This window comes from Pezoporus wallicus, unplaced genomic scaffold (assembly GCF_028554395.1).
Source record: "Pezoporus wallicus isolate ANWC-B61680 ecotype Strahan unplaced genomic scaffold, APGP_CSIRO_Pwel_v1 contig_6732, whole genome shotgun sequence".
In the NCBI taxonomy this organism is placed as follows: Eukaryota; Metazoa; Chordata; class Aves; order Psittaciformes; family Psittacidae; genus Pezoporus; species Pezoporus wallicus.
Genome location: NW_026638638.1, coordinates 2,582,979 through 3,068,085, shown reverse-complemented (window position 1 = coordinate 3,068,085; position 485,107 = coordinate 2,582,979). Strand labels below are relative to the sequence as shown.

Here is a 485,107-nt window from a genome sequence, read left to right as displayed (position 1 = left end):
CAATGCAAATAAATATGAATAGGAAAACCAAATAGAAACATTTCTAAATCAGTTTCTTTAATCCAAACCCACTATAACATATAAGAATTCTAGATGCTCAAAACCACATAGTTTTACCTGAAGTACTGGTCATTCCAATAAATACTGGAGGATGCTTAGGTTGTCACTTGAAACAAGAATGTTAAGAATAAAAAGGCTAAATAAAATATACTAGTCATAGTAGGAAAATCATCATGACCACTGAGACCAGAAGGTGACAGCTGTGGAGATTTACTGTCCAAGCAAGCATGAATAAATAGTACAGTACCTCACTTATTCAAGGTGACACATTCAAAAGATATACAGTGAGGTTCACTGGGTTATTGCCAGATGCATAAAGACAGTGAAATACTTCCTGCAAAGTTTAAAACAACCATGATCCTTATTTTTTAATTTTTTTTTTTTTTTTTTTAGTTTTGAGACAAACATGACAAATTCTTTTGCAAAATTTTTCTGAGCATAAAGTTCTTAGTCCAAGATTACATGGTAAGCTAGTAAAATAAGGTCATTGATTTTTAATGAAATCATCTCTTCCTTACAGGAAATGTTTATTAGTTTATCAGCAGAGGGACCCAGTGTAACATTATCATAGGAATTCAGGTGCTGATAGGGACAGGGCAATGTGCATGCTAGCTTGTGTCTTCTTCCTTATGCTATCTGACCACAATCAGAGGGAAAGATTTATTATTGTTTTGACCTGCAGAAATGAGAAGCACAAACACCAGTATCTGGCAGTGGTCACAAAAGATCTTATTTCTACTAGTTTCCTTAAAAGTATGTATCTGTGCAGACTACAGGACCACATCTTCTGTTTGATATCCTTTCTGAAAGGCTTCTGCAGCACAGGGACCATGATCTAGCCACAAGCACCTGTGAAAAGTTCCTGCTGATACATCTGTGTCCAGTCTGGATCCTTTTAACTCTGCTACAGAAAGATGACAGTGTCAAGTGATAATCCCTGACCAACACAAGTACCCCTTATGACTTTTGACTTCTTGCATAGGAGCAACTTGCAGCTCAGAGTGCAGCAAACAGACCTAGAATAACAGACATACAGGAGGATGTGATCCTGTTAACCTTATTACCTTAATGGTTTGCACATTCAATACATTTATTCAAAGTGGTAACTGCACTGCAAATATTGTATTTCGGTACTTGTTCTTTGCTATAACAAATTCATGAATTTCATAGCCAGCTGTCTGTAATGATATTACACCTCAGGAGCAAACATCCTAATGTATCAAAAAGTAGCAGATAGCCTTTGTGCAAGTATGATACAAATTTTCTGCCTTATATAGAGCTTGTTTCTAAAATGCAAGGTCCCAGCAGGCACGATGAAAGGGTTTGCCATTTATAATGTAATTGTCACTCCCGATGTTCAGTCGTGCATGTCATGGACCTAAGTTTGGTGGCAAGCAGAGTTACAGTACACAAAATCTAAAATAACACAGTAAAGAGTACAAAAGGTGTTGAATATGAAACTGAACACGAGTCTTCCCTGGCTTGCAATCATAGCCCTTTAGCTCCTTGTGCTTCACAGTTCCTCTCATTGCTGAATGACATGACACATTCTTTCACTCTTAGTGACCTACATACTTCTCCAGTGTAAGATGCTCTTTAAAATAATCAGGTGTCTGAGAAATCCACACACCCCTGGCTGGTCCCCTCCTTAGTACAGGTTTTCTGTATTCTTATATAGGAAAATTTTCTATTGCAGAAACTTGTAATTGCTTCCAATTTCTCATCACCGACAGTAAGCTATAAAAGCAGGTAAAATAGTGTTTTACAACACAGACAACTCTCATTTCCTGAAGAACCAATTAAAAGACACAGTTCTGTAAACCCATCTCATTTTGGACGAAAAACATGACTTACAAAATCAGACACAAATAGATGCACATGGAATAGTGTCTATTCATACCACCTTGTACTCTTCACAGTCTGCAGAATTAATACAACTGTACCTACTTCCCCAGAGAATGCTAAAAGGCTGACTCCATTACCTCCCCCTTGGCAGGTGACTTTCCAGAGAATTACCCTCTCACAGCACACTTGACTGCTCCACTGAATAGTGGGACTTGGGCAGAATTGCACTTGCATAAAATGGGCTCTAATATGTTGCAACTAGGAGGTATATGTTGGTCTGTAAATTCTCTACTATAAAATCCCTGGGATTTTTATTCCTCAGTCTTTGTGGATATGTAATGGCCCTGTTGGCTTTGTGTTAACCCTAACAGCCTTACAGATGTCTTTTTACTCTTGTACTCTTCACTTCTCACTTTGTATTAATGAAAAAAAAGAATTTTACAGAACAGATTAAACTTTTCAGCAGCAAGAACAGACAATTTCAAAGCTTCCCTGAACACCTGCCTTCATAGCCTGTTACATCAAGCAGCTGCCTATTTTGCCCACACTTCAGAGCAAGTCTTGGCACCGTTTTCAGTCTCAGGTATGCCCAGGCTGGTTTTAAAGTTAATCCTCAATCTCCATCAGAGATGGCATAACCATGTTGGAGCATTTGGGTGGTGCAAAAATAAAACCATAATCACCCACCTGGCTCTACTGCTCCTTCTTCTGAATCTCCAACGTAGTGAATGTTCACAGTCTTACTGCAAAAAGCACCAATAAAGGCTGTAACAGGATGTAGCAAGAAAAAGATGTTAAAACACAAGGGAAGTAAACACAAGTTCTGTAATTATGCTTTATTGCAACTCTAATGCTTTGTCTGCTCCTGAAGACTCCTGTAGCTAAATTTGTTTGTTCCAGCCTTCTCTTTTTTGTACTGGTTAATAAACACATGAAACATATATTTTTCTTATCATTTTATTGAAAAGGTACATTTAAAAAAATACACAGACATTTTACTATTATGGATTGCAGATAAAGATGCTGTAAAAGTTAATTCTATTTTTTTTTTCCTTTCTTCCACCTGTTGTCCCCAATATCACATAATGACTTCAGTATGAGTACTGCATATTGATATCACCTTTATAAAAGGGTTGGGAAAGTAAGAAGATAGGTGGGACATTACTGCAATATATTCAGTAAACAGAGAATACAGTCAATTATAAATATTTTATGTTCTGTACATTATTGCATTAGGGAGCCACAACATTATGCAGCATTGTTACAAAGAAAACTAGTTATAAATGAAGAAAAAGATATTTACGTAGAAATACATGGATCCATTCTCTTCTTGAACAATGCATGTGAGCTGTGGTAATGTGCAATTGAAAAGCTTTTTTTATCTTTAAACATTGCTTAGCAACACCAGTGAGGCAACAACAAAAATAAGTTAAATCAAAGTAGCAAACAAGTAGTAACCTTAACTATATGGTATATGGCTTTCTATTTTAATTTCTCTAAATAAAGTGTGACACAAAAGAAATAATCAAAAGCTTCAGCACTGCATTGCTTTCAAACATTTGCACAGAAACTAAAAATATTAAAATCAGACATGTGATACATCTTTAGTACTACACAAGATACACCAGTACTGGGACCTAGGACAGTACACAATCCCTGTCAACAAGAGCACACTGGGGAAAACAAAAACCCAAAACAAACAAAGGATGCAATGCATTTTTGAGATGTTATCCACAATCAGGCATTTGGTTCATCTACCTTTCTTTCCACATTAGGTTATACTCCATTGGTTTTCAGAGAAGTATTTACATAAGTGGGAGTTAGGAAGACCCTAGTTTTCAAGTCTGTCAGGAAAATATTTTATGTTCCTTGATTCCAAGGTGCATCATACACATTGAAAAAAATATTAATAAATGCATGAATCTTTAATGGTATAAATGTTATGAGCAATGAAGCTTTTAGCAAATCACTCTATCATGATTAAAACAAGAGAGAGAGAGACTGAGAGAGTTGTCAAGACTCCAAAACGCAGTACCGCCAGTGATGAGTTTTATGGTGTGGTTGGTTGAGGTGTCATGCAGGATGGCATTTCAAAAGAGAAAGACATTTTAAAATCTCAACCCCTTTCCTGTCTGTCTTTTACTCTTCTTACTGGCCATGTTATCTCTTCTTCACATCAATAAATTAGTATGGTGCAAAAAGTATGGAGGCAGGTGTTGCCCGGATGGGACCATGGCCTGGCCTGAGAAGAGCTGGTGGTATTGCAGGTGCCTGGAACAAGGAGGCAGAGGGACGCGGAGGAAGGGACAGAGCTGATGATACAGCTGCAGCCGCAGCAAGAGGAGATGAAAGGAAAGCGGGAGCCAGCGGCTTAATCATGTCCTTCTGGAATGCAAGTTTTGCCTGCAATAAAACACACAAAAACCCCAATGTAAATACAGCTCTCCTGCGCTGATTTTTACATGAAGGAAAAAATAAACACTGACAAAAGGCACACTGTGGTTTCTCACAGAAGCCTCATCTCAGCTGTTTAGAAATTTTACCCACATTGTCTTCTTACTCTCAGGGCAATTAAAGCAACTAAATCATGTATTTAAAGAAACACAAGTGTAGGGGCAGTCACACTGACATTTAGAAGGAAGCATCATTTGCAAGTGAACAATATTAAATTATGCAAATCATAACTGTGCAAGAAATTAAAAAAAAACATGATTAAAACTTCAGTGTCAAAAGTCAAAATTTCCACTTGCAAAAATGAACTGTAGTAAAGGAGGGTGGTTAAGATGGGAAACTAGTACCGGTCCAGTGAGCTTTTTACCTGCCAATGAAGAGCTGCACTTTGCAAAATAGAAGTATTTTTTAAGATGAATACCATAAAGAATTCTTTCTGAAAGAATTATTGCTGTTTATGATCTTGCTGGTGCTTGTGGTGAAAAAAAGCTAACCAGAAATATATATACTACAGTCTCACTGAAGATGATTTGCACCACAATCCCACATTTATGGGGGCAAAGATACTCGTGCCTTTCTTTTATTAATGGAGGTCTCTCCTTATGCAATACATTATAAAATGATGTACTACACAAGTGAAGAAGATTAGTGTGTGCAGAACCTATCAAATGGGGAGACTCAGAGAAAGCCTGCAGCATTTTCATTTGCCTCTGCACAATTACAAAGACATATTAATATTTCAGTGTTTAAAGGCTTTTCACATGCTTCCTCTTGCGCATACACATTTGCATCTTTCTCTTCCCAACCTGTAAATTGTTTTTGTGCCATACGTGGCATGCACTTTTCCCTAATGAATAAAATACAGGCTGAGTCATGAGCAAATAAACATACAATCTGTGCTGTGCTAGAGCCAGCCTGAACTCCAGCTATAGCTGACTGGCAGAACCAGCTTGGGGAATTCCTGGAAATGTAGGTGGGTGCAAAAGGGGAAGGTCTAGGGGTACAAAGGCAGAAGAGGTGTTTTGATAGACAGTGACAGACACAGCTTGGGCAGGCAGATAGGCAATCAATTCCCCTAAACACTTGATAAGTCTTTTGCAGCAATGTAATACATCTATACAGCACTGTTTTGCTGTATGCAAAGAATGAGAATTAGTATTTGTGTATCTTAGCATCTTATGTCCTTTTTCTTGACTGCATCCATCATAACTGAGAGTTATCTCAGGTGCCCAGAAAGACAGAATATATACATTGCAGCCTTCAAGAAGCAGTGCAGTAGCCCAGCAGAGCCAGTACATTTCCACAGGACCACAATGGTTCATTCCCCGTCCCACTGATTATTCTCGTCTTCCTAGCAGTAAATAACACTTGCAGTGCTGTCTGTGTGCCTTTGACTGGGCAGACAGAATGCATAACTATCTTCAAATCTGACCCCTGAGCAGACTCAGCCTGCAGGGGGAGAAATGCTGTGGAAGGGTCAGGTCAGTCACGTTCCTTTCTCTGTGTGGTGGGAGTCCCCAGGGTCACAAATTCACATAGACAGTGATAAGAAATAGAAATACTTACTGCTAAAATACTTGGGCTGCGCTGCAGTTTGTTGTAGGGACTATATTTAGGTTTCATAGGCTTTCCTGCAACTCTGTCCTTATGCCTTCGGCTGGAAATATGCTGAAATAAATATCCTCACATTTAATTACCTGTTTAAACATATCTCAGTTTTGAGTTTGAAATTGATTTATCAGCAGGATATGCCTAAGCCGCCTGTTTGTAAGACTAAGTAGGTTCTTTAGAGAGAGCAATGATGAGTTTTGCTAAATTAAACATAACAATTTGGAGCACATCAAATAGAGAATCAGAAGCTAATCAAATACAGTGAGTTCTGTGATACGAGACAGTCTCTGCAAATTATTGATATTTTGGTTGGTATTTCATTTTTCCACATGAGGAGCTTTGAACCAGGCAGAGCTGCAATCACTAGGTCATAGGAATATTTGGAAGTAGGAGTTACATTTCAGTCTCACTGATGAAGTTCAGTTGTATAAATAATTCAGTATTAGCTGAAGGAAGAACCAGGATCCAGGGATATGTCTACACCATGCAATTTAATACTGTCTTAGAGATAACTGAAATAAAAGGGAATGAGAGAATACATCCACAGAGCACAGTACCATCCTGTTAAGAGCTTCCTGTTTAGGTATCTGTATTGGCACAGCTCTAAACCCAGGACTAATTGGCTTGGACAAAGCAGAGCTGCATGTTCATACAGCTACACTGTTAATGATTAACATTGCTCTACACAGTTCAAACGCATCTGTAGCATTACCCTCCTGCTGATTGTCCTAAACCAATAGATTCAAGTCACATTCTCCTTCTCACATAGTATTAAAAAGTATCCCAGCAGATGGAAATAGCACCAAAATGGAATTCAGGGAACCTCAAACTAGAATTTCTTCCATTTAGGAGACCAGAGTTCAAATCTCTCTCTTGAGGAAGCTTTTAAAACTAGATTTGCTGTTATTCATTGATACTGACACTTTGTCCACCTCTGCTTTTTGACTATTGAGACCACATTTTACCAGCTGAAACAATTAGCTGAAGCAGACCTATAGCGAACTACTCAGAAATAGTTGTGGGGTGACAGAAAAGAAATACTAAGTTCACTTTTCGCCAAAATATCTTCACACAGACCTACACCACAGCTACAATACTGCAATGCAATTAAAACCAGCAAAGGATCCCCAGATACATGCAAGTTACCTGTTTAAGCTGAATTTCTGAATTGACATGGACATCACAGATTTCACAATGAAATGTCTTGTTCTGCAGTCCTGAGCCTTTACTGCCATTCTGCACCTTCAGACGGGATCCAGGTCGAGGGTAAGACTTGATGGGACCAGCACCATTCCGAGCCTCAACCATAGTCTTGTGCTTGGACCCTAATGGGCAAGGAGGTGCTCGTGAGTTAATGATCAGCAAGATACGGTTATGTCCATTAGCCTTGGGACTTTATGCAACACATTTATCTTCAAGACAGAATAATTCAAATCACCACAGAATGGGGCTAATGATGAATCTGGTTTAGGTCAGTGTAGTTTTCACTTCCTTGATCTAAAGGTAAGCCAGACAATAAAAGAAGGGTTAGTACAAAAAGGGAACAAGAGGATGCTGGGCCACCACTGCCTTTTTGTTTGGGGGCAGTGTGTGCCTCTATGGGCAAGATGTTTGTTCTTCTGTCAAAATCCATATAGCTGGTGAATCACAAAAAAAGGCATAAGCCAAGAGTGAGAGAGGAACCACAGCAATCAGTCAAAACCTGCCTAGGAACACTAATATTTCAGTAAGTATCCTCTGATTTGGAAAAAATGGCTGCTTTGGCTATTTCAATGGCTCACAGCTGTAAAACCAGTTTCACTGATTTGATAACAAGCTTTACACCTGCAGCACACCACAGAACAGCCACAGCACACTGGGAATGCTGCTTGTGGCCTTTTAAAGGGAGCATATCTAATCTCCAATATTCAAAAGCTTCTAGGATACCTAGTAAATCTAAAGAGCCCACCCTAAAATCATAACCAAAATGTCTATAAATTGTGCCAGAAAAAAATCCAGAGATAGGTGAAATATGAGAGAGAACTCATATTAGAAACCTTAGTGTTATGGAAACCTCTAGGATCATACCATGATCTTCACTATGGAGGCATGAAGATAGGCTGAGAAAGTGGGGCTGTTCAGCCTGGAGAAGAGAAAGCTGTGTGGAGACTTCATAGCAGCCTTCCAGTATCTGAAGGGGGCCTTTAAGGATGCTGGGGAGGGACTGTTCATTAGGGACTGTAGTGATAGGACAAGGGGTAATGGGTTAAAACTTAAAAAGGGGAAGTTTAGACTGGGTATAAGGAAGAAGTTCTTTCCTGTAAGGGTGGTGAGGCACTGGAATGGGTTGCCCAGGGAAGTTGTGAATGCTCCATCCCTGGTGCTGTTCAAGGCCAGGTTGGACAGAGCCTTGGGTGAGATGGTTTAGTGGGAGGTGTCCCTGCCCATGGCAGGGGGTTGGAACTAGATGATCTTAAGGTCCTTTCCAACCCTAACTATTCTATGATTCTGTGATTCTATGATGCTGACGAGGTAACATGACCTTGATGTTGCCTTAATAGGATTTTGTCAAGCTTATAGAGTACCTGAAGGATGGTTAAAAAAAATTTGAAGAGCTTTAATACAATATCAAACACCATACATGAAATTGTCATTAACAGAAATGTTTTTTTTTGTAACTTGCCATTAAAAGTTTCAACTGAAAGATTTTTCAGCTAAAAGATTCTTTAGTGAAATGTGGCTACTTCAGTGCCAGAAAAACAGCTTGTTGCACTCTATTTTAAAGACGATAAGACACCACTGACTTGCACTGTTTGCATACCCACCTGTATTGTGGGCTTCTAGTTGTGACAGGGAATTCACAGCCACTTTGCATAATGAACAGTAAAGTAGTTTTTTGGCTTTTTCCTCTTCAGACTCAGAAACTGTGTTAGCAGCTCCATTCGTGCTCTTGGAAGATGATGCAGGTGTTACAGGTGCTACTGCTGCCGCTCCAGGTTTGGGAAGAAAGGGACCCGTTTCTGTACCAGACTGCTGAATTGCGCTGTTGGGTTTTGCTTTCCCTGTATCTTCTAAAAGAATCAAAATATGTATGTCATAATATGTTGCACACAAAGTTCACACAGTAATAGTCCTGTGGTTTTAGCGACCCTAACACAACAGGGGACTAATTTCATCTCATTTTATACAGGACAGCAGCGTCTCTGAAATCTTGTTAAAATCCTACCATGAAAACGTGTAATTTGACAAAAGGGGTGATTTTCTTGTTTTAAAGGTTATCAGTGAATACCAATGACTTCAACAAATTCACGCCAGCTGTTGTTGCTGTCATGCTGCAGGTTTGACCTGTTGAAAAGAGCCCAAGAAAGCCGAAAAGACAGCCAGAGTTAAGGAATGGAGAGCACAAATGTGAGGCTTTCAACGGGGATTACAAAAATATTTCTGAAAAGCAATATAGTTGCTTTTGGAATGGCTCCAGTTTCTCAGAGTCACTGGAAGGACACTGAAAGGCTCAAGCACCACCTTGACACAGATATCCCTCATTTCAGTTACAGGAGTTAACTATGTTACTACACTACACACATGAACACAGCTGCTAAAATTTTGTGTTTCTTTCCACAAACAATTCCCCATGTATCTGGAGATCAGATGGCTCCGATGTGCATTCAGTGCATTCCTCTATCACTTCACAAGCATGAGTCAATCATCTGCGCTCCTATGAGACAGGTAGGCAGGTATCACTTCATTTCACAGATGGTGATTGCAAGGCGAGAGATTAAATGTCCCAACTGTGCCTAAACTGGAAGTCTGTGCCAGAGCCAGTATTCAAATGTTTCTTGCCTACATGTTGTCAGGTACATGAGCTCCTTGCATTTTAAGTTATTCAACTGCAGGCCTTGTGATCACAAGCCGTACTAGTTGCCAACAGTAAAACAAGCTCAGCTATTATGAACTCAGGATGGGAGGGGGACAGTACAGCAGCGCTGGCATGAACGACCCTGACAAAATGGACGTAAGAAATGACTGAGTAAGTGACCCATTTCCACCCTAAACGATAGGAATCAAATCTTATTACTAAAGCAAGTACTGCCAAACAGCAACTTCTTAAAAACTCCTTATATCCCATTTTAAACCTGTGGCAGTTTTAAGCAGCGTTGAACATATTTGAAAAAGCTAGGTCCTATTTTGAGCTTTTGGTTGTTTTTAAATCCAGGCCCTTGCACTTTATGTTTACAACAACCAAACTTTGTCTCAACACAACTTTGTATCAATCAGGCCAATGTGGTGCTACCAAAAGTCCTGTAAACAGGACTTTACCCCCTCCAACAAACACATGAAAGCACGTATGAGCGTATGAACCGTGAAGAGGCATCCTGAAACGAAACCCCACAGTTGTTGGCTTATTTTCCAGAAGTGCATTGCAGTACATCAATTTTAGATTGTTAAAAAACATGAGAAAGAAAATTCTAATAAAAGATATTTTTTTTTTAAAAAGCAACAAAAATACTTTGAAATTACATGATATGAACTATACTTAACACTGTAAATACCTGGAGTACTGTGTGCAGTTCTGGTGTGTCCTCAACATAAAAAGGACATGGAACTGTTGGAACAAGTCCAGAGGAGGGCCACGAGGATGAACAGGGGACTGGAGCACCTCCTGTATGAAGATAGGCTGAGAAAGTTGGGGCTGTTCAGCCTGGAGAAGAGAAGGCTGCGCGGAGACCTCATAGCAGCCTTCCAGTATCTGAAGGGGGCCTATAGGGATGCTGGGGAGGGACTCTTCATTAGGGACTGTAGTGATAGGACAAGGGGTAATGGGTTAAAACTTAAACAGGGGAAGTTTAGATTGGATATAAGGAGGAAATTCTTTCCTGTTAGGGTGGTGTGGCACTGGAATGGGTTGCCCAGGGAGGTTGTGAATGCTCCATCCCTGGCAGTGTTCAAGGCCAGGTTGGACAGAGCCTTGGGTGACATGGTTTAGTGTGAGGTGTCCCTGCCCACGGCAGGGGTGTTGGAACTGATGATCTTAAGTTCCTTTCCAACCCTAACTATTCTATGATTCTGTGATTGTATGATTCTAAATGATCAAGTACTAAGACTACTATTAGGACCAAATTAAATATAAAACCTGATTCTGAATGTATTCTGGTTGATAAAGTATAACGAAAGAAAGTGATATTAAATCATTGTTCATAGAATATTCCATTTTAATGTCTCTGTATAATGTAATAAGTTATATCTGCAAAATATAGAACATAATATTTGACTTGTGAGCCTTCATAAAATACATGATTTTAGTAAACAGCACATGCTAGCATTCTAAATTAAAGAGTTTTCAATACAGAAAGTTCTCAGAGGTGCTAAAAAAAGGAAAAATGCTAAATTGCTGAATTCATATTACAGGAAAATACACTTCTTGTTGTTCTATGCAGTATTATGCGAGACAGCAAAAGGCATAGTACCAGGATATGTGTGAACCTGAGTGCAATAAAAGAATGTTCCTCAGTGCTTTGCATTGCAGGCCTTAAAAGAGTAATATACCTGCAGAACTGCAAGATGTATGTTAATATATAGAGACTACACTTTTAATTTTATTTTTTTTTTTAATGCTTCCCACATTTGTGGGTTGTTTTGGTGTTTTCTTGGGGTTTTGTTGTTTGTTTGTTTTTTAATGTAAGCATAAAAATTTGGTGGTTTTGAAACACTTTCTGGAGATAGAAATAATTCCTTCCTGTGAGAGAGAACAGGAGGGGGGCAGCAAGAATACCAGAGGATGCGCACCAGGGTGGACCCCTGGCCTGAGAGACTACCTCATGCAGCAAGAGCACCATTTACAGTCTGGCCTGTGGCCCCTGACCTTGTGGTTCAAACCGTCCACAAAAAGAGGGAGCAGATTTGTCTTTCTTTGTTTTGCCATCAAGCGTCTGTGCAGTGAGATCCTGAGCAATGGACTAAGAATCATTTTACACAGGCCCCCAATTACTACCTCAGAGTAATGATTTTCCATTGCTGAATTTAAGAGATGATTGAAAAATGACAGATTTCATTCCCCACTTCTCCTCACTTAACCAGCCAGCAGCTGATGTAGTATGTCAATTTTAAAAATATTCCCTAGGTTTACTGTGTTTTCATAATACAAAGCAATTCTAGAGCACATAATGCGCAACAAGCTAACAAGAAAACGTCTAGAAAAATAGAAGTTATCAGCACTCAGCTGGGCTCAATTCTGCCAGTATCGCAGCTTTTGGAAAGAACCTCAGTTCATATAATAATTCCATCATTTAGAAAGCTTCCTGACACAAATAAGCCCTTCATTGATGAGGATGCATAAGGAGAGATGTATACTCCTCTATGAATTAATGTTTCCTTCCACCATTCTAAATATTTAATGCAGAACATCTTCAAAGATCATAATCGTAAGGTTATTATACAGTTTAACTCCCACAGAAAGTACACGGAGCTAAGTGCATATTTGTCACTGCAGTGGGGCCAGAATTGGGTTTTCCTAGCTTCTAAAATCAGAAGATTGCACTTCTCCAAATGCGTTTTTGATAACAGCTTATGTGTTTTCAACTCACGGAATTCAAAACACCGTTACTTACAGTTTTATGTTTGAAACAGAAATGCCAAGTATTCAACTGTGCAAAGCATAGGAAATGCAAATCACATGTATATACAAAGCCCAAAGAAGATTACTCTTCTATTTGTACTTACAGCACAGAGCTAACAAATAATATCTCCACGTAGAAACCAGAAATGTAGCTGTTAATGCCTGTACACATGTACATATATATATATACTTCCAAACTGTAATCACCATCTGAAATACATGTGGATGGCTAGATGCAGCTGTAGGATTACAGTCCTCTTGCTATTTCTGAAGGCAAGTGTTATACAGAAAAGGCTCAAATTTGCTCCAATTTCCACCTGGGCAGAGTCCACAAAGCCCAACAGAGCCAAGCAGAGGTCAAACAAGTGCCTGAGCAAATTCATCCTGCCCAGGATCAGGGATGCACCAGCCTCTGCAGCACAGCTGATCAGAGCACAGCTGGAAGCATGAGACCACAGTGGTATCAACCCCCTCCCAGACAACTGTAACGGTAATTCAACCTGAGTCAGGGTCAGGCTGAAATGCTTGTATTGTAACTCACGTGCAAGAGGTCCATTGAAAATCTAGCCTTTAGTGTTGCACTGTATCCACCTATGTTATTTTCCAACAGAGAAAGGCCATACTTCATCTCTGCTAAATTCCTGTCTTTAAATTAAGTCTCCCTTTTCCTCAAGACTCTGGAGAAGTAAATCAATGGTTCTCACTGAAGCCTGAATTTATTTTGAAATAGAGCCGAAGGAAAAAAATAAAGCAAGATAATTAAGTATTGCTTTGGGCTCAGTAATATCAATGTTCTTGTCGCCTACTTACATTGTTTCAATTCTGCTTGGAAGCTGTTTTCACATATTTCTGGTTGTTTGACTTATCTTTGTGTCAGCACCATGTTAAAATTCAAGACTTATTTATCTAATTAGCACTGCTTCATTTCAGCTGTACATAACAAAGCCAGAACACAGTACATGATAACATCTGACAGGCCCAAATGCATCAGGTTCTAGCTTCCAATGTAAGACCAGCTGAGGTGATTTAATGACCTTTGCGGGTCATGCGACTCTCACTACAGTTGCTCTCTACAGACTCTCACTACAGCATAAAATATAGAACCTACCTTTTAATACTGAAATCCTACTTCAGCAGGATTCAGTTTGCCCTAGCTCAAAAAGAGGCAAAAATATTACCATAAAACTTATTCCCGTTGACCTCAACCTGCATCTCATCTTTCCAGTTTTTTTCCTGGTGAAAAACCTAATGTGAATGTTCTGCCCCAGTTCATAGTCTGGCAATGAATTCAGTCCATTCAGAAAGCAAAAAGAATACTTTTTTTTATCCCCCTAATCATTCCATAAGGCAGTTCAGCTTATAAGGTACCTTTAAGAGAGTTCGCTTTGTTTATTTTATTATTTGTATGGAGTATTTACAATTTTATAACATATACATATTTGCACATTATGAAGTTATACTGCAAAATGATCTCCTACCATACCAAAACATGCCTATAGGTACTGCTTTCTAGAACTAGGAAAAAATTTCTTTTATTTCTGAGTGAGAGTAATGATTTTGGTTCATGTTAGGCAGAAGTTCTAATTTGGACTTCATAATGAAAATATACATGGTATTTTCAATAGAAAAGTAACTTACAGTTCAGATCTTTACTTCAAAATTGAGATTCTAACAAAAATAAAAACAAGAATTCTGAAACTACTGTAGAAATCCAGAAATTCAAATGATAAATGTTTTCTGTATCAATAATACTCATTGATACTTACATCCCGCAACAGGCCCATCTGCACAGTTTTATCAGTGAAGATACACAAGACATAACTTTGCAATAAACTGTTTCACAACAGCTTGTTCAAATAGCAATTGAAATTAAAAGATTATCCAAGGTAAAGATACATTTGCAGGAGCCCTTTCCAACACATATGATAAAAACTTTTAGATACAAAGTTCTATGATCCTAACAACCCTTAAAAACTGCAAGGTAAATTGTCTGCCTGTATGTAAAACAAATAAACCTGCTCTTGCTGTGATGGTAGCTGAAGAAATAATATTTCACTTAAAATATATGTTTTGAGTGTGTGAGAATGTGATAAAAAGTATAGCTTTATACCTGCCTGTGTCTCTTCTCCAGCAGAAGCTGGGACTACTAGCTACAACTTGTGCTGAAGCACACAGATAGACTAAGAACCTGGGACAGCCTTTCAGAGTGGCACTGGCTGCAATGACAGCAGCTTCCCACCAGCAAGAGACCATGTTTATAACCATGCACTGCCAGGCTTCAGCTTCACAACTTGCCTTGTGCCAGGTCCTTCACTGCATCCCCCAGCTGCAGGCACTGAACAGCAGCCGTACACAAAGTACTCACCACGTAAGAGCAGCACAGACACTGCAGAGTGTCCACTGCTGCTCTAGACAACCCTACACTGAAGCTCTTTTTGAGAGATTTGCTCATTTCCTGTCCTAGAAACAGAGATTTGTTTTTATAAATCTTCAACCTGCTTGCACAACAGAACACACTGCCAGGTTAAAAAAAGAGTGTAACAGAAAAACTATTTTCAGCAGTCTAGATTATTCTCCTTCATAGAGGTAAGAATATAGTAAATACTTGTGTTCTTTTTCATCTTTAAAGACTTGAAGCAAAGACCCATGCAATTTCCAGCATAAACCATCTGCATTAGGAGAAACACAGCAACAAAATAATTTACTGTATAACTCAATCACTTTATGGTTATCAAGGATATACAACCAGTGAGCAGACCTGATGCATGGTTAGATTCAAAACCTTTGGTCCAACAGCCTTATTTACAGTAGTATGCTACAATACCACATCATTACTAAAAGAATGACACTTTAAAACACAAACAGCCTGATGACCCTGAACACTTTCAGTTAATTTCTGACTATGCCACTCATACAGTAGCTAAAACCAAAAGTGATTTCTGAAAGGAAGGGTTTATGTTTTATTTATAGGTTACTAGAAATGTGATGCAAAGATTGTCATATGGTAGCCTTGAATTCACATAGGTTGTGTTACAGGAAACTGGTATTAGTTTGAAGTGTTGATTTGGGAGAGTAACTGAGACTTAGAGGTAAAGCAAGCATATCTCCCAAACCAGCAGAGCTGTACAGAGTGAAACAATTTTCAGGCTCTCCCTATAATTTCAACAGCTCTAAATACGCCTGTGCATACTGGGCTGCACTAAACAACCTCTGAAGCATGCAGTGATTACAGAATGGGAAGAGGAAATCAATTAGATTTTCAGACTATCATATAAACTGTGTAGCAAAGGTAAAATCAGTTGCATTAATTATAGTTAAATCTATTTCAAGAGATTTTGCTGAAAAGCTTATCATTGTTGCTAAATTGGCATCAATAAGCACAAAAGAAAAATGTGCTTGTTAAAAAACAAAATTCTCAGTTAAAATCTGACATGTTAAATGCTTCGCACATATGACATTAAACTAAAAAGTGACACCTATTTCCCAGTATGTTTTTTCTTCCTACACTTCTTTATAAAATATGCTCATTGACAATCCTGAAGAGAGGTGAGCTACTTGATATGACTAAAACCTATCATTTGACCTAGCTGTTCTAAGCTTTTTGCACACAGAACAATAAGGTGGTCCCCTGACCAAGTGATTTCCAGTTTAAGAGCAGAGATCAAAGCTGCAGACAGATAGGAAATCATCAGAGAGACAGAACAACCAGTTGCCAACACAGGCACTGGTGTGACAGCCAAACTTCTCGTAAGCCTTTTTCTGTTTTTCAGTCCATTATAGACAAAAATATTTTCAGAAATAATAATAACAGAAGTAAGTTTGGCAGATGTTTGCAGGGAGCTCTTTACAAATAGGACCAGGAAAAGTAAGAAGCTGTTTGGGAAGCTGATTTCAATGGCTGATGGGTGGTAGATACAAGTCAGCATCTTCAAAGTACATTACAAAAGACACACAAAGTTATGGAGAGCTCTGAAAGTGAAGGATATGAAGAATTTGTAGAGAGAAAAATCAGCAGCTGTTCTACAAAATTTTATAACAAAATTTGCAGCATTTAAAACAAAAACATGAAAGTAGAGAGATCACAAAGAGGTTACAAGCCTGATGGAAAGTCATTAAGGAGATGTTAAGAAACCATGTCAAAATAAAAATCAAGGTCGGAAAAACATATTAGCCACACTGTACTTGAAGGGCTGTCTAAACAAACCCTAGGACCTACACTGGGACACAAGTCTGGGGCAGAGGGGACCCACAAGTCATCATATTGGAAACAACAGTTACTGTACAACCCTTTGCCCTGAAATAAGATATGGAAGGAGAAGTTCATCTATGACCAAATTAATAAAAGGACAAGATGGGCCTCCTTCAGTATATTAGCAGAAAAGCTACTGAATAAAAAGGCAGACAACAGCTATGGTAAGAAAAGCAAGTTTCAAAACATTGTTCTTCACAAAAAGTCTTATCTTCTGCTGGGTCACACCGCTATAAAAGAATAAAGCAAGCACTTAATTAATTAGCCATTTTATAAAGAAAAATATGAACATGAAGAGTAATATATGCCATAAAGGCAATAGCAGGCAAGCAATTAAGTCACTAACGGTCACAGCCTTTACAGCATTTGTAAGCACTCTGTCCTGCATCTCAGAATCACTCAAAAAACCCCAACAAAGAGCATTACATTATTTGTTGACACTCATTAAGCCAGAGTTAGCTAACTTTGATAAGGGAATTCAAAATCTTTTTTGTTTTATCTCCACATTTGCTGAATAATGAGACTCTAATGGCTATCAGACAAAATACCTACTTTCTCACCAGTTGTGCAGTCTACAGAGAAATGAGGCTGAAAAACCCGTAGGGCTCTGTTCTAGAAAAATTCCACTGCAAATTTACACACAAATCAGACAGCACAGCATATCTATTAACCATTTGATTACCTTGAGTTTTTGTAAAATGCCTTTATTGTACTTCAGGCCTGTCTGAAAAACAGGTAGGTATTATATAATGAAAGGTTGTAACATGAAATAAATCTGCTTGACACATTCTAAAGACAACCAATTTGTTTTTCTATACAAAGATGAGAAACAAATGGAAGCTATAAATATAAAGCTTTTCATCTGAAACAAAAATGGGCACTGAAATAAGCTACAACATATTTTCTCAAGATACTGAAGCTACATCAGAAAATGTCTGGATGGCTCTGCAATATTGAACGAACGCTGTAGCAAGACTGATTATTTGATTAACTGCATCACTACCCTCCAGCAGGCTGAGCTGAAGTGTATTTTCATTTCAGAAGTATTGCTTGCTTGGCTATGGTACAACTGTGATGCTGATACTTAATTTCTTAGATATTTCATTTCTGATTTGGTATACTAAAGACTCCAGGGAATTTTCTCATGAAGGAACTTGTTGTTTTTTTTTAGAGTACAGAAGTATTTGCAACTGATCAGATTTAAGGTGTAATGTTACAAAGGTTTGGTTTTGAAATTTTGGATGGGTTTAATTTTTATGAAAGCAGACTGATGAGAATCAGGAAATATTAGAGGCACACACAGTTTTTCAACTGTAAAATCTTGGCCTGCAGATCTATTTCTGCACCTATTTGTGCACCTTCCTGAACAGAGAGTGCCTGCTGCTTCAATTACTGAGGTGTCTGGGATGATCCCACTATATAACCTACAATTTTTAGTCAATTCTTTGTACAGCTGGGGATTCTTGGAGAATTATTTTTGGTTGGCTAGCTCCTGTTTTAGATCTGGTTTAGTGACCAAGATCAAGAAAATACTGGGCGCACTCACTGGAGGTATGTGTGTGGTGTGGTTTGAAAAATGATGGTGCATACATAAAAAGCATATATCAGAGTAACTGTGAAAAAGTCGTTGCATATTGACAAAGCACATTTCCATTTCAAAAATCTCTTATTACTATTTCAACACAATGCAATTTCTCTGTGCAAAACCAAGAGGAGAACAGAAGGTTCTCCACTGTTAACCAAAATGCAGGAGTGTATGTACTTTGTCTGGAGTAAACAAACTAACTTGAAGCAACTTGAGTTACATCTTCATTTCACCTCCTTGTCTTCAATTCTGCTTTTTTAGAGAATGCAGGTTGTATCTTTTCCTCATTTTAAAAGAGATTAATACGATTTCTTCCCCCATGCGTGGCAGGGGGTTGAAACTAGATGATCTTTAAGGTCCCTTCCAACCCAAACCATACTACAATTCTGTGATCTGGGTAAAAGTATGTTTTTTTCTAGATAAACTTTATCTTTTTTGACACCAGAGACCTATTATTTTGCAAATGTTTTATACTCCCATTACAGACTCTACCACGTTTATTTTAGAGGTCCTGGAATGCAAACTTTCTGTAGTACTGCACTGTCTTTTTAACATTTTAATAATATAGGAATGATTAGAAAAATAACATTCAAAGATTACAACAAACATACTGTATTCTTCCCAGACATCCTTCACTTCCACTTAAAAATGTCTTGGTTTGTCTCCTCAACTATAAAAATAACATTACTCCTTCATCTGTGAACCTGAAATATATTACTAGAAACACATTGCACTTGCCATTCGTGGAAAAAAAAAAAAAAAATCTTAAAATCCTACCCACAGCTGCTAAAGTGCTTTGGAACCCAATACAAAATTTATGGGTGTCTCAATAAACGAGTCAAGAAGAATTGACAATCTGTATGCAAGTATGTTCTCTCAGGCCCACGTTTGAACTACTTTCTTGGTACTTGCCCAGACAGAACTGCCATTGAAATTAACTATGAAACATTAATCTTCATTTAAGTTAAATGACATACGTAATTGTGCATTCTCACTGACTTTTGTGCAGGTTTGCCTGAGAACTGAGAGTTTTAAGTCATGCCTTCAAGATCTGATAAATAAATCGGGTTTCAAATAGAACTATCTAACAGACAACAAAATATTTTCACTCTCCTTGAAAACATGTAACAAGGAAATAATATGTAACTTATTGTTTGTATGTAAAATATTTATCCTATAGGAAATGTAGTATAATTCTCATACCAAGTCAATAATGCAGCTGTAGAACTAAGGCTGGAAAGATGATAAAGGAAGATTTTTTCAAAAGGCCTATTTAAATGTCTGATGTGCCAGCCGTGGATATTTTCATTTTTGTTTTTGATTCAAGATCTCTGAACATTCTGTATCAAAATCAACTCATCAACTTCTTGGTCTCACAACTGCCTGCCATTCCCCTAGCAACATGTGTTTTTCTTTGTGTTCTAAATGCTGCTTTCATTTATGTTATAAAAGTGAAGATAATTATGAGTAAAAGTAATATCTACAAAAACAAAAAAATCAAAACCAATCAAGCCACATTACTGGTTGTGTGGAAGGTGCCACTAGACCAGCTTGTACTCTGAGAGGTCTTCTACTTAATTAGAATACAGAAAAAAAAAACAGCAGCCATCCAGTTTTCTCCAATTTTAAGTACATGTTTCCAGAAAAAAAGATTAAACAATAGAACAGTTATCTTGTTTAGGTGCAAAACCAAAGCATACTGAAGACACAGCGTGGGGCCTGACTCATTCTTTTACATTTGAAGACTAAATTCACTTAAAGGCTGACAGAAAAGCAGGATATTTAACTAAAAATTTACAGACTCAACACAACCTTTAACTTTGGCACAACTGGACACAGACTAAACTCCATTCAGCTACCGCATGTATGAGTAATGGCCAACATTCTGTGATTATGTGAGAAAACTAAATGTGTAGCATCAAAAGAATAGCCTTACTTCTTGAGCAATATATTTCTTTAATACACTGAAAGTATTAGGTACAGATAAAGCTATTCCTCCCAGACTTGTTAAAAAAACAACAAAACCAGCAGCTGTCTTATTTTGGGAGTTTTCTATTCTAATGGATTTAAGGGGCTAATTTCAGTCCTGTGTCATCTAAAAACAAACAAAAACCAACATGGGGCTTGGTTCACGAATTAGTTTTTTCTTAGTCAAATAATACTGTCATTCATCGTCAAAAATAATAACCATCTTCAGGTGACAGAAGGCGATATTTTATTTCTCCCATTTGCAATCTTTACAAAATCTCATCACATAACCCTCACTTCTTAGGATACTTCTGGGTTCCTTTTCTTCCTAACAGAAAATTGGAAAACAGATTAGTGACATTGGTATCTCAGTCTTAACACTTTTTGTCGGCCACTTCTCTTTTGTCACACTTTCTTGCCTTCTCCATTTCCTTCCTCCAGACTCAAGAACCCTTGTAATAGTATGCTGTAAAGACAATGATGAGTAAAGAATGATGTGATACATAATAGTTCTGGTAGTGACACCTCTCTGATATTATGTCCTCTATGGAAATATACACACATATGCTAGTATTACTAGTTATTTCATATTCATCTTACTCTGTTAGCATCATCATCATCCCATCCAAAAAAAATATTTGGATAATCTGTAGGCACATCATTAGCAGAACAAACAAGAAAAATAGATGCCTAATCTCACAATATAAAAGATGCATTTAAAGATTCAATCTATATAAGTGTATTCTTCAAATGACCGCAACATGTACCTAAAAAAAAACCAACAAACCCGAACCAAAAATGAAAGCTGAGAGTATTCGCTCTGCTCCCACTATCCAGCAATATTAATAGAGTCACTCATGCTTGGCCTAATGCCTGTCTCTACATCTTTGCAAATTAAGAAAAACTTTGTATAATTTTAAGGATGCTAATGAAAAAATATGCAATGAAATTCTAGTTTTTAAAACTGGAATAAGTAAAATTAATAGCGGTATAAAGTTTTAGTGATAGAGGACTGAGGGATGAATGCTCTTATTTCATCTTACAATATATTTTTGATGAAGAGCTTCTGCTTAAGTTACTGCAGCAGAAAAAGCTTACCATTTCTTCAAAACAAAATCCTGCTTGCATATTTTTCTGATTGATATAATAAGTGGGGAAAGAACAGATTGACCTTTTTCAATTTGAACAAGAACTGCAACAGCTCATCAATGTAATTGTGTCAGCCTAAGAGATTATTTTTCCGTTATAATCAGTTTTCAGTAGAGGTGCAGAATTTGATATGTGGTAGTTCATGTTATTATGAAGAGGGTGAAGAAACAACTTAAGACTTCCAAGAGCTCCCAGGAGTTTATCAACACCAAAATGTGGAGAATGACTGCTCTTCTCTCAGGTTGTAAGAAACACACATGGCAAAGATGAGGCTTGAATAACCACTTTTGAAAAGTATAAATAGTAAGAGTGACAGGGAAGGAAGCGTTTAAAGAGCTAACTTATTATAATGATTTCCTGTTAACAGACTTTGATTTGCTAATTATCCTTTTGGCTAACCTTTCATCCTAAGAGCATAAACCAAACAGCAACTTCCTGAAACAGCTGCTGAAATAACCCACAAAGAAATGCCTGGAAGGTATTTACTACTAAATCCGATATAGGCATTACGTGTGTCACTGACAGCATATTTTACATACCAATACTGATAATATAATGTTCATAGAAATATATGCATGGTACTTTCATTGGTGTGTCCGTGATGAATTTATTAGTATTAATTTTATTTTATATTATCAGCTCTAAAAACTCTGTGGTCAAGCAGTAAATTCTGTACCACGCCTTTGCCTCTGTTTTGGGGACAGCTTCAATGGGCAGCAATATACCGTGATCTTCAGATGGCTGTGCAACATTGCAAAGAAAACCAAACGCACCATCCTCAGAGGGTTTAACGAAAAAATGCCCTTGAAATGATTCTCCTTGGTGGCTAAATCTGATTGAATTTACTACTTAGCTGACCATAAACTAAAGCCTTTATCTAACAGATAATGCCTGTGCTTAGCAGGCACTATATGAATGCACATAAACACAGATGTATGATTATTTTATAGAGCATAACTTCAGCAGAATTCTTTAAGTAAGCATAAACGTGAAGAACTGATGAGGCTCATCAGTAGCTTTTGATGGAGACTACACATAATAACAAGCATCTTTGAGGGGCGTAAGACAGAAATTCTAAATATGGCTCATTGACATTGAGGGACAGAGAGCATACACATCCTTATCGCATTCCTGTCCTAGAGCCTCTCTCTCTCACGCACACTGCCCCATCCACAAAATTCAACTTTCTCACAACATATTTTGAGGTCTAGAGCACTTGGGTACATTAGAAAGAATTAAAAGATTGAAGAATAACTGCCCTAAAAACACCCTAACCTTCGAGGTTCTTATAATGATAACTGTATGACAAATAACCTAGAATTCCCCCAAACAAATATAATCATAGTTCAGCAGTGGAGGCTGTATGTTTCTATCTCCAAGCTACTGCTGAAGTATTATCTAAAAAAAGCTTTGTTGGAGATAAGTAAACAAGACATTCCTTTAAAATTGGTGGAAAATAAGGTGAAATATGAAAAGAAATGTTAAGGTGAAAAAGGATTTTGTGAGAGAACTGGTATATTTTTTTTAGGATTTCTTTAAGTACAGAGATGCATATGGAAAAGTTTAGAATTTAAGCATTGGCAAAAAGATTTTTAAATAAGCAATGAAAGCAACATGACTAAGGGAGTGTCCTGATGGCAGACTTGCAAAATACGAACCAAGCCCTCCTTTGGGACATGACACTTCATCACTAGTTGATGAATAAACAGCACTGGTAATTGGGACACTGGAGAAATCCAACCCATCGAAATCTTCCTGAGTAAATGTGATTCAGTGCTCTGCACTCTACTTCAGGCGCAAAAGGAAAAACTAGTTTTTTTTGTCAAAGCACCACAGAAAGCCCTTAATGAACTAAAACCCACAGATAAGACCTCCAGGTCAACTTTTCTAAGTCTGATAAAACTTGGAGTTGCCAGTCCTGTCTAATGGCCCAACTAATCACCACATGTCTACATGACATCAAGTGGCATTTATTAGGTCCATCAACATGTCTGAGCTGTTTTCAAAATGTAAGCTAGCCCATTTAGTGTCAGACACTGTACGGCACTCCAGCATGACAACATTTCTCAGAACAACCTCCATCTGGTTTTAGTTATACAGCTGTAATGACTGGAATAATTCTTACAGGGCTCGCTTAGGATTGAGAAGCTGGCAAATAACTTTGCAGTCACATCCCTTTTCTGCTGTTCTTGCCATACACAGCAGATCAGCATATGACTGACTGCTCATGTGCTGGAATGTCATCACCACAACCCTGTGAACTGCCCTGAGACACAGCTACAAAATAAAGCACTAGCAAAAGTGGTCAAGATTTGAAACAGGATCTAGCAATTGGCCTAATTAGGTGCATAATTTTGTCTATTCCTGTACCAGCTGAACAAAAAGGAGTTTTCATAGTGCATCCAAAGGGTTTATTTGTACCTACCAAGTACAGGCTAGCAGAGACTGCTGCTCTTATCTTAATGAGGACGGAGTTTGAAATGTTTGTACCTATCGTTTCACAAAAAGACCTCCCTGGCACAGAAGAAATAGAGTATATTCTGAACGGATCAAAGACAGAGGAAAACAAGCAGACAAACAAACAAAAAAACCCAAAACCAAACAAAAAGCCCCCCCCCTTACTTTTATCATCTGAAACCTGGTTTTGACTCTTTTGAGTAGTTCAAAACACTTGCATCTACTTCCTGATTTTTATGTCAAAGCAAAATGCAAAGAAGGTGATACCACATCATCTGCTTGCTTCATTTTGAACCATTTATTTTCATTTGGAAGTATGATCAAAGTATTCCTCTTTGCTTGATAAGTAAACAGTGACATTTCAATCCGGTTATTAACATTTGCATTCCTGAAGGACTCATCACTGTAAGCATCTAGGCTATGCTAACCTGGGATCACAAACACCATCTTCTATTGCATTCTCAGAGCTATATTTAAAATGCACTCTAAATATTCTAAAGCGTGTTATGTACTGGTTACTACCCGTGCCCTTTTCTAAAGCAATGCCATACATATATGTCATAAATACATGTATACTTCTGTGTGAAGCCATCTTAAAAATCCTGGGCTTCCACAGGGAGGGAAAGGAATCTGTGTCACATGAGAGAGCAGCTTCCTGCCCTGTTAACACTGCTGTTCTGTAACCACGTCTCAAAGTAGCTACAAAAAAACGTACAGTATAACAGCAGGGTTTTTTGATGGTATGAAACTGTTCTATAACTATTACTAGACTTTTCCAGGGTGGTTAGAGAAACTGTGTGGGAGACAGGTTATGAAAGGGTCCCCTATGGACATTTCCAATCTACAAATACACATTAGGACAAGCAGACATGATCCAACAAGAGGCAGGGGAACAATCACCTTGTCACACATCATCTGTAGCATTTTCTTCTTGTCTGCAGAAATAGTGACCAGGATAGGATGGGGATACTTACAAGTACCAATAAGCAAGTATTTTTTAAATGGTGAAGAGTGGTGTGCTTAGCAAATGAGATCACACAGTAGTCCAATCATGTTAGGGTGCACAACTTGCGCAATCCAACCCATCAATATCCACTTACCTGAGGTTGCAGCCAACTCAGCAGTACAGTGTGGGAACTGCAAGCCCACCTGTTCCCGCTCTGTGGATAATTGAAGAAGAAGAACTGCTAATAGTGCACCTGGGTATTGAGTAAGCCAGGGAGTGTTTGGGTGCAAGCTCAGACTGGGAAGCAGCCTGGGGAGTGATTGTTTATAGAATGGAATTTATAGTGGCTGAAAGCAGTCACTGGGAATGATGTAGCTGCTGTTTGGCTTCATGGCTCGGACCTGTATCTGTATGCTATATATTACCATGCTTGAGTGAATAAAGTAGAACTAGTTGTGAAAGCAGTGTGTGTGAATATGTGTGTGTGTGTCCTTAGCCTCTTTCTTTACATACGCCGCAGTACAGTACCATGGCTTTATCATTACATGTTTGCTGATGATCAATTTACAGAAGCAATTTCTGAGTCATAATATATTATTAACATCAACAGGGAAGACCATTCTCTCACAATTTGGGCCTCTTCATGCTAAGACCGAGTCCCAGAGTCACCCCTTTCCATTCGGCTGTGGCCAATTCTATCTGCAGGAGCCCACATTCTTCAGGAAAATTCCCAAAAGACCTTAAAGATTAATTTAGCATTTGTAGCTCTACCAGCAGCCAACTTCTCCAGTTGAAAGGAACAGCTGCAGAGAGATCACTGCATCATAAGTTTTGAAAAATAAGGACTGGATGAATTTGGGTTTTGCGTTTGATAGATTCATCACACGAGGTGAGCTAACAGTGAAATTATTTTTCCTGTTACTACTACAATAGTGACTTCTGAGAAACAGGTGTTTTGGGAGCTGTGTGTGACCTACAGAAGACATGGCTCTGTAGCAAACTTAACTTGGCATTTTAGTTTAAGATACAGAAACTGTTCAGTCTGGAGAGCTCCAGATCATTTATCATTATGTCACTCAAACGACAGCACATCAAAAAGGCTGCTATTCATGCCTGTTGTCTCCTTTTAATAGCAGACTTTCGTATGAGAATAGTAAATTCATTTTATGAGTTCACTATAATACTCCCTTCCCGTTCTTCACTAATACCAGTGAAAATATAGTAAATAAAGGAACACAGGAACTGAAAACTGTCTTCTCTGTTTAGCTTCTCATTCTCCTCTTCCACACCCAAGACATCAGGAATGACTTATTTCTCGATGAACGTTTCTCAAGAGCTTAGCAATTTACCAAAGTACAATGGCTAAACAACAGCTCTGCAAGTACTGAAATTTAATTCCCTTCCTTGATTCCATTTAGCCCTTACCTTATGTTCTTCTTATAGAAAGTTTTCAGACCTACACTACACATAAACACTCTCAAATCCCCATCCTGAAATGAAACATAGTGCCTGGCTAGTCAGCTAGCTAAGCAAAACAGAGCTCACACCACAAGATCTTTCAGGATGGACCATAACTTAAGGCATCTCTTCTACCCAGGTGCCAACTTTCATCAAACTTACAGAAACTTCATTAAAACCTCTGCATTTCGATTTTTTTTTTTTTTTTTTTTTTTTTTCTCTAGGCAATATAGTCAAAGTTCTGAAGAAAGGCCCAGGGAGTAACAGAGATAAGGACAGATTATAAGACATAAGTCTCATTTCCTCTGGAAATCAGGATTAAAAAAAATGGCCAAGAGTACACACATGAACTGAAACTCTTAGTATTAGAAATCTTTTAAGAAAAAATAAAATATACCTATACAGTCACCATACAGTAATAACCTATTTCACAGAGAATGGAAGCTGTGTTAAAATATTCAGGAAAAAATAGTATCAGTTAATTTGCTCCAAGGCAAAAAAAAAAACAAACAAATCCCAAACCCTCCACTGATTCCCAGAAGCAACATAGTGATTGCTGCAGCTGCAGTAAGCATTGTGTTAAAGAACTAAACATATGTTAAAGAATAGATGAACAATAGCCTCTGGAAGGGGCTGAACAAAATGATAGTTTTGTTTCAAGTCCACACCCTGGTAAAAACCCCAATCTCTAAGCCCCTCCCACCTCTGTGACCAGCATTCCCCTACATTTATGGATAATTTTCCACTCCGGGTCCTCCCAGACATCCCATCTGCAATCTCCTCTAGAATTGTAACAAGTTCCAAGAAGCCTCGCCTCCACAGAGTAACATATAACATGGCTTGTTTACCTGAACGCTCTACTTGGGTTCAAGTTACCTGTCTCAAACCTAAAATGTGATTTGCTAGGTGAATCGACCCAAAATTTGGGACCTATTGTCACTGCTAAGGTTCCAGACAGTTTTAGTGCTGCTGTGAAGTGAGCAGGGTGACAAATAGTCATTCTTTGTGGTGTGTCAGAAACTGTGTCATTCACTTTATGGCATCTGAGTCAAGCTCAGCTCTGGTGAAGAGGAAAATAAATGGCTACCAAGGCAGAAATGAATTTATCAGAAGCAGTCCATTAGACCTATAGTTGGTTAACCCACTGTCAGTAGTATGCATTCTCCTAGATAACATGAGCAGGATTTCACAGTGTCAGCAAGTTCAGGCAATTCTCCCGTTTCATTCAGTAATACAACACTAACGGAGCAGGAAGAGACTCAAGCCCTTCCACTGCAATTAGTGTTACTGATATTCCTCAGATTACTAACATGGAGGAAGAATAAGGAAAAAGAAGTGATGTTGAAGCACTAATGAGCTGTGGAAGTCAGGAAATATCCATGCCATGAGGCTTCACTACATTTCTGTAGGTGTATTTTCCAGTTTGAGCAATATTATCCTACTCAGAAAGGAACAATTTCTTACAAAAGTTTCTTGTACTTCAGCTAAACACATACACCTCAGACTTGCCCCTCCACCCACATCCATCCATTAATATTGTCATAGAAACAACATCCATACTTTATAAGAGTAAATTTTACAAGTTAAAAAAAAAATAAATAACGGCTTTAGCATTCAGGGACACCAGGTGCTTCACAGATGTGAAAGAGCACTTTGATAATATCAAACCCAATCAATTCTGTACAAGAAAGCACAATAAACAGTTTAGAAAGCACAAGTCATGGATCACTAGCATGCAACCAGATTCTCTTGTGTAAACACCAGAAAAGGAGAAAATAAAGAATGTATAGAATAAAAAGTTTCCATTGACCTGATTTGTCAGAGATGTTGGCTGTGACTTGCGTGGTGGAGCAGCTTGTGTTAGCCTTTGCGCTGTCCTTGGGAGAACCAACTTTGGGTTTATTTTTCGTTGCCTCTAGTGCTTTGACCTTCTTGGCATGTTTACTTCCTTTGTAGTGGGCCTCGGCCTGGCTCTACAAAGGAGAACAAATCAGGCTCACTTTTTCCTGAACTTCGGTATAACACAACGGATGACAAGGCAGAAATGTGACACTTTCAATAGCAGGCACCATCATAATCCACCTCGAATATTTTAGTAGCTTTATACTGTTTGCCTAGATGTAAGTTCTTACAAATTCGAATGACAGGATTTTAATGAATAGTACATATTTTCAGTAACTCGGAAAAAGAGGCTTTGAGATTAGGTAAAGCTCTGTCACTCGTAAGGTAATTCTTTGCTTCCATCATGCTTAAAGATTTAAAGCACTATATAAATGCAAACGTCCAATTGAGAAAGATGCTACTCAGTTTTCATGTACCTTTCCCTAGTCTTTATTGCTTTTAGTTAGAAAGATGTACCATGCTGTAACATGATTAAATAATCCATTTTTCCTTCTGTTTGATCTAGTACAAAAGTACAAAGTATTTTCATTGTTACAGTAACAGCAATTGAAACAGGCACTAATGACATTATGACTTCACTATTAAGAAGGTCAGTGAAGTCATAATGTGGTTAGGTATAAAAATAAGGAACTACATGCTTAACACAAATACATGCTTGGAAATTTCAGCTAACGAATTTGAATGTTTCCTGGCTTACTAAGAAATTAATTTAACAAAAATGGTTAAGAAACATAGCTTTATACAAAATAGTCTATTTTCATAGCATTATATTACTCAGTAATAGCTTTGTGTTATTAGTATTTCCAAATATAATTTGAGAAAATTATTTGAGACATACTATTAGGTGCCTCTATTGAAGGTTATATATTAACTAAAAAAGTTAATATTGTAGCTTATTTCAAAGTAAAACACTCAGAGAAAGCATGCTTCATGTAACCAGATGACCACACCTCGGCACCTGGCACATAAAACCATCAGTGCAGGTAAACTTTTCTATGTTCATGCAAAACTACATTCTCTCTCTTCAACTGATTAGGACTACTTTATTTAGTTCACTGTGTTAAATGAAGCGAGCCATGAAAGAAGTCCACATGCTTTTGATAAAAAGCAACTATAACATCAAAGATGTTTGAATTCTGTGAAGAGTGCTGCCATAATGAGGATAATTATTTTAAGATCAGCAGAAATAGGCATTACAATACAGTCACCTTGGACAGCATGTAATAAGAGCTTTATCAAATGGTAGGGTGTAAAGTGAAGAATAGAAACAGCTGGACCAGAAAAAAAGAACAGACAGTGCGTTGGAGTCCTTACAAAAATTATATTAACTATTAAAACTGATGGAGAGCTGCTGCTAAAACAGAGGGCTGAAGTTCTTATACACTAAAGCTTATTAAGTGGTTGTACATCCTGAGAACCAGTACTTTCCACCTTGCAAGGACAGTGTATTTGATATATTGTGACTGTATCCTTTTACAGGAGATTTCAGTAAGCAAGCCTTCAGTAAGAAAGGCTGCTAGGTAAGTTTGACCTTGAATTCTTTTTAAACTGAATTTAAAAAAAAACAAAACACCATTATTATAAAACCAGCAAAAAGTCAACTCATCAACTGCTATTGAACTATTTCTTGATTTTAAAACCATTGAAATACTAACGTGTATAAACACAATTTAAGGATTATAAAGAAACAACTAAACATCTATACCACTAGTACTATGTGCACTACTTTAAAGGGACACTTGTCAACTTCTGGGCTGGACCTCTTCAGTTCTGAATGTGGGTAGAGGAGCACAGATCTGTTTGCACCCTGTTATGTCGATGGGCCTTATGCAGACACAAGAGTCTCCCTGTATCTCTCCACCCTTGCTGGGCTTTGCCTGTTTCTTTTAAGCTTTACTGTTGCTACATGCTGCACCGAAGTTTTTGCATTAACAAAATTAAACAAACTATTCACATGGTACAGTGTACAAAAAGTGGAGCTAAAATTTGAGGTATGTATACACACTTTCCATTCCAATATTTTTAATTCTAAATAATAGCAGGTATAGGATTTTCCACTCAAGCATTCTTAAGTTGATGAGGTCCCTTTAAATATTTGAACGCTATGCTCTGCGCATATGTGTGCTGTTGATAGGATCATATGCTGCCTGAGGCCAAAGCTATGACGGTAGAGACATAAGTGCACTCAAGAGAAAGACTTAGTAAGTCAATTCCTTGATAATAAGCCTTTCTGCTGATATTTGCAATAATAATGCCTGCAATATCAGTAATAACCTACTACAGTCTTTGATTCCCTTCATTCAATCCTCTCATATAGTGTACATGAGACCTGTTGAGAACAAACAAGCCCAGGCAGAATTAAAATTAAGATTTCCACAAATGCAAGCAAATCCTCATGGAAACACAGTGAACGGACTCACTTTTGATTTAAGTTTTGTAATTATTATAATCTTTTTATTATCAAATTAATAGTTGTACATTGTAAGACCAAAGGTATTGCTATCATCATCGAAGTAGGGCTTCTGAAAACATCAGCCTTTTCCAAGACTATTTGAACTTCCATATTCCTTTGGGGGAAACAAAAATCTCCAGCTTTGATTTTAAAGTAGACAGGGATAGAAAATCTACCTTCAGTAAATTGTTGAAGTGTTTCACTTTGTCAGTTAACTACATACCATTCATTTCTACACTGAATTTGTTTAATTTCAACACGCAGTGACAAGATTTTGTTAAACCTTTGGTTTTTAGGCTCTTTCAACTCATACTTGTTGTCCAAGTAGAAACAGTCTTTTCAAACGTGAAGGAACATTCCTTGAGGTACTGAAACAATGTTTCTTAGTCATAGAAACACTATTTTCTAACCCCTTCAGATACACCAGAAGTTCAGAGTTTGCTTATTACCCACTGTGGGGTAAAAGTTGCCTTTCAGTAACTGAAATGCAATATCAACACAGACCCGTGTTCTGTGTAATTGTGTTGCAAAAGCCATTAAGAATTTTCTGGAGTCATACTAAGCAAAAGAAAAAAAGCACTCCTGTGTGAATCTGAAATCGGAATGCAAGTTCTGATTATTATGGTATCAGTTATTCTGATTATTAAAATCCTGATCATTACTAACCCCAGTTTTACAAAAAATATTTGCACAAGTACCACATTAAAGACTCCAAGTCCCATTTAAAATTTGTTTCCAACACAAACATAGTAATACAGGACAGGTTACAAGCCTTGAAACATACATCATTGGAATAATAGACACATCTTTGAAATAAGCTATGACAAAAAGTTTTCCTTTTTAGTTAAGGGAGGAAGCTTAAAATTTTCATTTCATTTGCTTAGATAATGCAAAAGAAGTTCTGTACATACAAGGTTTAAAAGCCACATGTACAAAAGAAAGTTAATTTACCAGTTATGACAAAAACCTCAACAAAATGTAAAATTAAATTAAGAGTAAATATCTTAGGGATGCAATATTTTAAATGGGTACTGAATGTAATTTTGGTCATCATTAAAATTAACTAAATTATGTAAAACTAATTCATGCAAATTCTGTACCATCAAAACAATATCTGAGAAAATAAAAATGTTAGGAGAAGCCAAAGTAAAGACAAGTAAACTTAATGAATCTCACTATATTCATGTACCGTGATGCTTTTAAATTGCATAATAATTTATTCCATTGTATAGGGCTGCAGTTACTGTATGGATGAATCAATTCTACAATAAAGTTATTTACCTGTGCCAAAATTCAATATTATTGCAATATTTAACTTTTTATTTCAAAACACTGAGTTAAATTTATTCCTTATATAACCAAAATTAAATTAACTTTTATTATTATAATTTTAAAATGAAATGCCTACTAAGTTAAGGAGGACACTTTTTGAAAAAGTGGAGTAAGAAAATATTTCAAAGAAAGAACTTCCTACCTAAAAAAAAATATACATATAATTTCCACTTGGTTCTAAGTGACTGTGGTGTACTAGCTTTATCTATACACATTGCAACATTTTAAAAAGGAATGCCCCTACTTATTAGAAAGTATAAAAAGTCATAAAGTACTGGCTAGGAAGATTTAAGGAAGAGGAAAAGCTTTAAGCTGAAATAAATGTGACATTACATACCAGAATGCAAAAAGAATATTATGCTTAAATCTGAGCATCAGGATGTTAAACTGTGAGACTACATAGAATACATTAACCTTATATGCTAGATTGCATTGAATAAAACATGAACAATGCAAATCATCACCTACATGTAAACATGTTTTCTAAAATAAATGTACCATTAGCATATTACAGTGCTTAAAATAACCTTAAGTAGTTTTACATTGCCTAAACTTAAACATGTGTATATGTATAGATATGTATATCTATAAAAAACTAGGTAACCAGGAAACATACAGATCACACAGATTGATTGACAATAGTGTTACCTTTAAGAAAACTTTGTAATTCAGGGAAGACTGCAGTACAAAAGATTACAGAAAATTATCCCTGTCAGAAGCAATGACTGACAGTATATTTGAAATCATCACTGTTCATTTTGACAGTTCATAAGTGACTGAGTTTTAGAATCTATTTAGTGTGTGAATGACTAATTAACCGAATTCATTACTACATAAAGAGGTGAAATATTAACCTACCAGATCCCTTCAATGACAACCTTATGCAGTGTTTGACTGAGTCTAGTGGTTCAGTGTGTATATGTCTGACGTCAAGATTTTTTTCAGGTTTCTTCAGGACTAGCTGATGTAGCCCTTCATGAAAATAAGACAATTGGACTGCCAACACTTAAGCTTAATGTTTGAATCTGCTACCATAATATGCAGTCTGACAATTAACATATAAAATTAAATATATGTAGAGCAGCATGACATTAGGAAGGTGAAATTGAAAAATAAAGTGAGCTGCTGAAGTATCCACATGGAAAGTCTGAGTTCATGCCTTAAGCTCTGCAATACTGGGTGAGTGCCGTAACTAAATGGAACTGAACATGGTGGCTTGTAGTTCCTATTTCTTCTTGCTTGCTACTTCCTCTTTTTAAAGCAGGAATTCCACCCTAGATGGGAAGTCTTCTCAGGAGCAATTTTATCTCAAACACTGTATTCACTTGGTGTCAATACAATCATTATCTCCAATGAAAGAGATTCTGGCAAAAATACCACAAAAGCTTCTGCCATGGCTACAACATCAGATTTCCTGATAGAAAAGGCATCTAACCATGCAAGACTGCAGGAGCACAAAGGTATTTATACCCATAATGTATTGTCATTTAAATTCACAGTGGGTCCTAAACTATAAACTCCCTTTCTTAAAATAGTAGGAGGTCTACCAAAGGTTTGATCACATAGTCTACCTGTTAGAACCATATTGTAAGACCATGCATACTTGAGTAGTATATAAATTAAGAATTTAGAATCATAACTTTAATAAAAGTTACACGAGATGATATATTTGGAAGCGGTGTTGAAAACTCTAGTTTTATCTCATATGATATTATAGATGTAATAGAAGAAATCTGCATGATTGTTCATACATATGTTATACCAATGCTATGCTTTATTTTTTCAATTCTGTTCTCAATGGATTTCTAAAACCTAATTGCTCCAATTAGTAAGGTAGATTACTACTGAAAGGGACTATAAAAAATCAAAACACTATGAAGATCAGCCACGTCATAAGAAGTCAACTCATATTTTAAATATCTAACCAAATTTAGTTAAAAGCTCTGTTAAATCGCTGTTATTTGAACAGAGCTTTCAGCACGTTATAACCCTGTACCCTATAATCGTGCAATATTTCTGTCATGTTCGAGCTAACAACTTTCATCATTTTGTCAGTTCTGTCTACAAAACAGAATATTACCTTCACAAGTTCCTGAGATTTATGCTTTTAATTACCTCCTATCTGCTCCGCTAACCTCAATACCCAAAGAATCCATATAAATAGTCTTATTTATAGGGAAAATGTAAAACATTTTACAAAAGACAATGACAGTTCTGTAGATTTTTATTTGATCCTATATATTATTTTGTGTTATCTTTTTGACAGCATGAATGATTCATTCAAATTTGCAAAGTTAATGTTTGGTAATACTTGCCTAAACTTCAAAAATTTGCCTTCTAGCTTTTTAAAAAGATGATCACTATCATCACATCATTTTTATTAGCTATAAATGCATTCAACAATAAGATGACCTTCAGCATCTCTTCATGCCCAACTGTTACATCTGCTTTATTTGATTTGTGTTTTTTCTTGATTTCTAAGTCTTTGCTGGTGACACCGAAAAGCACTAACGACTTAGAGTAGTTACTTACAGGGCACTGAGAAAACACAAATTTATTTCAGCCAGATGATATCCTATCAACAGGATGGTACGTACCAGGTTATATCATAGCCAAAGACCTTTCTACAAGAAACAAAGTGTGCAGACGGAGACAGACATATATTCTGTATGTATTCAACAGATGATGATCTCTGTTTTCAAAATAAAACCAAGATGCCACCAAACAAACAGGCAAAAAGAAAAAGGAATGAAAACTCATGTGGACTGCTGGATGGACTGCTAGCATAATGTATTGGTGAGTTTGGATTACAGAAGTGTGACTGCTGAGGAAAGGGACTCGATTAGTACTGATGTTGTACAGTGCCCCAGCTCCCCAAAAAAACTGTGGACTACCAATACAAATATGAAGGGAGAGGAGCAGAGAGAAGCTACTTGAACATAAGGTGGTGATTCATAAATATGGAGAAAGAAATAATTCTCCAGAAGCTCAGTAGGTATCCTTACAATTGCAACTTGCTTTTCTCTAATGGCTGTGAGCTTCAGTGTCAGATGCCATAACAGAATATGACAGACATCTCAGGGACAGTGTGGCCAAAGCTGCACAGCTGCTGAAGGGACTTGTTGCCACAAAGCAGCTGCAGGAGATGCTGCAGTTTCAGCTGGTGGCCAGACGAAATAAGAAAGAATGAGCCAGAAGCAGGCAGAGAAGCAATCTATGTGGGATAGAAAACAGACATTTTCCCCTTGCCTTGTTGCTGCTGGACCCTCCTATGGGTATCATAAGGACTCAAGGAAATTCACTCAACCTGCTTTTTGTTTCTGGTAGAATGTAATATATCTAATTAGTATCAACAAGCCAGACCTATGTTATTAATACAAAAACTTATTTAGCAAAGCTTATCTATAGTCCACACAGATATAGTTCGAGTTTGGAAGGAATCCCGGAATTTTTGAAAGGAAAAAAAAAATATTTTTTTCAAAGGCTAAGGTACATCTTTCTCAGCGTGTCTTGTTTCCTCTTGGTGGAATACAGTTATGTCCCTTGTTCTGGTGGCCTTTAAGCAATCATAAAATGTGACTCATTATCACAATCTGTTCCATGAAGAGGATTTTTCCTCTTCTGCTACCCGGTCTTTGGTGGTAGTATATATAACTGAGATAGTTCTTATTTTTTCCTGAGCTGGATTGTAACACAAGAACATAGTTTGACCTTCACTGGCATGCTGCCTCAAAAGGAGCGTGACCAGCAGGTCGAAGGAGGTGATCCTGCCGCTCTACTCTGCTTTCGTGAGACCTCACTTGGAGTATTGTGTGCAGTTCTGGTGTCCTCAACATAAAAAGGACATGGAACTGTTGGAACAAGTCCAGAGAAGGGCCACGAGGATGATCAGGGGACTGGAGCACCTCCTGTATGAAGACGATCTGAGAAAGTTGGGGCTGTTCAGCCTGGAGAAGAGAAGGCTGTGTGGAGACCTCATAGCAGCCTTCCAGTATCTGAAGGGGGCCTCTAAGGATGCTGGGGAGAGACACTTCATTAGGGACTGTAGTGATAGGACAAGGGGTAATGGGTTGAAACTTAAACAGGGGAAGTTTAGATTGGATATAAGGAGGAATTTTTTCCTGTTAGGGTGGTGAGGCACTGGAATGGGTTGCCCAGGGAGGTTGTGAATGCTCCATCCCTGGCAGTGTTCAAGGCCAGGTTGGACAGAGCCCTGGGTGACATGGTTTAGTGTGAGGTGTCCCTGCCCACGGCAGGGGACTTGGAACTAGATGATCTTAAGGTCCTTTCCAACCCTAACTATTCCATGATTCTATGCTAGTGATTGCTACACTGGAACACATACTGTTTCATCATTACGTAAATAAGATGGCATTAATAGATACCTTGATGCAAAGGTGGAAACAACTGTAACTGTTAATGTATAGTGTTGCCTTTTTTTTTTTTTTTTTTTAGTCTTGAATTCTATTCCTCTGCAAAATAGAATAAAGTTTACGCAGTCTGGAATAAGTATCTCATTGACTATTCTGACTAAGCAATCTCATCAACTACCAATCCACATAAGTTTTCCTTTCTAAATTGAGATTTCTAACTTAATTCAACAGCAGTTGACTCTGGTATCTATCATCCTTAAAAATTAGCTCAGGAAAAAGCCCTTTTCTTTATTTCCTCCTCATTTCCTTTGAATTGTTAAGAGCTCTACTGATTTTCCAGTTTTCTGGTATCATAACCTTGAAGTCAATTAATTATTTTCTATTTCTTTTAATGTTTCTTCTCTTCACTAAATCCTGCTTCTCCCAAGCCCATGCTAAAGACAACAAAAACGAGCAAAGAGGAGAGGAGAGGAGAGACTAGAAGGAAAACTGAATGAGCGAGGATTCAGTTCTAGAAACAGGAATGCAGCATAATTTGGGATACCCTCAGGTGTCCTGTCTGATCTGCAGGTCCTCTGTCCATTGTCAAAGCGATCTCAGTTATCACTGTTGTCAGGTCAATACTACTGTTACAAATAAAATTCCAATTCAATGACCTCAAAGTTCAGGCTATTGAAACAACTTTAGTTTGGTTTTACTCCACAGAGATGGCATTGAATTTTTCTGTTTCTTGGGACTTTGGATCTTCTCTTCTGCACTACAGTTTCTCCTGAAGTTGAAAGATCTTGGAGGGGGTGCTCAAACTGGTTGTGACAGAATTTGTTATCAGAAAAACCACTTCCAAATTGACCAAACTGCAGCTAATGAATTCTAGAAAAGGACAGATAAAGTATGATGGTGAATGTCTACTAATATGAGTCAAAACACATAATTTCTTTTTTGGAAGAAGGTAAACATCTCAGGCTATAACTAGATCAAATTTAGAGTCTGTACACAGATGTTTTCTTCATGTTGTACTTTAAAGTGTTTTCAAAGTTCAGGAAACTGGAAGATCCTGAGGAATTCAGTTAGGAAACACTGCTCAAATTATAATATGGTAAGGAAAAGATAAAAAAAGTATAATCCTAGAAAGTTTTTCAAAATATAGAAGGCATCGCTTCAACATTAGATACATTTACTCCCACATAGAAAACAACCTATTTTAAAATTTCCTTACATCCCTGATATCAGATTTTCTTTTCCTGCAGATAGATGCAGACGCCTGCCTCTAAATCTGATGCCAGAACACACTCACCAAAGCTAAACCTGCAGGCACACTAGCAGAAGAAAACTGAAACCTTTGCAATTTACTGTAATTTAGTGGGAGGTTTGACAACTGTAAATTGACTAATCTGAATTGTTTTGGTCTATTGATCCAGACCAGTGAGTGTCCAAGGAGTGACGAAAAGATTGAAGGCAAGCAAACCAATTTTCTTCTCACAGATGAGTATCCACTGGCCCGTATGTTACTCATGCAAGAGATAAAGCACTACTAGAATCAGGAAAGAATCTTCAAACACCATGCAACTGAATTCATATAGGAGAACAAAAGTAAGAAAACTATTAAATAGATTACCTCTGTATTTTTCTTTCCTAATTTAGGTCAAAGGAAGTTCAAAGGAATGAAATGCCCATCAACAACAAAGAGCATGTCAGCCCTGTACAGACAGGAGAAACTGCAAATGTGAAGCGGGTGTACTACAAATCTCATTCTGTCACATACTCAGCTCAAGGTTTTAATGCAGGTTATCACAGTTTGATGCCACTTGAAAGGCTCTCCATACGTTCATAGGATATTACATGGTGGAACTGAGTCACTGGAAGATTCAGCAGTTACGAGGCTCACAAATACCTGATTCCCTTTTTCCCAATCAGCAAACTCAGGATGGATTGTAAAGACCATTCCATGCCCTAAACATAATTTTGCATTATAAAGGGACAAAAATGAAAAATAAAAGCAAAGAGTCCAGATTTTTATTTCTGTGAATGATCTTTTAACAAGCTCAGAAAGAACTATAAGAGTCTGCAGAGATCAGCTGAAAGGCCATTAGCAGTACCTCAGTGAAACTGTAACACAGGTTAAGGAGAGGTGGGGATAGTGGGAGTAATACCTCAATAAAATAAGACCACAGGGCAAAAAATGAAAGGCAACACACACTCAGGTAAATGACTCTTAGGTCAAAAGACTGAACTTTGGAGGGAAGATTTGAAATTTTATGTAAAGATTCCCAGAGGAAGCTGAATAATCTGAGGAAAGGCTAGACAGCTTTTAAAACAGAAGTCCTATACTATGCAAACTCACTTTCCAAATATTCCTGTATGTTGTGGTTATATTTGTGAAACTTAAATTTATATTTAAGTATCCTATGATTTTTTGCTATTAATAATACTACTCAGTACATTCTGAAATTAAATGTCTGGATTGTTTGTGAATGTCCTTGTAAAGCAAACTGCTGTAGAAAGTAAGAAACTGTATTTTCTCACTAGCAGGGGAACAATCATGATGCTTCATTCTTTCTTACAATCCCCCATTACAAAAGGATGATGATATTTCTAGTAACTATAACTGATTGTATTGATCACACTTATAAAGAGCACAATGCCATATGAATACACCCATTCCAGAAGAGAAAACAAGGCTGTGATCTCCCGTGATTTGTGGTGCCCCTATTGAAAGCAGAATACACTATACACTTTTTATTCTACTTTGTAAGTCTACATAAGAAAAATTGCTTGTTTGGCAGATGTAGAAAACCACATAATATTTCAGCTCTTTTTCTTTTTTTATGTCGCTAAGTTGTGATTCAATCCATCTGCTTGAAGTGCTGTTTATCTACCTGAATGTCAGTGAAGACAAAGTGAGTAACTCCTCTATGGGCAGGAACTATCATCAGAGGGACTCTGGCCTCAGGAAGGAGAGGGAAGAGCAGGAACAGGCTGAGCTGCCTCCCTGGTGACAAAGTCCAGCTCAGAAGCAAGATTCAGATCCAGGGAGCCAAGGGAAATTTTAAAAAAATTCATTGGTTCCTTGTTTTAATCAGTAAAAGCAGGTATCTGGGCTAAGTATCTAAACAGAAAGATACATATATATATTTTTTACCCTAAATCTTAACCTTAAAGAGGAAAGCCAAGTTAACTAAATTTTAAATAATGACTTTTGAAATGGTTAACGAAGTAGATAATGTCACTTCAAAGAAGGTTTAATAAGATTGTCAAAAGATGACAGATTTGGAAATCAATTTGAAGGTAAGATAGCACCACTTCAAGATCCTTACCAGCCTTGACAGGAAAGCCAAACTCCAAAAACCACTTTACAAGATACTTCAAAGTGGAATGGTAGAGGCAGAGAAAATCAGAATAATAGGTATGGATGCTTTACTGTGAATCTTTAGGAGCACCAAATACTCAAAGGCTTTGAAGAGGTGTCTGCAAACTAGTTCTTAGACTGAAATTATAACAGCAGAATATATGATATTAACATATAACTTGTCAGATGTGTTCTGACAAATAACAAAAAATATGAGATTTTTTTTTGGGGGGTGGGGTATTATCCTAATGACATTAGTAAGTAGTCTCCAAGAACAAACAACAAATATATAAAGTATTGAAGGTCATAATTTTCTTAGACATAGTTTTCTTGAATTTTTTAATTTTCAAGCTACTCAGAAAAAACAGTAATTTGATACATATTGTAAATATCAGTCAGTGCACTCTTTTGAAAAGCATTTTTTTAATTACACCAAAGAAAACAATTTCCTTGAACTTTGTAATACTCAGAAGGACAGCTATAAGTCAGTGTTTGTATTTATTACAAATGAAAGTTACTAGAAGAATGACTTTGTTAAGAAATTGGAAGACACCATCAGCAAGGACATAAGAGCAACAGGAAAAAGATATTTCTTCTGAAAGAACAGTGGGTATGACACGGAGAATTTACAGGGAAGCTTTTCTGCCCGCTGTCCCTTCTTTAAGAAGAAAACAAACAAAACTACAATAAAAACCAACAACAACAACAAAAAAAAATAGCCCAAACAAAAAAATCAACAAAAAACATAAAACACCCCAAAAACCCAAACAGCAAACAAAACCTACAAATAAAAAATCCCACCACAATCAAAACCCACATTTCTACATTTCTGTTTCCAGTAGCTTTTGAAGGCTACTGGACTGTCTAAAAGGATATCGTCAATGGACATGGCATTAGATATTGTGCCAGACCCATTCAAGAAAATTACATCTATGAACTTCCACCTCTGAGTGGACAAAATATCAGCCAGCAGGCTAAGTGGAATGTAGGCAGAACTGGAACGATTTGTTTGGGAAAAAGGTTTAGATTAATTATACCTAATGCACCAAAAAAAAAAAATAAAATAAGGGAATGAAAATAGCCAATACTCACATCCGAGTTAAAGCGAAGCTGGCAAACATTACAGGAAATTACTTGTTTCTTCTTGGGGGGAATGGACACACCAAATGTATGGTTTATGACTGCTTTTTGCACAGGATCCATCTGGAGAACAAACAATAATCAGTTTACAATTCTTCAGGACAATACACAGTACAGAAGAAAAATAAAAAAAATAACACTTTCTGCTGGAAGCTTTTTCTCTTGCTTTGTTTTTGTTTTTGAGATAAACAGGAGGAAATAAAATTTCAGATTTCAGCCCTCATAATAATTAGATTTAACACAGGTTAAGGAATTAGTAGCATGCCAGAGCTTATGAAGAAAAGGCAACTCCATTTTTACTGCCATCCCCAGGCTACTTAACAGTTCATCCCCCAACCCTGCACATCCTCTGTGCTGCAGGGCCCCACTATTGCATCTGAATTGCAAAGAGCCCCCTGGAAGGAAAATATTCTCTCCTTTGTGAGAAGAGGTCCTCTGCAGGCTTCATTAGAAACACCATTTGCTGGGAAAAAAGGTTGCAATCCCCAAACATTTCCTTGTGGAAATGAGTGACATAGCCCATAAGAAGGCTGAAGTTTGAAGGACCATGCATGGAGTGTTTACAGCAGGAAAGGATACTGAAGTTACCACGCTTCAGAAAACATTTCAACACTGTGAAAAATGTGAGATAAGTGAAGCACTGAACAGGTGAATCCTAAATTTGATGGAACATTTTCAGGAACTGGGAACTGATTACATATTTGCTAAATGCCAGGACTCTTGTCGGTCACCAGTTTAGAATATCCTCAAGATCACAGAGAGCTCTGCTGTTAACATTGAAGGGCTGGAGAATGGCACTGGATGTTATAGAAACAGAGGTCATAACTGCTACTGTGTCGAGGCCTCAATTAGAGCATAATATGTTGATTTTCCTGATGTGGCATGGGTACTGATTAAAATTAATTTCCTGACTCAAAAAGATTCAAACATATTTTTCTAATTAAAATAAAATAGAATATCTGGCCTAATCTCACAATGGATCCTGCTCTGAGGAGGAGGTTAGACGAGATGACCTCAGAGAAACCTTTTAACCCAAATTATCCTATAAGTATCTGTGCACATGTGCTCCGCCATCCTTATTTGGATTCTGACGGGGACAGGGCAAAAAATGGCAGTCTACGAAGAAAGATAAGTGCTCATTTCCCAACATTGTTCTTTAACCAACTCAGGAGAAAATAGTTCAATCTGTTATATTTTTCTGAAGCTTGGTTTGGTGATGGGGTTTTTTTATTCTTTACAGTACTGTCTGTAGAAACCAAAACTCGCTGTTTAATCTTGGTGGTACACATCACATACTTGATATTAAGCCGATTTACTAATGAAAGAGAGAAAAGCTGGAGTTATTGATTCTTTAGTTAAAGAATTGTAACAGTAATTTAGTTTAGCTGCAACCAGACTTTCTAAACCTGAGGATAAAGACTGTCATTTTCCCTTGGTACACATTCAAGCTTTCAGAAAATCAAAGAGGATTTTCTTTGCATATGTGCACATGCACAAATGCACAAATTCAAGAAAACACATACCACTTCATATTTGCCTAAGAACACATTCTCCAATAATCTACTATCTAACATTAAACACCTACTTAACAATTTTATTGTACTACAGCTACATAGATTTCTTGCTACATTCTTTTTAAACCAAATACATGGTTTTGTAAATGTCATTGCTAATAAATTTTCCAGACAGATGACATTATTTTTACCAGCTTTTGCCATAAAATATTGTATTTCATTGCCATAGGGGTACCATATTAAAACAATTACAAAAGTAAAACCACCTTGTCTAGAATGAACTACTGAATTATTAAATGATACAGTGCTGTTACAATGAATGTGATAAAAGCCTAAAAAACCAAATATCCTTATTTCCAGTTTTCTCTATTTCTAGAAGATATAGTCCGAAGTTTAAAAGCTTGAAACACAACAAAAAAAAAAATCCATTTCTTACCTGTACCATTTATTGCATCACCCTGAATAATATACTGCAATTACACACGCAGATTAAAGTTTCTTAAGCATCCTTTTTATAATAGATATGCCAGTCAATATATATTATTAAATTTATAATCTATATGAAAATATTGCTGTATCTTTAGAGAATAGTTTAGCTTTGCTCGGTTTCTTTTTTTTCTTAAATGGAAGGTATGTTTCATTTTACAATTTAATTGCTAATTGTTAAATCAGATAATCTAGAACAAAAGAGTAATGTTGAAAAGTACCTCAACCATTTGAAGTATCTGAAATTGGTGAAAAGAAATAGCAAAAATACCCACTAGAGTCTGCAGTCCAGTTTAAAAAAAGGGGGAAAAAGAAGCAGTGATCAATGATTCCTCTGTGCATTCCAGATAACAATCCACAGCTCTTGTGTTAGGCAATGCAGTTCAAAACCATACAATGCAGACTATATATAAAGTCCCAGTTTCAAACAGATAGGAACAGAAGGGCAAAATCTACACAAATAATACAGCTCATGCTGCCCCCAGAAAGTACTACTCAGGATCCCCAGGGGAACGGTTAATGATCCTTCCCAAACTGGAGCCCCACATGTAGTCTGGCCATGATTAGAATTCAAGAAGTGCAGCATTAACAATTTATAGGTTTTAAATATATCAGAGACTGGGGTGGATTACAGCATGATGGAAAAATAAAACAGTATCTCTCTGTTAGAAGGTTAATGCTGCAGGGTAAACTGATCTCGGATCACTACACAAAATTATCCTCTTCATTGCAGAGAGGGAGGGAAGGAGTAGGAAACAGGGAGAGCAATTTTTTGAGGTACACATTAGGAAATGATGCAGTATAGTTTGCCCAGTGGGGAGCACCAGTATTTAAAAACCAGTTCTATCTAAGAAAATAATAACAGAACCTAACAGCTATCACAAATGCAAATAAAAATCTGCACGACACTGTTTACGCTACAGGAGAAATTAATAAAGCAATTCACAGTGCTCTGGTAGCCATAACTAAGTTTAACAACCTCTAGTCTTGTTCTTCTATTTAGATTTCTTCAATAAAAAGTTAAATTTAAAAATGCCTTTCCAACAAAGTTGAAGATACTATCTTTTTGCAACAAGTCTCCTTAAAACTACCCAAACTACTGAAGTGAGCAAGGATTAACAGAATCCGGACAGGTTTCAGCAGTAATCTACCACTACTTGTAAACATGAGAAATACTTTACGACCACTGAGACTGGCGACAATTAGTTTCAAAGCACCTTAACACACATGTTGCAACAGACAACCCAAAAGGGTAGAACTGCTAAACATTAATGAAGCTGATCATTTTATCCCCTAAAACAATTGTACGTAGCTCTTGAGAACAGAAGCAGCACAAACATACACCGCATTGCCCCCAGTTATTTTCATAAGGTTCACATATTTTTTCCCCAACAATTTTCCAAAGCTACAAGTTTTCTGTGTATGTGGAAAATCCCTGTAACTTTCTCTTGCATAGTCACCCCTTGAACAGATGTAAATCACTTTCACTCTGCATTAGAACTCAATGCCTGCAGTCTGCTGCATCAAGAAACAATTATTTCAGCTTAAAAGTAGTCCTACACAACTCAATTTTACAAGGCATGTACCACATCCCAAGTTATCTCTGCGTTGTTCAGTCATTCTGTGCACAGAAACCGTTCCATTCCTTTGGGCATTCTTGTTGCCCTTCCTAATTCTTCCTTCCACAATTTAACAAATTCAATCAAATATTTTGAAGACATATACAGGAACCATATACAACACTCAAGGCGGAGCAGTACTGAACTCTGAGCTGATATTTTCATGGAATCACTACTATAAACTCCTAAGCGTTAATGGCCAATTCAAAGCATGTTACTTTCTACGTGAAGTTTTATGAAATTTTCCTTGTGTGTGCATGACTTTACATTTATTTAGATGGAATTTCACCAACCAAGCTTCTGTCTTTTTAAGAACTTTCACAATGTTTTGTCTTTCTCTGTCCTCACTACCTTGGAAAGCTTCACCATTAGAAACCCTCCTCAACTCACTTACCTCACAAGTATCTTTTTGGCAAGGGTTTTCTGAAAAGCCTTTTGGTAAATATTTCAATTAAAACATCCTTATTCACATGTTTAGTGACCCCTACAAATAGGTTTGTAAAAAAGGATTTATCTTTAGAAAGGAATTATGATGACACTTTACACTTTACAGTATGAGGTGTCCACTTATACTATTCTTATTGAGGTTTCTATTACTTTGCCTGGCAAAAATATGCCACCCAAAAGCTTACATTTTCCATAATGTAATAAGAGACATCAAAGTAGGCATACGAAGAAGAAGAAAAAACCACAACAATCCTCTTTCAGTGTAACTGGAGTTCTGGTTATTTTAAAAGATCTTTTTACCCACAGCAGACAGCACAAACACCAATTTGTAAGCCTTGGACATAAATTGCACTAATCCTGTCAAGAGGTAAGCTGCTGCAAACAGAAAGGTATGTATCATTTCTAAACTTTTTGTTTAAATGAGGTGACACTACATCACAAGAAAAGCTGCTTTTTTGTGATGTTGGGAATCCAGAATATTTTTATTAGTTTTTGCTCAGTTGCAAACTCCGATTTAAAAGTTGAGATAAACCCAGATGCTTATCTGAGATGAAGCTTTATGTGCTTGCCTAGCATTCAGGACTAAATTGCTAGTTACGCATTTTAGGTAGTGATAGTGCACTCATTTACATTTGCCATTTTTAACTAATGAACTGATTTCTAAGGTTTCATTCTCTTACTGATATGCTTAGCTACTGAAGCATGCTAAGCAAGTATCATACATGCTATTCCTACTGCTCCAACAAAAATCTACACCCAAAAGCTCTGTCTTCTTATAACAACAGAATTACCTTAAATCTGAGTGAGGTTTAATATTGTGACTGGGAATTTATACCCTCAGTTCAGTTACCTCTCATCATGATGTAACTTTTAGGTTAAATGCAGAGTTGTCTGTTAGACAAGTATTTATAAATAGAACACTGGTAAGTGGGTATAAGAGATTTAATGGAGTATCACTTAACCACTGGGCATTAAGGATTTTATGAAAAAAAACACCAAACCAACAACCAAAACCAAAAAAACCCCAAGAGTAGCCCTACAGCATACTGTGTTGTTTTACTCTGATAAAATTTTAAACTATATGTGGAACAAACTGATACTATAATCCAGTATTTCCCTCTAGCAATCAAAGGAAGAAAACAGTGGAACATATAAATTACCAGTGCAGGAGCAGCATCTAAATTAAGTTTTGTGTTTTTTTTAAACCATTGGATCCCGCTTTTTTGTGTGCCGTTATTGTTATTACAGAATCATAGAATAGTTAGGATTGGAAAGGACCTTAAGATCAACTATTTCCAACCCCCCTGCCATGGGCAGGGACACCTCACTCTAGACCATGTTGCCCAAGGCTCTGTGCAACCTGGCCTTGAACACTGCCAGGGATGGAGCATTTAACACTTCTTTGGGCAACCTGTTCCAGTGTCTCACCACCACCACATTAAAGAATTCTTCCTTATAGCTAACCTGATCTTCTTCTTATTATTATTTAAGTAGGCAAACAGCACAAATATCCTGTAGATCAGACCTTTTCTACATCCTAATAGATCACAAGGTCTCCATGAACTCCCCTGTGCTGGAGCTCTGGTTGTCAGGAAAGCCAAGCTCACTGCCACTGTGGAGAATGACTATATGATGAAACTTACTGTAAATTCTGCCATACATACACAGCCTCCTACCATAAATGTACGTATCATTATGACTAAAAGAGTGACAAAACTGAATACACATACTCAGCAGAGCACATATTTAAAACGCCTAGCACAAAATCAGAAACATTAACAGTGTGATGCGGCACTTGGTACACTTGGCCAATGCAAACTAACAAGACCTGTTCTCTCCACTTCTGCACTGCTTTTGCCTCAACAGGGAACATATTTCTCAATTGGCTAATGCTAAGGGTAATTTACTGTTCTAATCAATGCTATACTGTTACACATTTCCTTGCTTATTTTGCATCACCAGGAACATTTGGGTCAGCTCTACCAATGGAGCTCTACCTGAAAGGAGGTCATAGCAAGATACATGGTTGGTCTCTTTTCACAGGTAACAAATGACAGGACAAGAGGAAATAGCCTCAAGTTGTGCAAGAGGAGGTTTAGATTGGGTATCAGGAAGAATTTAGTCACTGAAAGGGTTGTAAAACATTGGAACAGGCTGCCCTGGAGGTATTTAAAAGATGTGTAGATGCAAAACTAAGGAACGTGCTTTAGTGGTGGGCTTGGTTGACTTAATTATCTTAAGGGTCTTTTCCACCTAAATGATCCTATGTTGTGCAACTTCCTTTCCTTGTAGGAATGCCTCCAGTTCTGCCTGTATATCGGCCCTCCTTGACTCACACAGAGCATGTTCCCACAGGGATGTATTTATCTACAGTGAGCCTGCAGTTATCCAGCCACCACTTCCCCATACCTCTATCTATGATATTTACAACATTTCTGAGTTTGAAATAAACAGGAAGATATAAATGGCCTGGAGCTCAACCAAGCCTGGAGAGGGCTTCTACCAAATGCCCAGCAGCTGATTCAGAGAACTGTTGAGAATGTTTAATTAGAAGAGAAAGAATAATTGATTTACAACATTATAGGGTTTTTTAATATAATCCTGTGGTCTATCCAAGGGTTGCTTCAACTACATTTTGTTGTTTAACAGGCTCCCTTAATGTATTTACACATAGAACATTTGCATAGAGCATAAAATCCGGTTCTCATTGAAATCAAACCCAACCACACTTGGAGTCCATGATTTTGTTGTTTTTTTTTCAATTCTGAATAGATGTCTTTCCCCAGGTGCAAAAAGACAAGTCATCAACTAAGAAAGCATTCACACCACAGGGACTAATATCTCCCTTCCCTTTCACGTGCCTCCCAAAATATAATAACAACATTGTACTCTGAAGGCAAATCTCTCTGAATGCAACTTCTCACTGCCTTTGTCTCTCCCCCTCTTGACCAATTTGGCAGCAAGTTCTAGCTGTGGTACCTGTGACCTTCACACACTACTACTAGTCAGTGAAATCAGCCTGGAGGCATTTTAAAACAAAACAAAAATCTTGCTGCAATTCACTTGCTAACACGTCAGATGCTACAGCTACCCATGAAGAGCTGTTGAAAGAGAGTACTTGAAAAATAAAAAACAAAAAAGGAAAGACAGTTTTGGAGTTCATAATTCATTTTTAGTACAAGACAACTAAAAGGGCACTCAGATATCTTTAATACTTTTATACTTTTATATATTTTAAACAGTTTTATATCTTTATAGAGATGAAACATTAATAAATACAGCTTTCAAATTTTCCTTTTAGAAATTTAGGCTCAGCTAATCTTATTTTTGTGAATTCCATATTATTTTTGTTAACAGCTGCAGGGCTGGAGTGCTGGACTTGGGAGACTGATTTTACGTCTCTGGCCACTAGCAGTTAGACTTCTCTCCCTGCTTTTTTATGTCCAGTCCCATGGCATAATGCAGAGCCATTTGGTGTGCTACCCCCTTGGATGTTCCCCTTTTAAAGTAGAACTTTACAGCTTGCATGGTAAAATGAAAAAGGGGATGATTTCTCTCTGCATGCCTGTATTCACAATCACACAGAATACAAGTGATGCCTGCAGCAATTTACAGATTTGTTTTCGGCCAGGAGGAACCATTATACCTGATTTCCCCAAAAATTCATGAAACAATTTTGTTCACTGGAGAATTTTGCCCCCTCCTATTATGAAATTCAATAGTTTTGTGGTCAACCAGAACCTACTTTTTTTTGGGAAAAAAAAAAAAACCTCAACAGCTTGATTGAAATGTTCCAACTAAGTTAATTTACATCACTGGAGAAGCAATACTTACTGTGTCTATTACAAACCACTCAATGTAGTTGTGCTTCTCTATTAGAGGTCACCCTAACCACAACTATCCGAGTGTGTATCCACTTGTACAACTGCAATCAGATTAGCTCATAACCCCAGCCAGCAACTAAGCCCCACATAGCCACTTGCTCGATTTCCCCACCACTCCCAGTGACACAGGGGAGAGAATCAAAAGAGTAACAGGAGAAAATTGATAGGTTGAGATAAAGACAGGTTCATAGGTAAATACAAGTAAAGCAGGAGGAATTCATTCACTACTTCCCCATCTCCAGGGCAGCCATTTCCAGCCATCTCCAGGAAAGCAGGGCTCCATCATGCCTAAGCATTACTTGGGAAGACAAACACCATTGCTCCGAACACCTTCCCTTTGTTCTTCTTCCTCCAGCTTTATATGCTAAGAACAATACCATATGATATGGAACATCCCTTTGGTCAGCTGTCCCAGCTGTGTCCCCTCCCGGCTTCTTGTGCACCCCCAGCCTACTAGCTGTGGGGTGGTGTGAGAAGCAAAAAAGGCCTTGACTCTGTGTAAGCACTGCTTAGCAGTAATGAAAACAGTCCTGTGTTATCAACACTGCTTCCAGTGCAAACCCAAAACACAGTCCCATACTAGCTGTTATGAAGAAAATTAACTCTATCCCATCCAAAACCAGCACACCTTCTCTTCAACAAACCAAGTAACTTCCTTTGGCTTTTCACTATAAAAGTCTTGATTCATTTGGTAGATTTTCTCTGACTCTTTTTCAGATTGTAAATATGCCATCGATTTTTAATACGCCATTGAAGCGTAGGTACTAAAAGGTAGAACAATATGCTCAAATATATTTTCTCTTTACCTACTTAAGTACATCTTTTTTTTTTTTTAACAAGAAATGCATTACCCTTCCTGCCTCAGCATCGACTTGGGAAGTGCAGCCCTAAATCTTTACTGAAATGCCCATTTATCCATCTTTTGTGCTAGCACAAATAATTTCACCATCACATGTCTTTCTCTATCTTAGGATGTGTTCTGACCCAGCCTGGGAGAGGGAGCTGAGAGGTGGCTGAAACAGCACCAAACTGAGAATTGCATGTTGAAGCAAAGACCATTGTCATTAGGGATTTCACTTCGAAAGTCTAATTTACAAGACTTTGCTCAGGAGGACAAGGATGAATCCAGTCTTCTCAGTAGAATTTTTGTTTCTTTCAAAATCAGTCCAAAATCACGGTTTAGACCAAGGTAAACAAAAGGAAAAACAAGATACACTGTTCAACTGAAATAAAACCAGGGGTTTTCTAATCTTTTACTCTTCCCTGGTTTAAATCAAGAAACTTTGATATTAATATAAATAAATAAGGTAAATGACTGTGATCTGTCCCCACCACTTTCCTCTCCTGCGTTATGTGCTATGATTAAGCACACAGATCAAAAGAGAATTGAGAAAACAGCTTTTAATTCTTTTTTACTATTTTTTTTTTGGTACCGGGAATAGTCCTGCCCCTCCCTTCACTTCATCCATGGATACATATATTGCATGCTAAAAATAATTTGTGGTTTAGAAAATTGAGATTTTTGAAAGTGAAATAATTAGAAAGCTGCTGAAAATGTTTTGGGGTAAAAGAGAATTCCCCCCCAAAGCAAATGGAGAATGAAGAAAAAAGCAAGTAACTGAAGTTTAATGCTATTTTTATACCAAGGTGAATCTGTCTTAAATAATCATCAGCTTCTTTTTTAATCCATCCAGTTTACTCCCCTACCATAGTGCAAGACTTTGTATCTGTAAGACAAACTTTCAGGATCATGACAGACCAAAACTGAGAAAAAGAACAAAGTGCAACCCCAATGGTTAAACAAGAACTAAGGAATATGACAGCTTCCCTTCCCTTTGTGGCTACGCTGGCTCACAAGTTTAACTGCACATGAATCAATTCACCTGAGTCTTACATTATTCATCTAGAAAATAATAAAAATATAAAAAATATATTTTATATTAAAATATTTTCAACTTCAAGAAAGGCTGAACACGTTCTAAATAACATGTTTACAATTCTTAAAAATCATGTGATGGAAGACGCTGTATAACTGCTATTTGTTATTAAGGCTGCTATTCAGAACAAGGGGCTGTGCTCAGCTAAATGAAAAAAACTAGCAAAAATATCTTGCTCCAGAGCAAGCAAAAAATAAAACATACCACAGTTTGAGACCTGCTGAAAATCAAATCAACAGCACACTGTGAAAGCAAAAATATTCTCATTACACTACCTGTTACCATCTGACAGTAAAATAACACGAACAGGTAAAATAATTTGAAAAATTACCTTTCAGTAGAATCCTGCCAAAAGACTCAAGCCTAGGAGTTTGTAGTCAGAAAAACAACTTAAGTAACACGTGAGATAAACAAGATCACTGATTTTTGTTTTCATCTTTGAGATGATCCTTAGATATGACTCTTCTTCAGGATCTGCTCTAAGTTTTGCTGAGTTTCCTTGCTCCCAACCTACTCCAGAACACCAACAACACAAAGATGAATGATGTCCCATTAAGTAGGTTTGACTTTCCTTTACAGTTTTGAACTGTGCAAAGGAGAGGTCAGGGACAAATTAACAGCCTTGGTTAATTCTGTGAACAGGAAAGAAAAAAAGACACAAGCAGCCTGGTCTACTGAAATGAATTTATATCATTTTTTTTCACATAATGGAAAACAATCGAGATATATTTACATTTGAATATAAACATAGTAAATGTCTGAAAATAAATGAAAAGCAAATCAGAACTGAGAATTGCATAAGTATGCTAGTGGACAGCTATCATCTACTCTTCATAGTAAGGAATAATAGATTTTCTGCATCTAAAAATCAATATTGATGTTTCTGGTTAATTTTTTTTTTTTTAATCAGTATCACACGCTACACAGCCTTTGATTATAAAGCACTGCATTTAGATATGAATCTTTAAATACTTTTTGTAATTAAATGTGTACTGAAACTTAATGCAGCATCAAAGTCTGTTGTGGGGTTTCTTTGTTGTTGTTGAGTTTTAGTGTGATGGGTTTTTTGTGGTTGTTTTTTGGTTTGTTTTTGGGTTTGCTGTTTTTTCTTTTCCTTTAAATATAAGTAGATGAGACACAAAGCAACACAGAAACCTGTCTCTTCTAATAGATACAGAAGCAGGAAATGTGATCCTTTTTCCCTAGTGTTAATTTAGGGAATCAGCTGAAGTTTGTGGTATCTCATTGTGAAAACTGGCAGATTAAATACAGAGACCAGTTTGAAAAGCACAGATCTTCAAATCAGCCTTGCTCTGGTAGTTGAAATGAGCTGTTCATTGCTTCTACCTGTCTATCATTGTTTTTCCGGTATGCTAACCAAAGATACATTTCACACTACAACTTTAAGTTGTTATACAGTACTTTTAAATTTTCATAAAATTGCCTGTATCTAGATTAGATCTGTATCAGCAGGTCGAGGGAGGTGATTCACCCCATCTGCTCTTGTGAGACTCTCCCCCAGAGTACTGTGTTTTGCTCTGGGACCCACAACACAAGAGGGGTGGGAACCTGTTTGAGACAGAAGGTAGATTAAACTAGGTATTAGTAAAAAATTCTTCACTAAGAGGGTGGTGAGACATTGGAACAGGTTGCCCAGAGAAGCTGTGGCTGCCCCATTCCTGCAGCGTTCAAGGTCAGGCTGGATGCGGCTTTGAGCAACCTGGTCTAGTGGAAGGTGTCCCTGTGCATGGCAGGAGGGGTTGGAACCACATGATCTTCAAGGTCCCTTCCAACTCTAACCATTCTATGATTCTATTATTCTATGATTAAAAGACCACTAGCTATAGCCACGTTCAGAAAGAAATTCACAAACAAGAAATCTTCACAAACAAGAATTAATTCATAACTTGGTCTTATAATTTATTAATTAATAACATTTCAGTAATTCTTATTTTTTGATGAAACAGTTGGATGATGTTCTAAGGAAGGGCAGGGAAGTCCGCCATATACAGCCAAGATATTGCAAAAGCAACCACTTCTGTATTCAACAGAATTAGATTTCTCTACACATGTTCTGGAACTTTGCTTAGGAGAAAACATACACTTAGAAACTAGCAAAACCTTTATAAGCACAGTGATGCAAAACATGTGCCTTGTTTGTCTTAAACTACAAGCGGTTGCTTGCTTTGAGGGGAGATGCTTTCCTCCCAGGCTGTTTGCAAAACATCTGTCAGCAGTCTAACGCCTAAAATATTTATGGCTCCCTTTAACCAGCTTCCTTGTGTCATAAGCTACTACTAACTTGACAAGAAAGGAATTCAATGAAGATAAACAATTCTTAGTTTTTCCTATGCTGACCAGTAAAAGACGTAAAGACTGATGAAGTGTTGAAGAGACTAACTCCAAGCTTTCTGTAAAGAAAGATAAAAAAAAAACACATAGCAAAGGAACAAATTTTCTAGAAGACTCAGAAAATGGGAAAATCTGTATGCAGAAACTGTATTTCTTTAAAGAATTAGGCTGATGATGTAATGACCTGTATGGACAATATTGGACATATTGCAGCAATTTAGGAACTATTTTTCAAAACCCAAGTTGTAGCTCATCCATTCAATTCCTGTTAGAGAAAAATACAGAGCAAGAGGAAACTTTAAATTATAATTCATGTTTGAAGATATTCTCCCAAAGTCAGTCTGTATTACTTTAAGCATGATTTTGTTTCCTGAGAATAATATGCATGAAGGACTAGAAACAAGGCAGAAAAGTACTGCCTTATACTCTCCAATTTAAAAAAAAAATAGTTGCCCTTTTAAGAGATTCCTGACAGAAACTGGGGAACCTGCATCTTTGTTAAAATACCACAAACTATAAAAGCTGTCAAAGACTGATTGATATCTCCCGCTTTGGCAGTAATTCCACCCACTCCCCAGCCCCACATCTAACTCAGTGTATCTTATCAGGTGCTTGCTTCAAACTCAATCTCTTTTGAAAGTTTCAGTTGAAATGGCTCAAGTATTTTATGGGAAAAATACACCACCTTAAATAAGCATTTTTTTTCAGGGCTGAGAAGACTTCTTCAAAACCTTCTGCTACAGTTGAAAGAAGTCTCTGCTGGTTTGCATCAAAGCCATGAAAGACATGGAGGAATTCCTGGCTTGGTACAAAAAGTCTAAGGTCACAAAGAAAAGGGACTACAGAAAACTGAAAAGAAGAAGACACGGAGGGCAATGGGGCTTTGCAGCCAAGTACGAGAGAGAAGAGAGTCAAAGAAGAAAGCAAAGATTAGACACCAAGCAGAGGTCTGCACTGCCAGAATTTGGGCTTTATTATGTTGTTCCTGAACCTCTGCTTTCCTCACCTCTGGGAAAACAACTATTATTCTCTTTTATTCCCTTTAATAAAGGTAAGAGGCTGATTCCTCATGTTGTCAATTGGATTAGTCTGGCTGTGACTTGGAAAATACAAATTATTATATTTACAATAACTAAAAGTGAAATACAAATGTTTTCAAGTTCTTGAAACAACTTAAGTGCCTTTTATGCCTGTACGACTATAAAAAAAAGGGTACAAAATGTCTGTTAAAAATATTGCTATTTCTTGATTATAAAAAAGAAAAACAAACCAGAAAACCAAAACAAATACCCAACAAATACCCCAAAACACCTTTCCTAATTTAACTGCTTAATTTTCTTTTCTGTGCTGTTAATAAATGTAAAGTGTAGCTCATACAAAACTTGACCTGCAGAGTGTTTCAGAGGGAGAGGAGCAGAGTACGTCAATTCCCTCCAGCATTTCACAAAAAGGAAAAAAGGAAATCACAGTACATGGACAGGCTACTTGGATAAAGAGCACAGTAGATAATGGGTTCACAACATCCAGTTGGCTGCATCTGTAATCTGCTCCTGCTGTAAACAATCCTGAGCTCCAGAGCATACTCTGGCACTGCAGCAGGGTGTTAAGTGGCTGAATTCAGACCCTGCTAAGGAAAGAGAAAGCTCCCGAGTGGTGGTGCTTTGCCAAACACGGAAGAGGCACTTGGCACACAGGGGCTAGTAAAGCCGGTGGTACGAGTGCCTTGCGCTCTTATCTGCAGACCTCCGGTTCTGCCTTGGCTGATTACTGGGCACTTCAAATGAGATCTAGATAGGTAGCAAACAAAAATGAAGGACGTAATTGAAAACGCAGAATAGGAAAGAGCAAATTAGTCCCTCCCTGTAGTTGTCTTGGGGGTAGGCCAGGGATATTTATTCCAGGCAGGGCTAAAGCTGGAGAAGAGGCAGAGATTTCTGACTAAGTTAGTAGTCAGCTCCTCTTTCCCTTCCTGTAGCCCATTCCAGCTGGCTCACCTTCAATGACAGATGTAAAATTTTTCTGGTCCACTTCGCAAGGAGATGGAGGGAACTCTAATATAAAGAATCAGCATAAACCTACTTGAAGAGAAATAGACACTGAAGCAGTAAGTAGGCCACATTAACCCATGTGTCCTCTAAAATATGAAGGCAAGAGCTAGCATTTAGAAACCAATCATGGGCTAGTTAAATGCAAAATATTTCACTAATGTGAAAGCTACAAGAGATGCTATAATCTTTGATTACCCCTGAGGCCATAACAAACTCAGAAGGTAGCATATGAATTGCTGATTATTTTCTATGATGATAGAATCTGAGAAGCTGCTGATTCTGCTTTTGTGCAGACTGACAGGTCCCTGGCTGTACCACTCTGACTGAATTTGGATCATGTAGTGCTGCTCTCATTTCACGACAAGGTAGAAGACTTTGGAGTTTTTAGTTGTTTTTTTTTTTTTTCTGAGGAGTATATATACTTTAAAGGGAGATGCAGACAACAATTGCTAAGTTTGCCTTGCAAGATAAATCCTAGCTTTCGGCCTTCCATGATGTGATCACAAGGCATCCTCCCTTAATTCAGTACGCAAAATGGATGACATGAAATGATGAATCAGGGAAGTGTAGAGAAAGAACTGATAGAGAAGGTGAAGTTCTGTGGCAGAAGCCAAAGAATGTAAAATTTAAGATTACATTACAATAAACACACAATGGGGACCACACTAAGGTTAACTTTCATTTTCACTGACTTTATGAACTTGATTTTGAAGTCTTACAGACCTTGAAATGCAATTATTATGCAAGATTTTACATGCTAAGGAGTTAATTAAAGACATTTTAGAGCGCTAAAAAAGAGCTCTACTTAAACAATATCTTTTTGTATACATCCATTTCAAATTGGAGGTACCAATTTGGGAAGTTCCTATAATGCTGTCTCCCCATCTGCTATAAACAAGAACATTTTAAGTAATACCAGCCAAAAACTTGATTCAAACTGTGCTTTTCAGACAGAGGAGTATGAGTAACTGAGCAAAAGCTTTTAGAACTTGATGCCTGGACAAACATGATGTCATCTTTGGATCCAGCAACTCAGGTTCAGACTGTGACGGTCTGATCATGCCTGTCCTGTTCTGACAAAACTATTTGTTGGTGCTGTGAAAAGACCAGGAAAGAAGAAAGCACCTATTCTGCAATACCGTTCTGCTTGGAACCCTTCATTCTGCCCTTAGAATGTCCCTTTCTGGCAAACTGCTGAAACAAAAAGGCACTCTAACTGAGAAATAAAGGCATGTATCCAAGGAGTTAGTGCAATCATTTCCCAATTAATTTTTCTCATATAATAAGCAAGTCCTAAGGAACAAAGAAATTTAATTAGGGCGTGAACTGATAAGTACTAGACATACATCCACAGCATTTTTAGAACTATTAATGTTTCTAGGAGAAACAGAAGGGAAGCATTTTAAACTAAATTATGCAATTCTGTCAAGAAAGTAAGATATACCTGAAGTAGGCATTTCCTTACAAAAAAAAAAAAAACAATAAAAATCAGGGTCTGATCTGTGCTTCATTTGAAAGTACCACATGTGGAGAGAAATAAGTCATTAGAACACTTTCACAAACAAAATGGGAACACCGATGTTTCATCTGGAGCATCACAGATGTTTTCAGAATTGAAAACTGTCAAAGTTAACTATATAAGAAAGGGTTTAGCTGAGATTTTAAATTTATTTCCATACATAAGAGAAGCTCTTTTGGGAAAAACTGAAAAACTGTAGGGGGTGTTCCTTCAAACATGTTTGTAGTTAACGTATTTTACCTCGTTTTTCCTGTTCTGATAGTTACTGTATTAAGCTCCTAAGCAGAAACTTCCCCTTTTTCAGGCAACTGAAATTAAGTCAGCAACCACCTCCTGGCAATATTCAGGAAAATGTTTCTGTATCTGACTGCCATTGCAGATGAACAGATGGATCCAAAGGAGTTTTCTCTTGAGACTACAACTCTTTTTGCCCACCTTCCATGAACACATGCAAGCATGAACAGTGGTCCCTGGCATGTGCTGCAGGGTCCCCTCGGTAATACTGAAGGCAATGAGATTAAGTGCAGCACTTCAGAGATTTTACTGTCTACCATCCTTGACAAGTCCTCTAGTGAGTGAAGTGCATAGATTTCCTGATTGATTAAGGCAGATGATAGCTTCTTTAGTAGGAAGGGACAAAAAGCTCTTCTAATATTCTGTTCCTGCACAAGATGATAAATTATGGCACTTTGGATGGCACACGCATTATGGGTCAACTGGATTTAGCTTCTACTCACACAAAATTATCTTCTGGAAAAAAGACTTTTCACTAACTTCTACAAAGTGCCCTTACCACCTTACAGTGAAAAAGTGAAAAAAACAATATGTATACAAACACAGAAATCTACATTCGCAAAGGTTGTGCTAAGTTAAAAAATTAAGAAAGAAAGAAAGAAAGAGAAAGAAAGTGCATGACAGCTGGCGCTCACTGTGCCTGTCAGTAGATAACCATGAATGATTTAGTTTTCCAATGAGCTTTAAAGTCCATTGTAAAAGACTGCTACTGAAAATCAATACCTGCAAGATAAATGGCAAAGTCTGTGAAATAGAAATAGGGTAGTACTGAACTGCTGTTCTTCAAAATAGACAGTTTAAACAGGCGGCATCTATGGTGCATAGCAGCATATTTTATAATTATCAAGAATTCCAAGGGAGGAAACAGACACCGAGTTGACAGTATTTGCTGATTACCCCAGGCCTCTTTTTTTTTAATAAAACCTACAGAAGTTTGGAGAGGAATGACAGCTATGAAGGATAAACACACCCTGGGAATTAGGCAAATTGCAGTGCAACTCTGATAAATGTAAGCTAGTGTATATAGGCAAAACCAGTCTACATATCCAAATCTAACTGTCTCTAGAGGCTACTGCAACTCAGAAACTCAATAACACCACCAGTAAGAAAATAAAATTGGTTGACTCTACAACTACAACATCCCTAAAGAAAAGGTTCTCTGAGTCTTTATATATGTGAAAAAGCTCATCTATAAAACCAGTGCAACTACAAGCAGAAATACTGGTAACAAAATTCTCAAGCGCATTAGAAAAGGGATGAAAATTAGTATGAATTGCATTATGCCTAGAAAATGAGAATGACACACTGCTTTCTTAAAACTGTACTGAGTTTTGGTTCTGCAATTTAAACATAACTGACTCTTTTTTCTTCTTTGTACACATGCACATACCCTCCAAATCAACATAGGTGCACATCTCCCTCACAAATGCACAATTTTCACATATATGTTCTCCAATGAATTAGTAATATATGCTACTTTTGTGACGTGTTGGGCTGCTGCCATTTGAAAGAAGCTGGCTGACATGTTACCTCAGAACCATCCCACAGCACCACGTGCTGTACTACAAGGCCTGTCAGCAAGATCTATTTGCAAGTCATGAAGACAAAAATTCTGTTGCTGTTTTAACTTCAGACAGAAGGTGAGTTTGCCAAAGGAAACACTTGGCAGTGGTTCAGCCGATCACTGTCTGGCAGTGATGACACTGCTTCCCTCTCCCTCCCCCTGCAATGACAGTGATATGCGCGATGCTATACAGTTCAGGCAGTCACGTACAGATTATACTTGCTGACTTGGCAGAAATGACCCAGAGCAGTTTCCTTCCTGTTGCTATTAGCTTAATATTTGCTGGCTTGTTCCATGCTGAATTACCTCCACACATGAAAGTTGAGTGGCAACATGAATAGTGTTTGTTTTGGTGTACTCAATGTATTTAGGACAATAATTAATTAAACAAATGATAAAGCGTGATAGCAAAAAAGCATTTTGATAACATTCAGAAGCGTTTTATGAGCTGTTAAACCAAGAACTATAGAAGAGAACATTTTTGTTATTGCTACTGTGATAACCACAGAGAACTACAGAAGCATTAAGCATAATTTTTGCAATAATTTTTTTTTTTCCAAAAACCCAAGATGCTTTACCATAAAATAGAAGCAGCAGGCTCACATTTTCACATTGGCTGACTGTGCCATTTTTTACTTTATTATTATAACACTGAATTAACAAGATCCTCCAGGTGCTTTACTGGCTGTAATAGACAACTTTATTCATGTCAGTGGAGGATCTAGGTCTTATCTGCCACACTTTTTCTTTGTGGAGACAGTGTTCTCATGGGAGAATGCATAATTGGTACATAAACTCTGAATAATCCTGAAAGATACAGCAAGGCCATGAGAGGCCTGAGGAAGCTTAAGCAAGCAAGATAAGAAGAAGCTGGAATTCACTGAGTTAATGAGAACTGTGGAGTGTTGGCAAGCTTTCGAGGTCAAGTTCTCACACCTGTGCTTAACCAATGATATGTTAGTCACTAAGGGTCTTCAAGACATGTATCCAATCATAATATGCCAAATCACTGTAAGTGCATGTAAGAAATAGTATATAAGGAGTTAAGGCTTTGTAATAAATTTGGCAATCGCTTGATCACATCGATCGTCTCTGCGTTGTCCATGACTCCCGCGTCAACAGTTCTTCCATTTCCTTTTTTTACAGCATAGAAAATGCACACGCCCAGGCAAATGCTCAAAATTATTCTATCACTTATCAAATTTCTGCCATAGTTCATTTTTTCAGTATGCAAACAGCACTTCAACAGACCAAGTTAAAAATGGATTGGCCCCCTCTGAGCCTTTCACACGAGGGAACAGCAACCACAACAGCACAGCTTAAAAAGGTTCTCTAGAATTGTGTCAGCAATGTACCATCCTAAGGCAGCTCCAATACTGGATATTAAAATCAGCTTGGAAAGCATAAACTGAAACTAAATGTGGAAACACCTTTACTTACTGTGTTAAAATTTGGGAAGAATCCAACAGCAGAGCTGCTGTCCACAGGGAAGGACATAAAGGGTTTGATATCCAGGGAAGGCTGCATCATCAAGGTAGGTGTACGCACAAGGGTAGGAATTGTAGTAGTGCCTGCCAAGAGCAAACAAAACCAGGAATTCATAGTATTCTTCTTTCTACATCACACACAGAATAGCTGACACAACCACCAAGAAAAAAAACACAGGGATGTAATAAAGCGGGTCTGTAGGAGACACTGTTGTTAAAAGAAACCTATTTCCACACACTACAGATGAGGCTGAGCACTTCCCTATGGCCATGGATACTCAGATGCTGAAGAAGCGACATATGGTATATAAATCACACTGGCAGGTAGAATAAATCCTCTCTAAAGCTGAAAAAATCTGCAGTGCCAAAAGGCCAGGCTGGGCTCCCATGAAAGTCAGATGCTTTTGCAATTCATGGTTGCCTATTAGATCAGCTAGCAGAGACAATACATGCAAGCTGAAATCCAGAGGTTTGTTTCCAAGTGGTGATCTGTTATTTTTTCCTCTTCTGACAGTAACTATCAGGTGCTGCAAAAACACCATTTTACCTAACATTTTAAAAAATGCCTTCTATTTTAAAGTGCTAGGCAAATATTAGAAAACAGCCAACATCAGGTAGCACAAATGAACATAACTCTTTACATACAATGCAAACTAGTATTTACTTAATTGGAGTCCAGATCTTTCTCTCCAAATAAGAGAGCATCCCAGAAATCTACGTGCTGAAATTCTTTCTCTATACACTTGAGAATCATTCCCCAGCAAGACCCCAAAGAAACAGGAAGGCACAGATGTCCAAATATTCATTTTTAACTAGTTATCTGCCCTTAGTTTCTCCTTCCTGGGTTGAATAATTAATTCAGCACTGATTGGAGAGGGCACTGGAACACAAGTGTCCCACACCTCTGAGGGTGAGTCACTCTCTGCCTCTCCTACCTGTGCCAGAATTTCTCCATAATTACCTCCTCCTCCCACTCACTGGTGGCCAACACATCAGCTAGGAGCATAACAGTCCTCTTAAGAGTTTCTCTGGTCTTAAGCAGAACTGACACAATACCTCAGCTTTTTCTCATAAAAGTCATCTGAGTCAGGAAAGTAAAACAAAAAAGTGGGGGGGGGGGGGGGGAGTAGGAAGGAGGCTGTGGGAAAAAGAGTAAACAAGCAATTTTCCTCTCTTCTCCCATAAAATCAAAGCATTTGCATCTACTTGCAAGATGCCAGGGAATCCATATGGGCTGCCTGAGTACCAGTCTTCCACTAAGGGATCTATCTCCCTTTCTCCCTGTTAAGGACATGTAAACCTGAAGGCAGAGTAGATATTTTCCTCCTTTCTGTCTCATCATCCTGCTTCCATAGACACAATAAACCTCATGTTACAGTATCCAAGAGGAAAGCTGAGTTCAGAAGCCAGATGGGGCTGCATGGATTTTTTGGATGACCAAACACTTACAACTAGCCCTGAGCTCAAATTTTGTAGATGCTGGAGACACAGTCATTTTGATCACAGCTGTAGCACAGTAAACACTGTATTATGGTCTAGCAGATGAACAAGCAGGCTATAATCAATTCCTGTTTTTTCTATAGGAAAAGTGTGATGATTGCAGAAAAATGGGTCATTGACAACTATGGGAAGGGAACTATAATACCACCTGAACTGAGCTGCACAACTTGAAAGGAAAAATACGCTTGAGACACTTTCCCAGCATATTTTCTACCTTCTCCTAGCCTAGTAATTTCATAAAGTTTGTTTCTGCATAAGCCCAAGAAAGTCATTGACAGTTACGCTTAATTAACTGTAAGTCAAAGCTTATTCAAGTGAAGTCACAAACATCAAAAAGCTAAAAGCTAACATTCCTATAGTTTCTTCTTCATAATGAAAAAAAACGCATCAATTGGAAAGCAGTGTGTCAGAGGATTCTGAAGGAAATATCTTCAGCTGCAAAAGTGATGATTATTTCTACTAGCTGGTTTTGAAACAATAGATTTACATAATTTGGATTTCAGAGTTGCATTCAAACAGCAGCTCTGTTGCATTCAATTAACTAAACCCTATAAAGTGCCATCAATCTAACTTCTACAAGTTTCTCTTTGAAGTTCATAAGCAATTAAAGATCCATGAAGTTAAAAAAGACCTGTCCTCTCTTTATATATACATAGCTCAGTGAAACTGTGTTACATATTTTAACTAAATATTACAGAAAAAATATAGAAGAATAGAGTTGAAGTGCGACTGACATTTAAAATCAGAGTTAAGCTAGGGTTCTGATGCTGTCTTTAACCAAGGTATAGAGAGCATTTGGCATAAAAGTTTTAAAAATTACAAAACAATTAGCATTCTCCTGCAAACAATGCAATCTTCTTTGTACTCCTAGGCTGAGTACAGATCATTTCACATGACAAAGTATTTGAAATCTGCCTGCAGTTTTGCAGCGTATGGTGTTTCTGCTGCCAGAGTAATATACGACCAATAGCCTAGGATAGATTCAGAATCTGCGTAAAATAGAAAGCATACACACCTACCTCCTGATGATTAATGGAGGCATTAATAACAGAAATTTATTCACTTCTGTTCGCCAGTTTACTACTTCAGCTATTGCAGATTGAATACCAGTGACTCTGTTTGACTGAAGTCTGATTTGCAGACCCACCTTTCAAAGCTTTTGGAAGAATGATCAGATAAAGATGACCTAAACTACATTTCAAAACAGTTCAGGACAAATTATCAAATTAAACAGAACAGGGCACAGTTTTACACTGGCATTGCTCCCAAATGTCAAATAGATTCTTACCACCACTCCACCAAATCTGTATGCAGACCTGAGCTAAGCAGGAATGCTGGCACAAGAAAGATGTAGCTGACAAACTTCATTATCTTCATAAATTTAACATATGTTTACCATTTCATTAGCATTTAAATTATAAAGACAACTTACCATGTCAAACACAGTGTTTAAAACTACTTGTAAATCTTTGGCATAAATATAACTGATCTTTCTTGTAAATTCATTTGTTCAGCTTTATAATTTTCAAACAGTGTTTTACCTTTGAAATTTCAATTTTGACTCCCACAGCAGAAGTTACCTATGTACTGAAGATGCCAGCAGCAGACGAACTTTGCCAAAGGGCAGTGATCCTCACTGGTCCCTTTTATGCTTGTCTAAGGGGAGGAAAATAGGTTTTATTCTGAACAGATGATCCAAAATGTCTCATTTTATTAAAAGGTTTTTTTCCTTCTATATGTATTTATATGAAAAACAAGACTCCATGTAACAGGTGCTGCTCCTCTTTAGCCACATAAATGTTGCTTCATGCACACCGCAATGCAGTGGGACACTGATGTCCTTGCAAAAGTTATAGAAGGTGGTCATCTTTACCCAAATTTTAGCTGTCTCTAGCAAAAAAGGCACATAACTAATAGATTAAGCAGCGAAAGTGGCATTTTGGGAGCAAATGAAAAGTCTTGTATTGGTCACTCCCACAGTAAGACAAATCCCAGGGGCCAGTGAGGCATGCTTTACCCAGGCCCAAGAAAGGGGCTGGATGACATGGAGGCTCAAGAAGCATCAACCAACAACCCCTTATAGCTCCATTGCAGCTTCAAGAAAAACTGTGGAAGCCAAGACTAGCAAGACTGCAGTTTAGGGAGAGTCAATCACAGTTAGCTTTGGCCGCAGTTAACAGTCACTACTCATCTTTTTCAGGTAAGAGAGATGTCAAGTTCATTCAAATCTAAACATACAATTTCTCCCTTTTTACCTCCTAAAAACTATTTGTGAAGGTATTACCTCTATGATTTTCTCCCTAACTGCTTTTCTTTATCACTGACAAATAAAAAAGGATGCAATGTCTGCACATTAATACCTCTGATTTGAGTCAGTATTAGATTGCATGAAAAGCCCAACTCTATTACAAAGCTTACTCATCTAAAATACACTTTGTAAACAATTTCAGCATACTTAAAGAAATTAATTACCTTCCAGACTTGAAAGCATACTCTTTCAAAGTCTTCATTAAAGGCATCTATAGAGAAATCTAATGCTATACTCAACACTTTCCCCTCTTCCTATTACCTAAAGATATTACTACAATGTTTCCATCCACCAATCCAAGGAAGCAGTCCACACTCAGACCAAGAGCAGTGGAAGAGTAACTGAAGTGCTAACAAATCTGAATAAAAGTACCTGGTTAACAAATTTCTGTGAATCGCACAATCTACATCCACCTCAGACTGCACATGGTTGCCTTTGTTTTAACTTCTGTCATGGACAGTATTTGGGAAAACTTCAAAGGGAAGTTCAAGTTGTTCACACCTACCACTATTTAAGTGCATTACACTGAGAGTTTCCAGTTCACGGACAGGCTGTGCTGGCTTCTTCATCCCTGAATTGTCCGCTATCTATAAGGAACTTTTCTTTCTACACCAATGTTAACTAGTCCCATCTGGCCAGGGAACCATAGCAATGTAACTGATGGGATGGGTCAGTTCTGGGCTTTTTCCTTCCTTGACGTTCTTCCTTCCTTGATGTTTTTCCTTCCTTGACTTTTTTGATACAGCATTTTTCAGACACTATGTGAGCCAACAGTATCCCTTCAAGGGTGGATGACAAGTTGTTTCTTTCCTTTTGCCCATGTTCGCTGAATTATGGACTGCAAGTACAATATGCATAGCCACCCTGCCTTCAAACCTCACATCCTATTTCCATTTACAGCATTTTCCTTCAGAGCTCCAGAAGAGGGAAGCCAGGCAGGACAACCCAATAGTTTCAGTACAGTATATTAATTTGTCAGTGGAAGTCCTGAACACTGTCAGAAATGTTTATTTCAGCATGCGACTCAAAAAACAGCTTTATAAACAAGTTAGAGCCAAAGGTAGTACCTAGGCTTTCATACTGAATAAAAAAAAATATATCTTTTCAGCATTATTGACTATGCTTGTAAAAAATAAAAAAAAACCCAAAACACAAAACAAAAACCCACCACAAAAAAAAACTTGTGTAAGACTCCTAAACTTGCTTATATGCAGGTTTATGGGAAGGTGAGCGCAATGAAATTAGATTTTTATAAACACCCCCATCTAACTACAAAAATGCATGGCATAAAAATATTAATAGATTTCTTCCCTTACATCTGATGTCTCCATTGCATCATGCCCCAGATCTATTGGCTTTCACTACAATTCTTTTTCTAACCATAAATGACAGGTAAAAATCAATCACTTCCAGGTCACTGCATTTTGTAGTTTAGGTATTTATATGACATTACTCCTAAGATCTTTCCCAATACTTAATATAAATACCAGTCTTTTTTCCTTCTCCATATGATCAATTTAGAGTATTTAGAAATTTTCTAATTTTGTTTTCCAGGTACAGATATACATGGGTATTACAGAATGTCATGCATTTCTGTTTATGCCTAGGATAAACTGCTAAAAACAAGCTCAGTGTAAGTAAAATAATTTTCTGAACAGCAGGTGTTGATATCAAAATTGTTAAGGAAAAAGTTATTCTAGAAGTATTCCATTAATAGTCACGGAAGTGAATGCGAAGACATTCTTCACTCTTAAATGAAAGGCAAGTGAAGAAATACAGCATTTTAATAGGGTTTCTTTAATTTTTTTTTTTCCAGGATTCACTAAGCAGAACAAACATTACTTGCTTATAATATGGTATTATGATAAATGAGATTTATGACACCCATAGGGATTCCAGTCTGTCAAAAGTAAAGCAGTCAAGGAGAGATAAGACCATTACTCCAAAAGATTTTCCCAAACAGCAAATTAACATGATCCTAGGAGATAACTCATTATCCAGGCAATTCATTTTTTAAAATAACTTGAAGCAGAAGCCCAGTATATATGAGACATGGCACAGTCCCCAGCTGACAATGGGAAAAATGCTAACAACTTCTCTGCCCCCAGGGCACCACACTGACTCATTAATGAATGAGGATGCAGCTCCATTGGGAGTTGATGTGATTACCATCAGAGCTATTGATACATGTGCATCTTTTAAAACTTGGGAGAGTGCACTGAATTCATACCTCTTAAACATTATTCAGATAGCAATGGGGCAGTCAGACCTTCCATTGACTAACATTTAAAATGCACAAATCACACATGCCCATCATCGTTTGGCAAATAAAAATGGGTAAATCCTCAAAAGATGTCTCTTTCTTCAGAAGCCACAAGGAAAGGCAGCAAGAACTGATGTAGAGCTTATGGCTACTCAACAGCACTAAACAAGAACCACTCTGCGTAACACATATGACAAGGGCTAAGAAAGCACTGGTCCAAGTCTACCCTTCCATAGCAATATATAGATACAAAATAACAAGCCAAATATTCTGGACTCCATTCTGAGTTTATTTTTGCAGTAGATGTTTCAGCAAACCCAGAGGCATTTGATGCAAGTTCACTGCAATGTACAAATTATCTCTACATTGTACAGTTTAAGCTCTTCATGCTCAAGAATGACTTATCTAAAAAAAGTTAGATTATGAAAATAATTCTCCCCCTATAAACTAAAAAATGATTCCCAGTATGCCTGATCATGAAGTTAGTATTTCCATTATTATCCATCTAGAAATAAATGCTCTATGAGGGTGTGCTGACAGAATTCCATATTCTTCTTTTGTATAAAATCAGATACCGTGAAATGAGGTATTTCTACATTTCAAATACATGTAGGATTCCACCAACTAGGTCAACACAAAAAGTTAATTGAAATGTGGTGCTGCTGAAATGAATGGAAGCTTTGATATTTAATCAATCCATAAAGTCAACCACCACTTACTTACCTAATGTTAATAATTATATATAGCTAATTTACAATCAGAAGTATAGCTATATATTGCATGTATTTCACATAAGAATTCTAAAAATAAAAACATAAACCCACTTGTACTTACAAGTAATGAAATCTTTGCTGTGTCAGATCCTTCCTCATTGAAATATTAGGGGCTGACTTGGAATTACTTAACTTCCATGATTTGTTAATATTCCTCTGCCTGTCTAATTCTTTTCCATCTCCAAAATCCTACGCTTGAAGATGTTCGTTTGAAAAAAATGTAGACTGCAGATCATAAATACTAGACATATACTTGATATGAAGACACTAATGGAAAAACTGATATTGAAAACCTCTATTATAATAATATTAATATTCAAAAGAACTTTGTCAATATTTATTTCCTTATCTCTACATTTAGTACATCAAAATCATGGAAAACAAATAATGATGTCTACCTTGCAGAGGGGGAGGAAGGGGGAGGGTAGAGACACAGCAATAGGAAACTGGAATTTCAGTATTTTAGAGATGAATATTTCAAAACATCAATCAAAAAAAATCTTTTTCTCCTTGCAGCTGTACTGCATTTCTAATAGCTTGCAATAACAACAGGAATCCCCATAGGTTTTGTATACAAGATACCAGAACAGATGGAGAGGAAAAAGAAGTCCAACAATTAGAAGTGGAACAGATTATCTTGCACTTTCCTTATATAACTGCGTTACAATTGTCTGACCATAACATGTGGAAGAGCACTGTCCTCCCCTGGATTTGCAGAACTTGCAACTCACACTCATGTCCTCTTTCTCCTTAGTTGTGTTCTTGCAGCTGAGAAAGGTCTTGCACACCTGCACAACGTACAGCTCAAATGTTACAGCGATTGTGCTACGCTGTTCCACATATTTTTTTTCAGTATTTATATTCCCAAGTCAAGTGTACTCCAGAAGTACTCTACTAGTATGGAACTGCATTTGTTAGCACTGGCTCCTTGTCAAGACTAAGCAATTAAATGAATTATGGAACATCCTTCACTATATTTAGAAGAAACACGCTGGCTGCAGTACAACTGCAATTTGCTATTATCTATAGGTAGTATGGAAATATTTGTCATTAGCTTCTTAAAAGAGCTAATTCTCTAGACTTCTAAAGCAACCATGACAATTTGATTGGAAAGCAGAGTGGCATGTTATAGCTCAACACCATTAAGCACAGTAAGTTGGATTTTATTCTAATCAAATAGTGACAACATTAATAAATGCAACAGTCCTGCCTGCATTAAAGTCAGGTGGAGCTCTGCAGTCTATCCCAGTTTCTTTTTATCAGAAACTCTTGGCTTGCTCAAGCCTCTCCCTCTGGTATCCACAGCCTGAGCGAGCAGCTCTGCCGTCTCTGTTCTTATCTGCTGCTTTGGAGTTGGTTTCACTGTGAAGTTTTACAATTATGACATAAAAAACAGCTGTCTCTTTCACTCTCTGTTCTCTTGCCACCTGCACTAAAATGGAGGTCTTTCTGAAATCCTTAGGATCTTTATTCTTGATGTATTTAAACCAGGCTCCCCTTGCTTTTTCCACTCTCCCAACACAAATGTGCAGTGAGAGTGTTTGTTTGCTCTTCTGCTGTCACTTTTAACTAAAAACACACCACCAACACATGCCTAACGAATTCATAATCTTGTCCAGAGCATGGTTTAACTTCAGTGCCAGTCCCCGTGTCTTCCTCAGGGCACATTCTTAGGTGCTGGGCACCAAGCCGATGAGCGTTCCACGACGAAGCACTGTACTCCCTTCTCTCTCAGTTCAGGATCCTGATTTAACATGTTTCATTACAAATGGAAGTTTCTCTAGTACGTAACAATCAAAAAAAGGGACTAATTTACATTATCTTAAAAGTTCAGAATGTGGGGGATAGGAGGATGCGACTTGGTCGCTATTAGCTTTTAGAGAGCCTGTTATCACTTCACTTCTCATGTAACTTGATGTTTCTCAAAACCCAACTCTTCTGGATTCTGTCACCACTGAGCTCATCATCTAACCCACAATGAGCTTCAGCATGGACTTTCTTTCAGGATGTACTGAGTTGCCATCCAGTAAAACAAACAAGTTTATCACTGGCAGTGCTGCTGGATGACCGTTTTGTTATTAGTTGGACAAAACCACTATGCCTTAACATTTAAGGTGATTTACACCTGAAGTTAGCTTCTTGGTCCTTATTCCACTTCAGTACTCCAACATACCAGCTCAGCAATGCTGTGCACAAAAGTTAATAATGGGTCTAGGCCTATGTGCATCCTCACATACACATCTAACCACTTAAACACATTAGACAATTTCCGACTGTCTTAAAAGTCATCATAGCTTAGACAATTTCATGCCTCATTTGCTTTTCTTACACAATCATGTCTACAAAATACAGTTACCCAAACTGCTTCTTTATTCTTGCAAGTTCTTCTATTGGTATTGCTCTCTAAATATCCTTCAGATAAAAGCCACAACAGCTAATTTAGGTTGTTGAAAATGATCTGTAGAAACTATCTACAATGGAAACCATGTTCTCTACTGAATGAAATCTAGTTTTCCTTCCAATGAATTTTTTTTTTTTAGAAATTTCAAAAAAAGTTTGAACATCCAGTCCACCCTCTTTCTATTCAAAGGTCACAATTTCAGTCACAACCTTTCCCTTAGTTGCTATCATTTCCACATACAGGTATGTGCTTTTAGAAGCACTATCTTTTTGTTTAAGAAACAATGAGACAGGGAAGAAAGGCAGATTTAAAAACCTTCATAACATTCTCCAGGTAGCCTACATTCCACACTGAATTCAGCTGTTCTGCCACGGCATAGGGCACACAGCATACAAGCACCTGTCCAAAAGAGGTCAAATGTGTAAAGGTAGTGGGTTGATTTCCTACACATGCAGTTTAAGTCCAAGTGATATAATCCTTTTTCTAAGACTAGTTTACTGAAAAAATTCCTAGATGGGTTAGCAGTTTAAGGATAAAAAAAGCACTATTTTGTAATTCCCTACTTAATAGTACAGACGAAAAAAGCTCCTCCTTCCCAAATGTCTCTTAATTCTTCCTCGTGCTCTATCTGCTGACCCTAACTGAAGCAGTAATAATGTCTTCATAGGATTTCCTGGAGGATTTCAACTTTCTCCTAATCATACTACATCTCCTCCTTTTCAGAGCCCACACTCATAGAAGTCACAGCAAGGGATAAGTCAGAGCTCCACTTCTCAAACTTTACCACTTCCCAGTGCACCCTGTGGTACTGTACCTGAAAACACAAAAATCCCAGAGACCTTGCCCCACTTAAAGTAGGAGCCAGACTCAGCACTTCTCTCACCTGCAAACACAGCTAAAGGTACCTCAACCTGGCTATGAAAAGAGCACAAAAGCTGCATTTCCAACCAAAGATCTTTAGGCCATTTACAAAAGGAAGACAGATACTACAAGTTCACCAATGCCTTACAATACTCAGGAGCTGCACTCTACTATAAACCATTTTAGCAAAGCAAAAACATAATTAAACATGGAGTATGTAGTCCCATAAAGGCTTCCCACTATTAATCAGTGCCACGATGCTTACCTTAGTGCCTAAGGTTACAATTCACCTCCTCTGTATTATTTAAACATACATACAGCATACTACTCACAGATAAATAATCCCTTGATTTTGACATTGTATTTTTGTCATGTTGGGTGCCATGAGACAGTGGGCAACCAGCAAGCAACAAATCCAGGCTGTTGTAAGGTGTGCTTAACTTTAATTACCCTTGAGGACAGTGTTTGCAACTTGATTCCAGAGGGAAGGCAACCTACTATTGACATCACCAGATCAAATATAACCTAAAACATTGATAAACTGTGCTTCAGTGGCATTTTCCCTGCTATTAGAGTGGTTACTAGCTAGCTGGCTGCTACAGACCTGCACTTCAAATAACTCCTGAAAAATAAAAGAGGGCAAGAGGGGGGAAACAAACTAATGGTGCCTGCTTGAATTTTTTAAAAAGTTCATAAAAGGGCACCTCAGAGCACAGGGCTAAAACCAGTGTGGAGTCATGATATTCATAAGATCAAAGTCCACAAATCCTGGCTCTCCTGAATTGAGGTGCACTTTTCTTATTCTCAAGGTGAGGACTGAAGAATAAATACAAAATTGAGAATTTATAAAACTAGAACACATACTATCTACCTTCCCTCTATTATACAGGGAGGAATGAAGGCAACAGATTTCAAATTAACAGATCTGTTAGCACAGATCACCGCACTTGTGACATTAATTAAACACTGGTATCTGATTAGAAACCCTGTTCTGGTTTTGGGTGCAGCAGTGCACCAGCCCTGCAAAGGCTGGACCATAAAGAGTTTTGATGCTGTTATATTTTAAGAGACTGAACAACATGAACTTGGGTAACCCTACCCTCAGCAACATTCAGAAAGAGAGACCCCCCAAAAAGCTGTCTATAACAGAATGTTTCTGTTAAATTAAACTGAGACTGGACCAAAGAAGAAATTTTTTTAACAAAACATTCAAAATATTTTTTAACAGGATTTCAGCTAGTACAAGCCTTTCAAAAGAAGTCACATCTAATTCCCTAAAGACTAATTAATATCACTTCATTCTGATTTATTTAATTAATTAAATCCAATTCATCAGTGTACTGAAAACTGACTTATGGGTCAATATAAAAGAAAGCACAAAAGCATTTTTATGAAACATGTCATGCAGTCTGCATCTACTTTACATGACTGCACAGGAAGCAGGCTGGGCTACCCTACCACCCCTCCGCTTCCAACATGCCCCTTGTGCCAGTGCAGGGAGTCAGACCAGTTGGAAACAAACTGGCATCAAACCAACAAAAGACAAGTTCGCTTTCAACCATTCCAGTGAGTGGGTTGAGCAGAACTCACAGTCATGAAATGGAGACTACTGAGATGGGGGTGGCTGAAAACAAAAAGTGTGAGCACCAATGCTTCTTATTCTCATCCAGACTCCCCTGAACTAGTCATCTTTCTTGCAGTGTAGCAGACAAATTTCATGCCTGCTACAGTATGCTTCTGGTTACATTTCTCAGGATGGTTTCTGTCTTGGTTAGTAACATGGCAGTATTAACTTGCATTCAGCTTGTGATATACAGCAATTCTTTCCCGTGTTCATGAAATACTGATTCCTCCTTATGTGCTGCACTGGTTATTACTCAGCTCCTGTTTTCCTTTGTATATTTTGGCATAATTCATTTGTCCCTTTCTTCAAAGGGATGATAATCTAATAGCTCTTAAACTCAGTTTGCTAATTCTTCTCTTTTAAAAATACTGTGACCCCATCACCTCTCCTATTGCTCTGGGACTTCATCTTCTCCTCAGAAGTGGTAACAGCTCTGATATTTCCACCTATGCAGGTATCAGATTTGTCAGGACAACGTTTGGAAGATTCTAGTTCACTGAGACACTCTGACCTGTCCTTACAGAGTTTTGTTATTTATACTGATGACTGTCATGTTAACACAACTGATCTTTCAAACAAAAAATAATGCACTATGCAACCCAAAAATCTTGGCTTCCTCTACCATTGGCAAAATAACAATCCACCTTTTTCTTTGGTATTCTGCAAGTATTCTAAGTGCACTTGAAGAATGATTACTTACTTAGATGCTTATTTCAGTCTCATTTTATTTACTAATTTTGTACTATACAGTCATGTTACTCTTTCTGCATCATCCTCAGTAATTTAAACTACTTTCAATTTCCTACCTACATACACAATGTGCTTGAGTCCATAAAGAGTTTATAGTTTAGTTAAATTATCCCTGCCGTACTTCCTGTCTTTCCTCTGCCATGGAATAGTTTACAGTTATGCTTTTATTAAGGTCTTTGTAAAAGAACTTCAAAACCCCTACAGTATGCTTGATAAAAGAAATACGCGGATAAGAAAAAAATCCAGCCAATCCTCTTTTCAAAATTACTTTCACTACTGGTTGTTTGGCGTACTACAATGTAGTAGCATTTTGCTGCATAACTTTAAAATCATGCAAGATTCTCTCATTATTTCTCACTTCTAATAAATATCCTTTGCATTAGCTTAAAAATAAGTGTAATATTTCACCCTGATTTTAAAGACAATAACCAATACTTAATACTTAGTATCCCAAATACTAATTTAAAGACATATCTAAACATCATACAGGCTCCAGCCTGCCTCCTGGAACAGGCAGATATATATCCCTCACCCCTTCAGTTTCTAAATCCGTGGTTAAATACTATGGTAAATAATTGAACCTATCATTCTGAGAGGTAAGAATGAACAACAAACACTTCACAATTATTTTTCCTCTGTCCTGATTCCTGTTTTAAGGATAACCTTAAGTTCCCAATCACTGGGCTTTAAATTCATGTTTAAACATTTTTCTTAAGTCTCTCAAGAGTACCACACACATTTAACATCACTTCATACTTAGGGATTGGCAAGACAGAAATAAGAAAGGCTTTTCTGAAAGGCAATACATATTTTACAGAAAATGTATGTTTTAAAATGTGGCTTTATATCCCTAAACTTTTCAAAACTTAACAATAAGAGATGAAACTATGTAATTCGAATAAAGGGTATTTTGTTTTTTTTAGATAGGAAGAATTGGCAAAAGGCACCAAAGAAGGAAAACACTGCTATTACAAAGGCATTTGTGATGTTTCTAGTAGCTATAATGCCACCCTGCAACAGGGAAAGCAAAAACCCTGAAATCCAACCCAGATTATCAGGGAGAAAATTATTCATGTAGGATTTTGAAGTCACAGTTGAAGGCTTTTTAGAAGTGTATACTTTTAGTCACAAAATCTTATAAAGTCTATCCATAATATACTGCTTTTCCCTGTGCATATATTTGCAAAACTGAGGGAAGCAAGACTGCTTCCTTCTACTCTGCTCTCGTGAGACCTTACTTGCCGAGTATTGTGTGCAGTTCTGCTGTCCTCAACGTAGAAAGGACACGGAACTGTTGGAACAAGTCCAGAGGAGGGCCAAGAGGATGATCAGGGGACTGGAGCACCTCCCGTATGAAGACAGGCTGAGGAAGTTGGGGCTGTTAGCCTGGAGAAGAGAAGGCTGCGTGGAGACATCATAGCAGCCTTCCAGTATCTTAAGGGGGGCTATAGGGATGCTGGGGAGGGACTCTTCATTAGGGAATGTAGTGACAGGACAAGGGGTAACGGGTTAAAACTTAAACAGGGGAAGTTTAGATTGGATATAAGGAGGAAGTTCTTTATTGTAAGGGTCATAAGACACTGGAACGAGTTGCCCAGGAAGCTGTGAAGGCTCCATCCTTGGCAGTGTTCAAGACCAGGTTGGACAGAGCCTTGGGTGATATGGTTTAGTGTGGGGTGTCCCTGCCCATGGTAAGGGGGTTGGAACTAGATGATTTTAGGGTCCTTTCCAACCCTAACTATTCTATGATCTGTGATTCTATAAACTTAAGGCCTGGAGGTACAATATGTGATGTACAAAGCTCCAGCAAATGGTCCAAACTTGGATCTGTTACCCTCGTGCAAATCTATCATCATTACTTTTAAGTTTGCAGAGTCACTAGGATTAGCAGCAGTACAAGTGTGAAATCTGGTCGATTAACTTCCACTGGAGGAGCTCTGTGTAGAAACAACAGCTGCCAGGTCATATGCTATAGCTAGCATTTCTCAATGCAAAGCAATAGCAAGAGGGGGTACCATGGTATTCGTTAACATAGTTTTGTGCCTTCACTTCCACACTGCATGAACAGAAACTGCTACATGTTCTTTGTTGACTAATAGCTCTTTAACTGCTGCACAGGGAAACACAGTGGAGACATGAAATATATGACACAGAATGGAAAGAGGCAAACAGCTGCAACACTACACAGAAAGCAGCATTTGTAGTACGACTGCAGCAAGTCATGTAGAATGACTTGCAGTACAGAGAGAGGATCACAGCTTACCCACTCTTCTATCTATTACCACACATACTGCACTACACATTGTAGCTCTCCATTCATTTGTGTGCAAATGTCCTAAATCATAACATCTCCTTGCATAAATAGCTCCTTCTATGGCAGCATGCTAAATTTGGCAAGAGAAACTTGCAAAGAAAAAGACGAAAGACTGGTTCCTTAGTTAAAGTCATGGCTTATGAATTCCTGCACATACACCAGTCATGGTTTCACAGTTAAGCATGCATTCCAGAATAAGTGTAAAATATGCCATTTTTCTGCAATACATACAGCCTTTCAAAGTGAGACCATACTCCAGAATACACTCACTGCTGTATAATCTAAGGACTCTAACCAAAGTCCCTAATTCAGGAGCTGAAATTCCTTAAGCAGGTAGCTCTGAATTTGCATTTTTCAGTTGAAGGTCAAATCACCTACAGAAGGAACCCACGTTTTTAACACAGTCACCTACAACAGATAGCCAAAGTGTTCTCCTTCCATCTCCACGGGCAGAACTTATACTCTTGGAATTTGTGTTGTTTTTCCCTGGAAGTATGTGATGTTAGAGTCTGGATGAAACTTTTTTGCAGCTATAACATATGTTTACCAGCACAAGAAAAAAATCAAGTAACTGAACTGAACATTAACGTGCTTTTATGCACTTTCATCAGGAAGATGCATGATGGCATTAATTGCTTCTAAAGGAAAAAAATCCTTAGGTATTTTTAAAAGTGTAGTCAGACTGGAGGATAGACCAGGAAAGAGAAGAATAAGTTCAACTGCCAGCACCAGAATGTTTACACTAGAGAGAAAAATATATGTAAAGCATTCTAAATCTACCCCTTAAAGATGTGACATGTATTAAGTTTTGCTGGATTTGCTTTTTGTCAGTTTCGTGACTCATCATTTCTGACAGATACACAAAAATAATGGGTCATGCAAAGCACACTTTAATCCTCAATGTCTTTTCTAGAAAAACAGAAATGTATGTCACATATTTTAAATGCTTTATGGAATGCATATTTGGATAGAGGCCGATGTCTGATACCTCAAATAAAAAAAAGATAGGTATATCTTTAGACAACACTGGAGCCAGAATAGAAGATACTCATAAACATTTTATTTTTCCCAGATATAACAACACTGCAACAATTATCTGCAGAAGAGTCAGCATTTGACATGGAAAAAAAGAAAAGTAGAGATAAGTCACCAACACAAATTGAGAGGTAGTATAGCACGACACTTCACCTGCAGCACAGCATTTAAATCTTGGTAACCATCATGAACGATAGGAAAAATTAACTTAAAATAGGAATAAGAAGAAACCATAAGAGCAGCTGGATTCCAGTGGGATATGAACTAGAAAACTTCAACTAGTAAACATATACGCCTACAAGTACAGAGGTCTAGACAAGTACTTGTATTTCTGCATGTGGATATTCAAACAAAGCAGTTGAGAAAATATTTAATTGCTCTAGGACCACCGGATCTTCATATGTTGGGTTAGGTATAGATTGATAAATCAAACCATCAGGCAGCAGTGCAGAGTTAAAATAAGACACAGAGAAAAATCAAAGAAAATAAAAGTATCTGAACATTCTGCCTGATAAGGTTTTTAAAGATGACCTTGGTCATGCTGTGGCAAATACAAAAAAAAAAAGGTGTAAATAGTAAAAACATTTTATGTGTTTCCAAGTAACATTTCAGTTGAAAGAGCAAGGGATTGACCTGCCAGAGTAGGAGGAAAAACCCTAGCTCCCTCTTCTGTGTAAGACCATCACATATGAAGCACAATAACCTGGCCATAGCATAAGCGGACAAAGCTCAAAGGACCAATGTATCCCTTACAAAAAGCGAGAAGTTATCAGTCCCTGCCTGATTAAAGCTTATTATGTTAAAGAAGCAGGTACCTTTTAACTTGGAAAGGATTTACAAATTGAAAAGAGGCTGAGGCAAAGTAATATAAGAAGAAAGCTCTGGGAAGTCTAGAAAATACAAAAAGTTAAATAGGGACACCCTAGAAGCAATACACAACAGACACAGAGGCAAGAGGAAGGACTGGGCATTATGAAAGACTTCTGAAAGGTTTGTAGAATAGAGAGAAGTAGAAAAAAAAAGAGATATAACTGAGAAAAAAAGGTCTGATCATCAGGAACAGTTTCTTGACACCAAGATTATTCTGAGTGATATTTAATGTTCACAGCAGCAGCCATTGTGAGCTGAACCAGACTGTGGATATAATCTCCCAAGAGAATCTGGGCATCTCAATTGCACATGCATTTGTATCAAGACTAAATAAAAGTGCTATATGTTCAAGAGAAGCAATTCCACATTGACAAGGAGAAGATTAGATGATCAGCAATGGGTGATATGATTGCAGTTATTAAAGACAAATTACAACAAGATATTCATAGCCAGTGTCAAGCTTTTATGAAATACAAATATGGCCTTGCTTGATTTCAAGGAAGCTATGTTTTTCAGAAATAGTTTTATCACAAGTTTTGGTCAAGTGATCAGTAACTTAAAATTTAACAGAAGCAAACAAAAGCAGAAACATATGCTATAAGCTAACATCAATGATGTCCTCAGTGCCATTTATTTTATTACATTCACTGTACAGCACTAAAATAGGGTCCTCCATCCATAAGCAGGATTGTCAAAAGCTTAACGTAAGATAGAAATACATAGAAATATCTCTATACTTCTTTGTGTAGAGAAATAAAAAGCTTTAGCTTAGTAAGAGACAAGAGCACTTATTTCTCTTTGAAATTCACATTTTTGTTTTCCCATGGTACTTGCATTTTTTTTTGCATTTGAAATGCAGAGAACAATATAAACATTAACAGAATCACTCTGATAGGAATTATGTACCTATTCCTGCAGACAAGTACAGTGGAAAAACTTCACATTTACGCTTCTGTCAATTCTAGTTGTTGACAATTGAACATTTTAGTAGTTTTCAATACAGTAGCAATTGCAAATTCTGAGAAAAGAAGGTTGTCAAGATTCCCTCTCACTCTGCAAGTGGAATTTTCCACTTTATATAAATACTATTTTTGTCAAAGTAAATTGTACAGAGACACACTACCACTGCACATGAAATGGAAAGTTCCACAGCTGCAGTAAAACTGGGACTTTTTTGTTTATGGAACACTTTTATTTTCATATTAAGGACAAATATGCATCACAGTCAAGAGTAGTTGTTTATCTTTGCAGATTTACAATTTTATCTTCTTAAATATAATTTGTATCTGATTTTAAATGTCAGTTTTACATAATGCATTTCTAGCAAAGTTCAAGATAAAATACCCTGAGTAGGCTAATAATTGCCAAATTCCTTACACCTACCTACCTTGCTTGCATGCAAAGCACCATGAGCTGAATCAATAAAAAGTAAAACCAGCTTTAATTTAGAATATTAGGATTTGTGCAAGTTGCAGCAAAGGAAGTTCTCTATCAAAGAACTTATACTTACTTTTTCTAGTGACGGCAACTTTCAGCCATTGTTACTACAGACATCAAAGCATCTTGATTAAAAGCTGATCACTGAACCATGAAAATTAGTGCTAGACAATCTCAAGCCATTCAATCCACATTCATAAAATAAAACTGACTGGTGTCAGTCAAACTCCATATGATTTGAAAATCGCTTTACTATGAATAGAACCTAAAACAGAGGGGAAAGTAGTAAAGGTAAGTAAAGAGCTGGCAGGAGGAGGAGAAGACAAAAAAAAGATGGCTCCTCCTGGCTTCATGGAATTTGGTGCATTTTCTGCATGTGTAGCTTCAAAAATTCACATCTTTGAAACAGATCTTGGTGACCTGTAAAGAGGTATTCACTAGAAATTACAAAAATTCCTAATGCGTCTCACATTTAATGGAAGGGTCAGCAAGATTTTGTGGTATTTGCAGAGTAAATAGCAAGCATCAAGATTCTGTTCATAGCCTGGAATTTTAATTGCTTGAGAGAAAATACAGAGGAAAAGAATTACAGTATAGTTGTTAATTATGCAGAATAGTTGATGGAGTTATAACAACTACTTAGGGGTTTCAGAGTTCATCCTTCAATAGAAATTAGATATTGACAGATCTGTTCTGTCTAACACCAGTGAGAACAATGTAGACATATGGTCCATATTTCCTTGAAGGTCTGGAATTCCATTGATCAAAGTTTTGCTTATACTGGAGAAGTTACAGTTACAAAAGTATAAATACAGATTTGGCTTGCAAAATAAATAGTAATTGGTGATAAATCTCAGCAAAGTAGAATTGTATGCAACTGCCAGTTTTCAGAAAAGCTTACAGGGCTGGACTTAGGGGCAATAATAGCTTTGCTTCTAGGCTGAGAAACTTAGGGAATCGGTGAGTCTTAACACACACAACAGTTCAAAAAGGAAATGTTCCCTAAAAGATTCAAGCAAAAGAAAGAGGACTGAAATGGGATAACAATTTCACTTTAAGACAAGGTACAGAATTGAGCCTGAAGGGAAATTGACTTAAGCAGGCACTATTCAGCTTGAGTCCAGCCTCCAGGCTGTTACCTGGTGCTCTTCAGTTCCTTCTATGACAGACATACAGTCACATTTGGCATTGTTACATACCTAACTGTCTCAGGAAAGCAAAGAGGTACAGCAAAGTTTTTGCTACTTGTCTTATAACCACTCTCACAGCAAACAGAAACCCCTGCCTCAAGCACGCTATCTCCATCCCATCCAGTTTGGCTTGGTATCCCAAAAGCCTACTCCTGTAGACCACTCCACTTTTGATAATTGCAGCTTCACACAAAATAAGTTCAAACACTGATCTGGAATACACCCTTGTAGAGAGACCTTCATTCAAACAAATCCTGACTTTTTCAAGAGAAAGTTATGGAACTATTAACGCCAAGCAAAAAATAGCTTTAACAGTGCCCTCCTTTGAAACCTGCAGTTCCAGTGTTAATCAGAGTAGTGGCAGCATCACTTCTTTGAGCAGATCTGGTCTCAAACCGTACAGCAGAAATTTATTAAGTTTTCAGAAAGCATAATATAACCGGGATCTTCAAAAATTGTTATTTTATTTGAATTATATGTCTGCTTCAGGTTTACCTATGGACTCTCGGAAACAAGACTTCTCAGAAAGCTTTTCAATCCAAGACAAATGAAAACAAGTATGTAAATCAAGCTTTCAGTGAGAACTGGATGTGGTTTCATAGCGAAAGCAGGCTAAACTATTTGAACAAAACAAAGAAACTATACTAGTGTTGTCTTCATCTATAAGGACACAAACAGGTGTAACTGGATGAGTAACAAGGACCACATGAGTGTATGTCCAATCTTCTGAAATTTAAAACAGACATCAGATGGTATCTCATGCTCTTGTCAGGGAATGAAGCAGTTCTATCTGTTTGCATTAAAAAAGGGTCTGTGGGATGCTGTAAAGTCAGACTCTGAATGACTGGTTGCAATCTCCATCCTCCATCTTTCTTAGAGGTGAAAAACCTTCTTTGATAACAGACAGTTCAAATATTCAGAAATCCTGAATTCAAGAAACCTTTACAAAATACAGAGCACTAATGTGATAAATTAACTGGTGAAAGTAGCACTCAAATTCAGCTAATTTTAAGATTCCAAAAGGTGTTTTGGTACATGCTGCATTAACAGCATGCATGCCTACACTCATATTAAGAGGCAGAATTGCCAAGGTACATGCAGAACCAACAGTTCATATTTGACAGAGATTTGTCTAATATGGCACACAAATTACTTAAAATAATTTTATTTTCATTAACTTATCTTCATTACTTTTTTTTCCTTTGAGTAGATTTTCTTATTTAGTTTCTCTCAACCACATAAAAACTCTTTCAATTCCTATTCTTCCCACTTTAATATCAAGCATGCTTATATGAAATTGATTTCCTCATAGCTGGTTTCTAGCACTAGTCTTAGCAGTGTTCCATCTGATTTTCTCAAGGCTTTTTCTCCATGATCGATTTTCAATTTTACATGTCAGTAAAATACCCAAGGCCCTGGCACCATGTGGTTAAGATAAAAAACTGATGGTAATTTCTCCCAACCCCCTTTTATTATTTGTAAGAAAAGCATTACCTTTTATTTTTCAATGTGTTTCCTTTTCCAGATCAAAACTGAAGCTAGATGAGAACCTTGACCTTTAACTTTTAGTCCCCTTCAGGAACTGACCCCAGTTTTCCAAAGTGGCATTTGTTCTCTGTTCCATCAACAAACTGAAGAGAAAGCTTGAGCCCCTCTCCAGGTGGCACATATTCTATATACAAGGAGCTTTTTGCTTTTCATGCAACTCATTCCATTAGAGAAGGTAAACCACGGTTGTCTGTTAAATTTTAAATCAGTACCTAATGTATCCTTTATAGAAACTAGCAATTGCTCCAACCTTACTTTTTCTGCTATGTTTTCTGCTTTGAAATGTCACATGCAATACTTCAGCCATAGGTGCAGTATCTATTACTGGCTGTAAGTGACCCTGCATTGGCATCCATTTTGTTGCTATCAACAATCCATTCAGCATTACATATTTTTTGGCTGACAACATCACCTACTGCTTTGTTGTTACGCTTAAAGTTGCCATGGAGAGAAAAGAACAGCTGAATAGCAATTTTAATGCTTGAGAAAAGCTTATTCTTTAGTAACAGGATGCTACTTGCTGCTATGGTGTCTCAGGGTTTAATAGAAGTTATTATAAATAGTAACTTCTGAATGAAAGCCTTGCTCAAGAAAAAGACAGAAGAAAAAGACTTACGTTTCCTTTTGCCCACCCTAGTTCTACTGGTAGTGAACAGTGGCAGAGAAGACTGTCTCCCTGCTGTGGTACCAGAGATCAGTACAACAGAAGTCACCTCCAGCCCCAATATCCTGAAGGATACAACAGTCACTACATCAAGTTGCTTACCTTATTTTCTCTCCATGTGCCTCTAGGTTATAAATAACCTTAAATGGGAAGGAATAAGCAAGTTCCATGCTTCATCTTCTCACAAACTCAGGTAAAGTGCTCCTCAGAAACAAAGTAGGAAAAAAAATCAAGGAACCTCTCCTTGAATTTTTCCCTCTAGCCATACAGATGTGCCTTTTCTGCAACTCCAACCTTCCTACCCAGAGTATATGTAGAAGCTCAGACTAACAGCTGAATCTCACTGCTCTCTGTTCATAATCCATTAACTCACATTACAGTATAACTTGCAACTGATGGGAATTGAGGGCATTCAGCCCTGGGATACTTGGCAGCTTTCAGATTCCAGTCCTAGATGTTTCATTGCTTCTATCTTACCACAGCTCCTGAGTGGACAGAACACATAGGATCAAAATGAGTATCACCTACAGACTTTTGTATCTTAAATCCTGTCGGTGAGTCAGAGAATTTCTAAAGATCATTATAAATATCAGATTATCCCTGCTTTAATACAGTGAATCAGAGACAAAATGCAATAAAGCAGAGTCTTGTCCCACAAAGCAAACCAGTAGACAAAGCAAACAGCTGTTACAGACAGCTGAAGGAATAGTTTCCTTATACAACAGCCTTCTCTTCACCCTCCATTTGACACTGCTGCCCTTCTCTCAACATCTCAGTGGCAGCAAGAACAGAAAACCTGTTCCCAGGGAGTGTGGCCTGATCCTTCCCCAGCAGTAGGTGCAGCTTTAGCCTCACAATCTCCTGACCCATGATGCTGACTAGCCTGCTCCCATGAGGTGCGGGATAAGAAAGTACGGAGGAAATATTCTAGCAAAACAGGAAGTGGTAAGGGATAACGCACAAGAGGAGGAGGAAGACTGAGATAAGTATGATGCCTCCACTTCCTCATCAGACCTCCCTGCTGAAATACTCCTGGACACCCTTTCCCAGTCACCAAATTGTTTCTGCCCTCATTGCCTTTGCTGCCCACAGCCTTGAAACCCCACTTGCAGCTCCTTCTACCTCCACAGAAGCCTCTTGTGAACTCACAGCTTTCAGCAACCTGGCCCCTGTGCCAAAATACATTTTATTGATACTTCAGAAAGAACACTTCACACTGAAGATTATGATCTTTTACTCACATTGGACAAAACCTCTTTTTGCTAAGAAGCCTTGATGTTGGAGCTCACAGAAGCAAAAATATTAAAAGTTAATATATGAAAGAACAGGCAAGCTGTGACAGCTGAGGTCTGTTTCTCTAGCTTGGAAGTTTCCAGCCGAGTGAAAACAGCCTATCAATAAACTGAAATTAAACAAATGGATTGATTCTAATTTTACAAATTCTCACATCTATAGTGAAGTTGCTTAAAGTGGATATAAAATTCCAAAAGTGCACTACTTTTGAGCAAATACTTTTGTACTACTTGAGGCAGAAGAGGAGAAACGATGATGAAAGAAACTTTTATAATAGTTATTTAATTCAGCATCTCAGCACTCACCTGCAATCCTAAGGTACAAGGGATGTGATGAAAATGACCACAAAAACAAAGAGGAGTGAAAACATAAGAGCAACTTCATTGAAAAAGGGCAAGCCAAAGTAAGGTTCTTGCCCACTCTCAGGAGTTTCATTATTCCAACCTCAGTTTTGCCGCAGCAGGTCTTGCTCTAGTCATGTCCAGCCACAGGGATATTGCTCAGCAAAGACAGCAACTCATTCCAAAAGACAGAGTGCTCCCCTCTTACAGTATCTTATTCAGAGGCATCAACAGCCCATGACAGGGATGCCCGACAAGAGCACACAACCCCTCCTTTGGAAGGCCAGCAGAGGGCTGGGACTTGGGCATCTCCCCGCCAATACTACAGCAGCTGCTAGTTTCTGATGGGTCTGAGCCAGCACACTGGTCTCCAGCTACAGACAGAAAAATGCAGTCTGGCACATCACTTATGAGAGGTTGCCAAGCCCCATTCCACATCTCTGTAAAAGCGAGGGGTGCAGGGAGAAGATAAATCTGCTAATAAAATGATGAAGCTTCTGATTTGTGTGGCTCCACAGTCAAGCCTGAATGTAAGGGAAAGAAGTCCACACGAGGTGAAACTCAATGGGAAAAGGACAACAGCTGAGTGGCAGCCTCAGCTTAGTCCCAGTGGTATTGTTATCAAATGTTTGGTGAAATTGCTCCCACCTTGCGACAGAAAAATCTTGTCTGAAACACAATTTCAAGAAATGCATGATGGGGCAGGAAATAAAAGGCTTCAATTTTAAAGGTTACACAGAAAGACCATTTTATAGGGGGAAGACTATTGAAAAAGATTGTTCAATGAAAAAATTCCAGATGGAAATCAAAGAAATTAAGCAAGAAACAGGTAACTTAAGGTCAAGTTGTATTCGAAGATTAACATATATCCAGAAATTACAAGGAATATGAAAGGTCATGCATTTAAAGCTTAACAGCTGTTCACATAAATTCCTTGTGAGAGACACTCCACTAGCATCTATGCAAAGTTTAGCTTAATTCATTTAAGAATACCTTAGACACCATCCTCCTGGCACCCACCTTTGAGATGTTTATACACATTAATGAGATCCCCTCTCAGCCTCCTTTTCTCTAGACTAAACAGGCCCAGCTCCCACAATCTCTCCTCATGAGAGATGCTCCAGACCCCTGATCATCCTTTAAGTTGCTACTGGAAAAGGTCAATCAAAGTTTTAGAAGGGATCCAATCAAATTACAAAAATGAAGAATGATGCAGAAACTGGCAAATACACCCACAGATCATCTAGGAACTTCCAGCAATAAACACAAAAAGCCCAGACTTATCTTCTTACATTAGCTTAGTACTTCCTTGATGCACCTTAGTCAGGGAGATGAGGGATTCCTAGGTGTGAAGGTACAGATGCAGAAAGACTTTCACTCAAATAGTTTGGAAGAAAAGCTGCACTGCTGCTCAGGGCAACGGTTTCTGGGCAGAGCATGGCAAAGCTGTTACGAACACCATGCAACGTCCTTGCAACAGCTCAAATTAAGAAGCCCTTCTGCCCTTCCAGTAAGTTCATCTTTCATCCTTTTGTCTCTTGTGAACAATCATTCCAGATGCAATTTAACAGGAGTTTGTGTATTTTCTTGGAGGTCAGCATGAGTTATTTCATTATTTATGTTCATGTTTCCTTAGGGAATTAATTCTCAGGGTATCAGGGGATTAAGATTCTGATAAAAGGTCTAATAAAATTCCCCCTGGATTTATATTTGTAATTGACAGTATTATATAATTTTTAACTACTGAATGACTCACAAGTGGATATAAAACAAAATACTGACTTTGAGGAAAATTCCTTATGTGTCTTAATATTTCTTACACATTCCTTGCTCTAAGGGTTAGGATTTCAATCACTGATGTTTAGATTTGCAAGAAACAATTCCCCTCAAGTAGAATTATTTCCTTTGTTTAATTTTGAAAAGCAAAGATGGTGCACACCCCCTCATTTTTCTTAGACTTGCGTAAGTATATCTCAAAGTACTTCTCACAGGAGGATTTCCCAAATCTTGTAATTAGCCCTCCAACCATGAGCAAAATAAATCCCTAGGTTTAAGAAGTCAGCATGTTAAATGTATCTGGATGAATCTTCCCTATATAGACCAAATATTGGAAAGTTTTATTGTTTGGTCTGTGGTTAGCTTTTATGTAAACAGCTCACCTGCCCAGGCCACAAAAGCTGCTCATTTCTTTTAACTCAAAAAGCTACTAAGATCCCAATAATGTATCTTTGAAACATTAAGATCATTACTAGCTTCCTAAGTACAGGTACAGTATAGTTGGTCTTTACTTCCAATTTAATTGGATTCTTGAAGAGGACGAAAATGGGTTATTTAGCTGTTTTTGATTGTTTTACTATTCCTAAACTGTAATAGGATCCTATCCCTTTCATTATCTGATACTACTTCCCAATGGCCAAACTTGAACAGGGACTCAAAAAGTAAAATGATACTGTTCTTAATGTCCCAAGAGCAGTACATTGATGCCATTTACAGCTGCTAGAAGTAAGCATTTGGCTTAAAGATCTTTAGTGTAATCTAACAAATGTTTCAAACCACCACATATGTGTACAGCATGCCTCTAAAATTAACTCCAAGGTTACTGCACAAAAGGAACTGCAAAAACAAACAGCAGAATACTGAATGTCACCTCTGTGAACTCAGTGACCAGAACAGAAAATACAAACTCCACTGCAGGGAAAGTTCAAAAGATAGCTATGAGTTGACTAGATATAGACAGTTTTGAAAGAAATATTTTAATGAGGTTATTAAGACCTTTAAATGCAACCACAGAACACTCTTGCTACTGCTATTACAAGGACTAATTTAAAAGGAAATCAGTCTTTGTCTCCTCACTGCACCACAAATGTTTGAGGCATAAATACTGTGAGCGAAGAATGTCCCGTAGTTAATACGTTGGGACATAATTAGGAATGACAGGATAGAAGAAACTAATGGTATTCCTAAGAGTTAATACTGGGAAAACCAATATCCAAACCAACCTATCCAATAAAGCAAAAAGAGTATCCCATGGGAAAGGCAGAAAAGCTAATAGCTTAGGACTTCTAAAGAGAGATCAGAAAATAATGAAATAATAAAACAGTGAGTGTGTCTTATTTTCACGTTTCAGTATCAGTTTCAGTCATGTTTCAGTTGTATTTTTAATATGAAAACTTACTAAATGTCTATTAAATGCGATAATTACTATAATTTTAACATTTAAAGAGCACAGATTAATCATGTAGTCTCTAACATTGCTGATCTCAAAGTATATCCTTTATGTTGAGTACGCTCAATGAAAAGCTGATTGATTCTCGAGTTCTACTCAATCAGAAACCACACATCATTCCACATAGACTCCTTTGCACTCAAGATGCACAACCAAACTGAAAACAACCCCTGCCTTCTAGGATTTACTTTAATTTAAATAGGACAAAGACCAGATTTTGAGGATTGATGAGACTATTTCTATTCTTGCACATGCTTTTGTCCATTAGATAATTTCATTAACCTCAGAGGATTCACACAGGTAAAAAATACTGAACAAGCTAGCCACAAGACACTTTGAGCTGTGGCAGACTGACCAGCAGTACATTAGGCAACTGGTAGGTGGTGGAGATGCTGATCAGCCTTTTGTGTTAAAGCAGTTCAGAAACACAATACAACACTTTAGAGGCCAATTCTTAATTCCACTGCAAAACTTCCAGCAAAACCAGAATTACAAGGTAACAATTTAAGGGTAAAGAACAACATTCACAGGTAATCTTGTAAAACCTGGTCACTCTATAAGCTATAAAAACACTGGGAAAGATTGATGGACACCCTACGCCCTTACCTCCAAGTATTCCCTGCATCTTTCACTGGCTGAAGAGCTACCCTTTCAGTACCATTAAAATCACACAAGCAGAGAAGAAATTACTTTTTCAGTTAAACTGTAAGATTGAATCTATCTGTACTCCTCAATCTTTTCAAAAGCTTTAAACCCTTTGAATTACTTTTTTTCCATGTCTATAGTGCCATTTGCTTCCTATAGTTCTAAGTAAACCTGGAGTGAAATCTCTCTTGCCATCATGAGTGATATCCCAACTCTGATCTTGACTCTTAACATCTGTGTTTTGTTTTGTTTAAGTTGGGGGCTTTTGATAGTTTGGTTGGTTGGTTTTTTGTTTGGTTGGTTGGTTTTTTGTTGCTGGTGGTTGTATGGATTCATTTGTTTTTCCCCCCAGAAACCTCACTATTTCCCTTCTCCATCACAATGCTCTCCCTACCTATTCAGTTGGTTCCTCCTCCCTTCAGTTTCAGACTGTACATCAAAAATAAAAAAGTTGCAAATACTTCACCCATACAATTTTCCTTCTACACCTCAGCCATTGGTTCACACATCCATAACTTGAAGTTTTAAAATGTACATATCTAAAGTGGCCTCTCTTCCAGGCACCATAACTAACAAATCCTCTGTTTACAAAGAAGCACTTTACGAAGTTATCTGTCATTTAGAGATTTGGGACTAGCCAAGATAAAATAGACAGGCTTTTGGATTAAATGAAATGAAGCTTCTTGCATTTTCAAGAACATGGGAAAAGAAGAGAGCAGGGATTTAGGAAGAGCTTTTAGCTATAGACGTTCAGGACAGAATTCATTAATTCCTATGAGGTTTTCTATACTTGGCAAAAATCTGAATAGCTATGCAATACATGTAGTGATGTCCAAATTAACATCTTTGAACTACACTATTTCTTCAGGACTTGCAGCTGCCTTTTTATAAGTGAATAACTTTTAAAAGTTTGTAAGTGAATATCCTATAGATAGCTTAATATTCAGCCCTCAAAAGGGACAAAAAAACCCCCTGCTTTCTAGTCGGCCATGTCTTTTCTGTGATTTACTCATACATGCAGTACTTCAGTTCTCTGTCAGAGATAACCTCTCCCACCCACAAGGAAGACCTTCCTTTCTTGCTCTGCTGTGCTACTACCTGTCATACCAGGAAGTTGGCAGTAGCTTTTCAAAGACTTTTTCAGAACTATTTTAGACCTAGTATTAACATTTCCACCTAAGTTTCAGCTGTGCCATCACTACGTGGTGACAGACATTAGTATATCAAGTCACTAAACAGCAGCGGTTAATATCACTGATTAATTTCTACACAGAAGACAAAGCACATGAATCAACCTAAGAATAGCACTGGAAGTTATTGCAAAACACAAACCAACATAATCCTCTTAAATTCAATCTTAAAAAAAAAAAAGAAAAGAGAGAGAGAGAAAGAGAATAAAATCCGGGTCTCGTAGCATGGAGCCTACAAAATATTTCAAATTCTTTAAAGGTGAAATTTTGTCAAAAATGCTTTAGATGCTTTAGCTACTTTTCTGAGATTAAGAACTAGCTGTCTTTTCAGAATTCTTCTGATTTGGTATCTACCGTTAAGAAATGGGCTACCAAAATAAATAAATATTAATAATAAAGAATTAAGGAATGTAGAACAACACTTTAATTTTCACATCTTCATTTTAAATGAATCATTGGATATTGTTTTTTTTTTAAATATACCACACCTTCTAAAGGAAAAGCTGGGCTGACTCATTAGCCTCTTGCTGTTACTACTTTGTTCTGTCCTTTAAATCTAATTCCTTGAAGGCCTCCAGATATATATGTCAGCAAGAACTACATTCCTCAGCATGCTGTAGAACTGTATCCATATGTAATCCTAAGTAACATAACCATAATTTAAGTCTTAAGTGTCTGCAATAGTTATAATTCTATTTTAATAATCATGCACTACATACAAGGAAACATTTTGGGTTTTTTACAACAATACGCAAAGTATTCTAAATTTAACAACTATAGAAGCGTATGACAACTTTAGGGTTTTTTTGAGGGGTAGTGTTTGGTTCTGGGGTTTTACTTTTATTCTTAGCCTTTTCTCAATCAATCAAAACAGGCTATTCTATGGGCTTAGGACAGACACCTGTTAAGCGATACTATGTTTTTTTGAGTAATATGGTAAAGGGCATGATTGTGTCCTTTCCTGAGCAAGGACAATAAATACAGGAGCAAGACATGGTGATATGGACTTAAGCATTCTTCTGCATCGAGCAAAAGTCTTCACATTTAAGAATGTATGTATGTTGCAGAATGACAAAAAGGAACAGTTCAAAAAGAAACTGACAGTCTTCTATTCTGAAGGCTCCCTCTCCCTTCAGATTCCCCATAAAATCCAGAGAGAATCTGATTCTCCAGTCTACTTCAGTCTAGTAAAAAGAGCAGCATCAGCAAGGACATACCTGGTTTCTGTCTAAAAATATGTTAAAAAGAGAGAAAATTTAAAAAATTACCTCAGAATATAATTTAGCTAGATATAAAAGTCCTCTTTTTTATTCTAATACCACAAAAGCACACCCATAAAAGCAGGATGATAAATAAGAAAGCAGCGCCAAATGCAGCTCTGCATAGATATGAATACCCAATTCAGTTAACAAGTAGGTTTTGAAAACAGCACACAGGAAGTGCCTTATGCATACAGGAAATGCTGGTGAGATGCCTCATCCCTTGTGGCTAACAGCACTTACCACCATTATATCAATTATTACCTCTTCAAACAAAGGAATCTGCTTTATCAGGCAACACTGGTCATTGGCTTGGATCTACGCCCAAAAGGTCTATACAGAAGTTCTTTGTGGAGCACTTCCCTTTGAAACGTGCAAGTCTGATATAATTTCTCTTTGGTAATAACTGTTAATGAGATTACCTAATAAAAGTGACTTCAGTTACAAAGACTACAAAATTAAATTTAGCTTCATAGTTTAAGCTGAATTTCACTGCCTGGCTGTATTACTACAATAGGCAACACATTTAGAATAACGAGGAGGATTGCAGACTAGTTTTTATTGTAAGACCATGTTTTCCAGTAGCTTACAAATTGTCAGCTATTATTATTATCAAATGAAGTTTCCTTACCCAGTTTAAATTTGTACTATTGTTTTAAATTTCAAGTCACTTCTGAGTACAGCTGTTATAAATAACTGGAAAGCTTACACACTTGAACAAAGAAAAATGAACAAGACATCATCCAATTAGGATCACTTGATGCTATACTTTGCAAAGGATTCTTAAAATTTTCAGGGAGCTCCTCACATTTCTGTTGATCATTGATATTTGGAAGAATCTCCTAAGACTGTCCACATAAACTTTGATTTATTGATGTACTTTCTGAAGTGTTAAAATCACCAGTTCCTATGCTCACCTCTGCCCCAGAGAGATTTCAACAACCTACCAAAACCTGACAAATCTCAGAAAAGACCATGCTACTTTTAAAGGTCATGCCATACCCACAACCTTCACACGCTTGGTCCCCTACAACCACAGGAGCAGCAAAAAAGACCACCAGTGTAATAGAGCAAAACATCTAAAAACTGAAATTTAGCACAGTGTCTCAGCACCCCACCTACCACCTCTCCTTCCAATGGACAGGTCTCCACCAGAGGCATAAGGACAGGCAGGTCTTTCTCTCAACCATTCTTTCCCTGCAGCGCACACGATTAGCAGTCATTCCTACCCACAGAACATGTGGAATAAGGAAGGATGTCAGAAACATCAGGAACCATGACAGGTTTAGCTTCCTCTTACAAGTTCCCAGATTCAGAAACTTTCTTCCTGAATTGAAAATTGCCAACTTTTATTGTCAGATAATATCATTAGGCCTGCAGATCAGACAATAACAGGAAATAATAAATATACTGTCTTCTGTCTCTTCTTTTCACACTAAGGTCAATTGTGTTCTTGCTTCCCTCTGCCTACCTGCCCACAGTGAAGCAGAACTTCTCTCTAAAGGCACACAGGACAAACAGAAATACAGGAAGTTAAGAGTTACAGGAAGATACAAGAAAAACATACATACATCATACATCTATGCCAAAACAAGATGTATCAGGATCGCTTTTTTCTTCAACTAAACTTTTTTTAGACAATGTTAATGAAAGACCTGAACAAAATCTCAGAAATTAAAGCAGGAGAAAACTGTTCCAAATAAAGACACTTCTTAAACAATCCTGTGTTTTAATTGCACAACTCAATATCAGCCAACAAAGTTCCACAGAATTCAAGCCAAACCCATCCCCAACAGTGCACACGTAACTAAAAAGAAAGTTGTTGTCCAGATAGATCTGACCTTCTTTTATCAGTTAAAGTTTTGTAGGAGAGAGTACTGCTTGTCTCTGTGCCCATTACCCTATTGATTGTTGTGTAAATATTAGGCTTCCTGCTTGTGGAGAAACTACTGCAAAGTTTCTTTCAGTTCTGTTTGCACATCTCAAACTTGTGCGTGGTTTAGAACAAGGAAGTTTATGTAACATTCCCAAGAAAGTGCAGTACATCATGGCTCATTTTGATTCAGGTATGAATACATGACACAGATGAATTCACAAAACACTCCTTTCATCTGAAATTTAAGTAGTAACCCTTTTTCCCCTGAAGGTTTAAGCAGCTTTAAGTGATGAAATTATTATGTTTTCCTCTTTTTTTATAGCACTACTGGCTAGGAACAGCTTAGGATGAATCTTTCCTGAATTTATTCACATACAAATACACCATCAACTATAAGGACATTTGAAAAAGTCATTCCAAAAGATCTCAATGTTCTCTACAGCTATAGAATATAATGATTCTAAAGTTTGCTCAAAGCATTTCAGCATTAAAGCACACTAAAGTATCTTTTCCCCAAAAGCCAAATTTTCAGGTACCAAGCAATCCCAAATACCTGTTTGCAAAACCAGGAAATTCTTTACCCAGACAAACCCCACAAGTTCAAACACCCCATTTCCAGGACCCTTTCTGATCCCCATGCTGCCTCTTGCTCCCTGCTTCCCTGAAAGCTGGGTCAGTGCTAGTCACTGACATCAGCAAGCATTAGTTAGACATTTTTCCTCATCTGGCAGCATTTGTATTGCTCAGCTTTTGTCAAAATTCACATTGTTTTTTTGTGCACAAGCTTCTCCTCTCAACAGAATATCACTCTCAGCTTTACAGAGCTACATGTTCTGCACAAAGCAGAATGCAAAAAATGGGGTTTCTTGGTTGGTTTGATTTTGTTTCAGGTTTGTTTGTTTTGTTTGGGTTGGTTGTTTTTTTTTTTTACACTTTCTGGATAGACAGAATTTTCTCTACCATATTCATCACATTGCAACTGTCCCTAAGGGCTTGACACCAGCTTTTTGACTCTTAACTTCTCTCTCTCATCTTGCAAGCCATTTTGCCAGGACAGTGTCAGCCTAAGCTTGCCAAGCTCATACTTGCCAAGAGCAGCCAACAGATGAGGCCTGCACAGACTGCCCGTTGCCTGTCTTGTCTCCCAGGAGTCAGGAAGAGCCCAAGATGTTTGCGCTGTCTGCATTGCCCAATCTCCATTTGCAGCCTGGCCCATTCTGTGAGCTCTCAGATAAGCCACACTGGAAAACCAAAGGTAAATTTGAATCTAGACATTACCATGACAATGGCAGCACTGGGAAATTATGACTAGTGATGTTTAACTAGCTATCCTGAAAACAGCATGGAAGGTGTGGACTGCTCCAAGTTCAGAGAGGATTAATACATTTCTGAATACAGATGACTGAAATCATGTAAGTGAGCAACAGGAACAACCAAATCGCCAGAGATTTGACATCTCTGCTTAAATCTTTCACAACATGAATTTCTTTGCAACACAGCAAATTATTATGATTACTACATTTGAATATACAAAATGACACAGGTTTGAAAAATCAGAGAGCATCTCCTTATCACAAAGAGTACAGCATCAAAGCTGTAAAACAATACTCATCAAACAAAACATAGCATCACAGACACATATATGGAGAGAAGAAAAAACAAGGGATAAATGCTTACGAAATAGCTGTATATGCAGTCCTGAAGCACCTACAAACAGGCAACCTAATTTGCTGAAATCTGAGCAACTTCACTAGGCTAAACTAAATCCTAAATACTGTCTCACAAAAACATCTCCTCTGGCCATTTTCATGCCCTCAGAAAGTTAAAAAAAGGTGACAAAATGTATAATCAACTGATACACATCATTTGTAGTGAAATAAGAGAAAGATAAAAGAATCCTATGAAGCAGAATTTGCCGTAGCCTAAAGATGATCATACTTACAAGGAGCAGAAGGTATTTTATAACATTCAGTTCACAGCATACGCATATTCTATTAGTATTTATTTCAACATCTGAAAAAGCTACCAATGACATTCCTCCAGACAAGGCTGCCTTGTATGAAAAAAAAAAACCAAAACCAAACCCCCCCAAAAATGGAGGAATGTTTCCTACAAGCTAATCATGTAACTATAAACAGGACTTGGAGGATAGAAGGAGAGCATTTATGTTTTCCACCTAACAAGGCATCCTAAGAGGAACTTTATGAATGCATCATGCACATTTTTAACATTGCAGCTAAGCAGTACAGTGTAATCTGCAACATAGTAACATTTCATGAGCTCAATAATTTGAAGTTGTTCTTTAAAATACACATAAAGACACTCCCTATTTCAAATGCTATTTCTATTTATGGTTATTGAAACTATTATATAATATAATATCAGTCAACAGGATTTAGCATAATGCTAAAAGGAAATTAAAGACATAGAAAAATCAAGCATTACATTTATAGTGAACTGTCAGTATGCTCACAAATAAGAAACAAATTTAATATTCAAGACATAAATATTCCAGTGGCCTTACTAGCAAGAATTTTCATTTATAGCCTTCCTTCAGAAAATGTCATGATTACCATCTGAACAGGGAAGAATAAAAAAAGAAGATAAAGTTCAAATGCTGATTTTGGCATTTGTATTTCTCTGATGTAGTTTATCCAAAGATAAAAAGTATCTAAAAAACAGATCACAGGCACCCACAGTGCTAATACTTCCCAATTTGACTACTCAGTTCCTAAACTACAGCAAATGAGTACAGCTTTCACTAACGGATTGCTATTAAAAATAAATCGCAAAACAGTGCATGTATTTCTCCTTCCACACAGCTGAAGCTAGCATAGAGTGTTCTATTATGCAGCTAGCTGAAAGACAGTTTTCAACCTCCACATGGAATTACTTACCCAGAAGCATGTTTCTCTTCTACAGTTAGTTCAGCAGAATAGAAAGTTCTGCACAATAGATCTAGCAAAGGAAATGTTCTCACGAGCTCCTTTTTGACTTGGTGCAAAATCTGACTAGAGCTTGAACTCAAGCTGCTGAGAAATATGCCTTGCTCCATAAAGCTTCTGGGACTCATTTACTTGACTCTCATTGGTGAATGATACCTCTTCAGACTATGCAGAAGCGATGCAATGACAGGCAGTAGCTGGTGCCACCTTAATTTGAGGTAACAGAAAGTCATCACTTCACTGAAGTTTCAAAGTTATATATTTTAACATATCGGTCCTGCAATTGTTTCTAAACTAGTTGCTATCTTTGCTAGGGAAAATCTCCTTACAGAACTACTGTATTAGAGTAACACAATAATACAGTATATCGTGGAAAATCTTAATGGTAGGCTAAATTTAAGTTTTCCAGAGCAAGTGCTCCATCTTTCCATAATACTTAATTAAAATTATTTAATACTTAAAAAAAAAAAATACAGCTGAATTTGTCCCCTCCAATACAAAAAGACTTCTAAAGAAATACCAGCAGGGAGCTGGTTTGGTATTTTTTGTTTAGCTCAGAAGTTACCTATACAACTCATTTAGACATGGAATAAAAACATTTGGAATGCTGCTGCTGCCATGGCAAGTACCTACCGTCTACTGAAATCCACCACAGAATGGTTTTGCACAACTGAAATTACCCTCTGCTATGAAGAAAAAAACCTCCATCTCTTCCTATTATAAAAGCAAAAGGCACGTCATCCAAAAGATGGGACTCGAATTGTAAATTTCTAACCAAAAGTGATGCCCATGCCCTGCATCCCCTTACTTTGGGATGGGCAGTCAGCACACCACAACTGAGGCCTGTACAGAACTTCTGACTCTCCAAAACAATTTTTCCCTGAGCATCCTAGTAAGGATATCTGATATGAAGAGTTTTATTAAAAAAAAAAACAAAAAACAAACCAAAACAAAAAAATTCAACCAAACAAAAAAATGAAAATCCAAGGCATTAGCGGCAGATTTTTACCTAACTCACTTTGTAATTGCAGTAATGTCAGATGATTCCTCACGGAGAAGCTGAACATTATGGAAGAACCGCTGTATGTGACCCTCCCACTTCAGTGCTTTGCCTTAAATGCACAGAATTAAGATTTATTGATTTCCTCTGCTTTTTCTTTACAAAAGGAGGGGTAGAAGAGCACTTCGAAAAGCAAACTACATGGAACAAACTTCCACATACCTAGAAATATTAGACAAAACTTTGGACTAGATTAAGTTTTTGTACTCAGTGCTTAATAAAACACATTGTTCCAGTGATGACACTCCTCTACGGTGTGACTATTGGTTACTCAAAAGCAGCACATATGAAACTTTAAACTCTTCCTTCTTTTTCCTAAAAGGGGGATGGATTACTCTGATACTTACCTGCCAACATGACTTGGCAGCAATTACATGATTTTGATATGTCCTGAAATATTTGGTATTCTTGTTAAAAGTCCCTTAATTTTTCTTATTAAAAAGCAGGAGGAGAAAAAAAAACAACACCCCCCCCCCCCCAAAAAAAAAGGAGGGTGGGAACTGCTAGCAGTAACAATGACAGAAATACAGTGGAAAAAATGAATCAGCTCTGACATAAAAAGGCAAATAAAAATGAAACCCAATTAAAAATAAACCTTTCTGATTTTTAAGCAAATCTTGTGATCTCGGAAGATGTGACTCATTCTCATCGCACACTTGGGACTGGCAACACCAAACCTCTTTGAAACTGTTTGTGGGTTTTATATAGACTCTGATGTCTTAGCAAGATGACCAGTACTCCCAAGTAAATACTATGTTCTCTCCCACTGACAATAATACTAATACCTGTATGTTGAGCTGTTTGAGGGATTTTATTCATTTAATTTTTTAAAAAGCCTGCTGTTAACTGCAGAAGTGTCTCACACATTCCGTAACTACATAGTATGCTTATGCATTACAACAAGACAAAAGCAGCAAGGCCTATGTCCCCATGAAGTAACAGGCATGCTTCTCCCACTCCGTCCCTTGCTCAGTGACTGTTTCTTTTTTGGCAATGTTTGATAGTTCCTTGCTAAAGCCATTACAATGCACTAGCACGCTCATGTTTAACTGTGTAGCTGGTTCGATGCACTGCAGCTCCCTTCTGTTCCTCTCTCCCTCTCAACAGCATGTAATGCCTCATCTCACAGGAAACCAGTCTTTGGTTGCAAAGGAAGGCCTTCAGACTCACTACTCACAGTTCTAACGTTTTAGCCTGCCCTCTAGCTCACACCTAAAATGTGATCTCCAGGACGCAAACACTCATAATTTTAACAACGTATCTCACCCTCCCTTTAGAACAGCTATTGACTCCCATCTACTCTACTAATGCCCACTGTCCCAAAATTTTGGAGATCCTTTGATTTTTCTTTTGTCTGAGAAGGCCTCTTCAGGGATCCATAATCTTACAGCATGGTGTGTCAGGTACAATAGATAATGGTCTGTGGTGAAACACACAAAGATAGAAAAGTACTGTTTGTCTGCTTTGGCCACTGCTTTGGCTTCCAAAGTCCACAGCTTTGGTTCCTACCTGGAAAATTCCACTTTAGAACTCCCCAGAAAAGTCTCAACCCTCAGAGACCATTCTAGATATTGCTGGCCACTTCTTCCAATGTAGGCTGGCCTCCTGCATCAGAATGAGTGCGCATTTTTTCCAGTACAACAGCCCGAGCCTCATGCAATGCAGGGGAGGCAGAACCTCATACCACTTGGGTCAACGTTGCCTCTGCAGAGACACCTGCTAAGGTTGAGCCTGCCAGTTTGCACTGCGGTGATTATTCTCAGAGCTGATTTCCTGATCATCTTCACAGGGTCCTTGGGGGTGGCAAGATAACCAAACATCAGAAGTATCCTTTACCGTATCTGTTAATATCTCTATATTTTCCTATGTTAATAAACTAGGGGGGAGCTCTCTATTTGTCTCTCATTTTCCCTCACCTGGAATGCTCGAACTCTGGAACACATGGATAGCCCCTCTACAATGACAGCATGGTGGCCTCTTTGGCTATGAGGGCATGCCAAAGCACAAGCACATGCAAGCATAACAGAGACGATGTGGATGAGAAGGAAAGTAGGAGGATAGCGGTATCTTTGGAGCACCAGTCTGAGGTGATCATGCAGCTACTGCATTATACATGGTGCTAAAGAAGCAACAAGGGAAAGGATAGGTGCTGAAAGAGAAAGAAAAGAAACAATGGAATACAGAGGAAAAATTTTTACAAGTGCTTAAAAACAGTATGTGGAAGAAGAACAGAATGAAAGGGCAAAACGTTATTAGAAGATAGCAGAAGGCAGAGGAGAGATTAAGAGAAAGCAAAAACATTAAGGAGAAATGAAAACAAAACAATAATGATAAATAAGTATGACGAAAGCAAATGCTTTTTTCCCAGTTACCTATCAGGTGCTTAACTTCCAGAAGACAAGGTGGTACAATACTCACTGTAACTGTACTACTACCACAGATCTAGGGTAAGAGAGAGAGCACGCGCACTAGGACTGTAGAGCAACAAGAAAATAAATGCCTTTTGAGGAGGTTATCTGAGGGCAAGTGAACTCAGGTCTCATTCACAAGCAGCTCCTGTAGTCAACAAATGAAGAGCTGACATACAGCTCAACAGCTATGCTGCTGTACTAGCCATCACGACTCTTAATTCTTAACTTAGTTCACCAAATATTTTCACATATATATTTTGAGCATAAGAACATTACTGTTAATTTCTCAGCTAAAACCAGTGCCATTAATATCTCTATAAATTTAATGATACAGGGAATATCACACTGATAAACCATAAGAACTCTTCAGAGACAGTGACTTAAACCCATGATCAGTATGTGAAAGAAAGGATTTTTGTTCAATAAAAAAACATAACTATCCTATCTCTTCACATAAAGAATTTGACCAGTTATTCAAATTCTGCTAAGCACAGGCAACACCAAGTCACCCATACTTTGCTTCAAAAATTCATGGCAGGAATCAAAACAAAGCCAAGGTAACTTTGTCAGGAGAATACTGAAGCCCTACCAAACGTGCTGGGGAATCTACTGGCTACACTTGAGGAATATTTTAATCCAATGCATTTAATACAATCCCTAAGAATCGTCTCAGTTTGAAGGCAGAAAACATAAGTTAAAAGTGAGGTATAATAACCTGACCCTACTGTACAGACTGTACAAACACACTGGAACAGGATAGTTCACTAGATCTCACTAGATAAATTTCTCAGGACGTGACAAACTCCCAAAGCCTCTCACAAATTTCTTACAACAGAAAAGTACTGAATCAAAGGAGTTCAATTATTCTCTCAGTCTTTCCCCCACATCAGATTAATTACAGTGAGTTGCAGTAGATGCAAATGCAGATTCAAAGCAGAGGCAAGCAACTGTATTCTCATAAACCCTCAAATCATAGCCCTCCTCCTCCAAGACATATGCACATCCAGTCGTATATTAATTACAGCTCCTCCTTTTCTGTTATACAGATCACTGGATCCAGCCCTCACTAGAAGTTTTGCTCTAGGTGTATTAAGGAGCATTTAAGTTTGCCCAAGTATATGGATATAATATCTCTCAAAGTAAACACATACTTGCTATGCGTATTAAAGGACTATTAAAAACTACCAGCTCATGCTGTGTATCTTGCTACTTGTGCATACATGAAATAAATTCTGTTTATTGCTACCTGTCTGTATATGTACTTCACACAGATGCATCAAACTTATGCATGTATATTCGCATGTGCCTATACATCCTATTAAGACACAGCACTCTATTCTGTTGCATGCTAAATGAAATAATAAAACAGTATTCCTGTTCCAGTTTACAGTATTCAGAAAAAAAGAAAATATAGAATCATAGAATCATAGAATCGTTAGGGTTGGAAAGGACCTTAAGATCATCTAGTTCCATCCCCCCTGCCATAGGCAGGGACACCTTACGCTAAATCATATCACCCAAGGCCTCGTCCAAGCTGGTCTTGAACACTGCCAGGGATGGAGCATTCACAACCTCCCTGCACAACCCATTCCAGTGCCTCACCACCCTAACAGGAAAGAATTTCCTCCTTATATCCAATCTAAGCTTCCCCTATTTAGGTTTTAACCCATTACCCCTTGTCCTATCACTACAGTCTCTAATGAACAGTCCCTCCCCAGCATCCCTATAGGCCCCCTTCAGATACTGGAAGGCTGCTATGAGGTCTCCACATAGCCTTCTCTTCTCCAGACTGAACAGCCCCAACTTTCTCAGCCTGTTTTCATACGGGAGGTGCTCCAGTCCTCTGATCATCCTCATGGCCCTTCTCTGGATTTGTTCCAACAGTTCCATGTCCTTCTTATGCTGAGGACACCAGAACTGCACACAATACTCCAGATGAGGTCTCACAAAAGCAGAATAGAGGGGCAGGATCACCTCCTTCAACCTGCTGGTCACGCTCCTTTTGATGCAGCCCAGGATATGGTTGGCTTTCTGGGCTGCAAGCGCACACTGCCTGCTCATGTTCATTTTCTCATCAACCAACACCCCCAAGTCCTTCTCCACAGGGCTGCTTTGAATCTCTTCTCTGCCCAACCTGTAGCTGTGCCTGGGATTGCTCCGACCCAGGTGTAGGACCTTGCACTTGGCATGGTTAAACTTCATGAGGTTGGCATCAGCCCACCTCACAAACGTGTCGAGGTCCCTCTGGATGGCATTCCTTCCCTCCAGGGTATCAACTGAACCACACAGCTTGGTATTATCAGCAAACTTGCTGAGGGCGCACTCAATCCCACTGTCCATGTCAGCAACGAAGATGTTAAACAATACCGGTCCAAACACCGATCCCTGAGGGACGCCACTCATTACTGGTCTCCAGCCAGACATTGAGCCATTGACCACAACTCTTTGTGTGCGGCCATCCAGCCAGTTCTTTATCCACCGAGTGGTCCATCCATCAAATTGATGTCGCTCCAATTTAGAGACAAGGATGTCGTGTGGGACAGTGTTGAACGCTTTCTGAAGTCCAGGTAGATGACATCAACTGCTCTACCGCTGTCCATCAGTTCTGTAGCCCCATCATAGAAGGCCACCAAATTGGTCAGGCAGGATTTCCCCTTAGTGAAGCCATGCTGGCTGTCACCAAGCACCTTGTTGTTTTTCATGTACCTTAGCATGCCTTCCAGGAGAATCTGCTCCAAGATTTTGCCAGGCACAGAGGTGAGACTGACTGGTCTATAATTCCCTGGGTCATCCATTTTCCCCTTCTTGAAAATGGGGGTTGTATTTCCCTTTTTCCAGTTATCGGGAACTTCACCTGACTGCCATGATTTCTCAAATATGATGGCCAGTGGCTTCGCAACTTCATTTGCCAGCTCCTTCAGGACCACGGATGGATCTCATCAGGACCCATGGACTTGTGCACGTTCAGATTTTTAAGATGGTCTCGAACCAGTTCCTCTCCTACAGTGGGCCCAAGGTCTTCATTCTCACAGTCCCCGCATCTGCCTTCCAAGACTTGGGTGGTTTGGTCAGAGCCTGTGGCAGTGAAGACTGAGGCAAAGAAGTCATTCAGAACCTCAGCTTTCTCCAAATCCTGTGTAGCCAGTTTTCCTGAGAGCTTCCTGAGGGGGCCTACATTCTCCCTAGTCTGTTTTTTATTTGCTATGTACCTGTAGAATCCCTTCCTGTTATCTTTAATACCTCTAGCTAAGTTTAATTCTAACTGAGCCTTAGCTTTCCTAACCTGGTCCCTAGCTTCTCAGACAACATCCCTGTACTCTTCCCATGCCACCTGTCCTTGCTTCCGCTTATTATAAGCCTTTTTTTTTCAATTGAATTTTCCTCAGGAGCTCCTTATCCATCCAAGGAGGTCTCCTGGCCCTCCTGCTGCACTTCCTTCTGGTTAGGATGCAGTAATTACCTCATTACATTTCAGATCCTAGGATCTTAATTTTTCCTTTTGGTATGACATGATCATGAGGTGACCTGCAGTGCACCCTCAAAGATGACATTTTATCTCCCAGGCGAGACGACAAATATATTCCTCCCTCTATATTACCCTTTTCGGGAGCACAGAAGTCTTACCATACTTAGTAAGAAGGTGTCACACTGTTGAAGATATGCACCTTTGTCAAGACAAGGGATGAGGCAGCCATGAACACTTAGTGTCAATCTAACTCTTGCTTCTGAAATGGGATCTTCATAGCCAAATTCTTAAATATTTCTCCAGCCTTAAGGACTGAAACAGCTCCAACAGGTACGCAGCCCTCAAGGCTTTAACAAATACAGATGAGAATATCAAAGGCATACCACTCCACTATAAATGCCCAGTAAAACCTATTTTGGTTTAAGTCATTAATCACCATTGCCCCAATTCACTTGGTACTTTGACCCAAGAATTTTTCATTATAAAGGTCTAGATGACAGTAAATGTTTTAGGAGCCATCCCAGTAAGTAATTACTTCACTGCAGTTCGGAAAAAAAAAAAAAAGAAAAGAATGACAAACTTATTTCTGCTTTGGATCTCATGTCCCATAGCACTGGAGAAGAGGATGTTTCCCATGCAGTATATCAGACCCCCATGCCCCTTCATCATGAGCACACAGATTCTGAAAGATTCATCACCTTTCAGTTCTCAAACTCTGTTTGCATCACATGTCTATATAGCCTTCAGAAAAATACAGAATTCAGAAAATGGTATATTTGGAAATTGCAGGCTGAGAGAGTTGGGGTTATTCAGCCTGTAGGAGAGAAGGCTCAGGGGAGACCTTATAACAGTCTTCCAATACCTAAAGGGGGCCTACAAGAAATCGGGAGAGGGACTTTTTACAAGGGCATGTAGTGATAGGACAAGGGGCAGTGGCTTTAAGCTGGCAAGGGGTAGGCTTAGGTTAGATAATAGACAAAAATTCACTATGAAGGTGGTGAGACACTGGAACAGGTTGCCCAGAGAAGCTGCGGCTGCCCCAATCCTGGCAGTGTTCAGGCCCAGGCTGGACAGAGCTTGGATCAGCCTGGTCTAGTGGAAGGTGTTCCTGCCCATTGCAGGGGGGTTGGAACTGGATGATCTGTAAGGTCCTTTCCAACCCAAACCATTCTATGATTCTATGATAAGTATCTCTTCCCCAGCTTTTGTATCCAAAATTTAACTGTGGTGCAAAGAATTGCATGGTCAGACTGGGGAAGTCTTTGTGCTTGAACAAAAGCATAAGCACTTTCAGGGAGAAAGGAAAGAGGAAAAGGGAGAAGGGGACAGGGATTTAGGTTGCTGAAATAACTCTCTACAGCTTGGGCAGATATATGTTGATACCAGTAAAAGCTACTGTCTGATTTCTAAGTAAAGTATTTGATTTCACTATCATGAATACCTTGAAAAAACCTCTTTATCTTGAATGCCACCCCTGTGACACCAGAAGTATGAAAATACCAGAAGGGCTGTGGGAGAGAAGAAATAAAAAGTTCCATACAGTTTTTTGTTTTTTTTTTTTAAATCAGCATGCTTCTCTCTGTTGTTAAGGAATAATAGAAGTTAGCAAACCAATCATCAATTCATATGACATAAATGGAAGTAGAGTAGGTCACAGTCACAGAAATGTTAGATTCATGATAAAAAATGAGAAAGACATTTGCGCTGACATGAAAAAGTAATTTTAATACAGCTTTCTGAACCACTTGGTCTGAAAACACATTCAAATCCTTCCAATGACTCTAAGAGCCTTAGGAATTATTAAGGAAAAAAAAAAAAAGGAACAAGAAGAAGAAAGCATGCATACTGTTTGCAAGGACTACGATGCCAAAAAGTTTGAACATAGGCAGGAAGAATCAAGACAGTTTTACTGAGAGAATGAAGACATAAGAAACGAATGACATATCCAGATATATTATAATATGGCTTTTCCCTCTCCCTGGAGTGTTTCAAAACAAAACCAACATTTTAAATTAGAAGCAGCAGCATAGCAAAGACAAAAACTATCTGATGAACTGATTTGTTTAATTTACATTTTTAAGGAGATAATGACACATTGATCAATTTAAAGTTCATATTTTTGGCAGGACAGGCCTTTTTTGTAAATAATACTCAGAGCTGATGACAGCACTGAGTCACTGACTTGTTCAAATTTGTGCTAGTCATGGCCCCAGATTACCTTGTGATGTTCAAGTACTGGGAATGAAAAGGGTAACATCCTGACGCAAGAAGAAACAGAAAAAGAAATTAAACCATGTCAAGAAACACCATCCCTGACTCACAGGCTCACTCATTAAGGGATCTTACTGGCAGACTTACTCAAGACATCAATATCTCTTTCTGTTCAGATTTTAGCTTCTGTTACTTCTGCTTTGGCATTTTGTTTGGTTGGTTTCGGAGGGGGAGTTGTTTGGTTGTTTGCTTTCGGAGCGGGAGTTGCTTTTTTGGTATGATTTTTTCTCCCTTGAATGGACATTCTCATTTAATGGCAGTGTGCAACTACAAGTTTCTACAGATGAAAACACTTCTGATAAAATGCAGTCCTGGAAGGCTAGTCCTAACCCAGGTGCTTCAACAGAACTTGAGTATGACACAGTACAACTCTCTTAGCATTTGTGTTAATCCAGAGTTGTAAAACAGATGCTGAAGAATGTCTCCTGCCTTCAGGGGCTGAGTTGCTTAACTGGCACCATATGAGAAACACAATTTCTACCCACACTCTGTAAAAGTGAAGTGAGATGTCTGTTCTTTGGACTGTGTACTGGCTCCATTCTTCTCCCACACAGCCTCTTCAAGCTGTAGGGGAACTGCACATTCCCCAGACTCCCTTCAGTCTTCCTGCTTTGTTTTTTACTTTCTGTTTTCCTTTTCTTGGTCTTCCATCTATCCTTTCTCTACTTATTTCACACTCCACTGTGCATAGCTTTGATGTGATGATACTGGCCTCTCTGCCTTTGTTTTTTCTTGTTGCACACCAAGTCCCTTTCCTTTTTGGTGCTGCTTGAGTTAGCAGCTGTTTTTTTTACTGGTTTTGGACAATATTTAATTCTGGAGCCTCTGTTCCAGTATTTCTGTAATACATCAGATCAATGGCCACTTCAAAGCCAGTTGGAAAGAAAGCACACTTTTCCATCAGCATAGCTACACTGCAGATCATGGGAAGGAAGAAAGCACATGAGAACCTACCTCAGGTTTATTTTGGACATAGAAGATGAGTGTGAGAAGATGACCAAGGGCTCTACACTGCATGGAGGGATCATTTCTGGGGTCAGGCAGCTGAATTCCAGTGTAATAGGACACAGTCTGTTGTAATAAATTCCCTCTGAAGCAGATGGATGTGTGTTACTCTACAAAGAGACCAGTCTCTCAAAGCATGGTGACAAGTAGTAGCTTGTTTTTATTTCAGCCTTAGGTGTGAAAGCCAATTAAACTTCTTAACTGACACAAGACACGGAGTTAATTTTTCTTGGCAGCCAGCCTTCTCTTTCTACGAAGTCATCAAATTGCATGATGGGTTTTACAGAGATAGCATCTGTACAGACACACCAGAACTAGAGGCAGATTTACACCTGTTAAAATCCATCCCAAAAGGTTTGCAGGTTCACAGATGCACACAGTTGTTTGAATGTTTCTGAGACTCCATAAGTATTTATATCTACTATGAATACAAGCATATGCTCCCAAAGCTGTGTATGAACAAGTGCAAGGTTGGCTGAAAATTTCCAGGCATTGGATGGAAGAAAAACAACCCTCCCCCCCCAACTCCAGGAACAGCACTGCAGCAGTGGCTTCACTGTCAAACCTCCACCTATACCATTTTGATGGAAAATTCTATTCATTTGCTCTACAGCTTCCAAAGCTAACACTTCTAAAAATGTCACACGAAATGTGTAGGGTACGTTGATACAGCTCAAAAATCAAAGCGACATTTCAGAGCGATTACTTCATCTTGAAATATTATCTTTGAAAAATGCTATACTCTATAAACTTCCCTCATACAAGGTTATTTGTAATGTATACATGACTTCCTCTCTTTCCAAACTGGATAAAATACTAATCTTGCAATTTTAACATCTAAGCTTCTTATTTGATACCTTAGCTGCTTTTAACACACGCAGTTAGGCTCTAGGGCATCTGAGATGTACTAGATTTATCCCTTTGGGAAAAATTGCTCACATAGCACATGCTTTTTTTAACAGGATACTCAGTAAACTAATCCAAGTCCTCCAGAGACATTTAAAGCACTGACAGAATTAAGTAAGGTCACTCCAGACACCTGTTTGTTAGGATTTTGAAGTAACTCAATTTAATTAATCACAGATTGGAATAATTTGGATTTCCTCAATCACAATGGGATATATATTCATCAATTTTCTTGAAACAAATTTGTATGTTCAACAGATTCAGAGCACTGCAGTCTGCCACCTATTCGGCAAAGTACCAACATACTGCACTGCATGACAAGATGCAGATCTATACCCATAAAACCATAAATGAGTTTTTAATTGTCATACAGAAAACAAATACACATCCAACATTTTCTTCATACAACAAACATGCATATGCATATTTTCCAGTTAAATTCTCATTCAAATTAGGTTATTTCGATAGCATTATTATCTAAATAAAAATATCAGAAGCAGAAAGCAATTTGACTAATCTTTCCCTAATCTGGTGATCATTCCTGAGGGCTACTTAATTCACTGTTATCTGCCACTCAACCCAGTTTCCAAAAGCACTGAGCCCCTGAAACTACACAGAAGCTGCAGATGGTACTTGACAGTCCTTGGAAAACTGGGCCAGCTCTCTCTCTGGGAGTTGAAATCCTTCAGCTTCACCTCAGTTTAAGTTTGAGGTACCCTTAAAAAAAAAATAAAATCACAAACCAAGCAATTACACCTGCTTATACAGTGCTAATTCAAGCTACCATGATAGGTCAGTTATCTAATAAAAATATGGACGAGACCTACTTGATGTGGATGAGGTTTACATCTGACCTACTTGTAAATGATGCTACAAGATGGATTTTGGTGAGCAAGCCAGTTTGGTAAGGAAGCTTTATGTGTTGTCACACAACGAAACACAAATAACAAACATTCAGGGACAGAAAACTAAAACCAGCTGAACGAGATGGGCTCTTCAGTATAGCCAGTATTGCCTTTAGCCAGAGAGCACTGAGGCACCTAACAGCACTTAATGAAAATTAAAACCAATTTACATGGTCTTTTAAACATATACAGGGTTTTTTGACTCTTCCCTTGAAAAAGTACTCTGGCTAAACCAAAGGTTCAGATAAAATCTTGGCATCAGCTCACTCTCCTAATGTACTAGGTTATTCCTAAATCCCTCACTCTCAGTTATGTCTGGCCTCTTGGGTTCAGTAAAAATAAGTGATGGAGATCACTGAGTATTTTCCAGTTTAATAAAATCATAATAGTTGTGTTTCTAAATAGGAAGCTTAGAGAAGTATTAATTGACTTGAGCAGAGGACCACCTTCTGTAAATGAGTCAGTTTTTGAAGTCTGCTCCTTTTGACAGATGAGGAACTATACCAAACTCCTGGAAAAGATAAGTTACATCATAATGATTATCAATATAATTAAAATAGCAATAACCTAACTACTGTCTCCCCTAGCAACAAATGTTACCATAAATTGACCATATAAATTAAAAATTATATAGATTATATAATTCCTTTCCCTATTTTTTTGTTTGTTTGTTTAATATGGACAAATTCCCATACTGTCTTTATTAACCACTCCAAAAATCCTCAGGCCAGCACCAAGCATTTGATAAGATCACAGAGGAGACAAACACTTTTACACCCATTGCCAGTCCTCCAAATACAAATCAATTACTGCACCAAGATCAAGATGATAGTGAAAAAGAGACTATAGACCTATTAAAAGCCCTATCACGCAACACCAGGAGGAGCTGTTGGAGCCAGATGGGCAAGACCTACCTACAGATGGAGCCAGCAGCTACCTACAAAACCAAGACAGTAGCATCGAAGTCCTTTGTTCACTTGTCTTCTAATTTTTCTTCAAGTCAGGCTAGTCAAGGAGTTAACATGCTTTAGTGGATGAATTTGGGATAAAAGTGTCACCTGCTTCTTGTTTCCCCAAACATTCTACCTGTAACTCAGCCTTGTTTACCGCTTTGGTGGGTTTCTACTTAACTGGGACGTTCCCCTCAGGCACTAGGCATACACGGTAAGCATCTATAACTATGGCTGCACAAAGCAGCTTGCAATGCTAGGTTACATTATCTCATTTTAAAGGCTGAGGAATAATGGTGGACTGTATTCAAAGCAGCTTGCAATGCTAGGTTACATTATCTCATTTTAAAGGCTGAGGAATAATGGTGGACTGTATTTTTAATCTTATTTTCACTTCCTCCTATAATATACAGAAATATCTGTATTGTCTGGGAATGGATTAACTGGGTAGTTTGGGCTTGCCACCTGCACTGAAAAATTGCCAATTAAAATAAGAACCTTAGCAAGTACCTTCACTTAATGAAGGGGCAGTGTAAGGAAGAAGCTTGCCTCCTCCTAACCTATGTGCAATTATTTAAGAAGAAGGTGATTACTTTACTATTTCTGTATTTTGCACATATTTCTAGGTCTCCATGTCCATTCTACTTAGCATGTCGTGTGCCTTCTTTCACTTATTTCAAAGGAAAATTTAATGGGTACACAATATTTAAGCAGATTTAGAAGATGAGCAGAAATGACTGATCTTAGGATAACTTAGCCTTAGGTTTCCTTTCCTCAGTTTTATATTCTTTAGATAAAAATAACATCTTGAAGAATTTTCTTCAAAAATTTACTCCTTAGAGACTTGAGAAATAGTAAAACAGACTTTGGTTTCCTATTTTAAAAACTGTACTGGTACTGAAAACAAAGAACACCACACATACAGGTAACCGAGTGTTTAATTTGGCATCTCAAACCATTAAAAATATTTGTATACGAGAAAAGAAGTATAGGTTTCAAGATGTTTCAATACAAAGGGAAAAGAAATGTATAAAAGGTAACTCAGAAAAAGGAAAGGCTTGTGCAATTAACTCTATGTCCTCAGATGCTACAAGCCAAGAACTTTAAGTCCTTCAAAACCAGTGGGAAGGATACAGACCAGTATCATACTTGTCCCAGAGTATGTTCTGTCTTCAGTAAGCCAACCTGCACAAATCAGCTATTTTCTAATACATCATGAGAAAGATGCTGGTACCTCCTTAACATCGAAAAGGATCCTTACAGAAAATTTTGTCCCCTTGGAAATAAACTGGACCTGTGGCCAAGCAATTGTGTCGCATCAGCGTAAATAAACATGAAAGATTAGCAGCAACAGAACTGTGAAATATGAATATTTTCACATTAAGAAATCAGCAAAACAACAATTTAGTATTTAATTCTTGGACATCTCTAAACAGTCACACAAGCAGTCTTCTGCCTATCCCTCACAAACAGGTCATGTTCATTTGTACCAGTCAGCATTGCTGACCTCTGAGAAGAGAAAAACTGACTAATGAGACACATGTTGCTTCATACCAGAGCCAGATTTGGATCTAGACTGAAACTTGAGATGCAAAGAAAAGCCAGAGCAGCTTTGTCTCAATCCCTCATATAACCTTTTATTTTAATATGGGAAGGCTGACCAGGAACACAGTTACATAAAGATTAGCACCAAAATACACGTTCTTGCAACCTCACATCTACTTTTTTGGGAAGACCAATAACCTGGTTTTTCCTAACACAGAAATGGACATCATCTATTAATAAGAACCCACAGATGAAGAACAGAATAAGACAGAAACCGTGTCTGATATTAGTGGCTGTGAATCCAAACACAGAGACATTGCAGGACAGCATAACAAGCACTGCTTACTTCAAAGACTTTTGAAATCTCAGAATAAAACAAAAACACGTTTATTCTTAGTTAAGATTAATCTTTAATCCTGGATCCACAGGGGCTTTATAAGCAGAGAGTGATCATCCATTCAGTGCTTCTCAGGCTGCACCTGCAGTATTGTACACAGTTCTGGTCTACACAAATCAAGAAAGATGTGGACAGACTGGAGAGGTCCAAAGAAGGGCCTTGAAGATGATCAAAAAGCCTGAAGAACCTGCCCTATAAGGAAAGACTGAAGGACGTGGGTCTTTCTTCTCTGGAAGACAAAGCTTAGAGGGGACCTCATCACAGTATTTCAGTACTTAAATGGCAGATATGGATAGGATGGAGGCTCTCACAAGGAACTACATGGAAAAGACAAGGGGCAATGAATGCAAATTATACTGGGAGAGGTTTCATCTAAAGATGAGAAAAAATATATTTAGTGAGATCAACCATTCACTGGAACAACCTCCCTAGGGACATGGTGGAGTCTACATTGGTGGAGGTTTTCAAGATGCGATTGGACAGGGAGCTAGATAATCACAGTTAGACTCCCCTTTCCCATGAAAGGTTTGACCAGATGGTCTTTCAAGGTCCCTTGCAAACTGGGCTGTACTCCAATACAATGATTAACCAGTTTTGCAAGAATATGTTGTGGTAAAGGTTGTAAGCATACACATATATGATGATGATGCCAAGACTTATTAAAAAAATAAATAGATGCAGTGAAAAAATGTCATAAAAATGTTAGATTAAAATAACAATGTTAACAAAGAGCTTCTATGTTCAGCCTTTTCAAAATAGCCATTGAAACCTTGTGATTTCCACGATTCTGCTTGTGCAGTGTTTCTTGCCTAAGCAACTTCCAAGGCACAGCTACTATATATACCACAGTCCATCAAAGATTAACGGTTTTATCTAGTAATGAAAAGAAGATCTAAACATACCATTCTAGAGCATAAAAATAACATCCAGAAATCTCATTATATCTATACTCATGAAACCAACCTGAAAGAAAAAGTAGCCATCTATATTGCTAACAGCCACCTGTCAAAATCTCTGTAGACATGTGAAATGATTAAGAGTCCATTCTTTGTACAGAACCCCTAGAGATGGAAAAACTATTGTTCCTATGACAAAATGATCATGACTCAAAATTTTCAAGATATAAAAATTCCAAGAATGATCTGGTTAAGAGGATTTTTAAAGACCTCTATTGCTCTGTGTAGTCTCAGAAGGTCCAGTGTGAAAGTGACATAGGAAATCCACTTTTACATTCAAATAAAAAAAAATATTACACATAATATTAGGTTGGGAAAGTTGAATATGAAACAGCAATTTCATGTCTTCAGCTGCTGAAACACGAGGGGAAAAAAACCTCTTACAGCTTGCCAGGTTTTATTTTCTCTCTTGCGATTATATTGACAAGAAAAGTGCTTGTGCATTATTACTAGCTGCAATAACACCTAACTGCATTCCTCAGCCTTAGAGAAAGCATTTTTTTGCAGCAGATAAGAACAGCCAGTCAATAACCAATGTAGAAATGGGCTCATTACTATTTCACATAAGAATAGTGTCTTATGAAATGTACTTCTTAGTTTACAATCAGAAGGGTCAAATTGCAAATCCTTTACTCATCTGGTACCTCCCATTTTAATGCTGTCTATCCAGAAAAAAAAGTAATTCTCCAAAATAAAGCTATTGTCAGTTTTCAACACAATACATTACCCTGCCACAAGTTCTTCCCTCTTCCCTATCTTACCCGTGTGAAATTTATTATTGCAATACCGGTTATTGGTTTTACTTAAATCATTTCCTTTCTGTTACACTGTTAAGATAAAGCAACATCATAACAAGACAGACCATAACAAAATGGCAGCTGATTCTCCAAGACCTCTATAACTCGTTTTAACTCTTTACTATGCATATGAGAGCTAGCACTAGCACTTAAATAAAATAAAATAAAATAAAATAAAATAAAAGAAGTATAAAATGAGTTGTGCTAAATTATACTAGGTTCAGAGAATGAGAAACTAGCCCATTATCCTGGTTTTGGCTGTGAGAATTTTCTTCCTAGTGCCTGGTGCAGTGCTGTGTTTCAGTCTGAGGCACAAGAAGCTGGGAGGAAGCAGAAACAAGAGACCTGACCCAAACTAGCCAAAGGGGTATTCCATACCACAGCACGTCATGCCCAGTATATAAACTGGGGGAGTTAACTGGAAGGGCAGATCGCTGCTTGCGTTGGGCTAGGCATCAGTTGGTGGGTGGTGAGCAATCGCTTTGTGCATCATTTGGGCTTATTGTTGGGTTTGGTTGGGGCTTTTTTCCCCCTTTTGGTTTTATATTCTCTCCCCCTTATTATTACTATCATTAGTAGCAGTTGTAGTATATTATACTCTAGTTATTAAACTGTTCTTATCTCAACCTACGGGTTTTACATTCTTTTGATTCTCCTCCCCATCCCTCCTGGGGATTGGGGAAAAGGCAGTGGTGAGCAAGCAGCTGTGTGGTACTTAGCTACCAGCTGGGTTTAAACCATAACATCCATTAATACAAGAATCTATCCTAAAATCTAGACAGAGTGCTGTTTATCTTCAAGAAATGAACCAAATGCAGGTTTGATAAGACTGTCTTTCAAATACCTCTACTGTAACAAAATGCAAGAGGTCAGGTGTTTATTTGTCAACATTGTTAAAGGAGCTTTAATACTGCTAGCTTGAGCTAAACCAAAAATAACTGCAAAAATACAAGGTTGTTTTTTTTTTAACCCTTTATACCTTCTGCAAGTGTGTTGGGTTTTTAGAATTTTTGTTTTTTACCTGTACAAAATAGAGGACATGCTTAAGCATGCTTAACCACACTGCTGAAGAGGATACTAATGTCTCAAGTTCCCAAGAGCAGACATATCTGCACAGTTCAAATCCATAAACAATAAAGCACAATGCTCAAACCTAATTTTAATTATTTTAATATTTCTTACATTATGTAGTTTTTGGTTTTTTTCCTCAACTTTTCAGCAAGAACAAAACACTTTGTGCTTTAACATAATTTCCTCTCATCTCTATTGACTTGAGAAGCTTTCCATCAGGAAAGCCAAAAAATGTAATTAAATATGGTAATTACAGCTCTGGTCTATTTTGTCAGCTACAGGTTCAGGAATCTGAGCTGGTTTTGCTTAATAATGTAGTTGCTGAATTAAAATCCTGCTCATCTAACATCAAATCTTTTGAAAGGGTAAGGGCAAAGCATTTAAGAAAGTTTTCCCATAACAACCACTGGCAAAAATCTTAATTGTGCTGAAACTATGAGATCTGTTTCATATTATCTTTTCTTATCATGAATTGTCCTTCTGAACTAGATACAGTTGTTAATAAAATTGCACATTATTCCTTGGTGCCTCTTGATCATATGCAGACTGCTCTGATGGTTAACATTAATGAGAGAGCAACAACCTCTTAATCTATAAACCACCCAGCATCCAAATTTTAACAACAACATTCTGTATGAAGGTGAAGCTCAGTATGCCATTTAGGAAACAAAAATTGGGATGTATCTTAACATTTAGCTACATGAAATGATTCATGCTCACTTTTATGACTGGATTTAATGAAACTGACAATTGAAGATCGAGTACTGATCTGTCAGAAAAAAAATAATTCCCTCAGATGATTCTGCAGCCTACTTTCACAAAAGTAGAGCTGCAAAACAGCCTGGCTTTTAGATCAATGAGATCCCACTCCTTTTTCCCCCTCCTCCACAAAATGCAGCTTCAAGAATTTCTTTTAGGTAAGAGCACATACGTCTACTGTAGTTCCGGATGTCTTCCAGATCATTAAGAGAAATACATAATTTAACACAGATGAAGTACATTTCAGTCTTGTCTAGACTGTATAAATACTATTTTTGCATTTGTATACCCATACAAATTAAAATACATATTAAAGATTTAGAGAATGAACAAAATCTTAAGGCTGTTTTTTAGCTCCACATTACTTTCCTTTCTCTATGACTGGAGACAAATGGGACTGTGCTGCAAACTCTTCAGTTGAATTTAGAAACCATTAACTCAAACTACAAGGTCATCAAGGTAAGAATAAAATAAACAGGAGTGTCCTTCTGAGCTCTTTTGAGATATGGCTAATAAGTCTCTACAGCATATTCTTCTCCACACTGGTTTCTTTTTATTCAAATATTTACCTTGGTTGCAATTTAACTTACAGTTTGCTTTGTAAAGTGTCAGTGTTCTGGTTTTGACTATAGCACCATTTCTTGCATCTGGTGGGAATGCACTGCTGAAAGGCCTTGCTTAATATATATAAAATCCCAATGAAGCCTGGGTAATGCACAGCTTGCTGAAAAGAATGGGAGAATAATGCTCAAATAACGGAAGATAGCATCTGGATGTTATAGTTATGACCACCATTATTAGCCAGAATGAAAGCCTACATTAGGTGTGATGTTAATTCATTAAACACAAGTACAGAAACTGCACTCTCAGAATGCAGCCAATGATGACCTCTCCTGAACAAAACTTAATGCACAGCCTGAAGGAGGGGATGGACTCCATATACCACCATCACTTGTGTGCATGAGCTAGTGCTGGGAGAGCTCTCATCAAAAGATGACTAGCACTAGCATAGCTTATGTTTAGATGTCGACTTATGTTTAGATGGCCCCTTACAAAGCAGTCTTTCTACCCCCTTCTCAAATCCTTCCACTCACTAATGTGAGCATCAGCTGATTCATTTCTCACAAGCACTGTGAGAAATGAATGTCATTGCTTTACACCACACCTGACACTGGAAATTCCTAATAGTCATGCTGTTTGCCATCATAAACCTTTTAATGGATTATTTTAAGGAAACTGTCACTTCCTAATAGCTAAGAGATTTGTGAGGATATTAACATTTAACCTATTTAAACTGTATAGTTTGTGAAAAACCAACATATACAAGAAAGCTACATATACAAGCTATATAACGAGCATCAGGTATTTTCTACATAATCTTTATTTTGGCCTATGTTTCTTTGTATCTGTAATCCCATACTTTCTAAGCCTGGTTTTCAAACACCCTGTAAATTGGGAAATCAGTACTGTCTTGTGCTTTCTGCCTCTGGGGAGCCTGCCTGCCAACAACCCTGACTGCCAAAATGCAGTAAGAACATACAACATTTTTGCCAGGATACTGAAGTTATTGCCATAAACCTAAGATACCAAAAGTAAGAATTTGGGAGGAAAATAAGTAAACTTTAATAAATACAATCAAAGGTAGAAACTTTGCATTATTTAATTCAAAGTTGTTTTGTTTACTTTGAGGATTTCTCCCATCTTTTCAATAGCACATAACCTGTAATAATAAAGTGCCTGCTTAAATTATTCACCTTTCCATTATTTACCTAAGTGCTTGCAAAAGAATTCAGAAAATGTGCAAAGTGTACTGATAATCTTTGTAAATTCAAGTGAAAACATAGCATAATTCACATGAATAAATTTACTTTTTTTTTATATAGGAATGTATATCGTGATAAAAGCAACAATTGTGTGATCACATAAATTTTATGGAAATAATGAGTTAATTTTCACCACCATAATCAAAAAGCCTGAAAACGTTCATCAACCAAATGAAATTCTGCCCTCCTTCCCTTCTCAAAAAAGCGCACCTAGTATTTTAAGGATTCAAAGCTTTATGAATGTTCTGGGTTCAAATGAAGAGGGAAAAAAGCTGTAACTGTAAAAAATGTATACTTCAATATATGTGATGCTATTTATTAAGAAAAGAGGATGATCATGAAATATTTAGAAAAGTATACAAATACAGTTTCTCATGCCGTATGTAGATTTTGGTGTATCTTGCACAGGTACAATCACTTAGCAATGCTACATACTTCATTCACATCAATATACAACAAACGTAACAACTGTTATCTCAATATATAATGTAAACTTCAGCAATGAAGTCCTCTTCTTTCTTTTGAAATAAATTACCTTGAGTTTTTCTGGCCTTGATAATTCAAATATCCATATTATTGAAATGAATCTTCAGAAGGTTTTCAGTAAATTCTTCTTTTACCCCAACAGTAACTTGAAGTATGGCTTTTAGGAAAAAAAACAAAAAAAAAGTGCACTGCATGCTCACAGATGAATAGAGGCTTGCATTATTACACAAAAACCACAGGGTATTTTAAAATACAGATTGTAAACCAACATGTCCTGTGATATCACATTTATCTGATAAGATTATCATATTAGTAATTACTGTACTCTATCACAAATTAATATAGCTATTGACTCAAAACTCAGGACCTAATTCAATCTGTATAATTCCACATTATACAGGTTTCTGCCAATTTAATATTCATACATTAGGATAGTTTAATGTTTTCCACGTGTTTGAAAACAGTCCAATCTGGCTAAAAGCAGAAGTAGCAAGCTCTTCAACTCTATTCTTTGTACACTACCATCTTGAACAGTGAAATCAGGAACACATTTCTGGAGTAGAAACTGTTTCAAAACTCCTACTGGACAAAACAAGTGAGCCACAGAAACCTTTGAGATGTACTCAGCAGAAAGCAGCTTGGCAACAGACAATTTTACAAACCTCTCAGAAATCTCAGAGGCTGAAATGCAGAAATGTAAATATGGGACAGGTGGATTTGTATATCCAACTTAGACAGAATTTACAAACTAATTCATGATGGCAGCCCACATAATCTAGCATTTGTTCTTGTGTAAAAGCTTAGCAGTACATAACACTTCTGTATAATAAACGTGGAGTGATTCAGCTTGAGTTTCATGGAGTGGCAACTTGATCGCTGCTACACTGGAACATTTTATCACAGATCTAATTTTGCAAGCGGTAATTCTCCTTTGATCAGTTGCTGAGTTGAGAAGATAATTGAGGGACAGTGGATATCTGGAGGCAACTGTATGGGACACATTCAAAATCCAAATAAGCTATGTAAACAAGAGCAGCTCATCTTTCCTAAACTCAGAATGGTGGCACTCCCTATAAATGGATCAACTACCAGCGTGCCATCACAGCGTGCTAATCATGTGCACACTCTTAAACAGTCACTGGTCGGCTAAGCTTACTGACACAGCAGAAAAAGGGTTTGAGGAATAGACAGCAACACCTGCCATGTATGCAAGTCAGCCTAACTAGCTTCTATTTTAGTGATATGATGCTTAACTACTACATTTGGGAAAGACGAAAGCAAAAAAAAAAATCAGTTTATTTTTATGAACTATGCATAATGTTAAAATACCCATTCAAAACAATCTACACAATGTTCCAACTCACAGCAGCAGGTAGAGATAAAGGTTTTATTTGGGAGCATAGGAAAAAGAGTTACCATGTAGACAGTCATTTTACATAATGAGAGAAGCTCTGCAATCTCTTGCACTTTATGAGATGCAGGAAAGCCTTGATCTTACATATGGAAGAAGGAAGTCAGCCACTGCCTTTACATATGCACCTAAGGATCATCTTAGTCCTTTAGGCACCTTAAAGGCATCACAAAAATGCCCAGCAATATTCAGTCCCTCAACTGAAGCCATCTTCACTCACAAGGACTACTATCTAGAGAGTTTTCCTAATGGAATATGAGTTTGAACTTCATACAAGATGCTGACAACTACAGCCAAGTCATCATTCTCAACTGACAAAAATGAAAGTGACTTTGATGGTTAATAGGGGCCATAAAGTTTACTAGTCTGAAAGAAAAAAACCCAACTCAGTCACAATACCACAAACACAAGATACAGACACACACAGATTTGTTATATCTAAAGCCCTGATGCACATCACACACACAAATATATCATGTACCATTATGCATTCACTTCATAAAACCTTCCATGAAGTTTCCTCCTGTACACAGGAAGAAATGCACACATAAAAGTGTTCAAAACATCTCAACGCAATTGAAAGGGCATTCACTATAACAGTGACATTTTATGAAACACATCCAGGTGTCCCATATCGCTCAATGACTTCAACCAGCATGTTTTTTCCACTAATGCTAGATTCTGTAGTCTTGAATGCCGCATATTCCCAAGCATATTTCTTCTGCTTGGGCATAACAGGAAATAAACTGAAATGAGAACCAAATAATTTATGCTCTCATTATGAATACACACAACTAAATTAATTGCAATTCACTGAAATCATTTATCCCTGCTTTGACGATGGTAGCACTTCTCTGCTCACATCAGTTTGTACTCTGGAATTCTCTTTAGTTATTTTTTAAATCTACATGCACATATACTACATAGAAGTACATATATCCCTATAAAATGTCATAAATTTAAATTCCACTGATTTAACCCATTAGACAAAAGACTAATAACCAAATAATTCTGAAAAATCAAATCATGCCTCAACCAATGCTTTTAATAACAGATTAAGTTATTTCTCTACCTTGGAAGCCTAATCATGAAGAAATAGGCCTTGAATCAGTTCCATATGCCCATAAACTGCAAGCAGAACTTGATATTTTCTTTTTCAGTTCCGTATTAGTGTATTGTGCTTATTTTGAGTATCCCCTTGGGATATGTTGCCTGGCAAAATCTTGGAGGAGATTCTCCTGGAAGACACGTTAAGGCACATGAAAATCAACAAGGTGCTTGGTGACAGCCAGCATGGTTTCACTAAGGGGAAATCCTGCCTGAACAATTTGGTGGCCTTCTGTGATGGGGCTACAGAACTGATGGACAGCGGTAGAGCAGCTGATGTCATCTACCTGGACTTCAGCAAAGCGTTCAACACTGTCCCACACGACATCCTTGTCTCTAAATTGGAGAGACATCAATTTGATAGGTGGACCACTCGGTGGATAAAGAACTGGCTGGATGGCCGCACACAAAGAGTTGTGGTCAATGGCTCAATGTCTGGCTGGAGACCAGTAATGAGTGGCATCCCTCAGGGATCGGTGTTTGGAGCGGTCTTGTTCAACAACTTTGTCGCTGACATGGACAGTGGGATTGAGTGTGCCCTCAGCAAGTTTGCTGATGACACCAAGCTGTGTGGTTCAGTTGATACCCTGGAGGGAAGGAATGCCATCCAGAGGGACCTCAACATGCTTGTGAGGTGGGCTGATGCCAACCTTATGAAGTTTAACCATGGCAAGTGCAAGGTCCTACACCTGGGTGGGAGCAATCCCAGGCACAGCTACAGGTTGGGCAGAGAAGAGATTCAGAGCAGCCCTGCGGAGAAGGACTTGGGGGTGTTGGTTGATGAGAAAATGAACATGGGCCGGCTTCAGTGTGCACTTGCAGCCCAGAAAGCCAACTGTATCCTGGGCTGCATCAAAAGGAGCGTGACCAGCAGGTTGAAGGAGGTGATCCTGCCCCTCTATTCTGCTCTTGTGAGACCTCACCTGGAGTATTGTGTGCAGTTCTGGTGTCCTCAACATAAAAAGGACACAGAACTGTTGGAACAAATCCAGAGAAGGGCCACGAGGATGATCAGGGGACTGGAGCACCTCCCGTATGAAGACAGGCTGAGAAAGTTGGGGCTGTTAAGCCTGGAGAAGAGAAGGCTGCGTGGAGACCTCATAGCAGCCTTCCAGTATCTGAAGGGGGCCTATAGGGATGCTGGAGAGGGACTCTTCATTAGAGACTGCAGTGATAGGACAAGGGGTAACGGGTTAAAACTTAAACAGGGGAAGTTTAGATTGGATATAAGGAGGAAATTCTTTCCTGTTAGGGTAGTGAGGCACTGGAACGGGTTGTCCAGGGAGGTTGTGAATGCTCCATCCCTGGCAGTGTTCAAGACCAGCTTGGACGAGGCCTTGGGTGATATGATTTAGCATAAGGTGTCCCTGCCCACGGCAGGGGGGATGGAACTAGATGATCTTAAGGTCCTTTCCAACCCTAACTATTTTATGATTCTGTGCTCTTGCACTAAGGTAATTCCTGGAGTTACATTCTCATACTTCAAGTGTTTTCACTTTCAGACATTGCTTAGAAATTACTTCCTTTTTCTGTTTCTTTCATTATTGTAATATTTAAAAGCATTTCAGAAGTTTCCTGTGATACAATCTTCACCACCTCCTATAAAAATAGCAGTTTTTCTTTATCCATGCCCTTTCTATATGACCTCAGTCTCCTAACATTTAAAAGAACTGTGTTCTTAGAACTCCTTAGATCTTATTTTCTTTTGGTATATGAGATTTATTACCTGTGAAATACTTTATTGCCTTATTTACTGGCTTCAGTGTCCCATTCTGGGAAAGTAGGCAGACCAGCTACAGGCACCCCTAAAGACAATGATATTAATGACTCCAGCTGATATTGCTACTTTTCCACCCAATGGAAAAGTGAGTCCTGTTCCTGCAAGAAGCGTGTTTCCTGAAACACTTTCCCAGCTTACCCCAAGTGCTCACTACCTTGAGCAAAGCCAGACATATACCTTGGCTTGTTTCACAAAAATTGAGAAGACTACATTCAAGTTGCCTACCAAAGAAAAAGAAGTCACTTATATTTTCCATAAGCAGGACCACTCAGCATAAAACCAGGCAAGTCATGAGAAGGAGAAAAAAAACACCAACCCTAAAGCTTATTCTCTCCAAGGAAGTGGCTTAAGACAAAGACAGTTCCATAATGGGAAAACAAAAATCAGAATTAGTGTATTTCTGTAAACCCTTCCATTTAAGGATCGCCAAGTCATTTAAAGTCACTAATTCACTGAGCCTTTCAACACATCTTTGTTCATGTAGCACTGAAAAATGAACATGTGAGCTCTTGCTCTTAAATTTGATATACATAAAATGAAGAAAAAATACTTTTTTAAAATGAATGTTTAGGAAATGGTTCAGTTGCACACATCAGAAAACACCTTAACAAAGCTAAATTTCCTTCACCCAGCAATATAAAATTAGCCATTCAATTATCAAATAAACAACTGAAAAGAGAATTTATACAGCAAAAACCTATGACTAAGAAATTCAATTTCCCCTCTAAGCACGGAGAAATAGGTGCCAAACTTGGAGGAAAACATCCTGCTACTAGCTCCTTCCAATTACTGTGCCATCCCAGATGTACCACTTAGCCCTATCAGCGGTCACTCTAACTTCCTTGATAGTCTCTTGTAGATACTTACATGCCATTTATCTATGATATAGGAACCAAATGTTTTACACCACTCCAACATCTCCAAATCAAAAACTGGTTTAACAGCATTTGACAGATCAAAAGAATGAACAGGCAGTGTACAAGGACACTGATTATGGTGAACAGCTTACAAATCCTTGTTAAAAAGCTCCAAGTTTACATAACTGCATTATTTATATTTCAGTTGAAGTATAACAGAAGTTTCAGATTCAGCAATCATAACATTTGGACTCTCCTTGTTTAACATTAAGGATGTGGTACTGGGTTGCTGAAAACCTGGGCATATGTGACAAGCATCACAACACCAGATACGGAGCTAGGTCTCTGACATCTTCTATCTCACTCTTTGTAGCTTGTTAGATAACTCGTTTTCTGAGAAGGGTTCATTAAATCATTCTTCCTTTTCAAAATCAAATGCCCTCATGGCTGAGTTTTCCTTGCAAGGCATGGAAAGAAAATGGCAACTGGTATAAGGAAAGATACCAATTTTTTTATAGCTGCCTCCTTAACATATCAGCTGCAGTCTGTGTAGCCCATTATGAAACAAAACCCAACCAAACAAAAAATCCCAACCTTGCCCAAGCCAAAGACTGTCCTACAGGAACCCACAAATTTAATATGCAGCAAAAGAGATTAATATTCAGGAGGATGTTCTGCCTGTTCTTGTTCATACGTTAGCCATTCTTCTAGTATGATATAATGAAGCATTGCCAAAACATTCATTTTCATGAGGAACATCAAGAAAACCATCTGACTTTAGCATAATTCTTGTTTCTATACCATGCTCTTCTTCCAATTTACTCTGTCTGCACGCATTTATGTTTCAGATTTTTAAATTTTGGGGATAAGTTGTAAGACATGCCTGCAATTTAAATAATCATTCCATTAATTACTATAACGTAAAATACAACAAGCTCTGAACAAAACTCCTTTCATGAACATCTTTACAAATGAGCAGTCCTATGCCAAGACAAGGCTGAAGATGTCATTGAACAACAACAGTGTAACCTAAAATCTTGTTTAAAGTTTCTTTTTGCTACAAGGCTAAATTGAACAGTTACATTATTTTTTTCATCTTCAAATCAAGACATACAGTACCCATGTATTACAGTACCCATGTAGGTAAGATTCCCTTACTGGACATTCATTGGATGGCAGGAATTCTTCATTATATCAATTTTTCATTAAGGCATTTTATTAAGACTCCATTCTCTACATCCTCTCCAAGCCTTATTATCATTTTCATAGCCTATGGTGAGACTGAAAAGAAGCACTGTAGATTTGACAACAAGAAGCACAGGAATAAAGCAAGAAATTACTATGCAAATGGTTCTGGGAGAAGATAACATTAATAAATATTTGCTGATAGGCCTTCTGCTCCAATGGGTGTCACATTTATAATGAAAACTTAACAGTAGTTTAAGCCAAAGATCAGAAGCCTCAGATTACATGTTGCTGATGGATGACAAAAGAGGAAAAATACTTCTCTGTGTTGTCAATTTAGAGTAATGAAGCCAAGCTCAATACCTCAGACAACAATATTTTCTTTACGTCTCACATTCTATAAACCTTTTATTTACCAAAAAAAAAAAAGAAGTCTTTTTGTTCAAGCAGTTACTAGCAACTTCCACAACTGTATTTCAAAATACTCAGATACTCTCAGAGCTCAAACATGACACAGAATAAGCAACATTAGGTTTGTCTTTGGAGGAAAAAGAAAGCTAAGGAAACATAAATTGCAGGAAAGCACACCACATTTTTACTCTGCTGTTTTTTTACTTTGCTGTAGAGATAAATCATTTATAAACTCTGACATTAAAAGAAAAATGAGAAGGGGAGAAAGTGCTACCATGTGATTACATAAAATTTCAATTTAGTCTAAAGTGCCAGATGATGTTTCAGAAAAAATTAACCAACCTGGGGTAACTAAACTTCAGTAGGGGTAAGTAGAGGGAGGACTTACACAGCAGGAAAGAAGCATACAATTCAGGAGTGACCAACCTTCCCAGATATTCAGTGACACGCAGAGAACTCTACTTCCATTTGAGTGTTGCCACTTTACGTACTGCTACAAAATAATTTCCTTTTTAATTCAAACCATGCTGTGATTTTCAGTTCTTACAATACAGAGCTCCCATGTATTTTTGTGTTTATTCACGGAAGACAGCACTCTCAAAATCCTAAATCCAGGTACATGTACGGATCAGGGGTCATCCTGATGAAGGAGTGAGAAGAACTTAGATAAAGGTCAAGTTTGCAAGCAATACTTAAATTCACAGAGCTTTTTCATTCCTAAGTCTGTGGGGGAACGTTTCAGGGAGAAAAAAATTAAAAAAAAAAAAAACAAACAAAAAAAACCAAACAAAAAACCCCACATATTCTGGCAGCACAGTTAGAGACAGAAATCCTGAAAAACAGCCTGCAAGGTATTATAAATATTAATATTAGGTATTAGAGACACAGGGTTAAGAGCAAGCCTGTTAACAGCAACATCTTGTCAAAATAGTTTTGTGCAACAGAACTGTAAGAAACTGTATGCATTTTACCTTAAGTAAAACAGGCAGGAATTAGTATGCTTACACTGTGCTTCCACTCTTACCACAAACTACAGAAAGAAGTCATTGTGGATAGATGTATGTGAGTGCTGGGGACATGCCTCCATAGGAATTGAAGACATCCCAAGAACAGTAGTCTGAATATACCACTGCATAATATTGTCTCCAAAGACTCCCAGTGGAGGAAAGACAACGGCTAATGGGCATGCTTTCCTGGTACTAGTACTAGTGTACCAAAAATGATTCAATAAATTATTTACATGGTTAGATTACAGATACTCTTAGTTTCAAAAACTTGAGGTCAAACTCAGTAAACATCTGACAGGTAAATCACATAGGCAATGTCTTTACAAGCTGATTAGGAAAACGGGCAGAAGACTGTATGTCTTCACTGGGGGTAGTGTTTTAGATAAAAGTCCTTAGATAAAAGTCAATACAAAGAAAATTAGGTGAAATGATAAGCACACACATAAAAAAAAATAAATCAGACTAAAGCTATGGCACCCCAATCACCTCATTGATATCAAGCTCCATGCATTTGCAAAAGCAATGAAACAATTGTTACAGTGGCAAAGGTATTTTGACCTGGAAAATGACTGTCTTTTCACAAATGCTCACTTAGATTTGTTTGACCCTGCCAGCTGAAAATTAACTGGAAGAAAACACAGCAAAAGTCCAGAAAAATCCTGAGGAGTATTGGCATTATGCTCCTAACTTGATCCTAAGAAAGAGCTTTAGGAACTCAGTTCTGGCTGAAAGTGTATTTGTTACTGTTAAGAATATGTTTTGCAGACTTCAAAAAACAGGACCCAACAGTCCACTACTGTAGATGCAAAATTGTCATTCTGACTCATCAGGGATTCACCGAGACCACTGATGTGAACTATGTCATTAAAAGAAAAAAGAATTTCAGATCACATTCAGGTGTAACATTATTTCAGATATTACGTGATCTGTGTTTGTAATTGCCTGCTTAATAAAAACAGTGCTGGAATTTAAATCAAACTTCCTTGCCACTTTAAAAGGAGAATCTATCTAGTAGGAGAGGTTCTTTAATAGTATGGAAGAAAACGTACCTCCCAGTTCGTAATTAGTAAATTAAAACGGGCAGCAAGATGCAGTTCTTAACTGCAAAGGTAAGGGGTTATTTAAGCAATTCAACAGTGGAACAAATAAATTCATCACATCCTGAAATCCTTAAATTGAACTTGGATGTGTCTCTAAATGTTGTATTCTAGTTCAATTGCAGATTTATTGGATTTAACAGCAAGCACTGGCATGTTAGGGAAACTACTATCTTCTACTGAAGAAATTAGTGTTTGAGATTATTTTGTCTGGTATTGTAGATAAGGTAAGACTCAGTGATTTCTTTGGTTCCCAGAGTCTACGAGCCCCAGTGGTTGCACTGATTCTGATTCTGTTTATACCAAAAGAGTCAAGTTAAACCATACATGCCTTAGAAATTTATCTTCGAGATTACTCGAAACAAGTTTGCTTTGATTAGTGTAACAAGATTTATTTTCAGTTAATTGGTAGATGTCCCTTCAGACTCGACTTCACTCTGGAAGCTGCTTGCTCTACACCAGAGCAGTCCGGTCACATTCCACTCATGTTCAGCAACAGGATCAAGGAACAAAGAACGAAAAAGTAGAAAAAAAATAAATAAATAAAGAGACCATTTCTACAATATTGTGGTTCCGCAGAAAGTGCCCCACTGTGTGTCTGTGCTGTTACGGGTTGTTGCTCTAACAACTACATAACACCAGAAAGTTGAAGTCTGCAATACAGTTGCTGCTGTAGGCAATAAACTACATGTTCATGAAATAGATAGCCCAGAAAATAACATCGTGAGTAAAGGGATTTCAGCTTCGGGATAGGTAGCACATTTACAGCAGCACAGTTTCTTGCAGCTTACGCACACTCAACTACCTACTAAAAGCTTCTATTTTGACACATTTTAGAATTTATCATTTGAGCTACATGCTTTTGACCACTCAAGACAGATTAAAAATTGCTATTTTTTCACCCAGACTCCATGCATGCTCCCTGTCTTTCACATAGGCACCTCATTTAGTCTTTCTAAACCCTTATTTTTCCAGCAGCATGTTTTTGCCACAGAGGGACCATGTTGAACAAACAAGGAACATCCAGAGGGGCTGGGTCAGCTTCCTTCTGCGTAGTCGGCAGCTGTCAGTTCTGAGAACCCCCATACTGGATGGACGAGACCCTGAGCAGTCAGCTGAACAGCCTGCTAATCAGCAGCCAGCAGAAAGAACACAAACTCCAGCTCTCCACTCATAGTTATTGAATTAATGCATAACAATTTATGTGATTAAGATTCTTATCTTGGTTATTTAAAGCAGTTGAAGTAACTTTGATGCACTGCATGAACCTAGCAAAGGGAAGACTTGAAGCAGCCAGGGCAGCGTGCTCACTATCTGTCAAACCAACCTCAGGTTTTCAAATGAGGAAAGCAGTACAAAGTAGAAATTTAAAATTATAGATGGCTTTATTTGCCCAATTGATCCACCGATTTCAAGTCTGGATTATAGTAACAAATATTTCTGACGCAAAACTGTGAAAAGATAGAAAAATAACTGCATTTAGTCTAAGACGGGAAGTATATGCCTATCATTCCATCACCTCCCAAGAATTTAAGCAGAAAATAAGCATATTATGATCGAAAACATGGCCCGTCTTTGCCAGAGTAGATGTTCAGTGCAATAAAGTGCAACAGATAGGTTCACTGTCTACTAAAACCTGCTCTTTCCTTCTGCCACTGGAGTCTTGACATAAAATGCTACTGAAATATGTAACTTCAATTTCAAACAGGTCTTCAAATTTCAGTGATGCTTGGTATTAAATACATTAACAGCCCTTCAAATGTATTTCTTGCATGTAAAAGACCATAATCTAAAGAAACCTGTATCAGCAATTAAAGAGTTCTAAGTATCTCTTCAAAAAAGTCTGGAAAGGTGGCTGGAAGTTCTACTTGAAACAGTCATAATAAAAACTAAATAATCTGACAAAAAATATTATTTATAAAGATATTTTAAACCTTTTGAATTTTGTTTTATTAATATCATGCCTATTATGCATAAAAACAGTTTGCAATATTAATTTGGGTTTCTAAAAACAGACAAAGGCGAGGTATGCCATATTTATTCAAGTACTAGCATCTTGCTATAAAAATACAAAGCAACACAAAATACTTCAGAAATTAAAATGTGTGTACATTTCTTCAGAGTTAGTTTTCTGATTAATTGTGCACTTCCTCTAAACAAATTTTGTCCACAAGGTTTCCTAGATTTAAAAAAAAGTCTTAAATTAAACAACAAACTCAAACTCCCAAAGTACAGCACAGAATTAATGTCCAGTCATTTGTCTCTTCAGCTGTGACCAATTTCACTTCCAGTTTACAAGCACAGTTAAATAGGTGCAAAACCCTGGGATGCTTTAGCATCCCCCACCTTCTGGGGCAGAGTACTGCACTACTGCACACTTTGCATTAGCTTCACTTTCTGCAGGCAGGAAAATAAGGGACTCGATCAACCTAGCAGAAAGTAAAAAACAGAATGAATAAATAAATAAACAAACCCAAACAAAACAACAACAAAAAAAATTTAACTCCTCAAGTATTATTTCTTTAGGCATATCTCCAGACCCATAACAAGTTACTTTTCATCTTCATTTAATGAAACCTTTTTAAGACAGAATTTTCAAGATCCAGAAGTTGTATTTTCTTTCTGCTCTAATTCAGACTCCTAATCATGAACCGTACCAAACAATCTGTGAACACTTAAATGAATATTTAACCTTAGATGCACCCCTAAAGTCTCAGATAAAATGCATATGCAAAGGTAGCTGGCTCTTGGAAAGTCTAGAACACCCTTCAGCCACGTTGCTGATTCATTTCATGTATCAGGATCCTGCAACACCTTCTGCATTCATAAATTCCTTCCTTTTATTTTCATCTGCCTCTTGACTTAATCTGTACAGCATACTTCAGCTCTAAACCCAAATCTCTTCCTTGTCACCACCCATTTAAGCCCACTACCATCCTTCCAACTAGTGTGCATGTTCATGAAAAAAAGCATGAGGAGAAGCTACACATTTAGGTTGCAGAACATGGAAATCCCCAGCTTTTATCCATTCTTGCAATAGCTCATTCTGCTCTGTCCCATTTCTCATAAGCCTCCAGTAAACTTGGGCTTGATCAATGAATAAATATCACATTGTGAACAGCATGATAATTTTGGGTAAAAGCTTATCAAGCTATTTGAAAAATGTTTACAAATCCAGTATCTTTTTATAAATTAAATATTACAATTCTATACTGTAATTAGCAAATCACACATGAAATCATGTCAATTAAAATTTCTTTTGTAATAACTTAATACTTTGGATACATGTTTCAAAACTAATCTTTCCATAAGTTATACTTTTCTAATTTTTACCACTTTTTTGCTAGTGCATATCCTGACATACTTAATGAGCAACAGGCTGTTTCTGCCTCTTAACTGAATTAATTGTCAATGAACAGTATGAAACACTAGGTACCAAACACTGCCTCTTTTCAACAAAAAAAAAACCTAAAATTGGGGGAATTTATGAAGTATTTAAGTAAACAACTAGACTACAGACAATCCATTAGTTGCTGGTAGATTACTTTATTGATTTGGATTTTAAGCTTCCTTGTCCAGTTGAGAAACATTACCTACAGGAAGATACCAACAATTAGAGACCATGCAATAACAATACAAGTCTACTATAAAATGAAGAGAACAACATCAACTCAGATATATTTTTTCCTAGCAATGGTAATCTGAGGTAATCTCTAAAACAAAGTCATTTGATTTGTTAGTTTTGATGAGGAGGAAAGAGGCAAAAAAAAAAATCCCTTGAGGGAGAAATACTTGCTAGAGATGATAAATTACTAAAATGAGCAAGCGCTGGCAAACGACAAACAAAATGAAGAAGGGACAGCAATATTTTTACTTGTTTCTGCCAGATTTTCACTTGTTTCTATCAATAGTTACTAAGAGAAAGTCTGGTACTACACTACTTTCATATAAGCTTTCCTTGTAATTATATCTAGAAAAAAACAAAACAAACAACAAAAACTGAGGATGTTTTCATTATGATTTAATCCCTAGTAAATAAACTTCTGGTATTCCAGTTTTGGCTTTTCTCAAAGTCTGTGCCCTGCTCACCAGCCAAAGCGACAGAAAAGCTTAATTCTTATTTTCAGACATAACCTGAGTACACAGGTGCCAAGTGCTATTCATGTTCCCTTAAAAAGGTTGCTACAAATGATTACTTTTAGAGGATGGACTTACTATTCAGAACCTTACTAGAGACATATCACGCTTCAGTGGCAACATTAACAAATCTGGACAGAGTACACTAATTGCAATTCCTAACAATAATCTTCAGTTCTTTCCAACTAGTCTGCTTTTTCTTGATGAAGTGATTTGTGACTCTTTATCCAGACATGCCACTATAAACCCTAGAAATCTTCCTTACCTCTTTATTTTCTCCATGTTCCACTTAAGCATGTTCTGCTGATTAAAAAAAAAAAAAAAGCCTCCTTTTCTGTTTGCATTTACATGTTGAGTTCCAGAACTATGCTTTCATTCTACTTATTAAGAAATAAAACATTTCAGGATGTCATCATTGCAAACACTCTAGGCTGAATGAGAGGAGATCACACATAGGTGAAAACTTCTAATCCAGTTTGAGCAGAAAGGCAGCTTTCTTCCCTCTTTATCCTCTCTCTGCTTCCTCTACTTTAAACTATCCTAAAGAAAGAAAATGGAAACTGCTGGGTGGAAGTCACAAACTTCCAGGTGATATGTTCTGACTTCAAATTATGTTATTACAGAATGTCTGAAGAAAGCAGAAGGGAAACCAGCACCCTAGAGACCTGCTCTCTCGGTCTTCTAGCTCTGTAAAAGTCTAAACTTTACCCAAGTAAACAGCTAACAAAACAAACAATCAAAGAAGAACATAACCACAACCACCTCAGAAGTCTCTAGACCTGGAAGCATCCTTTAACTACCTGAACACAGATATCATAGAATTATAGAATCCTAGAATAGTTAGGGCTGGAAAGGACCTTAAGATCATCTAGTTCCAACCCCCTTACCATAGGCAGGGACATCCCACACTAAGCCATGTCACCCAAGGCTCTGTCTACCCTGGCCTTGAACACTGCCAGGGATGGAGCATTCACAGCTTCCCTGGGCAACCCATACCAGTGCCTCACCACCCTTACAATAAAAAATTTCCTCCTTAGATCCAATCTAAACGTTCCCTGTTTAGATTTTAACCCGTTACCCCTTGTCCCATCACTAAAGTCCCTAATGAAGAGTCCCTCCCCAGCAACCCTACAGCACCCTTCAGGCACTGGAAGGCTGCTATGAGGTCTCCATGCAGCCTTCTCTTCTTCAGGCTTAACAGCCCCAACTTCCTCAGCCTGTCTTCATACGGGAGGTGCTCCAGTCCCCTGATCATCCTCGTGGCCCTTCTCTGGACTTGTTCCAACAGTTCCATGTCCTTTTTATGTTGAGGACACCAGAACTGCACACAGTACTCCAGGTGAGGTCTCACAAGAGCAGAGTAGAGGGGCAGGATCACCTCCTTCGCCCTGCTGGTCACGCTCCTTTTGATGCAGCCCAGGATATGGTTGGCTTTCTGGGCTGCAAGCGCACACTGCCTGCTCATGTTCATTTTCTCATCAACCAACAGCCCCAAGTCCTTCCCTGCAGGGCTGCTCTGAATCTCTTCTCTGCCCAACCTCTAGCTTGGCATCAGCCCACCTCACAAGCATGTTGAGGTCCCTCTGGATGGCATTCCTTCCCTCCAGGGTATCAACCGAACCACACAGCTTGGTGTCATCGGCAAACTTGCTGAGGGCGCACTCAATCCCACTGTCCAGGTCAGCGACAAAGTTGTTGAACAAGACCGCTCCAAACACCGATCCCTGAGGGACGCCACTCGTTACTGGTCTCCACCCAGACATTGAGCCATTGACCACAACTCTTTGTGTGCGGCCATCCAGCCAGTTCTTTATCCACCGAGTGGTCCATCCATCAAATTGATGTCTCTCCAATTTAGAGACAAGGATGTTATGTGGGACAGTGTTGAACGCTTTGCACAAGTCCAGGTAGATGACATCAACTGCTCCACCCCTGTCCATCAGCTCTGCAGCCCCATCGTAGAAGGCTATCAAACTGGTCAGGCAGGATTTCCCCTTAGTGATGGCTGTCACCAAACACCTTGTTGATTTTTCATATGCCTTAGCATGCCTTCCAGGAGAATCTGTTACAAGATTTTGCCAGGCACAGAGGTGAGACTGACTGGCCTTTAGTCCCCTGGGTCATCCATTTTCCCCTTCTTGAAAATGGGGGTTATTTCATATAATTATGGGGGTTGCATCAGACAAGATCCAGAACCACCACATATGCACCAAATGCATCATACCACAAATTCTTGTCCAGTCAAAAATCTGGCACTTTCACAAGTTGCCTACCAGAAAGTTTTGTCCGTTGAGCTTTCGCCTTTCCCTCAGGTAGCTCCTATACGACACACTATGCGACTTAGAAAATCTTGGTGCTTTGTAGAAGCTGTATTTCTCTGTTCACAGAGCATTAAGAAGACTTCCTTATCCCCTCCTGAGACCTTCAGTGCTCAGTCACAGACAAAAAGCTTTTCCAGGATAGGCCCAAGTCTAAGGAATTTAGCCTTTCTTTTGCCCTAACTGCTGTTGTCAATATAAAAGTACTCTCCTTGCACCCATGCAGATCAAAAAGCACCCTGCTTTCCTCACTTCCAAAAAAGAAAAAATTAAAATATTAAGAAAAATATCCTCTTAAAGGAACAAAAAGCACACATGAAAGAGGAAGTTACTCGGTTCATTTGCCCTTCCTTCGTTTGGTCATGTTATGAGCACTGCTGAGAATCCAACAGAAAACACATGAAAAGAAAGACACAATTTCTTGGCTGAGCATTCTGGATGAGACCTCCAGAACATCTCTGCTTGCTCTTTGGCCTATAGACAGGGAAAAACATACATGAACGCCAGCTTCAGCAGTAGGGCTTCAACAGGGCTGTCACAGTAAGCTACAGTTCCCAGTTTACTCACCTCCTCTGGCAGGAATCATCAGTGACCTTCACTAAATAAGGCAAATTCAAGATTTCCACAAAGAGCTTGGCTAGACTTGGGTCCCAAAGTCAAGTGATCAACATGGAATTGCTCACAGCCCCATACCACTTCCTCAATCATTTTTTCCTCTTAGCTTACAGTATCATTCAAAATGACCTTGTAAGTAACCTTGCAGTAGTGAAGCTGCTAATCCCCAAATGCTCTCACACTGCAGAAGATCACCATACATGAACACTGATGTTTTCTAAAGGACAAGAAATTAAAATTGCAGTGCTGGGTGATAATTGGCAATCTGATTCAGAAATAGCTCTTGAAACAGTAGAGCTCCCTACCAGGAAGTGGTTTTGTCCAGTGTAACAAGCACACGAGAACTTGCTTCTCACTTTACCTACCAATATGAAACAGCAGGAGGGGAAATATGCAGCAGTAAGGACACTGGGAAGAGGATGCAAGATCTTCGAAGCTTGAAAGCACCTTACAAACAACATCATCTTTGAACAAAGGACTAGCCTGCTTGAAATGTGACAAGCTTGTATTCATAGCAGTAAAAAGCATGGATAAAAAGAGTCCCAGAAAGAATTAAAGGACAAGGAAATGTATTCTAGCTCAAGCACTTGAAGGAATAAAACAAGTTTTATGTGTCATGGTAGTGACATGTCACGCATTGTTTTCCAAATGTTTGTAACAATATTTTCTGCCTGGTAGCCTTTAAACACACACTGAAGAATAGCAAGAAAAGAATTATTCAAAGGTCCTAAAATAACAGCACTTTTTTTTTAAAAAAAAACAACAAAACAACTGTATAAAAAACCATCTCGGTGTACATCTATTTCATGACTACAGGATGATCCAGAACAACATGGCTTTGAGAATGGAGCTTTGTTGAAGTGATACTCTGCTGCACCTAGGTGTCTTTGACGAAGGGCAGTAATCACCATAGCTTCTACTTCTCTTCCTCCTGCATGATGATGGAATAGTAAGAAATTGGTACACTGTCTTAAGTAAGCTTCTAGAAGCTATGGCCTGCAGCTTCTTCTTTCCCAGGAAAGCGCTATCAGTAGCTTCTCAGAACCTCTTCTCAGCACTTGAGAGAAACATTCCCAGTTCTAGAGCTCACAATATCTTCCACACAAAACGCAAAGTCAAATTTTACCCCTTGCAGACAGAACTGAGCAAAGAGGCAAACTTTGTACCATAAAATAAAATCCTTATTGTAGGACCAAGACAGAATTATAGGGGCCTATATTAAAAACAACACAATTTAAAATTACCTAATGTACAAGAGGGAGTGATGCATGCTGGACAAAGTAACCCAAGCAAAGCCTGATGATGCACAATGTTAGTCTTTCACTAAGGACAGCTGCTGGTGAGGGAACAGTTCTGACTGAGTCAGAACCACAGAATCATTGGGTTGAAAGGGACTTCTGGAGATTGTCTAGTCCAACCCCCGCCTACCAAGCCAGGGCCACCTAAAGCAGGTTACACAGGAATGTGTCCAGGCAGGTTTTGACCACCACCAGAGACTCCACAAGCTCCCTGGACAGCCTGTTCCAGTGCTCTGTCACCCTGTACGTAAAGTTCTTCCCCATGCTGAGGTGAAACTTTGCATATTTTAGAATGCCCTCTTCCAAGAATGAATCAAGTGTAAAAAGTGATGGCTCATCAATTTATGAATTATATGTATTAAAGGTTTTAGAAAAGTAGTTGCCAACAACTGATTTTGACTTCTACAGATTTCCAAAGAAAGAGCAAAGTTTGTAACATGGTCTAAAATTGCTCTCTAAAAAGCATCTCTCCTGAACGTTTGGGGTGCTTCATGTACATGTTTTGAGTGTATTTTGTCCTTGGTCATTAAGTACACACACAAAGCAAATTAGCATTGACGGACAGTAATTTTCCATGTCATCGAAAAAAGCTTATTGCAAAGTGGTTGTAAAACCCTATGAAGTGTAAGAAGGTGACAATGAATTTAAAATATTTACGGCATGAATGACAAACATGCTTGCAAATGTTATCTGAAAAACTGCAACAAAGTAACTCCAAAATGCTATCAGAAATACAAGTAGTTTAAGAGTTTAAGTCACTGGGGAGAATTTTCCTTTATTAGGGTCTCCCTAGGATCCCCACCACAAACTGCATTTTTGCTGGGTTATGTTTTTTGGGTTGGGGGGGGGGGGGGGATGTGAATGTGGGGGAGATGTTGTTTTGGGGTTTGTCTGGTTGGTTTTTATCTCCAAAGAACACCTTAGCAGAAGCTATCAGCTTTGACAGAACACCAAAATTCTGGCACTGAACCATAAATTGACCATTACCATAAAAAGAACTGCTAAATGAGAAACCATGTGCTCAGTATAAAACTAATTTCATGCTTTCAAAAGCACACAGTGGCTTCTAGCTAGATAGTGGCCCTGGGACTTGCAAAGACAGATTGGCTAATACAAATGGTGTGTGCTCCTGATGCAGTCTGCTTAGCCAAGCTTTACATGTACTGGCAGTAAATGGAAATTCTCGAATCTTCTGTCAAACAAATACACACTTATCTATAACTTTAGAGCTGAAAGCTATAAAACAGCTGCCTCATAAATATATTTAGCAGGAAAATGCATGAGCTGTCCTAGTTCCTCATAAAAAAAAACCACAGCAGTCTTTACATAGTAAGCAAAGACATTTCTATAGCAAGCAAGCAAAACAGTTTAATAAATATTTTTAGCATCTTTCCTCCTTTTATAAAGGAAATTACTATCAGAAAATGCAAATATAATCATAGCAGGTCTCACCACAATCTAAGCATTCCTGTTCTGCCAATGTGTTTAATAAGTAACTCAGCTGAACTATTTTTTGTGTGTGTGTGTTCTGCTATAGGTGAAATTCTCAATAAAAGACTTTTTTAAAAATACATCAGTACAAAGTCTATTTAGTTCATGATAATGCTTCTTTCGAGCTTAAAGATTTACTACTAGAACTTTGTGGCTACCTTTAGCACACTATCTGTTCCCTTAAATAAAACTTACTGCACTAAATCTCAAATTTAACTGATTAGGGAGAAGCGTCAGTAATTTTATACCCTTCTCAAAGCAAGTTGTCAGTGCAAATGAATTACTGGAAGCTGTCCTGGCATGACAGGTCATAACTTTTAATATTAACAATGACAGACATATGCAAGATATATGCAGTTTATTGCATTCTGTACTTTCTTAGTTTATCTGGAGAATCCAACAGCTCTTGCATTTTACGTATCATTATAACTATAATTTGAGATTTAACACGGCAGAAAGCAAGCTCTGGTAAGAGGTATTTAGTCACACTGTCAATTAGCTTCTTTCCATAACAATAATACAGCTTCACTGACACATTCCAAAACCATTTAAAATGCATAGAAAGTCACCTACTGGAAAGATATCCTCTGCAAACAGCAAGCAATGAAAGGGAGCTTACCACATATTTAGAGTTACTTTAAATACTGAAATAAGACAAGAAGAAAAACATGCATTATATGCCTTGCCATTTTTCTTAACCTTCCCACTGGAATAACTGAAACACAAACAACATGCACACAGAAATAATGCCAAAGATATAAACATCCACTCTTAATATCATATCAGAGAGAAATTCAGTGAAGTTTAGTAATAAAAATCATGCTCACCTCTACTGGGAAGTCCACTCCACATTATGGCAATACTATTTAAGCAGCTTAAACAGCAACCAAGTTACATAAACAAAACTTCCAGTATGTGACCAATATGATCTACGCTGCTACAGAGACTTGGCTCCAGCCCTGATCAACTGTGTGACAGTACACTGTTATACCAGTGCAGCCTCAAACCTTCCCAGATGCCGGCTTATTGCATTGCTCATTGAAAATCCTTCACACGCTGGCAACATTTTAAGGAAGGACAAGCACACTCTGAGTCATTTGTAAAGAAAGCAAAGCAATTTCAGTTCTGTATCTTCATGCGTACCGAAACACAGAGCACTGTCAAAGTAGAAGTCTGAGGTGAATTTATGCTGAGAAACAGGCAACCCAAGCTTTCATTATCAATGCATGGAATCAGCTACAGTGATCAAATTCAAACAAACCATCAGGAAAAAAAAAGAAAGATACAATTATGAAAGGCTCTACAGATTCAGCTCCAAACCACACAGAACGAAGAATCATCCATCTAGACTGTGTAAATGTTAAAAATAGCTCTGTCTTTTCTACAATGAACACGAGACAGGGGAAAAATCAGTAGCCTGTATTGTGATGAGGTTCGTTACTGGAAGAAAATCCTCCAATAAAAATTAATGATTCCTCACAGCTTTTCTAAGTAAGATTAATTTGCAATTATGCAAATGAAGAAATAAGTACTTTTTAACCACATAATAGACAAAGTCTGTGATACATAAACAAATAGGTATTAAAGAGAAGCATAAATATTTGGATTAAAAATTTCAGAATACTGACCCAGTAGAGATCTGTACAGTCCAGCAGATTAAGCATTTGTACAAAAAAAAACAATAACTAAAACCATGACATTACAGGACCAGTACATTTGTCCTTTAAAACAACAATAATTTTTAATTACTATGAAAAATCTCCGTGGCTTATTAAGTTCATGCTTGTAGTACTCCCACACAGGCTTCCCACTATGTAAATCTTTTTTCGGGTACTCCATACGTTTTCTTGCCCAAAAAAGGTAAGAGGGCATGCGTCTCTGTGCATACTCACACCCACAGAGATACACAGTACAATAAGAACCAGATGTAATCACGACTAGGTTAAGTTTGCAAAGGAATAGAAAGGCGCAGGAGTTTTTATTATAATACCTGCACAATTATGCAAATATACTACTGTGTCATGAGACAACTAACAACTATGAGAGACATTTTGGCAGGATCTGATCACAGATAGGACACTTAATGTTTCACTTTTGCAAGAGAAAAATAATAAACAAATTTGACTTGATATTTTTTCAGTCATTTTAAAACCAGAAATCACTTTTATTCAGTTTGAATTTCCAACAGCGATGGCTCTGCATTGACAGATACCTTTTCATCTCAGCTGTCTATACCTGTAAACCACGGATCACAACCTTCAAAGAGATAGTGAAGAAGAAATCCTTAGAGCAACATGAACTCAACTGATTTCAGCAGCTCTCCAGGCTGTTTAAATTATAAGGGAGACGCCCCAGCCTGAGCAGAAGTTGCTACCTCACCACTCCTGAAGATGTTCTCAGCTGGAAGTCATGGCTGTTGAGCAGCTGTATTTTTGTCCTAGACTCTAGAACATCTGTTTATCTGATGTCTTAAATGCTAGTTCTTTACAACAGCATAGCTGCCCCTGAAAGAGGTAAAACTCTCAGAGAAGGAATTTTGCAGAGAATTTTGATACAAGAAAATATTTGTGCAAGCTGAGAGCAAAGCTTGCCTACTGGGGTAGCCAATTTTATTTTGAAACCCTTCCCCACTTCATGCAAACCACCACCCCTCCATAAACCGCTTTTTTCCATACTAGTCACATACTTCATCTGTTTGCTTACAAATCTCATTCATGTGCTCCCTACCTCCTAGAGAATGAAGTGGAGGCTACAGACAAATAACTGGTCTGATAATCTCTACCAATTTAAAAAAAAGTTGGGTTTTCATTTTGCCATAAGGGAGTTTTTTAATGTTTTGCTCCAATTACTTGAAAACAACCAACCTCAATGAAACAATAATTTTCCTTTTTTATTTTTTTTCCTTAAGGCTTCCACTGAAGGCACGTATCAACTCCTTACTTTTTTTATTGATTTTACCAATACTTTCATGCTGCAGCTACTCAAATGCAGAATATAATGGATATAGTTTGTAGTTATTAATAAACAAGAAACCATCTTTAATGTCAGCTCTGTCCCTTTGTATTAGCTTTCATCATCAACATTTTGTAAGGAGTATCAAATGTACCAAAACAATAAAACACAGCCCCTTAATTTCAGAGCAGCTAATCACAACTGCTGTGAAGACAAACAGCAATCATTTATCATAAATACATTTCATATTGAAAGAAAAACATTAAGTTACATAATATTACATACTTCTTGAGTAAGTTGTGGAAGATATTCAAGCAGTGGAAAGAATGTGGAACCATTTACCAAATGCAGTCTTGTTCAAAAGACCACTGAGTAAAAAAAGCAGTCAACGTACCCTGCAGCAAAAAGTGAAATACTAAGTTTCTAATCAGCTCCCCGATTTAAGTTGTATTACGGGAACATAATTCTTTTTTTATTATTACACTGGAGAAAGGCTTTTTAGCAATAGTCTAATCTTTTCCAAATAGAAAAGCAGATTTTACACAGAGTAGGATAGCAAAGGAGGGAGCAACCCCCTTCCACACAGGGCAAGAAGGATGAAGGCCCGAGGGACCAGTCCACCTCATGCCCCCACAGCAGCAGCCTTTTTCCAACTGCTTTCCAAAAGGTTCGGCTGTAGACAGCACACACGGAGGAAAGAACAAAAAAAGGTTTTGGCGCAACACAAGAAGTGTAAACTCACAAGGATTTATACTGCCCTCATCCTCTCTGTAGACTTACACACTATTTCTATAGCTATGCATGCATGCATTTAGTAGGACCCAGCTCACAAAACTGTTTCAAGATACTTCTGATTGCTGCTTAGCATCCCTCTGAGTGCTTGGTAGAATAATTCATAAAGATCTCCTGTAATAAAAATCAGATTATCTTTGTTCTTTTTTTAGAAAAAGGAAAGACGAACATTGATGAGGAATTTGAGGACCTAGATCAAGAGGCTTAAGGTAAGCAAAAATTCTGTTCTCCATTAAACTGGCACAAGGCAGACCTAGATGGCAACTATTCTACCTGCCAGAAAGCTAGTCTTGGCTCAGCTGAGGATTCAAACCTACATAACAAAGACCTCCACTTATGAACAGATTCTTCTGACAATTAAAAACCAAGGGAGAACTCCACTGAAATCAGAGTAATGCAGTGTAGTTTCTTTCTGTTGTAACTGACTGTAGTTTAATCCTGCACTGACCTAGTCACCTGGTAATTTAAGTTTAATTAATGAAAAAAAAATTTCCTCAGTTGCACCAGACCAAAGGGGAACACGAGACACTATTCACACTTCCCAACTCTAGACACTTAATTTGGAAAACTAATACACAAGTTAGCTATATGGTCTATGGATTCTTTGAAGGATAATTCTGAGCACTTTAATTGTAAGCCTCCCTGCCTCCATTAACTTAAAAGGATTCTCAGACTTACAACTTAACATGGCATCACACAAGGAAGCAGAGCAATTCCAATCTCTATTCCCAAAAGCGAGAAAAGTCTGCCTTTTCTATACTCCCTCTTTTCTCCTCCCATGTCTAATATCGCTGCTTTACCTTCTCCATCACACAAACATTACTTTTTGTGACCTGATTTATGTCATGAACACAACATAAGTCTAGTAATTTATGTGTTTATTTTGTTAGTTTAATAGATCCCTGGCTGTGAACCAGATCACACAACTGCATGTACGTAATCTCTCAGGAAATCATACTGTGATTACTTCCTCAGTATCCCAGGGGAACAGGTTAACTTATAGGACTGTTCCCTACAGAGTCACAGCACAGATCCCACAGCATTTGAAAACTGTCCTGCGAGGTCAGAGATTTCAAGAGCAAAAAGGCACAGCTGTTATCAAGAACACACTGTGAGAGGACTGACATCCCAATCTCATTTCCAGTCAGACCTATAGAAAAGTCTTCAAACAGGCGTTAATGAGTGCCAGCCAGACACTAAAGCACATACGCTCTTTAAACAGCCCAGAACCCAGGAAAAAGTGATTCTGCTTTGCCCGCTTCTAGAATTTGAGCATTTTCTATAACTAAAGTGAAATTAACCTACCCATTTCCAGGGATCTGTAAAATTTGGACTTCCATGGGTAATTATAGTACATTTACTCTTAAAACTACACCAACTGTTCCTGTATTAGCATGAGGGCAAAGGAGAGTCAATTCACCACAAGATACCACCCCAGGGAACATGTAATGAGAATTTCTGGAGCAAAAATCGGTGTCACCTCCAGAGGAGAACCAGGAGGAACATAGCGAAGCCACCCACAAGACTGGCCACAGCATATATTTATGAACCAGTCGCTGTTACCCCTACAGATAGCTCACTTAATACAAAAGGCCTAAGAGAACAGAGAGGCAGCAGGCGCCTACCCCTTCCGCGGCCGACCGCTCCATTGCCCGGGCTGCAGCACCACCTGGTGTCACCGTGCGGCACCGCAGCCGCACCGCTCGCGCATCTCCAGCCTGAACCGCTAACACGTTAGCTGTGTGCTAGCAGGCAAGGAGGCAGGCGGTCTTCAGTTACCATTCTCTTCAAACTGGTTCCTCCCTTTGAGGAGCAAGCACTTTAGCCCTTGTTTTCGAGGTGACAAGTGGGATTTAGGGTGCTCCAAGCAGCTGTGACCTGCCCCACGGCTGTCACCGCTGCAGGCTCCAGCAAGTCATGCTGCTGAAATGCATTTAGCAGGCCCACTCCAAAATACATCTCCTAAGGCTGCAAGGAACTACCCCATTCTTTTCCTGCTTATAGGAAATAACTTGAATAATCTCCAGTTCAAGCTGTGGAAGCAAATATACACTTTCTTATTTTCCTGAGACTTCATTTATTTTCTTCTGACAGAAGCCTGGCCATACATTAGATACGCCTGTGACACACATAGGGATGGGCCCCTGGGAACGGCATCACTGACAAACTTCAGCCTGAGATGCAGTATGAGAGAATGTGCATGACTGATAACACTAACATAAGCAATAGCGAAGGCTCTAACATCACATGCAATATACTTTTCCCATAGAATACTGCTTTTTTCACATGTAATTTTTAACACTAAAGAAAATTAGTTCAATGAGTGGATCACCAAAGCCTTCTAATTTCATCTCTTTCTTTATTTGCTCAATATGAAGTAGCTGTTAAACTTTATTTGTGATTTTACTTGCTATAAATTAACTAAAATTGCAGGTAGAGCTACAAGAGCAAAACAGCTTCTAGATTTCAGTAATGGGGCGGGGGAGGCAAAATAAGTTATAAAAACAGAGTATGCTTTTTAGAAAACATTTTGCTAAATGCCTTTTGAAATTCTATGACAATTGTACCCTTATTCTAAAACACAGAGAGATAACTTTAAAGTTACCTCTAAAATGATTTCTAGACTTTAAATATATAAAACCTCATCTATAGATTGCGGAGCATTATTGCCGAGACACGGAATTTCAGTTACCAGATCTTGGTAAACTCTTCAATAGTGGTACAATAAGAACCTATTACTGAAAGTTACAAGCAACAAACTGAGGTTATAGTTGTAATACGCAGTGAAAGCCAACAATTACAAAGAACGCTTTATAACTACCTGAAGCCACCTGTCACAGAGAAGACCTCAGAAGAGGATTAATATGAAAATATGTCTCGTAACTCCTTTGTCATGTTCATCCCCATTTAGAAGAACATCCACCAAGAGCCAAGGAGGCTGGAGGCAGTGGTGGTGCACATCAGTTCTGTCACACAGGATCAAGAATGTTCTGGCAGGTCTGTAAACCTGGGTTTTGTACTTTCAACGAATATCCACAATCATGTGTATTTTCCATGACTTTTTTTTTTCCAATCAGAATATTACTGATTTCACATTCATCTTATGAAGACAGAGGAAAACTCCAAACAGAGATCTCAGGAAGCTTTCTGCAAAGGTTTCTGTTGTGTGCTGAACTGTTCACCACTGGGCTCGATAGCAGGATATGCAATTATAACAATGAAGTATGAGAGGGGCTATTTGCTTCCTTCGCACGTGGAATAAAGTCTGTTCACTGTGGATGTTCTCATACCATCTGCACAATTAATTCTGTTTACAACATTAGCCAAAGAAATGGGAAAGTCAGACTCCCATTATGAGAGGTAATGACACTCCAGAGGACATGGATTAAAACTGAACCTGGATGATGTCAATTTATAGGAAAATTAATTTCTACTTATTTTTGGAAAGCGTTCTTTGAGAATTACATTTCAGTAAGTCCTATTCTCATAGGGGCTCCTAAGCAGTATATTAAATGGTCTATAAATTAGGATTTCTCATAGATATTAAGGAATTTTAAGAATGCACACAAATAATTTTAGGTGTTATTCAACGGGAATTTAATCTTTTGGACCACAGGCCTTACCCAAGTGATAATCTTATGTTACTTGGTTCTAAACAAAACAAAACAATACCACAGACTTCAAAAACAGCCAAATCCATTAAGAATCAGAATCAGAAAAAGCTAAACCCTTTAATGCAGTTTGACTGTTTCTATACAAAACCAAAAACAACCCCAAAGCAAGTCCCCTCATGTAGCTAATTAAAAAAAAATAAAACCTTTTTCATGAAGATTTGAGATTTGTTACTTCATCAATACCAAGTGTTAATAAACAGCAACTTTTGCTTCTGCTAGGCAATAAGTCCTTAAACCTGCAGCATTTTATGTATCTCAGAACTAGAAAGAATAACTTGTTATACATGCTTGTGACGTAAAGAATACTTCCCAAGATCAACTTTGGCCCTTTTTGATTCTATGGAATGTCAAAACCCCCTGAATTTTCTTTAACAAAAAGAACAAAAAAAAAAAAGGTAAGTATATCAACTATCAGTAAGAAAAGCAGCTTTATTGTGCTGTATCAGTTGGGACATTACAGAAAAAGGATAATCCTTCAGCAAAATCCTTAAACTATGAACAACAAAGCAAGAGACCTTATGGCATACTGGTACCCCTTAAAATAAGGGAAGGAGAGCTGCAACATCCTTACCCTTACCAACCATAGAAGACTGAATCATTTATATGTTGTGCTTACTTTCTTATATGCATAGAGAAGTAAGGGAAGACTACATCTTTTTCAGAATAGCTATGAGCCGAGTCTAATACTGAAATTAAAAGGCACATTTTGTGCTTTGCACCTTTACATGTTGAATGCGTTTTACCCAAGCATTTGGGACCTTTGTTCTGCCCAGTAAGTAAAAACTATTATTTCAAATTACTTCTTACTTGAATAAGAGTAATTAAAATCCAGATCGCTGAAAGCAGAAACAAGGAAAGGGCCAGGCCTGTGAATTCCAGCTCTACTCCTTCTCTTCCCACTACCACATTTCTTTTAAGATGTTTCTCCTGTGCGCACAGCATCCTTCTAGAATTTTGTTTTGGGAACAAAAGCAGATGACAAAATGCATGACTCTCTAGAGCCACAACAGCTACTTTGAAATAGACCATATCTCAACTACACAAGGCTCAATACAGCCATTAATCATGCATTAACACAATATTGCCTCCATACAAGTTGACTTCACAGAAAGAGAAATCACCAGTAATTCCAAACATGGCAAAGTATTATAACTACTAGTATTATTACTCTATATTAAGTTTACTGGTTAAGTTAGATGGGGAAGGTAGAGTTTAAAAGCTTCCTCAGATTTCTTGACCAAAATCCAGCATCTCATACTAATAATGTACCTGTGCTTGTACTTGCAAACAAAGTGCCAGGAGCTGTACTTGTAGGGAGTTTTCCATTATTTAGCTGCTTCACTCTTTTCAGGTGAGACTTCCCATTGTAATGAACTTGAGCTTGTGCTGCAGAGTTCAGCTGTATGTTGCACACTTCACAAAAGGAAAACAGTATCTTCTTTTTTTCTTTGCTTAATTGATAGTCCTGCCTGTCATTCCTCAGTCCTTTTTCTTCAAAACTCTGTAGAATAGCTGGTTGATTCATAATCCCATCTTCAAAGACGTGGTCAGGACTTAATGGACGCTTCATACCTACAAAGCAAACAGCCAGAATTGTTACCAGAAGCCGACTAATAATGCTTACTGTTAAATCAGCATTTTCTTTTTTAAAATGTTACACAACACGAACCAAAGACCAGTTCCAACAAATAAGGTTCCAAATTGTGGAGGCGTCACTTAGTAGAGAAATACATGAATTTGTGACACACCACAGAGCTCAGAAGTAATAAGTTGGCAATATATTATGGTCTGCGCACAACAGCTCTCAACAAGTAATTTTTTTCTGTAGGCTATTTTAAAGCAGATTTATTATTGCATCTCTAGCAGATTTTAAGATTATTTTCAGAAACATTTCCTTTGCATTGCTGAACACTAGTTCCAGAGCTTTTTACTTTCCAATGCCCATAGTTGTACCCACTGCCCCAAATTACTCAACAAAAAGGATGCCAACAAAAGATGTTACTGAAACACTGGAAGACTGCACTGTTCAAGTGATACTAATGAATACTTTCCACTTTTACATACACCCAAACCTTCAGCCTCCCTCCATACAAACATTAAGACTATGCTTTTGTAAACTGTCAACACCTTCACAATTAAACTACTATAGAGAGAAAATGCCAGCTAGATGTTAGTCTTATGGGAGCTACACAAATCACAGTAAGTGACAGTTCCTGGAAAACAATCCAAGAACCTGAAGTACACATTTGTGCCTACAGAATCAAAACCTCATCATGATAAACGAACCAAGCTCCACAAAGAACTGTCTATATATATGGGCAGAGGTGTGGAGGCATGTATTTCATTTAAGGTATGCTTCTAAATCAGTAGAAGAAGAAAGGTGGGGGAAGGGGTCTCTTTGTAATGGGGAAAAGGTTTTTGGAAATTAACATAGAAAAGACTTCAGATTTCTTGGCTAAACAACTTCCTGTTTACACTTTATTCCTTTCTCCCACCACTCAAATACTCTTAATCTACCAAAGGGTGGCTCAGGGAGCTGTGCAGAGGAGCAGCTCTTTCCAGGCAAGAGTGTACCTATATATATATTTATAGGTATATATGAAATTACATATATATATATATATATACATTCAGTTTTCAGAAGCATAGAATCATAGAATAGTTAGGGTTGGAAAAGACCTTAAGATCATGTAGTTTCAAGCCCCCCACCATGGGCAGGGACACCCAACACTAAACCATGCCACCCAGAGTGGGGCTGTGTAGAGTAAAGGGTGGTGAGGCACTTCCTCCTTAGATCCAATCTAAACTTTTCCTGTTTAAGTTTTAACCCATTACCCCTTGTCCTGTCACTACAGTCCCTAATGAACAGTCCCTCTCCAGCAACCCTATAGCTCCCCTTCAGATACTGGAAGGCTGCTATGAGGTCCCCACACAGCCTTCTCTTCTCCAGGATGAACAGCCCCAACTTTCTCAGCCTGTCTTCATACGGGAGGTGCTCCACACCCCTGATCATCCTCATGGCCCTCCTCTGGACTTGTTCCAACAGTTCTGTGTCCTTTTTATGTTGAGGACACCAGAACTGCACACAATACTCCAAGTGAGGTCTCACGAGAGCAGAGTAGAGGGGCAGGATCACATCCTTCAACCTGCTGGTCACACTCCTTTTGATGCAGTCCAGGATATGGTTGGCTTTCTGGGCTGCGAGCACACACTGAAGCCGGCTCATGTTCATTTTCTCATCAACCAACAGCCCCAAGTCCTTCTCCGCAGGGCTGCTCTGAATCTCTTCTCTGCCCAACCTGTAGCTGTGCCTGGGATTGCTCCGACCCAGGTGTAGGACCTTGCACTTGGCATGGTTAAATTTCTAAAGCGTGTCGAGGTCCCTCTGGATGCCATTCCTTCCCTCCAGAGTATCAACCGAACCACACAGCTTGGTGTCATCGGCAAACTTGCTGAGGGCGCACTCAATCCCACTTTCCATGTCACTGACAAAGTTGTTAAACAAGACCGGTCCCAACACCGATCCCTGAGGGACGCCACTCGTTACTGGTCTCCAGCCAGACATTGAGCCATTGACCACAACTCTTTATGTGCAGCCATCCCCCGAGCGGTCCATCCATCAAACTGATGTCTCTCCAATTTAGAGACAAGGATGTCGTGTGGGACAGTGTCGAACGCTTTACACAAGTCCAGGTAGATGACATCAACTGCTCTACCCCTGTCCATCAGTTCTGTAGCCCCATCACAGAAGGTCACCAAATTGTTCAGGCAGGGTTTCCCCTTTGTGAAGCCATGCTGGCTGTCACCAAGCACCTTGTTGATTTTCATGTGCTTTAGCATGCCTTCCAGGAGAATCTGCTCCAAGATTTTGCCAGATACGGAGGTGAGACTGACTGCCCTGTAATTCCCTGGGTCTGTTTGCTGACCCAGCAAAGAGGTTTTAAATGCAAGGTCCTGCTTTCAGCCCAGGAACCAGACCAGCGTGGATCTTTCTGCACACCTACCACTCTGTTAAGCAGGAGGAATGAGGCACCAAACCTCCGCACACCCAGAAAATGAAACACTAAAGCAGTCATAGCAATCCTTCCCAAAACTGTGTAGCATTCACAAACAATACTAGAATACTCCTCTTGCTATTGAGACAAGTATATTACCAGAAAAGTCTGTTTGGTTCTTTGGCGCAAGTATGTGAATGATATTTATATGATGAGATAGTGAATTTCATCACATTCCTAACTCTAGCCCATGCTTAAAATCTTAGTTTTATACAGATTCCTCCTCCAGCATGATTCACCAATCAAGTATGATAAACAGTACAAAGACTTATTCATCTGTGTTTCATATAACAAAGTCCTGTCATCAAGTAAAAGCTATAAACAATACATTCATTAATATATACATCACATGAAATATTAAAACCAAAAATCATTATTAAAAGTAATTGTAGGCTACAGGAACCTATTTGCTTTTAAAAACAAAATACTAGTGGATCCTGAAAACCTAGGCTAGACATTGTCACACTAAATCATTTAAGCCTAAGTATCATATTTCAAGGCAAGCAACCAATATCCTTGACTCAGCTGAGCTTAGATGGCATTTTCATCTGAAAATTTAATCTGCTTAGAGCTTCGGTATTTGTTACTTTTCAGTGTATTTTTTAAACCATAAATAATGTCCCCGACCCCTTTGTTTTCTTTGTATTTGTATTGTAACAGCACTGTTGTAGCTTTTCCTCCCTAAAGTAAATGTTTTGAAACAAAAGTATTTATTTTTATATTACATTGGTTTAGATGCTATACTTATTTAATAATAGGTAACAGCTTAAAAATCCTGGCTCACCAGAAATCTCATAAATTTGACTGCAGAAAGCAAATAATTCTTAATATATTTCAGTATTTCAATAATCTATAAGAACTTAGTCAAACTCAGTTGGTTTGGGTAATTTAAATATGGCAAACAGCTGCATTAGAAAGCTGCATGGACCAGAAGACATACTGATGGAGCCAACAGCTCCTGCTGAGTACCTGTAACAGCACCAGAACCTTTCAAATGAGGGTCGTTTTGGAAACCACCAGCCTGATACTGCATTAGCCTGTTATCACTGCACCACAAGATACATACTCTCCTGAACTGCACACTTTGGTTTGCTTTCATGCAAGGGAACGAAACCTTTCAGCTGGTAAAGTCTGAGACTACTGAAACATGAATCAAGTGGGGAAAATCAGAACACTTGCCTCAAAAGTATACTCCTGACACAGCCAAAAATGTTTTCAGTATGGACACACCTTGAAAGAACAACCAATCACAGCAAGGACTCAAATTCTGCACCTACACCCTAAGGCATCCCAGCTGCCAGTCTAGAATTAACAACCTTCAGACAAACAAAAAGAAACCTCCGTCCAAGTTTCACTTTTGTTTTTAAAAACAAAATAGTTCTAAACCCACTCTGACTACAAAGTACCTTCTTCCTTTGCATAACACAGGACAAAGGAGTCTTCAAATCAATCTCTTGCTACTAATTTACAAGCGAAAAAACCCACAAGCTGCAATTTCAAAATAACCCTTATTGCCTAAAGCTCCACATCTAAATTAAAAGGTGACCTGATTATAAGCAGCAGTGACCTCCCAACAACTGATGGGAGCAGCAGATGCAAAGCACACCTGAAAAAAATACCTACATTGAGCACACTAAACTTCAGCTTTAGGAGGGTTTCCAGCAGCATGTTCTAACCCGTCCATCCTGGAGGGGACATGTACATGCAGCCAGAGATCAAACCCCACTATTCCTCAGAAGTCTGCCTGTGCCTACACAGAAATTCCAGCCCTCAACTTCCCAGGATCTGAGACACCTGAACATTTGGTGTAGAAAATCATTTGTTCCAACAGTCTTGTCCAGTCCCTTCTGAAGTGTTTAAGAAGAAAATGGTGGTGGCAAACACCCACTGAGATTTTACAGTATGCACATCTTTCACACAGCAATACAGCTTTCATCATCAGTTCTTGTGGTGTATGTATCTGTTCAAAAAATAGATTAGTACATCAAAGGTCCTATTTGTCTTTAAAGAAGACAAGAAGGAGACACAGTTTTAATGTTAGGGTTGGAAAAACACACTTTTAAAAGTCTATGCTGAAATATCTTGGCTCTAGGATATACAGAACGAGTACAGTTCTTCACTGAGGCAGTGTTAAGAATCTCACCACGAATGCAATTTATTTTGTAAGAGGTAACCTTTCTTTGTAAAGCCTTCTACTTTTATGAAAGACACTTGTACATACACATTAAATTCTAATTAAAAAAGTAAAACAAAAACAAAACCAAGAAAGCTCACTGACCAAAAAACTTAATCTTCCTATTCTATACATTTCCTAGTCACTCAAATTTACACAAGCAAGAATCTGGCAAGTGTCTTTCTTTATCCTTTAAAAAGAGCTTTTCACTGCAGACAGATTTTGAAGAGTTCTGGATGGTACTTATTCTCACTCACCAGGAGTCAGATATGAAATGGGGCCATTTCATTCCTCAGGTTTACACATAGCTCAATAGCATTATCATGTAACAGAAGCAGCTACTTGAGCCTGCAGTCAGTGAACTGAGAATAAAGAGAAGTTGCATGATTATATTCTGCATAATCAAAAAAATCATTTAGAGTAATAGTTATAGCAGACACGACTGTGAACTATTCAAAAGTAGACAAGAATAAAACCAAGAACATGAGTTCTTTCAAAGGGAGAAAGGATGGAAATTATATAAGCAAAATACAGTGGATCAATCCTGTGAGCTCCCACTTTTGTGTAACCTGGATACAGCACAGTATAAGCTGAGTCTCAGCAGCAGCTGATATGTAACAATATCCACTAATTAAAACGTCCCATACAAAAAGAACATGATTCTGTGAATCACACTGGAGTGACACACACATTATTACAAAGGTACTGCTATGTCACTGTAGTTGTATTTACTCAATGACTTAGAGGACTAGAACCAATTAAAAACTGAAAGGTGAGAACATGAAAACGAGACCAAAAAATGGGAAACAAAGAGAAGCATCTGAGTATGTTAGAAAACATCCAGCTGAAGGATCCATAAAAAAAAAATCTAAGTCTGTAAAGGGATTATAAACCATATTCATCTTGCACAGGTACTTCAAAGTCTGCCACTTTCTCTTGCAAAAGGAAGTTCTGATTCAAACCAGATATACTCATCTTTACTTTGATAAAAGAGAGGAAGCAATGCAAGTATAACAGGTATTTTCAGGTATTTGACATAGGCTGTTACCTGACTAAACAAGTTGTCCCCCCATCACATTTCTTCCCAAGTACACAGAACTGATCTGCATAGATTCTGCAAGCAATACTAGAGTGAGAATAAATTAGTGATTTATGACACAACATTAAAATTCTTAGGTGTCATGAGATACCCTCTTAGGATTTCTGAAACCACATCTTCCCAGCCTCTTGCAGCTGGCAAAAAAAAAAAATCTGAGCATGGACATCCTTTGTACTTAAAGCTCAAGGCAATTAGCCTTTCAGTTTAGCTAATTTTAAAGAGAGTTGTGCTTTCAGAGGAGCTACAAAGAAGCATTATGTATTACACTGCTGTAGGTGAGAATGTGCAAATCTTTACTCAAAGGAAATAAGCTTTCGTTATCCTAACAAATTAGTGATGGTTACATGAAGCATTCTTTTCCTAAGTGCTGGTCTAAACTTTTGCAATGTCCATTCCTAATTAGTTGATACTTCAAAGAATCACTATGCTGGAAATGCAATTAGACTGCCATTCCTCTATGGATGTGTGCCAGGTAAGCAAAACAGAAAATGTACTTTTAACAACTGACATATGGGCAAAGAGAATGTTCTCCTTTAGCCTTTGGAAATTGTCAAATGAATTATGGAAGACACAGGAACAAATATAAATTTTAACTGGCTTTCTATATAGTTAGATTTTCAAAAAGGTTCATTCAGACGGGGTGGGGAGGGGGTAGGAGGGAGAAGAGAAAGACAGACCAAAGACTCAGCCTTGTGCTGTACACTTCTTAAGGACCTCCTATGGAGAAAAACTATCTATGCAGATGGACCAGCGACGTCTGCATGCACGCATTTGGAGCTGTGGTCTTGCACTGTGGCAAGTATGATTCCATAGTTCCCCACACACCCCCTTTTTTTTTTTTTCCTTTTCCTTCTTTCTTTTTGTGTGTGAATGTTTTATGGCAGAGATGTGGAACTATCCTGAATATGTCTGGAGCATCATTTGAAAGAAACTCACTAGAGCTGCTTTAGAGAAGTCTTATGACCTTTCTTATATTTTTAAATAGTATTTCCTAAACATAGATAAACTATCAAGAGGCATATGGTTTGCACCATCTGGGCAACAAGTACTATTGGGATACTGTGGTGAACAGCATATGCATAGTGCCTTGTGCGCAGTATCCTAGAGTGTTAAAAAAGCACTAGAGACTATTTTGAAGCCAACCTTGAAAAATCCCCCATACACTTAAGGAACCAGTTCTCTTTCAGAAGATGTGTTCCTCCTTCTTTCAGTACAAATCAAAACAGAGAACAGCCATGTTTCATCTTCACCTTATTCTGAAATTCCTCAAGAAGGCATTGTATCCTGCAGTGTTTCCACCTGTCAAACTTTTTATTACCCATCCATACACATCTGATCAACTCTTTGTTATTTCTTTCATCTCTGCTCACAAAGCACATAGAATGTTTTAATTAAAAGTTACAGTAAAAACTGGATGGTTCTGAAAAATACATTTTTATTCCTTGTGACAGATAAAGGACAATCATGGTACACTGACCAAACTGGGTTAAGTAATTTTTTGCCTGTATTTTGATACCAGTTTATCAGTGCAAAGAAGAGGAAGTCAGTTTCCTTGAGAAGTTTTGAATGGTGTAGTATGACAGCCTCTTCACTAACACATTTTAGAGTATTTAACATTTGAACGAGATTCCCTTTAAACTACAAAAACAGATGGCTGTTTCACACCACAAACATTAGCTGTTCTGTACAAGGTAATTCAGAAAACTCAAAAACATTCAAGCAGCTAGTGTTTTGCTTTGTTCTACCAGCCTTGAAAATGTCCATACTAAGGAAACTTAAAATTAGGCCTACTGTACTATTTTGTGAGCTCAGTTAAACTGCAGTAAATAATATCACTCTCAATTTGGATTATCACAGACTGCAGTTGCATATGCCTCTGTCTGTAGCTAGCTCTAATTATAAGGTTGATCCTTTCCTCTTTAGTCCCCATACTTACAGACTTCTGACATTTTTTACATTAACAAGAATAGATTTACATATCAATTTATTTGCCAAAGAGATATAACCTCACCTGGCAGAACATATCTGACTGCTGCCGAGAACATTAATCAAGTTTGGAGACCAGAGAGCTACTTTGGATTATGCTTCAAGAAGAACAGATAGTTTTCCAGCATTATTGTAACGTGATTTTGCTTCATAAACCTTTGGACAAGTTGGGGCTTTCTATCTGGGAACCTGTCCTGAAGCCATCACTTAACTTCAGTTAATTTACACTCTACTTTAAGTACTCTTACCTCACTGCAGAAGAAAATCTAGATACCCAAAGTGTCCATCACATGGCTCTATATGTCATCTTGGACTTTTGTCCTCTCCTACCATATGCCTAAATCTATCAGAGAGAACAGACCTAGCAGGAAAATTGATACTCGGCTTCCGTAGTTTTCTCCATCAAGTCTGTTGAATAAATCCATACAACATGTCCAATAACCACACTGAGGTTTTATTCTATTAGGTAACACATAGGACACTAAACCACAGAGGCTGGACTGAAACAAAAAAGGGCCCATAATATCCCAGACATCACTGCTTGTCAGTATTGGGTTATATTTACATCTTATTTCACCCAGGAACTCTAGCTTTCTTCAAAGACCTAAACACCAGGTATTCTGTATTTCTAAAGCAACATCTAGGAAGGAGGAAAACGCCCAAAAATATAGACAGACTTAAGTGAGTTCTTTGTTGGTCAAAGCCAGGACTAAAACACGTCATGTGTCAAAATGACAAGCAGCCAGCAAAAACAACCAGTAATAAGAAAAAAAAATAGGTGGGATGCTTTTAAAAGGTTGAACATGTGAAAAGCACAAGTCATTTTAATAGCAAGCCCTAACAAATTAGATCAAAATTTTCAAAAGCTTTATTCAATTAGGTACCTAATTGAATTAATTAATTAATAAAGCTTTAGTATTACTAGTAGTAATGAACAAAGCAAGTTTTCTTAAGCGTATTCCAAATTTTGCCCATTTTCACAATCTGCTCCCTTGAGACTAGGGAACTGTCTTATCAGTTACTAAATTAATAAATAAATTGAATTATATTGTCTCTAAGATAATTTTCTAAATCTCCAGACTTCTGCAAAGTTGCTAGATCAGGTTTTTTACTTGCATCTTTCAAATACTGCATCCAAGTATTCTTTTAAATCAAAGGACTCCTCTTGTATCCCTCCACAGAAAAAAAAAAAAAAAAAAAAAAAGAGGTACATTGAATAAAACAAAACATGAATTAGATGCATCTCAGCCAGATTTTACAACTTGGAAGAGCTGACAACAAACTTATAAAAGGAAAATGATGTAGAGGACATAGTTTGAACCTGCCTTCAACAATAAAAGGACCGCCAAAAAAAAGAAAAATCAGCTGTTTTTAAGAAAAATATATTTCTATATGTTTTAGAATCATCTCTAAAAACATAAGTTAACAATAACCACTGCAAAGCAAATGGGTTCTAACTAGTTAGAGAACTGATACAGGATGTAAAGTATTTCTAGTGAATCGTCTGTTTTAATTATAAAAAAAAGTTTTAGGCATGAATTTGCATGAATAAAGATCAAAACCCACTGACATAATGGGAGATTCCCACAGGGTATTTGTACCTGGCTGCTGCTTTATCTTGCTCGAACATAATCACATTTGAAGGGTAAATAAAGCTTTGATCTCAGGAAGCAAAAATCCTTTTCTACCTTTCTTCAAAATAGAAAGCTCACCTGAGCATAAGAGGAAGACACAGCAGAAAGGTATATTAAACAGCGTCTTGTTCATATAGCCTAAGTCTGACAACGTTAGGAGCTGAATATAAGATATGCTGGAAATCATTAATTCAGGATAAAGCCTGGTAATGCTGCAAAAGAGCCCCTGGACACAAGAGCAAGAACTTTGAGGACTGCGCAAATAATAGCTGGGCATGAACAAAGAGCAACCTACACTCAGAAGCAGTGCAAGACTGAGACACATCAGCTTGCTTTATAGCACTAAGATACAAAGAAAAGAAAATCCTGCTCAAAACTGCAAGCATGATCAGCAGCAGTGAACATCAATCGTAAATCCTAATCCTAGCGGTGCGCCTAAAAAGATGGTCCCAGATCAGTTACCCATAAGAAACTGTCAATGTCCATGTAAACAATTAATTCCCTTTTGGATCTGAAAAATATTGAAAACAAGCGTCCCTCATAGTACAAAGGTAAGGGGACATAGCACATGTTTTGTAGTATTAACTACTTAAGACTTATGTTACAAGAGAATTACCCAGCTTGTAGTGACAGACCATGAGAACAGGCAAATGGATCACCTAGTTTGAAGTTGCCTGGAGGAAAAGACCAGGTTAAAGTTAGCATTGCCTCGAACATAATCCTTTACTTATCATTTTCCTTGTCAAAGGTAACCATGGCTCAGCATATTTTGGGCTGACACTGAACTTGGAGAGGCCTCTGGCAGAGCCAAAGGTACTACCACTCCCTAATTCCTCCTGCCCATACACCAAGCTTGTACAGACCTCTCCTAAACTTGAGTTGCCAGTCACCTCAGGCTTTAAGCAACTGCTGCCTTCAAAATCTGAATACCTATGTTCCACATTAAATTACACAATTCCATTCATAAAAAATGAGGCAGCCTTTTGCTGTTATTTCACACCCTGATACAGAAATAGCACACACATGTGCTTCCATGCTGAAGAGAACCCACACTGCTCTTCCCTGAATTATGAGCCTGCTAGAATGAGTGCATTTGGTTATAGAAATTGACAGACAAACGCTCCTCATTTCATTCCAGCCAGTGCAGCGATACTATTGCATTAATCCAACTTGGGTTTGAACTTTTGGACATAACTCTAACCTTTACATTTTAACCGTAAACTGAAAGGCAGTACTTAAGAATTTGTGTGGGGTAACATTTGGTTTTCTTCACTTTCATTTGTATAAAATCAGTACACTATTTGTATATCATACTTCTATAACAATGACAAATGACATCTCCAAACAAAACTGGTCTAAATAGTATTTCTCAAGGCATTTATGTCTGGAAGACAGGCTTAGTGCATTGAGCCAGGAACAGAGAGGTTGAAAGGAAGTGGCCTGTGGGTATTCTCACAGTTCACACCTCTGTCTGTGTATCCCCCACCTGGAAGAAGGTAAAATGGGTGTAAAGGTGGGCCAAAACATGTGCATTTCCACTCTTGCATCTGGAATGGAAATCTCCCTTCACCCGTCAAATCAGTCTACACTGTCAAAGCAAGGGCATATTTTCTAGCATGCATTTGTGCTCATTATCAGCATCAGGTATGATCTGAGGCTTCTAAATTTATCTCTGCCACAGTACCTAAGAAACAAAAGAATGGTGCTTTTGTGCCAAAAATCAGTGAAGATTAAAGGTCTGCCAAAATAAGGGCCATTCAATTTCACCATCAAACTGAACAAACTGTGGAAGAATCACCTTACACCCACCCATATTACAGCGATGGACCCAAGGCTTCAGCTTTCGCTGATTAGTGCATAAAGTGAGTTTCTCACAGTGTTGACTGCATACCAACTGCCGTGCTAACAAGCAGTGTCTTCCTTCGGACATTTACAAACATCAGAATGCTTATTCATGACAGTCCCACATATCATCTGCCACCCCAGATGGTGACTGGTGGGATGCTGATTTTGTCCTAAGGCAGTTACCACCCACCAAGATAGTATATGCAGGGCTAAACAAAAAGCATGTCCCATCTGCTGTCAAGTTTATAAGACTTTTTGAGACTTACTAGGTTAAGTTGATTTTAGATCAAACAGGTCAGGAGGCTATAGCTCTCTAAATGCCCAATAAAAGAAGGGTCAGTTGCACTGTAACAGACATGCAGTCAATCAAGAGCAAGTTACACTGTGTTACTGGGCTCACCTCTAACACCCTGAGAGCAGCAAAAGATTCTCACTGTCATCAGTGGCAAAAGGCACATAACAGCCCACCAAGAAGCAAGATGAAATTCTGCAGAACTCAGATTTCTTTGGCCTAGAGAAATTTTAGAAATTGTCCTTCTTGCTGACAGGACTTTTTTTCTGCCTCCTTCCTTTGCATCTCTCTACTGCTATCATTGTGACAGCTGTTCTCCATCTTACAATTTCTTGCCCAGCCCCAGCTCTTTTTCTACCCTTTGCGCATGTGCTATCATACATATACAGGAATTAAAAGGCAATTAAAAAACAGCATTAGCATGACATCTGCCTGCTGCACAAACAGCATAAACTCTTACTCACTTCATCTGTCATATCCATTTATAGATGGTTAACAGAGAATACAGCAATTTACCCAGACTGGGGCCATTAAGCACTCAAGCTACATAAAATAATTCTACACATTCTTCTTAAACCATCCAATTAAATCTTTTTTGGTACATTATGAAGATCTAAAGCAAGCAGGGAAAATAGATACATCCACCGGTGCATTTTTCCAAACATTTCTAAATCACCGGGTACATGAAAATCTTTCACTGAGGCACAAGTGTATCAGTTACATCACTGTCTGCACAGATGACCTTAAGCTCACCCCTTAAGAAGTGGAATTTCAAAACATGGCAAAATTTCCTTTAAATCATTAACATCAGAAAAACAGAACACAAAGGAGAGAGATCACGAAGGTCTGTACTGCACAATAATGAGAGACGGGCATTGCAAAGGTCTCTGCAGGGGCCCAACGCTGTAAGACCCCCAGGTTCTACAGCCCACACCAATACAGCTGAATCAGCAGAGATCCTCCTGGAAGCTTGGCAGCAGGTGCTGAAAGAAGATGCCTTCAGCCAGCATGAGCACATCACCTCCTCCAGCATTCTCACCATGTGGGGCAGGGCAGATGAACAGAGCACACTACTCACTTCCAAACTACAGCTTAGCTCCCCTAAGGAAGAGTAGGGGTCATCTAAAGAAAGAAAATCTGGAAAAAAAAGTATATGGAAAGAAAAGGATTTGTCATTCCTCTCCCCCACATAAGCAACCAGAAGCAATGAGAAGCACAAGGTAATATTTCTCCATGCTCCTCAACAAAAAGCTTACTTTCTCTCCTTTAAATGACTGTTAGTACAATTGTCAGTTACTTTAAAACACCCCAGACTGTTTCCTGTACTGCAGCAACCACAAATACCAATCTATTGCAGCTATCTGCAGAACACATGGCTTTAACAAATATCCATGTAATCATAAATTTAATTAAAACTCAATACCATAAGAAAGTTATTTAACACAAAAAGATCTGACAAATAAAATTATACAAGTCACAGTCTTATTCTGCCATCCAGAATACAATTCTGGCATCTCCTTAGAGATAGAAAGTTTTTTTCACCTTTTATTTCACAACTATGACTCTGAAGTCTTCACAGAAATTCATGCATATCACTCCCATAAGAAGTAAAAACATCATTTTGCAAAGGCATAAACTCCTGATGAAAGCAGTCACACTGAAAATGTGTCGTTAATCTCCTCTGAATAAATATAACCTCCAGAAAGATGGGAGTGTGAGCAGAATGTATTTTTTGCACTTGAAAATGCTGAGGTGCACAACAAGAAGCTTTTACTTTAGCATTTACAGCTAAAGTGATCCTTCAGAAGCCCATTTTACTCTCAGGAGATATTTCTCTCCAGTCATTCACTTTTCAAAGCCCTTTACAACTTTAAGATTGCAGTAAAGCTGACTTTTATACCTTATTTCAGTAGATCTCTCTCCCTTGCCTGAGCTGTCACATTCCTTGGAGACATTTGGTGGGGCTTCAACTTCCTAAACATTTTATTAAAAAAAAAAAAATATTTTTTGCAATGTGTAGGCAGCTGGCTTCATAACGCGAAATATCCTTGCGATAATTCCTCTAACAGATCTGCTGATTAATGAAGACCTTGCTCTCTCACACTAGCTCACCTAGTGTGTTCTCAAGTTATACTTTTTATACTCTCATTGTTCTCAAGTGATACCTTGCTGAATATCTGATAACTGAACCCGATTTCAAACACACTTACTGCCTTAAAAACCCCAGTGGATTGATTATGCCTCCTGTGCGGACACCACAAACATGACATTTTGAAACATGAAACATTTGGAAAGGTTCACTTAAGAAAAAGTAATTTATCCATCTGATATCTCTTTCACTCCCAACATTTCACTCATCAATTCAGGACTGATAGCTCTCAGAATTATATACTGCATTATTAGGGATTTTTCTTCAGCCTGGCTCATGCAGTCATAAAAATCCCTAGGAATTCTAGCTTTTTAAATATCCTTCTAATCCTTACAGAGATGACTGAAAGCATGAATCCTAAAGGCTCAAAACCTAGAAGGGAATTGAAAAGAAACTGATTTCAATTTTCTTCTAGGACCTGACAAGCCTTTTTAATATTCAGAGATGACAATATTTCTGGCAGCTAGGTAGGAACACTGATGTTCTCTCAGCCATGCACTTGATCAAGTCCAGTACCGCTGCTGTGTTTTATAAGAAACACAAGACCTAAAACAAAAACCTTCAAGTCCTGCCCTTCAGCCCTGGCTGAAGCTCCAACGAAGCTCCTACAATCAGACCTGTATTTGGCCATACAAGATTTTCCAGGGTGATTTCCAGCCACTTGTTCTGGGCCAACACTGGCTGTTGGTTTAATGATTCTCTTTCCCTGGTGTGTGCAATCCGTAAGCACATGAGGAGGCAGGTGTTTCCTCTTCCCCGTGTTCCCACAACCTCCCCTTTCCCTTAGCCTTTATTTTTCAAGACTAAGGAAGTAACCCCATAAAAAACACCACAAACCGGGACCTCCTTTTCCCTGACCAGAACCCTTCTCTGCAGTCTGTCTCGGTCTGAACTCATCACAAGCAGTAATCAAATCAGTTCCCTGAACTCCAGATGGGAACGCATCAGTTTTGCAATTTCAACATTAACTCTTCCTTATCCCTAAAAAGCAGGAAGGTCTGACATCACTACTTCATTTAACAAAATACTCATATGCAATATACAAATATTTTTTCATTTGTTTACTCATGTTTCATTAGGTATAGCAGTTAAATATCTGGCAAGCTTCAGAGTTCTCAGCTATTGTAATTCATTCATTTTATACTAAATGCCCAATTTAATCAGTAACCCAAACTGTCAATTAAATGCCACTTAGTTATTTTCAGATATTTATCAGTTCTTAGCTAAGAGATGAACAAAGAATGCCCAGTTCGACTGTCAGCAGAAACAGACTGTCATATGCCACAGGAAACTACACAAGAAAGCAACTAGAGCTCAGAGATCCCATGAAATATCCTTGAGAAGGAATGTATATTAAGGGCTTGGTTTCCAGAAGAAATACCCAAATATATACAACTGCAAATTTTCCAATTAAATTTTCTACTTGCCCTTGGAAAACCCCATTTTGTAGACAAAGTTTTTTCTAGAAAATTATAAATTTTGTCAAAATGCTATTTTCAGAAATTGCGTAGTCATTAAGTAGCATCATAAGCACTGCCAAACAAGCACTGCAAATGCAAGAATTGAAAGCTTAAGAATTAAGCTCTAAATTTTACAGAAGCAACTTTCAAAGGTTATTTTGTTTGCTAGTGTTTAACATTTAAAGACTTTTCCCCAGATTTAGAGCAGGAAACAAAACTGACACTGAGAAGTTAACTGCGCTAGCAGTTTTGGTTTCCAAACACTTTTAATCAACAACATCTTTAATTCAGAGACCTTTTGTGAACTGGGCTGATACTCTGAAAGTCTCCTCAATCCTGCTCATGTTTTGAACTGGGGAATTGCTCAGATGGTCACTGTAGCAGTGCTAGAGATGATAAATATTTTTCAGGAAATAGGACGATATCCTAATCCCCACTCTTGCCCTTTGATACATGAAAATTCCCTTCTCAAAAATAAACAGAAAGCGCAAACTCAACCTAAAAACCAGGCAACTGAGAGAAAGCAGCGTCTTAAGTGCTAACTCTACAATTAGTGCAACTACAGATGCTACAGCAGATCCCTCAGCTACAGTACAGCTATATCCTGATATTGATCAGGCTCAAGCTCTTGACCTCAAAGATATTCAAGGTCCACACTGTATCATGACAAATTCTCAGAAGAAAGCTATGGGGCAGTCACCATTTGCATCTTCTTGATCTTCTCATGCATACTTGTGGCCCAGGCTTACATTCCTCACACTGCAAAAATTTCCAAAGGTAACTGGAGTGTACAAAGCAATTTCATGTCCACCTTTGAGTTTGTCCAGCTTCATAAATTCCAATGACCAAAAAATTCACACAGCTAATTGCCTAGGGTTTAGCCACATTCAAAAAGGCAAAAACTTGAAGACATTTGTTCTGTCAACACAAGGAACAAAAATTTACAGGTTACTTTATTGTTACCTCCTTTTCTATGCCAAATTTGGGCACCAAAGTTCTTGCACAACAACTTGAGCAACCATGACATGTGACATCATTATATTCCATTGCTACCGCTGGGTATGCATAAATGCACATGCATATAGAAATCATATATGGGCACCTTGTCAGATGCTCTTGCTTTGCCCTTTCCATGAAGCAGTAATAGAACAGTTACCCAGATGCACTAGCCAGTGCTCAAAAAGAGTTTTAACTCTCAAGATAGCACCTGCAGTGTAGTTACCATTTACTGGAAGTCTGGTTTAACCACCTTTTCAGGGAGGAAATTCTTGCATTTCAATAACTAAGCAGTATCTATGACATTTATAACAAAATACATTAAAATAAGAGACTGCATAGGCTTCAAAACCAAGTCAAGGTAGGTCACAAGGCTTTTTGTTATGATTTTCTAAAGGCATTTCAGACTGATGTAACTGCATTCAAGGCCTTCTTTCAACATGCACTGAACAATGTCCTCCCAGTTTTGCAAGTTATTCACCAGTAACTTCTGTGCAAGCTAAGGTTTTTATAAGTGCATTTTGAACTACACTGTAAACCCAAAGGACAAGATCCATACCTACTTACACCTGCTATAGCATTAGGTGTGTCTACACCAAAAGGACAAAACATGACTTAGGTCCTAAGGACTCCATTTTTGCTCTCAAAACAATCTGCAATCTGCAAGTACAGTACACAGGCTGATCTAATGCTTGCTCCTGGCATGACAGCGTATCTTATCTAGATTATCTGAATAAATCCTGAGTAACAACAGAGGACTGGTTTAATCATGCACATTTTTTAGATAGAGATAAGATAAACCAGCATCATTTAAAATAACCTCAACTCTTCTTCCTGTGTCTGACTGCTTGGACCATAAATAATAATTTAGGCCAACTTTATCTGTTTTCTCATTGACCTTCCGAAACAGACTGCTGGACCAGGGAACCACAAAGTTAAATTACTTTCCTTTTGCAGTCACTCATCTGATGCCTTTAACGAACACACACGTTTCAGGGTAGGCACAAATTTGGGAGGAAAATCTAAGAGAGAACCTGAAACTTTGCAAAGTTCTAATTGCAACAACCACCAAAAAAAAAAAAAAGGTAGCATAGCCTCAGCACTGAAGTCATTAATGAATACAGCCTGCCTAATTTTTCATTTCATGCTCTAAACAATGTTACATTGTACTCCTAAACAGCTGCTACTTCTCACTCTCAAGGTATCATAAATTCATTGTTATGTGATGTAATTTCCATTTTTAAATTACATATAGACACTCTGAAATAAAACACACTACACAGATTCAATAATTTATCACCGGTGTTAAACATTTACTTGCTATTCTTAGGCATTACCATCAGTAAGCGTTCTAGAAACAAGTTCATATGGAACACCAGGGTTTTTTTAAATACTTAACTAGACTTCATAGTATGTTGATGAAAGACATGAACCAGGAAGAACATCAGCTGTTTTTCTTAAACCAAATCACACTAACAATTTAACCTAGCATATTGCAGAACACTGAAATAAACAGCACTGGTTTCCCCAGTGCGCATAAAAATCATAGTGAACTTACTGAAAGTGGAATAGAAATCTAATCAAAGTTGTAACGAACAGTTATGTTTTATAGAGGAATTCAATTAATTTCAAATTAATTCTTGTGCAAAAGAAATAGCTGAGAATAAATAAATCAGTGTCCTAAAACTCTGTGAGTGAACTCGTTTGGGAACTACAGCTGTTGCGCTTTAGAGATTTGGATTAAAATCCATCATTATCTTTCAGTTAATACTCTTTCATCGACCAATCAGCAGTCATATGGTGTTTACCAACCCTGGTCACTTAACCCACTTGAATGGCCTTTGTGCTATAATTTGTACTTCCATACAATCAGATTACTTCTAATCTAAATGATTTGTGTCCTTTGTGGAACAGATAAACACTAATCCTAAGGTTCCCAGAACACAGCAAGCCTAAACAGTGCCAGTACAGCATCCACTGCCTGCTGTTTTAATAGCGTATTTCATTCAAGTTGGGAAATATTTGATCATACTGAGCCTGCCTTTTAAATAGTTATTCCAAATTCCTTGTAGAGACAAAGAAGAAAGATTTACCAGGAAACACCACTTTTTACCAAATTATTTCAGAGGAAAAAATATTTATTCTCTAAAAGCAGACTAAGCAAGGAGGATGATTTTAAGACTCCTTGTTCAGAAGGGAGTTAACATATGGTAATGGCTCACAGTCCCCGGTTCTCAGTTTTAAAAAAACCACCTCTTCAGAATGGTTTTCCAAGGATTCAGCAGTTTAAGTGTCCTTAACCATTCCTGTTCTTCAGTTAATGTCAGGTGACACTGGGAAGAAACTGCACTATAGTGCAAGACTAACATCTAATTACATGTAGCAGTAATAGGCTTAGGATCTGATCTCACAAATGCTTCTGCACAGGTGGATCAGTGGGCATACGACAATGTCTCTAGAAAAGGAGGGACTTACGGGTGCAAATATGTTTGTATGATTTGAGCCAGGTACATCAATGTGTCTGTACCTCAAAGAGTCAGAGCTGAGAACAAGAACAGCTGAATAGTTCAGTAGTAACTTCATCGTAAGAGCAAGTATACAAACATCTTTGTAGATAAAGATATTATCAGACTTAGCCTATTATATTCACATATTCACCAACATATATTTCTTACCTAGAAAAATGCGTAACTAAAATTCCAACTCCCTACAAAATATATCATCCTGTAAAATACAACTGATCATATCGCAAGTTAAGCCAAGATGAGCCTACTCAGAATTGCATAAAACATTGCCAAAGGAAAATTAAGATGATGGATGATCTTAATAGCATCTTGTAGCTATTAACTTATGCAAATCTAAACATGTTTACTTACAATACTTCATCACAGGTGCTTATATTTCATATTAACTGAAACTCTTTCCTAGTTGATGACCTAAACTAGGAAGTCCATTTTCTTATGGTATCCCCATTTGTATGCGGAGATGCTCTCATTAGGTGACCTCAGCCCATCCTGTAGCAATGAAGGGGCTAACATAAATGCAGAGAATCAGGAACCACCACCATTGCCAAAATTCTGTTTAACAACTGAGAAACAAGCCTGACACAAACCTTTAAAAAGCCTCCATCCAGATGAGAGGAATGAGAGAGATCATCTTATATAGCAGGACATACAGTGTGAAGGGGATTGTACTATGAAATTTGCCATTCTGTCAGGGGGTACTTTCAAGATTATTCAGTGAATGACAAGTATACTCCTCACTCTACTCTCGAAATAGTTGATGTACCTTGTACTTTGAGCTAGATCCCTATTACATATTATAAAACAGCCTCCTTGAAAGGTCTAGGAGAAATCACAGCTTGTTTGTTGCAACTTGGGGGAAATCTCAATCTCAGAAGTGCTGGGAAAACTTCTATAATTCACTTCTGGAATTACAAGCTACCACCAAATACACAGTTTAAGAAGACCGATCTACCTTTCCAAGAACAGTACTGTCTGGTTTTCACTAATTTCTCAAGCTCTGCCGCAACCTAAGAAGGTTGTACAGTTCCTTGAACACTGTAATTCTGTCAACCTTAATTGCAATCATGAAGTGAGCACAAACTGCAATTGTAAAATGGCAAATCACAGTTTCTCTGCCACTGGTGCTTGAAAGAATTATAAGAGTCCAGTGCCCAGAAGACAAAGACACAAACACAACAATGACCCACACAGCCTACTTGCACAATCAGACCGACTGCCAGTGCTTGGAGGACATTCAGAAGAGGGTGAGTGTTATTTTTTCCCCCCAGATACCTGAAAATTCCTAACCCAGCTGTTCCAATGACTGCTGGTTCCAAAAGACACTCCGAAACCCACTAACACTGAAGAAATATTTTTGAGTATGAGAAGGTGTTCAGAAACATGAAGGAAGAACTTGTAAATTCTACAGAGCCTAATTAATGACTAAACACCTGGCAATAGCAAAATAGTACTCTCTGTGACCCCCACGATGTGTGCCAGACACTGTCTCCCAACATGGGAGGAGGTAACAGCCTTCACTTACAAACTCAGTAGCTCATGTGTACAGTATCACGTAAACTGCAGAAGTACCACAGAGTTCTTTGAAGATTAGTAACAGTAAGTCCAAACATCGGGGGGGGGGGGGGGGGAATAAGAAAAAGGATAAACCTACAGATCTCTCAGGATAGACCACAACTCTCAGATGTGAGCCAGCAAAGGCTCTAGCCCTTGTGCCTCCACAGAGAGAGCACTACAGACTAAATAAGGAATGGACACATGCTGGAATTCCTGTAGTTCACAACAGATTCAGAATTACATGTTTGTCCCACACACAAATGCTATAAACAGGTATACCTGTAATGTTACTGCACTCTCAGCAGAAGGTGATAATTCTTGAAATTAAACACAGAAAAATAAATAGGACCTCTCATTCCACTCGTCTGTTTCAGATGGCTCTCCCCAGTGGTTACTGAAAGCAGTTGCCCCAAACAGAAACCAAATGATTCTAGAGATCAAAACAAAACTGGTCAGTTCATTTCTGACTTCAATGATATCCCTGATTTTTTTCCCCTCCCCACTCCAGACCACTTCAGTTATTAAGAATCCAGAATTAATTTGAGTTTACAGTATTGTAGTTATATAGAGTACCAGAACCATATCAAAGATGTAAAGACAATCTGAAACACAGACAAACTTCAGGTGTAAGAGTAATACAGCAATTGCCTCTTTATTCAAAAATGTTACTTAAGTGTTCAAAGTAGCCATTTGAAAAAACACACAACAAAACCCCTTAGGTAAGAAAAACATTTGGCCTGCTAAGGGTTTTCCACCCCGTTACTGGAATTAAATCACACTGGAATACTATTCCTCTACTATCAAGAAAAAGTTAGAGCTAGATTCCGAATATATGAAATAGCTGCATTAAGCTAAATTTGTCCAAGATAGATTACATGTGCATTTCTATCCCTACCTTCTAGTTTTATGCTTTCTGGAAAGCCACATTCCCTCCTCGCTCCAATGAATTGTATATGTGACAAGGAAACAACCAAAAGTCACAGCAACACAGACTTTTACGTCCTCGCCATAATAAATGAGGAGAGCCTCATGGCTGTTTTCTCCTCCTCCAGCACACCAGTAACCTGGCTAGGGGAAACCATTAAACAACTAGACATGTGAACCCCTTCTAGCTTTCCGCTTCATTTAGTCATGTCATTTTTACATAGGAGTAATGGAGCTATAAATCATGCAAGACAGAATGAGAACTAATTAAAGGGTCAAAGCATATAATCTTCTTTGTTGCATACTAGAGAGCTCTAAATATTTTGCATAAAATATTGCCAAAAATTAAGAGGCATTTCAAGCAGATAGGTATTTTCTTCTAAGAGGTGGGTATTACTATATGAAAGACATCAATATTTAATTTCTCAGCATACAGAAGCCCATGAAATCCTGAGTCACCTTTTTTTCTTTTTTTAATAACGGACTTAACTCTCCCTTGCACACATGTATTGCAGCACAGTCTTGTATACAGCCTTTGAACTCAGTCAATAGGTTTTCTTCCAATTAAAGCAAATTCCTATGCTTCTGATGAAATAAGTTCACAACCCAAGAAATCTCTACATGCACTGAGGCAAAGCATTAATCAAATGCACCCAAATCTAGCAGTTAAACTGAAGTGCGAGTACTTCAGGCTATTTACAGAATTCTTTTGCCAATAATGTATGTGTCACTTGAGAAAAAACAATCTATTTCCTGATACCAGGTTTCTCAGTTGATGCAATTATGTTGTAAAAGATCTCTGAAGAGTCAGAGGTAAATCTGATGCAGGCATGTTAACTAAAATATATGTATCTCTATCTCATAACCCCAGAGGGCTTTTAAGTATGCATATTAATACTGTGACACCTAGAGCATCCGTTAGTAAGCGAGAAATTTGTTATACCAAGGCCATATAAAAATACAGCATGAGCATGATCCTCTAACTCCAGGAGCTTTTTCTCTAAAGGATTTTTTTATAGCAATACGGATATATATTTTATTTTTACTCTTTTTTCACCTTCTTTTTAGTGATCTAATAATTGTATCTACTAAAGAAATTCCTCAAATGCAAGAGAATTAAATCTCAGTAATTATTACCTATATATATTGTAAAACATATATATTCATAAGTCTCAATAATGCTCAACTGCCCATTATCAAGTTCTGTTCAAGTGCTTACATGATAGTCTCATACTCCATTTTTCTAACTTTAGTTTTCCAACAAATACTTTAAAACAAGGAAGAACAAATGTTTTTCCGCTCTGAAAGTACACACAGGTTTGACAACTAGGCTTTAAAAATAAAAAGCATTATTTTTTTACTGAAGGCAAATAAAGTATGTTAAGTTTTGGGTTTTTTTTAAAAAAAAAAAAACCACAAAAAAAACCCAAACTTTTATTTCATGCTTGACTAACTGGAAGAGGGGCTCAAAAACATTTTTTATGGAAAATAAATGCAATGCATTCATCATCTATCTGAAGCATCCCACCGAGTCACTGGCCACTCTTGCAATTTGTGGAGCTAGGCTGCAATCAGGAATGGGGACATGGATCAGATACACAACTAGATCAAATACTCAGCTCACCAAGCCAAAGCAGGGGTCAAGAAATTAGAAAAGCCAAGAAATACAACTACTGAAGGAAAGACCAAAGACTAAGGCTGTCTGAGGGGACATCAAAGACACAGATACGGAGGATGGTCAGGAACAGCAGGGCCAGGCGGGACTATGTGCAGTCCCCTGACAAAGCCACAGTTCACTCTCCTGCAACCCTCAAACCTAAAAGATCCCAAACAATCTCAGGGAATTTTTTCATCTTGACACATTCCTACGAAATCCGGGCAGTATTTGGCAGTGATAAGTGAATTAAGTTCTGCCTATGGCTTCTTGGAAAAATCTAAAATACAAATCCTAGTAACAAGCATTCTAGAAAGCTTCTGACAATGCTTAAACAATCACTGATGCTTTTTTTGAAAGCTAGCCGGTTCAGAGAGCTAAAAATGATACTTTTAGACAATATAGAATACTTTCCTGGCTCAAAGCCAGCTACTTGAAACTTATAGCTAATTTTAAAATTTATCTGGGTTTTTTTTGCAACAAGTCATTGACATGAAAGGAATTTGAGGGCTCTCATAAGATGGAGAAGCAGCACAACAGTAGCAACATAATGACAGAAACAGGTTCAAAAATATATAATCAAAAAGAATATTCAGAAACATTGAAAACTTTGATGCAGTGTCACATAAAACGTGATATTCAGCTCTGTAAAAACAAGAGCTACTCCATACAAGCATCGTGTTAGTATTTATATATATATTTTTATATATATATTTATACTGTATTTATACAGTAGCAGTGTAGAAAAGCAAATCTTTAAAGACCCTCACACCCAGCACGGAACATGCTGTTGACTCTTAACTCTCCATGAGAGTTCCCATAGTTATCACAATCACATGGCAAAATAGCCCTCTGATCAACTGCGTACAGCATATAAAGCAGGAAGCAGCCGCAGTGCTGCATGTAGAGATTACAAACCCCACACGCTCCTGCTGGCCACAGACTCCTTGCAGCCTCCTCTGTCGTGTCATCTGGGGTTTAACACCAGCATGTTCTTTTTAAACCAAAAAAAAGAACCCACAACATTTGCCAAATCAGATTATCATAAACCATTTCCTCTGAACAAGAAGGAAGTTTCTCCTATCCTTGCTCAAGATCCAATGTCCACTTTACAGTTGGTGAAGAAAATTACAATCCTTTCTTACAAAACTAGAACACAGAAACTTAATAAAACAAGGTGAAAAGCTTCTAAGAGCTACAAATAAATAAGGGAAGTCCTTCAAGGGTAGGTTTTATCCCAGCTGTTTTTAAATTGTAACAAACCAACCATCCTCCACCAAGTTATTTGCAGAAATACTGGCTAATGAAAATTCACTTGAAGAGGTAAAAACAAAGCATTATAGCATTCTTGTTTTGTCTACCTCTCACTTTCTCATCCCCATTCTATCTGCACTACATGTTTGATTGTAATTACGAAGGGGAAAAATGTGACTCATCAAATTCACAAAGTTAACATGGCATTGCAACATTGTCGACAACATACGCAAATTGCAAAGTTGACAATATAATCAAATTTTGACATTAGTTCTGTCAACATTTGTTATTACTGATCATCAGTGCAACTTTCTCTGATGCTTGCTGAAGTGTATAAATTTCCATTGCCTGGTTTCTTAAGCTATTTTTGTAGTGTTCTTGAGTTGGTGAGGAAAGATGGCAAAATTTGACTTGAAACATTTTCTCAAACCTGTCTGAAAGACAAAGAAAATGCCAGTGTAGGCGGCTCTTGTCTAGTCTTTCAGGAATATCACTTACATCTGTTACCTGCCTGCAGCAGAGAAAAGGTCCCGAGTACAGTGGATGTAGTCTTATTCAAACCTAGACCAGGAAAGCTATAGCAGTCTCAGATACTCTTCTCAGAGAAGAGTGATTTCCGTCTTCAAAATTTATTTTATGCATTTGCAGACAACATATATTAATTTTAAGCAGTTCAACACTGTATAGAATAAGGAGATAGCATCAAACATCCCTACCATGTGTTAGAATGTTTCATTATCTTCATTACCTATAGGACTAGGAGTGTTCTAACTCCATTTTGAGTGCTCCAAACTGTTTGTGATAGGGTTCTGCTGCTTCTGATGTGACCTACCTAAAAATTATATGCTGAACTTCTCCAGACTGGGATTTGATGATATCTGAACAAATACCAGTGAAACTCAGAAAAAGTACATCCAAGCCTCTAATGATGCTCCATGCAGTAGTAGGAAGTTCATTTCTTCAATCATTCCACAAGCTCCAGAAGCCAGGCTCTGGATCTAAAACACCTGAAAAGCACTAATGAGCAGTTTAACATTTACCATGACTCCTTAGGTTCTTTAAACTAGAAGATCATGTTTTCCTGCTCCTCAAAGACTGGAGATGAGTCAAGACAATCAATGTAAGTCATAAGAATAGCTACCTCCTGAAAAAACTACTTCATTTGCTGTTGGAAGAAGTGCCGGAGGCTGCAAGAGAAAAAGATTCTCTCAAGGTACTTGAATGCTGCAGTGCGGAATCTACCCGTAGCCTGGGCTCTACCACAGAGCTGCTAGTAATGCTAGGCAAGTTCCTTAAATCAATCCTTCCACAATCACTAATTGTGCACACCTTTTCTGGGAGCCTAACTTGATAACTGCAAGCTCTAGTACAGAGAAGTGCTGAATGCTAATGCTGTCATTCAAAGGAACCGAAGCTCTGCTGTAAATACCAAGTGTTAACTTACCAGTCCCTGTGACTCAAACTGAGCATCCAGTATTGCTGAAGACCTCTCTCTATGCACAAGCCCCACCATCCCCATGTCAAGAGAAGGCCATTCATTTCACAGAATCACAGAATCCCAAGGGTTGGAAGGGACCTCAAAAGATCATCCAGTCCAACCCCCCTGCAAGAGCAGGGTAACCTAGAGTACATCACACAGGAACTTGTCCTGGCGGGCCTTGAATATCTCCAATGTAGGAGACTCCACAACCCTTCCAGTGCTCTGTCACTCTCACAGTAAAGAAACTTTTCCTGATGTTCACATAGAACCTCCTGTGCTCCAGTTTACACCCATTGCCCCTTGTCCTATCACTGGACATTGCTGAAAAAAACCTAGCTCCATCATCCTGACACTCACCCTTTACATATTTGTAAACATTGATGAGGTCACCCCTCAGTCTCCTCCAAGCTAAAGAGTCCCAGCTCCCTCAGCCTCTCCTCATAAGAGAGATGTTCCATTCCCTTAATCATCTTTGTAGCTCTGCGCTGGACTCTCTCCAGCAGGTCCCTGTCCTTCTTGAACTGAGGGGCCCAGAACTGGACACAATATTCCAGATGCGGCCTCACCAAGGCAGAGTAGAGGGGGAGGAGAACCTCTCTTGACCTACTAACCACACCCTTTCTAATGCACCCTAGGATGCCATTGGCCTTCTTGGCCACAAGGGCACATTGCTGGCTCATGGTCATCCTCCTATCCACCAGGACCCGCAGGTCCCTTTCCCCTTCACTACTGTCCAGCAGGTCAGCCCCCAACCTGTACTGGTACATGGGGTTGTTCTTCCCCAGATGCAAGACTCTACACTTGCCCTTGTTGAATTTCATCAAGTTCCTCTCCGCCCAACTCTCCAGCCTGTCCAGGTCTTGCTGAATGGCAGCACAGCCCTCTGGTGTGTCAGCCACTCCTCCCAGTTTAGTATCATCAGCGAACTTGCTGAGGGTACACTCAGTTCCCTCATCCAGGTCGCTATTAAACAGCACTGGTCCCAGCACCGACCCCTGAGGGACTCCACTAGTCACAGACCTCCAGCTAGATTCTGCCCCATTGACCACAACTCTCTGCCTTCTTCCTTCCAACCAGTTCTTGATCCACCTCACTACCTGATCATCAAGCCCACACTTCCTTAGCTTATCTATGAGGATGCTGTGGGAGACAGTATCAAATGCCTTACTGAAATCAAGAAAAACTACATCTACTGCTCTGCCATCATCCAGACACCTAGTTACTTCCTCATAGAAGGCTATAAGGTTGGTCAAACATGACTTCCCCTTGGTAAAGCCATGCTGGCTGCTCTTAATGACCCCCTTATCCTTGATATGCCTAGAGATGGTGTCAAGAATAAGTTGTTCCATCACCTTTCCAGGGATGGAGGTAAGGCTGACCGGTCTATAATTACCTGGGTCCTCCTTCTTGCCTTTCTTATAGGCCGGCATGACATTTGCCATCCTCCAATCTTCAGGCACCTCACCTGTTTCCCACAACTTACCAAAGATGATGGAGAGTGGCCCAGCAATGACTTCTGCCAGCTCCCTCAGCACCCACGGGTGTATTCCATCCGGACCCATTGATTTATAGATGTCCAGATTGCTTAACTGATCCCTAACCCAATCCTCATGTACCAAAGCAAACTCCTCCTTTATCCTGACTCCTTCCGGGGCTATAGGAATCTGGGTCCCCTGGGGAGAGTCTGCAGGAGTAAAGACAGAGGCAAAGAAGGCATTCAACACCTCTGCCTTCTTTATATCTTCTGTCTCCAGGGCACCCACATCTTTCAGCAGTGGGCCTATATTGCCTTTTGTGTTAGTTTTATCCCCTATATATTTGAAGAAGCCCTTTCTATTGTCCTTAACCCAACTTGCAAGATTAAGTTCCAAGGAGGCCTTAGCTGTCCTAATTGCTTCCCTACATTCTCTAACAACTGTCCTATATTCCTCCCAAGTGGCCAGCCCCTCCTTCCATAATCCATAGATTCTCTTTTTCTGCATGAGTTTGCCCAAGAGCTCCTTGTTTAACCATGCTGGTCTCCTGGCTCCCCTACTTGACTTCCTACCCATTGGGATACTCTGATCCTGAGCTTGGAAGAAGTGGTCCTTGAATGCTGACCAACTATCTTGAGCCCCTTTACCACCTAGTACCCTTTGCCATGATACTTCCCTTAGCAATTGATTCAAGAGGCCAAAGTTGGCCCTTTGGAAATCCAGAATTGTGGCCTTGCTAGGTATTTTGTTCCTCCCACATAGGATCCTAAACTCCACCATCTCATGGTCACTGCAGCCAAGGCTGCCATTGACCATCACTACTTCAACCAGACCCTCCTTGTTGGTGAGTACTAGATCCAGCAGCAGTCCTCTCCTAGTTGGTTTGTCCACCATTTGCATTAAGAAGTTATCATCAATGCACTGGAGGAACCTCCTGGACTGTGAATGACTGGCTGTGTAAGTCGTCCAGCAAATATCGGGGTAGTTAAAATCCCCCATAAGGACCAAGGCATGTAGTCGTGAGGCTGCTTTCAGTTGCCTGTAGAAAGCCTCATCAACTCCTTCGTCCTGATCAGGAGGTCTATAATAGACCCCCAGAACTGTATCATCGGTACCAGCCTGTCCCTTAATTCATACCCACAGACTTTCCACTTGCTCCTCATCTGCCCCTGGACAGAGCTCAATACATTGTAGTCTCTCTCTCACACAAAGAGCAACTCCACCACCTCACTTTGCTGACCTATCTTTCCTAAAAAGGACATAGCCATCCATGACCACATTCCAGTCATGTGAGCTGTCCCACCATGTCTCTGTAATTGCCACCAGGTCATAACCTTCAGACCGCACACAGACTTCTAACTCCTCCTGTTTATTCCCCGTGCTGCGTGCATTGGTGTACAGGCATTTCAGGGAGCGAGCAGAGCACGCTAGTGGCACCCTTGGAAGGCAGGAGGCCTTCTGGTCTTCATTCATACTAGAACATTGCCCCACTAGTTCAAACCCAGCTACAACCCCCTCGCACTTTGAATCTAACCTAGAGCTCTGTGAGTGAGCTCTACTAACTCTTGCCCAGGTACCCTTTTTCCCTGTGGGACAGGGTCTAAACAACTACCCTTTCCCTCATATGAAACAATAGATTGAGAGTCCTCCCTAGTCTGCCATCCTTCAAGCTCTAGCATGTTTCTCTTGGGCTTGTCCCCAACAGGCCCAGTTATCTCCCCTTCCCCCTTCCTACCTAGTTTAAAGCCCTGTCAATGAGCCCTGCTAACTCCTGCCCCAGAAACTTTCTCCCCCTCTGGGACTAATGTATCCCACCTGCCCCCAGCAAACCAGGTGTCTCATATAGCAGCCTATGATTGAAAAACCCAAACCCCTGCCTTTGGCACCAGTCCCATACCCATACATTAATCTGCAGTCTCTTCCTATTTATCTCTTCACCTTTGCTTGTAACAGGTATGGAAGCAAACACCACTTGCGCTCCAGACCCTCTAACCATCCGTCCCAGAGCCCTGAAGTCTCTCTTCATTGCCCTTGCCCTGTTTGTAATAATTTCATCACTGCCAACCTGCAAAACCAGCAGCGGATAGTAGTCAGAGGGCTGCACCAGATCAGAGAGTTTCCTTTTAACATCGCCAATCTGAACCCCAGGTAGGCAGCAGACTTCCCTGTGGGATGGATCTGGTCGACAAATGGGCCCTTCTGTTCCCCTCAGAAGGGAGTCACCCACCACAATTACTCTTCTTTTCTTCTTTGTTGAGGAAGTTCTAAGGCATGGGGGTGAGTGACAAGCCCTAGGTGACTCACTAGATAGATCTACCCCTCCATCTCCATTTACCTGGCCCTGTAGTTCCAAGACCTCGTACCTGTTATTCAAGGGCAACTGGGAGGGAGAAAGGGATTGAGAGGGTTTTCACTTACCTCTCCGAGGAGGGACCTCCCTCCATACCTCCTTGTCCCTTAAGCTCACTCCTGTCTGATGGTAGGAGGGAAGGGGATCCATCACTTGTTCAACCACTTCCCTCTGCCCTTGCCTTAGGATGTGGCTCCACCAATCAAGTTCACTTTCACACTCTCCGATAGCTCTCAACCTTTCAATGTCCTCCCTCAGTTCAACCACCTGCTTTAGCAGGTCATCTACTTGCTGACACCACACACAAACGGTGTCACTGGCTCTCTCTGATACAAGTGCCAGGCTCAGGCATTCACTGCAGCCAGAGACCTTCATGGTCGCATGCCTGCAGGAAGGCTCAGTCTGGGTACCCACGTTATTCCTAACTACAGGTTTTGATCGAGTGGTGACCATGATCTATCTGGTCGATCAGTCTGTCTATGTCTCTCTGCACAAGCAAGCAGTCCTTCCTCCTCCTGCACTCCAGGCGAGTCCTCTTGATCAGGCGGTCACCCCGCTCACCTGCCCGCTCGAACTGCCACGCAAACTGCCTCGACCTGCTCTGTTTGCCCGCTCTGTTTGCCGCGCTCCTTTGTGTCATAGAAGTGTTGCAAAGATTAGTTTGGGGTTTTGTTTTGTGGTTGGTTTGTTTGTTTGTTTCACTGTTTACGAAGCACACATCTACTACAGGCTGAGAACCAGTGAAAAGCCCACATTCTCAGAATAATGTTTGAGCAACAAGCCATACACTGAGAGGTCCAGGACAAGTTATTTGTCAGTAAGCAAACCTGTGCACAAAGCCTGGTGAGAGTACAACAATAAAAAAACAACCAAAAACCCAAACAACAAACCAACAAACAAAAATTACTCCTGATTATACACACCAACACACTCAGTTAAGGTTGCATAGACAACTATTTCTGGCATTCCCTCATTTTCAGATAGCCAACTTTGCAAGTTTTAGGTTGGTTTAATGTTGTTTGACATCTATAATATGGGTATTCTTGTGTTTCTGATTTAAAAGGGACAAGGTTAAGCATCAAACACAGTATTGACTATGCACGGACCCCACAATCTACCAAATATGCATCTGTCTGGCATAGACTGCACCTGCATTGCAGATAACAGACTGCAGAAAAGAACAAAGGCAGAGTCTTTTTCCATAAAACTCTGACACTGATTTATAAGGGGTTTTCTTAATTAGCAAGATGTATTAAATAATCTCATTTTAAAAGAAAAATGAAGTGCATATAGGCACTTACATGCATGTGCAATTCCAAGTCAAAGATTCACCATCCAATTATTAGTAGGTGGCCAAAAGAAGAAAGATTATGCAATAAATTTTTTGTTATAAGCTGTCATGCAAAGACAGAAACTAGGTACTCCTCTCCTAGCTTGTATTATATTAGCATTTCAATGATAAAACCCTATTCGGAGGTTCCTATACCTCCTTCAGAAATCTTGCTACAAAAGGCAGAGTAAGAACTTTGAGAGTGTTTACTTGTAATATCTTACCCAAACTCATCTCTGGGATACATCTTGATAAAGAGCTTCTATGCTCAAAAAGTTTTTTCTCTAGCTTAGCAAAACAGGCTCATTTCTAAATCTCAGAATTATGACAGATACAAATAAACACTGTAATGTGTAAACCAAGTTACATAAAAATGACATTATTTTTTCCTCTCTTCCCATTTCAAAGCATACTGTACTAATTCTGCTTGTCACATCACTGATCCTTAAATTAATTAATCTTTGAAATTGTATCAAATTGTAATAGGACTAAGGAGACCTGATAGTCTACTGTATTTAAATGGGATGTACTGAGAAGTGTCAAATTAAAATTCAACGGCATGAGCTGTTAAACAAAGTCTCCTGCCATATGTTTAACTTTCTGGTACCTGCACAAGTATATATCGAGAGAACAACATGGCCTACAGCCATAACTGCTTCTGCTATAAACTCATTAGATCTTAAAAGTTCAGTAATGCTGAGTAGTTTTAAAGATTCAGTAGGTGGCATCCTCTGCTGGGAATCAGCACTACACAAGCCACCATTAAGTAAATTGATTATGAACCCCTCAGCATGAGAAGACACTAGTTGTAAAGTGGCAGCATTTTGGCTGCCATGAGGCACCAAAAGCCTCACAAACCAGAAAAATACCATGGCGCATCAAAAAAGTAAAAAAAGAAAATATGTATGTTTTAACATCACAATATAATTCAAACTTCACCTCAGTTTAGTTTGCTTTCCTGACCTTAACCCTATAATTTCAGTAAGGTATAGAACTGTTCTTCAGTGTCTGCAGTAAGCTGTTACACAGCCTTCCTTTATGTACAAGGTTTACCTTAGCCTGACAAGGATCACCTTCCCTGCCACACAGATACAAGCAATGGCATGAACATCATCATATTATCAGAGCGGACTGGCTTTGAGCTTTGCCTGCAAGAGGAGACTTTGCGAGACATTTCCTGGTATGATTCAGTGAGCTGTAGGAGAAAAGATGTATCCTACTTCACATGCAGAATGAATGACTTACTTGCAGGTGTGCCCCAAATCCTCCATACTTTCAGCACTGGCATGCCTGCACCAAACAGTTTACCAACAGAAAGCCGAGTACTGAAACACTGTCCAGTATATTCCAGAATCATAGCATTTTATCAATACTGCAACCCATCACCCTGTCACACAGCAAAAATCGCCAAAAATAGCTCTACAAAACTGTGAACCAAGATGCATAATTATGCAGATCCTGCATTCTGCCACAGAAGAAAGTGCATTTCATCTATTTGTAAACAGAAACCTATCCTATTTATGCAGTGTTTGTGTTCAAGGCAAACTCACAACCTTTTAAAATCTATGAAACACTTAAACAGAGGCTATGTAGCTGAAAAGAATTTAGAGATATAAAGTGAGATGAAAAAGACTTCAGGCGTCTAAAGCTTCTACTTGTACCCATGTTTAGCTACTCCGTCCTTTAAATTCCTTATTCTAAATGTTTAGCACCAAAATAGTGTTGCCAATAGACAGTGTTACTCCATAATTTCACTGAGGAATGAAGTATTAGCGATTTTTTTCATAACGGCCTAACTTGCTCATATCCAAAAAATCATCAATAACGCAAACAGCAGAATTATAACATGCCTAGATGTGTATTAGCACCACTTGTCATTTTAAGATTCACCTGGCAATTCAGCAGCAGCAAGTTGGTAAAGTACCAGTATTGATAAGTGAAGGACTGGAACTGCACTGATATAGTTAGATTAGTTTACAAGCCTTCTATTTTTACAAGCCTTGGGAGCTCAGGTTCTCTAATGAATTTTTAACATGTCAGTTAATATGTTTATAGAAAGCAATGTCAGCTTTAGCCAATACATAAGAAAAATCACAGTTGTAAGCAAAATGTTCAGTGTATATGTTAAGATTCTAAGCTTTACATTTGAGAAATTCAAAAGAATTACTGCAAATAATCAGATGAGAACACTCATCTAGAAAGGAAGCGATAAAATTGCAAAAGTTAATGGACATGATTCATCACTTGGAAATACTAGCTCAACTTCATGAAATGTGATGTACTGCAGGGCATAAGAAAAAAAGGCCTTTTGGCAAACAGGGTAAGACCATGACCCTCCGGTTGTTAAAAAACACATTATACTAAAACAAATTGTGAATTGTTATTTTTACCAACCTACTACTGATGTCATAAATCAAGCAATGCTTACTTAATAGTATACTCTTCCACTGAATGCAGCTGTATTAGAATCCTAGCTACTGCTTTGCAGCACCTTCTCCAACAACATCGAATTATGTCAAATAACTTCACTGATCCAATTTTTGTTGCAATTCCCCTAGTTTTCTCTGTACATTACATAAAATCAGAAGCCAAACAAATTTTATGGGAAAAAAAAAAATCCTTAGGATGCGAATTTTCAAAATATTTTAGTTGTTTTAAAAACACCGTCACTTGTTAAGTAACAAAACCCATAAACTTCCTGTGTTAAGATTATGCATGCTCTGTGAAGCTGCAGTAAAAAGAGAAATTTTATCTGTGAAAAGAGCCTCTACATTTTGCATCTGTGGGCAAAATAACAATAGAAAATAGCCCTTCAGCCAAAATTTTAACTTCCTCTGTAAAGTTAGGCAAGCAGAGCATCTGGTAAATATCTACCAACCTACACAGCGACAGGCATACTGTGGTCACAGAGGAGAGTAATTCCTGCAACTCTGAGCATTCATCAGCCTGAGGATAAGAGATGCAAGTGCAGTCACTGAATTTGGGTAAATCCCGCCTTTGTTACTGGGATACTATGGCATTTAACATCTGCCTCTACCTTCACTGCCACAGAGGTAATACAAGATCATATCAGCTAAGATACCCGTGCTTCTATCTTGATGGGTGACATATTAAGTTCTAAAGTTTTCTGAATGAAGTGCAAAAGTTACGGGACTAAAATGTTTATCTGCTACAAGTTGACATTCAAAGAATTTCAATGTTTTTAAGACATATAACAAAGTAATAGCAAAATTTCAGAAAGCAGCCTAGTCAAACTGCAATGTCATCTTTTCTTCCCATTAACTACAAATGACTCAAGCTTTGCAGTGTATTTCAGTACACTAGAGAGAACGTTGCACTCCAGTTCCATACTGTTACGTTGCAACACAGCCTGACGAATGTTTCAGGATTTGAGACTACCACAGCTGTACCATATGTTCATTTTAAAAATAACACTAATGCCTCATTTCATATATTCTCAAACTCTTAGAGCAAATATTCTCAAGCCACAGTCCCTTGTGATAACCTGAAGAGCAAAGACTGCAATGACGGTTAAGCATCTGTTACTTTTTATGCAGCAACCATCACTGCTGTTTGAAATCTTAGGACTTGCAGAGCTGATTAACTAACAAGCCTACACTCCCCTAAAAGATTATCTTCCACAAGGCGTTTTCATGCTTTTATACTGCCTTAAACCTGAGCAACTGTACTCAAGTAGGAAGATATCCACTCAACTAAAACTTAGCTGAAGAGATCAAAAAGAGGAGAAAAAAGATGCAGACAGTTCAGAACAGTTGGCTGAGACTGACGCTGGTGTGAGTACATTCATCCCTACAGAGAGGGTGCATAGTGCAGGCAGAGCACAAAGGCGATGGACAGCTCCTGCTAGTGAGGGAAGAGACAAGATGGCACAACCTCTTGATTCCAGCTACTTTTTGTTAACACTTTTAAGCTTAACTAAGCATCCATTCATTAAATTATTCATTGTGGGGGAAAACACAATACAGGAACTTGGTAACTTAGCAAAGATATCATGTAAGAGGATTCTTTCCAATTTCTTACTACCTTCTGGATTATTTAACCAAACAACAGAATAAGACATTAGTAACGTGACCGATTTTACCACTTCCATTTTCTCTTCCCCTGCCTCCAGAGTTCACACAGACACATTAATCCCTGCTCATTGGCAAAGTAAAGTACACACCTGGAGGTACACAAAATGCATCTAGCAAGACTGAACACCAGAAAAACATCTGCAGCCGTGAAGGAACACTTTTAGCAACCCAGAAAAAAGAAGAAAACCCTTGTCCCTCCCTCTAGGCAGTCTACTGACCTGTGAGTTGGAAGGAGTTGCAAGATTATTTACCTGGAAAAGAAGCAGCAGCATAACCCCTTCAAACCCATCTAGCATCTGCTCCAGACTGTGCAAACAGACTTTTTTTTTCCTTTACAGATCTTAAGTAAGAGGGTATGGAATGGCTGCATCCCCTAGTGAAAGCAATGCTGCCATCAGAGACAGAAGATTTGAGGAGCATATCCTCCCTGGCTTTACCAGCCTGGGTGTCTCACCAGTGTTAGGACATTATCTCTTGTTCTGGACCTGCAGTGACAATGCTTCATCTACATCTATTGCAATCACACAGATATATCCCCATTCCCTTAACGCTCTTACACTAGCAGTTCATATTATATTTCATTCAAGTAAGAAAACTTACAGGTTCTTCACAGTAATAAAGGACTTGTTTTGCACCTTATTTTTACACTTTGTGAAACACACCACTTAAGCAGCAGCAAAGACGATGAGAAATAAATCTATCACCTTGCTCCTCCTAAAAGCAGTAGTCAGCTGCAGCTAAATGCTCACTTGAAGATTTATTTCAACTTCTGAGCACTCACAGTGCCACACTTCCCTAACTTTTCCATTTACAAACTTTTCCACTCAAGCTTAACAATAAAGACCTAGTGCCCAGAAGACTTAAAACCCATGAAGAGAGTTTCCTAGTTTGCTTAGGAGCCAAAAAATCATCAGAAAACAAACATGAGCATTCACATGTAGATCAATATCCTGACAACCCCTCTGAAACAAAGAAATTTCGTGTCTGCATCACTAGAAAACACAACCCTGCGCCTACATCTCCAAATGCTTTCAAATATAGTCTCATCAGGACATAAAGTTTACCATTTTACGTATGCCACGGCCATCCAGCGATGAAGCTGGTGAAGCAAAACACACTTATTAGGGGTAATTAGCTCATCAAGGATGACTCCTTCAAGTAGGTTAATTCCTCCTTGGCAGAAGAAATTTACCTTTTCCAAAGCCGTCGTGATTTATGAAACAAGAAAGCTGAGCTACACTCACGCAACTGTTTGGGCTTTAAAAAAGTCACCCAGTACTCAAAGAAAACAGAGCTCCGTCTAGCCCTGAAGCCCAAGAAGAAGAGCCCCGTTACGGCTAGAAGGTAAGAAGAATTGCTAGGCAAACCGCATACACTGCTGAAGACCCTGACCTATTTAGAGGCGCGCTTTATCCTTTCTGGAAACAAGCTTAGCTGCGAGAGACGCCGACGAACCCCTCCGCTGGGGCAGGCGGAACCCCTGTGGAAACCTGCACCGCCGATCCCCGCCTCTCGCCCCGCTCTATTCCGGCAAAGTTTCCCCGGCCGGACGGAAAGGAGCGCGCTTGACCAGGGGCTCCGGCCGCAGCTGAGCATCCCCAGCGTGCAGAGCGCTCGCTCCGACTCGAACTCGCCCTCCGCCGTCCGTGACATTGAGCAAGGTCCCCATCGGCACCTGCGGAGCCCCAAGGCACCGCGCACCCCCTACCTCAGCCGCCAGCGAGAAGGAAGCGGGGACGCAGCGCGGACGGGCGCGGCAGCCCCGCTCCGGCCGCACCGAGCCGAGCACGTCCCAACTCCGCCGGACCCCGGCGGCTGAGCCCGCTGCCGCCGTCCCGACGCATGCGTCCGCCTGGCCCCGGCGCCCTCCCGCCGCCCCGCCTCAGCGGCCGCAGGTGGGGAGCGCAAGGGCCGGGGGGTCACCCGCGAGGCGGAGCTTGCGCCTGGCGACGGCAAGGCTGGTGGTACCTGTGGCCGTGCCCGCAGTGATGGGCGCCCCGCCTCGGTCGCTATTGCCGCCAGCGAGGTCGGGAGCGGCGTCTGGGTGGTTCTGGTTAAGGCTGAAGAGCCCCAGGTGGTGAGCGCTGACCCCGACGGGCTAGCCCTGGACAGGCACGGCCATCACCCCGGCACTGCCGCGCACCGGGGCCCCGGGATTCCCTCAGCGCCGGTTGCTGTTGGAAGTAGCCTCCAGCACAGCGTGTTTATTGTCCCTGGGCCGTGGTTACCTCGGTGGTTTCCAATTCCTCTGGGACTTGTCAGACCAGAAGCACAAAACCTCCCAGCTGAACCACCGTGCCTTCTGCTTTTTGCTTGCCCCCTTTCACTTCCTGATCGTCAGGGGTTTCTCTGTTTCCTAAACTTAAAAAAACACCCAGCAGGATTCCCAAACCTTTGGCCTTGCCAGCCCACCTGTGAGCCGTGCAAAACAAAAAGGTTACAAGTGAGTTCTGTTTTGTAAACTGTGCAAAACTCTATCATAAATATAATCACTACACTAGGAAACATCAGGTTTTGTAATTGTACTTAATAGAAAAATAATAATACTTTAAATGACAAACATTAAAATCAAACTTAAACAGTTTTATATTATCTTTTATAATTCCGTTATCATGCCTGTAGAACATGATGCGAACATGGGAAATCCTGGGGTAATTCATTTGTGGTTCATCTGCACAAAGAAAAACAAGAACATTTAATACTGGAGAAAACCTTCCTGTAAACTTCAGCTTTTGGAGAAGAGCGGTGCTACTTAATACCATCAAGAATTACATCATACCTTGTTTACAGTCTTATGTTCAATAAGTTCTTTTATAATTCAGGGCAGGAAATTTTTCAGAGTTTGAATTAATCATCCTGTGAAAACATGAATATAGCCCTTTCTTCTGGTGCTTTACCTACCACAAACTTCTTGCTCAAAAGGAATCTGAACTCTAAAGCATCACCAAATATTTTGGAAAGATTTGCTGATGCCTCCTACAGAGAGGAAAAGAAGCTGAAAACAGGACACATTTTTTCCCAGAAATTCTGAGTTTGTCTGAATCTGTAGTGGCAGAACAGAAGACATGGTAGGAAGAATACAGTACCGAAACTGGCAACACTGGACTGATGGTGGAGGGATTATGAGTGTACCAACTCCTTCAGTAACTCAGCTCACAAAAAAAAACCAAAAGACCCAGGCTGGCAGGGTTTGGGGTCAATCAGACACCAAATTGCTTATCTTGAAAAGGAGCATCCATGTATGATCACAGATTAGCAATATCCAACATTTTCATATTTTATTACCTTTTGTCTATCTTTCAGCGCTTTTCAAGACAAATTTGCTGCAATCGAAAGCAGCAGTCTCCAAAATACATTCAGAAATCTCAAAATGTCTATCAGGACTGGGGAAAGAATGAGCATTTTTCATATCCAACTGTTAAGGCCTATTGTAAAGAACTAAGAATGTTATGTTCACGCAATATTATTTTTCTATGTAAGCAGCTGTTGTAGTTGCCATAGAGATGTTATTCAATCTCAAATTGAAAGGTGGTCTACAATGACTGTGCACCATATTCAGTGTTAAGATGAAAATGTTTAAGAACCCCTGTGAATATATAACATTCTTCAGAACAAATACATTTCTGTTCACTAGGCTTGTGAATTACTTTTACCCCCAAAATGATATTTCACTGAATGCTAACCATCAACCTCCTACAGAGAGATGTAGTGGCGGATAGATGATTGTATATAGTTTTGAACATTTTATGTGTAAGTTTATCTTGGATCTGTCTTTGAAAGAACCATTCTCATCAGAAAGAGCAACATTTAACCCATAATTGTAAACATCTTTATAAAGCATTTCAGTTAAGTCTTCCACTGTGCAACCTGCCATTCTTGGCTGCAGCTCCCTACCAAATGCTGTGCTCTAGATAATGGTATAGGTGGGAATGATGGAAAATTTTAAGTGCCCTGTGATCTGTATTATCGAAGCGTCACACTTCATCTCTGTCAAACACTGAACACACACTGTAAGTTAGGAAATTACAGAATGTTGGACAATTAATATTTCTTAGGAGTTGAAGAATATCAAAACAACTGTAAAAGTAATGTGAGCAACAGGAAGCCCATTTAATCTAAGAGACCTCATAAGGAGATAACAGGTCTGTAAACTCAGAGGAACCTGATGGAAGAGAGAAGCTGCTACTTGCTACATTTCAACTGAAAAGCTGCATAAACCAACTCAGAAAAACAAGTAGAGTTGGGATCCTATACTGAGTAAATATGAATATGTACTGTAGGAAGAAGACACGTAGAGCACTACTTAGAATTGCATTTTATCATTTCCGTTCATTCAGAACTTTAAATTTGGCTCTACAAAAATAAACTTAGATGATTTGGGGTTTTTAAAACACCTGTCATTGATAGTAGATCTAATGTGATATAAGTCTGCTACTGAAAGGAAATAGATCCATGCTGAATGTTGCATAGAAGCAAACCTCTTAAGGATGCCCCCAAGCCAAAATCTATTAGGGAAACCCCAAGAGCTGGGAAGTCTTTCCTGACAAAGGGAACAGTAATATTAAACCTGGGTGACATTTTGTAGCAGATTATAAGGAGAGGTCACTACTGAGAGGCTTCAAGAAATTCTCACAGACGTCCTGTAAGAGATAGTGCAAGCAATCTAAGTAACATTTTCTCTTTCCTCTAGAAACTGAACTGCTGAGTTCTCCACACTAATCCATTTTATATATATGAAATGCCTACTACTTATTTTGAGGAAGTCTTCCATTACTCAACTGTTGTATTTTTTACAAGAACTAAGGCTTAGTTATTATTGTCCATTTCAAAAATAACCTGCCTCTAAGCACCACAAGGCATTTGAAGTATGAATACATGTGCATGGGGGGTGGGGGGAATTTCTATGCAAAATATGTAATTAGTGTCCTAATGTTCCAAATGTTGATCTGCCTTTTTGGTGATCTCAAAAGGCCAATAATGCAAGAAACAACAGGAAGAATAAATACTTCAAAGGCACATTACACAAGTCTCCCTCTGTAGAAATAGTCTCAAGTTTTTCCAATACTCCTTTTCAACTGGCTTCTCCTGTAACGTATCTGATGTTAGTATTGGTGAGAAATAGTTCAGTAAAAAACTTCCAAAACTGGGAGACCAGATGTAGAAACAGAAGCTACAGGTAGAGTTAGTTCAATATTTCTCCTCCATTAAGTAACAGCTCTTCTTATAATAGGTGATGTTTCTAAGTGATTACCTCAACATGTCTTCTTTCCCGTGGTGATTGGTCCAGACTCTCTCAACTCATATTCTCTTGATTTTAACTAAATATGGGTAGCCTTCTGTGTTTGCTTTGCACTCTACCCATTTCAAGACAGTAATAGCCTTGCCGCCATGTGGATGTGAAGAAGAAATTTGAGAGGTGTTTGGGTTTTTTTTTTCCTGATTTCCATTCATTTCCATGGTCCTTAAAATCTATGCCTGAAAACAGAGTTTTAAAAAAACACAGCTAAAAATCTAACCACTTGCTTTCATGCATGGGAAAAGTGTGGTGTTTCTTCCCTTTGATGACCTAAGCATGATCTTCCCTACCTCAATCTATGTCTGTATCCCTAATCAAACTGAGATTTTCCTGTTATTTTCTAACAACATTGCTTCAGAAGACTTTGTGAGAGTTTTTTCCCATTGGCATGCATTTCTTTGTTTGTCACCTATTTGTTTTTGTATTTCTTTGGGGGTTTTTTGGTGTTTTGTTTTGGTTTGGACTTTTTGGGGTTTGGTTTGGGGTTGTTTTTTATTTTTCCAGTAGGGAAGTTCTTTGAGTTGTTTCTGGATCAAGTAGTTTTTTAACACTTTTGAAACTTCATTGATTTCCTTACACAATTGAAAATTCCCAGCTGTATGCATGCCTTGAATTTCAGCTCCTCTAAGGGAATCTGACATTTTATAACCAGATATCTTATATGCCTGTACATTTTCTAGCTTCCCTGTGGCTGCCTCTGGGGAAACAATCCCAGATTTAGTAGATCTCCATCTGCCTCCCTTGTAAAAACAGACAAAGCAACTACTTAGCCACACTGCTCCTTGCTAACCAATCTCTCTTTAAGTAGGGCAATGATTTATTGTGTTGGGGTTTTTTTACCTTGCATCTGTATTTGAGGGAGTCTTTGTTACTTGAGATGCATTTTGCAATTTGCCATTAACTCTTTAATCTTTTATTTTTCTCCACAGATTTCCAATTTCCTGGTGTTTTTAATGTGTGTTTAAGTGTCCCAGTTGCCTTTTCAATTGCTTAAAGATACCCCAGTTTTAAACTTGTGTTCACTAGCTGTCTGTAGCTAGAATGCTCAGTATCAGATGAATTTTGCTTTGGGAGGGTGCCTGCAAATTATCTGCATTTTTCAAAATTATTTGGTAAGTTGTTTATATGAATGAGCTTTGTGAACTATCTGCCAGCCATTCAATCTTATATAACTGCACTTTTTGTACTGTGTGGCCGGTCAGTTAATTCCCATGATAACACTTCTGTTTCCTGCTTGCATGTTGAGTAAAATTATGTAGATTTAGAGTGTATGATGTTTGACACAAGGAATTCTCTTTACTTTCTGTCTATGTTGTGCTCAGTAAACCACATCTATGAGGTATGATGAGGGTTGTATGTGCACATCCATTATAAACGATAAATAACAAACAGAATATCCACATACTCATATCATGACTGTTTCTTCATAAGTCTGTTATCTATATACTTGCAATTCTTTTCAAAATTACTAGTGAACATTTTTTTTTTTTCCATACTAGGTTAAAACGATGTTAAAAGTTACAAATCAGCAATAAATATTTTGGTTTAATGAAATACTTGCATCTGTATTTCATTAATTTCCCAGCTATGTTAAATGTTTTTATCTTTTTTGCAGGATGTTCTTCTTTTGGGAAACCGAAGCAGAAGACAGTCATCTAAAGAAAAACATATGACATCTTTCCAAGCACTTGAAAAGCAGCTAAACCATTCCTTTCAGTCACAATCTGTTCTAAGAATGAAAGCTCACTGGTACATATTAAGACTACTCGATGTTATCCTGTCCCCTGAGAATATCAGCTTTACAGATAACATGGAGGCCTGTTCCTCTGTATAGCTGTTTTGCTCTGAATGCTGGAAACACTGGAGATTCTGTAATTTAGAGGATAAATTACTCCAACAACAGTCAGGGAAAATCTTTGCAAAAGAGTCAATTTCTTAAAATTCTAATTCAGTTCAAGGTATAACATAATTCCTAATCAGGGAAGAACAACTGATTAAAGAAAACACATTAGAAATACAGGACTTAAGAAGCTGGAAAGTGGCAGAGGGAACATCTGAAAACCTCCTGGTAAAGTACCCAGGTAGGCTAGCCAGATGGCATACTATTTGTTTTCACTACTTCATTTAACATAGAAACAAACTGTTCTTTAGCTGAAAAACAAAACCAATTAGAATATTTCTTTCCCTCAGTGTTCTTAAACCAGTGTCCATTGCAAGTCACCAGGGTTTTCCAGGTAAGAACTGTGCAGTTTCATTTCTAAAGTACAGGTGAAAGATCAGAGTCACCTCCTGAGTTCCCATCTGTTTTTAAAAATAATACTACCTGCACAGCACAGGAAATGGAGAACTGTGAGAAGGGTAGTATAAAGAGCTGGAGATAAAGCATTTGTTCTTTGGTGTCACTGATTCAAAAACAAGGATGATGTAGCATGTACGTGTATATACATTGGACAGTTTTATGTTAATATAAAAATAGTGGAACAAACTATGGAAATTTTCCTAGAAAATCTGAATTGAAGAGATCATTATTCAGCTAAGGGACAGTCACTTCTCTAAGTGATCTGCCACTTTGACAGACAACATACAGCATAACTTTTCCTTTGATGGAGAAATATGAAATATAAAATCCGATGTAAATGCTAGAGGTTTAGATCACATGAGAAACTAGTAATCTTCTGTGTGAGGACTGAAAAGATACCAAGGATATGAGTAATCTTTTATTCTTTACATAGCCAAAGCTCACCTTGACAAGTAAGTTAGCATGGACTAAAATAAGAAGGGTGGTGGTGAAAGACACTCTTTTCTTTACAACAGCCCCAGAGCTTCTCTGCACAATGAGAATAAAAGAAAGCATTATGAAAATGCGTTGCGATCCTTCACTGCAAATACTTGAATTAACTCTGTTTGGTATGAAATCTCAGTGCATCATCCAGAAAGTAAATAGTCCCCTTAATTAAGCTCCAGGAAGAATTACTCTAGTGACAACCAGAATAGGATTTGTTTTTAACTGCAGCTGTCTGTATCTTAAACAAGACTACCAGTGCAAATGTGGCAACACAGCTGATATTGCTTAGCTACTTAACTGACCTGGTATAGCACACTATAAAATTTGATGTGTCAGTGTAGATACATCTATTAGGTGCTTTATGCAAATAATAATAAGTATTGATAATAATAATATGTATCGCAGCATGCTATCCAGGTACATTACTATACCAGGATATAACGTATACACATCAGCCTTACTGATTACGAAGATCCACAATAAAAGTTCGTATTAGCATTACCTGTGTTATTGGACACTGTGCCAAACTATTATTTCTGAAAATGTATAAGTATTTTACCTCTGGTTTGTTGGTTTGTTTTTCTCCCCAGCAACAAACAGACTGCATATAAAGACTTCTCTCATATGGAAACTTCTTTATTTTTCCCTGCCTTTTTCTGTCAAAAGATAACTGTTTCAGGAAAATACAGGACAAAACACAAACCTAACTCAAGTAGTTACATCCATGCAAAATCTGAATGGAGACCAAGACTAAGAATATTTAAAGGACAAGCTGCAGCTGTGCTTGTTTCATTTCAGCAGTAATGTGAGAAATTGCATCAATAAGGTGGATGTCTCTTAAGACACACTGGATGAGTCATATGAATCACTCTACCAGACACAGTAATTGGACACCTGCAAAAGCATGCTTGTGCTGTAAGAACAGCACAGAAAGAGAAACCAGAGGTGACCGACAGCAAGATTTAGATTATGCTGGTTACCTACTTTCATAGTTGCTTGTTTCTATGCCTGCATACATATTCATTTGAATTCCAGCCAGTTACTTCTGCTTAACCAGTAGGAGAGATGGATGTATTATGTGGACATACCATTTTTAAAATACACAAGGATTTCATGTGTAGTGTTGAGACTGGATTCTGCTCTTGGTTAACGAGTAATATTGGATTACTGAATTTTAAGTGGCAGATAATGCTATAAAACAACTTTGGGAAACTTAAGATGGGTTCCTCATTTTAAAGATTAATTCTAATACGCAGCCTTGTAATTACCTTGTATATTTAAAAAAAACATAACACAACATATAAATAATTAGCTGCTTGTTTAACATACAATTCCATCTCCATTCAAAATTATAGCCCTACAATTACTATGTTTGTCACTGAGTCTCACAACAATTTTTAAATACCTTTTTCTTAGATTGTATCAGTCCTGTGCATCAAGATTTTAGGATAAAGTTATTTCTGATAAAAGAGAAATTACATAAACTCTTCTGCATCTGATTTTCTCAGGGTTTATAACTCAGCTGAAAAAAAAGTTTCTTTTTTTCCCCAGCACATTTTCATTCACTCATTTACTAGCTTATTCTGTAGGAAAAAAAAAAACAGACAGCAATAGATACAGCTTAATTATATACTAAACAGATCAAAAGCTGCCTCCATGTGATTACACAGTGCCAAAAAAGAAGTCACCAAAATATCCACCAAACCAAATTACATCTGATGTAACCACAGAGAAGCAAATCAAGCCTCATGTGAGAGGTAAAATCTGTGCTACTGTGAGATCTGCCATCTCTCTAAAGAGGAGGCTTAGCGCGGATAAAAAAAGTGTAGCTTCAGCACTGTCAGAAGAAAAAGGCAGACCAGGAAGCTTTCATATCTCAGAATCGAATTGCTTAGACTACAGTTGCATCATCTTGTACCAGTGGATGTCTTACCACAATGAGCTCCTCAGCAAGAATGTTGTTGGAGCAGAGGGAAGGTGGTCTCAGTGAAACGCTTCCTATCACTGTCCAGCTACGGGGTTGAGCCACCCTTGTAGTCAGGGATCTCTGCAGGACACTCAGGCCTGAGGCACGGGTTTATAACATGTTGCAAGCACCATGCTTCCACAGAACTAGTAAAAATATACCATGATGTTTCTATTTCAAGAAGTCTCTGCTGGCTCTAGAACAAGTATCTCGCCAGGGTGTTGTGAGTGCCAGCAACAGGCTGTAAGGAAATAGAGCAGTGGTCCCAGGGAACAATAAGGCACAGGGATCTTGTGGGGCTTTTCAAGGTCTATTACAGGTTTTGGAGAATATGCATATTTTGGTCCCAGATTTACTGCCTGTGCCAGAAAGAGGAAAAAAATTCCCCTGAGCTCCATGCCATTTGATGGAACCTCAGAGGGGAACACTAATGAGTACTCGGCTTTCCACATGGATAAGGGAATGTTTCAGTGTGCATACACATTTATCTACAAAACAACAAATGATGTCTATATGTTAGGGAGGTTTTATCAAAGTTGATCCACGCTGTAATTATGTTAAGAAATGAATTGAATGGAATTTGAATGACTTAAGGTAAACGACCTTTTAACCTACAGGATATTTTACAAAATGACTCATGTGCGTTCACTTTTTCCCCTTTTCCATCTCACTTTATTATAAAGGTGAAGTGAATGATTAAGTTTATCAGGACATCAGCAATTGTGGCTGCAGCAGTGTTCAGCAGAATTTTAAAAAAAAACTCCCTTACAGTAAACAATCTATTAAAACAATGTGTTTTTTTTTTTTTTGTTAAATTTGCACAACATGGGCAAATAGGAAAGAATCAAGCAAGACACTGGAGAGTCTCATTTTCTTATAACGAGAAATCCCTTGTCATGGTCGGAGACAACCATAGAAACAAACGAGTTAGTTCTGGGATCAGACTGAGAGGAAGACAAAGTGATGCTTTGCTCAGATCTACACCTACACAAAGTCCCCATCTCTCACATTTTTTAGCTCATTAGGGACAACTTTTCATATTTCTTTTCCCAGTAGGCACAGGAAATCAGCTCTTTTGCAAATATGTGACAGTCTGGCAACTGCATGGCACAGACAGGCTGTTGTGTCTCAGCAAAGGAAACGATATATGACATGAATGTCTCTACTGCCAGGCACAGTCCCACAAAACTGTACAACCTCCACCCATTCCCTTTGGAACTTAAAGTCTTCATGACAGCAAACGCAGCAGGGAGACAGGGCTTCTCCTGAGAGCCTGCATTCGTTCGTTCTTTGCAGTAGAACGAGGAATACAATTGTCAAGAGCTGTTTGCATGTGCAGCTTGGTCACTGCAAGTCAGCAGCCCTTGTGCAGGCTGGCAGGCCGGCATCAGCCCTTCTGGCCAAAGGTCAGAGCTGTACCTCGCTCTTGGCTGAATAAAGCGAGCAGAGCTGCTGTGTGAACCTTGCACCAGATGGTCCCTCCAACTGAATAATAGAGATCTTTAACAAAAAATAATCCCTGAACACCCCTCCCCCAAGAATTTTTCTGTGATGAAAAATATTTCAATATTTTTTTCTCTATCTACTTCAACAAGTAAAACTGGTGTCAGCTGGGGAATCTCCTGCCCTCTCCTCTTGAAATCAGGCTGTATTTTCTTGTGAGGGGAATGTGCATACCTCTCTTCGGATTACGAACACGTTTCCTGGTTCGATCCCAAATACCCCAATCACATCTGAAAGTTAAATATGCAGTATTTTGCTGCTTCATGTTGTAAACTATAACCCTGTTTAAGACCATTCATTAAGATCAGGATCAAGAAATTACAAAGCAGGATGAAATAAGTAGCTTACAACTCTGTATGAAGACAGCAAGGAATCTGCAGAACAGACTGGGAAGATACAGCCAGCCCTGGTCGTCCAGCTCTGAGCTTCTCTGGCATGGACTTTGTGCGTGAAGAGTGTGTGTTTGTGACCTAAATAATTGCATGTTATATGCAATGTTGTCTACAATAAGGGAGTTTAAAGCGCAGAGATTGTTTTCCATTCCTGTATGAGCTTGTATGAGTCACCCCAGGGTCTTCCGCATGTTGTCCTCAGGGCTGCATCGGGTGGGATCCAGGGATGACCCCATGCTATGGCTCAGGGCTGGGCTCCTGCACCAGGCTGCCAGCCAGTGCCCTTGTCCTGCCATCGGTTCAGCCCAGCTGGAGGGTAAGGAGAAGGGCCAGGTCAAGCACTTGGCAATGAAGACAGGCAGAGCAAGCAAAGGTGATATGGCAGTGCTGTCCTCAGCCTTACACTCAAGCCTTTTTGCATGTGACATTCTCTCTGTGCTGCATGCCAGGTTGCCGCATCTCTGCGCCAGGGGTAACACATGGCCTGACAGCGGATTAATAAATCCACAGGGACTAATGCTGTGTTCACACTTCCTCCTGCTTTTGTCACCTGCTGCAGCTCTGTAATACCTGCTTGTGATAGAACTAAGCAGTTCAAGGGACTAAGATGGTTTTCAATAAGGAAAATATTTTACTTCATTGCATTTTTTGGTCTCTGGTATGAAACAAATAAAACTCAAGCTGTTCCTGAAGTAGTTTCAAATGAAACTGCTCAACCACCTGGAGCCACAACAAGGGAGAGGATTTTTCACACCCAGACTCTTTATCTCATTCATTTAAATACCTTTCCCTTTAAATACCTTTTTAAATGCATTTGAACTTAAAGTCCTTGAATTATCCCCTTGAAAGATTTTCATCTTTCTTTCAACCACTTAAACTTTAATTCAAGTTGTCAGTGGTATAAATGGCATCAAAGGTCTTAAGGGGAATTATCAGCTTCATTTTTTACATGATAAATATCAAGTAAAAATTAAAAGTATTAACTCCAATGCAATTAAAATTATAGGAACCAACAAAAGATATGGGAGGGAACCTACTTGGAATAATCTCATTCATTTGGACTTTCAAAAAGCTTTTAACAAGTCTTGCAGAAGAGGCCCTTAAAGAAACCAACCAGTTATAAGGTAAGAGATCAGGGATTTGAAACAAGGTGCTAGAATATAAAGCATACAAAAACATAGTCAGTATTCTTATGGCAAAAGATTAACAGTGAAACAGTCCCAAACCCTTGTTCTAATATTTATAGTACTGCTAGCTGTCATTCAGCTTACTTGGAACAAGAGAGATAGGAAACTAAAGAACTTACAGTAGTTGAAAGGACAACACAGTGACAGCTGAAAGTCATTACTGACAAGAACACAGTAATGGACATTAGAGGAAATCTTGTGAATTATTCATACAAATTTGGTGTACCAATTGAGGAAGAAAGACCAGCGCATCACTGTGGACAGCTCAAACTCCCTGATCACCATTCAGTTACTGTCAAGAAGCAAACACACAGACTGTTCCAAAGCATCAGGAAAAGAAAAAAAAACAACCCATACAATACAGTGTCATGTTGAAAATTAGTGGTGTGGTCCCATCAGCTGGGATCTGTGCTTGATGGCTCCAGGGTACAGCATAGAGTCACAAAGAACAGAACAAGAGAGACAGGAGAAGAAATAAAGATGATTATAGGTTGCAAAGTCTTTCTTTCTCAAGCGAAACTCTTTTTACAGTGTTTACAGAAAAGATGAATAGACAAGCACTTAGCTCTGGACACTGGCAATAATGAATATTATATGGAAGAGAAAATGAGCACTTCTTACCCTATCTCATAACAGGAGAGACATTCAATGAAAATGAAAACAACACATTTTAAAAGGATTACAGCTTTTTTTATTTCAATGTTGTAGATGATTCTATAATAATAATCTGCAAGGTTTGTAGCATCTTCTTCTGAAACACTGACTGATAAGGAAGTAAATATTTCCCATGTGATTTAGAACAATCAGGTGGAACAGAAAGCTTATTAAGAAAATAAAAGGGCCTTCTGGAGATATGGAGTCACCCCCCCCTCCACCTTTAATTTCCTTTTGTAAATAGAAATTATAATGGTCTTCACAGTAAAAGGAGAGACTGGAGTTACAGGAACAAGGAAGAAGATTAAGTTGAAGCCAATGCTAGGGTTAAAGTGCAAATTAAACCTGTCATTCAAAATGAGAATTTCACAGGCTGATGACAACTGCCATGCAACTAACCTTGAAACTCACTCTCCCTCGACTGGAGTATGATACACAGATCATGAAAAAAATTGGTCTTCATGCTGCATTTTCTTTATAAACTACAGTGAAATTGCAACTATGGAAATAAATCCTTCCTATAAATACTGTGAAACGAAGAAAGTTTTTGATTATATATGCACCCAAAATGTGGTAGACCTTGAATCCCGAGTAGAAATCCTGAGCACTTAAACCCGGTCATTGCTCCTCACCACATTGGTAATCACAGTCACGCAGACCACAGGATGTGCCACCCATCTTCCCTGGCATACTGAGGCACAGCCTGATCTTGGCATGCACACTGTTCTAGTCAAGCTTCAACTTCAGTTACTCCTGGAAAGGATAATTGCATATATATAAAACATCAAAATGTGACACCAAAATATGCACTATCAATGCTGGTATCTGTAATCCCATCTTTTGAAGTGCCTGTTATCAGGTACTATAAAAAAATACGCATTTTTCCACTTTGGTGGCATTACACCATCTACCACCACAGAATGTCAGTTAATGGTCACATCCTTTTTTTTTTTTCCCCAGGTAGATTTCACATCATCAAGACCAACACTATGAATATTGCATACTGTTAGGGTATAGAGCAAAAATAATGTTTGGAAGCTATTCAGATGTTGTGGTGATAAAGCTCATTACACAGAGTATAAATAGCTGAAATGTATGCCAATGAACTGTATTAATTCACACATACAAGCAATCTTAAGCTCTTGTGTAACAAGAGAATGAAAATAGAAGACTGCAAGTGTGTGTGTTTATATATCTGTGGAAAACTAAAATATTTCTCCAGTATGTCTGTGCCTCTGTAAATAGAGAGCTAAAAATGAAATGGGAGGAAAGAATTACTTTGCAAGATGAAACAAACCAACTGATTCAGTGTATATAGGGATGAATTTAGCCTGAGGTTCCACACAGAACCATGGAGGTTGTGTCCTTCCTTCCCGGCCATGGATGAAGCAAGGAACCCATCCTCACAGTTTCTCCTTGCAGCCATAATCACATACTCTGCATGAGTGGAGGAAATGATGGGCTGTGAAGCACTTGTGGATAGCATCTCAAAGAATTCCAATTTCAAACAGGTACAGTGATCAAAACAGCCTGATGCACCATCTTGCTTCTACAAAGAGATATAACAAGGTTTTTCTTCTGTGCAGAGAAGGGAGCACGGGAAGGAACAGAGCTGCAAAGAGACTTTATATTCACCCCCCAAATGCATATTTTTAGTTTCTCATTTCAATCACCGACCAAGTCGGTCACTCAGCTTCAGTCTTTTCTTGAGCACTTTTGTGTTCCACCTCTGGTGGCTCATAACAAAGTGTACAGCGCAAGAAGAACAGGCCTCTCAGAATCTTATCAAAGGAAAGCCTACAAGATCAGACATCCCACCTCAAGACCCGAACAAAGGAAACATTCGTTAAAACCATGGGTCCCATTCCAGGTAGTCATCACCTAAGTATTCCTTCCACATGGGAAATCACAAATGCTGTCTGCACCCCTAGCATAATATGATCTATCAACTTCTCAATTGGCTAGTTCAAACCCCAATGAGCGCAACTTTCTGTCCACCAAAACGTCCCCTTACACTGATGTCTGTTAAAACAGGAGACCCAGAGGCAGCCACATGAAACATATGCCTGCTTCTCAAGGTGCATATATACACACCACATCTGGGGCATGAGACACCATTCATAAAAGAGAACAGAAAGAGGTGACCATCTCTTCCTTTCTGAGGAACACATGGGAAACAGGGAGGACAGTCTGAAAGAGATGGGGTGCTCTGAATTTCCTTCAAGGACTGTGTTTAACGTTCCCAGCAGTAAGGGGTGGTGGTATGAGAGGGAAGATGGCATTCTCACAAAGATTACAACAGCAAAAATATAAAAAAGACTGCTGTCAGCCACCTAACTGGGACAAGTCACGAACTGGTGGAATCTTTCTCCCTTCAGTGCTACTGGCCTACATTATTTTTCCAGGGGAATTTTCAAATTGACTACGTGGGCAGGTCTCATTGTTTCTCTAGTTTACTAAATGAAAAATTAGGACACTTCACAATTTCACATGAGACATTCACCTGTGACTGACAATCAGGAAAAAGATGAAGGAGGAAAGTATTTGTGAAAGCTAACCTTGGTGTAATGAAGCTAGTTCCTCTGGGCTCGCTCTACAGCCGAGACAGGCTCTTTGAGTTCACTGTATGCTGCAGAGATTTTCTTCACCTGTGACCCACAAAGCAGCCACAGGAGGTTAGACTCACAAAGTTCAAGCCAGCCATTGTGAAAACCCTCAGTACGCACAAAGAGCTGACCAGACCTACCATCTACCTTGCTTGAAACATTACTAGAGCAATGATTACTGATGTAGACATCAACATCATGCCCAGCTCTGAACTTTTGTGATGGGGGATGACATGGACAGGACAGTAAGATGAAACCCTCTCCTAATAGCCTTGCCCCCATCTAGGTGATAAACTGTCTTGGCAGCTCTTCTCTCTCTCCACGACCCTCTGTGTGAGCCTTCATGGCCAAAAGAGTCTGGTTGATTATGTAAAGATCATTTTTATGCATTATGCAAGTGACATAAACTTTTTATGTGTATTTTTGGCATTATACTCTTCTAAATGGCTAACACTGCATGTGATAAAGAACAAAGTTCAGAAGTGCTAGGAAAAAATGGAAGAACTGTAACTAGAGCAGGAGAAAATGAGGAAAAGCCTAAGAGTAAGAATACTGAGCAACACAAATATAGGCAATACAGGAGCAGCATCTGGAACTGACCAGATGAAAGATCTTACCCCTCTCCCTTATTAACCAATGGGAGCTCTCCAGTTACCTGAAGTATTACCCCAGGGCAAAAAAGGATGCTGAAAATTACCTTTCCTTATGGGATGGAGTGGGCTTATCCATGGGGACTTGAAAATAAAAGGAAACTTCTTCAAGTTAAATTTAGGTAAGGTAGTTACAAAGAAATTTTTACACAGCTTTTTATTATACAAAAAGCCCAGAATCTGAAATTTCCCAAGAGATTTCACAACTATGACTGAGGCATAAAGTACCTCCAAAAGCAATAGGTAAGCAACTGAAAGGAAGCCAAGGGACCAGCAATTTTAAAGGGAGGATGCACATTCCAGTTAAGTAATTAAGCAGCAACGCCAGTCACTAAGCTGAAACCAATTAGCATTACACCTACACACCTGTGTCTGTGGCCCCCACTGTGAGAACAGATTTGACCTTACCTCACCTACTGAGAGCACTCTGATACTCAAGACAGGTTTTCTTGTTTCTTGGAGTTTTGCATCCTCTTCCACGCCTTTACTCTTTTCCCCACCACTTCCTTTTAAGAGATGTTGCAGCTTATTTTCAACTTCAGGAAAAATGTTGGTCCTCCCTTTGTTTTATAAAATAGTGGAATAAGATAACTCAAAATGGACATAGCTTAAACAGGCAAAATGTGACAGCTAATTTCCTTAACAGATTGTCTGGCTTATGGGTTAACAAACCATTTTCCCAACACTAAGATTTTAAGTTGCAGTCCCTCCTCCCGCTTCTTTTTTCCTTTCAAAGTTCGAAGGAAATGCTTGATGATAGTCATGAGTAGACAAGAAAAGAAAATCCCAAACTAGTCTCAGCCAAATTACAGACTTGCTTTAGGAAAACATAAAAAGCAGAACATCTCCTGAAATGACCTAAAGGTTTTTCAGCACAAAGTAGTATTTTGCCCATGCCACTTTTAACCTACTAATACATGTTTTATATAGAGTTTTAATTGAAATGCTTAAAATGCCCCTTTATTCTGCATTTGAGGTCACCATTTCTGAAATAAAATATTTTGGCAAGTAAAAGAGATTTTAAAAAATATACTAACTTAGACCTAATTGGAAATAAATTGAAGGACACATTTCTCTGCTCTGAATGTTATTAAGGGCAACTGGAGTCAATTCTCTCTGCTAACATGAGAACAGACTCTTGCTTTTTAAGATTCTTTAAGGAAATTAGCCTTGTGCTTTCCTAAACAGTGAAAGATAATTCAAAGTAGTTTAAGAGCGGTAAATGAAGATGAGCTGGTGTCTTTTTATAGCCATAAAACTGTAAATTTAATGACAGGGAGGTACTTAAATAGCTACTGGAGTTTGATGTGTCCACTCTAGTTCATGTATTTTTTTTGGTGGCTGACATGTGCCACCCTATTTTAGAGTATACCCTGCATTCAAAAGTTAAGAACAGTTATGTTATTGGAGCCTTAAGTAAATTATAGAACATCATGCTACCAGGTTAAAATAACATAGCATCTAAATCTAATTAGTACCACTAGTAATTTTCAAAATTGATTTTCAGATGTGCATGACCTCTCTGTAAAATTTATTTAACATGAACACCACAAACAGAAATAACATTTTTGTAGTCGGGTTCCCATTCCTATGCAGAATTGTGAGGACGAACTACAATTTAAAGACTGCAATATTGCTTATATAGCAACTAAAACTGCTTTAGAAAGCATGATCTGTTAATGACAAATTTATTTTTAACAAAATAAGTATATAGTTTTGTCCCTATCTAACTGCTTTCATACTATGAAAGGTAATACTATGAGGTAGTATTTTGATAATTTATATAATGAGATGGTCTTGTTACAGCTTATCTCCATAATACCTTACGCCACCACTGTGAGGAAATTCAGATACTTGGCCAGGGAGCCCTAGCAAAAGGGATGCAGTCTCTCTTACTGTTATGTGTGGACTTAGATACTACAACCACTCTTGAAAGGCAGTAAGCATGCAAGATCAGAACGGGTCATCACAAGTTCCTTCCCAGACATCTTTTTGGCTCACAGCAGCTCAGACCCAGCTGAATCTGGAAGTTTCCCACAGGAGCCATCTTCCCTGCAAGGTGAATGCGGTTAGTAGACACAGCCCTGTGCAAGAGGAACTCATCCCTGACCACTGACCAGCATGAGGGACTGTGTGAGCCAATCCAAGAAGCTGACAACAGATCCATGTTGAAACACACCGTGAAGACCAAGGCCCAGATGCCCAATATCCCCACTCCTAACACACTTTGAAGACCAACAGTATAGTTTTCTAGGTATAGGGCCAACACACAGCACATTTCCCTGACATAAAATTTTTATTCTTTGGAGTCAAGAGCACTTGTGTTTGAAACTTGTAGTGCAGCAAGACCAAAACAACTTGGCATTTTATATTACCTGAGAGGCAGCCAAGCCATTACATGGACACAGCACAGAGGTACCTACATCAGGTGACTTCTGACAGCAGAGGTCTGTTAAAGAAAAGTCATAACCAGACCCCAACATCAGAAAACGAAGGCTAAGCTGTTTCAATCGTGTTTTTTAAGTAACAAAGATTAACAACTGAGCAAAATATTGAAAAAATGTCACAAAACCAACACTTCCTGAAGTCTTTCAGACAAAACTGCTATTCAAAACACAACCTAGAGCTCCAATATTAATTATAGACTAGATGTATGAGTTGCTTCATTACTGGGAACAGTCTACAAGTAGCTGTTACTGCTGAGGAACGCAAGCCCAAGATCACTGTGTATCCCTCTACTCTACAGCAATTGAGAAGATGCACTGAAAAGAAGCAAACCCCCCAAACTCTTACGTCACTTTGCAAATACCCTCAGTTTGGAGACTGTAGACTATTTTGACTTCTTTTCTCAGAAAAAAAAATCTACCAAAACTAAAGGAGAGGAGCACTGATCAGGGCTATAGAACAGTTCCACACTAATAGACATTAGAGGTGCATTTTAACTTCTGGAAAAGAAATGGCAAAGAACATACATGCTTAGGGATATGAAGTCACGGATAAGATGAGAAGCAGGAAGCAACTACACACCATTATTCAGAAAACACATTGGAAAGTGGCAAATCAAAGAAATCAGGCAAAACCTGTAAAAAAACCCCACACAGACCGTACAGCAAAATAATGGAACTCCTGGCACAAGATGTTGCAGAATCTACCTGAAATAAATTAAATCAGGCCATGTAATGGTCAAGGCCTTACTGAGAGATGCACAAAGTGACTCTGGCTCAGGAAGTCCTTAAGCAACTGTCTGCTAAAAACTGGGAATGCTCTCGGTATTACTGAGCAGTCCCCCTGGGCAGCCACAGTGCAGCCCTTCTGAGCACGTCTCTTTACATGTGCACATGAGGACTACTGCTCATTGTCTCACTGTTTCTAGCTAACATTAGCCTGCTCATACTAGTAATGGTAAAAATAACTGCTATTTTAAATATGTCATTCTATTAAATATCTATTAATAATCCTGGGAATGGAAAAAAGAAAACCCACCAAGAAACTGTAAATGCAGTTAAAACCCCAGCTCCAGTCCTAATCTCATCCTTTTCTATTTTTTCCACCAATGAGCGTTATATTTTTATCATCCTGTATGAAATATCACAAATTGGAGATGTTTAAGCTGGCATCTCCTGAACAGCACATCTGAGATCAAACACTTTTTTCTGAATACACATTTTATGTTTTCACATTTATTGTTTTATTATTAAAGATTTAATTAACAAGCTTTTTAACCTGAGCAGAATACCTCAAAAGTTATAGGTTAATGAAATTTATGCTATTAAACCCGTAACATAGCAAGGGAAGTACTACTCTAGATAAACTAAGTTTGTACAATTAAGCCACTATGAAGTACAGATCATTTTCAATAATGTTTGTAGGGAGCTACCAAAGCAACCTAACAATTATCAGCAGAAGTATTTTTTAGAGAGTGTTCTTTGAAATTAAATTGTCCTAGAATTCACACACATTGCAAAAATGCACAAATCATTTTGAAAATGAGAAGCGCATTGTACAACAAAACCCCACCACATTTTAAACAATATATACTTCATGATACCTCCACAGCATTTTTAACTGTGTGGTATAACAAGATAGAAGCCATATTCTTTTCTCTGCAATATGAATTTATTTTTCATGCAGGTGCTTCTGACTGGAAATATTTTATTACATGAAGGCTTGCAGAAATAAATTCTGTTAAATACAGAAAAAAAATTTAAAATGTGACATTTTTCTTAGAAAAATGTTGTGACAAGACTTAGGCAAAACTGATCTATTTCCGTAGGAATTGTTCCATTTTCTGTTACAAAACAGCTCAAATATATTTCCTATGCTTTATACAAGATGAAATACAATTTCATAATGAAATGTGTTAAGTTCTCATATGCCCAGAAATTGTGCTCATCTCACAAAGTACAAAAAATGTAATCTTATGGCACCAGTAATTGTGTAATATAGAACTATCACCTCTGTCCACGCTAGTGGACAGAGAAATAGAAAATAGTTTCCACACTACTTTCTATTTCATTCTGAAAGACTTTCAAAATGTTCTTTATTTACTAATGAGATTTAGAGTCTTAACCAGATGCTCTTGATTCATTATTTGTACAATGAATATTGAGCTACTTGCTTCAAATGGCTCCACGTAGAACATGTTATACTAGAAACTGCTGCAGCAACTAAGGTTTTCTTTTTTTAAACTTCCATTAAACTTGAGCACTTCAAGCCACAGAGTGCAAAATGTCTAAAAGATTTGTACCACCTCTTATTTAGATTTCCTATTTCATTTCTATAAGGAATATAGAAAAATGGGAAAGATGTCTTTAAAACACATCCTTTGTAGGGCTAAAGTTGAAGTCTACAACTTTAAGACCAAATTCATAGTTAGGAAAAAAAAACCAAAACCAAACCAACAAACAAAAAATGCCGAACAAAAAACCCCCACTTTTAAGATCACAAGTGTAACTAGCTCAGGATGTTACAGTATTAAAAAACATCGTGAAAAGCAACAGAACAAGTTGACACACTTTCAAATGTGATGCTGAAACCAGCAATATTGCTTTTCCAGTTTTTAACTCTTGAAGAAAAAAAAAAAAATAAATCAACTGAAGTATTTCCTGAAAATTTTGATCAAGCTTGCTTTTATGTTTGAGCAGTCAAAAGAATAAATGGAATGCCAGAAGCAGTTGCACTGATGCTTGAAAGTTTCATAAAGCCTACTCTTCTAACATTCACATTATAATCTCAGATTTTTACATTTATCACCCTAATCTCAGTATCTGACTTTCAATTAACAGGAAAATTTAAAAACTGATCTTTTTAGACTATGAATTTACAAATATTTGAAACTAAGTGACAAAAACAGCCATTTCACAGAGATCTCAACAGTTTTTATTCACAAAATAAAGAGCTTCATCTTTCCAAAGGAAGACTTTAACAGAAAGACTCAATGCAACAGTTATAAAAAAGTGGTACTGAAAATTTGAAAAAGACTAATAAAATTTACAAATGCAAACTATCACTTTGTACAAAATTTTTGTTTTCAAAGACAGTTCAGTAACATGTTTTCAGATACAGTTTTAACAGCTCAGAAATGCACATTAATTTCAGTCTCTGGCTAGGCATTATTTTCGTCTGTGTGGGGAGTTCTCTCTTCGTCTGTCCTCATTCTTTCTGGATTCTCTGGATTCCCTGTACTGGTCAGAATAACGGTTGTACTTCTCCCTGTGCTTCTCTGAACCATTTCTGTATCGATCTTCTTGCTCCTCCTCTCTCGGACTTGAATTATTATGGGCCCTCTCTCCAGATCTTGATCGTTCTCTTCTTCTACTGTGATGTTCATGATCTTTACTCCAGTGCCTGTAATTTTCATCATCAGAAAAAGAAGCTCTTCTCTCTGCTTTCCTGGGTTTCGAATTACTGTGTTTATTTTCTACATCCTTACTTCTTTCACGGTTCCTATCCTTTCCACTGTGGTAACTGTCTCTGCCATTGGACTCAACTCTGTGATGATATTTTGATATATCATCTCTCCTGTGCGATTCCCTCAACTTTCGGTGATTTCTTTCTGATTTGCTCTCAGTATCACTCCTTTCCTCTTGCTGCCTCCTTCTCATTTTCTTTTCACGTGATTTTCTTTTCCTTTCTTGTTTTTTCCTGGAACCTTTATCAGATTCTCTGTTTTTCTTTTGCATTCTCTTTCTTTTGGCTTTAGGAGCATCTGAAATTATAAAACAATAAGGGAATAAAAAAAAAATTAATTTATTACGCTTGTTAAACTATACAGAATGTTCTAGAGAGTTTTGTAGTTTTTGGGTTTTTTTTTTCAGAAAACATTTGTGTATATGTATCTGGACAAAGGTTTCAAAATAATAAGCTTGGACTTTATTCCCCTCCTGGCTGTCTCATACAATGGAGGAAAATTCACCCATTCTTTAATTGAGCAGGTACTGATTATCCTCAAATGTTTGTCTACACTATAGGCTATTTTATATAAAATATGAAATTCTGCATAAAAGTGTGAGCTATCAAGCTTCAGTATTTCTTAGTAACTCCACTGTTATTAACACAAGAATACAATCTTACAAGGAAACAAAAGGTATGCTGAAACACCTTGAGACAGTGGTACCGCAGCAACATTAACCATGGCCCTCTGGCTCATTTTCAGGAGAAACAGTGACAGCTTTGTTAACAATTTAAGACTAAACCTAACTTACGTATTTATAAATCCACAGTACTGCTTACCTCAGTGGAAGAGTTTGCTCTTTTATAAGGAACCCCTAGATTTCACTTGAAAGTATTTATGAGTAACAGCCATTTAGAATAAATATTAATTCACCATACCGTATGAACTTTAGCACCGTAACAGCTGTTTCTAATCACTTTTTGAGAACACTACAGCCACAAACTGATTTAGTAGCACACCAAATATCTGAATCCTACAGCAGCTGCTAGTGTTATATCTGACTTAAGGCTTTCTGGCATACTGATAAAACACAATGATGGATCGATTCGTATTTTTTAAGTTGATATTAAAATCAGTGTTTTCTCTATTATTTTACATCCATCAGAAAGCAGAAAAAGACCTGAGAAAGTAAATACAAAGAAACAAGCTGTTCTGGTAAGACCCATTTCATCCTCTCCTGGACCCATTTTGGTTGGAGTGACCGCTCTACAGCAGTGCTGAGCTGAGCTAGCTGGAAAAGTTCCACACATTAGTTGTCAGTAAGACAGTAATCTCTAGTTTAGCTGTATGCTCAATTTCTAATCATGGGGTTTTCTCTTATATACTGCACTGTTAAACCACTGAAGTAGTGTAGCAACACTCCTCTGAAAAATGCCTTTCAACTCTACTAAGTTATTTTAAAGATTTTTAAAGATTTAAAAAGCTGCAAACACACACGACAGAGTAAGACAGTTATAACCAGTAAGGGACCACAACCAAGCTTATCATTAAAGAACAGTTATCTCCAATTAGTGTTCTGACCACTGGAATTAAGTACAAGAGTCAGGATCAGGGAGGGGGGGAGAAGTTAAATCAGGCTGCAAAGATATCAAAATGCAAGTTTTTATGAATGTGTTCCTGAATGGAGAAAGGACAAGTAGTAAAAAAGAAGGTCTTAAACCTACAAAAATAAAGTGTTCATACTGCACTGTTCAGACTGCAGACTCTCCTGGTTTGTCACTAAGTACTTAGCTCTCTGATTCCTATCAAGCAGCTCAACAGAGCTGCAGTTGTCTGTGCAGAAGATCTGGCTCTTTGCTGAACCAAGGCCTTCTCTGACCCTATTTAACTGTGACGTCCTCTAGTGCTTTGTTGTCATTAATGCTATTAATACAATGAGACACAAATCAGACTTTGTACAATAAGATTGCTATGGAAAACAAAAATGCATTTCTAAAGCATAAGCAGTTCACACTGCTTTTACCAATCAATATTTTCAGTTCAAAGGAATGTAATAAAACAAATTAACTCTGAATCAGCAAGCTTATGTACTATAGGAAGTCCTGCTGTGTTATCATCTGCCAACACTATACCCAGCACACACACTAACACACACTACTTTATAGATTAAGCAATGTTTATGACACTTCATGTCAAAAAGAAGGTTCTACATCAGCAGGATGGTATAAGATGCTAAACATTAATTATAATGCACAAAAAGACAAGAAACTAAGCTGTCAGCAACAGCTAATTCTTCCTTGGAGATTTCTCTACAGACAAGAAGCTTCACTGTATCACAACACGAACTCTTCCTGAAGAAGAGGAATTAGAGACAGTTCACCAGTAAGCATCCCACAAAGATATTAATAAGGAATAAGCCTAATACCTGTTGCACAGTACTAGAGCTTCAGTTTAATGGAGGAAGGAGGTATCAACTGTGTAAAAAAGTAATTTACATAACAGTGTTTCTCAGATATTTAAGTCCATTAAAATGGAAATCAGTTTCTCTAAATTTTGGCATAAATTTCCATTAGCAATATTCAATATTTTAAACCATGTGCATTTAAAATAATTGATTAGTTTCTAAAGCAGAGGAACTGACACTGTCTGTAGCCAGATTTTCCTCAAAAAAAGTGTACACAGAAACAGAAATTAATAGGTGCATAGAAGTAAATAAAAGACATGCAAATAGTTACATAGCTAGTGCTTAAGTACCTGAGTCACTGCTGTCATCACTGCTAGATGAGGAGTCACTGCTGCTGGATGATTCTGAGCTACTACTGCTGCTGTCAGAATCAGAATCTGAGGAAGAGTCTGTCTCTGAAGATGAAGAGGAATCTGATGACTCAACATCTTGTTTCTGTGTCATTATCATCTTTGGTGCATTTTTAAGATGCTCCCGTAATTCATCCCTAATTAACAAGAAAATTTTATTTTTAGTTGTTTTTCTTTGACAGGTGTGAGGGGAGATAAGGAAAGTAATTATAAAATAATAAGTGTTCCTTACGTTAATCCTCCCAGGCCAATAGAAGTGAAGAAATTGATGGCAAAGCGAGTGTTTCTTGGGTTATCCCGAGGCAGTAATCCTTCAAAGAAAGGCTGCAGTGTTCTGATGGAAACAAACATCTAAATTAAACCCTTTGCCTGCTTAGCACTAATTTTCATTGACATTAGTAAGCTGAAAAAGAAACTGTGTGTATTCCATAGGACGGCAAAAATTTTCTCTTCCTGCATTTTTTTATACTTTGATTGTATCTGTGATGCATCTTACCAAAATGCTACTTGAAAACCTGCTCTTTTATGAAAAGGAACTTCTTCACTCATAGAAATTACATATATACTGTTGATTATGACAACAAAAGTCTGATTTTGTGAAGCCCTGAAGAGACTTGTCAAATTGCAGCAGCCTATGATAGCAAAGGATACCGCTGGTCGATTAAGAAGTTCAAAGACTTAGGTATGTATGTTGAAGTCCCAGTCAAACAGGGCACTAAATATAATTTCAAATTTAAATTTATGTGAGTTAAAGCATCTACTTAATTCTTCATCATACATAAAGAATCCCACCTTACAGGAAATAGTTCAAACAACTGAAAGGAACAATGGGAGAATGAAATGTATTAAATCACACACAGGCTTAAAAGAATGTGTTATTTAAGCTACACTTGAGGATAAGTAACTAATCCTAGAAAAACTTATTAATAGTTATGTGTTTTTCCTAAGTTTTGTCATAAAAAGAAGCCACAATAACATTTATTACACACCTATATAGCTGACAATACATATAAATAAACTTGCACTTTGAAAATTCTTATACAAGATGAGCATTACTGTCAAATTGGTAACAAACTGATGGTATCATGCTCAGCTTAATGGGACTCTTTGCAATGACTAAATCTATAAATTAGCTTAGTCTTCTGCTACAGAACTGTAGTTTTAGTTGAACTTGAAACCAAGAGTTCTTATTTGCACTTTTTCAGATAAAGAAACTAATTAAACTCACAGTTTTGAAAATAAAATTTCAACTTACTCATCTTTTAATCTTGCATTTAGATTAGGAAGTCCCATATATTCACTGAGTTCCTGAAAGAATATTTTGACAAAAATTCTGCTGGAGGATGTGGTAGTTTCTTCACTCAGTATTATACATTCAAGGACCTGAAAATATTTAGAAAAATATATATAGAAAAACCTTAAGGTTAAATATACATCCTTTTATTGATCTTAAAAACTTTTGTCCTCCTAAAATAACTAAAAACTGATTTCTCCCCTACCCACCCCCCAAGAAAGTAAATCCCTCATCAAGACTTTCTTCCTCAAAAATTCTTTTCTACCATCTGGAAGCAGTTTCTGATCATATTTATGCTAGTAATTCTTTAAGGACTTGCTTTATCCAGCAAAACGCCACAAGTGTGTGAACTGCTGGGAAATTGCAGATTTAGGGCTTAAGTTCTAAATATTTGGACTTGTTTGTGCCTGAAAAATGACAATTAGACTGAAATAAAAAATAAGACTAAAACAGTATGAAAAGAGAAGTTACCTTGATATTTATTTCTTCACTTGTAACGTTGTATTATTATATCTCAGAATGCAAAATTAATCTGGTACTTAAGTCTCAAAAGGGCAATACTTTAATATTTCTTGTATTTCTATAAAGCCTCTAATTTTAGATATAAATATAATTTTAAAAGGTTTCTTTAGTCTTGTTTTTTTAGGGGCAGTTCAGCTATTTAAAAGACAGTTTTGCTTTTAAAGGTTAAAAATTCTAAAAGTAATAAATTTTAATCAACCAACTTCAGCTGAGCTCCAGAAAATAACAGCTCAAATTAGCTACTTCAGAATGGGCTGGGAGGATGACTATGCACAGGGGGCAGAAAGAGGATATGGAATAAACCAGAATCTGAGAAGACATTTAATCCAGTTTGCTACAAATACAAGTATTTCCAAATTGCAGAGTAAATACTAAAACTAATGTAATTGTTTCTGAATACAGGAAATTGGTTATTGAAAAAGAAATCTAGGACAACAGCCTTTTTTACTTACACTCCAGGGAATTGAATCGGTGTGCAGTAGATGAGCAAACATCTTGGCAACATTTCTCAGTTTGTTTGTTTCCAAACGATGAATGGTATCATATTGTTCTTTGAAAATAGCTTCAAAGGATTCCATATATTCTTTTTTTAACATGCAGAAACGCTGAGACAACATTGTACAATTTAAACAACCAGATTAAACAAAATATTAAACATGCAAATAACCTACATGTAAGTGACCTAATGGTGCAAATATTTACTGCAAGGTTTTCCTTTAAAATAACCCTTGGAGGAGAAGACTGTACCTTCATATGGATATATTCATTGCTTTCAAGAGTTTGTTGGAACAAGAAACTCATCTGTATTGCAAAATAGTAATTATCAATTTTGAACTACAGCAAGATATTCAGCAATTTCTTTTATTTCTGCACATCATTTTCACCTGATGTAACCCCATCAAATGTAACTTTTTATACATGACATCAATGAATGACTAAAATCAGAGAGACAACAGGTAAGGCAGTTTGGTCAGAAGCATTCCAAAGAACATGGAAATTAACATTTATCGTCTACTAAACCTGTAGATTCAGATGGTGCTTTGTAAATGACTGCAGAAATATTTCCTCAAATAATGCTTAAAAATACAAATGGAAAAAGTCATTGCCTTTCAGCATAACTTGCTCACTTTAGAAAACAAGTGTTTTATCTTAACTCATCAGATCTGTCAATATCATAGATAAAGAAAACTTAATTAAGAAATAGCTGCAACTGAATTTCTAATCAGTTACACAAAACTGAAGAGCTACCTGTTTACTGAAAAACAAACAAAAAGACTGAACAGAAGGTATTCAGTCTTGTGCTCTAAAAAAAAAAAACAAAAACCAAAAGACAACCCTACTAAGCAGCTTTGAACAAAGCGGTAAAAGACGAGAGTCTCCAAATTAAACTTCAGTACTGTAAAAAGGATATCTTCTGGTAACTCATAATACTTTAACCTCTTTTTAGTACCATTCCTTTGCCACTGATTTATTGTTCTACCTTAATGAGAAAGGAGGAAGGTAAAAAAAAAACAAACAATGACATGAAGAGAAAATTAGTTCTCTCATTCTGCATTCACTATGCTTATTACAATCAAAATGTTAATCCAGTTAACTAATACAACCAACCAACTAATATAAACATTTCCAGAATGCTAGACTATTAGTCTTATTTATGCATTAAAATGTAAGTTTGACAAACAGAAGAACAGAGTAAACCAAATTAAATTATCTACCATAAAGAGTAAAATCTGAAAATAGAACTCACCCCCGCAAGTAACCCGAAGAATTTCTCATATGTTCTTTGCTGAGCACAGCAGTCAAGTATCATATTGCAGAGTTCTTTCTGGTTTAAGGAAAAAAAAAATTATTCTCTAGGTAAATTCACTGTAGCAGCAAATACTGAAGAAAGCCTTACAGTGATGCGAGTTTTAAAGCAAGAACATTTACGTAAAACTTCACTGGCAACACCAGCAGTTTCCTGAATATCTCATTTTAAAAATTATCTGGGACATGAACATGAACTTTCACCATCTAAATTTCCTATCTGGCTTAAGCTAAAATGTATGCATTAACATACTGTATATCTAACCAACACAGGTCAAAACTAATTTACAAATTGACTTTACCACAGTGCAAAAAAAGAGGTGTAAGAGAAAAAGGGAAGGTTTTGAAGGTTTTTCTTGTAGTTTTATTTGGTGGTTGTTTGGGGATTCTGTTTGTTTGGGTGGGGTTGTTTTGTAGTTGCACCAATCCCTGCATTTACAGAAAATGAAGATTCCTCACAATTTCCAAATGTCAAACTATCTTACAGACAAACCATTTGGCAACTCAAATACAATGTGCATGCTTAAGGGAACATTTCCAAAATCAGAAATATTTGTAGATTTTGGTATATACTAGTATCTTGAAACACTCAGCCATAATTTTCACAACCACCTCTGCTTACCATAAGCAGAAGGCAGTGTTTCACTACAATTGCTTCACCGGAGAGGCCTGAGGTTGATGTTCAGAAAGACTTAAGTCATCCCTGGGAGGCTGATATGCCTAGACTTTCACTGTAATGAAGGTTCTGAGAGGAACTTTTCTAAAGAAGCTGGTTTAGGCTAATGTTCTGAATCACTCTGCAGAAGAGCACCTTTCATTCTTGGCTCAGAAGGTAGAGGAAACCTAGGTAGATGAGCCTCCCAAAACTTTTATGCATGCCCCATAACAAACAGCCTTCTTTCCATTTTTTTCCCCCATCTCCATGGTGGACATGGGTGTAAACATCAGCTAGAGTACTCACACAGAAGATGCTCTCCTTCCACTGATATCAACTATCTAGAACAGTTAGTCCCACTCTTCTGGCATATACACGTGGTCTGTCTCCCTTTCTCCTTGTTCCCCAATTACGTCACGCCAAGATCATTGCCAAACTACTCACTGGCAGCTACCTCGTCCTATCTTTCACACACACCATACCAAGAACCAGGGGTAAACACACACCACTGGATTCTGCATTGTTAGGACCAGAGGTCTTCATTGGCTGAAAGCAATGATCTAGGTAAGTAGGCATACACAAGTTTATAAAAACCTTACGCTCTGACTTACTATGTAAGTTACAGGTAGCTATACAGCTATGAAATGGTTTAGGGCACATTCTGCAACAAGTGAAACAAGCTTTATATAAAGAGCCATGAAATACATGGCACTTAAACAGGACTGAAGGTTTTTCCTCACTAACTTTTTTATTATTATTTTCTCATAAGACCAATACCATAGTATAAACCAATTTGTGATATTCCCGAACAGCTTTTCAGCTGCCAGTCATGTATCTTTCACTGTTAATACCTCTTTCAACTAATAACAACATGTCCATAAAAAATACTGGATAATTTCAGCACTTTGTCCTCTTTATAAGTTAAACTAGTTTACTGTAACATATACCCACTTGTGCTATTCTTGCAAGCATGTATTCCTGAAAGTAACATTTTGCCCATCATAGAAACTCAAAACAAATAAAAAGCCAATCCTGCTGAGCAGGAAAAAAATACCCCCTCCAAATAGCAAGGCCATAATGTATCAAACAAGCTTACAGATGCATTTAAAGGCATTCCTTTCAACGCTGTATTACTGTGATATATTAATATGCATATTAACTTTTTATATCATCCTGTTTTACAATAATGCTGCAGTTAATCAGTTTTTAAACAATAAAAAGGGTAAAGTGCTGATGCCACTGCTAGTAACATCAGCAAGACTTGAAAGAAAAATTTCTTCCTAATCTTAAATGTAATTACAGTATTGGTATCCCCTGTGGTTTACAGTAATTAAGTATTTTAACATTTTAATTAAATATTACAATGATTTCTAGGAAGGTATCTTAAATAACCACAAGCATGAGAATAGATTAGCCCACAAAGACATTCTTGCTAGTATTATCTAAACAACTCCAAGTTAGGTCTAGAGTAACTGCCTTCCAATAAACTAACTTTCAAATTCTTTAATTATTTTTTAAGCAATGAGACAAGTTCACATGGCAATTCTAGATTCATTTATAGCTTTAAAAGGTTAGTAAACTTATTTCTGTACTTGCAATGAGAATAATTCTGTGATTTTTATGGTAGGAAGAACCCATGTTTTTTAGTCCATCACTTGCTTTAAAGAATACTGTGAATATGTTTCCCAGTTTCACAAGCAATTTGTATACTGTGTTGTTCCAACAGTTTTCATACAACGCTCAACAAGTGATTATTTAGCTTAGTTAAAATATGAACGGCTACCTACTCATGAAGCAGAATGCTTTGACAATCCAATACAGATGGTGAATGACCTTTTGTAAAAAACTTTAACTGATTATTGTATCATGGAAAAAAAAGCACTTCCCAAAACTGCTAAGACAAATAGGGAGAAAGTTCCCTCTACATACAGTGCATTTCTTACAGTTCTCCCTAAACATTTCTTCCTAGCTCTTACCCGAACAGGATAAAGGTTTAGACAGATCATGGCTCAACCTAACATGGGAAGAATCATCATACATTTAAAAATGCTAAAGGATAAATTAGGAAAACACACACACACACACACACACATACATACATACAAAAAAAAAAAAATCAGACTTGTTTCTTCCCCCCACAGCTTTACCCTGCCCCCTCTGTATTTTCTCAGCTTCACACAAAGGCTACGTTCACTGCAGATAGATGAACTAAAGCAACTTGGTCTTCTCACTCGCTTTTGATCGAGGGTTCCTTTTCACAGTTATACTCCCTCCCACACCTTCCTTCTTTCCTTATTTTTTGTGATTTAAGATTTGCATTTAGCTAAGACTGCAGTTTCAGAGCTGTCCCCCAGGCTGCCTCCAAAAGGAGGCATCCCTCTCCCTTCCCTAGCTAGAAGTCATGGATTTTCCACCTTCCCTTCCTTGACAGCCACACAGCTCTCTTCCACCAATGAACACAAGCTGAAGCAATCATAAGAGATCCCCACCCTGTAAGTTAATGTGGCTTCTTAAAAATATAACTAGTAATGCCAGCACTTGTTTTTTTAGAAGTTTCTTCAAGGAACTAATGACACTGATTGGCTGGAAGCAAACCTAGTAAAGGACATAGGTTGGTCTGATTAAATGCAAAACTGGAATTAGGTAAAATTAGTGCTTTTCATTTTACACATGTGCACTGCTTTTACAGATGCGACATTTCTCCTTTTTCCTATTTTATTTCAGCTGAAGTGTATTTTACTTCCACTTACTACATTAAAGCTTTCCTTATTGCTGCGTATTTTAATGTGGCACATCATATGTGCCTAATTTTCCCAGCATCTCTTTTCCTTCTCTACTTTGTCAAATTACAAAGAGCCAAGGCCAAGAAAGCCATGGAAGATGTTTCAGTAGGCGGTGGCCTCTTGGTAAACTACATGCAGTGCTTTTGGCACCTACTATACTGTGTCTCCAGGCTTGTCTCCTGTGTTTGGTCACCTAATGTCTCTCTCAACTTTTTTTGGCCTTATTTACCATTTTTTACCTAAGCTGATTTTATGTTGAGAGCATTGTAAACTTAAAGCTTGATACTGTTATCAAAAGTCTTGCACAACTCAGACCTATAACACTTTACACAGTAATCATTACTTGGATATAAGGATATATACATTTTTAATCCTGCCGCTACAAGTCTGCAACACAACACAAAAAGAATCGGGTGAAATAATACATTGAAGCTCCACAGTGTCTGCTTCCCTTCCACCTGAAGGCTACCCAAACAAAACTGAATTTTAATGATGCCACTGCGGTAATTTGAGCGATTCCATCTCCTTAGGTTAAATGCACACATACATGTTTGGAAGATCAAAGCCTAGTCAGAATTCTAGCTAATACCTGTTATCAATAACACACAAACACAGCTTAATTCTGCATGCCTTCTACACCTTCATTTTGTAGGCATTACTGTACATGACAACATAAACAGAAAATGCAATAAATTTCCCAATTATTTAATGAAACTATTTTTACCTCATTGGTATCTTTATGTCATAAAGATAGGCAATTCTGGAGTATTCTATGATTTTAAAATATCTTAACATAAATATCACCTGCACATTTATAGAGCACAGACTGTTTTCCAAAAAACACAAGTAAGCTAGTAAGTAAGATAGTTGAAAATCAGTCTTAGATTTTATTTTCTAGAAGTTTATTTTCTGGTAGAAAAGATCAGTAACAGCTAAAATTTTAAACTTAAAATTTATATGCTTAAAATAATCTTATTCAATAGATATCATGCATTTAAAGAAGTACTTCTTAAAACTTCAGTTGCATTTCTGGGACTTCATGCCATATAGGTATGGTTTAATAGACCACGGATTAAAAGAACCCATTACAAATTATTTCAAGTGGTATTTTGAATAATTAATCTATATGTTTAGATGATTTCTCCTGTCAAACCTCAAGCCCCTTTGTGTGATCCACAAGCCTATTAAAGAGTAACTCTATTTCATCCTTCAGGTCATTAAAGAAACTTCAGGTCAGCCAAAGCAACTACTTCATTCCCACCCTCCAAATTATTTAGAAACTGTTTTCATTTTTATAGGATTACAATGTAATCTGCATTAATGACTGGAGAGAACAGAAAAGGGTAAACTGGTTCCACTAATGGATCTTTGCAAATTTTAACTAAATATTCAGATTCTGCACCTGTATGTGCATTTTCTAATGTTCTCTTCAGAGATTACACTAATGTCAACAGCACTGTATGTTACACAAATTAAAGGCAATGAGGAAGCAAGACCTTGTCTATCAAAATTTTATATCCTAACTGCAGAGTGAGGCTACTGATAACACTAATAATTCCTTTCTTTATTCAACACGTTTTGAAGAGTCTTGAGACACAGACTTCAGATTGCTTTTCAAGTTGTGATCCACACATCTCAGGTATCAAATACATTATTTCCTTTTTAAAGATATAATTTGCAAACTATATATGCTAATCTACATCTTATGAACATCCTGTGAATTGATGGACTGTCTAAAGTATTCCAGGATGATACAGGTCAGACATAGCCTGTGTGAGAAGCTATGCTCTGTAGGTATGGATTAGTTACTGCACCTTGGACTAAGAAACAGCTGTAACCACATGCAGTCCTTTTCAACACTAAGAAAATCAGGTTGAGGGCCAGCTTCTTTCGAAAGTGTTGGAATTTATTATAAATGTTCAGCTAGCAATGCTTTTAAAGAATTAAGAACTTTTAAAATTCTATATTAATTACACATTTATATAGTATATAATACTTTCTTATTTTATTGTTAATTATCATACTAAAACATCTGGAAACAAAGATAACTAATGTTTTAAGCTGGGCTGATGGTCACCTGAGCAGTTTGAGAATAAGATCATTCTGATGTTGATGGAACTTCCAGCTTTAAGGCAATATATTTGAAAAGTAGTACAGTTAAATTCTATGCAAAATCTGAACTAAATGCTACAATATTCCAAGTTAAAATAGTAAACAGTTCAGAAAATTAGGTGTATCCATGTCATTAGATTTATACATCCAGACATTAACAACAAAAGCAGGGAAATAAAGGAAGTTTATGCATTAACAGAACTCCAATTAAACATACTTTTAACCTCAATGTCAGATATGACAATTCAAATTGACTCAGCATATCGGGCCCATGAAAGTCCTGCTTCAAAAGACAGGAAGTCTACCTGAGGTTGGTCACCTTTCACAAGCAAGCCTGTGAACTAACCATGGCGCTGCTGCCAAACCTACCAGTTGCAATGCCCTACAATAACAAAGGAAAACAATAAATCCAAGAAATCAACAACTCTACTCAGTTTCCTGGACTACATTCTCACTGAATGTCAAGTCAAAATAAGTATTTCTGTTATCTTCAAGACTTGATGCATAAATAGCAACTAGGACTGCTTTGAGCAAGTGTGACACCATCCTGTAAAAATGTAAATGTGCCAAATGCATGCATAATTCTTTCAAGAAGCCTGTGCCTACAATAACTTTTATCTTTCAAGTAAATACATAAATACCCAATGACCCATTACTTTTGTCAGGGCTAAGTGCATATAAGAGGCAGATATTCTGAGAGAAGGGGCTCTACTTTAATTTAGCAAAGTTCCAATCATTGCTGTATATAAGTTTAGTTCTCACCACAACCAAAACAGGAACAATAGCCTAGAAGACAACCAGGATAGGCACATTTTCAGAAAGGAAGAACAATGTATGGGTGGTTGTTTTTCTGGCTGGTGCTCCCTTCCTCTCCCACTAAGGGAAAATGGGCAACAAGGTAAGACATTTCCCTTTCTGCTCTCTGCTTGAACAATGCCAGTAAACTTTCACAAAGATGTATTCTGCAGGCAGTTGCATCTTTCAAAAAAGGAAAAAAAAAATAAATCCATATTCCTCATATTTTCCTAAAGAAGGATCAATTCTCTAGCTAAGTAGCTGTCACTCCTGTCTAGATTTGTATTACTGTGAAGATCCTCAATTTTTTTTCCCAACTAAAAGCATCAGAAACTGAAATGTATTCCTTGAAGAATAGTGACAACAACAAAAAAATCTGTTAAAGGAAAGCATCAAGTAAAAAGTTTATTTATGACATTTTAGTTGAGCTTATTTGTTCGCTCTCCTTGTAGTTCAGAGTCCAGAACAACTGGTAATACCATACGCCTCTAATTACAGTTTTGTTAAAATTTTCTTCTTTGATAATGCATGGGATTGATGCACCTTTAACAGATAATAACAGTACTTTTTAAAAAGAAGAAATAGGGTGCTCTGCCAAGACTAAACATATGTCCAAAGAAGCAACTGTAAGGCTTGTTTACAACAGTTCCTCAGGCTGTAGTACAGACTACAGCAAAGGTTTTCACCTTTTGATATGCAGGCTGCAGTTGGGTCTAAATATCACTATGAAAAGCAAGCTTCCTCTGATTAAATTTACTGCAAAAAGAAAGAACTTAAACTATTTGAATGTCTTTTTTCCTTGAAAAGAAAAAAATACATAAAATCAGAAACACATGAGAATTAAATTCTGAGTATCTGACATACTTAAATACTTACAGTATGCAGAAAAATAGAACTAAGATGCCAAAGCGAGTCAACAAAACCAAATGAGCTATCCAAATAAAAAACAACCTCTCTGTTAAATCTTAAGAATCCACATGGAAGAGCATGAAGGAACAAGAACCCCAATGCACAGATGGTAATAAAAAATAAAAGATGAGGACATGAAAATAAGTGAGTACTTTGAGGTAGGAGAATATACAGCTGGAGATTAAAAATTAACTGCATGCAAGTCAGCTGGGAAATGGAAGATGGATGTTTCTATTTAACAGCATCATTTGCTTCTTAAATAGCAGCATTTCAGTTCATGGCAAAATGGAAGAACGTGTTAATCTCAAGACAGAACACAACCATTTTAGGCTGGCAAACACAAAAAAAAACACATGCCGACATTCCCCTCAGCATCCAGTACTAAAGTGCAGTGCCAAAAAGCAGTGTTATGATGTTCTATTCTGTAGATTATCCATTTGAACCTTAATCCTCTTTCTGAGAATTGGAGCTATGCAACAGATCCATTACTGGTATTAAGCATACAAACACTTGTGTTGCACAGCAGTTACTGTGACATGATAATCTGATGAAATACTGGTAAAAACTGCTAAATGTATTCCTGAACTCAGCTCTGCTAAATCACACTGAAAATCTCTGTACACGAAGATTTCCTGAACAATTAACCTGCAAGGAAGTTAAGACTGTATTAGTCTCAAAACTGTCATTTGTGTCTATCTTTAGGTTTTGAATAGTCTCTCAGTTTTTAGACTGTATTCAATTGACACTTTACTAATCAAAACCTGTGGAAAACTGTCTTAAGGACAGAATTAAAGAAAAAATATTTTATTCAGTAAAGCTTTCCAGATAGAAAACATGGAGTTACTGTAATATGAAACTTAATTTGAAAAAAGGATTTTGCTGATTCACCTGATTTTTAAGGAATAGAAACTGCAATGAACAATACTTTAGTCAAACACTAGTACCTGTTTCTCCTGATAATCACCATTCACAGTAGGAGCTGTCACAGAGGATGAGCTCTTACCTACAGGGTCTTCACTTTAAGAAACAGCCAACCATGACATTTTCTCCTCTCCTGTAACTGATCTTAATTGTAACTTTCTTACAAGCATAAACAAGCTTTAAAGATTCACCCGAGAGTTCAGCAAACATTTCAGGAATTTCTCAGGACTGGTTAAAGCTTAGAGTCATAAGGTACAAAGAAATTATAGTTAAAGACACAACATCCTGCAATATGAGTTGCTGAAGCTTCCAGTAAAAGAGGGAAGGAAATAAACCAAAAAAAAGTGCTTTATGGCTTAAAAAATTAATCCTGTGGTTTGTTTTGATAATGAAGGCAGGGGTAATCAACTCAATAAAGGCTTCAATCATGAGGTATTAGCTTGAATAAATGAGACTGTACAATGGGCAAGTCAGTGCTCTCTCATCTTTAAGGTCAGGTGAAACATAACAGTGATTATTAGAGAAAAAAAAATCAGCACAAAGAAGATGCCTTGTGATTAAAAGTTTCACAGCAGTTTTGAACACTGAATTGTAGTAATTCCTACAACTAGTACTGAATCATAGGTTGATACTGATACTCTTTAGACATATACTTACACACACACACAAAATGCCAAAAATGAAACTTCTGCATTTATTTTAAAAGCATTTCATTCCTAGCAATTACAGCTGAATTGAACTACATCACCTCAGATTCCTTCTAATAATGGTGGTGTGCTAACCAAAATAAATTATCAAAGCAACACAAACTAGTATTCAAAACCATACATTCTTTTTCATCTAAACATAGTAATTTTCAAAGAATGCTTTAAGTTTTAATATTAAAAACTGTAACGCTTCGTGAATTTTACATGTTTACCAAAGCACAAAGTGATAGGAAAGAATCTATTAGAATAAGATGGTAAGAGCACAAAGTAACGTGGTCTAGAGACCCAACTAGATAGCTAATGGGATATCATATTTTGTCTCCTGAAGTCATTTGTTCTCTAAAGAGACATGAAAGTCAGTGCAAACATTTCCGAGATTATAGTGCTGTTGGTAACAAATCTACTGCACTCTAAATTAGTTAGCACTGTGTTAACTGATTCCAGTTCATGTACATGCAATTTACTCATACTTTCCGAAGTCTCAAAACTAAACCTGGGACTTGCTCCAAGAGCTTCCGTACAAAATTGCGAGTATCAGTTTTTGTGTTTGCAGTGCAGCAGGAAAAAAGTGAACCTGTCTGCACATTTATTTTTGCATATAGTAACATTCACATATTACAAAAAGCGATCCCTTAAATTCAACAGTGTATGTCTGGTTACTGTTATTTGCAGCAAACAACTGATTAACAGAAAGCACAAGAAAACAACCTGGCAGCAAATATTAAAACAAATCTCAGAAAACACCACATAAAATGATTAAAAAAAACCCACAACCTTTTTCTTTTTTTAATCCACCTAAGAATATGACTAATGGGTTGGCTTTCAGTATTGTTTTATTTTTCTTTCCCCATTAAATTTATTTTTTTCCAGGTAGATCTTGCTTATGGCAGTTAGTTGCTGATGAAGAATGCAACAATATTAAACGCAAACACTTAAGCAGTTTTCCAAGCAGCTACCTAACAAGCAGTATTACACAAATTATATCCTTGCTGTATGGTTTAGTATGTACATTCTAGATTGTTCTCTCTTGTCTTCATAACTAACTGAGTTGCTGGAAAACAGTATTTTTTTTCTCTTCAGAATTCTTCAGGTTACGCTTCACTGAGAATTATACTCCTGTGCACACTTAGAATTGCATTTCATGCACAGAGTTAAAGAGTTAGATAATAATCTCAGTTCTTAGTTCACTTCCACATAAATTGCTTAGGAACAAAACAGTACAAGAACTGAAAAATTAATAGGCAAACCAATTGCTGACTACTAGATTAAACCAATTTTTCAAAGAACACTTAATTGTAGCCCAAATCTCCACTTACTAGTTACTATTATGCTAACAGGGCTACTTCTACACACATTGTTTTAAATAAAACAGAATACTGATAATTAAAGCCACAAGAAAATGAAAAGATCTCTCAAATGTAACTCTTATGATAATAGCTTACAGCTGACTGCAAAGCTGCTTATATAATTAGATGGGTATTTACATTCTACCAGGATCTAGTATAAGTACTAGCTGAAGAACAGTTTACTTGAATACTGGTTGTACTGATCTTACGCAGGATTTGGAGACAATACAGATTTTATCTGATGATCTCCAAGAATACAGCAAAGCAATTATACTTATAACTGCTTTAATTCAATACACTATTATTCAAACAGGACTGTGAAAGCAACAAACACCACATTCTTGGAGCACTATGCTGAATTTCAAGGCCCACTGATAAAATTAACAGCTGCCTGCAGATACGATCTTCAACTCTTGAGTTCTTTCAGAGAGAGAGCTCTTAAAAAGACTGCCATGCTACAGCACTGTCGTCATAGGATAAATGTTACAACAGTTCACCCAAAAAACTTTTCCATCAAAGAGACTATACACAGACATTTGAACTGCTTGACAGAAAGAAGCAATTGCATAAGACAAATGTCTCATGAAGTATGTGTCAGCCTATTTGCTCTAAAGGTTGTAGGGCTCATAGGAACAACAGCTGCAAGGAATTCCTCTCATTCACCCCACTTGCTATACAAACAAGGTCCCAGGAACATGAATAAGGATTCTAGATACTACCACAGTACTGTTTCTTAATATCTTAATAGTAACAAAAAAGAATAAGAAGCAAGGCTTACAGTCTGACTTTCAGGAAAGTCCATCTTCAACAATTTGTGAGCACATTCTTCAAAGTCTAAGCTGTAATAATAGAGAAAATAGTTCTCATTATCTGTGCAATATATCCTATGCTAAAAATATTTCAGAATTATACTGATTGACTGCTGATGCTGAAGCTTCAACTGTTTTGAAGTATTTAATTAGCATTCAGGAAGGTGTTTATTTTGTTGTGTTTATTGTTGCTGTGGGTTTTTTTTTATACAAACATTTTGTATTTCATGAATTTGCATCTGAAAATTAATCTGAACACATTACATTTGCAGACAATCTGAAAACAAGACGACTCGGGTGATTACTATTGCAAGCACTGTACATAAGCTCCAAAAGCAGTATATACAACACTCTCCTCTTCGCACTCCTGTTCTTGCTTATTGAAAGCCTTTAGCTAGCACTAGGTACCTGCCCCCACCCAAGTATAAGATGAACAAACTTAAGCAGGGCAAGGAAGTATTGAACAGTAGCTTTGAGAAATGTAAGACCTTTTCACACATTTTAGTATGGTATTAATTCCTGTGTCTGAAGAGCAATACCACAACTACATTATCTCACCCCTCATGCAGGTTCAAACATGCAGAATATTATGGGCCATGCCTACTTTTAATGATGGAGTTGAGTGACATGACAGGTTAATCTCTCCTTTCACCCAGGTGACACAGGAGTTAAACCACCATATTTTGATTTGTCCATGTACTGCAAGGGGATTTCATTCTTAAGATGAAGAAACACCTTTCTGAATACAAATAATGTACACTTCAAGGCCAGTATCTGTAATACTTATATTCCAAACAATGCAGATGGCAACGGAACTAAAGAATATCACACTGCAGAACTCCTTACTTTCATAAGTCACTCTACAGCATCTCTATTTCAAGTGTATCACACATTTTTTTCAGAAACGCTTAAGGTGTACAATATGCTGCATAATCTGAAGACCACTGACTTTTGTTCACTCAAAAATGTGATTGCAGTAATCCTCATAGAAAAAGTCCCAGTTCACTACTATTTTGAAACAGGATTTATCTTAGAATAAGAACTGTGGTATCCATTTGTTAAAACTATCTATATTATCAGGTCAGGCTCCATAAAGAACAGTACCCTGCCTTTTTTTTTTTTAAATTGTATATTAAAAAATAATTTAAGAAGAAACAGAATTCTAGTTCATCCATTTCAAAATATGTACATTCAAAGGCGTACAAATTCTATCATATTTACCTTGACTGTATAGCAAGATAAATTGTACGACGAAAGGAAACCAGGTTAATTTCTGTTTTGTCATGGACAGTAACTTTCTGGCCTGGGAAAGGAAAACGCGGTTTTGTAAAAAGCAAAGCACTAAGGCAGATATATGTAATTTCTTAGAACAGCAATACATACTATTTATTAAGCCTGTAGCACACAATGTAATACCCTTCTAGAAATATTTAGAAAAGTTTAGCACCTTGATGTATTTTTTATTTTTGTTATTAAAAGAAGGAATAATAATAAAAAAAATAATCAGTACTTGTACCATCTGATGCGAACAAGTAAATATTTAGAGATATAATTTAAAGAGAGTAACTCTCCTTTTAAAAACCTTTCACATGACTTAGCCACTGCAGCCTCTGGGTTCAACACTTTTTGTATACATTATTAGCAAAGTATTTTCTGCATAATTTAACTATACAATGCTTTTATGTAGTCCCTGATTTTAATATGAAATACGTGTTTCTACATCACAGCATTTTGCAAAGCTCTCTTTTGTCGTGAAGCAAGAGTAGAAAAATCTGTTCTGAACCAAAACCATCCTGGAAACACCTTCGTTCATCAGGCATTCACTATTCCTTCATTCTTTTAAAGTCTGGTAACAGCATGAATGATGAAAAGTTAAACAAATTCTCATACTTTTATTCAGCCCGGAAGCTCTGTTCTTCTGTGAAACACTGCAGCAAGAACAGGGCTTGGCTGGCTTTTTAATTACTCACACAGTCTGCACAAGTATTTCAGGTATGCTTATCCATCAGGTTTTTTTTTCTGGGAATCAAATATTTAATTCTTTGAAAACATATAAACCCTGACTGCTTCCACTGAAGACCAAGAAAGGGGGCTGGAGGGTGAACTAAAAAAAGATGTTTCTTAGCTCAGCCCAGAAATAAGATGTAAACACAGTTGTAAGAAAACCCACTATGATTTTGTAAGTGACTTAAAAATATGACAGATCAATCAAAAGTGTTCAGAAAGGTTTGTCTTTGCAAGTTTTTAAGGAAGTGTTTTCACATTCTTTATTTTTAATGTCTTATGACATTATTATATTTCATTATGGTGTCACATATATGACATTATGAGGCTTTTCTCACATGAAACTGACGTGGTCAAGAACAATCAGACAAAGCTGCTTTTCATTTTCTGCATGTGCTGAATGCTCTTTTTTGGACTGCTATTTTTATACCAACACTAGTAAGGTGCTAAACATACACTTACCATCTTCACCCTCCTCTTCATCATCATCTTCATCCTCCTCACTACTTCCAGCCTCTTGATCTGCTTCAGATTCACTGTCACCTTCATCAAGAATTTCTGAAAAAGCAGTATCCCAGATTAAAGTACTATAGACCACAGTAGTTTCATTACCAAAAAAACTTAATCCCACATTTATGAGTGAAATGGGTGGTGCCTCAGGTATAGAATGTGACAGAGTAAAAAAAAAAATGGGTGAGTAAACAACCTATAAATGTGTAAACTTATAAATATTATATATAAATGTGTATATGCACATCCCTACCTTTCTTCAGCATTTTGTATTTCTCTTCATTTTCCATAAAGTTTGGATCCATCTTGAAAACATCTTTAAAATAAAAAAGAATCATTTAAAACACAAAATTATGAAAATGATGAATACTTAATCTTAAATTTGTTTTCATGGGGAATGTAGTCCTAGAATTATCTTCCATTTCTAACTTACTAAGAACATCCTCTGGGTTGTACTCATCTTCTAATGGCAACATATGAGTAAACTGATCTTCCTCTTCCACTAGATCTAATCCCTCTGGAATGATTGGATGATCCTTGAAGCCATCCTTCCGTACAGCAAACATAACTTCTATCATGTACTGAACACGCATATCAATTTTAGATTCATGCAGAATATGTCGAAGACGGTCAAAGATTGCTTTGGAAAAAAGACAGAAATGTAATTATGAAAACATTTACTAATATAAAAACCAAAACCACAAACATTCTGCCTTAATTATACTTACCATTAATACCCCTAGGAGAAACTTCTGTTAATTTGAGCCCACTCTCTTTAATAAATCCAATTGCTACTTCAATACTGTCATCAGTAGGCCTTTCAAGAAGTAAAGTGAGCATCTCCAAACATAAAACCTCATGAGCCTATAGAAAGAATATCAGTAAAGAATTAGAATATACAATGTAACACTATTATTATAGTGATTTATTTGGCAGAGCAGTCCAGCCTTTGAGGATACCACAACACAATCACACATGCAAGGCAAATGTAGTGGGACAAAGCTGATAAAAAACTAAGTCAAAATTTCAAATATCATTTTACCATCTGTATTTATACCAACTTTGTGGCAAATGCAACTATACTACTGAAGTGAAGAAGCAAACAATGAAAAACATACTGCCATTAAGAAAAAAAAAAATCACCTGCATTTCCAAGAAGCAAACAAAACAGCATAACTAGTTTCAGTAATGTAAGTTAGTGGATTGTGTCTACAATTAAATGAGGTCTTCCAGGGTGAGGCATACAAGCAAATGGCACATCTGGGATTAGTTTCCTCTTTCCCAAAATGTTGTATATTCCCAATGCATTCCTGAAACACTGTTTCTTGACATTACTTAATTGAAGTATCCTGATTTTTAACACTTAAAAATGTAGCATAGAGCTTGATTCAATTTAGATGCAACTGAGTCTAGATCTGTGTCCACAGATGTTTAACAGAGATGACAGTGTTGCAAGAACACTTTAAGATGTGTGGAATAGAACCCCGCATGATACTTGCTTTGCATCAAGATTTGTCTCAGTACTAGCCCAAACATATTTACCAAGTCTGGTGAAGCTCTTGAGCGTAACTGCAATGGTAAGCAATAACTGCATAGGCAATTCCCAATGCCTTTTCTAAAAAAGTCTTGACAACTTAAAGCAGGCATCAGAAGGAAACCTGAACTGAGTTCTTCAGTAAACTTTAGAACTGGGAGAGTATCTCCACTTAGGCAACTGCTGTCTTGAAATTAAGGAAATAGCCATACAGGCTTTAAATTGAGAAGAAACATGAAGTAACATACCACGTTCTGATTCATCAAGTGTGCAACAAATTTTGAAGATGTTAGACAAAGTTGCTGTAAAATAAAACAGAAACTTAACACATTGTATATGGAAGAAAAAATTTGTAACTCAAACATACTGCAGAGTGTACATCTCACAATCAAATGTGCTACTGACAGTTGTTCACAATTATGCCTTAAAAAACGAACCCCTCAAAACTGTCACAGTACCAACCCATAACAGGTTGTCAAGCTTTCATGATATTCTGACAGCAGTATACTTAATATACTAGTATGTCCCAACCCCCGGGTCTCAGCTGTGTTCCTTCAAGTGCCTAATTGCAACACACATGATACAAGTTAACAGAATTATAAGTTTCAGCGTGTTGCTTCTTCAGATCTTACATACCTTATCATTTCTGCGATATCCTTTGCGAAAATTTAGTATCAACCTCTTGAGAATCAATTCACCAATATTTGGGAACTTTGAGTTGATAATTGCCACTAGAGCTGCATAAACATGGGTGAAAATTGGAGAGGCACTCTGAGCTTGCAAAATGGATCTAGACAGCAGCCCCCTGTAAAAATATGTAAGTTTAAGATTTTCCTGGTAATAAAACAACATTTTTATTCAGTACATATCACATAAAATGGTATTTTACAGCTGGAATAGTTAGAAGATACCAGATGGTCATTTTCAAACTGCTGTTTATCATGTCACAAAAAAAGTTTTGCAAAATGTGTTGCTCACGTGTTCAAGACAAGAAATTCTTAAATGGATACCTTATCTTTCATTAAATATTATTTCTATTCAAACTACATCTGAAAATGCTAAGCATGTACAAAGCCTTCATCTCTTATTGTGCAAATATATTTTATCCCTCAACACAGATTCACCAGTTTTGAAATTTGTATGATTTTGCTGTTTCTTTTCCTCAGTTCAGAAAACAAATACCTGTTTGTGACAGAAAAAACATCTTCTCTGCAACCATTTATGAAACACAGAATTGCGCTTCAGTATAATAACTTAAACAAGCCAAACGAACTTCTAAGAAATAAAAATTACATTTCCATAAAAGGTCTTTTACAATAAACATCTACCTAAGAGTAATAAAATTGAATGTTCAGTAAAACCAGAGTGGGCAAAGTAATACTTTTCAATGCTTTTCTCAAACAACACTGAGTATTTTCAACATAATTAGTTTTTGGAACTGAGAACTGATTATAAAAGACTATTACAGCCTACATGAATTTAAACACAGAGCCCATGAGATAACAGTTTATCATACTAGCAGTCTCTCTTACATTTATACCAAGGCTGAAGTCTGAAAAGAACCTGGGAGTCCCCTCCTGCTTCACCTCCCCCTTTGTTTTGTTTCTTCTAATGCTTTAGGTGTATGTAATAGAGTTATATAGCTAAAGTAAAACTCTAAATGGGTGAAGAGAAAAACACCCTCCAAACATCAAATTGCACACAGGTATCCAACTCTGTCTTCTCTGTGGTCTTTTGGAATCCCCCCAGAAAACACCTATGTGATACTAAACACAAACTGCATAAGGACCTTATTCCTACTTACTTTGAGGCTGACACATGAAACAGGACTCATTTCATACTAGTGCACAAACCCAGAATTATTTAATTCTGAAACTACTAGTTACTTCTTGCTTATACACTAAAACTGGTCTGGTTCAGATCCTATTTACTCTCTACTCAGCAAACTCAGAAAAGGCCTTAGAGCTAGTTAAAACTTCAAGTCATTACTTTCATATGCACTTTTCTGCAAATTTGGAAGTCAAAATTAACTGTAAGAAGAAGGAAAATGGTGCCATTTTCCATCTACATTATTTTGAAATTTATAAGCTTATAAACCACACACAAAAACTTCCACAGACAAGTGTATTCAAAATACGTTTAATAAATTCATTTTTAAAATCAAATATTGCTGCTTATATGAAAATTAAGTTTCAGGGACATGAAATCTGGAAAGTAAAAAGAAGCCCCACACAGACTGTTTTGAGACTTCATTATTACTTCTAACTGAAATTACATTCAAGAACCACTTACTCATTCTCTAGATTTTACTTAATTCTCTCCTGTCATTTTTATGCTACTTGCAGGATTCTAATCTTCCCATGAGGTATGGCATGCATGAAAGTCATATATTCCTTCGCTATAACCTCCTCAAATAGAAGTGACTAAGTTGATAGAAAAAGTGTTGCTATCTGTTTGAAATTTAACAGAATCAGTTCTGGATATTTTGTTCAGAGGGTTTTTTTGTTGGTGGTGGTTTGGTTGGGTATGTTTAAGTGGTAGACAGCCTAAGAAATCCATACTCCCTTAGGCTAGCAGATTTAACCTCTACTGACACCAGAATGAAAGCAAGGCAAGATATCACACTGTTTGCACAATCACCATGACTTCATGCTGACCTCAAACAGCATAATAATCTTTTCTGTACATTACAACAAAAAGCAATCCTGCAGATATCATTGAAACACAAGAAAATGTTTTCAAATGGTAAGGCTTACCTTCCACGAACAATATTTTCCTGAAGGAGCTCATGAATGATGTTTTCTATATTAGAAACGTTCACTTTATTGACAAGACCATTAATTGACTTCTTCAAGGCTTCCCAACTCATCCTCTGATATGCCAAGCTATTACAAAGGTATAATAAATTATTAATGCATAAATCTGAGGTAGCATTGCATGAATTTATATATATATATGAAAACACAAATGTAAGTTGTAATCAGTAAAATAGGTTTAGTTCACAATTATGCATTTAACTATTAGGAAAATACCAAAACAACATTATACACCAATATGTAATTCTCCACAGACATGGTATAATCCAGTATGCTCAGATTTCCAAGATATTCTAGAAAATCCCTGGTATCCCACTTTTCCATTTACACTTCACAGCAGAAGTAGGTACAGTCATAATCTGATTCTCTTACCTTTCTTCTGATAGAAAGATACCTTCAAAAGAATGATCACAGCTCTTCAAGGGTATCCCATTTTCACCAGCATTCACCAAAACTCTTTACCGTTTCACTTTGCAGTAGAAATGCTAATATATTACTTTCAACTCACCTATTTTTATCGGTGATTTGCTCTTGCATCATCCTGAGCTTGGCAGGTGGAATATATGCACCACCTGTGCGAGTAAGGATAGGATCCACTTCTTCCTTCTTCTTCTTTGAAGAGGTCTCATCATGAGCAAGTGAGCTCTGGACTGTTGACCTCTCTGGACTCCTATGATCAGGTGATGAGTATCTTCTCTTCCTTCTATCAGATTCTCTCTCCTCCCATTTCTCATGGTGTCTGTCTCTACCCCTTTCCATCCTTCTAAAAGAAAACCCAAAAACAAACAAAAAAAAATATAAACAAGAAAACCCAACCAACCAACAACAAAAAAACTCAGACCACCAAATACCCAAGGATTTGTGCAAGGTTTTCTCATCTTATTCATTAAAATGAGTATTTTATTACTGATTAAGAAGGGGCTTAATACCTTCCTTCTGAAGTTCTGTCATCATAGTATTCCCTTCTTGAATATTCATGATAGTCATATCTGCTGTCATCAGAATATCTTCTCTTTCTGGGAGATGGAGACCTGTCACGCTCTACATCCCTAATTGCAACCCAAGACACAAAATTCTTAGTAATAGGCTTTGACAAGGAATGCTATTAATATCTACTTGCAATATAATGTTACAATACAGAACCGTTACAATTCTGCAACCTGAGTTTCAGTTTAAGCACCATTCAGATAGAAGATGCTCCTTCCATAGTAACTTGCTGTCAGCAAAAAATAATCAAAAAGCAAAGAAGCACAGTAAAAAGAAGCTCCCCCTAGAACTTAAAGCCAAGTGGTAATAACATCAAATACCAAAGGTAAATTCAGCACCACACATTCCTTAGTACAAGAGGTTTTATTCCAATTAAAATGTGAAATTAAAGGTAAACTGGTAACAGTTCATCTTATGCCTTGGAGAAATATCAACTGAAGTGCACTCTACCATCTCCTACTAGCATCAATAATCTTGCTCTAAAGTGACAACTACAGAATCAGCAATATGTGAGTCCAAGCAAAAAGCTGGCATCTAATTGCCACTTTCAAATTGTCACATTCCCGTGACAATTTAACTGAATGCTAAGGATTTTTGTTTTTTAAGATTTAAAAAAAGATTTTAAAGATTAAAAAAAAAAACTAAAACCACATCTTTATTTACTGCTATATCAACATGCAAATATTTTATTAAATTTACACTTACTTTTCACTGCTCAGTTATAGTAATACACAAAAGTGAAGGTTTTGTTTCTTTATCTAACTATATACATGAGGTATACACACAAAATTGTATGGTGTAAGAATTAATCATTCTACCTGTCCTCTGGAGACTGACTCCTTTGGTGTGAACTGTAGTTTTCCTTCTTTTCATAACTGGAACCATGCTTTAAAAAACAGGGGAAAAAAAAAAATCAGCCCAAACATTATACATTAATAACCATGAGCACATATATATTGAGATCAAAGCATATCATGTCTTCAGTTCTCTACTCCTTTACAAGAAGGGCCATCAAATAAAGCTAACGGCAGTCAGTTAAGACACGGACAGCTGGCTCTAAAGCGACAAGTAGTTAAGCAGCTGGACTCCCTCCTACAGGATGCTGCAGGATTTATCCTTGAATTCCTCCTTTTTACTAACCATGACTTACTTTCTTATGAGTCATTCCTAGTTTCATTCATTATAAACATCTAAGTTACACTGTTCCACTTGACAGATCCTGGAAGCAAACTTAATTCTAGATATAAAATGTAAGTTTACAGGATCATTTAAGTGATAAACACTTAAAATAGTTCTGTGGAGTGAACCATGACCTGTAGAAGTATGGAATTATACACAAAAATCGGAACATGACAGCATCTACAACACACATACAAAGACACCTCATCAAGATGCTTCAAAATTACTTTGGTGGAGTATAGACGTTATATAGCTATAACCTCTATACTTTAATTGTAAAGGTCCTTTTTCCCCTTAAAATATTATTTATGATTTTTCAGAAGCATGATTTCGTGTTATCAGCCAGTGATCAGCTGTGAAGTAGGTAACACTCCACCCTGATGCTGAAACTCAACACAAGGACTTGCTTATGCACTTTGAACTTTTTTGCTGAAATACTCCTCTCATCTGTTGAAATGGCACTGTATCATTCAACATGCTAGCACGCTAGTTTTTTCTTCACCAATGAACCAGTTAAAACTGTTGGTTAGTTGAAAACAATGACATCTTGGTCACAAGCTGACCCTGATGGACAGTTACACACAATGATCGCCAAACTGTAATTAGGAGCAACATGGCAAGCTACTCCTTACTACATGGCAAGTGTGCCTTTACTATATGGCACGCGTATAATGAGCTGTGTAAGTAAAACCAACATTAATGGAAGCTTCCTAAAGTAATAATAGCAACACAACAATCATGAGCATCATCCTATCAACAGACTGATGAGGCTGACTTGCCATCACTCAGATTGGAGTGTATGTACATATATGCAAGTATATATTTATTTTTTTGAGGCCATTATAACATATCCTAGAATATCATCTTCCCTGGAGTAAATTTCTACACCACGTTAAAAGATATTCCCAGTGTTGGCGTACCTGAATCAAGACAACAGTACAAAACAAATACATTGCACCATTTAGTGGGAGCATGCATCCCTAGCAAAGTAATGTCTATCTGACAATTTAATTCCAGAGTCACATTGTCTTTGATGGCAAAGCTAGTATAACAAATTCACATGTTTTCAACAAGGTTTTCTTTCCCTTTCAATACTCATTTGTGGCACTACACCATACAGCAGATCACTGAAATCAGTCCAGGTTAAAAAGGTCCTTAAGTTGCTGGTTTGGTTTTTGTTTTTCACAAAAAATAATGTAATGCAAGACTGTACCCTAAGCTTCCACGAAAGTGGGAACAAAAATCTTTGAAACACACAGAAGAGTTACTGTATTCAAACAATATTTAGCAGATGGGAAGAAGCGGGTCTTTTCAGCATGATCTACTCTCATGATTGCTACGTCATCTGCCTTTGCCCAAGCAGACTCCAAAAGAGAAGCGTTCACAGAAATAAAGCAATGTTAAGGATGCCTCTGTATTTGGCAGTTATCATGCCCCATTGCAAAAGCAGCTGTTTGCTGAAGAACTTGTCACCCTTAGCTCTTTGTGACCAGGCTTTCTTCCACAAGTCACAGTCTTCTTCCTTGTCCATTTTTATCAAAATGATTAAGTCGAAGTGTCCAAATAGCTGCTTTTGCTGACTGATTTTGACAAATGAGGAAGCACTACCGTAACCACCAGACTGGGAAGATATTGAGAAGATACCAAATGATCACTCAGGCATCTCTATTAAAATCCACTTCAATCAGAAAACTTGGAACCAAAAGAGTGAAGAAGCCTATGCAGGGTCAAACTCTAGAAACAGGCAGAGAAATACCAAAGATTTGAGACATGGTATTGCTCTGCTAACCTGCGCCAAACTTAAAGAGTACTTTACAAACATTGTACTTCTAAACCATCATTTTAGGCCAGTAATTTTAAAGCCAATATTTTCTCCTTGCATTCCTAAAAAAATTAATCCCAACCATTCAGAAGCGTGTCATATGGCTTTTAAAAGGGAAACAAAGTTTAGCTTTCACAATAAGAAATACAGTTGCCACATTAATTGCTATTTCCTATCTTTTCATTTTAACATGATTAATTTTTCAACACCTCTTTTTCCCATTCCTCCACATGCTTATGTTCTCTGCTGACTCATCACTCAGCCACTTTTTCCCTATTACTTTATCACTATATGCTAATAGTGCTCAGAAGTTGTATTGTTGGGATAACAAGTGCCAGAAACAGCTGTAATTCACTGACTTCATAGAACTATTTCTCATGTAAACAGCTGCTGTCAATTATGGATATTGTCCGCTTTAAATCCTAGGAGGTTTATTTACTATAGCATCAACTACAACCATAATCACCCGTAATAAGAGAATGAGAAAACACTACGATTTAAAAACACTTACATTTACTTGTGTAACCCTGCTCTTCATCTTGACTTCCTACTTTTTACGAAGCTCTCAATATGCAGCAATGAGACAATCCAAGCTGGAGTTCAGCATACAAAAAACATTTCATCTATAACACGCAGAAGACAATAAAAAGGTTTTCATTGCACGAGGTGCCGGAACTTGCTCTTTTAATTTGCTCTTTAAAGCTACGCTTGCGTAACTCCTTAAACCAAAACAAACACTTCCCCCAACCCTGGCCAGGCCTCTTACTGCTACACAGCACCTGTCTCAGGAGAGAACGGCTGCAGAACAGTAGCCGGGAGGCCGATGCCCTGTCCACGGGCACAGCCACACGACGCCCGGTCCCGGCTCGCCACCGAGCTCTCCGCCGGGCTGCGTAAACGCCCGCTGCTGAGCCGCGACTTCCGAGGGCAAGTCCCAACCACCCAACCCATGGGCGCACGAGGCGGGGCGGCGGGCCGTGCCCGGGGGCTCCCCGCGTTCCCGGGGGTAAGGTGGGAAGGGAGAAAAGCCCCCCGCCGCCCTGCCAGCGGGGCCGCTGCCACCCACCGCCCCCGGCCCAGCTAACTCCGCACCTACCACCCGCCACTGCACACGGCCACAGCACCTTCACTTCCGGAGCACATCGGCGCACAGCGCGCGCGCGCAGCCGGCGGTAGTTCTGTTGCCTGCGTGAGGAAGAACGAGCTTCCGGCAGCCCGGGCACCGGTGCACGACGGGAAGCGTAGTTCGGCGGTAGCCGCCATCTTGCGGTCGGCGGGGTGTTCTAGGAGCTGTTCACCGGCTTTGTCCGTTCAGTTTCGTTTCAGTTTGTTATTTAGAATTAAAATGGTTTTAGTGGTTGTTGTAGGGGAGAGCAAAACAAAACACCAAAACTACAAGCCAGAGGGACATAAGTTGGTAGAGTGACTCCTGACTATAGTTCTGTAGCAGGTGTATTGCTCCTTTCTGTTCAGCCTGCGCTTCCCTAGTGCTGCCTTCTTAGGTGAAGGCGTCTCGGAAAAACAACCCCATTGCTACCAAATGTACAAGGGCCCCGTCTGAAATACAGGTAACGGCTAACGAGCAGTCAAGTCCTATACGAACAGGAAGTCTTCCAGCATCTCAGTGAATTTACTGAGTTCAGTACACTGGTGCCTTAACACCTGCAGTGCACGCTTGCTGTCACACAGGTTACTTGAAGTATGTCTAGGACACACATAATACATGACACTATGATCGGTGTTAAAATGCTGTTAGGATACCTGTTTACCACAGGGGGCATTTTGGCCTCTGAAAGTCTGGAGTAATTGAGCACCACCAATTAACACTAACACAGAGCCTGTGGCTTTTTAGGGGCACAAATTTGTCTGGCTTGTGGAAAGTCATTAAAGTCATAGGGAGGGAAAACAAAACAAAAGGACAAAAAATGCTATGTAAGGTCTTAAAATGATTATGGTTCATTTTCACCTCTTGCAAGATAATGAAAATAAACTCTTTGAGGACACAGCACATCACGGTCAGAAAGGTGTTAATTCAGCCAAGAGCCAGATGGCTCCTGCAGGGACATCTGTAACTGAGCCATGTGGCAGTTCTGTTGTGCTGCACCCACCAGTGTCCACATGAAGTCCATGTGTGTGCACGTGTAGTGGGACACTGTACTTGTTGAGGGGAAGAAGGTGGCAATAAGGTGGGAGCAATGCTGGAAAAACAATACTTATAATCCTGCCTTTCAAACAAGGCAGAAACACATCAACTGCAGAGGATTCTGATGAGCTTTGAGTGTATGTTAGCCTTACACTGACTCACAACCACAGTTATGGTGTTATCTGCTAACCCCTTCCCTGCGTTCGTCTCACAGCTGAAATTTGCTGAGCTATGGTATTCACAGACCAATCCATAAGATTGTTTCATGTGAGTGACAGGTATTTGCCTGCAGCATCCCTGCAAGAAATGGGAAAAGAAAGCATGTAATTTTACATGTTTTATTCCTGTTCCCCCTTGCCCTCCTGTGAGAACTGCACCCTCTGACTGTGTTAGTGGAAAAATGGCTCCTTTCTCACAACTAAGTAGCTGTCAAAGAGGGAGGTACTTCCACAGTACTGTAGAGTCCTTGCCCTGTCTCAAGCCCCCAGGCAGCCCAGGAGTCCAGGTCTGGGGCCAGAAGCTGGGTGACTCCTGGTTGTGCCTAGGGTCCTGTAGCCTTCCTCTACCACATATTATGCAGCCCTGATGCCTTGGTCCTATAGGTTGGTGAGCCAATCTGAGTAAGTAAGGTTCTAAAACCTGCAAAGTCCTTGCATTTTGTAAAGCAAGAAGACCAGATAGCTGAATCACTCACTTCAAGTGCAGAATGACTACGAAGGATATAAGGTCTTAATGTCTTCTTTGTGTTGCGATGGTGGCCAGTCTCACACACCAGACAACAGCGTAGGAAAAAACATGCATTATTACCTGAAATAATAGGAAAATGTTATTGAAACTTTGCAGAAAACTAGCTAATTCAATTTACCTCAAAGTATGGAATAAACAGTGAAATCAAGATAATGAACTAAGAAAGCAAAATGAAGATGTTTCATCATAATAAAAAAGCTATATTTTGAAATTTATGACACAAAGTTCTATGTAAAGTAAAAGTCCTATTCAGTGGTTATTTTTGAGGATAATCCCTTCAATGCCGAAGTACTGGAGAGTACTGGAAATCTATTGACTTATTCTGTAATATTTATTGGTTAGGCTACAAATTTTAAGCTCCACACTTTTCTGGAAAGCACAGCTCTCAGTATCTTCTTGCTACTTTCTAAAAATGATTTAGTGTCAGGCATCCCAGGATTTTCTTCTTGTTCACAACAGCTCATGATTACATACAATTGCTGGAACAGCTACTGTTTTTTAAATGCCCTTTCAGGACACTGATTTGTTTCCTTTATTATTCAGCAGTCTTGTTCTTCTGTTAGCGCTTGATGTATACCCATGTGAGTCTGTTCTCATTGTGGAAATGATAGAAGGTTTCTGCTTTTGGAGGATTAAGATGTTGATTAGAAAAGGTGGTTACGGGAAGCATGGGGATATTTGCTACTCTTAATAACAAGGGAACTTTAATTTGTACATGTTCTGAAAGACTTGTCATTGATTAACTACATGCATATAGAGCACTAGATGAAAGCATTAAAAATTTAGTTGTACTTACATGTTTAACACTTCACATTTTGTTCATTCTCATCAATATGGAAATATCGTATTTGTTTCGTGAGAATTCCCTTGGGATAAGGCTATTTGTACTGAAACAAAATGTTTTTAAATCCCAGTGATGCAAAACACTTTCTCACTGTGCCCTGTGGATTGCTTTGCAAAATCAACAACATCCTCTGTATCACATCTTGCTTGAAGTGTGGGGCTGGTGAATTTGCAGAGCTGGGGCCTAACATCTGTGAGCTTGTAAACAGCATGGGCTTATTGTGATGACTTTGACTTATTGCTTAATTGCTTGGGGATTTTTAATTTAATGTTTGACTTGCATATTTTCTAAGGGCAGTCTTAGTTATATAGCTTGCAAATATTACAGTAATTATGCTTCACTTGAAATAAGGCTTGATTCTACCACCAGGTTCTGTCATGCAGATCATTACCAGTGACATTAGGACATTACATCATGTAACCAGATGTTCTGAAATGCAGTAATTTAAAAGAACCATTTCTTCCCAGCATTTGTGCTCACATTGAGTATGCATTAATAAGTAAAAGGCTGGGATTTTTTGATGCAAATACAGGAAAGCACTTTAATCATGATAACTTTCATGGAGTCATACCACTTTTAGTTAAAATTCAGATCCAGCATTTCATTTTGCAAAGGTACGTAGGTGCCATTAAGGGTCCATTGTCACTGGTGCTTTGTGAATTAATACTGGCTTCTACAAACATACCTGTTTGGCTTGTTTGGCTTACAAAATATGTGGAGAAGAGATGAAGTACATAATCAAATGATGGTTTCTACATATTATTATGAAACCCCAGTGGTTTTTTTTTTGGTTCCCCTATCATCTGTTCTTAGCATTCTTAAAATGATGCTGCCTCTTAGCTTTTCTTTTGTTCATGCACTTCTCTGTTTCAGTCAGGTCAGTGGTAGTAATGAGAGCTATATTCAAAACACAAATACTTCTCCTGTAAGTAGTCCTCTCAGCACTCTAGAGTAGATGACTGGTAGTTTTTCTAGCTAATCTTTCAATTAACTGCTTCATGAAGGCAGAAGGACACTACATACTTTCTGGTTTTGCTCAAACAGAAATCCATTTTCCTGCTTTATAAAGGCTTGTTTTTGATAATGTGCTCAGGAAAACAACTTGCCTTTTCCCCTCCTTCTTTACTAAATTTTCTTAAGTTACATATTCCTCTGTTCCTTAATGATACCACATTCCTGGCTGTGCTTGCTTTCTCCTTTACTGTATAATTTCTGTTCAGGACTCCAGAGTTGTTTTTCCAGTTTTGCTAATTACTTGCTGTGATACATTGGGCTAATTCCAAATCTTCCTTGCTATTCAGATAACCCTTTAGTAGAACAATGTAGAAAGTGCAGCTTCCTCAGGTGTACTTGGGGGTGTGTGTCAGATCTAGCTTATATTTGATCACAGGTTTTGTGTTCAGGTTTTGGCGTTTTTTTGGTTTATTGGTTGGTTGTTTTTTGGTGTTGTTTTTTGTTTGATTGGTTGTTTTTTTTCTTTTGTGGATGAAATTATATGAATACAATATAATTAATTTTTCTAGTTGATTTTGTATATATTTTTTGCTGGCAATGTTAATTTTTAAAGCTGTCAGCTGAATTTAGTAAAACGTCCTCAAAGAATGAAAATGCTACGAGTTCTTTTTCTTTTTTTTTTCCCTAGGTTCTTGAATCAACTTTTTCTCTACTGAGTATTACAGTCTTTTTCTCACATCGTGTAACATGTGTTTTGTCACATCATGTAACACACCTGTAAGACTACTTTAACTGCAACAAGTATTACAAGCTTGAATCCTCAGTGTTCAAAAAAAACCCAAAACATTGACAGGCTAAATCAGGTTAATCTGGTGCAGCAGTTGAAGACTTAGCTATTAAGATTTAAAATGTCTGCGCTGCTCCTCAGTCCAAGACTCTGATACTACAGAAGAGTGAAAAAAGTATCATCATGCCATGACTGACAACACTGAGTATGCTGTGGAGCACCTTAACTCAAAACTTCTTTGGCTTAAACTACACTACCAGTCTTTGCTCCCCAACACTTAAGTGTTAACAAAATGAGTACAAACCTGTTCTCAAACTTTTCAAAAGGCCAGTTGTGCTATCACAGAATTGTGCACCATACCAGGTATAAATATTCTGCACTCCAGAGATAATAGCTATTTGTACTTACAAAGTCATAAAAGGCAACTCTCTTATTTACTTTGCAATACTAAGAGGAAAATTCAATAAAGCAAGAAATCCCTAATCAATATAAATACAGGAATAGGACATGTTAAGTAATAATAATAGGGAAAAGTGCATAATTTTTTTCTGCTTATCACTAAGTTTTAGCTATAGAATTTGATTTCGTTGGCTTTCAAACTGGTTTGCAACTGTGGTGCTTAGACATGAGACTGAAAGCAGCATGTGTCTGGATGGTTATACAGGTTCTGACAATATAAATTGTTAAATGCTTTCTGTGAACCCTGTGCAAACAGCATCGCCTGGCCCTGAATGCTCTATGGTTTCTCATTCTGCTGTGAAAGTAATCCTTTTCCTGACTCACACTGTGTAAACAGGTGTCATGAAATAAAAAGGCATATGGCACCAATGCGGCAGCAGCAGCTCATGAGAAGGACATCCTGTGGCTGATGGTGCACGTACCATCACTCAGGCTGTCCCTCCAAATGCCCAGGGAGAAAGCAAACATGGACAGCTGAGCGTTCCCCTCAGAGGGAGCCTGAGGCCAGGGAGAGGAAATAAATAGATTGCTTTGAGGTGCCTTCACCAGGAGACAACTTATTACCTCTGAGAAATAAATGTGTGTTTTGAAAGCTGAATAACACAGGGTTACATAAGTTACACTCTTCTCTCCTTAAATGTGGAAAGCTGAGGAGGGGCTGGGAAGGTGGGAATCATTGAATAAGAAAGGGAAAGGGCAGTTTAAACTGAATAGAAGTAGTGAAGTGAGGTTTTCCGTTTCTCCTTTTTTAAGTTAATGCTTTTACTATTGTATTATGAATGAAGCTCCCTTCTGCTCATTTCTTCTCTGGTCTGCTTGTCTTGCAGTCCTTTTTCTGCATTGTGTAACCCTTACATTTTATTCTTCATCATGGTGAATGAAGAATACCTTCAGTTTTATAGTGGGTCTAGTTTTGGTTTGGCAACATGGGCTTTAAGAGATGTAAGTTTAATTCTGTGAAGGTAAAAATATGTGCCTGTCTGAAGCCTGTCTTTGGGTGAATGCTTTAAGGAGTAGGTAGCAGTGCATATTCAAGTACAGCTCAAGACCCTAAATATATGTAGTCTGAGGTAGAGCCATAACTGTGGTTTCTGACTTCTAGAGAGTAGGAGGAATTTGGGTTTATCTTCTTGCTCGGTGTGTCTTGCACAGCTTCTTGTTGAGCTTGTGGGGTGTCTTAATTGTCTGGAAAACACTCAAGTCTCTGTGCTTGTGGTATATGAAGCATCTAACTGCAGCAATCCCAATCACCCTGCAGGAGCCATGCAGCTAGTCTGTAAATGTAAGAGATGGCTAGGATTTTGTATCTCTAGCTCAGTCTGAAGTAAATTCATGCAATTGGAATGGAGCATGATTTTGGAGTCTGGGGAAAAAAGAAAAACCCAAACCCAAAAAGCAAAGCAAACCCGCCCCTCAAGAAAACAAATTAAAAACCAAAACCAAACAAACAAAAAACCCTGAAGAAACATACACTCAATCATCACATATACTCAATCATCAGTCCTACATATATGCATGAGTAACCCCAGTGACCTCACAGAGCTGCCCTCCACATGCAAAGAGCAGGTCGCCAGGTAACAGCACCTAGTGGAATCAGTCTGAGTGTGGCAGGACTCTGTTCAACCCCGTACTGAAACTTGACTCCCCCAGTTCCAGTAAAATGCATAAAAGCAAGAGTAACTAATGAATATTATTAAACAAACACATCTGGAAGAAAATGCATGAGAGTGTTCTAATTATAGGTCTTTGGAGACTACTTTTGTATGGGTTTATATGTATTTCTGAGTTACCTCAAGGCATGTCTACTGCACAGTGCAAGTGAAATGGACGTGAATGAGGTAAGTTAACTCTAAATGAGCTAGTTCTGGTACCAGAAACAATATAGCCACACTAAGTAGAAATCTGTGCTATCTGATACGACTTGTTTCATTAGGTTAACACAGTGTTACGGATTGGCTAGCAGGATCACATCACTTCTGGTATCCAAATTAACTTATGGCAAGTAGCTTTATGTATATTTAGGACAGCAGTAATTAACATAGAATCCTTCTTTTTTTCTTAAGTGAGTACAATGGTAGATCAGACCTTAAAATACAGTAACACCCAATTCATACAAAATTAAATCAACATGAGAAGTTGTGCCTTCAGATAAGGCAAATTTAAAATATAAATTTCTGCACACTGAAAGTGTTGAAAGCAGTGACAATTCAACTGAGACTAATAGCAATTAAAACAACCATAATTGCAGTCTTTGAAAACTGCAGAAAGGGAGAAAGGATAATATGTCCAACAAATTCATATTCATCAGCTTAATGTTGTGCATGAATACTCCATTAGTAAACCACAGGAAACATAGTTTTAGTAATGTTGTTTTCCCATGGCAGTTTTTGTCATTGTGTTTGAAATGATACAAGTTACAAAATCATCCACTGGACTGGCACCTCTCCTGGAATAAGCATCTGTAGCTCCATCAATTCCCAGTCTTCTACAAATGAGCAGTAAAGGTTTCTATCTAGAAGCTCACTGAAAGTATCTAATACTTTTGAAAAAAACACCATAGCTGCTCCAATACTTTATTTTAGTAGCTGTTACTCTGCAGTTAATATTGCTTAATTAACCACAGAATGATGGAGTCTGGCATGCTGTAGAATTAAATTTCTGTGCAAGGCTCAAACTGTATTTCCAGATGCTGTTAAAGTGCATCAGCCATAGGATATTGCTCCACACCTCAGCTGAGACAAGAAATCACAGCCAGGGCTGCGGTTTCAGTATCAGGTCAGATAAGCAAGCTGAGCCCAGCCAGCAAAGGAGGTCTGAGACAACACAGCTGAACTCGTTTGTTAGTGGGACATGATCATGCAACCCCTTCTGCTACCTTTTTTTGAAGCATCAGTAATGTTGCGACAGGGTGTTAAGAAGCAACATGTGAGAGAAAGGGAAAGAAAGAAGAAAGCTTTTACATCATGTATGCACCACACTTTCAGGGGGACCTAATAGCTATGCTATGAAGTCCCATCACCGTTACATTTTAATAAATGCTAGAAGATCACAGATTTACAATAGTAACTTGGTACCTTACAAGAGTAACATTTGTGACACTCCGTCCCAAATCTTATTTTTCTCAAGACAGTGCTAGCAGACTCCTAGCTGGTTTTGCTACCTCATCAAAGCAAAGCTATCCCCATGAGCTCAGTGGGTAGGGATGATTGCATGTGGAACATTGACACATTCTCCACTGTGTGAAAACACATCACATATGTTTTCTATTATTTTTAATGACAGTCTCTCAGCTGTTTCTCATAGTAGTCAAAAATCTGCTCAGCTCCTGTTTAAAGCAGGAGCCTAGTCTGTATGCTAAGATTTTCTTTTATTTTGTGGCAATGCTCTTCTCCAACCAGCTTCTGCGATGGGAAACAATTCCTGTCCTTTCAGGCACCTTCCACCCTTAAAGTAATACACAGACTAAGCATATTATTCAGAAAAGGAGGACACAGGAAATGCAGCTTGGCATGAAAAAGTCCTTTTTTACTCATGGGGACATGATGTTCAGTGCCAGCAGATGGGTTTGTGCCCAGAAACTGAAGGACAGGGTATGATGAATGCACTTGCCTTTTGGCCTACCTGCATCAAACCAGTGACTGTGTTGGGTAATGTGCTAGTTAGGGGTTAGGGAGCTTGTGTCCACAATTTTTGCTAAGCGTGCAAAGTTTATTTGATGTAATCCTTCTCTTACTGAAATCTTGATCTATAATTTTACTCAAATTTTACTCTTCAACTAGAAAGGGAACATGACTGTAAAGATACCAGAAACAAGAATATTCCATCCATACTGGAAATTCCACCTAAATTTTGTCCTGCATTAAGGATCAATGATTTAGTGGTTACATGTTTCTAAAAATGGCTAGATTCTTCAACTTTGCTTTTCCAAGCTAGAAATGGGAAATATGTTCTTCCCATAGTTTATGTTTCACAAGTTAAAAGAAAACAAAACAGAACAAAACAAAACACAAAAAACTCCCCTGTCCTTTCTGTCACTTTTCTGTTGTATTTTTATGACTATTTTATCGAGCAGAAGCAGCCACTCAAACCTTTAACTGAAGAATAAGTTAGGATCATAGAATCATAGAATCATTAGGGTTGGAAAGGACCTTAAGATCATCTAGTTCCAACCCCTCTGCCGTGGGCAGGGACACCTTACGCTAAATCATATCACCCAAGGCCTCGTCCAACCTGACCTTGAACACTGCCAGGGATGGAGCATTCACAACCTCCCTGGGCAACCTATTCCAGTGCCTCACCACCCTAACAGGAAAGAATTTCCTTCTTATATCCAATCTAAACTTCCCCTGTTTAAGTTTTAACCCATTACCCCTTGTCCTGTCACTACAGTCTCTAATGAAGAGTCCCTCCCCAGCATCCCTATAGGCCCCCTTCAGATACTGGAAGGCTGCTATGAAGTCTCAACATAGCCTTCTCTTCTCCAGGCTGAACAGCCCCAACTTTCTCAGCCTGTCTTCATACAGGAGGTGCTCCAGTCCCCTGATCATCCTCGTGCTCCTCCTCTGGACTTGTGCCAACAGTTCCGTGTCCTTTTCATGTTGAGGACACCAGAACTGCACACAATACTCCAGGTGAGGTCTCACAGGAGCAGAATAGAGGGGCAGGATCACCTCCTTCGACCTGCTGGTCACACTCCTTTTAATGCAGCCCAGGATATGGTTGGCTTTCTGGGCTGCAAGTGCACACTGAAGCCGGCTCATGTTCATTTTCTCATCAACCAACACCCCCAAGTCCTTCTCCGCAGGGCTGCTCTGAATCTCTTCTCTGCCCAACCTGTAGCTGTGCCTGGGATTGCTCCGACCCAAGTGTAGGACCTTGCACTTGGCATGGTTAAACCTCATGAGGTTGGCATCAGCCAACCTTACAAGCGTGTCGAGGTCCTTCTGGATGGCATTCCTTCCCTCCAGCGTATCAACTGAACCACACAGCTTGGTGTCATTGGCAAACTTGCTGAGGGCGCACTCAATCCCACTGTCCATGTCAGCGACAAAGATGTTAAACAAGACCGGTCCCAACACCGGTCCCTGAGGGATGCCACTCGTTACTGATACCTATTTCTTAACTACTAAACTGGCATTTGGCGTGTTGGACTCATCTTTCATGTCTTCTGCAATTCAGAGGGAAAGGTACTGTCTGGAGCTAGTGAGTGCTTACAATGAATCTTGTGAGATAACAGCATAAATACATCAGGGTAGATGGTATATCATAATATACTGGAAAGGATCTGATTATATATAGTTTGCCCTATGTTTAGTGGACCTGAAAAATGTGTGTATTAATTATTTCTTCTGAATTTCTTCAGTTTCTTGACAAAACTTATGGTCCTGGTGTCGGGATAGAACATCCAGATATTGGTAGGACATTGAGCACCACTTGGAGCTCCTGGATCTTGCAGTACATCTGGCTATACGAGTTCATCTTAACAGAGACTAAAAAAGTTACAAGGTTGTTTGAAAATATTTTATTCAGAGTTTAAACACATAACAATGCTGGGAAGACCCCCTGAAGCATTTCACAAAGAACTTTATTATATGCAAAACAGTACCATAATTGAAAAAAATAAAAGCAGGAGAGTGACAAGAAAGGTAACAAATTCTATACTTAAGCATATTTAATAATATTAAAATATTTAATTCCTCTAAAATAGCCAATTAGTGTTGCAGTACTGGGTTTTGTACAAAATGTGGTGCCGATATTGTTTTCTTGGAAGTGGAGGTATTCAAGGCCAGGTTGGACAGAGCCTTGGGTGACATGGTTTAGTGTGAGATGTCCCTGCCCATGGCAGAGGGGGTTGAAACTAGATGATCTTAAGGTCCTTTCCAACCCTAACTATTCTGTGATTCTATTCTATGATTCTATGACATATTTTAGTCATACTAAAGAGCAGCTTTTCACTATGTGAGATCAATATTTGTGTTCAGGGTGAAAATGATCTAAGGATCCTTTTAGTCGTAGTTCATGTCATAGCAATTGTTCCTTAGTCCTACCCAGAAGACTTGTTTTTTTCCTCTTAGATCAAAACTTATGCTGGTGGAAAAAGCTGGTGTAATGGAAGAGTTAGCACTTCAGTCTAGAAAATAAGATATTTCAGTTAATAAATAGAGATGCACTAAGTGTATGAAAATGATTTTGGTGTGACCCTGACAGCATGTGACAGCATATATGTAATTCAGTATAATTTCAAACAAAATATAGTGATTCTGTCACTTTTAAAATACATATAGTTAAAAACAATTCTACAGAAATTTGCAAAATGGCATGTTCAAGATAATGAAAACAAATGCCAAAACACTGGTGTTCCTTTGACAGTTTTACCAGCAGTAGTGTGGTTTTGCACATTGTGTATTCAACTGTAAGACCTCTTGGCCTTTTTCCATTTTACCTAGAAACAGATGTAAGATCTCTTAACATATTTTTTTTTTCTTTTAAATTACTATGGTATATTGACAAAAATTTCACTGGGAGCAGAAGTCACCATAACAAGCCCTTTTAGAAATGCATTCATTGTGTCATGAAATCCTGCATTTGCTAATTATCTTTCCTTAACTCTATTGCAGACCTTCAAATTAACAGCTATTGCAAACTATAGGCAAACAGTAGGTGCCTGACTTAATTAACTCTGACTCTGTGTGATGTGATTTGTATCTTGGTGTTGCTTGTGCTAAAAATGGTCACCGGTTTTCCTATGGCATATGGCTGTAATTCTTCAAAGGGCTGTGATATAGCAACTTTATAGAATACTTTATTGTTATTTGATGATTTAGTTATTGTTATGGCCTGCAGATCAGAAGACCTGCAAGCACCATGGCACAGCTAATGGAGTAATGCCAAACTAATTGCATTATTGTTTTGATTAAGACCTCCTATATATAACAAATAAAAAATATTAATAGGAATACCAGAACAGATTTGCTGTATGGCCTAAACAGAAACAGACTGCATGATCACATGGGTAGGATCTTCTGAAGGGCAGAAGACCACTGCAGTCAAGGAAGAGATTTCTTATTTTCCCCTGCAAGGTTAAATTCTAATCCTAACCACTGTCCTCTCCCTGCACCACTGTGGCCATGCACAGTTACTTTCAGCTCCTCAGGAGATGAAATTCAGCTGCTCAGCTGCGGGTATGGTTATACTTCTTTGCTGTCCTACTCCTGGTACAATATCTACTTCATGAAAATTCTGGGGACACTGTGACAGCAATTAACACCAACAAAAACCTGCCAGCCTTCCAGGAGCCCTTCCGGACAGATAGATTTCATCCTCACTGTGGGGAGGAATATATAAAATAATAACAATGTTCTGTTTTGAAAGCACAAAGTCATGAAGAAGATCATTCACAAAAGACCAGTCTGGATCCAGGTGGCACACTCTGTCGATCATCTCTGCATCCTGCTTAAAAGGAGGCAGTCCAGTGTACCCACACATCTTTCAATTTATTACAAATTTGTAAAAATTTGTTTTTTTTTTTTTTTTTTTTTTATTTATTTTTTTTTTGTATAATATACAGTTGTGAATGCCCCATCTTTTTGATCACCGTGAAAAGACTTCTACATTTTGAGGCATAAAATGCTGCACAAACGTGTACACAAAAATAGTAATTTTCTTCAACATTTTGTTACAGAATGTGTGGTAAAGCCCGTATCAGAAAATGTCATAGATAATAACTATCAACCAATTAACCAGTAGTCATATCAATACTTAGAGTCACACCATGTTTTAATACCTGATGAATATTAATATTTTTTGGTTTTAATGGACTGTCTCCTCAGATGTTAAATTTGAAGGGAGGCAGTATACTTACCTTACGGTTGGCAGCTGTACTTTCTATTTTGAGTTGAGTCCTTACGGTCTTTGCAAAGTACCAAATGTTCCTATTTCCTATGAGAAGGGTTTCCAAATAAGCCTTTGGCAGTATTTCTGAACAAAATGGGACTGCTGCAGAAATAAACTGGCTTTGTGTCTCAAATCTCCATGGGGCTTATGAGGCAAAATGACTTCAGCAGAGAAAGTAGGTTAAAGCAAGGACAGACAGCCTCCTCAATGAACGGAGCTAGAAATAAGCACAGATACTCACCCCGTTCTGTACACTTAAGATTTAGTAGTTCTAAAAAAGAGCACAAGTAAAAAAAAAGAATAAAGTTACTAATGTTTATAAAAACATGTTCATTAACTCTTACTTGGATGAGTTGTCCTGTAAAACTGCCATGACTCAGCTGTAAACTGCCTTTGCTTTATAGACATAATTTAAAATATCTCATTTGATATAATCTTAAAATTTGAAGGTAGCCTGTTTTTTGACATGAATGTTTTGACATGAATGAAAACTTTATTTGATTTTCTTTTTGGTGTGTGTTTCTGCCAATATGCATTAGCAGGCATTGGATGGTTAGGGTTTTTGTTCTGTTTTTGGAAGCACTGAATAGGTAATGTGCTTGTGTAAGGATAAATAGGATAATGAGTGTCTTGTTAATCAATTAAGACATTAAATAATTCATGTTTTAATAAAAAAAACAATTCTAATTGTTTTTTAGAATTTCTTCTTTCAGGGATGGACTCTCTAGAAATTAAAATATATTCTTAATTTTTCCCTACCTAATCAAATAGCTGTTGTTTTCCTCCATACCAGTTGTCAGCAACAATGTGGATTTTGTCCCCTACCTTCTACCTATAGCTATTACTTCTGGAAATAATTTTGTAACATCCCTAATATATTATTCCACTGCTTTTCAGCTCCAGTTATGAATTACCTTTAATGGAGTTACTAATTTTTGACACTGAGTAGTTTTCATAGCTCCAAAATGTACTGATAATGTTTCTATCACTTCTGTGTCATGCTTTATAGTATCACTGTGTATCACTGTGGGAAATTAAATTCTAAGAACAGAAGCATCTTATTTTTCTGAGCTTTTCTCTCTTCTTTTTGTAATGAAACAGTGCCCCCAAGAGCCTTTATTTAGGAAGGGGTAGTTTAAGAAAATTAAGTCAATTAATGGTTCACCAGTATATTAATCCCTAAATATAAAAAATCTGCCAGGCATTGCAACCACAGATGTTGGTTTGAAGGACAGTCAAAAGGCAGTTTGGTTTGGTTTTCATATTTTATGCCCAATAATAGAAAGTTAACTTAACGACTAAATTCTTTTAATATGTTTGGAGACCTCTGCCTGCAGAGGACATCTTTGCTGGTATTCTGAAGAAAGGGAGAATGCGCTGTCTGCTAAGGCTGCAGAGCACTGCTTCTTAGTGAGTTTCTTTATTGGTGGGCTGGTTTTGCCCTTTGCCGATTGACATCAGGACAGCGGGCAGCAGTCCAGGAGGCAGCAGAAAGCACTGTTTGTTTGTTTGTGTGGATAAGCAGAGAAGAAAGATGGCATGAAGTGAAGAAGAACAAAGAGAAAACCAGGAAGAACTTTAGCTACAACAGAGTTATAAAATACAAATAATGAGCCTATTATGCATTTTTCCTAAACTACATGAAATACACATGAAAATAATCATGAATAGCCCCTAAATCTCACAGGGGCAGATATTTAAAGTGTTGAGAGTCATCACTACTTTTTCTGAGTAATACACAACAGTTGGTTGACAGCATCATGACTGTTGAAAAACTGAGGAATCATCATCACAGCATCTAGTAGATTCATCATCCTCAATGGAGAAATTTTTTGAAGAAAAATTCGGAAAGGAAAAAAATGCCAGTTTACCTGTCCATTAGCCTTTACATTAAGAGATAGCATGAGGGAGAGGGGAAGGGTAAGAGAGAAAAAGCTTGAAAACAGGAAAGGATGCCACTTGGAAAAAAAAAAAACGAAACAACCCTTCATTAATCATTACATTCAGTGCAGACTTGAATTTAATGTACTATTAGCACCACAGAGCACAAGAGGAATTGTAAATAAAATGAAAAGAAAAGGGGGGGTTGGGGAAAATTAATCACTGGCTTCAGTCTGCAAACTAGCATTGTAATTGTATTTAATTATAATCCAAAACTGTATGAGATTACTCACCATATACAGACAGGACAATTAGGACTGTGGATCTTCCCAGGAAAGATGATACCCATTCCGATCTGACTCCTTGATACTATATTGATGTAGTTATCTACAGAAAAGTAGCAATTTTTATGGTTAAATGAAAGGGTGTATACATCAGAGCAATGCTACAAGTTTTGCATGGGCACTAAACATTTACCTCTGATTAGCTCATTGTTGGGAGTGGCAAAAGGACTGGGAATTGTGGCTGATGGGCTGAGGTTGGGTTTGTGAGAAGAACAGCCAGGAGAAGTGGGCATGACCCCTCATTTCTCCATAACGGTTGGTTTTCTTATGGGGTAACAGATCTTACCAGAATGGAAAGCAAGAAAAGGATTACTATCAATGAACTCCACAGCAATGAAAACTATTTCAAAATAATTTAAAATGAAAGGTAACAGTGTCTGCCTCACACAGCAGTTACCCTGTGCAGCAGTGACAAATTAAAATCCATGAAATGTAAAGGAAAAACTCCCTGTCCTGGCAGTCTTCTCATCAGTCTCATATACCACAGTCACTGACAGATGAGCTTTGCAGCATACTGTGATGTTTAGCAATACAGGCTATTTTACACCAGAACTGAGGAGCTTGGGTTGTGTAAGTGCAAGGCTATGAAAGTCACTCACACATTCATGCACTTCAGCTGATTTTCCACTGCCCAGCTGAGACACCTTCTGGCTTCAGCAGGGTCCTTTGCCACTTGCTGAGCTGGTGACCGCCCTTGCTTTGCTCACTCCTTTTTACGCATTGCTGGTTCAAGGCAGCTGCCTCATCCACAAAAAAAAAGTCTTTTCCCCTCCAATATTTCTTACACCACCCTGATGCCCTAATATTGTCTAAACCCTGAAAAACATTTACCACAAACAGAATTTTGGGTAATTCTATGTCTTTCTCACCATCCCGTTACATAGGTTGGCCATAAGTAGAAGTTTATAAGTGAAATTTTAAAAAGTACTTGTGAAAATAATTGCTTTAAATAATTTTCACTAATCTGTCACAGGAGCAGCTCAAGATTTCATCCACCACAGAAGGAGAAAATATAAATAGCAGGCATGGTCTCCCAAAATAGCCTGCTAATAGCTAATAGCTCTCTTTAGCAGAGCGATCTAATTTTCTCAGGTATACCTCAATTTAAAAACAGTGATTTCCATCCAGATTCTAGGTCACTGAAAGCTTTAGAAGTCAAAGCCAGTACTCTGAACTCTACCTGGACTCTATGCAGAGCATTTAAGAAAGATAAATAGGTGTAAAAGGCTTGTGATGTGATAAGATCTGTGCGAGAGCAATAGTGCAGTAAACTAGATGATGTTGTTCAGATCAAACATGCAGCAGGTCAGAATGTGGTTATTTGAGTTGTACAGATCTGTGTGAACAAAGATAAGCATAAGAAAGTGCTATACAACACACATACAAGAACTAAATCATAGCATTCCTAGATAATTCCAATTTACAAAGAATAAACTATGTTCTCAGTCATTGGGGCAGCACCAAAATTAAGCTTAACTCTGTGGCACATAGCTTTGTTCTCTGCATAGGAGATGTCTAGATACTGCAGCTTTCCTCAGCTTCATTACGCATTCACTAAATATTTTTACATGGAATTACAAACTGATTTTGGGTCACAGAGTGTGTCCATTCTTTATCTCACTGCACCTAATAATTATTCCTTGTTGTATTAGAATTACAACTAATTAGATTCCCTAATAATAATAAAAGAAACATGCTGTAATTTAGCTGTTAAATGCATCTATGTAACTAATCTTTTAAAGTCTATACTGGCTTCTCAAATAAATGAAAATAAAGATCTACTTTCTTTATCACTATTTTATGATTTTTATATAGCTTTGACACCACACTTTACAGTCTGATTGCCTCAGAGCATCTCAGGGGTGGAAGAATAAACTCTACTCTGATAAAATTAAACAAGTACTCTTTAAAGGTTTAGGTGCCTTGTGTTAGTTACAGACACTTCGAGATCATTTGCTTGTGTTTTGTGCTTGATATAAGCACAGGAAAGCTGTAGTACTGCTAATCAGCGTGCCTTTTCACTGGACATTCAGTGCATTGCCTGCAGTTCAGGGGATTGATTTTGTTCTGATTAATAAAATGACAGATTTCTGAGCTTTAGTAAATGTTTCACTATCTAACACTCATAAAAATAACTTGATGCATTTATTTTCTACCATTTAAAATTCAGCATTTGCCTTTAACTGGAAGTTTGTTCTTTTTATTATTAACCCAGTCAGATATGATGCTTGAACAGGTGTATTAATGAGCACAACATTTCATTTCCCAGTGCAGCAAATAGTTCTGCTGCTCTTGAAATTTCTTGCCCCTGACAACTGTAGTCTATATTTGCCAGCTTGAGGTGGTAATACCAAAATATGTTACCACACAGCCCATCACTTGCTGGTAGAGCAACAATCTGCAAGCATGTATGTACTGTTGTTACTCCTGCTTGAAACTGTTATTTGGTTGAAGTCTGTGTGTCTGTGAGAGGAGATCTGTTTTTCTGTTGCTTTGGGGTTGATTTTTTTTTTTTTTTTAGCAATATTTGTAACCAATTTCCCCATCTATAGGAGAAATTTCTACTTCAAATTAGAAGTAATTTCAACTGCAAGTGAAGGCAGTAATTTTTCCCTTTCTTGATTTGATTTCTGTGTAACAGTAAACTCACCAAAGAGAAAATGTTGTGGAATGAAGAAGATAATGGATGGTTTTATAACTGGAGTAGAGTGAATTTTACAATACATGGGAAAAAAGTGACCTCTGTTCAGAAGCCTCTCTGCTCATTAGCAGATGGCTGTGGTTTAATAATTCTACTGTGGCCCAAAGAAGGAATCAAATTAGATGTGTGAAGCTGTCATTACTCTGTGTGTTCCTCTGTTTAGTTCCAGCTTAAAGCATGTCATTCCTTTCATAGCAGCCACTCAGATTACTGTATCTCATCCTTTCCACATCAAAGTGCTGTCAGCACTTTTATAGTATAAAAAGGACGCAGAGATAATTTTACAATACATTCTCTTCAAGCAGCATTGACTTGTACACTTACAACATTTCTTTTTGGTCTGGGATGACTAAAATGAGTAGCATCTTAAAACTGAATAAAACCAGGAACAGAAATACCTATTTAAAATTGGACCAGTGCACCACTGAGGGAATGGTGGGATTTCAGACCGTCAGTTCTTCTCAAGTGCTGTCTGAATTATGTTTCAGTCAATAACAACCATCGTGAGTGTGGAAACATGTCTATTCTTTGGAAAACATGGATCATCTCTTTTTTTTTTACTAAATTAAAAAATACCCTAAAATGTCTTTAGTGAAATATATAGTAAGTCAGGTCCCAATTCCAACATACCAAAGACATAGCCTCAGCTAGTAACCAGTGCATAGACAGCTGGGCTTGCTGTGTTGACCTTATTGCTCTATGACAAAGTAAAGAAGGAAAGAAAAAGAATACAGGAAGAAAGGAGTGAAAGGCAGCAGAAAGACACAACTTTGTAGGATTGGCTTTGACTTTGTGGACTTTCTTTAAATCCACTCTGCCAAGAGCTGTGCTTTCTTCATAGATGCTCATTATGAAGCTATACATATATAATTTGTAAATGTATGCACTGTATTTCCTAGCCATGTTTGTCATTTACCAGCATCTATAGAAGAGGTCGTCACAGAACTGAGCAAAGGCCAGGGACAGGAAACAGAACTGTGAAAAGCTGATAGATGAACTTCAAAAGGGAAGGCAGCCTGTGTGTTGGCAAGCAGATGAGCAATTTATGTGGTTCATCTGCCCATCTCCCATTTCAGGTATTCTCAACAGCTGGGCTTGGAAGTGATATGATGTAGGACTTAGCCTTTTTTCAGCTGGTAGAAGGATAAAGGTTTTAGATCTTACTATGTCATTGGAGCTAAACTGTGCTTACTACAGTCAGTTTTTTTTAAAGGAACAACATACTTAGGTTTTCTGATATTCTTCCTGCTGTTTTCTACATAAGCAAGTAATAATGTAACAAGCTCTGGAGTTTCAGGAGGATGTGGTATACCATTTTCAGAAGAGCTGGGGATCTTAGTCATGCAATGGCAGTTGAAGGCAACACAACACAGAGGAAGAATTCTGGGCAGGACAGACCTAGCTACTGCCACACAAAGGATAAAGCTTGATCAGCAGGCAGGAATTGTATGTTTCTTTTACAGAGAAATTCTAGAACTTTGGTTTTATCTCAGATTTCAAAGAATTCAGATTTTATTTTTTTTTCTTATTTACAACAGGGAATGGAACTACAAATCAATAAATAATTACCAAAGCAAAGCATGTAATTTTCAAGGTTATAATACATTATAATACATTAATTTTTTTCAAAATTAAAAAGCAAAGTATAGCTGTGAAATAAGGTGAACATGCTCCCGTGAAAGCATAAAGTTCAATGAGAGGAAAAGTGAATATTTGGATAATTCATTTTTTGAAATTGATGGCAAACCATTCTGAAATCATGGGAATAAAAGTTCAGGTCTACATATATTATGTTTGTCAGATCCATCTCTATCTAAATACTGAGCACCTTTGTCTCGGAATTTTGAAAGACTGCTCAGGTGTATTACGAAAGATTTGCAGTCAAAACTATTTCTTCCTCCCTCAGTCATCTTTTGCTCCCTTATTAGCATATGATTGTCACTAGTGTGTCCTTGGCTCTTCATGAATGCAAAAGGACAAACACTTAATAATACTGTTTCATCTTACACAGAGGTCACAAACTGATCTTAGTTAATGTCAGTGTAAATCTGGAGAAGCTCAGCTGAGCTCAATGGACGTACTCAGGCCTGAAATCAATTATTACACTGGTGTGAGATGGAGCCCAGCTCATCGGCCGGGTTCTGGCATTGAGATGCAAATGGCAACCGCAGGGAACAGCAGAGCATTGCCCAGGCATCTCAGAGCCAGTCCTGGCCACCCAGTGCTCCTTGGCACTACTCGTGCAGAACAGGCGAGCAACAATGCTGGGGCGTGCCTGGGTGCTGCATCTCATGTAGCTACATGGCCAAGGAGCAAAGAGGGAGAGATTCAATACAAGTCAGTAATTGTCATGCAGCCATGCAAGAATAGAAACAAAATGCAGCTTAAATACTCCTCCCACAGCTCAGCCCCCATGATTATGATTCTCATAACCAGAGTAGTAGCTGTGGTGCCCATTTTTCCATTTCAGTCTCTGACATCTGTGGGCACTGGCACTGAAACAGACCCCACTGGGATGCCTGGAAGGCAGTGCTGTCCCAGGTTACTGACAGGATATATCAGTTTAGATAAACTGATGCTTCCTGACACCCACCCTGGGAGAGCCACCTTGCAGGAACAGGCTGCAAGCATACACCACAAAGTCCTTTTCCATCTCCTTCCTGTGTCTTACCTCCTACTGCCAACCAACAAGCAATTAAAAATGTGAAGTAATATGTTGTACCAGTTTAAAAATTACACTTCCCACACTATGTGTCATTGTATCACTTTTAAAACAAGGAATTTAACCCAAAGTTGCACATATCTGTACACATACGCACATATGTACACATAGTGGTACCCCAGTAGCACAATGGGATATTCCAGGGGTAGGGATCTGCAGATGTTCTTGAAACCCCGTTCCCAGGGAGCCTGCTTTCCAGCTTGCATTAGCTTTAATAATATGCAGAGGTGCTTAAGGGTTTTGTTTCTTTTGCCATATCTGTGTTTTCCCACACTATTGTTCTATATAAAACAGAATAACATTGAAATAGATTTTTTTATCCTTGGTGATATTTATCCTCTAGCGATTTTTCCCCTCTAGTAGCTGATGTAAGTAAATGTGAACAGCGGAAGTATTGATCAAGCAGGTAATTCTGAAAGCAAAGAATGACATAAAATTTAACAAGCAAACTAATCTTCCATTTCTTTTTGTTCAGTATTTATTACCATTATTTAGTGCAGTTTACCTTTCTGCAGTTGTTATGCTACAATTGGCAAATCTGGGAAAAAAAGAGTAAATCACAGAATGGTTTGGGTTGGAAGGGACCTTAAAGATCATCAACTTAATACATAATAAATAAATAAACACATAAAACCTTGACAAACCCCTTGATCTATGACAATTATAGGATAAAGGCTCATATGGAAGGGATCAACAATAATTTGATTTTTTATAGTGAAAGTTTCTTTTTCCCCATTTAACTCCCTACTTTAAGCTCCATATGACTTTTCAAGCTGTCGTCATACCCACATGATATTGATATACTGCTACTAAAACTGAGGGTGATCATTTTCTTCATTCGTAGCACTTCTAGACAACCTGTAACAAACAACTATGCTCTGCCCACTAGCTATGTAAAATATATTCATTGTAAGTGCAAAAGAGAAAGCTTCCAACTCCTATATTATCACCTCTTTATTAAGCTCTTGAAGTTAAAAGATTTAACATGGAGTATAAAGATACCAAATTAAAACCAGTGTTTCAGGCAACATCCTGTTTTGGTGAGAATTACATCTCTTTGCTGAATACAGGCCTCAGAGCTGATGAGAATCAGGGTAAGAAATGATCGCCGCTGCTCCAGCCCTCAGTCCCTGGAACATCCAGAGGGTTCTCTGGGCAAAGGCTGAGAAGGGCAGGGATTTGTCACTCTACTAGGTTAAAGCCGCAGACATAAGAAGGAAGGTAGTTACTAGAGTCTCCAAGAACTGAAGAGTGGTTGGGGCCAATAGGTCAAAACAAAGGAATTTTCTTCACATCAGTCTTACAGAGCGAAATTACATGAATTAGTAAAGAACGATACTGAGGGCACTGAAGATAGAAAGTGTTATGTTTCTAGTTATGGGGTGTAAGAGGCTGCATCACAGTCATGCGTGCAGTAGATGTTGTCACGCTGTGGGCCATATGCTTTTAAGTTTCTCAGGAATTAATAAAGTCATGACTCTGCTTCTTCCAACCTCCCCCACAGGTCAGCCGGATTATGGGGTGTGTTGCCCTCGTGTGCTCTCACACAGCGGTGATACTTTGAAAATCAAGTCTAAATACATCTTCTTCTCACAGGGAACACATAATAATTCTACCAAAAAGTATCAAGACAGACTGTACACAGCAGCTTTGAGATGCAAATATCCTAGCTGTGACTAGTGAGCTAATCAGACTGCGCAGGAGGCAGACAAGTGGAATTCCAGTTTTATATATGGGCACACACTAAACAGTTTTTAGGTATTGTGATCTAGCTAACCTCATTCCTGCAGAGCATCAATCCATCAATCACCTGCCAGATCTATAGCATTTATTTTCTCTTGCAAGCCACAAATCTGAGACAGTCCTGATACATGTCAGTCAAACTTCCAGAAATACCATTCATCGTCTTCGCCACTGAGTGTATTGACAATACATATATAAATATATATACCCTATACATAACTAAGTGATAGCCTGATTAGTTACTTATCTGAGGGCTCTTATAGTGGTTAGAAGTAAGAAATGAATACCGCATTTAGGGTCTTATGCTAAGCTGCTGAGTCACCTTATTTTCTGCAGACTTCAGTAAGGAATGGAGAACAAAAGCCGCTCACAGAATGGTGTCTGTAGGGAGAAGTGTTGTCTCATGACAGCCAGCAGAGCTACACTGTCAGTGGGGACAGCTTCTGTGCTCACTATACATCTAATATCACTCAAGTGACATTACTCAGAATATTAAATAGTGCTAGTATTTCGGAATAGAAGGGTATTGCTGTTGCCAAGTTCTGCACTTATACTTGCTGAAATAAAAGCCATGATAGAATATATATATAAATTCATTTCCTCTGTTACTATGGTGATTAGTCTTAAAAGGTACTATAACAAACATGATGAGTAATAATTATTCCATGTAAAAACCAAACAAACAAATCCCTTGCTCTAGTTCCCCTGAAATGTCAAGCAATTCTGACTGGAACAGGAACTACCTGCTAAGAACAGTGGATTGATATGATGAAGCTGGAGGGTGTCTGCTTTATAGAATTAAACCTTTATAGAATTAATGAATTAACAAAACCCCCCAGCACTGATAATGATAAGCTTGCTTTACTTAAATTAGCTTCTATGAGAAATCACTGAAAAAAAGAGGCTTTTACAATTTATTTTTTTTTAACTGGAGTATGCTCATGGTGTTAAAAGCATGAATGTATAAAAGCAGTGAATTGTAACTCTTTAATGTTGACCTTCTTTTGATAACTCAGCTTTGGCATAGCCTCTGCTTTTAAATGAGAGCACTCAGCTTGTGCTGCTGGCTTAAATTCACTGTATGTCTAGCGAGCTTCAGCAGGTTTAGTGCTTTTCTACTTTAGACCTGTATGACTTTTTCCTCCCCAAAGAAGTAAATTATTTATAAAGCACCAACCTTTTTTAACCCAGCTTCTGACAGGCTGGGATTTTTCCAATCTCAGTTGAAACTGTCTAAATAATTTATCAAGTATTCTTTCAAAGTACAATGAATTCTGAAACCTAAGAAATGTTAAATGGGATTCTTTGCCCTTCTAGTGTGAGTGGGTTACTAAGGTTAAGCTAATATTTTCTTTGAACTTTTCTCAGTCCTGTTTCCTCCCACTGTATATAGAGTTCCCTTTTTCTCTCCTGCCGTCTATGTATTCATTTTCATGACATTTTCTATTTATCAGACTTTTCCTTTGTGTTTCTCTGTCTCTTGCTAACTCTTCCCTTACAGAAGAGTCTTCCTATACCTCACCTTAGTTACAGTAAGACAGCTGTCCCTTTAAATGGTCTTTGAGATAGAAAAAACATTAATATCTGTGTCCCAAGCTGTACAGGCAGTATCAGTCCAGTTAAATGTCCTCAGTGTTTTCAGCCCAGCCTCAAATTCAACAAAACCTTCTCCCATCCCCATAAAGAAAACAGTGATGAATTATAAAATCATGGAATAGTTTGGGTTAGAAAGGATCTTTAAAGATCATCTGGTACAACCCCCGGAAATGAGCAGAGACATCTTCAACTAGACCAGGTTGCTCAGAGCCTCATCTAGCCTGACATTGGATGTTTCCAGGGATGAAGCATCTACCACTTCTCTGGGCAACCTGTATCAGTGCTTCAGCATCCTCATCATAAAGAATTTCTTCCTATGTCCAGTCTAAAGCTAGCCTCTTTCAGCTTAGAGCCATTATCCTTGTCCTATTGCTACAGGCCCTACTAGAAAGTCTGTCTCAAGTCTTGAACAGTCTTGAGACCTTTACAAAGATGAGCACGAAGTTTAAAACGTCGATTATTATGTCTAAAAAAACCCCAACACCCAAACCCAAAGACTGGGACTATAAACAGAAGAAAACAACACAAACCAACCCAAAAATGACTGCCACTATTCCAAATTTTCCAGCAGGTATTTTAATCGCTTTAAAATTTTGTCAAATATTTTAGGTGGCTTCCTTTATCTGAATCAATTCAGTCATTTCTACTCACAAAAGAGCTTCCAGTTTTCCTTTCATAAAAGAAAAATAATGAAGTAGCACCCCATATGGATTTTTATTTCAGATTCAGCAATTCAGCACTGTACCCTTTATAAATTAGTGATGTCATGAACTATGCTTCAAGACATCTGAAGTAGTATCACAGTTGAAAACAGCAGCAGAAACAGACTTGCAGCTGAGTTTCTGTTACCTCTATATCTGCTGTGCTGTAACTGTTTAAACTGAACATTACTCCTTTAAGGAAGTTACTGAATTTTAAAGTTTCAAAGCAAGTCACTGAGCCACAAAAGCTGTTATTAGAGGACTTGACCTGCATGGGTCCCCATGTCAGGGAAGAAATAGCGCCCAGCCATGATCTTGTAGGAAACAGTAAGAAAAGGCAGTAGATACAGAATGGAATAACACCTATTATCTTTGTAGGTACAGAATAGAATAACACCTATTATCTTTCTATCATAGAATAGTTTGTGTTGGAAGGGACCTTTAAAGATCATCTACTTCCGAAGCCCCTGCCATGGGTATCCTTTGTTTTGCTATGATGTCACACAGCACTGATAGAGATTTTGCAAGGGAACTTCTTCCGCCCCTCACTCTTCATTTTAACTTTTGTTTCACAGTATCACACAGTATCACAGTATGCTAGAGATTGGAAGGGACCTCGAAAGATCACCTAGTCCAATCCCCCTGCTGGAGCAGGAACACCTAGATAATGTTACACAGGAATGCGTCCAGCCGGGTTTTGAATGTCTCCAGGGAAGGAGACTCCACAACCTCCCTGGGCAGCCTGTTCCAGTGTTCTGTCACCCTCACTGAGAAGAAGTTTCTTCTCAAGTTTAAGTGGAACCTCTTGTGTTCCAGTTTGTACCCATTACCCCTTGTCCTATCATTGTTTGCCACTGAGTAGAGCCTGGCTCCATCCTCGTGACACTCCCCCTTTATATATTTATAGACACTAATAAGGTCACCCCTCAGTCTCCTCTTCTCTAAACTATAGAGACCCAGCTCCCTCAGTCTTTCCTCATAAGGGAGATGCTCCACTCCCTTAATCATCTTCGTTGCCCTGCACTGGACTCTCTCCAGCAGGTCCCTGTCCTTCTTGAACTGAGGGGCCCAGAACTGGACACAATATTCCAGATGGGGTCTCACCAGGGCAGAGTAGAGGGGAAGGAGGACCTCTCTCGACCTACTAACCACCCCCCTTCTAATACACCCCAGGATGCCATTGGCCTTCTTAGCCACAAGGGCACAGTGTTGGCTCATGGTCATCCTGTCGTCCACTAGGACCCCCAGGTCCCTCTCCCCTACACTGCTCTAACAGGTCGTTCCCCAACCTATACTGGAACCTGGGGTTGTTCCTGCCCAGATGCAGGACTCTACACTTTCCCTTGTTAGATTTCATCAAGTTATTGCCTGCCCAACTCTCCAGCCTGTCCAGGTCTTGCTGGATGGCAGCACAGCCTTCTGGCGTGTCAGCCACTCCTCCCAGCTTAGTGTCATCAGCAAACTTGCTGATAGTACACTCAATTCCCTCATCTAAATCATTGATGAATATATTAAATAATACCGGTCCCAGTACTGACCCTTGAGGCACTCCACTATTTACAGGCCTCCAACTAGACTCCGCTCCATAGACTACAACTCTCTGGCTTCTCTCCTTCAGCCAGTTCACAGTCCACCTCACTACCTGATCATCCAGACCACACCTCCTCAATTTAGCTCTGAGGGTGCTGTGGGAGACTGTGTCAAATGCTTTGCTGAAGTCAAGGTAGACCACATCCACCGCTCTGTGATCATCCATCCACCGTGTTATTTCCTCATAAAAGGCTAAGAGATTGGTCAAACATGATTTCCCCTTGGTGAAGCCATGTTGACTGCCCCTCATAACCCTCTTATCCTTGATATGCCTTAAGATGGCACCAAGGATAAGGTGTTCCATCACTTTCCCAGGGATGGAGGTGAGGCTGACCGGTCTATAGTTACCCGGGTCCTCCTTCTTGCCCTTTTTGAAGACTGGAGTGACATTTGCTTTCCTCCAGTCCTCAGGCACCTCTCCCGTTTCCCAAGACTTGGTGAAGATGATGGAGAGTGGTCTAGCAATGACTTCCGCCAGTTCCTTCAGCACCCACAGGTGCATCCCATCTGGACCCATGGATTTATGGATGTCCAGATTGCTCAACTGGTCTCTAACCCATTCCTCATCGACTAAGGCAGACCTCTCCGTTGACCTTTCCATCACAGTCACAATAAATGCCTTACATAAACTGCCCAGTGCTCACTACAATCAATCTCCTGCCACCTTCTGCTGTCCCAAACCCACCACCTGCGGGCTTCTCTGTTTGGCCCCACTTTTTCTTGAATAAGAATGGTAGGATAAGAATTGGAAATTAAAACCAAACCAAAATAAAACAAAAGCAAAACTAAAAGTACACAACAACAACAACAAAAAAGGATGCAGAGAGCAAACTAACCAGCAGGTAATCAATCTCCTTAAAATTATTCTTTGTGAATTACAGGTATATTGCCAAATTTTTATTTTATGCTTGCTAGATTTTGCCATTTTCTGACTTACAGTGAATTCCTTTTCTGAAGGTTTTCTTACACAAAACTACATTTTAGCCGTAATTCTTAAAAACAGATTTGTTACATCATAATCTTGGGTTATTATTTCAATTTATATAGTAAAATGATTGGGCAAAAATAAAGCTCTGATCTTATTTGGAGAGTAGCAGTTTTTCAAATGTATGGCTACCATGATATTACTAAAAATACTTTAAAACTGCATGTGTAACGATTTGTTATGAGATATGCAAGTTTGCATTGTTTAATGATATGTTTGTGGGTAATAATTTTTATAAGTCTATAAAATTTTATTTTCACTCCAATACTCTAGTTTCCGTTTTATATCTGATAACCATGTAAAATTTAATTATGAAGAAAGCTTTCTTTTTCACTTAATAACTATCCCCAGTACAGTATTTTTCTTTCTACAAGGGCATACTTTGATCCCAAGAAACGGGAAAGCTCTGTTCATAAATTCCGACTTCCCAGTAGATGGTGCTCTAAGTACAAAAACACGCACTCCAGGATGTTCATAAATTTATGTGTGAATTACTTAAGACACATTACATGTTTGTTAATTTGCATCTTTTATGTGTTCATAAAGATTGACGATATGGAGGCACAGTGGTCTATGAAAAATCAAAAAAAAAACAACAGTGGTTCTTCTGGTCAAAAATTTTGGAAGCTTTTGGGTAGTTATTTCCCCTGGCATGCCTATGGTTATAGCACATCATTTAACATCAGTATTTATGGTTTTGGTCACTTGTGCTGCAACAGATATGCTAATAGCAATTTATTTTCTTGATTGAAGCTTATGCATAATGTTGTTAAATGCCAAAATTTACTGTGCTCCACTCCAGTAAGGTGTAGTAATTTGAATAGGTTCCTAGCTATTAAAATACACAATGTATTATATAAAACCATGCACACTCACACAGAAACACAAACTGGAATACACAGAAAAATGTTATTAAATAACTATGCATTCACCTGACCTCTCCCCCCCCCCCCGATAGCTTTATATGAAATATAGTAAAGTACCATAAAGGAATTACTGTCATGACAATGCCTTCCTTGTAGTGCCTTCATTTGCAACATTTCTTTATAAAGGATGTAAGACAAAGTTATGAATACAGAACTGCATTGGAGAACTTCATCTGTGCCAATTATGTATAATTACTTCAATGCTGTAATTGGTTAGATTTTGTATCATCTATTTAAAAACCTGACATTTCAATCTTTCCTTGTTTAAAATTGTTGAAATGCTTATTGCCAAACACCATATGCAAAGAGAAGAACTATCTCTAGCAAAATTTCAACCAGAAAGGTTACTATCCTAAGCAAGAAGAGCTGGGCTTAAGAATGTTCTGTGTATTCTAACACATAGTTGCCTCTGAGTACCTTATCAGCAACATACCCTGTTCAGTCTGTGTGGAAAAACTTAGAGTGAAGTGGGTGCACAACACAATAACAGTGTTAACTTGCTTGAAGGCTCCTTGCGTTTGCATCAGTGACAAACCTGACTGATACTAATTCTTTCAAATCCATGAATAATAAGTTTGAAATCTGCACTAAATTGGAAGACTGATGTTTGCAGCAGAACTTTGATGTGCAAGATTATTGTTACTTTTATTTTCATTTGTTGCTAATATTAAAATATTTCATGTATGCGTTTATCTCAGTCTCTGAACGTAGGTACGGCAATAACAGCTTTAATGGGAGCAGACTTGGTCACCCTGCTGTGACAGAATAGTGAATAATGCTATTTGAATCTTTCATGTATTGACTTTCTAACTCTTTAAAATACGCTCAGCTACAGACAGAAAAGATACTGAAGCTCTGTTTAATAAACAATTTAACAGGATTCTGATCTTCATTAATAAATGAAAGAATATATTTACTTATATGAATACCTGACCTGAATGTCTAAATTTCTTGTCTCCATATTTACTTGCTATAGCAGTCCCTTAATCTTCTGGCTTGAGATAACTTTCATAAGGCTTGTTGCTAGTGACATGTTTTGTGAATTTATACAAGGATTATTTATTTTCTTTGGCATTTTTTCTGTGATAACATGCTAACTCTTTTCTGTACCATCAATTTTTAATTTAAAAAAAAATTGTTGTTGCTTGATAAAACAACACTTAAGGTATTTAAGAAAAAAAGGTACCAATACTCTTTTATTTCCTTAAAAGCACCAAGAAGAAAAAAGTAATAAAAAAGTTTGAAACTTTAAGCAATCACAACATGCTGTTTACAGCCTGCTTCTGCCAAAGAATGAAGACGTGTGTCAACATATGACTACACTGTCTACAGTCGTTTCAGGACACAGGGAAAGAGCTGACACTAATCAAACAGCACTATTTCCAGTTGCAAGAAAACATAAAACATGACCTGTGCATCAAATAATATGTATTTTTTAATTATAATTTTTTTATTTGTTTTATTGTGCTAGAGCCTTTTGGCTTCAGATTTCCAAGACTTCTGGAACAATCATGGTAGATGACGATTTTCCTTATTAAAAAATAAATCCACGCTTCCATTTCTCTTAGCTCTGCTGTCAGACCTCTTCTGTGTGTTCAGCTACGTCAGCAGAAAAATGCTGTCTTTGCTTATGTCAGTCAGGAATGTGGTGCAGCTATATCAGCCAAAAAATTCCTGTCAGCACGTCTTGAATCTGTACTTGGGCCTCTGCCAGCCGCTAGTCTGTCATAGCTGCAGAAGTAATAAAGGCAAGCCTTCAGAGCCATGCTAGCTGAGGACCTACATTGCCAGGCCCAATTTAACCTTTGAACACCCTAAGTGATAAGCAGTGATCAGCAGCTCCCACATAGGTTTAAATCTGAACTCCTATCCTGGGGATAAAATCCAAGAGTTTTGTCCTGACGTGTATTACAGCTTTCCTGCAGTATTAGCTGTGCACAAGCAACACTGGCACTGCAGAACCTGCCTGGTACCATTCATGCCAAATCCAGCTATTTTCTCAGTGTGAAGGCATGGATTTGCAGCTGGCCATCTTACAGCTTTCATTGGCTTTCACACTTCCTAGTCCTAGGAAAGCTTTTTCTCTTAACTTCCATTTCTGTCTTGCTCAGCGTGGGAACAATACACTTTGTTAACAACTGTTCTGGATTCTACCAACCTGCATCTATCAGGTATCATGCCACCACAAGTTCAGGGGAGGTGAGGGGGTTAGGTCTCAGGGTTAGTTCTTGTTTGTATGGTGAGAAAATGCAGCCAAATTACAGCAAAGAGGATGAAAAATAGAGCAAAAGAAGAAAATAGGGGGAGTGCTGCTCAGGCGGAGCTGTGGATGCCAAAATGAACATCTCCCATACCCACTTTGAATATATTTTGAGAAAAGCTGATTTCAAACTTTGCTTGAGGCAAAACTGGGATTAAGCCTATCCTTCATTGTGTCCACTTGTTTGAATGTAAAGCGTTCTCAAGCTGGTGTATGATTTTTTTTCCACATACAAAAAAAAAGAGAGTGAAGAGCATCACCTAAGCTATGACACCAAGTGAAGCCTAGAGCAGAGGCATGCTCCTAGGCACTTTGGGTGCAAAGAAGAGGGTTAGCAAAGAGAGCGATATAATTTTGTTGAGTCATTAATACTGAGATCTGTGTTTTGAAGAGAACAAAGAGGAGAGAAAGGAGAACAAATAGCGCATTATCCCAACTGGGAAAAACATTTTACACCTTTTGACTTAAGGTCAGCAATGACTCTTTACGTGTCTTCACAGCTCTTACCCACTCTGTCTATATGATATTTTCAAAACAAAAGATTGGAATAAATTATTTGAAGTTGAACTGAATTGAGCAGACAGATATTCATGTCAAGAATATGGTTTCTGCATAAAATGAAAAAACAAGCAGAACTGAGTTTATAACATTATTTTTTTAGTTATGTTTGAATGAGCCCCCCATCCTTCAGCAGGAAAAGGCTGAGAAAGGGAGAAGTGTTTGAAAGTCGAAATACTACTTTGCACATCTCTGATGTTTTCCATTCTAGGATCTCTAGTGCTTTACAAGCTTAATGTGATTAACTTTGTGCTCAGAAAGAAGTTTTACCCATAAAAATAGGTAGGTCTTTACAGGATTAGGGCCTCAATTTGTCCTTAAAGTGGTAAGCAGTGAATATCAGTTACTGCTTTAACAGACAGAGGTGTGTAAATAACAGATACTGTGATTTGTGTGAAGATCTGTCAAAATGAAAATTGTACTGGATTAACCTGAAACAAAACAAAAAGTGCTCACAGTTGCAGCAAACTGCAAGTAAAGGAAAGCAGAAAGTAAAAGAAAAAAAAAACATAATGAAACATTTCCTTTGATTCAAAAATGAAACATTTCTTTCTTAAAGCTCTTGAAATGTCATTCTTTAGAATAAAATGGAAATGATTTTAAATTATCAGTTAGAATTGAAATAATAATTCTCAGTATGTCAAACTGAAATGTCTACTTTTCTTTGTACACAGCATGACAATTTTCACATTGGTAGAATATATTCTTTGGCAGGAAGTGTTTTCTGGTGTCTACATTAAGGTTAAGTGGAATTTTTGACACATGGCTGTTCATAGTAAAGCATCCTCTCTGAAGGGCTTCTGAGGATTTTCTGAGGGCAGCTGAACCCAGGTTTGCTGTGTCCTGTGTCCCTCAGTGTGAAGGCTCTGCATCATGGTCTTTGATGAAAGCAGGTGACTTTGGGCAAAGGAATCATAGAATCATAGAATGGGTTGGGTTGGAAAGGACCTTAGAGTCTAGTTCATCTAGTTCACAGCTTTGACACATGTGCCTCCAGTGGCCAATATGGAAGCACCTGTGGTCATGAGAGATCAGCTGCATCATCATCATTCCCTCCTGTTGCCTAGTCACTAGTGCAGAGGTGCTTGCCACATTAGCTCTGATGAACATCAAGACATGTGCTGGACCTAGATGTCTGTCCTGGTGAAGTCCTTGGCTGTCTGTGAGTGCAGGGGCAGGAGGGGATGGGCAACCCAGCAGAAATCTGACGTAGAGTGGTGTGTGGCAAATGAGACAATGGTATGGCTGCTTCTACCCAAAGAAACCACTAACTACAGCAGAGCTGTCTTGCCCGTGAGCTCTCAGCAGAGCTGCCATTTGGCCTTAACCAAGGAGGCTGTTTAGGAGGCAGGCCTTATACCATGATCTCCCAGATCCTGGAGAACAAAGAAAAGACAAGTTATGGGAATGGCCCACCTAGGGCATGGCCTGTCAGAGGCACACATCAGTCTTGCACCGCTAAGACCCCCTTCCCTTGCCAGCTCAGCAGCCACAGTGGTCTCACTTCTGGACACCGTAGGCTTGTATCCCCATCATATCTGGGCTGTCTCCATCCCAGTGTAGTTCATACTAATAGAATGCTAATGTATGTTTTAATAAATGATGTTATCAGAACGGAAAAACAGGGTTTACTAACAGCATATGTTTTGGTACATTCATCTTGATACAAATTAAAAAAAAGTAAAAAAGTACCTCATCTACTAAAATTGAACATGCAGTGAACTATTTTCTAATGCAAGTTAAGGTTTCTACGATAGAATTTGAATAAATATATGTTAATTTTCTATCTGAATGAATACATATATGAACAGTACGTAGTAAGAAATATCCAGCTGGAGTAAAGGCTATGTGCAGTTGCAAGTCTGAATGTTTATGCACACCAGTAAAAACAAGCAATTTTAGAATAACAATAAAAAGCACAAATGCATATGAAGATTAAAAGCAGTTATTCAAATCAAGCTTCCATGATTCAGATCTGTGATTTATATCACTTTGATTTACATGCCAATCCATCGTGCTTACAGTATATTCCTCCACTGCAATTAAGCTCATGAATTTGAGACCATATAGTTGTATTGAGCTGTAAAGATACCTTTCTAGTCTCTCTGATTCCATTTTACTCATCTATTAAGAAAGAATAAAAACTTTTGGGTTTTTTTATGGGTGAAGGTACCATGCAAATGAAAATGATATTATAGGAAATTTTAATTTAAATGGTAAAGAGGTAACACGTTTTAGTAAAATGACAATTCAGGACACATGCAAGTGTCCCTGTGTGAATGCTGATCAAAATGCTGAAAGTTAGGAGTGAATTTTAAGTGCCATAGAAAAATGCATAGGATGTTAAGAGTAAATTAGGAAGTGCACAGGCCAAGGGACAGAGCTGCCTCAGAAAGGGATAAAGAAAGGACTGAAATATTCCTTTAAGGATTTAGGACAAAGGATCTCTCAGTCCTCAATAACAGTGCAGATCAGGTTGGGGAATAGGCTCAGGGGAACACAGGCATAGCAACACTTCAAAAGACACAGGAACTGAAAAACTTGAAAATGCAGCTAGAGACAGATTTGGATGTGAAAAGGGACAAAAAAGCAATAGTGAGCACAGCTGGAGATGAACTTTGATGTTGAATTACACAAGGTTTAAGAGAATTAGGTCCTTTTGAAGATACTGTCCTTAGAAATTATGAGGGGTGATTCCAAGGCAGAGCAAAGGCCAAGTTCTCCTCTATGCCCCCCATCCTGAAACTGTGGCTGGCTCTAGTAGAGGCCAGTCCAGGAGGGCCTGGTACACATCACTATGCAGATGCTCACTGCTTCTGGGACCCACCCCCTCTGAGGTGTCTAACTGAAGTGAATGACAAAGGTAAAGGAACCAGGGATGTCTTCTCAGGTGCACAAGAACCAGCTTTGACCTTTTTGCAAAAGCTGCATGCCAGGAAGAGGCAGGGTAAATGGAACGGGAAGGATGTGCAGATACTGATAAAATAATAGGTAAGCTGCTAACCCTCTGGATAGGTGATGAAAACTATCTTTTCCTGCATTCAGGGGCACTAGAGTTGTGGCAGTAGCCTTTCAAACTTAACTCAAAATTGTACGTTGATATGAAAAGTCATATCAATGAATCACCTGAGAAGGGGATTGAAGAAAAGAAGGGTGTAGCCTGGCCTTTCTCATGCTGGCAGGGGCATCAGAACTGGCAATATAAGACTTACCACTGCACAGAAGTACTGCTAAAAATACTATCTGTGAATTCTACTTTTTAAGTTGTCTTTTTTCCCCCCCCCAAAAAAATGTGGTTGGGAATGTTTGAGTGGGGGAAAAATATCCAATATGATGGGGAGAATCTGGGAGCTGCTAATGGACACACAAAAATAATTTCCAGCACTGAATTGCGAATGTGAGAGGTGACAAGGAAAGAAAGACAATCTCACCATCTTCTGGGAGGAGTTCTTTGGCTGAGGCTATTTGCTCATGGCAGGGTATGGAAAGCTTACTGAATACGAGGAGAACGGTGTCTCTGTGAAGTGACAGATCTTTGTAGGAATTTAATGCCAAGCAGCAACATATTGCTGCTGGCATCTAAACTCTCCCAGTTGGTCTGCTCCAGAGTTTGCACCCCAAAATGGAACAACAACCAGTATAAGAGAAGGGCCCATCCCAAATCTTGCTGTCTCTCCATAGACTGCCTCAGGCAGACATGTCAACACTAACTGAGAGTTTCAGTGTCATTTTCACTGATTGCCCAATCAATCAAGTCAATCCATCCTCCCCTCCATGCCTCCTCCCCTTCTGTTGAATTCTCACAACTGCCTCTACTAATGGAATCTCACTGGTGAAGACAACAGCTGAGAAAACACTGAGGATTTTACAGTGCCCAGTTTGAAAAAGGTCAGCTCCTTTGAATTGGAGGAAAAAAAAATTTTAAAAGTCAATAATTTTAATGGGTTCCAGCAGAGGAAACTACAGACCACTGAGATACACTCTGCCTAAGATAAGGCTGTCTTCTCACTTTCCATCATTTTACTCTCTGCTCAACTGGTTGGCAGTTATGATGCTGACAGTTTAATCCTAATTTCTAAATCAGTGTCAACAACTATTTCTTTCTTTGGAAATGATACAGAAAGACCATAAACGATGTAGTGCATGATGCCAAACAAGCCTTTTCCTTTTGGCACACCAGGAAAAGAAAAAAAAAGCAACAACAACAAATCAACACAAAAATCCCCACCCCAAAATAAAACCACAAGAAAATATATCCACAGCCATTCCCTTTTCCTAGGAAACAGCGGACCAAACACAGTGTATGAAACCTTTTCCCAGCTAGCGTGGGCAGTTATCACTGTCAGAATATAAGACCAAATTACATTTGATCCCTTTGCTCATTTAAGTTACAGATAGTCGTGCTTCTAAAAAATAAACCGGTAAACTAAACAAATCCTAGTGGATTAATGATTCTGTGCCTTTACCTCAATCAAAATAGGTTAGCACTTCAAAGGAGCTAGGGGTACTTTGTTCTGAAATAGAATTAAATTTGCCTTTATTGGGGAAGAAGGATAATACAGAGCATGCCACATTTTCTTATATATAAATGGTTTAGGATCAGTGCACTTTTACTTGAAGAGCAGTTGTTAGTGTTTCTAAGATTTTAACAGCTCCCAGGGATGTATGAATTTGCTAACTTAAGCACTGACGTCTGGATCAAATGTATACATAGAATGACTGACTTGATATATGTCCTTTGGGTATGAGGTTTTGTTTGTACAGGGCTGTAATGTGACCTTGGCATGAGCCCAGATGTGTGACTGAAGTAGCTCATTTTATGCTACTGCATAAAATGTATCTTGGAAAGTAAAACTGCACCTTGTTGCAACCCACTTGATCTTGCAGGCACCATACCTCGTACCAACCTACCCCAGTTGAATGGCTCCCTTTCAGTTCTTTTTTATGTTATATTGCTGTCTGATATCATAAAAAACCCTCTTAATTTCAGTATGGATCTTGTGAAGCTTGTTAAAAATAGATGCTCATCAACAAAGACTTGCTTCTGAATGTTTCTGAAAAGAAATGCTGTCCATTATTTACCTTGTAAACCTAACGTGAAACCCCCATCAACAGACTCTTCCCAGCTAGCTTGTGCTACCCTGTCCTGATACCTGGGACTAGGAAGTGTGCAATATCCGTGTCTCCCACTGGAATCAGGGAAATCCTGTTGTCTTCAATGTATAGCATGTTCTCAGCATCCCACAGGATGTGGTCTTCAAGGTTCAGTTCACAAACGCATGTGCTTAACTTAAGCATATGAGTAGTTCCATTAATGTTGAAGTACTTAATGTTAACCATATATGTTTGCTTGCAGGGACTGGTTCCTTAATTAGCTACTCACCCTTTAATCCTCCCTGTCTTTTCACCTCTGTACTGTTATATGCCTCAATTTCATTAATCAGATAATGAACACTAGGGAAGCTGTTATTTACTGCTTATACTTCAAGATTTGAACAGAAAAAAAAAAAACCAGGACTGTGTGTAGAGACGTATTAAACATGGTAAAACCAAAATACAATGGCATAAAAAGATGTTTGCAACTTTTGAAGAATATCTTAATTTTCCTTCTGCTAAGTAAATGACTTTTCGCACTTTCTAAAGCCATGCATGGATTTCTTTATGAGGTTTTTTCTGCAGTTTAAAAGTCGCACATTCTTTAAACTCCCAGGTTTAAAGCCCTATTACACTGTCAACTCAGCAAATCAAAATTGAAATGCAGCAATGCAAAGATGCCAGAACAGCCAAACAGCCACATTGATACAAAACTTACCACCACCAAAAAGCCAGCAAAAAAAAAGTAATACAATGAGGTTCTAGAAACACGAAATAGCATGGGGAGGAAGAGGAGGAAGGGAGAAAAAGGGAAATTCAAACAAACCAACTTCTGGCAAAAGTAGTTTTGAAGACGACATTTTCCAGTTACTGTTTTTCATTAGAAGTGTCTGCTGGTTGCACTTGGATATGTTGATTGCACTCTCTGCTTTCTGCCAATCTATTCTTATCAAGTCTAAGGCTGCCAGGAGGGCAGGAAAGCACATTTGCAGTCATCAGGTTTCATTGCCTTTTCTATTCCCTTGACTTGTTGGTTTTTTCCTAATCTTTAAATTTTCTCTTTTTCTTAGTTCAGCACATTAGCATTCCTTCAAATTTTTAATTACTGTCCCTGGTAATTCCCTGGAGCCCTCTGCTTGAACTTTCTTTCTCCACTTGTTTTGCCTCTGAGTAATGACCACCTATACCACACTTTACCAGTCTACCCCCCTGTAGTTTTCTTTACTTCATCTGTATGCTACAAGCTGTCCCTTTCAGAGAGTTGCCTTGCAGTTTGACAACATTGGGAGTCTACTCTCTCTCAGGTGATTTCCCTGTCAGGCTCACTGCTACTGAAAACAGGACTGCTGACAGCATACGTTTTGAATCCAGCCATGAAAATTGCTTCGTGGTAATCTTTACCAAATACTGCATTACATGGCACTACATTTGCTACTGCGCTGGGAATTCTTCTTTCTGTTTGTAAATCTGCTTTTATAACCATATTATTTTGAACACTTCATTTCATGCCTAGTACTGAAAAAGGAATGAAGTATCACAGCAAAGCATTAGATGCTTACCTAAAAAGGGGATGCTAGCCTATCCAATTTTCTTACAGTACTGCTCACTTACTGTAGTGAATAAGCCCAAGGTCCAATATGATTCCTTCATAATGTATACTGAGCTGTATCACTTTCTTCCTCAAGCCTGTTTGCCACTAAGCCAGATGTACTCAACCCATCTTCTCATTACTATGATCAATCTTCTCTCTGCTGATCAGAATTTAATCCTATTAAATCACTAGGCTTGCAATAAGTGCATATCATACACACACATGCTTGCCACAGCAGATTACTATAACTGCCTTTATTTTTGGAACATGCTTTCAAGACTCCCTTAGGCTAATCCGTACAACCCTGCTGCATGACAGCAGGAAGCTAGGAGCAGCACAGCCTTCCCATGGAAGGAGAATGGCATGCAGGCACTGCATGGAGGGCACAGACACTTCCCCTCATCCGTGCTCCAGGAGTGCAACATTGAGAACGGGTGGCTAGGAGGACAGAACAAACAGCTTGGATATTACGGATCTGCTTTCTACCTTATGTGGTTGCTCATGGATGGGCTGCCAGGTGGGAAAAGTCAACCCCTATGGTCTGTGGAGGCTTCTGTATCTCCTGATACAGTCCTGATACAGCTTTCTCAATTTTATTGAGATCTTTGATTATTTGCCCTAAAGAAGTAATAGAGCAATAAAGGTCTTGACTGGGGAGAAGTGTTCCAAGCAATTTAGTGATTTATAGCTGCCAATGTTTCAACTAGTTTGGGTCACTAGAGGGTGCAGATCAGCCTCTTTAGCCTCAGTCTGGACATTTGTTTTGTGACATATAGACCCAGAAAATCTCCTGATTTAAGATATTAAGTGCTTCTGAGAGGAGGCATGAAATACTCATTTTGAGTCTGTTTGCATGAGTCTAGTTTTCCCTTACAAGGACAGTTTTCCTTTTACAAGCATACACTACAAGGGTGATATATTATGTAAAATAAGGCGTTTCATGCCTGTTCCCTGCCATATAAAAGGAAAGATTTTGTCAATATAAACATTAAACAGAACAGCAACATGAAAAACTAGGTATGGCTTATTTAGTCTTTTAATAGCCTGAAACCAGCACATTCAAATTATGTCACTTATTTTAAAAATAGAGAATACTCCCTTCTGTGTGTGGCTTGCCAAGCTAATTCCCTCATTCTAGTGCTTCTGATAAGCAGTTTTACAATTTAATGGTCTCTAAATTTGTTAGGATCAACAAAGTTGCATAGAAATAACAGATTATATTTGAATTAAAGTGTTAGCAATTTCTACTAATTTGGGTACATAAATACCTGTGACCCAGAGTGTATCTTCTAAGCTGTAAATACACAATTGGTAGTGTTTTCCACATATTATGCAAAAATACAACTGTTGTGTCCAAATCTGTTTTTCGCTATATGTGGCAATGGCTTTAGATCACGTTTTCATCTAGCTGTTGTAACAACTTGGATTTACAAATACTCTTGCCAGGGATCTTGTGGTTTGGAAAATAATGAGGATGAGAAAACCTTCCTTGTTCTCTGTGCAGGCTAGACTCTTAATGAGAGATAATAGTGATGAGCTACAAAGCAGAATGGTTCTCCTGAAAGATAATCATCTAAGTGTCCCAGGAGATGCACATGACATCCTGAAACTCCTTACTGAAAAAAAGCATCTGTCCAGAACTTAATCAACAAAAAAGTTAATGCATTTAAGACTGCTTAAAAAGTTGAGATCAATCAATCAAAGGTGCACCTCTGAGTTCATGTGGTCATTAGTGGTTCTATTGAAGATCTAAGCTATTGCAACAAAGAATTAGAGAGAGTGTTTATTCTGGCAGAAGGAAGCAGATGTGATTTTTGTATGTTGTAAATTAGCTGGATTCACTTGATGGGCCACAGGTAAACCAATAAATACTATTTGAATGAAAAACGTTGACTCTGCCCACACTCATCATTTTGGTACTTAACTCTGAAAGAGAAATTTCTGTTATGAAATAGTCAGGAGTTATGGTGTGAATTTAATTCTTGACAGTACTCAAATCTACCATGCTGCACAGGAGTCAAAATATCATAAAATGATAAAATGCTATTAACGACACAAAGAATTCCCCATGCAGATTATCCAACTGCATGAAGTACATGTAAGAGCATAATTGTGGTGACGTAGATAGTGTCCAGATGCTGGTTTGTCTATGATTACTTTTATGTCTATAGTCTCCATTATGGATCAAAAGTTCCATAGAAGTGGATTGGCAACTAAGAAAGGTGAAACAAGACTGACACCTGTTATGAAATGGGGCTGCAAGCAGATAAAGCCACACTGACTCTTAGTCGTTCTCTGTCAGAAACAGCGGGGTCTGACTAGGGAAAGAGGGTAAAGACAGAAGAATTAAAATAAAAACATCATATTTGCCTGCTGTGAAAAATAATATTTTCTCTGTAATAGGGAACTGCTATCACAAAAGGGAAAAGTAGGAGCAGCAGAGTTTCCCCCAAAATACCCCAAGAAATTGACGTCTTTGATAGAATTATTTTCAGGATCTAAATTCATAGACTTGATTAATTTTAAACATTTCACATGCTGTTCAACAGCAAGCTGTATGTTCAAGAAATTCTAGTTTAAAATTTGTTCTTTACCTAATCTGTTAGATGACCTCATAAAAAAAGCCAAATGAGTGTAGCACTAGAGAAAGAACCTCTGAGGAGGGGATGACATGAAAGGGAGGCTTGACATAGACTTGGGACGTTGGCAGGTGGGAGATGTCCCTGGTTCCAGGCAGAGCTGGCAAACTGGTGTGTGCTCTGCAGAAGCGACACTCATATGGAAGCTCTGCTTTTGGCCTATTGCAGGTAAAGTGGATAACCTCTGCTGAATCAATGCTTAGAGTGTCCCTGCAAAGGTGACTGTGATAAAAACACTGTGAGGCAGCTCTAAATGGAGTCTGATGAACACAGTAGGGCTGTCCAAGTGCCACTAGGGCAAGGGTAGCGTTACTAAGAGGCTGAATAAAATTCAGCAAAACATTAATTTTTTCAAGCAGTTCTCATGTCAGAAAATGAGGAACCCCCTACGTTACGGACAGTGCTGTCACTGGCCTCAATTCTCTGCTGAGAGTTAGAAGACCATAAAACCCAGCAGCAGCAAAACAGTGACTATCCAGCAGGGAGATGCCATGGGATCTGCAACTGTAGGCTGCAAGTGGATATATATCAAGCACTGATACTGTATGGATTATTTACATGATGATACTGTGAAGAGAAATTTATGGTGGAAGTTTAAAGCACATTTAAATCCCCATGCGGACATCTCTTCATATTCAATATTTGAAAGCGGGGCACAATATGAGACAGGAAGAAATAAGACTCTGTGTTTCTTCAAGTGTTAAATTCTGCTCAGAGAAGCTGTGCTATAATTCATTCTATTCTGAGTCAAACAGAGCTTAGGACAGACGCAGTTTAATAAAATCTTAGTTAGTTCTATTTCAGAAGTCCATGCCTAGGAAAAAACAAAACCAAACCAAACCCCAGCATCGTACAAAAACAATGTAAGACTTGCATCAAAATTCCTAGTCTGAAGTAGATGTTTTGTCTCTGTATTGAAGAGACATCAATTTGATAGATGGACTACTCGGTGAATAAAGAACTGGCTGGATGGCCACACGCAAACAGTTGTGGTCAATGGATCAATGTCCGGCTGGAGACCAGTAATGAGTGGTGTCCCTCAGGGATCAGTGTTGGGACCGGTCTTGTTTAACATCTTTGTCGCTGACATGGACAGTGGGATTGAGTGCGCCCTCAGCAAGTTTGCCGATGACACCAAGCTGTGTGGTTCAGTTGATACGCTGGAGGGAAGGAATGTCATCCAGAGGGACCTTGACACACTTGTAAGGTGGGCTGATGCCAACCTTATGAAGTTTAACCATGCCAAGTGCAAGGTCCTACACCTGGGTTGGAGCAATCCCAGACACAGCTACAGGTTGGGCAGAGAAGAGATTCAGAGCAGCCCTGCGGAGAAGGACTTGGGGGTGTTGGTTGATGAGAAAATGAACATGAGCTGGCTTCAGTGTGTACTTGCAGCCCAGAAAGCCAACCATATCCTGGGCTGCATCAAAAGGAGCATGACCAGCAGGTTGAAGGAGGTGATCCTGCCCCTCTACTCTGCTCTTGTGAGACCTCACCTGGAGTATTGTGTGCAGTTCTGGTGTCCTCAACATAAAAAGGACATGGAACTGTTGGAAGAAGTCCAGAGGAGGGCCACGAGGATGATCAGGGGACTGGAGCACCTCCTGTATGAAGACAGGCTGAGAAAGTTGGGGCTGTTCAGCCTGGAGAAGAGAAGACTGCGTGGAGACCTCATAGCAGCCTTCCAGTATCTGAAGGGGGCCTCTAAGGATGCTGCGGAGGGATTCCTCATTAGGGACTGCAGTGATAGGACAAGGGGTAATGGGTTAAAACTTAAACAGGGGAAGTTTAGATTGGATATAAGGAGGAAGTTCTTTACTGTAAGGGTGGTGAGGCACTGGAATGGGTTGCCCAAGGATGTTGCGAATGCTCCATTCCTGGTGGTGTTCAAGGCCAGCGTAGACAGAGCCTTGGGTGACATGGTTTAGTGTGAGGTGTCCCTGCCCATGGCAGGGAGGCTGGAACTTGAAGATCTTAATGTCCTTTCCAACCCTAACTATTCTATGATTCCATGATTCTATGTTAAAATTATATTCTTTCGCTCATGGGTTAGGGACATACATTGCAATATCGTGCTACTCATATGCTATACATTCTCTGAAAAGTAAGTATAACACAGTTCTTTCAAAGGTACCTCTACAAGCAAAGACAGTTCATTTCCTAAAGGAAGAGTTCTTTCAGTATCTTGCCTGTATACTCTGCTATGGTAAAAAAATAAAAAATAAAAAAATCACTGCATTTTAATCTTTTCTTATTCTTTTGTCTTTCATTCTTCTTTTATATTGTTCTTGCCATTTTCTGAACGTAAATGTCTAGATCAGTGAAGAGATCCTTGACCCTCCACTAATAATTAGCATTTTGAGACAGACTGAAGTCAATGACCTGTAGATTAAAAGCATTATAGCCTGTTACTGGTCTACCAGGATAGCTTGCCCTAGTGTTAAGTGTCATTTAGCAAACAGGTCCTCTAGTTTGTGATCTTCTATATTAATTGTTTAAAAAGGAATTAATCCTAAAATAATTAATGCCAGTTTATATTGTTATCATCTATCTGCAGGTTTTTGTTCACTCCAGCTTTAAATGTAATGGGATTCTCTCTTTCTATCCTTCATGGTTCAATCTCTGTAATTGTAATTCACGGTCAAGATATCTGTCATTGCTCCTTTTGCTGGTTAGTAGTTCATACAACAATGGAAGCTATCTGCCAAGCAGCACCTGTCTTTTTAATAATTCAACATCTTAAATAAATAAAATGGAGTATGTACCTGCTGCCTTATTTTCTTTAAACTCACTCATCCCTCTCATGCACATTTCATGCCAAAAGCTGTAGGTTAAGAGACTCTGAATTGTCATCACCTCGTACAGTGAAGTTGCAATAAGGAAAATCTTTGCTTTTCTGACTGTTTCCCTACAAAGAGGGATAACAATTTCTAGCCACTGTCAATATGAGTGTGACAGTTGTTTAAGTTAGCCAAGATGCATGCCTGAAGTGAATGTATTTATACTGTCTGTGCTTTTAAACAATTACAATGAAATTCAAATACCTTCATATGGAATTAAGTTCAAAACAGTATTTTGTAGAATATGAATTATTTTGACTTTTTATTTAATAAAAAACTTTACTCTTTATGTTATTTCTATTGGTTTATTTCTTTAACTTTTCAATTGGGATAGCTTACTATGTAAAGTTCAGACAGCGTTAAGCACAACAAAGTTAGGAATTTGACTGTTACATCCATAATGATGTAACTGTTCTGCTTATGGTCTTCATCATAGAGGTATTGCGATTACTTACAATGTACCTACAAAGTGTAATTTTAAACAGAAAACTACCTTTTGCAATTTCACAGGTTGGGAACTGACCCACAGGGACCAAATCCAGATCCTCAATTGCCGCTTAAAGATCTTCATACCACCAAGTTGATTGCAATGTGTGGCCACTTTGAGCATCTGACCTGGCAGAATTGTCCAGTGCCAGAGATGGAGTCTTTAGTGGAAAAAGGATCATGAATATGAACCTTTTATGCTTTAGGCACTAAGCATGAAGACATCTTTCCATTTCACTTTTTAATATCCACTTCAAATTTTGTTTTTCAATCAGCATATATTTGAATAATCAAACATTTATTTTTATCAAGAGAGAGTCTGAAATGTGAGAATTCACTGTTCTGTACTTTTCCCTCAAGCAATCTGTGGAAAGGAAAAATCTGTATTTCATAGATAACATGGCCATTAGCAGCTCAGTCTGCTGCTTCTGACCAGCAGTATTATGTCACGCATAGTTTGGATTTCAGAATTGAAAGCAGCAGGTATTCATTTTTCCCTTACTATTTCAGACATACTGTATCTTGTTAGATAATATATGTTGCAACTTATCAAAATACAAGAACATTTTGATAACTGAAGAATGGTTATTAAAAATCCCTCGAACAATTAATAATGTAGGTAAGAGGCAGACCTGGTGTGCATGGGGGAGCAGGGAGGTGTTATCTTCCTTGTGTACAGCCTCTTCCAGCCTGAAGGTTTTCAGAGCACATCTGGAGGTACAGCAGAAGCATTACTCAACTACTACACTGTGATGTGGATGATTTCAGTGGCGTAAGAAGAATCAGATGGTCAAAGCACTAGCATGGCCTTGTCATCCTTGTCATCAGGCAGTAAAACAAGGTATGATGTTCTGAGAGATATTAGTCTGTCGATTTCCATGACAAACCACCACTGTTAGTGACTGTTTTATCCTGTTACATAAGATCACACTGATGTTTCTTCAGAAGGTGTTGAAGATAACAGCTCTTTTGGAAAGAAGATAAAACAAAACAACCACAAAGAGAGAGGCACAAAACAGCACTGGTAGAAAGAAGCAGCAGCTCTTGTCTCTCAGACCATACCTGACTTGCAGACCATAAGCTTCTTTTGGTCCATCTGCACTTTTCATACTGATATCAAATCATATAGTGCCCAGGGCAATGGCTGAATAAGTACCTGAATAAATCTCACCTTTCTGCTGACTAATTTCTGATTTACCATTTTTAATCTCCAGGCTCTGCTCTCTTTGAAGGATTTTGTTCTCTCTACCTATTTATGTAACATGCACAATGATTCTTAGCTCCTGCTACAAAGAGCGGCTTCTGGGAGCCTTGAGAAACCTTGTGCTCCCCCTTCCTGGAGCTACTCAATGTCAAAAATAATGGAAAAGGGAAAAAAAAAAAGAAAAGATTGTCTTTGGTTCTCAGAGAGGGCCTGTGAGGTGAAACAAGGTAATATACCATTATAGATTATATCCCTAGGGTATTCCTGTGAGCAGCATTCTGGATGAACTGTGTTTCAAGGACTCCTTAATCCAAGACATGCATGTAATCTTTGAAGTAGGAACTAAACCCCTGTGCTCCTTCTTGACCCCCTATGCAAGGACCCTTCACCCAGCAGAAAAGGGTGTTATGCTGCTTCTTGTGTAACTTGCATTCTAACTCTCTCACTCAACAAAGTTGCCTTCTGAGCTGCTTTAAAGCCCACACAAAATTCCCTGGTGCTGCAAATATGAAGCCTGCAATACGTCTGTACAATTATTGCCAGCAGCACGCCCATGACTCTGGATTTTCACCACACAGCATCATTAGCACTTAGACTGCAAGCTGCTTGGGCTAAAGACTAGCTGGGGGGGGACTAGTTTTGTCAAGTACTGTGTGCAGCTATGGCGTTTGAATGAATCATATTGCAGTATCAGACTGCCATGTGGCATCACTGGGCTGCCATGTCAGGCAAAACATTATATATAGCAAAATGAATTCAATGGAAGTGAAAAAAGGCCTTGGCATACTTAAGGAAAAGAATGGTTTGACTCCTGTTGTAAAAGGAAAATGGGGGTGAGGAGGAAGAGAGAAAAAAGAAAGACTGATTGCCCAAGTGTGTGCATATTATAAAGCTGTCATTTACAGGAATGAAATAAAAATAAACTCCCTTTCTACTACTGACATAGTCTAATAACCTGCATTGCTTTATGTAGAATCTGCACAGAGCTAACGACTTCAGATCTTGCTGACCCTGTATGGCTCAGTTCCCAGAGTCCTACTGAGCATATGGGGAAAATAGCCAGGTTTTGTACAAACACAAATGTTTGCTTAAGCTGAGCCCAGGACCAATACGGTCAAACCATCATCTTGGGATAGAAAGTTTTGTTGCCAAGTAAAAATTTAATCCGGAAGCTGATAGTCAGTAAGAAATAGAGTTGTTTCCTCAGACAGGCCTTCTCTGCTATGAAAATCAAATGCGTGGTAAGAGGAGCAGATTGTAAAAAAATTGTACTACGATGATGTCTAAATACCTCCTAAAAAAGGATTTATGATTTTAGTCTACTCCTGAAGGGAGTTTGCAGAACTACAGGACCCCTGGCACTGATGTGGGGATTGCAGATAGCACAAATTAGGCTCTAAATAATGGATCAAAAAGAGGAGCCTCAAAAGCTAGATTTTATTGCTCTTCGGGGAATAGCGCAGACTATTATAAAATACTGCAGCTTATGAAGCTCCAATAGCATTGTGCAGTTTAAAGGAAAAAAAAAAAGCCTCAAGGAAAGCAGGGAAAGCTCAGTGGCAGTGAGCCGGGTAGAGCTACACTTTCTTATTGTAGGAGACAGTGGTACATGGGGCAGGGATGGTGCAATGTCCTAGAGATGGCCACATCCCAACCTTACGCAGTGTTCAGCACCTTGCCTTTCAATCTTGTACAACTTAATGTAAACTTGTGATGCCTGGGTGCTTCAGCTTTCAATCCTACATTCTTAAAATAAAGCAATGGTGATTATATGACCTGGTTAAGAAAGAGCAATCATGGGATGATGATATTGAGGTATATTCAGTTGGTTGCTGATACCAATTTTTGTCTGAGCATGAGCATACCAGAAACCATCTCTGTTTCTTCTGTCAAAAGGGGCAGACATCATCAGCATAAAACAGCCTTTGTTAATTCAAGTTGTATTATGATATAAGACATGTCCTCAATTAAAGCTATACAGCATGCTTACTTATGGCTCTGGGGTCTTTTACCAATTGATTTTGTGTTGGAAAAAAGCAAACAAAACCCCAAAGTCAATTATGAGCAATAGAAATTAAGTTAAAATTAAATGTAAATAAATACTAGATCAAAATATAAATTAAAACATGTCAGAGAAAAGTAGTTTATTTTCACCTGAAACATAAACAGACCAATAGCAGCAAATGCTTGGCTATCTCTAAGCAAATCTAGAGCTTGCTTGCCAGACTCAATCTCTGGTGATGAGCTCCTTGCAGCTACATGCAAGACTCAGTAAGAAAACAGATGGTACACTGGAGCTTTGCTTCATGAAGAATAATAGATGAGTAGATAGAGACTCTCAATCTCAGAGTGGCACACAGGGTGATCAGAATCCTAATCACAACCACCCTGTGATAAAAGACTCTGAATGAAGAATGAATTAAGGTGGTTTGGTCTGTTTTATCAATAAAAGTAATAGTAAGATATATTTCTTACAATTCTTTAAGCAGAAGGCTCACAGGAGCGATACATATTGCTTACAAAGGATCATGAAGTGAGATAAATCACTCTGTCCATTTAAGGGTTGTGTGTTTGCTGCCTCTGTATTATCAGCAAGATTATTCCCTGAATTTTGGCAAATGCATAAGAATATATAAAAAATATACAGACCAAAATTCTCCTTCTGGCATCTTTTGTCCCTGCACTGTGAAGCCTGGCACAGGTTAGAAAACAAATTATCTGCTCTGTGTTGCCCTGTTTTGTTATTATGATGCATTAGAAACTAATGCAGAATTCTGTCATCTAGAAATATTTGAGCAAGATTTCCATATTTGAAAAACAATTTCCTGTCAAGAAGGTAATAACAAGTGAAATAACATCAATATAACTGGAATATTAGGACAGCCTAAAAGTAATGATATTGCAGCCTAAGGTATTAGAAGGAAATAGCTTAAATTATTCAGGAAGTAAACTGATGTCATGTGGTCAATGCACTACATATTTCACATATCCCAATTAGAATTAATGTAATAATAAAGATTGATTATTAAGTAATAAACACTGGCCAAACAAATTACTGTAAACATAAGTCAAATCTGCTAGGACAGCATACCTCTTTCTCTCTCTGGTTGCAGAGCAGACCTTGACACAAGCCAGAGTAGAACAAACAATTCTTCACAGATATTTTCAGACTTCTTTGTCCATCTTGCAAATATAGATCAAGCTATCTTTGAAGCTACTGAAAACTTTGTGCACACTGTTTGTTCAGTGTGTTACTGTCCAACATGTGACAATAATAATTAAAAAAAAAAAAATATTTGGGCTTACCTGTGTGAGATTGCACCAGTTACCTATGCTGGTTATAATGAAATGGAGTAAACTATACAGGGAAACTGTGCATTTTTGTTTGTATTGCAGTATCAATTAATTTGGTAAAAGCAGACTCATTTATGGACTTCTAGGCTTTTTACTGAAAGTAAGCAATGATTTGTGCTACGGAGATTTTAATACTGAATTGTACCCCTTCATAAATAGTGATTCAACAAGTGTGACAGACTGCAAAGCCCTGCAGCTTTCATGAAATGCCGTTCCCTTCTTACTGTCTTTCAGATGGTGTCAAGTGGTACAAAGTTGTGCCAAGATACAGTCAGCAGCAAAGAATCTCTCTACCACCTTCCTTTTAATTCATTGCAAATAGTGCATTTTCATCTGCAGGTACAAGCTCATCTTTCCTACAAGATAGAAAAATGAAGCTGAATTTTGGATCATGGGCTAATACAAGACCCTTCATCCCAGAGCCTTCAGACTGTGGGATGGGATTCAGTCTAGTTTCATATGCAAGCGCTTACAAAAACCTGCAAACTAACTGAGTAAGCCCCTTCAAGTCCTTCATTTTTGTTCTCCCCTTTTCTGAGTAATTCTCATTAAACTGAACTTCTAACGTGGCACTGCTGCTGATCTGTTCTCAGACATTGCTCTTTCATTGCCTTGAGTTGTGCAAGCCTTCAGGCTGCATGAAGTTGCAAGTCCATTGTTCTAAGGGGGTTTATCACAAGAAACAACCAAGGAAATGGAAACAGAAGAATTTCCACCTCATGCTGTACAGTGCTCCTGTGAAAAGGCAGGTCCGTCTTGCTTGTGTGCATCAAAAGGCAGTGAAAACCAGGTTATATGGACAAAACTTTTTTTTTTTTTTTTACTATGTTTGGCATTAGAACACAGAAAGAATTTGAAGTATTCAAGACCTATTACAAAATTAACAATGGAATACTTAATTGATTAGGGGGCAAACATACCCATGCAAGACTTAAAGCAGCATAGAGAATTCACCACTTCAGAATGATAAAGATGAAAAAATGGAAGTCTTTGTTACAGATTTACCTTATCACAAGTGTCTGTCCCCACTGTACATTGCTCTGGTCAGCGTGTGTAAGCTGATGATATGAGAATTCAGTTGGTCTTTTCAAATAAAGCTTACCTTCAAAGTTACAATAAACCAGTACTCTCAGAAGTCATTGGTAAAGATGACAAGCATGAAAAAACCTACCTGTTGTTTGTAAATGTTCAAATAGCAAATAAAGAAATATAAGACCACTGCTTTCTGCCATAGATACTTTACAATTCATGACCGCTTAGTAGAAAACTTAACTGAGATATAGTGCTTTTGAGACACTTGTTCAAACACACTTTGCTCTCTCAGCCCTCTCCTCTCTGTCTCTTGGCATATTGTGCAGTTCTACCCTGTATCAGATTTATATGCAATATACTCCTAGATCTTGAGATAAACTAACAGGCATCTGAAAGAGACCCCAAATGAAATATTCATGAACTGTCATAACATTCATTACCATTTTATGATTCTCTTTACTTGGTTGAACAACAACGCTTTCTAGCACTCTATTAAATCAGCTAGCAAACTTTATAAATCACCAGCTAAACTACATGAATCTGTCACTTTTTAATGTACTCTCTGGGCTCCAAAAATGCTTGAGTACATGGCAAAGTCATACTACTTATATGAGTCTCTTTCCTGTCATACTTCAGCATCGATTTTTCTAGGTAAACTCTTACTGTATTAAGAATTTACCATATTTTTACAATTGAGTTTGAGTTTAGTAGACAAATAAGCAAAAAATATAGGTAAAATCTAAAATTTTTATTTTTGCAATGATGCAAATGTCCTTAGTTTATCTAGAAGACAATAATACAAATGTGCATGGACTCACCAACTAAAATCAAAATATTTTTGCTGAGCTGTAGTGAATAGAATGGGGACATTCAGATCTAGCTAAAACTTTGCAAGACTTCTAATGCTGGACTGAAAGGTAACTCAATCTGCTTGAAGATGATGCTAAATCCTAGTGAAGGAAAGTGGAAGTGATTGGAATTGCTGAGGACACAGATGACCTAAAGAAGAATCAGACCTGTCCATTTCCATTTCCATTGTGACCTCTTGTTTCAGGGCCTTCTGGGCAGAGATCTTCCCAGCTGTCTACAGTATACTTTTTCCACCTGTCTTTGCAGGCTAAAAATAGCTCTCATACCAACTTTAATCAATGACTTGCTGCCCAAGATCAACATGCTCCTTTTATCTGTTGTGTTTGCTGGAGTCAACACCACGCACCCTCTTATCTTACTGGTTTCTCCTCTGGTTACACTGGCTTTTGCTTAGCCTGTCTCTCCGTGTTGCTTGCTAAAAATCCCAAATCTACATAGTTCTTAGTCATGACAAATTTTAAGCAATTCTATCATGGCTGACTTTGGCCACATCATCTTAGTCAAATAATGTAACTGAGAAATGCTCCCTGTAAGTTACTGAATAATAATTAAATAAAATCTGCATCTAAACTGAAACAAAACTATCGACTATCTCCTGAATTTGTTGGCTATAGTTGCACCTCATGCAATATTTTCAGCATTATCTGTTCTGCTGATAATGTTCTACAAGGTCACAAATAAATTTTGTGTTCTAGCACTGAAACTTTCTGTACTGGAATCTTTGACCTCTTTTCTACTACACACCAGGTCTTACTGATTTGTGTGACTTTGCCCCTGAAGCTATGGAAGTCTCAGGATATTTTGAAGCTAATTCCTTTCCTCTAAGGAGCTGATAGATAGCCTAGAAATTATTTACACACAAGGTCAGCCTTTTAATACCCGTTATCTATTCCTGTGCTTGAAGTTAAACACTAGTTTAAGTGCTTTGCCAGGTTAGAGAAACAGAGCTGGGTTGAGGGCCCCTGACATCAGCAGGAGACATTTACAGAGGCAAAATAACCCTTGAATTAGCTCAAGAGAATTTACAGCCATTAAAAGACCATTCAAGATGTCTATATATTTATGCATCCATTTAAAAAATTGCCAAAGGCAAAAAATGTCACAGTAGATTGTAAAATTTTGGTCAATTTATTATAAGAGCTTTTAACTGTTAGTATGGAAACATTGTGTTAAGTGATATGAAGTATAATTTCAAATTTCAAGTTCAGAAAAGAAAAAGCACCACAGAGAAAATGTTTATTTTGGACCTGCTAACATACTAGATTTTCTTTAAAAAAAAATAAAATTAAATATTTTCATTAGTGCTTCAAGTTTTGTAATTCTTTCTTGTCAGTAAAATGTAGCAAACCAGAGATTTGACTTTAGAGTTGATTCTGAATAATCTGCAAAAAGCTACAGACCTCATTTAACAAATAGCAGCTAAATTCAGTCTGGCATCCTGCTTCTGGCTTCATTGAGAGCAATGACAATACTCTTGTTATCTTAGATAGGAGCATGTTTTTTGGGGGGGTGATTAAATGCTATCACAAAAAACTATAACATCTTTCTTATTTTTCTATGAACACATCTCTGTAGTGCACGTTTCCAAAAGATGAGCATACAAGGGTGAAAGAGATTTCCCGGGGTCAAGTTTGAGCTTTTGAAGAAGCCTGTAGTTTATATTAGAAACGTAGTAAGAAATGAGAAACATGTATCTGCTGTCAAATGAAGTCTAGATGTTTGACTTTTTAACTTGGAAGGAATATCTGCTTTGCAGATACCTTTCCAAACATGATTTATTATACTTTGTGGCAACAGAACTGAGTGTTGCTGTAATTAGCAGAGCAATATGGTAAAGACACTAAACCAACAAAGCACCACAAGACGGAAATGATTGCAAGTTTTCCATTGGATTTTTTTTTTTGTCAGAGGAGAATTGGTTTAGATTAATCAAACATTTCTACAGAGGATAAATTTTCTCCTCAAAATACTTCAGGTTACAAAATTATATATTTTTTTAATGTTTATGAAAAAAACACCAACTTTCTTTCATGAAAACTCGCTTTTCTCCTCCTAAACATACTGTATTGTGCTAACTTCAAACTTGGTAGCACATTACGCAAGTAGTATCTTCTGCAGGTAATTGAGAGAAGGCAGCAATTTTGTTGCACTTTCTGTGCAAGGGAGCATAAAATCCTGAAGTCTGTTGCTTTAACTAAATTTGAAGACCACTGCTTTTCAGTTCAAGATATTTTGTGTGAACATTCTAATTTATCATTGAAATTATGGATGTGACAGTTTATAAAACTGTCAAATTATCTTCCAATGGAGATAATTCATTACAGGCTGAAATTGTCACATTCTATAGACTCCAGATAAAATTTAAAGCAATGATACCAAAATTCTCTGAGATACAATACAACACACCATAATAGTACCAAAATTATCCTGTTTGCTCAATAACTACGCTAGGTGTTTGGCTTGCAATGATAATATTGCTTTGCTTTGTTAAGGACTTGCTTTTTCAATTCTGGGTTGCAAAAAAAACCCCTCAAAACAACAAACAACTCAAAACTAAACAACATTTTAGAAGTTTTGCTTATAGGTTTCCATCTGACATAACAATGCTTGGAAGTATTTTTGTTGAAGTTGGGACATCTCAGTGGCAGTATCTCACACCAGTTTGCATTGTTAAAATTAAATATTTATGTTCAAGCTGGAAAAGGTGAGATTAAGGTGATAAAATGCGTTTGTTTAGCGACATTTGAGACATCCTAGGGTATAAGTGACATCCATGCAGGAATGGCAATGGGATGCAGTACACAGGAGAGAGTCAAGTTGCTTTGAAGCAGCAAGCAAAGAGTAGGCGTGATAACCCAGCCATCTAAAATGGCATTGGATGCCTATTTTGGAGGTATCTGAAGTGTTTCTATAAAATATGTAACATTATATCATTAATCCTCCTAATCACTGAGTAGCTGAACAAACACTTCCTACAGAATTATAAGAGATTGAGCTTCTTATAGACATACCTTGATGAAGGCAGGTTAGTTGAAGACCTTGTCCAGAAACTAAATAATACAGGATAATGTCATCTTAGTAATAAACTGAAACATAGTGTGCCTTACTTGGGTAAAATCACAGGAGATATGAAAGTCACAAGACTGTATACCAGTCTTGAGAAGCTCTATCTAGGGAAATTTGTTTCTTTGCTTGAACCCTTAGGAGAAAAGGAGCATTAATCCCATCTGAATTTAGTTTTCTAATCTTACCAGGAAATCTAGTTAGCAAAACCCCCCTGACCCTTTTCCTGTCAGTGGAGGCAGGTGCTCTGCATTCCCTTCTGAAGGAACCCAAGTTAAGTTTTACTCAATTGCTTTCTGAAAGGCTTACATTTATGGATAAATTCAGGTAATCTAATGTCATTCTTGATGATCAAGCAACAGAAACTTTAAGATTATTTTTTTGTGACTACACCTGCAATTCTCAGGTCTGCTTTGGTGCCCTGGCTACTTGGTTACCCACCACATCTCTCATCTTCTATGAGAGAAGCTGTTTTATAGAAGTGCACCTTCTTTCACATGACATTAGGGAGAGTGCCTTACATCAGACTCCCACAGGAGTGGAACAAAACATAATGGTCTAGACTCTGCTTTCATCTTTGTATCAGCTTGGATTTCGAGTCACCAATGAATATAATGAAATTATACAACATATGTATTATGATAATTGGCCATAATTATAGTGCTTAGAGATAATTAGATGAAGAATTACTTGAAATATAGTAGTAAAATCAATAGACAGCAAGTAGGAAAGCAATTAGATAACCTTTTAGGAAAAGCTTTTTTTTTTTAAAAATGATCATCAGAATTTATTTAAGGAGTTTTGTATTTATGGAGTCCTGGCTTAAGAATATCATCAGCATTTTTTAATTAGACACCCTAGGACTCAGAAACGTGACAGATTTGTATCACAACTATGCCTAGATGGAAAGGTGGGAGAGAGAGAACTTTACAAGAGGAAATAATGAATTCTTCCTTGGCCATTGTCTTAACAAAACAAACAAACAAAAAAAATCACTTAATGAAATTAGCTGTAAACAAACTGAGAGCAAAAGAAAATCTCCAACATCAGGCTGTGTATGATAAGAACTTTCATGTACACGGACAAGATGGACAGCATAAGGCCAGCTGAACCTCATGAGAGCTCTATAGTGTTCTACTTGGTCATGGTCACAGACAAGCCTCTTCAATTTATACTTGCAGCATTGCTTCATAATGTTCATTCTGCAGGATAGATTCTGCTAGTGCTCATACGGATGTTCTCCTGGCTCTAGGCCCATCCTCTCTGACTTCTAGCCATGATCCAATAGCCAGATAAAAGGAAACTCAGGAGAAGAGAGAAGAAAGGAAGGCCATTAAAAGAAAGAGACCTGGCCTAAATCCAGACAGAATGTCCTCAATGGCTTCTTTGTCTTTGTAAATACTTCAGTGCCAGCCATGAGTACTATTAGACCTTCAGCAAGAACAGGATTCTAGCCCACAGTTTGATCTGCTTTGCTTAGCAAATCTCCCTGTTCAGGCTTTCAGCACAGCAGATGTCTATCTCCAGCTTCAGATGTCTGAATGCCTTCCAAACCAGCAACATCAGAGAATTTCCCTCAAAGTTCCAAAATAAAAGCTACAAAAATGGGATCAGATCACTACTAATGCTGAGCTGGTAAGTGAAAGGGGTGCCAGTCTTTGATCACCACATGGAGCTTATTAACTGACACTTTTCTGGATCACTCAGGTCAAAATCACTACATAACAGCAATATCCTTGTAATATTATTCAATTAATACAGATATTTTAAACACCATTATTTAGCATGTCTCCAGACACCTCAGACTATTGAGTCAATCTAACTTATGGGCTTCAACTTCCCACCTGCAGACTTTCATGAAGTGACAACATAGTGCAACACCATTCCAGTGTCACTTCTCCAGATTAAATAACAATAAAAAACCTTGCAATCCTAAGAAAAGAATTTTGGTCTTTGACGAGACACTTGGTTAAAGGGCATGTAATTCATAACCCAGGTTGTACTATCTGGCAATGCTCCATGGAAAAGAGGAGCAGTTGTTAGCAATAGCTATCCTTCCTTCACAACTGAACCACCTCCACTGCCAATTCAAGGCTGCATTCCCCAAGCTGCATCTGCCTGTGTTCACTGCATTGTCCTCTCCTGCCATCCTCACGTCCTTGTCCTCAGAATTTCCAGTGCCTAGTCATTGCTTTAGCTCACATATTTTTCCATCTGTATTTCATCCCTTTTTTCTTCAAATTAAAAAACAATTTTTATGAGCATTTCAGGTTTTCTCCACTGTTTGTATCTAATATTTTAGATGGCTAAAATAGCTGTTAGAAAAATCTTTAGGTTAAACATTCTGTAAATAGCAAAGTTAATTTTAAACATTAACTTAGACACAGATCTCATATTAAAGACAACTTTTTAGTTAGTGCAGCAGAGCACAGGAAACCTAGGAGTCCCCCCACATATGAAATGTGCTACAATTACGTTTCTAGATATAATTTGATCTGTTTCCCAGAGCTACAATAACAGTTTTTCTCCACTTACTTCCTTGCTTTTCTCGATATGCTAGAGGTTTAGCCGATGGCAAGAAGCATAAGTTACAAATAATATTTTCATATGTTAAAACCAATAGCTGAGTAGGTTGGTAAACAAGTTTACAGCACATTTTCAATTCTTTGTATTTGTTTTCTTCCTTCCCATGCAATTCAGAAGCTCTATTAATCTTAAAGTATGCTGATCTTTTATATCCTAAGGAAAAAATAAAATTGTTGTGTTGGGTTTGTGTGGCAAGGTTTTGATAGCTGGGGGGCCACAGGTGATGGCTTCTGTGAGAAGCCACTTGAAGCTTCCCCAATGTTCAACAGATTCAATAGCAGCCGGCTCCAAGATGGACCCACTGATGGCCAAGGCTGAGCCCATCAGCCTATCCCAGAGCACCTCTGGGATAACATAGCTAAGGAGGGTAAAAAAAAACCCAACATTACTTGTGCAACAGTAATGGGAGCCAGAGAGAGGAGCAAAAATATGTGAGAGAAAGGACTTGCAGACACCAAGGTCAGTGCAGAAGGAGGGCAGGAGGCACTTCAGGTGCCAGAGCAGAGATTCCCCTGCAGCCCCTGGTGCAGACCATGATGAGGCAGGCTGTGCCCCTGCAGCTCATGGAGGTCCATGGTGGAGCAGATCTCCCCCTGCAGTCTGTGGAGGACCCCATGCTGGACCAGGGGCATGCCTGAAGGAGGCTGTGACCCCATGGGAAGCCCATGCTGGAGTAGGATCTTGGCAGGACCAGTGGTTCATGGACAGAGGAGCCCACACTGGAGCAAGTTTGCTGCAGGACTTGTGACGCTGTGGGGGACCCATGTTGGAGCAGCCTGTTCCTGAAAGATGCACCCCATGGAGGGGACCCACACTTCACAGTTCGTGAACAAGAAGTCTGTAGGAGGGAGCCCACAGTGGAGCAGGGGAAGAGTGTGAGGAATGGCCCCCTGAGGAGGAAGGAGCAGCAGAGACAATGTGTGATAAACTGACCACAATCCCATTCCATGTCCCCATGTGCTGCTATGGGGTGGGGAGGAGGTAGAGAATTTGAGTGAAATTGAGCCTGGGAAGATGAGGTGGAGGTGGTTTCAGACTTGTTTTTTATTTCTGCTAATCTGATTTGATTGGTAATAAATTGAATTAATTTCCCTAAGTTGAGTCTGAGATGCTGAACATTCCGGATCCAATTCAACAGAGTATTTAAGCACATACTATTTCACTTCAAGCATAGGAGCAAATCCTTTCTTTAAGCTATAGTTTTCAGGGCCTTGAAGAATTAAATTTGGTTTTCTTAAATTTGCAAGCGATATAACTAGTGAACAAAATAACTCAAACAGTCAGATGATACAAGTCAAGCCATAATGTACAAACAGCAACAATACAGAATACTTGTTCTAGCAAGCCTGTTCTTCACAGCATAAAACCTCTCTGCTTTGCACCTGTTGTCTTATATCCATGTTTTCTTCATCACAGCTAGTTAATTCCTAAAATATAGTACACACCAATATTAATTTCCTGAACAGCTCTCCTCCTTGAATGAGGCAGATGTGCTTCAGTTCCATATTGGCTGTCAGCTTCAACTATTTTGGAGCCAGCCAAATCCTCACTGCAATCACAGTTGTCATGCTCATTGACTTGGCAAGAGTAGGCTTGGTCTGTGAGACAACACACATATCCCTGCATTATTCCAACTTTCCTAAGGATCCAACCCAAATTATCCTGTAAAAAACTGTATAAACCAAAACTTGAGGAATTGTTGCAAAGCTGGTTATTTTTGTTGAGCAAAGTTTTGGAGTAAGTAGTGAGCTCAGCACTTCTCCAGTTTGAAGATTTCAATATATTGAGGTCCTAGTGAAAAGAACAGGCTTAACTTCTATCCCTTATCAAAAGAGCCCTAAGAAGCAGGATTTATTAGGCTAGGCACAACAACATTTTAATGCAAACAGTATCTGAACTGAAGCAGGTTCAATTCTGGTGGCTGAGAGTAAATTAATGCATCTCCACTTACACCATTCCTGAGCAAGATACCTCTAGCAACCTGAAAAAGGTGACTCAGGTATTTGCAGTGTTGTGTTCAGTTTTTCAGATCAGCAAGACAGTCCCTGTTTTGCAGAACTGTCAGTGTCCAACTTGTTCTGTTCTCTAAAATTTCAGCAATCAGTGAAAAAAAAGAAAAAACTCCATGTCAAAATGAAAATTTGGCTTCTCATACAGAGAAACATCTGGCACCAGACTGATGCACTGGAATTTGGAGTGCTTCAGTCTCCCCATGAACACAATGCCTATTTGATATCCAACAGAAGAAAGAATACAGTATTCACTGGCATATTTTAATCTTTTTGTGACCGCATGAATGTACATGAGCCTGCTAAAGCAGGTTTAGTGGTCTGGGTTTTTTCATCATAAGATGATTTCTAGAATGCATGTTGAGTATTTATGCTTTCTCCTCCCAGTTGTTGAATGCTGTCCTGCAACTTTAGTTAAAAGCGTAAAGAGAGAGACTCCAATAAACTGTATTTAAAGAGTAACTGACTTAGATATTTTCTCAAAACTACACATTCCAGCAATAGTTTTTTCATTGCTTCCAGCCTATACAAGCACAGGTTTTTTCGGTTAGCTTCTGGCTATCATCCAGTCAGATGTTTAGATGCTTGAACGAACTTGGAGAAATATTTTTACAGTGTGAAGAGTCTGTGCTTAATCACTTGGGGAAAAATATTCCATTTTGATTCTTGGCTACAGTACTTGTCTAAAATTGCTTAATCACGTGAAAATATAATTTCACTAGCTAGCACATATCCCTTTGAAATTTCACTTGCAACATACTTCAGCTCACCAGCTTTGACCCTCATGTAAGGTCATCTACTCTGCTGTTTAAATAAAAATACACACCGTGATAACTCACAGTATTTTCCAGTCACGCAGAAATGTGGGTGAACAAGTTATTGATTCTAGTGTCTGACATGACCTGCTTGTAATTAGGAAATCAATAACCTGGAATTCTTCCTCTCTTGCCACCACCTGCCTTTCCCCCAAATTCCAAAAATATCCCTGCATTCAATTAATGCTGATGCTGGATTCCCACCCTGATTTTGCAACACAAGCAGTTCTCTACTACTTACATAATTTCATACCTTCTACTTTGGCCCCAAGGCCTGGATGGTGGTTGTGGAAGGAATTTATTAAGTAGCACAGAAATTAATGTTCAAAAGACACCATAAACCAAGGCAATGATATAGCAGAATTTGGCTGATATTAAAATCATAACAGGTATATGAAGAAAATACTCAGCTGACAACATTGGTCAAACTATCGATGCCTCACCATTTCACTGAGTTGGCGAAATAGCTGGAGCATGATCAGCTTCCATCCTGCCTAATCCCTTCTTGCTACATTACCATGTTGCTGGAAGTCTTGGCAAGATGCTATTATTGAACTTTAGCACCACTGTACCTGATTGACAGTACCCAGTTAGTTTCTCACTAGGTACTACTGCTCGTTTTCGGTAGTTTTACAGAAGATTAGGGGACTTGAAAATATTTGAGGTTGTTGCTGAAGAGTGAAACAGGGCATACAGACAAACTAATGGAAGAAATCAAATATTTAAATCATACATGTAAAAGACTTCGGGCGTCTTACATGGCATCTCAGAAAAGAGTCAATTACGGTTCACAGAAAGAATCTAATAATAACTAAAGTAGGCCAAATGCAAACACTGTCATCCTGCAAAAATCTGAAAGAAGCTATACAAATAGCAGTGAAGGAAGACAAATATGTGCACTCCGAGCATGCATACCCCAGAGTACCCTTACTGAATCACATTATGAGAATATGATCTACCAAGCTCAGGAAATTCTGAGTTCAGATACAGCTACATTTCACCTGAAAAGCCTGCCAAACCTAAGCTACTTTGCACTCAAAACTGTAACAAACTCATAAAAAATCATAGCAAGTACTTTTGTACTTACCTGATTCTTTATACTGGCTAAAAAAGGAACAATGCACAATGTTGCATAGTTTCCACTATGCTTAAAATGCAGAGGTGGCAACTAAAAGCAGCAGGAACAGTAATCAGAAGAGAATAATACCACTGGAAGCACAAAGCAAAAACCAAGTTTCAGCAAGTATTCAAAAATACAGAGTTTGCTTCCTTGCAGCTTCACGTACTGAGGGTTTTGCATGAATATTAAAGGTACTGACAAAATAGCAACATATTCCAAGACAAGCACAAGAACCTTTAGTGAGACACATTAGGAGTTATTCAGTGGATGTTGAAAAATAGGGTTGTCAAGGATTTATCCTTTTTTTCTTTTTTTTAGTGTAAGCTTTATAAAGATAGACTTACATTCTTAGAGAGAATCTAGTTCTGATACAACAGATGTAAAAGTTCATCCTTCGTTTAAAGTACAATTCGCTGCCTATAGTCTTTTAAGCACTGTATAAATTACCACATTGGTGTAAAAGGATAGAAATTTGCTTTCCTGAAAGAAGTCAACATATTAAACTTCAGGCAATGCATTTTTACAATTCGATGCTTTTGTGACAAAAAAAAAATCCAGGAATTGTTTTCAGTGGACTCAGGTGTTTTCAGTGGAAGACCTCCCCAAAATATATCTTTTGGGGGTAAAAGTTTGTTTACATCTTATCTGTCTTTCGCTACCACACTCTCACTATCCGCCCAGGCAGTGGTGCTCTCCTTCATTCTTCAGGGGACATTCCAGGGCTTAAACACAGTTTCTCAGAACTCTAAGCTTTATGCACTGAGGGTTTGTAATTTAGCATACATGGTGCACGCATTGCCCATCATGAAGGTTTCCATGCCATTTCTTGGACGAGAACTTAAATATTCTCATGGAGTTAGTGGGATAAACTGGATCAATTCAGTGATATAATTTATGACACAACTCTACCACAGCGTTTTTGAAGAACAGCTAATACAGAAACTTGGGAATGAAAATGAGATGCCATTTTGAGAGCTAGAAAGTGATGCAAGAATTTCAAGTGGAAAAAAAGTGCACAGAGTCATAGCTGCTCTCCTCACAACCCAGGCAAAACCAGGAAAATATTCCCCCTTGTTTGCTTCTTACTTTGTGCTAACCTTCAGAGTCCACAGAGCAATACAGAATACTTCTCTTCCAAGAGAATTCTCTTGTATTCTCTTCTGTTCTCTGCCTGTTTTGTTTTACCAGGGAGTCTCTTTACCTGCCTTACTATAAACTGAGTGAGACAGCAATCTCATTAAATTGTATTCTTCAGACCTCAAGCCATGCTATATTATAATCCTAGGACTAGATTTGCTTTTTATTTTTCCTTTTTTTTTTTTTAAATGAACTTTGATAACGCTCAATTTCTCACTTCTTTACCATAATGCAAACCTTGCAGTAGTCAACATAAGTCCCAATCTGGTTGCTGTAAACATTTCAAAGTACAACATACCACAGTCCCTCCCTCCTGTCTCACCACCTTCTCACACTTACATTTGACTGATGCTTTCCAACATGTGGGAACATTCTCCTGTTTCAGTGAAAATCTTGCCTAGTCCACATGCTTTGGTCCTCTTTTGTATTTATTTAATTGGTTGCCATTTAACATGGAATAATTAGCACATGATGACAAATGCAAATCTACCCCCTTTGCAATCATTTCTTTCAAGACACAAATGGCTGTGCCTCATCCTGGCTTTCTTACATCAAGAAAGACTAGAAACAACTATTTGTTTCCTGGAATAAATTTTTAGGGAAGGTGTAAATTTGCAATCACTGCCATTAATTAGATCATGCTAATTGCCAATTAGCTCCATTTAAAAAGGAAACAAATGTTTACTCTAAGCAAATTCTGGTTTGGTTATGTGTGTGCTTAAGAAAATAGAGTTAACTTCTGTGAATGCATTTCATCAAGTAGAAGGAGAATAAAGCGTCACTTAAAGAACTAAACTAGGACAGAAAAAAAGGCATATCAGAAGCACCAGTTTTTCTTCTGAGGGTGTACATGGCTGTTATTTCCACTGTTTTAACACCCTTTATAATGAAGGAGGGCTGTCACTTTGGGCCCTACAGAAGTGAGTGCTGAAGCACTGCCTTTCAAGGAGGAAAGTGTCAGCAAAGTTGAGATAAATTAGTATTTCTCTCAACAGTAAAGCCAGTTTCAGCATCTACCCCATGCTCTTCTCTCTGGTGCTACACCACGGCTGGTGTGGCTGTGTGGTAAATGAAATCAGAGCAGTGATCCCCATTTAGGAAAACTGCTTAAAAAGAATAATAACACCTATAGGTATCCTAGCAAAGGAAGAACCTTTGAGAGAATAGAATACATTATAGATTATCTTTTCTCCCTAAAGAAAGATCTTAGAAAGCCTTACCATGAGGGAGGCTTCAGTCTGTGCCATGGCTATGTAGACCCACAGGCAGGACCCACATCAGGGAGCCAGCGAGAGGACGCTGGTACGCAGCTGTACAAAGTGCAGCAGCAGCAGTCAGAGCCATCTAGGAGCAGCAAGGAGAAGCGAGCTGCACTTCAGTATTCCCTGTTTCTGCCTTTTCCAGCTGAACTGCAGTGACAGAGCACAGAGCTGTCTGTCAACAGAAGGAGAGATTTTTTTTCCCGGTTGCATAAGGAAGCAGTCAGACCTTGCTGTTCTCATAATTTGTCTCTAGCTCCACTGACTAAGATGTACAAGTCAGGAGCTAACATCTTTTTTTTGTCAATTTTCCAGTCATTTTTCATAGGTGATGTAAACCATATCGAAGTTATCCATTCTCAGTTCACTGTGGTGAGCTGTGAGACTGCAACAGAGGTCGTTCCATCTCATGTAGCAGTTTCAAATATTTGCTATGTAAAAGTATTAGCTGATAGTATTTATTTGATGTCTGCATGTAGCAACAGTAGGTTATACCATCCTACTACATAATTTCTAAAGCCCTGAGGATTCTTCAGTCGTTAATGACACAGAATATTTGGGTACTGCAGCAGTGTTGCTTGAATGACTCTTTCTTTAAAAGCTGCATTATAGCAAAGATTTCTTTCAATTCACATTACCACTGATGGTCTCTCTTCAGCCTTTACACAGAATTCCAATTAATGTCAAAGAGGAATAATCACACATTAAATGGATGGAGAATATACCCCTTAAAATTTAATGTGTACATGAGATATTCTTATTAACTATGGTCTTACTTAATTTTAATGCTATAACATCAACTATAATTTGGATAAGGAGTTTTTGATTTCCACACCCATCCCCCCCCCCCAAGAAAATGCGGCACTGCTGTTCATGCTAGCATAGCCCTTCTGGGGTTATGAGAAAATGGGGCTGTAGAGAAAATGATGCCCCAAACTCCCATGACCCAGATTCCCCAAACAACTGAAAACACCCTCTCAAAGTGTCTCTTGACATGATATTGAACCTCTGAAGTGGAATTAGTTGCCAGGAAAACTGACAGGATATAATCTAAACCAACAAAATACTGCACCTAGGTAATGAACTAGGTAATCAGAAATTGAGGTGGAGGAGGCACTGTCCGTGAAGAAAGAGAAGGACTGAGCAGAACAGAAGCAAGATTATTGATAAACCAGTAGAAAAGCTTCATAAAAGGTTTTGGGTTTTTTTACTGTACTGGGATGAGTAGGAAAAAAGAGACAATAGCATAAGTGATATATGAAAGCATGATGGCAATACAGCTTCCAAGCAGTAAAACGTGGTGTAATTTGGCTCAGACAGTTTACATTACATCTTTTTAGTTGATGGCAAAAAAAACCCAAAACAACCCACTGCATCCAAAAATGCACTACTTCCCTGGAGCATTGCTGAGATATGTCTAAGTTTAAGATCAAAGCCCTCCAAAGTTTCACCTTCATATAACTGCGTATTGCACCAACTTAACGGTCTTGCCTCTGTTGAGAGTTTTGGCAGTTTTCTTACAGACATATTGAAGGACTACATGCAAAAATCTCAGCACTGAAGAATGTTGTCAAGGGTCATTGATTTATACCAGGGAGAAACTAAAGCAAAACAGAAAACCTGCCACAGCCATTGCCTGTCTTGTTCTCTTATCTGCATTTGGCCTTCAAACAAAATTCATTCACTCCTCAAGAGTACTTCTAGTACAGAAACTGTGATAGTGGGATGAAGTACATCATCCAAGAGTTATTTTTAAGTGCTTACTTGAACTCTTCTAAATCTAGTACACGCTGCTTGAGCGTTTCATTTTTTTGTATGTGGTTTCCAAGTTAAAATGCTGTAAAAGCATAAGCAGTAACCTATGTAGGCTGCAAAAGTATGGAGAAAGTACAGTTTGGAGAGGACTGTACCAGTTTCTAGAAACACTGAGTGCTTAAAAAATGCAACAAACCTTACTCGTGTTGCTTTTAGAAGCATCAGCTTTTCAGTGAGCAGACTGAAGTGTTTAGTGAAATCTAGTCCTTGTAGGAAGAGCTTGCTGGCCACTTCAGTTTTATTAGATTCAACATCAGCAAGCAGTGACTCAGTCAAGGACTATTGCAGCTAGAAAAAAGAAAGAAGAAGGGTGTCTGCTTAAGGTGAAAGAGATGCTTGGTGTATGAACAGTCTTGGTATATGAACAGTCAGTATTTCATGACCATAGGTGTAACTTAAAAGCATAAAATCCCACAGAAAATACTTGGAAAAGGACTTGGGAAAGGAAGCATCAGGGAAACAATGCAGAAACATTAAGTGATTCTTGTGTAGCAGACCTGGCCCTACTCAGTACTGGTAAGTGCTCATTTCTAGGGCACATTCCCCACCGCTGTCACACAGTCAGTCTGATGCGAACAAGCAGTAAACCTGTATATGTCATAAAGAGAGCTTCATGTCATTATCTACACCCATGGGAAAAATCTGAAGATGGATACTGCAAGAGGGGTATTGGCACACACAGCAACAGCAACCATTAGTAACAGAGGAAAAAGAAAACGTCAACATATCCTCATCCATAAATTCAAACTATAAAAGGACCTTTCAGTAATGTCAGGAATACTCTGAAAGGTTACACAAATCATGCTTCTTCAAAATGAGGAGAAAGAAAGTATTGACAGGGATTCTCAAATGCATTGTAGAAGAGTGGTATGATTAATGATACAGCAGAAATGGGTACTAAAGTAAGGAATTTGTCAGAAGTATAAGGATTCCCAGAGAAAAAGTGCCAATCTTATCATCTCAGCTACTCACAAGTGACATTGTCCAGAGTGAAAATGGAAAGCTTGCTTTTGGTTGAGGAAATTGTGAGCATATGATTTACAGTGGACTGACTGTGTTACTGTTCTTCCAGTAGGCACTGTGCCCATTGCTGTACCACGGCAATGCACAATGAGCACCAGCTCAGGAAAAGCAAATTCCTGCCATGTACTTGCATTACTGACTTTCATCCTGAGCTCTCTAGCCAGCTTTCTTCTTGTTTGCGAGTTAAATGATTAAACAGACAGTATATAGGAAAGATTTTCTGTTAAAATTGGAAGGACATAAACCAAGTTTCCACAGAAGAGCCATACTTTGCACTATGCAGCAACTGTGATGGACACAATAAGCCCCTACTCACCTAACAGCTACAGTGGGAGAGAGAATGCTTAGGGAGATAAATAGGGAGCAAGAGATTCCGAAAGCAGAAACAGCCGTAACATTGCAAATGAAAACAATCCTAAATAATCCTAAATGAAAACAATCCTTTGATATAGCAAAAATGTAGCTACAGGACCTGAAGCAGTCAAGACTCATCTTCTACATACTCTGGTCACATAAGAAGGCAAAAGTATCATGAAAAACACAGGCATCCTCCCAGAATATCCTAGAACAGCACACACAGAGAAGATAATTTACAAACTCATCATGTTATTGACTGAGATTGAACAACCTCACTCTAAATACCTTGCACACTTGCCTGCAAAAAAGCACATCAGGAAAAGTTGCAGATCCCTCCCCCCAGTTCTTGTTGGGCTGTGGTAAGCTTGTGTTTGAAGCAACATGGGTGGTTCAGACAGTTACTATGCTTGTTCAAGTTTTCAGCTAAATTTAATAGTGTTTAATTTTAGGCCCAGTTAGATTCAGATCCAAAAGAAGGGAAATGATACAGGGGAGGTGCTGGCAGTCCATGCTGCCTGAACACGGCACATGGGCAGTGAGAATATTCTTTGATGCCCTCAATGCTGGTAAGGATGTCTGTAGTTTTTTTCTTATTTCTACATGTAGCTTTTGTTCTTTAGAGGTTTATTCTGAATTATTCTCCCTCATCTAGAATGTATTCAATGGCCACATCATGTGAAACACTTTGTAGCTCTTGGCATGCCACTGATACATTATGTATCCTCATAAAACCTGTCAAAAAAGATGCAAGGAGAGGAGTCTAAAGCATTTGCTTGGCTAGACAGAAGAAAGAGTACTACATGCTTTGAAAGTACAGTGGTTGTGCAGTCTTTGCTGCCTTACATGGGTGCAGTTTTAGTAGCAGAAATTCACCACCTGACATGGATACAAGAATACTTATTTTGTATTTAAGGAATAAGAACAGAATACTATATATATGTGTATATATATTTACAAACACACACACACAGAGTTATCTATACTGATATATATAACATAAGATACAGTGAAATGCATCTTCTGGAGCAGCTAATTCGGGAAAACCCCAGGCAGCTTGTACTGGGGAAACATGTCTGTTGGGACTGAATCCTACTTCACTATGCACTGGATTTAAAGGAGGGCCCAGTTCTTCCCTGGCTGGATGTGAGCATCATCCACTGAGATCAATGTCATTACATGCATCTTGCAGAGCGAGAGTTTGTCTGTTTGTATGCGATTTGAGAACACTTGCAAAAAAAACACTAACAGCAGATGAGAGCTCCCAGCTACCCTCTGAAGACTAGGCTGTCTGCCAAGAGAACAGCACATTAGACAGACACATCAATAACTCCCATCATCTATCCATCAAAAAAAGGAGATTCCATTTACCTTAAAATGCATCATATGTGGATTTTACCATGCTGAAAAGGGCAACACTTGTAGGTCTCTGAACTATCATTATATAACAGGATTGGTTCCCCTCAGTGCAGCTCAGATGCAGCTACTGCCTCAAGGAATTTATATTAATTCAGCAAATTCCATCCCATCCTTGACAGGAGTGGGCTATTTAACCATAAATTGGCTAAACTCTATGGCTATAACTGATCAAATGAGGTGTGCCCATACATAATGTTTAACCAGAAAATTTAACTAAAGAAATAAAATTTGAACATCAGCTAATAAAAGCGGATGGAGAAGTGGCAGTGATGGTCTCAGCAGCATAGCTATTCCCAGCACTGGGTGCAGGACAAGCCTTTCAGAATGTAAAATTAGGTGAATCAAATTCCAAGCTGGTGATTTCAGTATACCTTTTAGAAGGTGAAATTTAAGCTGAATGCTGTTGAACATGCTATTTAAATGTCATTTGCTCTTTCGCCTCTCAGTATTTCACAGGTCTTATAATGTTCTTATCTGAGAAATGAGCCAGCTATGTTCTGTGTTACATTTTGTCTCTTACTGGGTCATTTTGGCTAACACTGTGTTTTCAGCTGTTTGCCTGTGCTTCTCTTGCTGAAGAAGGCAAACAATTATTGCCTATGTCTGAAAACCATTTTGATTGATACACAGATAAAACAATTTTAGCTTGGTGTGTTGTTGCTTACCTAGGATTGGAGTTAAAAAAGTTGAAAAAAATAAGAATCTTTCTTCCAAAGCTCACTGTGAATCTTCTGAGTATTTTCACATTTAATTACTGACTTGAATCATCAGAAAATCAGCAACATGTAAGGAAGATAAATGATTTAAGAATGAAGATATGTCCCGACATACATTGCTATAAAGAAACACTAATTACAGTTTCTAGATAGCCCATTTGGCTGTAACTCAGTAAATGAACTTGAACCAGATGCAGATATTGCCAGATCAAACCCTAGTCTTGCCAAAAGAAAAAAAAATTGATCTAGATTTCTCAATAGCCTTTCTTACACCTGGGCTGATCATTTTTATTGTCAGTGATTATTTGCCATATTACTGACATTTTAATAGGAAGAAGTTGCTCACCTGTGCATGCATGGATCAGTTTGGGCCTGAGCAGCACTGACCTATGGATTAGACACACCTGTGACAGAGATACTGTGTGTATTCAACGTATTCTGTGCTATGTAAAGCCATAATTTTATTTTTATCCCTTTGAGAAATGTAACTTGAAAATTCCCAGTAGTTTGGTAAAAGTGCAAGTGATTAAAAATTACATGCAAAATATCATTATGGGAATAGAGATTAGGGAGAAGATAGGAAGGGAAACGAGGGGCTCAGAACTTGGGCAAGTAAGGATGGGCAGGAAAGAACAATTAGATGTGTCACTACCAGGGGTATGAGACCCCTGGTCTAGTCTGGTCCTGCCTTACAAAAGCTGGAGCCTGGGAGGATCTGATTGAGGAGCAGAAGGCAGATATTTCTGCTTCAAGCAGCTACTCCTCTTCCAAGCCACCACTCACTTTCCCAAGTTACTTACTATCTAGGTCATCGTACCCCCAACTACTTGTCTTTAAAGAACACACAGCCCTGACAGGTACCTCACCTGGGAGAGCACACAGGCAGTTTACACTACAGCCAATGCACACCTTCATCTGCCCTACCGTTCCTCCTCCCACTGGACTCTCTCCTTCCCAAGCTTTTGGGTGCTGTCCTTAAATACTCCTCTGGCATCTACCTCCCTTCATCTGGGATTCCCGGTGAAGTTGGGCAATTAACATTTCTCCCTCAAGCTAATTAGCTAATCACACCTCCTGGCCCAGTCTAAAAATAACCTCAAATCCCTGCACAATACTTGGGTAACAAAGGCTGCACCCACTGAGGAGCAAAAACAAAAGGGAAGAGAGGAACAAGTCACAGCTGCAGTAAGGAGAATTGCTGAAAGCTTGTCCCATCCCACCCACTGTAAGGTGCTAGTTTTAAATGTCCTGTGGGAAGCACTGCAGTTTCTAGAGCAAGCAGCACAGCAAATGTTTTCTCCCTGGAATATTTTGCATCATTAAATGTTACTAAAGACACATCTGCCCTTTGGAGGTTTAAAAGCAAACCCTCACTGGGGCTCAGTGAGGTAATGAGTGATGTGAAAGAGCCAAATATTAGACTGCAAGCACTGTAGAATGATTGAAATTTCACATTACCTAGAGGATAAAGAAAAATTCAGTAACTTGTTTTGAAACAGTGTAAGCAAAAAAGTTTTCCTGATTTTATCAGTGCTGTTCAAGATTTGCTTAAATTTGGCATGCAGGAGAGGATCATTTCCTAATACTACATTCTCTTTGGATAGTTCAACTGTTTAGCATAAGCAAAATGGAATAGACTTTCAAAATAACCTGGTTCTTCCTTGACTTTAGCCTGGCAAGGTCCATCACAGGGGCATACATGGATAATTTTCTATTTAATCATGGGCCAAAACTTCACTTACTGGCTTCCCCAGGAGGCTATGCTATCCTCTACAGCTTGTGAGACTGATAGTGGTACTTAGAGCAGGCAACAGTTTCTGACAAGATGACAACAGCTTGAGTGATCAAGATGAGAGAAGGGCTAAGGAAGCAGAGAAGTATTTTCTCCGTTCTTGCTCTTGGCAAAGGATGAAACCAAACCTTGTTCTGTGCTAAATGAGGTGTAGAGGTAGCAGAAAATGCTGTCTACAAAAATTACCAACCAAGACACAATATTTATCTTGGTTTCAGAGGACAAGTAAGCCCCTCTGTTAGCAATGTCCCTCTTGCAGAAAAAGCATAATTAGGGCCAGGCTTATGGCATTTGCATGTACTGCCCCATTAGAGATCCCTGTTTGGGCACACAGAGGGCTGTGCAATGCAGATCTCTGTGTGGAGGACAGTGATTCCTTCTGGAGAAAGACACATCATGTTCTTGCATTAGAGTGAACGTTCAGTTTGTTGCAGATGGATCATAGCAGAGTCCTGATGCCATCTTTAACTTGGGCATTCTGCCATGCTGCAAGTTCATTCTAACGATGCACTATATGGCTTTGCTCCTCGTAGTCTGAAGTCTTTTTGCAGACAGTCCAGGCAGGCTTTCCTTACTTTGTGACAGCTCTTGGCTAGATTCTTCTGGACTCAGCAGTTCACTTCCAAATTTCCCACAATCCTCACATCATTCCTCTTTGATTTCGGTCTGCCCAAACCACATGAAAAAGACAAGAAATCCAGGCCCTTCTTCAAGCCTGGAGTCTGACCTGCAGATGGTGAGCATCCACACCTTGCTTCATTTTTTCCCAGCCCCTCAGATGCCCTCTCTGTAGGTGCTATTACACTCCCTCCTTAGCCTCCCTCTGCCAGTTGTGCAGGGGCCTCTGCTGAGCATCACATGTATCTCCTCAAAAGTAGACTTAGAGCAGAATTCCACCCCACAACAGAAGTAATCAGAGGAAAGCCCAGACAGCATCGCCTAAATACATAACACTCTCCCACCCTCTCTGACTGCAGACAGGCGCATGTATTGTGTTGCACAGATGGACCAGGAAGTTGTGCAAATCCAGATGATTATTTCTGATACTTTTAGATGCTGGCTAACAGTTCTAAATATTTGCCTACTGTTGGTAATCATCCAGGTTTGTGAATTACTCAGAAAATATTCAATTAGCAAGAAATTAATTGCATTTTTAATTGCCTCCTCTTCTGTGATGATATATAGTATAAGCATAGCTTGGATGAACACAAATGCAGAAGATTATGCACACAGAGTTGGAAGCCTTCCCTGGAAAGCTTTTTTCCAAGTCCTAACTAAAGCTGGCAAAATAAAATGAAAGATAATCATAGGAACTGGGGAGAAAACAACTGCACTTTTAAAGTCACATATGGGGCTGGATTCAAACTCGGGTCTGACACAGGACACACACCAGTTATAATCATCCAAACAGTCCCTCAGAATCAGGTTCAGCATGTTTAACCCAAACCATCCCTTTTGCCAGCATTTGCTGTCAGGCAGGTGTTTCTGAAGCCTCAAGTCAGTCAGCTGACAAAAAATACTTGACATGAGGATAAAAGGATGGATGCAGGTCATCTCAACACAACACTTGGTATCTTCAGGATACTTTGGCATTAGACACAGATCAGCTTGCTGTGGTTCAGGACAAGGGAATAAAGAGATGCAGGACAGGAGCTAAAGTACTTGGTTAAGACAGCGTCCAACTGAGGCATCAAGCTGCCCTTCTGCACCCCAGACCTGCCAGACTGGCTCCTCAGGCTCATTTGTTGATACACTCCTGGCTAAGTGTTTTCAACAGCTTTGGGACTACATCACCTCTTCAGTGTGCTGGAATCTCCATCTCAGCCTCTGAGGCAGAGGATACCTCCTGTGATGTTTTATGGACACTTGAAATGGGGGTGATTCAAAAGACTGATAACTTTTTTTTGGAGAACTATGGAGAAGCTTATGCTGCTTTCAGTAAGGAGTCAGTGAAGGACTGGTCACTCCCAGTGTCTAGAACACTGTGTGCTTTTAAAGTAACAGCAACTGTCTGTAGCCTATCACTGAAGTCAACCCAAAAATAGAAGGAACAAAGAGCATGCTGGCAATCCATGGCACGGGCACAGGCTTAAGGCCCAGCTCTGCAATGCACGTCTTGCCAGTAGGGTTCCTGGCATTGATTCTTGCATTTTGTTGGGGCACCATTTATTTGTTCATCAAACCTTTACCAGTAGATGCTTTCACCATTGATGGGTGCATCTGACAAATGCACACCCAGTACATTCAATGATATAGCAGTGTGCTTATTACGGGGAACAGTGGTAGATTTGCCATTGAGTAAAGATTTAAATTTGCCAGACTGGTTCAGTATAATGAAGGTAGCTGCCTGCTCCGTTTCAGAAATCAATGACACATTGTCATCCAGCACAAGATAAACTGAGAACTCTGAGTTAAGGTCTTGACAGGTAAAATGCCTTTGATTTCGCCTTTAATTTGTCAAGCTCACAACATTAGTGGATTCTCTGTATTAATAATAAATACGTACTGAAGCTCATGTCAGTGGCAGGGTTTCAATTCTAACCTGATAACAACGTACCTCTGTGAACAGCACATCTGGGAAAAGCAAGACACTCTTCACAGTGTAGCCAGAGAGGAAATGTGATACCTGTTTAACAAAACATGGAAATAAAATGATGATAATAAGATTTGTAATTAGATTTATAAACTCCTTTTTTTATTTTCAGCACTATTTGTTCAGTCAAAGAAATCCAGTTCAATAATTTTCTTCATTCCCCCCCCCCCCCCCCCAAGTAAAAGATCTGAAAAAGTAAGGTCAAGAAGAACTGAACTGTTTGGACCTCTGAGCTCTATAGGACAGGAATTCTCGCGTATATTTAAATGATATACACTCTGTATATATGTGTTTGCTCCAAATAGCAAGCAGATCACATTCTACTTTCCTACATGTCCATCCAGCAGAGGCCAAGTACATATGCCCTTCCCTCCAAGCACAGGCTGGGACTGTGACCCTGGGGTCTTGGTTTTGGATCTGCCGGGGCAGCAAGCTGGTGCCTGCCCAGCACCCAGCACTGGTGTGTGCGTTTGCGCAGTGAGGGCGAGCACAGTGCAGCCGGAGACCTCAGCTGGAAGCATTAGGAATTACCATGAGGAAAACAGAACAATAATCAAAATGTGATGTGGGAATCATCTCACATCTTAAATACCAGTCTGAGGGTTAACAGTGGCCTTCTCTGAGAGGAGAAAAGCTTGCCTTTCAGTTTGTTTGATGAAAGGCAGCTTAATTTATGTATTTTAAAAAGCAAGATGTCTTTCATTAACAGTCTAAGTTGAAGACCTAAATACTGTGGTATTTTTCAGACCAGATCCATATATTTCAAGAGATCTTTAGAAAGTGGAAAATTTCCTTGAAGGTTTTAACTGGTATAAGTGCATAAACAACACCAGCTGCAACCATGAAGTAAATGAACCATAGTCATGATTAAGATGTTAGACATTATGCAATTGCTGTGACTTGGTTTTCTGTTTGTATCCACTAAGAGTGAACTGAATTGGATCAAATAGGTTTGAATCTATATATGATAGCTCAAGTTGGCTCTTTTTTGTTAACATAAATCTGAACTGCAAGACCTCTGAATTGATTTTCCTAGAGGAAAGCTTAAGAAATGTATTTGAAAGCTATTGAAAGCATACACTAGACTTTTGCATAAAAAAGATATATTTGAAGGTATATTTAACAAATCACTGGATATTAGTTGCATTGAATATAGTCTCTTGGCTACAGTAACATTAATTTAATCCTCATTTCTTATCTCAGTTGCAGCACAATTCTGTATTTACTGTATTTAGTCTGAGAGATCATTAACTCCATTAATAGCAACAATCTGGATTTTTTTTTAATTTACAGTTTCTCCATTCATCCTTATTTTCTCAGTGCCGTGAATGATTATGAATCTGAGTGGTGCCAAAGCACTGCAGCCTTCACTGACTTCAGCAAGAATTGCAGCTGGTCTGCAGATTATGGCCTTTCAGTGTTATGTTTCTGACAGAGTGGCAAAGCAATGAGAAGAGGGCTGGTCGTGTGGTACTGTGCTGATTTTGAATTCAGGAGAACATTTTCTTTGAAATCTTAAAAAATAATCTGATCTCTCTTCCACATCTTCAACTCTTTCTCTGAACCTAACCATCTTTTAAACAAGGACTCTAAATTAGTCTAGTTACATTGCATGTTGCAGCAGAGGATTCGCTAAACGTTGTAATACTAAATGGATTTATAGAGCTGATGTCAAGAGATCAAGTTCTGGTAGTCAGACATGATATTAATATTTCTGGGTATAGCTGGTTTACCTGGTAAACCCATGTCTTGATCTTATATTAGTATTTTTATTGCTATTCACTTTTACAAGTACTCAGTAGGACCTAATCTTTTTCTCCACAGCTTCAGTCATATAAATTGAGGTATTGATTTCTTCAAATAACCTAATGGTCTTGTTGAACTACTGGCAGACTATTCTGCACTTGTCTTGTTCTTGTTATCAGCACCAGTTTAATCAAACCTTTAAGATACCTAACAGAAGGTAAGGATGGTTACCAATCTTCTTTGAAAGATTTAAAAGCCACCACCACCAAAAGCATCAAATGAGCAGTCCAATGTATAGGTGTTTCATATTGAAAAAGATTTGATGGTGGAAGCTTGGTGGAGACAGATCAATATGAATCTATTAAGGAAAAAAAAAAAAGATTATTTAAAACCCAGTATATAGAAATAGCCAAACAGAAAACTGACGTAAAAATCAGACACTGCTAGTGCATAAATAATAATTGGAGGTAATAGAGAATATAACCTACTTCAGATGAATATACTTTGCAAAGAAGAAATGTCTGTGACTGAAGCACAAATATCAAGGGTGCAACCTCTTTCTCCATTAGAATTCCATAGAGAATACCACAAAAACCTTGGCAAGAAATTTTGAATTAATCTCACATACTGTAGTTAGACCTATAGAAAGAAAACAGCTAATCTATTGTCATTGATATTCTCATCCATATCCCTAAGATAACGGTATAAGCTGTTCAATTACCCCTACTAAATGCTAAGCCAATAATCTCTACAGTACTATGTCCTCCTCCTAACACACATGTAAAAGATTTGTTACAAGTGACATGACACCATGAGTTTCTGTGTACATCTTCATTGCAATGTTAGCTTGGGAGCAGCCCTAAGAGCTCACAGGCACTTGTGTGTCCTAGTACTAAGTCCATGAAGCACTGATACAGGTACAGTTATTTGATTATCATTCTGGTATAGATTTACAACATGAGTGCTGATATTCAAGTGAAACCTATTCCTGTGTATATGTGCTCAGATGCTCAAGAATGCTAACAAAACCAGGATTATATTCAATTTGTCTTATTTTTTCCTAACCAGTCAGCTCTTGTTTTTTTTTCAGTAAGCTGCACTTTAAGAACCTCTCTGCACAGAGTCCATCTTTTATTTCCCAAGATTCAGCCATCTTATTTTTCTTAATAAACATCATGAAAGGTTTTTACGTATGTATTACGAAGTACAGTATTTGCATTAAAGTAGACCAGGTATGTAAAAACGTGTTTCGTGGTTTAGCCACAGCTAGCAATAGTATCACTGTTAGTACCTGTCCTGGGTTCAGCAGTAGCAGTCATGTTTCTCCTTCTTGGTAGCTGGTGCAGTGCAGTGTTTTGACTTTCGGCCTGGGAACAGAGCTGATAACAATGATGTTTTGGTTTGGTCAAGGACTTTGTGAGCCTCATGCTCTGCCAGGGAGGAGGAGAAGCCAGGAGGAAGCAGAGACAGGACACCTGACCCAAGCTAGCCAAAGAGGTATTCCATACCACAGCACGTCATGCCCAGGATGTAACGGGGAGTTAGCCGGAAGGGCTGGGAGACTGCAGGGTTGGAGGAGGTATCGGTCAGTGCTTGGTCGGGCTGAGGGGGCAAGTTATTGGTTGGCTGGTGGTGAGATGTTGTATTCTCTTCCCTTGTTATTTCCTTTATCATTGTTATTATTGGTGGTAGCAGTAGTGATTTGTGTTATACCTTAGTTACTAAACTGTTCTTATCTCAACCCGTGGGAGTTGCATTCTTTTCAATTCTCCTCTCCATCCCTCCGAGAGCAGGGGGAGGGCAAGAAAGGGGGGGGAAGTGAGCGAACGAATTATCTGACTGGGTTTAAACCATGACAGTACCACTCCCTGCTCTGGGCATCAGAAAGGGGTAAAAGCCCCTGAGTTAAGAACAGTTTAATAATTGAAGTAAAATATAAAAATGACAACAAAATGAAAAGGGAGAGAACAAAAATAGGGACAAAATAAAAAACAAGAAATCAAAGCGATGCACAACACAATTGCTCACCACCCACAAACCAATATCCAGTCCAACCTGAGCAGTGATGTAGCCCTTCTGGGTAACTCCCCCCAGTTTATATACTGGACATGATGTGTTCTAGTATGGAATACCCCTTTGGCTAGTTTGGGTCAGGTGTCTATATCTGCTTCCTCCTGGCTTCTTGTGCCCCACCTCGCTGGCAGAGCATGAGAGACTGAAAAGTCCTTGATCAGGGTAAGCATTACTTAGCAACAACTAAAACATCAGTGTGTTATCACACTGTTCTCAGACTAAAGCTGAAACACAACACTCTACCTTCTACTAGGAAGAAAATTAACTCTATCTCAGCCAAAACCAGTATGACATCAAATACTTCAGAGTATTTATGTCAGCTTTAAGTCAGGTATAATTCATTACAATAATTTTGCTACCCACATCAGCCAAATAATTTACTGTCCCTAAACACAACTTCTGAAGAAGGTGTTTGAATGCTTTTCTAAAGATGCCAGTACTTGGAAACTTAGAGAAGAAATAGCTTTAAATTGTGGTGGAAAACCTGATGCAGTATTCTGATTAAATAATACATGAAAATAAAAACTGCAAGAATGCAAGTTGACAGCTCCTAAGTCCAGAAGTGAATACAAACTGCATACTTTTAAAAGATACATTCAAGGCATGTACACGCAAATTAGAAAGGGTGTCCAGCTTGGTGGAAGAAATTGCTTATATTTTTTTCCACTTTTCACTTATAGTGAAGAGCGATGGCATTTTAATGGTGTAATCAAGACGCCTGATTGCCATTGGTGACAGAATATGCCGTGATATCGAAATGGACATGATGGATAGAAGCACTTCTATTGAATTTGTGCACTGTATGTTTCTGCTTGAAGAAGCACATGGGTTTGGTGGGGTTTTTTGTGGTTCGTTTTTTGGTTGTTTTGCTTTTCTGCTGACAATAATTCTTTCAATTCAGCTTTTTTTTTTTTTTATAAAGCAGCAAAGGGTGTGATGAAAGCATGTGGAGATAGGAGAACTGTGCTCAAAGTTTAGCATAACTATCATTTTCACATGGGTCTTAAAAGGTAGATACACTGGCAGGGAATATGCAAGTTTAACTATTTGCAAGAAGAATTTAGAACTAATTGCTCTGTGCTGAGAATCACAAGTAAGCACTAACTATCTGACATATTTCTTACAGTTTTAATGCTTGCTCTCTCTTCAGCAGAGAAGTTTACAGGACTGTGTTCTCAGATTTGTGATTTCAGAGGTCTTTGTGTAGCAATTTCTGCATCAGCATGTGGTCATATTTCTTCCTATGTGTTTTCCCTGTTTTTGGATTGGTTTGATTTTATTGTTGGTTTTTTTTCATAAAATGTAGAGTTGCACAACCCTAGGCCATTTCACCTCCTTACTGGAATATTTACCCCTGGTGTATCTGGAAGGAAGGTCTTCAATACATACAGCCTTGTCCTGTCCTCATGATGTGCTCATGATATCATAATTAGAAGGAGAAATTTGGATGCACAGTGAATGTGTGGTGGGGCTCTCAGTCCTAACCATTTAGCCAAGCAATTACAGAATCACAAAAGTTCAAAAGGCTCACAAGGAAGTGTCATAATCAGAAATGTAAATGAACCATGAGACTTGCAAGAAACTAATTATTGGCCTAATAAATCCCTGTAGCAATGGATTAATTCGATTAGAACTTTGGAAAAGAAGGAGAAACAATTTTTCATTTACATTGAGAAAATGCTTCCAAGGATACCTTATGTCAAACCAGTGCTCAAATTTACAAAACTGACATCCCCCTCCAGAAGTAAAAATCGTAACCTAAAAATAACTTCAAGTATCACTGAAGGATAAACTTGAGTCCTTCAGGAACTAAGAATAATCATTACTTATCATTTTCAGGGGTCCCTATCTTTTCACATGTATACATAGTCACCCCTGATTTTATGACTTTCAGCTAGCTACATAGGAGCTCTTCTGGATTTCCTCCTCACTCAGAGCCATCTTTTCAGAGTTAATTTTATAAGGAGGTCTTCCTGCTCTCAAGTCTGAATTGCCTGTAAAGACACACTTGGTGACCCATGCATCATTTCGCTTCTGGTGGCAGCAGTACCTGGCTGCCACATTGGTGCTGGGCTTGAGTCAGGCCACCGTCAACTCAACTAGAATATAACATGCTATTTTACTGTAGCACAGCTGCCAATATCATATTATGCATCACTACTGCAATTTAAAAGTAATCAATACCTGCAATTCCATTATTTATAGAAACTCATTTAACTACAATGTACTTAAGGGAAGAGTGAGAGGCTAGTAAATGCTTCTTAAAAGAGACAAATTGTTCCATACTAGAAAAAGACATGAAAATCCAACACCCCTTTCTTACTATTTTAGCTTTAGATTTCTGTAATTGAGTAATGTGGGAAAAACATTTGTTTTGGTCTGCACTTGTCCTTATCACTCCTGTCCTTAGCAGTGTAATAAGAAACTTCAGCATCACCCTCGTCACCCTGCAGAATCTTTTGAGGGATGGGGGAATTTTCGGGACCAGCAGTCTTTCCTCTCCTTAGCTGTATTTACTCAGAAATTGCATGTTAATCATATGTTAACCATCATGCTAATGATATGTTTCACCATCTCAATAATTGGTTCCAATGTAGATTATTGACTGTATTGGCTGTTTCCATAAGTGGCTATTTTCACATCAACTATTTTGTAATCAGATCAAATCACTCTTCTGTGAGCCAAATTTATACACCACAGTTTTCTCCAACTTGAAAATAAAACCTTTAAACTCAATTACTCAGTTTTTACTTACCATCTTCACTGAACAATAATTATAGGAGCTCAGGAGTCTTTTATATTAATATTTTGCATATAAAAATATCACTACAATCTGATATCAAAGAAAAGGATAGTCTAAATTGTTTTCTTCTTTCATAATTTAAGAAGGGAAAACCCTTAAAAATTGTAAGCAGACCTTTATCCAAAGGTAACAGTCTTTGTAAAGGAGCTTATGTCAATGGGGGCAGGAAAAGGGAATGATTTTTTACACTTACGTGTAGCTGCTTTTGAAACTGAGGCTGTCAGCTGATATTTCCATAAAACTAAAACAAATCCCTCATTGTCAAGCTGATTAGACAAAGATGTCTGGTCCTATATACTATTATTTGCACTGGAATAAAATTTAAAGCCTTCCTAAAGAAGAAGCAAAGGTGCAGTGAGAGATAATGGAGATGGAGAAAAAATAAATCAGCCTAATAACATTAATTAGGGCTTCAGTCCTTCACTATTGCTGGGCACATTTTAAGCTCTTCACTTGAAGTACCTTAAAATTCAGAGGTACAGTGGGTATCTTACAAGTGCTAGCTGGTCATGAGCTATGGTGCCATTCACTAGCAGGTCAGAGTTTAGTGCTGCCAAGATTGTCACTGACCAACGAATGAAAACATTGTGCCTGGAGTAAAGTGTTGGAAAATTGTTCAACATAGCACAGGGTTAGGGCAGAGCCATCAGCACCATGTGAAGCAGAGGGGCCTGTGACCCCAGGATCCAGAGAACGGCAGCATCCTCACCACCAACAGTGACCTGACCTGCTGCAACCCACACTGTACCCATCACAGAGAAGGCAACAGGGCTGCAATTACCAGTACAATGTGCAGGTCTTTTTCCCACAGCTGACTCGGCTATACTTGATTTGGTTCATTGTTTTTTAACAGTCCTTAGAGTTCAATGGGTGGCTTCATTTTACTTAGATCTGAAGATGTGCTGCTTTCTTCACTAAAGCACTTGTCTTTATCAAAGACCTTTCCTTCCTGCATTAACAGATTTTAATACAGGGAGAAATAGGACTTTAACTCAGCAGGTGTGAAGGGCACTGTACAGGTGCAATGAATAAACAAAGAGAAGGCTTTTGTCAGCCTAAAATTCTCCCTGGGATTGTTTGGTAAAATAATAATAGTTGTAGTAACAGATGGGGCTTGCCACTGAAAACCTGCAATTCTAAACAGCTGTGGTTCCCAAACCATGACAGATACCAGCCTGTATACCTCTACATTTACCTCCTTGAGTTTGTGTTTCTCTGTAAAAAAGGGGGATCAGATTTGCTGTTTGGGTAATTCCCCTGATTTAAACATCCCTTATTTCCTCTAAAGAGCAGAGTGTACAAGTAGGGTTGACTGCTTAGTCTGTGATGTGCTCTCAGTGTGCTCAGTTCTGATTAAAATTAGTAGTTGCAAAGCTATTAAGGTATCTGAATCTGATCGGTTATAATTAGAACAAAACTGTCAGAGTAACAAAGCAACATAAAAATGTGCTGTTCCTTTAGAGAGGAAGCAACTGCAGAAGAGCCACTTTGCAGATACAGCATTTTGCATTGCTACTAAATCTGATTAATTTTCCAGGTCATTCTGTGTATTCAGGATGGCTTGAGTTTAGAGATAAACAACCTCTGGAATTTCCTTTTTGTGCCAAGTCCCACTTGCAGAAACTACAGAAGAAGAGGATATTTTGAGCTCTCTGAAATGTTTTAACATTATTATTTTAATTTTTTTAATAATATATTGCAGCACCCCTGAAACCTTGGTGGTGTATTGTCATGACCTGAAACAGGCTACTTTGAGTCAGTTTAAATTTAAGGGGTGTTTTTTCCTAAGAAAGCACTATATTCAGGGAATTGTAATTTGTTAGAATGTCTTTGCCTGGTTCCGTTCTCTTTGACAAGCATGTCCAAATATACATCCCACTGTAGATGGCATGTACAGAAGATGCTGTTGATAAATGATTACAGCTCACTGGACAAACCACTGTTGGCCAGTCAGAAATACTGTTAATACTGTTTAACATTAAAGCTGTGAAAACACTGTTGTTAAAAATATTTTGTTAAGAAATGCTAAAATAGTCTGATTTTTAGAAACACTTTTCTAGTAATGAATGCTGCTCACACAGTTTACGAAGAGAATCTGTCACTCTCAAATGACATGCTTTTTTGAAAAACGTTAGTGCATTTAAATACAATGAAAGTCATTTATGCTAAACCCAATTACATATGGATAAGCAACTTCACAGAATATGTTCAGAAGGAAGTCTAAATCTGTGTTGTGCTATCAGAGATGTGGCTTTCCGTGGTCTTTGCTTACACTGGTTACAGTGATGGAGATACAAAAATAGAGCTTAATGTTTCAAGACAGTTCTAATGTAATTTTGGTTGGGAAATTTTTTGGGGGTGTTTATCATATTTTTGTGTTTTCCTAATGACATTTGTGACATTTTTTGCATATTCAGAGATTTTTAAAAAAGGAATAAACTGTATCAATCAATCAGCACCATCCCACAGGACACAATCCCATTCCACTCTTCCCTATGAAGGGTGTTTACTCATCCTTTCGTCATAGTTGCGTCTTCTGAGGGATCTAAGGGAAGACTATTGACATCTCAAAGTGCGAGAAACCTGAAAGTGCAGCACTGCTGAATGTGACAACTTGTCACCACTTGGTCTTCTCTTCGCTGCCTACTGAGCAAGAGTATCTCTTCCCTGCTCATGATCTATTTCATGGCAGAAGAAGAGATTTTTTTTTTCCCAGTAACTGCCTATATGTGACAGATAGACTGGCTGATAGACTAAGTCAAATAGTAAGTGAGGGAAGCATTCAAATTAAAACTTTGGCTATAATAGTACAACACCAAACCCTTGCTAGTAAAACTGGGCCAGTTTTTGACAATGGCTACCCCAGCCCTGCCTCCTCACTCAACACAGCACTCACCCAAGGTTTCCAGAGGGGCAGCTGCTCCCTGTGCTGGTTAAAGTGTTCAGCCACCTGTGCCAAGATCTCTTGCAAGCTTTCCCAGTGTGTCTGGTAGTATGAGCATTAAAATGAAAGCCAGGAAAGCACAAGTCTTAATTCCAGACCTGGCGTTCACTTGCCATGTCTAATTATATGTGGCATTAATTATTCATGAAGAAAAAAAAAATCTAAGTGACTGACTGTAATAGAAGGGATTTAACACTCTGTCCAGAGTTCAAGCTGCATGCCAGATATGCAAAGCTTGCCCTGTGGTTGGGACTCTAGTCATCACGATGTGCCCTGCTGTCCTGGTTACCCTCTTCTTACTTTGGCTGAAATCTAGTATGAAAACTGTTCTTTTTTCCTTATTTGCAATGTCTGTACAGTGGGTTTTAGAAACCTATTATGCTGACATAGGTTTCCCAGGCAACACTTGCAATACAGGCTTCAGTATCTGAGTTATTTGTGTTGACAAACCACATACAATCTCCCATTACTACAGCTTTTGACTCTAGTACTTTATTGTTTTCAAACTTTTATAAAATTGAAGCTTATGTATCATTTAATAGAGGCAGAAAATAAGGCAGCTGGTGATAGATCTGCTGTAGGACATGGCTATTACTCAAGCTACCATGCCGTGCTGTTTCCTTGTGAGGTTTTTTTGTTTGTCGATGGAAAATGCAAGAGTGATTTGGAAAAGTTTCATCAACTGCATTTTCACAGTCAGAAAGAGAATTAGCAAGTAAGTAAAAAATAAAAGCATTAAAAAAGAAAATAATACTTGATTGTACATTCTTACCAATTTTTATATAAAAGGAAATAAACCATTTTATTTTAAACACAAAAATCTGCAAGCAGTACACAGCACATGCTCATCATTCATGCATACTTCTCTTCCTTGCTAAATTGGCACCAGACACAAGGTCTCACCAGGTGGACAGGGCACAATGTGATTGTAAGTCGTTGCTCTGCCACAGGCACCAGGTCCCTTTGCAGCTGGCTGGCTCTGCCCCTTCTGTCAGAGGACAGTTGGCTCCATACACCTCAGGAGACATAGAAATGACTTCTCCAACTCTTTTCCTCCTTTCTCTCTTTCAAAACAGTCCTAGTCATACAGCAAGATCAATTTTATCCATTTAGAAGGGTGCTAACATTGAAGGAACAGCAGCTTTTATAAAGGACCAAAACAAAGCTAATTGAAACCTTTTCTTAACATCATTCCTGAAAAAAAAAACCAGGAAAATGAATAGAAAAAGATGCAGTTTTTAAGAACCAAAAGCACTAGCAGAAGCTGCTTAATCCCAGAATTGTCATGCCAACTTAAACCCTTCCCCTGGCAGGGATTCAACTCTTTTCATCTCTCCTGGGAGCTTGGAAAGGTCAGAAAGAGAACATTACCCTGTGTTCACGTGCAGGCATGATTGCCTTTTTAGAAAGCCCTTTAGGCTTGAGGCTTCAGCTAGCAATTCAGGAGTGGGGAAAAAAAAAAGGTAACCTAACTGGGACGGTCACTGTTCAGTTGTGGCTAACACTGTATACCCATGACAGGCAGCTGGAATCCTCAGTGGATTCTCAGAGGATGCCAGCCACCCACTGGACCCCATAGAGCCTCTGGAGCCACCTTGGTTGACAAGACCACCTGTAAGCACCTCAAGCATTTCCAGTTGTGTTTGGTGCACATCCCCGTGTAATGGAGTCTGGAGCGTGTTTCACCCTGGTGTGGGGAAAAAGAGAATTTTGCCCTTGGATCTTGTAGTCTGTGTTTGGTTTCCCTTTTTCCATTTCTGGCAAAACAGGCCTATCTTCACCTTCAAGATAGGAGGAAATACAAGAGATACCTGATACATATCTGTTCACTTGCATACCCTATGAAACACACAAATAACCTACATCTTTCCCAGATCAGATGCATTACAGAGCACTGCTGTTACTGTGCAGCAAAACTACACTTGAGAACCACAGCAGGAAAAAAAGTCCTCTCTTCTACATGTAACAGTGATCTATGCATTTACAACCCCAAAGCCTTATTATTAAAATTCTTTATAATTGGGAATGGAGCCACAGGCATGGAAAACCTCCAGCTGGGATGAAACATGAGATCCTTTTGCTCGGCAGCAAAGGCTGTGGCAGGCTCATTGCGCTGGGCTCCCTTCTCCCCATTGTTCCATCCATGCCTAGCTCAGGCTTCTGCTCAGCCCTCCACAGGGTCGGTGCTGGGGACTGTATCTGCAAATACACCACCATGGAAATTGCAGATCAATACAAGAAGGTTTAGTTCTTGCTCAGTCATTTTTCCATATGCAGGAAAATATGCATGCATGCATGAGTCTGTGTTAATAGGAAGAACTTGTAGCGTAATCCAGAACAAAAACGTCTGTAAGTCACACTGCTGAACTGCACTTCCTCAAGATGCCAGGGAATGGATGATGAAGCAACAAGCACTGAAGATGGGCTGCAGCCTATGGAGAGATGCTGAGGAAAGGCTGAGCATGGCCAGGCCCTGGTGAAGGCCTACACACATGTTCTGCATCCCCCATATGATTGTTTGACTCTTCCCTTGCTCTCCTGCCCTTGGAGACACAGGAGAAAATGTTATTCCCAATACCATGACATCACAGCGCAGTCAGCAGGAAATGCAGGAACGCCCATGCCCTGCCTCAGTTCATTTTACTAAAGGCACTGGCCACATGCTCCTCCCTCTCCTGACTTCCCAGGGAGTATTCTTGCTCCTTGTCATTTGCAGTGTTTTCTAGGACCTGCCAGGACTGCCAAAATTCTTCTCTAAGCACCTGGTAAATGTTTCTGCTCTGCATCCACAAGCATGCCAAAGCTTGCCTTGGGTCATCACCATGCTATCAGAGGAGAGAGCTTCCTCTTCTGAGCTGAACAGTGACTGAAAGGCCATTTTCCCCCAAAACTATTTTCCTATCATGGCTTCCAACCAGTCTAATAAAATTATAGTTTTCAGGGAGTTTAAATGTTCACAGGAAGGATTAGGAATTACTCTACCCTTGTTCCTACCTGAAAACTTTATAAAAGTTTAGTTTAACATAAATAAATTTCGTGACAAGCAGTCATGATTCCATATGTTTTAAAGTATCTTGTTTCTTAATACTTCCTGATAATTCAATGACATCTGTAAACTCCTGGTCATCAGCTATATTATTCATTAAACTGAACCCATATGGGCTTGATTGCAAAAAATGGGGCTTGACAATTGAGCTTGCTGCCGGAAAACCACACACATCTGTGGATATGACTTAAAAAACTCCAGTTTCATATTAACGCATTTTTATTTTAGAGGCGGTACAGATTGATTTGATAAATTATTCCAAGCAATCATGAGCATTTTTGTGCATTCTTTTTCTCCCAGGTATTCCCACTCAGTAAATACACAATACAATATAAAAGTGTATGCTTTTTACAAAGCCTAAATCCTCTTTTCTCTCCTAAATTGCCATTTCTAGTTTCTGAATAAAATTATGATGACTTGTGTCATACTCTGCATATTAGCACTGGCTGATCAAAGATGAGCTTTGTAAGACAAGTATCAGTGTAAACATGTGCATTTAAAGAAAGTTCAGACTTTGAAATGAAGGAATAAAAATTAGAATGCAAACTCACCTTGATATTTGGCCATATTTTGAAAGAAGACAATGAAGGAAAAATCTATGCTATAAATAATCTCTTTGTTGTGCTTGATATTGAAATCCTATGGAGTTTCATTAAAAGGTGAAGAAATATCACAGAGAAGTAGCAAATGGAAGAAGCAAGCACCAAACTGCAGAATGGTTCATAGAGAGTACTCTGCTGGAACTGTTCGCAAGTTTTCAACTGATGGAGCAAAAAGGAAACAGTGGAAAACATAAGTGAAAACCCACACTTATTGTTTCCAGACAGATTTGTTTCTATCCAGATTCCTTGCAACCATCCTAAAATTACTTCTTGAAGCCTGCAAGCTCTAGAGTTGCTGCAGGAACAATTAGAAAGCACATTTGGTTCATAAAGAAACCAAAGAATCTTTTTGAGTATCTTTGTAATAAGTGACTCACAGGCACAAGCTGGCTAGGCTACATGCTAAGTCTGTATCTTGAAACAGCTAATTCATTGTGAAAGTTTTGTCCTGAATTTATCCAGATCTGTTATAGCAAAATAGACCAAGATAACATCTCTAGCTGCAGCTGTGCCCCGCGTGTGGCATTCCCTTGTAACTGGTATTGTTGGGTTTCTTTTATTTTGAAATCATGACTGTGGTAGTTCATGGCCCCAAAACTCCATAATCTTGGTGGATTCTCCCGAGAACACTGCCTGAAGATTTTCATTTTTTGCACAAAGCTGAGAAAATTATTCAAATGTATTCAGGTATCCAAGAGCGCACTGAGATTGTGAGGCTCTGATTTCTGAACATTCAGAGATCTAAACATAAGATAGTGATACAAATCACTGTTTAAATGTGTATATATAGCTCGCTGCTAAACACAATAAAGAACTCCCAACAGATAGTATTTTCATTTGTGTGTGGGTGTACTGCAGCTCTGCATTTCATTCTCTAAGCAGCACTTAGCAATATTTATCCAGTCATTTGAGTCTTGTATAACACATATAGCTTCAGATATAATATCAACTTTGGAACACCAATACCATAATATCCTTTTCCACAAACCATAAAGTTTTGCAAAACCCAAATATATCAGATGAAAGTCCTGCCACCTTGTTTCAGACTTTCATGGAATTCTGTACAATAGTTCCTGTCAGGCTTTCAGCTCTGACGCAGGAAATGGCTGTAAATTTGCTGTGTCTATAGATGAAGTGCCTGCAGTGCATCTTGGCCATCTCTGTGCAGTGCAGCAGTGACTGGCCATGCAGCTGCCTGGGGCGTGATAAAGACTGCACCCTTCGCCAGATGTGGACAGTGGCCCACAAGGTAATTCCTTTATTTCAGCTATTTGGCTGCAGAATATGATTTATCCTTGAGCCCAGTCCTGACAGCATCTAAGTAAAAACACTTGTATTTCCCCCAAACAAAACCAAAGCAATACAGGTAATTGAGGTCACAACTATAGTCCCACAATGTGCAGAACTGTCGTGGTTTAAGCCCAGCCGTCAACCGAGAACTATGCAGCCTCTTGTTCACTCCTCCCCGTTCCTCCCCCCTCCCACTTCCCTAACAAGTGATCCCAGCTGCTTTGCTTCCCTACCTTCTAGTTTGTGACCATCGGCCCCATTGTCCCAGCATTGGAGCAACCAGGTGATGATGTGATCCCCTGGTTGACGGATAAAATCTTTTCGCGTATTCTGTAGCTTGGTTGAGGTCCGGGGTCTAGAAGTCACCACTTCTTCTTCCTCTTCCTCTGATTCATATAATAATAACTCCTGATCAGATGCTGTCTCGTGTATTAAGTGCACTGTTTCTTCATCTTGCTTCTTCATCTTTCTTGCCTCTTTTTTCTTTTTTTCCCCTTGCATAGAGGGGCAACTGATATTGGCATGAATTGGTCCTCTGGTTTAGCTGCAGTGATTATCACTGCGGTTGGAGTGGTTGCAGTATCTGTTGTTGGGGTTTGAGTAGCTGGTGTATGTGTCACAGAGGTTAGTGTAGCTGCTTTGCTTGGAATTGGGTTAGATACATTGTCTGTTGTAGTCAGAGTTTGAGTAGGCGCTGTACTTGTTGCTGGGGTTGGTATAGCTGCTGTACTTGGAGATGGGGTAGCTGCGCTGTCTGTGGCGGTCGGAGTTTGAGTAGCTACTGTACTTGTTGCTGGAGGTGGTGTAGCTGCTTGGAGTTGGAGTAGCTGCATTATCTATTGCTTTTTGCCATCAGATCCAAAGACATATTTTTCCCTTTGAAGGTGCTGGATAGTGTTGAACAGGACTTCTGTAAGCATAGGCCAAGGCCCAGCACATTGCCATGATTTGTCCCTCTCTGCTGTGACCAGGATGACAACACACCTCATTTAGGTGTTTTACTAATTCTTCTGGATTTTGCACTTGTTCCAAAGTTGGTGACGTTCCAAAGCACTGGAGTGACCCACTGACCTAGATACTTCCCCATACTGTCCCACACACCCTGCAACTCATGACTGTTCAGCCTCGGGGAAAATCTCGGTCCTCCTATATCGTCGTCTAACCCCAGACAAGACCCAAACCCGATTCTGCTTAACTTTCGAGATTAGACTAAATGGTCGTGGGTAAAACACACTCTGTATGTGTGCCAACCTGGTGATCCCCATCACAATCAGCAGGTAGGTCTCAGGGGTACCCAAGGGCCATTCAAAACCTTCAGACCTCTCAAATGATGCTGTAAATCGTCTGGGGGGGAAGCTGGGAAGGTAAGGGAATGTCTCCTTCATAGGTTGACCACCCGAGTGGGGGGAAAAAGAGGTGTAACTGCTAAACACTTCTGTTATATACCTCACAAAGTATAGAGGTGGTGACCACACTGGGAACACAAGCCAGATCAGTTTCATGATCAATGATTCTAATGTATTACAAGTCATTACCATGAAGTATCATGAAACAAGAACTTTAGCCCAAGCCCCCCAGCCGATAAACACTAAAACAGCAAATACCAGCTGTAAATAAGGTATGACATGCTGAAACTCCAATATCAAGAGCAACAACTTTGAGAGCCAATAAATCAGCATTGTGATGAGTGACTATTAATCCAAAACAATGAATGCTTATCACAAATACGATTAGATACACTCCGGTCAGATCTGTCATTATCTCAAAACTTCTGGCCCCACGTTGGGCGCCAAAAAGAACTGTCATGGCTTAAGCCCAGCCGGCAACCCAGAACCATGCAGCTGCTCACTCACTCCCTCAGCTTCCTCCCCCAGTTAAGGAGGGATGGGGAGGAGAATCGAAAGAATGTAACTCCCATGGGTTGAGATAAGAACAGTCCAGTAACTAAGGTATAACACAAAACACTGCTGCCACCACCAATAATAATAATGATAAGGGAAATAACAAGGGAAAAGAATAGAACCGCTCACCACTTGCCAACCGATACCCAGCCCAACCCGAGCAGTGATCTAGCCCTTCTGGATAACTGCCCCCAGTTTATATAGTGGGCAGGATGTGCTGTGGTATGGAATACCTCTTTGGATAGTTTGGGTCAGGTGTCCTGTCACTGCTTCCTCTCAAGTTCCCCTCCTCCCTGGCAGAGCATGAGACTCAGAAAGCCCTTGGTCAGACTAAACATTACTGAGCAGCAACTAAAAACATCGGTGTTATCAGCGCTATTCCCAGGCTGAAAGTCAAAACCACAGCACTGCACCAGCTACTAAGGAGAAAAACGACTGCTAGTGCTGAACCCAGGACAAGAGCAAGATACCCCAAGCACAGGAAAGGGGTTTTCCACTATTATTCTTACTTATAGAAGAGCATGCTATATTAGTACTTTATCTCAGATAGGGAGTGATGCTTTGAATTGAACCTCCTTGTAGTCCCTGCTGCCCCCATGTTTGCTTCTTGTAGCAGTGTCCAAGTACACAAACTGGATTCCTTCAGAATAAAACAGAGCTGGAAGACAACCACTAGCAGTCCATATACAGTACTCCCATCAGCAATAGGGATTCACCACACAGGACCAGTCCAGACCATTCCAAATAAAACCATAAAAATGCATAACCAGGATGTCAGGTTTTCAGCAGCAACTGTTCTGCTCTGCAGATCTGCTTTTAATGATCTGCACTACTGACTGATATACAAGCCTAACCTGCATGTTTTCAAAACACATGGGCATTTTGATACTGACTGCTTGCCAGGCAAAGTATGACTGAGTATGTACTTCTCATCACATAAACCATCAAGACTAATCCCTTTGTGTGATGGACATTTGTTGCATCTTCTGTTCAGCATCATGTGAGTTTCTTGGACAAAGTCCATCATTTAGTGCTGGCTAGTGTACATGCTTATTTTCAAAGGAGTTTTTAAGCCACTGATGTTTGAAAGATTTATTACTTTAATTATTAGTTTATTTTCTGGTTTATTACTACTCTTTGATGTTACTGGTTATTGAAAGCTTCTATAAAGGCTGTTAATTACTCATGCCATTCAGAGATCTATGGAAGTATGATTTAAGGCAGCACGTACAGTGCTTTATGAGGAGGAGATCAGAAATTCTTTTTTATTCATTAAAGAGAATGTTTTCATAATGATGAAATGAATAAGTCTACATGGGGACTGTCTGAGGGAACCCAAAGCTAAAAGAAGGGAAGTGAATTTTCCAAGGGCTGATGGCTATGGAGGAATATCTATCTGGGTAAGAACATTACAAGATGCTTTGCAAATGGGGCACCCCTATCAGAGATCGAGGTCTGGTGTGCTGAAAGAGCACTCAATTAGTCTTCAAATGAACTTCATATTCTTACTGTAAGCAGGCAGGGAATGGTGTCTAACCTCCATCCTCAGCAGGAGAATTCTGTTGCATACTGTGAGGATTTACATCTCTTTCAGAAGAAAGGGAGCAGGTAACAGGGAGTGTTCCCAAGGCTCTGCAAACTTAAAAAATTCACTGTTTGTGCCAAGGAGAAAGATTAAAAAGCCTATCACACATCCAGTTACATTACTTTCTAATGCTGAATGGTGCTTGCTAAACTACTAGTTTTCTGTTGTGAGAAAATCAATAGTCTACAATGATCATGAAAACTGGTATAAGAAGATACAGTATCACCATAGGCAAAAATTTGGAAATGCTGATTTTCACTAGCTTCTAAACAGATGAAAAGCAGACAGTAGCTATAAGCATACCCACATTTAATATATTAGTTCAAAACTTGCCTATGAGTTTTTGAAAAGGTATTACATCTCAGTGGAAAAACTGATAAAAAGCTTTTTTGATGTGCTAATGAAATGCAGACCGACACTGCAAAGTTGGATGCCAATTGTCAGGCTCTCAAATGAAAGAGGTCAAATTTTAGGAAGGTAAGTAAATGTGAAAGACTGAAAACAGTGGGAGTTGTAGGCTTTCAGCAGCTCCCTAAAGCAGATTCTTAACATTTAGAAACTGAACTGCAAACTTAGTATTAGTCCAGATGTTAAAGATAAAAAGCATTACAACGATCAGTTCACCAAATTCCAATTCCAAATCTATTCCGAAGTATATGCACCTTCACAAATCCACTGCAAATGCAGCTTTTCTTGGCAATAAAACAGCACTACAGAATCCAAATCTGAAAAAATAAAATCTCTCCTATTCCTTAACACAGATCGAAAGAAAGAACATGATCTGAATACTACCAGATTATCAGAGTTGGTGCTGACAAAATTGCTAACCTTTTAGAAGAAAGTTGTTAGAGGTACACCCTATTGTACACCCTATTCTTGCAACTCCATCTCATAATCTGAAGATGTTGTCACTGACATCTGACACAACCCCACCAGGATCACACTGAGAGCAACACTCTCAGGTCCGCATTCATTTAGACTGTCATAAAATGCACTTTGCAACTTCTCAGCTTAAGAACCAGCCAAACCAATTAATGAAGCACCTGGTTTGATGTGCTGTGACTACACACTCCATGAAATGAGCAACTTTGTCATCTTCGCTTCTGGATGGACAGAAATGTAGCTTGTGTAGGATGAATATTGTATATATACTCAATAAAGGGAAGATATAGTTGTGGTTTATAGACATGATTTCACTCAAATGCAGGGTTATGATGACTATATTTGTCAGATTTTAGCCTTTCCTATTGCTGGTGGTTGCAACAACTGAATTCTTAAAACTAGATGACAGTGCCAGAGGCAGAAGTACTTAACTAACTTGCACTGTATTTCTCAAAAAGCTTGTTTCGTATTAGACACTCTCACCTCTGACACAGTATCTGTATGGACCTTGACCCAAAACTCTACCTTTACTATTGTACTTGGTGTCAATGGGCTTACAGTAGATAGCAGTATACAGCACCCCTGATTATGGGCTATTGGAATGAAACTCTGCTTCCATTTCAGCCGACATGCAGAGAGCAGCTCCAAAGCTATCAGCTTATTGGACATCAATTTTTGAGTGTCAGTCAATGCATAGAAACTACAAACTTAATTCAGAGGTCACCAAGATATCACTTCTTTCATCCAAACACTGTTTAAAGCCATTAGATATGGCTTTAATAGAGCCTGCTATTCACTTTGATAGAAATCAAATTCTCCCACTCTCATGTAGATTCTGAAGGTCATATTTCACCCTGGGAAAGCATGCAATCTGTATTTTGCAAGTTTCACACTATGTTCTATGGAACATAGCTGAGTTTGTAATTTTTTAAATTACATTCTACTACTAATTTCTGCCTTTTTTTTCTTTTTTTTAATATCATCTGTTGTCTAAGGGCCTTCTGTTTGGTAGATCAATGTAAAATCCTGACACATATACCCTGTAAAATTGCCAAAAGCTACAGATACACAACATCAGACTTGGAATTTCTATGCTGGTTACCAGCTATGCAATGAGTGGCTATTCAAGATGCTTCCTGGAAAGTTGTACCATGCTTGCTGTTGGGCTCTGGAGGAGAGGCTGCCATCTCCTCCACCCCTGACTCACACAATCTCTACCATTTACCATCACTGGAAAAGAGAGAAGTCAGATTCTCACAGAAGTTCGCTTAGTAACATCCTCAGGTAAAACAGCCAGAGCCCAGCTCACAAGCCAAAGTCTTTACTTTGAGTGGAGCTTGGGTGGATGTTTTGGGCACATGGTCAACAGGGTTGTGAGGAAGCTCTGGTTGGGAGAAATATGCACATTTCAGGAACTGTGTGAAGCTTTAGAGATTAGATACATGGACATGTGTCTCCCTTAATCCAGCCTTTCTCCAATAACCCTTGGAGGGTGAGATCCCACAGACAGATCACCAAGCAGTCATCCTCATGCGTGAAGGTCTCACTATCCCAAATGCCCTGAGATATTACTGCCCTTATTTGTATTCCAGTGCCTCCTGGGGCTGCCTGTGTACAAAGGTGGGTTTCCACCTCCTTGAGGTGAAATTATATTCAAGGTGGGTTGAAGTCAGAAATGTTCCTGTTTCTGGACACAGACCAAAATGTGACATGTTAAACTGGATCATCGTAGAATGGTTTGGGTTGGAAGGTACCTTAAAGATCATCCAGTTTCGACCTCCCTGCCATGGGCAGGGACACCTTCCACTAGACCAGGTTGCTCAAAGCCCTGTCCAACCTTGCCTTGAACACTGCCATGGATGGGGCAGCCACAACTTCTCTGGGCAACATGTGCCAGGGCCTCACCACCCTGTAAAGAGCAGTAAAGAACTTCTTCCTAATATCTAGTCTAAATCTAACCTCTCTCAGTTGAAAGCCATTCTCCCTTGTCTTGTCACTACATGCCCTCATCCAAAGCCCTTCTCTAGCTTTCTTATAGGCCCCCTTTAGGTACTGGAAGGCTGCTGTAAGGTCTCCCTGGAGCCTTCTCTTTTCTGGGCTAAACAACCCTAACTAAGGCCTCAAAGAAAAAGCATCTGGTGAACAGAAGCTTGTAAATTTCTGGCTGATCTAGGTTTCTATGGGAAAAACTGTATTCTAAAAATATGATTGTTCTAAACCTGTTTGTTGGTTTTTTTTGAAAAAAAAATTATCTAAATATTAATATATTTATTTAATGGATCTCATAATTGTGAATCCATCTTTGCTGAAATGGGTAATAAGCATATAATTTTGTGGCATTCTACTGATTTTTGAACTTGAAGTCATTTTGTTGTGAATAAAAAATTTTAGTCATGTGAGGTTTTAAAGTAGATCAAGACTTAAAAATTGTGTATACTCATAATATCTTAGTCTTGATGTACATGTTACTTATATTTTGCCCTATATTTGTGTCTGTAAGTGAATAGCTGGGGTTTTGTGCCTGTAAAACATTATTTAGCCTTCAAAACAGGTAAGAATTTTAAATACAGAAATAAGGCCAAAAGTACCCTCATCAAATTAAACCACTTTCAGAGCACTTGCCTAATTGAGCACCAATTAGGATGAATTTGCCTGTAGTAATGTCCTAGATGAATCAACAAACATCATTAATTACAAACAATTTCCAAATCTGTTTCATTTTCCCAGACCTAATGCATTCTTTCAATGCGACTGAAGAGTGATTTCCCCTGATCACAATGGATTAACATAAGCATAGGTTTAGACAACGTCATCTAACAATCAGTTCATTAAAGACGTATCTCTTGTTCTGCCATGAAAATGAAAGCCATTACCAAGTGGCTGTGTTAATTTTGCAGGAGATTACAGTGGAGATCTGTATAACCCATTAATGGAACACAGGGTTTCCAAGTGCTTCTCTTTCCACTCTACAGGTCAGTCAGAACATCACTTCTTGTTAAATAGGCCACCAAAGGATTTTGGTAGCTGTACACTACAACTACTCTAATTTGTTTATTTAGAAAGATGCAGGAACTAGTCATAAAGATTAGTCACATTAATACTGATGATAACATGTGAAGAAAAGACATATATTGGTCTAAAACCACAGATGGCTAAATTTATTTGCAAAAGCTGCAGAGCATGATTAAACAAAGATGTGGCTGGTTTAAGTATCAAAATGAAAAAATAGCAGGAGATTTTATCAATGAAATCATCATGCATGAAGTCAAATTCAGATGACAAGGTGAGGCCATGCAAGAAGCTACAAAGCATGAGCAGCCGTGTTTTCCAATTTTGCAGAAGCAGAAATGTAGACATATGAAGCAAACAAATCCCATCAGCTGTACTTGTCTTCTGTTTAAATTACCCAACCACTGAACACTGCTGCAAAGATCCTATTTACAGGTTCAGTGCCTGCTTTCAGACTCTACTTTGCACACATCATGTTATGAGGGCTAAAAGAAGACAGAAAAAGGGACATGCATTTGAAAGAAGCAGGTTTTAGACCAACTAGTCTAGATTTACTCCTTCTCCATGGTGATTTTCCCTCTACAGGTAGTTAACAGTGTTTTTGAACAGAATGCCTCCTTCTACTCTTCTAATATTATCCTCACAGAAAGTTGTTTAGAAAATAAATGGGTGTATATTTAATGCTTTAATGAGATAGTACAGTGGCTGAAAAACTAGAGTCACAGGCAACTGCTTAACTCTGGAAAAACAATGTGATGGACAAACATAGCTGTTGGAGCTACAGAGAAGAGTGGTGACTGATATAATGATAGTCAGTACACAGGTAAGAGCTAATTGCAAACAGAAAGGAAATGAACAGGTCTTGATGCTCATGGTTCCTTCAGGAGTAATCAGAAACATGACTCAGGTTAGCCTTTGGGAAAACTATTGTCAAGGTAAATGGAGTCATGTACTGGGATCCTGTCTTCTGATGACAATCTCTAACACTAGCTATATTAAGACCAAATATGTTAGAAGTCTTTTGAATGGACTTTGGTCAAAGGAATGTATTGCAGGGGTAACTTTATCTTATGACGGAAAATGAGTTCTAATGAAAAGTCACGGCTTTAAACCATCAGGAAATCCAAGCCATTCAGAAAAAAAATCAATATACAGAAGTTCAGTGTGAGACACTGACCCCTGGTCAACAGTTTGGTACAGACATGCAGGGCAAACCAAAAGTACATGGGTTTGATTAACAGAGCATGGAGGAAGAAGAGAATGTCACACTGCAGAAAACTCTCACCGGAAACAGAGGACTGACAGCTTCTGAAGCATTTCTAATAGGTATCAGAGTAAAGGCTTCATTTTCTCATCCTTGCCTCCAAACTAGTTGAAGTGGTTTATGATGCTCATGCTTACCTTGTGGAGAAATATTGACATACCAGGTATATCAATTCTTCCACCCTACCTGCAGGTCTTGTCACTAACGATTCTGGAAAATGACAGTAAAGTCTTTGTGGTAAGTTCATTAGTTTCATGGTGCTCTGTAAATGTGAAGTGCAATACAAATACTGAATATGAGTGAATAAATCAAAAACCCAGGAAAGGACCACAAGAAGGAAAGAATACAATTTATAATTAAAGAGTAGAATTTAAAACAAAAAGGAAGCCCTACAGATACTAATAAGGAAGAAATGCGTCTCATGGCAAAGGAGCGAGCTAAAAAGATCATTCTAATTTTCCCTCTCCTGAGGTGGCAAGTTAGGGGAGGTACCCTCTGATTTAGCAGTCTTCTGGCCAGTAAAGGCCCCTACTAAAGGACCTTCAGTAAGGGCCTTTTTAGGCCCTAAAAATCCTTGCCCTGAGAAGCCTTGCACATAAAGAGCTGAGCACTCAAATGGGTAAGAAAGGGGCAGTGTAAGGCAATATTTTTGTTTCATTTTCACAAGTAAAATTAACTTTTCATAGACCTAGCAAATCTGAGCTCAGGGGCTAATAGTATAAGGAACCCAACAAGTTCAAGTCAGAGAGGTGCTAGCTGCTGGAGAGTTGCTGCATGGCAGAAGACTTAGTGGGAAAGGATCAAGGATGTGTTATTTACAGGAATTCAGTCAAAAGTACAGAAGGCAAGTGAGAAAGCTTTATTGGTTCTCCATTGCTTTTGCTCCATGCTCTCTCTCTGGCTTGACGATCAAGCCAATTCTGTTGAGGTGCATTCACATCTCAGCAAAGCACCAAGAGCAAATCTGAAAAACAGCTGTAAAGCAGCAGAACTACTGAAACTTATGATGCAGAAGAACAATCTTGCCAACATGACAGAAGAGCCATCCTACAGCAACCTGGAGATTTCAGAGGCTTATGATTTTACAGTGGAAATCATCAAGCAGGAAGCCTGCAAGACTTCGCCAGGCAGGGAATCACTCAAGGGGACTCCGGTGTACACAGAAACTTCTGTTTTGCACGTTGAAGACAGAAGCAAACTAAAACCTGCAAGAAGCATGAGACAAGACTTTTTTCACCTTCAAAGATGGGTGGGTTTCTTTTAACTCCTGGTGCTGGGCACTGAAATAACAGGTAAAACTACAACCACAGGAACTTCTGAGAAATGATGCCTGCGGGCGACTCCCTCAGAACTGTCATCCTCCCTTACCCCTGGAGCCCATGCAAAAGATAAATCTTTCAGCATGAGATAAGAGTCAGGGAATTAAAGCTCTCGTGGACCAAAGGAAAATAAAGCAAACTCTACTATGGGACTTGCATTAAGTCTTTTTTTCCTCTTGTTATCAGAAGAACTAGCTTGAATATCTTTAGTGATCATAATTATTATGCTACCCTGTAGAAAGGACAGCTTTTATAGTGAAATCATAAATCAAGCCACTTAGTGATTATCAGCTCAAAAATAGCACTTTCAACTCCATCCAGATATTCAACAGCATCACTACGATGTGACTTCTAATTGACCCAGCCCATCTTGTAAGAACACAAAATTCAGTTTGAAAGTATTTCCTTAGAAAAGCACAGTGAAGACCAGAAACAAATCTATTTTGGGGCTAGTGGGCCTGTAACCCTTGTTTTTCCAGTTAATTTTTCCTTGTTTTTCCACTGTCCTGTGGCCATTTTCCCCATTCAGGATAGAGCTGAATCTTTGCCTGTATGGGCCAAACTTCAGGGTGATAAAGGCATATATATTAATCACTAGATGCACAAACAAGGTAAACCAAGGGAATAATTGAAAGACCTGTTTAGAAGAAGTCCATTAATGACCTCACTACAAAGTGGGCTTTCTGGATAGGAAACAGGGTGATTGCACTGTGAAATCAAAGTAGAAATATTGATTTACACAGGGGTTTATTGTTTATATCATTTAATTTTAACATCTTAAATCAGTTGCATCTTCTCTGTTGTACCAGCGACAATAAACAACTAATTGTTATCAACTGTTTATTATTGTTACTCATGAGGCTTGAATACTGGAACTCATCAAGATATCTGTATAAATATCACTTTGGTTACACACTTCAGCTGGCACTGCACCAGCTCTCTAGGGCAGCTCGATGTGTCATTACACTCTTACTATCCCAATGGGTTTTAATTGTAATAATTTAACTTACCTACCCAAGCCAGGAACAGCTGTGAAATAACGATTTTTCTGATCAAAGTCAAAATTGCTATCATTCTGTGCTTTTCTTGTGTTACTTAGGATATGGATTATCTTTATTTTCACATCTGGAATTCACTGTAATAGAAAATCCTAGTGAATTGTTCCCCTTGATGCCAAAGAAAGCATCATATAATTAGTACTGCACTTGTTGCCAATTTTAGGACCATGCAGGCGAGAGAGAGAAGGTAAAGATAAGAGACTGTGTTTTCAGATTACATCTGAGAAAACAAGAGTAATCATCATATAAATGACTGTATTTTTCTCAGTTGTCAGAGTTACAAGTCCCCATGTGTTAACAAATGGAAAATAACACATTCATTGCAGCCAATCTAAAATAATCCCAGTGTGAAGAATGCCAGCAGCAGACCTGCCAAGACGTGCAGCGTCTCAGTGTGACCACACAGACTTCATTGGTCACAAGTGGAGAGAGTGCACGATTACATTTAAATGATTATAGGGCTGCCAGCATTGCTATACCTGGGAATCACAATATATACTGCAAAATAGCAGAATATCACACCTGCATGTTGACAGGTGTTAACTTGAATGTTTGAAAGCTTATGAAACTAAATCATTAAGCTGCTGGAAAAATGGTGCATGTCTTGAGTCCTGACATATGGAATAGCTTTTCCACTGTCTCTCTCTCTTGAATTCAAAGTAATTTGAAAAATCATATGTCTCCTCTAGATCTCTAATACGCTCATTTGTCCTATGATCTCATCATGCTTGCATTTGTTGATTGAGGAAGATCAATGGTATGAATTAAATAGCAATTGCTCACAGAGCAGGAATTGCTACAGAAAGTTTTTAGATTGTTGAAATGCACAGATCTGTATCCCAGGAGTGTCTTACTAGAAACAGCTTTGTTATGCTCATGGCTTAACTGTGTCTTACACTTTCCCAATTAATAAGATTTCATAACCCCTGAGGTTTATGTGCAAGCAGGATTTGTCAGTAAGTTTTAAATTCAGGATACTCAAGAAAAGTAACTACTTTGGCTAATAAATCCCTCAAGTAACAATTAGTGTTATCAATGTTTTATACATAGTTTATGATTCCAGTAAAATTGCCAAACATCTTCTTTTATTCTTTCACCCAGACACACTCACAAGGTTTAATTCCTAAGAACACAGAAATTTGCCCTGCCTACTGAAAATGCAACCAACAGGGGGTTTTGCCAATTAAGGCTGGCCTCTCACAGGAGTGACCAGTGCTCCTTGCTATAGCACTGACAGTGCAACAAGGCCGTCACCAAGTCAAACCTCCAAGGCTTCATCAACAGCGCTTTAGACACTGAAGTCAGGAGCAAACTGTTCCAGATGCAGTCCCAGGAGATATTAAAATGTAAGTTAAAGGAGAAAAGAAAATTATATTAAAAAAAAAAAAAAAGGAGGAAAAAATAAAAGAAAGGAAGAAAGAAAGGAAGAGCAGACCTTTTGCATCCTTTATTGCTTCTCTGTACACCATATGCTAGGCTTCTTCACACCACCTTTGAGACTGTCACTAATACTGTGCCCAATCAGCTCAATTTGGGAAGGACTGACATAATTTCTCCCCTGCTTGAGGATGGCAGGTTTGCACAGAATGTAACAGAGGCCAACAGTATGCATGTGGTTCAGGAGACAGTTAGGATAAGGGTTTGGATTTTTCTGAAGTTCTATTATCTACCAGCTAAGGAGAACTTTATTTAGAAAACCATAGTGTGAAATAACCTGATTTCAACCTATTTTGTCATTATGTCCACACATCATACAGATTTATACCGTTTAATAATTTACTTAATGATTGCATGAAATAGAATATTTCCCAGCACATCACAAATCTTATACCTGAAGTTTGGAGTTGTCACAGGCTCCATTCTGGCATTTATGAATATTTGACCCTGAGCCAGGTAAAGTGGTGAAGAGATCTTGTACATCTGTTTGCAAATCCAGATTTTCATGTTTTTTCTTTATAGTGGCTCCAGCAGAACTGGTAAGGCAGCATTAAGAGTAGAATCACAGAATGGTCTGGGTTAAAAGGGACCTTTAAAGAGCTTCTCCACCCTCCCACCACCATAGGCAAGGACATGTTTCACTAGATCAAGTTGCTCAAAGCCCCATCCGACCTAGGGCTTTGAACAACCTGATCTGAGGAAGGAATAAGTAACAGAAAAATGCACTATCCGTAACTTCTCTGCAGTAGACCCTGCAGCCCTTTGCTTATACTAGAATTAATTAGAATTTGTCATAGCTTGAGTGAAGTATTTTGGAAAGTACTCACTCAAGAACTCAGATAGCTTCAGTTTATCTTAAAGGCATACTGTTCAGGACAAACAGCATGAGGGTTTTTTTTTCTCCTGTGCTTGCAGCATTTCCTCCTTGCACCTCACTCAGTGTGGACAGTGAACCTAGACTCTCCACTTTTCTATTTATTTCAACTTTGCTTTCAGTCATTTTTGCTTTTTCCTGTTTCCTTTTTTTTGTGTGTTCCCTCTTCTCCTAATGCAGTGCTACCAGGATTCTAAAACTCTGGGAGACTGTTAAAATCTCAAACCAGAGTCAAGTGCAGTACCCCTTTCAGTAGTGAAAACCTTTCTATACAGATTAGGCTTTTTTGGTTGGTTGCTTTGTTTTAAACCCTGCTTTTTCTTCAAAAAAAGTCCTGCCTATCTGTGACTTACATTAACAGTTCTCTGAAAACTGCAGTTCTTGGCAGTGTAGCTAATGAGCTGGTTGCTATCCTCCAGGTTTTCTGGGTTTTACACCAATGTCACAGTTGTATGTGCCTCAACTTCAGATTAATAAAATATGCCAGTGACACAGTTTAAGACATAGATGCACTTGAAAGGGGAAAATAAATAATCAAGAGAATCTCTAATACCATATTCAGAATACCAGTTTTATAGACTTAGCAGCAGCTTCTTGTTTATTGGCTAAGGATCACAGCGTCACTTCCGTTATTATCTGTATTTCAGAGATAATAAAAATGGCCAAAATAAAATTAAACCAAATAAAAAGTAAATCAAATTTTACACTATTTGTATTAGTTTATATATATGTATATATATTGACCAGGCAGATATGGTACAAAACAGGTGTTTAAGATAAAAATGAAATTCCTGAATATTCACACTTTTGAGTCTACAGTACTTTGTCTATTGAGGCATCTCATTCCTAGATAAGAAAACAGAGCTGGATCTCTTGGGCTAGAAAAGCACAAGCGAAGTAGGATTGGCTCTTTAAGTAAAAACATACATTACTCTAGGTTTATAGATATCTTTCTTCCATGTCTCTTAAGAGCCAATAAATATTCATGGAACAGTATTGTATTAATTTGCTAAACTTGTACTTAAAAATATATTTTGGGGTTTTATAGTGTGATCTTGGGAACTTCAGCTGGCCTCCTATTATACCAACCAAAGTATACTGCATGTGGCAGCCGAATCTGCCACTAAAAGAAGCCCTGCTATATCCTTACTGACATTGAATGCAGCTTGTTCAACAGCAAAGGAAAAGGATCATGATGTTTGCTGTCCTCTATAGTTTTGTATTTTTTTTGTTTGTTTTTTTTGTTGTTTTTTTTTTGCAGGCTCACAGTTTAGTATCTTTTCCTCCCCAGTAATCCATAAAAATATGAGTCAGAGGCAAATTTTAAAGTATGCAGAATTTTGACTCTGGATTTCCGTGTGGTCCATTTCTCCTCTCCAGCTCCATGCTGAGAATGCCATCCCCACAACTAATCAAAGGTCTGTTCTTATTAACATTTCTCTTTTCCTGTCCTTGTTTCACTCTCATGTCATTAGTTATCTGTTTGGCCATCACTGTTCAATCTGCAAAAACTTGGCTAATAAAAGGTATCAACTGAATATTTTCCTTCCCTTAATCCTCAATTATGGTAGTAGCACCCATCCTCAAAAGTATCTTAGTAATTCAGCATTTGTCCATAGTTTGGGAATTAATTGCTTGCTGAGATGTGGGATGTGACACCTCAGAATGTGACAAAAAAACACTGCACAAGGACCAGACAGAAACATCCCTGAAAACACATACAGAACTCACTGACTTCAGCTGTCACATAAAGGAGACTTCCTCACAAGCTCTCCTTGTTTTTAAATAACCATGTTGGCATACCCAGCATCTCAACAGCATCACACAAGAGAGCTCACATACGCAAATATGATGTTTTTCTTGAAGGAAGTTGTGAAAAAATGTTTTAAAGGAAGTAAATTCTAGTTAACAGATCTGGGATGAACAAAATTTTAAGACTTCCTTTTCCTACATTTCCTTCCATTAAAAAACCAAAACAAAACAGAAAAACCCAAACCAAACAAATCACAATTCCAAAATAGAAAACAATTAAAAAAATGCTCGAACAATAAATTAAGTATGCATTATTTATATAAGTTGCTTTTACCACTAAAGAGCACAAGCATTCAGCATGACCATAGAAGATGTTTTGATCCTGTTTTCTACTTGGCTGCAAGTCTTTTGAATCACACACTTCCGTTGTAAACCATTTACATGGTCTTAGCAGAAAAGAATTCATTAAAACTCCAATTCTGGCTATAATAACACAAAGTATATTGAAGTAGTCTTGTTATTTTTGTGCTTCTGGAAGTTGCAAATGTTCCTTTTTGTAAGACATGGTACTAAGTTTGTGTGTTCTGTATGCAGATGAACTTGAATATTTCCTCAGAAAAATTCCATGCCCTTTCTGAAAGTTTCCAACAGATTTTTGACATACACTGTTATTGCTTTGTGGAGCATTAGCACTAATCTGATAGACTGCAATGACGCTGATGAAACCCTGACAATATATTAGCTTGAAAATCTTTGAATTTGAGAGACAGTCAAATAATGTAACAAAATTCTGAACAGTCATCACAGGAATTTGGATTAGAAAAAAAAATGTATAGTGAAATAAGTATTGTCTATTTGTGATGCTGACCTTTTCAATTTTCCTTCTTTCACTCTGTGCTCAGAAGCCATCATCAGTTCATTCAGCCCTCTACAATAATTATATATGCATATATATTTTAAACATTAATATAAAAAAAAAAAGAAACAAACAAAACAAAACCCAAGAAAGCAAATATGCAGACCCAAGCTATAATCAAGTCATTCTCAAAGGCAGCCATTTCCTAAGATGAAATTGTAAAGAGCATACTGACATGAGAAAGAGAAATGGGCCTAAATTCTTAACTCTGGATGAAGCAGCTCCTGAAAACTGACTGAGATGACATCAAACTCTTTCATTTTTTTAAAAGGAAATAGTAGTGTTCAATTAGCTGCAAATCTCAGATATTTTACAGTTTAAAAAATGTCTTGCACTAAGATCGCATCAAAACATTCAGAAACCACAACTTTTCCCCCAGGAAGTATTAATAAATTCTATAAAAAGTCTTATTTATTATGAAAAAGAAAGAAAAGAAAAAAAGAGAGAGAGAGAGGTCTGAATCAACCTTTTCTTTTGACACAAACTCCACGAAAACATTTTTCTGCAAACTCACGTTCTTTTGACGCTTCGGGTTTTGCCACCTTTTGCAAACACAGAAACTGTTTCTCTTACTGACTAGTCCTTCCTATTAGTGATTACATTTAGCAATAACATCATGACACTGCATCTAGTGTAGGAATCTGTATAATTGGGTGGAAAGTATTGATAACGAGACTTTTTTCCAATTAGGCAGATACAGCACTGAAATTACTGGATCAACAAAATGCGTTCAGGAACATTTCAAGGACACTTGGCACCCTGAAGCACAAAGTCATACTTTCGTATATACAGGAATTTCCTTCTTCACAAAACTTTAGCCTTTCTAATGAGACACAACTTGAATTAACATTAAATTAAGTCCAACTATTAAAGAAATTCAGAAAATGGCAATATTAAGATTCTTGTAACCTTGTTTGGTCAAGTAGCATACAAAGAAATATTTTCTATATTTACTATATTAAATATACCTCTAAACAATCCGTGATAAAAATGTGCCATAGAACAGAAAGGATGACAAAATGTAGCTTTTGGAAATTCAATGAGTGAATCTCTTTTTCATTTCAACATCAATGTTTTACTTTTTCATGAATGTCATATCATTTAATCTTCTTGAAAAAGAAAAAACAAAACCATTAGAGATTGGTTAGCAGCTAAATTTTCTTAATTTAGAACTATTTTGCATTAGGATGATGGGGTTAATACAGAGATTTTAGAAATTCATTAAACTGTTCTGTAACACCACATTTTCAAAAAACACTTCCAAATATCCGTTTGGAAAATCTTCCTGTAGCCAAATTTATATCATATCCAGAACTGTTCTATTAACAAACATACTTCAGTGCTAAGTAAGCTTCAGATACTTAAAAGTAGTGTGAAAAGCATATACTTTTATATATAAAGTTGCCTAAAGCTAGCTTGCAACAAAAACTCCCTGCAGGGGGGTAAGTCTGGCCCAGCAAAGCCCTAACCTTTGACAAAACTTCAAAGAAATTAATTCCCTCTCCAACAAAGTTATAATTTCTTGAGCACAGAAGAGACCAAACTTTCTGATCATAAATCGCCTTCCAAAATCACACTGGAAATAGGCATAAACTGCTCATTCAATGTGCAATATGAATTGGAAAAGTGAAGGGGAATGTCAGTGAGAGGTTCTTGCAGGTGAGCCACAGCAGTGATTTTCTAGGGGCTGGCTAATACCTGCAGGATGACATTGCCCAGACCTGCTGGTGGTTCTGTGGTGAACTGGTGTTACTGGCTTTGAAAGCCCCTCCAGCTTCACTGTCTGCCACAGATCCTGCGCTCTGGAGTGCATGACAGACAGCACTCCTAGGAGTGCGCAAACTTTCAAACTCACATGGTATGGTCATAGCACACAACCTACATCACTATTGTAAGACCGGCAAGTGGTTGGCCACTGCTGCCTGTGGTAGCCACTGAGCCTTCCTACATCAAATTCAAAAGGTCATTGTGAACCTTTATATAGTCCAACAGATGCAACTGGTAGGGTTTTTTTTGCTTATGCTATTATTAGAGAAACTGTCTCTAGAATATTTCTTGCTGAGTTGAAATGGTAAATGCCTCTGAAAATAATTTTGAAGTACTTCTGGAGTGACCTCTGCACCAGAAAACATCAGCATGGAGCACTGGTAGCAACATTTGTATTCTTGGTCAGAAGGGCATGTGTGAGTGCAGACCGCAGGAAGCATCAGCCCCAGCTTGCTTCCCCTTCTCTCTTCCAACAAGCATTCAAGTCTGAGAACCCTAGTGTATGTATTTGACATATCAAAATACTTTAATAAAAGCAAATGATAAAGGTTGTTCCATTTCCACACAGTTCTGCTGAACTCCAAACATTGAGGGCATTGCTATTACATCTCCCTCCTGGAACCATGCACCAAAAAAGCTAAAACCAACACACGGCTGCCAACTCCCTGTAACTAGAAAGCTGTGAGATGGGTCTGCTTTCACAGAGAACAGGTTAGCTATGGAACAAACCAAATTTTCCTATCTAGTTTACTAGATGAGACTCAAAGTTAGGCAGAGATCAAGACTAGATGGGTCAGTCCAGGGCATACACTATTTCCATTTCTTTTGGTCAGGGGATGGGAGACGCAGCATTTACAAATAATTTGTGCTTAGCAGACATCTGAGACGCAACAATATTTTCCTGTACTCAGAACATAACTGTAGTAGCAGCTCTGACTGAGACATCAAATTGTATCTGCAAGGTACCACACACTCAAATAACTGTTATATTGACAGACTGGCCCAGATTCTCCTCTCATTTATTGAGAGAAATGCTGCATTATTTCACAAAAGAACCCCCACAATACCCATTTATGTCAAAGTAAGATCATAATGCAGACTTGCAGTCAAGCACGATCAAAATTTCTCTCTCAAAAAGAATTCTGGGTTATGTTTTCATATTAAGAAATGCACCAGTACTGGGGTCAAAATTTCAAAGTTAGCAGTTTGTAGGGAAATGTTTGTGTCTTTATTCTTGATGTATTAACAGAATTTAAACTTGCTTTCAAGCATTTTCAAAGGTAGATATAAACTTATTTCTGCCTTTAGAGTATAAAGGAATGTGTACAATGCTATCAAACTGTAAGTGTATGCACTGAAGGCATTACTAGCCTGTGTTTTTCCTGGTGACTGAGGAATTAGGTCAGAAGAAACGTGCCTTCTCTGCATCCAAGAGAAAAGAGATATGATAACTAATACTGCTCCAAATTCCTTCAGCCACTTAAATCTGTAACTCTTTCTCATTTTTTATGAGAATTATGCACACATGGTGGTGATAAGAAGTCTGTATTTGTTTTCCATTCCCTCATAAGACCCAGAATCGCACTAAGCAAGATACTCTTTCATATAACGGATGAGCGAACCTGGAAAGGCTCAAAAGTTCATGATGTTTACTTAACCCATCCCAGAGATGGTGTCGTACTACAGACAAACACTGGAAAAAACACTGAGTTTTGTTCATGTAGGACTGAGCTATTAAATTGAAAAACAGGACTACAAGTCTTCCAGGAATAGACTACTAGAAAGTGTTTTGTTATTTCCTGTTGGTCCAGAAATACTACAAAGGTCAGCAGCAGGTGCCTAAGATCCATATTTTAAGTCTTGAAAACAAAAGATAAAAATAAGACTGCAACCATTATGTCAGAAAAGCAACAGAGCTAGAGAACAAATAATTTTTTTTTTAAAAATGTCTTTCACTTTCTAAAACAAGTTGAGTTCACGTATCAAGAATCTTTTAAAATCATAACAAATGCGGTATGGTTAGCTAATGTCTGACACACAATGATATTTTAGCCCTATCATTTATGCTTTGAAATATACTTTAAGGAGATGATTTCATCCACTCTAGCTTCTGTTTGTCCCATTTGTGACTGTATTAATTTTTTATCAATTACTGTAGTAATTTTTTATCAATTAATAAGCTTTGCACACATTTCTACAATTCTACAGAGGCCTAAATCAAAGAAGCATATAAATATAAATATTAACCTGTTTCTACCTCTTTATCTTTTCCCTATGAAAGCTGTACCTCTGGCTCATATTCTTCCTGGGGTACATGACTGTCACTTGGCCTGGTATTTGCTTGGGTGACTTTCTTCCTAATTCCCCACTGCAAAGCTGGGATCAGCAAGCAGGGATATACCCTGAGCACCCCTGAAGCTGTGAGCTCTGGAGACGGACATCTCAATGAGTTCCTCTCCTACCAACTGGAGCATTTCTGTCCCAAGGTCCCAAACTAGTTGTAAGACCTCTCTGGCCACTACCCTGCCCTGCTGCTTCACATTACAAGTCTGCAAGGCAGTCAGGGTTGTCTGAAAACTCCCAATTTTTTGGAGTCCCACTTTGGGACAAGATTAATGAGAGTGGAATCTTCTGAAAGGAGCAGCAGAAACTCAGTATGAATTACAGCTTGGATGGCACTGGCTGAGAATCTTGTCCTGAATATTTGATGCATATAAAGTACATGAACTCATGACCATGGATGTTAGCCCCCATCTGTCAGGATGGAGCAGCGCCTGCAGACTGGCTATATGTCCTGGACCAGGGGTCCCCGGCAGTAACAAGTTTGTGACCCCTCCGCTTCTCAGCTGAAGCACACACTGAAGTGGGCTCCTTGGCAAGATCAGTGGGACAACTTTATTCATACCTGCTGCTTGTGGGGAGTTCAAGCACTGTCAGTGTCACTTCCTCAGAGCTGGTTCTCCCCTAGGTCTGAACATACCCTAACTGGGAGCAATTTTACAGCAATATTACCTTGCTAGTTATTAATGTCTTTCCCTAAAGCTTTTGTACCTGTCAGAAACTACTAACCATGTTATTATTCCCTAGCCATAGAAGTACCTATATTTTAATAATTGTAAGGGAGATTAGAACAGGATGATATGTGTCTGGTCTAGAGCATGGAAACAATAATATGTTTTATAGTGAAATCCATTCTGCTGAAAATAAAATAGGTCCTTTAAAAAAAAAAAATATGTCTCTGAGGCTTTCTGCCACTGACTGACCATGTCTGCTAAATTTTGTGGTACAGACTTTAATGTTTCCCTCCATACATGAAGGTTATTCCTTTTAGGCTGTGCTCTTAGGGTCAATCGATTATGGGACCACATCCAGGGTCTACTATTGCAAAGTAGCAACTGTATGATTACCTGCATGAACTTGCAGGAATTACTTTGATCCTTCCCAAGTGGCTTTTCTTTTCTTCCTTTTTTTTTTTTTTTTTTGACTCTCCATTTCCCATTTATTAGAGGTTGCAGATATAATATATTAGCAGGGTGTTTATCTTAGCCCTATTTTAACTTTTCCACAACTATGCTTATTGTGTATTCCCATGGCAATTTGTTTTGTGAAACTGTTGAGCACCAGAATGTTTCATATGGCTTAATATCCCATATGGTAAGGTAGCACAGGGAAAACCTTGTTGCTGAAATCTCAGAATTACCTCCTGCTGAAACAAGTGCCATGTTTTAAGGTCAAGGGGCTAAATATCTCTTTTAAGATGTTGACAAAATAAGAGTATTAACAGGAACAAAACTTCCTTTTAAAGTTTTACCCGTTTTCACAGGTGATTTCCTGAGGAAGTAACTATTTTTTCCTCCTGTCCATGAAATTTCCTGATATTTTTTAACACCTCTCCGGAGCTTTGAGGGTCACAGGACTACACTATTGAACTTCCCCACAACAATTCTAGGAATAGCTCCAAGTTATGAATCATTATCTCCTGCCTTGATCATCAGATGCTTATATAGCCTGTGTTATGCCCCATCTGAATAACTTTAATTCATACATTTGGGGACCTTCCTGCTATTTCCCTGGAGCCGTCTGTAGCTTGCATACAGCTCTGTGTGCCAAGAGAGTAACCAGAGCCAAAATCTCAGTGTGAACTTGGTGTTAAAAGAGGTTTGTTGCCTTGTAATGAAGTAGAGGATCCAGTTTTAAGTCTTACATGGTGTTGCCCTACCACATACACAAAAGTTGGTTTGTTCATGTTCCCTGAGGCTTTTCCATCAGTCAAGATTAGGAAATGCACACTTCTTTTGCCAGTCAGAGCTACAAAACAGATATTATTCCTCCTTGTTACTTCCCAAACTTACCAACTAGCCTTATTAATACTGTCTGATCACCTATTCCTCTCTGTTCCACAATATGTGTCTGATTTCAGCCTTATGCTTCATGGAGCACTGATTTATTCAAGCACAGAGGGCTACAGGGCAGCAGGAACTTGTGCTTCTTTATACTATAGGACACCTGTTTGCCTTTGCCTGCCAAATAACATTTTGTTCGTGGACAATTCTGGTTGCCACCAAGATAGATTGAATTACAGCAGGTGTTTGGGAAACCTAAGAACTTTTTGGGGACAGAAGTCCATGCAACAGGAAAGCTCTTAATTGTTCTTGAAGCAGGTTTATACTTGGAAAGACTGGTGGAGACAAAACAAGCCACTAGGAAAGGAGCCTAATGGAGCCCATGAAAGAAACATTCCTATGGGGGCTGAGCCACCAGCAGCATCCAGCTAGATGGAAATAATATATCAGATGCCTTCTCTGCTTGGGAGAAGGCTGAAGTAAAGTTTCCATGTCTGAATATGGAAAATAAAGCAGTGTTGTGGTAACAGGCGTTCTGTGGCTTGGGTGGTGAGAAGCCGGTGTGGTGGATCTGTGGCTGGTGCTGCGCCCTGTGCTTGTCCACCTGCACCAGCTGGTGGTGCTCTTAGCAGCTTTTTGGTGCATCTTAAAAATGTGTAGAAACCATAGGTTTCCTCATTCTCCTGAACGCTACACTCAAATACCAGCAGGATTCTTTAGAAAATAAGTGGTTCAGATCACTGCCTGAAAAAACACTGTCACAAAAAAAAAAAAAACCCAAACACTCCAAATCCCCTAAACACTTCCAAGGCTCCAGATCTACAGAAAAGCTGCAACGGATGCCATCTACCCATGGGAAGTGGAAGTAGCATTCCCAGGCAGGACTTAAATATCAGAGGAATGACATCCAGCAAGGTGCAGGCTGCTTTTAGACAGAATAATTTACACAATGGGGACTGTGCAGATGGTGAAGACCTGCTTGATAGACAAAATAATCAAGGTGTATACAGTAAACAAAAGTAATTAACCCAGAACCTTAGAAGAATGAAAACATGTAGGATCTAAAAGACTTAAGAATGATGAACCAGAATAGTTACCATACATTTTTTAGGGCTAATTTAAAAAGTAATAAGTGCCAGGTGGCATGAGCCATCTTATATTTTTAAAAACGTTTTAGTATGTGACCAATGTTGATAAGTTGATACATGTCAGGCCTGTGAAAACCCCCAAACCTCCAGATGTAAGCTATAGAATGATAATTGTTTAAATCAGATATATAATTAACAATTACTTTTTCTAGGGCATATCGAAATCCTATTGTTAGTCTCTGTGGATCACAGAGGCTGAGGAAACCTTTTCCTTAAAAAGTTTTGTCAAAGTAAATCCATCTTCTTATTAAAAATTTTGTCCTAGTGTTATCTCTGCATATTCAGGAATTTTAAAATAGAAACATATATTTAAAAAAACGCAACCCTCTGTTTTATAAAAGGCTATTCTCTGCTTTCTCCTAACAAACATTATCAAAGGGCAAGAAAATATAATATCAAAAAATAAACATCCAAAACGATTCCACACCAATTTCCTAACAAGTCTTTTTTTTCACCCAATATGTTACTCTTGGCAATTTTGAAATCCAAGTTAGTCACTTCTAAAATGTACTTGTATTTAAACATTAATGTGTGAGTAAAGTCATGAAAGCATCAGTGAAACCACTGAAGTAAGTAAAGCTCATGGCACACCTACACATTTGCAGGACTGGGGACCTGGTTGGCTTTTGCTGACTCTTCACCTTGGTTCACTGCTGTAGAGGTCTTCAGAGACATATCACCATACCTTGCTGGCTTGGTCTGAAGTGCCATGTGTGTGCCATGTATTTTTAGTTTGTGGTCTGAATCAGAAATGCAGGCTTCGTTTAGCTCTGGGTGACTTTGGCAGGGGCTACAAAGCACAGAACAGCCCTTCAGAAAAATTAGGCTCTTTGTTTAGTTTCTCTTTAAAATGGTACTACACAACATGGATAAATTATACGTTGCTCCTGTTAAATCTCTGAGTGGAAGAACTACACACGCCTAGGACTCATGCTCTAATAAAGAGAAAGATCTAACATGTAAGGAAACCTTCATGGGACAGTTTACAGCATACAGTGGGTTTTAACTGTCATATAGGATTTAATAGGCAATTATACCACAGAATAAGATGTAAAAATACATTTAAAAGCACTAGTAAAAAATGAAATTTTTATACAACCCTGAAGAATAATAGAACCCGATTAAAATGCATACGAGAAATTTTAATGGAATTTCCATGCGCCAGGAAAAATAATAATAGAAAAAACAGGTGCAAAGCGCTTTAAGAAAGAGATTGAACAGAATTTGGAAAAGTGACTGAATTTAAGGAACAGGAGCTAGATAACCTGGCATGAATGTAGGTATATGGTGAATTCCTTCCATGAAGATAGCAAATTGTCTTTTTGCTAATAATACATAATATTTAATAGCAGCAGATAATTATAGTTACCCATGATTAATCTGTAGCAATAGATAATAATAATTATCTATGATTATGTATTACTAATGACCTATTTGACCTTTGGGTTTTTGTTGATGCCAGTATCTTTTTTTTTACTCATATATCTTTGATCTCTGCTTCTAACACCCAAAATGTCACACCCTGGATGTAGTGATTTTCTTCTAGTTATTGACAAATCTTCTGGCCTTCCTCAAATTTTATAATTATCAGCATAATAAAAAAAAAAAAAATAGAAATGAAATAGCAATTTCCAACTTAGTATTTTTTTTCTTTTCCAAATGAGCCTTTCTTATGCATTAGTTTTAAAGAGGAGAAACAGAGCAGAGTCTTTAGCTAGGCTTTAGTGCTGAGTTATTTTAAAATAACTGTATTTTTTCAGATCTAAGAAGAAAAATCCCTTAGATCTTTAGGGAAATGGGATTAAGCCAAGGTACTTCAAGTGATATCAGCCTTGAAGTAATAGAAGCTTTCCTGATAGCCTGAGATTAGAAGGGACAAAAGACCAGAGCCTGTTCTCAGGTTGGGAAGAATACGAGGCAGGAGAGATAAGTACTTATTCATTACACAAGAGGCAGCACTTAATATGATTTTTGGAAATCAGAGAAGGGCTTGAGAGTCCCTAGTCACTGACTAAATTACTTAGGAAGATGATGTTTCTTCAACACATAATTGGAAAAAACAGGAGAAGAGAGAGCTTGAGTGGATATTAAAACTGAAGGTATGATTTATTAACCAAAGCACTCAGTAATTTCAAAGATGGGCAAAGAAAAAAATTAAAAGTCTGGAGCCATAAAATGCAGAAGGAATTTTAGTGTCTCTCCAGGACAGAGCTTGATTATGGTAGGACTCTGAACGGAGAAGCCTTAAAATGTGAGCCTCAAGGTCAAAGCAGCCACTGCTCTACCAGATTCTTAACTGAAATGCCACAGGGTCTCCTTCGTCAACTGCTTAAATGAATTTCAAGCAGCAGTTCATCAGTAACACCATTTATTTATTTATTTAACAGGTGTATCACAATCAGCTGTCTGCCTTTCCTCAGCCAAAATGGGGGCAGTTGCAAGTACATCACTCATAGCTCTGCTTCCTAAAGAAACAAGGAAACTTCTTTTAATTTAAGCCATGAACTTATTTGTCTCTGTGGACATGGATGCAGGAATTTTCCAGGAACCAGTGATCACTTGCAGACATCACTTTAATATCTGTATGATATTTCTGAAATTTAAGTTTCAAAGGTTTGAGGAACTGAAACACTGAAGATGTTTTGTTATACACTAAGAGAAGTCCCTCAACATTTTTGTAGGTTTCCAACACCCTTCCTATAGAATTCTGGAGAGACTTTTAGGGTTTGTTTTTCTGTTTCATTTTTTATTAAATGCCCAGCAAAGAATATCCAAGAATGACATTTGATTTAAAAATAAAATTGAAAAACTTGCAAAAAAATATTTGCTGACATCATTGAATGGTCACAGATTGAGAGAGGCACTAACTAGCCTCAAGATCTAGACTTGGTTACATGACTTAGAGTTAATAATAGTTTGCACTTACTAGGAAAGGCTGAGTCCAAATCTGCAGGGGCTATAATGCATAAGGGGAGAATTTTCCTCCTTCTCTACCAAGCAGGCTCACTGCACCCTGCAAGGGCTTATTTGCAGGAGAAAGCAGATGGTGTTTGCAGTGCTACCTTCCAGCTGGGATTCTGCCAGGGGAGGGCAGCTTTAATTTTTGTCCCCTTTTCACCATGACAACTTCCCCAGCTTGGCTCTCATCACTTGTTTTTTGTGGCAGTGTGAGCTAGAGGACGATTACAGGGCAGTGATGTTGACTTGTGGTGCTACAGTTGTTCTTTGGGGGAACACAGACATTTGCTTGCAAAGCTAGGAATTAAGTACAGAAGACAGTAGATATGTGAGCTGTTAATGTAAAACCCAAAACAAAACAACCAACAAAACTAAAACATTAAGCAATTGAGATCGGGAGAGCTTGACAACTTGCTCACTGGAATTAATGTCATAATTAATGCTAGGGCCAAAATCAACTATCTTGTGATCCATCCTGGCTGGCTTCCCCTTGGAAGAAACTTCATCTTTCTGGGTTTCTGAGGCAGTTTCCTAATGTACAGAATAGAGGTAATATTGTTGTCCTATAAATAGCTATAAATCCATTATGACCAGAGTGTGCAATAAAAATAATTTCCTTGATTTGGACAGATATAAACTGAGAAAGAGAAATCAAGTGATACATATTTTCTTTGAAGGTTGCCTAACATGTATTTTGTGAGTATGCTGGAGTGAGCACAGCCTGCCTGCAAAAGATTGCATGGGAGTTTGACTCCAGCCGTTCCAGCACTCCATGAAAAGACCTAACATCGCAGCCTGGATAACTACAGAATTGTGTTGCTGTTCACTTTAAAGCATATCCCTTTGTCACCCATCACTTCAAGAACTACTTATTTCATGAAATGAGCTTTTCTAGTGTCAATCCTTCTAGCTAAACAAAAAAGGAGATGAAAAAAGGAGTATTTCAAAGTCTGTTCTTCGTGCATGAACAAATGATGTGGAGTGAAATACACTATTCTTCAAGCTCAAGGGGTGAATTGGTATCCAGCTAGGACTGAAGCAGCCCTTAACAATAATACCTGATAGTTCTCATTACACTGCAAATGAAAGTGTTTCACAAGGATCACTTGAAAGGCTCAAGTAAGATATATTGTTAGCATTTCTCTATTTGGAAGACCAGTGGGATAGGAAACAGATTAAACTACCGGAATTTCTTACAGGGACTGAATTTCACAAATATGAATGAGCTGGATGAGCCAAAATAACTGCTGTATGCCCTGTTTTCCCATACTGAGAGACCAAACAGTTAATTCTGAATTACATTTGTTTAGGCAAGAAGGCACCCCAGAAAGCAGACCCTGGAGGACAGCTCTGGGTGTGTTTCCATGCAGTACGGGTGGCCCCAGACCTGCTTCTTCATAGGGCGTCTGTCCCAGAAAGGGAGCTTCTGTGGTGCTGAATCTTGCCAGGGATGGTGCAAAAGCCCTTGGGTTTCAGGAAGGTGTAGAGGAGCATGGTGGGACCAAAGCAAGAGTAGCCCTTTGAGCATGGGAGGCAACAGGTGAGTGTTCAGCTCCTCTCTCTGCACCCACCGGCCTCCCACATAAGGAAGTCATGTCATGTAGTGACATGGTTTAGTGATGGACTTGGCAGTGCTGGGGTTGGACTCTATGATCTCAAAGGTATTTTCCAACCTGGTTGACTCTATGATTCTAAGGGGTTTAGGATTGCACAGGGGTTTCTCCAACAATCCCCAAGAAAAGGAGATGCGAGTGTTACAGATCTTATCACAGCTTTAGAAATTGTTTTTTTTTTATTCCTTTTCATAATTTCTTGTTGAATTTATTTTCTCTTTTGAAGTTTTACAAGTCTCACCCAGGACACCAGAAGGGATCACACTGCCTCCCTCACTACTGCCAGCAAGCAGGAAAACAAAGAATCACAAGAGAATCTGTTTTGCAGATCTAATGGGTCTTTGGATTTTAGTGAGCAGGTTACCGGATGCTGTCTGAAGGGAACCTTCTTGGCAAGCCCTTCACAAAATACATATACAAATACATTAAGTGTTCAAGTTCTCAGTTTAATTTGCATGAAAACAAGCTCTTCTAACCCTGCAGAAGGAACTTACAACTTTTTTCTCTTTCTTCCCCATCACCTCCAACTCTAGAGCATCAATATAGAGATACATTTCTATGTGCTGCCCTTTTAAGCACCCTCAGCCTGGACTGTTCTCGTAAGAGGTGGAATTCATTTGGCCTTTAGACTCATTGCCAGCTGAAGTTGTAGTGCTGTTGAACATCCTGAGAGCACTTTGAACATCAGATGTGACCCAACACTACCAATCCTATTCATTTTAAGAGAGCACTTACAGCTCCAGAACTACTTTGGAAGAACCTTTTTTTGTTATATAAATTAAACATACTGGGAGACACCAATAAAAGCATCATTTTTCAGGAGTCAGGTGTAAAGAAAACAGAAACAAAGTTTTAATGGAACAAAACACCTACTGAAATGCTTAATTTGACATTGCATCAAATTGTTTTAACATGAATCATCTAGGCATTGTGTGTGAAAAATGGAGATCTCTTTCCTTTTAAACTAAACAGTGAAGAGAAAACTAGCTTAATGTCATTTGATTTATTGCCTGAATAGAAACAAAGCAGGAAGAAAACTTAATCCTCTTTGCTAAACAGAACATATAAAATCTTAATTCTTTAAATGGCATTTATTGTTGAAAGAAAAGTGTTTTGGTTCTTCTAAACAGAAGCAGAGGCACAGAGATGACATTTTTGCATTTTATACCATACTTAGCAGCATCAGCTCATGGCTTAGAGATTACTACCTCTGTGTTTGCTTTGAATTAAAACCTCAGTACAAGCTCAAGCCTCAGCCTTTTGGGAATGCCAGTGTAGTTTAAATGACATAATGCAGAGGATGGAGGGTAAAGGAGGCTACATGCTAGCTATCTCAGGGATGATAACACAGGGATCTTCACAGAGAGAACAGGAGCTTCAGGAAACAACACAATGAGGTAATAGCAAATGTGCCAGATCTTTCTCCAAGAGGATCCGGAAGAGATTTAATGCCTCTCATTCTAGACAATAGCATTTGAAATGAATCAATGTTTATTTTATTATTAGTCTTATTAAATCTAGCAAAATAGTTGTTTGACAACCCAATTCACCCAATCAGAGGCTAAAGATCTGCTGTGGCAGGCAGTCAGTGCTGCATAGGGACTGCTGGGTGGTCTTAGAAATGATCAGGACAATTTCTGGCTCTATGGCAGGACTGACCCTCTTTTTCCCATTCAGGAAAGCATGTGATGGAAGGAGCAACCCCTAGCATTGTGGCTAAGCTCACTGCAACAGGCAGTCCCAAGGGAATGGCAACCCTTTCATCCTGCTGGCTTGTTTAACATCTCTTTCTCCCTCTTACAATGAAAGGAGTGGCTGAAATACTTTAATAAACATTTTATAATTATGAATTTTTCTGAATAATAGGAGATTTACAGCAGTGGAAGCCAAGTCAGGTCACACCTGGCCTGCCTGGGCCAAAGAGATGGGCACCTGGTCAAGGTAGAGTCCATGACACAAAGTATAAAGAGATAGTAGTCATCCTGCACCCTAAAAAGGAATGAAATCATCATCATGCAGTACCACATCTAGCACATTTAAATTGGCATGAGTACTGCCAGTACTTGGAAAAGATAAGAGCAGTTTTAGCTGAGGTGGTGGCTTTTATTAGAGCTCTTATCTCCCTTGTTTATTCTTTTTAAACTTCATCGTAGTTGCAAGGCTGAAGCTTACAAAGACATGAGTAGCTGAAGTCACTTCAGAGAATCAAACGGATAGTCACAAGTCACTGCAGCATTAAAAATGTTATCCTCTGCTTTGTAGCTCTGCTCATGTAAAGAATAAGATATAACAAGGGTAACTTCATTCCTCTAAGTCACAATCCTCTTAGGATAGACCCATCATTTTCTTGGTGTGCAGTGATATCCAGTTTCAAAGCTCAGGTCTTTTATCACTTCCATGGTATCTGAGAGACTTAGATAAGTTTAATGAAAAATTCTGTCATACATAGTAATCAATATTTTCTAGAAATAAGTATGTTGACTCAAATGCTCACTGAATGGAGAAGGATACTGGAACACACCTTGCACAGCCAACTCTTGATTTTTGGGTGAGCACCTCTGCATTCTAGCTTGGCTGCCCATTGAGGGCATGCAATGCAGCCCCAGTGGTGGCCATGCTGGCTCCCCAGCATGCATGGCTCCCCACTCAGGCTGCAGCTTATGCTTCCCTGTGTGGAGAAATGCTTTCCTGCTACAGATACAAGTGCCCAGAGACTGCATTTCCACATTCACACCAACAGCTTCCTTTCTCTCATGTAATTCTTTTTTTTATTCCCATTTAGCTTTGCATGAAACAAAAAGCAAATGATAGTAGAGAGAAATTAACATGTGAAGAAATTTAGTTCTTCGGAAAAGCATTTGTGGTCAGATATACGGATTCACCTCCAACAGATTTTAATCTGTTAGGGAAAAAAGGATAACTTTTTTTTAATTTTCTATTTTGCCTCTAAAATGAGCATATCTCTTACTATTACACATTTCCTACCAAATTTTGTAATTCCTCTGCATTGTGCTCTATCAACACCCACAGCAGCTTACACTGCAAGCAGTCCTGTTGAAATCTTCTTTGCCAGAGGAACAGCATTTTAAGCAGATCTGTGAAGGACACTTAGAAATCTGCAATTCTTTCAGAATAAGACATATACAAGTTTATTTGCTCTGTTTGTTATATAACTTCCATCACCTAATTCAAGCAGGAGTTAATTTGTATGCCACAAAACACACATTTTCATTACCAACAGTTATTTACCAAATCGACAAATGGCACATGTCTAGACTTTTTTAAAGCAGAACTTGTGACATATGTGGAAAATAGTCAGTGCTATGTCAAACTGCCAAGAATCTGCAGCCTGAGCAAACTCATATGGAAACTGTGGAATGAATTCGCATTTCGCACTTATATGATTTACTATTTGCAACCCCTTCACTTCATTTTTCCTTCCTATCAAAACATTGTTCTCAGCTCTTCTTGTTTACCAGGCACTTCCTGCAAGGTGAAAGCATCAGCTATTATTGGTACATTTACTAACCCTTTTTTATGCTGAATGGGTCAAAGACACTTACAGGAGTGAGGCTGCAAAGGTGAGATTCCTAGAAGACTTTTAAAATTCTTAACACCCCCCCCCCCCCCCCCCCCCCCCCCCCGTGCTGAAATCCAAAGCTTTGCACCTCAAATAAATCAAAATATAGAAGTGTCATATAACATTCATATGAATGCATACTTATAACAAATAGAACGAGGAACCTCACACTTTTTATGCTTACATACCATCTACTCTTCATTACAAAGTAACTACAGTACTTCACAGCCATTTCATCATAAAAACAAACCACAAAGACAAAAAAAAGTTGAAAAATTTAAAATGTAGAACAAGTTCAGCATTAACTAACTGGGCAAGAAGTCTCTGAAGCCTCTGACCGCTTCAGAAAGCGTTTCACGTCATCAAGAGTTTAAACACAAGCCTTTTTATAGACATTTATCATCATTTTCTCTGCCTAATAGCAAAGTTGTCAGCCCATTCAGACTGTCATTATCATTGTCATCCACACTGTACTGCACTGAAGGTAACTAACCAGTACCCTGCCCCAGGTTTTTAGTTGTTCATTGATCTAAGCACACTGAGTTAATGAATCTTGTATTTAAATCCTTTCCAGACATCAGAGCAAACCTTAGCAATTTTGCCACAGAACATTTCATTACCCACTCTCCTGCTAATTACTGGCTGAACACAAAGGTAAAACCTGGCCTTGTTCATTAAAAACAGACAGGGTCTTTTGCATTGGTCTCAATAAACGTAGGTCTGTCCCTTCACCTCCTGGGAAGCAGCATCTTGCTCTGCTTTCCATGCCTCCTGCAGTCACCAGCCACACTGAACACGCAATGGCAGAACCCCCACAATGGTGCCACTTCTGTCCCACCAGCCACACCATCTTTCTAATGGTGGTGGGCACACTTCCCTTCGTGGAGACTGAGCTCCTCAGCAGCATCAGGCCAGGGCAGTGTGGCCCGGGGAAGCAGCACGTTGTGTCTGCAGGTGAGCACATGGAGAACTCAGCACCTTCCTTCTCTTGTCCGGCTCTGCCTGAGGTGATAAACTCCCTCCAAAGTTCCTTGTCATTCACGCTCAGGACTAAACCCCATCTGGTTATTTTAAGGGAAGGGAGGCAGCAGAAAGTGGGCTGGTTTTGCTTACTTCAGACTGATTTTCTTTCTTTAATTATACCACTACTGTCATCACTATTTAGATAATCTGAGCCAGACAGTAACTGCATAATATTAAAAAGCCCTAGATATTTAAAATCCTGTTAATCACCCTTTTTTCTCCTGACTACAGCTTTTATTCCAACAGGGTGGCTGCTGGGAAAAAGTAAATATGCTCCACTGAGGCAAGTTTATGATGCCATTTCTAACTAGCTGATTACCTTACTGTGTGACTAATGCATCTAAATGGAAGTCCCTAATTTTGTTTCCGCCTCACTAGTTCATCTCAATGTATTAGGCAAAAGGAAGCAAAAAAAGCACGACAAAATTATAAGTATATATTTTGGTGTGCTGTAAAACACAAGTACAAAATGGTAAGTGCACACATGATTGGTAGATATTCGTCTAAATCTCTCTTCTGAAGGTATTAAAAATGTGCCTTAATTATGAAATAGGGATGATATCACTAAAGAACACCTTTAAGTATATAATTTGTTATTTGTTCATTAAGTGAACTATTTTCTGTTGGTTTTATGCTCTTTTCATCAATAGGGTCTCTGAAAGCCTTCACTGAAGATGTCATGCTTGCAGATTGCTGTACAAAATATAAATAAGGTGTATATATTGTATGGTACATATAAATCTCTATTCTCTTTCATGGACTCCAGAAAGTTATCCCAGGATCCCATGTTGAAAATCATTATATCAATGCAAAGGCAGATTTTTAAAGCTGGTGAAAAATAAATTTACATGTCAAATAAAAACCCTACTTTCAGGTTCTGATTTTAGACTCAGAACAGAGTTTGAGGCTGAATTACATTAAATCTAATGAAGCCTCTTGTTCTCAGCTTGAGGTTGAGTATGCCTTGAAGAAGAACCTACGCTCCAATGCCAGTGATGAAATTTCTGTCTATACATACAGTCCAGTGCATATGTTTCTGCTTCCTCAGTTCAGCTTCAGGACTTCAGACTTGGGTTTCAGGAAGCCTTAAACAATAACATTAGTGTAAAAAATAGATTCCCTCTACCTGCTCTTTCAACTTAAAGTTAACTTGTTTGTGCTGAAATAGGGCCCTAAGGCAAAGGCCTACATAAGCGGTGTCCCTTTGTCCCTCTTCATTGTATTCAGGTAGGGAAGAGGGCCGGTGAAGATGAGGTCTGTGGAAGCTCCCACAGCATCCCAGGAAAGATGCAGCAGCTCCATGTCCTAACACAGGAGAAGCTTCATGGAAAGAAGCAGTATGGGGGCCCTCATGGGTGCACAGCCACACAGCTAGGATGGATCTGACTCCCCCTTGTTTCCACAGCCACCTCAGTTCAGGGGCATCAGAAACTACTTGATTCTGTGGACAGCATTAAGCCAGCCTCCAGCATATCTACAAATAACAAAGAGGTGAAATAGCATAAATCCCAGTTTGGCATAGTGTCATGGTTTAAGCCCAGCCAGTAACTCAGAACCACACAGCTGCTTGCTCCCTTCAACCCCTTCTTCCCCACCCCGCTCCCAGTGGGATGGGGAAGAGAACATAAAGAATATAAATCCCACGGGTTGAGATAAGAGCAGTCCAGTAACTAAGGTATAACATGAAACTACTACTACCACCAATAATAATGATGATGAGGGAAATAACAAGGGGAGAGAATATAAAACTAAAAATGGGAAAAGAAAAAGAAAACAATAAACACAAGTGATGCACAATACAATTGCTCACCACCTGGCGACTGATACCGAGCCTGACCTGAGCAGCAATCTGGACCTTCCAGGTAACTCCTCCCACTTTATATACTGGGCATGACGTGCTGTGGTATGAAATAACCCTTTGGCAAGTTTGTGTCACGTGTCCTGTCTCTGCTGCCTCCTGGCTTCCCGTGCCCCTCCTTTACTGGCAGAGCATGAGACTGAAAATGTCCTTGATCAGGGTAAGCATTACTTAGCAACAACTAAACCACTGGTGTGTTATCAACACTGTTCTCAGACTAAAGTCAAAAACAAGCACTGCACCAGCTACTACTAAGGAGAAAAATAACTGTTAAAGCTGAACCCAGGACACATCAGTGACTCAGGTTTTGATCCCAGTAGCCTTTTTCAAGTAGCTTGGTAATTTAAACACAAAGATGATCGGCATTTTTTGCACTTGAAGTTACCTCATGCAAGTCATTTGCTAATTAAGTTGATTACAAAGGTTGGCATTGAAGAGTTGAACAGCATAGTTCCTTCCCTAAAGGGTTAGCATACCAACAACTTCGTGCACGGATTGTGAGTGAGACTCTGTGGGACAGGACACACTAGCATGCTCTGGTTAGGAGCTGGGATGCAGAAAGCTTTTCTGGGTTAAGAACATTTCTATATGGTGCTAGATTTAGCATTACACATTATGCATGTGTACTCCAACATATTCCATGAGGACACTTTCTTTTCAATTACTAGTGCGCATTCCATAAGAATAATGACCAAAATGTCATCATTGCTACTATGTGGAAGAAACAAAATACACCATTAAAAGCTATACTTTACTCAAGAAGGCTTTCTACAATGTTTCTTCAGATCACAGTTGGCCTAGAGAAGATAACAGTCACAGAAAAAAAATCACTGATTTAAACCGCTGCAATTTCAAAAAAAGGAAATCCGCTGTTCTAATGGCATTCAAATATATTTCAGAAACATAGAAGTGCCATCCAATACATGCACAATATTATTTTGGTGAGGATCTTTTTTATTTTATTTTTAGTCTTATCCACTAAAGCCATACTAAAATTAGGTTCAGAGCAACATATTTTAGTTACAATAGAGCTCTGAAAGAATATGCATTAAGTTTTGCTGTTGTAAGGCACCCATAGGACTCAGCTCCTCAACCATCTAGAGCACAGCTTCTGCTCTGTGAACATGAGATTTTAAATCAAGCAGGCAATAATAATTTTACTGTTAAGAAACCAAATTTCATCTTTTTTTTTCCTCAGTGCCATGGTTACGAGATGCCTGGTAATGATATTAAACTTAGCAAAGAGAAGAAAAGGAGAACAGAGAATAAAGGGTTTGACTTCCTGCCCTATGGGATTTTTGGATTTGCTGCAGGCCCATATCACCAAGGTCTGAGTGAATGCATTAACTTTAGTGCTGGCTATACCTTCCTCTCCATCCTCTAACTTTTGGATCTTCAGTACCAGGCTTTGTTAGAGCACCCCTTCTGCCTTCTCTAGGTAAAATACCTTCCATCATTACCTGCATCCTTCTAATTTATACCACAATACATCTCAGATCCCCCCAAAAAAGACTTGGACACATGGCTTATATGCCATGCTGCACAAGTAAGAATTGCATAAGGAGAGCTAAAGCTAGCCAGGTCCTCAAGTAAATTTATGCACTTAACATCTGCTACAATTTATCCTCCATTTTACACTTTCAGAAGACAGAGCAAGCACTCTCAAACAGGGTAAATTCTACCTTTAATTTCACAGCAAATAAACAAAATGAACTGCCACCCAATATAAGCAACGTAGGAGACATTCTCAGTCTGCTCCAGGTGGCATGCAGAGCTGACCTGAGTGATATACAGCAGAATCTAGTTTTAGGCTTTGCAGATTTTTTTATTGCTATCAATATAGGTTTTCAACACAGATTCAGCTGAACCTGTCCTGTAAGTGATTTTGGCAAAAGCAAAGACAAAGGCAAGCCATGTGTGGCACTAGTTCAGTGGCTGGCACCAGTTTTCAGCAGGGAATTATTGTGTAGGCTACATAAGCCCTATGGACTGGGTTTGTAAAGGAACTTGCACCAAGCATCTCCAACTGAAGTGTACAGAGCTAGTATCTGCAAGTGTGCTGAACCTGCATTCAGACTGAGTCCTGATGCTGTGAGGTACCCAGCACCCACCACCCTGCTGAACTTCCAAGGGTTTGAGAGCATTCTGAATTAACATCAAGCTTACTGTCAGCTCTTCTCTCTCCTGCCTCCCTCCTGTTTTATTACCACATGTAATCCCATTCTGGGAATCCTAAATCATGTTACATGATTTTCTCTGTCCTATTATCAGTTTCCCTCTGTGGAAATAGCTGGCAAGTGGCAAATCTATTCTGTACAAATTGTTTTAAGGGAAGAGTGATGTTCTTCAATCTTTCCTTAAATTAAACATTGTATCTTGCTGGTGAGTACTGCCTATCAGAGGCATTTGACTTGCCATGCTCCTACACTGTGTGGAGAATTAGATTGATAGTCCATATTACAGAATAGATGTTCTGAACAGCTGGGAACACAGCTCACAGCCACTTAGTACATTTCTTCATTTTTAATATCTCTTCTGTTACCCTTTAACAAACTGCAGGCCAATTACTCCGGGGGCAGGTAAAGGGCTGACCCTCTCATGCTGCTTCATCAATCACGATCAATACTGTTGTTTGCACTAAATACAGCTTAAAAGACAGTGTGTACTCTGTGAGGGGAGGAGAGTAGGACAGATACCCAGTCATACCGCAGCACTTACCACAAGAAACATCAATTACAAGGCAATGAATGAGAGTACAAGCTATTGTACTATTTGTCATGTCTACTCTAAATATTACTAGGCTATAAAATGAGTGAAAAAATATTTTGCTTCCTTAAATTCCTTTTTTGTCCCCTCATTTCCTCCTCTGCTCCTCTCACACACATGCACGCATATGTCCACGCACACATACAGCCTTCCTCCAGAAGCCTGCCAATTGCCACAGATTCATCTTTCTAAGTACATAATTCAATCCACTGAACATTACACTGTGGTAATGCTGATGAGCTCTTAATTCTTCTGTATTTATTGCAGCAAATTTATCACTGACCTTAATGAATCTTTCATTATGACAGAAATGTCAGTGCCAAATCTCTTAAGAAGGTCTGACATACAGTGGTTTTAAAAGGTCAATGTGTTTTTGTTTATTTTTTATTTTATTTTATTTTAAAATGGATCATTTAAAACACGGGCACTTACAATTAAAAAGATTACACACACACGCACACACACGCAGCATCACTGACTCCTGTTCAGGTCCTGACAGATTAACATTGCTACTTAACTAGCCCTCAGAAAGCACACAGGAAAAGTGTTTTTTGAAAGCTCTGCTTTTGTGTGCGGGCATAAGTCAAGAGCCATATAGTCACAACTGCGTGTTCATGAGGAGCGACCACACCTGAGAGCATGACTGAAAAGCAGAAGGTGGGATGAGAAGATAGGGCTGATGTAGGGAGAAAGTATGGCAGGACTTGGGTCTGTCCAAGGGCAGCACAGAGTGCTCTGCCTTTGGCTGCTGACAACTGTCAGCAACACGGATCATGAAGCTCATGTATATGGTGGAGTATAACTTTATTTTTAAAACAGTTTTACGGAGTCAGTGTTATTTGCTACAAGTGAAATTGTTTACTTACAAGATGCATAGCGGTATAGTGCCTATATGACACCCTGTGATAGTTGAAAACTCTGAGGGCTGAACAAAGGTAGACGCCATCACTGCTCTTGTTCTATGGGTAGAGAGACAGAGGGTGAAAGCCCTTCCCAGGGCAAAATGGCAGGTGAGTCTTAAACCCAAAACTGTCCTTTCCTCTTCCATCCCAGAGCCATTCAAAACCACAGTGCTTCTTCCAACAAATCAAGCTGCAGCCTGAGTGAATTATGAGGGGGAGAAATCAAGACTGTCATCTGGTTGTGGAACAATAATTATCCCTTGTACGCTACTCCAGAGGCAATTCCATTATCAAGAGCGTCATGCCTGTAAAATAACACTTCTGGGAATGGTGCCAGACTGGGGACTCAGGGCTTTCACTTAGTTTGTAGGAAACAAGTCAGCTCAGGTGTTTGTTTTGCTATTGCCTTTCCTTACAGGAGCCCGGTCATCAGCTCCCCGGTACCAGGCAGGCCTGTTGCAAGAGCAACCCTGGAGTTACACCCTTTCCCCATTGTCAGTTAAGACACTGGGTGCCCAATGACACCGGGAGACAGGTTTGTTGGGGATGCTAGGACAAACAGTTGTTGACAACAGATTAAGCATTCACAAGCTTCCCCTGCCTCCACCTCCAGCCTGTTGGACTAGGAGCTCTTACTGAGCAGCAGAAGCCCACAGAGCCTTGTGACAAACCTGTGCAGAAATGAGCAAACATGTTGGAAAGCAGCACCAGAGCCCAACTTGGTGATAGCAAAAGAAAGCACTGGATCTTCAATAGCACATCAGTGGTCCTGGGATTTCACCATGTCACCACATTGCTTCATCCTTCAGGGAAGATGCCTGATGATGTGCCAAGCTGACTCTGCACAAGAGAGCCTGGGGCCAGCAGCCTGCCCAGAGGCTCCACCAGCACAGCAAGGCACAGGAAAAGAAATTACATCATCTGGCATATGAATAACCATGCACTTTTCCAGGTTCTGCTCATTACCTGTAACTGATAAAACACTGGGGAGAGGCAACCCACATCCAAGAGAGCTACACTTGTAATTTGGATTACATGGGAGATAATCAGATTGCCACTGGTTCTGAGCTCGTTTCTGACATACTGTAGTTCTGAAACTAAGTTGTCGTATCAGCCAGTAAGTGACAAGTTCAGCGCTAATCTATAAAAATTACAGCCTCCTTACTGCTCAGCTCATTAAACTGACTCTGTCTCCCAGCCACTCATTCATCTTCATAATCATCCCCATTCAGCTACTAACCTCTTCTATGTGTGCAGTTTACAGTACATCAGGAAGATGAAGTGGACTGATATTTGCTTCTAAGGAGCAGTGGCTTTTAATTTTTACACACACTTTTAAGTACAAGATAAATAATTTGAAATCACATTGTCAGCTTAAACATTAAAAGAACAATAAAGTATTCAGATTTTATAGCAACATTAACTTGGCTGCATACAGTATTTTTTATTCCTATTTTTTTCTAAATGTAGTTATTGTTACACAGCACAACAGTAAGATCCAAGTCTGAAATAACATTCGAAACAATACACTTCTCTTGCACTGTCTTGCTGGCGAAGCAAGGGCAGAAAAAGCGTGTAAGACAAGATAAAGTATGAGCTTGGGTTGGTATTTGTGAATCAGCCTGTGTGCAGATGAGAGCACTGGTACCAGTACATGGAAAAAACTACATCTTGGAGCATGGGGCAGGCCAGCCACTGGTGTCTCTCCATCCCCAGCACTCTGCCAGGGGTGCCAGGGTTGCCTCCTAACCTGCACTGCAGGAGTGGTACCCACCTCTCAGCACACCTGAAGCAGAAAATGTGGCTCCTCCAGAAGTGTCTATTTGGCTAGAAAGAGCAGTGGACCACTCACAAGAGATATGGATTATATGAAGTGCAAGTCTTGCAGAGGGCAAGGAGCAGTCACTGTAGAGGCAGGAGGAGACAGGGGTTGTTGCCTCAGACGCCTGGCTGCCTGCATGATTACTGATTGTTTCGACCCCTGTGCTTTATAAATCCAGCTGTTGTAACAGATTTACAGATATTATGGGTAGCAGAGCCCAGATGTTAACATTGACTGACTGATGTTTAACAAATTCTAGGGTTTCTACAACAAATTGGTGCAACATACAGAAGACAATAAAAAAAGTCATTTTCACCATTGCTCATGTGTGCAATATCACATTCTATACAAGTTATTAAATACCAGTTCTGGTTTACATTTAGCCCTACATCACTGCCCCAAATATCTCTGGAGAGACCTCAAACCTGTACCAGCACTGAGCTTTTGCTTCAGAAAGAGGCCAAAGGAATGAGCACTCATCCCTCATCCCCACAAAGGGCAGAGCAGAGAGGCAATGACTCAAGCACAGAGATCCATGTATGCTCTTCAGAAGGGTATGGGCTGTTTGGGACAAGGGATGCTGTGCTGCTGCAAGTGGGGAAGTGGCTTATGTCTCCCAAAAACCATGGCCTGCAACAGCCTTTACTCCAGGGTAAAGCCAGACATGCTGCAGGTAACACCTCAGTGACGATGTAGAAAGCTAAGAAAAGAAAGAAACCCACTGTTTCTTTCCTAGTGTTACAGCTGGTAATTTGATGATATACTCCAGTATATATGAATACTGTGAGATAAACGATAACTTCCAACAGTATCACCCAAGTCATACAGCAGACTTCTTCTGACTTTATCACCTTTTCTTCTGGACTACCAGGAAATAGCAGGTCTGGTTGGTTTAAGAAGGTAAATTTAACGAATTATTTTATAGTTTGTCCTTAAAAGACAAAATTTCAAAGGCACTGCTCCCCAGTGAATTATATTAATCAAATTGAATATATTTACAAAGAAGAAACTGAATATTAATCTTGCTCTTTAAGTAGCAATGTTTCTTCCTGACACTGGTATTTACCATACTGCAAAGAGTGCATCTGCACTGGTAATGGAGCAGAAATGAAGGCCAGGAAATACAATTTTTTCAATGTATTTCAACCAGACTGAAAATGAAAGAGCTTATTGTCTGTGCATCTCCATCTTAGAGAAACTCAAGGTACAATCTGTATAAACCGAGCTTTACCACTGACAAAACATACCGTTTTTAGTTTGAGGAACAGAAAATGGGAAGTTCTTTCAACAATACAGCGTATTTACAGAAATCAGACACATCAAGCACCTAAAGTTACAGGATTTGTTATGTTCTCACTTCTGTCACTTAAAGTTAAATATATAAAGCAAGTAAAGTTTGCTGGCATACAGAAATGCACACAAAAACCACCTATATATCTATATGGGCATACACACTGGGCAGATCCCATCGTAGGATATGGCCTTAATGAAACAGAAAGGGAACACCACAATAACCAGTAGCAGAGCAGTAACATTTAATGTGTTCACTGACTCCAGTTTCCCTAATCATCACCATGGTAAACACTTCTGTAGCAGGAAAGAAAACTCTCTCAGCCTCACTGATGCACATTAAGGAGTAGGCTCCACAGGTAATACAAAAAGTGATAGCGCAGCCCCTAGAGAGTGTGCAGGGCAGATGCTGTTGCAGCTGCAGAGGGATGAATACACAGGTCCTGCCTGACCTGAACACCTCAGCTTGGACTTCAGCTCAACTGTTCTGGAGATAATGGGCCATTTGGAGACATTATGCAAAGCAAAAAAATAAAACCTCAAGCCCAAAAGATTAAGTATGAAATAAAATTTTGCATTATGGCAGGCACCCCAGATTAATGCATTAGCTTTAGAAAATCATGACTTGATTCAAAGTACCCATTACAAGTTGGTCTTGTATTTTTTAGAACACTAATTAATAAAGCCCTGCTGCTGATACCCCTGACATTTACTTACCATAATGTAAGTTACACTTTTTAAATTTACTCCTTTTAAAGTTCCCTGATCATGTTGCGAAGGAGGAGTGGATGAGAAATATGAAAATTTATCTTTCAAAATCATTAGATTTTAAAGGTTTTCCCTTTTATGAGGGAAGAAAGAGCTGCCTTTGAAAACATCACCCTAGGAGCTGTGCAGATGAATGAGGAGGAGGGAGCAGGGGCAGTACAACATAACATTTCCCAAAACAGCCCCTGCCTTGGGGGTAAGACCAGCTGAGTTCTGCAGCACCCAGACTCTAACCATGCTCCGCTGCCTCCCAGGTCATGCAGCTCTGAGACCTCAAAGCAAGCTGCTCTCATAATTTCAAATTACACTACAATTTATTAGCGTTATTCAACGTAGAACATGACTGATAATCAGAAGAATAATCATAGAAAAATGCACTTTGTGGGTCTGTTTCTCAAGCTCATCCCTTACTAGACTTAATGCTTTCTTTAGACAAGGAATATGGTGAAGGCATTCACAGTCTCTCCTCAAATGAAGTTCCCACTCTTTAAAGAGCATTAGAGCAGCCCTACCTGTTTTTTCTAGCCCACCTTGACTGCCAATTCCCTGACAGCAACAGTGATGAGATAGGCACTTCTGCAGTTTAATTAAATCAATCTAGTTTCTCCTTTCTGCTCCTATTCGAAGGTTTTGGCTGTCAAGTGCAATCTTGTCAGAAAACCAATAGTTAATTACTTACTCCAAGTACACTGAACCTATTCAATGCACTTTTCCTTCTTTGATTAAGTCAGTCTGTGGGTTTCAAACAAACACTAGGCAGAATGCCTCTTTGAAATGCATCCCATTTTTGCTTTCTATGTCCTTTGCATTGCCAAACATGGAGACATTTTCCCTACAGAGCCATCATCCTGGTATCCTGCATGATCAGAACTGTTAAAAGCAATGGGGCTTGTCTTGCCTTTGAGCTCGGAGCCTTTGCGTGCTGAATGCAATCCACATTACAAGCTGTAAAGTATCTTAACTGACTTTGCCATAAGCTGAAATACAATATAAGAGTCACAGCAAGTGTTAGAAAACCTCAATACACTTGTCCCCAGCCCAGGCTGAGAGCTAACACTGATGGGGACCACGCTTCTCTGCTCAGTGGACAATGATTTTGGGCCAAGCTGGTCCCTGCCCAGGGCTTTCAGTACATGATGCTATAATGCAAAAATGCAAAGAGCCTAAAACAAGGAAAAAAATCAGTCTCAAGAGAAATATATTGGAGTCAATGGTTGTATTTCCACAGATTTCACTCTACGTGAGTTCATTTCAAAAAGCAAGCAACTGGGCTATTCCTGGAGTGGAGTCACTCAAGGGATTGAGAGAGTGCTTGCTAAAACATCTTGAATCTATATGAGCTTTTACTCCCCTCAAAAAATAAATTACTATTCTAAAATAGTTCCTGCATTTCGCAGTTGTGCTCATGTTTGAAGACTATAAAATTCTTTTACATGACAATTCATGCTCTTGCTTTTCTGATTTACAGCTGGTCTTAAACTTGCAAACATACTTATCATTAAAACCAAATCAGCATTAAAGCCACATACTGGTGCTTTAAATCACACAAAATCAAGCTAAAAAAACCCCTGAAAAGATATTACATTCAGGTTTTAAAAGCAGGAAGAAAAATATTTATTCCCAAAGGCACTAATATTTAATTTCAATTTCGATACTTCCATGTAGTTATGAATTACTAGTTTAGTCAATAATTACTTTAAAATCATTTAGAACTGATAACTGAAACTTATTACAGCTCAATTAAATTTTGTTCAAAGGCAGTCCTAAGTGTACTGCTGAAGCAGTGATTTTTTGTGGAGTGAAACAGTTACTCTGTTCTGTTATTATTCTTGATGTCTTACTGGTAGATTTAATTGTTTGGGTTTGTTTTTAAAAATTTACTAAGCCTGTTTCTCTATATTATAACTGAGATTCCCTCTCCAATAAACTCAGGCATTATGAAAACTTCTTGCGCTGCAAGGGAGCCTGATGCCACAGTATCTCGGACTACAAAGACTTGAGGTTACAGGATCTGGTGGGCTGGCAACTAAGCCACACACAGCCACTCACTCGCCTCAGTGGGATGGGGGAAAGAATTAGAAGAGTAAAAGTGAGAAAACTTGTGGTTGAGATGAAGACAGTTTAATAGTTAAAGCAAAAGCTGTGCATACAAGTAAAGCAGGAGGAATTCATACACCACTTCCCATTGGCAGGCAGGCATTCAGCCATCTCCGGGAAGGCAGAGCTCCATCACACTTAATGGGAAGACAAATACACATCACCACTCTGAACATCCCTCCCTTCCTCCTTATTCCCACATCTTTGTAGGCTGAGCATGACATCACGTGGTATGGAATATCCCTTGGGTTAGTTGGGGTCAGCTATCCTGACTGTGTCCCCTCCCAGCTTCTTGTGCACCCCCAGCCTACTAACTGGTGGGGTGGGGTGAGAGGAGAAAAGGCCTCGACTCTGTGTAAGCACTGCTCAGCAATAGCTAAAGCATCCCTGTATTATCAGCAGTGTTTCCAGCATAAATCTGAAACATAGATCCGTACTAGCTGCTATGAAGGAAATTAACTCTGCCTCAGGTGAAACCACAACATGGGGTCACTTGGAACCAACCAAGCCCCTTTTTCTGCTCAAATTGCTCTTGGTTGTCTGCTGCCAGCAAGCCCCTTCTCTGCTCTGCCTTAGGAGATACACTGGGGAGGAAAGAAGAAACAAGAGCCTCTTTTCATCTGTCCTATTTTCAAACACAGCTGTGTTACTTTTATGCTAGAATTATTCAAGTCAGAGGAGACTTTGAATCTTTCTCATACAAAGTTAGGGCTCTCTAAACTCCCAGGAAACAGCAGATGTGTGTGTGCATGTGTATAGAATATCAGAACTCAAATATCTTCATAAAAATCCAACTTGTTTTGAAGGAGAATCCCTTATTATGGAGATGCTTCTTACAGGATCTACCTTCTGGAAGGAAGCTTCTTTGTTTCTGTTTTGCAAGTCATTTCACACCCCATCCATGCTCAAACTGAAGCAGCCTCACAACCTAGATGTCACCCGCCAGCTCCAGGAGGAGGCGATTTTGCTGCCAGGGCTTTGCCAGCACCACCAGCTGATGGAGAACGTGGTAGTAATTGCTCAATCTCTGTTCCCTGAGATACAGAAGGTAAAAGACACTAATCCAGTAACACACTGGTCTTAGAGCAATTCCAATAGCTTTGGCAAACATTTCTTTAGGAGTAAAAATTGCAGATTCACCTGCACTAAAACTTTTCAGGTAAATTGCTTCACTTCTGCTAAGTTGCTCCAGTTACTTTTTTCAAGAATGGAAAAAAACCTGAAAAGCTTCCTGACATTGAAATACAAACTTTGCAACATCAAGAGACTTGTTTTGACATTTCCTTTTCTTATTTTTTAAATTATAAAATCTTTCAACTGCTTAGATCCAAAGGAAATGTTTAAATTACTTTTACATTTGATTTGCTGAACAGTTTCAAAAATGGGCAAGCTGACTTTAAGTAACACTTGTCCATTTTCCATACAGTTCTTTGGAACTGCCAGCAAACCAAACAGATATCCACAGACCTTCTGGATACCCACAATTGACTTTGATGCGCTCCAGTTTTTACTAGATGCATCCTGAAGTGGAGCGGTTAGTCTGTCAGAGAGGACATCATATTAGACCTCTTTTCTCCAGAGTGGAGGGGATCAGTCCTATATCAGAGTGGGGCTGACCAACAGATACCCTTGCAGTTCCTGTTTCTAGAGCTACCAGATTCCAGGTACTCCACCAACACATATTAATCAATCAGACATTACTCTTTAACTTGTTACAGTCATTCTTTTTTGTTCTTTGCATCCTATGGGTACAACTGAAACTAAGTGCTATACAACCGTAAAAGACAACATGGCTCCCTGCTGCACAGAGACCGTAATCTAATAAAGAAACAGTGTAAAAAGGAGAGAGCAAGTTTTATAGTTCCTATTAACTGAAAATGATATTTTAACTTGCAATTAAATATTGATAGATTGCTGCTATCAGATATGAAATCTGAGGATGTGGCAATATTCTTTTTATATAAAATCATAAACAATTGATCAGATTTGTGCCTCTATCTTCTAGAAGCCTCTACAAGACACAGCTAGTTTTACCTCAAATACATGATACTTAGATATTTTTGCTTTGAGAGTCATTTGTGAGTAAAGAAGAAGGCTGTGTATTATCAAGTTACATATTCAACTTCTGCATGGTCACTAAATAGCTCTTTTTACTGAAATGTTCACTTTCATAATAAAATATTTCAAATAATGGTGGAATAGGATTTGACTACCGTAAGATAGAAAACAGAGTGTAACAAAGAAACATGACCTGTTATATGTTTTAAATGTTAAAAGCAGCCTCCTCCGGGATATATACTAGCATATATATAGCACAAAGACAAATCTGAATATTTATTATTCTTTCTGCTTCAACTAACACCAAATACTGCTCCGCTGGCCTGACTGCCACCCTTAAGCAGCACCAGCAGATCATTACGAAAGACCTGTACAATTTTGAACCTTGGTTCCACTACCAAGCACGAGGAACTTAGCAATTTCAGAAGATAAAATTCCTTCACAGATACCTTATTTCCCTTCATATCTTACACTATTGCATATGCTGCAAGGGACCCTCATTATCCATGGAGAAGTTTTACCCTCAAAAATGGTATAGCTATGTTTTGTAAACAGTCTTAATTTTTGCAAAACCATGTTTTGCAAAGCTTGAAAGTAGAAAAACCTAATATAGCAAAAGAAGCAGCAGTCAGAAGGTGGTTCCAGCAAAGCCTGTATTTTCTGTAGTTTTCCATCTGTTACAGGAGCCGCTGCTAATCTGTATGCAGCACACCCAAAAGCCATGAACATCATTTATATTCTAATATAGGTGCCTTTTATCTGAAGACAAAAATTGATCTTCTACACTGTATAGGGTGTATAAATAGAGCAAAGTTAAACCTTTTAAAGAGCTCACTTTATTCTGAATTAAGTGACTACACTACTAGTAAGTGGATTCAGATTTACTATTGCAGGACAAACACTAAGTAAGTTCTTGTAGAAACATGTCAGGCTGTGTGTACACACACCAGACCTTCTGTGAGCCTCACTTGTGGTAACACACATAATTGGCACCAGGAGAAAGTTAAATGCCACCCATACTTCTAGCTTCTCCTCAGCATGGGCAGAGGAGGATAACCCAGTATTTACTTCATGGAAATGAGTCCTTGAGCTGTCCCCGTAACCAGTTAAGTGACTGCAGAAAATGGTTAGAGAGCGCTTCCACACCCCTTCCATTCTTGGAGATCCCACCTCTACACACCCTATTTGCCGACAGAGGAAGATATCTTACAGAAAGTCAATGGTAAAAGAGGCTAATGACAGAAGGTATAGTTTTCATCAAAAGGGAACTCTTCACACAGTTGTCATCCAGTGGAAATGAGCCCCTAGCACAGATGTGTGGGATGGACATTCTTTAATCCACATACCACAAGGAGTATGTGCTGGTTTTTATTTCGTACTTTAGTCTTACAAGGCTGGAAACACACAGAAGAAATGTAACACTGATTCAGCTTTGCTGATGAGTGTAAAGGAAATGTCTAGAGAGGAAGGATGATCTTCAGTTCAAGAGGCTGGGCTACATGTCAGGAGTGCCAAACTATTCAAGTCTATTGAGTGCATTTCACCTAATGGTTTTGCTGGAAAAAAAAAAAACACACACATTTACAAGCTGACTTAAAAAAAAAAAAAAAGGCAAATACCATCAGCAAATAAGATGCCTTTTTATGGATAAGATAAAGTCACTTTCTCCTTACACTTAAAGATTTTCTTAATTGCAATAACACCTTACTAAAAGGTAAAGAAAACTTGTGAAAACAAATATATATTGAATTAAAACAATCTGAACAGGGCTGTGCCAGTAATCAGTTTACTACTGTGGAGCTTGATTTGAGAAAATGAACAAACCTTTCAGAGGGAACCAAAAGCAAAAGTTTTCATTTTTCTCTTGACAAACAAAAACCACATTGTTTCCATTTTGGGTGATATTCACTCCACCCCCTTAAGGAAAATAAGAAGAGATGAAGATTCCATTTCAATTGAAGAGACACTGACAACAAGCACTATCCAGTATTGAGTAACCTGGATTCAAGGAGAGCCTTTCCTTCTTAGGACTTGTGCTCACCTCCTTCCTCTGCAGGAAAGGCCACAAGCACCGGGATACCCTCCTGTTCCACCCTAGTCCAATGAATTCTTACTTTTCTTGTGTCTCTTGAGTCAGACTGTCATGAGCAAGTCCTATAAACTTCAGGTTACGAAGCTGTTTTCTGACCCTCTAAATAATTACTAGATGGAAGCAAATCAACAGGAAACACAGCAGTCCTAGGCCATGCTACATCTGCCTGCTGCAACAAAACTACATTACTTCAGTGACCCAACTCTGACCTGTACAGACAGGCTTTATCTTTCCAAAATACCTATGAAACCATTAGGGGAAAAACAAATAAACCAAAAAACCTAACCCACAATACCAAATAAAACAACATCAGAAAGCAAAACAAAACCACCCCAACAATGAACACAACCCTTCCATCCCAGTTCATGTGTTGAAGAGGCCCCAGGAAGCATTCGCTACTGTATAGTTGTGCAAAACAATACAACTTCTCCTACAAAAACAGTATATGGAGAAGTGAATCAATTTATATGAAACAGCATGCCACAGACTGCTCAAGTTCAGAGGGGCTGTAAGGAGATTTTGTGTATCCTGAACAAAGCATGAATAAGGACAGAGATGAAAATTCTGTGGTGACACATTGGTGTAATCCATGTAATCCTGCAAGGATGTGCAGCCCTTCAGACAATACATGGTGTCTGGTCCATTTTTATACTTGTATATTTGATTTAAATGGAAAATTGGGAAAAACATTTATATAGCACATAGTCAGACACCCCAAGGAGCCCAGCACTGCACGGGTCAAGCTCTTATAGAAGATGGAACTTCTTCTATAGACTTCAGCTGGCTTGTACTTGATTACAGAGTTTGAAGAGCAAAACCTTGCTCCAAAACATACAGGACCTTCCAGTTTGCCTCATGCTCCCACTTTTCTCTCTCCCTCCTGGCTCTCCCCACAGACTGAAGAAACTGCAGAATATTTTCGTCATTTGGCCTCAGTGATTCCTACAGTTTAACCCCGTTATTGGAATGTGGTCAGGAGTGTGGCTCAAGGTGTGATGGAGGAATTGCTGCCCATGAACCTCAAAGCAACGATTCTCTGTTGTAGATGGCTATCCCAATGTTATTTCTTCTTTCAAAATTAACTGTAACACTTGTTAACGTGTGGTAAAGCACTTTTGTAATATATTTTCTACTCTACATGAAGTGTAGTGTTGCCTCTACATGAAGAGGCAACATGACATCCTTCTAACAGTATAGAGTACAATATTCCCACCCTTTGACCTAAGTAAATTTTTATGCTGATAGGGAAAACTTTTAATTTTGCTACTCTCCCTTTTTGGTCAAACTATATGCTGCTTCTGGCTGCAAAGTGAACAGCTGTTTCCCAGAGTCTGTCAGGGTTTTTTTGCACAAGTGCTGAGCACAGAGCCATACATACTTCTGGGGCTCTCTGGGACTGCTCTTCACATGACAGCCCTTGAAGTACAGCAAAGAAACTAGACATGTGAGAAGGAGCGGGGCAATCCAAACATTTTCTAGCTCAGGGCACTGCAGATCAACACCTTGCATGTTCTGACACAGGTGCATTCACAAAAAGTCAGAGTACTAGCAGTTATCCTCTATCAGCATGACTCCTTACATCAGTGGTGCATGCATCTACTATAAGATCTATAGAAAAAAACATGACCCCTCCAGGAGCCATAGGAGTTAGCAACAAAAGAGCTATCAAAGACAGTATTTTCTCAGAGCCTGATAAAGCTGGCACGAGGATTGTGCACTGCTGGAGTATCAAATGTAAGTTGTGTACAACTTGCACAACAATGTGCCTGTGGGCATAAAAGATAAAGAAACATACAGAAGTGAACCAAAGCAGGTTAACCAAACCAAATCATTGCATAAAAATAAACTTAAATTTCTCTCCAAGCATTCCCCACCACCACCAAAAGAAAGACAAACCAGAAAACCCAGAGGCAGAATAGCCCTTGTAGCACTGTTTGATAAAAAGAGGTGTGTTCATGTGCTCACTACAAGAAGCTTGAAGTGGCTAGCAAAGGAAGAACCTACTGTTGTTGATTTTTACTATTCTCAAAAAAACCCACAAAAAATCAGCTTTTTACACTATTGTCTTTTCATCCTTTGTGATTAAATGAAATTTAATCAAAGGGATACTTGATGCACAAAAACCTTTCTTTCAGCTCAGAGCAAGGGTTGTAGCCAGCTCACATCTGTCCCAAAATACACTGTATAAACATTTCCACTACCCAAGAGATGTCAGGTCTCTGCAGGTTTCTAATGCAAAAATGAATACAACTTTTATTTTGTTTTAAAATCACAAAGTAGTTTGAGTCTTACAGAAGCTTTCATTTCTGATTTCTCCTTCTACCGCTTGCAGTCAAGAGATTTTGTTCAATAGTCTGCATTTCAGTTACAGAAGGAAAAAGGGTGTGAGAAACTTCCTTGCTATCTCTGAAAGTAACATGTAGCCAAACTACACAATCCCTAAATCGGACAACCTAATTCACAATGCTGAGCAGATAACAGAGGGCAGTGATAACTCTAAGGGGGCTTCAGTTACCAGATAAAAAAGAACCAAAACAACCACCCTGAAAAGACCACAGTAAATGGTAATCAGCACTTTTCATCACACCCCAACTTCAGTGAGGGCTCCCAGCAGCAAACATAAGTTACCCCCCTGCTCAGGACTGACCTCATTATTGTCCCCATTACACATCAAAAGCAACCAGACTCCCAGATACTCCTGTCTCATTACTTCCCATGAATGCTCCTGTCCAGGGATATCTACTAGTCACTCATTTAAAATCAGCCATTCCTGGCTGGAGCTGGAAAACTCCAAGCCCAAAGTACCTTCCCATCTGGATATCGACCTGCTGAAGCCAGAATTACTTTGTGGAGGCTCCTATGGACTCAGTGTCCTCAGCCATCAGCACTTCCCTAGGGTTTGGTTTGGGTTTCACTGTTAGAGACTGCTATACCTGCAGTAATGTCTCAGCATGCCCTGCGGGATTGTTGCTTCTGCAGTAATAAGTCTGATAAATGAGTGATCTGAGCAACCCTAAATTTGGCTTATTTTTAATATACAATACAAACTCTTACAAAAAAAACAAAAAAAAACCCAAAACTTTTTAAGTAGAATGAACTGATATTTTCCCTTAAAGATATAGATTGACTATAATAAAGGTTTAAAACTGAATATGCCTGTTACTTTACAACTAAGCCACACAAATTGAAAAAAACAAATGAACAACTATTTCACCTTTGTTCAATCTCCTTTATTTTTTACATTTTAAGCATGTTTTCCTGGCCTGCAAAACAAAGCTGCTTTCACTATTTGCTAGAGTTAATCCCTATCATCTACTATTATGTCATAAACATATGATTTGCCCTAGATTCAACCCTCAGGGTTTTTGGAATGATCCTACTTTCTGTACCTTTCATTTGAGGAGATAGATAAACATTATAAGGATAGAAGAACTTCTATTTCTGTGCAATATAAGAAACCTCCTCTGCTAACCTGAGATGATTTAAGAGGAAAAATAATCCTTTGTTATGGCATTTGGCTTTAGCAAAATAGATAGATAGAGATGAAATTGAGAGGGGTTCAGACCTAGGTATTTTGATTTAATCCACAAGGTAATAAGGGCATCAGTGAGAGGTTTATGGCCTTGATTCTTGCATGCACTAATTCTGAAATCTGTATCACTGGCTTTATTACAGCAACAGCAGTTGCACATCTGGTTTTAATTGCCTTCAAAAAATTATGGGTTTGGATACCTTTATACATGACCACCCATTTTTTAATTCACATAAGAATTTAATCAGAGACCAAAAGAGACAAAACTACACATTTACACCAACAGCAGCAGTCCACATTAAAAATATTTTAATATCAAAGATTTAATTTTAAAATTAAATATTTGATAATCATTTTTGTCAAGCTGAAATTTATAAGGGATCAACCACTACCAGGAGACTAAAACCATCTGTAAACAGTATTTTTGTTTTACTCAAGTAGAAACTTATGTTTCCATTTTTCTTAGAAAAGTATAGAATATATTTACACTATTAGAAGTGTAAAGCATCTGCTTTACAGTACTGATGATAACTTTATCATTATAATTTAGTCTAAAAATAAAATAATGCTTATATTCATATATTGTCAAAGATGGCACTACTACTGCTATCTGTCAATGCCAGCTTCTTTACACAAGGATTTCTGCATTAAAGGAATATACACACTTTTTACAGTAACAGTTCATGTACAGGAGTGATAAATAGGGGGTGATAAAGCATTTTTGTATTTTCAAAAAGAATATGCAAAAATAAAGTCAAGTTACATTTGTGTACTTTTTTTAATGTTAATAAAACCTACTGTATCCTGATTTTTCTCCCCCCCCCAGTAAGTTAATCTGCTATTGTAGTGCTAATGACAGCCTGTTGACATGTATTCTGATGAATATAAAAAGATGAAAGGATAAAGCAGCTCAAACACCCATACAGATGTACCTTACTTTCATTTACCAGCTATCCACTGCTATGTGATGGGAGAAAGGTTATTCTTTACTTCTACCTATTATGGGATTTTGCTATCAAAATGAATAGTGAGGATGGGTTTATCACAGCCACTGCACCCTCAGATGCTGTACATAATCTTGTGACTAATTTCTAATTTATTTATTTTTTTAATCACAGAGGATTGTGACAGATGGCACTTGGAGAATTGTAGCATTATGGGAGGGGGTGGCTATGAATAATGACAAAGATAGAAAGAAAGCAACTCACAAATCAATATTTTACCAGCTTTGTTTCTACCAAATGATAAAGAAATAATGTTTTGACTATAACCCCCAGCAACAGCTGAGACAATGTTTATTTTCCTTCTTATCTTGAAAGGAAACATGTATTACTGTCCATTATTACAATCTGCTGAAACTGTGTGGGGAAAAGAAAAAGTACAGCTCCATTTTCATTTAGTGCAGTGGCAGCTGAGAGAGGGAAGTCACCAGCGCATGGGGTCAGAGTCACACTGAAACCAAGGGATGAAAACATTTGGAGTTTCCCCTCAAAATCACATCTCTGAAAGGTTCGTTTTCTTGCTTTCCACAGTCAACCCAATGACAGCCACAAGCTTGGAGTTAGCATGGGATAAGCAAACTCTCTTTAGCACTCTTTAGTCCAGCTGTAGGCTCTTGAGACATGTCATATCCCACTCACACTATGATTTTCCATTATTCACTTGCTGAGCAGCTACTATTTTTGTACTTGGAATATGTGAACAATGCATCAGCCAAACACCATCATTAAAAGCATGCACTGATCGGAGAACAGGCATGTGTCTATCCCAGGGAGGCTTGCTGCGGCTCAACAGCCCAAGGATTTAAATGCAAGATTGTAATTTCCAAAGTCAGCTAAACACCACTTGCAAGCTGCTTGAAGTGTGCAGTCAAATACACCCTGCACTGATCACCTTTTGGGCAGAGGGCCTGCTACAGGGCCACATTTTCATAAGACTTGCACACAGTTACTAAAAGTTTTGCAAGAATTTCAGTGATGATGCTTCCTCTACTACTAACCTGCAAAAGTTGCACAACTGGTTTCCAAGTAATGGGCAGCAGGTCTGTGCACTGCTGAGGTACCAATCTGACCTGTACAAGGCAGAACTAACATTGTGCTACCCAACTACACATGGCATTCGCTGCATGTATGCTGCCTTTATAGTTTTATATTGGTTTAGTGCTAGGTCTTTTGTAAAGTTTGAGTAACTCAAATTAATGGTGTCTCATCAAGTACAAGGTCTGCCAGGATAAACTGACCACTAAATATACTGAGATAATATTGCCCCAATGGCTTTCAAAGCATCAGATATAAATGGGCAGACATTCAGGCTTTGGGACTTCCTCCTGTCCAGGAGAGGTAATTAGACTCTTTTCCTATAGGATAACATCCATTTTGCAGTACAGCCACAGCAGCTTCAGGCCATTTCCTGCAGCTTTTTTGATATTATAGGCTCCCATTTAAAATTGGACAGTTGGAGCTCAATGCCATATCCCTTCTTTCCACTGGAAGCAGAATCATAGAGTACCTGTAACACTGCTCGTCAGCTGTGAATACAAGAGGAGTTTCCAGTATATAATTTTTATTTTCGCAGTTGCTAAGTAATAAGAGTTAAATTCTCTGATCATCACACAGGTTCCCTTGAAGTTTCCTCTACAATATCTGCTTGTACTAAACTCCAATTGATGTCAATAGGGGTGCTGTACTCACAGGGAGAGCAGGATAACTTTGAAAGAATGTGTCATGTGTTCAAAGAGAAAGATTTAACCCTTAACTCAATGTTAACTTGCAATCTTCTGCTTTACTGAAGCCGCCCTACATTTCTGTGTGTGCTTGAAAACATTTCTTTGTTTTTTAATAACTTAAAATGGTACAAAGAAATTAAAAAGGTACTTCTAGGAGGAAATGAGAATTAGATCAACATGAAAAATGATACATGCCATTACATGGTTTATTCCTTTGTTTTTTTAGATTACTTGGTTGTTGCAGGATTTTATTCTGCTCTAATCCAAGTTCATCTCCCATTTGCTATGTTACGTACAGGTCCACTGGCTATAAAATAGGGGTCACTATGGGGAAACCCGAACTCAGTGATCAGAGTAGCTTCCAGTTCCATGATTGGTGGTGGCAGAAAGGATGCTGATAAGCAGCATATTCCTTTAAACTGTTTTTTCCTGAAAATGATGAATAAACCAGACCACAAACTAATGCACAACTACAGCACAGAATATCAAAGTTAAACAGACATTGTGTAATCATACCTCCACATGTCAAAGCTGTCCTGAAACAGAAAAAGGACATTAAAAACACAGGGCATTACCATCTGGAAAGCTGATTATTTTAGTTCATCCTCTCCCTCCAGCAAACCCATGCTCACCCTTGGTTGACTAGAAAGCCTGTGGCCCAAATCCTGACATGTACAGGATAAACAGTTTAGAAATTGTCAAAAGACATGTGAGATTTTGGGCATGCTGTGGACAAAACAGCACTAATACTACAGATGCAGCCACATTAGACTGTTCTTGTAGCTGATATGATGGCAGATAAAGGCATGTTTATCTACCTAAATTAAAGCAATCCTTTAGGAACCTGGGTGAAAAGCCTGAGGACACGAGAGAGTACATGAAAGGTGGTCAGTCTGCACTCCGACCAGTGGGAATCCCAAACCCAAATGAACACATCCAGAAGAAAAGCAGCAGCTTTGCACAGCCCATGGCTCACAGAAGAGCACTGCAGCCACGATCCATATAGCCACAGGGCAAGCAGCGGTGCCTCAAACAGAGCCAAGGTGTTTGCACTGCTCATCCCTGGCATGATATGTATGACTAGGACCGGCTGACCACAGCATCACTGTTATGGGATATCATTATTAAGAAAGCCTGACTGGACAGACACTCTTATTGCAGTCCTAAGGCAATTTCTCTGTAGTTTCAAGGTGATTGATGCACTTCAGTGGACAATAAGGCTGCTTCCTCTAAGTAATTCAGCCCTCCACCTCACACCAAGGCAGTAATAATAGCCTACATCTGTAAACAGGGCTCTGTCACTAAGGGTAACAGCATAAGCACTTAGGAGGAATTCCAGTAGGAATGAACTGGGCGGGGAGTATGAGTGAGTCATCAAAAGCCCAACACATTTTGACAACACCAAAAAGCAGAAAAGTAACATTTTTTTATTGCTCATACTGTTGTCTAATTATCTAAAAAAATTAAAATTAACTAAACAGTCCTCAGATGGAAGGGGAAGAGAGACCAAAGGTTAAAAGTCACAAATCAATCTATGCAGAATTTGCATTAATTAGAAACTAGGCCAGTGCAGATTTAAAAATATAATAAGAGAAAGATTGACACTATGAGTGAAACAAATAATAAAAAGCACTCTGAAAACCAATCCCTTGTTCATAAAAGCTACCCATCCTAATTCCTTTCCTGTACAAATTTACTACAAGTCTAATTTAAATTCCATAAGTAACTGCTTAATCTTCCACAGGAATTCCCTGTCTCCTGCTTTCTTTTTCTTGGTCCTGTTGAACTTTTCATATATGAAACAAAACTCTCCTAAGGGACAGATGGAAAAAGGAAACATGAATGCCTGCCTTACAGGGACACAATCAATAAGCACTATCCTGTTTGAAGCAGCTGGGAAGCATTTCAAAGGAAATCCCTGCTTGACTAGAAAATGTCAATGGCAAAGCCCTGTGATCTTTTGCAAGGGTAGGTTTTCACAGCGAAGAACAGAAGATTTTGGAGGAAGCACAGCTTGCACCTTGGTGTATGTACAATGGTGCTGTGCACATTGTAGAGCAGAAGACAATAGGCTGTGCACGGCAGTGCTGCGTGCCTCTGGGCAGGACAGTGCCTTATCACTCAGGGTCACATCCCACACAGTGACCTTGCCATCCCTGAGACCAACACACAGGCATGTGGTCTACAGTATAGGCACCCTACAACCCTGCAACAGCTTCTCCTGCATCCTCTCCTTTTTCAAGGCAGTATTTCCACCAAATGTATCCATTTTAATACACCATCTCCAAGGCATGGATTCTACCATCATTCTGCCATTGGGAGGTTGTTACCTACCAGACACCAGGCATGTACTGGTGAGCCTGCTCTTCAGCTCAGGGTTAACAAGACAGACCCCTACCATACCTTCAAAATCATCAGCTGAAATGTGTAATCAGCCAGGAAAGGGTTCAGTCCATTTCACCTGTCAGTGCTTGTGCCGAAGGGAAAGTGTCTCAGCTCAGTTTTCATAATTGCCAATGTGAATGTTGACTGACAATCTTTCCCTAATTAGATATATTTCTACTATATTTCCACAAATAGATGGCAATATAAACTTAAGATTTTTTTTTTCCAGGGCAAGAACAACCCTCACTGTTCACACGCGCGCACTTCCTTCCACTCTTCAGTGTCAAGGAACACAGCTAGCTGCAATGCCAAAGTCTCTGACACAAAGCACAGGATACATTTTAAATTATTTAAATAAAGCTCTTACATACCAATGACCACGACTACATTGGGACCTCAGCTGAATTAAATCACTACAGTCAAGACAAGGTCCTATTTGAAGAAAGGTCTTGCAAAGGGAACAAAAGAGTAAGCCAAGCTCACATCTCCTGGGAACTGAGACAGGGACAGAGTGTGTGAAGGAAAGGAGTATTTACCAGGTTACGGAAGAGGAACCACTCCATCATCTGCTCCAGAGTTTGCTTTCTCCTTTGTGTGAGGCACAATATGAAGTTAGGGTGTCCAGCAGAGTATAACCAGCTCCAAGTTTTTACAGACCTGAGCTGATATCAATTGGTCACCTTAAAGAGTTTTCCTCAGTACCTTCTTCTCAGAATTGTGCAACAGTGAAGCAGATGGTAATACTCCAGACACCCATCACCTAGTTTGAACTGGATTCCATTTCAATTAATACGGAGAGAAATGTTACAGAGCTATCATCAAATAGTCACAACTAAAATCAGGATAACAAGATTAGTGAATTAATAATGATATGGAATTAAGTCAGTGTTAAGCTGCAAAGCAAATAGAACAGGTAAATCACAAATCTAAAGCAGAAAACTATTCTTGACTAACAGTCCAAAACCAGAAATATAAATACCACAGTCACCTTGCATAGGACAAATGCAAAAAGTAGTTTACAGTGAGGTTCAGGAAGGAAGCTGGGTTTGGGGTTTTTTTTTAATGCCAATTGGATTTTCTCCTCTTGGTTTCACTGTTGTTATGGAGACTTGGGTTTGTTTTCCACAGTGAACTCCACCCTGTGCACAAAGCAAAGCTCCTAATAAACTGTTGTTCTTCAAACTGTCACTATGCTCAAAAGTTAGGAGAGGTAGGATTAACTGAGACAGACCAGATAACTTCCTCAGTTATTTTCAGCAGTTTCTTCACAACCTCACCAGCAACAATACCCTCATTCATGAAAACATGCTCTCAGTGTGCTGGAAATGAATTTTAGTAGTTACTGACAGTCTGAGGCATCTTTTCTTCCAGAAGATGAGCAAGGAAACAGCTGAATGTCTCAAGAGTGCAAACCACTACAGCCTTTTTTTAAAGTCTCAAGCACTTATTTGGACAGATTCTGTAATGCACACAGACCAGTCAATTGCTAAGATATACCAAGTCTGTGGTCAGTATCTCTAAGGGTATGTTTAAAATGACCAGGGGAAGGAGGGGGGGGGAATCAACTTATTTTTTAGTTTTCTAAAACATTTTTTTCCTTCCTCAGAGTAAAGAGTGCCCAACAATCTGACACGAAGCTACAAACTCCCTAAGCACTCAGCAGACTTTAGGATGTAGACAGACAAATCTGTCTACTAAATAGCACGCTTGCAAGGAACACAATCTGCAGCTTAATTATATCACAGGACTGGCCATTTGCCACTGTTCTTCACATTTACTGCAATCATATTTTCCTTCTTGTCTATTACTACAGCTTGTAAGTTTCCTGTAAGTGTTGGGTTATACGCAACCACCCTCAGATGTCTTCTGATACCCTCTAGAAAACAGTCAAGAGCTGGAGAAATCCATCACTGATCCATCATTAAATCACCTAGCAGAACTGGCACATTTTCCCTCCTGACTCTTCCTAGCCCATGGTAGGAGAGTTTCCTCCATGGGAGGACAAAATAGCCCTGAAGTACAGTCCTGTTCTGAATTACCCACTGACCTCGTTGACTGGAGAGGGACTATAAACTGAATACAGTTAACATGCACAAACTCCCTTGCCCATCACATAAATGCAAGCACCTCCACATGCAGACTCTTCACACTGAAATGGTTAATCCTGCAAAGGCTTCAGCCAAGGTAATATATCCCCAGTTTCCTGTCCCATATAAAACAGCCGCACCTGAGTAGCCCACTCACTCATCTACTCTGAAGTTTAGTTTCACTTATGATAAGGTAGAAGGTAATGATGGGTTTTCTGGTAGTGATTGTATAAAAAGCTAATAAAATTAAAGTCTAGAACTAAAATAACTTTTCTTTATGGAAAAGTCTTTTGATCGTTTTATCTGACAGTTTAAGTACTGTAAAGGGGTTGTATCCATGTTTCAACAAAAATTTTGCTTTACATGGGTTTGTAAAGGTAATCCACCCCTTCAGGATGTCAAAAATGAGTCACCTGAGATAAAATAAGGATCTGTAGCACTGTAATAAAGCACTAATCTGAATTACATGTATCTGCCATTAGGAGCGTATCTAAGCATTTCACAGTCATTGATGCGTTTTTCTGTACATTAACCTATACTTCCTTTATACATTTAACTTCACAAAGCTCAAATGCTAATTATTTAAGCTGCCAGTAAGTAAACCCTGCTTATCCCTTCGCCCTCTATGGAAATCAGTTGCCATACTGCACAGGAGCAGGTAACACTCACTGTTAAGACAGCAAAAGTTATTTTGTTTGCAATGGACAATTTCAATTTATGTTGCATGAATTTATATTCCACGTAGGAACATAAATTCCTATGTGAGATTTCAGCCAATTGCTTGTAAAATTTCTTTTCCTGCCTTGGATGTAACCTGACTTACTTTACTTATGTTGAGCAACTAACTATGAAGGTGCCGAGGAGAAAGGAAAACAAACCACTAAAAAAACAAAAAGCCCACTTCAGTCATTTCCAGAGGCACATTGCTCCTCACTTGGACAGTGACCTGACTTGGCACACATCTCCTCTGGCTAGGACAATAAAAGAGGAGTTTATGCCTTTAGCTATTGAGCATTGGTAAAAAAAAATCATCTCTGTTGTGGCTTGATATGAAGGACAAAGGTTTCATAAAGGGAGTGAAATCATACTAAGAATTGGTCAACGCTATTGATGGTGACTGCCCTGAAAGTGTTCAGACCCCTTTAGAAATTGCAAAGCAATCTAAAAACAATACAGGCTTCTAAAGCAATGTAATTATTCAGAAGCTCTTTTTAATTTAGCACAGTTGGTGATTTTACCTCACACAAGTAATTATTTTAAAGCAAGAAATTAGAGGTGTTTGGAAACTGCAATAACTTTAAAAATAAAAACATTAGGTATTTCCTACATAGTATGACCTTTTTATACCCAGATATATCAAAATATTAAATTGTTCTAGTTGGAAAATAATTTTTCCCTCCTTATGAAAAAGGCTCCATGAGGAGTCTTTATAAATTGTTTCATCCTTTGTGCATTAGTGGAGATGATTTGCTGTGAAGTGGCCGTTACTTCCACAGAAAAGAAGAGATGGATTTAGTCCAAAGAACCTGTCCTTCTATCTCTACTGAAGGTGGTGTTGTATAATTACAGTGGTAGAATTTAACTACTTTCTAGTGTCCCTGCATCTGTAGTGTTAATTCATCTGAGAGGAGAAGCAAATAGGCACCAGACATGAGTGAGCACACTTCATTGTTGTGCAACCCACAGGTAATACAGTTCTGTTAATGGATTTTTTTGTTGTTAGTGGTAGGTTTGTGTGTCATGCCCCCCTACCCCCCACCCCCTTCACCCTAGGAAAAAGCAACTCAGTATCTTAAATCAGACAAAATCCCAGCCCCTTTTCTATAGTTTGAATAAAACATGCCTGGGTCACCTGGTCATTCCCCTGACAATCTGCATTTCATATTTGGTGCCCGTAGTGTCGCCTGCTCTCCCCTTCAGCTATATAACTCCACATTTATTGGTGCTGCAGCTTGGCAAGGTTTGAACTCTGCAGAGCAATCATGAAAGGATGGGTCAGGGAGAGAATGGAAAGATTTGTCAACTAAATATTTTGGGTTGTCAACCGTTGTCAAGTGCTAAGGCACAGTAGCTACGGAAGAAATGTGTACTTGTATTTGAAGAGCTCAGTCATTTTTTAGTTTCACAGCTCATCTATTTTTCTGATAAGAAAACATCCTCTTCCTCCAGTGCCAGTAATCTAACTGCAATAACAAATAAATAAATGCATTTTGAATCGCTTAGAGGAATCTTGTTATGGGAAAAATAGAATTACTTTTCTCACTGACAAAGTTGTAAGCTCATGAAAACACAGGAGTGTTTTCAACTGCAAACTGCATGTCTGCTGCTACAGAGATTACAGGCGTGATTCCATCACCCTTTCTTACACTGTAATGCAAAGAAACATTGGAGAAAACTTTTCAACTCGCAAACTTCACGTTGTGTCATGGACACAACTTTGCAGAGAGCTGACAGCACATGGCAGCTGAAGATTTCTCATGGGATAACACATGATTAAGATTACAGTAATCAAAAAAATCATAGAAACATTAGGTTCTAGTGTAACTTGCAGTTTAGTGGCTGACAATGAAGAGTACTTTAAGACTTACCATATGTTCATTTATTCTGGTCTCAGCTCTGTGTAGAGTGCCTTATCACTTTAAGACCGACCTCTTCCATACTAAATCACATTATTTCTATTACTTAGGGAATTACAATATTTATACAGTTTATACTCATGTAATACAATGGGATTTGCATAATATGAAAGGCATTAGTGTTCTGAATAGCAGAACCACCTGCACAACCTCTGAAGTATTAGTTTCTGGTTATTCTTTTAACCCAAGCATTTCCTTCTCACATGTCAAAGCTCCAGTGAGCTAAGTTTTATCAGGGTTACAGCAACACGAGTTGCAACTGCTTCAGGCTCTGCTAATCCCGGAAAGGCACTGTGTGAGGACATGAGATCATCTTGACTCACAAGGGACAGCATTCTTTGTCAATTCTGCTGCCAGGACAGAAACATCAAAGACGTGGTGCTTTACACACTCAACTAGCTAAACTGGGAAGGAAATAAGAGATTAAGTGCTTTTCTTCCATCCTGGCCATTGCACAGTAAGCAATGCTGTGTACTTTTGTGAGAACAGATACATCCCTTAAATCCTAGCGCCTTAAAATCCTGAATGAATTTGTCAATGGGATAATGTATTTCCACCCATGTGAAAAGTCCTCAGATGATAATTTTTCTGCAAAACACCCTTATCTTGCTAAAATGGACTTCCACTGTGTCGGTACCAGCTGCTCAAGCTGCCTGTAGTAGGAGGACAACACAGCAACCTCAGTTCCAGAGCTCCCTTTGGGTAGCTAAAGACTCTCCAGTTGAAAGAAACCGGTAGCATGGTAACATCTGGGCTCACCATTTGTGTCAGGTAATTCACGGCTATGCACTTTCATTAGAGAAGAGTAAAATACACAGTTATATTTCAGAGGAAAACCACTGAAGTTTCACTGACTAGTGCTCACATTTGGAGCACAGGAAGGGGCTTAATTATGCAAAACACTCTGCTCATCATCTCAAAGACTTTGCAGAGCTTGCATGTGATAATTCACAGTGCCAATATTTAGTGTGACTTAAAATCCTTTAACACAGATTTAAGGGAGAGATAGTGCTTTTTTTATGCATAGATATAGCTGTAAAAATAAATTAGGCTATCTTTTAAGAGTACAAACCCCACTTTATAGCCCTGCATATAGGTTTTCTCCAGTTAATCATTTGAAAAGCTCCTGACAACAAAACAAAAACCTACTTTTCAAACTCCTGAAAACAGAGTGAATGCTTCAGTTCCTGCTCACTTTTGCTCAATGCCCTGTTAATACACCAAATTGGAAAAACCAAACCTGTACCTTCCCAACAACAACAAAAACAAAAAAAAAAAACAACCAACCAAACCCGATTAAAAAAAAAAAAAAAAAAAACAAACAACAAGCAAAAAAAAAGTTCTCCATTGCAGGAAGAACCTCCTTTCTTAGGGATTTCTGTTGCCACATTTTATGGATCAGTTCATAACAGCTTTTGGTGCTATAAACTGGATCAGAAGGAAAGAAAACAGCGTCTAATGTGTGTAAAACTACCAAAATAGTTTTGTTACTGCATGTTCATGCTGGTTTGCTGCAGTGTGACAGTTTCACATCCTGCTGGATGATTTTATTAGAAAGAAATCATTCTGAGACGAGTAGGAAACCCTGATGTGCTCCTACAGGTATAACACTAAGAGAAAAAGCATTTGTGCAGGTACTGCAAGGCCTGTACCTCGCAGCTTCTGACCCTGGCCAATCCTAGACTCCTGGAGGCCAGGAGGAGCAGTCAAGGACTCCTGCAGAGCACCACCTCCCAAGCAAAACACTCATGCCATTACACCAGGCATCTGAGTATATTACAGAATATTTAGGACAAAGATGATTTCCTTACCTCCTTTACAAGCTGTTTGATTTATAAATCACTAACGTCTATAAGTGAAGAATACATGAATCACTGTGCCAAAACCAAAGGAATATATCTTATAAGGTTTAATGTGATTCAAAACCTATTACAATATTTAAATAATGTTATGATTGTCTATGAAGCTATTATTACGTTAATATTATGATTTCAACTTTGTCAGTTCAATGAAATTACATAGTGATGCCTTGTTTTTCCACAGCAGCTTACCCTGCTGTGCTTATTTTGCTTGGCAACTGGATTTCGACTTTCAAATAAGCATGCAAGTTGGGAAGAATAAATTCCATTAAATAATCTTTTATAAATAAACAAAAGGGATCACAAAAAAGATATTTCTGATGTCTTGAGGTTTTTCTGAAGTTGCAGTGAGCTTTTCAAAAGGCAAACAGAAAATAATATTATCTTCATGCTAAAAAAGGAAAAAGGAATGGAAATTTTAAATCTCTACTTTCTCCAGTGCAGTATGACAACATTAATACTTATTTTCCTGGTCCAGACATCGGGTAGTCACAACAGAATTACAATTTACTGCAACAGCTTCATGTGTAAACAACAGAAAATCCAGGCGCTCCTGTTTCCGAGTGAAGAGATACACACTTTCTAAAACAGATTCCTTGTACAGTACCTGTGTTCTCCTAACAATATTTTTATGTTAACACTGTGAATAACCATTAACTGATAGCTTTAGGATTACCTCTAGCGTTTTTTCCTGTAAATATTTAAGGCTCTGTTAGGAAAAAAAAAGAATCTTTAGGTAACACGTTTTTGTTATTAAGAGGCAATTTCTTAATCCTCTGCATTCAGAGGTAGAGGTTTGACTTAAAACCTTTGTAATGGTTGCATTTGGGACAGTCAATTAAAGATAAAGTGTCCATAAATCAGTTCATGTGGTTTTCCTTCAAAATTTCATTACCTTTGTACAACCGGAACCTGTCACTTGTATTTTTACCAAGTATGTAACTTGCATCATGAGCAATCTTATCAACATTGTTAGTCTCAATTTTCTTGAAAGGCTAAGAAAATGAATATATGACTTAGCAAACGTTATTTTTTAGGAACACAGATTTTATTTGTAATTGGTTTTACAACAAAACCATCTCAGAAATATAAGCTCCTGCTTCTAAAACAAAGGACACCGCTTTGCAAGCACTGTGCCTTAATACTTTAGACAAGGTACCAATAAATTTTTAGTTCCATTAAAATACCACTGCAATTGATTCCTTGTGTATTAAAATCACTTTAGAAGGCAGTTGTTTAGCTTGTCATGCTGTCTACTGATCATATTTCTTTCTCTTTTCAAGAAAAAGACAAGTTGGATTGAAACACTGTTACACGAGGAGGTTATAGAACATACTGCAAATGTTAGTGTAGTAGAGAACACAAAAGGAGGCTGAAGGAAACAAATGCGTCTCACTCAGCAGACTCATCACTTCACTTTTACTTGTACAAAATTCGTCATTATGTTTCTATACTTTTAATTGCCTTTTTGTATATCCAACTAATGTTTGTATTGTTCTTCATGGTTTGCTGCTTTACAGCATACATCTGCCAAGGTAACACCAATAAGGAGAACATCCTGAGTTCTCTCAACTACAAACAAGGCTGTTTCTCTAATACTGCCATTCAGCACACTAACTCAATCAGAAATTCAAAACACAGAAGATGCAGCTGAATGTATAGTCAAGCATAATTTAGCAAGATTTCTCTCTGTAAAATTACAACTAAAACCATGATTATCAAAACGTATTTTACAGTTCTTGAATGACTTAAGTAGATTAAATATACTTAAAGGTTTAATCATGATTACTTACAATACACACATTATCTACTTTAATGTACTCAATAAAGGGAAAAAGGGTTATTTTACACACAGCAGGGCATTCGGCATGGGGCAAAGCCCTCCAGAACAGTGACAGTTCAGACTGTAAGCAAGATAAACAGCCTGGAAGCCTCCGAGTCTGCTGGGTATAAACTCCTACAACCAACATGCAAACTTATCTGAATATATGAGTCTCTTTTCCAAGATAATTAGAACTCTCAGAAACCACGCAGGAATCTCCCAGGCTCCTAACGTTAATGAGGAAACAAATGCACAAGAGTTAAAAAACAAACCAAACATACTGGGGGCCAAATCTACCCAGACCTCCAATAAATGTCTTGAGCACATACCAAAGAAAGATAATCTATGGCATCTGAAAGCCAAATGATTATTCTGAGATGCTCAGCTTAGCAGCACAGAACATGGGGTTAATTTCTCACCCCAAAATCCCCCTGGCTAAGAGAAATTGTCAGATTTCTGAAAAAATTAATTCTCAGAAACCTCTCAAGTGTTTTTAGAAACCTAGTAAAAGAAAAGGAAACAAATAGGAATAACATTAATTTAATTGTTGTTGTCTATTAGAGGAAACTCAAAATAAACATACTGCTTTTTCCCCAAATCCAAAACCTGCAGGAACACTGGGTGAATACTCTGACTCTGCTTAGAGAAGGAGCAGCCCACTTCCAGCTGGCCAAGCACAAGGCTGTCTCCTGGCCCAAAGGGGATTCACAGCTCCAGATCTGCATAACTGAATTTTCCAGTGTCTAGCCCGCAGTTGCAGGTGAGTTACAATTGCCAGCACTGCTGCCAACAGTCAACCTGTCTTGATTTATTATGAGACACTATTTAAACAGAAAGTTAGCTTGCTGAAAACCAGAAATATGCAAAGTATAAAGGGCTTTTGGCTTTGTCAAAGCTGATTTTCTATGTGAAGGCAGGCGAGGTTAAAGAAACCAGCTCAGCTGACAGCATAGTTCAAATGTCGATTAAGATAGGACATCTAACGATTTATTTAAGAAGCTACCCAGATATGACAAATAGAGATTTACTAGGGAAATCTGGTCATCGTTTGAAAGCATCTGTTACAAATATCAAGGTGGAGGAAAACAAAGACTGAAAGTTATGATTATGAAAAAAATAGGATTCAAAACAAACAGGGCTGAAATAAATACATGTACTTATGTTGATTTCTATGTAACCTTATTATTATAAAAGGTGTGAACTGGATCTTGACTTAAAACAAAGTTCAGAGTTGAGAACCTTGTCTCAGCTGTTCGCTGACATTTTCCCCAACACATTTTTATATCACTTTATTCAGAATGTAATATTATTTACAAATCCTCTGACATTATATATATCTGTTAGTTATCAATTTGTAATATACCCTAAAATGTCATTATTGCTGATAAAAATACTTTAAAGTTTCTAATAAAGGCTTAATGTATGTATTTTTATATGAAAATATATAAATATTTTCATAAATATAAAAATGAAAATATAAAATTATATATTTATGTATTTCTATGTGAAAATAAGTTGGAGAAGACTGAATTTCCTGAGGATGTTCTCTATTAGATTCCCTTTCTCCTCTATACCAAGTTCTATTCCTTCAAAATAGGCACATCTGTTATTAATTTAACTAACACTCAGAAAAGTTCACAGTAGCCACATGCCTAAATGAATGCTTTCATTTGGAAGTGGCCTTGTCTCAGCTTAAGGCAGGTCTCTAGTGAGCATGGTTTATTTTTGTATCTTTCATTATCAAGTCTCTGGTTGCAGACATATCCTTGTCTGGACAGACTCTGACTCACAGGAAATGTCGCTATAGACAGGTAGAGGCCCCAGGCAGAGATCAAGGTCCTTGTTATCTTCAGCATTTCATAATCATACACTAAAAGATCACGACACTTACAAGAAACAGAAAAAGAGGTCTTCAGGAATGAAAGGGCACAACAGATGAATGAAATGAGGAAAGAGGAAGCAGAGAGGAAAGGCAATCAAAGTGGCAGTAAAATCATTTCCCACTTAGATTGAAGCAGTGCAAAATTGAAGTTGACAACTGTTTCAGACTTCTTGACTAATTTTAGTTGCTCAATCAATATCACCATTCCCTTTTCCTCCCACTTGTTTCTGGGGAGAAGAAAGAATGTGTTATTTCCTCCTTTCCCAACTACTTTGATACCTTCCCCCCCCATCTCTTTCTAGAGGTATTAAGACCCAGTAAAAGTCAGAGTTCTCTCCTGCACAGGATTTCTCTCTTCCAGGTACTTTTCTGCCTCTAATTTTTCTCCAAATCATAAATTCACCTTTCTACAAAGATGCTTTTAGGGTAATTTTAAACCAACCTAAGGCCATACTACTAGAAGAAAAGTGTGTTATCCCTCCCTCACCCCTACCTTGCCAACACATTCTTGCTGAATCAGCAAACTGATCCAAACTCAACCCATACCAGATGAAAGTTGCTGCCAATGCAAGAGGGCTGGGAGAGCATTTGGAGGCAAATGTGACAGTATCCCTTGATAGCTGACATGGACATGGAGGAGTGTCCAGATCGTAGAAATGTTGTGCAGGAGAGCACTGCTGGGGGGAGGACACAGATGACCACAAGACAATGAGAAAGGGACAGAACAATGGCTTATTCTCCACAGTACAAGACAAAGGGAGGGAATCCACATGGAAGAGGCCCGTTTGCCCATACTGTGACTGAGTTGACAGAAACACTGGCATTTATTTTAGTCTTGATCTAGAAGTATCTGGGACAGCCTGCTATAATGAGTTCTGAACTGGTTTTGCCACGGGGAAAGTCTCCTCCTGCTCCAAACCTTCATAAATGCCTTCTAGTAAACAGAAGGGCTGTCTCTCTGCCCAGGATTACAAACCTGTATTCTTTAGGCAAAACTGATATCACATCATCCTGCTCCCTGGTTGCATGATCCCTTTCATCCTGATCAAAGTGCAGTCTTGCTGGAGGAAAATGGTAGCCGCCAAAGCTATTTTTGTTTCACTCAAGCAGAGCTCCAAGAACCATTACCACATGGGGTTACCATTTCCTATCCCACAAGCTTCCAGCACAACACATTTCAGGTCAAAACACTTTCACTAAAATCATATCACTTCCTTCAGAATCTTCATACTTGTTGTATGGCAGAAGACATTTAAAGTTGAAAGCCAGATTGATACTTTACAGCAAAAAGCTCTGTTTCAAGAAGGCCAAGGAAAAAAATGCTTTCTGTAACAGGTTTTAAAAAAAAATTGGAAGAATCAGGCATCCACTCCCCCATTAATTCTATTCTTCTTTCCAAGAATCCCCATAATTGCAAAATCTCCTCTCGGCTCTGATGCTTCCCCTCCAATGCCTTCTACAGATTTGTCCCTACTTTGAAAGCTATTACATTACAAAACCCTAGCAGATTCTTCGCCTTATTTGCAGTTACAGGAGTCCTGGGTATGCTGGCACAATACTTGTTTATGACTATTAAAAACATTAATTTAGGTCAATTCAGATTTTTTTAATAACGACCAGGTATAGAATAAGTGTTTAGGAAAATCACCTCTGAATCTTGGTCACTTTCCTGTGAGAAAAGGCAATTTTTCTGCTCATCAAAAACTTTGGCAGTCTCCACTTAGAACATTAGACTGCATCTGTCAGCCTGCAAGAAAACAGAACTGCTGGTAATCTCTGACAACAGAGCACAGTCACTTCAGTCAAAAGAGGATCTAAATTTTCTGGTCAAAAACTTCATGTGTGATGGAAGAAAGTTTAATTTTGCAAAGCTGAACAAGGAATAGTAGCAGATTTAATCACCAATGAGTTAGTCACGGTTCTAACTCACGGGCATGATTTACAGTTTCCTCTTTTTTTTATGGTGAGTACTGTTAGGCAGCTATATTAATTTTGGTAGATCCTCCATCTCCTCCAGTTATTAAATTCAGATATAGTTTAAGTTCAAATTACAATTTACCTGCTGAAGTTTTATGTTTTGTTTGTGATAACAATGGATCCTTCTGGCCTTACACATTACTAATCATATTGTTGGAGCTGCTCTTTGCTGTCAGGTCTTGTCACCATTGCTTCAAAGGAAAGATAATAGCTCCTGTTTTCCACCAGCTGACACAATGTGCCAAGTTTATCTTTGTGTATTCCTATTGAAAGCTAAGTTTTACAGCTAGCACAAATTGAGACAGTGTGGTCCATAATGCTGCATCCCATGGTGGCTCTGAATAGCTACTTTTTGTCAGTTTGAGAAGGTAAAATTTATTGTGCAGTTGACAACTTCAGTAAAAACTCTTATGTCACATATACGTTAGCAGACCATTATGACATTTCTGTAAGTTATATGTCATGAATGAGATTAATGCCACAGGAATATAAATTTATATTAGTGACAAATCTAAACTGAACTGGCCATCTTAACCACTTTGGTTTGAATTAGAAGGAGAGAGCCTCATAAAAGAAATCTTAGAAGATAGAGAAAATTGATGACCACCAGCAGGCAGAAATTAAAATGTAAACCACTTCAGTAAAGCAAAAGGCAATTCACGTAATACTGGTGGTACAGATTATGGGATCAGAGAAGAGTCTTTTGATGTGAGATCCAGGGAAAATGGGTAGGAATACAGAGGGCACTGACTCACCCAGTGAGGACACCCACTACCTGTTACTACTTCTAGTGCACAATTTTCATTAGCATTGAAATGCACTAGATTTAACCCTGTATTTCATACAGAGCATCTATAGCACAAGTCATGTCACATTATCATAGCACTTGTTTTTTGGTTTTGGCTTGGGTTGGTTGATTGGCTGTTTTTTTGGTTGTTTTTTGGTTGGTTTGTTGTTTTTTTTTTTTTTGGGGGGGGGGGCTGTTTTCTTTTTTTGTTTGCTGGTAGAAAAGCCTTGGTATGAAATCATGATTTTGTGTCTTCACATCCCTAAAGCAATACAGTCCTAATTCTTCTTGAAATGGCCAAAAGCATAGGAGAAACAGAATCATTAACTACAGACGTATTTCAAGCTACAAACATAGCTTCAGGTGAAAGGATGAGGTCTACAGCTAAAGCTGCTCAAATCATTCCATTCAGATGTTTTCACTTTCTTGACCCATCCTGAATGCAGTTGCCTTCTGCTGGCTGCTGAGCCCAATTATTTTCTTTCCCAAAGCATGTGCCAAAACAACTTCACTGCAACAATAGTAAGAAGTAATCGAGAGAGAAGACGCACCATACTTTCCCTCCTTTCTTGACACAGAGCAGAGCTGGAAAAAAGGAAGGGCAGAGAAGGACGTCAGTTAAGCACAGAAAACAAAGAAATAGTGAGTGAGGAATGATATCCAGAACCACTTGGTGGATAAATATGTCTGGAGAGAATGAAAAGCGCCATGGAAAAATACAGATGTCTTGGCAAAGGACATGGGAGAAAGCCATTTTAAAAAGGGCACAGATAGGTACTGCAAGCTGAAAGAGCAGGAGCATATGTAAGTAAATGAGGAAGTTTCAGTGGCAGAAGCAGAAATCCTACCGAAGACTGTACTGCTACTACTACTATTGCTACTGTACTACTTACTACTGTAAATTAAACCAGCAGCCCCAACTTTCATTACTTGCTTCTCACAAACAAAAAGCATGTTTCATCCTTTTTCAGTATCCAGTTCTCATGACCTGGTTACCTGGTTAGCTCAGATTGTACAGGTCTGTACTACAAATCTTGATACTGACTTCTTCCTAGAAGTGATTCCTTCACATAGAATTTCTTATAAGTTTATGATTTCAGAAGCTCTATTCAAAAGCGTACAAGCCTAGCAACATTTATAAAAGGTCAACAGCAGGCAGGGTAACATTTCTTGGGCAATTATTACCACATTCTTAATGACACAATTTCCTCTGCCTTCACTCCATGCCAGTTAGAAGCAAGCTACAGCTCCAAAGCATTTATGGGTTGGTGCATATGGTGAGGCACAGCACCGTGCTGACAGCTCTGCCTCTGCAATAGGATTTATTTGCTCCCAGCTTGTTACCCAGGCCCTGCATTAATCCACCAGGAGCAGACTCCTGAGCACCAAACCACCCCTAGCTTTCTCTGACAGTCTAATCTTTAACAGCTTTTCAGATTTTCCGTGCACCAGCTAAACCTACAGGCACTGAATAACTCCAATACCTACAAAGTGATCTGCAGAAGTGACAAGCACTCATGCACTCACCTTGTGATTAAAAAAGCTTTTCCTAACATATGAAGCACTTAATAAGATCACTTTCAAACTGACCCCTCGATGTCAGATAAATTTATAGTATTAGCCTCACACCTCATAGCCTCACGTATGAAAGTCATGCACATTTTTCTCTCTCTCATACACACACTGTCTCCCATAATAGATAAAATTTAAGGATGAATTCATTGATACTTGTGATAACACCACAGTTGATGACAGTGCCATGCAGAAGTCTAGGCATACATGAGCTTTTCTTTATTGTAGGGTTGGAATAGTGAGTAGTTAATAATGCATGTGACCACACACTGAAAGATGGAGAAGAAAAAAACCAGCTTTCACAGCAAGTATTGAATAAGGCAGAAACAAGGAGAGGAGAAGAAAATAACAGAAAGCAAGGAATGATCACACCAAGAACTAGGATAACAAGTCAGTGTTTTGTAACCCTCTTGAACTCTGAAATTTGTTACCTTTGTGTATTTCACATTGAGCTTTAATAGCTTTTGAAGAAGGGGGTTAGTAATGTAAGATGACATGTAGCATTTAATACATTCTGTGAAAATACCACATAGGAAATCTACTATGTAGAAAATTGAAAATCTTTTAGCCTAAGTGTTATCTTGTATTTCACATGAGTACAGGGGAGAATACTTCCTGTGAGAACTGGCACAATTTCAGTATTTTTCATGAGGACCATTATACCAGAAATACTTTTTTTTGTATTAAGCCTGTCACAGCATTTCATATTGATATACTTAAGGATAGAGATAGAAAAATCTTCTTTAAAAGCACTGATAGCAATGAAATTGCAACTCAAACAGGCTGTGAGTTTAAGGCATGCATTTGAAGGTGTGTAGTGAAGCATTACTAAATGGGTGACACAAAAGAAATCTTGAACAAAAAACGTAACTTGATATCTACTCTCAATGTTCTCATTTCAACATGAGCTCCTCCAACACATTTAAATGCTAGATACTACTGTCCAAAGACTTATTCTGAAAGAAGAGAGGAAGCAATGAATACCCACACCATAACAAGTTCATAAAATGGCTCTGTACTAACAGAAAACCTGTTTCCAGTACCCCACAGTAATTCAAATTATGAAATCATTTATTAAGTCAGCTGCAAGCAGGGAGCATGCTAAGATGCATTTATAGCAGAATGGGAAAAACCATACAGTAAGTAATATATAAGTGCAATTAAATTTCATTTCAGTAATAAATTATGTACCACTGTAAACCCAGTGCTTTATATAAATATCACTGATGACAGGAAGTTAGAAAAGATTTGTGTTTTATTTATATTGCAGCAAGGAAGATATAACAGTTCTAGGACATTTTCTCCATTGAAGTTAAGGGTAAAATCAAACAGTCCATGTGAACAGCAGCTCTTGATGTTTCACTTATTAGAACTCAGGGTCTGCTATTTTTGGTTTGCAAGACAGTGCTTAAGACTAGAGCATATGTTGCTTACCTTCTTCTAAGCTATAACATTTTAGCCCAGATGTGTTTGAGTACACACATAGCAGAGGAGATGAAATGATTTGCTGCAATCATCTCTGGTTTTATACATGTACAGATATTAAGATATTTTACACATGTACAGAGTTAAGTAACCCCCAAATACAGATATTTTTTACATGTACAGAGTTAAGTAACCCCCAAATACAGATATTTTATACATGTACAGAGTTAAGTAACTCCCAAAACCCTCAGAAAAGAGGCATCCACAAATCAATGAGTCAGATGACTCATTGACTGGTGGCCAGGAAGCAAGTGTCATTGAGGACAGATGCCACCTTCATCTCTTCGAAACTCCAGCCCAGAAGTAGAGCTTGAGTGAAGGCATGCAGCAAAGATGAGATGGAGAAAGCTCACATTACAGGTGGAAGACACTAATGGCAGAGAAAAGGTGGCAGCTGGAGCTGACTCCTGAATTTTCAGCCTGCTACCCAGCACAGTGACTATGAACCATGAGGAAGCACTGGAATAAGTTTTGACACTGAAGTTACTCATTTTAGACAGTTGCTCTTGTAACATGGATTATGCAGATTTGAAGCCAAGATACTCTTTTTGTTAATAAACAACTGTCTAACATTCTGTACGGAAAGTTACCTGACATGAGATACAGCTCTTGGGAAATCCGCCACTCCTGACAGAACTTCCTGACTCACATCTGCAGTATTTTGTAATAGTTTGACTTTAGAAAGGACTTTTAATGGAACCTTTGAGAGTGAATTAAATGCTAAGGAGAATAGATAGACTAAAATGTTGACAGAAAAGACAGCATTAAATTATTCAACCACTACATCCTACACACATCTACAGCGCAATATAATCCTGATTTAGCTGTGTTCCCATGGGTTGCCTCTGAATATATTCTGAATTTTATAAATATGCTATGAAATATACTCTTTAAGAAGTTAAGAATTAGAAGCTGCCAGCAACTGTGTGTCCTGGGTCTGACAGCCTCTTTAGAGATGGACAAGATCCCAGTCTAGACTCTCATCCCTTTGAACCTCCTGACACACAGTGTTAATGTTGGAAATGTTGGACAAAGAAACTGCAAGGTCAATCTTTTTTTTCTTCTTTTTTTTTTTTTAATTAACCATTTATACTAAGTTTTAGTGTAGGAAAATTCATAAATATTTTGGATCTTAGGCTTTGTAGCCTGAAAGTTACCTCCTCATTTTTAGCCTTAGATAACACGACAGAAAGAGCATTCATTTGTGGCTACAGATGCAGCCATAGCTTTAATAGAGCTTTATTTAATGCCCATAGCAGTGAGATAGCTCACCATCAGCAGAGCTGATAAGGTGCGTGCAAGAACATATGCTCCATCATCTTGATTAGATGATTGACTTGCCTTTTGATTTCCCACCACGCTGCCAGCAGTCATGTTTTCTGAGGCAGAGCGCAGCTCAGAGCTCTCAAGGAAGCAATTTTATCCACTCTCTTCCCTAAAAGGGCCAATGCCTTAAAGGCATAATTAAGTCCTAAGTACATAATATTTAGTGACATTTAGTGAGGCATGTAATCTCTGGCAAACTGCCATTGTAGGAGAAATAGCAAACAGACAAATGCATTTGCATTGTTTTCAGTTGGTTTGTAGGTTTTTATAATTGTATTGTCAGCAAATGCTGAAGGAAGTATCAGATGAAACACACTGGTTAACAGACTGAACTAATTATACTGATGCAGTGAAAAGAACTAATACTTTTTGTAGTAAGCAGTATTTTGTGACAAAAATAATCTCCTTAAAGCTACACAAAACGCTTTATTTCTGCTATCAATGCTTGTATAGTTTCGGTGATCACGAGTACAGAGCTTGACAAATAAAACACTGTTACAAATTCAGAGCAACACCACAGTGTCTGGCTCAACTTTGGATAAAATACATCTTCCTTCAGCCCTGCCTAGCCTCGCACATCCCTCCCCTCCACACTTTCACCCAAACTAATCAGATTTTTGCTACTCCTTTGGCATTACTGGGCAAGAATGGACAAAAGAAATGAAGACACCTTGGCTTGCAATCTCCTTGCTCCCGTGTTACACCATAGCAGCTGTCAGCAGTGCTTGATCATAATCCACAGCAAGAGGGGAAAACCTAAACTCAGAGTAAAGAAAAACCAGCAACAGAATGTGGTAGCACTTAACATTTTAATGTTCTCCAGTTCAAAGACTGTAAAAGAGATAATAGAAACTCAAAGAAACCCATTATATTTAGCCAGTAAATTATCTTCAGGAAGAAGATACTCTCCATTAGTGATTATATGAATAATCAGGTTACACACACACCACCAGCTCCCCTCCCCTCATTTTGAAAGGAAATGTAACAGGGTTTAATGAAATAATTTCCAGCTAAGCACCCTAGGATGCACCTAAACTTTTAAGTCAGCCCTACTATGCTCATGAGCTTTCCTGAATTTAGCAGCTTTGGCTGGACACACAACTAAGTCCCAGAAACTATATACACTGGTTTCAAAAATCACTCCTGAGCCGCTCTCGTCCCTCTGCTCTAATTGCTGGAAAGCAGAGTTTTCAGTTAATTAAGATGCTGGACTTTGTTATGGATGCACTACAGCATGGGCTATGTTGCTGTCTGCTAACTTTACTAAACAATAACCTTCAGTAAAGGCAGGAAGCAACATCATAAATTGACAAAGCAAGACTCAGAGTCTATCTGTAAATGCAAAAGTCTTCTGCACTTAGTAAATGAGAACATTTTGTTACTAAATACGAATATTTGCCAAGCATTTTAAATAATACGCTTTGAAACAACAGAAACCGTACTGCATCTCAATGACACCAATCTCCCACCTCACTGTGCAAGGCATCCTTTGCAATATCACATTTATCTAAACTGAGCTAACATGAATGCAAAATTGCACTTAACATTACAATCCAAGAAAATTCACCATCAAGTCATAGCTCTGTCAGAAACTGCTCACCACATACAGGATTGGGACAATCTCTTAGCTCCAGAGGCCAGACTGAAGAGGCCAAACATACAATCCCTGCAATTTCACAACTATATTTAGTTGTGCAGTTGATTTAGCACTCACACTACTCTGTCTTGTGGCATGCAATTATTTAGAATCCTTAAAATTGCACAAAATGTTTAATCCACAAAAAAATTACATTCTTTTTAGCTGGTTTAAAAAACAAACAAACACTGATTTTTACTTTTACTTTAAAAAAAAACCACAGAGCTATTAAACTGATGAAAGAAATTCAACTACCCCAATCCAGCTAGAGGTACTGAATGTTAAGACACTGTCTTATAGGCTTCTGGTTCACCTGTCATGGTCAGCACTGACAGTAGTACGAGGTCCAATGCTAGTCTGATTTCCCTGCATTTTTTCAATATATACTGAGCATAAAAACAGCATAATGGAAAAAAAGATTGAACTCGTTTTTCTAGAGCATGTTTCCTGGCTTAATCATGAAGATATCATTTTCACCTCAGAATTAAGAGTCGGCAGACATCCCCTGTGTGGAAAATAAGAAGCAAAGAGGATTGCATTGCACAAGAAGTAAATACTATTCCTTCCACCCGTGCCAAACTGAAGATCATAAATATTTTTCACTGGAGAATTGGAATGGATTTTAAGTGTCTGAAAAAGCTCTTTTAAGTGAGCTTTACCTCTGAGATCCAGTCTAAAAACACTTGATTTACTTCACCAAAATCAGCACATTTTTATTATATTATCTGTCACTGTTCCCTTCCGCTCCCCAGAAAAGTAATTTTGATAGTGTTTGGCACTTTGAGCCACACTTTCATTTTTGTCTAAAAGTGACCAAAACCCAAAAGAAATTGAAAGAGGTGCTCCAGCTGTTAAAAGCCAGCATTCCATGCTTCATCATACCTTCAAAAGGGCTCAGAAAAACATTTAACATTGCATTACGTGCTGCAGGAAACTGCTAATTTGAAGTAAGAAGAAATTTCAGCACCAACCATGCAGTTATTGACATTCAGCCCAGAGAAACAAAAAGATTTTATGTAAGTGGTTAACCACCTGCCACAGCTCATGCTTTGAATAGGGAACATATGCAGGCAACTGCTACCCATCCATCTGGACACAGAAATCAGTGCAGACCTGTGAAGATAAACTTGAAGATATACAAGTGGCCATATCAAGACAGGGTGCAAGAGCTGAAGCTCTGGACTGAGCATTTAGAGTGAGTTTTTGTTTCAGGAATACAAGTACTTACACAGCATCCTCAGATTTGCACAGGTGGGTCTTTGCATGGCCCTGCTATGGCACAGAAGCCCACACTTCCACCTCTGCCAGTGAAAGGATGGCTCACTAAGGTCTACATCTAACACTGCAGCCAGCCTCACCATGTGCCTTCAAATCCCAAGAATCAGCAACTTCGCTGTGGAAAAGGCACTCTGGAGACACTATGTTGGTTGCAGGAAAGCAAGGAAAGGGAACTGCATGTCAAAGAGCACCTGAGCAGTAATAACAATAACAAGAAGGTTTGGAGTGACTTTTCAGACAGTTTAAGTGCTAAGCTGCACAGAGCCACTGTGAAGAAAAGGTAGCCCAAATGCTCAAATTTTAATTTTCCTTATCAAAGTGTGCCACCCCTAGCACTACAGAATCTTTCAGGGGTACACAGGGGCTGTTTCATGGCTCACTAGCCTGGGTGTTACTAACACACCACAAGCTCTCACTTCAGTGGAGTATTAATGCACCTGTGAGCATCATGAAGTATGGAAGTTGTTATTTCATTGAGTGCTGTTCACATCAGCATGTAGGAGTGCCTGAAAAACCTTAGGGGCTGTGAGCCATAGGTAAGATGTACAGAAAAGTATGACTTACAAGCAGGACAAAATGATGTTAAAAGATACCAGCTTAGCAGTGACTGATATCTTAATACCATATAATAACTTTTTGTAACTAGTACCTGTGTATTTTCAGCCTAAGCAAGTTTGCTTTTAGGTAAGAATGAAACTATACAGCACAAGTCCAAAGAGTAAAGACTTACTAAGCATATGGTTAACAACTGTTCTCTGCGTACAATAGGTTACTGAAATTTAAAATTATAAAAATCACAGAAATAAAACCACTTCATGCCTAACAAATACCTAACTTGTTGCATCAAAAGCCACCACAAACCAGCTAACATAATTCTGAAATAAAACACTTGCTTAGGGCACATAAATGAATGGAAAACAGATGCTGGAAATGGTTTTAAGCAGGAGGCTTGAACCTCATTTAAGAAAAGGTATTGAACAGAAATATCTATCTTCTTGCAATTTAAGTGATCAAGCATCTAACATAGTTCAGGTATAGGGTGCAAACCTCCTGTTGGGTGGCCTTGCAGTCTGCAAAAGTGGGGGGAAACCAAACTGAACTGAACATCTTGGTTTGACTGCTTCTGTTAGAGAGACATCTGTCCCCTTCTGGCTAAGGATCAAACAGAGAAAATCTCAAATCTCATTTACAATGGGAAGCATGTTTATCACTTCTCTCCTCTGCTTAACAATCACAAGTCACAAGAGGTGTTGTTTGATTACACTCTGAGGAAGTGCCTGAGTCTTGACTCCCTGTGCTCCAGCTGCAAGGCAGGCAGAAAACCCACAGAATCCCAGTCGATCCCACCCAAAAGTGAAAGGTCTTTTCTAATCATTCAAGGCAGTACACAGTGCTCAGACACATTGTGGGAATACTTCTGATTGTCAACATCTACTGAAAAGGAACAGCTTAGAAAACAAAAGAAATGCTGGAGAAAACTGTGACATGAAAGACGGCTCTCCTTCAGCTGAGGGGCCAAAGTCCAGGTAGCTCCAGGTATGCTCTTGTTGCTGGGAGCTCAATGCTCTCCTTTTCACTACAAGCAGCTGGTTGTGGAAACACACTGAGCGTTTCTTCTCAGAGAAAAGCAGCTCCTGCAGCCATCTCAGCATGTACACAATTACAATGAAAATTTGTTACTGACTCAGTGGATGTGCTCCATGAAACTTGGTCTTGGCCAAACAAGTCTCAGATCCCACCATCAGCATTCCCATTTGGTTTGCCATGTGAGGGAGGGATGCAGCCACCTTCCTGAACTGACCCAACCAGATGATGTTAGCTTCTAACCCTCTGCTGACTCTTTACTTCAGAGTTTTGCAGTGAAGGTTTGGATGCTCTTGCTATCTCTCTTCCTCTACTTTCTGGGATTCTGGAGCCCCACATTCCTCACTACGGAAGGATTTGCTATTTATATGAAGTTTCATTAGTTCACCATCTATTTTGTACTCCGTTTAGACAGCAAGTTCTCTAGGGGCAGCAACTGTCTCTTATTCCACATTTCTGTGTTGGCAGCACAACAGGCCTCACTTGCTGGATCATGAGGCATTACTATTTTAACATAGTAATGAAACTACCATCAACAGCAGCATTGCCACAAACCTCAGTTAGAAAAAAAAAAAAGAAAAATCGGGGTTTATTCCTACTGTTCAGAAAAAAAATGGACATTCACAACGGTAAATTAGACTTAGTGAATGCTGTAGCTGTGTTTGATTCCCATTTAACAGCTTTGGACAATACCATTTGGTATTGTCTTGCTGTTTTAAGTATTCTGTCACAGTTGGCATTTACTTCTGCAATACTCACCTTCACAGTTCAAAACAAATAGAAAAAGTTAAAGTGATGCTGAAAACATTGCTCTAATACTTTAATGGTTCAGGACATATTTGTACTTTTTTCTGTCTTTTCTTGCAGCCCTACACAATTATCTCTACAGTATTTATTATTTCCAGTGACTTAAAGTGCTGGAATTACTAAACCTTGTTCTAACTTTCCACTTTTGTGCCTTGAAGTACTTTCCTACATCCTAATGCATTCCGGAACTCCAAAGGTCAGCTATGCATACTATATTGCAAGGCTTCTGGTATTTCCTTCCTTTGAAGGTGTAGGTTAAAACAAAACAAAAACCTAAGCCATGATGACAGTTTAAAAAAAAAGAGAACTTTTCATTTACTTTCCTTTAGCTCACAGGGCTTGCAAGACAAAAAGAAGTATAGTCAACACTATAAAAATAAACAGCTCAATCTTTAAAAGCAAGAAACAGGCAGGCCACTTTGCAGGTGCCAGGAACTAAAGCTTTACATGGTATTTTGTTAATGGCAATCTAGCTTTGCCACATAAACTCTTTTAATCTTCACATAACATCCAACAACAGTGCAAGCAATAATAGAATTTCTCGGCTATTTATTTAAGTTTGAGTGCCATGATATCAGCATTATATATTTTAATTATGTCAATAGTACATCTGTGTATTTTAGTTATAAGAGAGAAACAAAACAGTAGACAAATAAACCTTCAGGGAAGTGAGTGCTTATGAACAGCAAGACATGATAGTTTTTAAACTGTTTCCATTGTATTTTGATTCTCCCTTAACCCACTTCAGTGGCACCTTTTGCATTTAGTAATTTGTTTTTTTGTTGTTGCTTTTGTTTGTTTGTTTGTTTGTTTTGGGGTTTGGTTGTTTTTTGGTTGGTTGGTTGGTTTTCTTTGTTGTTTTTTTTTTGGGGGGGGGGGTGTTGATATTTAAGGTTGGTTGTTTTCCTCGAACTGTATTTTGATGTCTCACTGTTATAATCCTCATCTTTAAAAGCTGTAGACACAAACACATAAGGAAATTTGGACCATCTCCAGCTCATTCCTGTCATAATCAGACATTTTCTTCTCAATACCTTTGAATTATCAAAATAAGAACATTGGTCTTTGCTGAAGAAGACACAGATAGATATTAAGATGCATTGGGTCACTTCTACACACAGCCATTCATACACAAACACAGCTGCCCAGCAGCCTACAGTGCAGTCATTGCTTTCCTTACATTTCTGGCCATTGCACCCCTGGATAAGCTACACATCTGGAAGGAAACCAGAATTTTGCCACACGCTTTTTCTTCTTTTTCCTTATTTAAATACAATGATGAGCAAATCACCTCTGAATTCAACTATCCAAGTGGCTAGGTTTTCATCACGCACGTCTGGGAGCTTCTGCAGATTGTCAATCCACACCGCTAATGTGTTTAGCTGTCCCTGATGGCTTTCTGTGTGATGAAGTACTTCAATGCTGTGTTAGATAATACCATTTTCCTCAAAGAAAGCTGAAGTTTTGGTATGTAGGGTGAAGACTTCGATGCAAATGCTTCAGCCTTGGGGAAAACAAAACCACTAGACTGACCAGAAGTGAATCTGTGCTTTGACTTCCGTGTAGTGCATTATCTCCTTTACTGGCTCAGGTAAATAGCTGTAACAGCTGTAAAACAGCACTTCATATGACTGTCAGTTCTCAGAAGTAGGTTCCCAGTTTGACTTTTTCTGAGCAAACAGATTGTAGGCTGCTGATATAAAGCCCCATTGTTAGGAGTTCAGGAGGAAATCTGCCTATGATTGAAAATTTTACACTCAAATTAAGTGCTTCTGCAGGCTAACCGGTTGTCCAGGCTACTTCAGAGCACATTGTTCTTTTTTTATTGCTAGATATTCTGTTACACCAGCAAGACCCCCTAAGTACAGGGAAGCAAGTACAAGGCATACCATCAGGTTCTCACAGGCACACACATCTGGTTCACCTAACCTGCACGTGGAGTAAAACCACTGCAAATCTGTGCTTTCCAGTGCTTGGAAGATTTTATTATTGCTTAAAGGCTGAAGCACAGATGCAACACCATAGTCTTTCACTCTGTTGCTTTTTTAACACACATTCTGCTATTCACTACTGCCTTCTCATCCTTCTCTCTCCCCCTGCCAGACTATAAGAGTCATGGTCCCTTAGACCTTAACTAGAAGGCACTTCATATCCTGTTAACAGTGCATAGAGCTTGGCTGTGCCCAAGAGATTCATTAAGCATTTTGTTTTCTAAATGACAGGAATTGTCACAGAATAGTTTGGATTGGAAGGGACCTTAAAGCTCATCAAGTTCCAACTGCCTGCCACAGGCTGGGACTAGACCAAGTTGCTCAAAGCCCCATCCAACCCAGACTTAAACACTTCCAGGAGTGGGGCATCCGCAACTTCTTTGGGCAATCTGTTCCAGTGCCTCACCACTTCCACAGTAAAGCCTTCTTCCTAATATCTAATCATCTAAATCTACCCTCTTGCAGTTTAAAGCCATTGCCTCTTTTCCTACTACTATGCGCTCTTTGAAGTAGTCCTTCTCCAGCTTTCTTATAAACCCCTTTTAAGGAGGGCTACTGGATAGCTGCTATCGAGTCTTCCCCCACACTATCTCAAATGAAATGGTCAAGATTCTAGTACTGTAACTTTTACACCCACAGGATTACTTTAAGGAAAGAAAAAAAATTAACAAAAAGAACAATTCAAGCCTGTAAGTTTCCAGTCCAAAAGTCGGTTTTCATAAGTGCTGAGACCAGCAGACTGGAAAGAAATCATCTGGTGTAACGTTAAGTCAAACACCAGCTACCAACACAACAATTACTGTTTCTTGTGGAAAAATGGTTATGTATTTTCATACCCTGTCCATCCAGATGACAGGTCCTGTTTAGCTTTTAAGGTGCCATACGATGAAGCTATTTTTGGATTATAAATCACTGATCATTACTTGATTACCCATTACCATGTAAGTGAATTAGGAAAAACAACACTAAGCATTTAATAAAACAAAATAGATTAGTAATTAAATGCAGAATTGCTCTATTGACTTGTTTTCAGCAAGCTTTCTCAGGAGTTCCAAAAAATAGCTTTAACACTGATCTTTATAGTATTCATTTTCCTTTTTAAAAACAGTATAATATTATTTTATCATATAAAAGCAACATGAAATCATTATCATTAACAATATAAAAATATAACTGTGAAATGGATTGAATGCATGATTTTACATTTCTATTTGAACACTCAAAACCTAAAAGAGTACTGGTCATTACATTTAGCAGTAACTATAATACATAACTATGAGAGGAATGAGTACCAGAAGTCCAAACAAGGATTCCTCTCATGCTTTTCTTTATCTTTCATTAAAAAGTAAATGCAGCGTATGAAATGATCCTGTAATGGGCTTCTGATCTCTTATTATTAAAAACATTAAACCATGGAGGAAGTTTAAGGCTTATATTTTTACTGTGCAGAGTAAATGAGTCTACAGATGCCTCTGGTATCCCATAAATTCACTATATAAAACCTTTAAAGGTTGAAACCAGGTGTTCAAACCTTAAAGAATTATATGCAGCAGTATCAGTTAGATATATACACTCTAATACATAAAGGGCCTTAAAAATTATATTTTGTAAAATCCATGCATTTTACTGATAGATATTTTCCCCACTTGTGTGGGTTCAGTGCTTATAAGTGCCATGTAAACCTTTTTTTACTGAAAAAGGAGGGCTGAATCCTTTTTTTTTTTAATAGCTGTGATTTTCCACCTAAGCTCACTTACATAATTCTATTTGCAAAACTGTGGTTCAAACCTAGGGGTACCAATTCACCAAAAAAGCATGCACTGAATAAATCACACTGTCACTGCCCAATTACTTCATCAAACTTGATAACTATTGGAAGGAAGATAGCAGCCTGATCTACCTCATGCACTTTTATGCTGTCAAATTTTTCTTACTCCATTGCCATGCTTATTATGCTTATCCAAGCCCCAGGGTCTTTCCTACCTTAATGTTTTTACCTGCCTTTACACATTTATTGCTGTTATGCGGGGAAGGAAAATACAGGTCTCTATCTTAACAGCCATGCTAAATAAAATACACAGGGGCAGTGAAAAAAATCTTAGCTTAAGCCTTGGTCCCACTAAAGGCAGGAGTAAGAGTTTCACTTTCTGCAGGGTCAGGTTCTTACCCCATTATCCTTGTTTCCACTATAAAAGAGCAGATGTCAATAGCAGGTTTGGATGATTCACAGGACAAGCCGCAGCAGGAGCATGAGCAGAATAACAGTGCAATGCCTGCCCCAAGTAAAGACAAACAAGGGAAAGGGAAAACATGTGGGGAAGAAGTATTTGTTCCATATGAAGCTCTCTGCAAGGTGGGGGAAGGGGCAGTGCACAGTTCATCTTGTGGGGGCGGAGAAATTGCAAAGTATAGAGCAAGCTACACTGCTTACCATTCTATCTGCCTACAAACCATAGGAAGTCCTGAACTTGGGTAGTTAGCCATCCATCAGACAAAGCACCTTCATCCTCCTCTGCAGCCACAAAGTAGCCGGCACGCACACATTTAGCAGATCAGCCACCAGCATCTATCTCATGCCCTGGGAGCAGAGGCTGAGTGCAGCTCCTCACTGCTCACTTCTGATGGGCAGTGGACAGAAAAATAAGGGCTGGTCCTCTTTTTTCTAGACGTTAGCCCACCTCCTATGCATACCGCAAAGCAAAGCTTTCCTTTCAGGTTTGCCTGCCTCAGATATCTGGGTAGAAATGACTCGGCAGAGGACATATTACACCCTATGTAGGTGCTCTTGGCTCATTTTGGTTGTTGATTTAAAGAACACAAGAAGCACTATCTTATATATCAGTTATAACCATATGATCAGACCCCTGCTAAGACAAACTGCCTGTAGCATTACTCCTGTCTGTTGTTAAAGTACAAGAAAAAGCTTTTTCTAGTTTTTTGCTGTTTAAGTAACAGACATACACAGTGTTTCTCTGCCAAGTTACGCACTACAATATTTGAACAAGAGTGTTATTACTCATGTTTATATCACCAAAGCCCGAGATGACCCTTTTATTTCCACAGAAATATTTACATCTGTCATGCAAGAGTACCACATGCCACTGGAATCACTTCCACCACTTCTGCCTTTTGCTTCAGCCTAGTAAGAAATATTAAGGGAACAATGATTCTTTGACACTTGTGACCAAGCTACATTGAACCGCATACTCTTGCTCCGTTTTCCTCTAGTAACCACATCTGTGATTTTAAACCTCAGGTTCTTCGTCAGGATGTTATAGCTACATGAAGTCCCTCCCAGCTTTCTCTGAATGCTGGGCAAACAAGAGTGACTTCCCCAAATTCTTCAATATGATGGGATCCTGCTTCCTATTGACACAGTGACATTCCATTAAATGCATTTGCTGGGCATGGAAGAATTAAGTTACAGGGCAGTGTAAAGTATTTCTCTGTAGTCATGTCATTTCACTTCAGCCTACATTTAGTGCACGCAAGTGCAGTTCAATACTACCAAATATTGCAAATAACAGAGTGTGTCATCCCCAGGCTGAGGGCATTCATGACCATCTTTTAGTATAGCACCTTTTACTGAGAAAAACAGTTGAGCAACTCCCACTTACAGTGAGGTGAAACAGAATGATGGAAAACAACATAATGCATAATGCCTAGACCTGTTAATGAAACAATTAGACAACATACACTTGGAAATGTATCGATACTTTAGGAAGGAGTAAAACATGAAAAGGTTCATAAATGAAACACAAAATAAAAATATCAAGTGTGGTTAGCATGATGATTACAATTCCTGTTTAACCAATGAGAAAAATCTGAAAATAAGGTTCAGAGAAAATTAATGTGTAAAGTAAAGAAGAAGAGATGTTTAAGAGGGGAGGAATATCTAAACAGGGATCACACTAATATATGTTACCATTGTACCATGGCTCAAACTTAACTTGTTCTCCCTTCCTACAGAGCTCCTAACATTACTAGAAAAACCAATCAGGAAGGCTATCTCCTTTACAAGTCCATGGAATAAGACGTCCATAAGACCCAACTGTTCCAATATATTTAAACTAATGGGATTATTTATTTATCATTCATTTTGAGTGAATAGCAAACAAGCAGATTTAAGAAGTCAGCCTTACTGGACAAACCTAAAAGTCTTTTCAGTAAACTTTTTATGTGTGTCTCAACACCTAACAGAAAAATTAATTTCCTTATAATTTGAATTTGTCAAATTATATTTTACAAACGCTGAAAGGAGATGATTCAGTCAACAGTGGAAAAGTAATCTTCCTTTCCTCTATTCTGCTCTTTTTTCCCCATGGTGGATGAGAGAGTAAGTACCTTTTAGAAAGCAGATGTTTAAAACTGATCTTACCTTCTACCCCCAGTCACAGCACATGAGGGTACATTTTTTAGCTGCAAAGGATTTCTTGCTACAAGAACATGGTCACTACTCTTCATAGAAGGAATTATCAAAGGAATAACACTATTATGAAGTGTGAACATGCAGGCTGGGGCTGTCAACATTTGTCCTTGTTCTTAAACTTGTCTTTGTTAATAATAAATTATCTAAATTGATTCATAATAATGACACTCTTCCCCACAGGATAAGAATCAAGAAGATCAGTTTCCTACCTTTTATTCTGTAGTGCAAAAGAAACCTTCTTTTTCCACTGGGCTATTTACTAATTATGAACAATTAATCACTAGTCTGAGAGTTTATACTATGGGATTTCAAAATATTATAATTAGGAAAAATTGAGCATAACATTTAATTGCTGGGGTAGATTTACCTGCATTTGCCAATGTCCTCTGCAGTTGCTTGGTTATGAATTGGATGCAATTCAAAGAGACAGGAGCAACAGCAACTGATGCCAGGCTCAGGTCAGGTCCGATTTCTTTTTAAAGATGTTGGATAATCATTTTTTATTCCAAACCTAAAATATTTTTAAGCTGGAACAGAACCAGGACATTCTGGAAGAGCTGTTTCACAGCTAAGAACCCTATTCATCAATAACTGATGAAGAAACACTTAAGGGCATTTTTGGCACCACATAAAGGAATTAGAACAGAGTACAATGAATGTTCATTAAGTAAGTTTACATTATGATGACATTAATCAATGTGGAATATTTAGCATGCCCTTAAATATACGAGACTCGAGGAATAGCACAGATTTGCAAAATCAGTTTCAGAAGATTTGGAGGTTCAGATTAGATAAACAGCCAGTCTCAGGATGCATAAGAGTAATCTGTCAGAACCCTAAAACCTGCATGAGTCAAACTTGTTTCAAGTCATTCAGGAATAAGGTTTTTTAGGATGAAATTGGAGCTGCATTTTTTGCTTCCAATAGCTCAGTAGCATGAAATGGGCTGAACAGGGCACCGAAATTCTACCTACAAGAAAAGCATTCTGTTGTCCTTGTATCTCACCCACCTAGGATCAGGAAACAAAGCAAGGTAAGCACACATCATTTCAGCAGTTACACCACAGGCTTATTTTAGGAGGCTCAGCTCCCTGTTCAAAACATGGCACCTTGTTAGACAAGCACATTATCTTACAGAAAAGAATGTACAAATAAACTGTAACATGATTTCAGTTCACCAGATGGTGGTATTAAGGTACTGCAAAAAGCACTAAAGCAGTGTTTGAGCAATGTTTATTGTCTGCCCCAATATGTTTCTTTAAAAGTGCTGGATGTCTCAGGAATACAAAGTGTTCTATCTCTTGCTCACTTAGTGAAAATCATTCTCCAAAATCTGCTGCATATAGAGGAATCATCAGCTTTTAAGGCAACATGCCATATGGCATTCCCAAATTAGAGGTTAACTGGAGCAAAATCCCATGGAGCCTAGGGAATACACTCTCTCAGGGAAAGATGTTTCAGTCATGTCTTTGGGAGCATTTATCCCCTACCAGATATTGTGGCTTCAACTGAAACTCTTGTGCAGGCCCTACCATGCTCCATTCATTCTCCTCGTAACCCATCCTTAGACGCATGTGCTGGTCTGCGTGACAACCCACAAACACTCTTACACATTAACTGCGTATCATCTTCCTACTCTATAACAATGTTTTACTCTCATATACTAACCTGAGTTATTCAAGACAATAGGACTCCATTCTGTGAGAGAAAACATTCCTGAGATTAAAGAGCAACAAAACCCAAAAGATATTTATGACAATAAAGAGATCTAGGAAGCCTCATCTACTTCCAAACTTCCTATAAAATAGAATTACTCTATCTCTCTGCCCACTCATAATGCAAGAACAATCCCCTTCCCCTTCACTGTCTAAAAACACACCAACAGAAAACACATGCACAGCCAATGACTGTACCAGTGAGGAGAAACGTCTAAGTATCAAACATCTCTCAAAAGCAGTGGAAGTTTCAACTACTGTGGGCACAGCGCAAACAGAAGAACACGCATCTCATGGCATAAGCCTTGCTGACATCTGAATCCAGTGCACTGCTAACTGGTAGTCACTGAATCCCAGGGGAGAGTACTCAATCTTTCAAGTCTCAGTCTTAATTGCTGAGCTATGTGAGGCAGCAAACTCGGCAGCATCAGCACAATGTATTGTACCAATAAAGCGGCTGTAAAAGGAGCCTCATTCTATATGTGAACCAATAAAGAAAAAAAAAAAAACAACAAACCAGAAACTGATCAGTGGGGAGGGCAGTCAGAAGAAGAAAGAAAATATTATGGTATCATTTCTATTTCATATCACATAAACACATAACTGTTGAGCAATTACTCAGCAATTGCCAGACAAAGGCACGCTTTATGTTTTCTTGAAGAAAACAGAGTAATTATGCCAAGTTGCCTGAGACACCGGTGTAGCTTGTAACGATTAGCCTTTATAATAATGAATCATCACAAAGGATAGCACTAATCAGCCATAATACCAAACTTAAAAGCTATTATTCATGCAGGCCTTAAACTTATTACTCTACCAAGAGATTGCCTGACATAGTTTCCATACCATCATTAAAAAATTGTGTGTGTATACATATTTATGCACTCAGACCACCAGGTCTTCTGACTGGATCTGGTTTACAATCCTTTTTTTAAGCTTACCAGATCTTCATCAGGAAAGAATACAGCCAAAGCCTATTAAAAATATAGCACTTTACGCTTTGAAAGCCCAAGATCTGAAAGAGGCAGGCAGACATGAAGGCATTTTTCAAAGGACTAAGAACTGGATTACTCTCTAGTCTAGAAAGTACAACGGCTGCATATATTATATAAGATTGCTCTCATTACAGAAAGCACCATAAATCTTGAAGAAGTACCAGATAGCTACAGAGAATCAAAGGACTGAAGAGGAGGAATTCCTGCTAATGTACTTTTACTCTGAAGAGAGACTTTGTTTAAAGGGCAAAGCCACATTCCATCATCCCCAAATCTCAACCGTGCAGTCAAAATTGCTCCAAGAGCAGGAAAGCAGCTCTATTTACTGCTCTTTCAAACTCCCCAAGAAACTTGAAATTCAAGCTGGTTAGCTCTGACTTGCAAAAAGTTCCATAAGTGTGGATGAAAAGCCCACAAAGTCATACTGCATTTATGCATCTTTTAATCCTGCGGTTTTGGGAACCACACGCAGAGTGGAACAGGCAAGGATGTGAAGAGGATACAGAGCAGCTAGTCTTTGTTCAAACCTAATCATCGCTTTCACTACTGACCAAGTGGTAAATACTTAATGTATACACAAGACCAAGTGTATGTTTTCTTTTCATACCTAGGTCAGAGTCACAGAGCTGACAGGTGTATGTAGCCCCTTACTGTTTAAAATGATGTAAGAGACTGCAAGCCTGTGAACATCCAGCCATCAGAAACACTGATTAACAGGATGCTACTCCTTGTCACTTTAAAGTAACAAAACCCACACTTTAAGGGTTTCTTTATTCTTTCTTCATCTGAGCTCAATGATGTTTGGCATGGCTGGCTCTAAACACTCAATTGTTTCCACATAATAGAAAGATAGCAGATAAGACTTGAGCATAAAGTATTACTGTTTGCAGTTTTACATTAACCTCTTGAATGGCACTTTCTTAAACTGGACATCCTGCATAATCCTCTACCTTTGATCTACACTTAATAACTTTTAAAAGAAAGAATTCTGGTTTATGGTGTGCAAGGCTGATTATAGTAGACTGAATTGTTAGGTGTCTGTCCTCAGTTATATGCTTGAGCATTTAAACATTCAGAGAGATTTTTGAACTCTCCCATAAGTAGTTCATGTTAATAAATCCAGATGAAAGCCCCAGCTTTCTCTGTCACATAGGATGATTACACAGTGTCTGAGTCTGTAAGAACTAAAAAGACATGCATTTCTGAAATACTAACCATTATTCCCATCATGTTCTGGGATTTGAAGGCTATTTCAGTCTTCCCGTTCAATTGTGTGAGGGCTGATAAAGTTGGCCTTTGCATGCATTTATCTACTTCCATGCCTTGCACTAGCTGCAGAAAGAAAACTTCAGTGTCCAGGAAAGACTGCATGGATCTTCTTACACTATCCAGCTCCTTGTCAGGGCTAACATAGCCTGTCACAACTTGGACAGGCAGTACAGTTGCTTATAGCCTGAGCGAGCACAGCCTGCAGATGACAAAAGCACCCATCAAGCTACAGCAAATCACAAAATGGACACCTGGAGACGTTTGCTTCAGAGAGCTGTATGATTCTTCCCTACAGGGAATTAAAGCTGCCCAGAATAGCTGAAAAGTTTTTCTCCTGATCTACTGTTTCAGTGGCACTAACATGCTTCATGTACCATTACCTTCACATGTTTTAATCCAATCCACCATCCTGAACAGTTAGGGTTTATAAGAGTGACACACTTTGGGACAGGCATCATCTTAATTCATGTGCACACACTCCCATAGCACAGCAACACTCCTGCACTGATACATGTTATTTGAGGGCCACAAAAATGAATTGGTTTTTGGTTTTATGCCATTTTGCATACCCAATTTAACTCTGGGCTTTTTTGCTTCATGTGATGTAGAGTCTACATTGTTCTGCTTCTAGAACTTTTATTATTTACTTCATGCTCTACTTCTATCTTATTTTTAATTTTAGTTTGTGTGTCGTGGTTTAAGCCCAGCCGGCAACCCAGAACCATGCAGCCGCTCACTCACTCCCTCAGCTTCCTCCCTCCGCTCCCAGAGGGATGGGGAGGAGAATCGAAAGAATGTAACTCCCACAAGTTGAGATAAGAACAGTCCAGTAACTAAGGTATAACACAAACCACTGCTGCTACCATCAATAAAAATAATGATGAGGGGAATAACAAGGGAAGAGAATACAACTGCTCACCACCAGCTGACCAATATCCAGCCTGACCGAGCAGTGATCTAACCCTTTCAGGTAACTGCCCCCAGTTTATATACAGGGCATGATGTGCTGTAGTATGGAATACCTCTTTGGCTAGTTTGGGTCAGGTGTCCTGTCTCTGCTTCCCCTCCCGACTTCCCCTCCTCCCTGGCAGAGCATGAGACTCACAAAGTCCTTGGTCAGAGTAAACATTACTGAGCAGCAGCTGAAAACATTGGTGTTATCAGTGCTGTTCCCAGGACAAAAGTCAAAAACACAGCACTGCACCAGCTACTAAGAAGGAGAAAAATGCTACTGCTGAACCCAGGACAGAGTGGTTTACTGTAAGCAGTGTGACAGTGCTAAACCTATGCAATAATGCAATTTAAAGATGGGTGGTGGCTTAATGTTCCATTGTCTGAGTCAGACTGTTTGATAAGCTTACTTTTTAAAGAAATAGTTTGGATTCAGTCCAAGGTGAGAAAAGCACCCGTTTAGGAAATGAACAAATATTAGCTGTCTGAAAACAGAAGCAAAAATAAGAACCACCCACAGAACTTCAGGCATCTCTTGTGTCTCCTCCACTCCCAACTCCTGGCCTTCAAAGGAGCAAAATAGTTTGGAAATTTGAGTCAGTGACTCATGCACTAAAAAGCCCTCTCAAGCTCTGTTTACCCTGATGTCCCTAGCTGATGACTTTTACTATGAACATATACTATATCAAACTTGCATTTTGACAAACAAAGACAAAATATCGTTATAAGTAATATAACGTATCAAGTGTGAGATTAAGTATTTTTTGCTCCAGGAAGCAAAGGGAACAGGATACAAAAGTAATTGTACAACTTTTTAGAGAAAAGCAGACAGCTCAAAGAGTGCAGGAATAGGAGGACCTGCTATTTACACTTTTTGTGACTGAATAGTTGCAATAACTTTCTCTGGGTGAACAATAAAGGTTAATCTCCCCTTTTAAGCGTCTTTTGCACAACATCTATTTCTATTAGAAGTACTGAGGAAGACTGATGGGTTTTGTTATTTTTAGTGCACATGTATTTATTGATAAGTGTACTCATATGCTAATGGACAGTAACAGAAAATTTCTTGCAGACAGGGGAGGTTCTTTTGCTTTTATAATTTCAGGAGGATTCTTGCTTTCCAAAGCATAGGTTACTGAGATGGCTATGAATGCATTGTATCTGTAATACTATACCTATATACTATTATTGCAATCCACCAGTTGCAGCTCCCACCAGGAGCTGCTATGCATAGCTGCCAGGTTGATTCTGCATCTTGCCTTTATTATAGTTTAGGCTAATTTGTCTAAAATACAGAGCCAATCTTAGCTTAAACAACTCATTTACAATGTTTGCAAGATGAGGAATAATTCCCTCAGTAATATGATTGTGCAAGATGTGTTCTTATAAGTCTCATTCATGAAATCTTCCCCCTCAACAGCTTGAAAATGTTATTTTTGTCTGTTACCCCATCCAATTCAGCTATTAAGGCAATGGGTTACAAATCATTTGCTATATAAAACTATATAAAACTGCTTTGTACTTCTTAGTAAAATTTTCTTGCTGCTGAATATTGCTGCTTCGAAGAGGGAGAAAATGTCCATCATTAGGAAACTCTACCTTCTGCCTTGCAGAACAGATGCATGCAGAGGAATTCAGACTGAAAGTGTGAAGACACAAGGCAAAGATATACACAGCAGCCCAGTGCAGCCCTTTGTTGGTCAACCCTTGAAGCTGGTATTAACCTAAAGTAATTATCTGTAAATAGGTCAGCTGCATTTAAGGAGAGGGATGTAGGTGTAGAGCAGCAGGGAGATTACATGAAGCAGTTTAACAGTACTGTGAAGAAATAGAGGAACAGTGACCTCATAGAGTGGAAGGAGAGACCCTCTTTGTACACTTGGAAGCAAATTTAAGTATTATCAGAGAAACTGCTTATTTTCAGTACTGTATTAACACAGACTACATCTGTCATGACAATGGGACTATCAGCAGTCAGGTGGCAGTGGACATACCTAGGATTAATGACAAATAGCAAACGTTGCATGTTGTGGCAGGGAAGAGGAGAGGTATGGAGATGCAAAGAACAACAAGAGTTGCAGAATTAAGCAGACATGGTGTTCCTTCTCGTGATAGGACTTCAGAGGAAAGATCAGTTCTGTACAGTTAAAAACCAGTTGAGACGTATATGTTGCAAGTGTACCAGGAAAGTGCCAGGATCGAGAGTTGAGACTATGTGGGCATGTACTTTAACTTTTTTGTTCCTCCTTTTCATACATATACACCTGCAATTTTATTATACAATGTCCTATCACAAAGCAGGAAACCCAGACCTAAAAATCTTTCAGCTTTGACCTCTTAACTATTTGGCCAAAAAGAGATGAAGGGAAATTAGGGACCTCAATAAGAAGAGTTTCTGTTTGCAGAACCCACTAAGTAGCAGATAAAAAACCCCACACTCTCTACTACTACTGAACAAGGTTTCACCCCTTATTTTTTATTATCATTTTGCAATATATTCAAAATGCACCAGGTGGGATGAGGTAGGGGAGGCAGGTAGGGGAGGTCTCACCAACAACATGTTTCTGAAGTGAGAAAAATGTTTTATTTCTGTCCACGTCTCTGGAACCAGCCAGCAGAAGAGCAACTTGAAAGAACAACCACCATTTTGGGAAACAAAAAGGCTTCAGGTACATTATAGTAAGATAAATTCCTAGTACATGAGCAATATAAAGGTGTGCAGACGGGAGTTAGAGAGGACAAGTGTGGTGCCTCCTCATAGGTGTGCGTAACTTGCTGTAACTTGCAAAGGGCTCATGGAAGCACAGATGCTGAGCCTTTCGGCATAGCGTAGCTTCAGTAAGATGTAGTTGTGATGAGACAGCCAAAGGCTGAGGGAGAAGTCTTCAGATTCAGACTCAGATATAATTGAAAATGCCAATAGAAAATTCTTAATTGTTCATATCTGCAGATACAGACATCATTTCCTCTCCCCGCAAACAACCAAGAAGTGATCAAATTGAAATAAGCTGCCAAAACTACACCCACAGAGACAATTTCAAGGACGAGCAGCATCTAGAATACTTATGCACTTGCAGCAAGGGAATAATCACACTTTAGACTGCTTTTTTTATTTTTATATATACACATAGATATGCACACACACTCTAACTACAGCTGAACATAGACTGTATTCCTCTTGGTTTGAAATGGAGAATTCAGCTGAAGTCCCTCTCCCCACAGCTGATTTATCAACCCCTGAGCCCCTGTCGAGTATAAGCCTGATCAAGGTCAGAAATAGGCATGATGCAGTATTTTTGCAGTGCTAGGGTAAGGGGTGAGTTCCAAAGAGGAGCATAGAAAGCTAGAAAGAGGCTTCTCTTCCTTGGTAAAGAGGAGCTAGGAGTTAAAAAGCGGGACAGAAAGCTGTTGGAAAGAGAAACCTGCCAAGAAAATCCCCAGGTGTTATGGAGAAGCAGTGGCACTAATCTGGTTCATCTGCTCTTTCCCTACATCTCCACAATGGAGGTCTGGAAATGATGAGCTCACAGCAGCCCTGGTATTTGAAGCGTATAATTTTTCATTCAGCAGAGCTTACAAATTTTCAGACTACAGGACTAAAACAATCTGGCAGCATTTCTTTGGGACAGAGGCAAGAATATCCTATAAAAAGCTATTCCAGTAAGAATTATGCTGAAAGGATGAGGAAAAAAAAAATAAGCAGTTTTAGTGAGAAATAGCCAAACCTTTATTTTGTTAAAAATTTATACCAACATTTGCATGGCCAAGAGACATGAAAAAGCTAAAGAGATTGTCATGTGCATGGCACAGCCACGCTTCTTTTATGGGCTTGGCATCAGCTCCTGTTTTATTTGTCACTTCAGTCTCAGCTCAGAGAGCACAGGCACTAGAAAAAACTACCCCACAATGCTGGTGGGTAGCCAGGACACCCCTGGGGTTAAGGGGGGCAGGGGTCCTCCTTCAGTAACCCCTCCCTACCTGCTACTGTTTTATCAGGTCCTGCCCATCTGCAACTGCTTGGCTTCCCCTGCTGAGATGCACACACATGCAGACACCGGCGTGAAGTAACTTTGAAAACAAACAAAATGCAACACTGCTTGCAGTAAGCATTATAACAGCAGCAGGAGGGCTCTGTGAAACATACTGACATAACATCAGGTCCACAACAAAACCAAATATGCATATATAAACAAAAAACTATTTATGCTGCTCACCAAAACAACACTACTTTAAGCTAGGGATTTGGTTTGGTTGGTTGTTTTTTTTCCTTCCATAAGAAATTTGTTCTGCATGTCAGATAAATCAAATGCCTTTTCTAATTGCATTGCTTCCTCAAGTACAGAGTGTATATTAAGTTGGAATACCTGTATTTGTTAGTGACGCAGAAATCGTTTCACGGACCACAGACTGTCTCACATAGAGCTTTCAAGTGCCATTTAAACAACATTACTCCCTAGAAAGAACAACAGTGATCAAGGAGCAAAATACATAATTTCTGGTGTGGAGAGTGCTCAACCTTATCTAGCGCATGTCAAAAATCATCAGAAATGTTTACCAGGCATTTATAGCCTCATACATAAAAGTACAAAGCATAGTTCCACTTGGAAAAGCAGCCCCAGATAAATGGTGCATCACTGAGTTAATTTATTGTGTTTCCATCTTTCTCTACATTTATAAAAGAAATTGTGGGACAATTGAGGTGCAGTTTTTCCAGCCTCCAGACTTGTAAAATTACAACAGGATCTTCCTTTCCCATATTTACAATATAGATCAATGCAGAAGGCAATGCGCTAACACAGTTTGGTGTTTTTTTAATGAATATTGTCCTTCTTAAGCTTTACACACAGTGCCATGAACAAAATCAGCAACAAAATCTTTTAAAAAGCAGCTTTTGCTATCATATTTCAGCTACAAGAAATCCTATTAAGACTCCATAAAGGCATAATCCATACATCTGGATTTGAAGCTTCCCCTATTGCCAGCGTATCTCCAAGAGAGATGGAAGAGCTACAGAAAAAGAGCCACACAGGATATAAACACTGGTGCTCACCAGCTCTCATACATCTCATGAGCTTGCTTCCAGAGAACAGGCACAGCAGTGCAAAATGAGAAGAACCGCACATATTAGGGAGATCATTTAGGGACTTACAGAAGGCAGAAGTAGCACAGTATCATCTTGTAGCCACAAAGCTACCAGTGCAGCCTGGGGATTGTAGGTATCAACATGCTTGCTCAGAAGGTGGTTAAGTAAACTGCTGTTTTCTGTGGTAGCTTCAGTCTGAGCACAATTCAAGCATACTTGAATACAGAGCACTCCACAGTTATTCAGCCCTCAGGTTAAAAACGGTATTTCAATGTCACTTATTTGGACCCTGATGTGTGAGTCTCTATAACGAAGGTGCTTGGGCTTTTCATCAATAGAAGAGTTTCAGAGCTCCGAAACGTGAAATAGCCACTAAGCCCCCAGGGGTTCTAGAAACACCTAGAGGAAAGAGGCCAGGCAACCAGAGCACCCCTGGATTTTCTCCAGCCTTCACCGGAACCAAGCTTTTGAATCTATAAAATCTAGCAACAGTTTTCACTTACCAGCAAATTCTTATTAAATAAACTCATCATTTTCCTGCCCAGCTATGTCTGTGCAAAACAGACTACTGTAATTGTTCTAGCCAATTTTAAAAAATACTTGTTTTATGCAAGCCTTTAAACCAGGGATCGAGGAGCATCCTGAGCATGCAGAACCAGGAAATCAACACTGGTGGCACGTCAGCAACCAAAGACCTCCAAGAGTTGACTTTACTGCATGAGAAACACCCCAGTCTTTCTTCACCCAGCTTTTAGCTAGCCAATTCTCACCTATTATTTCACCTGACCCTTTCTAGAAATACACTCAGAAAAATATAAAAAGAGCTGACCATCTTCTGCAAGTTGTGACCCAAACTGAAATCACCTCATCCACAGAAAGTGTTGGAAGAGACATGAGAGTACATCTCTGGGGGAAAAGTAAAGAGCAAATCCAAGTTCTTCCTACTGAAGGAGGCTGATCACAGCAAAGTCTATCTTCCACTTATAACAGCACAAGACCATCAACTTTCATATCCCAAATCAACATGTTACAACTCAGTGCCATTGCACTTTGCTATCTGGAGAAAGAGAGATGGTCACTATGCTGTAAATTGACACTGGAGAAATCCACCAGTTCACAGAATTTAAATACATTAACTGAGTTAGAAAAGTGTTAAATAAAGCTGGTGTTTTCTCTCACATTATTAGCAAGTATTAGCTTGCTGTCTTTCTTTTCACATCCAAATTAAGAAGTTTGGCTACTGACATCAGTACACTAAGTAAAAACAGATTGGTGTACCAGGGAAATCAGAGCAGCTGCAACTTTGAACTTCATCTTCTATTACAATCAACACTGGTTAGGTAATATCGTTCAATCAACTTACTGAAATGTAGTTTGAATTAACTTGAAGTAGTAGCCCACACTGAATATATTTATAGTGAGAAAACACTGGATGAGACTAGACTGAATGCAAAGGTTTCAGCAGGTCAGCTCTGATGAAGCATGAGCCACTGTATTCCCTATTTTTGACCTATCCTCCCAGTATATTTTACATCATATTAAACTATGGTGAAGCATTTTAATTGAGAAAATTTAATCTGTTCTTACAGCATTAGAAAGGTTGAATGCTTCACAATGATTCAGTTTGCCCTGCAATGATATTCTAATCAGATTTTTCTTATCTCAGCTCTGCATAAGGTCTGTAACCTTAAGAGTATTCCGTTTACTAACAAGTCAATGGTTCTTCTTTCCCCTTCACCCATCAGCCAAGGAAATATCTTAAAAATCAAGATGATGCATTTTTTTTCCCTGCACTATCATACATATATATATATATATATATATATATACATGTTTTCCCTTTGTTTCACTTTCCAAATACACTCCATTTGCACATTTAAATATTTGAACAACCTACAGTTCCATCTGGCAGATCTATGCTGATGTTCCTGTTTTAACTTTTTTAAACTAAAAATATTTCTTTTATTATCAATGCATTAAGGCCTCTGCAAATAGGCTTCTTTAAGACACAGAAGTATTGAGAGTGAGTGCTTCTGCAAGTGTAAATCAGCATACTTTCTTTGATAACGCAGTGTTAGTTAACAACAGCCAGGATCCAGTCTCAGCTGGATTGTCTCTAAAGTAGATAAAAGTAGTGCTGAACTCTGAGGTATGAGCCGATACCAAAGAGATTAAAGACTGACTGCTTATGTTTCCCCAGAGTTAAATTCTGATTGAAGCCACCCACTGTACTTTAAAGAGCTTTCTTTTTTCAAGCTTAGTAAGCACTTGACTAACTCGCTTAAGTTGCACACATAATAGTCCAATGGATACAGTTCTGTTCTGCAAAGGTATCAAGGATCTGTAATTATGTGCTCTTACTCTGAAGCATACAGGATATTTTTTGCAAAAGTGAACACAGCTCTGAGCACACATTTTATTTAAGAAAAAACAACCCAAACCTGTCAAACTAAATATCATAATCCTGTGGCACCTGTTCAGAAAGTGACATAATCCTGAAAACTGACTGAAGGCTTTGTTATTCTTGAAGATAGCATCTCGGCAGATAAGCTGCTGCAAATATTCAAGATGATCTTAATGCATGTGCTGGATCACATAACAGGTTAAGGCACTTCCTTCCATTAATGAGTTGGCCCCTCTTTCTGTAACTAACACACTTGATTTTTATTTCAGGCTGTGTGGGAAACATTCCTTTGCATTGCAGAGTCCTTCAATATTGTCCTTCACCAGAGATTAGGATAAGTTTTACCTACTTGCTTGGTAAGTAGTGACTGAGAACATGCGTTTTCTGTGCTGGTGTCAACAGGCACAATATTATCAAGTATTTTCCCTGCTAGCTGTATTCCAGCAGTCTCGTAACAAGAAACAGAACAAATTAAAAGGCACATGTCCTGCTTGCAAAAAGCCTGTCACAGGCAGCCCGGGCACACAGTCCAGTGCATGAACTGACAGTGTCAGCTAAGCTCCCAGCCCTCAGATTCCTCTCTGATTCAGGATGGAGGCCAGGTGGGTATAGCACTGCATCCAGTAACACCCCTACTGCTGTTTCTGCCACAGTCATAACCCCAGCTGCAACAAAATCTGTTGGTTTTAGCTCAGATGTAACAACACCTAGCCTTATCTTTGCAAGGCAACGTATACAAGAGCACAATACAAAACTACTGAAAAGTATTTTTTGTAGACAAAAAGCATTCAAGACAATGAAAGATGCAGTCTTTTTCCACTGTCTTCAGCTTTGAGAAACAGTGTAGCCCAATTATGTTTGCAGATGATATAAATGCTACTGCTGAAGGACTATGGATCAGTTATTGAAAACATCACCTGAGCATACACAATGCCTGCCAGGTTTGCCACAATGATAATTCTTAGTAACCTCTACTTGCCAGGGGAAATATTTCAAACAGTTATACAATTACAGAAAGCTGGATGGAAGAGTTTGGTATGGATTCACTTCACACAATCCTCATTGCTTTCTAGAGTCTTAGATTGCCCAGCACAATAATATAGCTCAGAAGAAAAACTGCCTCTTTATTAAACTTTAATAGTAATAAAGCAGCAAATTTCATAGATGCAACATATTAGCCAGAATTCATACACTCCAGATGACAATTTAGGGAATTCCTGTATCTTTCTTTTTGCCTTCTGTTTCCTTGATAGTTTCATGCCTTCATGGATTTTATTTTTTTCCTTGGGGGGTGTGTGGCATGTGTGTGCTGAAAAATACTATCATATTTACATAATTTTGGCCATTGACTTCAGCGACAATAAGGCTAGAACCAATAACCCATACTATCATAAAAGCAGCTCACAAACTGTAGCTAGCTAATTCTTGCCACACTGCTGTGAAAGTGCGATTAGAGATGCTATTATCCTCACTTTACACTGCAGAAAGAACTGTAACAGAGGCTGAGTGACTGCTGAGGGCCTTGGAGGGAAGCAATATTTGTACAAGAGAATAGACTAAGAAAGAAGCTCAAAGGGCAAAAAGCGCTTTTCATTACTCTGAAAGGAAAAGCAAGCTTCAGCCAAGAACACCCTTGTCAGATGTTTAGGTGGAAAATTAAGACCAAAAAAAAAAGCAATAAAGTAATCTCTTCAATTATCTTTTATATATCTAACTTTTTAGCATACCAAAAAGCACCTGTGTTTGTGGCTGAAAATGACAATGTAGTGAGAACTGCAACATATACTTCCTCTGTACACATTTAAATTTAGTCTGCCATGAACAGAACATGAAGAAGGTGCCTAAACTTTGTGTGTAGAGGTGAGTTTTGAACATTTGGGAAACTTAAGTACATGAACATGAGTTGTGCTGCCCTTTCATATTTAGATACATTCTTGGCTCTGAAAATAAAGATATACATAGCAGTATCAGTGCCACACAAATCATGGGAAGAGAGAGGTTTGTACTGTATTACCATCTGTTCTAATTCCTTAGAATACTCGTTGAAAAGTTTCATTGCTTTCACTACGCTAGCATTTCTCTCCTCCACTGTCTAAGTACCTGGGCAAAACTTTCCTCTGATGTGCATTCAGCGTTAAACATGAGATCAGTTATATTTAAACAAAGCTGTATGACTAATCACCACCTGAAAAGATGGGTTACAGCAGCATGGACAGTTTACCCCAGAAGTTTTGGTCCAGTAAATCAGTGTAGCGTAAATACAGTCCCAGGGCAGAAAGCCACAGAAATTAGCACTGAAAATCTCTTTTGATAGGCCTAATACCAAGGCAAGTAAAAACCAGAGGCTGAAAATCACACATACATGCCTCTGTGTAAAACCTGAGGAGAAACTTTTTTGACTGAATACAAGACAACTAGTTTTCAGTGAGCTGCTAAGTTTTACAATCATTTCTAGGAACGATGACACAGGTAAAGTCCAAAGGGTTCTGAAATGAAATTAAAAAAAAAAAAAAACACTGATATTTTGCATCTCTTTATAGTTCATTTCTCTTTAAACAGGTTTGTTTTACAAACTGGTTGAATCATGTAACATCTTCTTTCAAAGTATAGCCTCTGCATAGTTAACGGGAGCTGCTCAACTAGCTTAAGCAGAAGCAGTTGTAGGATTCAGAAGACACCATCTGGCCAAGAATGAAAGATCAGCGCCAGGCAAAAACTGATAGGTCAGAGCTAAACCAGATTAATAGCCTCTCTGAAAAGAAGCTAACCTACTACCACAGTGTGCTCAGCTTACGACTCTATAAAAACACTAGGGGGGCAGTAAGGGAATAGACATTTAAGTCTTCTGCAGCACAGGAGCAGGGTCGCGGTAGCTGCACTACTGGGGGAAAAGGGGATTCTGCAGCGAGTTAACCATTCACACACATGTAAGCTACACTACTGCTGGGCTGCAGGATTTAGGGTCCTTTAGTTAAAAAGGACTGACAAGATGGCTATACCAGTAGTACCACATACAGATCTCTGGTGTGAACCCTCCATATTTAGTAAAACAGAATGAACATCTGAAACAAAGCTAAAAAAAGTCAACTTCAAGTGGTTTTCATTATATGAATTTCACTGCCCAAGTAATGCCTAGAAAGTGCATACCTGGCATTGTGTAAAACAGAGCCCCTTTTTCTCAAACGGAAAAAATACCTTGGCTTGGCCTGAGAGTGAACTCAGTAGAGACAGGGGAAAAAACAATCAGTATCAATTTCAGTGGCATGTCAATTAAGAGGTAGCAAAGACAAGAGCAAAAAGATATACAAAAGAGCCAAAGTGTGAAAGGCCTGAAATTTCAAAAGGGTTTTCAAAGCAGAGTAAGCATACCTTGTTCCCTTGAGCAGGCTATAATAAGCTCTTGTTAGTGGCATCACTCTCCAATTGCATAGCTTGGAGCTCAAGATAGAAAGCACTATCAGGCAAGCGGATTTTTGCATGATGCAGACCTCTTGCTTATGCTGCAAAGAAAGCTGCAACACCTGACCTAAAATGGGGAGCAAGAGGTACAGACAGGGCCCTGACTGTTCAGTGTTTGAAGCAAGGGCCATACTGCTGAAAATTAGTCCTGCTTGTAGGAGACTAAGCCCAAATTAGCAAACAATTTTGTTAAAACAGTTTTGCCAAGATCCAAGTCTATTTCCTGTCTGTACAGAGCTGGGAAGTATGCATCCCAAAGACCAATTTGGTATTTTACAGGCAGTTTTATTCGTTCATACAACTTCTGTCATTGAGTCTGCTAAATTGGTAAAATTCATATTATAATCAATATAAAAATAACATTCATAAAATGTCTATCCTGAATTGTTATGGCATACGATCTATAACAAATCATATAAAGAGATTATTTTTTTTTCTTTTTATTGCTTAAGCATTAGTTTTCATCTCAGGGACTGAACTATACAGAGGATTGGTAATGAAACACAGATTTGCAATGGAAAAGCAGCTTTTCAACAGCAGGCTGCCAGCCAACTCCTGTCTCAACAGCAGATACCCTTCTTGGCCTTCTGTAGCCAGCAGGCCAGCTGTCCTGCTCCACGTCTTACCAGATGCATTTCCAGATGAGAAAAACACTGCCCTCTCACAGCCTTCTGGCAGGTCTGAAGACCCAGGCATAACACAGGATGATGGCAACAGTATTGTCACCTTGCTTATAGCAGGAAAACAACCAACCCAGGCAATGAGCTTCAGCTGCACTGTGTTTTGCAACACTCCATTCACCTACCAAGCACTTGTGGGGAAGCTTTGAGAAAGCACTGCCTGGTTTTAAGCTATGTTGCATTGCTGCTGGGCATGTTTCCTTGCTCTTCTTGATAATCATACGGATACTGTTTGGCACTGGGATTGCTCCGACTTGTGCAGACTCATGCTGAGATTACACTCAACATTGGAAGGCTGAAAGCTACAAATCCAGAGTGTCTGCATAGACCAGTTGCTTGCCTGGAGCAGAAACCTTGGAAAGCTAAGTACAGAATGTAATTTAATATCATTCCTTTGACTCAGAGAACACTTTGACCCAAGATATGAAGCAGCAATTACTGAAGTGCACTTACAAAACTGTGGAAAGGAACTCTGTAATAATGAGCAACAACATTCTCCAAACTGGGTAGGTGCGATGCATCATTCAAATGAGCACTCACACTGAGAACAGGCAAACAGAGGCAGAAACATAACGCATTCATGGAAACACTTAATGCCAGCCTTGCAGAAAAAAAGAGTTCTAGTGAGAAAAAAAAAGGAGGCTTTTATATCTGAAATGACTGGGCTTTCCAGGAACTTGCTGCCTTCACAGAAATAATGGCTCTGTCTGCATTTTCATGTTTTGGACATGCTAGAGCTAGGAAGGTCTTGCCAATTGCTGCATCTTTTGTACTTTTGCGATTCTTTAAAGCTTGTTGCTATTATATCAGCAAGTATTTCTTGGTCATAAAGTGCCAGGCAACAGAAGTCACACCAAATCTTCACTTTACAGTCACAGATTTCTTTTTAAGACAGCAGGGCAGATACAAGAAAGGGAAAATTCCCAATCCTCTACAAGTCAATGGTAAAGCTTTCATGTACCTCAGTGTCTGGAAGGCAACCTACAGCGTGAGAAACAGAGCAGCAACTTACAAATTTAAGTGCTCCAGGCCAGATATATCACTCATTATTGAAGGCAGGATTAGCATATTGGACTGAATTATAAAATGATGGGAAGAGAAAAGACTGTCTGGAAGAGAGATCTCAAACTTGGAACAGCCAGAAGAGTGCTCAGGGCGCTCACCTCATACTTTGCTTCTTCAGAGCAAGAACAATTCCATTAGGGACCCTTTTCCTTGGACTGCTCAGCAGTCAAGAACAAGCCAGAAAGGGAAAGGCATGGCATCTCAGGAAGATGCTTAGGTTTTTCCAGGTTGCTCCTGCAGTTTTGGGTGGGTAGCAGCTTCTAGATGTTTGATAAAAGCAATGGTGCATGTAATCATAGAATAGTTAGGGTTGGAAAGGACCTTAAGATCATCTAGTTCCATCCCCCCTGCCATGGGCAGGGACACGTCACACTAAACCATATCACCCAAGGCTCTGTCCAACCCAGCTTTGAACACCACCAGGGATAGAGCATTCACAACTTCCTTGGGCAACCCATTCCAGTGCCTCACCACCCTTACAGTGAAGAACTTCTTCCTTATATCCAAGCTAAACTTCCCCTGTTTAAGTTTTAACCCATTACCCCTTGTCCTATCACTACAGTCCCTAATGAGGAGTCTCTCCTCAGCATCCTTGTAGCCCCCCTTCAAATACTGGAAGGCTGCTATGAGGTCTCCATGCAGCCTTCTCTTCTCCAGGCTGAACAGCCCCAACTTTCTCAGCCTATCTTCATATCTAATTGTTTCTTTACTCCAGATAGCTATTGTTTGTGATGCTTTTCCTAATCTGAGCCACAGACTACACCAATCTTCAAGTTTGGAGTATAGAAACCATTTAAAAAGAAAGAAAAAAAAAAGGCTAAAAACCAAGTGCACTGAACTTACAAAACTACCATGTGAAACCAGCTTCCACCCAGCAGTCAAGAAGCCTAGGCTGAGGCTATGGGACTATTTAAACCATGACTGTCATGGCTTGGCAAGTTTCTGTGTAGTTGGTGGTTTGTGAAGGGTCCAGAGAGGCTGCGTGGTCATCAGTCCTGGACACACCACACAGCAGGGTATCTCCACATCTGGCAGCACTCACCATTGCTCTCCTGCCTCTGGCAGGAAAAGGAGGAGGGAATGGGGACTGGCATGCCGCCAGGGCTCTTTAGCTGGCCTGAGGTATGAAGGGGGCATGGCTTTTCATCTTCTTCACAGCCATCCACTCTGGATGAGAGCTGTGCTGGAACAGCTTTACTGGCTGGCTTATCCCAACTCCATAATAGCTGGTAGTTGACATCAGAGATTCATTTAGACACTTCATTTTGTTACCAGTGTTATATTGCTTCCATGAGCACATTATTTAAACCAGCTAAAGCCAGCATGCTTTTAAAAACCCAAGTTATTCAGAACGGGAAAAGCCCCAAACCAAAACAGCTAAACCCAGAAATTTAATTTGTTAACAGCCTGATAAGAAAATCACAACAAAAAAAGTGTATTGTGCTATCACATCACAATTCAGCTTTTCTTGCTATGCCAGAATGGAAACGGCTTGCCCTAGAGAATCCTGTCAATTTTCCCATTTATCTTCATAGAAGAAAATAAAGAAAACCAAAAAAAGACTAATGCTCATCACAACAACACAGCTGAAGAACTTTTTGAGGTTTTAACGCTTTCCTCAATGGAAAACTCTTTCTGGAAAAAATTTTGATTATGTGGAGAAAAAATGGGTTTCAGCAGAGGGAATACTGTGGATAACTCCCAGCTTGCTCAAGGCAGACAGCTCTCTCACCTTAGAGAAATAGTTTTGAGAGGCACAATATGCTGGGATATCGCAGTAGTAGAGAAAGTGATGATTTATAGTAGCTGAGAAAGAGGAAGGGAAGGTGGCAGCAAGAACTAGTTGGCAGGGTTGTGATATTACCACTCAGACTTTCCACTGTTCCACACCTGGGATGATCTCTCTCCAGGAAGAGACCCAAGAAAATTATTTCTGATCTGTACTGTTAGAGGGTTTTTGGCCACTCTACCGACCAACCATAAAACAGGCCTCAGTGACCACAGTTCTTTTAGGGTGAACCTAAAACAAATATAAAGCAGTGGTCCATACAAAAGCCTGCTAATTAGTTTATTCAGACCCTGTCTATAAAGTCCTACAGTACCAAGATTAACTTCAATACTTCTTTCAAAGGTAGCATTCATGAGCTCTGTGAGCTTATTTTATAGGTTTTATACCTGATGAGCTCACTTCTGGGTTTCCTTTACTCCAAAGCACACAGATCTCAGGCCAAATTCTCTCCTCATTTAAAACCAGTGTCCCACTGGTTTTCTGATGGGGGTATAGCCCAGGTCAGAGCTGGCTCTTATTTCCTGAATGAGAAAAATGTGATCTCATCAGGGCATTAGAGATTCTCTATAGGATGAGTAGTCGCATTCAGAATGGTCTGTACCTGTCAAACACAAAGCTAACGTGTACAATTTGAACCATACCCTTACAGGAGCGCTCACGGAAGCAGCAATATCCCATTTCAGTGAACATAGAACTAAACACAAGTGGTACAAATGGCCTAGAATCATAGAATAATTAGGGTTGGAAAGGACCTTAACATCATCTAGTTCCAACCCCCCTGCCATGGGCAGGGACACCTTATGCGAAATCATATCACCCAAGGCCTCGTCCAACCTGGCCTTGAACACTGCCAGGGATGGAGCATTCACAGATTCCCTGGGCAACCCACTCCAGTGCCTCACCACCCCCGCAGTATAGAACTTCCTCCTTATATCCAATCTAAACTTCCCCTGTTTAAGTTTTAACCCATTACCCCTTGTCCTGTCACTACAGTCCCTAATGAACAGTCCCTCCCCAGCATCCCTATAGGCCCCCTTCAGATACTGGAAGGCTGCTATAAGGTCTCCATGCAGCCTTCTCTTCTCCAGACTGAGCAGCCCCAACTTTCTCAGCCTGTCTTCATACGGGAGGTGCTCCAGTCCCCTGATCATCCTCATGGCCCTTCTCTGGACTTGTTCCAACAGTTCCGTGTCCTTTTTATGTTGAGGACACCAGAACTGCACACAGTACTCCAGGTGAGGTCTCACAAGAGCAGAGTAGAGGGGCAGCATCACCTCCTTCGACCTGCTGGTCATGCTCCTTTTGATGCAGCCCAGGATACGGTTGGTTTTCTGGGCTGCAAGCACACACTGCCTGCTCATATTCATTTTCTCATCAACCAACACCCCCAAGTCCTTCTCTGCAGGGCTGCTCTGAATCTCTTCTCTGCCCAACCTGTAGCTGTGCCTGGGATTGCTCTGACCCAGGTGTAGGACCTTGCACTTGGCATGGTTAAACCTCATGAGGTTCACATCAGCCCACCTCACAGCTTGGCGTCATCGGCAAACTTGCTGAGGGCGCACTCAATCCCACTGTCCATGTCACCGACAAAGATGTTAAACAAGACCGGTCCCAACATCAATCCCTGAGGGACGCCACTCATTACTGGTCTCCAGCCGGACATTGAGCCATTGACCACAACTCTTTGCATGCAGCCATCCAGCCAGTTCTTTATCCACCGAGTGGTCCATCCACCAAATTGATGTCTCTCCAATTTAGAGACAAGGATGTTGTGTGGGACAGTGTCGAACGCTTTACACAAGTCCAGGTAGATGACATCAACTGCTCTACCCCTGTCCATCAGCTCCCTAGCCCCATCATAGAAAGCCACCAAATTGATCAGGCAGGATTTCCCCTTAGTGAAGCCATGCTGGCTGTCACCAAGCACCTTGTTGATTTTCATGTGCCTTAGCATGCCTTCCAGGAGAATCTGCTCCAAGATTTTGCCAGGCACAGAGGTGAGACTGACTGCTCTGTAATTCCCCAGGTCATCCATTTTCCCCTTCATGAAAATGGGGGTTATATTTCCCTTTTTCCAGTCGTCGGGAACTTCACCTGACTGCCATGATTTCTCAAATATGATGGCCAGCGGCTTCGCAACTTCATTCTCCAGCTCCTTCAGGATCGCGGATGGATCTCATCAGGTCCCATGGACTTGTGCACGTTCAGATTTTTAAGATGGTCTCGAACCAGTTCCTCTCCTACAGTGGGCGCAAGGTCTTCATTCTCACAGTCCCTGCATCTGCCTTCCAAGACGTGGGTGGTTTGGTCAGAGCGTTTGGCAGTGAAGACTGAGGCAAAGAAGTCATTCAGAACCTCAGCCTTCTCCAAATCCTGTGTAGCCAGTTCTCCCGAGAGCTTCCTGAGGGGGCCTACATTCTCCCTAGTCTGTTTTTTATTTGCTATGTACCTGTAGAATCCCTTCCTGTTACCTTTAATACCTCTAGCTAAGTTTAATTCTAACTAGGCCTTAGCTTTCCTAACCTGGTCCCTAGCTTCCCGGACAACATCCCCGTACTCTTCCCATGCCACCTGTCCTTGCTTCCACTTATTATAAGCCTCTTTTTTCAATTGAATTTTCCTCAGGAGCTCCTCATCCGTCCAAGGAGGTCTCCTGGCCCTCCTGCTGCACTTCCTTCTGGTTGGGATGCAACACTCCTGAGCTTGTAGCAGGTGATCCTTGAATATCAACCAGGCCTATTACAGATTTGAGACAATCATCACCTGAATTTTTGCTGATGTTGAGACAAATTTGTTTTGTTCCCAAAAAATACTGGGCAGATTCAGTTTGACCAGAAAACAGCTGCCATGATGCTGAGGAGATTCAGCACACACTAAGTTGCATTTATATTTTAACTAATGTCCTCCATTCAGACTTCAATTTTTGATATGATTTCTAAAGGTCCTCTTTAGCAACCTTTCTAACCCAAATCCTTCTATGATAAACTCTAGTGCTTTGTAGTAAATCGATACTTTCAAATGTAATTAAACCCCCTCAATCTGGAGTTGTGAAATCCAGGTGTGCAACTACATACTTAGAGAACAAAGGATAAATACTGTGCCCCATTTTATAATTCACACTTGAAGCTTCCAGTTAGTAATAATTCAACATAGCTAAATGGTTCTCCAAGGAGCTTTGCAGATTACAAGGAAACAAGGCAAAACAGTAGCCAAGTATCGAGATTGTGTATATAATAACTAATTTTACGTGTTCTGCTACTTCTAATGGCTCTCTTAGCCATGTGAAGGCTTGTTTTTTTTGCCTGGGAGATCCAAGTAACCTATAACATTTAGCATAAATGTGTAAAGCAACCTGAGACAGAGTTGATCTGTCATGTAATCTGAAGCCATAAAACAGCTACTTGGTAAAGCTTGTGCAGAGATGAACTCAGCCTCAGAGAATAATCTAGCAGCAATAACATGTACTATAGTGAATGAGCACAATTTTAAACCAATTAGTATTATGACAGTTTGGCAAGTATATTGTGCAAACACTTATAATATTGCAGAGTGTTGCTTTAAACAGAGTGAAGGCAAGGGAGATAAAGCTGTCAGGTTTTGCACACATAGTCCATGAGAATCATAGAATCAACTCATTTGGAAAAGGCCTTCAAGATCATCAAATCCAACCATTGCCCCATCACTGCCAAATCCACCAGTAACCCACGTCACTAAGGGCCTCATCTACACATTTTTTAATTTAACATCTCCATGGATGCGATTCCACCACTGCCCTGGGCAGCCTGTCCCAATGCCTGAGCACCCTTTGGGGGAAGAAATTTTTCTTCATATCCAATCTAAACCTCCCCGGTGGAGCTTGAAGCTGTTACCTCTTGTCCTATTGCTTGTTACTTGGAAGTAAAAAAAACAGCCATCTCCTGATCCCATCCCTCCTTTCAGGTAATTGTGGAAAGTGATAGAATCCTGCCTGAGTCTTCTCTTCTCCAGACTAGACACTCCCAGTTCCCTCAGCCTAACCCGCAGAAGGTTAGCAGAAGTAGGTGGCACAGTATTCTTTATTTCAAGTAATTTCAGCTTTGTGCTGAAAAGGTCCATCCCATGGTTTCCTTTTTGTCTCCAGAGCTGCTTAACAACTCCTAATTCTATTTGGAACTGGTCAGCCTTGCACTGAACATAGTGATCAAAGCAGTGTTTTGGCCTCAAAAAAAAACCAGTAATTTCCTATTTTTGAATTCAGTAGCGCAGAAACAATACCTACTGCGAGACAAAGCAATGTTGTATGCAACCTTTTCAAAGAAGAGCTCTTTCTACCTCATACGGTAAACACATAAAAGTAGAAAAGCATTTTATGGCCCACAAATACCACACTAGTGACCAGAAACTAACGAGTCATCTATAAAATTTACAAAAAAAGTTATTCAAGAACTGAATTCAACATACACTGAAGAGTACTTAGATTTTATTTAAAATAGGACAATAATAACTCAGTCCACGAATTACATACAATTCAGTTCACATATGCATTGCAGAATGCACTGCAAGCCTCCTGCCAGCTGCTGCAGGGATCCCACATAAAGCCAGACTGAAGACCTGTGGTGCCTGCCTCAAAGAGCTTCAATACATCTCCACTCAAAGACAGAGACTGAACAAGAAAACGTTTCATATTGTAATCCAGAAGGTGGTAACAGTATCTTTGCAAAGCATATAGAAAGGATAAATTCTTTGCATTGCTTTTGAATATCTCTTAAGGCATTTTTCAAGCATTTTATGAAGATTTTCAATTTAATTCTCTATAAATCAGGCACTCCCAACTGTGAGTAAACAAACACTGCTGTTATTTTCTGTTCCTCGAGCTAATTTTTATCTAGTAACATTCAACTTCAGAATAAAGTAATATTAGAATACACTTAGTACATCCATTTCAAAATTCTGCGGTAATTAGTATTTGTAAGGTTTTATTTCAACATTTTTGCAGGTAACTTTTTCTGCCAGAAAGGATCAGATTTAACAGTACTATATATAGGGAAAATTGATATAATTTTCAGAGGCAAACAAGTCAGTCCTTGTAAAAGAAACAGTCATACAGAGCAGTAACACAAAAGTTAACCCTTTCAATGGAGGGTTACAATTTTGCAACTGATTAGTCTTTCAGAAATAAAAACTAAACAAAATATTAAATCCTGTGACAACTGAATTGAATCAAACCCAGTATTTAAATGGGAAAAAAAAACAGGTTTTGGCTTAGCCAAGCCCCTTCTCAAATGAGATACATCTCCTTAAATAAGTATGGCTAGTTTTTGCTTCAGATAATGCTGAATCAGATTTGTTGTCACCTTTATTTCAGTCAGCTGAGGGCTAAATTGCATTTATTCCATCTAAATGGAACATAGGATTTGACTATATACTTTTCTGCATATCAAGTGTCATGCACTGTTTGTTTCATAAAATACTGCTCCTCTTGGAACAATACTGATCAATATATTTTTCCCCCAAAAGGAAAAATGTGTACAAATGAGAAGCTGCAGGCTGGACACAGCCTAGACTCAGGGTCAGAGCACACACATTTTCATGCACATGTGGAAGATGCAAAGGTATCTGCACAGCTCTTGGCACTGCACAGATTAATTCTCACTCTCAACCAGACTACAGACATACATTAATGCTTTCATTGCTGTACCCATAAGCACCAGTAAGAAGGGTCATTATGCCTAACCCCCTATGCCAGCCTTAGTTTAGCACAGTTATTTGTCAGATATATTCTGGGTTAGCACCATCCTGTTTATTCAGCCACACTATAATAAGTGGTATCTTCAATACAGCTGATTGGGCATTTCTTTTGGACATACCATGTCTCGTGTGTCTAAATGAATATGACTAATCACTGAAACCATTAAAGCTGCACAAACGCTCTTGAGTATTTGTATCATTGCATGCAATTGCTTTTGACTGCATTTTTAAGAACCAGGGTAGGCAATTTCCTGGTGTATCAGATGCTGGGATGGCAGCTCCCCAGGAACACCTTTTTAGCTTTCAGTGGGAAGCTCTTATTTCTCCCCACAAGCAGAACATCAAGACAGACAAACAAGATGCCTGGGACCTTGCATGCAACCTTGGGGCTGATACCACAGGGGTTTTAATAGCTCCTGGTGTCATATTTGCTTACCAAGAACTCTTATAATTTTAACTTGCTCCTTTAATGCGATACCCTACTCACTGTGGCATGCAGTTAAACACTAGTAATATTTCTAGACAGAGATAAGAAAGAGCTTCCATCTTTCCACATCCCACTTCATTTCCATGGCTTTGCCTACTGGTGGAAGCAGGGAAACCTTGCAAACAACACAGATGCTCAACTGTCCCTCCTTCCTTCTGCACTGACCTTTCTGCAATACCACGTACAAGGCAGCCAGGCTACAGATTTGTCATTCTGCCACAGAGCACCAGGAACTGCTGCAGGGACTGAAACTGAAAATCCAATTCAGACTTACAGGCATGTAAGATATGGAAGAACCAGCACAGAGCTTTCGCTTTTTATTTGCCCTGACTTTTCCACCCCTGGGCCCTCAGACAAATTCTGATGGCACTGACCTATTTCAATAGCTACTTTTACCCTGCACTTGACTGTCACCCTCATCACAGGCGCACAAATTGATCTACAATTCCCCTTTTCTCCTGATAGACAGTAGCAGATTGTCCACACATCTCCCCAGCAAGGCAGGAAATTCTATAGTTTGACAGAAGGACAGGGGTATCCACACTGAACACCTTCCCATACTAAGCTTCCTTTACCTATACAGAGGATCCAGGTTTTCCCCCACTATTTCAGCAGATCTAGCCCATCAAGTTTCTCAGTGTGGTGCACTGTTATAGCTTTGTGGAAGTACAAATGCATTTTATGCAGAGTAATCCTCACAACTCCTCTAACACGGGAAAATGTTATTCATGCTTCTCTTATTCATACTCAGGAAAATAACTTCTCTAACACAATGCTACACAAACCTGGTAAGAACAAAGCCCAGTTACAGAACAACCTGTTCAGAACTTGAGAGCAAGGCTGATAAGCAGCCAAATAGCAGACTAATGGGTAAAATGCCTGCAGTCTGTTAAACGGCTAATGAAGGTATCCAAGACACTTGTAACATTTTAGAGGAAAATATAAAAAGGTGCTATTATGGCTTTAAAAAAATACACCATAAACTCATGGCATACTAATTTGTTCACTTAGATTGTGGATAAACATGTTGGCAGAAAATGATCTTATAATACAAGTCTTACCTGGTTATATAGAACAACATATATAGAATGGAAACTAGTAAGCATGTAAGCACAGGAGAGGCAACAAGTCCAGGCTGCTGAACACTCAGATGCTGCTGCATGCATAACCATTTGTTCACTAAAATAGGTTACCATACTTGACCTTTAACCCATCCTGAATAAACAAGTAGACCTGCATAGTGTGGCAAGGCTGAGCATTGGGAAAGAAAGTGTGGAGAGACTCTGAAGCAGCATCTGTGGCCATAGGCAAGCACCTCCTCCCAAAATTGTATTTTTAGGTGCCCTGAGCCTCAAATATTTAATCCAGAGGGAGACAGAAACCCTGGAGAAAATAACTGATATTAGCATTACAGCTGTTTTGATTTCCCAGCAGGACTAATTTGGCATGAGCACAGTGCACAGTCTATCACGGTAAACACAGACCAAAGCTGAGATATGTACATCACAAAAAACAGCGACATAAAAAGCAGCTGTTCACCACTTACTGACATTACTAACATTATCCACCTTAAATGATAAATATCCTAAGGGTTATAAAGCCTTCATTTGTAGCTTCTAGCCTGAAGCAGTGTTTCTCTACTTAATAGTGATAATTGTGCTCATTTTTTCCTGCTTGTTAGACAAACAAGTAGCAGCAGTGGAGGAAAAGTCACCACTACAAACCTTACAAAAGGCCTTGTGATAAACGGCACCAGTTAAGGTCATCAGCAAAATAACTCTGCATGCAGTGATGTTCTCTAGCTCCCTATCCAGTTCACTCCTATGAGATGTGTTGAAAACCATCTGTCCCATAGCAGTAGATATGAGGAAAGAAGAGCTGTGTTTTTTTCCTAAAACAAGGCAGAATGCACAATAGGCAGAGCACAAGTACGCCCCCTTTCCCTGATTTTTCTTGTGTGACCACAGGAACATGACTTAATTTGATCCTCAGTTTCCCCTCTGCAGAAATGGAGATAATTACAGAGGACCACTGTAGAATCCACTACTCTTGAAGACTGTCAAGCACTAAACTGAACCAGCAGCAAGTACATAAGCCAAAGACTTTCATGTTAACGTACATATAACACAGAGTCTGTTGTGACAGGACAAGGAGTAATGATTTTAAACTAAGGGACAGTAGTTTTAGACTAGATAGAATTTCTTTGCAGTGAGGGTGGTGAGACGCTGGAACAGGTTACCCAGAGAGATGGCAGATGTCCCATCCCTAGAAACATTCATGATCAGGCTGGTCAAGGATGATATTGCAGGGAAGTTGGACTAGATGATCTTTAAAGGTCCTTTCCAACCCAAACTAGTCTATGATAATTTAAGTTGCAGTTTCACTGCCCTTGGTGTTTTTCCTTCCCTACAAGATAAACCACTTGGAAAAGGAAAATCAATTTAATACCTTGAAAGAGCTCAAATAAAGACTTCCCAATAATCAGCCCTTGCTTAGGGTCTAGTAACCCAGTCCTTTGATGTGAATAGGGTAACTGGAAAATGAGGCTGCTACATGCTGGCTTTGACATTAATTTGTTCACCCATTCAAAGGTCTGCATTTAGACCTCAAATACTCAGAAAGATGACATATTTCTGTTACAAAATATAATTGAGTATTACAATTTTAGATATACCAAGTTGAAATTCCCATGCCTATAGATGTTACATACAAAAATAGTTGTTAAAAGACAACCGCTGCTGCAAGAATAAGTCACTAGAGGTTCGCTCCATCTACAGCATGTTACCCCTCCACCTGCTGGCAACCTCCAGCTTTGCCCATGACAGCCCATAGCATGGCACAACCCACAGACCCTGCAGGAATGGCAACACCAGTAAGGCAGTGAGGGCTGTTCAAAGCTGTTCTTGGAGCAACAAGCAAAATCCCAGCCTCACTGGAGTCAATGGGAAAACGTGTCATCGACTCCCACGAGGCTAAGTTTCACCCTTTGCTGAGGCTATGAAATGTAAACAGCCTTGACTTCTTTCCAACACCATATTGATATTTGCAAGCTGCAGGAACATGCACACATTCTGTACCCTGTGTCACTCAAACTGCATGAATTCTCACAGTTCTTTCAGAACAATTTCCAGAAGCAGGGTGATATTTCTAGGTTCCAGTTCATATTGAAAAATTCTTTAAAATAAAATCTGATTTTACATTTATTATTCATGTTATTTCATGACATAGGTCAGTGATAACACTTAATACAACACATCATTGTACCAAGTCATGTCACAAGCTTTATAATCATAATGATATGTCAGATTAAGGCACACCTGAAACACGCTATTTTTAGAAGCTTTAAGGGTGACTGCTGCTACTTAGTACTCCTTGAAACTTCTTACCTCGTTTTCTAGATCAAAATATTTCCTTTCTCCTCTAATGAGACACATCATTAGTTTCCAGATCAAAGTATTAAAGTTTATTTCTAAACAGAAGAGCAGCTGCTTTCAATATCTTCGAGCTTCTAGTATTAAAACAGCCTTTGTGACTATGGGGCCTGTCAGGGACTACAGTTACTCAGTACCTAACCAGAAATAATGCAAAATATAGCAAGTTAACCATGTTAACCAGCTCCAGGTCTCAGCTGAGACACTGAGAAGTGGAAGAAGCAGAAAGGATCCAGTTCATTAGAAAATGATACCTTAAAGTTCTATTTAATAACCTGGAACTGGTCGCAGTAATTGTTCAACATTTTCACTCCACAGCAGAGAAGTTATTACAAGTCTTGGGTTTCTATGTGACTGCTCTTCCAACACTTCCAGGGTTTGATTTATTTATTATTATCCAAGAACAAACTTGTAGTATCAGATTTATGGGTAATGGTGCTGCAACCATTAGCAGGGACATCTTGCAGCAGACAGTCAGAGACCGACATGGTACCGGGCAGAGACCAGGAGTACCTGCTCAGATCACAGCCACACTCTGGCCACAGAAGTTTTCCCTGAGCAAAGGAGTTTCCAGTGCAAATAAGCTTCTCAGTGCACCTACATTTTCTGCCACAGCAGGCTACCATTTCCTTTCCATAACACAGGTCATCATTCTCAGCACTGTATGTCATTCTGTAACCATTCAGTTTACCATCTGAGATACTGGCATAGATTTATATGCTCAGAGTTTCACTGTAACACAACATATACACCTCTGCCCTGGTGTTCCCAGGAAATGAGCTCCCTTGGGAACGGGAATTGACAAAAAACTGAACTTAGTTCCTTTATCCATTGTAGGCTGTGAGGTCTCTTGAGTGTCTTTTGGCTTGTTCCCACAGTACCAAAATGAGGATAAATAATTCCTAACTTGTAAACTGAGCTACTTGAAGCACTGTATTTTGAATAAGTAGAAGTGCACAAGCCGTCCTCTGGCCTCTAAAGCAGCAAAACACTCTTTGTAGAAGAGTGAAAAAGTCATTCAGGCTAAACAGTGAAAAATCATTATGCTTTTGTGAGCAAGATCACGCATACAGAGGAAGTATATGCAGCAGGGCATGGCTTCAACTGGGACTGGTGCTTCTCTCATTGTCTGGGAGGACCCACAGCCACCAGGGCCCACAGGCAGGACAGCCCCACTGTGGGTCAGCTGGGGAGGAACACCCTGCAGCTCCCAACACCCAGCCCCAGGGGACAGCAGCCACACTGCTCCCAAACACACTCTGTAAGCGGTCACAGTGACCTCCGTGCCACTTAGCCTGCAGTAAATCCTCATCAGCATTTACTCTGAGGAATTAAGGGATTACTTCACTGGAACTGCCTGAAATAAATACCCTGGAGAACACTTCATTAATAGTTTACTAAAGAACAAGCCCAGTTTAGTTGATGCATCCCTAAGAGCTGCACAAGATTAACTAGTGGACTCTTATTGCCCCCTCCCCCTGCAGAGGCCAGAGCAGGCATCAGCCTCCTCCTGCTCCACATCCCATGTTCTCAGCCAGCCTCCTCACCAGCCTTCCCATGACAGCAAGACTCCTCTGCATATGGGCACCAAGAGTTTCCTTTTGCTTTAGCCAGCAATCATCCACAAGAGCCAGGCTGTGCACATCTTTGTGTTAGTGCACTAAAGGGATAATCCCATAACCCTGAACAAGATTTAATTTATGCCAGAAGCCTGACAGCCCAGAACCACAAGAGATCAGAGAAGCGTGTGAGCAGGCGTGGAAAAGGTTGGGTTCTTGCTGTCCAACTGCTTCTATGAATAGGCAACAAATTTACATGGCTGATCTTCCAAAGATAACCCTCTTTACTAAATAAATCCCATCATCTCAATCCCTGAATAAATCTAAACACCGTCCCAATTTGCAAGACTATAGCATACTAAATTCTGGAGTACATTTACACATGTACAGAGAAGAAAGAAATAAGTGACAGTAGCTGCACCCAGCAAACTGGGCAGCTGGGCACAGGGAAGCATTGGAAAGCACATGGAAGTAGCACTGAGTTTGTCCAATCTGACACCATAACAAAGGGCTGCACATCCTGCTTCAGGTTCTACTGCAAGGGGGGAATTTTTGGACCAGGTTAGCTCAATTTGTCATGGAATTACCTAGTTCTCAATGTCCAGATGGAGATCAGACAAGGGGTGTCCCTCAGGGATCCATACTGGGACCAGTACTGCTTCATATCTTAATGACATAGACAGCGGGATCAAGTGCACACTCAGCAAGCTTGCAGATGACAACAAGTTGAGCAGTGCAGTTGAGTGACAGGATATCATCCAGAGGGACCTAGACAAGCTCAAGAAGTAGGCTTGTGTGAACCTCACAAGGTTCAACAAGTCTGAGTGCAGAGTCCTGAAACCAAGTCAGGGCAACCCCAGTATCAGTACAGGCTGGGGGCTGCAGGGATTGAGAGCAGCCCTGCTGAGGACTTGGGGGTACTGGTGGGTGAAAAGCTGGACATGAGCCAACCATATGCACTCTCAGACCAGAAAGTCAACTGTATCCTGAGCTGCAGCAAAACCCCCTGCAAATCAAGGGAGGCGATTCTGCCCCTCTACTCTGGTGAGGCCCCACCTGGAGTACAGTGTCCTGCTCTAGAGTTCTCAGCACAGGAAATACACAGACCCATTGAAGCAGATCCAGGCAAGAGCCACAGAAATTACTAGAGGACTGGAGCACCTCTCCTGTGAGGACAGGCTGAGAGTTGGGGTTGCTCAGGCTGAGGGAGAAAAGGCTCTGGGAGATCTTATTGCAGCCCTTGAATACTTAAAGAGGGGTTTTAAGAATCATTGGGGCAAACCTTTTAGCAGGGCCTGTTGCAATTGGACAAGGGGTAATGGTTTTAAACTGGAAGAGGGGAGATTTGGACTAGATATAAGGAAGAAATTTCTTTTATGATGAGGGTGCTGAAACACTGGCACAGGTGTAACCTTACATCTTAAACTAACAGGAGTGTGTGTGCCTTTAACATAGTAGTATACACTAAACTGTTCTAACTTACTAACACGTAGACTGAAAGGAATGTTCAGCTGATGGGAAAAAGCACATCACGGGACTGATTACTAGGAAGACAGTAAATAAGACCAAGGATGCCAGCCTTCAAGATAGCAGAGCGGTGCTCAGCATGGAGCAAGACTTGAACAGAAGCAAAGACATACCAACTGCTAACTGCAAGTGTGTGCAAGCACTGAGGTCATTCAGTAAACACAGTGAGGAAGACTATCGATGACCACAAAAGACCCCCACTCAGCAAGAAAGTGCATGCGTAATTAGGATGCATAATATAATTAGTTCCTAGAAGAGCTATGAATATTCATGAGCAGGCTAAATATATAGCTGCTGTCAGCAAGTATCGGGTACGCTCACCTTTGTGAAATGATCCTTGTGTGTGCCCAGCACTGTAATAAAGAATGCTGCTTTCTAAAACTCCAAATTGAGTCTCAAAGAGTTTCTCTGACCAACTTTTACGTAACACAGGTTGCCCAGAGAGATGCCCCATCTCGGGAAACATCCAAGGTCAGGCTGAATGGGGCTGCAAGCAACATGGTCTAGTTGAAGATGTCCCTGCTCATTGCAGGGGATCTGGACCAGATGACCTTTAAAAGGTCCCTTCCAATTCAAGCCATCCTATGATTTTATGCTCACCACTCCACATTTCCATATACTGAAGGTACTGGCAACTTTAGGAAATGTTATCTTTGCTTATCTGATTTGTTTGCTTGCTTTTTTCATCCAAACCAACATCACATGAAGCCTGAAAAAGTTCTAAGTATTGATTTTTTTTTTTTGTTTCCAAATCAAACACAGCTTACACCCAAGTGCTCGCAGAGCATCAGCTGAAAGTCCCGACCAAACAACCTCTAGACTGTAGAAATTCCACATTTATTACACAGATTCAGCACTTCATAAATTCCCCATTCTATACCACATTCAAGCAACATGAAAGAGGAACACAGTGAGGACACCTTGTAAATTTTCTTTGAGAAAATAATCTAGCCACCCTCTTGGCTAGCTTTTCTGTCATCCCAGAGGCACTTGTCCAGAAAGAGCAAACAAAGCACGCAGTGGAGATACTTCAGCTGTGAATTCAGAATTAAAATTCAGTTATGAGTACTTCCCTATCATAGAATCATTAGGGTTGGAAAGGACCTTAACATCATCTAGTTCCAACCCCCCTGCCCTGGGCAGGGACACCCCACACTAAACCATGTCACCCAAGGCTCTGTCCAACCTGGCCTTGAACACTGACAGGGATGGAGCATTCACAACCTCCCTGGGCAACCCATTCCAGTGCCTCACCACCCCCACAGTATAGAACTTACTCCTGATGTCCAGTCTAAGCTTCCCCTGTTTAAGTTTTAACCCATTACCCCTTGTCCTATCACTGCAGTCTCTAATGAAGAGTCCCTCCCCAGCATCCCTATAGGCCCCCTTCAGATACTGGAAGGCTGCTATGAGGTCTCCACACAGCCTTCTCTTCTCCAGGATGAACAGCTCCAACTTCCTCAGCCTGTCTTCATACGGGAGGTGCTCCAGTCCCCTGATCATCCTCGTGGCCCTCCTCTGGACTTCTTCCAACAGTTCCGTGTCCTTTTTATGTTGAGGACACCAGAACTGCACACAATACTCCAAGTGAGGTCTCACAAGAGCAGAGTAGAGGGGCAGGATCACCTCCTTTGACCTGCTGGTCACACTCCTTTTGATGCAGCCCAGGATATGATTGGCTTTCTGGGCTGCAAGCGCACACCGAAGCCGGCTCATGTTCATTTTCTCATCAACCAACACCCCCAAGTCCTTCTCCTCAGGGCTGCTCTGAATCTCTTCTCTGCCCAACCTGCAGCTGTGCCTGGGATTGCTCCGACCCAGGTGTAGGACCTTGCACTTGGCATGGTTAAACTTCATAAGGTTGGCATCAGCCCACCTTACAAGCGTGTCAAGGTCCCTCTGGATGGCAGCATCCTCTGGATCCTTTCAATCAACATTTTCTCCATTTCAAGACAAACTTCAGACCAGAACAAAGTAACTCAATTGACCACTTAATGTCAGTCAAATGCCTTAAGGCATTGCCAGATTATTGCAGAAGCTGAAGGAGGCAGAGAAAAAGAGCGCTTTTCACAAGAGGTTTTCTGTATGGCTAACCATGGAGAAAACCCTCATCTCCCCCACCTACTGCCCTTGCAGGGGAGGCCAGAAGTTCCATACTCATGCTTATTCCAGACCAGGTACCAGCAGAGGCGCACCTAAAGTTAAATCTCCAATTTCAAATTAAGGCTACTTAATCTGTCACTAATGGCAATACACAGCAGGCACACAAACCTCCCAGCTGTTGCAATTTAACATGGAAAAGTTGAGACTTGCTGCTTGAATTTATGCCAGCAACCAAGGACATATGCAGGCTCTCTTGAGAGTCCATTTTAGCTCCTTCAGACAAATGATCAAGTCCTTGGCTAAACCCCATGCCAGCTGTTACTAACTATAACCATCAGCCAAGCCACAACCACATGAAACATGTCAACCAAAACCCAACAGTAACACAAGCAGAAGCCCAAGCACTCTCCCAGTACTAGGCAAGTGGATCTGCAGAGCCTTAAAAAAGGCAAAGGAGCTCAGCTGAATTTAATGTTACCCTACCATATATGCACATAATTGTAATGTCAATACCCACACAAATATAAATAAACATTAAAAGACTGTGGCCAATTTGCTTCTTTCCACAATCATCAGGACATGCGTTGTGGTAAGGAACTTAGAATACAGCATAATAAAAACAGAAGTTTAACATCATGACTACAGATACTTTTTTGTGCAACTACAGTCTCTTTTGGTATTCACTCTTGGGAAGCTCCTGTGATATAACTTCCAGCCAGTGCAATATACCTGCCTGGTTTCCATAAAAATTAAGAAAAAAAGGAAAAAGGAAAAAGTCATTCCAAACCATTTAGGATAAGGGGAGGAAGCATTACACATCACTAACCAGGCTTCACACAGACCACATGGAAGCAAAAGCTCCAAGGTGCCCATTTCATCTACTTTGATGGCAATCTTGAAACAAGGGAAGTTTAGGAATCTGCTGTTAACAGCCCCATTCACAACCATTTGCTGTGCCCCTTGAGAAGTGGCAAGCAAGTAGCTACAAACACCTTCTGTGGGATCTCAGAGTTCAGTACGGGTTACACATCTGTATTTTCATCGCTTTTCATGAAGTGCTTTAAGTGTTAATAATGAAATCGGCCAGAGACTATTAAATACTGACTGAAGTGACAGCCCTGCTGTAGTATTACAGTGTTCACACAGCAATCATTCTGCAGGTTAAGTTATTTTAGGATGAGTGGTGTTTAAATTAAATATAGTCCCCTGTGTTCTTGTTTCATTTAAAGTCAACCACAGAGTGCATGCCTGAACAATGTGCAGAGTCAGTAAGTTTAGCAGTCTCCTTTGTTTTGTTTTTACCTCTTGTGCTTTTGCCAGGCAAGATGAGGAATCTGAAAGAATCCTGCTGCAATTCACAGGCTTTCGTACCATGAACTAATACAGAGCATAAATGACACTAACTTGGGAAAACCAGGCTTATGTAATTTAACCCAAATAACACACACAAACTGCACACCATCTTAACCACCAGCACTAGGCTTCAACTGAAGAAAATCTCAATCTAACCTTCAAACTTGTTTTCTGCAAAAATCTATTGCACTCTGAGTCAAAGTAAATAGAGACAGAAAATACCAGGTCTGCTCCACCCAGACATTTCTCTACAAGCACAGATAACAAAGTTATTGTATTTAAATAAGAAAGAAAGCTTCCGCCTTTGCTATGCTGTTAATATGGTTGGACACATTTGTTTACCTACCAAAAAGCATTTTTCACACAAGTTATGCTATTAATGAGATATAGCTACCTCTTTCCAGGAAAGCAAGCACACTGCAGTACTTGTAATCTAGCTATTTTTTAAGAGGGAACTATTTCAAGTTGCAGTTTACACTCCACTTTCCCCAGTGGCTTGAAAACCCAGAGCAAACATTAGCATTATATCCATTATTAATACTTATTCAAGTACATTTTAATAAACACTACATACATATGCATATAAGTACATGCTCTTTCATCAGCCTTTGAACTGCTCATAGCAAGATGTTTCCCAGAGTGTTTACTGTTCCTGCTATGCCACCAAGTGCATTTACTGTTAGCTGAGAGACAGCCTGGTTTGTAGGACTAGAAAGAGTAAAGAGAACAGTGCTGCAAGGCAGCAGGGAAATTGAGTGGGAAAATAAACCAGCAAGTTAGATGGAGACCTGCAGGATGGCCTCTTCACAAGGGCACTGACAGAGAATAAGCACAGCCTGCAGTGGGTGCAGAAGTCACATGCAGTTAGGGTTTATCTCAATTTAACATGAAATAGCAACACTCAGGATGGGGTGGGTAAGAGAAGCAGCATACTTAATAGTAATTTTTATTACCATGAGGACTAGTAACAAGACTAGCCTCCACACAAACAGTAAAAAGGATAAAAAACCTCTCTAACATCTAAAGATATGCCAGCAGTGCAAGGACTGGTGCATTCAACTCAGACGAACTTCAAATTAGCCAATCCCCAGTGCCAGCAGTCTTCAGAGAAAGAACAGACCACAACAAAAAACCTTAACTCACACTCAGCTCAATACTACCAAATTCATACAGCTATAAGAAATCAAGCCAACAAACTTAAAACCAAGCACTTCAAAAGATATTTGCTTAGGAAACAGTAGTGGTATCTTAACGTATTTCAAGTTGCCACTTCCTCTCATCATCCAGAGCCTGACAACCTCAGCAACATCAAACCTCAATAATTTCCCCTCCTAATCCTGTAGGAATGGGCCTACACGAAGCTGACAACAGCCCATGTGCTCTACCAGCTCCTGTGCTGCAGCCCAGGCCCAAGCCCCAAGCAGAAAGAAAAGCCATACGTGGCTCATCCCCTCCCAAATCAAGCAGCCTCCACACACTCATTGCAAACAGCTGAGAGGCAATAACAACCCCAGCAGCTCCAGCTACGAACCCAGGGTCAAGCCCCACTGAAGACAGGCACATAGCAGGTACCAGAGTTATATCAATTTAATGGGGACATAAACATCAGACAACTGAGAACAAGAGAACTGCAAGCGAATGGTAGCTAAACTAGGCAGATCAAAACTCTGTGTCACAAGTCTTACTAATGGAACAGTTTTACTGCACATTCTGATATTTTTTTCTTTTCCATCAAACTGAAGTGTGTGGGTTTGGATAACAGAACATATGTGATACGGCTGCTAGAAGGTACACAGGTCTTTAAAGTCTTTAAAGAAAGGGGCATTTGCATGTTCCCTGAAGGACAGAAGACAGTGAGTAAGTGAGTGGCCCAGGAGGTGCCAGGTGAGGGGTACTAAACACAGACAGGAAGCTGAGAAGTTTGTGGCATCTGAACACATATTAAATCACCTGTTCCATGAAAAAGGCCAGTCCCCCAACTCAACACAATTGACAAACTTTTACTCACCACCTTTTCTAAACACTGAACCATGGAAAGCTGGGCTTTGGACAATTAGGGAAGAAGGACATGAGATGACCCAAACAGCTACTTCACATTTACATGAATTTGTGTTTACAGAATGTTAAAGCCTTTGGACATCATCTTTAGAAAAGATTTGTTTTCTGGATGCCCAATGTAACACCTTAGAAGGATCCTGCAGTTCTGAACAGACAAGCTTATCACTTCTAAAGCTAGACTTCTTTTAGCTGTTGTAAGCTGGAGGTCCCAAATCCACAGACAATTGTAAATCTTGACACACACCACATGTTACTGGAGGTTGCTGCACTACAAACACGGTCTTGTTGAATGCAATAGGTCTCCTCAGCTAAGGGCTGTTTAACTCATGCATAGACATTTGCAGGGTCAGGGGCCTGAGAGCTAAAGAACTCATGGGATATAGTATAAGAAAAACTGGAACTAGCAAATTCTTGCTTGAGTAGCATTTATGAAGATTTATATGTAATCATTAAGTAATAAGTGTTGTAAAATATTAGATTGTTACATGCTTTAGCTGCTCTGTATGAGAACATTTTACCTAAGATAGCTTTTAAAGTAGTCCATGAATATCCATGCTTTGCCATCTGCTTTCGAATTGAATGATCCCTCGAAAGCAGCACCATAAATATTTCCACAAATGAGTGATCTGTTCACATTACATCCACTAATGCTATCTTATGGCAGAGCAAACAAATAACTCGGATGTCACATCACTGCACACAGCAACAATAAGGTGCACTTTGACTGGGTTTTAGCACATTACTAAGAACTGCATCACTAGTTGTCTCTGAGGATCTAACCTGGCTTTTTAGAGACATATTTCTTGACAGCCTGTCAGGAAAGGCTGGAGATGCACACTGAAGGAGGAATACCTTTAGCATCTCATTTTTTTCAGAGATGATGAATTCTAATCTGGGCTAACTCTCAAAAAGATCTGAACAAAAGGATGAATAGGAAGTAGCAAAAGAGGATTTATAAAACTAAATCTTAAAGGCAGAATATACAGAAGAAATTTTTCATGCACTGGTTATACAATCTGCAATCTAGTCAATATTTTAAAATATAAGAAATAAAATTTCCATGTGTATACAATTGTTAGCTATTTCAAAATGCTCTCATCAGCTTCTTGGAAGATAATGAGAATTATACCAGCCAAGCAGATGCACACACAGGGTTTGCTGAAGTTCATCGACTGAGGAAAACAGCTCTTCACTGATGTTATTACACTCCAGGTCCCTGACTGATCTTCCCAGCAGTGTTCAGGCTGAAAAGGGGGCTTTGGCACAGGAGATTCCTTTATATTTGTTTTCTGCCCAGCACTGTGCATATCGGTGTGTCCAGAGGAGAGGGGTGCTGAGCCATGTGGGGAGCATGCCCACCTTCCACCACAGCTCCTGCTCTGCAAAGCCCCTCTGCCATTTGGGCTTGATGAAATCAGTAGCTTTGCCCTAGAAATGGGCTTGTTTGGGTGACTACACACCCGAAAATAGATCTTGTCTCCGAGGCGGCAAGGCTGGGGAGGCTTTCCAAGGCCCCCAGTGCTGTGGTGCTTTGCTGTGTCCACCTGATGTCTGCTGTTCCCCAGTGGGAAGCTCTGTGGAAACCCCTCTGTTGCTCCTTTCATTTTAAAGTAACCGCTGAAGAAAACCACAGGGTGGGTGAATGATGTCACATACTTAAAGGCAGCTGAACAAAAGCCAGTCTGGTCTACACTTGACATCCCATCACTTACTGAGTTTTTGTTTCAAAAATGAATGAAGCAAACCACTGCTTTAATAAGTCTCTTTTGTTTGTCAGAAATAAAACATGAAGCAGTCGGAGCCGCAAGTGAGGAAATTATGAAGGAAGATGAGTTAAAGTGCAGTTAATGCAGTTTTTCTTATAGATGCTGCTCTTGTGACAGATGGCCAGGTCTTCCTTCCCTCTTAACAGGAAAGAAATGGCCCTGCGGGAGGAAAGTAAACAAAATTTCTAATAGATCTATAGTTTCAGCAGACAGGAGAGACACCATACACTCAAGTAACTAACAGCTCTGGCTGACTAACCTTAAAGCTGGTCTTTCATACAAGGATAGACCTTTTCTTCTATGCTGCTTCTTGAGAGTATCCTCTAGGGCTAGCCACACTTGGGAATTAGGAAGCTGGCTTCAACATCACAGCATCCAATGTTGTATCTAATTTTGCCCTTGGGTTCACTGGTAGCATCAAGGACATTACCTGTTGGAGAACAAACAGGAAAAATTAGGCACAGTGGTAGAAATAATAATACTCACATGATGGCACAAAGATCTATAGCTCCTAAAAAAATGAAGAATACCAGATGTTACTGTTCTTTCCAGTTGCCATGCAACCACAGCTACCCTGCTATGCCTCACCTTCCTAATCTCCTTAACAGCTAACTCTAAAACAAGTACAATTAATTCCCTGCTGAACAAGCCAGGACATCACCCAGTCCTGTGGTTATAGAAGTACTTTGACTGTTGGTATCTAACACTAAACAGACACAGCACCAGCACACAGCATGACACAGAGCTGTGCTTTTGTAAGACTAACACAAGTCACTGCAAACTATGGTCTTTCCTGTATCACAGGTTTTCACAACAGCTCCTAACAGATACTGCTTACGCAGCTTAGGAAACAGACCTTGCCAGTGCTCTGGTGATCCAGGCAGCCTCTTACCCTAGAAACCCAGATAGAAATGAATGTGCTGTGCTTCAGCTGAGCCGCATGTAGAGACATTAGGACACATAGAGTATTAACAGTTTCCTCTCTATGCCCACTTACACCCTCTGACAATAACTGTATGAATAATGATCATATTTTCTCTTTCATGCGCAATGTCTTGGCTGATCTGCTTTGTTGTGGCTTTTAAACAAACAGCTTCTGGACCATACATGTGAAAGCACAATCATTATAGCTGTGCTAAATCAGATCACTTCTATTATAAAATGGATGGTGAACAGTAGCTTTTACTTCTAATAAATATTTGTATATATTATTTTATTTTTATTCTGAAAAGGTCTCATTTACACCAGGCACAACCCCATACTACTATCATTTCTACATAGCTTCCTGACCACAGTGAAGAGCTGGTGAGCAGCCACAGAAATTACTGGAATTAGCACTGAATATGAAAGTGCTCCCAGAGTTTCTGATTCACCAATGAAGATTTTATTGTAATGACTATAGATTGCTCCAGTGACATGCCAGTTTTGTACAATATGGAAAAAGGAAAAAAACATGAAAGAGGAGAAAAGCTGTTCCATTTCATTTCCCGTGAATTCAAGCTCCAGGGAATAGCATGTATTTGCATATAAACTGTGTAGGAACAATAATGATGACATTCAGTATTTCAATAATTATGGTTTTCTGATATTTTTAAAGGTTTTCTTAAATGATAGATACTTCAGTTAAGCACATGATATATATGCTTTCAAGCATTTATAAGTGGTGATAGTTCTCTATTCATCTGCTGTAGTGAATATTGCATTGGAAAGAGAAGACACATTTGGCTGTGAAATCAGGTGGTATTAAAACCTTTCTTTTTCAGACCTCCTGTGACTGGCCTGCTCCCTTGCCAAACTTCTCATGGGTGGATTGCTATTCCTGCCTTCAGCCCACTGTCAGAAGTCACCACATCCCTCCAACATAACTGAATTTCTGAGGATGAGCTGTCCACTTTTGATATAGTGACCTTGACAATATGGTGAAAACCAAGAAAGAATTAAACAGCTGGGTTTGACAGGGCCAGGTCTTCAGATTAAGAAAAGTATATGTTGGCTGTGGTGCCAAGTACAGACCCATCTTTGGACCATGCTTCCAAAGATTTCGGACACATGGTTTGGAAACGCAGTACTGTAGCCAGCTGCGTCTGGTGGATGAAGAGGAGAGCAGGACTGACTGGTTACTCCCAAAAGATGTCAGTAACTGGATGTTAGGTACCTATTCACCTGTCAGTATGGGGCTTTTAAGGTGAGGCTGATAGGAAGCGAGTTAGCTTGGGCATGGAGTGTTAAAAGAATTTTAGCAGTCTGACAGGGAGCAGCCTCTCATCTATGCCGTGTGTAAGTCAAATAGATCCTACCCTTGGCTTCATGGCACAAGTGTGTACTTGTCCAAATTATGCTTTCATGAGTTAATCAGGTTTTTAGGATCTGCCAGTCTTGGTGCACTGTTATTCAAAGAAGGGTTCACAGAAAAAATCACATGCTGTCTGCATAAAAAGGTTTGCGTAGCTGTGCTCTAGAGCCAACTCACATTTCAAAGACAGAAAAGATCACATTAGGCTATAACTTGTCAAAGCCATGATTTCCCATTTAACGTTTCTCAGGCACATGGAAATGCACAAAAGATTTTTCCAGCGTTGTAAAAACTAATACACAAATCAGTTAAAATATTTTAACATTCTGATTATATACTTAGGTTATTAATTGCTAGTCCAGCCCTTCTCAGATCTTGCCCTCTTCTCATTATCTTGTTTTTGCAGTCGATGATAAGGGAGAAAGACAGACAAACCTGAATGGCATTGTAGCCAGAGGGACATTTAAAATATTGCCCTGCACCTGGGAATCAGGTTTAATTACTGCCGCTGTCAAAATGTTTTAATGTAAACAGGATTCCTGATGGATCACATTTCCTTACTGTGAACTATCACCCCGCAAACACAGTTCACTTTATGGTAGGGCTTAAAATGCAGGTATCATAAATTAGAGCAATGAAGCTTTAATGATTAAAGATGCTTCACCTGCTTTTAATGCCTCAAATTATAGAAACTATAACAAGCCTTCACATTAAAATTTAAATGGGATTAAGAGTCTGAAACTCTCTCTAAAGCAGGTATCATAGGCCTGATTTGTTCTGAGATGGTGCAGAGCTGAGCACAGACATAGGAGGGAGTCAGCTCCTACTTCCTTTCTTTTGGGCAGCTTGGAATTGGTCTGTTGGCATACACTAAAAAGAGACTGCAACTGCCCTAACCTGTATATCAGAGACAGGCTTTGATGTATCAAGGGAATAATGTGATTCCCTCAATTGTGCTTTCCCTCTCATATAATGCTGCTCTCTCTGGACACCTTCCTAACACAGAGCTAGAGAGCCTGCTCCGTGCTTGCACTTACTACTCTAATCCTCAGGGGTTCCTTGAGTCCTTTAAAATAGCCAGCATACCTCCTGTATGTCTACTGCAAGAGGGTTCACTATAAAATACCTGCACATGAACTTAGAGATTATTCTGATTACTCTGTTGGTTTTGATTTATGTAATCATCTTATCTTATTCACATTACTCGTGGTAATAACTTCTGAGAGCATATTTCACATTAAGCAGTGTTTGTCAAAAGCTGATTTAAAATTTGTAATTAAAACATTTGCTTCTACAACATATTTATATTCTGCTTATCCACTCAAGGTACAGAAACATGGATCTTACTTGACCAGGCACCAACAGGTAAGTAAGCTCAGCTTTCAGATGTGCATATTACCTCAGAATTAAAAAAAAAAAAAAAAAAAAAAAAAAAGGAAAAAAGAAAGAAAAGTAAAATTAATGAAATTATTTCATGTAGGTGGTACATGAAAGAGGAACCTCAATTCACTTTATAAATTATTCATGCAAATTATTCACTTGACTCATACAGAGATAGAGAAGGTGCTTTTTTATACTATAAAATCTACTCAGACTTGAAACATGTATTAATAAGAAATAGTGCATGATTATAGTTGGAGATGTACTTTTAAATCATCTTTGTGAAATCTGAGTTTGACTGAAGACACTAAGTATACACTCTATTCCCTGATACAAGTAGTCACATGGAGAGTATGCAAGTGAAATGCAGAATTCAACAGAAAACAAAGGTTTCCCAACTTCATAGATCACAAGTTTGCTCATTCTTTGAGGGAATGAGGCTAATACAAGAAATCTAAAACATTCTAAGAGCATTCCTTGAGATTTCTGATTTGTGTTGTAGGACCACAGCTTTCTGATTTGTGTTGTAGGACCACAGCCTTCTCTGCATGTGATGGAACACCTTATCCTTGGTACCATCTTAAGGCATATCAAGGATAAGAAGGTTATGAGGGGCAGTCAACATGGCTTCACCAGGGGGAAATCATGTTTGACCAATCTCTTAGCCTTTTATGAGGAAATAACACGGTGGATGGATGATGGCAGAGCGGTGGATGTGGTCTACCTTGACTTCAGCAAAGCATTTGACACAGTCTCCCACAGCATCCTCATGGCTAAAATGAGGAAGTGTGGACTGGATGATCAGGTAGTGAGGTGGACTGCGAACTGGCTGAAGGAGAGAAGCCAGAGAGTTGTAGTCTATGGGGCTGAGTCTAGTTGGAGGCCTGTAACTAGTGGAGTGCCTCAAGGGTCAGTACTGGGACCGGTATTATTTAATATATTCATCAATGATTTAGATGAGGGAATTGAGTGTACTATCAGCAAGTTTGCTGATGACACTAAGCTGGGAGGAGTGGCTGATACGCCAGAAGGCTGTGCTGCCATCCAGCGAGACCTGGATAGGCTGGAGAGTTGGGCAGGGAGTAACTTGATGAAATATAACAAGGGAAAGTGTAGAGTCCTGCATCTGGGCAGGAACAACCCCAGGTTCCAGTATAGGTTGGGGAATGACCTGTTAGAGAGCAGTGTAGGGGAGAGGGACCTGGGGGTCCTAGTGGACAACAGGATGACCATGAGCCAACACTGTGCCCTTGTGGCTAAGAAGGCCAATGGCATCCTGGGGTGTATTAGAAGGGCGGTGGTTAGTAGGTCGAGAGAGGTCCTCCTTCCCCTCTACTCTGCCCTGGTGAGACCGCATCTGGAGTATTGTGTCCAGTTCTGGGCCCCTCAGTTCAAGAAGGACAGGGAGCTGCTGGAGAGAGTCCAGCGCAGGGCAACTAAGATGATTAAGGGAGTGGAGCATCTCCCTTATGAGGAAAGACTGAGGGAGCTGGGTCTCTATAGTTTGGAGAAGAGGAGACTGAGGGGTGACCTTATCAGTGTCTATAAATATATAAAGGGGGAGTGTCACGAGGACGGAGCCAGGCTCTACTCAGTGGCAAACAATGATAGGACAAGGGGTAATGGGTACAAACTGGAACACAAGAGGTTCCACTTAAACTTGAGAAGAAACTTCTTCTCAGTGAGGGTGACGGAACACTGGAACAGGCTGCCCAGGGAGGTTGTGGAGTCTCCTTCCCTGGAGACATTCAAAACCCGCCTGGACGCATTCCTGTGTAACATTATCTAGGTGTTCCTGCTCCGGCAGGGGGATTGGACTAGATGATCTTTCGAGGTCCCTTCCAATCTCTAACATACTGTGATACTGTGATACCACAGCAGACTTTGCAAACTGTTTGTATTTCTATAATACCAGCTTGAACTTGTAAAACCTTTTGCTAAATCATGAAAAGTTGAAGTTCTGATCCTCCTAGTCTTTCTCCACGGTAACAATGGTACTGTGAACATTCCCACTGATTTATTGCCATAGTCCAGATGAGTGAAATTACATGTACACCTGCATGTCAGCAGCTTTACAAACACAGGAAGGAAACTCTTAGTTAATCAAGGTCAGTCTTCCAACACTGAAACATGACTATAAATAAACACCCTACAGAAACAGAGTCCCATATTCAAAACAGTCATTTTATTAGTGGAAAACTCTTCCAGAATTCATTACTATGAGAGTTAGGAATATTTTCCCCTAATTCCTGTTCTACATTCATTCATGTTTGTACCATTTTGTCCTGCTTCAGCATGTTAGGGTCAGGACATAACTTGAAGATACTCCAAGTTTGACCGTACCCCACTTTCCTATCTGAGATCCAACATAACACATCTCACACTTGACTAAACACCACTGTATCTCATAAAAAGTCATCTTCTATAACTAACATCCTTGCCTGATCAAAAAAACTGTGCTAAATGAGAGAAACTGAAGTATTCAGCAGATCCAGAAACCTGTTCACATGTAACAGCATGGAGCAGAGAGCTGTAATAACCATGTTACTTCTATACTATGCACACTAACTAGTTTCCATGGTGATCTCCTATTTCAGAGAGCACACAAACACTAGACAAACTGAATAGCTGGCGAAGATGCCTAGATGGTGGCATGGTATTGGACATCCAACCTTTCTCTAGCGATGACAGGAGTAAACCCTTCAGACTTACAAGATCCATGTTAGACTTGGTCTTGCCCAGGGAGCTCCTGGTCCACTGTCTCAGCCATCAGAAATCAGTACTTTAACTTCCCTGCTCCAGTGAACACGGATGTCAATGTAACATTGCTGTGCCTATTATGGGCTCCACTTGGACCAGTTTACTAGAACACCTATAGCTAGCCCTGGCAGCTACCTTGTGATTACACCACACCATGCACAATATTACCCATGGTCTGTTGACAGACCTTTGTGCTAACAGAGTCCACATTTCCTTTAGAAACAGAAATTTAAGTCGAATTTTTTATGAAGGTGAAAAGAAAAGCAGGTGCAGTTTACCATTTAAAATCAAAGCTGTATGTGAAATAAACTTTAAAAAAAAAAAAATGTGGTTAAATTGAGATGCCAGAGTAACCTGAAATCACTCAGTGATTTTTTTCTGTATATTTGTTAAGATGGCTGATTTATTTGTTTTAAGCCGTGTCTTTTCTGTTATTGCTCCTTTGCACTGGTGAGATTAAGGCCAGTATGAACTTTAAGTTTAAAGTCAGGCTGCATTCCAATAACATGACTGTCATTGAGAAGATTGATAAATTGATACAAAAAGAATGATATGCACAAAGCTGTGTCCAGACTCCATCAGTAGGATGGCCAATATTTCATTCAGTTCCCTGGATTTTGTTTGCAGATACATATTTTGTTCAGAAGATATTGGTTTTACTTCAATTTATGAATAACTGCAAAATATGAAACTATCATTCAGAGAATTTAAAGCACTCATTATTTTCAAGTAAACTGTATAAATCAGTATGATAATAATCGTTCAGTTGTGATGCTATTGTATTATTTTATTACACTACCCAATACTCGCAAAAACATAGTTCAAAATCAGAATCTCACCAAAAAGTTTCTATTTTGAGCTCTAACCAGATGACCCCCTGTCTTTGAACAATTTTTTTTCTTAAAAATATGCTTTTGCATATAGACATGGTAGTTGGAACGTTTAATTATAATGCACATTATTAGCATAATTTATCACACCTCACCTTTTTCTTTCTGTCAAGAAATCCCCCCTTCCTCCCTCTCAGATACATATCTATGAATTGCATGTCTTTTGTGTTTTACCTTTAAACTTTTAATCTCAAGTATTCAGTGCATATAAAAAATGCAGCTATGAAATCTGCAACTGACATCTCCTCAACCAAACAGGGTAGAACAGAAAGAGGGAAGTTCTGTACCTCTGCTCCTTCCCTGCAGCTAAGCAGCCACCCTGCTCTTCCTTAAAGCAATGAAAATGGATTTGGACATTGCTAGGGGACAAACATAGAGCTGTCATCACAAAATTAAAACACAGAAAATAAATGTAGAACAATCTGAGAAAGCCTAGCCTTGACAAATAAGCTTTTACCCTTCAGTTATTTAACTCTGGGGGAAATCTTTGATCAACTCTTGTTTCTAAGCTTGCTGTCAGGTGGTGCATCTGCCTGTTTTCCTGAAGCGGGTGTGGGCTGATAGCAATATCTTGGGTCACACATCTCCAAAGACTTCTATTTTTTAAAAGAAGGCTCACATTGGGAAGGGACAGGAGGTCTTCTGAGATTAATGTACACTGTGTATATTTAAGTTGACTTGTAAGATTTTGCAAGACATATGTGTGCCCAGCAATGTGCTTCTCATCAAAGGTGTTTTGATTTATCACTGAAGCAAACATTTCGATGTCCTTTTCAGAAATAGAAACAACTGCTATAAAGCTTTTTCTAGAGCAAATTATTTCATGAATACCAAGCCAAGTAATTCTTTTTGTGTTTTTAACTCAAAACTTCTATTTTGGGGGCGGGGGAGGGAAGAGAAATACTGGTTAGTAAACACTTATTACTTAAAAGAAGGATAATTGCTTTTCCTGCTGTGAGAGGGACTGGATACTTCTATCTGGAAAATAGTTATTGCAACTACTTTCTCAAATGCTTCATAATTACACAGCAAATAAATGCAAACAACACTGCACACTGCGGAGTTGTTTGCATGCCAAAAAAAAGTTTGGACATGCTCAAATTTTACCAGAGTAAAACAAGTCTGTATTTTTCCCTAGAGGACTCTGTTGTGGGAGCATTCATATTACAAATCTGACACATAAATTCATATAATCTGAGTGCCTTCTGGAAACTGATCTGTATCCTAGGTTTGGAATTTATTATGTATTAATTACAGCTGTGTGTCAACATACAGAATAGCAGGCTATCTGGTACTTCAAATTTAGATAAGAAAAATCTTGTATGAAACATCAAAACATTTGGTTGCTCCTTTACCAAGAGCCAGAAATGTAACAAAACACATATAATTTTTATCTGCATTTGAGCTCTGTCAGATGTTGGATTGACTGTTAAATGTCCATGATGCTTACCCAACTGCTATTTTGTGTAAGGCAAGAACAGAACAACAGTGCAAAAACATTACACAAAATCCAAAGTTAGCAACTTCTTGCAGCTAAAGAGAAGTCTTTGGAAGACCTTCCTAACTGTTTTACAGGGAAAATACAGACAATACAGCAATGTGTGGATAACTAATCCTAACTAAAGTCTTTGCACTATTGTTAAGTGAGGATATTTTCTCATGGTTCTACAGACCCTTGTTGAGAACAGAAGCTTTACACAGGGGTTTCATACTGAAAGTTACTTTTACAGGAGGCAAACCTGGTCAGCTCTCACTTTAACAAAGAAAAATTCAGTTCTGGACATAGTATACATATATATATATCCATATACATACACAAATAGCTGGTGCAGACTACCTCTGGCTGTGACTGCTCAACAACAGAAACTTAAAACACCATATACCAATTCCAGAATAGATATTTTCATAACCAAAATTAGTACAGGAGCCAGATTTCTTGTATTTTTTGTGAGTGCTGAATATGACCCTTTCAACGGTCAGGCTATATGCTATAGGCTGCGTGGAGACCTCATAGCAGCCTTCCAGTATCTGAAGGGGGGCTACAAGAATGCTGGGGAGAGATTCTTCATTAGGGACTGTAGTGATAGGACAAGGGGTAAGGGGTTAAAACTTAAACAGAGGAAGTTTAGATTGGGTATAAGGAAGAAGTTCTTTACTGTAAAGGTGGTGTGGCACTGGAATGGGTTGCCCAAGGAAGCTGTGAATGCTCCATCCCTGGCGGTGTTCAGGGCCAGGTTGGACAGAGCGTTGGGTGACATGGTTTAGTGTGAGGTGTCCCTGCCCATGGCAGGGGGGTTGGAACTAGATGATATTTAGGTCCCTTCCAACCCTAACTATTCTATGATTCTATGATTCTATGGTCCTTGCTGTCAAACAGCAGTATAGTTAAAACACCATTAAAGAACACAGTTATCCATCCCCATTACATTTGCTGCATTACTACCACCTACCTACCCTTCCAGTTAAACTTAGGAAGTCATTTACAGAATAAACGTATTAAAAAAAATCCATAAGTTGTATTCTAATTAAAGATCAAAACTTATTTGTTGTGTAAATAAAATACAGCATCTTAAAGGCTATTTCTGAGTGACTGCTGAAAATCCATTATCTGTAACATGTGCAGCAGAAATTTCACATTCATGCTCCTCATAGCACTAGAGGTCTGAGAAAAGTCCATTCAGTTCAGTGATCTATTATCCATGTTATTTGATTAGATGTAGCCAATGTGCTTTTATTTGGATACAACTCTGCTTAAAACATTTTTAAGCTTTCTTTGCCCTTTTAAGGAAAATATGAAAGATACATTGTAGCACAGTTGTTTATCATCTTAAAAAGGTATAGTATGAATCATTCAAGCTGAATTGCAAAAAAACCCCAACTGTTCACCACACATGAAGGGAATCAGTACTTCAGAATTAGAACTGTGAAATAATGGAACTTGCAAAGTACTTTAGCACCTGAAATGGAAACAGTGAGGGCCACAGTTCTGAGACACAGCAACACCTGAAAATACAGAAAGGCACCTTGTGGAATTTCAGAAGTCCCCAAGCATGCATTCAACACACACATTTCTGTCAGTATGGATGCCATGCTGGACACATATGCCTGCATCTTTAACTTCTGGTCCCTCTATTCCTTTGTTTCTGACGTAATACATCTTCATAGAAATAGCTAATACAGAAAACAGGGCAACTTTTTACACCCTCCAACTCTGCAGTTTCTGCATCCTGGAGCTGAGCAGGCTCAGCCACAGACTGCTTTGAGGGAGCAGAGGGGCGCCAGCTGTGCAAAACACTCTTGGTCTGGCAGCATTACTTGCTGATCTGTGTACAGCACTGGCTCCTCCTCTCACAGCTAGCAACTCCGCAGGTTTTGCTGACTGTGGCTGCAGGGAAAACAATCACCCAAAACAGTGACTGTTTTGGCTGCAGTAATGTGGGAAGGAGCCCATTTATTCCTTCCACTAGGCCTAGTAACATGCACCTTAGAAAGGTACCGTCCCTATACAATGGATGCGACCTTATTAGTATTTATTAGGCAGAATACAGAACAGAAGTTTGTTGGCAGTGTGCTATATTAAATATGGATGAAGTACAATGTTATCAATGAGGTTGCCTTCACTTCTGACTGCTTTCCATTGCATAGGACCATTTGCAGTTAAAAGCTATTTCTTCATCTGCCTTTGGAAGCCAGGATTGTGGACGCACTTATACACCCACTAAAATCAAATGGGATTTATGTATAAAATTTTTTCACACTCAGGCTATTGATGACCACCGTGCTCACAAGAAGTGTACTTCATTTTATATGTAGTGCTTTACGACAGCATATAACAATAAGATAATATTTGCACCACTCAGACGTCAGACTTTAAGGCACAGTCCTCAAATAATATAACTCATAGATAAATTTGTCGGTGGCTGGGAGAATACTCAAGAACAGATTAATGAGGAAAAGAGTAAAACAGGTTGCAAAGGGATTTCAGGGAGAAGAATCTCAACAGTGATACAGAACCACAGACACTCCTTTAAAATTTCCTTTTAAAATGTTAATAAAGGGTATTAAGTACAGAAGTGCTCTAAGGAAACAAGGGAGATGCAAATATTAAGAACAAAGTAGCAGCTAACCTTCAGGTTTTGGATTAACGTGTTAACATTCAACAAATGTGAAAGTCCATCAACTTCAATCTCTATTCCTTTCCTTTCTCTAGGTCCACAGGGCATAGGACAATTTAATACTCAGACTAAGAGGTTTAAGCAATGGCTTTTACACAATTTTACTGCTTTTCTGTCATCAGGGCTACAGCTACAACTATTGCTACTACTGGTGAAGAAATATAAGTTCAGACTTTGCTGAGTGCTTTAAAGTACTGAGTACTTAGGCAGACAATGGAATCAAAAAATAATCATCAGTTTCTCCCAGGCAATGTAATAGAAAACTCTGACAAAATTCATCAAAGGGCAAGGTTTTATAAACAGATTAAATAAGATTTGATGGATATGACACAAGTGGACTGATAAAGCAGGAAGTCTGTAAATAGAAAGAATATCAAGTGAGAGCTATAGGATATCTGTTCAGTTAAAAAACATTTCTGATGGGAAAACAGACAGCACTGGAATGGAATTATTCTTAATTTTGTCAAAATAGAAGAATAAATATTTTCAAAGAAAAGTAAGTTCAGCAAAGAAAAGAGCAAAGTTAATTGTCTACTGATGGTATTTAAAGCTTTTTGGCAACTAAATTTCAAAGCACTGTTTACAGAGAGTTCCTCACCATCATCTTCATTTTATAGGCAAGGAAATTGAAATACATGATCAGAACAAGTAGATTACAAAAAAAAAATGTATCCAAGAAATCGCAAACACTGAAGAACAGATTGTAGAACCAGCAGGCAAATGGATATAAAGAAGACAGTGCACATGAAAGCCATACTAAGTAGCCCACATGGCTGCTATTCATCTATTATCCTCCGTACACATAATGAACTCCCTCAGAGCAAAAAGTTAGCCATACAAGTCTGTATCTGTTTCTCCTACTGCATGTAATTATTTTCCTTTATTTGATATAACAGATTTAAATTACTGCTGCATTGTCAGATTATGTTTTTCTGGCCTATTTTATCAAATGCATTGGCTAAATCTGTGTTGGCAACACTTTTGCCTGCTTGCATTTGATGTAACTGTCAGACATATAGGCCATTTCACCAGTGCATCCATAAGTATGTAACACCATTGCAAATTCCCAAATAGCTGCCAAGTGCACAAAAGATGTATTTTCAGTTCAGCAAACTTGCTACCATCACTTCTGCTTTTAGTTTATTATGCAAACCCAACGGCATTCAGTATTTCTGTACAGTTGATAATTGCTAATTATGGAAGGAAAAGTTATCTGATTGTCAACCATGGAATCAAATGAATTGAAAATATTCCATCGAGCATTTAACGAAAGCGTAGGAAAAAGACTGCCTAAAAATAACAATGAACATGTTCTTTGCGTTGAAAGATCATTGGCAGAAGTACATCACACAAAATTCAGATCCTTATTGCTTAATCATCTCACATTTCATTAGCCACAGCTGCCAATTGTCTTGTGCAATGTGAATTGCTTTTCATAATAATAAAAAAAAAAGAGAAAGAAAAAATGTTTCTTAGTCTGGAAATCGTTTTCACTAAGATGCAGTGTTGGAATGCAAATATTCATTTCTGAATTAATTCATGACAGAGGGCTTGGCCAACCTGAGCTAATCACACCCCTGGGGTCCTCTAATCCTCTGAAGCTGATTATCTCATGATTGTCACGCCCACTGGGAGTTCCCTTTGTTATTAGCAAATTCAAACTGTAGTTTAAAAAAAAATTAGAAATTGTTTTGATGCTAAGGTTGGGGAGTGAATAGCAGCTCTGGCTCTCATCCTTTGGCTGGCTGACAGGAGGAAACGCACTCTAGTATGTCTCATTGCTCCCTAAGAATTATCGGGATTCAGACAGAACCAAGAGCTAGCAAATCAGATAGCAAGACTGTATACTGATAAGACAGCATTGTCCATCCAAACTCAAAGCAGACATCAGTAATAAATACATGCAATTATCTTTTTTATGCTTTTTATTTAGCGTGTCTGTTTTGATGGCAGATTTGCATCAAGTCATAAAGAACTGTGTGCAACACAAATTGCAAATATGTAATATAACATATTTCACAGTGCCCTCTTCAAAATCAGTCTTCTATCAAGACTGTAGAAGCTGCAGGAGGAGCAGACAAGTTCACAGCATGCATGTGAAAAAACTGGAAGTGAACCGGTGACATCCATCTCCAGCAGGTACTTCTCAATGCTACTTACTAGAGTATAACAGAGAACTAAAGACAAAGCTTAAAGCCCATGGCTGGAGCTATTACACATGCAAGCCCTGCAAAACACAGTTCACACATTCAGCCACATTCAGTATAAATTCTCCATGTGAGATAATTTTCATTTATGGAATATGAGTTTTGCATGCTCTGAAACCTGTGTTGTACAAACACTATAAAATTTGAATTTGTGTCAAGCTAGAAAATTGTGCAGGGAAGCTTGCACTGAGGGTATGCATTGAATTATTCATCCCTGTTGTTGAATTTGCATTGTTTTTTACCAGCATTTCCAAGCTGCTGAAATTCACTTGATACATTAGCTGTCTAACCACTGTGTTTAAGTGTACCACAGTGGCTTTTTACTTCCTAATCCAAAAACTACTCGTCTGTCATCTGTGTAGGTTTCTAATAATGACTCTGTACCTTGGGTTTTGGTTTGGGTTTTTTCTCTTTTTTTTGTTTATTTTTTTTTTTTTTGCTTTAAATAAAAAAGCAATTGCAGGTGGGCAGACACACAGGTATGGGATATACAAGACTGTAAACTCCATGCATTTTGCAGCTAGTATATGAGAAAATGGCTGGTACTTGTTGGGTGTTCTTAGAAATATTAGTGTGACATATTCTCATGTAATCAATTTTGAATACATATATACATTTAAGGTTTCACTCAGCTGTAGAGTGTCCAATCTATATTACAATATGAAGCTTGTCATGCTGATCCCCTGAAGTTTGTATTATGAGATTTAACACTCCTTCTGCATGAAAGCTTTTAAGATATAATACAATGTGTATTTTGTGAGAATGTCTACCGTGATGTGGAATTAATATAACCTGGCTCATAATGTTCCGGCAACATAAAGAAGTGTGAGATCTGCTGTAAAAGTTTAATCATGTGTGGTTTGCAATTAATTTTGCATGCAACATGAATATTATGCTATTAAATATATGTTCTTTCTTGAATGGACTGAGAAATTTTTATCAGGCAAGTTAAAATTTATTACACTTTGCATACTGAATACCTGTTCTCTGTCTCTTGTGAAGTTGGGACTGCATGCATGCTGCAATTCATATGAATATTTGCACTTCCTTCAGTGTGCTCTGGGTACTGTATTAAATGCTCCAAATCATATATGCATGTTAAGAAATGCTACAGAAATGCTACAGAATGAGAAATTTGCTCTGAGTTTACTATGAGGGTACCACTTATCTCTCCCATAAGACATTTGAAACCTGTGTATTCAATGAAATTTTCACTGTAAACAGGAGATCAGATATTAGCAAGGAAAGGAAGGTAGCAATGGAGCAAAATCATTTGCTCAGTTCACAAACACAGACACAGATGCACACTCCATAAGATCTTGAAGATATTACAGACTTAACCAAAACTCTACCTACCTACCATCATAGCAAGATTTTTTCTTCAAATCCTCGTATGATTCTGCACTAAATTCTATATGGAAAAGTTGTTTTACGTAAGAGAATTTAAGTATACTTCTGTGAGAAGTTTTTAATGGGCTTGACAATCACAATGAAAGATTTATAAACTGATTCCTTCTGGAAATTTGTAGTATGTGCAATTATATTCTCAAGCCCAATGCTGCCAATCCTCAACATTAACAAGTCTTAATGTACATGGTATCTTCATACAGCCCCAGAACCCTATAGCAGACACTCATGGAAGACTTCAAGCTTTATTTTAAACAAATTACTCATGTGAAAATTTAAAAGCAAGAATTGAAAATGCAAGACCTTATGCACATAGATCAAATAAAAATCAACCACCACTACAGAAAACTTATTTATTTAGATCACTTTAAAATAACAGTAAAGCTTCTACACTGGAAATGATGGAGAAATATGAAATACTAAAGCCACTGAGTTAAAAGTCATGTATGTCAAGCAAGTTATCCAGCTATTCAAAATGATGATTTTAAGAGGCAATTTTTCCTATCAAAAGTTTGAGTTAAAAAGCTGGAAAAGCTAAACTTCTACGGTCAAGTAAGAAACTGGTAACAGAATACATGAAGAATCAGAATTAAAAACAATGTGTGTTTTACCTTAAGTAGCAGTTTGTTGTTAATTTTTTAAGACGTTACACACCTGAAGCAAAGCAAACTATTTTTAATCATATCTGTTAATACAGTGTGAAATTCCCATGGGGAATGATAACATCTAAACTACTGTCATATGACAGAGAAAACAATTGAACTGAAAGAACTGAATTTACAGTTGCAAATTGTAAGTCTTCCTGTGTACTTGCCAGTGTTTTAACTCTTCAGCTTTTATTGCAAAAAATGTTATTTTCCCTATTGCTTTAGAATCTGAATCTTCAAACTGTTTTGATCATTGAAGCTTGTAAATCACTCAGGAACTTTTCAAAATATTGTGATGCAAGCTCAGTTTCCTAGAGTATAGATGTGTAGAATATGTGTGTGTGCATACAGGCATGCATGTGTGTGAAAATACCTTCCTCACTGTGTCACCAACAAAATGAACTGTTGGTCTTACAAAGTATAACTGAGCTTTTCCTAATGTGACTATAGAGTAGAAAAGAGAAATGAGATTTTAACACACCACCACCCCACCACCCCCCTACACACACACACTTCTTTTGAAAGCTATGTATAAACCAGTAATCTAGCATGGAGTGAGGAAGGAATTTTGATAGATAGATTTGGGCAAAATACTTTTTTTTGTTCAGGTCTTTTGGAAAAACTTTGCTTAGCATCACTGAGCACTCAGTGTCACCAGTTTTGTATCCAAGACAACTGACCTGGAATCATCTCTAACAGCTCGTGAGTGAGCATGAAGAGATGCATATGATGTTCAGCCATGACATGTCACATTTCCTCACAACATGCCACATGTAGGGAAAAGTCTTGTGACAAAATTGAAACATGTCAAAACTGTAGCAGACTGCATGAGTCAAATGGAAATTGGGTGGTAAAAATGCCTTCTTAACCTTGCAAAAGCACTAGTCACATTTACCTCTATTTATTGAGGTAAAACAGAGGCCTTATCATAAATCAGGCCCCCTCTGTGTCAGAAATATGCTTTTTGACACTAAAGGAGAGGGAGAGCTTGATAGCTTATATTGCATATTCTATAGACAGTTATGTGGACCCTCTTGGCTTCTATAATATTTTGAAAATGCATTCACAATAATATTCTATTTCCACGCTAGTAGTGTCAGCGGGAGTCCTGGTAGTGTGCTATTTAGGCACATTGAGAAAATAATAGGATTTACAATAGCTGGCAATTTGTTTTCTACTGCCACAATGTCTGCTTTTGTTACAGTCTTTGTAGCTGTAAGAAATTTCTTTCTGGCTATTCTGTTCATCTTTTCCACAGAAATATTTCTTCAGTGTGAACTGCTTCAGTATGAATTGGAGTGGTTTTGCTGCCATAAGTTTTCATTATTAGACTAAATATAAATAGTGCAAATGTTTTTCCAGGAATAGTCATTCCCATTTTTAATGTTTACTAGTTCTGTTTGTGGACCTGATGGATGGTCTTACCAGCAGTACTAGCATACTACCTCAGAAGGCAGAAACTATTGCCAAATACTGGTAGCAATTTGGGGGGGGGGGGGGGGGGGGGGGGGTAAAATCTAAAAAAAAAAAAGAGAATAGATCTAAAAATCAGTTTTTATACACTTTTTTATACTTTTTATTTTTTGGGGGGTAACACTATCTGGACTAGAATGTTTGCTCTGTGAAGTATGCTTATTCAGTCAGGCAAAGTGATGAAGTTTAAGCCACATCAAAACTAAGCAACAAACGTTCATATTAAGCACTTGCAATCACAGGTTAGCTGGTTGCACCATTTGCATAATTCAGTGAAAAAGAATACTGCCAATAGCGAACATATTAAATACAAGTAACAGAATCTGACATGTTAAAGATCTAAGAAATTTCCTCCAGTCAAATTCAGTGTACAAACTGTACAGTCAAATTCAGTGTAACATCCCCAAGAAAGACAATATGAGATCTGGGTTTTTCAGTCAAGTGTTTGTTGTGTTGTTATATGTTGTATGCCACAAGTGTATTTCCCTGCCGTGCTCAGGTTTGCACAACTGTTCATGTTTATACTAAATGTTAAACTCACTTTAGATATGTCAAACTCTATTGTAAATAACATCAGACTTAGGAAAATAATACGCTATATACTTTAAACATCCATAATAGAAAAACCTGTGAATTTCCTGCAGATGAAAAAGTCCACATTCAATTACGGAAAGAGATACACACAAATACTTTAAAGCTGTTATGAATTATGTGTTGCACATTGAATTAAATTAGGTTACACAGGGAGTAGGAAAATTAAAACATAGTAAACTCCCAAGATAAAAACAATTGAGTTCTTACTTCAGACTTTTGATATTTAGACAGTAATGTCCCACTGCCGTGTAAATATCACATTCATATATAGTTACTTATATTAATATGTTGGTTAGAAATTAGTTTGTTGTTGTTATAATTGTTTGTTTTTTTTTTTTATCTAACCAACATATCCTAATATCCAACATATCCTAATATGTTGGTTAGAAAGTGGTTATTGTTATTAAAAAACTTGCCAAGAAGAGCATTGCCTGATATTTGCTGTGTACCTGTGATGTAGTTCTCCTACCTGCCTCACACTGGATTGTCAACCTGCTGCATTGCCCTAGGCATGTAAATACACAAAAATAGGAATAACATGACCTATTAAGCTGCAACATTGCTACTTTAACTTACACAGCAACCATCTGGCAGATATTGAAAGGTGAAGGTTGTCCTTATCACTTCCAAATATTGGAGGGAGCCAAGCCTCCAGGTCTTCCTTCACCTGTTGCCAGACCATTTTGGGGACCTTTTCTTTCTGTGTATTTTAAAAGATTGAGGGAGTGGAAGGAATAAATAGTATCTGTCACATCTTGAATGGAGAACTATAGTCTGAAACTTCTTTTTGAAAGTACATTCAAATCCCATAGTAATTTGAGTGCTGCTCTAGTCACCTACCACACAAGGATAATAGTAATTAACTTTTTAATTGCTAACCACTTTCTTCGGGTTAGTCACTCAGAGTTGTGTTCCCACATAAGTACCCAGCAGAACTTAGTCCAATGCTTGGATCCACAGACCTAGTCTCAAACAGATCAAACTCCATCTACCGACTAAAAGACACTTGCAGCTAGTGCCTGACCCCTAAAGGTGTGTTTCATTTGTGGCCTTATCATTTGACTCATCGGTCAATTTTTCCATCTGGGGAGAGATGAATCCAGAAGAAGCCAAACAACTAAGTGTAAGGCTAGATTCAGGGACAGTCTAGTTAGATGAAGTTTAGAAGCTGCCTGATCTAACACCGAGGGACACAGCATTTGGTCCCAAGGCTGGGGTCCCAAAGGCACAAGAGTCTCAGAAGTACCCTCTGTGGACTAAGGTTAATGCACTTAAATATTCTGTCTTTCCATACTCAAATCAGGAGATACAAACACAGTTAGTAAAATATGATTATTAGAGGTTAATTTGCTGTAATTTTTTCTGCCAAATTACCAATTAAGGTAGCTGGAAAGAAATATTTTACAGATCTATAATCAAGCCCAGAAAGAAATCGGAGCTTCAACTGGAGCCTCTAACTATTAATGTATTAAATTATCCTGATATATCTTCAGCTGATTATATCAAGCACTCTTCTAGAATTTGAGAAAGTAGTAATAAATTAAATGATAAATGACTATTGATTATTTTTAACTTGTTATCATCCTCTAGATTTTTATATGGATATTTCCAACTGATGCTGAGACATAGCGAATAGAGGCAGCATTTCAAACAAATACTTAACATTTGCATAATAACTGTCTATCAGGGTTGCATTTTTTTTCTCTATGGTCTGTTGCTAGGTAATGACACACTACGGCTATTCTCTTTAAGCATATATGTATGCATATGTATGTAATAGCAAGTTTCCTTCAAATGCAGAAAGACTGCCAACTGAAATGTTTTTCTTATTCTGTTAAGGATGTTCAGTGGGAGGTACAGAGAAGGAGGAGGAGTAGAAACTTACAGTTTTTGATGTTTCATTGCTCCTGTTGAGCACCAGACCCTACGCAGCTATTGTCAGAGGAACTCTTTTAATTTTTGAAGATAATTAATACTTAAATTAAAAGTTTAAAAAAGGGACCATTTTCCACCTTCTATTCCCTCCTTTTCACCTTCTGATACCCACAGAACAAGTGAGTGTAAAAGGCAGCAAGTATGTTATTTCCCTTAGGAGAGAAGCACTTGCTTCAAAGGGTATGAAAGTTTCTAGGTTTGCCTGTTTCATTTAAAAACAAAAAATCACCTACATAGAATAGTGTTTGATCAACATAAATGTTAAACAGGGCACTCCTGAGTACATGGTTATAGAAGCACCACAAAACAGTTGCAAGGACTGTGTTTGTCAATGTTTAAATATCTGGAACTCAGAAATGCCATTGCAAACACTTTCTGTAAAGCTTGATTGCAAAGAAGTCTTGAAAATACTACTATTGGCATACGAGCCATGGCAGTAACATTATCCTATACAAAGAAATATTGTTCTAATCAGCAACTTTCAAGGGGCTTTTGTGGTTGCAAAAGCATTTTGTCTATCTGTGCAAAACTGCTATCAATAGTAGGTTTCTTTAATGCAAAAAAAAAATTACTAGTATAGATAATACCTTCTATGTAACCTAAAAAGTAATATTCATATTAGTACAGTAATTCTGATAAATATATAACGTCTTAATAATTTGTGGCATAGTATATTTAGTCATTTTACAGTATATTAGAGTGTTTTATTGGCTATTGCAAAGTTCCATTTCCTTCCAGATAATGCCCTGCAGTTTTTTCTCCCAATTACAGAAATATCCTTGAATGCATTCTTGGAGAGTCATAGGCCAAACTACATAAAAAGACAGCTGCAGACCAGCTAAAAACTGACTTTTGAAAGTGGCCAGCTATCTGATCCAGTTTTCCTTAGCAAATCTGGCCCAGCAACGCAATCACAACTTTTAAGTCCCACAGGTTGGTGGAAAAATATCTTTATATCCTAATTGTCGCTTGCTGTCCCCATAATCACCTTCCAGCAGGGAGGGAGAAGCAGGTGCAGAACATTACCCTCCCTTGAGAGAGATCTATGTGGGTCCAGGTGGCCATGTGGCATCAGAACACTTTTGTGCTGCCGTGGAGAGCAACTACAGTTGTGACACCAACAGCAAACAAAGACAGAGCCCTCCTACACAGACATTACACTATTCTGCCGTCCTTGGCACAGCCCAAGCACATAGTTTTGGCTGTGTTAGGTCCTTGCATATAATCAGATGGAGGACATAGATGTGTAATGACAGAAAATGAAAATGCAGAGGATTCTGAAATAACAGTGAATGAGTTAATTATATTAAAGGATGGGAATTAAATACACTGTGAGTGAAGAACATGTAGGATGTAGCTGGATAAAGCAGTCATCCAGTTAAAATGGAAACAGTTTATGAAGGTTGATCTCTAAAATAAAATCCATTTTGCTGTCATTACAGCAAGCTGGGATGTCAAATCTGACAAAAAGATTAAGCAACATCAACTGAAATTTGATTTCATGTATAACAGGTCAAACTGCACGTTGCAAATAAGATTTACTATAAGTTTAGTGTTCATGAATCATTTGTGAACAGATTTTCTTTATTTGTAGGCATACACCAAATCGCTTCTATGTAAGCATGCCACAATCTTCTGCATTGTTTGCAAATAGCTCATATTGACTATTCATAGAAAGTAATTGATCATTTAGCTCACCAGCCAAAATTTCCATTTTTGAAGGAGGACTTAGAATGTCCAAATAAAACAGAGAGAAAATAACAAAACCAAAAACCAAACAAATACACTTTTGATATGGATGTCTGGATGAACACTTGTATTCTCTGAAATCTGTGACATTTTAGTAAATATTCATCAAGTGTGCAAATACAAAAACTGGACAGAAAAGTGAAAGTGAATGCACTCCAGTGTTCATTGATTAAGTCAATAATTAAGGACTGTTTTTTAGCTCTAATCCTAAGAATTTCACAGAAAATTCTGGTAGAATAATTAAAATTTTCCCAAAGGAAGAAAAAAATAGCATTGAATGTAATGAGCAGCCTCTGGATTAAAAATTAACTGTAATCTCACTGCATTCCATGGGGAAAACAGCATCATAAAAAAGCTTCATGAAAAAAATAAAATACACAAGGCAGCAGAATGTAACTCTGACAAACTCAGGCAAATCAAGAGACTCACAGAACCATAGAATGGTTTAGGTTGGAAGGGACCTTAAAGATCAGCCGGTTCCACTCCCCCTGCCATGGGCAGGGACACCTGAAAATTAACTTCACTGCAAGGTAAAATAATTTAGGCTCCATAGTGTAAATTGCATAGTTCATAGAAATGAAGATATAACCGGCATCTCTATGAAAATGGCCAGCCTCCTACAGGGCAACTACAGAGATTAGAGAAAGAGGTTGCAGAAAACCAACTGAACAAAGATCTAGGAAAACATGAAAGCAACTCCATGAGCAAAAGGAACTTTATCTGAACCAGAATCTACTGATAATCTGGGAATGATTAATTTGGAGAAAGCTTCTCAGGCAAATCTAAAGAGCGTCAAAAATAGGCATAAAAGTAGTTTGGGTTTTTTACCCTAAATCCTTTCTTCTTTCCCCATCTCGGTCCTCAGTCACAAAGATACATCACCTTAATGATCTTAATTACGGGTCAACATTATTTGGAATCTTAACCTGAAAGCCATGAAAATGAAAACAATTATTCTACATATCAGCATACTTTTATTGTAATGTGTGATCAGCACCTTCAGAAATCATGTGAAAAGACTCCCTCCAGACAAAAAAAAATTAAGCAAAATGATTAAATGTTAAACAAAAATACTGAGAAAAGTACTAAAATGAAAAGAATGTCAACGTTTAAGAAGTCTGATCAGTCAGAAGAACATTCCTGAAAAGGTGTCTTATTCTACAGAAGAGATTTAAATATGTTCTGGTTATGTGTAAAATCTCCCAAGACAAAATTAAATACATTTATCTTATTCAGTAGTTGTTAACTTTTTAAATAATAAGTAGACTCAATGAACCTATCATCAAACTATATTCTGACTGCCTGCTTCCAGTACAGAAGAAGGTATTTCTCTTTACCAAAGAGCTTTATGAATCTGGATAAATCAGTAAGTCATGACATTAACAGTTCTTGTCATTTTTTCCTACTTTTACCTGTTTGTTTTACTCTCTTACAGGTGAAATGCAGAGTACAAAACAGTAGAAGCACTGGAAAATTTGGAAAAGTAGCCTGGCTCACAAAACATGATATTCTAATGTCCACAACAGCAAAAATTACAATAGCTCCTATGAATAAAAGCCTTATGGAGGATGGAGTTAACTCCTTCCAAGGGCTCAGGAAAAACTGTTTTTCTGGTCACTGTGCCCTTTTTCCTCCCTAAAGGACACAACCTCAAAGCTATGCTAGGCATTCAAAAGGTTTTTGTTAAGAGCATGAAAAATGTATTAACTTCTCATGCAGTGTGACATCTAAACTGCTATTATTCATTATTATATTCAATAACAAGAATAGGAAATGCTACGCACTCCCCCTTGCCCAAACAGATCCTTCATCCGGAATTAGTGAACTGTTGTGTTCAATGGTTTGGTTCAATTCAATTCCAGGGGCTTATATAGGCACTAACACTCTGGGAGGAATAAGAATCAAAAGAAGAAAAAACCAGCACACGGCATAGAGGTAACAGATCATTTTGCAATTGACATTCTAACAGGGGGATGACATAGCCAGGCACTATTTAAAGCAACAAAACTATTTAGGGAACACTGTGCACAGAAGAGGATGTACAGAACTGAGTATGTAGCTGGTGCATGTAAATAGGAACCAAAGATAGAACCAGGCTTTTCTGTTATCTATAAAACTCAGATAATCATTTTGCTTAGATAAAGCAAAGCAGTTAGATAAAAACAGGATACTCATCCTGCCTTAAAGCAGGCCAAAACAAAGGTGCCAGTGTCTTCAGACTCTGAAACTTCTTACCAGCACAGACATCGAAGAATATTGCAAAAATTTGTACAGATTTTTTAAGGCATATTTATGTAGTTTTCTATTAATAAGGTACTATTATAACATTGCTATAGCAACCCTAGAGTTACGCTTGAGAAGACGCTTTCTAAGTCTTTCTACCCAGGTGCTTCTAACTTTTAAGCCTTTTGAAAATTCTTTAAAATGATCACTGATTCAGCTTAATTATTTCAAGTCTGTCGTTAACTCAGTAGCAAACACTTTAGTAAAGTTTCTTGGAGGGGAAATGTCATGCTTGGCGAATCACCATATATAAATTTTACACTTACATTAGGAGATACGTTCGGAAGATGGGGCAGTATTCAATGAAAAGGAAATGACAGGCAAAAGATGTTGAGATGATGAGTAAGGCTCTATATAAATTAAACATTATGACATCCTCAACACCTGTAGTGCTTCCTTGAGCAGAGATTAACGTACTAAGCAGTGCACACATGTAAAAAATTAATGTAGGCAGCATACACAGCAATACAATGCAATACTAAGCACTATGTAAGCACAAGCTTAGGTTATTTTCGGAAATAATTTCTCCATTTGTGCGTACAAAACCTTACGCTAACATGGGACCAGATTTACTCTTTGGCAGAAATGCAGCAGAGATGAGAGGAAAGCCCTTAAGCCTGTCACTGGATTCTTCCCTTCAACAGGTTGTTTCCACTCAAAAGTAACAACAGTTTTCATCTACAGCCCTAGGTGCAGGGCCAGTGGATCAGCTCTGCAGCTCTTCTTGGCCACTAAGAGAAGCAGGTCTGCTTTGGCTCTCTGCTATTAAAAGCTAGACTGCTTTTAGAGGAAGGTGGACCTGAGGAGAGATTTCTTCTATTCCTCTAACTATGAGAGGACTTTCTAGGCAAGGTGTAGTACTCTAGGAAGACCGCAATTTTTCCTTTCTGTAAGTTTCGCCTGAAGACTGTGACACAAATCAGACAATCTCACAGCTGACATGTTTTCATTTCTCGTAAAAAGAGAAAAATCAGATTTCCTCTCAAAAGTAAAATGCTTCAATTTTTTTTCATTTTTTGAGCCAGTACTGGATCATCCTGTTCTGGTCACAATGAGACAATCATATCTGCAATCACAGGAATATATCTCCCTACTTCAGAACAGGATTAAGCTATTTCTGATAGATATTTTCCTCTAGCACTTCCTCAGAAATCCTCAGTGATTCCACAGTCTCACAAGACAACATGCCGTACTGTTGTACCACACTTCAGATTAGGAAGTTTTTCTTGATGTCAAACATAAATCTCTCTTCCTTCAATTACGTTGAATTTATCTCTTTGAGATAAAACACCATGTTCAGCAGGAGATGATGTGTGAATGATGATGTGGTGACTTGTAAAGCTACATCATCACTCCTCAAGTGTGATATTCTTACAGGACAGGTGGCTTATATTTTCACTAGAGATGATTTGGTTGAAAAAGACACATTCACCCAGGGAAAATAAGGTCCAGATTTTAGTGAAATCTAATTTGCTACTACTATTTTTTTTCCTCTTTTACACAGGACTCAATATACAATATTGTATATGATACAAATATACAACCTTGTGAAGGGTTTTTTCATTGCATGTTTTATGTTTTCATGTAATATAAATTAGACCTTGAAGGAAACAGTTTTTATTTTCATATTTAAAACCTTTTTTCCATGTGCTAAACAGCCTACAAAAAAAATCTTTTCTAAGTAACAGATACACGTACTAGTAAAGAGCAGAATATTGTCAAATGTCTCTTTGAGAAAATCAAATGGCACGAGTTCCTTAGTTCCTGCAGAATACACCTAACAAAGACACTGCTTTCATAGCAATTACTGACAGAAAATGATGATCTCCTATTTTAGATAAGTTACAGATTTTATGTTTTGTAAGGTTAAAGGTTCCTAAACACAGCTGTTTCTGCATAATCAGAGAAGAAATACATATGGAAAAGACACCTACTGAAAGATTATGTTTCTTCCCTGCTAATTGAATGGTTTATAAAACACACACTCTTCAGAAAGAAATGACCACATTTACTTGGTCAAATGCCTATTGTACAGCTCTTACTTGCTGTATTTTATAGTTCTGAATATTGATTAAATGGATGAGAATGGATGAGAAATGTAGAGAAGAATATAAAGGCCAGAACCACTCAGTTGAGGACCAGAAAAGGATTTCAAATTTAGGGGACAGAACGGGACTAAGACTAAAGTCAGTTTTTACATCAGAAACAGGGAGTTCAACTTGCACATCGGTCCTCAAAGAAAAGAGTAACATAGGTTTGGCTGGGGCAGAGAGGATGTGATCAAACACATCAATGTGGAATGAATGTAGGATGTAGTGATCACAACCTCATTTTTAACAAGGGTACTGAAGTTGCTGTTGCTGAAGGTCTAAATTCATTAATTGTCTCAGCAGTTCAAAGGGACGACAACTGCATGCAACACTGCGAATGCAGTTAGGAGAAATAAAGAGGCTGGAACATCCCAGAAGCAGAGCTACGTTTCTGCATTGAGGCAATTTGGCAATTTAGTGACACCAAAAGCTGACAAAGCAGAAGAGACAGCTGACACACAGTGCCGCCGAGAACCCTCGGCAGTACAACAGCTCCTGGCAGGGAAATTGTAGCCAGATCCAGACCTGCTGCAGTGTAATTGCAACTCCATGGAAAACAACTGTTAAAAGTGTGTAAACTGTGTCTGAATTGAATCTTTTGAGTTTTATACCAGTTTCAGATGAGCCTTCTCATTTTTTTCCACAACAACAGTTGATGTAAGTGCTATCAACAACATGGAAAGATGACAGGTAGTAACAGCCACTTTGGGATTCTTAAAAATTCTTCTGTGTTGCTCATGGAGACGCTGAATTGGTGACAACATTATCTTTACATATGTTTCCTGGCTAAAATAAAAAGTGCTAGGGATTCAGCTCTCACTGTAGTCTACCAGGAGCTCCATAACACAGTAATTTGCTGTGGGTTAATTTTCCACATGGAACATTTCATACAGCTCTTTCCATAGAAAAGGAATCCTCAAATGAAAAGCAAACTACTGAATAAAGATGGGGTCTGACGAGGTGGTAGGTGTGTATAAACAAATTGGCTGTATTTGTAAACATCTATATTCACCACTTAATTAACACTAAATCAGAATATATTTTTTCCACTCCTAGGATTAGTCAGGCCTTTTTCCTTGCAAACCTGCCCATGAAATTCTATGGTGTTCAAGAAGTTTTGCAGAGTCAAGCAGTTAACAATTAAATTTGATAACTATCCCCTTATTGTAAAGGATAAATGGAAATATGCTTGCTGTCAAAAGCGCTCATTTATTATTTAAATGACAACCAGGGGACACAAGTATGCTGAAGCATGAAAACAGTGCACTGGAGTTAAAACACTTTTTGTTTCTTCCTCTTCTTCACACCTTCAAGTAAGACATAGGATGTTGCTATCGAAAACCCCTTCATACTTGAAACCAAGTCAGGTCTGAAACATGTTTAACATATTCTAGGTGAGGGAGAAGATAATAAGTAAATAAGGAAAGCCATTTATTTACCAAACCCCTGCAGCTACTGTATTACCCCAGTGCAAAATGTTACCAAATAAGAATTGTGACATTCCACAAAGGTGTAAATGATTAATTACCCACAGGACACAGAGTGTCCAGCAGACTGCACAGGATACAAAATTCTTCCCATTTTTACTCAGATTCATTTTTAATTTTCACTAAATCCACCTAAGTACAATTTCCAACATTTTTTCATATCCTTGGTTTTGTTTTCTTGAGTATGTGAAAATCTCCCTCTCTCCTCATTAGTCTTACGTAATTCAGGATAAAATAGGGTGAGTTACACAGGTCCATCTGGCCAGGAGTGATCGATCCCCTGCCACTTCTGTCAGACCTGTGCTCACTCACTGTAAGACGAGTCCATTCTACTATAGATCACAGTCACTTCTCATCACTATACCCTGCATAGCTACTTCCTCAACTGGAATGCTATTACTTATCTTTGCTCATTATTTCTTGCAAATGTTTTAGGAATAAAATTGCATAAAATTATCCCTACATAAAACAGGTATTTTTTAAACATGCATCACAAAACAGCAGTTCTGCCTATATCAGTATCCATGAGATCATCTGTCTGTTAGAGCTGTACATTTTAACTGATTGATTTTGTTACTGAATAATATTAACAATATACCATGACTTCACTTGTTATCGGACAGCAAAGAACACAGACACAAGAGAAACAATTTAAAGGCTGGAACTGTTGGAAAAGCCAAAATCAAATTTTGCATTTGGAAAGTCCACAGAGGAGAGCAGCCCAGATTGAAGCTCTAACAATACCACCTCTAACAATGTAATACCTAATGCAACAAGAGTACCACAGTGTTGATTTTCTACTGTCTAGTAAGAATGAGCACAATCTGCTTTCTTTCTTTTCAGAGGAACACAAAATAAACTCCTTTTCTTCTGTGTGGCCATCTTGTCCAATAAATCTTAAAACCATTTTAAATCCCTTTATTCCTCTCCCAAGTTTTGCCAAAGGCTTAAAATTTTATTCACACTAAAGGGTAAATATATACATTCATATAGTATAATCACAGAAATTATGTTTTCCAAAGAATCCAGGCATAAAACTGAATGAAGGATGCACTAACAAGGAGCAGTTGTTTTATTACGGTGAGAGGTGACAAGGCTGGACAAGCAGACCTTCAAATGGGAAAAGCTAACCTGGAATGAAAGGTCAAGTGAGGCAGTGAGCTGGGTGGCCAACCTGCCAAATAAGAACTAAAGGGGATGAAAACAGGGAAATGACACTTGAGGAAACGTGAGAGAGAAAATCAGAGAAGAGAGGGAAGAATAAATGGAGGACAACAGGAGAATGGATGAGAAGATGGAGAATAAAACCTGGTCTGTTGGGGAGAAAAGATTGACACTACTTTACACCTCGTCCCTCTGGAGGACATTGTCTCAAATTATTTGCAAGCACAAATTTATTTACCTTCATGGAAATTATGCAGGGAAAAAGAGGAGAGAATCTCAGAGGAGACTCAGTCCTTCCACTTCTGAGCATTCGCTCAGTGCTTCCAAGGCAAGGAAGTGAAAACTAGCTTTATCTAACAGCTGCAGATGTATACTGCCCAGAAGTCAAAGTAGTTTATTGCTCCTTCAAGAGTCTAAAAATCACAGCTTCTGGAATTCCACTGGAATTCCATTGGAATCTGTGAGGATGGAGGCACGGACCCAGAGGTAGAGTGCAAGCTGGATCGTTTATTGAACAGATTACACGATATTTATATGCTTCCAAGCACATCTGTGTTTGCCTTACATTTACATCAGGTGAAAGGTCTATCTGATTTTCTTATCGACATCCTCTTTCCAGTTCCAATGTCCTTGTTCCTTGCCAGTTCCAACATCTTCCAAGTACCAGTCAGGGACAGGTCACTCTTAATTGCCTACTAAAGTTCCTCCTTTCCATGGTTACTCTTAATTGCCAGCTTTGATACATTCCAACCCCCACAATTCCCCCTTCTTGTTTTTGCAATGCAGTATACACATCTTTCAAAAGCTCAAGATAACATTCGCTGCATACATTGTAGTAAGCAAGGTAGAACGCATATAAGGGCAAAGAGAGCAAGCAAAATGATCATTCCTCCCTCAACCAAAGTCAATAGCCACCCAGTTATGCCCCAATCAGAGAAGAGTGATGATAACCAATCTTTATCATCCTCCCTTAACTTCATTACACTGTCTTTTAATTTAAGGATACTTTCATGTATGGATTCTGAATGGCCTGACAAATTCATGCAACACATTCCTTCCAAAATTTTGCACCCATGTCCATGAGCTAAGAGGAGAAAATCGATTGCTGCTCTATTTTGCAAAGTTGCATGTCTTACAGAGTCAACATCAGTGAGCAATGCAGAGAGAGCGGATGCTGTAGCATTAGTTTGCTTAGCAAGCCAACATCCTAACTTATTCAATGTTGCCAAAGCTTGAGCACTAGCTACTCCGGGAGCTAAAAATGAAGCAGCTATTGTTTCACCTGGGTTCCAAAAATTTACTTTGTCATCGCAGCTTGGTTGAAAAGCGTGCTTTGACCTTCGGGAACACAATCCTGGTTTATTTATTATCATAGTGTTATTAGGGATAAAAATGCCTAAGGTCCCTACTGCACACAGGCCATCTTTTATATGGGATAGGACCCTTTGCCAGGCCTGATCTTGTGGCAACTGAGGCATGGACTCTGTTTCTGGCTACAAACGAAACCCCTTATTGAGTGAGCTTACAGGATTTTATGGTATTCTGCTTAGCGGTTAGTAGCAGCTAGTTCTTTTGCTACTTTTCCATCACAAAACAATTTTATTGATCACACACTCTTTCAGCCAACCACATTACTGTCCATACACCTTTGCTTGAATAATTATTTCTAAACACAGTTCTTTGCTATCACTACTCGTTACAATCTCACTTCCACTTCCCCTTGACTACACATTCTTTATCTTGTCTTAAGCATCCTCCTGTTTCCAAATTTACAGTCTTCAGAAATTATCTTGATGCTCTTTCTTCGGTTCCACCCGATGTTCTTTCTCCAGTTCTTCCCGACTTGTCCCGTTCACTTCTCCCAAGGTTTGTGGCTGATAAGAGTCCAGATGTCCGGGCTCTTGTCCAGGTCTGCTAGCGCAGCTTCTTGTGCAGCATTCCCTCCATCTCCCCCTTCTTTATAAACTAACAAAACATTGTTAATAGACTTAGCAACAAACGATTTATATAAGCAATTAAACAAGGAAGTTTGATTAAAATACACAGAGATTTTTACACAGGTTAATGCGATGTTAATAATGTTTTTCAAGCATGCACTGATGCCCTATTCTGACAGCAAACTTTCCAGCCAATTCCAGCTACTCTCCACTAACAATATCTGAACTCCGTCCTTTAGGTTTTGAATTGCATCACGGACAGACTCAGAATGATTAGACAGGTTCATGTAACACATTCTATCAAAGTCTTTACAACCACGTCCTTGAGCTAATAGCAAAAAAATCTATGGCAGCTCTATTTTGAAGGGTAGCGTGTTTGACTGAATCGTTCTCTGTTAAGAGACCGTTGCTGTGGGTGAAAGACCTGCGGGGCAGAGGCTGGGTTTCTTCCCGCTTCTCACCGGGAGTGGACCCCGCACCGCCCCGCAGCGCGCATCTTGGCGGGCGCAGCGCGTACCCGCGCCTGCCGGAGCACACAGAAGCGAGGGCCGGGCGAGTATCACAGCTCTCTGCCCGCGGGCAGGCAATGGGGGGAGCCCGCCGGAGCCTGCTGCTGCCGCTGCCGCCGCCGCCGGGCGAGTGAGTGAGGTCGCGGCAACGGGGAGGTGGAGGCGACGCGCCCGTGCTCCGCAGCTCCTTGTCCCGCCGCTGCCACCAGGCGCAGCCCCTCTGCCGGAGGGGAGCTCCCGCCGCAGCCTCCACCCGGCTCCTGCCGGAGCGCCGTTTAATCCCCGCCGTCCAGCCCGCGGTTCGCGTCGTGACGGACGGGATGTGGAGCATTCAGGTTGTGGGGCAGGTTCACAGCACCTTGATTTTCTGCTTCTTTTTTAATGTTTTTCCACATATCATGCGGGTCAGGGGGGTAGAGGTGGGGGTCTCTGTCAGGGTCGATTACTCTGGGATCAAAAGGGTCGTCTTTGCCTGGCTCAGTTGCTGGTAGACCCCAGTCTTGTCCCATACTCCCTTCTGATAAATAGTAGTTGATGTCGCCTCTGGGGCATGGGCTAAGGCCCATATTAATAAGTCTTTCAGTTAATCTACATTTACAGTAACCCCTTTCATCGCTAAGAATTTTACTAGTACTCTGTACACCGATTTGTGCTCGGGGGATACTGAGTTTCCTTCCCATGTGCCCGTTCCCAGCCCCTTACCTCAGTCAGAGGTATCGGTTAATTGCTGCAGCCTTTCGGAGTTCAGCTGGGCTCCTCACCGGTAGCCAAGTCATGGCTCTGTCTTGTCCCTGCTCGGGCGCCATTTGTGAGGATGGAGGCATGGACCCAGAGGTAGAGTGCAAGCTGGATCGTTTATTGAACAGATTACACGATATTTATATGCTTCCAAGCAATTAGCAAAGCACATCTGTGTTTGCCTTACAGTTACATCAGGTGAAAGGTCTATCTGATTTTCTTATCGACATCCTCTTTCCAGTTCCGATGTCCTTGTTCCTTGCCAGTTCCAACATCTTCCAAGTACCAGACAGGGACAGGTCACTCTTAATTGCCTACTAAAGTTCCTCCTTCCCATGGTTACTCTTAATTGCCAGCTTTGATACATTCCAACCCCCACAGGAATCCACTGGAATTCCACTGGAATCCACTGAATTCCACTGAAAATCCATTGGAAGCTTGTTGAGGTCTGTAACAGAAAGTGTGAAGAACTCTCCTGCAGAGCACATCCGATGTGGGAGCACAGAGGAATGATGTAACCAATGGAACCTGCAAAAGGAATAAAACCTATGTATTTCAGGTGACACGTAGATAGCAGTGATCAGAGGCTCCGGATGTCATTGATACTCCAAGGTGGAGAAGATGGAGCAAAAGAAGAATGTTGCCTAATGCAACTGCAAGAATGAGAAGCTGTTCAGCATAGATATTTGAATTATATTTGAAAATAAACTTCAGTAACAGAAGGTTCATGCTCCAGGATTGCCTTGTGAAAGGGGTCATAGTAAGAGTAGGTACAGAGCTCTGTGACAGCTAATGAATATGTAATAATGAGTATGTAACCACTGACATGACAACTGGTTTGGAAACGTTATAGAAATGGGGATAATTTTAAAGATTAAAATTAACCTGATCTGAAGATAAACAGGTCTTTGGCTTTATTTAGTGATTTATTGTGGGATTAATGTTAATTCAAAACCCAGAAATGTAACTGAATGATTATAATCCTTTCCTGACATTGGCTTAATGAACTCAAGCAGTCTCTGAGGCTTGGCTGTGCTTGGTGGGAATAGGGGGTGGGGGAGTAAGCACCACCACAGACAGGAGAGAGCGTTAGCAGTGCGCCTCTGCTTTAAAATTAGACATGTGCTTCCCAACAACTCTTCCTTCTCATTTTTAAAGTTGCTTATTTTCCAAGAGACTCTGAACTGACAGTACCTGTTTTTTAAATGAACTTGGCTAGAATACAGGGAGGTAGAAAAGACAGCCCAGAAGGCACAGGTTATTCTATATTTCCAATTGGTGGAAACAACAAGCCTTAACAATAAGCACTGATTAATGGTTCCGAGGACTCTGAAATATAAGTAAGAACAATTCTCATTTTACAGATGAGGAAACTCGGACACAGAACAGTTCTATGACTGCTGGGGTCAGAGTGTACCAATGCTATCTCATCTGTCAATCTCTGCTGCCCTTTCCCACAGTTATATGATCTTCGCTCAAGAATTAATAACCAATATTACAACAGGCTACAAGTCTAAATTCGCTCTTTCCTTTCCCCAGACAGGGTTTATCTAACATATTTCCTCTTCTCAATCTCCATTCTGACCTTTTCTGCTTTCCTCTTTTCTTCATTGCTGTTTTAAGCTGTGTACATGGTGGGGACGGCAGGACTAAAATAGCAAGTTACACTTTACTCGGAAGGCTGTGGGAGTTGTGATCATTCTTATCTGCTTCAGCAAGGGGTTCGAAACTCTTCTATGTCTTCTACTATCATGAGACTTACCCTTGAGGTTAGGAGAACATGTTCCTGAAGTAGAGGGCAGTAGAGAAGATTGTCTGAAAATAAGCTGCTCTAGCTAGTGACTTGGAAAACAAAGCTTTTAAATTTAATGATATTCTGAAACTGACCCAAATTCTGTGGAAGGCCAGCCTACAGAGGGAAGCAAACCTCAAAGATTCCAGACAGCAGGGTAACTATTAGAGAACAGGTACACCTGAAGACAGAATAGGAATTTCCCCTTTCTAGCGCCTGGTGGAAAAAGACTACTTATTCATTAGTTGGAAGTTCTGTTGTATGTGGAAATGTCAGGAAAATGGTCTAATGAACACAGTGCTGAACAAAATACAAGTCTGCTTCTTCAGATATGATCTTGACAATCTTGTTGCTCCTTTGTAAGGTGCTGAAGCATCCTGCAGCAAAGGGGGTTAGGCATCACCTAAAATTGTAAGTAGGCACATTGCACATTTCTAGGGAGTGCCTTTTCCCAGAAACCTGCCAATGTCTTTGCAGGATATTAAGTCTTGTGCCTGCTACATGATTACTGCCTGCCAAAGAAGGTTGACCTCTTCCAGTAAGTATGCTCACATCTCTCTACAGTACAGACTGTCCACAGTTCACTGCGTTCAGCCCAGTTTGAGTAAATTAATCCACAGCCTCAAGATACTACCGAGAGCCAAATTTCAGACTGAGGAAACCTCACTGACAGAGTTTTTCTTCAAGTTTATGTGAAAGTATTACATGACCTACAAACTATGCTACAAATTGGATTTGCTTTATTCCTGATATATCTGACAACACTGATAAGGAAATGGAAGAAGAGACTGGAAGAAAAGTGAAGTATTTTTACAAGTGGGGTTCACCTGTGGGAAGCCCCACGTTCTCAGAAAATAAAGCCCTGGATTTTTTCTTTAACGGATGCATTAAAGTACCTGAGTTGAGACATTTTCAGTTTGAGGGCAGACACACCAGGGTAGGTAAGCAATTTCATTTTTCAGGCCACACCTATGTTTGTAATTGAGTTTGCAACCAACATATGCAAAGGTGGTTAGCTGAATGACAGTCGTGACTGATTGGATAGACAGTTTGGGAGTGTCTGAGTACAGTCTGTGTGGATACCAAAGTGCTGTAGGAAATGAGCTTCACCACCATGTAAAACCTATGAGCACCAATCTTGGGAATCCTCTCCTGTGGGGTGATCTGAGAGCTGGCTTGAAGGTAGATAAATTCAAATGATACCACTACCACTTGTGGCTAAATAGCAGAGCATACTTTCTCTCCTTGCTGTTTAGAACAGCCCATCAGATTGACTTTGGCTATTTGATCTGATCTGGCGCTATTAATGAAGGTCAGGGTGGAGCTGTAGATGAGCTCTGAGGTGTAAATTCAACAGTTCTGGACCTTACGCTCAATAGCATGAGTTTTCTGTCAGTAAGGTACAAAAAGAAACAGACACAATAATTTCACCTATACTTATTCAAGAGAATGGTGCATTTATTCGCCTCTTTAGGTTTTTTTTGCATCAACGTGTAGTAAAGGTCAATGCTAATGGAGATCTATATATCCAAATATTGTGGAGTGGTAGATAGGTGCTTTCTCCAAGTAGTTTCTCATTTTCCTTTTTTTTTTTTCTGGGAGCTTTTCACCTGGTATAAGAAACCAACAAAAATATTGTATCATTAAAAATACTTTGTTTGCTTCAGGATTTCACACATTCTGAGTCACTTTTCCCTGTCACCAAAGTTTTATAGTTATTAATTTGATAAAGTGAATCTTAATGTCACCGTATTTCTTTACTGAAAGACGTACCAAACAAGAGTTTCTGCCAGAAATAAATTAGCACCATACTATTTCAAAGTTAAGGTTGAGAGAGATAATTAAATAGGAAAAATGTGCTCTGGAGACTTAAAATGCACACTGCAAAATGTCCATTATTAAACGGATATGCTTTAATCAATTTCGACTAATGAACCATTGTGGTTCTACATCTCCTTTATCTTTGTTTTGATGCTGAGACAGGAAAGTACCACACCAGTATGTCAGGTATTTATACTGGATATTAGAAGGTGTCTTACGTAACATATTGATGGGAGTTACTGACTTCTTTTTTTAAACAATCTGTTTATGTGCTGGCATTTAAACATTTAACTTTAAATGCCCATGTCCCAGTTCAACACTAAATTAGATAAATTTGATTCCATTGACCAAAATATTCCCTATCTTAATATTTCCACTAGTAGGATTAATACAGTCTACTATCATTACTATTTAAAAGCATGATCAGCCTGACAAAAACCAAAAGTTCATTTTCAGACATAGCTGAAGCAGGGACAAAAATAAGCAGATCTCAGGAATGATGACCTCCATTTAGCTAATTAATTAAAACAATGTAAGGTAACTTAGGAATAAGAACACCCCTGAGAGATTTTTTCATGGCTTTCAAGATCATGGATACAGTACAAAGTAAAGTAATCTTTTGATGTTAGATGAGTGGAAGCAGCTTCATTGGCATATTTTTTCTGCTGTTTTGAAGTTAGCACCATGGTCTTATTTGTTCTGGCATAGCAGTCTTCTCTATTTTTATTTAACCAAAAAGCACTCTAAAAACATAGCATGTTAATATTCACATTAAATATTAGTGAGAACATAGCAAAGTGGTAATAAAAGATAACTTAGAAATTCAAGTATGAACAGGAAAAGCTATAGTCAGACTGATCCAAGCAGAGCTGGCATGAATTGAGCTTACATTTCCTGGTCTTCCTCATCAGTGTTGCGCAGAGACAGGCGCATCATTTCAGCTTAACTCTGGTTGGAAACGCTAAAACTGTTTAAATTTAGGCTTTAATTGACTTTCATTGTGCTAATTATACTGCAAACTTCCACCTCAAGCTCCTGCCCCTCCACACAGTGCCATAGATAGCATATACAATGATATACAGCATATAGTGCTCATGAATAGCATATACAGTGATATACAAGTGCAGTCATACACCCCTTCTACCTGAAGAGATAAAGTAGGTTGATTTACATATTTATTAAACATTGTAAGTAGAAGCACGCACTGCAGTGCCACATTGCATTGTGAAGGAGGGTTCCAGTAGCAGCTGGGATTACTGCACTGGAAAACACACAACAGTCAGTCTGTTGACATACATGTGAATAAAGGTAGGGAAGTGACACAATGGGTATTTAAGACAAAAGCAACTTGAGAAATAACCGCATTCAGCAGTGCAGCTGCACTCTGCAGGGGCACAGAGAACATCCTTGATCTCTTATACTCTGCTGGGAGTGGAGTAGAGACAGTACACGTGGCTGGCCAGGAAGGACACTCATCCATCTTCTGCTACCCCGCCAGCCTAGCAGTAATGAGGAACTCCAGAGGGAGCCTGGTTCAGTTCTCACTTGGAAGGAGGATGTTGCTCAGAAGCATAAAATGGAAATGCTTGTTATAAAAAGAATCAAAAGCTAAAAGAAGGGTTTACTGTTGAAACCATAGGATGAGACTAAAATCAGACTGGTCTCACACCTGCTAATCATAATTTCTTTCCTGAACAAAGATTTTTGACTAGCAATACTAAAAGAGATACTTGGAAGATAGTCACATCTTGACATCACACAGATGGGGGTGATAAAAATGCCTGTAACACTAAAAGCACCTCATTTCTAAGTCTGCATCACTTCACCTCTCAAATACTTCTGAGTATTTCAACATGCTCAATGACAAACATAAACCCTCCACACCGCCTGCAGGATTAAACCCGTTCTTGCCCTTCAGTTTTTGCAGTGTATCTCCAGGGCCTGACTTTCCATCTCAGATGGCTTTAGCTGCAATTATTTAAAACACCACCACCCAGGCTCACCACCTCTCTCTCCAGCAGGGAGGCAACAGGGCAAATATGTGGAAGCTCTTCAGCCAGGGCTGATCTCCCCTCTCAGCCCTCATCACCACCGTGGAGATCCAGTCCTGACACACGTTACTCCTGCTGCATCTGCTATGGGAACTCCCACTGACCAGGGCACAAGGGAGACTGCTGGGAGTTGCAACACCTACTCCTATAGCAGAGACTGCCCAGCAAGCTCAGGAGTCCAGGCTGTGGAAGATCAGCCCTGCCCAGTTATTTGCAGCAGTGATTTATCATGATGAGGCCCTGACTTGTCTTTCCTGTCCCTTTGTGGGAGGTTAGGACTCCTACAGACAGAAGGGAGTGGATAAATGCAGACAGTGATGTTCCTAGGCAAAAAGCAAGATGCCACAAAGCTACGCCACAGGAGTCTTTGGTAATCCTGATGTCGGTATGCTAAAAAAGGTATTGCTTCTTTATTGTAGAACAGGCGATCAGCCAAGCTGGCCTTTTATCCAGTGCAGACATGATAATGGGAAATATGTATGGGCCTTACCCTATAATTAGGGCGCATTCAGAAGTGTCCCAGGCTTTCCAGGCAGGCAAATGTAAAGCGCTGTGACTCATCACTACAGGGTGTGACTGCTCTTAGGGATTTGTAAGGTTTTCTTTAAATGCTGATCGGCTCCTTCCTCTTTGATGGGATGTCAGAAACCAGAATCTGAAAAGCCTGTTGGGGGCCTACCTGTCAAACTGCTGATAAGCTACATAAAGCTGTTTGTGCCAACAGTCACCAGCTGTAAAGGTGAAGAGAATCTCTTACACAGCTAACCCCAGGGAAATAGGTCAGCCAAGCTGAAGCAGGGAGGAGCAGTCCAGGATCTTTTTTGTGTTTTCAGTAACACCCTCAGGATGGACCCATTTAGTAAAGCAAATATATTTTTTTTTTTGGTGAAAAAACGTCATTCTGCTTATAAATAATGCCTGCCCCATGTGCATGTTTCTTTCTGACCTCAACTCAGCCAAGTGAGTTTGACTTCATAATTATCTTGCCGCCTTCTGGCTGGCATGAATGAGGATATTAGCTCTATTACCAGCAGCCTATTAACCTTCTGCTTTCATTCAAACTTTAGTCTTAAAAGGAACCAAACGGTTCAATTTAAGCAGTCTGCAGAAAGCATGAAGATACACGCTTGCGTATGTACTTACAGATAATTCAATCTGAGACGGTTTAGGGGTGGAATACCTCTAACTGTAACAGTGAAATGAGAAGTTTACTAGGCCTTCAACGTTGTTCCCTGCAACAGCTACTAATTTCACAGCAGAATATCACACTCTGAAAATGACAGCATTATTTTACTATGCCCCATGTGCAGAAAAGCAGCAGATTCTCACACTGAAAATTTTTTGAGAATGCTGGTCTGCCAGGGTTGTATCTGTACAGACAAGTTCTCCCTAACTTATGATTTACACATTATACTGTCGGATATACACCACAAAGTCATTTTATGGAGTTTATGAAGCTGCTTAGAGACCTACTGTTCTCACACTTTGCTAGGGGTAAAAGTCTGCCAGTATCTGCATTAACTATAGACATTGACTATAGTCAAATACTCATCATACTGTGCTAAAAATTAAATCTGTCAAAGCAAGCTGGAACTACCCATATACATACATCAAGGATATTTTTTCAATTAACACTTAAAACAATTAAAATTTCAAGGGAAAAAATTATCTTAATGACATCACTTGCAGATGAATACTCACTGAAATAATGCTTATTTATAGAGGGAAATCCCCTTACAAAATATAAATTACTACTGTCCTGTAGACAGACAGACCCCAAACCAATTTTCCCTATTTAATTTTTCTCACTTTTCCTGTAGATTTCCAAGTAAAATGAAAATCTAAAAGGTTAAAAATAGATTAAGAAAAGCTACTTTAAACAAAAAAGTATGGATTTTTTAAAGCACTGATACTTAACTTGACACTGGATTCTTCTGAATGACTACAGGAACTCCAAAGGAGCCACTGTGCTTTCTTTTCTTGCATCAATAATCCATACACAGGGAAAGAATTTAAACAGCAGAATACAAGGACTCCATGAGAACACTGAAATAAGACCATTTTCACATGACTTTGTGCTTCAAAACCACACTTTTACCTGTTATGGTATTTAAGTGCTTAACATTAATCTATTAAAAACTAGTGCCCAACTGATCACTTAGCCTTTTAGTGTATAAAAACCAACCAGCAAATACAATGTATACTATACAGCAGAACTTTCTATATACTTCACAGAATTACTATGAAAACTAATTAACAGCTGCAGTGCTTTAAGTATATTTTTATGGATTTAGATACAGCAGTGCTCATCATGATAGGGAACCCTGGCTAACTAGCTAACTCGTGTGTTAAAATGGAGCTGGTAACTCCTCCTGGGTCCAGAGAAAGTAAAGATATCCTGAAAACTCCTCTAAGCATCCTGATTCCCGGGCCTCATGACAGTCTGCATTACAGCAGTCTCAGGACTATTGCTAAGCTACAACAGTGTCCAAGAAGTCATTCCTCAAACAAGCACAACTGAAGCACAGCAGCGTTCTGGCTCTTGCCTTCATCTCTGCGCCCCAACTCCCTGTCCTCGCCTTCATCTCTGCCCCCAACTCCCTGTCCTCCTTCCTCCACCATATTCCCGTGCCAGGATTTGTAAGGTGGCCATACAAAACCAATAGATGGGCTAAAGACCAGCTAACAAAGGGACCAGGAGGTGGCTTCCTACAGCTGATTCTTGCCCATTCCCACCTTTACTTTACTTTTCAGTTTGAGGACAAAATAATTACCCCTGCTTTTCTTGTGAATTCTTGAGGACACCAATTAACTGAAATGTAGTAGGAACATTGTTCTTTAGGGATAATTTTCCATTCATAAACCCAAATGAACCTATAGCATCACAATGTGAAAATAATCCTATTTATGGCAGTGATTTTTAAGGCATAACAGGATGAGCTGCAATTACTGACCTGTAGCAGGCTTCCTGCACTTGCTTCTGTAAGTCACTACACCTCTTCCTGGCCCAAAGCTTTTGCCTAATCTACTTTCCCAGCTCTTTCTGTTAAAGTTGTTAATTATCCTGGGAAAAGGCAGGCTGGATATTTGTACTGGATCTACCTTATAAGGACGACTGGCTGCTACTATGACACTAGTTGCTAAGAAAAACACAATCTGAATTTTACCCCACCTACTTTAAAACAAAATAAATCTGTTCATTTCCCGGTTCTGCAGTTTGGGCCCGTCTAGCTGTGGTGTTGCAGCAGAGCTCCAACAGGTGCTTTAACACCACAATTCCCACAGTATGGGTACACACATAGAATAGAAAGACACATTGCCAGGGGAAGATATATTTACTGTCAGGAAACAGTGATTTTGTGATAAAGAAGATGGAGTACACGACTGTAAACATTAAGTAGTATTTTCAGTTGAGCTGCTCTTAATAATAAAAAATGCATGCTGGCCTTATTTTACCATCTGTACACCCTTAAAATGGTAGGGGCAAGAAGATCAAGCAGTGATTTTTCCACCCCTCATAGTTTTCCTGTCAGAAGCGGAAAATGCCTTTCACCCTAGTGCTGGTGCCAGGCATCGAGCTGTTTGCTATCACAGAATTTCATGTCAGATGGAGGAGACTGAACTGTGAATTCCTAAACCTAGAAAAATATTCTATGTCTGTGAAGCTCAAAGCAGCTGCTAAACCTCCACATGCTGAGAGTAACTTCATACCTGTGCTCTGACAGAACAGGGATGGAGACGTACCCAGAAAGACACTGGGCTTCTGAAAAAAAAACATCAACCACCTTTGGGAGCAAGGCTTGTAAAAAAAAACCCAAACAAAGGCAACTGATTGGGGAACAAATGCAGGCCTCACCCACTACTGAGTGTCCAGGACAAGTCTGGAAGGTCCTTAGGAAGGCCCTGCACTTCACAATACCAGCTACACTTTGACTATTCAAGTACACAGTAAACTGAAAAAGTAAAGCATGGGTGCATGGTGGGTGCATCAGTTAAAATTAACCAATGTCAAATCACAAGGGATATGAAAAGCCAGAGATATCATGATATGTAGCTTTGCAACACTGGCTATTAAAACCAGCATTTCTCCTTCTACCTGTACTGTACCCCTCAGCGCATTACTTTACTTTTTCTATGGTTTACAACATAACAAACATACCCAAGGAAAATACCACCTCATAAAAAGAAAGTGTTATCCTTTGAGACCTGATGTCAAATGAATGAATATTCATTCAAATAAACACCTGTTATATCCACACACTGCCATAGTAAATCTGTTCTAATAAGGCTACAAAAGGCTGAGAATAAATAAAATCTAGGCTGGCTTTTCAATTAGTCTCTGTTAAAGAGGCTTGCTTTATTTTCACTTGGTATCCTGAAAGCCACAGAAGCCACACAACATGCAGCAGCTGACATGGTGTGCAAACCTTAACCAATCTACTCACTTTCGTTCTGTAGATGCACACTCTTTTAGTATGTTTTGGTTTAGGACACCTGTGTTAACTTTCACCTGAAATGAAAAGAAAAATTTAAACACTTAATCCTGACTTTCAAAGCTCCAGCCAGGCTCATCTTGAGCACCATCAATGGAACGGGGCAGGTGAGGGACTGAAAAAGGTTCTCAGTGCTGACTGATAGGTTTTTGATATTGCCATGCTTCCCTTTTACTAATTATGCCCAGATTGCTCATCATGCCAGATACTGTTTATGCTAGGAATTTTCTACAGCATACCTCAGGGGCAAATTGCCTGTAGTGGTGATCTGGGAATTCTCTCTAGCCTACTATAACAAACAAACCTCCAGTATTCTCCACATCACATCATTCAACTCTCTCTCCAAATCTCCAGCAGCATACTTTTCAACTGAGCTAACTTCAGCTGCCCAGAGAAGGGTATTCCCTGACACTCCAGTTGTTTATTCCCTCTAGAGCATGATAGATACTCTCTGACCCCTTGATCCTGCACAAGCTAAAAAAACAGAGTAGTTTTAAGTCATTAGACTGTTGATAGTGAAAGCCCTTGAGGTAAAAACCATCCAGGCGAAAGCCCTTGTGCTGGACAGCAACATTAGCCTGAGATTTCATGTAAATTGCACAAATATTTACAGTAATTGTTAATTCCTTCACTGCTGAAGCCAGTTCCCCACTACCTCATCCATGTTTTGCAGACAGAATGAATCCTTTTTGCAAACGCATTTTATTGCCAGCTCCAAGTTTGGAGTATTTACATTATTTTAATTGGTGCATTGCTTTTACTGCACAATATAGTAGAGGTGTACAGCGCGTAAAGCTGTTCATGAACACACCGGAACGGCGCATGCATGATGGGCCAGAAAAGAAACTTAATCTCCAGGTACACCACCTTCCGCACAGTTGTGACACCTACCACAACTGCTAATACTGCTTTTCCTCCATAAAGCATTCAGAGCACTGGCTGCCCAGGGAACAACAACTAGTTGTGTTTTAAACCCTGATTCCCATGAGGGCAACTCTCCTGCAGGGTCCCCTCAACCCACACGGGCCACGGCTGGTGGGATCCTCACGGCCGCCACTTCATCCCTTGGGCTCCCGCAGGGACGCCGCGCCAGACACCGGTTTCTCCAGCTCCCACATGTGAAGATGTGCCAGGAATGGAGACGTTTTGGAGGTGACTGTGAGAGGGCAGCCATGGCGGGTGCGGAACCACCACAGGTCCCGCGGGTGGCCCGTGCCTGTCCCTACCCCTACACGGGCGTAAGGCACGAGGCGAGGTGCGAGGCCAGGAGCTCCGGAGGCCGCACGGTGCCCAACGGACGCAGCCAGCGGCAGGTACCGGCCCGGTGCTGCCCCGCAGGGCCGGCGGGCTGGAGGCAGGAGCCCACCGGGACTCGGAGCAGTGCCCGGGCACCAGCTGCGATGTCGGTCTGCCTGGCGGAGCAGAAGGTGCAGTTTGAATTATGCTTCTTCCCCCTCCGGCAGCTCGGCGGTGGCCGGTTCTCGCTGCTGGCCATGTAAATAACCGGGGCTGCTGCTGCCCGGCTTGTTCTGAATGCAGCTTGGGGTTTTTCTCTTAAAAAAAACAACCAACCCAACAACAACAGCGAAAACCCTGAGTCGTGTGTACTCTCCCCTCCGCAGCCCAGCCCTTTAAATGCCCAGAGCAAGTGTACATTTCCATCTGAAATCAACCCAAGTGTTGCTGGCAATGTATTTTCTCGGGGAGAGGGGGAGAGAGAAGGGGGATCTGGCGTTTGGACCCAATAAAATGCTCTGCTCCAGTGTAAATATTTACAGGGTATTAGTGACTTTTTAAAAAACATTTTCAGCGAGGTCTGTTATTTACCATGTGTCATAAGTTATTAATGTGCATTGCCTAAGTACCCTGCTAAA

The 485,107-nt window shown here is 38.8% G+C and overlaps 2 protein-coding genes and 1 long non-coding RNA gene across 13 annotated transcripts; all 3 read right to left on the bottom strand.

Annotated features, from left to right (window-relative positions):
* Positions 1-2,846: 2,846 nt before the first annotated feature.
* On the bottom strand, positions 2,847-179,550 carry ZNF385B (zinc finger protein 385B). 9 transcript variants are annotated; one of them, XM_057411671.1, is made up of 9 exons: positions 179,358-179,550; positions 142,590-142,892; positions 60,021-60,151; positions 40,869-40,979; positions 28,182-28,344; positions 8,772-9,017; positions 7,114-7,292; positions 5,923-6,024; positions 2,847-4,308 (listed from the first exon to the last, which is right to left on the bottom strand). In XM_057411671.1, exons 2-9 carry the CDS (start codon positions 142,888-142,890, stop codon positions 4,090-4,092), a joined length of 1,452 nt encoding a protein of 483 aa, XP_057267654.1. In that variant the 5' UTR covers positions 142,891-142,892; positions 179,358-179,550; the 3' UTR covers positions 2,847-4,089. The 9 variants fall into 9 exon arrangements, with proteins under 9 accessions (XP_057267654.1, XP_057267656.1, XP_057267655.1 ...); XM_057411673.1 differs by lacking the exon at positions 179,358-179,550 and adding an exon at positions 179,042-179,144; XM_057411672.1 differs by lacking the exon at positions 179,358-179,550 and adding an exon at positions 177,868-177,972.
* Positions 179,551-200,044: 20,494 nt separating this feature from the next.
* On the bottom strand, positions 200,045-230,087 carry CWC22 (CWC22 spliceosome associated protein homolog). 3 transcript variants are annotated; one of them, XM_057411652.1, is made up of 20 exons: positions 230,003-230,087; positions 229,418-229,529; positions 226,724-226,791; positions 225,848-225,967; positions 225,427-225,681; positions 224,859-224,987; positions 222,739-222,907; positions 222,351-222,404; positions 221,297-221,432; positions 221,002-221,208; positions 220,822-220,884; positions 220,521-220,616; positions 219,276-219,357; positions 218,024-218,084; positions 206,959-207,036; positions 205,664-205,816; positions 204,651-204,778; positions 203,628-203,729; positions 203,336-203,532; positions 200,045-200,896 (listed from the first exon to the last, which is right to left on the bottom strand). In XM_057411652.1, the coding sequence occupies exons 2-20, from the start codon at positions 229,442-229,444 to the stop codon at positions 200,301-200,303; spliced, it is 2,721 nt and encodes a 906-aa protein (XP_057267635.1). In that variant the 5' UTR covers positions 229,445-229,529; positions 230,003-230,087; the 3' UTR covers positions 200,045-200,300. The 3 variants fall into 3 exon arrangements, with proteins under 3 accessions (XP_057267635.1, XP_057267637.1, XP_057267636.1); XM_057411654.1 differs by having other exon boundaries at positions 225,427-225,678; XM_057411653.1 differs by having other exon boundaries at positions 229,999-230,023.
* Positions 230,088-240,771: 10,684 nt separating this feature from the next.
* LOC130600435 (uncharacterized) lies at positions 240,772-246,694 on the bottom strand. Its single transcript, XR_008972455.1, has 3 exons — positions 246,139-246,694; positions 244,908-245,001; positions 240,772-240,970 (listed from the first exon to the last, which is right to left on the bottom strand). It is a non-coding gene; the product is annotated as an uncharacterized LOC130600435 (long non-coding RNA).
* Positions 246,695-485,107: the final 238,413 nt, after the last annotated feature.

Coding starts and splice junctions, on each gene's coding strand:
- ZNF385B (XM_057411671.1), bottom strand. CDS start 142,890: ATGAAGCGTCCATTAAGTCCTGACCACGTCTTTGAAGATGGGATTATG. Junction 60,152..142,589: donor GTTTGCAAGTACAAGCACAG/GTACATTATTAG, acceptor TGCTCTTGGCAG/GCACTACTACAATTCCTACC. Junction 4,309..5,922: donor GCAGCCCAAGTATTTTAGCA/GTAAGTATTTCT, acceptor GTTTTATTGCAG/GCAAAACTTGCATTCCAGAA.
- CWC22 (XM_057411652.1), bottom strand. CDS start 229,444: ATGAAGAGCAGGGTTACACAAGTAAAT. Junction 222,405..222,738: donor GATATCGCAGAAATGATAAG/GTATGTAAGATC, acceptor TTTATTTTACAG/CAACTTTGTCTAACATCTTC. Junction 221,209..221,296: donor TTCTCCTAGGGGTATTAATG/GTAAGTATAATT, acceptor TTTTTTCCAAAG/CAATCTTTGACCGTCTTCGA.